Source organism: Anolis sagrei, chromosome Y, assembly GCF_037176765.1.
Source record: "Anolis sagrei isolate rAnoSag1 chromosome Y, rAnoSag1.mat, whole genome shotgun sequence".
NCBI classification, from domain to species: domain Eukaryota; kingdom Metazoa; phylum Chordata; class Lepidosauria; order Squamata; family Dactyloidae; genus Anolis; species Anolis sagrei.
The window spans coordinates 61,121,575-61,660,976 of NC_090035.1; the positions used below are offsets into that span (position 1 = coordinate 61,121,575).

The following is a 539,402-nucleotide window of genomic DNA, read 5'->3' on the forward strand; positions in this document are numbered from 1 at the left end:
TGACCCTGCTGGTTCTCTTGGATATCTCAGCGACTTTTGATACCATCGACCATGGTATCCTTCTGGGAAGATTCGCTGGGATGGGATTCGGGGCATAGTTTTGCTGTAGCTCCGGTCTTTCCTGGAGGGTCATTCCCAGTCGGTGAAGCTGGGGTACTCTGCTTGGACCCCTGGCCATTGACCTGTGGGGTCCTGCAAGGTTCTATTTTGTTTCCCATGCTATTTAACATCTACATGAAACTGCTGGGAGATGTCATCCGGAGTTTTGGAGTGCGGTGCCACCTCTATGCAGATGACACACAACTCCACTCCTCTTTTCCACCAGATTCCAAGGAAGCCCCTCGGATACTGGACGAGTGCCTGGCCGCTGTGATGATCTGGATGAGGACAAACAAGCTGAGGATCAATCCTGACAAGACAGGTCAGTTTCCCATCTGATCGAGGTACTGGGTGGCATCCTGTGCTGGACAGGGTTGCACTCCCCCTGAAGTCACAGGTCTGCAGCTTGGGGGTCCTCCTGGAGTCAGCGCTGACGCTTGATGCGCAGGCGTCGGCAGTGGCCAGGAGGGACTTCGCACAGTTAAAACTTGTGCATCAGCTGCGACCATACCTTGTGAAGTCTGACTTGACCATGGTGGTCCACGCCTTCGTTACCTCTAGACTGGATTACTGTAATGCACTCTATGTGGGGCTACTCTTGAAGACATCCCGCAAATTACAACTTGTCCAATGTTAGGCAGCCAGACTAATAACTGGGGCTAGTTATAGGGAGCAATTGACCCCCATGTTTAAAGAGCTCCACTGGCTGCTGTTTATTTTCCAGCCCCAATTCAAGGTACAGGTTACCACCTACAAAGCCCACCTACCTTCATGACCGTATCTTTCTCCACATTCCAACCCGGGCCCTTCAATCCTCAGGGGAGGCCCTCCTTTCACTCCTACCAATCTCACAAGCTCATCTTGTGGGCACAAGGGAGAGAGCCTTCTCCTCTGTGGCTCCCCCACTCTGGAACTCATTACCTGGAGAGATCAGAAAAGCCTCTTCACTAGAAACATTAAAAAAGAACTTAAAACCTGACTCTTCCACTGCGCCATTGAGGAGTAGGTGCACAACATGATACTATTGCTCCCCTCAACGCTTCTGCCACTGGAGTACACACCCTCCAAATGGGAAATTTAGTTCCACAACCCTGTTTGTTTCTGCATTTCTATAAAAATAGCATTTATTTGTGTACATGTTATGCTTAGCTTGGCGAATGATTGCTGCTCTGCATCCTTTTCAGCTGAATCGCAATAAATCATCTCCGTGGCGCTTCCTTCAACTTTGGTGAGATTACTTTTGGGAACATAGGAAAAACCTTTTAAATTGGGCTTCTCTTTACTCGCCATTGTAGCGAGCCCTCTTTGGTGGGTCCGCAGGGTCTCTCCTTCAGGGCCAGACCCTTTTAAATTCCCCCATGATTTCATTTTTATGAGCTCCCTGCAAATAACCTGCTCCTATTTTTATCTCATTAGAGTTTTTTTAATCATTTTATCATGTACATGTGGCTCGCCCACTGTTATTGTGATTGTGTTTACTGGAATGTTATTTTGTTACTGTGTTTATACTTTTTATTCTATGTAATTTTGATGATATTGCTTGTTGGTCTTTGTTGGGGGCCACAGTGGTCGGTGGGAACCATACCGATTGAAAGTACTACAAATCCCATAATCCATGGTCCATCTTCCCCAAACCGCACCAGGACGTAAAGAGGGTCATGGGGGTTATGTGTGCCATGTTTGGTCCAAGCGCATCACCCGTGTTGATCACAGTGCCCTGTGCAAGTGGCAGCCAATAAGAAAGTTGCCACAAACACCTCCACCCTACGTCCTCTCTTCCTCTGTCCACTGCATACAAACACTGACTTTTATTATATACTAGCTTGGGGACCCATCACTGTCCGGGTTATTTGAGAAAGGAATTATGTATCAAGGTTGCAGTGGTCTCAGGAAGTGAATGAAGGTACTGTGAGTCCCCTTATCTGTGGTCCATCCTGCTCCAAATTGCACCAGAATAGAGAGTGGGTCATGGGGGCTCTGTGTGCAAAGTTTTGTTCTTGATCAATCATTGGATGAGGGTCACAGTGGTCTCAGAAAGTGAGTTTAGGTACTGCAAGTCCCATCATCCATAGTCTGTTCTCCCCCAAACCTCACCAGAATGTTGAGTTGGCCAAGGGGGCTCTCTATGCCAAGTTTGGTCTTTCCTGGTATTTGGATAAGTGTTGTTGTGGTTTCAGGAAGTGAGTGAAGGTACTTGAAGTCCCATCATCCATTGTCTGTCCTCCTCCAAACAGCATCAGGATGTAGAGTGGGTCATGGGGGCCATATGCAAATTTCCTTCTCTCATGTCTCTGTTTCTGTCATGAACCCTTTTCTCCCCCAGGGGCTCCTGTTGCAGCTGGCCAATCAGAGTCCATATGCAAATAGCACCACAGCGGCAGCCAATCAGAAAGATGGCACATACACTTCCGCCTCCTGCACTTCTGTCTGCCGCATACAAATTTTGACTTTTATTATATACTAGCTTGGGGACCCGGTGCTGCCCGGCTTATTTGAGAAAGGAATTGTGTATCAAGGTTGGTCTTTATCAGTTATTTATATGGCTCGCAGTGGTCTCAGGAAGTTAGTGAAGGTACTGTGAATCCCATCATTTGTGGTCCATCCTCCTCCAAATTGCACCAGAATGGAAAGTGGGTCGTGGGGGGCACTGTCTGCCAAGTTTTGTTCTTGATCAATCATTAGATGAGGGTCATAGTGGTCTCAGAAAGTGAGTTTAGGTACTGCAAGTCCCATCATCCATAGTCTGTTCTCCTCCAAACGTCACCAGAATGTTGAGTTGGCCAAGGGGGCTCTCTGTGCCAAGTTTGGTCTTTCTTGGTATTTGGATAAGTGTCGCTGAGGTTTCAGGAAGTGAGTGAAGGTACTGGAAGTCCCATCATCGATCATCGATGCCAAACAGCATTGGGATGTAGAGTGGGCCATGGGGGCTCTGTGTGCCAAGTTTGGTCTTGATCGGACATTAGATGAGGGTTTCAGACATCTTGGGAAGGGGGCGGAGGTACTTGGAGTCCCATCATCCATGGTCTGTCCTCCTTGAAAGTGCACCAGGATGTAGAGTGGGTCATGGGGACTCTGTGTGCCAAGTTTTGTTCTTGATCAATCATTGGATGAGGGTCACAGTGGTCTCAGAAAGTGAGTTTAGGTACTGCAAGTCCCATCATCCATAATCTGTTCTCCCCCAAACCTCACCAGAATGTTGAGTTGGCCAAGGGAGCTCTCTGTGCCAAGTTTGGTCTTTCTTGGTATTTGGATAAGTGTTGCTGAGGTTTCAGGAAGTGAGTGAAGTTCCATCATCCATCATCTGTCATCCTCCAAACAGCATTGGGATGTAGAGTGGGTCATGGGGGCTCTGTGTGCCAAGTTTGGTCTTGATCGGATATTAGATGAGGGTTGCAGCCGTCTTGGGAAGGGAGTGGAGGTACTTGAAGTCCCATCATCCATGGTCTGTCCTCCTCGAAAGTGCACCAGGATCTAGAGTGTGTCGTGGGGATTCTGTGTGCCAAGTTTGGTCTTGATCAGTCATTGGCGAGGGTCTCAGTGTTCTCAGGAAGTGAGTGAAGTGACTGCAAGTCCCATAATCCATTGTCAAATTCTTCCAAACCGCACCAGGATGTAGAGTGGGTCATGCGGGCTCTCTGTGTAAATTGTGGTCCTGATCCATCATTGTTGGCAGTTGTAATGGTCTTAGGAAGGGAGTGCAGGTATTGCAAGTCCCATTGTCCATGGTGCATCCTCCTCCAAACCGCACCAGGATGTAGAGTGCGACATGGAGACTCAGTGTGCCAAGTTTGGTCTTTATCGGTAATTGGATGAGGGTTGCAGTTGTCTCAAGAATTGAGCAAAGGTACTGCAAGTCCCATAATCCATCGCTGCGGTCAGATGCGCTGTTCCGCAAGCACCTGGGTTTGAGTGTGTCCACCTGAAGGTGGGGAACCGTGACTGTGTGGGGTTTCTGCTGGTGTACCACCCACCCCGCGACCCAGCAGTTTCTCTGTCTGAGCTAGCAGAGGTGGTCTCCAATTCGGCCTTGGCTTCCCAGCGTTTGGTGGTGCTGGGAGATTTTAACATCCATGCTGAGACCTCCTTGTCCGGCGCAGCTCAGGACTTTATGGCCACCATGACGACCATAGGACTGTCACAAATTATATCTGGATCCACCCATCAGGCTGGACATTCACTCGACCTAGTCTTTGTGGCGGATAGTGGAATGATCAGAGTGGAAGAACAAAACATCCTTCCGGTGTCATGGTCTGATCACTATCTGATCAGTTTTAGACTCTCTGCGACCCTCAACCTTCGCAGGGGTGGAGGACAGATTAAAATGGTCCGCCCTAGGAGACTGATGGATCCGGATGGATTCCTAAGGAATCTTGGGGTTCTTCCTGTCATGGAGCCTGGCGATTCTATCGATGCCTTGGTGGATCTCTATAATAGGGAGATATCCAGGGCGATAGATACGATTGCTCCCGAACGCCCCATCTCGTTGCGTCGTGACAGGCCATCTCCCTGGTTCACTGGGGAGCTGGCTGTGATGAAGCACACGAGAAGGGGGCTAGAGCGCAAGTGGAGGAGATCTCAGGAAGTGTCTGATCAAGCACAGGCTAAAGCCTCTCTTAAGGCATACTCCGTGGCTATTCAGGTGGCCAGGGAATCTTTCACGACAACCCATATAGCGTCTACAGCAAATAGATCATCGGAGTTGTTTCGGGTTGTCGGGGAACTCCTTCATCCACCTGTGGTGGAGGAGACCTTTGACAACCCAGCAACTTTGCACACCATTTTGCAGGCAAAGTTGCTCAATTGGAGCTCGACTCCAATTTCATTGAAGTGCCAGATGAGGTGATTGAGGCATCTGCTTGTCCAATTTTGTGGGATTCTTTTAGGCTTATTCTTCCTGAGACCGTGGAAGAGGTCCTTGGGGCTGTAAGGGCGACCACTTCGACTCTAGACCCTTGCCCACCTTGGCTCATTAAATTGGCCAAGGAGGGGTTGGTTGATTGGTTTGTGTTGATCATTAACGCATCGCTGGAGCAAGGGATTTTTCCATCTAATTTGAAACAGGCTGTGGTTCGTCCACTCCTCAAAAAGGCTTCCCTTGACTCCACAGTGCTGAACAATTACAGGCTGATCTCCAACCTCCCTTTTTGGGGCAAGGTGCTGGAGCGGGTGGTTGCCTCCCAGCTCCAGGGCTTTTTAGATGACATCAACCACCTAGATCAGTCATAGTCTGGTTTCAGGCCTGCTCACGGCACCGAGACAGCCTTGGTCGCCTGGACAGGGGGAGTGTGACTCTTTTGGTTCTCTTGGACATCTCAGCGGCTTTCGATACCATCGATCATGGTATCCTACTGGGTCGTCCCTCTGGGATGGGCCTCAGGGGCACGGTTCTGTCGTGGCTCCGGTCCTTTCTGGAGGGACGAACCCAGATGGTGAAGCTAGGAGACGCCTGCTCGGACCCCTGGCCGTTGACCTGTGGGACCCTGCAAGGTTCTATTCTGTCTTCCATGCTTTTTAACATCTAATGAAACTGCTGGGAGAGGTCATCCGGAGTTTTGGAGTTGGGTGCCATCTCTACGCAGATGACGCGCAACCCTACTACTCTTTTCCACCGAATTCCAAGGAGGCCTCTCGGGTGCTGGATGAGTGCCTGGCCACTGTGTCTATCTGGATGAGGAGGAACAAGCTGAAGATCAATCCCGACAAGACAGAGGTCCTCCTGGTCGATCGCAAACCGGATTGGGGTATAGGGTGGCAACCTGTGTTGAATGGGGTTACACTCCCCCTGAAGCCACAGGTCCGCAGTTTGGGAGTCCTCTTGGACTCATCGCTCACGCTTGAGGCTCAGGCGTCGGCGGTGTCCGGGAGGGCTTTCGCACAATTGAGACTTGTGCGCCAGCTGCGACCGTACCTCGCGAAGGCTGATTTGGCCGGGGTGGTCCATGCCTTGGTCACCTCTAGATTGGACTACTGCAATGTGCTCTACGTAGGGCTGCCCTTGAAAATGGCTCAGAAATTCCAACTGGTCCAACGGGCAGCTGCCAGGATGTTAACCGGGGCTCATTACAGAGAGAGGTCAACCCTTCTGTTCAAGGAGCTCCACTGGCTGCTGTTTATTTTCTGAGCCCAATTTAAGGTGCAGGTGCTTACCTACAAAGCCCTGAACGGTTTGGGACCACCCTACCTGCGTGACCGCATCTGTGTCTACGAACCCACACATTCACTCTGGTCATCTGGAGAGGCCCTGCTCGTGATCCCGCCCGTGTCGCAAGCGCGCTTGGTGGGGACTCGAGACAGGGCCTTTTCTGTGGTGCCCCCCCCACTCTGGAACGTATTACGGTATATTCCTTTAAGTCCAGTGTGTGTGAGTTAAAGAAAGCCTTGCAGAAAAGCCTTGCAAAGTGTTAATAATTAACTACAGTTGCAAAAGCTAGCTCAGCTCAGCAAGGCTGGGCCACACCTTTTGAATGTAACAGTTTTCTGAGGCTTTTGTAGCCTGTTAGCAGTTGGCTGTTTGATTTGCTAGAGAGCAGATGTAAGAAACTTATGCTATGGTGAAGTAACCATGTTTTATTTTGTTATGCTCTATGATTTATAACACAGAAGATTTATTCTGTATTACTTACAGAAACTATGTAAGTGTGCCAAGCTGTTTTATTTTAAACTGTACAACCAAGAGTAAAGTTCTACTGTTTTTTTCTTCTGACTGGTCTGTGTCTTTGGCATTGGGTTTTTGGACATGTTGGACATTGCTACTGTGCAACAAATTGATTCTGCATAACAGAACGCCCTTCCCAAAGATCTTAGACAGGCCCCTTTGCTGGAAGTCTTCAGAAAGAATTTGAAGACCTGGCTGTTCCGATGTGCCTTTTCAGATTAAAGGTAAAGGTAGTCCCCTGACATTAAGTCCAGTCATGTCTGACTCTGGGGTGTGGTGCTCATCTCCATTTCTAAGCCGAAGAGCCAGCGTTGTCCGTAGACACCTCCAAGGTCATGTGGCCGGCATGACTGCATGGAGCGCCGTTACCTTCCCGCCGGAGCGGTACCTATTGATCTACTCACATTTGCATGTTTTCGAACTGCTAGGTTGGCAGAAACTAGGGCTGACAGCGGAAGCTCACGCCACTCCCCGGAATCGAACCTGCAACCTTTCAATCAACAAGCTCAGCAGCTCAGTGCTTTAACCCACTGCGCCACCGGGGGCCCTACTTTTTAGGAACCTCCAATACCAAGTCCTAGAAGCACTTTAGTGGAACTAAGATCACTGCACTCCTGTTGTTTATTTTGCTTAACTGTTTTAATTTGCTCTAGGTATTGTATTGTTGTATTGTGTTTTTGAGGCCTTGGCCTATGTAAGCCGCATCGAGTCCTCCGGGAGATGCTAGCGAGGTACAAATAAAGTAATAATAATAATAATAATAATAATAATAATAATCCATAGTCCATCCCCAGTCAAACCACACTACGACGAAAAGTGGGTCATGAGAGGTCTATGTGCCAAGTTTGGTCCTGATCAGACATTGGATGAGGTTAACAGCGGTCTCAGAATGTGAGTGATGGTACTGCAAGTCCTATCATCCATGGTTCCTCCTCCAAACTGCAGTAAGATGTCGAGTGGGTCATGGGGCTTTGTGTGCCAAGTTTGGTCTGTATTGGTAATTTTCTGACAGAGCCCCTGGCCTTTTCCTTTTCTCTCTTTGTCATCTCGGAATCTTGGAATTGAGGCTGACCAATCAGAGACCATATACAAATTTCCTTCTCATGTCCCCGTTTCTGTCATGAAATTTCCTTCTCATGTCCCCGTTTCTGTCATGAATAGGAGCCTTCTTCACCAGGGGCTCCTATTGAAGCTGGCCAATCAGAGACCATATGGAAATAGCACCACAGTGGCAGCCAATCAGAACGCTGGCACATACTCCTCCTGAAGTCGAGCATGCCCCCCCCCAACAAGGGATGGTGACTTATAGTTCTGCAAAGGACAAAGGTACCAGACTGCACAATAGGGGTTAAGTCTTTGTCAATTTGCCAAGGCCTTAACAACAATGAGGACCCCATGAAACTTCGGGAATAGCTAGACCTTGGGATCTCTGCCTCTCTCGGGAGCTGTAGTTCTCCAAGGATGGGGAGCAAAGCTTGTCTCCAGAGACATCAGGTCCATCTGGGCCACTCAAGAACTCCTGCCAGGACCTTTGTGCAACACGCTTGCGTTTTAGCCATCCCCTATGGACACTCTTTCCCCCCACATGGACAAACCTTATGAAATCTTTCCTTTTATGAAGTTTAGATATATGAAATGTGTTTTCTGATTTCTTTGTGTGGCAGAAGCCATTCCTGTTTTCTTCTGACCTTGTTTCCCCTATATACATGAAGAAACTCCACCAAAGGGACTACAAAGCTCCAAACATTCCAGGATTTTTTTTATTCACAACTTTCTTTTGCATGAACAATAGCCTGGGCAGCTGGCGGCCCTCGGAGGAATTGCCCAGCCCTCAGCTTGCCCCTTTGCCAAAAATCTTAATCATATTTCCTCCTGAAGGACAAAACGTCCTCGAAAAACCTTTTGCCTTGGCTCTGATTAACTCAGCTATCTCCACCAAGAAACAATCACCCCAGTCTACACATAGATCAGGCTGGCTTGAGATTTCCCCTTTGTCTCGCCGGCCACATGGCATTATTTTTTTTACATTCATTCATAGATTCCTTTGTGTCCTTTCCTCCCACCTCCTTCTTTTCTGATTTGCTATTGCCGCTAGATGGCAGAAGCCTCCTCATTGGACCCTGCGGACTGCTGGAGCTTCCTGATTGGTCCGGAGGCGCCGTGGGCAGGAGGGCTGCCTCCCAGCTGTTCACCCATTGTCCAATAGCAGTGGAGGGCGGCAGGGAGGCTGGGGCGGGAAGTTTGAACTCTGCAACTTTGAAAACTCTATATAAATGGCTGTATCAAATGTATTTCTTTATGCTTAGCTTTGGCGAATGATTGCAGCTTTGCATCCGGTTTCAGCTGAATCGCATTAAACTTCAATGGCTTTTCTTCAACTGGTGAGACTTTTCATTGGGAAATCAGGGAAAAATATGGGATGCGTCTCTATCTCGCCAGGGAAAAAAGAACTCTTTGAGGAGTCTAATTGGTCTCTGCCTCCTGGCAAAGACCCCTAAATTTTACCTCTATATCACTCCCGCCACACTTTTGTCCTCCGCATACAAACTTTGACTTATATATGTACTAGCTGTACCCTGCCACGCGTTGCTGTGGCCTATAGTAAATCTTTTCATATTAGAGGTAGATATCTGGTCTATTATGAGAGGTACCTTTTCTCTTTCCTTCATCCCCCCCTTTTCTTCCTTTGCCTCCTTTCTTCCCTCCATGTTTCCTTCCTTCTTTCACTTTTTATTTGCTGTGGCCAACCTTCCCTCTATCTCTCCTTCTTTCCCTCCTTCCTTCCTTCCCATCTTTCCTTCTCCTCTTCCTTCTCTATCTCTTTCCTTCCTTCCCCCTTTTTCTTTCTCTTCTGCTGTCTCTCTTTTCTTCCTTCTCTCTTTCCTTCCCTCCCCTTTTCTCTACATCTTCCCCCTTCCTCCACTCCCTTTCCTTCCTTCATTCCTTTTTCTTTTCTCTTCTCCTTCCTTCTTTCTCCTTTTTCTTTCCCTCCCTCTTTCATTTTTTCTTCTCTACCTCTTTCCTTCCTTCCCCCTTTTTCTTTCTCTTCTGCTGTCTCTCTTATCTTTCCTTCCATCTTTCCTTTTCTTTCCTTTGCTTCTTCCTTATTTCTCTTACTTTCCTTCCTTCCCCCTTTTCTTTGCAACTGGTCTCGAGAGGTGGGTCTGAGGCCTACCTGGCGGGGATGTTGTGTTGGGGAAGGCCCTGAAGGGAGGCAGGCCTCGCTCTCCTCTTTCTCTCTCTCACTCTCTCTCTCTCCCTTCCTTCCACTGGCGCCGCTGATGTCACTGCCCCGCGCCCCATCTGGGTGACATCACGTGCCCGCTGAGAGATGGTTTTGACAGTGGGGAAGAGGGTGGGTGGGGTTAGAAGGGGGCAGGGATTGGAGGCGGCATGGGCAGGGTTAGTTGAAGGAGGAGGGATGGTTTTGACAGGGGGAAGGGGTGGGCAGGGTAGAAGGGGTGGGGCTTGGCGGCGGTGTCGGCGGCGTTTGATGGAGGAGGGGAGGAGGGATGTTTTTGACAGGGGGAAGGGGGTGGGTGGGGTTAGAAGGGGGCGAGGCTTGGCGGCAGCATGGGCGGGGTTAGAAGGGGGCAGGGAGGAGGGATGTTTTTGACAGGGGGCAGGGGGTGGGTGGGGTTAGAAGGGGACGGGGCTTGGCAGTGGCAGCGGGATTAGAAGGGGGTGGGGAGGAGGGATGTTTTTGACAGTGGGGAAGGGGGTGGGTGGGGTTAGAAGGGGGTGGGGCTTGGAGGCAGCATGGGTGGGGTTAGGAGGAGGAGGAGGGATGGTTTTGACAGGGGGAAGAGGGTGGGCGGGGTTAGAAGGGGCAGGGCTTGGAGGCGGTGTGGGCGGGGTTAGATGAAGGAGGAGGGATGGTTTTGACAGGGGGAAGGGGTGGGCAGGGGTAGAAGGGGTGGGGCTTGGCAGCGGTGTCGGCGGCGTTTGATGGAGGAGGGGAGGAGGGATGTTTTTGACAGGGGGAAGGGGGTGGGTGGGGTTAGAAGGGGGCGAGGCTTGGCGGCAGCAAGGGCGGGGTTAGAAGGGGGCGGGGAGGAGGGATGTTTTTGACAGGGGGAAGGGGGTGGGTGGGGTTAGAAGGGGGCGAGGCTTGGCGGCAGCATGGGCGGGGTTAGAAGGGGGCGGGGAGGAGGGATGTTTTTGACAGGGGGAAAAGGGTGGGTGGGGTTAGAAGGGGGCGGGGCTTGGCAGTGGCGGCGGGATTAGAAGGGGGGGAGGAGGGATGTTTTTGACAGGGGGAAGGGGGTGGGCGGGGTTAGAAGGGGGCAAGGCTTGGAGGCGGAATGGGCGGGGTTAGAAGGGGGTGGGGAGGAGGGATGTTTTTGACAGGGGGAAGGGGGGTAGGCGGGGTTAGAAGGGGCGAAGCTTGGCAGTGGCGTGGGCAGGGTTAGAAGGGGGTGGGGAGGAGGGATGGTTTTGACAGGGGGAAGGGGGTGGGCGGTATTAGAAGGGGGCAGGGAGGAGGGATGTTTTTGACAGAGGGAAGGGGTGGGTGGGGTTAGAAGGGGCGGGGCTTGGCGGCGGCATGGGCGGGGTTAGAAGGGGCGGGGAGGAGGGATGTTTTTGACAGGGGGAAGGGGGTGGGTGGGGTTAGAAGGGGCGGGGCTTGGCGGCAGCAGCAGGGTTAGAAGTGGGCAAGGGGAGGGATGTTTTTGACAGGGGCAAGGGGGTGGGCAGGGTTCGAAGTGGGCGAGGCTTGGTGGCAGCGAGGGTGGGGTTAGAAGGGGGTGGGGAGGAGCGATGGTTTTGACAGGGGGAAGGAGGTGGGCGTGGTTAGAAGGGGCAGGGCTTGGCGTCGGCGTCGGCGGGGTTAGAAGGGGCAGGGGGGAGGGATGTTTTTAACAGGGGGAAGGCGGTGGGCGGTGTTAGAAGGGGACGGGGAGAAGGGATGGTTTTGACAGGGGGAAGGGGGTTGAAGTGAGCGGGGCGGGGCTTGAAGGCGGCATCAGCAGGGTAAGACGAAGGAGGAGATGGTTTTGACAGGGCGGGAAGCGGTGCGGCGGGAGGATGGGGGCGTGGCTTGCGTGGAGGGAGCATTGACCGGCAAGCCATATGAGCGCACCAGGGAACTTGTGGCTGGGTGCCATTGCGCATGCTCAGCTGTTTTGTCATTTTGTGAGTGTGTTATTGTGTTGTTTAACGCCCCTTTCAAATTTATATATAGATATTAATTAACTGCTATGTTTGAGAGGTGGGGATTCCTGGTTATCCTATATAAACCAGGGTCGCGTACACTCAGTAACCTATACTTTCACCCCTGCATACAGACAACAACATCAAACACACACCAAGAGGAAGTCATTAGCAACCTCCAGATGGAACAAACACGAAAACTTCCCGTCTCATGCACAAGCTGTGGCATGTTCAGTTTTTTCACACTACAATTACTCAATTACATCTGCCCCAAGTGTAAACAGATCACTCGCATGGAACACAGGATCCGACAACTCGAGGACCGTATTAAGACCCTTAAGGACATTCAGGAACTTGAGCTGTTCTTAGACACCACACACCACACTGAACTAGACACGCAGCCCATATCACACCAACATTACGGGGAGGCTCAAGAGAACAGCACCTCAGATGTGGACAACCTTCAGGCTTGGAGAAATGTCACCCTTAGAAGGACACATAGGACCCGGAAGCCTCCTCAGAATACTTCTGCTCAGCTGCAGTTACACAATAGATTCCAAATTCTCACACAACTATCACCTGACCAAGAAACACAACATATTGGGGAAGACCAGAATGGCTTAGATACTGATCAGTGGCTCATCCTTGATCAGTGTGCAGGGGATAGCCCTCGCTGGGACAACACTTCACAACATTCACACTTGCACAATCGTGCAGGTGTACCATCCCCAACCATAGACCAGGTGCAACAGGAACACATACAGGAGAACCATAGGCTCTTGGACGAATCTCAATGGATTGTCCTTGATGAATACACCGGGGATGTCGAGGAGGAGGACAACACTTTTCACCTACACAATTCACACCAACAGGATCACTTTTCTGGAGACCTACACACTACATTGCACAAAAGGGGCCCTGTCATTCCCAAAAGTAAACAGGTCTTTGTAGTAGGCGACTCCCTCCTTAGAGGAACGGAAGCTGTCATTTCCAGACCAGATGGGATGGCTCGAGAAATATGCTGCCTACCGGGGGGAAAAATACACCATATCACTCAGAGGCTCACCAGGCTCCTCAAGCCCTATCACCGGCCTCCCCTCATGTTGATTCATGTAGGAACCAATGATACTGCAAGGCATACGTTTCAAAAGATCACAAATTATTTTCGAGCTCTAGGAGCAAAGCTAAAAGAATGTAATGTACAGGTGGTCTTTTCATCCCTCCTCCCTGTTGTAAGACACGGACCCACAAGAGCCAGAAAAATAGTACAGGTCAATGACTGGCTTAGAAAATGGTGTCAGGAGGAATGCTTTGGCTTCCTCGACCATGGCCTGCTTTTCCAGGAGGATGGCCTACTGGCAAGGGATGGGGTGCATCTCACAGAAGTAGGAAAACACCTTTTTGCTCACAGACTCGCAAACCTCATTAGACGCACTTTAAACTAGGTCCACCGGGGGAGGGGACAACAGCCTTGCGAACACTACTTTACCCATAATGTCTGGGAATCGCCAGAAGGTTAAACGGAGAGCTGCACAAACACAACAAGGACCAAGTATCAAAAGCACAATAATCCCAGTTACACAGCTCAAGGGAAGATCTCAGGGGCTCAAATGTCTTTACACTAATGCACAAAGCATGGGAAATAAACAAGACGAACTCTAACTTTTAGCACCACAAATATGATATCATAGGCATCACTGAAACCTGGTGGGATTACTCCTATCGCTGGAATGCAGATATCGAGGGGTATAACCTCTTTCACAGAAACCGAACAAAGGGGAGAGGAGGCGGAGTAGCCTTATATGTCAAAAACTCTTATGTTGCAGAAGAGATTCAAGACAGCAATCTGGGAAACCAGCTTGAAATCATCTGGATAAGAATCAAGGGAACTGGGACTCAAAAAGATGTCGTTGTAGGCGTCGACTACAGACCACCAAGCCTGAACTTGATGAAGTCTTCTGCCAACAGTTGATCAAACAGGCACAGGGAAGAGATGTAGTAGTCATGGGCGATTTCAACTATCCCGATATTTGCTGGAAAACAAACTCGGCCAAGAGTACAAGGTCCAACAAATTCCTCGCTTGCCTTGCAGACAATTTCATGGTCCAGAAGGTAGAAAAGGCAACAAGGGGATTGGCTACTCTTGATCTCATCCTAACAAATGCGGAGGACCTGATCGATGCGGTCGAAGTGGTAGGATCCTTAGGGGCAAGTGACCATGTGCTCCTGCAATTTGAGGTACAAAGGAAGGCCGAAACTAAGACAAGTCAAACCCGCATTTTGGACTTTAGGAGAGCTGATTTCCAAAAAATGAAGGAAACACTGAGCAGCATTCCGTGGACACAGATACATAAAAGACAAGGGAGTTACAGATGGATGGGAATTTCTCAAGAGTGAAATACTCAAGGCGCAGTTGCAAACCGTGCCAACAAAGAGAAAAAATAGGACAAGTGCAAAGAAGCCAGAATGGATGTCCAAAGAACTTCTAACTGTGCTAAGACACAAAAGAGACATGCACAAGAAGTGGAAAAAGGGAGAAATCACCAAAGAAGAATTCAAACAAATAGCCAACACCTGTAGGGAAAAGGTCCCCAAGGCTAAAGCAAAAAACGAGCTCAGACTTGCCAGGGACATTAAAAACAATAAAAAGGGCTTCTATTCTTATGTCAGTAGAAAAAGGAAAAACAAGGAGGCTATAGGACCTCTTCGAGGAGAAGATGGGGCAATGCTGACAGGGGATAGGGAAAAGGCAGAACTACTTAATGCCTTCTTTGCCTCGGTCTTCTCACAAAAAGAGAGTCTTCAACCTCAGCAAGATGGAGTGGATAAGAGATTGGAGGACATCCAACCCCAAATTGGGAAAGAAGTCGTCCAGGAATACCTGGCCGCTCTAAATGAGTTCAAGTCCCCAGGGCCAGATCAACTACACCCCAGAGTATTGAAGGAACTAGCGGAAGTCATTTCGGAACCATTGGCAACCTTCTTTGAGAGTTCTTGGAGAACGGGAGAAGTTCCAGCAGATGGGAGGAGGGCCAATGTGGTCCCAATCTTCAAGAAGGGAAAAAAGAATGACCCAAACAACTACCGTCCGGGCAGCCTCACGTCGATACCGGGCAAGATTCTGGAAAAGATTGTTAAGGAAGCGGTCTGCAAACACTTAGAAACAAATGCAGTCATTGCTAATAGTCAACATGGATTTATCAAAAACAAGTCATGCCAGACTAATCTGATTTCTTTCTTCGATAGAGCTACAAGCTGGGTAGATGCGGGGAATGCCGTGGATGTAGCGTACCTGGATTTCAGTAAGGCCTTCGACAAGGTCCCCCATGACCTTCTGGCAAGGAAACTAGTCCAATGTGTGCTAGGCAAAACTACGGTGAGGTGGATCTGTAATTGGTTAAGTGGACGAACACAGAGAGTGCTCACTAATGCTTCCTCTTCATCTTGGAAAGAAGTCACAAGTGGAGTGCCGCAGGGTTCCGTCCTGGGCCCGGTCCTGTTCAACATCTTTATTAATGACTTAGATGAAGGGCTAGAAGGCATGATTATCAAGTTTGCAGACGACACCAAATTGGGAGGGATAGCCAATAGTCCAGAGGACAGGAGCAGAATTCAAAACGATCTTGACAGATTAGAGAGATGGGCCAAAACTAACAAAATGAAGTTCAACAGTGACAAATGCAAGATACTCCACTTTGGCAGAAAAAATGAAATGCAAAGATACAGAATGCGTGACGCCTGGCTCGAGAGCAGTACGTGTCAAAAAGATCTTGGAGTCCTCGTGGACAACAAGTTAAACATGAGCCAACAATGTGATGTGGCGGCAAAAAAAGCCAATGGGATTTTGGCCTGCATCAATAGGAGCATAGTGTCTAGATCTAAGGAAGTAATGCTACCCCTCTATTCTGCTTTGGTTAGACAACATCTGGAATATTGTGTCCAATTCTGGGCACCACAATTCAAGAGAGATATTGACAAGCTGGAATGTGTCCAGAGGAGAGTGACTAAAATGATCAAGGGTCTGGAGAACAAGCCCTATGAGGAGCGGCTTAGGGAACTGGGCATGTTTAGCCTGAAGAAGAGAAGGCTGAGAGGAGATATGATAGCCATGTATAAATATGTGAGAGGAAGCCACAGGGAGGAGGGAGCAAGCTTGTTTTCTGCTTCCTTGGAGACTAGGACGCGGAGCAATGGCTTCAAACTACAAGAGAGAAGATTCCATCTGAACATGAGGAAGAACTTCCTGACTGTGAGAGCCGTTCAGCAGTGGAACTCTCTGCCCCGGAGTGTGGTGGAGGCTCCTTCTTTGGAAGCTTTTAAGCAGAGGCTGGATGGTCATCTGTCAGTGGTGATTTGAATGCAATATTCCTGCTTCGAGGCAGGGGGTTGGACTGGATGGCCCATGAGGTCTCTTCCAACTCTTTGATTCTATGATTCTATATAGATATAGATATCGATAGATATAGAGATATAGATTATATATCAGAGGGTAAGCGTTTCCGACTGTTCGATGTAAATAGCGGGGAGGCCTTTGTGCTTTCTTTGTATGTGTATGAGTGGAGCCTTTTGCGCATGGGAGGAAGCCTCTTATGCGCATACTGTGTGTATTTAGTGGGAGGAAGCCTCTTGTGCATGCGTTGTTTGTGTATAGCAGAGGAAGCCTTTTCCTCATGCTCTCTGTAGTAATCCAATTGCACTTGCGGTGTGGAACCTTTTGCGCATGGTCTGTGTTCAGATAGTGGAGGAAGCCTTTTGCTCATGCACTGTACCTGTACCACAGAAGAAGCCTTCTGCCCATGTTCTGTGTGTGTGTAGATAGCAGAGGAAGCCTTTCGCGCATGCGGTCTCTTTAGCAGAGTAAGCATTTTGCTCATGTTCTGTATGTATGTATGTATGTATTTAGCGTGTAAGTCATTTGCGTATTCGCTGTGTATGTATGCATACATATACAGTAGCGAGGGAACCCTTTGCGCATGCGCCAATCCGAAAAAGTCGGCCCCTTCTCACAATGTCGGCCCCTTCTCACATTGCGCGTGTGCAGTGCGTGCGTGCGTGCGTGCGTGCGTGCGTGAGGGGAAGAATTCAAACGCGCATGCGCAGTGGTTCCCGGGGGTGGGAGGTAGGGAGAGATGCGGACGGGGCTAAAATGGCGGCCTCGTCGAACAACCCGCGGAAATTCAGCGAGAAAATAGCGCTCCACAACCAGAAGCAGGCCGAGGAGACGGCGGCCTTCGAGGAGGTCATGAAGGACCTCAGCCTGACCAGGGCCCACCGGGTGAGGAGGGCCTCTGGGCCCAGCAGCAGGCAAAGGACGCACTCTCCGTCCTCTCCCCTCAGGAAAATGGGGCCTCGCCGGGGACGCTGCGGCCTACGCCTCGGGAAAACAATGGGGAACGCTCAGGGTTGGGAGGAGAGGCCAGGCGGAAAGAAAGGCAGGCTCAAATCACAACAGGGTTCAATTCCCCCCTTCTTCAGTTAGAGCCCCGATTTAGAAGGATTATTATTATTATTATTATTATTATTATTATTTTCTCCTGAACGTGTTGGGCTCTGTTATATTATTATTATTATTATTATTATTATTTTCACAAAAGCACAGTATGTCACAGCAAACGAGATCTATATGCTGGATTTCGTATCACAAAATCACAAGTTGAACACTTCCCAAGCGTCTAGGACTGTGTGATGTATTTTAGAATGATGTGTACAGATCCAAGTAAGGTGGAGTTTTGCAGTTGACAGATCGTGATTTTGTTGATGTTTATTGTTTCCAAATGCCGGCTGAGATCTTTTGGCACTGCGCCCAGTGGGCCAATGACCACTGGGACCACCTGTACTGGTTTATGCCAGAGCCTTTGCAGTTCGATTTTGAGGTCTTGATAGCGGCTGAGTTCTTCCTGTTGTTTTTTCTCAATGTGACTGTCACCTGGTATGGCGACACCAATAATTAGACTTTTTTCTTTTCCACAATCGTATTGACTGGTGTATTGTGTTCCAAAACTTTGTCAGTCTGGATTTGAAAGTCCCACAGTATTTTTGCATGTTCATTTCCCATGACCTTTGCGGATTTATGGTCCCACCAATTTTTTTACTGCTGGCAGGTGGTACTTGTGACATAAGTTCCAGTGAATCAACTGGGCCACAGAGTTGTGCCTTTGTTTGTAGTCCATCTGTGCAATTTTCTTGCAACAGCTGAGGATATGGTCCATGGTTTCATCAGCTTCCTTGCTGATGCATTTTGGGTCATCCATTGATTTTTCAATCCTGGCCTTAATTGCATTGGTTCTGATGGCTTGCTCCTGGGCTGCAAGAATCAGGCCTTCTTCAGGGATTCATTTGTGAGCCACAACCAGGTGTTCTCCTCATCAATTTTTCCTTCAATCTTCTCAAGGAACTGCCCATACAAGGCTTTGTTGTGCCAGCTGTCAGGTCTGGTTTGTAGTGCAGTTTTCTTGTACTGACTCTTTGTCTGCTGTGCTTTGAGAAGTTTCTGATTATTGACTTCAATTAAAGCAGGTTTTGGGCTTTCCTTGACATATTCTGCCACAGTGTGTTTTTCTTCTTCTACTGCTTGTTTTACTTGTAAAAGTCCTCAGCCCCCAGACTTTCTAGGCAGATAGAGCCGGTCAACATCACTGCGAGGATGTAATGAGTTATGAATGGTCATGAGTTTTCTTGTTTTTCTGTCCGAATTGTCCAGTTCTGCCTGCGTCCAGTTTATGATGCCAGCAGTATATCTTACGACATGCATGGCCCAGGTGTTTATGGCCTTGATGGTGTTGCCTCCATTGAGCTTGCTTTTGAGAATTTTTCTGACCCTTTGAATGTATTCTTTACTTACCACCATTTTCACATGTTCATGTTTGATGTTGTCCAGCTGGAGTATGCCCAGATATTTATAGGCCTCTGGCTGGTGACACTTGATTGCTTGGCCATTGGGCATATTTATGCCCTCACTTTCAATGATTTTTCCCTTCTTCAGTGCCACTGTCAAACATTTGATCAAACCAAACTCCATGTTGATATCCATGCTAATTATTATTATTATAATTTGATATACAACAAGATTAGTACACAGCTAACAAAATCACTCAGCTGGCATTTAGAAACAGTCACAGAGTTGGAAGAGAGCTCGGGAGCCATCCAGTCCAAGCCCATTTGGCCAAGAAGTAGGAAAATCGCAAAGCATCCCCGACAGATGGCCATTCAGCCTGTTTCAAAGCCTCCAAAGAAGGAGCCTCCACCACACTTCGGGACAAAGAGAGTTCCACTGCTGAACAGCTCTCACAGTTAGGAAGTTCTTCCTAATGTTAGGTGGAATCTCCTGAACATTAGTTGTGCTGTCGTGCGCTGGGCTCCTATAAAAAACTATAAACAGGACTTAATTTCTGTGAGCCTAACAGGACACCGGGGTTGTCTCAGAAAGAGTTTTTTTGGGATTTTCCAGAAAAGATGAGCTTCAAAGTCTTTAAAGACGCAACAAAATCTTTATTACTGAACAAATAACAAGGCTTCAACTATTGACTTCAAGGTTTTCTTAACAAACTATTAGCTTTCTCGATCTTGCCCCCAAGAGCAAGCAACTGTTCCTTCACTGATGGGAAAATCCCCGACCTCTCCCTGGGCAATCTGTCTTCTCTTCTGTTGGCATGGGGCCCCTACACCCGGTCCAAAATGCTTTATGGTTGCCGCGAAGAGCCCTTACCAAAACAGAGTCCTTTGCAGAACTTCCAGGAGGAGGAAGATGTTCACTTCCCAGTGATGGCTGGCTGAAGCGCTGTGGGACTGGATCCCTAGCAAGAGAGCTGAGAGGCTGTAAGTTCCTCAGCAAACTGTAAAGTTCTCAGCAAAGGCTGTGGTGAGACTGTATATCCCTGGCCAAGCTATGGGGCTATTTCTCCCCGGCCAAGCTGTAAATGATGAAGCCTTTTACAGGAGGTCCTGGTTTAAGTCCTGTAACAAAGACTTCTCTGTGTGAACTAACTCAAAATGGCTCCTGTTCCCTCCAAAACTCCAAAAGGGGCGGGGCCAGGGAAACTAACTATAATTGGCAGGTGGCTTACCCTATGATTGCAGCCTATAACAGGAAGCCACCCTGCTGCAAAATCCCAAGCCTGGGATTGAAAACAAACATTAACTGTAAAGCAAACAAAATAGGAGATTCTGGTACAGCTGTACCAGCACATTAGTATTGGATCACACGTCGGACACTTCCCAAGTGTCTAGGACTGTGTGATGTATTGGCAAATAATGTGTGCAGATCTGAGTAGGATGAATTTTTGCAGCTGACAGATGGTAATTTTGTCAGCGCCAATTGTTTTCAAGTGTAGGGCAGGATCTTTTGGGTCTGTTATATATTATTGTTTTTGTTGTTGTATCTTTGATATTATTATGATACTATATGGTTGAATTCCCCTTGTAATGTGATACTATATTATGTCTATGATATATTATTATCCTCAGTGTATAGGGATCTCTGATATATTATTGTTATTATTACTATTGGTTTAATTCCCCTTCTGGCTGTATAGGGGTATGTTGTTGTTGTTGTTCATTCGTTCAGTCGTTTCTGACTTTTTGTGACTTCATGGAGCAGTCCACGCCAGAGCTCCCTATTGGTCGTTACCACCCCCAGCTCCTTCAAGGTCAATCCAGTCACTTCAAAGATACCGTCCATCCATCTTGCCCTTTGTCAGCCCCTCTTCCTTTTGCCTTCAATTTCCCCCAGCATCATTGTTTTCTCTAAGCTTTCCATTCTTCATGTAGGAACCAATGATACTGCTAGGCATACTTTTCAAAAGATCACAAATGATTTTCAAGCTCTAGGAACAAAGCTAAAGCAATGTAATGTACAGGTGGTCTTTTCATCCTTCCTCCCAGTCATAAAACATGGTTCTACAAGGGCCAGAAAAATAGTACAGGTCAATAACTGGCTTAGAAAATGGCGTCAGGAGGAACGCTTTGGCTTCCTTGACCATGGCCTGCTTTTCCAGGAGGATGGCCTACTGGCAAGGGATGGGGTGCATCTCACAGAAGTAGGAAAACACCTTATTGCTCACAGACTCGCAAACCTCATTAGGCGCACTTTAAACTAGGCCCACTGGGGGAGGGGGACAACAACCTTGCGAACACTACTTTACCCACAATGTCCGGGAACCGCCAGAAGGCTAAACGGAGGGCTGCACAAACACAAAAAGGACCAAGTACCGAAAGCACAATAATCCCAATTAAACAGCTTAGGGGAAGATCTCAGGGGCTTACATGTCTTTACACTAATGCACAGAGCATGAGAAATAAACATGACAAACTCCAACTTTTAGCACAACACCACAAATATGATATCATAGGCATCACTGAAACCTGGTGGGATGACTCCTATCGCTGGAATGTAGACATCGAGGGCTATAACTTCTTTCACAGAAACCGAACAAAGAGGAGAGGAGGCGGAGTAGCCTTATATGTCAAAAACTCTTATGCTGCAGAAGAAATGCATGACAGCAATCCGGGAAACCAGCTTGAAAGCATTTGGATAAGAATCAAGGGAACTGGGACTCAAAAAGATCTTGTTGTAGGAGTCTACTACAGATCTCAAAGCCAGGAGGAAGAACTTGATGAAGTCTTCTGCCAACAGTTGACCAAACAAGCACAGAGAAGAGATGTAGTAGTCATGGGCGATTTTGCTGGATTTTCCCGATGTTGCTGGAAAACAAACTCTGCCAAGAGTACAAAGTCCAACAAATTCCTCGCTTGCCTTGCAGACAATTTCATGGTCCAGAAGGTAGAAGAGGCAACAAGGGGATTGGCTACTCTTGATCTCATCCTAACAAATGCGGAGGACCTTATTGATGCGGTTGAAGTGGTAGGATCCTTAGGGGCAAGTGACCATGTGCTCCTGCAATTTGAGGTACAAAGGAAGGCCGAAACTAAGACAAGTCAAACCCGCATTTTGGACTTTAGGAGAGCTGATTTCCAAAAAATGAAGGAAACACTGAGCAGCATTCCGTGGACACAGATACTAAAAGACAAGGGAGTTATGGATGGATGGGAGTTTCTCAAGAGTGAAATACTCAAGGCGCAGTTGCAAACCATGCCAACAAAAAGAAAAAATAGGACAAGTGCAAAGAAGCCAGAATGGATGTCCAAAGAACTTCTAACTGTGCTGAGACACAAAAGAGACATGCACAAGAACTGGAAAAAGGGAGAAATCACCAAAGAAGAATTCAAACAAATAGCCAACACCTGTAGGGAAAAGGTTCCCAAGGCTAAAGCACAAAATGAGCTCAGGTTTGCCAGGGACATTAAAAACAATAAAAAGGGCTTCTTTTCTTATGTCAGTAGAAAAAGGAAAAACAAGAAGGCGATAGGGCCTCTTCGAGGAGAAGATGGGGCAATGCTGACAGGGGATAGGGAAAAGGCAGAATTGCTTAGTACATTCTTTGCCTCGGTCTTCTCACAAAAAGAAAGTCATCTTCAACCTCAGCAAGACGGAGTGGATGAGGGATTTGAGGACATCCAACTCCAAATTGGGAAACAAGTCGTACAGTAATACCTGGCCGCTCTAGATGAGTTCAAGTCCCCAGGGCCAGATCAACTACACCCAAGAGTATTGAAGGAACTAGCGGAAGTCATTTCGTAACCATTGGCAACCATCTTTGAGAGTTCTTGGAGAACGGGAGAAGTTCCAGCAGATGGGAGGAGGGCCAATGTGGTCCCAATCTTCAAGAAGGGAAAAAAGGATGACCCAAACAACTACCGTCCAGTCAGCCTCACGTCGTTACCAGGCAAGATTCTGGAAAAGATTGTTAAGGAAGTGGTCTGCAAACACTTAGAAACAAATGCGGTCATTGCTAATAGTCAACATGGAGTTATCAAAAACAAGTCATGCCAGACTAATCTGATCTCTTTTTTTGATAGAGTTACAAGCTGGGTAGATGTGGGGAATGCCGTGGATGTAGCGTCCCTGGATTTCAGTAAAGCCTTCGACAAGGTCCCCCATGACCTTCTGGCAAGGAAACTAGTCCAATGTGGGCTAGGCAAAACTACGGTGAGGTGGATCTGTAATTGGTTAAATGGACAAACCCAGAGGGTGCTCACCAATGCTTCCTCTTCATCCTGGAAAGAAGTGACGAGCGGAGTGCCGCAAGGTTCCGTCTTGGGCCCGGTCATGTTCAACATCTTTATTAGTGACTTAGATGAAGGGTTAGAAGGCAGGATCATCAAGTTTGCAGACGACACCAAATTGGGAAGGATAGCCAATACTCCAGAGGACAGGAGTAGGATTCAAAACGATCTTGACAGATTAGAGTGATGGGCCAAAACTAACAAAATGAAGTTCAACAGTGACAAATGCAAGATACTCCACTTTGGCAGGAAAAACAAAATGCAAAGATACAGAATGGGGGATGCCTGGCTCGAGAGCAGTACGTGTCAAAAAGATCTTGGAGTCCTCGTGGACAACAAGTTAAACATGAGCCAACAATGTGATGTGGCGGCAAAAAAAGCTAATGGGATTTTGGCCTGCATCAATAGGAGCATAGTGTCTAGATCTAAGGAAGTAATGCTGCCCCTCTATTCTGCTTTGGTTAGACCACATCTGGAATATTGTGTCCAATTCTGGGCACCACAATTCAAGAGACATATTGACAAGCTGGTATGTGTCCATAGGAGAGCGACTAAAATGATAAAAGGTCTGGAGAACAAGCCCTATGAGGAGTGGCTTAAGGAGCTGGGCATGTTTAGCCTGAAGAAGAGAAGGCTGAGAGGGGATATGATAGCCATGTATAAATATTTGAGAGGAAGCCACAGAGAGGACGGAGCAAGCTTGTTTTCTGCTTCCCTGGAGACTAGGACGTGGAACAATGGCTTCAAACTACAAGAGAGGAGATTCCATCTGAACATGAGGCAGAACTTCCTGACTGTGAGAGCCGTTCAGCAGTGGAACTCTCTGCCCCGGAGTGTGGTAGAGGCTCCTTCTTTGGAAGCTTTTAAGCAGAGGCTGGATGGCCATCTGTCAGGGGTGATTTGAATGCAATATTCCTGCTTCTTGGCAGGGGGTTGGACTGGGTGGCCCATGAGGTCTCTTCCAACTCTTTGATTCTATGATTCTATGATTCTCATTATTTGGCCAAAGTACTTCATGTTGGCCTCTACTATTCTTCCCTCCAATGAGCAGTCAGGCTTTATTTCTTGAAGTATGGACTGGTTGGATCTTCTTGCTGTCCAAGGCACTCTCAGAACTTTTCTCCAGCACCACATTTCAAAGGCATCTATCTTCCTTCGCTCAGACTTCCCTATGGTCCAGCTGTCACATTTGTAGGTGATTATGGGGAATACCATTGCTTTAACTATGCAGATTTTGTTGCCAGTGTGATGTTCACCCAGGATGTGGGTGAACTGGAATGCCCAAAAATCATTAACCCCAAACCCCATCAGTATTCGAAGTTGGGGCTGTGTGCCAAGTTTGGTTTAGAACCATCATTGCCTGGGTTCATTGCTCTGGATGTAGGTGAACAACAACTCCTCTAAATAATTGTGATTTCTCTCTAAGCCTCTTGTTCAATTGCTGATTAATTCCTCTGTTTGCTGTGTTCCATAGGAAAGCATAGGAAAGGGTTAAGGGAGAGGCAGTGGGAAAAGTCATGCAAAGTCCACAGCAATGGAGAGAATAAGGAACTCTGGGATGTCTATTCTGGAGGAAAAGCATAAAATCTAGAATGAAATTGTCACCATAAAAAAGCCTTCACTTTGGTGGTGGGTAATATAGTGTTGGTGAAGGACATTGGCAGGGTTTGGGCTACATGTTCATTGCTGTGTGCTATAGGAAAGCTTAGGAAGGAGTTAAGGGAGAGGCAGTGAGCAGGGTCATGCAAATTCCATTGTAGTGGAGAGAATAAGGAACCCTGGGATGTCCATTCTGGAAGAAAACCATATTATTTAGTATGAGAATAACCCTGCAAGAAAGCCTTCACTTTGGAGGTGGGCAGTATAGTGTTGGTGAAGGACAATGGCAGGGTTTGGGCTACATGTTCATTGCACTCGCTATAACCTGCATTGGAGGGAGTGCTTTTAGTGTCTCCTCAGCACTCTGGGTTAAAATTGTTTGTGGAGGCGGGAGCCTGTCTACATACACACATACACATTTTCACTTGTATTGTGTGTATAGATAAAGGAGGAAGTTGTTGATCTCCTATAATTCATATGCTAGAATCTAGCCAATGAGGTCCATGACTGTGGATGCTGGGAGGTATAAATAACCCAGCCAACAGTGTTGTGTTTCTGCAGTGCCGTCTAGTTGGCTTTGATTTATGGCATTCCTCTGAGTGAAAGGCCTCTGAGAGGCCTGGCTGTCAACTGCTACTCAGCTCTTTCAAATATAGTGGCTTTCTCCATGGAATCTTTGTATATCAGGTGGTCCATAAAACACCCTGGAAGAGATGTTACAAGCGGAAGCCAATTTGCTACTTTCCCTGATCAGAATTGATAACTTACACATATTAATTGCAGTCAGCATCAGAAAACTCGCAAGGACAGAATTGATTCCAGATTCCTTTGTGTGTTTCACTATAGCGCTGTTTACGAACATAAAACTGATCCAGTGTGAATACCATAAATTGTTGTTTGGAGTTAGGAAATATATGTTACTGGTTTGAGTGCCCAGTGTTGCCCAGCGTTATTTGAAAAACTCATTTTTTTAATTCTACAAAATGCATAAGGTTATGTTTGAACTACCACTCACATCATGCCAGGTTAACCCCCTGAAACTCTTATCAGTACTTAAAGTTTGCTACGTTGGGAAAGTTTGCTCTAGATGCATAATTGGTGGGGTTCAGTGTGCTCTCTGGCTGTTGGGTAAGGTACAACTTCTGCAATGGGGAGTCAGTCCTCTCAAACCCCTCCAGTAGGTTGAGATAATTATGGGGTTTCTATGTGCCAGATTGGGTCCACCATCAGTGAAGGTCACAGTTTCCCCGGTTGTGGTGAACTACAACTCCCAGAAAGAAAGATCAGTTCCCTGCAAATCCCTCCAGTAATTCAGTTTTAGCATATTGGGTATGTGTGCCAAATTTGGTCCAGATTCATCAATATTTGGGTTCACAGTGCTCACTGTATGTAGGTGAACTACAGCTTTCCCGAATCAAGGTGATTTCCCCCCAAAGATGTCCAGTATTTTTTCTGGTCATGGGGGCTCTGTGTGCCAAGTTTGGTTCAGTTCCATCTTTGGTGGAGTCCAGAATGCTCATTGATTGCAGTACCACCTATAACTCCAAATTGTCCAGGCCAATTCCCCTAAAACCTACCAGTATTCAAATTTGGGCATATTGGTTATGCATGCCAAGTTTGGTCCAGACCCATCATTATTTGGATTCATAGTGTGCTCTGGAGGTAGGTTAACGGCAACTCTAAATCTCCAAAGACCTCCAGTATTTTTGTTGGTCATGGGGGTTCTGTGTGCCAAGTTCTGTGTGTCATGTCCATCATTGGCGGGGTTCAGAGGGCTCTTAGATTGCAGGTGAACTATACATCCCAGGACCTACAACTCTTATACATCATGGTGAATTCTCCTCAAACCTCTCTAGTTTGTTCAGTTACTCATTAGTCTCTTTGTTTGCTGTGTGCCATAGAAAATAATAGGAAAGGGTTATGAGAAAGACAGTGGGTGGGGCCATGCAAATTCCACACCAATGGAGAGAGTTGGAAACACTGGGATGTCTGTGGTGGAGGAAAAATGAAATCTAGGATGGAATTGCCCCTGTATGAAAGCCTTCACTTGCGTGGTGGGCAATATGGTGTTTGGGGAGGACATTGGGAGAACTCTTGTACATGTTTATGGTGCTCTCTGAGGGAGGACCATTGGTGTCTCCTGGGTAATGGGAGTGATAAGTATTTGTGGAAGTGGGATCCTGTCTGTGTAAGTGGATATCCCAGTCGCACACAAACGTAGATATTCTCAATTTTATTATGTTTATAGATTTCCATGTTTATGACAATGTGCTTGTTAATATGTGTATAGTTAAGGGGAAATCTTGTGGATTGATAGCTCTCTGCGATGTCTGTGTTGTTGTGATTGATGAATATAACGCACCCAAGTGAATATGATTGGCACCAGGCTGTTGCTCACCTGTATTTTTCTAATGCTGTTTGGCACAGGAGGGAGTGGGAGCTTGTTTGAGAGAATTGCTGCCTTTTAAAGGCCTAGGATGACAAGGAGACTGCATGCTTGATCCTTGGAGAGGTATTTGTCAGGAAAAGGCATTCACTTTACTACCATCTAAAACAGGAATGGGCAAACTTCTGCCCTCCAGGTGTTTTGGACTTCAGCTCCCACAATTCCTTACAGACAGTTTGGGGCAAATCTGAAAAACTTTTGGCGGCAAAGAGGCGGCATGGTTGGTGCTTGCAAAAGGATTTGTCAGGAAAAGGCATTCATTCTCTTACTACTCTTAGTCCGGATTAGCACTGAGATGGTAATCTTGACAGAGGAATAGGAAAGAAGCCAATTTGACCATTTGGGGAGTAATAATTGCTCTTGATATCAGACAGTTCCCTATGTTCTGTGGCTTTTGTGGCTTGTCTTTTTTGAAAGTCTCGCAACTCACTTGCTTATCTCCACACAGATCATGCAGTGGGGCCTTTGTATGCATCTGAGGTGTCACAACATCTGAGGTGCTGCATAAAGCACCAAGTTATCTTGGCATTTGGCTTCAACTCTCTCTCCACATGATGGGTTCTGTGGGCAGGAAGCAATTTTCCAAACTGAATCTCATCAAGGTGTTCTTTTGAAGGCATGCCCAAGCCAACGCATGGCCAAACTACCTACGTTCTCACCATGGTTTCCTTAATTCCTGGGAAGGAGTGGGAAGGAGCTTTTTGCCTGACAGGGCAAATGTTGAGCTTCCAAGCACAACGACACACTGCAGGCCTTGATGCACAGGGTTTATGTTTGTGTTTATGCCAGAAATGGAAACCCAAAGCTGTTGTAGGAGGGAAAACAAAGCAAATGATACCCCTGAGAACCCACATGGTCTGTATGTCATGCTTTCATTTTATTTTTCTGAAAATGATATTTTACCTGATATTGGAGGAGCAAGTAAGTGCAAAGCCTTGGTCATTTGACAGTTTGAAAGAAGTTTCAAGAGTGTGAAACTATATCCACGTATAGATTTGGGTGGAATCATGTGTTAATGCAGTCCCTTTTGAGACAAGGAGGATGGGTTCTTGCTTGGATATATCATATTTCCCATAAAAGAAGTTTTCTTATGTTATTAGGGTTGCCCTAAGTCAATGGTTCTCAACCTGGGATCCCCAGATGTTTTTGGCCTACAACTCCCAGAAATCCCAGCCAGTTTACCAGCTGTTAAGATTTCTGGGAGCTGAAGGCCAAAAACATCTGGGGACCCTAGGTTGAGTACCACTGCCCTAAGTGCTTTAAGTTGTCATTATTAACAAATAATTCTATAATGATTAAAGCAGAGGGAGCTACTAATGTACCCAAGTATTCTTGCAATATACTTGAATGCTTTTGGTAACAGTCAGTTTTGGTAACAGTCAGTTATCAGGCAATAGATGCCAACCCTAAAAGGCTGTAGTAGTAGTAATAACAGGGGTCCCCAAACTACGGCCCGCGGGCCGTATGCGGCCCGCCGTGGGCATTTCTCCCGCCCGCCTGGCCTGGCCTGGCCACGCCCACCCGGCGCCACTCTGAAAATTTGGGACACCCTCTACTCCGGCCGCTCTCCCTTTGTTGGAGAAGCCTCCCAGCTGCAGAGGACCCAGCTAGGAGGCTTCTCCCTTCCACACAGGGAGAGCGGCCGGAGCAGAGGGTGTCCCAAAGTGACGGAGTGGCGCCGCTCCCTCTGCTCCGGCTGCTCTACTCTCCGTGGCCACGAGGCCAAGTTTGCAGGTGAACTATAAATCCCGGCAAATACAACCCCCAAACGCCACCAGTGTTCACATTTGGACATATTGAGTATCAGTGCCAAGTTTGGTCCAGATCTATCATTGAGTCAGTGATTTATGGAGGCAGGTGAACTACAACTCCAAAACCAAAGGACACTGCCCACCAAACCCTTCCTGTATTTTCTGTTGGTCATGGGAGAACTGTGTGCCAAGTTTGGTTCAATTCCATCGTTGATGGGGTTCAGAATGCTCTTTGATTGTAGGTGAACTATAAATCCCAGCAACTACAACTCCCAAATAACAAGATTCTATTTTCCCCAAACTCCACCAGTGTTCAAATTTGGGCATATTGAGTATTTGTGCCAAGTTTGATCCCGATCCATCATTGTTTGAGTCCACAATGATCTCTGAATGTAGGTGAACTACAACTCCAAAACGAAAGTACACTGCCCACCAAACCCTTCCAGTATTTTCAGTTGATCATGAGAGAAATGTATGCCAAGTTTGGTTCAATTCCATCGTTGGTGGGGTTCAAAATGCTCTGTATTGTAGTTGAACTATAAATTCCAGCAACTACAACTCCCAAATGACAAAATCAATGTTTGAGTGAAGGACATACATTGGGGTGTTAGGTGTCTTGTGTCCAAATTTGGTGTCAATTCGTCCAGTGGTTTTTGAGTTCTGTTAATCCCACAAACGAACATTACATTTTTATTTATATAGAAGTGTGGGTTTTTGTTTTTTGATTTTTTTTGGGGGGGGGGGGTTGCACTGCAAATAATATATGTGCAGAGTGCATAGGAATTCATTCATTTTTTTTTTCAAATTATAATCCGGCCCTCCAACAGTTTGCGGGACTGTGACCCGGCCCTCTGTTCAAAACGTTTGGGGACCCCTGAGTAATAATAATAATAATAATAATAATAATAATAATAATAATATATTCAAGTTCCATTGAGTTCAAAAGAATGCTCTTCCAACTATTTCCTGAGATTAATTCTGGCGACTCTGCAGGATTTGTGTTGCCCCGAGTTCCTCGGGGGAGAGAGATCGAGGTATAAATAAAGCTTATTATTATTATTGTTATTATTATTAATGTGGAGACCCCTTTGTCATGGTTGCGTGTGTTTATTTCTTTGGACACTTGGAAAAAGTGTTCATGTGCCATAGTTGTATATGAGCATCCATCGTTCAAAATGCTTGGGACCAAAATCATTTGAGATTTCTGATTTTGGAATACCTGTCTTTGCATCTGTATATATCCTGAGGTATCTTGAGTATGGAACCTGAGTCTAAAATACAACATTAATTTCTGTTTCAAATGCAAGTCATTTTATACCATGTTTTGAATATTTTTTGTGCACATTGAATGGTCAGAAAGCAAAGGCTTCATTCTCTTGGCTGTTGATATGGAAGTTTAGTAGGATTCTGGAATGTGGAGAAGGGATGCTCCATCTGCACACTGTTTGCAGTCTGATCCCAACCAACCACTGATGTCACATAAAATTTGGCAGCCTAATAGTGGTTCCCTCTTCGCAGATTACAGAATCCTAGAGCTGGAAGAGTTCCGCAAGGGCCATCCAGTCCAACCCCCTTCTTCCAGGCAGGAAAAGCACTACCAAAACAGTCCTAAAAGATGGCCACACAGTCTCTGCTTAAAAGCCTCCAAAGAAGGAACCTCCACTGGAGTTTGGGACAGAAAGTTATGATCAGGAAGTTCTTCCTAATATTTAGCGGTAGTCTCCTTTGCTGTAATTTGAACCTGTTGCTCCAAATCCTAGTCTCTAGGGCTGCAGAACACTCTTCCTTATAATATCCTTTCAGATATTTAAACATGGCGACCATGTCTCCTTCTCTCAGCCATGTTTTCTGGAGGCTAAACAGACACAGCTCTTAAAGCCGCTCTTCAGAGTGATCCATAGTCTCTAGATCTTTTATCCTTTTCATCGCCCTTTTGATGATGAAGCCCCTTCTCTCAAATGGGGAGAAGCACATATTGGTTTCCTTCCTCGGATATGCACGTGGCTCCCAGTACTGCCTCTCTGGGACTTGGTTGCCTCCCATCTCAGTATGGCATGGATTTTTGTCGGTTAACTGTCAAGTGTGTAGCTAGCTCAGGCAGAGGAGCATGTGTTTCCATCCATCTTAATGGTCAGCCTCTAGGATGAGTGGGGTGGGGGGGCACACAGCATGGTTACCTTGGCAATATGTGCAGTAGTGTGCAAGGACCTTCACTCTTCCCAATATGAACATAGGCTGCAAGAAGGAAAAAAGTCAACAAGAGAGCAGCAGAGACATACGTTTATGAGTAAAAATAATGCTCACACCCATTCTCTTTCTCTCTGTGCTGTGTATCTGTTTTCAGCTCAGTGCTGATATGTCAGGATTCGAAGAGTATGATTTTCTATATTGGAACCACAAATAGTGTCCATGCTGTAGGGCAGCGGTGTCAAGTTTGTAGCTCCCTAAGTGTTTTGGACCAGAATCCCTGGTCACTGGACAAGCTGGTTAGGGTTTCTGGGAATTAGAGGCCGAAACAGATGGAGGGCCAGAAGTTTAACCCCTCTGCCGTAGAGGTTAAATTTAAGCAGTGCATCCAACAGGCCAGTGGGTTTAGTCTAGGGCAAAAAGTGAAGATGAGAAACCCTTCTGTCCAGCCAAGAAATGTGGATAATAATAAACTAGGTAGACAGACTGTAGTGGGACAAGGTTTTGGTCTTCTGGTGTTTGCCTTAGCACAATGGAGGGGACTGAGGTCAGGAATCTGTGACTGGATTTCAGAGAGAAAAGGCAGGTTATAAATAAACATAAACATCATAATAACAACAATAACAATCTGGGAATAGTTCTGCAAAAGTGTACAATACCAGCTGAGCATGGATCCCTTGTCTTTCAGTAGCCACTACATTATGCCTGCTTTCCATAAGGTAAATGAGCCATGCTGGAGTGTCTTACTTACGAATTTTTTTATTTATCATATCAGAAGTAAATTGAGAATACAATTATAATATATAGAGAACCATAAACAAAGTTAAAATTTGGCATTATCCTAAATTTCCTCTGACCAGATGCTGGCCACTTGGAGTGCCTCTGGTGAGAAGGTCCTCCATTGTGCATGTGGCAGGGCATTTTAATCAGTGGTCTGTGCCTTGCTCTTCTCCTCACTCGCATGCCATGGACTCCACTTTGTAGCCTTATTTTATAAGATTGGCTCTGGATGTCGTGCAAAGTCTTTTCGCCGCCTTCCAAATCACCCAGTCTTCTGTGTGCCCAGGAGGGAGGTTCTCATCTGGTTTCAGCCGCTGATTGAGGTTCCAGGTTTTGGCCTGCCACTTTTGAACTCTCACTTGCTGAGATGTTCCTATAAGTATCTCTGTAGATCTTAAGAAGCTATTTCTTGATTTAAGGCATTGGCATGCTGGCTAATATCTGAACAGAGGATGAGCCAGAGATGTCAACGCCTTGGTCCTTTCATTGCTGGCTACTACTTCCCGATGGTTACCAGGCAGTGCAGTACTGGCTAAGCAGTATAATTTCTTCAGCGGTGTTGGTCATAGACATCCTGTGACAATGTGGCATGCCTCATTAAGAGCCACACCCACTGTTTTAACATGGTGAGATGTATTCCACACTTGGCATGCATATTTGGCAGCAGAGAAGCAAAGTGCAGGTGTGTTCACTGTGTCTGGTTGTGATCCCCAGGTTGTGCCAGTCAGCTTTCGTATGATATTGTTTCTAGCACCCACTTTTTGTTTGATAATTCAGCAGTACTTCTTGTAAGTTCAGAGTAACTCCCAGGTGTGCTTCAGTGAGATTCTTTCCCAGTCATCCTCAAAGCTCGAGATGCTTGTCTGTTCTTAAGATGAAAAGCACATGTTTGCATTTTAGATGGATTAGGAATCAGCTGGTTTATTCTGTAATAGGCAGTAAGAGCACCTAAAGCTTGGGAAAGCTTCTGATCAAGCATTTCAAAGCTCCCTACTTGAGTGGTAATTACATGATTGTCAGCATAGATGAAACTCTGTCCCTTCTGGCAGTGGCTGATGATTTGTGATAATATTAAACATTGATGGAGCAAGCATGCTCCCCTGAGCCGAGTCAGTCTTCTGTCTTCACCATCTCCTTTTCTGACCCTGGAACTCAACAAAGAAGTTCCTGTTTCGTAGCGGATTTCCTATTAAGCAGGTGAGGTGGTAATCTTTTGTTATAGTATACATTTTTCTCAGGAGGAGGCGCTGATTTAACGTATCATATGCTGCTGACAGGAAATAAAATACTATATATTGCTTTACCTAAAACAGTGGGATACATAAAGTGGGACACATGAAGATAGCTTTTTGGAGGAATCAGTATTAAGATCAAGAATGGAGACATGTATGTCAACGTCTTGAAATTTGTGTCACCCCAAAATCTGAGAGCAGGTACCTTCAAACTGTGGCCACCAGTTCCCTGAGACCCTAGCCAACTTTGTTCAATGGTCAGGATTTCTGGGAGTTGGAGGACCTTTGTGTGAGGATGCCTTTTTAATTCATCTTGAAAAAGGAACTGTCTCTTTCAGTTCTTGTGGGTTTTTTCGGGCTATATGGCCATGTTCTAGAGGCATTTCTCCTGACGTTTCGCCTGCATCTATGGCAGGCATCCTCAGAGGGTGAGGTCTGGAGCTGGGAAAAAAGAGGGTTTATATATCTGTGGAAAGACCAGGGTGAGACAAAAGGCTTTTGTAAGATGGGCTAGGTGTGAATCTTTTCAATTGACCACCTTGATTAGCATACAATGGGCTGACTGTGCCTGGAGCAAACTCTTAATGAAAGGTGATTAGATGTCCCTGTCTGTTTTTCTCTCTGTTGTTTTAATTTTAGAATTTTTTAAACTGGTAGCCAAATTTTGTTCATTTTCATGGTTTCTTCCTTTCTGTTGAAATTGTCCACATGTTTGTGGATTTCAATGGCTTCTCTGTGTAGCCTGACATGGTGGTTGTGAGAGTGGTCCAGCATTTTTGTGTTCTCAAATAAAATGCTGTGTCCAGGTTGGTTCATCAGGTGCTCTGCTATGGCTGATGAACCAACCTGGACACAGCATTTTATTTGAGAACACAAAAATGCTGGACCACTCTCACAACCACCATGTCAGGCTACACAGAGAAGCCATTGAAATCCACAAACATGTGGACAATTTCAACAGAAAGGAAGAAACCATGAAAATGAACAAAATTTGGCTACCAGTTTTAAAAAATTCTAAAATTAAAACAACAGAGAGAAAAACAGACAGGGACATCTAATCACCTTTCATTAAGAGTTTGCTCCAGGCACAGTCAGCCCATTGTATGCTAATCAAGGTGGTCAATTGAAAAGATTCACACCTAGCCCATCTTACAAAAGCCTTTTGTCTCACCCTGGTCTTTCCACAGATATATAAACCCTCTTTTTTCCCAGCTCCAGACCTCACCCTCTGAGGATGCCTGCCATAGATGCAGGCGAAACGTCAGGAGAAATGCCTCTAGAACATGGCCATATAGCCCGAAAAAACCCACAAGAACTGAGTGATTCCGGCCATGAAAGCCTTCGACAATAAACTGTCTCTTTGTTGGAATAGAAAGGCATTCCAGGGTTTGGTTAGCTTCATTCTGGGTTGTCACCAAGTGCCAATTTGCAAGCCCTCCCTGTATTGATGACTACAATGATGCAGTCATCAAAGCATTTCTGGCATTGGTGACTGCTGTGGGTGGCTACCCTGTGGATAGGAATCAGCCAGTGTCATAGAAGTACCAATGGCTTTACCTAGGGTTTTTTTGTCGTGTCAGGAGCAACTTGAAAAACTGCAAGTTGCTTCTGGTGTGAGAGGCTGTCTGCAATGACATTGCTCAGGGGACACCCAGATGATTTGATGTTTTTTATCATTCTTCTGGGAGGCTTCTCTCATGTTCCCGCATGAGGAGCTGGAGTTGATAGAGGGAGCTCATCTGCCTCTCCCTGGATTTGAATCTGCGACCTGTCGGTCTTCAGTGCTGCCGGCATAGGGGTTTAACCCACTACGCCACCGGTGGCTCCTTTACCTAGGTGTGAGGTGTGAAAGAGAGGGTTTGGGAGAAAGGAGTTCTTCACCTGGGCATTGCTCAGCTGTTTTGTGTACCTGACACCGTCTGATTTAGTTGTGACTTGGCATTCAATGTGCTCAGCCCCCTCTTTTCATTTGGCAACCAGATGCTTGACTGTCTCTTCACTTTTGCGGAGGTGGTGGAGCATCATTCCCCCCTCCCCAAGCATTTCACAGCATTGCCTGTTGCCTGTTGTTTGTGTGTGTGAGCAAAGAAATGGGATAGATGCGTGTGTCTCTTTTTCTTGTCTTCTCCACTCTTGGCGCAGTGTTTATCTTCATGTTCGCTCCCCTCCTGTTTATTGTGGGTTACAGCAAAGGCGGGACACTGCAGATTGTTCGCAGCCTTTCCCCTCTTTCCCCTCAAACACTTGTTTTGTTTCTCTCTGCTGAACCTCCCACCATGCTCCCAGTCTTTGGCAATCTGTTGCTGGTTCGTAATGCCTTCTGATTCACCCGTTGTTTCTTCTGGGAATGCGGAGCCCCCTTTTTTCAAACCCTGTCCCTAGAAATGATTTCAAAAGTGGATAAGCTTTATGAATAAGGGGGTGAAGGAGAGGCATCTTTAGCTGTGGTTGAATGGGGGTGGGGGAGAGTATTCTGACATTCTGACGCATTCCTGGAATGTGGGAGGCGAATGGCTGACAGAGGGGAGCATGTGGCACACTATCCAGGATCCCAGAAAGGAGGGCTTTGCATTTGCGAGAGATAGTAAACATGAGGGAGTGGCTACACGCTAAGTTATGATGCATTTATCTCTCTTTCTTTCCCCACTATTTGAAGTCATGACTGTATTAATTCAGTAGAGCAGAGCTTTCCAAACATTTCATGTTGACAACACACTTTTGAGACAGTGCATCATTTCGCAACACAGTAATCTCTCCCTTTCCTCAGTATTTGAGGGCAAAACAGATGGAAACATGGGCTGGCAGTCACCACTATTGTAACCTAGGAGTCCGGAATTTTCCAAACATTTCATGTTGGTAACACTCTTTTGGGGCAATGTATCATTTTATGACACAGTAAGTCTCTCTCTTTCCTACTGTTTGAGATTGGAACAAAGAGAAACATGGGCTGGAAGTTACACAGTAGACCACAGCTTTTCAAACATTTCATATTGGCAACACACTTTGAGACAATGCATCATTTTGCAATACAGTAAATCTCTCTCTTATCTCACTATTTGAGGTCGGAACAACGGGAAGCATGGGCTGGCAGTCACCACCATAGTAACTCAATAGACTAGAGTTTTCCAAACATTTCGTTTATCATTTAGACCTGCATCATTTCATGACAGTAATTCAGCATTACCAGCAAAGTGGTGGTTCAGCGAACCCCTAATGAAAGATACAGACACATACAGAAATTGGAATAACAGGGCACAGCATGTCTCATGAAAACCTTTCATTCATTTATCTTCATCCATGTATTTAAAGATATGATTTATTGCTTATTTCACATAGACTTGGTGGTTTTCCATTACATTTGCACAACGTAACTCTAAACTGCAACTGACATACAGTTTGGAAAGCTCTGCAGTCGACCCATCACCCCATATCCTCCGGATGTTTTGGATTTCAACTCCCAGAAGCCTCAGCCAGCTTGGATGATCATGGAAGATTTGAGGGCTGACGTTTGATGAATTGAGGGGACCCGCTTTTACTCAGGTGGATGCAGATCAGGCCCTTGCCCATCTGACAGAATCAAGGAAGTTGTCGTCTTTGTAATTATTGTTAGAGAATTCACTAGGAACCACAAGTATGTTGGAAAATAAAAGAAAGTTCACCCTGTCGGTTTGCAATTTGATTGATTTGGTACGAATAGGTTTGAAGAGGCAGAGGAAAGCAAACACAAAAATATTTTTTTTTCATGGCTCGTGTGGAGTTGGTTAGCTGGTTTTCTTCTTAGATAGAGCTGGAAGAGACCACATAGAGCTGGAAGAGACTGCATGGGACATCTGGTCCAACCCCTTTCTTCCATGCAGGAAAACACAATCAAAACATCCCCGAGAGATAGCCATCTAGTCTCCTCAGTCATAAAGTCGCCAGTAACGTCTGGAAGGCTTAATAAGTGAAAATGCATGCTGAGTGCAGACAGTCCGCAAATTATGAACAAGATCAGTTCTATAGGTTTGTTTTTAAGTTGAATTTACATGTAAGTTGGAACAGGGGCATTTCGAAGTTTAACTCCAGTCCATATGTGCTGTGTGTTAGCTTTGAATAGCATAGGGAAGGGTGAATACCCATGTTGTGTTTGTTTTGCTCTCTGTTCACCTGTTCAGAAGATGTCACCTCACTTTCTGCCCCTTTGATCAATGGAAGTTGACAAATCTGGCTTGTTTGTTTGTTTACAGTGTTTGTATTCTGTCCTTCTCACCCTGAAGGGGACTCAGAGTGGATCACAGAATACATACATGGCAAACATTCAGTACTGTTATACACTGACAAGACAGACAACTGTACATAGATAGAGGTATATATAGGCTCTCCCATCTTTGTCATCTTGGAAATGTGCTTGGTTCTGGCCTGGGGGGTGGGGGATCTTTTTTCGTAAATGTCCTTTTTGATCAAATCGTTGGCATTTTTTCTGGCATTTCCTTATGGGTACTTTAAATACCTTCCCACTTTAAGCGGTGTCTATTTATCTACTCACATTGCTGTTTTCAAAACTGCTAGGTAGGCAGAAGTTGGACTGAAGGCCAGGAGCCCACCCTGAATTGAGTTTCAAACTGCCAACTTTTCAACAGGCAAGATTTACTGCATCTGGCAGTTAACCTGCTGTGCTAAAGCCCTGCCTTATTGTGGAAACAAGAATTGGTGTGAAAACTTCAGTTGAGACCCCCTTTCCCCATTACGATAACTCTTTCAAGGTTAATTTCCATTCCTTTTGAGGGGAAGATTTCTCTCACTGCCTGTTGTCTCAGCTCTGTTCTTAACTGTGAGTCGGTTGTCAGTCAGATGTTTGTAACCATAGTTACAGTATAAAAGTTGAAACAACCCAAGGCCTACGATAGAAATGAGTGACAATAGGAGTTGAGCTGTTTCTCCCTTCACCTATTAAACACTTTGCTTTCTTTCTCAAATGGGAAGTCTAGCTCTTACTTTTCCTTGTTCTGATAACGGCCCAGGAATTCCTTCCAGAGTCTTGTGTAAAATGGCCTCTCCCTCCAGGCCTCTCCCGAGTTGCCATTTGTCAACACCTCGTTGTTGGGCTGCTTTTGTCACTGCCTGGAGGCAATTATTTCCCCTTACTTCTTTATTGCATTGCCTTTTTGCTTGGCTTGAAACAATACGGTCTCCCAGCTCCGGTCCATCGGGTTCAGAATCGGGTTTTGATTCGGATAGCACTTTTAAGAAGCTCCTGAGAGGGTGATGGAACTTCTTAAGCGCAGGTGAATCTCAGCCGGGGAGGTGCTTGTGGAAGCAATTCTCTGCAATGCCAGGGAAGAACAAAAAGTCCCTTTAACCTTTTAAAATGGGAGCAGAGTGTTCTGAAGTTATGAACTATGTATGTGTGTGTGTATGTGTGTGTGTGTGTATACACACACATACACACACACACATATACAGAGGTATTTTTGCTTTTTAGGCCCAACTCCTTCCAAAAATGCATCTTTGAGTATTGGTTTGGTTGCGTTTGTCCAGGGCAAGCATTTACTTCGATACCCCATTTAGTCGAATCTAATGCTCACCTTCTCTTGGTTAAGGTACATCGCTGAAATTAGTGTGTATTAGATTCATGTCGCATGATAATCTTAGTGCTGAGCCAAAGCCAAAGGGGAAGCTGCTTCAAGAGAATCTGGAGGTGCTGTTTGAGGGACCTCAATTCTGATTTAATTGAAAATGGTTTCAAAGCATTTGGTTTCAGAGTATTGGGAAGAACTAGAGGAGGCCCTTACTCAGTGAAAGATCCGCTGTTTACATTTGCCTATGTTATTTTCCTGCTGTGGACACTGTGTCCATATTGACTGGAGTTGAAGGTCTTTTGGGGCTAACATGTCTTTACACTAATGCACAGAGCATGGGAAATAAACAAGACGAACTTCAATTTTTAGCACAACACAAATATGATGTCATAGGCATCACTGAAACCTGGTGGGATTTCTCATATTGCTGGAATGTAGACATTGAGGGCTATAACCTCTTTCACAGAAACTGAACAAAGGGGAGAGGAGGCAGAGTAGCCTTATATGTCAAAAACTGTTATGCTACAGAAGAGATGCAAGGCAGTAATCCGGGAAGCCAGCTTGAAAGTATCTGATAAGAATCAAGAGAACTGGAACTCAAAAAGATCTCATTGTAGGTGTCTACTACAGACTTCCAAGCCAGGATGAAGAACTAGATGAAGTCTTTTACCAACAGTTGACCAAACAGGCACAAAGAAGGGATATAGTAGTCATGGGCAATTTCAACTATCCCAATATTTGCTGGAAAACAAACTCGGCCAAGAGTACAAAGTCTAACAATTTCCTCACTTATCGATGCGGTTGAAGTGGTAGGATCCTTAGGGGCAAGTGAACATGTGCTCCTGCAATGTGAGGTACAAAGGGAGGCCGAAAGTAAGACAAGTCAAACCCACATTTTGGACTTTAAGAGAGCTGACTTCCAAAAAAATGAAGGAAATACTGAACAGCATTCTGTGGACACAGATACTAAAAGACAAGGGAGTTACAGATGGATGAGAGTTTTTCAATGCCAACAAAGAGAAAAAATAGGACAAGGATAGGATAAAGAAGCCAGAATGAATGTCCAAAGAACTTCTAACTGCGCTAAGACTCAAAAGAAACATGCACAAGAAGTGGAAAAAAGGAGAAATCACCAAAGAAGAATTGAAACAAATAGCCCACTCCTGTAGGGAAAAGGTCCACAAGTCTAAAGCACAAAAAAAGCTCAGGCTTGCCAGGGACATTAAAAACAATAAAAGGGGCTTCTTTTCTTATGTCAGTAGAAAACGAAAGAACAAGGAGGCGATAGGGCCTCTTCAAGGAGAAGATGAGACAATGCTGACAGGGAAAAGGCAGAACTATTTAATGCCTTCCTTGCCTCGGTCTTCTCACAAAAAGAAAGTCATCTTTAATTTCAGCAAGATGAAGTGGATGAGGGATCAGAGGACATCCAACCTCAAATTGGGAAACAAGTAATCCAGGAATACCTGGCCACTCTAAACGTGTTCAGGTCCCCGAGGCCAGATCAACTACACCCAAGGGTATTGAAGGAGCTAGCCGAAGTCATCTTGGAACCATTGGCAATAATCCTTGAGAATTTTTGGAGAACAGGAGAAGTTCCAGCAGATTGGAGGAGGGCCAATGTGGTCTCAATGTTCAAGAAGAGAAAAAAGCATGACCCAAGCAATTACTGTCCGGTCAGCCTCACGTCGATACCAGGCGAGATTCTGGAAAAGATTGTTAAGGAAGTGGTCGGTAAACACTTGGAAACAAATGCAGTCATCACTAACAGTCAACACAACTCTATAAGAAACAAGTCATGCCAGACTAATCTGATCCCTTTGTTTGATAGAGTTACAAGCTGGGTACAGGCTGGGAATGCCGTGGATGTGGTGTACCTGGATTTCAGTAAGGCCTTTGACAAGGTCCCCCATGACCTTCTGGCAAACAAACTAGTCCAATGTGGGCTAGGCAAAACTACAGTGAAGTGGATCTGTAATTGGTTAAGTGGACGAACTCAGAGGGTGCTCACCAATGCTTCCTCTTCATCCTGGAAAGAAGTGACGAGCGGAGTGCCGCAGGGTTCTGTCCTGGACCCGATCCTGTTCAACATCTTTATTAATGACTTAGATGAAGGGTTAGAAGGCATTATCATCAAGTTTGCAGACAACACCAAATCGGGAGGGATAGGAGTAGAATTCATAACAATCTTGACAGATTAGAGAAACTAACAAAATAAAGTTCAACAGTGACAAACGGAAGATACTCCATTTAGGCAGAAAAAATGAAATGCAAAGATACAGACTGGGGGATGTGTAGCTCAAGAGCAGTACGTGTGAAAAAGATCTTGGGGTTCTTGTGGGCAACATGAGCCAACAGTGTGATGCGGCGGCAAAAAAAGCCAATGGGATTTTGGCCTGCATCAATAGGAGTATAGTATTCAGGTCCAGGGAAGTCATGCTACCCTTGCATTCTGCCTACGTTAGACCACACCTGGAATATTGTGTCCAGTTCTGCACACCACAATTGAAGATCAATATTGACAAGCTGGAAAGTGTCCAGAGGATGACGACTAAAATGATCAAGGGTCTGGATAACAAGCCCTATGAAGAGCAGCTTAAAGAGCTGAGCATGTTTAGCCTGAAGAAGAGAAGGCTGAGAGGAGACATGATAACCATGCATAAATATGTGAGAGAAAGTCATAGGGAGGAGCAAGCTTGTTTTCTATTGCCCTGGAGACTAGGACACGGAACAATGGCTTCAAACTACAGGAAAAGAGATTGCATCTGAACATTAAGAAGAACTACCTGACTGTGAGAGCTGTTCAGCTGTGGAACTCTCTGCCCCGGAGTGTGGTGGAGGCTCATTCTTTGGAGACTTTTGGCCATCTGTCAGGGGTGCTTTGAATGCAATTTTCCTTCTTCTTGGTAGGGGGTTGGACTGGATGGCCCATGAGGTCTCTTCCAGCTCTATGATTCTACTAGCTGTACCCTGCCACGCATTGCTGTGGCCTATAGGAAATCTTTTCAAAGTAGAAGTAGATATCTGGAGTATTATGAAAGAGAGGTACCTACCTATTCCTTTCCCGTTTTTCTCCCCCTTTCTCTCCTTTCTTCCTTCTCTACCTCTTTCTTTCTTTCTTTCTTTTCTTCTTTCGCTCCTTGGTTTCATCCTTCTCTCTTTCCCTCATTCCCTCCTCCTTTCTTCCTTTGCCTCCTTTCTTCCCTCCATGTTTCCTTCCTTCTTTCATTTTTTATTTCCTTTTCTCCTTCCTTCTTTACCTCTTTCCTGAGTCAGGGAGGGAAGGGGTGGGGGGGGGGGAAGGAAGGGGGCGTGTCTTACCAGCGTGAGTGTGATTGGGCCCACCGCGGCGAAGGGAGGGGGCGTGTCTTACCCGCGGAGGGTGGGAGGAGGGAAGGAGTGAGTCAGGGAGGGAAGGGGTGGGGGGGGGGGAAGGAAGGGGGCGTGTCTTACCGGTGGAGGGTGGGAGGAGGGAAGGAGTGAGTCAGGGAGGGAAGGGGTGGGGGGGGGAAGGAAGGGGGCATGTCTTACCGGCGTGAGTGTGATTGGGCCCGCCGCGGCAAAGGGAGGGGGCGTGTCTTACTGGCGGAGGGTGGGAGGAGGGAAGGAGTGAGACAGGGACGGAAGGGGTGGGGGGAAGGGAGGGAGGGGGCGTGTCTTACTGGCAGGGAGTGGGAGGAGGGAAGGAGTGACACAGGGAGGGAAGGGGTGGGAGGTGAAGCAAGGGGGCGTGCCTTACCGGTGGGGAGTGTGTGTGCGGCGGGGGGGGGAGGAAAGGAGCGTTGGGTTGTGTGTGTGTGTGTGCGGCAGGGGGTGTGTGTGTGCGGGAAGCGGCGCAGCGGGGCTTGGAGTGGGCATGGCTTCAACAGACGGAACGTTGGCCGGAAGGCCGTGTGCGCGCCAGGGAACTTGCAGCTGGTCGCCAATGCGCATGCTCAGTTGTTTTGCCGTTTTGTGATTTTGTTGTTGTTTTGTTTTCCATTTTGAGTTTTCCATTTCCATTTTGTTTATACCTTGTGGGTTGTGTTATGGGCATAGGTTTCAGTCCTTCCTATTCAGAAAGGACTCCCCAACAGCAATAGCAGACTGAATCATCTTGTTTGTTCTGCCAGAGGCCAGACAGTCAGAAATAAATCCATAGTGGGAGTGTCATTCTCCTCATCCCCTCCTTTCGCTACCTGCATATGCTGCTGAACCACTACACTCCACAGAATGTAAACATTGCCCCATTTGCTTTCCGATTTCGCTGAACTCTTCCCTGCTTTTATCAGTGTGTGTTCACACTCATACTAAAAAAAAAAATGGGGACAAAAACCTATTTCAGTCTATCCTTGTCAGCAGTGGGCACCACCACGTTTTGTGTTTTAGGGGAACTAGGTGTTTGGGCAGAAGGGAAAATCAGTTGCCTTTATGATGATGATGGTGATGCTTGTATATACCTCACTTTTTTCTCCACAAGGAGACTCAAAGTGACTTACATTAAAAGCAATAGACACATCATCTTGAACTTCGCTTTTATCCCTGATCGCTTCTACAATTTATTACAGCTGTCACCATAATGGGCTATTCCTGTCAGATCCCTCCAGTACCTTCATGGGGGTTCTCTGTCATGGGGGTTCTGTGTGCCAAGATAGATCCAGGCCCCATCATTGGTGGGGTGCAGCATGCTCTTTAATTGCAAGTGAACTATAATTCCTTGTACCTACAACTAACAAATGTCAAGGCTAATTGCCCCTCCCCCCCAACCCATTTTGGCTTATCGGGTATACGTGCCAAATTTGGTGCAGCTCCATCATGTTTGTGTTTAAAGTGCTCCCTAGATTTTTAAATCAAGGTGACTTTTTCCGAAAGCCCTCTTGTATTTTTTGTTGGTCATGGGGGTTCTGTGTGCCAAGTGACGTCCAGGGTCATCATGTGTGGGGTCCAGAGTGCTCTTTGATTGCAGGTGAACTATAAATTCCAGTACCTACAATGGCTACAAATTATGGTGAATCCCCCATAGACCTCTCTAGTATTTCTCTTTGGTCATGGGGGTTCTGTGTGCCAAATGTGGTCCAGGCCCATTGTCATTGAGGTTCACAGTGCTCTGACCTGATGCAAGGAGAACTACCGATATTGAGAAAAAATTTGGAGGATCTTGCTTTAGAGATGAGGCCTGTCAGACCCACCAACGAGGATCAGCTACCATGGCGAGAAAGAAAGAAACAAAACAGATTTCCCCCTGAATTTTCCCAAATAAATCTCACCAAAGTTGAAGAAAATGCCACTGAGTTGTTTATTTTTTTATTCCAGGTGGAGCAAATGTCAAACTGTAATCATTTGCCAAAGCCCAAATGTTATGCAAGGGGGAATATTATAGTTTTTATAGGGAATACAAAGCTGTCAAATTCAAATTTCCCGCTCCCGTCCCTTTTGCCAGTTTCGCACTGATTGGTTGGAGTCATCAGCTGGCTGGAAGGTGCAGCCGGCTTAGCCACGCCTCAGCTGATCAAAGAGCCAGGACTGCTTTGGCCTCATGGCCAGTGGGAAGGAAGGAGGCGGCCTGGGCAGGAAACAATGAACCGGGAGAAAAGATGAATGGATTAAATGCTTGATACTTGGATAAGCGCGGGCGATAGCTTTCTTTAAGCCTTTGAGCCAGCTCATCTATTGTTCTTGGTTCCTGGAAGCTGATTAGGAAGTCTCTTTGTTGTCCTTGGATCCAGGATATGAATTCTGGTGATGATATCTTGGGTCAGTATCGGCCAGGGGATTTGGAGGTGACAAAACACCTTTTGTGAAAGATAATTAAAATGTCCTTAGGATCCATTCTTCAGATGGTCAAACCCTTGGCTTCTCTGAGGTCTGAGGAAGTAGAGCCATTTGTTTATCAGTCATGCAAAATATCCCTGGTGAGTCCTTTTGTTTAGGGATTAAGCTGGTCCAGGTAATGAGAGTTCCCTGGAGCCCTGAGATGCTGGCTTCACAAACAGGTGGCATTTTATATTTTTATATAGGGATATAGAGAAGGGGAAAGGCATACAAGGGGCCATGGGGGATACATTCATATTGAAGGGGTAAGGAAATCATACCAGCCCTTTCCGCCCTCCAGAGTCCATTGAAAGTTCATAAATTATAGTGAGAATCCATGGGATTTGGGGAGGAAAAGTTTCCAAAAAATTGCTAAAATTTCCCAAGATTGGCAAAAGTTCAATAAAAGTCCAAAGAGTTCATGTAGAAGGGGAAAATGTCCTTAAGAGTTCATGGGGGTGTACACTGGGGCCACTCTGAGCGCTGAGGATCGGAATCCATTTGTTGAAGAAAAGTAACCTATATATCCAAAGTTGTCCAAGGTCTAGGATGGCCGGTCAGGGTTCTGGGGATCCCAAGGGGTGACTGCAACAGCTCCCCCCCCCCCCCCTGGTGCTGGCAGGCTTCTGGACACTTGGTGAGATGGCAGCAAGAACATAATTGCAGCATGGAACCACAGATCGCTATCAGCTGATCTCCACATGGAGTTTTGGGGTAAAAGGGTTATTCCCGGAGCATAGGGGGTCCAGAATGCAAAAAGCGAGATACAAGTTAGTCTTAGAATTAGTGAGAGGGGCAGAGCCACGTCTTGATGAACGGCAGCTAAACTTGCGAGCTCCTGAGAGAGGAAAATATGAGCTAAAACTCCTAAATACGACAGGATCACAGTGAGTAATCAACTTCTTCAGATGAACTGAGAAAAGCAGATTAGGGAGCATTAATGAACTGATAAAAAGTGAGAACTAAAAAGCTAAAAATAGTTACTTTCACTTTTAGACCGCTCTGCTCAGAACACTCCCGGCACGCAATTATAAGAAAATAAGTCATGACTAATATCTGTTAGAAGAGATAAAGATCGTAAATCTAATTTAACTGGTGCAAAAGTTACAGAATATTTCTTAAGGTCTAAAAAACTGTCAGACAGAAGCTTAGATAGATTGTCTATGTGAAGAGCTTCTAAGACAGAGAGACAAGAAGAAAGAGAGGAGGAAGAATTTTTAATGGTGCCAGTGGTGTCAAGGCATGATAAAGGAGCAGGGGAAAAGCAGGGAGCAATTCCCAAACAGCCTCAGGAGTCCCATGAACCAACAAACTTAGATCTTTCAGGACAATTTAAGACACAAATTGAAGAATTAAAAAATATTATTTTGGAAAGCACCTTAAAGATCACATCCAGTATTAAGAGTCTCTACAAGTTGCAGAGCAGGCTGAAAAACAACTTCTTTAGAAAGAAAGACTGATTCCTTGGGGACAAAGATGGAAACCGTGGAACAGCAGTTGGCAACTAGCACTAAAGATCTACATCCCTACAAATTGTCTCTCACAGACATGATTTGAACTTTATCTCAATGGCAGACAGAGATAGAAGAGTGAACATCAGGATCAGGAACTTTACAGAAACCCAAACAGACTTTCAAAAATCTAAGAGTAACAATAATAAAGTGGATCCATGAAATAACGAAAGAGGATTGGCAGCAGTCACAGTTGGATCATATTCATCGTGTTGGAGCCAGGAAAACAATCTCCAAACCCAGGGATATAATAAGATTTTCAAGTTATTACTATAAAGATCAATTCATGCAAGCCATCAAAAATCAATCCACCATACAAGCAATTCAAGAAAGTAAAATACCATTTTTTCAGGACTTATGTCCAGAGACTGAGCTGAAGAAGGAAAATGTGCCTTTGTACCACAATACTCCGCGATAAGGGTATATTGTATAAATGGGGGTAACCTATTTACCTGAAAATCAGATACGCGGGGAAAAGCTACAATATAACATCAGTGGATCAATGAATGAGACTATGGGAAGAACTATTTGAACAACCATCGAAAGATTATGATTAAGCCATGTCCTGGACAAAAAGCTCCAAGGCTCGGTGGGAGAGGGGAAGTTTGGGGAAGAAAGGAGGGGGAGGGATATTTGGGATGGAGGGGGGAGAAAGGGCAGGAGGGGAGGAGGTTAACACATTGGGGTGATTCTCTTAACAGGGACCAACCAAGAAACAGAAAAATGAGAACAAATGCTGGATTGAGTTAGGCTGATATCGTTGACTGTCGCAGGCTTGGATCATGTCAAAAAAGGAGGAGGATTACAAACCAGCTTCTTAAAGCCAAGGGGGACATTTTTTCCCCGCAAGAAACTCATCAATCATGATAAGGTTTAAATGAATTGAACTGAAAGGGAACTATAATATATGAAAAATCTATGGGTACCTCGAAAGCAAAAGGAGTAGCAATTATAATTAAGAATAGTAGTGGATTTAGCACGGTACAAACAAAAAAAGATGAAATGGGAAGATATGTGATGATTCAGGGGTCTATGGGAGGATTATACTTTGGTTATATTTATGCACCAAATACAAAACAGAAGGAATTTTATGAATTGATTTTTAAAGAGTTAGAAGAAATTTTAGGAGGGGACTTCAATGGAGTTATGGATAGAAAACTGGATAAATCCCACCCCACAAAAGAAGAAAAGGGGGAAAGGAATATAACAGAACTTAATAAAGTAATAACTAAAGAGGGATTGATAGATGTTTGGAGAACGATAAAGGGTAATGAAAAAAGATTTACTTTCTACTCGTCAGTACATAAAAATTATTCGAGAATAGATTATTTCTTTGTTTCAAAAGATTTAATTTCTAAAACTCAAGATGCCAAAATAGAGATTATAAAAATTTCAGATCATGCACCCATTAGTATTATATTACAAATTTAAAAAATTATAGGCTAGCTAAAAAACGGAGAACTGACAATAGAGTACTAGAAGATAAAAATATATCAGGAAAAATAGCAAAAGAACTAGAGGAAATTTGGGAGATAAATGACAATCAATGTTCTGTCGCAATAATATGGGATATAATGAAGGCAGTGGCTAGGGGAGTCTTCATTAAAGAATATAATAGTTTAAAAAAAACCAACAGGAGGCAGAAGAAAAAAAATTAGAGGCAGAAATCAAGGAATTACAGAGAAGATATATGACAGAACAAAATAGAATGAGTTATACAATATTAATAGCAAAGAGACAACTTGAAAAAAGAGGGATTGAAAAAGCACAGAGAGATCTGATTTATTTAAACAGAATTTTGAGTATACTAATAGAAACTCTAAATTATTAGCTAATGCAGCACAAATTAGGAAACAAAAGAAATTGATAACTGTGATTAAAGATAAAGATGGAAAACAGTGCATGAGAATGGAGGATAAAATACTGATTTTTCCGGAATTCTATCTGGAGCTATATACAGCAAATGAAGCTCCTAGAAAGAAAGTTGAAGAGTATATAGATAAACACTGTAAAATAAAGATCCAAGAAACAGATAAATTAATTATGGAACAAGCAATATCAGAGAAAGAGATTGAGGAAATTATAGACAATTTAAAACCTGGAAAGACCCCAGGACTGGATGGGTTGGGACCAGAATATTACTAAAAATTTAAAACATTATTGATACCTGAATTAAAAGATCTATATAATAAAACTAAAGATTTAAAAAACTGAGAAATAAATAATCTAACCAAATTAAGAAAGGAAATTGAGAAGAAATTACTGGAATACAATAAGCACAAATTATCATAGTTCGGTAGGATAGCTTTAATTAAAATGAAGATATTACCCAAACTAAAGTTTCTATTTAGAATGCTACCTGTAAACATTTCAGATCAAGAAATAAAAATCTGGCAAAACATGTTAAATCTGTATTGTAATGGAACAAAAAAGCTAGAATAAATAAAAGTTTGTGGTATAAGCCACATAAAGAAGGAGGTCTTGGATTACCAAACCTCAAGTTATATTATCAATCAAATCAAATAAGATATATAGTAGAAACTTTAGCAAAACAAAAGAGCTTGGAATGGCTGGAAGAAGATGATACAAAAACTAGAACTGAAATTAGAATACGTTTTATAGGGGTAATAGAGAAAAGTGTAAAAAGAAATGGTGTAACAATTTAAACATTCCCTTTCTAAAAAAATATTTTAGAGATTTGGAGGAGATATAAAAAAATCCTAATGCCAGGTATTTCTCCTATCATGCCAGTTTTAATGACAGAAAACTTCCCAGAAAATGAAGTAGAACTTAATGGAAGAGGTTTAATGAAAGTAAAAGATTGGGATCTGAACATGGTAAATATGGAAAGAATATAAGAAGAATTAGGAGAGTTATAGTGGTATAAGTATCTAGAATTGGGTAAATGGTCAAGTGATATAAGGAAAAAATATAATGGAGGTAGGGAATATACAAAAATAGAAAAGATAACTCAAAGGGAGACTAAAGAAGAGAATATAACATTAAAGGGCACAGTAAGTGATATCTAAGGACTATTATTAATGAATGAACAAGAACAAGATTATTTGAAAAAAGTATCGGAAACATACTTGGGGGGGAAAAGTGAATAATCACGAATGGGCAAACATATGGAATATGAGAATACTAAAAAATATGTCTATAAGAATTAAAGAAAATTACTACAAAATGATATGGAGATGGTATCTAACTCCTATTAGATTAAATCAGATTGATAAAAAATATTCAAATCAGTGCTGGAGAGGCTGTTAGGAAATAGGGACGTATTTTCATATGTGGTGGTCATGTAACTTTATACAAAAATTTGGGGAAAGCATATTCAAAGAAATAAGAGCAATAATAAAAATAGAGACTGAGATTACATCAAAATTAGCATTATTACTTATACATGATAATATAATTCCCTTACAAGAGGAGAAAGAATTGGTCTGTAATTTGATAACAGCAGCTAAAATTTTAATAGCAAAAAACTGGAAGGAAAAAAATTCAATTAGAAGAATGGTATAGGGAAATTTGGAATATAGCGACTAATGATAAGCTAAATTAAAATTAAAAGGGGAATATGTAAACAAACAGACTTTTGGAAAATATGGGGAAAATTTATCGAGTATGTGTTTAATGAGGGAAAGGGATTTAAGCCAGCAAGAGAAACAATGATATTTTGGAATAGTGAAACAACATGAGTTGGTTGGTCCTGGTGAAGGGGGCACAAATTAAGGGGAAAGGGAAGAGGGGGGGACGGGCGGTATAATAAAAGTAACTATTAAGAAATACAATATGTATATGCGGATAAAAGGTGTGTGATAGAGTTATATGTAGTTTAAGTTGTAATGGAAATTTAAAAATAATAACAAGAAATATGATTATGGATGTTTTTGATGTTTATTTACTGTTAGATTGCATATAATATGACATACTCTTTTGTTTAAGATTCTATAAAAAGAGAGAAGAATGTATGCTTATATATTTTGTTGGATAAATTTATAAATAAAATTAAAAAATTTAAAAAAGTCTTAGAATTAGTCTAGGAGAAAAATGGTACCGGGTTGGAAGCGATCTCTTGACCTGTGGATATGGGGGCTCAATGGGTTTCAGAGGAACGCAGCCTCTCCAGGGCACTAGTTGAGACAGCAGTAATCTGCGGCTCTGGAAAGGAAAGGTTCATGCTAGAGAATGTTATTGGAAGTAAATGGACACAATGTATCACTTAACGAGGGAAAAGTTACAATTGGAAGATACTTTATTGGAGGATTTGTTACAATGTTAGGGTAAGGGGAAGGAAGCAAGAGAAAAGGTTTTAATTGAAGCTGCTGCTGTGGCCACATTTCCATCGATGCTGGCCCAACTGGACATCCGGGAAGTGTGGAACTCCTTGCTGCAGGTCAAATCAGGTTGAAGGCAGGGGCCTACCCATTGCCCGCCATCACTACAACTTCCATCATGCGAAATCAATCCCCCAAATTCCTCCAGTTTGTTTAGTTGCTGATTAGTTCTGCTCTGTGTGTTATACAGACAGTTAAAAAGACCAGGAAAGGGTTAAGAGAGAGGCAGTGGGCAGGATCATGCGAATTCCAGACCAATGGAGAGAGTCAGAAACACGGGGATGCTTTTGGTGGAGGAAACACATAAAATTTAGGATGAAATGGTCCATAAATACAAGCATTCCTTGGATAGTGGACAATATGGTGTTTGGGGAGGACATTGGCAGGGGTTGGGCTATATATTCATGGCACTCGCTGTAATCTGAAATGTCATTGGAGGGCTCTTCAGCACTGTGAATTATAGCTGTTTGTGAAAGGGGGCACCCTACCACACACATACATACACATTTTCATTTTTTTTAATGGACTGGTTTGGGGACCCAGCGGTGCCTGGATTATTTGAGAAAAACATTATTTGTTTTGCAAAGTTAGGTAATATCAGTTTGGTAATGTCGAACACTATTTATTTTTTAAAGCCAGTCTTTCTTTTGTTTTTTATGAATGCTCCCAATAGAAAATGCCTAAGGATTCGAGTGAACTTCCCAGAATCGTGACTCGATCCTTCCCAAACCCTGCCATTATTCAAAGTTGGCCATGCTGGGTCTGTTTGCCAAGTGTGGTTGACATCCAATATCAACAGGCTATTATAAAACCGCTGTTGAAGAAACCATCATTAGACCCCACTAAATTTGACAACTTTCGGCCTGTTTCCAATCTTCCCTTTTTGGGCAAAGTCATGGAAAGCGTGGTGGCCTCACAACTCCAGGTATTCTTGAGAGACACGGATTATCTGGATTCGGCACAGTCTGGTTTCAGACCGGGACATGGTACCGAGACGGTCGTGGTCGCCTTAGTGGATGATCTGCGCCGGGAGCTAGACAGGGGGAGTGTGTCCCTGTTGGTGCTCCTGGACCTCACAGCGGCCTTCGATACCGTCGACCACGGTATTCTTCTGGGGCGCCTTGCAGAGATGGGTCTTGGGGGCACTGCTTTGCAGTGGCTCCAGTCATTTCTGGAGGGCCGTACCCAGAAGGTGTTAGTGGGGGACTCCTGTTCAACACCACAGCCTTTGACCTGTGGGGTTCCTCAGGGCTCTATACTGTCCCCCATGCTGTTTAACATCTACATGAAGCCGCTGGGTGAGATCATCCGGAGTTTCGGGGTGCGGTGTCATCTGTACGCAGATGATGTCCAACTCTGTCACTCCTTTCCACCTGCTACTAAGGAGGCTGAACCGGTGCCTGGCCGCTGTAATGGTCTGGATGAGGGCGAACAAACTGAAATTAAATCCAGACAAGACAGAGGTACTCCTGGTCAGTCGCAAGGCCGAGCAGGGTATAGGGTTACAGCCTGTGCTGGATGGGGTCGCACTCCCCTTGAAGGCGCAGGTTCGCAGCTTGGGTGTGATCCTGGATTCATCGCTGAGCCTGGACCCCCAGGTTTCAGCGGTGACCAGGGGAGCATTTGCACAGCTTAGGCTCGTGCGCCAGCTGCGCCCGTACCTTGGGAAGTCTGACTTGGCCACGGTGGTACACGCTCTGGTCACATCCCGCCTTGACTACTGCAACGCTCTCTACGTGGGGCTGCCCTTGAAGACGGCCCGGAAGCTTCAGCTAGTCCAGCGCGCGGCAGCCATGTTGTTAACAGGAGCAGGACGCAGGGAGCATACAACGCCCTTGTTGTTCCAGCTCCACTGGCTGCCGATTTGCTACCGGGCCCAATTTAAGGTGCTGGTGTTATCCTACAAAGCCCTAAACGGTTCCGGCCCAAAGTACCTTGTGGACCGCATCTCGCCCTATGAGCCCACGAGGACCTTGAGATCATCTGGGGAGGCCCTTCTCTCGATCCCACCTGCCTCACAGGCACGCCTGGCGGGGACGAGAGAGCGGGTCTTCTCGGTGGTGGCCCCCCGGCTGTGGAACTCCCTCCCTGCTGAAATTAGACAGGCGCCCTCCCTTATGGCCTTTCGTAAGGGCCTGAAAACATGGCTTTTCGAGATGGCCTTCAACTGAGTGCTATGTTATTGGAAATGACGACCGGAATGGATTACGACTACGAGATTGATTATGATCCCATGATAAGACGAAGCGGATTTTTAGTATAATTAGATGTTGTGTATTAGTAATATGTTGTTCTGTTGTCTCGGCTTATTGTAAATTGTCCTCTATGTGCTGTACACCGCCGCGAGTCGCCCTAGGGCTGAGAGCGGCGGTTAATAAATGCAAGAAATAAATAAATAAATAAATAAATAGGTTCAGTGATATCTAGATAACCATGAACTACAGCTCCCAGATTCCCAGGGTGATCACCCACAAACCGAGACAGTAATCACAGTTACCCATGTTGTTTTTGTGTACAAAGTTTGGTCTTGATCCGTCATCGGTTGGGTTCACAGTACTCTCTGGATGTAGGTGAAATATAAATCCTATAAATCAAGATTAATTCCCCAAACTTGATCATGTGGTCCAGGTCCATTTGGCAAAAGCGGTCAGAGTGGATTGCCTTGATGTAGGATGAACTACAACTTGAGTCAGCCCCCCAAACCCCTCCAGTGTGTTCAGTTGCTGATCATTTTCTCTGTTTGCTGTATGCCTTAGGAAATGTTGGGAAAGGGTTAGGGGAGAGGCAGTGGGTGGGATCATGTAAATTCCACACAAGGAACCCTGAGATGCCTGCCTGTGGTGGAGGAAAGAATCAAATCGAGGATGAAATTGTCCCTGAATGAAAGGGATGGTTAGTGTTTGGGGAGTGTTTGGGGAGTGTGGTTAGTGTTTGGGGATAACATTGGCAGCATTTGGGCTACATGTTCATGATGCTCGTTATAACTTGCAATGCCAGTTGAAAGAGTGCATTTGGAGGCTTCTCAGCACTTGGAACTGTAGCCTGTTTGTGGAGGCCAGAGGCTGTCTGTGTAAGTAGATACTTTCACCACATACTCACACCTATCAATTTTATTATGTGGATAGATAGAGTGATAGTGTCTTAACATTTCCCTCTCAGTTACTTCAGAATGTTAGAATGTTGAGGCCTGCCTATCAGAAACCATATGCAAATTGTACTACAGTGGCAGCCAATCAAGAAAGCAGCCACATACACCTCCCGCCGCACAAATACATGCAGAGAAATAATCACTTTTATTATATACTAACTTGGGGACCCGTCGTTGCAAGGGTTATTTGATAAAGGCATTGTGTGTCAAGGTTGGTCTTTATCAGTTATTTATGTGGCTCGCAGTGCTCTCAGGGGTTTAGTGAAGGCACTGTGAGTCCCATCGTCCATGGTCCATCCTCCAAACTTCACCAGGATGTAGAATGGGTCATGGGGACTCTGTGTGGCAAGTTTGGTCTTGATCATTCATTGGAGGAGGTTCGCAGTGGTGGGAAGTGAGTGAAGGTACTTCAAGTCCCACCATCTATGCTCTCTCTGCCCTCCTCCAAACTGCACCAGGATGTAGAGTGGGTCATAGGGGGACTCTGTATGCAAAGTTTTGTCTTGATCAGTCATTGAATGAGGGTAACAGCAGTCTCGGGAAGTGAGTAAAGTTACTTCAAGTTCCATCATCTGTGGTCCATCCTCCTCCAAACTGCACAAGGTTGTAGCGTGGGTCATGGGTGCTATGTGTGCCAAAATTGGACTTGATCAGTCATTGGATTAGGGTCGCAGTGGTCTTGGGAAGTGAGTGGAGGTACTTCAAGTCCCATCATCCATGGTCCATCCTCCTTGAAACTGCACCAGGATGTACAATGGGTCATGGAGGCTCTGTGTGCCAAATTTGGTCTTGATCAGTCATTGGATGAGCTTCGCAGTGGTCTCAGGAAGTGAGTGAAGTTACTTCAAGTCCCATCATCTGTGGTCCATCCTCCTCCAAACCTCAGTAGGATGTAGAGTGGGTCATGGGGGTTCAGTATGCCAAGTTTGGTCTTTATTGGTCTTTGTTGGGGGCCACAGTGCTCCCTGGGAACCACACTGTTTGAAAGTACTACAGATCCCATAATCCATTGACCACCCCCAAACCGCACCAGGACGTAAAGGGGTTCATGGGGGATATGTGTGCCAAATGTGGTCCAGGTGCGTCACCCGTGTTGGTCACAGTGGCCTGTGAAAGTGGCAGCCAATCAGAAAGCTGCCAGATACACTTCCGCCCTACTTCCTCCCTCCGCATACAAACAAACACTCTCTTTTATTATATACTAGCTTGGGGACCCGGCGCTGCCCGGGTTATTAGAGAAAGTGGGTAATGGCGGCTCTGTATGCCAAGTTTGGTCTTTATTGGTCATTGGATGACGGTTGCATTGTTTTCAGGAAATGAGTGAAGGTACTTGATGTCCCATCATCCAAAGTCAAACCTCCTTCAAACTGCAGCAGGATGCAGAGTGGGTCATGGGGGCGCTGTGTGCTAAGTTTAGTCTGTATTGGTAATGTTCTGACCCAGTCCCTTTTTGGCCTTTTCCTTTCCTCTCTTTGACATCTCGGAATCTTGGAATGGAGGCTGGCCAATCAGAGACCATATGCAAATTTCCTTCTGTCATGTCCCCGTTTCTGTAATGAACCCTTTTCTCCACCAGTTGCTCCTATTGAAGCTGGCCAATCAGAGACCATATGCAAATAGCACCACAGTGGCAGCCAATCAGAAAGCTGCCACATAAACTTCCGCCCTCCGCATTTCCTCCTCTGTCCGTCGCATACAAACTTTGACTTTTATTATATACTAGCTTGGGGACCCGGCGCTGCCCGGGTTATTTGAGAAATGAATTGTGTATCAAGGTTGGTCTTTATCAGTTATTTATATGGCTCGCAGTGGTTTCAGGAAGTTAGTGAAGGTACTGTGAGTCCCATCATCTGTGGTTCATCCTTCTCCAAACTGTACCAGGACGGAGAGTGGGTCATGGGGTCTCTGTGTGCTAAGTTTGTTCTTGATCAGTCATTGGATGAGGATCACAGCAGTCTCAGAACATGAGTTAAGGTACTGCAAGTCCCATCATCCTTAGTCTCCTTCAAATATCACCAGAAAGTTGAGTTGGCCATGGGGGCTTTCTGTGCCAAGTTTGGTCTTTCTTGGTATTTGGATGAATGTCACTGTGGTTTCAGGGAGTGAGTGAAGGTACTGCAAGTCCCATCATCCATTGTCCGTCTTCCTCCAAACAGCACCAGGATGTAGAGTCGCTCATGGGGGCTCTGTGTGTCAAGTTTGGTCTTGATTGGTCATTAGATGAGGGTTGCAGCAGTCTTGGGAAGTGAGTGGAGGTACTTGAAGTCCCATCATCCATAGTCTGTTCTCCTCCAAACCTCACCAGAATGTTGAGTTGTCCATGGGGGCTCTGTGTGCCAATTTTGGTCTTCATCAGTCATTGGATGAGGGTCTCAGTGGTTTCACTGAGTGAAGGTACTGCAAGTCCCATCGTCCATGGTGCATCATCCTCCAAACCGCACCAGGATGTAGAGTGCATCATGGAGACCCGGTGTGCCAGGTTTGGTCCTTATCGGAAATTGGATGATGGTTGCAGTGGTCTCAGGAATTGAGTGAAGATACTGCAAGTCCCATAATCCATGCTCGATCCACAGTCAAACCACACTATGGCGTAAAGTGGGTCATGAGAGGTCTATGTGCCATGTTTGGTGTTGTTCAGTCATGGTTGAGGGTCGCAGCAGTCTCGGAAAGCGCGTAGAGGTACTTCAAGTCCCATCATCCATGGTATGCCCTACTCCAAACTGCAGTAGGATGTAGAGTTGGTCATGGGGGCTCTGTGTGCCAAGTTTGGTTTTGTTCGGACATTAGATGAGGGTTGCAGCAGTCTTGGGAAGAAGTGGAGGTATTTATTTGTATTTTATTTATTTCACAGTTTTCTATACCGAGCTTCTCAACCTCGTTGAGGGACTCAGCCCGGTTTACAGCCATAAAAACAAATACATTCATTAAAATATCATATATCACAAATTACAAAATAACTTTAAAATACACTAAATATAAAACTACAGTGGTCAGTCGTCCTATTAAGATGGATCTATATCCACTTCCATCCAGAGTCCTATGGTGTGTCTCATTCCTCGAAGGCCTGACTCCACAGCCATGTCTTCACCCGTTTCCTAAATGTTAGGATGGATAGGGCGGTTCTGGCCTCCAGAGGGAGTGAGTTCCAGAGTCGCGGGGCCACCACCGAGAAGGCCCTGTCCCTCGTCCCCACCAGGCGTGCTTGCGAGGCTGGTGGGACCGAGAGCAGGGCCTCTCCAGATGATCTTAGTAATCTTGATGGTTTGTAGGGGAGAATATGTTCGGAGAGGTAAACAGGGCCGGAGTCATTTAGGGCTTTATAGGTCAACACCAGCACTTTGAATTATGCTCGGAAGCTAATTGGCAGCCAGTGAAGCTGGCATAATAGCGGAGTGGTGTGCTCCCCGTACCCAGCACCTGTTAGTAATCTGGCTGCCGCGCATTGGACTTACTGCAGCTTCCGGGCAGTCATCAAAGGCAACCCCACGTAGAGAGCGTTGCAGTAATCTAAGCGGGATGTAACCAAAGCGTGTACTACCGTGGCCAAGTCATGGTTGAAGTCCTATCATCCATGGTCCTCCAAACTGCACCAGGATGGAGAGTGGGTCATGGGGGCTCTGTGTGCTAAATTTGTTCTTGATCAGTCATTGGATGAGGATCACAGCAGTCTCAGAACATGAGTTAAGGTACTGCAGGTCCCATCATCCATAATCTCCTTCAAACATCACCAGAATGTTGAGTTGGCCATGGGGGCTCTCTGTGCCAAGTTTGGTCTTTCTTGGTATTTGAATGAGTGTCACTGTGGTTTCAGGAAGTGAATGAAGGTACTGCAAGTCCCATCATCCATTGTCCGTCCTCCTCTAAACAGCACCAGGATGTCGCTCATGGGGGTTCTGTGTGCCAAGTTTGGTCTTGATTGGTCATTAGATGAGGGTTGCAGCAGTCTTGGGAAGTGAGTGGAGGTACTTGAAGTCCCATCATCCATAGTCTGTTCTCCTCCAAACCTCACCAGAATGTTGAGTTGGCCATGGGGGATCTGTGTGTCAAGTTTAGTCTTCATCAGTCATTGGATGAGGGTCTCAGTGGTTTCACTGAGTGAAGGTACTGCAAGTCCCATCGTCCATGTTTGGTCTTGATCAGTCATGATGTGAGCCCCATCATCTGTGGTCCATCCTTCCCCAAACTGCACCAGGATGGAAAGTGGGTCATGGGGGCTCTGTGTGCCAACTTTGTCTTAATCAGTCATTGGTCGAGGGTTGCAATGGGTTGCAATGGTCTCAGAAAGTGAGTTAAAGAACTGCAAGTCCCATCATCCATAGTCTGTTCTCCCCGAAACCTCAACAGAATGTTGATTTGGCCATTGGGACAAGTTTGGTCTTTATTGGTATTTGGATGACTATCGCTGTGGTTTCAGGAAATTAGTGAAGGTACTGCAAGTTCCATCATCCATTTCCACATTCTTCCTAAGCACACCAGGGTCTGACACAGCCTCACGCCTCTTCCTCTCCTCTTTTTGTCACCTCAGAATTTTGGAATTTTAAGCCAGTCAGAGACCATATACAAATTGTACCACAGTGGCAGCCAATCAGAATGCTGCCACATACACCTCCCGCCCTCCACATACAAACACTCTTTTATTATAGACTAGATCGGGGACCCAACATTGCCCGGGTTATTTGAGAAAGGAATTGTGTGTCAAGGTTGGTCTTTATCAGTTGTTTATATGGCTCGCAGTGGTCTCAGGAAGTTAGTGAATGGTACTGCGAGTCCCATCATCTCTGGTCCATCCTCCTCCAAACTGCACCAGGATGGAGAGTGGGTCATGGGGCTCTATGTGCCAAGTTTGGTCTTCATCAGTCATTGTATGAGGGTTGCAGCAGATTTGGGAAGCGAGTCGAGGTCGAGAGTGCGTCATGGGGGCTCTGTGTGCCAAGTGTGAGCAACGACCTTTCAGAAATTAATACCCATGCCAACATAAAGGCAGATCAGATAGCACACCAACTCTTGAAGAATGGGAAACCCAACTTTGCCACCAAAGTAGGAAAGAAACCAATAGCCAGGCAACCAGAGATTGAGAACAACAACCTCCATGAACCCTTTACACCTACTGATTTGGCTCTCAATAAATGTAAAAATGGCAAAGCAGATGGCCTAGATGATCTGCAGATGGAGGAAATCAAGAACTTTGGTCCCAAAGCAAGGCGCTGGCTACTGGAGGTGATGAACAACTGCACTGCATCCTGTCAGATCCCCAAAATCTGGAGGAAAGCAAGAGTCATCGCCATCTTGAAGCCAGGCAAAGACCGTAATAACCCAAAAAGCTACAGACTAATCTCTCTGTTGTGCCACCTCTACAAAGTTCTGGAGAGACCTATTTTGCATAGAATTACGAAAATGTCTGATTCCACAGCAGCTGGCTTCAGAAAAGGCAAAAGCTTCACATCGCAAGTGTTGAACCTGATTCAGCACATAGAAGATGGCTTTGAAAGGCAGAAGATCACAGGAACTGTCTCTTTAGACCTGTCAGCAGCCTATGATACTGTGAACCACCGCCTCCTCCTGAGAAAAATGTATAATATCACAAAGGACTACCACCTCACCCGCCTCATAGGAAACCTGCTACAAAACAGGAGCTTTTTTGTTGAGTTCCAGGGCCAGAGAAGCAGATGGCGGAAACAGAAGAACGGCCTGCCTCAGGGGAGCGTGCTTGCTCCATCCATGTTCAACATCTACACAAATGACCAGCCACTGCCAGAAGGGACAGAGAATTTCATCTATGCTGATGATCGTGCCATTACTGCTCAAGCAGGGAGATTTGAGATGGTAGAACAGAAGCTCTCCGAAGCTCTAGGTGCTCTTACTGCCTAGTACAGGGAAAACCAGCTGATCCCTAACCCATCTAAAACACAGACATGTGCCTTTCATCTCAAGAACAGAGAAGCATCCCGAGCTCTGAAGATCACCTGGGAAGGAATCCCAGTGGAGCATTGCAGCGCACCCAAATACCTGGGAGTCACTCTGGACCGTGCTCTTACCTACAAGAAGCACTGCCTGAACATCAAAAAGTGGGTGCCAGAAACAATATCATACGAAAGCTGACTGGCACAACCTGGGGATCACAACCAGATACAGTGAAGACATCTGCTCTTGGCTGTGCTACTCTGCTGCTATGCATGCCCAGTGTGGAACACATCTCACCACACTAAAACAGTGGATGTGGCTCTTAATGAGACATGCCGCATTATCACGGGGTGTCTGCGCCCTACACCACTGGAGAAATTACACAGTTTAGCCGGTATTGCACCACCTGACATCGGCCGGGAAGCCAATAGTGAAAGGACCAAGGCAGAGACATCTCCAGCTCATCCCCTGTTTGGGTATCAGCCAGCACGTCAACGACTTAAATCTAGAAATAGTTTTCTAAGATCTACAGAGACACTTGCTGGAACGCCTCAGCAAACGAGAGTCCAAAAGTGACATTCTCAAACCCAGCACTTCAACCAATGGCTGATACCAAATGAGAGACTCCTTCCTGGGCACACAGAAGACTGGGCGACTTGGAAGGCACTGAACAGACTGCGTTCTGGCACCACAAGATGCAGAGCCAACCTTGAGAAATGGGGCTACAAAGTGGAATCCTCGACATGCGAGTGTGGAGAAGAGCAAACCACTGACCACCTGCTGCAATGCAACCTGAGCCCTGCTACATGCACAATGGAGGACCTTCTTGCAGCAACACCGGAAGCACTCCAAGTGGCCAGATACTGGTCAAAGGCCATTTACCATCTACCAAACTCACAAATTTTGTATTTGTCTGTTTGTTTACTTTGTTCTGTTAGAAATGTAATATAATGCTTTGCTTGCTCTGACACGACAAATAAATGTGTGCCAAGTTTGGTCTTGATCAGTCATTGGTGAGGGTCTCAGTGGTTTCAGGAAGTGAGTAAAGTTATTGCAAGTCCCATCATCTATCTCCAAATTCTTCCAAACCATACCAGGATGTAGAGTGGGTCATGCGGGCTCTCTGTGTGAATTGTGGTCCTGATCCATCATGGTTGGCAGTTGTAATGGTCTCAGAAAGGGATTGGAGGTATTGCAAGTCCATCATCCATGATGCATCCTCCTTCAAACTGCACCAGGATGTAGAGTGCGTCATGGAGACTTAGTGTGCCAAGTTTGTTCTTTATCGGTAATTGGATGAGGGTTGCAGTGGTCTCAGGAATCAAGCAAAGGTACTGCAAGTCCCATAATCCATGTTCCATCCCCAGCCAAACCACACCAGGACGTAAAGTGGGTCATGAGAAGTCTATGTGCCAAGTTTGGTCTTTGAGCAGTCATTGGATGAATGTCGCAGTAGACTCAGAGAGTGAGTGATGGTACTGCAAGTCCCATCATCCATGGTCCGTCGTCCTCCAAACAGCACCAGGATGTGGAGCAGGTCATGGGGGCTCTGTGTGCCAAGTGTGATCTTGGTCACAGAGGTCTTAGAAAGTGAGTGATGGTACTGCACGTCCCATCATCTATGGTCCATCCTACTCCCATCTCCAGTCGGATGTACATTGGGTCTTACGGGCTCCGTGTGCCAAGTTTGGTCTGTATTGGTAATTTTCTGATACAGCCTCAGGCCTTTCCCCCTCTTTGTTACCTCAGGGTCTTGGAATTTTCAGCCTGGCCAAGTTGCTACAAACGCCACCCTACGTCCACTGCACTTTCTCCGCATACAAACAATGACTTTTATTATATACATAGATAGATATAGATAGACTTGCTTGGGTACTCGGCACTGTCCAGGATATTTGAGAAAGTGGGTAATGGCGTTTCTGTGTGGCACGTTTGGTCTTTATTGCTCAATGGATGATGGTTGCATTGTTTTCAGGAAGTGAGTGAATGTACTTGGCGTACCATCATCCATGGTCCACCCTTCTCCAAACTGCACCAGGAGGTAGAATAGGTCATAGGGGCTCTGTGTGCCAAGTTTGATCTTGACGAGTCATTGGATGAGGGTCGCAGCAGTCTTGGGAAGTGAGTGGCGGTACTTCAAGTCCCCACATCTGTGGTCTATCCTCCTCGAAACTGCACCAGGATTTAGAGTGAGCCAAGTTTGGTCGTGATCAGTAATTGGATGTGGGTCGCAGTAGGCTCGGGAAGTGAATGGAGGTACTTGAAGTCCCATCATCCATTGTCCATTCATCTCCAAACTGGAGCAGGATGTAGAGTGGGTCATGGGGCTCTGTGTGAGAAGTTTGTTCTTAATTGGTCATTGCATGAGCATCACAGAGCTCTCAAGAAGTGAGTGAAGGTACTTTAAGTCACATCATCCATGGTCTGTCCTTTCCCATTTCGCACCAGGATTTAGAGTGGGTCATGCGGTTCTGTCTGCCAAGTTTGGTCTTTCTCACTCATTGGATGAAGGTTGCAATGGTCTCAGTAAGTGAGTGACAGTACTGCAAATCCCATCATCTATTGTTTGTCCTTCTAAAAACTGCATAAAGATGCAGAGTGGGCCATGAGTGCTCTGTGTGCCAAGTTTACTCCAGGTCTGTGATTTGTGGGGGCTGCAGTGTTTGGTTGAAAGTGAATCGGGTAAAGGTACTGCTAATCCCATCATCCCTCATCCATCCTCCCCCAAACAACACAATGTTGTAAAGTTCACCATGTAGGGGTCTGTGTGGCAAGTTTGGTCCTTTTCTGTCATTGGTGAGGGCCACAGTGGTCTGTGGGAACCAAAGCATTTGAAAGTACTGCAAATCCCATCATCCATAGTCCATCCTCCCCCAAACCGCGCCAGGATGTAAAGGGGATCATAGGTATTATGTGCCAAGTTTGGTCCAGGTCTGTCATTGTTTATTTATTTATTTATTTATTTATTTATTTACTGTATTTGTATACCGCCTTTCTCAGCCAATCAGCAACCCAAGGTGGTTTCCAACAAATCAGTATACATAAAACATACTACAGATAAAAAAACATTAAACAGTAGAAAACATCAGAAAAGCAGTAAAAACAGTGTCATCAGCATCTAATTATTCTCAAGCATTGTCCAGTTCCATTGTCAGGCCATTTTATTTCCTATATTAGCTACTCTGTATTTGTAAACACTTGCTCGAATAGCCATGTTTTAACTTGCCTCTGAAAAATCAAGCAGATTTGATCTCCCTAGGAAGGGTTTTCCATAGCTGTGGGGCCTCCACTGAGAAGGCCCTTTCTCTCGTCCCCGCCAAACATGCTTGTGACAAAGGCGGGACCGAGAGCAGGGCCTCCCCAGATGATCTTAAAATCCTCCGTGGTTCGTAAGGGAAGATACATTCAGACAGCTAAATTGGGCCAGAACTGTTTAGGTCTTTATAGGCCAAAGCCAGCACTTTGAATTGGGCCCGGTAGCAAACTGGCAGCCAGTGGAGCTGGCGCAACAAGAGGGTTGTATGCTTCCTGAGTGCCGCTCCTGTTAACAACCTGGCTGCTGTTCGTTGGACTAGTTGAAGCTTCCGGACTATCTTCAAAGGCAACCCCACATAGAGAGCATTGCAGTAGTCTATATAGGATGTAACCAGAGTGTGGACTACTGTGGCCAAGTCAGACTTCCCAATGTACGGGTGCAGCTGGCACACAAGTTTTAACTGTGGAAATGCTCCCCTGGTCACCGCTGAGACCTGAGGTTCCAGGCTCAGCAATGAGTCCAAGATCACAACCAAACTAAGAAACTGCGTCTTCAGAGGGAGTGTAACCCCATCCAACACAGGCTGTAACCCTATGCCCTGTTCGGCCTTACGACTGACCAGGAGTACCTCTGTCTTGTCTGGATTCAATTTCAATTTGTTTACTCTCATCCAGACTGTCACAGCGCCCAAGCACTGGTTCAGGACTTGGACAGCCTCCTTAGTAGCGGGTGAGAAGGAGTGACAGAGTTGGACATCATCTGTGTACAGATGACACTGCACCTCGAAACTCAGGATGATCTCTCCCAGCGGCTTCATGTATATGTTGAACAACATGGGAGGCAGTATTGAGCCCTGAGGAACCCCACAAGACAAAAGATGTAGGGTTGAACAGGTGTCTCCCAAAATACATTCTGGGTGTGACCCTCCAGAAAGGACCTGAGCCACTGTAAAACAGTGCCCCCCAGGCCCATTCCGGTGAGGTGTCCCAGAAGGATAACGTGGTCGACGGTATCAAAGGCCACTGAGAGATCCAGCAGAACCAACAGGGACACATCCCCCTGTCTAGCTCCTGGCGTAGATCATCAACAAAGGTGACCAAGGCTCTCTCGGTTCCATGTTCTGGTCTAAAGCCAGACTGTGCTGGATCCAGATAATCAGTGTCTTCCAAGAATACCTGGAGTTGTGAAGCCCCCTCACGTTCCAGGACTTTGCCCCAAAAAGGGAGATTGGAAACAGGCCGATAGTTGACAAATTGAGTGGGGTCCAGTGATTGTTTTATCAAGTGGTTTTATCATAGCTTGTTTTAAGCTTGCTGGAATGTTGCCTTCCTGAAGGGAGGCATTAACCACCACCTTTACTCACTCGGCCAATCCCCCTCTGGCCTCCTTTAGAAACCAGGATGGGCAGGGGTCTAGGATGCATGTGGTCACTCTCATTCCTCCAAGTATCTTGTCACATCCTCGGGTTTCACCAGTTGAAATGAATCATCAAAATTGGATAAACAGATGCTCGTGTTACATTCTCAGAGACTGCCGTTAACATGGTGTCCAGACCAGAACAGATCAAAGAGATCTGTTTATTTGCGACGAACCGAGCAAATGCTTCCCAGCGGGCTGCTGAATTGTCAGTGCCCCCATCCTGAGTGGTGGGATTTAATAGGCCTCTGACAACTTGATACAGCTCTGCCAGACGGTTCTTAGCGGATGCAATATTGGCCGCAAAGAAAGATTTCTTTTTGGCTTTTATTGGCGCGGCATATGCCCTTAGAAAGGCCACAAAGCGTGTTTGATTTGGCTCGCTCGGATCCGAACGCCACACGCTCTCTAGTTCCCTCTTCCTTCGCTTCATCGCTGCCAATTCCTCGTTGAATCAAGGAGATGGTTTAGCTCGGCTACTTGAGAGGGGTGTTCTGGAGCCTTCGTATCTATTGCCCTGGCTATCTCCCAATTCCAGAGAGTGACCAGAGCATTGACAGAATCACCTATTGAGGGGGTGGGAAACTCCCCAAGAGCTGTCAGAAAACCCTCCGGATCCATAAGCCTCCTGGTGCGGACCATCTTTTTTTTTTTTTTTAATAATCTTTATTCAAAGTTTTGTTTTTAAGACATACATTATAAACAGCTGGACATTGTACATTCACCAGAGACAGTCGAGGGGTTAGGGGGGTAGGAAAGAGGGGACGGGCAAGGGAGAGGGTTAGTGAAGAGGAGAGTAAGGGAGTTAGTGTTCGGGGGAATAGTGCTATAAAGCACCTACACACATGATTACAAAGACATCAATCCATCGACGAATAACAGTCAACGAGTGAACTTCCTCAAAGATTCGGCAGAGTTATATTGGTAACAAAAGAATATAGTGACTCTATGTCGTCTAAGCAACTTCCCTAGTCTCCTACAATTATACTTTTCCTCTCTCTTAAGTAGCGCCTAAATGGTTGCCAGTCGATCCTGCGTTTCTTGCTGATTTCATATATCATAGTCGCTAAAGTGTCCATTTCCATTAGGTCTCTGATTTTTAATAGCCAGGTGTCAATTTTTGGTATCTCCTTGCTCTTCTACGTGCTAGCGAGCACTATTCTGGCGGCTGCTGAGAGATGAAACAACAACATGTCTTTGTTAGGATCTAACTGGAAATCTAACAAGTGTAACAGAAAATACTCTGCTTTAAACTCCATTTTTATCTGCAAGATCCTCTGCACTTCCCTATGTACCTCCCGCCAGTAGCTCCTGACTCTTTTACACTGCCACCATGCGTGATAATGGGAACCCAGTTCCTCGCCGCACTTCCAGCAGTCACTGTTCCTTCCTTTATGGAATTTTGCCATCTTCTGGGGTGTTAGATACCACCGGTGAAAGACTTTTTGCCAGTTTTCTAATATATTGGCGGATTTTGCATATTTTAATTTTTCCTTCCACAAAGCCTCCCACTCGCTGAGGAGAATGGAGTGCCCCAAGTCGGCTGCCCAGCTGGTCATATTCTCCTTTACAACTTCCAGTTCAGTTTCCCACTCCAAGAGCTTCCCGTACAGAGCTCTGACCACTTTTTTCTCCTTCCCCATTATTATATCCCACAGTGACTCTTGTAGAGAGAAGTCTTTCTTTTTGTCTTCCTTGTAGCAGTCTGTTATTTGCATATAATGGAACCAGGAGAGCTTCTCGTCCGTTTCTCTCAACGAATCCAAGGATTTCAGCTTCCATTGGCCTTCCCTTCTCTCCAGTAGTGTTTTGTAGGTGTGCCACCTTTCGTTTGGTATTTCCCTTTTTTGTGTAGCTTCACTGGGGGACAGCCAGAGAGGAGTTTTGCTGTAGAATTTCCCCTTATGTTTCTCCCACACTTTCAGCAGAGCAGCTCTTATGAAATGGTTTGTAAATTTTTTTCAATTTTAGCCTTGCCGTGCCACAAATACCCATGCCAGCCTCTCCTGATGTCGAAGCCTTCAAGGTTTAGAAGCTTCTTCTTTTTTAAGGTTGACCATTCTTTAACCCAGGAGAGGACGCAGGCCTCATAGTACGATTGCAGACTAGGCAGGCCAAAGCCCCCTCTTTCCCGAGCGTCTATCATTGTTTTATATTTGATTCTTGCCTTGTTTCCACACCAGACGAATTTCATCATATCTTTTTTCCATTGGATGAAGAGATGGTTAGTTCTAATCACAGGTATCGTCTGAAATAGGAACATCATTCTTGGAAGAAGGTTCATCTTTATAAGGGCAATTCTGCCCAGGAAGCTTAGATTTAACTGCCTCCAGCCTTCCATCTTTTTGCACATTTCTCTCCATGTTGGCTCGAAGTTGTTCTTAATCAGTTGTGAGTTGCTAGATGTCAGGTAAATCCCCAAGTATCTTATCTTGTTGGTCACACTGAGCTTTGTGGTGTTCTCTAGTCTGGTCTTCTTAGCTTTGTCCATATTTTTAGTTAGGATTTTTGTCTTTGTCCTGTTGAATCTGAGCCCCGAGACCTTTCCATATGTTTCTATCTTGTCCATCCATTTTTGAGTTGTTTCAATCAGGTTTTCTATTATACACACTATGTCATCGGCATAGGCTTTTATCTTGAATTCGTCCTTCCTGACCTTAGTTCCTCTAAGGTTTTTGTCCCTCCTGATGTCATCTAGGAGAATCTCCAGACTCATAATAAATAACAACGGGGACAGGGGACAACCCTGTCTGGTACCTTTTTCTACTATGATCTTCTCTGTTTGTTGGCCGTTGATCCTTATCCTAGCGCTCTGCTTTGAGTAGATCGTTTTTAGTGTGTTGATGAACTGGAAGCCCATATCCTTCTCTTTTGCGAGTTGTAGCATGAAGTCCCAGTTGACCCGATCAAAAGCTTTTTCTGCGTCTAAGAACAGCAGACCTAGCTCTTTTTGGGGGTTGGCCTCATAGTACTCTAGTATATTGAGTACCGTTCTGATGTTTTCACACATTTGCCTTTTGGGGAGGAACCCTGTTTGGTCTTCGTGAATCGTATCGTTGAGAAATGTTTTTACTCTGTTAGCTATGATCCTCGTGAAGATTTTATAGTCGTTGTTCAGGAGGGAGATAGGCCTGTAGTTTTTGACATTGTCTTCCTCTGTGTCTTCTTTGTGGATTAAAGTAATCGTCGCCTCCTGCCAGGACTCCGGCATCCTTGCATGTGTTAATATGTTGTTGTAAATTTCCTTTAATAATGGTATTAACAATTCTTGGAATCTTTTATAGTAGACGGCCGTTATCCCGTCCGGTCCCGGGGCTTTGTTATTGGGGAGGTCTTTAATGGCCCTACCGATCTCTGACTCCTCAATGGGTTTGTTGAGGTGTAGTCTCTGATCGTCCGATAGCTTCTCTAGTTTATGGGCCCCCAGGTATTCAGTGACCTCTTCTATAGTGATGTCATCTTTTTTATACAACTCTCTGTAGAACTCTCTGAAGTGGGTTCTGATCTTTTCCTCTGTGTGGTAACTAATACCATCCTTTGTGATCTTAGCGACGTTGCTTTCTTCTCTGTAATCTTCTAGCCAATAATTTCCCTGATTTGTTGGCAAAGAGGTAATATCTTGCCTTGATGTTCTTTAAGTTTTTGGCTAGCAGCTCGAGTTGGGACGAATTTAGCTGTTTTTTTAGGAACTCCAGCTCCAGTTTGACTTTCTTATTACTTGGTTTCTTCTTCAGCAGAGTTTCTTTTTCTTCTATTCTCTTTTGTAAGAGTAACGTTTCTTCATTTCTTCTTCTATTCCTGATTGCCCCTTGTTGAATGAACTGCCCACGCATATATGCTTTGCTGGCGTTCCACACCACTTCGAGTTTTGTTTCTCGGTTTGCATTTAGTTCAAAGAATTCTTGAAGTAGTTTCTTGTTATTGTCCAGGTCTTTTCCTGCCTTTAATAGAAATTCGTTTAGCTTCCACGTTCTCTGGTGTCTCTCTCCTAGGAGTTCTATTACCAGAGGGCAGTGGTCCGTGAAAGATCTGGGCAGTATTTTGATCCTTCTGATCTTAGTAGATAACGTTTTTGTTGCCCAGCACATATCGATCCTGGACCAGGTGTCGTGCCTATTAGAATAGAAGGTATAGTCCTTCCTGCTGGGGTTTCTTTCTCTCCAGATGTCCTGAAGAAAAAATTCTTTCTTCATCTGTAAAAAGCTGCCTGGGAGCCTGCCACCGTTTATATCTCTCCTGTTCCTTTTTGATTTATCCAACCCACAATCCAACACCCCATTAAAGTCACCCACAACAACCAAGTTCCTAAAGACTGTTCTGACACTTTGCTCCTCAGGGTCCTAATAAATTTGGTTATAGGTCCTGTGGGGGCGTAGATGTTACATATAAGGGTGTCTTGATCGTTTATTTTAGTCTTAATTCCAACCATTCTGCCCTCCTCATCCTTAAAGGCCAGTGTTGTATCCCTTGGGTCCCTGACATAAATTACCACCCCTCTTTTCTTTTGGGGCGCTAAGGAGTAGAATTCTTTCCCCAATTTTGGTTGTACTAAGTAATTGCTATGTTTTGCAATTATATGAATTTCTTGCAGAGCAATGAAGTCATATTTCTCTTTTTTCAATAAATTAAAGATTAAACTCCTCTTATTGGGAACATTCATACCGTTCACATTATTGGAGTATATCTTCGTCTCCTTCATCTTTTGTGTTCTGTAAGTTCTGCTCTGAAGGTCCCACTCCTTTCTCCGCATCTTCATCCTCCGTCGATTCCGGTCTGGGTCTTTTCTTTTCCTGTCTACTCCATGTTTTCCCTTTCGGTTTCTCTTTGCTTGGGTTTTCAGTAGTTGCGGTTGGCTGGTCATTGCTCCCTGCTAACTGAGGCATCGTCATTTCTAGGTCTTTTATGAGTTTCTTATGGAATTCCTTCGCCTTTTCCTCCGAGGTCAGCCAATATTTAGAATCTTTATAGGTGACTAGAATCCCTTCCAGCCGTTCCCATCTAAATTTAATTTTGTGTTTCTTCAACTCATCCGTTAAAAAGTAATATTTTTTCCTTTTATTCAGCGAGATTGTTGAGAACTCCTTAAGAATTATGACTTTCTGGCCGTAATAGGTGGTCAGTTCTTTATGCTTGGCTTTTATCACCTCATCCCGGACGCTCTTCCTTGTGAGTTTGACCACGATGTCTCTAGGGGCGTTATTCCTCCTTGCAAAGTTCGAGTTGATCTTGTGGATAATGTCTATCTCTTTGCTTATTTTGTTAGATGGTATTTTCAGATCTCGCTTGCGATCAATCTTAAGTTTTCTTCTTTTTCTTCGATATTTCTAAGTCTGAGTTGTGTGTCCGTTTCTTTACTGGCCCATAATTCATGTTGTCTCTCCAGTCTTTCATTTGCTTCTTCCATTTTTTTCATTCTGGCTTCTGTTCTTCCTTGTGTCTTTTTTATGCTCGTGTTTTCCTTCTTTAAAGCTTTTATTTCTTCTTTGGTCTCGTCTACCTCTTTCTTGATGTTCTCGATGTCATCTTTCATTTCTTGTCTTAGCTTCCACATTTCTTTTTGGAAAAGCCTTTCGATGTTTTTCTGCGTTTTCTCTTGATTGTCTTCTATTTTCTTTTCTATTTTTTCCTGTATCTTGAGCATTTCTGCCATTATATCCTTTAAAGAGATCTCTCCTTGCGTAGAGAGTCTTCTGGCTGGGATAGGCGTTGCCACTGTCGTTGTTGGAGCTGTTGTCGTTGTTGTCGTCACAGTAGTGATCTTACCCTGCTTCGAGTTCTGTTTTTCCATTCTGTTGTCCGCCATCCTGGTTCGCCCGCTCCTCTTCTCTTCAGCGCTTTTGCTTCTCCTCTTCTGCTGCTACTTCTCTTGCTTTCCCTGGGATAGGTTGCTCCACTCCCTCAGCTTTGTCTATCTGTCTGTCCTCTCTCTCATTCAACTAGCTGTCTCTGATTGTCTCTGAATTCCTCCTCGTTCTTTTCTTGAGGCACTCTTTTCCTTCTGGATCTCTTTTCCTCCTCCTCACCCTTATTTCCTTCCTTTCTTTTCTTCTTCTTTTCTTTAAAAAGAACTGTGTAAAGTTTAGGAGCGTAGGAGCGGATTCTAGTTAGATTTAGATTGTTGTAATTAAATTGTTTGGTTTTAATAATAGTGTTTATGTTTGTATTTGTTTTTTTGTGCTTGTAATTGTGTTTGAATCAGCGCCGTGCTCTCCACTCACCCCTTTCTCGGAGCTTCGCCATTTGCTTTTTCCTTACCTCCTCGTCCCCGTCCTCGCTGCCCGGCTGCTCTGTGCCTGTTTGCAGCTTTTGGGGGAGGCTTGCAGTTCCCTTCTGGGTTTGCATGCTATCGCGCGGCCTGGAGAGACCTCTGCTCTCGCGAGGACTCTGGAGAGACCTCTGTTCTCGCGTGGCTTCGGAGTCCGCTTCCGTGCATGCCTGCGTACTGTGCGGCACGTTCCGCGCCTCCGCACCGCGCCTCCGCTTGTTGTTCCTACTCTCTGGATATCGCTCCTTATTTCTTAAAGGTATCACTCCTTATTTTTCTCCGTTCTTGGTGTTCTTGGTGTTGGGGCTTGGGGGGGGGGTGGGCTGAGAGTGAGGGAACAGGAAGAAGGAGGAGGGAGGGCAGGGGAGTTTGAGTTTGACTTGTGCAATATGAAATAGATAAAGCGGGATAAGTTACAATAAGAGATAGTGGACTTGGACTTGGTTAGGCCCTCTCGGCCTTCTCTTCAATCCCCCTCCTGGGGGCTTACCGTACTTCCCAGTTTGACCGGCCACAAACATTAGGCATACTCAATATCTCTTTTCAGCATTTCTTTCTTCTTTCTTCTTGTTTTCTTTTTAGTATTCCAGTAAGTTGCACTGTTTCCCCTGCTGCCTCTTTGTTCTCTTTAGTTCCCTTTTATCGTTCTGTATTTCTTCTTGTAGTGAAAAGTGAAGGCAGGCGGCCTCTACGGTTCTCCCGAATCGTGCCTTCCCCCCGGGCGCCGGCCCTCGGAACCGCCAGGTGGGGTTTGGCAGTCGTCCTTGAGGGGCGACTGCTCTTACCCACCCCCGCGGGTCCTCAAACGAGTTTCGCTAGGCAGGCTGACCTCTATTCCATCAGCCTGTGGGGTCTCCTCTGCCCCTTGCCCTTCTGGGGGATGCACAGGTCCTACAGGCTCACAGAGCCTCTTCGACCTCCTGCAGCCGCCATCGTACCTCCACCGGAAGTCCCTGGTGCGGACCATCTTAATGGATCCTCCACCCCTCCAGATTTTAATGGGTGCAGTGAGCCTAAACCTGATCAGGTAGCGTTCAGTCCATGGCAATGGAGCAATAGTCAGCTCCTCTATACCGCCACCATCCCCCCATCCCTGGCAGAAAACTAAATCTAATGTGTGTCCAGCACTGTGAGTAGGGCCAGTTACTAATTGGGAGAGCCTCATGGTCACCATGGAAGACATGAAGTCCTGAGCCGCTCCTGATAAGGCGGCCTCGGTGTGGATGTTGAAGTCCCCTAGCACAATGAGCCGTTGGGACTCCGTCAGGCTTGAGATCAGCCCGGCTAGCTCAGGTAGGGAGACTGAAGTGCTGCGAGGTGGATGGTACACTAACAAAATCCTTATTCTGTCCCGGTCACCTACTTTCAGGTGGATGAAAATCGCAGTGTTGGGGTCATTGATCACTCATTGAATTAGGGTTGCAGAGGTCTCAGAAATGGAGGGAAAGAACTGCAAGTCCCATTGTCTGTGGTCCATTCTCCTCCAAACTGCACGAGTATGTACAGTAGGTCATAGGGACTCTATGTGCCAAGTTTGGTCCTCATCTCTCATTGGTGGGGGCCACAGTAGTCTGTGGGAACCAAAATGTTTGAAAGTACTGCAAATCTCATCATCCATTGTCCATTCTGGCCCAAACCAGGACATAAAGTGGGTCATGGGGGTTATGTGTGCCAAGTTTGGTCCAGGTCCGTGATTCATGAGGGTCACAGTGGCTTGTGAAAGTGGGAGCCAATCAGAAAGCTGCCACATAGACCTTCCTATCTACGTCCGCCCTCCATATACAACCATTCACTTTTCTTATATATTAGCTTGGGGATTCCGTGGTGCCTGGGTTATTTGCAAAGGGTATTGTTTGTTTTTGGATGTTAGGCAATATATATTTATGTCATTTGTTATACTATGTCTTAGAATAAAACTTAGTCTTTGCATTTGTTTTTTATGAATGCGCCCATTAGAAAATGCCCTCTTTGGGCCAGTGTTGAAAAGGGAAGATGGTATCCTCTTTGGGGCCTAGCAGGACGGAGCCAGCCTTCAAGGATTTAGCAGAAGGGTCTGAGTAGGCTGGGATAGGTTTGGGGGCTAGAAGTGTTCATAAGCATGAGTGCCCTGCGTGCAAAGTTGTTCTTGATCTGTCATTGGTGGGGGGCACAATGGTCTGTGGTTGCCCAAGAATTTTAATCTAATCTGTGGTTCACCTCCCCCAAAGCGCACCTGGGCGTAAAGTGGTTCATGGGGGTTATGTGTGCCAAATTTGGTCCAGATCTGTCGCTCATGCACATCACAGTGGCCTATGAAAGTGGCAGCCAATCAGAATGCTGCCACTTACATGCACCGCCCTCCCTCCCCCTGCATACAAACACTGCCTTTTATTATATACATAGACTATCTTGGGTTCCCAGCGGTGCCTGGTTTTTTTTGATAAGGATGTTGTTTGTTTTTGTGTGTTCGGTAATATCTGTCTGGTAATTTGTGACACTATTGGTTATAGTCTTTCTTTTTGTTTGTTATGAATGCTCCCATTAGAAAAAGCATAAAGATGTGGGCGAAGAACAGTTCCCTAAAATCTTGGGTCAACCCTCTCCAAACTCCACTAGTATTCACAGTTGGCCAAGTTCAGTCTGTGTGCCAAGTTTGGTCCAGATCAGTTATTGGTGGGGTTGCAGTGGTGTCTGGAAACGGCTGAAAATACTGCAAATTACATCATCTGCTTTCCAACCTCCCCCAAACTATACCAGGATGTAAAGTGGGTTACACAGTGTATAGATAGGGCCATTTATAAATTGGTATAGCTGATGTGGTGCAACTTCCATCAGTCCAAGAGCAGCCGACTTATCTACTTACTAAGTAATGCATTTTCTAATGTTTTGTATTGGAATCCCCCCCCCCCCCCCCAATATACAGCTGTAGGAATGAGTCAATAAATAAATCAATCTTTATTTATATCCCCCTTTTCTCCCTCATGGGACCCAAAATAGCTTACAACATATCAAAATCATGTAAGCAACAATCCAAATACAACAATAGTAAGTATAAAACATTATAAAATGAACAGTTAAAAAATAACAATAATATCCATTCATACGCTTGTGGCATCTTGTCAGATCATATTGCATTTTATTCCAGTTCATAAGGTCAAACCAGCACCTTGAGTTGGGCTCGGATACAAATAGGCTGCCAGTGCAGGTACTGTAGCAGGAGGGGTGAACCACTCTCTGGTTCCAGCACCTGGATGCAGCTCTTTCGACTAATTGAAGTTTCTGGACATTATTCAGGGGCAGCTCAATTTTTTAAAATGTCAAAATGGGAGAATAGTGAATTCATTGTAAAACCTGTTTATAAACAACATTTTTGGTTTTTCTACCTGGAGCACAAACAAACAAATTATTTTGGGAGCTTATTCTTGAACATGCCACATATAACTGTTCATGGGAAAAACACAGTGACTTTAAGTGAATACTGTGCTATTCTAATAATATGTTATAATATAATATATAATATATTGAATATACATATAATATTTATAATATTGTAATGTAATGCAATATAATACTACTACTACTAATAATATGATATTATAATTATATATTTATATTACATGTAATATTACTAATAATATTATAGTATAATTGATATAGTGCAATATAGCAATATTTAAAACTGATATTGTACTATGTTAATAATATATTGTATGCATATATACCTTGTAAGCCGCTCTGAGTCCCCTTCGGGGTGAGTAGGGCGGCATATAAATGTCGTAAATAAATAAATAAATAAATAAATACTACAGCATTTTATTGATTGTCCCTGTGCCTTGTTGATAGTTATCCTGAATGCTAGCTTTACTGGGAACTGCAATCTCTCAAAACAAAATGGCAAATCTGATAGAATCAGTGGAATTTGAGGAATGAATACATCATTACCCTGCCCCTTCTCAATCAATATTGTAGCTTCTATGATGTTTGGCAGCAGTTTTTTGATGCACAGTCTTGTGCCATTACATAACCTTGGTGGTTCGAGGTTTTGAAGCAGCATGATGGGCGATCATCTTGTGTAAAAGGAAACATTTAAAAGATAATAATAATTTTCCTTTTTTGTCTTTTGAATAAAGTAGGACCTTACTTTGTGTTGGGACAGTGCTAGAACTTTCCATTATCATAAAAAAGCATAATTTAAAAGAGAATAATAATTATTTCTGGTGTATTTTGAGTAAAGTAAGGACTTCTTTGGACAATGTGAATATGGGAAAATGATGCCCACTTTTGTGGCTTAAGATGGCAGTGCCAGCCTGCAAGGCCTTAACAGATTCATCAGAAGGGCCTAATCAGGCCGGGGGTGGGGTGGGGGTGGGGGCTAGAACTTTCCATTATCACAAAAAGGCATCATTAAAAAGAGAATAGTCATTATCTCTGCTGAGAATAATCATTATCCCTGATGTATTTTGAAAATAGTAAAGCCTTGTTGAAGAGCAGTGCTTTCCCCAAAGACCCTGGCAAAAGTTACCTCACCAGGATATACAGTGGGTAATGGGGGCTCTGTGTGCCAAGTTTGGCCTTCATCTTGGTGGGGAGCAATGACAGTTTAGAAAGGCATTGTTTGTCTGTGCTCTAAGTTTAGTCTAGATCCAATGTTGGCTGGGTTCAGTGAGTGCAGGTCAAGTATAGCTCCATGGCCCATCCTCCTCCAAACCATACCAAAATGCAGAATGGGTCATGGCGGCTCAAGGGGACAAGTTAGGTGTTGATCAGTCATTTAGGAAGTGAGTAAAGCTATTGCAAGTCCCATCATTCATGGTTCATTGGCCCACAAATCCCACCCAGTCGTAGAGTGGGCTGTGGGGGCTCTGTGTGCCAACTTTGCTTTGATCAGTTATTGATCTTGGTTGCAGTCCCATTGTCCATGGTCCGTCCTCCTCGAAACTGTACCAGGACGTAAAGGAGGTCATTGGGGCTCTGTGTGTCAAGTTAGGTTTTGATCAGTCATTGAATGAGGGTCATAGCAGTCTCGGGAAGTGAGTGGAAGTCCTCCCTCCTCCAAACTGCAGTAGGATCTAGAGTGGGTAATGGGGGCTCTGTGTGCCAAATTTGGTCTTTAGTGGTCTTTGTTGGAGGCCGCAGTGGTCTGTGGGAACTGATGAGTTGGAAAGTACTACAAATCCCATCATCCATTGTCCGTCTTCCCCCAAATTTCACCATGAAATAAAGGGAGTTATCTATGCCAAGTTTGGTCTTGATCAGTCATTGGATGAGGGTCGCAGCAACGTAGTGAGGTGAGTGGAGGTACTTCAACTGCAATCATCCATGATGCGCCCTCTTCCAAACTGCAGTAGGATGTAGAGTGGTTCATGGGGGCAATGTGTGTTAAGTTTGGTCTTTTTTCTTCGTGGTCTCTGTGAATGCACACATGTGGAGTGCCTGCGCCTGCGCAGGTCCCAACGGAAACTTCTCTAGTTTAAACTTTCTATGTTTTGGCGGTAACCCCGCCCAGTCCCCAGCAGGGCATAAAAGGCGCCCTGCGCACACACCCAGCAGTTCCTGTTTTTCCGCTGCAAGGCTTACTTTGGAACTTCTCCGATGTCCACAACTCGATTCAAGCACTGCACACAGTGTTCTAGGAAGATTCCAGATTCGGATAAGCACTCGTGGCTTCTGTGCCTCGGCGAGGCCCATATCGCCGACTCCTGCCGTCATTGCCAAGACTTGACGGCATAGTCTCGGAAGAACTGAGTTCGCTGCCTGCGGTACCTATTGTACCAGCAGTCTCTGGCACCGGAATCCTCAACGTCGACGGTTCGACCATCGACATCGGCATCGACTGCACAACCATCGACCTCGACAGCGGCATCGACCTCCCAACCGTCCGATCCGCCCTCACAATCCACAACTCTCTGAACAAAGGTGACTAAGGCGGCACAAAAGAGACCTCAAGCGACCATGTCAATGACGTCGAAGACCACGAAGCCAACCAAACAGACCAAGAGTCCTTGTAGGGTGACTACTGAGACCATAAGTGTGCGCCATTCCTCAACCAGCTCTGAGGCTTCGGTGAGGTCAGCCCGGTCCACGAGGTTGACAACTGGAACTCTGCCATCGTCAACGGCTGTACGCATTGCCTTTTGTTGGGCCCAGGAGGAATCTCATTCTGTGACCTCCTCCTCTTCGGTCCCTCCTACGCCAGGCAAGTCACTCTCGAAGTCGACATCAACTCAACCCTTGGTGAAGAAGAAAAAGATGATGCCCCCCCCCCTTAATCGTCTTCTTCCCGAAGGGCAACGACAGCCTCATCGGTCACCTCGTCGGAGCCCCTCCAACAACCAACACAGGAGGAACAGATGCCGACAGAGCTGCCTGTAGAGCACCCAGAATCCCCAGTTATTTCAGTGGATAATGTGATAGAGGCACCCAACCGGCCACCTGGACTTACTGCCAGACAAGAGCTCTTTCCACCTATGGCGATGCCGGAAAGGGGGAGACAAACGGCCAGACTGGCACGTGCTGCTCAGTCTTCAGCCTCCAAGCAACCTCCAAACACATCCTCTCCCTGGCTTCAGCCTCCTCCTCCACCTTCACAAAACCGTTCCTGATCCTCACCCCCTCCATCTGGAGGAAGAAGAGGAAGATGGAGAACTTGTTGCTTCGGTCCATTCGGGCTCGGTACTGACCCTCGGTATCGAAAGGTCCCCTACCTACGATGCCTACAAGGCTGACCCTCTGTCGCTGATGGACAATGTCAGACCCTTCGCTGACCAGATGGCCTGCATGGCAGACACTTTGGGCCTGGAGGTTAAACATACTTCCAAGGCAGTTACTGACCTGGTGTTCAAACGGGTTCAGTCGGACTCATCGCCGGCCCCTCCGCTACCCTTCCTGCCATATCTCCTGGATGTCATCCAAGCTTCTTGGAAGACCCCATCCTCCATCCCTCCTAATTCTAAGAAGATTGAGGCCTGGTACTGAACTGACAACGAGGGCTTAGAATGGCTGAAGCACCACCCTGACTCTAATTCGTGGTAGTAAAGGCCGCCCAAGCGTTCGGGAGAGAGTCCTTGACCCCCTCAGACCGGTAGGGAAAGAGGTTTTTTTTAAAATAGTTTTTATTGAAATATTTGAAAATAACAGCGAAAGAGGGTGAATATTTGAGAAGAGGATAGCAAAGTAGGAAAAAATAGAAAAATCACCACCCCTCCCCCAAGTAAAAAAAAACAGCCAAAAAAAGAAAAAACAATAAAAGTACAATACAAAAAGTGCAAGAAGTGAAAAAACAAAAAACAAAAAAAAACCCAGATATTAAAAGGTTAGAGTAAAAATTTACTTCCATCTCTCCGTCAGGTGTTGTGTCCTCAACAATGTTCCCATTGTGATCGCATCAAAATATTCCTCTTATTTAATTTTTTTTGTACTTTTCATATAGAGTCCAATCTGTCCTCTTTATCGGATTCCCGGTATTCTTTTTCAAGAAAAAAGTTAGTTTGTCCATTTCTCTTATTTCTCTTACTTTCCCTAACCATTCTTCAATGGTAGGGATATCTTGCTGCTTCCAAAGTTTTGCCAAAGATATTCTCGCCGCCGTCATAATATAAGTAAATAATCTATCTTCATTATCATCTAATTGTAATTCCAAATCCGTAAACCCTAGTAAATAGTATTCTGGTTTCTTCTTAAAGACTCTCTTCAGGATTTTTTGTGTCTCTTCATGAACCATCAGCCAATATTTCTCTGTTTCTTTGCATGTCCATCACATATGATAAAAGGTGCTATTTGATGACAACCCTTCCAACATTTATCACAAGAATTTTTGTTCATTAAAGATAATTTCTTTGGAGTGGTATACCATCTGTGGAACATTTTTATCCAATTCTCTTTTAAATCTGTTGCATACTCATATTTCAGTTTTTTTTCCACATCTGCTCCCACTCCCTAAATTGAATAGATCTTATATTTTCTGCCCATTTTATCATACATGGTTTAACTTGTTCACACTCATTTAGCCAAGTTAATAATGTATTATAAATGAGATTGCTTTTTTCTTCATTTTCAGGATCTTGTCCCAAATTGTTTCTTCCCGGGCAAAGCCTATCTTATTATCTTGCTTAATATATTCTTTCATTTGCAGGTAATGAAGCCATGTCATGTTCCCATTTATTTATTTTATTTGCTGAAAGAATTTAATCTCAGTAGTATTCCTCACTAAAATGTCTCTATATGTAGACCACGCTCTCCATGCTAATAATCTAATTTGATGTGCCTCCATCGGTGAGACCCATAGAGGCGTTTTATTATAAAAGTACTTCTTGTATTTGATCCACACTCTTAATAGCGATGCTCTTACAAAATGGCTTCCATTTTTTAAAAAAAAAATTCTCGATCTGCCAACTTACCGGTAAATCATGTCCTGTTTACTATTTTCTAATGTCATCCAGTCCCTTATCCATAAGAGAGCACATGCCTCATGGTATGCTTTCAGGTCCAGGAATCCCAGTCCACCTCTCGTTTTTCTATCAGTTAAATTCAAATACTTAATTCTGGGTCTTTTCCCATTCCACACAAATTTCAATAATTCTTTCTTCCATTTTATAAAAACTGATTTCTAATTATGAGTATATTTTGGAATAAAAACAATAATTTAGGTAAAACGTTCATTTTTATAAGTGCAATCTTCCCTAATAAGGATAATTTCAAAAAGCTCCATTTTTTGAAGTCCTTCTGTATTTTATTCCAAGTCAATTCATAATTGTTCTTCAAAAGTTGTCTATTTCTTGCCCTCAACCAGATCCCCAGATATCTTATTTTGTTTACTATTTCTATTCCTGTAATCTTTGCAATTTGCTCTTGATCTACTTTTCCTACATTTTTAGTTAGTATTTTGGTTTTCCCTTTATTCATTTTGAAGCCTGCCACTTTCCCAAATTCTTGTATTTTTCCAATCCAACTCTGCAAGTTATTTATTGGGTCCTCCACTAGGGGAAAGTTGAATAAAGAAATTACAGGAGAAGAAATAGAGAAAGCAATCGATAAAATGGATGCAGACAAGGGATCCAGGACCTGATGGATTTACAGCAAGATTTTACAAGTCAATGAAAAAAACTGTAGTACCAATGTTAAAGAAAGTTTTAAACGAAGCACTAATTTAACAAAGAATTCCAGAATCCTGGAACCAAGCAGAGATTATAATGATACATAAAGAAGGTTCATCCCTGGAAGACATCAAGAATTACAGACTGATTTCCCTACTAAATGTGGATTATAAAATATTTACGAATATACTGGCGGCGAGATTAAAGGAATTTTTGAATGACTGGATAGGGGAGGACCAAACAGGGTTCCTCCCTGGAAAATACATGAAAGATAATATCCGCACAGTTTTTGACTTGATTGAATACTTTGAGGCAAGTCATCAGAAAGAAGTGGCCATTTTATCAATTGATGCAGAGGTGTTCAACAATCTGAACTGGGACTTCTTCAAGATATTGATTCAGGAACTAGATATGGGAGCTAAATTTATAAATGCAATCAATGCTATTTACGATCTGCAAAAGGCTAAAATTCAGATTAACGGTCAACTATCGGAGGAGTTTGTGATCACAAAAGGAACAAGACAGGGATGCCCGTTATCCCCTTTAATTTTCATAATGGCTTTGGAACCACTGATGATGAAAATAAGAGAAGATGTGAATATTAGAGGGGCGAAAATTGGGAAATATGAATATAAAATTAGAGCCTTCACATATGATTTACTGAGAGGGAAAGAGGTTTGATGCCGTGGGCCGAAAACTCTATTCAGGTGCCCTCTTGCTAGCCAGAATGGCCAACTATGGCACCTGTATCAGAGCGTACCAGCAGATAGTATGGGAAAAAGCCATGCCCTTCTTCTAACGGATATCGGGAGAAAACCGTACTGTCCTGACCACCCTGGCCCAGAAAGCAAACTCTTTGGCGCATCACCAGATGCAGATGGCCAAGCACACAGGAGACACGGCTGGGAAGATGATTGCTCACACGGTCACCATCAGAAGACACGCCTGGCTCTGATCTTCCGGCCTCTCAACATCGTTAAAGCAGGTAATCGAGGACTTGCGCTTTGACGCCCTTGGTCTCGTTAATGCAGTGACTGACGACAAACCGAAGGTGAATCGAGACTTTAAGATACTGGCAGCCAAGTGCGGGACTGAGAACCAATCTCAATCCCAAAGAACAAGGTGGTTCCAGTACTCGAGACGGCGGAATGGAGCTCCATACTGGCAGTTCCAGTATCGTCAGACCTTTCGCCCCATGCACACTACGCAGCAGCAGACCCATCAACCACAGCAACCTCCGCAGCAGCGATCACAACCGCAACAGCAACAATCGAGGTCCCACCAAAAGTCGGAAGGAAACCATCCTAGGCGCCGTGTTTGACGCTCTCCTGGATGATACCGTCTCCTTATCCGGTACCGATGCCGTTCCCATGTCCCTCCTTTCAATCCCCAACCTCAAATTTTGACCTTGACATCCGCCGTTCAGCGACCGCCTTGCAAGTTTCATCAGTGCATGGCGAAGTATCACCTCCGATGCGTGGGTGCTAAGAATTGTGGAGGAAGGCTATGCATTGGAGTTCAAGTGTTTCGGCAGACCCCCTGCTGCCAATTTTCAGGATTCGTAGAGTTCGTGGAGAATGGAAAAGACCGAGACATCTTTCAGATTTCCAGCATTTATTTCTTACCTAGGTAAGGGTGCCCAGCTCTTCAAGATGGCTGGAGAGCACACCCCATTATCCAAATCAACTTAGTATTTATAGAGCGAATATCCAATTTGCACATGCGTATATCCCTCCTGACACGTACACACTACATAATCATTAACAGCATCCTGTTGGCAGAGTATCATGTCCCAAATATTTGTTTTCCCATTTGCTTCTTTGCCCTACACCAAGAATGACGTATTGATTTCTTAATCCTTAAGACGAATCACAACTTCATATATGCTTTAATCATACTTATTCCAAGTAATTCTCTTATTAATTCTTATTCTCTTATTAACTCTTCATTAATTACTTTCACAATCTCATTTCACTAGAGTTGATTTCTTTATAGAATGCATCTGAACTTTTGCCTGCTATTTACATCAGCTAAACAGAAGGTGGCGCTAACCTTTAGATGTTCCAGCCTTAGATCAATAACCATTGTTTTGCTTTGACATTTACTTTGTACTCAGGTGTACTCAGGTGCCAAAAATATTCCCTTCGCAATACTATGACGATAAACACATCAATTCTATTGTTTCCCAAATGTCATGTTCTATTTAATATTTAACTTCCTTGACCCATGAAGCCTGTTCAGTCAACATTTGCTTTCATCTATGGAACAAACCACTTCTATTGAATCTTGCGTAGAAATCTCTCTCGCCAGTATTTCAAGGTAAGCTTTTCTATATTCATTTTTCAAATATATTTTTATAATCATTATTTTTAATATTTCTCCTACTGACCGCCACACAAGGAACTCCCACCAACAGGACAGATTGGCGAGACCGAATCCTCCTCTCCAATCCTGTCGGAGGTCGACACCCTTCTTCTAAAAGGACCTGCTTCTCCCCTGCCAGACTGCTATAATGGGCTGTGAAGGAGTCGTTAAACTGCTGCCACCAATTGTAAAGAAGACCGTATTAATGCTACCGAATGCCACCAAATGTGAAGGTGCGAGTGGTAAAACACCACTGCCACCTAATCTATGAGGGAAGCCGGGCAACGATCAATATCAGCCTAGGAACTATTTTATAAAGGGACTGTTAATTACAGAAGGCTTTATTCACTTGATAGCGTAGCGTTTACTTTCTTGGCTTGACTTTATTATTGTAGGCTGTTCAACTTAGGAGCAACTGTATCAGGCAAGGCTTGAGGAAGACAGTAACAAGTTTATTTTAACAGGAGTATAACAATGTATAACTGTTCTTCAAAAGAGGCATAAATCTTGATGGATACATTGGAAAGGTTTCATGAGTAAACTCAAGCAAATACTTAATAAGGTTTCACAGCTGGCACAACAGGCTTAAACCTAGCCAAACCTTGATTCTTAATTCAGAATCAACAACCCCCTGTACCGGGTCCTTCTCTGCAACCACTTGGTCACCAATTGATTACCTGAATCTCCACCAAGAGATTCAGTCTTTCCCTATAGCACACTGGCTACAGACACATTGCCTGAATCTCCACCAAAAGATTCAGTTCACTCAGTAGCTCGCTGGCGTAGTAACTAATTCCCTGTTTCTCCCACTAGAGAAATCTGTCCCTTCCTGTAGCTCACCGTCCACAGACTGCCACTTTCAAAAAGCTGCGCCGTCAAGTGATAGTTGGCTCCGCCCCCGTTGCTATGGCAACTCAGCTAATACCAAGCCACTCTCTCCAACAAAACATAATCTGACATATTTACCATCCCTAAACCACTGTCCAAACTACACATAACCAAAGGAATAAAATTTACACATCATCACACGGGCAGGCCTTCTCCAAATATTTCACCGTCCCCAAGGTGGATGGTTCCCTATGCCCAATCCTGGATCTAAGATACCTCAACTCCTTCATCAAGCCTCAGAAGTTCAGGATGGTGACGGTGTCGTCCATACTTCCCCTCCTCAAACACGGGAACTTCTTCGCGTCCATCGACCTCCGGGACGCTTATTTCTACCTCTCAATTTGAAGGCACCACAGATGTTTTCTTGCCTTCCGGGGTTGCAGGACAAACATACTCTTTCAACATTCTCCTGTTCGGGCTCATAACGGATCCAAGGACTTTTACAAAATGCATGTCAGTGGTGGCCGCAGCTCTCAGAAAGGAAGAAATCCAAAATTTTCCTTAGTTGGACGATTGGTGGCTTGCAGCACCCTCCCTAGTACTCCTAAGGTCGCAAATCCAAAGAACGGTCTCCCTCTTCGGAGATCTCGGCCTCCAGCTGAACAAAGAAAAGTCGCACTCGACTCCAACGATGTGCATAAAGTTCATCGGAACCATGTTCGATTCACTGACCCAGTCTGTGTACCTTCCCGAAGCAAGGTTCAGAGCACCCTGTCTCGAGGCACTCGGAGGCATTCGGTCTCAAACTGTATCGGCCAAGCAAATCCAAATCCTGCTTGGCCACATGGTTTCCACGGTGATGGTGACCCCGCTGACAAGGCTTCGGTTCCTACCTCTTCAAAGGTGGTTTCTCGACCACTTCAACCCAGTCAGAGACCGCACGTCAAAGCGCCTCACCGTTCCGCCAGCCATAACAAAATCCCTGAAATGGTGGACAGATCGGCACCATGTCTGCAGGAGCATTCCCTTCCATCCCGAATCCCCATCCATCACCCTTACCACGGATGCATTCATGTTTGCATGGGAATGCCATACAGGAGAACTCTCCGTCCAAGACCTGTGGTCTGCAGAGGAGAGGCTGTGCCACATCAACTACCTAGAACTTCTGCCAATCTTCAAATCTCTGAGTGTTTGCCCTTCTGGTCACAGGGAAAAATGTCCAAATCCTTATGGACAATATGGTGACAATGTACTATATAAACAAGCAGGGAGGCACGGGGTCGATAAAGCTGCTGGCCCTTTCCCTACAACTTTGGGAGTGGTGCGTGACCAGGTCAATCTTGCTGGTGGCGATACGTCTCCCAGGCTCCCAGAACATAGAGGCAGACTAACTACGTCGAACACAGTCATCTTCTCATGAGTGGAAGCTGAACCCACTGGAGCTTGCCATGCTCTTCGACGACTGGGGGTAGCCGGACGTCGACCTCTTCGCGCCTCCCCTGAACACCCAGCTTCCACGGTTTGGAGCCCGTCTCCCACCGGGCACGGTACCGGGGTGCCTCAGGGACGCGTTTCTCCTCGACTGGTTGAGGGATCTCCTGTACATCTTCCCACCCTTCCCACTCATCTCCAGCGTGATCGAGAGGATCCAGACGGCACGAGCCAACTGTATCCTGATACTGCCGGCATGGCCTCGTCAGGCATAGTTCCCGGTGCTCCTTCAACTCTACGACGATAGAGTCCGACGCCTTCCGCTCTGTCAAGACCTTCTGTCGAGTGGAAGGCCAGCTTCTCCATCCCGATCTCCCATCCCTGCACCTCTCGGCATGGAGGATCCAATCCTGAGAGCACTGTGTCCGGATGACCTTTCCATCCTGACTGTGGCATTGGAGATGTCATGATCTCTAATGCATTGCTTTGCCCAATTCCAGAGTTTCCTTTTCAAAAGGGGAATCGAAGAATCCCAACCTTCCATACTGTCTGTTCTTCAGTTTTTATTTACCCTTACCGAGCGTGGCCTCTTGCTCCTACCTTGCCGCCACTTCATGGCATGTCCACCAGAGAGGGGGAACCTCACTCTTTCGGAATTCCTTCCTGAAGGGGTTCAACAACCTTCACCCTCCAGTTCAGCCTCCAACCCCTGGCTGGAGCCTTGACCTGGTCCTTGCTCGCCTGGTGCTACCTCTTTTCGAGCCCCTGGCGATAGTCGACCTTTGCCTCCTTTCATGGAAGGCGGCATTCCTCGTAGCGATCACTTCGGACCGTAGGCCATCCGAGCTGGCAGCTTTGCGGGTTGATGAGCCTTATCTGGTTTTCCATGCAGACAGAGCGGTTCTCCACATGGAAATTTGTTTTCTCCCATAGATTGTTTCCCTTTTCCATGTGAACAAGGACATTGTGTTGCCTTCTTTCTTTCAATCGCCATCCACTTCGGTGGAAAAAAGACTGCCTTGTTGTTTTATAGGGACAGGACTTCCCAGTCTCGAAGGTCTCAAAGACTCTGTGTTGTACGCCCAAGACAAGCTGGGCCTACCGATCTCACAACGCTTGTCGCATTGGATTGCATCGACCATTGAACTGTGCTACCAGCTAGCCCATCGCCAGCCTTCTGCTGTCATTCAGGCCTGGTCAACAAGGGCGGTGGCTGCCTCAACTGCCTTTTTGAAAGGGATTCCTTAGGACTCTATTTGCAAGGTGGCCATCTGGGCTAACCCACAGACTTTTTTTCCCATTATAGACTGGACACCAGGTATAGGCTCGACGTGGCCTTTGGGACGACAATCCTGGCTTTTTGTCCTCCCTAGCCTTGTTACCGTGTTCCTCGATACCGTGCTATATGTTGAATGTCAATATCGATACATGCATATTGCTCAGTTCATGAATATACTTTTGATGTCATGATCTCTAATGCATTATTATGTGTCTTTGCAGTTATTTTCATTGCCATGTTACCTCTGCTCTTGCCATGTCACCTTGCCATGTCACCTCTGCTCTTGCATACGTAATTGCTACCCTTTCCCTCTCGGGCTCGGGAGTGTTGTGGTTTTTCGAGGCTCTTGATGGCATCGGTACCGTGGTTATGCCAAAATGTTTAAATGTTTCATACAACTACAATAGATGTGCCCTCATCTCAATGAATGTGTGAGAATGGCCTTTTTTCTTGGCCAAAGGAGGATCACCCTATGTTTTTTTTACACTTGTTCTTCCCCTTTTCCCTATGGATACTGTGATGCTTTTGATACTTCAATAAAATTGTTTGGTTCTTTATTAAAGGGTCAGTTTGTTCCCGCCTCTGGGACCTTCAGCTTGCTAGTCTCCACATGTGTGCATTCACAGAGACCACAAAGATAAATGGTAGGTTACATACCTGTGACCATCTTTCTTGGAGTGGTGCTCTGTGAATTCACACAAACCCACCCAGCCTCCCCTCTAACAAACCTCTGCCTTTCTTGCTGCCTTGCGGCATAGGAACTGCTGTGTGTGTGTGTGTGGAGCGCCTTTTATGCCCTGATGGAGACTGAGCGGAGTTACCACCAAAACTTGGAAAGTTTAAACTAGATAAGTTTCCGTTGGAGCCCGTGCAGGTGAAGACACTTCACATGTTTGAATTCACAGAGCACCACTCGAAGAAAGATGGTCACAGGTATGTAACCTACCATTATTGGTCTTTCTTGGGGTCCACAGTGTTCTGTGGGAACCAAAGGGATTGAAAGTACTGCAAATCCCATCATCATTTGTCCAATCCCCCCCAAACAGCACTAGGACATAAGGGGATCATGGGGGTTATGTGTGCCATATTTGGTCCAGGTTCGTCACCTGTGCTAGTCACAGTGGTCTGTAAAAGTGACAGCCAATCAAGAAGCTGCCACATATGTACATATATACAAACTTTCATTTTTATTATATACTAGTTTGGGGACCTGGCGCTGCCTGGGTTATTAGAGAAAGAGGGTAATGGCAGTTCTGTATGTCTTTATCAGTCATTGGATGATCGTGGCAGTGGCTTCAGTAAGTGAGTGAAGGTACTGCAAGTCCCATCATTCAAAGTCCATCCTCCTTCAAAGTGCAGCAGGATGTAGAGTGGGTCATGGCATTGTGTGCCAAGTTTGATTTTTATCAGTCATTGGATGAGTGTGGCAGTGGTTTCAGTAAGTGAGTGAAGGTACTACAAGTCCCATCATCCAGTCCACCCTCCTTCAAACAGCAACAGGAGGTAGAGTGGGTCATGGGGGCTCTGTGTGCTAAGTTTGGTCTTGATCAGTCATTGGTTCAGGGTCACAGTGGTTTCAGTAAGTGAGTAAAGGTACTGCAAGTCCTATCATCCATGGTCAACCCACCTCCAAACTGCAACAGGATGTAGAGTGGGTCATGGGGGCTCTGTGTGCCAATTTGGTCTTGATTGGTCATTGGTTGAGGGTCGCAGTGATTTCAGTGAGTACAAATACTGCAAGTCCCATCATCCATGGTCCATCCCTCTTAGAACTGCATCAGGATGTAGAATGAGCCATGAATACTCTGTGTGCCAAGTTTGGGCCTGGTCTGTGATTTGTAGGGGCTACAATGTTCTGCGGGAAGTGAATAGGGTGAAGGTACTGCCCTGTTCAGCTTTTCAACTGACCAGAAGGACCTCTGTCTTGTCTGGGTTCAATTTCAATTTGATAGCCCTCATCTAGTCCGACAGAAGCTCTCCGAAGCTCTAGGTGCTCTTACTGCCTATTACAGGGAAAACCAACTGATCCCTAATCCATCTAAAACACAGACGTGCGCCTTTCACCTTAAGAACAAACAAGCATCCCGAGCTCTGAGGATTACCTGGGAAGGAATCCCACTGGAGCATTGCAGCACACCCAAATACCTGGGAGTCACTTTGGACCGTGCTCTGACCTACAAGAAGCACTGCCTGAACATCAAACAAAAAGTGGGCGCTAGAAACAACAACATAAGAAAGCTGACTGGCACAACCTGGGAATCACAACCAGACACAGTGAAGACATCTGCTCTTGCGCTATGCTATTCTGCTGCTGAGTATGCATGCCCAGTGTGGAACACATCTCACCACACTAAAACAGTGGATGTGGCTCTTAATGAGACATGCCGCATTATCACGGGGTATCTGCGCCCCACACCACTGGAGAAATTACACTGCTTAGCCGGTATTGCACCACCTGACATCCGCCGGGAAGTAGTAGCCAATAGTGAAAGGACCAAGGCAGAGACATCTCCAGTTCATCCCGTTTGGGTATCAGCCAGCACGTCAACGACTTAAATCAAGACATAGTTTTCTTAGATCTACAGAGACACTCGCTGGAACACCGCAGCAAGCGAGAGTCCAAAAGTGGCAGGCCCAAACCCAGCACCTCAATTCATGGGTGATACCAGATGAGAGACTCCCCCTGGGCACTCAGAAGACTGGGCGACTTGGAAGGCGCTGAACAGACTGCGCTCTGGCACCACGAGATGCAGAGCCAATCTTAAGAAATGGGGCCACAAAGTGGAATCCTCGGCATGTGAGTGCTGAGAAGAACAAACCACTGACCACCTGCTGCAATGCACCCTGAGCCCTGCCACATGCACGATGGCGGACCTTCTTGTGGCAACCACAGAGGCACTCCAAGTGGCCAGATACTGTTCAAACGACATTTAACCAAATACCAAATTTGCAAAATCTGTGTGGTTTTTTTCCCTTTTTTTCTTTTTTTTTAATCTCTGTGTTTGTTTTGCTCTGTTAGAATTGTAATACAATGGTTGCTGATGACACGATAAATAAATAATAATCTAGTCTGACACAATGGCCAAGCACTGGTTCAAGGTCTGAACAGCCTACTTAGTAACAGGTGGGAAGGAGTGACAGGTTTGGACGCCATCTGCATACAGATAACACCTAACTCCGAAACTCCGGATGATCTCCCCCAGCGGCTTCATGTAGATGTTAAATAATATCGGGGACAGCACTGAACCCTGAAGGACTCCACAAGACAATGGTTGTGGAGTTGAACAGGTGTCACCCAGTAACACCTTCTAAGACTGACCCTCCAGGAAGGACTGAAGCCACTGCAGAGTAGTATCTTCATGTCCCCTTTCTGTAAGGCGTCCCAGAAGGATACCGTGGTCAACGCTGAGATGTACTTCAACAGGGACACACTCCCCCTGTTGAGCTCCTGGCAAAGATCATCTACTAAGGCGACCAAGTCTGTTTCAGTACCATGTCCCTACCTACAGCCAGACTGTGCCAGATCTAGATAAATCAGTGTCTACCAAAAACCCCTGGAGTTGCGAAGCCAACACACATTCCATGACTTTGCCCAAGTAGGGAAGATTGGTGACTGGCCGATAATTGACGAATTGAATCGGGTCTAGTGATGGTTTTTTCTACCGCGGTTTTATAACAGCCTGTTTTAGGGTGACTGGAATCTTTCCCTCCTGTAAGGAGGCATTAACCACCACCTTAACCCACTCAAACCCCCTCTGGCTTCTTTTATCATCCAGGATGGTCAGGGATCTAGGATGCATGTGGTAGGCCTCGCTTCTCCAAGGATCTTGTTCACATCCTCGAACTAAACCAATTGAAAAGAATCCATTAAAACCGGACAAGCAGGTGTTCGTGTTACATCTTCAGAGACTGCTGTTAACGTGGCATCAAAGTCAGAACGGATCAGTGCAACTTTGTCCACAAAGAACCAAGCAAATGCTTCACAGCGAGCTGCCAACTTGTCAGGGATCTAGCTCTGAGGTGAATTTAATAGTCCTCTGACAACTTGGAACAGCTCAGCCGGACGGTTCTTAGTGGACACAATATTTGCTGCAAGGAATGTTTTTTGTGGTGCCTTTATTGCCACGTCATAGCTCCTTAAAAAGGAAACTAGACGTGCTAGTACTGACACGCTACGCTTCCGTCGCCACATGTGCTTTAGCCACCTCTTCTTTCGCTTTATCGCTGCCAGCTCCTCATTGAACCAAGGAGCTGGTTGAGCTCGTTTACTCTAGAGGGGGCATTCTGGAGCGATCATGTCTATAGCTCTGGTCATCTCCCTGTCCCAGAGAGAGACCAGAGCCTCAACAGCGTCATTTACCGAGGAGGCATAAAATTCCCAAGAGCCATCAGAAAACCATTTGGATCCGTAAGTCTCCTGGGGTGGACCATTTTAATGGGTCCACCATGCCTGCGGAGGTAAGTAGGCGAAATAAGTCTAAACCTGATCAGGTGGTGGTCGGTTCATGGCAATGGAGCGATGGTCAGCTCCTCCATCCCGCCACCTTCCCATCCCTGGAAGACCAGATCCAACGTGTGTCCAGCACCAGATACTAATTGGGACAGGGCCACGGTTGCCATGGCTGATATGAAGTCCTGAGCTACTCCTGACAGAGTGGTCTCTGCATGGACGTTGAAGTTCCCCAGCACAATGAGCCGTTGGGACTCCCAAGGACAGGCCTGAGACCACCTAGGCTAGCTGAGGTAGGTAGACTGCAGTGCAGTGGGGTGGTCGGTACACCAACAGAATCCCTATCCTGTCCCGGTCACCAATTCTCAGCCCGACACACTCAAATGTGGTAGACTGCGGGATGGGGCACCTGGTCAGGGGGATGGCATCCTTATAGACAATTGTGACCCCCCTCCCCACCCTCCAGATCTTGACGTGCTGAACGGAGTAGCCTGGGGGACAAATCTGTGAGAGATTAAGCCCCCTCCCAGCCTCATCCAACCAGGTCCCCTTTATACAAGCCAGGTCAGCATGTTCTTCAAGGATTAGATCCTGAATAATAGATTTTTTCCATTCACTGACCTGGCATTGAACAGCACCACTCGCAACCTGGAGAAACTGCCACCCTGGGTACTCAGCGCAACCTTGTCAGGAGCCCTATTTAAATTTAGAATTTCTGGCCGAATTGGTAATTTAGTTTTCAGTTATAAGTCGTATTGTTATATTTGATCAGTTCCCATTTTTAGGCTTAATTAATGATCTGGGTCTCTCTTTCCCGCATCTTCCCCTCCCAGTCACCACCTTAATAGGTGCCTCGCCCTGGACACACGCCTCTTCCAAATGCTCCCTCCCTTCTATGAATAGGCCAGGTTTTAATCAATATACTGTGATCAATAACAGAATTATTCAATGTCGACCTCCCCTCCCCTCTTCCCCCACCCTGCTGTCTTTACATCCCTCCAGCCTGCCCTGATCTTTCAGCAGTGCTCTGAACACTAATACAATTACAAATATAAAGTGCAATGTGCTTGAGGGCAGTATAGATTATGATGTGGAACATATGTCCTATATAAAACTGCAGAGCAGGTCACAACTATAAAGTGCAAGGAGTGTAATTGTAAGGTGCAAGGAGGTCAAATTCAGAGATTAAACCTAGGGACCAGGTTTAGCAGCAATCCAAGTAGCAGCAGCTAAATTAAAAGCAGCAAGATCAATTATCAGTAGATAGTTGATAATTTCTTAGTAGCACAATGGGACCAGGGAGGGAAGAGTCATACCGGCCCAGGACCTGAACACTGCCCACCCAAAAGACCTGTGGAAGGACAAGCCAGCATCAGTTGGCGCAATCTCCCAATCCCGCCCCCTACAGTGTTCTGTTGGAACTGAATAGGGTGAAGGTACAGCAAATCCCATTATTAATAGCCCATCATGCCCTAAACCACACCAGGTTTTAAAGTGGGCCATTGGGCTTCTGTGTGCCCAGTTTGGTTCTTATCCGTTATTGGTGTGGGCCACCGTCTCTAAGGAAGTACTGCAAGTCCTGTCATCCATGGTCCATCCTCCCCCAAACTGCAACAGGATGTAAAGTGGGGCTTGGGAGGGAGGTGGTCTGTGTGCCATGTTTGATCTTGTTCTGTCATTGGTGGCCACAAGGTGTTTTGTACTTCAACTCCAACCATTCCTGACAGCCTAAGGCCCTTGCCTCGCCCCCACCCACGCCTCAGAATATTGGAATGCTGAGGCTGGGCAATCAGAGACCATATCCAAATTATACCAAGTGGCAGCCAATCAGAATGCTGCCACATACACCTCCCTCCACATACAAACACTGACTTTTATTATATACTAGGTTGGGAACCCGGCGTTGCCCGGGTTATTTGAGAAAGGAATTTTGTGTCAAGTTTGGTCTTTTTCAGTTTTTTATATGGCTCGCAGTGGTCTCAGAAAGTTAGTGAAGGTATTGCGAGTCCCATCATCTCTGGTCCATTCTCCACCAAACTGCACCAGGATGGAGAGTTGGTCATGGAGGCTCTGTGTGCCAAGTTTGGTCATGAACAGTCATTGGATGAGGTTTGCAGTGGTCTCAAAAAGTGAGTTAAGATACTGGACGTCCCATCATCCATAGTCCGTTCTCCCCCAAACCTCACCAGAATGTTGGGTTACCATGGGGCTCTCTTTGTCAAGTTTGGTCTTTATTAGTATTTGGATGAGTGTCGCTGTGGTTTCAGGAAGTGAGTGAAGGTACTGCAAGTCCCATCATCCATCCTCCTCCAAACAGCACCAGGATGTAGAGTGGCTCATGGGGTCCCTGTGTGTCGAGTTTGGTCTTGATTGGTTATTGGATGAGTGTTTTAGCATTATTGGGAAGTGATTGGAGGTACTTGAAGTCTCATAATACATTGTCCATCCTCCAAACAGCATCAGGATGTAGAGTGGTCCATGGGGGCTCTGTGTGACAACTTTGGTCTTGATTGGTCATTAGATGAGGGTTGCAGCAGTCTAGGGAAGTGAGTGGAAGTACTTCAAGTCTCATTATCCATGTCCCATCCTGCTTGAAACTGCACCAGGATGTAGAATGGGTCATGGGGGCTCTGTGTGCCAACTTTGGTTTTCATCAGTCATTGGATGAGGGTCGCAGAGGTCTCAGAAAGTGTGTGAAGGTACTGCAAGTCCCATCATCCATGGTCCATCCTCCTCCAAGCAGCACCCGGATGTAGAGTGGCCCATGGAGGCTCTGTGTGCCAACTTTGGTCTTCATCGGTCATTAGTTGAGGGGTGCAAAAGTTTTGGGAAGTGAGTGAAATTAATTCAAGTCCCATTATCCATGGTCCATCCTCGGAAAATATGCACCAGTATGTAGAGAGGGTCATGGGGCCTCTGTGAGCCAACTTTGGTCTTCATCAGTCATTGGATAAAGGTTGTAGTAGTCTCAGGGAGTGAAGGTACTTCAAGTCCCATTATCCATCATCTATCCCCCTCCAAACAGCACCGGGATGTAGAGTGGCACATGGGGTCCCTGTGTGTCAAGTTTGGTCTTGATTGGTTATTGGATGAGGGTTTCAGATTTTTTGGGAAGTGAATGGTGGTACTTGAAGTCCGATAATACATTGTTCATCCTCCAAACAGCACCAGGATGTAGAATGGCCCATGGGGCCTCTGTGTGCCAACTTTAGTCTTGATTGGTCATTAGATGAGGGTTGTAGCAGTCTAGGGAAATGAGTGGAAGTACTTCAGGTCCCATTATCCATGGCCCATCCTGCTTGGAACTGCACCAGGATATAGAATTGGTCATGGGGGCTCTGTGTGCCAACTTTGGTCTTGATCAGTCATTGGATGAGGGTCGCAGAGTTCTCAGAAAATGTGTGAAGGTACGGCAAGTCCCATCATCCATGATCCATCCTCCTCCAAGCAGCACCCAGAGGTAGAGTGGCCTATGGGGGCTCTGTGTGCCAACTTTTGTCTTTATCGGTTATTAGATGATGGTTGCAGCATTCTAGGGAAGTGAGTGGAAATACTTCAAGTCCCATTATCCATGTCCCATCCTGCTTGAAACTGCACCAGGATGTAGAATGGGTCATGGGGGCTCTGTGTGCCAACTTTGGTCTTGATCAGTCATTGGTGAGGGTCGCAGAGCTCTCAGAAAGTGTGTGAAGGTACTGCAAGTCCCGTCATCCATGGTCCATCCTCCTCCAAGCAGCACCAGGATGTAGAGAGGCTCAAGGGGGCTCTGTGTGCCAACTTTGGTCTTGATAGGTCATTATATGAGGGTTGCAACAGTCTTGGGAAGTGAGTGAAGTTACTTCAAGTTCCATCATCCATGGTCCATCCTCGAAACAGCACCAAGATGTAGGATTTGTCATGGGGTTCTCTATACCAAGTTTGATCTTGATCAGTAATTGAATGAGGGTCGCAGTGGTTTCAGTAAGTGAGTGAAGTTACTTCAAGTCTCATTATGTGTGGTCCATCCTCTTTTAAATAGCACCAGGATGTAGAGTGGGTCATGGGGGCTATATGTGCCATTTGGTATTTATCAGTCATTGGATGAGTATCATAGCAGTCTCGGGAAATAAGTGTAGGTACTCCAAGTTCCATCATTCATTGTCCAGCTTCCTTCACCCTGAAGTAGAATGTAGAATGTAGAATGTGTCATGGGTTCTCTCTATGTCCCGTTCGATGTTTTTTTGGACATTCTTGAAGGCCGCAGTGGTCTGTGGGAACCGAAGTGTTGGAAAGTACTACAAATCCCATTGTTCATTGTTCATCATCCCCCAAACCTCAACAGGATGTAAAAAGGGTCACGGGGTTATGTGTGCTAACTTTGGTCTTGATGGGTCAGTAGATGAGGGTTGGAGAAGTCTTGGGAAGTGAGTGGAGGTACTTGAAGTCCCATTGTACAGAAGTGTTTATTATAATGTGTTTAAATCTGTATTTGTGTTTTACATTGGTTGCCTGTGGCTGGAGCGGCCCAGCTGTGAGAGATATGTTGCCATGGAAACAAGGCAGAAGAGGAGGTGGGAGGAGCTTAGAGAGAAAAAGGTTTGAAAGTGACAGTTAAGTTTCAGTCAGGAGGAAGAGACCCTGAGAGAGAGCAGAGTCAAATAGGGACTCTGAGAGGGTACCTCAGTCAGGAGGAAGAGACCCTGAGAGAGAGCAGAGTCAAATAGGGACTCTGAGAGGGTACCTCAGTCAGGAGGAAGAGACCCTGAGAGAGAGCAGAGTCAAATAGGGACTCTGAGAGGGTACCTCAGTCAGGAGGAAGAGACCCTGAGAGAGAGTAGCAGAGTCAGATAAGGACTCTGAGAGAGTAGCAGAGTCAGGGAAGAGACTCTGAGGAGTGAAGAAGTGTAGTGTTAGTTAGTGTTCGTGAATATTTCTTCAGCTAGGGAGCTGAAGGGTAAAACTTTGTTAGATTTCTTTAGTTAAAAAGAACTAACAGAGGCTTTGTACGATTGCCAGTCGGTGGAAGACTGGAATTCTATTATTTGATCCAGTATAGATCAAACAGTGAGAATATTCACAGCAGGGAACACTGAATAATAGACACCTTCACCAGAGCAAGAGTTTAAAAGTTGTAACATCAAAGGCTGAAGTGTATCTCTACCAAGTCATATTGTAACCATCAAGTATATGCCAAGCATAATCTCTCCATATTGTAACCATCAAGTATATGCCAAGCTGAACATCCTTATATTGTAACCACAAGCTTTGTTCAACAATAAACTTGTTCTCTTTGTTATTTTAAAAACTGCCTCATCTCCATTGATTTTACGTTCGGTGCATTCGACTCTACCAAAATTACCTCACAACATAAACAGAGACTAACAGAGACTTTAATACCAGCGTCTCTATACATTATGGTGGCAGTTTAATTAGCATTGACGGAGGTTCCTTACAGTATTTGGTGGCATTAATACTTCTTTACACCATCATCCATGGTCTGTCCTCCTGAAAGGTGCAGCAGTATGTAGAGTGGGTCATGGGGGTTCTGTGTGCCAAGGTTGGTCTTGATCAATCATTGAATGAGAGTCACAGTGGTCTCAGAACGTGAGTGAAGGTACTGCAAGTCCCATCATACATAATCTGTCCTCTGCCTAAGCACACTAGAATGTTGAGTTGGACATGGGGGCTCTCCCTGGCAAGTTTGGCCTTGATCTGTCATTGCATGAGGATTGCAGTAGTCACAGGAAGAGAGTGAAATTACTTCAAGTCCCATCATCCATGGTCCATCCTCCTACAAACAGCACCAGGTTTTCGAATGGGTCTTGTGTGCTCTGTGTGCCAAGTATAGTCTTGATTAGGAATGGATTGAAGGTCGCAGGGGTCTGGGGAAGAGAGTCGAAGTACTTCCAGTCCCATCATCCAAGGTCCATCCTCCAAACTGCACCAGGATGTAGAGTGGGTCATGGGGGCTTTGTACGCCAAGTTTGGTTTTGATCAGTCATTGGTTGAGGGTCTTCGGGGCCCGGCACTGCCTGGGTGATTTGAGAAAGGTATAGTGTATCAAAGTTCATATTTATAAGTTATTTATGTGGTTCGCAGGGCTCTCAGGGAGTCAATGAAAGTACTGCAAGTCCCATCTTCCATGATCCATTGTCCTCAAAACTGCACCAGAATGGAGAGTGGGTCATAAGGCCTCTGTGTGCTAAGTTTGGTCTTGATCAATCATTGTTTCAGTGTCGCAGTGGTTTCAGTAAATGAGTTAAGGTACTGCAAGTCCCATCATCCATGGTCAACCCTCCTCCAAACTGCAGCAGGATGTAGAGTGGGTCATGGGCGTGCCAATTTGGTCTTGATCGGACATTGGAAGAGGGTTGCAGTGGTTTCAGTAAGTGAGTAAAGATACTGCAAGTCCCATCATCCCCCTTAGAAGTGCATCAGGATGTAGAGTGGGCCATGAGTACTCTGTGTGCCAAGTTTGGGCCTGGTCTGTGTTTTGTAGGGGCTACAGTATTTTGTGGGAAGTGAATCGGGTGAAGGAACTGCAAATCCCATCATTAGTGGCCCATCCTGCCCTGAACAGCTCCAGGTTTTAAAGTGGAACTCTGTGTGCCAAGTTTGATTCTGATCCGTCATTGGTGTGGGCCACGGTGCTCTAAGGTAGTGAGTTTAAGTACTGCAAGTCCCTTCATCCATGGTCCATCCTCACTCAAACTGCACCAGGATGGTAAGTGGGTCTTTCATTTTGTGGTTTCGTGTGCCAGGTTTGGTCTTGTCCCATCATTGTTGGGGACCACAAGGTGTTCTGGACCAACTCCCACCATCCCTGACAGCTTCAGGCCCCTTTCCTATTCCTATTCCCTCGGAACGTTCAGGCTGGCCAATCAGAGACCATATGCAAATTGTACCACAGTGGCAGCCATTCGGAATCTTGGAACTTTCAGGCTGGCCAATCAGAAACCATATGCAAATAGAACCACAGTTGCATCCAATCAGAAAGCTGGCACATACACAGCAACACGTCCGTCGCACTTCTGTCGGCCGCATACAAATACTCTCTTTTGTTATATACTAGCTTGGGGACCCCGTGCTGCCTGGGTTATTTGAGAAAGGAATTGTGTATCAAGGTTGGTCTTTATCAGTTATGTATATGCCTCTCAGTGGTCTCAGGAAGTTAGTGAAGGTACTGCGAGTCCCATCATCTGTGGTCCATCCCCCTCCAAATTGCACTAGAATGGAGAGTGGATCGTGGGGGCTGTGCCAAGTTTTGTTCTTGATCAACCATTGGATGAGGGCCACAGTGGTCTCAAAAAGTGATTTTAGGTACTGCAAGTCCCATAATCTATAGTCTGTTCTCCCCCAAACCTCACCAGAATGTTGAGTTGGCCAAGGGGGCTCTCTGTGCCAAATTTGATCTTTCTTGGTACTTGGATAAGCGTTGCTGTGTTTTCAGGAAGTGAGTGAAGGTACTGGAAGTCCCATCATCCATTGTCCATCCTCCTCCAAACAGCATCAGGATGTAGAGTGGGTCATGGGGGATTGTGTGCCAAGTTTGGTCTTGATTGGTCATTAGATGAGGGTTGCAACAGTCTTGGGGAGTGAAGGTACTTGAAGTTCCATCATCCATAGTCTCTCCTCCTCAAAAGTGCACCAGGATGTAGAGTGGGTCATGGGGACTCTGTGTGCCAAGTTTGGTATTGATCAGTCATTGGTGAGGGTCTCAGAGGTCTCAAGAAGTGAGTGAAGGTATTGCAAGTCCCATCATCCATTGTCAAATTCTTCCAAACCGCACCAGGATGTAGAGTGGGTCATGCGGGCTCCCTGTGTAAATTGTGGTCCTGATCCATTGTTGTTGGCGGTTGTAATGGTCTTAGGCAGGGAGTGCAGTTATTGCAAGTCCCATCTTGCATGGTGCATCCTCCTCCTATTGCACCAGGATGTAGAGTGCATCATGAAGAAACAGTGTGCCAAGTTTGGTCTTTCTCGGTAACTGGATGAGGGTTGCAGTGGTCTCAAGAATTGGGTAAAGGTACCGCAAGTCCCATAATCAATGGGCCATCCCCGGCCAAACCACACCAGGATGTAAAGTCGGTCATGAGACATCCATGTGCCAAGTTTGGTCCTGATCAGTCATTGGATGAGGTTCACAGCAGTCTCAGAATGTGAGTGATGGTACTTTAAGTCTCATCATCCAAGATTCATCCTCCTCCAAACTACAGTAGGATGTAGAGTGGGTCATGGGTCTCGGTGTGCCAAGTTTGTTCTGTATTTGTAATTTTCTGAGCCAGCCCCTGGCCTTTTCCTTTCCTCCCTTTGTCATCTCGGAATCTTGGAATTGAGACGGGCCAATCAGGGACCATATGCAAATTTCCTTCTCTCATGTCTCCGTTTCTGTCATGAACCCTTTTCTCCACCAGGGGGTCCTGTTGAAGCTGGCAAATCAGAGACCATATGCAACTAGTACCACAGCGGCAGCCAATCGGAAAGCTGGCACATACTCCTCCCGTCGCACCACCACACTTTTGTCCGCCGCATACAAACTTTGACTTTTATTATATGTATAGATAGACTAGCTTCGGGACCCGTCCCTGCCCGGATTATTAGAGAAAGGAATTGTGTCTCAAGGTTGGTCTTTATCAGTTATTTATATGGCTCTCAGTGGTCTTAGGAAGTTAGTGAAGGTACTGTGAGTCCCATCATCTGTGGTCCAAAAGTCAAAGTTTGTATGCAGAGGACAAAAGTGTGGCTGTGTGGCGGTGTATGTGCCAGCATTCTGATTGGACAGCCCAAAAGTTCCAAGATTCGGATTGGCTGCCGCTGTGGTGCTATTTGCATATGGTCTCCGATTGGCCAGCTGCAACAGGACCCCCTGGTGGAGAAAAGGGTTCATGACAGAAACGGAGAAATGAGAGAAGGAAATTTGCCATCACTCCCATTCTTATGGTTTCTGATTAGCCAGCCTCAATTCCAAGATTCCGAGATGACAAAGAGAAGAAAAGAAAAGGCCAGGAGCTGAGTCAGAAAATTACCAATACAGACAAAACTTGGCACACAGAGCCCCCATGACCCACTCTACATCCTACTGCAGTTTGGAATGGAATGAACCATGGATGTTGGTACTTGCAGTACCATCACTCCCATTCTGAGACCGCTGTTAAGCTCAACCAATGACTGATCAGGACCAAACTTGGGACATAGACCTCTCATGACCCACTTTATATCCTGGTGTGGTTTGGCCAGGGATGAACCATGGATAATGGGACTTGCAGTACCCTTGCTGAATTCTTGAGACCACTGCAACCTGTATTCAATCACCGATAAAGACCAAACTTGGCCCACTGAGTCTCCATGATGCACTCTACATCCTGGTGCAGTTTGGAGGAGGATGCACCATGGATGATGGGACTTGCAATACCTGCACTCCCTTCCTAAGACCATTACAACTGCCAACAATGATGGATCAGGACCACAATTTACACAGAGAGCCCGCATGACCCACTCTACATCCTGGTCCGGTTTGGAAGAATTTGACAATGGATGATGGTACTTGCAGTGACTTCACTCACTTCCTGAGACCACTGAAACCCTCGCCAATGACTGATCAAGAGCAAACTTGGCACACAGAGTCCCCATGACCCACTCTACATCCTGGTGCACTTTTGAGAAGGACAGACCATGGATGATGGGACTTCAAGTACCTCCATTCCCTTCCCAAGTCTGCTGCAACCCCCATCTAATGTCTAATCAAGACCAAACTTGGCACACAGAGACCCTATGACCCACTCTACATTCCGATGCTGTTTGGAGGAGGATGGATGATGGGACTTCTAGTACCTTCACTCACTTTTTGAAACCACAGCGACACTTATCAAAATACCAAGAAAGACCAAACTTGGCACAGAGAGCCTCCTTAACCAACTCAACATTCTGGTGAGGTTTGGGAGAGTACATACTATGGATGATGGGATTTGCAGTACCTAAATTAACTTTCTGAGACCACTGTGACCCTCATCCAATGATTGATCAAGAACAAAACTTGGCGCACAGAGCCCCCACGACCCACTCCCCATTCTCGTGCAATTTGGAGGAGGATGGACCACAAATGATTTTATTTATTTATTTATTTATTTGATACACTTGTATACCGCTAATATCTCAGCCTGTGCGGCGACTCATTGCGGTTTACAACTTGTTAAAATACAATAGTCACTTAAAAATATAAAATAAGATATCAAAATACAAGACATAAAACATACATAGTATGAACATACTTAGTATCGGGCCACCAATACAAGTCGAAAACATCTCATAGTTAAAATCGTAGTTCAGTTCGTTATCCTTGGTTGCAAGTCCATGGTCAAAATAACCTTACATCGGAAATTAGTTAAAAACTTGCTCGAACATCCAAGTTTTTAGATTTTTCCGAAATGCCATTAGCGAGGTGGCTGATCTTAGTTCAATAGGGAGGGCATTCCAAAGCCGGGGGGCCACCACAGAAAAGGCCCTATCTCTCGTTCCCGCGAGCCGCACCTGTGAAGCAGGCGGGATGGAGAGAAGGGCTCCTCCTGAAGATCTTAGGGTCCTGGTGGGCTGATAGGCCGAGATACGTTCGGATAGGTATGTAGGGCCAGAACCGTTTAGGGCTTTAAAGGTCAAAACCAGCACTTTGAATTGGGCTCGGTAGCTGATCGGTAGCCAATGGAGCTGGTACAGCAGAGGAGTTGTGTGCTCCCTGCGCCCTGCTCCTGTTAATACCATGGCTGCCGCCCGTTGGACTAGTTGAAGCTTCCGGGCCGTCTTCAAAGGCAACCCCACGTAGAGAGCGTTGCAGTAATCAAGGCGGGATGTAACCAGAGCGTGGATTACCGTGGCCAAGTCAGACTTCCCAAGGTACGGTCGCAGTTGGCGCACGAGTCTTAACTGTGCAAATGCTCCCCTGGTCACCGCCGAAACCTGGGGATCCAGGCTCAGCGATGAGTCCAGGATCACACCCAAACTGCGAACCTGTGTCTTCAGGGGGAGTGCGACCCCGTCTAACACAGGCTGTAACCCTATACCCTGTTCGGCCCTGCGACTGACCAGGAGCACCTCTGTCTTGTCTGGATTTAATTTCAATTTGTTCGCCCCCATCCAGACCGTCACAGCGGCCAAGCACCGGTTCAGGACCTCGACAGCCTCCTTAGTAGCGGGTGGAAAGGAGTGACAGAGCTGGACATCATCTGCGTACAGATGACACCGCACCCCGAAACTCCGGATGATCTCGCCCAGCGGCTTCATGTAGATGTTAAACAACATGGGGGACAATATTGAACCCTGAGGAACCCCACAAAACAACGGTTGTGGGGTAGAACAGGAGTCCCCCAGTAACACCTTCTGAGACCGACCCTCGAGGAATGACCGGAGCCACCGCAAAGCAGTACCTCCGAGGCCCATTCCTGCGAGGCGTCCCAGAAGAATACCGTGGTCGACGGTATCGAAGGCCGCTGAGAGGTCGAGAAGCACCAACAGGGACACACTCCCCCTGTCGAGCTCCCGACGGAGATCATCCACTAAGGCGACCAAGGCTGTCTCGGTACCATGTCCCGGCCTAAAGCCAGACTGCGCCGGATCTAGATAATCCGTGTCTACCAAGAATGCCTGGAGTTGTGAGGCCACCACACGTTCCATGACTTTGCCCAAAAAGGGAAGATTGGAAACAGGCCGATAGTTTACCAATTGAGTGGGGTCCAGTGATGGTTTCTTCAACAGCGGTTTTATCACAGCTTGCTTTAAGCTGGCTGGAAAAATGCCTTCCCGAAGGGAGGCATTAACCACCACCTTAACCCACTCGGCCAATCCCCCTCTGGCCTCCTTTAGAAGCCAGGATGGGCAGGGGTCTAGGATGCATGTAGTAGCTCTCATTCCTCCAAGCACCTTGTCCACATCCTCGGTTTGAACCAATTGAAATGAATCCATCAAAATCGGACAAGCAGATGCTCGTGTTACATCCTCAGAGACTGCCGTTAATGTGGCATCCAGTCCAGAGCGGATCAAAGCGACTTTGTCTGCGAAGAACCGAGCAAAAGCTTCACAGCGAGCTGCCGAGTCATCAGGGCACCCATCCTGGATGGTGGGTTTTAAAAGGCCTCTGACAACCCGGAACAGTTCAGCCGGACGGTTCTTTGCAGACGCAATAGAGGCCGCGAAGAAGGTCTTCTTAGCGGCTCTTATTGCCGCGGCATATGACCTTAAAAAGGACACAAACCGTGTTCGGTTTGGCTCGCTCGGATCCGAACGCCACACGCTCTCTAGTTCCCTCTTCTTTCGCTTCAACACCGCCAGCTCCTCAGTAAACCAAGGGGCTGGTTTAGCTCGGCTACTTGAGAGGGGACGTTCTGGAGCGATCGTGTCTATTGCTCTAGTCATCTCCCCATTCCAGAGAGCGACCAGGGCATCAACAGGATCACCAACCGAGGTGGCGGGGAATTCCCCAAGAGCCATCAGGAATCCCTCCGGATCCATAAGCCTCCTGGGGCGGACCAATTTAATAGGTCCTCCACCTCTGCGGAGGTTAGGGGGTGCAGTAAGTCTAAAGCTGACCAGGTGGTGGTCGGTCCATGGCAACGGAGAGATGGATAACTCCTCAACACCGCCACCTTCCTCCCATCCCTGACAGAAAACCAAGTCCAATGTATGTCCAGCACTGTGGGTGGGGCCAGATACTTGTTGGGACAGACCCATGGTCGCCATGGTAGACATGAAGTCCTGAGCCGCTCCCGTTAGGGCAGCCTCGGCGTGGACATTGAAGTCCCCCAGCACAAGCAGCCGTTGGGACTCCAATGCCAGGTCCGAGACTACCCCCGCTAGCTCAGGTAGGGAGACTGTAGTGCAGCGAGGTGGACGGTACACTAACAGAATCCCTAAACTGTCCCGGTCACCCACCCTCAGGTGGACGCATTCAAAATTTGTTGACTGCGGGATGGGGGTCCTGGTCAGAGAAATGGAATCTCTATAGACTACTGCAACCCCGCCTCCCCGCCCTCCGGATCTCGGTTGATGCTGCACAGAGAACCCGGGTGGACAAAGCTGGGTCAAGTTTACACCTCCAGCTTCGTCCAGCCAGGTCTCTGTGATGCACGCCAGATCTGCCCGTTCATCCAGGATTAAGTCCTGGATGAAAGTTGTTTTGCCATTGACAGATCTGGCGTTCAACAGCACCACTTTCAATCCCGAGGGACCGCCATCCTGGTTACACCTACTTACCGTATCAGGAGACCGGTTTGGAATTACTAAAGTTGTTCCCCGTTCCCTAGGCCGAATTAAAGGTCTCCTTTTCCCGTATCTCCCCTTCCCCACCACGACTTCTATGGGGGCTCCTCGGTTAACGGAAGCCTCTCCCTCCTCCATGACGCATTTGGTACTTATACTAATAAACCAGGGATCATCGTGGTGTACATGCCATGTTACAGTTTCAGTTTGCCATAGCTTTGCCTTCCACGTGTTCTTCAGTCCCGTTAGGTCATATTCGAGATCCCTCGTGCTATTCCATTCCTTCTTACCTACATATACAATTAGCAACCAAATTAACAGATGCCAAGAAGTAGGTAATAGCATAGGTCGTAGTTATTAAGCACAGTTGGAACAAGGAATTATGCTGTTGAAATACAGATGATGTTTTAGCACAACACAGTAGAGCAGCAATGAAATGCGAAGGCTTAAATGACCCAAGATATTAATTAAAGTGCGTCATGGAGGCCTGATTCAGCACTAGCTGTAACAATCGAATTTAAAGTGCTATAGTGGCTAAGTGCACAAGAAATAGTTTAAAGTGCTAATGGCATAAAGTGCAAGATCACAACAGTTAATAAAGTGCACGAAGTAACCAATTGATCATGGAATCAGGATTAATTAATTAGCAACCATCAGGAACGGTCAGCACATTCAAGATGGTCACACATAGGTTGCAATAATAATCAATCAAAACGGGGGTGAATTAGCACCGTCAGAATAATTAGCACACTCAGAGCTAGATGATACAATTAAAAAGACTAAGGTGCTAAAACTCATGAAATAGTAGTCCAATGATATAGTAAGTTAAAGTGCTGATCGTATAAGTGCTAATATCATACAAGATTTTAAAACAATGAGGTGCTGAAAGATGATAATGGTTAACCAGCAAGGATGGTTATATATAACTATCAATCCAAAGGAGGCCAGCTCAAGAGGTCTGCACAATATTAAGGCCGGCACAAGAAGTCTACACAGTATTAAGCCAGCACAAGGTCTACTTAATATTAAGGCCGGCACAAGAGGTCTACACAATATAGAGATCTACACAATATTAAGGCCAGCACAAGGGTCTACACAATATTTGGCCGGCACAGGAGATCTGCACAATATTAGGCCAGCACAGGATGTTTGCACAGTATTAGGCCAGCTCAAGGGTCTACACACTAATTGAGGTCAGCACAAGAGGTCTATACTAAATCAATACAAAGTTCTACACAACATTAGTCGACACGGCAACACAGTCGCTGTTAGCTGGTAGCACAGGTGAACTCCAGCAGCTGTGACAGGGTGGCGAGCCAAATGGTGGTGGCCACGATGGAAGGCGGCAGCAATGGCGAGGCGGCCCGGCCGCTGCAGCGGTGGCGATGGGACGGCAGTAGCGATGGTGAGGCGAGGCGCCAAGAAGGCGGCTGCAACCGCCGCAGCGCTCTCCGTGCCCTGGCTCGGCCCAAGGGCTCTGCGGTGGTCCGGTTGTGGGAGGCGGCGGCGATGGAAAGGCGAGATGCCAAAAATGGCGGCCGCAACAGCTGCAACGCGCTCCGCGCTCCACCTCAACCCAGCGGCTCAAGAGAGGCCCGGCCTCCTTTCCTGGCTTGCTTTCTCACCAGTGTGGGGGAGATGCAGCCAGGACGCTGAACCTCTCCTGTTCTTGCAGGCAGGCTGATAGCAAGGTGTAGCTGGGAGACAGAAGTTCTTAAAGCCTCCTTTCCTGGCTTGCTTTCTCACCAGTGTGGGGGAGATGCAGCCAGGACGCTGAACCTCTCCTGTTCTTGCAGGCAGGCTGATAGCAAGGTGTAGCTGGGAGACAGAAGTTCTTAAAGCCTCCTTTCCTGGCTTGCTTTCTCACCAGTGTGGGGGAGATGCAGCCAGGACGCTGAACCTCTCCTGTTCTTGCAGGCAGGCTGATAGCAAGGTGTAGCTGGGAGACAGAAGTTCTTAAAGCCTCCTTTCCTGGCTTGCTTTCTCACCAGTGTGGGGGAGATGCAGCCAGGACGCTGAACCTCTCCTGTTCTTGCAGGCAGGCTGATAGCAAGGTGTAGCTGGGAGACAGAAGTTCTTAAAGCCTCCTTTCCTGGCTTGCTTTCTCACCAGTGTGGGGGAGATGCAGCCAGGACGCTGAACCTCTCCTGTTCTTGCAGGCAGGCTGATAGCAAGGTGTAGCTGGGAGACAGAAGTTCTTAAAGCCTCCTTTCCTGGCTTGCTTTCTCACCAGTGTGGGGGAGATGCAGCCAGGACGCTGAACCTCTCCTGTTCTTGCAGGCAGGCTGATAGCAAGGTGTAGCTGGGAGACAGAAGTTCTTAAAGCCTCCTTTCCTGGCTTGCTTTCTCACCAGTGTGGGGGAGATGCAGCCAGGACGCTGAACCTCTCCTGTTCTTGCAGGCAGGCTGATAGCAAGGTGTAGCTGGGAGACAGAAGTTCTTAAAGCCTCCTTTCCTGGCTTGCTTTCTCACCAGTGTGGGGGAGATGCAGCCAGGGCGCTGAACCTCTCCTGTTCTTGCAGGCAGGCTGATAGCAAGGTGTAGCTGGGAGACAGAAGTTCTTAAAGCCTCCTTTCCTGGCTTGCTTTCTCACCAGTGTGGGGGAGATGCAGCCAGGACGCTGAACCTCTCCTGTTCTTGCAGGCAGGCTGATAGCAAGGTGTAGCTGGGAGACAGAAGTTCTTAAAGCCTCCTTTCCTGGCTTGCTTTCTCACCAGTGTGGGGGAGATGCAGCCAGGACGCTGAACCTCTCCTGTTCTTGCAGGCAGGATGATGGGACTCACAGTACCTTCACTAAGTTCCTGAGATCACTGCTAGCCATATAAATAACTGATAAAGACCAACTTTGATACACAATGCCTTTCTCAAATAACCCGGGCAGGGCCGGGTCCCCAAGCTAGTCTATATCTTCTATCTATATAACAAAAGTCAAAGTTTGTATGCGGTGGATGTGTGGCGGTGTATGTGCCGGCTTTCTGATTGGCCAGCCTGAAAGTTCCAAGATTCTGACTGGCTGCTGCATATGATCCCTGATTGGCCTGCTTCAACAGGTGCTCCTGGTGGAGAAAAGGGTTCATGACAGAAACAGTATCATGACATAAGGAAATTTGCATATGGTCTCTAATTGGCCAGCCTCAATTCCAAGATTCCGAGATGACAAAGAGAGGAAAGGAAAGGCCAGGGGCTCTGTCTGAAAATTACCAATACAGACCAGACTTGGCACACAGAGCACACAAGACCCGCTCGACATCCTACTGCAGTTTGGAGAAGGATGAACCATGGATGATGGGACTTGCAGTACCATCACTCACATTCTGAGACCACTGTTAACCTCATCCAATGACTGATCAGGACCAACCTTGGCACATAGACCTCTCATGACCCACTTTACGTCCTGGTGTGGTTGGCTGGGGATGGACCATGGATTATGGGACTTGCAGTAACTTTGTTCAATTCTTGAGACCACAGGAACCCTCATCCTACTAGCGATAAAGATCAAACTTGGCACACTGAGCCTCCATGATGCACTCTACATCCTGGTGCAGTTTGGTGGAGGATGCACCATGGACGATGAGACTTGCAATACCTGCACTCCCTTCCTAAGACCATTACAACTGCCAACAATGATGTGTCAGGACCACAATTTACACAGAGAGCCTGCATGACGCATTCTACATCCTGGTGCGGTTTGGAAGAATTTGGCAATGGATGATGGGACTTGCAGTCACTTCACTCACTTCCTGAGACCACTGAGACCCTCGCCAATGACTGATCAAGAGCAAACTTGGCACACAGAGTCCCCATGACCCACTCTACATCCTAGTGCACTTTTGAGGAGGACAGCCCATGGATGATGGGACTTCAAGTACCTCCACTCCCTTCCCAAGATTGCTCCAATCCTCATCTAATAACCAATGTAGACCAAACTTGGCATACAGAGCCTCTATGACCCACTCTACATTCTGCTACAGTTTTGGAGTAGGGTTGAACATGGATTATGGGAGCTGCAGTACGTTTACTCACTTACTGAAACCACTGCGACCCTAAGCCAATGACTGATCAAGAGCAAACTTAGCACACAGAGCCCCCATGACCCTCTCTACATCTTGGTGCAGTTTGGAGGAGGACTGACCATGGATGATGGGACTTCAAGTACCTCCACTCCCTTCCCAATATTGCTGCAACCCTCATCTAATGACTAATCTAGACCAAGCTTGGCAGACAGAGCTCCCATGACCCACTCTACATCCTGCTGCAGTTTGAAGGAGGATGGACTTTGGGTGATGGCACTTCAAGTACCTTCACTCACTTCCTGAAAACAATGCAGCCATTATCTAATGACCAATAAAGACCAAAGTTGGCATACAGACCCGCCATTACCCACTTTCTCTCATAATCCGGGCAGCGCCGGGTGCACAAGCTAGTATATAATAAAAGTCAAAGTTTGTATGCGGAGAACAAAAGTGTGGCGGTGTATGTGCTAGCTTTCTGATTGGCTGCCACTGTGGTCTCTGATTGGCCAACCTGAAAGTTCGAAGATTCCGATTGGCTGTCGCTGTGGTGCTATTTGCATATGGTCTCTGATTGGTCAGCTTCAATAGGAGCCCCTGGTGGAGAACAGAGTTCATGACAGAAACGGGCACATGAGAAGAAAATTTGCATATGGTCTCTGATTGGTCATAGAAAATTACCAATACAGACCAGACTTGGCACACAGAGACCCCATGACCCACTTGACATCCTACTGCAGTTTGGAGGAGGATGAACCATGAATGATGGGACTTGCAGTACCATCACTCACATTCTGAGACCGCTGTTAACCTCATCCAGTGACTGATCAGGACCAAACTTGGGACATAAACCTCTCATGACCCACTTTACGTACTAGTGTGGTTTGGCCGAGGATGGACCTTGGATTATGGGACTTGCAGTTTGTTGTTGTTCATTCATTCAGTCGTCTCCGACTCTTCGTGACCTCATGGACCAGCCCACACCGGAGCTCCCTGTCTGCTGTCACCCCCCCCCCCCAGCTCCTTCAAGGTCAGTCCAGTCACTTCAAGGATGCCATCCATCCATCTTGCCCTTGGTTGGCCCCTCTTCCTTTTGCCTTCCACTTTCCCCAGCATAATTGTCTTCTCTAGGATTTCCTGTCTCCTCATGATGTGGCCAAAGTACTTCAACTTTGTCTCTAGTATCCTTCCCTCCAGTGAGCAGTCGGGCTTTATTTCCTGGAGGATGGACTAGTTGGATCTTATCGCAGTCCAAGGCACTCTCAGAACTTTCCTCCAACACCACAGTACAAAAGCATCTATCTTTCTTCGCTCAGCCTTCCCTAAGGTCCAGCTCTCACATCCGTAGGTTACTACAGGGAATACCATGGCTTTGACTAGGCAATGGATCTTTGTTGCCAGTGTGATGTCTCTACTTTTTACTATTTTATCGAGATTGGACATTGCTCTCCTCCCAAGGAATAAGCGTCTCCTGATTTCCTGCCCACAGTCTGCATCTGCAGTAATCTTTGCACCTAGAAATACAAAGTCTGTCATGGCCTCCACGATTTCTCCCTCTATTTTCCAGTTGCCAATCATTCTTGTTGCCATAATCTTGGTTTTTTTTATGTTTAGCTGCAACCCGGCTTTTGCGCTTTCTTCTTTCACCTTGATTAGAAGTCTCCTCAGCTCCTCCTCTCTTTTGGCCATCAGAGTGGTGTCATCTGCATATCTGAGGTTGTTAATGTTTCTTCCAGCAATTTTCACCCCAGCTTTGCATTCATCCAGCCCTGCACATTGCACGATGTGTTCTGCATACATGTTAAAAAGGTTGGGTGAGAGTATGCAGCCTTGCCGTACGCCTTTCTCAATCTTGAACAGTCTGTTGTACCGTGGTCAGTTCTTACTGTTGCTACTTGGTCCTTGTACAGATTCCTCAGGAGAGAGGCAAGGTGGCTTGGTATGCCCATCCCACCAAGAACTTGCCACATTTTATTATGATCCACACAGTCAAAGGCTTTAGAATAGTCAATGAAGCTGAAGTAGATGTTTTTCTGAAACTCCCTGCCTTTCTCCATTATCCAGCGGATATCGGCAATCTGGTCTCTTGTTCCTCAATTCTTCAGACCACTGCAACCCTCATCCAATTACCGATAAAGACCAAACTTGGCACACTGAGTCTCCATGAAGCACTCTTCATCCTGGTGCGGTTTGGAGGAGGATGCATCATGGACGATGGGACTTGCAATACCTGCACTCCCTTCTTAAGACAATTACAACTGCCAACAATGATGGATCAGGACCACAATTCATACAGAGAGTCCGCATGACCCACTCTACATCCTGGTGCGGTTTGGATGAATTTGACAATGGATGATGGGACTTGCAGTCACTTCACTCACTTCCTGAGACCACTGAGACCCTCGTCAATGACTGACCAAGACCAAACTTGGCACATAGCGTCCCCATGACCTACTCTACATCCTACGGCAGTTTGGAGCAGGGCATACCATGGGTGATGGGACTTGAAGTACCCCTACTCTCTTTCTGAGACTGCTGCGACCCTTAACAATGACTGAACAACATCAAACTTGGCACATAGACCTCTCATGACCCACTTTACGCCCTGGTGTGGTTTGACTGTGGATCGAGCATGGATTTTGGGACTTGCAGTACCATCACTCAATTCCTGAGACCACTGCAACCATCATCCAATTTCCGATAAGGTCCAAACTTGGCACACGAGGTCTCCATGATACACTCTACATCCTGGTGCGGTTTGGAGGATGATGCACCATGGACGATTGGACTTGCAGTATCTTCACTCAGTGAAACCATTGAGACCCTCCTCCAATGACTGATGAAGACCAAACTTGGCACACAGAACCCCCATGGCCAACTCAACATTCTGGTGAGGTTTGGGGGAGAACAGACTATGGATGATGGGACTTTAAGTACCAAGACTGCTGCAACCCTCATCTAATGACAAATGAAGACCAAACTTGGCACACAGAGCCCCCATGAGCAACTGTACATTGTGGTACTGTTTGGAGGAGGACGGACTATGGATGATGGGACTTGCAGTACCTTCACTCACTTCCTGAAACCACAGTGACACTCATCCAAATACCAATAAAGACCAAAGTTGGCACAGAGAGCCCCCATGGCCTACTCAGCATTCTGGTGATGTTTGAGGTAGTCTATGGATGATGGGACTGGCAGTACCTTAACTCCATTTCTGAGTCCGTTGTGACCCACATCCGATGACTGATCAAGCCCAAACTTAGCACACAGAGCCCCCAAGATCCACTCTCCATCCTGGTGCAGTTTGGAAGATCATGAACCACAGATGATGGGATTCACAGTACCTTCACTAACTTCCTGAGATCATTGCGAGCCATATAAATAACTGATAAAGACCAAACTTGATATAAAATTCCTTTCTCTAATAACCCGGGCAGCGCCGGGTCCCCAAGTTAGTATATAATAAAAGTCAAAGTTTGTATGCGGCAGAAGTGCAGAGCGCGGAAGTGTATGTGCCAGCTTTCTGATTGGCTGCTACTTTGGTACAGTTTGCATAAGGTCTCTGATTGACTAGACTGAAAACTCCAACATCCTCAAGTGGCTGTGGGGAAAGGAAATTTGCATATGGTCTCTGATTGGCCAGTCTCAACAGGACCCCTGGTGGTGAAGCCTCCCAAAAGAATGATAAAACATCAAAACATGTGTGCCAAGTTTGTTTGCCATTTTCATAGGCCACTGTGACTGACACAGGTGATGCACCTGCACCAAACTTGGTCCACATAACCCCCATGACCCCATTTACATCCTGGTAGGGATTGGGGGTGGGTGGGTCATGGATTATGGGATTTGTAGTACTTTCAAACGGTTTGGTTCCATGCATCAATGTGGCCTCCAGCAAACACCGGTAAAGACCAAACTTGGCACACATAGCCCCCATGACCCACTCTACATCCTACTGAGGTTTGGAGTAGGGCAGACCATGTACTATGTGATTTGAAGTACCCCTACTCGCTTCTCAGACCTGCTGCGACCCTCAACAATGACTGAACAACACCAAACTTGGCATGTAGGCTTCCCATGACCCACTTTACCCTCTGGTGTGGTTTGGCTGTGGATTGAACATGGATTATGGGACTTGCAGTACCATCGCTCAATTCTTGAGACCACTGCAACCATAATCCAATTACCGATAAAGACCAAATTTTACACACCGGGTCTCCATGATGCACTCTACATCCTGGTGCAGTTTGGAGGGCGATGCACCATGGATGATGGGACTTGCAGTACATTCACTCATTTAGTGAAACCACTGCGACCCTCAGGCAATCACTGATGAAGACCAAATTTGGCACACAGAGCCCCCATGGCCAACTCAACATTCTGGTAAGGTTTGGGGGAGAACAGACTGGATGATGGGGCTTCAAGTACCTCCACTCAGTTCCCATGACTTCTGCAGCCCTCATCTAATGACCCGTGAAGACCAAACTTGGCACACAGTCCCCATGAGCGACTCTACATCCTGGTGCTGTTTGGAGGGGGACGGACAATGGATGATGGGATTTGCAGTACCCTCACTCACTTCCTGAAACCACAGCAACACATCCAAATACCAATAAAGACCAAACTTGGCACAGAGAGCCCCCATGGCCAACTCAACATTATGGTGATGCTTGAGGAAGATTATGGATGATGGGACTTGCAGTACCTTAACTCACTTTCTGAGACCACTGTGACTCTCACAATGACTGATCAAGACAAAACCTGGCACACAGAGCCCCCATGACCCACTCTCCATCCTGGTGCAGTTTGGAGGAGGATGGACCACAGATGATGGGACTCTCAGTACCTTCACTAACTTCATGAGACCACTGTGAGCCAAATAACTAAATAAATATATAATAAATAAATAAATACCAACCTTGATATACAATTCCTTTCTCAAATAACCCAGGTAGCGCCGGGTCCCCAAGCTAGTATATAATAAAAGAGAATGGAAGGGAATACGGACGTAGGGTGGAGATGTATGTGGCAGCTTTCTGATTAGCTGCCACTTCGTTATCATTTGCATATGATCTTTGATTGGCCAACCTCAAAATTCCAAAATTACTCCAAATTACTGCACGTCTCGTGATCCATGGACCATCTTCCCTCAAACTGCACCAGGATGTAGAGTGGGTTTTGGGAGGCGGGGATCAGGGGTCTGTGTGCCAAGTTTGGTCTTTTTTTGTCATTGTTGGGGGCCACAAGGTATTTTGGACTTCAACTCCCACCATTCCTGACAGCCTCAGACCATTACCTTTCTCCTCTCTTCCACCTCAGAATGTTGGAATATTGAGTCTGGCCAATCAGAAACCATATGCAAATTGTTCCACAGTGGCAACCAATCAGAAAGCTGACACAGCATTAGCCCCCCCCCCCTTTCCCCCTTTCTCTCTGCTACCTCAGAATGTTGGAATGTTGAGGCTGGCCAATGCAAATTGTACCGCAGTGGCAACCAATCAGAATGCTGCCACATTCTGATCTCCCACTATTGCCAATGCAGTGGGAGAAAGAAAGGAATGCAGATGAATACAAGCATTCACTTTATAGATAGATAGATAGATAGATAGATAGATAGATAGATAGATATTGATATGTAGGTAGATATAGATATAGGCTAGCTGTATCTGTCCACACGTTGCAGTGGCCCATTGTGGAAAAATTGGAAAGAAAGAGAAGAGGAAGAGCTGGTTTCTAAGCTATCAATACACAACTGAAGTGACAAAGTGTCAACCTAATATAGGCCCCTCTCAGTCTCCTCGAGGCCAAAGAGCTATATGGATGTGTGGATGAGCCCTGGGTTACCTGAGTCCACACTGCCATATAACCCAGTTGAAAGATATTATATAAATATTATTATTATTATTATTATTATTAATAGTAGTAGTAGTAGTATTATAGATGAATAGATATTATTATAGGCATGTAGAGTTTTTTTTATTATAGATACAGATATTATTTAAGGCATATAGGTATTATGAACATTGAATCTGACCATATGATGGTTGTAATGAAAAAGGCTTTATGATTGTTTAATGTTGTTTCGATTTATTGTATTTTTTAAAAATCTTGTTATTATATAGTAGTTGTAATTATGGCGGCATCGAATTGTTGCCATTGTTAGCTTCTCTGAGTCTCCCTGCGGGGGTGAGACATGCAGGGTAAAAATGTTGTAAATAAATAAATAATAAAATAAATAAATGTTATTGTCATTATAGATGTAGAGGTATTATTGACATACAGGTGTTATTATTAGAGATGTATGGGTATTATTACTATTACAGACCTATAGATATTACAGGCATCTAATTCTTCTTCTTCTTCTTCTTACGATTTTTATTATTATAGATATGATATAGCTGTTGTTATTACCGAGGTGGAGTCCCCGGTGGCGCAATGGGTTAAACCTGGCAAGACCAACAGGTTACAGGTTTGATCTGGGGAGAGCACTGATGAGCTCCCTATGTCAGTTCCAGCTCCCCAAGCGGAGACATAAGAGAAGCCTCCCACAAGGATGGGAAATTATCAAAACATCCAGGCAATGTTATTATGATGATGATGATGATTATAGCTTTATTTGTACCCTGCTAGCATCTCCCAAAGGATTCGATGCGGCTTACACTGGCCGAAGCCTCAAAACACAATACAACAAAACAATATCAAAGCAAATTAAAAACAGTTGAGCAAAATAAACAACAAACAATAACAATACATCAGGACACTTTAAAACTGGGCCGGCCAGAGTAGTGGGTACAGGATTAAAAGTGCTGAAGTGGCGGGAGGAATGTAGGATTATAAAATAAGTGCAGTGTGCGGTGTGCAGTGATCTTAGTTCTACTAAAGTGCTTCTAGGACTTGATGCTGGAGGTTCCTAATCTGAGAAGGCACATCGGAACAGCCAGGTTTTCAAATTCTTTCTGAAGACTGCCAATGTAGGGGCCCGTCTAAGATCTTTTGGGAGGGCGTTCAAGTCGGGGGGCCACCACAGAAAAGGCCCTGTCTCGCGTCCCCACCAAGCACGCTTGCGACGCAGGCGGGATCACGAGCAGGGCCTCTCCAGATGACCGAAGAGAACGTGTGGGTTCGTAGACGGAGATGCGGTCACGCAGGTAAGGTGGTCCCAAACCGTTCAGGGCTTTGTAGGTAAGCACCTGCACCTTAAATTGGGCTCGAAAATAAACGGCAGCCAGTGGAGCTCCTTAAACAGGAGGGTTGACCTCTCTCTGTAATGAGCCCCGGTTAACATCCTGGCAGCTGCCCGTTGGACCAGTTGGAATTTCCGAGCCGTTTTCAAGGGCAGCCCTACGTAGAGCGCATTGCAGTAATCCAATCTAGAGGTGACCAAGGTGTGGACCACCCCGGCCAAATCAGCCTTCGTGAGGTACGGTCGCAGCTGGCGCACAAGTCTCAGTTGTGCAAAAGCCCTCCCGGACACCGCCGACGCCTGAGCCTCAAGCATGAGCGATGAGTCCAAGAGGACTCCCAAACTGCGGACCTGTGGCTTCAGGGGGAGTGTAACCCCGTCCAACACAGGTAGCCACCCTATATCCCGATCCGGTTTGCGATCAACCAGGAGGACCTCTGTCTTGTCGGGATTGATCTTCAGCTTGTTCCTCCTCATCCAGATAGACACAGTGGCCAGGCACTCATCCAACACCCGAGAGGCCTCCTTGGAATTCGGTGGAAAAGAGTAGTAGAGTTGTGTGTCATCTGCGTAGCGATGGCACCCAACTCCAAAACTCCGGATGACCTCTCCCAGCGGTTTCATGTAGATGTTAAAGAGCATGGGAGACAGAATATAGCGTTGCGGGGTCCCACAGGTCAAAGGCCAGGGATCCGAGCAGGTGTCTCCCAGCTTCACCATCTGGGTTCGTCCCTCCAGGAAGGACCGGAGCTACGACAGAAACGTGCCCCCGAGACCCATCCCAGAGAGACGACCCGGAAGGATACCATGATCAATGGTATCGAAAGCCGCTGAGATGTCCAAGAGAACCAACAGAGTCACACTCCCCCTATCCAGCTCTCTACGGAGTTCATCCACCAAGGCGACCAAGGCTGTCTCGGTGCCGTGACCAGGCCTGAAACCAGACTGTGACTGATCTAGGTAGTTGATGTCATCCAAAAAGCCCTGGAGCTGGGAGGCGACCACCTGCTCCAGCACCTTACCCAAAAAAGGGAGGTTGGAGATTGGCCTTTAATTGTTCAGCAATGTTCCCTGGGCAACATTCTTGCAGAGGGCCAATTCTCTCACGCCAGAAGTGACTTGCAGTTTCTGAAGTCACTCCTGACACACATTTTTTTTTACAGAGCTATAGATATTTTCATTAGCATTGACATAGATATTTTTATAGGTGTATAAATATTATTATTATAGATATGCTATTACTATTATTATTAAAGAGGCATAGATATTTTATTATTATGCCACATAGGTATTATCATTATAGATATATAGATATTATTGACATATTATTATAGACCTACAAATATTATTATAGGCATCTAGATATTATTATTAAAGACATGTAGATATTTTATTTATTTATTTCGAACATTTTTAACCCGCCCTTCTCAAGCCCTGGGGAGACTCAGGGTGGCTTACAATTGGCAATAATTCAATGCCGCATCATAAAATACAGAATAACAGATATAACAATTAGACATAACAATTACATTATTTTTATAGACATATAGATATATTATAGACATATAGATATTATAATAGACCTATAGATATTTCTATTACAGATATAGATATTATTATTAAAGACTGATAGATATTATTATGATATATTATTGTAGATATTAATATTGTATTATTATTATTGTAGATATTGTAGCCCAGGATTGCTATAAAGTAAAAGTGGATGGTCATCTGTTGGGAGTTCTTTGATTGTGCCTTCCTGGACAGCGTTTCCTGTTTTCGTCCTTACTTTGAGTACTGGACTTCATTTCCCAGAATTCCTTCCCATATCTCAATATTTGTGAGTTTTCTGGGAGTTGAAGAGATGTGTGTGTGTGTGTGTGTGTGTGTGTGTGCGTAGACACACACAGAATCCCTCTGTGCGAGTTCCCAGGCAGCCATGAGGGTGGATCTGGAGGATAGTGCTCTCTCTCTCTCTCTCAATCCTTCCTTTCCTTTCTCCCCTCTCCTGTTGTGCTTTTTAAAATGCCCAAGCAACAATGCAGTGGGAGAAAGGAAGGAATGCAGGCAGGCAAGCAGACTGGGTGTAGGTGTGATCAGGAGAAGGACACTGCCTCTCTTTCTCTCTCAGCTGGCAAGAAGGAGGTGAAATGCTTTGGACCAGAAGTGTTTGGGAGGGGCGAGGCAGCGGCTTGCGAAAAGGATATATGGGCCACTTTGCCCTCCCTCTCTCAAGCAGGTCTCTCTCTCAGCTGTTATTTATTTCCCCCTTGTGCAGAAGGGGGTTGCGGCCAGGAGGGAGTAGTTTTAACACATTCTCTGTATAGTCATTTAGCTTTGTGGCAGATTAAGTTCTTTCCAGTTTTTTTTTGTTTTTTTTTTAGTGAAGGACATAGATTGCTTTGGTAGGTGCCTTGTGTTCAAATTTGATGTCAATTCCTCCAGTGGTTTTTGAGTTCTGTTAATCCCACATATGAACATTATATTTTTGTTTATATAGATATAGATATAGAAGATATTGATAGATATATATAGATTTCTGAAATTGAGAATACAGATATAATGTATAGAAATAACACGAAGTTGAAAATTTGACATTATACTAAATGTTCTTTGACCAGATGCCGCTTGGAGTGCCTCTTGTGCCACTTTGAGAATGTCCTCCATTGTGCATGTGGCAGGGCTCAGGCTGTATTGTAATAGGTGGTCTGTGGTTTGCTCTTCTCCGCACTTGTATGTTGTGGACTCCACTTTGTAGATGCATTTCTTAAGATTGGCTCTGCATGTTGTGGTGCCAGAGTGAGTCTGCTCTGTGCCTTGCAAGTTGTCCAGCCTTTTGTATGCCCAGGAGGGAATCTCACATCTGGTATCAGCCACTGATTGAGGTTCCAGATTTTAGCCTGCCTCTTTTGAACTCTTATTTGTTGATGTGTTCCTGCAAGTATCTCTGTAGATCTTCGGAAGCTATTTCTTGATTTAAAGTGTTGGCATCTTGGCTGATGTCTGAACACAGGATGGGCAGGAGATGTCAATGCTTTGGTCCTTTCATTATTGGCTACATATCCTGTCGGACGTCAAGTGAGCGATACCGTCTATACAGTATAATTCTTCCAGTGGTGTGGGGCTTAGACATCCTGTGATCATGCAGCATGTCTCACTGGGCTTTCATATTCAGCAGCAGAGTAGCAAAGCACTCCTTGTCTTTGTCTGGTTGTGATCCCCAAGTTGTGCCAGTCACTTTTCGTATGATATTATTTCTAGAACATATTTTGCTTGATAGTCAAGCAGTGCTTCTTGTAGGTCAGAGCATGGTCCAGAGTAATTCCCAGGTATTTGGGTATGTTGCAATGCTCTAGTGGGATTCCTTCCCAGGTAATCCTCAGAGTAGAAATACTTGCCTGTTCTTAAGATGAAAAGCACCTGCTTACATTTTAGATGGATTCAGAACCAGGTGGTTTACTCTGTAATAGACAGTAAGAGCATCTAATACTTTGGAGTGCTTCTGTTCAACCATTTCAAAGCTGCCTGCTTGGGCAGTGATGGCACAATCGTCAGCATAGATGAAACTCTGTCTCTCTTCTGGCAGTAGCTGTTCATTTGTGTCAGTGTTAATCATTGATGGAACAAGCATGCTCCCCTGTGGCAGATTGTTCTTCTGTTTTTGATACCTGCTTCTTTGGCTCTGGGACTCAACAAAAGAACTCTTATTTGGTAGCATATTTCCTATGAAGCGGGTGAGGTGGTAATCCATTGTGATATTAGGTTCTTGTGGGTTGTTTCGGGCTATAGGGCCATGTTCTAGAGGCATTTCTCCTGACATTTCGCCTGCATCTATGGCAAGCATCCTCACTACCTCTGACGATGCTTACCATAGATGCAGGTGAAACGTCAGGAGAAATGCCTCTAGAACATGGCCCTATAGCCCGAAAAAACCCGCAAGAACCTAGTGATTCCAGCCATGAAAGCCTTCGACAATACATTGCGATATTATTCCATTTTTTTCTTTTTATATTTTTGGGATAACAGGAAGTGCAAGAAATCTATCCCTTGGATGGAAAATCCACTCTTGGGAGAATTATTATTATCAAGAAAAGGGGTCTTTGTTTAAGCTTTCACACCAATCCTTGTTTCCACAACAAGCCAAATTTTCCAAACTCCAGGTATCTCAGGGACAGAAAGTGAGGTGGGATCTTCCTAGCAGGGGCACAGACAGCAAAACATACCTCACAGGGGTGTTCACCGTTCCCTATGCTATCCTAAGCCCCACCCCCTCTATAAATAAAAATGTAAATTTCCATTTGTGAGTGACCTCATAACTCCCAAAATAATTAATCCATTGCTTCAAAATTTGGACACAATATAGAAATTGAACAGACGAAGGTTTAAAGTTTGTCAAAATCCAACTACTATAGACTTCCAGTAGCGGCAATGATGGCGGATGCCACAGGTTGTTGAAGCTCCTCACCAACCTGACCTACCAAACACCCTTGCTTGAGTGGGGACTTCCCCCAGTTCCCCCCAACCCAGCAGCTAGAAGCAGGTGGGTGCTACCAACCCGACTGGACCAAAACTGAAGAGACAAGAGCTCATTTGGTCCGTGAGGAGAGTTGGGCAGGGTGCGGTAGGGATACCCGGCAAAAGCTGGGGATAGAATGCTGGCCGCTATTTTAAAATTCCCAGAGTAGAGTAGAGAAAGAACCGGAGGTGGTGGAAGAGTAAAGGAGTAGAGGAGAAAGAGAGAAGGAAAGAAGGAAAACTGAAGGGCAAAGACAAGAGGGGAGAAGCTCTAAAGAAAAGAAAAGGAATAAGAGGAAAAAACCCTCGATGAAAGGCAACAAATGACTACATAAAGGTAAAGTGAGATTGAACTGAGGGAAAACAAAGCTTACTCTATACTATTTTTATAGTATACCAAGGTCATACTAACTAAGGTTATACCTATCTAGAAGAACGGAAAGATTGAAGAGATTATTAGAGTTATTAGCAAATTTATTAGCAAATTTATAAAGGCTACTGTACGACTCCCCCCACCCCCCCAAAAAAACACGTACTGTTATAAACGTAGATAGTATATGCTACTATATATACTTTCTATTCATTATATAGATTACCAAGAAAATTAAATTAGTACAAGCCAAGAGTCTTACATATAATTTACGAGAAGAGTAAATAATTAATACAGGTGTCACAAATGCAAAAAGGAAAAATGGAGAAAGAAATGTAGAAAAAAGGGATCAGAGACAGGAAGGAGGGGTTCATTCCCAGAAGAACTGGGGATTAAAGATATCATGAGAGAAATCATGAGACTACAATCAGAGGTTCAAAAGATAAAAAATAACCAAACTACACAAAACAAAATAATTAAGGAAGAAATGGATGGAATAAAAAGGGAAATGAAGGAAGAGCTACAAACAATAATTAATGAAGAGATGAAAACTATGAGAGATGACATGGAGAAATTAAAACAGGAGAATAAAAAGCTATTAAATGAAAAAATCATAAAAACCCAACAAGAAGTTAAGAAAAAAAAATCAACAACCTGGAAGGAACAATAAACTCAGTACAAACCCAACATAAGGCTCTAGAAATAAAAGAGAAAAAATACCAATTGAGGTTTTGAAATATAAAAGAGGAAGATAATGAAAATATTAGAGGAATTATAACAAACATAGAATCATAGAATCATAGAGTTGGACAAGATCACATGGGCCATCCAGTCCAACCCCCTGCCAAGAAGCAGTAATATTGCACTCCTGACAGATGGCCATCCAGCCTCTGTTTAAAAGCTTCAAAGTGGGAGCCTCCACCACACTCTGAGGCAGAGTGTTCCACTGCTGAATGGCTCTCACAGTCAGGAAGTTCTTCCTCATGTTCAGATGGAATCTCCGTTCTTGTAGTTTGAAGCCATTGTTCCATTGCGTCCTAGTCTCCAGGACAGCAGAAAACAAGCTTGCTCCCTCCTCCCTGTGACTTCTTCTCACATATGTATACATGGCTGTCATATCTCCTCTCAGCCTTCTCTTCTTCAGGCTAAACATGCCCAACTCTTTATGCTGCTCCTCATAGGGCTTGTTTTCCAGACCTTTGATCATTTTAGTTGCCGTCCTCTGGACACATTCCAGCTTGTCAGTATCTCTCTTCATGATAACCCTCATCACCAAGAAAAATAAATTGGACATTGAGGCAAATTTAGAGTCTTCAGGATTCAAACAAATTACTCAAAAAATTTAGAACCCCAAGAGACGTGATCATAAGCTGCATGAAGAAAATGATGAGGGATGAGATACTGAAAGGAAATATGAAGTCATCAATTCATTACAAAGGAGATAAAATAGCGATCCTAAAAGAATTTCCACCCACAATATTGGAAAAAAGACAAAAATACTATTTCCTGACAGATGAATTGAAGAAAAGAAATATTAAATTTAATTGGGATAAAAGAGAGGGCTTGATGATAACATGGAACGAAACCAAATACTGGCTCACATCTGAACCCAAAGCAAAGGCATTTTGGGATAAATTCATCAAAAAAGAAGGAAAACAGAAACAAGAAATGAATAAAGACAAAGGAAATAAACGGAGCACATCACACAAAAAAATACGAAGAAGAAAACATATTAGGAACACCATGAATAAAAGAAAACGAAGAATATGACAATAGAAGGAAAAGATCAAGAGAAAAATCACCAAAAGACTATACCTTCCAAATGGATGAGACAAAGATAAATTCAGAACTGGAGGATGAAACTGAAGACAACCATGGCCTGGAGAATTAATATTTATTGTAATAATGTAAATAGCTTAAATTCCCCAAATAAAAGAAAAATGGTATCACTTTTAAAAAGTCAGCTCTGATTTAATTTCGTTACAGGAAACTCACGTCTCACAAAAACACACCGCTTATTTGGAACAGAAATCACTAGGAAAGATGTATTATGCATCTGGCCCAGAAAAAAAGAGAGTGCTAGTAATGTATATAGATGAAAAAATATCCTCAAACTTTGCTTTCAAAGACCAGGAAGGGAGGATGATGGGGATAAAGTTGGATTTAGAAGATAAAATCATTCTAGTGTGCAATATATATGCTCCAAATGAAACAAAAAGTAAATTTATTGGAAAACTAAGGCAAAACATATAGGGCTGGGAATATGACGACCTGTTAATTATGGGAGATTTTAATGGTGTGTTAGACATCACTTCACTTCACTTCACTTCACTTCACTTTATTTCTTAATTAGTCGTTCTCCACCAAGGTGCTCCGAGCGACTTACAGTCTAAAATAGCATTTACACAATATAAAAACATTCAGCATAAAAACATTCAACAGTGACTATTTGGCAAATTAGATCTGTTTACTTAAATGCATAACATAACAAAGGACAAATCTAGTGAAAATGATAAAATAAAAATAAAATCATCAGGAATACTACCCAAGAAGTTTAAGGACCTAAAGGAGGAACTATGTTTGTACAATACATGGAGACATCAACACAAAAAATAGGACTTCACTCCCCCCCGCCCCCTGTACAGAAGTTGATTATAAATTGTATGATTTTAACTGTATTTGTGTTTAGATTGGCTGCACTAATGCTGGAGCAGCCTAACTGAGAGGAGTGCATTGCCATGGAGACGATGTAGGCTAGAGAGAGAAGTGGGAGGAGCTTAGAGGGGAGAGTTTGAAAAACGACAGTTTATGTTCAGTTAGGGTTTAGCAGTGAGGAGTTAGAGTGAGGAGTTGAGAGAGAAGGAGAGGAAAAGGTGGCTGAGTGACTTGTGAAGCAAAGTTTCGAGGCTTTGGAAAGCCGGGTCTGGCTATTGAAAGTTTCTCTGGCTAGGGTAGCCCAAAGGGGGAAACATAGCCAGAATTCTTTAGTCCAAGGAGAGGCTAAAGAATAGCTTATTTAGAATTTGATCTAGGAAGGATCAAATAAGGGAAATATCCCTGTATTGATACTTTGTCTGAAGCAAGCGCTCTACGTCAGGAAGATACTGTGTTACTTTAAAGAATGAACTGTTAAACGTACAAGCATTGTTCTAAGTTCTATAAGAAAAGTTACAACTTGCAACCACACGCTTTGTGCTCAATAAACTTGTTAACTTTTGTTTGAAGACTGCCTCACCTCCATCAATTCTGTGTCCAGTGTGCCATTTCACACAATATTATAACTTACCTCATGTGGTGGCAGAAACGCAGGGGAAAGTGACCAAATAGATATACATTCTTATCTCCAGTCACGCTACAATACATACTGTTTAATTACTACTAAGTTATTACTATCTTAATAAAGGAAGAGGTGCGATTGAACAGCCTCCCTTCTAACTTGATGGTAAATTTGGTTCCTTTCAAATTGGTAACAACAATAATCATCCCTAGGCTCCCCTGCTCCTGCGCCCCCCCCCCCCCATAGACATAAAACATGGTCCCACATCAATATGGTCTGGGGATCCAAAAGAATAATAGCAAAAGTAACCTAATCAAAATATTGCCGATGTTAAATACTGACCATTCCCCAAGAGAAATAGTATTAAATGAACAACAAGAGAAAGGAAGGATAATCAATTGGAGATTGAAAGATAGTCTACTGGTAGACTCAAAGGAAATGGACAAAAATAAAACACTTTTAAGAGAATATTTTAAGCTCAACATGGAAAAAGGCATACCAATGGATATTATCTGGGATGCTAGTAAAGCCTTTATATGGGGGCTTTTAATATAGCAGGGAGCAAGAACAAACAGAATTAAGAGAGAGGAGTACAATAAATTAGAGAAGTAAATAGCAAACTGGGAAAACCAGGCTAAAAAGAAACCTCAGAGCAAAATAATAACTTTTCAGTTGGATTTATGAAGGAAAGAAATGAATACATTACATTTAGAGGAGATGGAAAAGAAGCTTAAATTTGCAAAACAATACCATTTTGAAAATGCCAACAAGATGGGGAAGTAGTTAGCGATAGTTTTTTTATTGCTATATAAAAAAAAAAACCAGACACATATCAAAAATAGAAGAAAAGGGGAAATGCTATTACCACACCAAAGGTATTATTGACCAGTTTGCAAGATAGTACAAAGAATTATGATAATATACCAATAGAAAAAATAATGCAATATTTAGAGACACAAAACATCCCAAGACTATCAGAAGAACCATGAGAAAGTTTGAATTAAAAAAATCACACAAGAAGAAATAAAGAAAATTGTACAAAACATGCCACAGATAAAGCTCTGAGGCTGAATGGCTTCACTACAAGGTACTACAAAGCCTTCCAAGACATCCTAATACCACAATTACAGAAAATAATGAATAATGCAGTGGAGGAAAGGATTATACCAAACTCATGGAAAGCAGCAACAATCTCTATAATACACAAAGAAAATACAAATAGCAAATTAGTAAAATATTATAGACCCATATCCTTACTTAATGTGGACTACAAGATATTCACCAGTGTACTGGTCTTAAGACTAAAGCAACTACTGAACACAAGATTAGAGGAAGATCAAGTGGAATTCCTCCCAAAAAGACAATTAAGAGACAATATAAGAACAGTTCTCAATGTCATTGATTATTATGAAAAAAAATAATCAGAAAGAAATTGCCTTAATGTTCCTAGATGCCGAAAAGGCATTCGATAATGTAAACTGGAATTTATTACTACCATATTAAAAGAAATGGATATAGGACATTACTACTTGAATGTGATAGAATCAATATATACAGGGAGTGCAGGTATTGCAAGTCCCATCATCCATGGACCATCCTCCTCCAAACTGCAGCTGGATGTAGAGAGGATCATGAGGGCTCTGTATGTCAAATTTGGTCTTTATTGGCAATTGGATGAGTCATTTGATGAGTGTCACAGTGGTCACAGAAAGTGAGTGAAGATACAGCAAATCTCTCAGGCCTTTTACTTTCTCTTCTCATCCATTTGAGAATGTTAGGATTTTTTTTGTTTTACCATCCCTGTGGGAGGCTTCTCTCATGTCCCTGCTTCTCTCATTAACCCTCTTCGCCACCAGGGGCTGCTGTTGAGGCTGGCCAATCAGAAACCATTTGCAAATTTCCTTCTCTCATGTTCCCGCTTCTCCCATTGACCCTTTTCGCCACCAGGGGCTCCTGTTGAAGCTGGCCAATCAGAAACTATATGCAAATAGCACCACAGTGGCAGCCAATCAGAAAGCTGCCACAAACTCCTCCACCCTATGTCCTCCCTCTGTCCTCCCTTGCACACAAACTTTGACTTTTATTATATACTAGCTTGGGGACCCGGCGCTGCCCGGGTTATTAGAGAAAGTGGGTAATGGTGATTCTGTATGTCAAGTTTGGTTTTTATTGGTCATTGGATGATGGCGGCATTGTTTTCAGTAAGTGAGTGAAGGTACTTGAAGTCCCATCATCCATGGTCCACCCTCCTCCACACAGCAGCAGGATATAGTGTGGGTCATGGGGGCTCTGTGTGCTAAGTTTGGTCTTTTTTTTTTTAATATAATCTTTATTCACATTTTCCATATACATATGATTAAAAAGCAAAGTTTACGATTTAGTTAAAAATAGAATAGAATAGTCTAGATAGTCAGAGGGGAGAAGAAAAGAGTAGAAGAGGGGGAAGAGGAAGAGTAACTGGGAAAGATAAGCTTAGGGAGGTAGGAGGTGAAGATATGTGGGGGTAGGAAAAGATCAGAGAAAAAGGGTGTAGAGGTGCCTTAAAAAGAAGGTAGAGACAAAAATTGGGGTTTCCCCCTTCCTTCGGACTGTCTTCCGGGTGTCTTCGGCAAGGAGTGTTCCTTTTCTTTCTTCTTTCCTTACTTCCCCTTATTCATTTAGTTTTATTTTCAATTTCGGGTCATGGAAATTACGTTCCTCCCATCTTTGGCTTCTAAATCATTTCTGTTCACAATATTCATCTATTCTTGTCCAGTCAGTTTCTTTTTCTATCCTTCCTTTATATTTCTGCATTAGGTAACTTAGTTTGTCCATATTTTTTATTTCCATTAATTTCTCCTCCCACTCGTCCATCTTCGGTATCTCTTCTTTTCTCCAGTATCTGGCGTAGCATATTCTCGCCGCTGTTGTCGCAAAAAAAATTAGTTTGTCCATATTTTGATCTGTTTCTTCATCCGTTATTCCCAATAAGAATATTTCTGGGGAGAGTGGAATTTGAATCTTCAATATATGTTGTAGTCTTTTCTGGATCTCTTTCCAATATAATTTGGCTTTTTTGCAACGCCACCACATGTGGTAGTACGAGCCTGTTGTTTCACCGCACTTCCAACATTTTGTATTTAGGTTCTTATAGAATTTCCCCAATTTCTGTGGTGTTAAATGCCACCTATAAAAGAGTTTAAGCCAATTTTCTTTTAGGTCATACGCTTTTGTATATTTTAATTTCTTTTTCCAAATAGTTTCCCATTCCACCAGATTTATTGATCTCCCTATATCTCTAGCCCATTTTACCATGCACTCTTTTATTCTTTCTTCTTCCGTGCTCCATTCTAATAGTTTTTTGTATATAAGTGATATTGTTTTTTTCCTGATTCTTATGATTTTATCCCAGATGTTTTCTTCTTGCATAAAGCCCAGTTTTTTGTCCATCATAAAATGTTCTTTTAATTGTCTGTATTGCAGCCATGTTACGTTTGGGTATAGTTTCTTTATTTCCTCTTGAGTTTTTAGTTGTGTCTCCTGGTCCTTTTTTTCCGTAATTGCTCTGTAGCAGGGCCACTTTATCCAACCCAGTTCTCTTCGTTGACATGCCTCTAATGGTGAGACCCAAAGTGGAGTTTTATTGTACATTCTTTCTTTGTATTTTTCCCAGACTTTTATTATCGCCGTTCTAGTAAAATGATTTCCGAAACCCTTTTCAATTTTCCTTTTCCCATACCAAATATATGCATGCCACCCTTTCCTAAGGTCATGGCCTTCCAGATTAAGTTGTTTTTCATTTTCTAATCTAATCCAATCAAGTGCCCATGTTAGTGCGCACGCTTCTGCATATATCCCCAGATCCGGCATTGCCAAGCCTCCTCTATTTTTCTCATCAGTCATATTTTTAAAGCTAATTCTGTTTTTCTTGTTTTGCCAAATAAATCTTCTTATATCTTTGTTCCACTGATCTAATCCTTTCTTATTCCTTATAATTGGTAAATTTTGAAATAAAAATAACATTTTTGGTAGTACATTCATTTTTATACATGCTATCCTGCCTAGTATTGATAATTTTAGATTTTTCCATTTTTCCAAATCTCGTTTGATTTCATTCCACTTTGCTGTATAATTATTTTGAAGCAATTGTGCATTTTTTGGTGATAGTACGATTCCCAAGTATTTTATTTTTGATGTTATTTTTATATTCCATTTTTTTCCAATTGTTGCCAGATTCTTCTTAGGGATATTCTTTGTTATGGCTTCTGTCTTGTCCATATTTAGTTTGAAGCCCGCTACCTTCCCAAACTTCTCAATTGTTTCGAACCATTTTTCTAATTTTGTGGTTGGGTCCTCAACTACGCATATAACATCGTCGGCGAATGCCCTACATTTGTATGTTTGTCCTCTGATTGTGGCTCCTTTCAATTCATTGTTTCCCCTAATATCATTCAGTAGGATTTCCATTGTTAAAATAAAGATCAGTGGTGAGAGCGGGCAGCCCTGTCTGGTCCCTTTTTTTATTTCAATTTGTTTTGTCTCCTGGCCGTTTACTATGATTTTTGCCTGTTGATTATTATATATTGCTTCAATTGAATTTAAGAAATAGTAGCCAATGTCCATCTCTTTCAATAATAATTTGAAAAAATTCCAATTGATCTGATCGAATGCCTTTTCGGCATCTAAGGCCAAAAACATAACTTCCTTTTGGATATTTTTATCATAATAGTCAATCAGATTTATTATTGTTCTCACATTTTCCCGTTGGTGGCGATTTGGCAGAAATCCCGCTTGTTCTTCCTTTATCCAATTTGTTAAAAATTTCTTAAGTCTCTCTGCCAATATGCTACTAAATATTTTGTAATCCAAATTAAGTAAAGAAATTGGTCTATAATTTTTGAGTTGTTCAGGGTCTTTTTTCTCCTTGGGGATAATGTAGATGTTAGCTTGTTTCCAGGTTTCTGGTATTTCCTTCCTTTCTCTTATTTCATTTAATGTTTTTTTCAAGAATGGTATAATTTCTTCCATCATTGTTTTATAGTAGATCGCACTTAGCCCATCTGGGCCTGGAGCCTTGTTTGTCTTCAGGTTTTTAATTGCGAACCTAATTTCTTCCTCCGAAATTTCCTTGTTTAACGCCTCTCTTTCCTCTTCCGATATTTTATTAATTTTCTTTTCTCCTAGGTATTGGGAGATTTTTTCTTTCTTTATTTGGTCGTCTTGATATAATTTCTTATAGTAGTTTGCAAATTGATCTCTTATTTCTTCCTCAGCTGTGTACGTCTTGCCGTTTTCTTTAATTTTTACTATATATTTTGACTCTCTCTTTTCATTTATTCTTCTCGCCAGCCACCTCCCCGGCTTATTTGCGTTTTGGAAATGATCCGCTTTTATAAATTTTAATTCTTTTGCTCTCTCCTCCAGTTCTATGTATTCTTTCTTTTTCTGTAACAGGGTCAATTTATTTACTATTTCCTTGTTTCTCGGGTTTCTTTTCAGTTCATCTTCTTTTTCCTGTATTTCCTTCATAATTTCTTTTAGTTTCCTTGTCTTTTCTTTGTTCCTTCTCGCCTTCTGTTGAATAAAGTGGCCCCGTATAACGGCTTTGCTCGCCTCCCATATTATAAATGTGTCTGTCCCTTGTGTATCATTATTTTTATATTGGTCTTGATCAGTCATTGGATTAGGGTCGCAGTGGTTTCAGTAAGTGAGTAAAGGTACTGCAAGTCCCATCATCCATGGTCAACCCTCCTCCAAAATTGCAGAGTGGATGTAGAGTGGATCATGGGGGCTCTGTGTGCCAAGTTTGGTCTTGATTACTCATTAGATGAGGGTTGGAGCAATCTTGGGAAGGGAGTAGAGGCACTTGAAGTCCCATCATCCATGGTCTGTCCTCCTCCAAACTGCATCAGGATGTAGAGTGGGTCATTGGGGCTCCATGTGCCAACTTTGGTCTTGATTAGTCATTGGCGAGGGTCTCAGTGGTCTCAGAAAGTGAGTGAAGTTACTCAAGTCCCATCATCCATCTCCAAATCTTTCCAAACAACACCAGGGTGTAAAGTGGGTCATGAGAGATGTTTTGGCCTTCAACTATCAGAAATCCGAACAACTGATAAACAGGCTGGGATTTCTGTGAGTTGTAGGTCAAAACACCTGGGAACCCACACGTTGAAAACCACTGCTGTAGAATGAATTCACTTTAGTGGCCTTTCCTAACAATCTCTCTCTCTATTTCTTTTTTTAGTTACAGCTACAGAAAAACCAGTATTTGCAGTTGGGTCAGAGCCGGGGCCAGTACTATGGCGGATCCCTGCCAAATGTCAATCAGATTGGGAGCAATTCGATGGACTTGCCCTTTCAGGTAGGTTTGCCCTTTATGTGTGTAAAGCAGTGATTCCCCATCTTTTTTTTGACCTGCGGCCACAGCAGGGATCACAAGGTTCAAGAATAATAAACAGTTATTCTAAAAATAAACTTTAATCAGAACTTTTTTTCTTCGTGACCTCTGTGAATGCACACTTATGGAGAATCTGCGCCTGCGCAGGTCCCAACGGAAAAACTTCCCAAGTTGAAACTTTTTAAAGTTTTGGCGGTAACTCCGCCTAGCCGCCCACAGGGCATCAAAGGCACCCCACGCGCACACTCCGCCATTCCTGTTTTTTCCGCCGCTCGTCCCACTCGGAAATCCCTATTATGTCAACGACCAGATTCAAGCATTGCGTACAATGCTCGAAGAAAATACCTGACTCCGACAAGCACGCTAAGTGTCTCCGGTGCCTCGGTGAGGGCCATAATACTTCGACCTGTCTACACTGCCAGGCCCTCACGGCACAATCGAGAAAAAAGAGAGCAGCTCGACTGAGGGTGCTGCTTTATGAGCAATCCTTAGCCCCTCGGCCATCAACATCGACTGCCGCAATGTCCTTACCACCGGCTGTTCCTTCGACGTCCTCCGCTAGACCGGCCTCGGCCTCGGTGGCCTCTACCGCATCGAAGAGACCTCGACAGACTAAACAACCATGTACCCTCACGACGCAGACGGTGCCAGCGAGGCGTCCATCTACCTCGAGTTCTGTGGCCTCCATCCGATCAACAAGATCGAACTCCGCCACTCCACCTTCGACTTCGGCCATGAGAATCGCTTTCAAGCGGTCTCATGAAGAGGCTAGATGGGCTAAATCCACTTTGCCCGCGGTTCCTCCGACTCCGGGAAAATCCCTGGAGTCTTCACAACCTCCAGCCAAAAAGAGGGCCCAGACTCGTTCCCCCTCTTCCTCTTCATCGAGAAGGGTGGCTCAGACCTCTTTGGCAACTTTGTCGTCGAGATCGTCGCCGATTCAACCGGCCCAGCAGCTACCTCCCTCGGTCGAACCTACACCACAGGTTTAACCGGAGACTGAGGCTCACGCTTCACCGGAACAGTCGGTGCGAACCGTGATAGAATTCCCTCAACAACGTTCGACCGTGAGGCAAGAACTTTTCCCGCCTCCGTCGACACCAGAGAGAGGGCGCCAAACTTCATGATTGGCTAGAGCCGCTCAAGCTTCGGCATCCAAACAGCCGCCTCCCCTGTCATCACCGGTGGGAGTTGCCAGGCCGCTTCCAGCTGCTTCCAGACAACCCTCCTCTCCTCATCCATCTGAGGAAGATGACCATGACGATGAAGTCGAGGGCTCGATCCACTCTGAGTCGGTCCTGTCCCTCGGTATCGAGAGATCACCGACTCATGATACCTACGAGGCAGACCCTCCATCTCCCACCGACAATGTTCGGGCTTTTGCTGACCAGATGGCCAGGATGGCCGAGACTCTTGGTCTCGAGGTCAAACAAACTTCGAAGGCTGTGACCGATCCGGTGTTTAAGAGGGTCCAATCCGAAGCACCTCCAGCACCTCTCCTGCCTTTTCTTCCTTATTTACTTGAGGTTATACAGGCATCTTGGAAAACACCTTCCTCGATACCACCTACATCCAAGCGTATCGAAGCCTGGTACCGTACCGACGACGAAGGGCTAGAATGGCTCAAGCACCATCCCGACCCAAACTCCGTCGTCGTCAAAGCAGCTCAGTCCGGGAGGCAGTCTAACACCCCCTCGGACCAAGAAGGAAAGCGCTTCGATGGGCAGGAAGCTTTATTCAGGAGCACTCCTCTTGGCTAGAATGGCCAACTATGGAGCATGTATGGGGGCCTTTCAGCAAATTATATGGGAAAAGGCCCAACCCTTCCTGGCGAAGCTGTCTGAAGAAGATAGAGCAGTCCTTTCTGCTTTATCTCAAGAAGCGACGTCTTTGGCCCATCATCAGATACAGATGGCTAAACATACTGGCGATACTGCGGGCAAAATGATTGCCCATGCCGTGGCTATCCGTAGACACTCTTGGCTCCGTTCTTCGGGCTTGTCTTCATCCTCTCGCCAAGTCATTGAAGATCTTCCCTTCGATGCTCTAGGCTTGTTTAATGCCGGAACGGACGATAAGTTAAAATCAAACCAAAATTACAAGATACTTGCTTTGAAGTGTGGCATCAAGACCCATCCACAAACTCAGCGTACTCGGTGGTACGGATACCGTCAACGCTGTTTTGGGTCTTTCCGCCATCAGTCAACGAGACAGAGCTTTTGCCTGCTTCTGGCAGCCCAGGCTCAACCCCAACAGCAGCAGCAGCAGCAGCAGCAGCAGCAACGCCGGTCGCAGCAGCCCCAAAGGTCCCGATCTTGCCAGACTCAAAACAACGCGAACTCCAGACGACGGGTTTGACGTTTTCCCCGATGATGCCGGATCCACATCCGCTATTTCTGCTGTTCACACCTTGCCCTCGTCGCTGCACCTTCAGAACATGGAGATCGATGCTCCCGTCAAGTTTGGGGATCGTCTAAAAAACTTATTCATGCCTGGCACCGCATCACATCCGATGCATGGGTGCTAAAGGTTGTTTGAGACGGCTACGCGTTACAGTTCAAGGACTTACCTCCAACCGGGACTGTCGTTTGAACCAATTTGTCTCCCCCGATCCTGGCAGAAGTCGTCTCCTTGTTACGAAAGGGAGCGATCCGGAAGTGTCCATCTCGCTTCGATGATCGGGCCTTTTTCTCCAGGTACTTTACGGTACCGAAGCTGGACGGCTCTCTCCAACCAATTCTCGATCTCAAGGCATTGAACAAGTTAATAAAACCGGCAAAGTTCAGGATGGTGACGGTATCGTCAATTACCCCCATGCTTCATCGAGGTGACTTTTTTGATAGACTTCCATTTGTTTATACGGAAAGGCCACAGGAGGTTTCTCCCCTTCAAGATAGAGGAAAGAACCTTCACCGTCCTTCCATTCGGACTCGGAACGGCACCCAGAACTTTTACCAAATGCATGTCCGTGGTTGCCGCGTATCTCAGAAGAAGGAAAATCCGCATTTTTCCTTACCTGGACAATTGGTTGTTGGCCTCAAAATCATCAGACCTTCTCCGCGACCAAATCGCATTCACCCTCAACCTCTTACGAGAGCTTGGCCTGCAGTTGAATGTTGAAAAATCCCACCTGATTCCAACGACGTCGATAAAATTTATCGGCGTTGACTTCGACTCGACAAAAGAAAGGGTGTCCTCCCACCAGTTAGATTCCAGGCCCTTCAGCGGGAGATCGCATGTTGCCTCCTGCCTTCCAAAATCAGAGCGCATCAGATCCAAATTCTTCTCGGACACATCGCCTTGATGGTAATGGTCACACCATTCGCCAGGCTCAAGATGCACCCCATACAACGCTGGTTCCTCAACAACTTTGATCCGTGTCGAGACCGAGAAACAAAACTCTTGTCGATGCCGAGCACGGTTCAACACTCCCTAAACTGGTGGAAGAGTCGTCGGAACGTCTGCATGGGCCTCCCCTTCCATGCAAAGCAACCATCGGCCGTCCTCACAACTGACTCATCGACTTTTGCATGGGGTGCCCACACGGGTCGTTTCTCCATATAAGACATGTGGTCACCAACAGAACAGTCCCACCACATAAATTACCTGGAACTGTTAGCCATCTTCAAGGCTCTCAAGGCTTTCCTACCTCTCCTGTCCGGCCACATGGTCCAGATCCAGACGGACAACATGGTGGCCTTGTATTATATCAACAAGCAGGGGGGCACCGGCTCGAGAAAACTCCTGAAGCTAGCTGTAGCGCTGTGGGAATGGTGCATCCATCACTCCTTTTCCGTCGGCGCTTCACCTTCCAGGTCATCTGAACGACCATGCCGACGCCCTGAGTCACTCGACGGTGACATCACACGAATGGAAGCTCGACACCATAGAACTTCGAGCCCTGTTTGGCGTGTGGGGCATGCCCGCAATCGATCTCTTTGCATCTCCGGACAACTGCCAGCTTCCCCTCTTCGGGGCCCGCCTGCCGCAAGACTCTGTCCCGGGATGCCTAGGAGACGCGTTCCTGCTGGACTGGTCGACTCAGTTCCTTTAAATTTTCCCTCCGATCCCTCTCCTGCTCCGAGTGATCGAGAGGATAGAGATGTCCCGAACGAACTGCATCCTCATCGCGCCAGAATGGCCGAGACAGGTGTGGTTTCCCACTCTCCTGAGACTTTCCAATTCTCAAATGATCAGGCTGCCACCTCGTCCGGATCTATTGTCGAGAGAAACCGGCCTCCTTCTACACCCAGAAGTCTCATCCCTCCACCTGGCAGCAGGGCGGATAACCTCCTAGAGTCGTTCGATCCTGAGCTCCGGGCAATCCTTCAAGCAGCCCACAAGCCCTCGACATCGAGAGCTTATGCTTACCGGATCGGGCGACTTCGATAATTCCTTCAAGAGCGAGCAATACCCGACTTTCCGCCATCGATCCAGACGATCTTGGACTTTCTTCTTTCATTAGCAACCCAGAAACTTAACTTGTCATCCCTAAAGTCTTACGTCGCTGCAATCTCCTGGTACTACCAGAGACTGGGTTCCACTTCGCTCTTCGGGAACCACCTTATCAAGACTTTTCTGAGAGGTTATAATCACCTCAACCCACCGGTACATCCGCCGACGCCGGGATGGCATCTCGACACCGTCCTCTCCCAGCTGACCTGCCCTCCCTTTGAGCCGTTGGCTACGACAGATCTTCGACTACTTTCTTGGAAAGTTGCCTTCCTAGTGGCCATCACATCTGCCTGCAGACCCTCAGAACTGGCAGCCTTGAGGATTGACGAACCTTACCTGCTTTTCCATTCGGACCGGGTGGTCTTGAGAACAGACATAACCTTTCTCCCAAAGGTCGTGTCCTCCTTCCATGTCAATGAAGACATAGTCCTCCCATCTTTCTTTCAGCCGTCGTCTCCGGCAGAAACCAAGCTCCACGCTTTGGACGTTCGAAGAGCCCTTTTGTTTTATAGGCAAAGAACTGCTGCCTTAAGGAAGACCCCCAGACTCTTCGTTGCTTATGCGACGGACAAACAGGAGCTTCCTCTTTCCTCACAGCGGCTGTCACGCTGGATTGCGTTGACAATCGAACTTTGTTATGAACTGGCTCGAAAGCCTCCACCTGTCTCAGCTCGGTCGAGATCAACTAGAGCCATGGCTTCCACAACGGCATTCTTACGGTGGATTCCGTTAGACTCTATCTGCAAGGCAGCCATCTGGTCCAACCCGATGACTTTCATTTCTCATTATCGGTTGGACACACGATCCCGAAAAGAGACCGCCTTCGGTCGAGCAATTTTGTCTTCTTGCCCCCTTTGAATATGGTCACGCGGGTTCCCCGGGGTTGTTACTGCTTTTGCTTATATAGCACTGCCAATTACAGGGCAAAGACAGTCTACTGTTATTCTCTTGCTCCCTCCCTTTTGTAAGGAGGGGAATATGTTTACAGTTTTTTCCCGTTTATGTAACAGTTGCTCTGTAAAAATGCTTCCTTCCTGCAATGTACTTGTACTACTTGCATGCACTAGATATTTGCATTGTTTATTGTTGTTTACTGCCTTTTCGGTCACGGGATCGAGATTGCACAAGAATTCTTGTTACTTATGCACTTGTACTTTGTCTTTATGAAAAGGAACTACCTTTATGAGTGCGTGATACAGTTGAGATACACAGATATGTATATGCTTGTGTTACACCTCACACAGAATGTTGTTTGCACTGTTTGGACATGTTGTTAATAAAACATATTTTGGTCCTTAAACTGGTGTCAGTTTGCTTCCCACCATCCGGGACCTCAGCTTGATAGTTCTCCATAAGTGTGCATTCACAGAGGTCACGAAGAAAAATGGTAGGTTACTCACCTGTAACCATCTTTCTTCGAGTGAACCTCTGTGAATCCACATTAACCCGCCCGGCCGTCCCCTCTTGCAAACCTCCCCCTATTCCTCGCTATGCGGCGTAAGGAATGGCGGAGTGTGAACGCGGGGCGCCTTTTATGCCCTGCGGGCGGCTGGCCGGAGTTACCACCAAAACTTAAAAGTTTCAACTTGGGAAGTTTTTCCGTTGGGACCTGCGCAGGCGCAGATTCTCCATAAGTATAGATTCACAGAGGTTCACTCGAAGAAAGATGGTTACAGGTGAGTAACCTATCATTAACATGCTTGTTAAACTGAATAGTAACATGAATTAAGATTACTATCTATATCCATATCTATATATCTATCTATATCTATATTTATGTATATAATAAAAGTCAAAGTTTGTATGCGACGGACAGAGGAGGGAAGTGCGGAGGACGGAAGTGTATGTGCCAGCTTTCTGATTGGCTGCCAGTGTGGTCCTATTTGCATATGGTCTCTGATTGGCCAGCTTCAATAGGAGCCCCTGGTGGAGAAAAGGGTTCATTAGAGAAACGGGGACATGACAGAAGGAAATTTGCACGTGGTCTCTGATTGGCCAGCCTCAATTCCAAGATTCCGAGATGACAAAGAAATTTAAGAAAAAGGCCAGGGGCTCTGTCAGAAAATTACCAATACAGATGAAATTTGGCACACAGAGCACACAGAGCCCCCATCACCCACTCTACATCCTACTGCAGTTTGGAGGATGGACCATGGATGATGGGATTTGCAGTACCATCACTCACATTCTGAGATCATTGTTAACCTCATCCAATGACTGATCAGGACCAAAGTTGGCACATAAACCTCTCATGACCCACTTTACTTCCTGGTGTGGTTTGGCCGGGACTGGACCATGGATTATTGGACTTGCAGTAACTTTGCTCAATTCTTGACACCACTACAACCCTCATCCAATTACCGACAAAGACCAAACTTGGCACACTGAGTTACCATGATGCACTCTATATCCTGGTGCAGTTTGGAGGAGGATGCACCATGGATGATGGGATTTTCAATACATGCACCCTCACCAATGTCTGATCAAGACTAAACAGCTGTCATCAAACCGCTGTTGAAAATACCATCACTAGACCCCACTCAATTCGTCAACTTTCGGCCAGTTTCCAATCTCCCCTACTTGGGCAAAGTTCTGGAACGTGTGGTGGCCTCGCAACTCCAGGAATTCCTGATGGACACGGAATATCTAGATCAGTCACAGTCTGGCTTTAGGCCAGGACATGGTACTGAGACAGCCTTGGTCGCCTTAGTGGATGATCTTCGCCGGGAATTGGACAGGGGGAGTGTGTCCCTGCTGGTTCTGCTGGACCTCTCTTCGGCCTTTGATACCGTCGACCACGGTATCCTTCTGAGACGCCTCGTGGGAATGGGCCTTGGGGATACTGCATTGCAGTGGCTCTAGTCGTTCCTCGAGGATCGTTCTCAGAAGGTCTCTTTAGGGGGCACCTGTTCGACTCCGCGGACATTGTACTGTGGAGTCCCGCAGGGTTCAGTTTTGTCCCCTATGTTGTTTAACATATACATGAAGCCGTTGGGAGAAATCATCCGGAGTTTTGGGATGAGATGTCATCTGTACGCAGATGATGTCCAACTCTATCACTCTTTTTCACCTGCTACAAAGGAGGCTGTTCAGGTCATGAACCGGTGCTTGGCTGCTGTCACGGACTGGATGAGGGACAACAGATTGAAACTAAATCCAGACAAGACAGAGGTACTCCTGGTCAGTCGTAAGACCGAACAGGGTACGGGGTTACAGCCTGTGCTGGACGGGGTCACACACCCCCTAAAAGCACAGGTACGCAGTCTGGGAGTTCTCCTGGATTCATCACTGAGCCTGGAACCCCAGGTTTCAGCGGTGGTCAAGGGAGCATTCGCACAATTAAAACTTGTGCACCAGCTGCGTCTGTACCTTGCGAAGGCTGACTTGGCCACGGTAGTACACGCTTTGGTTACATCCCGCTTAGATTACTGCAACGCTCTCTACGTGGGGTTGCCTCTGAAGACTGCCCGGAAGCTGCAGCAAGTACAACGCGCGGCAGCCAGATTACTAACGGGTGCTGGGTACAGGGAGCACACCACTCCTCTGTTACACCAGCTGCACTGGCTACCGATTAGCTTCCGAGCACAATTCAAAGTGCTGGTGTTAACCTATAAAGCCCTAAACGACTCCGGCCCTGTTTACCTCTCCGAACGTATTCTCCCCTACGAACCATCAAGACCACTAAGATCGTCTGGAGGGGCCCTGCTCTCGGTCCCACCACCTGCACAAGCACGCATGGTGGGGATGAGGGACAGGGGCTTCTCGATGGTGGCCCCTCGACTTTGGAACTCCCTGCCATTAGAGATCAGAACTGCCCCCTCCCTCATGACGTTCAGGAAACTAACAAAGACCTGGTTGTGGAACACGGCATTTAACAACTGATTTAATTCTTTGCTCACATGAAAGGAGGATTATGAATGGTATTGTGATGGTGTTGGACGATTTCGCTCTTTTAACTGTGATGATAATGTTTTAATGTGTACGGTGCTGATATTTTAATCGTGTAATGAAGTGGCATTGTGTTGTTATTGTATATTCTTTGTATGTTAACACATGTTGTGTACCGGTCCGAATCCCTCTTTGAAGGTGAGAGGGTCGGTATACAAAACCTCAAAATAAATAAATAATAAATAATAAATAAACTTGGCACACAGAGCCCCCATGACCCTCACTACATCCTGCTGCAGTTTCCAGGAGGACAGACCATGGATGATGGGACTTCATTTATCTCCACTCCCTTCCCAGATGAACCTTGATACACAATTCCTTTCTGAAATAATCCAGGCAGCGCCGGGTCCCCAAGCTAGTAAATAACTGATAAAGACGAATCTTGATAAACAATTCCTTTCTCAAATAACCCAGGCAGTGCCAGGTCCCCAAGCTAGTATATAATAAAAGTGAATGTTTGTATGCATGTATGCATGTACGTATGTATGCGGCGGGAGGTTTATGTGGCAGCTTTCTGATTGGCTGCCACTTTCACAGGCCACTGTGAGCAACACAGGTGATGCGCCTGGACCAAATTATACATTATTATACACGCTACTACACTTTGGAGAGGATGGACCATGGATGATGGGATTTGAGGTATCCACTCATTTTCTGAGACCATTACGACTCTCATCCAATGACTGATCAAGACCAAACTTGGCACAAGTATACCCCATGACCCACTCTACATCCTGGTGCAGTTTGGAGGAGGATGGACCATGGATGATGGGGCTTTTAGTACCTTCACACACTTCCCAAGACCCCTGCGTCCCTCATCCAATGACTAATGAAGACCAAAGTTGGCACACAGAGTCCTCATTACCCATTCTACATTCTGGTGTCGTTTTGGGCATGCTGGACCATGGATGATGGGACTTGGAAATACCCTTCCCGAGACTGCTGTGACCTTCATCCAATGACTGCTCAAGACCAAATTTGGCAGAGAGCCCCATGACACACTTTACATCCTGGTATTAGTTCAAGGATGGACCATGGATGATGGGACTTGAAGTACCTCCACTCACTTCCTGAGACTGCTGCGACCCTCATCCAATGAGTGATCAAGACCAAAGTTGGCACACAGCCCCCAAGACCCACTCTACATCCTGGTGCAGTTTGGAGGAGGATAGACCATGGACAATGGGACTTCACTGACTCCCTGAGAGCACAGCAAGCCATATAAATAACTGAAAGATCAACATTGATAAACAATTCCTTTCTCAAATAACCAGGCAGCGCTGGGTCCCCAGTCTAGTTGTAATATAAAAAGAACATTTTAATAAAAAAATTAAATTTGGTTTGCGTCAATATGACTTTTGAGTGGAATCTTTTTTTATGAATTGGGTAATCCTGGGTCTAATATTGCTCAAAGAAGGAGGGAGAAAGGAAGTGGGAGAGAGGGCAGGAGGTAGGGAAGGAAGGACCAAGTAAGGAAAGTGTGGAAGGGCTGGAGGGAGAGAAGGAAGAAAGGATGGCAGGGAGAGAGAGAGGAAGGGAAGAAACAAGGGAGGAAGGAGGGAGAGGAGGAAGAAAAGGAAGAAAGGAGGCAAGCAAGAAAAGATGGGACAGGGAGGAAGGAAAAAGCAAGGAAGGAAGGAGGGAGAGAAGGAAGAAAAGGAAGAAGGGAAGCAAGGAAGGAATAGAGAGGACTGAGGGAAGGAGGGAGAGAGGAAGGAAGGAAGGAGGGAGAGAAGGAAGAAAATGAAGGGAGGGAAGCAAGGAGGGAGGCAAGAAGGGGATAGGACTAAGGGAGGGAGGGAGAAAAGAAGGGAACAAAATAAAAAAGGAAAGAAGCAAAGCAACAAGGGAGTAAGGAGGGAGAGAAAGAAAAAAGAAAAGTGGTAAGCATAAAAGTAGGGAAGGAAGGGGGATGGAGGAAAGAATGGGAATGAGGGAGGGAGAACGGGGGTAGGGAGGAAGGAAACTAGGAAAGGAGCAAAGAAGGAAGGAGGGAGGGGAGTGGGAGGGAGGATGGGGCCAAGGAAGGAAGGAGGGAAAGAAGAAAGCAAGTAAGAAGGGCTGGAAGGAGGGAAAGAAGGGAGGAAGGAAGGAAGGAAGGAAGGGAGGGCGGGAAGAAAAGATGGAGGGAGGGTAGGAAGGAAAGGAAGTAAGGAGGGAGGGAAGCGGGCTGTGCCTCACCCAGGTTCCTGGGGTTTCCTTGGGCCAGCCTTTTATGCCATTTTGTGGAGGAGGCGCACTTTTAAGTTCAGGCAGGGAGAGGCAGGCTCTGCGCAAAGAGCTTCTCTCCCTTTTCTTCCTTTTTTCTCTACTCCTCCTTGCTGTTTCCCCTTCCTGCCTTTACTGGCATGGAACTGCTGTCAGCTTTGCTCTAAAATTTAGCCATAGTAAACCAGAATACCCTTTGCTTTGAGAACACAGGTTACATTGACACTGTGAAATTGAACTACCCTGGCTCAGTGTGGTGGCCTTCTAGGAGTTGTATTTTACAAGGTCTTTGCTTCGTAGACCATATTTTAGTTCTTGCGGGCCACTGGTGGTCCATGGACCACAGGTTGGGAACCACTGGGGTAAAGGAACAGAAATACGCTTAGGAGCAACATAAGAGTTCTCCCAATATTACCGTAACTCTGCCTGCCCCTCGAGTTGGGTTCCTCTGTGTATTTCTGGCCTCTTTCTTCTTCTATCACCTTGCATTTGAGCCCTTTGTCTCTCTGTCTCTCTTTGTTTTGCCTTTAGACTCTGTTCCAGTCCTCGGGGTTGGACACCAGTCGGACCACACGGCATCATGGGCTGGTGGACCGGGTCTACCGTGACCGGAACCGCCTAGGCTCCCCGCACCGGCGCCCACTCTCCGTGGACAAGCATGGCAGGCAGATATCCTTTGGGCAGGATAGTGCCACACAAACCAGGCTAATGATGAGGCTGGAGGGCCATCTGTTGGGAGGAATCAGATGCTGTCTTCCAGGCAGAAGGGGGTTGGATTTTGGGTTTCTTCCAACTCTAATATTCTATGTTTCCAAGATAAGTATTTTTAACAGACTCTGTATGTCCACCTGTTGGGAGGGATTGGATTGTGCCTTCCTGGCAGAATGGGGCTGGACTGGATGCCCCCCCCCCCCCCGGAGTCTTTGATTCTGTTGTTTCTGTTGCTTTTATTATGCAGTTGGTATGACTATCTGTTGGGAGGGATTGAATTGTGTGTTTCTGGCAGAGGGGGATTCGACTTGCGGTCCCAATTCTAGGATTCTATTAATCTTTGACAGGTATTTTTAACAGATTTTGATAGCCATTTGTTGAGAGGGATCGGATTGTGCCTTCCTTCCTGACAGAAGGGGGTTGAATTGGTTGGCTGTTGGGGTCTCTTCCAATTCTAGGAATCTCTCTGTTTGCTGATCATTCTCCAAGAGATTTACAAGAATGCTGATTTTTCAGTCCTTCCAAACAGAGCAGGGGTCCTCAAACTTTTAAGTCGAGGGCCAGTTCAAGGTGCCTCAGATCTGAGGAAGGGCACTTCAGGCCAGCTTTTGCTGTGATTTCTTTGTCAAAAGATTCCTTGACTTGCCCGACTCACATGGACAGCTGTCCCTACAGCACGGTCTACTTGTCCCCTCCTTCAGATACCAGCTGGAGAAGGTCGGTATCATCCATTTCTTATTTAAACCCTTCTGCCTGTGACATTTCATTTTGCTCTGTCTTTTCTTGTGGTCTCTTTTTTGGCTTGCTTTGCTTTGTGTGTTGGTGCCCGATGGCTGTGGTTGTTTGTAATAATCATATATATTTCTCAATCATATCTATGGATAGATGGCCATCTGTTGGGAGGGCTTTGATTTTGTTTTCTTGTCTAGCAGAAGAGGGTTGAACTAGTTGGCCCTTGGAGTCTCTTCCAACTCTATGATTCTCCAGAGTTAACATCTATCAATGGCTCTTTAGATCATGGCTCTAACAAAAGGATTGTATGGGAGAGGAAAAAACAGGAACAGATTGGGATTGTGACCCTTAAGTGGGAAATGCTTGGTTGGAGTCAACAGATACTCTTCCCCTTTTGCTTCTGCTTCATTGTCTGCGCTTTTCTCCATGTATCTTCAATTCAGTGCCAGTCTCATCCCTTTATTTGGTTTATTTCTTGGGATCAGGACCAATTCAGATTCCGCCCTGCACCAGAGTACAATGACTCCTGCTCAAGAGGAGCCCTTCTTGGTCTGTTCACAAGACATGCAGCAAAAAAGAGGTGAGTGACATGCAAAACAATTCAAATGTAAAAATAATAGAACTCTCTTTTAGGGCTTTCCAAATTGCTGTCCCTCATTGGAATTAGCCGCTCGCTCCGTAGAAAGCCAAGAGCCTTTCCTTTGCATTATTATTATTAATTATTATTATTTCTATTATTACTACTATTATTATGTGTATTTTTATTATTACAGTAGCTTTGTTACTTGGCATTACCCAGGTTATTAATTTAAGTTAATTTTATAATTGTACAAAATGCAGAAGGTTGAGGGTGAACTACAGATCACATCACACCAGGTTAACCCTGAGAAACTCCATCAGTACTTAAAGTTGGTTAAGTTGGGCAAATTTGCTCTAGATTCATCATTGGTGGAGTTCAGTGTGCTCTCTGGCTGTAGAGTGAACTATAACTCCCACCATGGTGATCAGTCCCTTCAAACCACTCCAGTAGGTTGAGTTAGTCATGAGGAGTATGTGTTCCAAGTCTGGTGTAGGTCCATCATCGGTGGAGGCGTCTGTTTCTCTCGTTGTGGGTGAACTACAACTCCCAGAAAGGACAGTCATCCCCCCCCCCCCAACTCCTCCAGTAATCACATTTTGGCATATCAGCTATGTGTGCCAAGTTTGGTCCAGATCTATCAGTGTTTGGGTTCACAGTGCTCTCTAGATGTAGGTGAACTACAACTCCCCCAAATCAAGATGAATTTCCCTCAGAAACCTCCAGTATTTTCTTGTTGTTCATGAGGGCTCTGTGTGCCAAGTTTGGTCCAGTTCCATTTTGGAACTGGACCAAAGTGCTCTTTAATTGCAGGTGAACTATAAATCCCAATATTGCAACTCCAAAACGTCCAAGCCAATTCCCTCCAAAACTTACCAGTACTCAAATTTGGGCATATTGAGTATGCATGTCAAGTTCAGAGCAGATCCATCATTGTTTGGTTCATAGTGCTTTCATTTATTGTATGCATTTTTGGGCTTGGCCTCATGTAAGCTGCCCCGAGTCCCCATTGGGGAGATGGTGGGGTACAAATAAGAATTATTATTATTGTCATTATTATTATTATTGTATACTCTGGATGTAGGTGAACTGCAACTCCTAACTCCCTCCAAAGATCTCCAATATGTTTTGTTGGTCGTGGAGGTTCTGTGTACCAATTGAGTTCCAGGTTCATCCTTGGTGAAGTTCAGAGTTCAATTCTTAGATTGCAGGTGAACTATACATCCCAGTACCTACAACTCCTATAAATCATGGTGAATTCTCCTCAAACTTCTCTAGTACGTTATGTTGCTCCTCAATTCCTCTATTTGGTTTGTTCCATAGAAAGAATAGGAAAGTGTTAAGGGAGAGGCAGTGGGCGGAGTCATGCAATTCCATACTAATGGAGAGAGAAAGGAACACTGGGATGACTGTCTGTAATGGAGGAAACACATAAAATCTAGACTGAAATGGTCCTCATATGAAAACCTTCAGTTGGGTGGTGGGCAATGTGGTGTTTGTGGAGGACATTGGCAGGGCTCTTGTACATGTTTATGGCACTCTATAACCTGCAATGTCATTGGAGGGAGAGCCATTGATGTCTCCTGAGTAGTGGGAGCTATTGCTGTTTGTGGAGGCTAGAGCTTGTGGACACCCTAGCCACACACACATACATATTTTCACTTGTATTATGTGTTTTTTCTTCATGGTCTCTGTGAATGTACACATATGGAGTGACTGCGCCTATACATGCACCAACAGAAACTTCTCTAGTTTAAACTTTCCAAGTTTTGGCGGTAACCCATCCCAGTACCAGGAGGGCATAAAAGGCACCCCACATGCACGCTCCGCAGTTCCTGTTTTTCTGTTGCAAGGCTCACTTTGGAACTCTAGTAATGTCAATGAGTGCATGCAGTGTTTGAGAAAGATACCAGATTCGGACAAGCACTCTAAGTGCCTTCTCTACTTTGGCGAGGCACATATTGCCGTTTCTTGCTGTCATTGTCAGGCTTTGACGGCACAGTCTCGTAAAAATCGAGCACATCGACTATGGTACCTTTTGTACCAACAGTCTTTGGCACCGGTGGCATCGACGTTGACTGCTGTGCCTTCGACATTGACAGCGGCACCACTATCGACATCGACGTTGATGGGCCCATCGACCTCGGCAGCCCAGACCTCGGATCAACTGACAAAAGGCAGCCAAAAAATCACCAAAGAAGCCTGGTTTGACAATGTCCACGACGTTGAAGGCTTCGAGGCCAACCAGACAGTTGAAGCAACCATGTACGGTGACCACAGAGACCGTATGAACTCGCCATTTGTCTGCAAGCTCCGTAGCTTCAGCATGTTCAAGCTGCTCCACAAGGTCGACAACTGCAACACTGCCATCTTCGACAGCAGTGTGCATTGCATTTAAGAGGGTGCATGAGGAGTCGCGTCGAACTGCAACTTTCTCTTCATCTGTCCCTCCTACTCCTGGGAAGGCGATGTTGAAGTTCTCCGGCAAAAAAGAAGAAGCCGATGCCTCAACCCTCCCCTTCCTCATCTTCGAGGAGAACGACTATTGCCTCATTGCCCACCTCGTCTGCGAGGTCTTCACCTATTCAACCGGCCCAGCCTAACCCCCCATCTTAACCTCCTCAGGAGGAAGAGTTGCCGCCTGAGACTCAACGGGATCGTCCGGAGTAACTGGTGATATCAGTGGACACGGTGATCGAGGTGCCCAATCCACCTCCACCAGTTGTACTTACTGCCAGACAAGAGCTCTTTTCGGCTACAGCCACCCCAGAAAGAGGAAGGCAGACGGCCAGATTGGTTCGTGCAGCACAATCCTGGGCCTCAAAGCAACTGCCCCCACCGTCGTCATCTAGACTCCCGCTGCCTCCTCTGCCTCCAGAGCCCCTTTCTTCCTCCTCACCTCCCCTGTCTGAGGCTGTAGAAGATGAGTATGGTGAACTTGCTGCATTGGTGCACTCCGGCTCGGTGTTGTCCTTGGGCATCGATAGGTCCCCAACACATGATGTGTACGAGGCAGAACATCGCTGACAGACAACATCAGGGACTTTGCAGACCAAATGGCCCGCATGGTGGATACTCTAGACCTGGAGATAAAACATACCTCCAAGGCGGTGACAGATCCAGTCTTCAAACGGGTCCAGGCTGAGGCACCACTCTTTAATGCAGGCACCGATGACAAGTTAAAGGGAACCAGGACTTTAAGCTCCTAGCAGCCAAGTGCAAGATTGAGAACCAGGCTCAGGCACAGAGGACACGGTGATTCCAGTACACAAGACATCGGCATGGGGCTGCATACCAACAGTATCTGTACCGTGAAACTCTTCGTCCTTTGGTGAACCCGTAACAGCAACCCCAACAACAGCAACCCCAGCAGCTGCCAATCTTATCAGAGGTTGACACTCTTCTTTGAAAAGGGACAATCTCTCCCTTTCCAGAACACTTGAACAGGCAGGTCTTTTTTCTCAAGATACTTCACCATTCCCAAGCCGGATGGCTCCCTCTGCCCGATCCTTGACTTGAGAGATCTCAACTCCTTCATCAAGGCCCAAAAATTCAGAATGTTGGTGGTGTCATCCATACATACACTCCTCCGACTGAGGGTCTTCTTTGTATCCATCAACCTCCGGGACACTTACTTCCATGTGTCTGTAAGACAATGACACAGACGTTTCTTGGCCTTTCAAGTTGCAGGCCAAACATACACATTCAACGTGCTTCCATTCGGCCTCATAACGGCTCCAAGAACCTTCACAAAATGTATGTCGGTGGTTGCCGCATACCTCAGAAGACAAAAGATCTGGGTTTTTCCGTACCTGGACGATTGGTTGCTGGCGGCGTACTCTCCAGTAATCCTGAAGGCGCAGATCCTAAAGATTCTTTCCCTTCTGGAAAGCCTTGGCCTGCAATTAAATACCAAAAAGTCGCACTTGATGCCAACAATAAGCATAAAGTTTATCGGCGCCATGTTTGATTCGCTAACTCAGTTGGTGTACCTCCCCTAAGCAAGATTCTGGGCACTCGGTCTTGAAGCTCTCAATTGCAGACAGGCATGTATGGTAACAGCCAAGTGTGTCCAGGTCCTGCTGGGCCACATGGTCTCGACGGTGATTGTGACTCTGCTGGCAAGGCTGTGGTCTCTCGACAACTTCAACCCTATCAAGGATCACAGTGCAAAATGTCTCTCCATGTCGGTGGCCGTGAGAAACTTTCTGCAGTGGTGGATGATTCGGCACCATGTCTGCAACAGTATTCCGTTCCATCCCGAATCCCCATTGATCACCCTGACGACGGATGCATCGATGTTCGCCTGGGGATGCCACACAGGAGAACTCTCCGTACAAAACCTTTGGTCAGCCGAGGAGAGGCTACACCACATCAACTACCTGGAGCTCCTAGTGATCTTCAAGTCGCTGAATGCCCCCTTGGTCGTGGGCACGAAGGTCCAGATCCTCATGGACAACATGGTAGCCATGTAATATGTGAACAAGCAGGGTGGAACGGGATCCAGAAAGCTGTTGGCTCTCTCAATGACTCTCTGGGATTTGTGCCTAGCCCGGTCGATATCGCTGTTGGCGCTGCACCTCCCGGGCTCTCTAAATGTTGAGGCGGACTCCTTCAGCCGCACACGGTCGTCGTCTCACAAATGGAGACTAGACCAAGAATTGGCTCTCCTCTTCAAGGAATGGGGATGGCCCAAGGTCAACCTCTTCGCGTCTCCCGTGAACGCCCAACTTCCTCAATTTGGTGCCCGTCTTACACCTGGAGTGGTTCCGGGATGTCTTGGCAACACATTCCTTCTCGACTGGTCGGAAAGTCTTCTTTACCTCTTTCCTCCCTTCCCAATCATCTTCAGGGTGATCGGGAAGGTCCAGACGTCGCAGGCCAACTGCATCATGGTGGCCCCTGCATGGCCCGACAGGCATGGTACCCGGTCCTCCCGCAGCTCTCTGGCAGCCAGTACCGACAATTCCTTCCTTGCCAAGACCTTCTGTCAAGGGAGGAAGGCCAACTTCTCCATCTCTTGGTGTGGAGAATCCAGCCGTCTCTCCACCTCTTGGTGTGGAGAATCCAGCTCTGAGGTCGCTGTGTCCAGTGGTGCAGTCCATCCTCACAACTGCCCACAAGCCGTCGACAACTAGGTTGTATGCTGCCTGCTTCGCCAGATTCTAGAGAGTCCTCCGGGAGCAGGGAGATCGAGAGTTTCCACCCTTGATACCGTCAGTCCTCGACTTCCTTCTTTCCTTGGCCGAGCGTGGTTTGTCTCTGTCATCGCTGAAGTCGCACCTAGCTGCCATTTCGTGGCACCTCCAGCAGAGGGGAGGGATGTCCCTGTTCCATTATGCCTTGGTGAGAACGTTCCTGAAGGGATACAACAATCTGCATCCCCGGTTCACCCCTGACTCCTGGCTGGAATCTCGACCTCATGCTTTCCAGGCTGGTGTTGCCGCCATTGGCAACAGTCAACCTTTGTCTGCTTTCCTGGAAGGTGGCGTTTCTGGTGGCGATTACCTGTGCTCAGGCTGTCTTGAGTTAGCGGTATTGAGGGTTGATGAACTGTACCAGCTTTTCCACATGGATAGAGCAGTTCTCCGCATGGACATGTCATTTTTGCCAAAAATTGTCTCCCCTTTCCATGTTAACAAGGACATTTTTCTGCCTTCCTTTTTTCAGTTCCTGTCTACTTCGACGAAGAAAACACTATACCTTCTCGATTTGCGAAGGGCTCTATTGTTTTACAGGGATAGAACTTTCTGGTCCCGAAAGACTCAAAACCTCTTCGTAGCTTATGCGTCGGACAAGCTGGGCCTGCCTGTGTCCTCCCAGCGCTTGTCCAGGTGGATTGCTTCGACCATCGAACTGTGCTACCAATTGGCCCGTTGTCAGCCCACCCGACCACCTTCTTGAAGGGGATTCCCTTGGACTCGATCTGTAAGGTGGCCATTTGGTCGAACCCTTTAACATTTGTGTCACATTACAGACTAAACACTAGATGTAGGCTGGATATGGCCTTTGGTAAGGCAATCTGTACTTGCCCTCCTCAGCCCCTGTACCAGGGGTCTTGGTACTGAGAACAGTCTCGGATGTTCAGAACCATATATGTCTTTCTCTCTTATTGCTTGTATTACTTGTATGGTTTTGGATGTTTTGAGTTTCTTTATGAGAAGATGTCGCCCTTTGGGTCAAGGGGCGATAGACAGTTGAGGTGACCTGCTGCCTACTCTGACGTGGGCTGGGCGCCAGAGTAATGTTTTTGTGTTTAATGCATGCCCAGTGTCCTTTTTTCCTGCTTAAGCACTGTGACTATTGAGTACCTCAAATGCTCTTGAGGCTCTATTGGGCCTCGATATCATGAAACTTGTTATAACGTTCTTGCTCATGCAAGTGTTTTGTGCACCCTCATATCGGTGAGTGTGTTTATACTGTGATATCGGCTACTCAGGCCAAGGAGGATCATGTACTCCTGGGTTGTGGACAACCTGTCCTTTATTCATGTGCAACTGTTTCATACTTCAATAAAATTGTTTGGTCCTTCATTAAAGGGTCAGTTTGTTCTTCCCGTCTCCGGGACCTTAGCTTGCTAATCTCCACATGTGTGCATTCACAGAGAACACGAAGAAAAATGGTAGGTTACATACCTGTGACCACCTTTCTTTGAGTGGTGCTCTGTGAATTCACAGAGCACCACTCAGCCCAGCCTCCCCTCTAACAAACCTCTGCCTTTCTCGCTGCCTTGTGGCGTAGTAACTGTGGAGCGTGCGCATGGGGTGCCTTTTATGCCCTGCTGGGGACTGGGCGGGCTTACCGCCAAAACCTGAAAAGTTTAAACTAGAGAAGTTTCTGTTGGTGCCCGCGCAGGCGCAGTCACTCCACATGTGTGAATTCACAGAGCACCACTTGAAGAAAGATGGTCACAGGTATGTAACCTACCAATAAATTATTACTATTATTATACTGACAAAAAAACACGGTATGTTTCCTTGTCCTTGTTGATCTTCTGTTTCTCTCTTCTTGTTGCTCCTCCTCTTCTTCTCCCTCTTCTATATTACCTGGGGCTTCTTCTATCATGGGTTCCAGCATCTGGTTTGTTCCTGTCAGGTTCAGTCTGTAGTTTCTGGGGTCCAGGTCTTCCTTCTTTGGCAATATTGTACGTTGTCTTTTTGTCTGTTTTCCTTCGTATTCTCCTTCATCTTTTCCTCTCTTTCTTTGACTATTCCTGTATAGAATTGTCTGGCCTTCTCCACTGTCTTAATCCAATACCTCTGTCCTTTGTAAGTTGTCATCAACCCTTCTTCCTTTTCCCATCGGTATCTCATATTTTGTTTTTTCAGCTCCTCTGTCAGGAAGGTGTATTTTCTTCTATTACTTATTACTGGTCCTGGGAACTCTTTCAAAATCACCACTCTTCTATCTTTGTAGCAAATTACTCTCTTGTTACTTGCCTTCAAAATTTCATCCCTCGTGATCTTTCTGGTGAACTGCACTATTGTATCTCAATCAGTTTTATTTCTTCTTGCAAAACTTATATTGACTCTGAAGACCCTGTCCATCTGTTCCTCTATATACTGGGCTGTGCATTGTAGCAGCTCTGCTAGAATCTCCGTGACTTTTCCCCTTATATCTTCCTTCTCTTCTCTTATGCTTCTTAGTCTGAGCTGGTATTCTGTCTCTTTCCTTTCAATAGTTTCTTGTCTGGTCATCAATTTTTGGTTTAGTAATTCCAGTGATTTCACTCCTGAATATGTTGAGTTTTGCTTCTCCTCCCTTTCCATGTTCTTTGTTTGCAATTGTTTTATCTCCTCTTTCATTACTTCTGTATCTCTTCTTATCGTTCCCAGTTCCTCTTTAATTTCTTTTTTCAATTCCGCCATCTGTTCTTGGGCTATTTGTTGGTATGCGTCCTGTTTCTCATTCATCTCTGTCAGTTCTTTCCCAATCGCTTTTATCTCTTTCAACAGCTCTTTTAGTCTCAAGTCTTCTCCTAAGGATAGTCTTCTTCCAATGTTACTGATATTGTTCATACTAGATGTGATTGTAGTCTCTTTGCTTTCTTTAATGTCTTTTTCCTTGTCCTTATTTGCCTCTTTGCTTTCCTTTACTTCCTTTCCATTCGTTGGTGTTTGCATTATGCTTTCTTTCCCATTCTTGGTCTTTGTTGTTGCTGCCATCTGGATGTTTGTTTTTTTCTGTAAGTGATTTATTTTATAATTTACACACAACTTATTTCCACTGTCTTTCTTTCAGTCTTTCAGTCTAATTCCGCTTCCCCTTCTGAGTTCTTTGCTATCTTGGTCTGTTCTATTTTCTTGAGGGGGGAGGGGGGAGGAGAATTCCCTTTCTTGTCCTGTTGGTACTATGTGGTTGGTGTCTATGAATTTTCTCCTACAGGTTTTTAATCTGTGGGCCCGATACAAATTCAGAGAAAGCAAAGCAATATTGCAAAGCTGCAACACCCCACCTGCCCACCAGATGGTGCCATGAGTCCAGTAATCTTTATCAATAGTATCTCCCTTCGCTTCACGCTAAACACTTTCCTTCGCTTTCTGCACTTTCCTTTTATCTTTCTCGGTCCTTTTGGAGCTTTCTATCCTTCTGTCTATCTAGTCTCTGAGTCCTTCCCTCTCTGTTTCCTCCACCTCAGTTCACTTATTTTTTATTTATGTTGCTTATTTATTAAGTATTGGTTTGTTTAATTACCGTTATCTCCGTTTCTTCTGTATTCGTTCTTTCCTTTAGACTCCCTTCTGTCTGTAACCTTTCCCGTCCTCTCCGCTTCTTCTCTCTTTTGTTGCACACCGCCTCCTCCACGTTACGTCCCTCTGCTCCTTTCTGCTCTTCCGCCCTTCCTTGTTTTCCTTATTGCCCACACTTGTGTTACCTTTTACGTCTTCCCCTCCTCCTGTTTCCTGTTTCCTGTTTCTCTTCTCTCACGTCTTCCCGTTGCCTCTCGCGATCTCTCCTCTTGTAATTCTTGTGCGCAATCTTTCCCAACTTCTCGCGGGGCCTCTGTTCTGCTCCGCTCTTTCGTTATCAGGCTTCGTAGACTAAACAATCCTCCCAAGGTCAGTCCCCTCAGTCTTTTTTTAACCTCTTTCTTGTTTGTATTTTAATGCTTTAAATGATGTTAAAGTTAGTTTGTTTGGATTTGCTTACCTCCTCCGTCCTCTTTCTTTCTTTGTATTTTTATTCTTATTATTGTTGTTTTTATTGTTATATTATTATTATATTCTTTATCTTTTCTTTTATTTCAGCAATTAAACTTTATTTAGCTTTTTCTTCACTTTTCCAGTCAGGATTCTCCTTTCTTTTCCTCTTATTTCTCACCTCTTCCCTCTCTTTCTCTTTCCCTCTCCCCTCGCCTTGCCTCTCCTTCTTTCAGGAGTGTTTCCACAGGGGGATCTGCTTTCTCCGGTTCTTTCTCTGTCACTCTAATTGTTCAGCTTCTTCTTTCCTTCCTTCCCTTTGGGAAGGGAGGGGTCCCCCACCTCCCTCTCTGAATCCTTTTCTTTCTCAGTACTCACTTTTTCTTTTCTGTTCTTGCTTCTTTCCATTAAAATGTGCGTGGTCAAGGATGGATCGGGCTTGTTGCCCTTGCGCCCTGCCGCGACCCGCCGTACCACAGGAGTCTTGCCGGGTCATTTAGGTGACCCCCTCTTGAGGAAGGGGCCCCCTTTTAGACCGTCGGCGGCTTCCCCGGTTCCGCTGTTCCCCCGTATCTATCCGTGCCGGGGAAGGGTGCTATCGCTCTTCCCAGTCGCTCGGTCAGGGCTGGCACATGCCGGAGCTCTATTGTGCCTGACTCCTTGCCATGTTCACGCACCGGAAACAACCGCCGATTTGAATGCTAATTTAAAAATCTACTGTAATAATATTAATGGATTGAATTCTGCAAATAAAAGAAATAAAGTGTTTAACAATTTAAGAAAAAGAAAATGTCAAATAATTGCCTTACAGGAAACACATATTGCTCACAAACACATAGCACACCTGGCAAATAAGAACTTAGGAAAAGCATACTATGCATCCTCAGAAAAAAAGAGGGGAGTGGTACATATATAAAGGATAATATAGACTCAAAGATGGCCTTTAAGGATCAGGAGGGAAGAATGGTGGGAGTAATAATCACATGGCAAAACTCTAAAATATTGATTTGTAATGTATACGCTCCTGAGGCAAAATCTAAATTCATAAAAACATTAGAAGCCAATATAATAAAACAAGATTTTGACAAATTAATAATCTTAGGGGACTTCAATTGTGTGGTTGATGGAAAAAAAAACAGAACTGCCAGAGAAAAACAAAATGAAAAAGAGAAGCAAATACTAGGATGCATGCCAAATACACCACTAAATCTATTGGAGGAGATGAAAATGAAGGATGTCTGGAGACACAATAATGAAACAAGTCAGGACTATACTTTTTTCTCGGCCAGGCATAAATCCTGCTCGAGGATTGACATGATTTGGGCCCCCTCTTCCCTTCTACCCAAGGTGAAAAGTATCAAAATACTAGCGAGAGCAGAATCAGATCATTGCCCATTAGAGATGGAAATCAAAGAGGGGGAAAGAAAATGGAGATGGAAATTAGATGAAAATTTATTATTAAAAGAAGACATTGAAAGGAGCAAAGAAAGACTAAAAGAATACTTTGAGAAAAATGATACTGAAGAGATAAAAATCTTTACCCTATGGGAAGCCAGCAAAGCGGTAATGCACTGATATTTTATACAACAAAAAGTTAGGAAAAAAGGGAAAGAAAACAAAAACACAAAGATATTGGATAAAATAGAATTGGAAGAGAAGAAACTAAAAAAGGACCCAAAGAACAAGAAGACAAGAGACAAATTAGTAAAATTACAGAAAGTGAAAGAATATTTGGAAATAGAAGGAAGAGCAAAACAGTTGAAATATATAAAAGCCGACCATTTTCAAAATGCAAACAAACCCAGGATCTGGTTGGCAAGAAAGCTAAGGAGAAAGAATCAAGAATTATAACAAAAATAAAAGCTAAAGAAAAGACTCTTACAGAAGTGGGGAAGTGAGAAAACAATTTGAGAAATCCTATAAGGTATTATATCAAGATGAGCAAATAAAAAATGAAAAGATTATGACCTATCTTGGAAAGAGAAAAATTCAAAAAATTTCAGAAAATGAGAAGTTCTAAAGAAGGAGATATTTGAGAAAGAAATTTTTACAGCAATAAAAAACCTGAAAACAAGTAAGGCGCCAGGCCCGGATGGGTACATAGCTTTATACTACAAAAAGTTACAGGAAGAGATAACACCATATTTGAAAAAAGTAATGAATGAAGTAAGAGAGACCAAAGAAATACCGACCACCTGGAAACAAGTCAATATATGTGTGATACCGAAAGAAAACAAAGACCCAGAGAAGATAGAAAACTACAGACTGATCTCACTGTTAAACCTAGATTACAAATTATTTAGCAACATCCTGGCAGAAAGATTAAAAAAATTTCTTGTAAACTGGATTAAGGAGGAGTAAACGGGTTTTCTCCCAGGCAGAAATCAAAGCGAAAATGTAAGAACAATAATATATCTTATTGAGTATTATGAAAAGAATATACATAAGGAGGTGATGTTTTTAGCGATTGATGCGGAAAAAGCGTTCGACAAAATAAATCGGAATTTTTTTCAAATTATTATTCAAAGAAATGGATTTGGGATTCCACCTGCTAAACTCAATTGAAGCAATATATAACACACAATATGCAAAAATAATAATAAGCGGGCAGGAAAGTAACGGAATTGAAATAAGAAAAGGAACGAGACAAGGCCGTCCGTTATCACCATTAATATTTATATTAACACTAGAAGTCCTACCAAACGATATAAGAGACAATGAAGAACTGAGGAGAGCAAAGATAAATGGATACTCGTACAAATGTAGGGCATTTGCGGACGTCATAATTTTTGTATTTTTGTAGATCCAAATAAATATCTAAATAAATGGCTGGAGACTATTGAAGAATTTGGAAAAGTAGCAGGTTTTAAATTAAACCTAGAGAAAACCGAAGCAATAACAAAAAACATATCTAAGAAAAAGATAGATCAAATTAAAGAATACAGTAAGATAAAAATTATCTCAAAACTTAAATATTTAGAAATTACAATTACAGCAAAAAACTCACAACTTTTGCAAAATAATTACATGAAGACCTGGAGAGAAATTAAAAAAGATTTGGAAAAATGGAAATATTTGAAAATATCACTATTAGGAAGAATATCATGTATTAAGATGAATGTTCTACCAAGGATGCTGTTTCTCTTCCAAAACCTACCAATAATTAGGAATCAAAAATTATAAAGGAATGGAATAAAGACATTAGAAAATTCATTTGGCTTAATAAAAAACCTAGGATAAATCACAAAAATCTAACGGATGAGAAAGGAAGAGGAGGACTGGCACTGCCAGATCTAGGGCTATATGCGGAAGCATGCGCCTTGGCATGGGCTACAGACTGGGTAAGATTAAGGAAGGAAAAAATCTTGAATCTGTAGAGCTTTGACCTCTGTAGAGGCTGGCACGCATATATTGGATATGAGAAAACAAATCTAGAAAAGAACTTTGGGAACCATTTTGTAAGGGCGGCAATCATCAAAACATGGAACAAATACAAAAAAAGGATGTATAGCAAAACACCGAATTGGATTTCCCCGCTAGAATCATGTCAGAGAAAGGAATTGGGATGGATCAAATGGCCAAATTATAAAGAACTAATAAAAGAAGAAGAAAAAGAAATAACCCTGAGACCTTTAACAGAGATAAAAATAAGCTACCCTAACATGACCTGGCTGCAATATAGGCAGATACAAGAATTCTATGGAAAAGACAAAAAAAATAGGATTTGAAAAAAAAGGAAACACGTGGGACAGAATCTGGGAAATGGAGAGAAAAAAATTACAAAATATACAAAGAATTATTACGCTGGAGTACTGAAGAGGAAGGAGTAAAAGACTGTATGGTGAAATGGGCTAAAAATGTGGGTAGAACGATTGGATTAGAAGAGTGGGAAATGATTTGGGGAAAAAATTAAAATACTTAAAAGCGTACGACATGAGAGAAAATTGGTTTAAGATTTTCTTCAGATGGTACATGACACCCTACAAATTAAATAAATACTACAAGAATTTAAATTCAAAAGGTTGGAAATGTGGAGCAGTGGAAGGGACACTGTTCCACATGTGGTGGCAATGTAAGAAAACGAAAAATTTCTGGAAAATAATCCAGGCCACGCTATAGAAAATTTTGAAAATTAGAATCCCCCTGAAACCGGAAATATTCTTATTGGGCATCACAGACATAAAGATGGACAAAAATACAGGTACATTATTATTTCTTACTATAACAGCTGCCAGGATTTGCTTTGCAAAGGTGTGGAGGAAAAAAGAAATACCTAAGATTGAGGACTGAAAAAGTAAAATAATGTATGTCAGGAATATGGACAGTTTAAGTTATATAATCCAAAGGAGTAAAGGAATAGCGGAGGAAAGAACAGATTGGATAAAATTTAAGGAATATTTAAAACTAAACAACTAAAAGCAAAAATATAAAGAAAGAAACTAATAATCTATACATCGTAAAGATTTAAGGAAACAACAGAAAGGATAGAAAAATAAAAAATACTTAAAATAAATAAGAAGAACGAGAAGTAAGACAGATAGAAAGACCTGGACTTAGAAGGGGATAAATACAATATCCATAATAGTCAAAACAAGACGAAGAGAGAGGAAGTAACGAAAGAAAAGGATGAGACCACCCCTGAAGAATCCTGGAAGTCGATTGGAACGAAGAAAGAACTCTCTTCTTGAATCTTTTCTTTTAATTTTCACTCCTTTTCGCTCCTTTTCGCTCTTACACGCCCCCTTACCCCTCCTACCCTATTCCTACCCCAGGCTCCTGGGTTTCACTATTCCTCTCCCTTACTCTTCTATACACTTTTCAACTTTTTTACTTCTCATTTTTTTCTCTCTTTCTTATATCTCTCTTAAATATCTTATGCTACTCTATCTTATTTTAATGTTTGTATATTAAGAAAATTGCAATAAAGATCATTTATTTAAAAAAACACGGTATGTCACAGCAAACGAGATCTGGTTTTCGTATCACAAAAACACTTCACAAGCATCTAGGACTGTGTGATGTATTTTCAAATGATGCGCGCAGATCCAAGTAAGGTGGCCTTTTGTAGTTGTCAGATTGTGATTTTGTCAATGTTTATGGTTTCCAAATACTGGCTGAGGTCTTTTAGCATGGCACCTAGTGTGCCGACGACCACTGGGACCACCTGTACTGGTTTATGCCAGAGCCTTTGCAGTTCTATTTTGAGGTCCTAATAACAGCTGAATTTTTCCTTAATGCGACTGTCACCTGGTATGGTGACATCAATAACCCAAACTTTTGCCAGCTTATCGTGGTAGGGGGCTTAACTGCTCCAAGGTTGCTAAGAACTGTGCTGTGTGGAAGTAAGAGCACCTAAACCATTAGCACTATGGAGGAGCAAACCAAAACGAAGTGTATTCCGGTCTAGGTTGATGCCCAGGATAAAAGGACCGCAGTGGATGCGGCTGATTCTGGACACCCATCAACAATTTTGCTACAGAATCAAAATACAAAGAACAATCACAGAAGCGGCAGAAATATACAATGCCAGAAAACCGCAAAGTTATGAAATGCTATTACTATATTCCTATTATTATTATTATGTTTCTTCTTCTTCCTCTTATCATTATTACTAGCTTCGGGACTCAACAGTGCCCGGGTTATTTGAGAAAGGCATTGTTTGTGTACCAGTTTTAGTCTAGACCCAATGTCAGTTAGGTTCAGTGAGCACAGGTAAACTAAAACTCCCATATGCAAGTTCAATTATCCATGGTCCATCCTTCTCCAAACTGCATCAGGATTTAGGGTGTGTCAGGGGGGCTCTGTGTGCTAAGTTTGTATTTGATCAGTCATTGGTCTAGGTCACAGCAGTCTCAGGAAGTGAGTGAAGTTACTGAAAGTCCCAACATCCATGGTACATTGTCCCACAAATCACAACAGGATGTAGAGTGGATTAGGGGGCTCTGTGTGCCAAGTTTGAGCTTGATGTGTAATTGCTGGGTGTCACAGAGGTGTGTGAAAATATTGCAAGTCCCATAATCTATGATGAATCCTCCTTCAAACTTCTATAAAATGTCATGGTGGCTCTGTGTGCCAGTCAGAAGTTGAGTGAAGGTCCTGGACGACCCATCATCCATTGTCAATCTTCTGTGAAACTAGCAGGATGTAGAGTGGGTCATGAGGACTCTGTGACCGTGGTCCTGCCTTTCCCAAACTTCACCAGGGCATGAGGTGGTTAATGGGGGTTATGTGTCTCAAGTTTGGTCCACCTCCCTCATTTATGCTGGCCCCAGTGGTCTCACGAAGTAAGTAAAGGTACTGCAAATCCCATTATCCGTTTCCCATCCTCCCCCAAACCACACCAGGATGTCAAGTCATGGGGGTTTGGTTAAATTCCATCTTTGGTGGGCATTTCAGTGGTCTGTGGGAACTGAATTGTTTGAAAGACTGGAAATCCCATTGACTGTGGTCCCAGCTCCCCCAAACTTCACCAGGGCATGAGCTGGTTAATGGGGATGTGTGTCAAGTTTGGTCCAGGTCCGTCATTCATGCTGGTCCCAGTGCTCTCATGAAGTGAAAGTACTATAAGTCCCATCATCTGTGGCCCATACTCCAGTAAACCACACTAGAATGTCAAGTGGGTAATGGGGGTTCTGTGTGCCAAGGTTGGTTAAGTTCCATCTTTGGTGGGCTTTACAGTGGTCTGTGGAAACAAGCGTTTTGAAGTACTGCAAATCCCATCATCCGTTGTCCATCCTCCCTCAAACAACATCAGCGCACACATGTGTACCAAGTTTGGTCCAGGTCCGTCACCCATGCAGGTCACAGTGGCCTGTGGATTCAGGAGCCAATCAGAAAGCTGCCACATACATACCCGCATATATACAAACATTGAGTTTTATTATATAATAACCTGGCAGTGACCAGATTTTTGCAGTGGTATCTAGAAGTGAGCAGAAGTACTGCAAATCCCATCATCCATGGCCTGTAATCTCCCAGAATGCACCAGGAGGGAGAGTGGGTCATGGTGACTCTGAGCTAAGTTTGGTCCTGTGCTGTCATTGGTTTGGTTCAGAGTGGTCCTCGGAAGTGAGGATCATCGTCCATGGTGGATCCTCCCCCAAACCACACTAGGATGTAGAGTGAATCATGGGAGGTCTGTGTGCCAAGTTTGGTCAGTCATTACACTGATCTCAGGAAGGGAGTGAAGGTACTATAAGTCCCATTATCCATGATCCATCCAACTCCAAACCAGGAGGTTGAGTTGGCAATGGGGGCTCTCTGTGTCAAGTTTGGTCTTTATTGGCAATTGATGAGTGTCGCTGTGGTCTCCAGAAGTGAGTGAAGGTACTGCAAGTCCTATCATCCATAGTTCATCCTCTTTGAAACTGCATCAGGATGTAGTGCGGGTCATGGGGGCTCTCTGTGCCAAGTTTGGTTGTTATTAGCAATTGAATGAGTGTTGCTGTAGTCTCCAGAAGTGAGTGAAGGTACTGCAAGACACATCATCCATGGGTCCACCCTCCTCTAAACTGCATCAGGATGTAGAGTGGGTCATGTGGGTTCTGCATACCAGGTTTGGTCTTTATCGGTCATTTGATGAGGGTTGCTGCAGTCTCAGGAAATTAATGAAGGTACTTCAAGTCCCATCATACATGGTTCATCTACCTCAAAAATGCACCAGGATTTAGAGTGTTTCATGGGGGCTCTGTGTGCCAAGTTTGGTCTTGTTCAGTCCTTGCATGAGGGTCACAGTGGTCTCGGGAAGTGAGTACTTCAAGTCCCATCATCCATGGTCTGCCCTCCTCCAAACTGCAGTAGGCTGTATAGTGTGTCATGAGGGATCTGTGTGCCAAGTTTAGACTTTATCGGTCTTTGTTGGGGTACACAGTGGTCTATGGGAACTGAAGGGTTTGGAAGTACTATTAATCTCATCATCCTTTGTCCGTTCTCTCCCAATCGTCACCAAGACAAAAAGGGGATCATGGGGGTTATGTGTACCAAGTGTGTTCAAGGTATGTCACTCGTGCTGGTCACAGTGGCCTGTGAAAGTGGGAGCCAATCAGAAAGCTGCCACATAAACCTCTGCATACAAACATACATACAAACATTCACTTTTATTATATGCTACCTTGTGGACCTAGTGCTGCCCGGGTTATTTGAGAAAGGAATTATTTGTACTCCAAGTTTAGTCTAGATCCAATGTAAGCTGGATCTAGTGGGTATGGGTGAACTATAACTCTGATATGTAAGTCCCATTACCCCTGATCAATCTTCCTGCAAACCACAATAGGATGGGGAGTGGGGTCTGTGCGAAAAGTTTAGCCTTGATCAGTAATTGGATGAGGGTTGCAGTGGTTTTGCAGTGGTTTTGGAAAATGGATAATGGTACTTCAAGTGTGATCATCCATAGTCCATCCTCCTCTTAACTGCACCAGAATGTAAAGTGGAACATGGGGGCTCTATGTGCCAAGTTTGGATTTTATTGGTCATTTGATGGTTCACAGTGGTCTCAGGCAGTGAGTGTAGGTACTGGAAGTCTCATCATCTGTCAACCATCCTCCTTCAAACTGAACCAGGTCATGGTAGTTCTGTGTGCCAAATTTAGGCTTTATGGGTCATTGGTTGAGGGTCGCAGTGGTCCCAGAGAGTGAAGGTACTGCAAGTCCCATCTTCCATGGTCTGTCAATTTTCAAACTGCATCAGGATGTAAAGTAGGTCATCCTCCTCCTAAACCACGCCAGGTTGTAAAGTTTGCGAAGTGGGCTCTGTGTGCCAACTTTGGTATTGATCCATCATTGGTTTGGGTCACAGTGGTCTCAGGAAGTGAGTAAAGGTACTGTAAGTCCCATAAACTATGGTCCGCCCTCCTCAAAACTGCAGCAGAAAGTAGAGAGGCTCATAGGGGCTCTCTGTGCCATGTTTGGTCTTTATTGGTCATTGGATGAGGGTTGCAGTGGTTTCAGTGAGTGCTACTGCAAGCCCCATCATCCTTGGTCCACCTTCCTCCAAACTGGAGTAGGATGTAGAGTGGGTCATGAGAACTCTGTGTGCCAAGTTTGGTCTTGATCAGTTATTGGATGAAAGTTGCAATAGTTTCAGTGAGTGAAGGTAGTTCAAGTCCCATCATACATGGCCCACCCTATTCCAAACTGCAGTAGGATGTAGAGTGGGTCATGGGGGCTCTGTGTGCCAAGTTTGGTCTTGATCAGTCATTGGACGTGGGTTGCAGTGTTTTCAGTAAGTAAAGGTACTGCTAATCCCATCATCCATAGTCCATCCCCTTTAGAACTGAATCAGGATGTAGAGTGGGTCATGAGTACTCCGTTTTGCAAGTTTGGGCCTGGTCTGTAATTTGTAGGGGCTGCAGTGTTCTGTGGGAAGTGAATTGGGTAAAGGTACTGCTAATCCCATCATTCGTGGCTCATCCTGGCCTAAGCCACTCGATTGTAAAGTGGGCCATTGGGCCTCTGTGTGCCAAGTTTGGTCCTGATCTGCCATTGGTGTGGGCCCAGTGCTCTAAAATAGTGAGTTAAAGCGGAAGTCCCATCATTCATGGTCCATCTTCCCTCAAACTACATCAGGATGTAGAGTGGGTCTTTGTGGGTCTTATGCAAATTTTACCACAGTGGCAACCAATCAGAAGGTTAGAATGTTGAGGCTGGCCGAGGGACTTCCGGTGTGCGAACATGGTGTGGAGACGGGCACCCTAGAGCTCTGGCATGTGCCAGCCCTGACTGAGCGACTATGTAGAGCGATAGCTCCCTTCCCCAGCGCGGATTGAAACGAGGGGAACAGCGGAACCGGGGAAGCCGCCAACGGTCTAAAAAGAGGCCCCCTCCCCAAGAGGCAGTCGCCAAATAGACCTGGCAAGGCTCCCGAGGTACGGCGGGTGGCGGCAGGGCGCAGGGGTTTAAACCCGATCCATCCTCGACCACGCGCAGAAAGCGGAAAGAAGCAAGAACTGGAAAGAAAAAGTGAGTAATAAGAAAAGGATTCAGAGAGGGAGGTAGGGATCCCTTCCCCAAGGGAAGGAAGGAAGATCAGAAGCTGACAAACAGAGAAATGGTGAAATCCCCAAGGGGAGAGAAAAGTAAGAAAGAGAGAGAGAATAAGTTGTGAGAGAAAAACCCAAGACAAAAGAGAATAGAATGGAATTCCACAAGTAAATAGATTGGAAAAGGAAAAGTTAAGCAAAGCAAACTGCCAGAATAAAGAAAGAGGAGAAGAAGAAGGAGGGCGGGTGAAGTAAGCAATTTCAAAATAATCTAATTAAAACCAAACTTCTAGAAGCTCAACTATTTACAACTATTTACAGGAAAACTGGGGATTTAAAGTATTAAAGTATTAAAGAATTAATAAGAATGGTTATAAAATATAAAATATAAAAATTAAACATAGAAGCAAGTAAAAGAAGGAGGAGGGGACTGACCTTGAGGTGGTTGTTTAGTCTACGAAGCCCGATAACAAACAGAGTAGAAGCCTCGCGACAAGTAAGAGAGAACAGGAACAGGAGCCAGAAGGAAAGAAAGTTCGCGAGAAGCAACGGGAAGAAACGAGAGGAGGGAAACAGGAACCAGGAAACGGGGACCAGAAGGGAGGGGAGGACTTAAACTGCAACACAAGTGAGGGCGGAAGAAATATAAGGAAGGGCGGAAGAACAGAAGAAGGAGCCCCGGAAGTGGCAGTGTGCAGCGGCAAAGCTTACAGCAGTCAATACAGACTGACGGATTGGCGGACAGAAGGGAAGCCAAAGGAAAAGTAACGAAAAGAGAAGAAACGGGAGGAACGGTAATTAAATAAATAAAAATATAGAAATAAAAGAGACGAAAATAGAGAGAGGAAGAAGCAGAGGCTATTTAATAATATAAGAGGAAAGTACAAAGTAGAGAATAGACCATTCCACTGTTTTAAGGGAAGCCCACAGATAACCCGCAAAGCTCAACCCCACTTATATGAATACGGTACCCCCCCCTCCCCTAGGATAGTAGAATAGAAAAATAAAGAAGGGCCTGATAAAAGAAGAAATTGTTAAGACTAGAAGTTGAATTTGACTAAGTTATATGTAAAGATATATGCATAAACAGAGCATAAATTATAAATAACTTGTTCACAGATAGAAACAATAATCCAAAGAGGACAAATGGCAGCAGCAATAAAGATTAAGAATGGGAAAGAAAACTATGCAAACACCCAAGAATGGTAAGGAAGCAAAGGAAATTAAAGAGATGAATAAAGACAAGGACAAAGAAACTAAAGACACTAAAGAAAATAAAGAGGCTACTACTACAACCAGCATGAGCAACATTAGCAATATCGGAAGGAGACTATCTCTGGACAAGATTTGAGAATGAAGGAGCTGTTGAAAGAAATAAAGGCCATCGGGAAGGAACTGACAGAAATGAATGAGAAACAAGACGCATACCAACAAATAGCTCAAGAACAGATGGCGGAACTGAAAAAAGAAATTAAGGAAGAATTGGGAACGATGAGAAGAGATGCAGAGATAATGAAAGAAGAAATAAAGCAATTGCAAATGAAGAACATGGAAAGAGAAGAGAAGCAAAACTTAACACATACAAGAGTGAAATCACTGGAAATATTAAATTAAAAACTAATGGCCAGACAGGAAAACCTTGAGATGAGAGAAACAGAATACCAGCTCAGGCTAAGAAACATAAGAGAAGAGAAAGAAGAGGACATAAGGGAAAAAGCTTCAGAGATCTTAGCAGAACTGTTACAATGTACATCACAATACATGGAGGAACAGATGGATAGGGTTTTCAGAGTCAATACGAACTTTGCCAGAAGGAATAAAACTGACCGCGACACGATAGTACCACTCACCAGGAAGATAACAAGAAATGAAATATTAAGAACAAGTAACAAAAGAGTAATCTGCTATAAAGACAGAAGAGTAGTGATTCTGAAAGAATTTCCAGGACCATTAATCAGCAATAGAAGGAAATACACCTTTCTCACTGAGGAATTAAAGAAACAAAACAAAAGATATCGATGGGAAAAAGAAGAAGGGTTGATGACAACATATAAGGGACAGAGCTACGGGATAAAGACGGTGGAGAAGGCCAGACAATTCTATGCAGGAATAATCAGAGAAGGCGAGGGAAGAAAGGAAGATGAAGTAGAACATAAAGGGAAACAGACTAAAAGACAACGCACAACATCACCCAAGAAGGAAGACCTAGACCCCAGAAACTACAGATTGAATTTGATAGGACCAAATCAGATAACCGAACCCATGATAGAAGAAGACTTGGGGAACAAAGAAGAGAGAGAAGAAGAGGAAGAACAAGAAGAGAACCGGAAGAACAACAAAGACAAGGAAGCAATCTCTGATATGAATACCAACTTAAGAATTTACTGTAATAATATTAATGGATTAAATTCTGCAAATAAACGAAATAAAGTTTTAAAAAATTTAAAAAAGGAAATGTCAAGTAATTGCCATACAAGAAACACATATAGCCCACAAACATATTGCTCATCTTGAAAACAAAGAATTAGGAAAAGCGTACTATGCATCATCCTCTGAAAAAAAAGGGGAGTAGTATCATATATAAAAGAGAACATTGAATTAGAACTGGCCTTTAAAGACCAGGAGGGAAGAATGGTAGGGGTAAAAATCTTATGGCAAAACACCAAAATATTAATTTGTAATGTGTACGCTCCCAATGATGCGAAGTCCAAGTTTGTAAAAACATTAGAGGCCAACATAGTAAAACAAGAGTTTGATAAACTAATAATTTTGGGAGACTTTAATAGTGTTGTAGATGGAAAAAAAGACAGGCCATCCAGAGAAAAACAAAATGAAAAAGAGAAGAAAATACTAGGACGCATGCCAAACACACTACTGAGATTATTTAATGAGATGAAAATGGAGGATGTCTGGAGATATAAGAACGAGGCAGTCCAGGACTATACATTCTTCTCGGCCAGGCACAAATCCTGGTCGAGGATCGATATGATCTCGGCCTCCATATCGCTTATTCCCAAGGTAAAAAAAATAAAAAATAAAAAGATCAGACTCAGACCACTGCCCATTGGAGATGGAAATTAAGGAGGAAGAAAAAAAATTGGAGATGGAAACTAGACAAAAATTTGCTATTAAAAGAAGAGAACATTGAAAGAAGCAAAGAAAGACTGAAAGAATATTTCAAGAACAATGACACAGATGACATAAAAGTATTTACTCTATGGGAAGCCAGCAAAGCGGTGATGCGGGGGCATTTCATACAACAAAAAGCTGGGGGGGGGGAGGAAAAAACACAAAAGCAAAGAGAAATAATGGACAAAATTGATATTGAAGAGAAGAAGTTAAAAGAAGATCCAAAGAATAAGAAGGCACTAAATAACTTAGTAAAATTACAGAAAGAGAGGGAATATCTGGAACTCAAAGAAAGACCATGTAACGAATTAGGAGAGAGGAGGGACGATTTATTATTTATTACTCTTAATGGTGCCACCAATGTGTGATGTGAGGTATTATTGGGAGATATGGCACCCTGGACGCAGAATTAATGGAGATGAGGCAGTCTTCAAACTAAAGAGAACAAGTTTATTTTGAACAAAGCGTGTGGTTGCAAGTTGTAACTTTTCTTATAGAACTCAGAATAATGCTTGGTTAGTTGAATGTTACACTTTTTCAGGTTATACAGTATCTTCCTGAGGTGAAGCACTTATTACAGAACAAAGTTCCAATACAGGGATGTCTCCCTTATCTGATCCTCCCTTGATCAGATACTTAATAAGCTTATTCTTTAGCCTTTCTTTAGACTAACGGAATACTGGTTATCTTTCCCTTATCAGACTCTCTGGCTAAGAAACTTCCAGTAGCTTAATCTGGCTTTCCAAAGCCTCGAAACTTTGCTTCACAATTCACTCTTTTACAGCTATAACCTCCTAATCTTTCCTCTACCAATTCCTCACCCTCCAATCTTAACTCCTGACTGCTCACTCCTCTAACCCTAAACCCTAACTCTGACTGGACATAAACTCTAACTCTGACTGAACTTAAACTGTCGTTTTTCAAACTCTCCCCTCTAAGCTCCTCCCACTTCTCTACAGCATCGTCTCCATGGTAACGCACTCCTCCCAGCTAGGCCGCTCCAGCATTAGTGCAACCAATCTAAACACCAATACAGTTAAAGTCATACAATTTATAATCAACTTCTTTACAGACCAAAACAGCTGAAATATATAAGAGTAGACTATTTCCAAAATGCAAATAAACCCGGGGCCTGACTGCCAAGAAAACTAAGGAGAAAGAGAGAATCCGTGGTCCATCCTCCTCTAACCTCTACCAGTATGGAGAGTGGGTCATAGGGGCACTGCGTGCCAAATCAGTCATTAGATGAGGGTTGCAGCAGTCTTGGGAAGTGAGAGCGGGTGCTTGAAGTCCCATGGTTTGTCTGGGAAAGGACAATTATTTATTTACATCACTTATATCCCGCCCATATCAGCCCGCAGGCGACTCAGGGCGGTCTACATATTGGCACAATTCGATGCCATCAATACAATACAAAAGCAAAAACAGTTAAGTGCAATTAGACAAAAAGGACAGTGCAGTACAGTGCAATAACAATTTAAAAAGAGCTATATCCTCTCATTCCAATTTTCGTCCATTTCTTGGCTGTTCCTGGGTCATTCTCCATCTCAAGCTTGACTATCTATTCCGGGGTTCCGAATGCCTGCTCGAAGAGCCAGGTTTTCACTCTCTTACGAAAGGTCAGGAGGGAGGGGGCTGATCTAATATCCCTAGGCAGGGAGTTCCACAGCCGAGGGGCCACCACAGAGAAGGCCTTGTCTCTCGTCCCCACCAAGCGTGCTTGCGAAGCAGACGGGATCGAGAGCAGGGCCTCCTCAGATGATCTTAACTTCCTGGAGGGTTCGTAGGAAGAGATGCGTTCGGATAGGTAGGCTGGGCCAGAACCGTTGAATGAATTATGGGACTTGCAGTACCTTTCCTCAATTCCTGAGACCACTGCAAACCTCATCCAATTACTGATAAAGACCAAACTTGGCACACTGAGTCTCCATTGCGCACTCTACATCCTGGTGCAGTTTGGATGGGGATGCACCATGGACGATGGGACCTGCAATACCTGCACTCCCTTCCTTAGACCATTAAAACTGCCAACAATGTTGGATCATGACCACAACTCACACAGAGAGCCCACATGACCTACTCTACATTCTGATGCGGTTTGGAAGAATTTGCAGATATATGATGGGACTTGCAGTCACTTCACTCACTTCCTGAGACCCGCAATGACTGATCGAGACTAAACTTGGCTCACAGAGCCCCCATGACACAATCTACATCCTGGTGCACTTTCGAGGACAGACCATGGATGATGGGACTTCAAGTACCTCCACTAGCCTCCCAAGACTGCTGTAACCCTCATTTAATGACCAATCATGACAAAACTTGGCACAAAGGGCCCCCATTACGCACTCTACATCCTACTGCAGTTTGGAGGAGGGTGGACCATGGATGATGGGACTAGCAGTACCATCACTCACTTTCTGAGACCTCTGTTTTTCCCCAAACCTCACCAGAATGTTGAGTTGGCCATGGGGCCACTCTGTGCCAAGTTTGGTCTTTATTGGCATTTGGATGAGTGTCGCTGTAGTTTCAGGAAGTGAGTGAAGAAACTGCAGGTCCCATAATCCATTATCCATCCTCCAAATAGCACTAGGATATAGAGTGAGTCATGGGGGCTCTGTGTGCCAAGTTTGGTCTTGTTTGGTCATTAGATGAGGGTTGCAGCAGTCTTGGGAAGGTAGTGAAGGTAATTGGATGAGGATTGCAGTGCTCTCAGGAATTGAGGAAAGGTACTGCAAGTCCCATAATTCATGGTCCTTTCCTGGCCAAACCACACCAGAGCATAAAGTGGGTCATGAGATGTCTATGTGCCAAGTTAGGTCTTAATCAGTCGTTGCATGAAGGTCACAGGGGTCTCAGAAAGTGAGTGATGGTACTGCAAATCCCATCATCCATTCACCATCGTCCCTCAAACTGCACCAGTATGTTGAGTGGGTCTTGCAGGGGGGGGGGGGTCTGTGAGCCAGGTTAGGTCTTTTTCTGTCATTGTTGGGGGCCACAAAGTGTTTTGGACTTCAGCTCAACCATTCCTGAAAGCTTCAGGCCCCTTTCCTATTCCCTCTATTGCCTCGGGATGTTGTGGTTGGCCAATCAGAGACCATATGCAAATTGTTCCTCGGAATGTTGTGGTTGGCCAATCAGAGACCATATGCAGATTGTACCACAGTGGCAGCCAATCAGAGTCTTAGAACGTTGAAGCTGGCAAGTCAGAGACCTTATGCAAATTGTTCCACTGTGGCAGCCAATTACAAAGCTGCCACATACACCTCCCTACTTCCTCGCACACATACAAACATTTACTGTTATTATATACTAGCTTGGGGACCCAATGCTGCCCGGGTAATTTGATAAAGGAATTGTGTTTCAAGGTTGGTCTTTTATCAGTTATTTATATGGCTCGCAGTGGTCTCAGGAAGTTAATGAAGGTACTGTGAATCCCATAATCTGTGGTCCATCCTCCTCCAAACTACTCCAGAATGGGTCATGGGGGCTCTGCGTGCCAAGTTTGGTCTTGATTGGTCATTAGATGAGTGTTGCAGAAGCCTTGGGAAGTGAGTGGAGGTAATTGCAGTCCCATCATGCATAGTCTTTTCCCCCAAACCTTACCAGAATATTGAGTTGGCCGTGGGGACTCTCTGTGCCAAGTTTGGTCTTTATTAGTATTAGGATGAATGAAACTGGTTACAGGAAGTGTGTGAAGGTACTGTTATGTCCCATCATCCATCGTCCATCCACCTTCAAACAGCACTGGGATGTAGGGTGTGTCAAGGGGCTTTGTGTGCCAAGTTTGGTCTTGATAGGTCATTAATGAGGGTTGCAGCAGTCTTGGGAAGGGAACGGAGATACTTGAAGTCCCATGATCCATGGTCTGTCCTCCTCGAAAGTGCACCAGCATGTAGAGAGGGTCATGGGAACCCTGTGTGCCAAGTTTGGTCTTGATCAGTCATTGGCGAGAGCCTCGGTCATTTCAGGAAGTGAGTGACATTATTGCAAGTGCCACCATCCATCGTAAAATCCTTCCAAACCGCACCGGGATGTAGAGTGGGTCATGCTGGCTCTCTGTGTGAATTGCGGCCCTTATCCATCATTGTTGGCAGTTGTGTTGGTCTTAGAAAGGGAGAGCAGAAATTGCTAGTCACATCGCCCATGGTGCATCCTCCTCCAAACCGCAGCAGGATGTAGAGTGCATCATGGAGACTCAGTATGCCAAGTTTGGCCTTTATCAGGCATTGGATGAGGGTGGCAGTGGTTCAGTAAATGAGTGAAGATACTGCAAGTCCCATCATCCTAAATCCTTCTGCCTGCAAACTGCTCATTAGGGCTCTGTGTGCCAAGTTTGGTCTTGATCAGTCATTGAATTAGGGTCGCAGTTGTTTCAGTAAGGAAGTGAAGGTACTTCAAGTCCCATCATCCATGATCCACCCTCCTCCAAACTGAAACAGGATGTAGATCAGGTCATGGGGGCTCTGTGTGCCAAGTTTGGTCTTGATTGGTCATTGAGGGTAGCAGTGGTTTCAGTAAGTGAGTAAAAATACTGCAAGTCCCATCATCCATGGTCCATCCCTTTAGAACTGCATAAGGATGTAGAGTGGGCCATGAGTTCTCTGTTTGCCACGTTTGGCCTTGTCTGTTGATTTGTAGGGTCTAAGGTAAGTTAAGTTACTCCAAGTCCCGTCATCCATAGTCCGTTCTCCTCCAAACCTGACCAGAATGTTGATTTGGCATGGGGGCTCTCTGTGTCAAGTTTGGTCTTAATTGTTATTTGGATGAGTATTGCTGTGATCTCAGGAATTGACTGAAGGTATGGCAAGTCCTATCGTCCATCGTCTGTCCTCCTCCAAACAGCGCCGGGATGTAGAGTGGGTCATGGGGGCTCTGTGTGCCAAGTTTGGTCTTGATCAGTCATTTGCGAGGGTCTCAGTGGTTACAGGAAGTGAGTGAAGTTACAGCAAGTTCCATCATCCATCTCCAAATTCTTCCAAATCACATGAGGATGTAGAGTGGGTCATGCTGGCTTTCTGTGTGAATTGTGGTCCTGATCCATCATTGTTGGCAGTTGTCATGGCCTCAGGAAGGGAGTATAGGTATTGCCACAGCAGGATGTAGAGTGCATCATGGAGACTCAGTGTGCCAAGTTTGGTCTTTATCAGTAATGAGGGATGGATGATGGGACTTCCAGTACCTTCACTCACATTCTGATACCTCTGCGAACCCCATCCAATGACTGATGAAGACCAAACTTGGCACATAGACCTCTCATGACCCACTTTACGTCCTGGTGTCGTTTGGAAAAATTTGGAGATGGATGGTGGGACTTGAAGTAACTTCACACATTTTCTGAGACCACTGACTAATCAAGACCAAACTTATCACACAGAGCCCCCATGACTGACTCTACATACTGCTGCAGTTTGAGGGAGGATGGACCTTGGATGATGGGACTTGCAGTACCTTCACTCACTTCCTGAAACCACTGCCACCCTCATCCAACGACTGATAAAGACCAAACTTGTCACCCAGAGCCCCCATGACCCACACTATATCCTGCTGCTGTTTGGAGGAGGGTGGCCCATGGATGATGGGACTTCAAGTACCTTCACTCACTTCCTGAAAACAATGCAGCCGTTATCCAATTACCAAAAAAAAAGCAAACTTGGCATACAGAACCGCCATTACCCACTTTCTCTAATAACCCGGGCAGCGCCGTGTCCCCAAGCTAGTCTATAATAAAAACAGAGTATTTGTATGTTGAGAATGGTAAGTGTATGTGGCAATTTTCTGATTGGCTGCCACTGTGTTACAATTTGCATATGGTCTCTGATTGGCCAGGCCCAAAATTCAAAATTTTGAGGTGAGAAAGAGAGGAGAGGAAAAGGCCTGAGGTTGTGTCAGAAAATTTCCATTACAGACATAACTTGGTACACAGAGAGCGCAAGACCCACTCTAAATCCTTCTGCAGTTTGGAGGAGGAAGAACCATGGATGACGGGACTTACAGAACCATCACTCACTTTTTGAGACTGAGCAGCCCTCATCTAATGACCAATCAAGACAAAATTTGGCACACAGACCTCTCATGACCCAGTTTATGCCCTGGTGTGGTTTGACCAGGGATGAACCATGAATTATGGGACTTGCAGTACCTTGCAGTACACTGATTCTCTGTTGTGCTCTATACATCCTGGTGCAGTTTGGATGAAAATGCACCATGGACGATGGGACTTGCAATACCTGCACTCCATTCCTAAGACCATTACAACTGCCAACAATGATGGATCTAGACCACAGCTCACACACAGAGCCCACATGACCCACTCTACATCCTGGTGCAGTTTGGAAGAATTTCGCAATGGATGATGGCACTTGCAGTCACTTCACTCACTTCCTGAGACCACTGAGACCCTCACCAATAACTGACCAAGACCAAACTTGGCACACAGAGTCCCCATGACTCACTCTACATCCTGGTGCACTATCGAGGAGGACAGAACATGGATGATGAGACTTCAAGTACCTCCACTCCCCAAGACTGCTGTAAAACTCATCTAATGACCAATCACAGGTGCGCTTGGCGGGGACGAGAGACAGGGCCTTCTCAGTGGTGGCCCCTCGGCTATGGAATGCCTTGCCAGCAGACATCAGACAGGCACCTTCGTTGCTGGCGTTTCGGAGAATGGTCAAGACCTGGCTTTACGAACAAGCGTTTGGCTAAGCAATGCAACTAACTAAGGAAGACGGTAACTGAACATAGGAATGGCACAATGGCTATGAGAATGGATCTGACTTTAACGGAGGCGTCATATATGTTGTTTGTTGATTTGTCTGTCTGATGTTAATTGTTGTGGAGCGACGTTGTCGTCCCGGTTGTTGTATTGCTGTATTTTAATTACACTGTAAACCGCATTGAGTCGCCTGTCAAGGGCTGAAATATGCGGTATAAAAGTGAAGCAAATAAATAAATAAATAAATAAATCAAGACCAAACTTGTCACCCAGAGCCCCCATGTCCCACTCTACCTTCTGCTGCAGTTTTGGAGGAGGGTTGAACATGGATGATGGGACTTCCAGTACCTTCACTCACATTCTGAAATCTCTGCAAACCTCATCCAATGACTGATCAAACTTGGCATATAGACCTCTCATGACCCACTTTACGTCCTGGTGTCGTTTGGAAAAATTTGGAGATGGATGATGATTCTTGCAGTAACTTCACTCAGTTTCTGAGACCACTGCGATCCTTGCCAATGACTAATCAAGACCAAACTTGGCACATGGAGTTCCAATGCCCCACGCTACATCCTGGTGCAGTTTGGCGGAGGACAGACCATGGATGATGGGACTTGAAGTACCTCCACTTCCTTCCCAAGATTGCTGCAACCCTCATCTAATGACCAATCAAGACCAAACTTGGCACACAGAGCCCCCATGATCCACCCTATGTCCTGCTGCAGTTTTGGAGGGTTGACCATGCATGATGGGACTTGCAGTACCTTTGCTCACTTACTGAAACCACTGAGACCCTAATCCAATGTCTGATCAAGACAAGAGCCCCCGTGACCCACTATATATCCTGCTGCTGTTTGGAGGAGGGTGGACCATGGATGATGGGACTTCAAGTACCTTCACTGACTTCCTGAAAACAATGCCACCGTCATCCAATGACCAATAAAGACAAAACTTGGCATACAGAACCGCCATTACCCACTTTCTTTAATAACACTGTTCAACGGAGAAAAAGTTGCGGGCCTAAAAATAGCTGTTCTTTTATTATTTTGGGGTGCTGAAAATGAAAATGACATTTAAAATGTATATTGGCTCTACTTTTTATGATATAAGCAATCACGTGATCATGTATGGTTGATAAAATGCATGTTGCGACTTACACTATGGAAGATTCTATAATATTCTAGAAAGTTTGATGATGCAGTATTAGTGCCGTGTGCAAAAGCCAGAAAGCCCTATATAAGGCCAGACCTTTGAATGGTGAGGGTCAATCAGTTGAAGACTGAGACAGTATCGTTAAACATCGTTTTACATTGTTCTTTTTACTGTAGTTATGCCTTGCATGTGTGTAAATAAAGCAGATAATTTCTGCTATATTTGCGGCGAAGTTACTTTTGAATCACAAAAGAGACGAATAACAGCAGTGATTAGGAAAGCCTACAAGTTGTATTTTGAGTGCGAAATAGGAGACCAAGACAAAAGTTGGGCACCCCACATCTGCTGTAATTCATGTGGATCGAGACTTGTCCAGTGGCTGAAGGGGAAAAAGTCTTCCATGCCTTTCGCAGTGCCAATGATTTGGCAGGAATCAACCTATCATGTCAGTAATTGTTACTTTTGTATGGTGCCTCCAATTCAGAAAGGTGTTACAAAGAGAAAGAAATCGTTTATTCAGTATCCAAACATTCCTTCAGCAATGCGTTCAGTACCTCATGGAGAAGGACTACCGATTCCAGAAGCACCTGAATCTTTCGTAATTGACTCCAGTGAGGAAGAACCAGACGAAGTTTGTAGTGATGATCCAATAGCCTTATTTGATCCTGATTTTCTGCCATCCACATCCAATGAACCGCATCTCATAACACAGATGGAACTCAACGACCTAATAAGAGATCTGGATCTTCCTAAGAACAAGGCCGAGGTTTTAGGTTCAAGACTGAAGCAATGGAATCTTTTGGCAGATGATGATCGTACATCTCTATACCGTGACCGTCAGAAAGACCTTTTTCCACTCTTTGACCAGGGATATTGCTGTTTGTAAGAATATCTGTGATTTAATGTCAGCCCTCAACATAAATTATAATCCTGAAGAGTGGAGGTTATTTGTTGACGCTTCCAAAACAAGTCTTAACGCTGTATTACTGCATAATGGGAATCAGTTACCATCTATTCCAGTTGCTTATGCAGTTGCAATGAAAGAAACATATGAAAACCTGAAAGAGCTTCTAAGATGCATCAGCTACGATCAACATCAATGGTCAGTATGTTATGACCTAAAAGTTGTTACTATCTTACTGGTCTTCAGGGTGGATATACTAAGTATTGTTGTTTTTTATGTGACTGGGACAGTCGTGCCAGAGAATTGCATTACATCAAAAGAGACTGGCCGCTAAGGCAGACATTGCAGCTGGGGAATAAAAATGTAAAACATCCGGCACTTATAAACAGCGACAAGATCATATTACCTCCATTACACATAAAGCTGGGATTAATGAAAAACTTTGTCAAGGCAATGGATAAGAATAAACCAGCTTTTATGTACCTGAAAGGTAAATTTCCATCAATTAGTGCTGCAAAAATAAATGAAGGAATTTTGTTGACCCACAGATCTGTCAACTTATGGGCGACGACGAGTTTCTTTCTCTATTGAAAGGAAAAGAAAAGGCTGCGTGGGTATCATTCATGTCAGTAACATCAAAGTTTCTTGGAAACAACAAATCATCAAACTACAAGGAAGTGGTTGAAGAACTACTCCAAGCCTACAATCGTCTTGGATGTAACATGTCATTAGAAATTCATTTCCTTGACTCGCATCCGGATTTCTTTCCATCAAATTGTGGGGCAGTGAGTGACGAGCATAGTGAGCATTTCCATCAACAACTTGCCACTATGGAAAAAAGATATCAAGGCAAATGGACTCCGTCAATGCTGTCAGACTACTGCTGGAGCATTGTAAGAGACAATCCTTTCCTTGAATACAAAAGAAAAATCAAGAGAAGAAACAGGATATAAACTAAAGTCACGATTAAAGCGACATTTAAACTTTCAGACTTTTCAACTGCATTAGGCCTACTAATATAGTTTCTTCCTGCACAAACAATAGACTAATTAAATAAATATTTCTCATGTATAAACTATTGGCAATATAATTTGACTAAAATTTAATAAATATTCACAGTTTACATACATGCAGTAAGGTTAGCCGCATTATCATAATATTAACGAATTACCTATTGTGGAGAAAATTGAAATAGCTGTTGCATAAAACCCAGAGCCAATTAACACATTTAATTATTATATTTGAATTCAGCATGTAAAATTTATTAAGAAACGGCAAATTTCGTTTCCGCAACTGAGAAAAACTGAAAATTTGTAGAACAGTGTAACCCGGGCAGTGCCGGGTCCCCAAGCTAGTATATAATAAAAGTCAAAGTTTATATGCGGGGGACAGAGGTGTGGCGGTGTGGAGGAGTATGTGCCAGCATTCTGATTGACTGCCACTATGGTGCTATTTGCATATGGTCTCTGATTGTCCACCCTGAACATTCCGAGGCAGCAGGAAAGGGGCCTGAAGCTGTCAGAAATGATTAGAGTTGAAGTCCAAAACACCTTGTGGCCCCCAAAAATCAAAGAACAAGACTAAACCTGGCACAAAGACCCCAAGACCCACATTCTGGTGCAGTTTGAGCGTGAATGGACGATGGATGGCAGGACTTGCAGTACTTGAACTCACTACCTTAGAGCACTGTGGCCCACACCAATGACGGATCAGGACCAAACTTGGCACACAGAAGCCCAATGGTCCACTTTAAAAGCTGGTGCAGTTCAGGACAGGATTGGCCACTAATATGGGATTTGCAGTACCATCACCTGATTCACTTCCCACAGTACATTTTAGCCCCTACAAATCACAGACCAGGCCCAAACTTGGCACGCAGAGTACACATGGCCCACTGTACGTCCTGATGCAGTTCTAAGGGAGATGGACCATGGATGATGGGACTTGCAGTATCTTTACTCAATTACTGAAACCACTGCGTCCCTCATCCTATGTCCAATCAAGACCAAATTGGCACACAGAGCCCCCATGACCCACACTACATCCTGGTGCACATTTGAGGAGGACAGACAATGGATGATGGGACTTCAAGAACATCCCCAAGACTGCTGCAAAACTCGTGTAATGATCAATCAAGACTAAACTTGGCACACAGAGTCCTCATGACCCACTCTACATCCTGTTGCTGTTTGCAGAAGGGTGGACGATGGATGATGGGACTTCAAGTACCTTCACTCACTTCGTGAAAACAATGCAGTCATTATCCTATGACCAATAAAGAAGAAACTTGGCATACAGAACCGCCATTACCCATTTCCTTTAATAACCCGGGCAGCGCAAGGTCCTCAAGCTAGTCTATAATAAAAGTCAAACTTCGTATGCGGAGGATGGGAGGAGTATGTGGCAGCGTTCTGATTGGCTGCCACTGTGATGATATTTGCATTTTGTTTCTGATTGGCCAGCTTCAACAGGAGCCCCTGGTGGAGAAAAGGGTTCTCGAAAGAAACGGGGCCATGAGAGTAGGAAATTTGCATATGGTTTCTGATTGGCCAGCCACAATTCCAAGATTCCTAGATGACAAAGAGAGGAAAGGAAAAGGCCAGAAAATTACGAATACAGACCAAACCTGGCACACAGAGCCCCCATGACCCACTCTACATCCTACTGCAGTTTGAAAGAGGAAGACCCATGGGTGATGGGACTTGCAGTACCATCACTCACTTTCTGAGACCTCTGATAACCTCATTCAATGACTGATCAGGACCAAACTTGGCACATAGACCTCTCATAACCCACTTTATATCCTGGTGTGGTTTGGCCAGGGATGGACCATGGATTATGGTACTTCCAGTACCTTTGCTCAATTCTTGAGACCACTGCAATCCTCATCAAATTAGCAATAAAGACCAAACTTGGCACACTGAGTTTCCAAGACGCACTCTACATCCTGGTGCATTTTGGAGGAGGATGCACCATGGATGATGGGACTTGCAATACCTGCACTCCCTCTTCCTAAGACTATTACAAGTGCCAACAATGATGGATCAGGACCACAATTTACACAGAGAGCCCGCATGACCCACTCTACATCCAGGTGCTGTTTGGAAGATTTGGCAATGGATGATGGGACTTGCAGTCACTTCACTCACTTCCGGAGACTACTGAGACCCTCGCCAATGACTGATCAAGAGCAAACTTGGCACACAGAGTCCCCATGACCCACTCTAAATCCTGGTTCATCCTCCTCCAAACTGCAGTAGGATGTAGAGTGGGTCTTGTGTGCTCTGTGTGCCAAGTTTGGTCTGTATTGGTAATTTTCTGACAGAGCCCCTGGCCTTTTCCTTTCTTCTCTTTGTCATCTCGGAATCTTGGAATTGAGGCTGGCCAGTCAGAGACTATATGCAAATTTCCTTCTGTCATGTCCCCGTTTCTGTCATGAATTGTTTTCTCCACCAGGGGCTCCTGTTGAAGCAGGCCAATCAGGGACCATATGCAAATAGCACCACTACAGCAGCCACTCAGAATCTTGGAACTTTCAGAAAGCCGGCACATACACATCCGCCGCATACAAACTTTGACTTTTATTATATATATAGATGAGATATAGATATAGATAGACTAGCTTGGGGAACCAGCGCTCCCCGGGTTATTAGAGAAAGTGGGTAATGGTGGTTCTGTATCCTCCTCCAAGCCGCAGAAGGATGTTGAGTGCGTCATTGAGACTCACAGTCGTTGGATGAGGGTTGCAGTGGTTTCAGGAATTGAGAGAAGGTACTGCAACCCCTATAATCCATGGTCCATCCCCGGTCAAACCGCATCAGGGCGTAAAGTGGTTCATGAGAGGTCTATGTGCCATGTTTCGTCTAGTTCAGTCACTGGATGAAGGTCACAACGGTCTCAGAAAGTGAGTGATGCTACTGCAAGTCTCATCATCCATGGTCCATCCACCTCCAAACTGCAGTAGGATGTAGAGTGAGTGAAAGTACTGCAAATCCCTCAGGCCTTTTCCTTTCTCTTCTCGTCCACTTGAGAATGTTAGAATTTTTGTTTTTGTGTTTGTTTTGTTTTCTTGTGTCAGGAGCAATTTGAGAAACTGGAAATTGTTTCTGGTGTGAGAGAATTGTCCTTCTTCAAGGATGTTGCCCAGGGGACGCCAGGATCTTTTGATCTTTTACCATCCTCGTGGGATGCTTCTCTCCGCACTCCCTCGGATTCAAACCTGAGACCTGTGGGTCTTCAGTCCTGCAGACACAGGAGTTTAAACCTCTGTGCCACCAGAGTCTCCTGTTGAGGCTGGCCAATCAGAAACCATATGCAAATTTCCTTTCCCCTCTCAACCACTTGGGGATCTTGGAATGTTTTGGTTGGCCACTCAGAGACCATATGCAAATAGTACCACAGTGGCATTCAGTCAGAAAGCTGCCACATACACCTACGTCCTCCACATACATGCACTCTGTTTTATCTATATCTATGTATCAATTTATCTATATATATCTATATAAATAAAAATGTAATGTTCGTTTGTGGGATCACAGAACTCAAAAACCAATGGACAAATTGATACCAAATTTGGACACGATACACCTAACAACCCAATGTATGTTCTTCACTTTAAAAAAATGGATTTTGTCATTTGGGAGTTGTAGTTGCTGGGATTTACAATTCACCTACAATAAAAGAGCATTCTGAACCCATCAATGATAGAATTGAGCCAAACTTGGCACACTGTTCTCCCATGACCAACAGAAAATACTGGAAGCGTTTGGTGGGCAGTGTCCTTTGGTTTTGAAGTTGTAGTTCACCTGCATCCAGAGATCACTGTGGACTCAAACAATGATGGATCTGGACCAAACTCTACACACATACTCAATACGCCCAAATGTGAACACTGGTGCAGTTTGGGGAAAATAGAACCTTGACATTTGGGAGTTGTAGTTGCTGGGATTTATAGTACACCTACAATCACAAAGCATTCTGAACCCCACCAATTATAGAATTGGGCCATACCTCCCTCAAAGAACCCCCATGAGGGCCACAGCAACGCGTGGCAGGAGACGGCTAGTATATAATAAAAGTCAAAGTTTGGATGTGATATAGGACAGAGGTAGGACGTAGGACGTAGAGCGGAAGGTTTTGTGGCAGCTTTCTGATTGGCTGCCACTGTGGTGCTATTTGCATATGGTCTCTGATTGGCCAACCTCAACAGGACCCCCTGGTGGAGAAGAGGGTTAATGAGAAAAGCAGGGACATGAGAGAAGGAAATTTGCATATGGTCTCTGATTGACCAGCCTGAAAGTTCCAAGATTCTGAGGTGACAAAAGAGGAGAGAAAAAGGCTTTAGGCTGCATCAGAAAATTACCAATAAAGACCAGACTTGGCACACAGAGCCCCCATGACCTGCTCTACATCCTACTGAGGTTTGGAGGAGGATGGACCATGGATGATGGGACTAGCAGTACCATCACTCAATTTCTGAGACCTCTGTGAACCTCATCCTATGACTGATCAAGACCAAACTTGGCACACAGAGCCTGCAAGACCCACTCTACATCCTGGTGCAGTTTGGAGGAGGATGGACCATGGATGATGGGACTTGCAATACCTTCACTCACTTCCTGAGACCACAGCAACATTCATCCAATTACCAATAAAGACCAAATTTGGCACACAGAGCCCCCATAACCCACTCTGCATCCTACTGCAGTTTGGAAGAGGATGGACCATGGATGTGGGACTTGCAGTACCATCACTCACTTTCTGAGACCACTGTGACCTTCATCCAATGACTGATCTACCCCAAACTTGGCACATAGACCTCTCATAATCCACATTATGCCCTGGTGTGGTTTGGCCAAGGATGGACCATGGATTATGGGATTTGCAGTACTTTCGCTCAGTTCCTGAGACCAGTGCAATCCTCATCCAGTTACTGAAAAAGATCAAACTTCGCACACTGAGTCTCAATGACGCATTCTACATCCTACTGCAGTTTGGAGGAGGATGCACCATGGACAATTGGACTTGCAATACATGCACTCCCTTTCTGAGACCATTACAACTGCCAAGAATGATTAATCAGGATCACAATTCACACAGAGAGCCTGGATGACCCACTCTACATCCTGGTGCGGTTTGGAAAAATTTAGAGATGGATGATGGAACTTGCAGTAACTTCACTCACTTCCTGAGACCACTGAGACCCTCATCAATGACTGATCATGAAAAAAATTGGCACAGAGCCCCCATGACCCACTCTACATCCTGGTGCACTTTTGAGGAGGACAGGCCATGGATGATGGGACATCAAGTACCTCCACTCCTTTCCCAAGACTGCTGCAACCCTCATCTAATGACCAATCAAGACCAAACTTGGCATACTGAGCCCCCTTGACACACCCTACATCCCGGTGCTGTTTGAAGGGGGGTGGACGATGGATGATGGGCCTTGCAGTACCTTGACTCACTTCCTGAAGCCATAGTGACACTCATCCAAATACCATAAAGATCAAACTTGGCACACAGAGCCCTCATGACCAACTCAACATTCTGGTGAGGTTTGGGGGAGAACAGACTATGGATGATGGGACTTCAAATACCTCCACTCACTTCCCAAGACTTCTGCAACACTCATCTCATTGTGTGGTTTCTGATTGGCTACTACTTTCACAGGCCACTGTGACCAACATGGGTGACTCACCTGCACCAAACTTGGCACACATAACCCCCATGACCCCCTTTCCATCCTGCTGCAGTTTGAGGGAGCTGGACCACAGATTATGGGATTTATAGTATTTTCAAACAGTTTGGTTCCCACGGACCACTGTGACCCACAACAAAGACCAATAAAGACCAAACTTGGAACACAGCCCCCTTGACCCACTCTACATCCCGGTGCTTTTTGGAGGAAGATGGACCACAGATGATGGGACTTACAGTACCTTCACTAACTTCCTGAGACCACTGCGAGTCATATAAATGACTGATAAAGATTAACCTTGATACAAAATTCCTTTCCCAAATAACCCGGGCAGCGCTGGGTCCCCAAGCTAGTATATAATAAAAGTCAAAGTTTGTGTGCGAGGGAGGACAGAGGGAGGACGTAGGGTGGAGGAGTTTGTGGCAGCTTTCTAATTGGCTGCCAGTGTGGTGCTATTTGCATATGGTCTCCGATTGGCCAGCTTCAACCGGAGCCCCTGGTGGTGAAGAGGGTTAATGAGAGAAGCGGGGACATGAGAGAAGGAAATTTGCATATGGTTTCTGATTGGCCAGCCTCAACAGCAGCCCCTGGTGGCGAAGAGGGTCAATGAGAGAAGTGGGGACATGAGAGAAGCCTCCCACAGGGATGGTAAAACATCAAAACATACTGGGGTCCCCTGGGCAACATCCTTGAAGACGGCCAATTCTCCTACACCAGAAACAACTTGCAGTTTCTCAAGTCGCTCCTGACAGGACAAAAAAACCCCCAAAAAACAAAAGAAACCATTCTAACATTCTCAAATGGATGAGAAGAGAAAGTAAAGGGCCTGAAGAATTTGCAGTACCTTCACTCACTTTCTGTGACCACTGTGACACTTATCAAATGACTCATCCAATTGCCAATAAAGACCAAATTTGACACACAGAACCCTCATGATCCTCTCTACATGCAGCTGCAGTTGGAGGAGGATGGTCCTTGGATGATGGGACTTGCAGCACCTGCACTCCCTTCCTGAGTCCATGACAACTGCCAACCATTATGCATCAAGACCACAATTCACACAGAGCCTGCAAGACCCACTCTACATCCTGGTGCAGCTTGGGAGAATTTGGAGATGGGCGATGGGACTTGCAGTAACTTTACTCACTTCCTGAGACCAATGAGACCCTCGCCAATGACTGATCAAGACAAACTTGGCACACAGAACCCCCATGACCCACTGTACATCCTGGTACTGTTTGGGGGAGGACGGGCCATGGATGATGGGATTTGCTGTACCTTCACTCACTTCCTGAGACCACAGCAAGGTTCATCCAATTACCAATAAAGACCAAACTTGGCAGAGCCCGCATGGCCCACTCGACATCCTGCTGCAGTATGGAGGAGGATGGACAAGGCATGATTGGATTTTCAGTATCATCACTCAGTTTATAGGACTGCGTTGACCTCATCCAATGACTGATGAAGACCAAATTTGGCACACCGAGCCCCCATGACCCACTCTAGATCCTGGATCTGTTTGGAGGAGGACAGAGCAGGGATTATTGGAATTACAATACCTTTACACACTTCCTGAGACCACAGAAGCACTCATCCAACTACCAATAAAGACCAAACTTGGCACACAGAGCCATCATGGCCAACCCAACACTGTGGTCCAGTTTAGGGAGGACGGACTACGAATGATGGGACTTGCAGTACCATAACTCACTTTCTGAGACCTCTGCAACCCTCATGCTATGACTGATCAAGACCAAATTTGGCATACAGAGTCCCCATAACCTACTCTACATCCTGGTGCAGTATAGAGGAGGATGGACCACAGATGATGGGACTTGCAGTACCTAAACATACTTGGTGAGACCACTGCAACCCTCACCAATAACTGATCTAGACCACAGTTGGCACAGAGAGACACCATGATCCACTCTATATCCTGTTCTGTTTTGAAGGAGAATTCACCATGGATGATGCGACTTGAAGTACCTCCTCTCACTTCCTGAGACCGCTGCAACCCTCAACCAATGACTGATCAAGATCAAACATGGCACACAGAGCCACCATAACCCACTCTACATCCAGGGCTGTTTGAAGGAGGATGGACCATGCACGACAGGAATTTGCAGTTCCCTCACTAACTGATAACTCATAAGGAACACATTTGCCACACAATGCCTTTCTCAAATAACCTGGGTAGCGCCGGATCCCCAACCTATATAATGATGTGAATTTTTGTTTTTATCTATGCGGAGGGCGGAAGGGCAGGAGGGATGAAGGATGGAAGTGTATGTGGCAGCTTTCTGATTAGTTGCCACTTTCACAATCCACTGTGACCAACACGAGTGACGCACCTGGACCAAACTTGGCACATATAACCCACATGAACCCCTTTATTTCCTGGTGCGGTTTGGTGGAGGTGGACCAAGGATTATGGGATTTGTAGTACTCAAGGACCACTGGCCCCTAAGAAAGAGTGATAAAGACAAAATTTGACACACCGAGCCCCCAAGACACACTACATCCTACGGTGGTTTGGAGTAGGACAGACCACAGATGATGGGACCTGAGGTACCCCACTCACTTTCCGGGATCACTGCAACCCTCATCCAATGACTGAGCAAGACCAAACTTGGCATACATAATCCCCATGACCCCTTTTACATCCTGGTAAGGTTTGGGGCAGGGTGGAAATGGATGATGGGATTTGTAGTTCTTTCCATCACATCGGTTCCCACAGACCACTGCGGACCTCAACAATGAGCAATAAACACCAACTTCTCACACAGCACCCATGACCCCTTCTACATCCTACTGCAGTTTAGAGAAGGCTGGACCATGAAAGATGGTACTGCAAGTCCCATCATCGTTTTGGCAGTTGTTATGGTCTCAGGAAGGAAGTGCAGGTATTGAAAATCCCATCGTCCATGGTTCATCCTCCTCCAAACCGCACCAGGATGTAGAGAACATCATGGAGACTCAGTGTGTCATGTTTGGACTTTATTGGTAATTGGATGAGGGTTGGAGTGTTCCCAGGAATTGAACGAAGGTACTGCAATTCCCATCATCCATGGTCTGTCCCCGGCCAAACCACACCAGGGTGTAAAGTGGGTCATGAGAGGTCTTTTTGCCAAGTTTGGTCTTGATCAGTCATTGTATGAAGGTCACAGCGGTCTCAGAATGTGAGTGATGGTACTGCATGTCTTTCAGGCCATTTCCTTTCCCCTCTCTAACTTGAGTGTATTAGAATGTTGAGGCTGGCTGTCATGGTTCGTACCTTTGTAGGCCGAAGCCTAGAAGTCAGTAAGCCGGCCTCCATGTTAGGAAGGTATGAGGCAGACATCTTAGGAGAGGCAGATCAGCAGAGGGGAGGAGCTCAGCTATCCCAGAATTGGTTAAGAAATATGGGACGAGCTTAAGCTGTGAGTGTAAAAAGGCAGGCAGCTTCTGACAGAGAGGACAGCTTGGGTTTTGATCCAAGAGATTGGATTTTTGAGCTGAAGAGTAGTGGGTAGATTTCGAGTGAGCTGAAGTTTTCCTGAGGGAGAGTGTTTGAAGGCAGGTGTGTCTATAGAGATTGACCTGGAGGGTCAAGATAATCACCTGTGAACACCTGTGAGTGTTAGAACACAAGTTGTTTTTACTCTCTAAGGGACAGGGTATTCTAGGGAGACTAGATACTCTGGGGGACAGCCAGGATTGATTTGTCAGAGGGAACTTACTCACTTTAAAGAAAAGAAACCCAGTTAAGGAAACCATCAAGCTTGTTAAGACTCAGAAACCATGTAAGATGATTGTGCTTTGATAAATATGCTTGTGTACCTCAAAGAAGAATTTAGTTGTTTGTTCCAGTATATAAATAAACTTGGTTCTAGTTCAACTTTACATAGAACCTCAGCATTGCTTCATTCCATAAGACCTGTTCTAGTAAATTTTAACATCTTTTTACCTCAGACATTTTAAAAGGGAGTTAAAAGGAGGGCTGGTATACAAGATTTGCCTCAGGTATAACATCAAGATATTTTCTCAAATCCATTTTGAGTGGTGGCAGCAACTCTACCAATATACGTTCATGTTTTCTCAACACACATCGAAGTGCTTTGTGACAGGATTGTGTTGGTGTCCAGTTGGAGCCTTAATAAATAAGATCCTTTTCACTGATTCTTCAAAGTGGTGGCCAGCTGTGGGCAATATAACAGCTGAAGGAACGTGTGTGAGTGTTTTAGGGGATGTATTAATGAAGTATTATTCCCCTCGGTCTTGGCTACGTTATATTGGTGGCAGCGGCAGGATCTGTGAATGATTGTCTCGTTCTACTGGTGACCAGCGGTGGGATTGTAACTTTAAGGCTTGATCCAGTGTGTGTGATCAAAGTCCTGAGGTAAAAGTTTGTTACCAAGTGATCCTGAGGAAATTTTACCTCACAAACAGCCCAAATACACCATTTTAAAGCTCTGTGGTAATGGCTCCACCAAAGAACAAAAAGACATTGGTAACTCCAATAGAGGGAGAGCGACAAGAGGCAGCAGTATTAGAAACTGAGATTGAGGAAAGGCAGGAGAGTCCAGAAATGGTGACTACCACCTTGGAGTTAGAAAAGATGAGAATTGAGATGGAACTTAGAAAGATGCAGCTTGAGGCTGAGAGAGAAAGGGAAAGAATGGAATATGAGGCTAGAGAGAAAGAAAGACAACGTGAGGCTGAGAGAGAAAGAGAAAAGATGGAGTTTGAGGCTAGAGAGAGAGAGAAAGAACGACAACTAGAAGTGGAAAGGGAGAGAATGAAGCATGAAGAACTGATGATGGAGTTGAGAGTACAAGAAAGGCAACCTACATCCAGCCCTAGTGAAATCTAATATGAGCCCTTAGCTTCCCAAATAAAGCATTTCCCAAAGTATGCGAGGGGAAACTGTGTTGAAAGCTTTCTCTCAAGTTTTTGAGAGTGTGTGCATGGACTTTAATGTGCCTGAGGGAAAAAAGATGATACATATATGTGGGGAGCTGTGGGGAGCTGCGTGAGATTTATGCGCAGTTGAGAGACGTAGAATATTCTAACTACGCAATCTTCAAGGAAAGGGTGAAGGTACGCTTTGGCTTGACCGCAGAGCAAAGCAGGAAAACCTTCAGAGAAATTAAAAGAAAGCAGGGAGAAACTTATTCTCAGGTGGGGGCTAGGATTGAAAAGGCCCTACAAAGATGGCTGGAGGGCAGTAAGGTATCTACCTTGGATGAACTGAGGCACTTAGTCTGCTTAGAAGAGTTTTATAAACTGATTCCAGCACAGATGAGGTGGTTTATCAAAGATAAAAAGATTCAAACGGTGGCAGAATTCGCTTAAATCTTAGACGAAATGGAGGGAGACCTTGAGGCAGGTTCCCCATTGTTTAAGAAGCCAAAAGGGTGGGTCCTGAAAGGCAGAGCTGACAGGGGTTGTCAGAGTACTAGGAAGGGGGACTCCAGCTCTAAAACTGCACCGTATAGAATCGTGTGTTACCACTGTCATCAGGAGGGACATGTAAGAGCCTCATGCCCAAAGCTGTCAAATGTGAGACCTATATCCCCACCAAAATACATTAAGGTGGTTTAAAAGGCCCAACCACTAACAGAGGATCCTACTCCTAAGGAAGAGCCCATTAAGATCACGTGGGTATGTAGTATGGATAAGGGTGTGAGCAGGGATTACTTCGAAGAAGTCCAAGTGAATGAAGAAAAGCTTATGGGACTTAGGGATACCGGCGCAGAGGTGTCTTTGGTGCGCCCCCAGTTAGTCAAAGAAGAACAACTAGTGCCTGGAATGAAGTGGCGGCTAAAGGGGGTAGCTGGCCTAAGTTTTGAAGTTCAGATAGCTGAAATCCCAGTCCAATATAAGTCTTTTAATGGCAAGTGGAAGGTTGGCGTTTTACCTAACCTGGAAATCCCTGTATTAATTGGAAATGATCTCTCAGAACACAGTATGAGAGTAAATGTTGTTACTAGGAGCCAGAGCAAAAAGGTGGGAAACTCTGAGGGGAGAGAGATTACCTCAGAGATGGCTCCTAGCTCTGATAGTAACAATATGGAGGAATTCCCGGTAATGTTTGCAATCTAGTCAGCCAGCTGACTTGAGGGAACAGCAACAAGCTGAAGATTTAAAGAGCCTGTGGGAAATGGCTGAATCCCAAGACGCCAGACCCACGGAAGAAAAGCCTGTTATCTATAAAACAATAGATCATAAATTATTTAGAGTGGCCAGGCACGAGAGGCCCAGACCTGTATGAGGAAACTATCCAGTTAGTAGTGCCTCAGAAAAACAGGAAAAGATCATGAAAATGGCCCATGACATTCCTTTCAGTGAACATCTGGGTGTCAAAAAGACTAAAGATAGAGTGCAGACCCACCGGAATAGATCTCTCTCACTGGAATAGATCTCCGTGGTTCACGGATGCATTACGTCAGATGAAACTTGAAGAGATTAGAACGTAATTGGCGCAAGAAACCTGATGAAACATCAAAGTCGGCTTTTGAAATGTATCGAAAAATCTACGAAGCAGCCACCAGAGAGGCCAGAAAAGAATATAATTCCTCATTGAAAGCATCTGGCAGATCTCGACCTGCTCAAATATTTAAAATTGTTCGTAACATCACAAATCTAACCCATCCAGCCAAAGATGTGGCTAGTCAAGATATTACAGCAGAGACTTTCCAGAGCCACTTTATAAATAAGGTCAATCTGCTCCGCGAAGGACTACCTCTCACAGAGGACACATCAAGGGAACTAGAGGCCTTCTGGCCATCTAGTGGCCACCTTCTAGAACATTTTGTGCCATTAGAAATGGAAGACCTGGAAAAGACTCTAGCTGCAGCATAACCAACCACCTGCTCCCTCGATCCTTGCCCCTCCCGGTTGGTTAAGGACTGATGGGAGGGACTACGAGATCCCTTAAGGAGCATCATCAACAGTTCCTTAGAGCAAGGAATTTTTCCAGATTGCCTTAAAGTAGCAGTGGTCCACCCTCTCTTGAAAAAATCAAGCCTACACGCCGCCATACCTAGTAACTATCGCCCAGTTTCAAACCTTCCATTTTTGGGCAAGGTGATTGAACGGACAGTGGTGGGGCAGCTACAGCAATTCTTAGATGAGACTGCGGGTTTGGACCCCTTTCAATCAGGCTTTCATTCAGGTCATGGGACAGAGACTGTCTTGGTAGCTATTGCTGACGAAATTTGTTGTCAGTTAGACCAAGGCGGATCAGTGCTAATGGTACTCTTGGACCTCACAGCTGCATTCGACACCATGGACCATGACTTGCTGATTCATCGATTGGCTATGTCTGGTGTACGAGGTTTAGCCCTGAAATGGTTCAATTCGTTCCTCTGGGACCGGAGACAGAGGGTGGAGTGGTTAGGCCAAAGCTCTGAGAGCTCCTGCCTTTGCTGTGGAGTTCCCCAGGGTGCTATCCTCTCGCCCCTGTTATTTAACATCTACGTCCGGCCACTTGCTGGACTGGTGCGGAGCTTTGGCATAGAGTGCTACCAGTATGCAGATTATGCCCACTACTCTTGCGTCTTGAACCTGGGACAACTGCGATTCCTGAGAACTTTAGGCCGTGTTTGGAAGCAGTGATGAGTTGGCTGCGAGCAAGCAGACTAAAAGTGAATCCTGCTAAAACTGATATACTCTGGCCAGGCCAACTGCCAGAATTAATCGAGTCTCTGCCTGATTTCGATGGGGAAGCTCTGGTTCCGTCTGCCACTGTTAAAAGCCTTGGGGTTGTGTTGGAGTCATAGCTGATGATGGAGGCCCAGATAACTGCCATAAGTAAGCAGGCCTTTTTTCATCTTCGACAGGCATGGAAATTGGCATCCTACCTTTCGGTAGAAACATTAGCAACAGTAATCCACGCAACAATCACCACAAGGTTGGACTATTGCAATGCCTTATATGCCGGCCTTCTGAAGACAACAACCCAGAAGATTCGATGGTCCAAAATGCAGCAGCCAGGCTGCTAGCGGGATCATCTATCTCATATTACACTGATTCTGCAACAACTGCATTGGCTACCAATAGAACATTGGATCTCTTACAAGATACTGATCCTGACATTTAGAGCTCAAAATAGCCAAGGACCTTTATATCTTAGGGACCACCTCATTCCTTTTCTCCATCAGTGGTCACCTCGATCCACCCAGGAAAATCTCCTATATATACCAGGCCCTAGGGAGGTACATCTGGAAGCTAGAAGGCATAGAGCTTTTTCAACCTATGCTCCAATTCTGTGGAACTCATTGCCTCCATGCATTAGAGCAATGTCGAAGTTGCAACCTTTTGTAAAGGCATTCAAGACTTGGCTGTTTGGTTGTGCATTTAAGTAATCAGATATAATTTGCCAAATAGTCACTGTTGAATGTTTTTATGTTGAATGTTTTTATATTGTGTAAATGCTATTTTAGACTGTAAGTCGCTCGGAGCAACTTGGTGGAGAACGACTAATTAAGAAATAAAGTGAAGTGAAGTGAAGTTTCTTTTGGCCCTGTATGGGACAGGACATTGCCACATACTGTAGGTTGTGTCAGTCGTGTCAGTTTGTTGGCAAGGCCAACGATAAGATCAAGGGATTACTGCAGCCTATCCCAGTTGTGCCCATTCCTTTCGAGAAAGTGGGGATCAATATTCTTGGTCCGATGTTGCCTGTGACCAAGGATGGGCACCGCTTTATCCTCACAGTGGTAGACTTCGCGACAAGATATCCTGAAGCAATTCCCCTGAAGGAAGTCGACACCAAGACTGTGACACACGCACTCCTGACTTTGTTCGCGCGTGTAGGGTTTCCAAAGTCTATCGTTACAGACTTAGGAACCACATTTACGTCGCAGTTAATAAGAAAAATGCTGTGTTCCTGTGGAATTCAACATATCACAATGACACCGTACCATCCACAGTCGAATGGCCTGACGGAGAGGTTCAATGCTATGCTGAATCACATGCTGCGAACATATGTACATCGGGACCCCAATGATTGGGACAGAAAGATCCAGCATTTCCTGTTCGCGTATTGTGAGGTGCTGCAGGAGAATACCACATGTAGCCCATTTCAACTGTTGTATGGCTGAACCTCGCGAGTCCTTTGGACATCATGAGAGAGGCGTGGACCGGAAGGGAGGAGATTCCGGAGAAGGATGTCGTTGCATATATTGAAGATCTACAGAGCCATTTAGCTGTCATTAGAGACTGTGCAGCTGGGAGCCTGACAGCGGCTCAAAGTAGACAGAAGGACTATGTCGATCTGCAAGCTAGGCACAGAACTTTTGTTGAAGGAGACAAGGTATTGGTGCTGATACCCAGAGCCAAGTAAAAGCTTGAGGTAGCTTGGGAAGGCCCATATACCATTGTCAGGAAAGTCTCTGAAGTGACAATGTAGTTGCCGAGGAAGGTGAAGAAAGAAGATGAAAGGAACTTCATGTAAATAGACTGAAACCTTATTTTCCTAGAGCCAATGTAGTGGTACAACTTTCTCCAAAGACTGAGGGAAATGTTACTTTATCGGGTTGGGGGAAAGTAGATTTTGATTGTACATTGCCTACATTGGGGGAAAATGAAAATCTTTCGGTTACCCAAAAGGAACAGCCTGGGGGAGCTGTTGCATAGATTTAAGGGAGTGTTTTCCAATGTACCGGACAAATTTGACATGCCATAGGATTAATACTGGTACAGCTAACCCTGTTTCAGCATCCCCTTATTGAGTAACAGGAGAGCAGGCACAGTTGATAAACCAGGAGATCCAGGAGGTCCCGGAGATGCTCAGATTAGGCTTGATAGAACCATCCAACAGTCCATGGTCTTCCTCAGTAGTGTTAGTACCCAAACCTGACAATATTGTGAGGTTTTTGTGTTGATTATAGAAAATTAAATCAATTGACAACTTCTGATGTATATCCCATGCCTAGGATCGATGAACTAATCGAAACAATAGGTGCAGCTAAGTATATCACAACATTAGACCTAACGAAAGGTTACTGGCAGGTAGAAATGCACCTGGAGGACATAGAAAAAACAGTCTTTATAACCCGAGATGGTTTGTACCATTTCAGACGCCTTCCGTTTGGACTCAAAAACTCAGCCACCACGTTGATAGATAGAATGTTGGTAGGCATGAGGGGATTTGTGCAAGCTTATATTCAGTACAACCTGGGAGGAACACCTGCAACATCTAAAAGTAGTATTGAAGAAAATTCAGGAGGCTGGGCTAACAGTTAAGGCATCTAAATGCCAGATGGCCAGACCTCAATTTAAATATTTAGGTCAAATGGTCGGGGGTGGGACCATCATACCTGACATAGACAAGGTGCAAGCTATCAAGGATTGGCCGAGACCGCATACCAAGAAGCAGCTTAGATCGTTCTAGGGTGTGGTAGGATTTTACCGGAGGTTCATCCCGGACTTTAACACACTGGCCGCAGTGTTAATGGATGAAACCAAAAAGAACAAACCTGATAAGTTGGTGTGGACAAAAGAGTGTGAGGTAGCTTACAATCGGTTAAAGGGAACATTGACAATGGCCCCTGTATTAAAAGCCCCAGATTTTAAAAGGCCATTTATTCTTACTACTGATGCATCTAAGGTAGGGCTAGGAGTGGTCCTTAGCCAGGAAGATGACCAAGGTAATTCCCAACCTGTGCTTTACCTGAGCCGAAAGCTCATAGAGAGGGAACGGCATCTTTCTGTAATTGAGAAAGAGTGCTTGGCAATCATATGGGCAACCACCAAACTCAAACTGTGGGGGAAGTTCACTTTGTGTACAGATCATTCTCCCCTGAAATGGTTGCACCAGGTGAAAAGCACCAACAGAAAATTGATACGTTGGAGGTTGACTTTGCAGGATTTCGATTTCAATGTCTAACACATTAAGGGAACCCAAAACGTTGTCGCAGATGCCTTATCTAGGATGATTTCTTAAATGTACAGGTAATATAAAGTGTTAATTGTATTATAGAGTGCATTGTGTATGGTAATGTATTGTGTTAAACTGTTTTAACATGTTTTCCCTTGCAGCTATATGTGTAAATGTACTGATTAAGATGATTACATTGCCTGATTGCATATATTGTTTGCATAGATGTATATGGTACTTGCAAATATTGTTTTGATATATAGGCAATTTATAGGATTGTATAAGGAATAGATATTTTAGACAACATGCAGTGTAGCTTTGCTTAGTTAGTATATCAGAATACGAAAATTTAGAGGGAGTGTAGGGAGGTAAGTTAATAGAAATCCCATTTTCCTGCAAATAGGGATAAAACCCATATTTAATCTGGAAAATTATTCTTAAGGCAGGGAGGTAATGTCATGATTCGTACCTTTGTAGGCCGGGAGCCGAGAAGTCAGTAAGCCGGCCTCCGTGTTAGGCAGGTAAGACCGTGAGGCAGATATCTTAGAAAGGCAGATCAGCAGAGGGGAGGAGCTCAGCTATCCCAGGATTGGTTAAGAAAGATGGGAGGAGCTGAAGCTGTGAGTGTAAAAAGGCAGGCAGCTTCTGACAGAGAGAGGAGAGTTTGGATTTTGATCCAAGAGAAGAGATTGGATTTTTGAGCTGAAGGGTAGTGGGTCGATTTTGAGTGAGCTGAAGTTTTCCTGAAGGAGAGTGTTTGAAGGCAGGTGTGTCTATAGAGATTGGCCTGGAGGGTCAAGATAATCACCTGTGAACACCTGTGAGTGTTAGAACACAAGTTGTTTTTACTCTCTAAGGGACAGGGTATTCTAGGGAGACTAGATACTCTGGGGGACAGCCAGGATTGATTTGTCAGAGGGAACTTACTCACGTTAAAGAAAAGAAACCCAGTTAAGGAAACCATCAAGCTTGTTAAGACTCAGAAACCATGTTAAGAAGATTGTGCTTTGATAAATACGCTTGTGTACCTCAAAGAAGAATTTAGTTGTTTGTTCCAGTATATAAATAAACTTGGTTCTAGTTCAACTTTACATAGAGCTTCAGCATTGCTTCATTCCATAAGACCTGTTCTAGTAAATTTTAACATCTTTTTACCTCAGACATTTTAAAAGGGAGTTAAAAGGAGGGCTGGTATACAAGATTTGCCTCAGGTATAACATCAAGATAATTTCTCAAATCTATTTTGAGTGGTGGCAGCAACTCTACCAATACACATTCACGTTTCCTCAACACACATCAAAGTGCTTTGTGACAGGATTGTGTTGGTGTCCAGTTGGAGCCTTAATAAATAAGATCCTTTTCACTGATTCTTCAAAGTGGTGGCCAGCTGTGGGCAATATGACAGCTGAAGGAACGTGTGTGAGTGTTTTAGGGGATGTATTAATGAAGTATTATTCCCCTGGGTCCTGGCTATGTTATACTGGTGGTAGCGCCAGGATCTGTGAATGATCATTTCGTTATACTGGCCAATCAGAAACCATATGCAAATTTCCTTTCCTCTCTCAGCCACTTGAGGATGTTTGGAATGTTGAGGCTGTCCAATGAGATACCATATGCAAATTTTACTAGAGTGGCAGCCAATCAGAAAGCTGCCACATACACTTCCCCCCTCCGCATGCACACAAACATTCATTTTTATTATATACTCGCTTGGGAATCCGGCGCTGCCCAGGTTATTTAAGAAAAGAGTTGTGTATCAAGATTGGCCTTTATCAATTATTTATATGCCTTGCAGTGGTTTCAGGAAGTTAGTGAAGGTACTGTGAGTCCCATCATCTGTGGTCTATCCTCCTCCAAACTGCATCAGGATGTAGAGTGGGTCATGGGGAATCAGTGTGTCAAGTTTGGTCTTTATCGGTAAGTGGATGAGGCTTGCAGTGGTCTCAGGAATTAAGGGGCAGTACTGCAAGTCCCATAATCCATGGTCCATCCCCAGCCAAACCATTTCAGGGCATAAAGTGGGTCATGAGAGGTTGTTGTGCCAAGTTTGGTATTAATCAGTCATTGGATGAAGGTCACAGCACTCAAAAAGTGAGTGAAGGTTCTGCAAGTCCCGTCATCCATGGTCCGTCCTCCAAACAGCACCAGGATCATAGAGTGGGTCATGAGGGCTCTGTGTACCAAGTTTGGTCTTGATCAGTCATTGGATGAGGGTCACAGCAGTCTCAGAAAGTGAGTGATGTTAGTCCCCATCATCCATGCTCAATCCTCCTCCAAACTGCAGTAGGTTGTAGAGTGGGTCTTGCGGGCTCTGTGTGCCAAGTTTGGTCTGTATTGGTAATTTTCTGATACATATATGGTAGACTCCTGCAGAAGTGAGTGGATCCCTCTTGTCCTTTGCTGAACATAGCATTTGTTGGATTTTCTTGTTGGGTCTGTAGATGGTTTGTATATTGTGTTTCCTCATCAGCTTCCCTATGTGGTCAGTGGTTCCCTTAATGTATGGCAAGAACACTCTCCTCTGTGTGGATCTTTGTCTTTACTCTCGTGGCTTGTTCTCGGTCTTGCAGCTCTTCTGATGTCTGAGGTGGAGTATCCATTGGCCTGTAGAGCCCAGTTTTGATGGTTCAGTTCATCTTGGAGGAGGTGGGGTTCGCAGATTCTTTGTGCACAGTCTGCCAAGGCTTTAATGGTGCTTCTTTTTTGACTTGGGTGATGGTTGGAGTTTTTATGTAGATATCTATTTTTGTGTGCGAGTTTCCTGTAAACAGTGTGACCCAATTGTTGATCTGGTTTACGGATGACTAGGACATCTAAAAAAGGCAGTCTTCCTTCATTTTCTTTTTCCATGGTGAATTGGATGTTTGGGTGGATGCTGTTAAGATGGTCCCCGAACCTGTTTAGTTCTTCTTCTCCATGGCTCCAAATAGTGAAAGTGTCATTAACATATCTGAACCATATAGTGGGCTTTTTTGTTGCTGTTTGCAAGGCTTGTTTTTCAAAGTGCTCCACGTAGAAATTAGCTTTGACCAGGCTGAGAGGGCTCCGCATAGCTACGTTCAGCAAAGGACAAGAGGGATTCTCTCACCTTTGCAGTAGTCTACCGTATACCATGCAGCTGTGGACAGGTCTACATAGGGACTACCAAATGCAGCGCCCAAACACGCATCAAGGAACATGAAAGGCACTGCAGACTACTTCAACCAGAGAAGTCAGCCATAGCAGACCACCTGATGAACCAACCTGGACACAGCATATTATTTGAGAACACAGAAATGCTGATCCTCTCTCACAACCACCATGTCAGATTACACAGAGAAGCGATTGAAATCCACAAGGATGTGGACAATTTCAACAGTAAGGAAGAAACCATAAAATTGAACAAAATCAGGCTACCAGTATTAAAAAACTCAAAAATTACAACAGAAAAACAACAGAGAGTAAACAATCAGGCACATCTAATCAACTCTCAACAAAAGATTCCCCCAGACACAGCCAGGCCATCAAATGCTAATCAAGGTGGTCAGTTGAAACATTCACACCTAACTCCAACAGACAAGAGTCCTTTGTCCCACCCCGGTCATTCCACAGTTATATAAACCCATTTTCCTACTTCCAACAGACCTCACTATCTCTGAGGATACTTGCCATAGATGCAGGCGAAAAGTCAGGAGAAAATGCCTCTAGAACATGGCCATATAGCCCGAAAAAACCTACAACAACCCAGTGATTCCGGCCATGAAAGCCTTCAACAATGCATTATATTTTAAACGTTCTGTTTCAAGTTTTGCATACATATCTACAATGTATTGGTAAAACAGTTGACATTTTAAAATGTGATTGTTTTCATTCTCTCTTATCATTATTCAGTATGAGTAGTAGTTAATTGCACTGCATTTCATCTGTGTGTCTTCTCCGGTGATGGGATTTATCATTTTAACGTTGAAGTGTTATCCATCGGCTCCATCCCAGAAAATAATAGCATTCTGCAGTGCATCGTAGGATCGATGAGTTTCTGCTGCTTTTGTCATGTGATCATTTTTTCGATGGAGAACAATATCTCTTTGTTGAAATTGATCACTGACTATCACAATTGCCACTTCATCTATAATGGGAGCATTGTATTTCCTGTGGTTGTCACTGTGAATCGTACATTTGATATCTCTGCGCCTGCGCAGTACAACTTATGGAACCTTCTAGAAAGTAAAAGAATACTTAAGCCCTCAGCTAGGCCTGCCCATTCCCCTCCCGAGTATAAATAGCCCATGGGCAGGACTAGCCAACAGTTCTCTTATTCTGCTCGCGCGTGAAACAACTAGAGAACCTTCTGTGCTTTCCGTTTATCTCATTCATCTGATTGCTCTGGTTTTTCGATTTTGGACTGTGTATTTGACGATTCTTTGCTAAGCCCTCTTGCTTCGATTCGATCTGGACTGGTTTTGAGGTACTTCGACTTTGGACTGAATTTGACTACCCTTTTTTCTTACATCCCTTGACAATGGCCACCACTTCATTTAAGAAGTGCTCCAAGTGCCCCAATATCCTCCTGGACACCGATGGGCACTCCCTTTGCCTCACTTGCCTGGGGGAGGCCCACCTGACCCAATCCTGCGCCATATGCCTTTCGTTTACACCGTTTACGCCACAGACAAGAAAAAATTGGGTCTCCAGGCTTCGGGCGGCGCTCTATGAGAGGGCCTTCCTCCCACCCCCCACCCCAGGGCAACCCACGGAGTGCCCAAGCTTACCTCTCTCGGCCTCCTCCATCGGCCCAGCCAAAAAGAAGGCCAAAAAGTCTAAAAATTGCGAGACGCAAGATGGCCTCTACTCAGAAGAAAACTCCTGAGGAAAGAGCGGGAAGAGCTCTTGACGGCCATCGTGCTGAGGTATCCCTTGCAGCTCCAAACACCCAGGCCACAGCGATGCTGCCCCTGCAGACGGAAAATAGATCGTTAGCAGTTCCCTCGACTTCCACCCATCTGCTCGCAACCTCGCTCGCCATGGGGCCGGCCTGCCTGATGTCGCCCACCACGGTGCTGCCTCTTTTCTCACCCCCACCCCTGCAGCGGGTTCAGGATTCACCGAGGCCGACGATCACGGCGAGTGCGGCGTCCCTGCCGATGCATCCCTCGCAGATGCCGATCCTCCCAACTGAGGGAGCATCCGCTGCCCCGCCCCATTGGGGGACGGGAATGCGGAAGTTGGCGCTGCCGGTGGTGTGCCGCAAGAGGGAGATGGCCGCGAAGGGGGAGTGCTCGCTACCGGGGGAGCCCCTCCCGCCTCGGTACCAGCCTCTCCGGCCCAACCCTGGCCGCAGTGCTCCCTGAATCGGCGCAGCAGGAGGCCGAGCCGCTCGAGGTCGCCTCCCGAAGAAATGGAAGATCCCATCGCCGCCAACGCCAGTCGGCATTGAGACGCGCCCAATCTTCCTCCTCCTCCTCCTCCTCTTCAACCTCCAGATGGAGCAGGCGTTCCAGGACAACTAGATCCTCCTGGTGGCGCCATGTGCCTATGGCTCCCCCTCCCTGCCTAGGCTTTTGGCAGATGGGCCCTTCGGGCCAGATGTTGTTTGTGCAGGCCCCGCTACCGACTGTGCTCTTGCCTGCTTTCCCAGGGACATCAACAACAGGAACCCTGGCTGTTCCTCCTGCCTGTCCCCCAACCTTGAGTGGCAGGCCCTCCACATCTTCTCAGAATGCCCCAGGAGGGGTGTCCTTGTGTAGCCCTCCATGTGTTAAACTCTACTGCTATGAACATGGGTAACTCTGCCTCTGTGTTGACCTCAGTTCACCCCTCAATGACTCAGACTGCCTGCATTCGAAGTAACCTGGGGGACAATCCCACCATTCTGACTACTTCTAACACCCAATTGCAAGGTGACTCTACCCCTATGGGACCATCAGGGGGTCTTTTGCCTGAGGGTTCTGTGCAGGGCGCTGCTTGGGGGGAGAGCTCTGATTCTGATCAGGAACCCCCTGATGCTGCTCAACAGGGAGAGGGCGAGAACACCACATTCATCCATCCCGCTGATATTAATAAATTTGTGGCATTGATCGGCAGGATGATTAAGGCTCTAGATATTCCCGCCCCCAAACCCCCTGAGCACGTGGAGGACCCCATGTTCCCTTCAGAGGAGCAGGTCATAACCCCTGCCTCCCCATTACCTGTGCTGCCATACCTTTTAAAGTTAGCCAAGGTGTCTGATATGTCCCCTTCCTTGGTCCCTGCAATCCCACGTCGTCTAGATTTGCTATATAAAATTGATGTATCATCTGTAAAGTGGGTTGTGGCACCACCCAAACCAAACACCGTGGTGGCAGAGGTGGCAAAGACCAAACGGCCCAAAAATTCACTGATGCCCCCCCCCCCCCCGATAGAGAGGGCAAGAAAATGACACCTTTGGGAAAAAGACCCATTTTGCTGCTGGGTTATTCACGAGGATGGCTCACTATGCCACCTATGCCAGTGGATACCAGACCTTCCTTTGAGGAAAGATCCTGCCATGCATCGATGTGCTATCGCCTGACCAACAGCTGTTCCCCAGGGCACTGCAGGCGGAGGCGCTGGTTCTATCTAAGATGCAGTTCTATCTAAGGTGCCAAGCACCTGGCCGAGGCCACTGGCAATTTATTCTCCACCGCGACCTCTATTAGGATGCATGTGTGGCTACGTGGTTCCAACTTATCTGAGGAAGGGAAGGCCCTTGCAGAGGACCTACCTTTTCATGAGGAGGGCCTCTTTAGCCCGCAGACAGATGAAAGGCTGAAACAAAAGCAAGACGTAAGACAGGCAATGGGTAAATTTGGTTATGCATGGCAGCCATACCCCCAACAGCGCCAAAGATGGAACCTCCCCTCTTGGGGCTTCCGCAGAAACTACCGGAATTCTTATGGAGGCCCCTTCAGGAATAGAAATAACTCCTTGAGGTTCCAGGACGACAGAGTCCCTATTTCCCGAAGCCCCGTAATCAGACCTTTGGGAATAAGTCCAAGACCCGGGGGGGGGGGTCAAGAAGCGTCTTTGACGCACTTACCATAGGTTTTACTCACAAGACGTTTGAGGGATCGCTGCCTGTTGCAGCTAGTTCAATTCCTGTTGTTCAAAGTTCCACTCCTGTGGTTTTTCCTCTGACGTACGTTGCCGTCAGGAGCCTTGCTGGATGAAGTTGAAATGTTACTGAATAAAGGGGCAATATCCCCGTTGGATCCTTCCATGTTTCCTTATTGTTTCTTTTCTTGTTACTTCCTGGTTACTAAACGCGGGGGCGGGCTACGCCCCATCCTTGATCTCCGACACCTGAATAAATATATCCGACCGAAGAAGTTTAGGATGGTCACCCTTTCCTCCATCCTGCCATTGTTGTCTGAGGGCGTGTGGTTCGCCACTATCGACCTAAAAGACGCATACTTCCATTTGTCAATTGCCCATCGTCACCGCAGGTTCCTCGCCTTTATGGTGGGCAACCAGGCATATTGTTTCAACATCCTTCCCTTCGGGCTGCCCACAGCCCCCCGGGTATTTACAAAGTGTATGTCCGTGTGGCAGCCCACTTACGCACAAGGGGGGTGACGGTGTACCCTTACATTGACGATCGGTTGATCGTTTCGAGGTCATGGGACCAGCTTCAACGTCCTTCCATTCGGGCTGTCCACAGTCCCCCGGGTGTTTACAAAGTGTATGTCCGTGGTGGCAGCCCACTTACGCACAAGGGGGCGGGTGACAGTGTACCCTTACATTGACAATTGGTTGATCATTTTGAGGTCACGGGACCAGCTTCAAACCCAAATTTCTTCTGTTCTGTCCCTCCTAGAGTCTCTCTGACTCGTGGTGAACCTCGACAAGTCGTCCCTGTCCCCTTTTCAAAGGATCTGCTTCTTCGGTGAAATGCTAGATTCTGTCGCTCAGAGAGCCTTCCTCTCAGCAAACCGTTCCACCAATCTGAGAGAGCTGGTGCTGCAGACCATGGCCTCCCCCTTTGTGACGGCCAAGCAGATGCAGGTCCTGCTGGGGCACATGGCGTCCACAACGGCTGTAACACCATATGCCAGACTACGCATGCGGCCACTCCAATCGTGGTTTGTCTCAACATTCAACCCTATTATGGACAACCCTTCTGTCCGGCTCGTACTACCTCCAGATGTTCACCGGTCCCTCCGGTGTTGGCAGGATACACTATGGGTGGAGGCGGGACTTCCCTTTCATCCGCCCCTCCCTACTCGAGTGATTACTACAGATTCCTCTCTTATGGGCTGGGGGGTCTTGTCCCCCAAGGCATTTGGGTAGGAGAAGAAAACGCTTTTCACATAAATCTGCTGGAGTTACTCAGTGCAAAAGGCTCTCATGTCATTCGAGAGGGTCGTAAGAGGACAAATAGTACAAATACTCACCAACAACACCACGTGATGTACTATCTCAACAAGCAGGGAGGCACACACTCCCTCCCTCTACTGAACCTGACCATCCAGACTTGGGACTGGTATTTAGACCAGGGCATACATCTGGTAACGCACCTCCCGGGGGAACAGAACATACTGGCAGATTCCCTCTGCAGGAGCCCGTTGACGCACCACGAATGTTCGCTCAACCGGTGGGAGACCTTACGGCTCTTCCGGGCGTGGGGTACTCCGGAGGTGGATCTGTTTGTGACCCAGGCCAATGCGAAGTGCGCCCCGTTTTGCACTCGAGCCCGAGCCTCAACCGTGACAGGCTGTCTGGGGGATGCCTTCTTACAGGACTGGTCGATTCGCCCCTCGTACGCCTTCCCACCCTTCCCCCTCCTCCTGAGGGTGGTGGCCTAGATTCAAAGAGAGCGTGCATGGTGCATTTTGATAACACCATGGTGGCCTCGACAGCCGTGGTTTTCTCCGCTGCAGCTGATGGTGAAGGGAGTGTTCGTTCGACTCTCAGACAGAGTGGATCTTCTAACGTCACAGGAGGACCGGGTTCTATACCTGGAGGTGTACAAGCTGAGGCTGACGGCGTGGAGAATCAACCCACTTCGCTAGTTCCGTTTAACACTCTGTCCTCTCCTGTGTTAGCGATTATTGAAGCTGCACATAGACCTTCGACAAAACGCTCCTACCTATACAAATGGTCAAAGTTCAACTCATTTGCCTGTCTTAGAGGACTTGACCCAGTTAATGCTCCAACTTCTGTCATTTTGGACTTCTTGGTGTCGCTGCCAGACTTGGGATTATCGTGTTCTTCGTCGAAGTGCTACTTAGCCACCATTTCATGGTTTAGGCAGAAGTCCGGATTGCCGTCATGTTTTACCGACCCATTAGTTAATACTAGACCTTCAGTGTCCCCTATTGCCCCGGCGTCGAGTTTAGAGTTGGTGTTATCATGTCTTTCTAAACCTCCCTTCGAGCCTTTAGCTAGGATTGATCTTTCCTTCTTATCATGGAAAACTGCCTTTCTGGTGGCGATAACATCAGCCAGACGCTCTAGTGAGCTATGCGCTCTACAAGTGGATCCCCCCTATCTTAAGTTTCATAGGGATAGGGCAGTTTTACGAACCAACCTAGCCTTCCTTCCTAAGGTCTCCTCTCGATTCCATATGTCTCAGGAACTAGTACTACCTGGGTTCTTTCAGAACCCATCTACATCTGCTGAGCATTCTCTGTACTTATTGGATGTTCGCAGGGTGCTAGCATTCTATGTAGATAGGACGGCACCGGTTAGAAAGACTCCTAGATTGTTCATCAAATATCGAAAGGATACGTTTCCTCCCAGAGGTTTTCCTCCTGGATAGTTTCTGTTATTCGTTTATGTTACCGCCTGGTAGGCAGGGAATTACCTTCACAGATCAGAGGCCATTCTACCAGATCAATGGCTACATCAATGGCTTTTTTGAAAGGAGTGTCGCTCGAGGCTATCTGCTGGGCGGCTATTTGGACATCCCCGTTGACATTTGTCTCACATTACAAGGTGGATTCAGTTTCTGATAGAGATATGGAGTTTGGTAGAGCGGTGCTTTCCTTGGCGGTGGAATGATCCCGCCAGCCGATGTGTATAGCTTGCTAATCTATCAACTGTATGATTCAAATCAAAATATTTATTTCGGTCATTGACCAGCACAGGAAATAGTGTCACATTTCCAGACAAACCTGGCATGTATGATTCACAGTGACTACGACAGGAAATTATAAGTTGCTTACCTGTAACTAGTTTCCTGAGTAGTCACCTGTGAATTTGTACATGCCTGCCTGTCCTCCCCTCGAGTATCATGCCACGCCTTCCAGTTGCTTTGCGGCGGAAGAGAACTGTTGGCTAGTTCCGCCATGGGCTATTTATACTCGGGAGGGGAATGTGCGGGCCTAGCTGAGGGCTTAAGTATTCTTTTACTTTCTAGAAGGTTCCGTAAGTTGTACTGCGCAGGCGCAGAGATATCAAATGTACAAATTCACAGGTGACTACTGAGGAAACTACAGTTAGAGTTAAGCAACTTATAATTTTCACACATGTTCTCCAGCATGTGTTTTGTCAGCATGGGTAATAGTCTGGTGTGTGTCTGATGGCATCACGTCAAGTGCTGTCTTGAACAAATGCACTAAATGGTTTTGTTCATGAAAAAGGTGTTGCAGTTTGGAAACGATGGACCTTTTATGCCATTAGTAATACGACAGTGTGCATTGAGTTCCTCATCATCATTACCTATTGTGATGAAACATTGATTTTTCACTGTACGTTAAGCGTAGTTATGTATATGTGTCTCTACAGTTATGGTAAAAGACAGTTATGGATGTACATAAAGGGTTAACCATAGAAATGGCAGAACTAGGGGGACGAACAAGCTCAGCACTCTGAGTTAGGTTGCAATGGAGAAAGGGGTGGAGCCAACTGCACTTACCAGAAGCAGACATTTTGAGGCTTCAGTCCTTTGTTCATCGAGCTAAAGGGAAGGTGGTTCAAACGTGTGGTGAACCAAACTAAGGGAAGGCTTTTAGCCTTAGTGATTTAAATAAGTCAAGGGGACTTACTTAGGTATGTGGTTTAGCTGTGTGCTTATTTTATTTTTTATTTATCGTGTGAGCAGCAACTAAACATTTGTATTACATTTTTAGCAAAACAAACAAACAGACAGACAGACAAAACACAAAGTTTGCAAGCTTGGTAGTTGATTAAATGTCCTTTGACCAGTATCTGGCCACTTGGAGTGCTTCTGGTGTTGCTGCAAGGAGGTCCTCCACTGTGCATGTAGCAGGGCTCAGGTTACATTGCAGCAGGTGGTCAGTGGTTTGCCCTTCTCCACACTAACATGTCGTGGATTCCACCTTGTAGCCCCATTTCTTAAGATTGGCTCTGCATCTTGTGGTGCCAGAGTGCAGTCTGTTTAGTACCTTCCAAGTCGTCCAGTTTTCTGGGTGCCCAGTGGGGAGTCTCTCATTTGGTATCAGTCATTGATTGAGGTTCTGGGTTTGAGCCTGCCACTTGTGTTCCCAGCAAGTGTCTCTGTAGATCTTAGGAAACTATTTCTTGATTTAAATCGTTGATGTGATGGCTGATACCCAAACAAGGGATGAGCTGTAGATGTCACTGCCTTGGTCCTTTCACTATTGACTGCTACTTCCCGGCTGATGTCAGGTGGTGCAATACTAGCTACACAGTGTAGTTTCTCCAGTGGTATGGGCGCAGACACCCCGTGATAATGCGGCATGTCTCATTAAGAGCCACATCCACTGTTTTACCATGGTGAGATGTGTTCCACACTTGGCATGCATACTCAACAGCAGAGTAGCATAGCGTAAGAGAAGATGTCTTCACTGTGTCTGGTTGTGATCCCCAGGTTGTGCCAGTCAGCTTTCGTATGATATTGTTTCTAGCACCCACCTTTTGCTTGATATTCAGGCAATGCTTCTTGTAGGTCAGAGCACGGTCCAGAGTGACTCTCAGGTATTTGGGTGCGCTGCAATGTTCTAGTGGGATTCCTTCCCAGGTCACCCTCAGAGCTCGGGATATTTGTCTGTTCTTAAGGTGAAAAGGACATGTCTGTGTTTTAGATGGATTAGGGATCAGCTGGTTTTCCCTGTAATAGGCAGTAAGAGCACCTTTCGGATAGCTTCTGTTCAACCCTGCTCCCTGCTTGAGTAGTAATGGCACGATCATCAGCATAGATGAAACTCTCTGTCCCTTCTGGCAGTGGCTAGTCATTTATGTAAATTTGTGTAAAGCACGCTCCCCTGAGGCAGGCCATTCTTCTGTTTCCGCCATCTGCTTCTCTGGCCCTGGAACTCAACAAAGAAGCTCCTGTTTTGTAGCAGGTTTCCTATGAGGCGGGTGAGATGGTAGTCCTTTGTAATATTATACATTTTTCTCAGGAGGAGGCGGTGGTTCACAGTATCATAGGCTGCTAACAGGTCTATGAAGACAGCTCCTGTCATCTGCTGCCTTTCAAAGTCATCTTCTATGTGCTGAGTCAGGTTCAGCACTTGCAATGTGCAGCTTTTGCCTTTCCTGAAGCCAGCTTGCTGTAGAATCAGACATGGGTCTATTTTTCCATAATTCTATGCAAAATAAGTCTCTCCAGAACTTTGTAGAGGTGGCTCAACAGGGAGATTGGTCTATAGCTTTTTGGATCATTACGGTCTTTGCCTGGCTTTAAGATGGTGATGACTCTTGCTTTCCCCCAGATTTTGGGGATCTGACAGGATGCAGTGCAGTTGTTCATCAGTTGCAGCAGCCAGTGCCTTGCTTTTGGGCCAAAGTTCTTGATTTGTTCCATCCGTAGATCATCCAGGCCAGCTACTTTGCCATTTTACATTTATTGAGAGCCATGTCCAAATCAGTAGATGTAAAGGGTTCATGAAGGTTGTTGTTCTCAATCTGGTTATCTCGTTATTGGTTTCTTTCCTACTTTGGTGGCAAGGTTGGGTTGAATAGAGTATCAGACAACGAAGAGGAAGCCTTTACACCGATGAAATACATTTGCAGGAATTTATGTTGTCCATCTGGAAATGGAAGAAGGGAGCTTGCGTTATAATAGATTTGTCCTTTCACTTTGAATGTTGGCATGAATTGTGAACGGTTTCTGCTCCGAATGATGTCATTTGGAAGCATGAGTTGTATCTTCTGATGTTAGAGAGGAAATGTTTGGATTCAGCAGTGTCTTTGGCAAGTAGACTTTTTATTTGGTCTGGTGGTTCTTTCAGTTGAGGTAGCTTTACTTTTCCTGCGGCGCAACACATTTTGTTCGTTTCTCCCAGAAATTTCATTGTCTTGCAATGTGGACAGTGTTTCCATATTGGCAATGACAACATCCCAGTTTAAACTGTAATACTCAACTGGGTTGTAACAGACTGCTAGGTGATGGTTTTCACGTGTTTCCTGTGCTCGGAGTTGTGGGCGTTTTGTATTTACTCTTTGGTTGTTGCGAGTGCACTGCTGATCTGTTGCTGTACATTGCCTGTGCTGTGGTTTGAAGTGTTCTTCCTGAAGCCTGGTTGCACGTTGCTCTGCATCTTCCTTGGCACGTCTTTTAGCCGTTTGTTGCCTGTGTAGCTGTTTTGTCGAAGTTCTTTTTTTGTCAGTTTTGCAATGGCTTGTTGCTTTTATTATTATTATTATTATTATTATTATTATTAAACTTTATTTGTACCCCGCTAGCATCTCCCGAAGGATTCGATGCGGCTTACACAGGCCGAGGCCTCAACACACAACACAACAATACAATCTAAGCAAGTCAAACAATTAAAAACAGAATAAAGCAAAATAAACAACAGGCACAATACACTAAACACAATAAAACCGGGCCGGGCCAGAGCAATGGGTACAAGATTAAAAGTGCTGATGTGACAGGAGGTGTATATAGGGCTTCCAGGGCAAGTGCGATGTGCAATGTGCAGCAATCATTGGTTCTGATAAAGTGCTTATGGGACTTGTTATTGGAGATTTCCTAATCTGGGAAGGCGTATCGGAAAAGCCAGGTCTTCAAGTTCTTTCTGAAGACAGCCAATGTAGGGGCCTGTCTAAGGTCTTTGGGGAGGGTGTTCCAGAGTCGGGGGGCCACCACGGAAAACGCCCTGTCCCGCGTCCCCACCAAGCGCGCTTGCGACGCCGGTGGGATCACGAGAAGGGCCCCTCCAGATAACCGAAGAGAACGCGTGGGTTCGTAGATGGAAATGCGGTCACGCAGGTAGGCTGGTCCCAAACCGTTCAGGGCTTTGTAGGTAAGCACCTGCACCTTGAATTGGGCTCGGAAAATAAATGGCAGCCAGTGGAGCTCCTTGAACAGGAGGGTTGACCTCTCTCTGTAAAGGGCCCCAGTTAGCATCCTGGCTGCTGATTGTTGGACCAGTTGGAGCTTCTGAGCCGTCTTCAAGGGCAGCCCCATGTAGAGCGCATTGCAGTAATCCAATTTGGAGTTGACCAAGGCATGGACCAATCTGCCAGATCCGCCTTCACGAGGTATGGTCGCAGTTGGTGCACGAGTCTCAGTTGTGCGAAAGCCCTCCCAGACACCGCGTAAGCGTTGAATCCAAGAGGACTCCCAATCTGCGGACCTGTGACTTCAGGGGGAGTGTAACGCCGTCCAGCACAGGTTGCCACCCTATACCCCGGTCAGGTTTACGATCGACCAGAAGGACCTCTGTCTTGTCGGGATTGATCTTCAGCTTGTTCCTCCTCATCCAGATAGACACAGCGGCCAGGCACTCGTCCAGCACCCGAGAGGCCTCCTTGGAATTAGGTGGAAAGGAGTAGTAGAGCTGTGTGTCATCTGCATAGAGGTGGCACCTAGCTCCAAAACTCCGGATGACCTCTCCCAGTGGTTTCATGTAGATGTTAAAGAGCATGGGAGACAGAATAGAGCCTTGCGGGACCCCACAGGTCAAAGGCCAGGGGTCCGAGCAGGCATCTCCCAGCTTCACCATCTGGGATCGACCCTCCAGGAAGGATTGGAGCCACGACAAAACCGTGCCCCCGAGACCCAGAAGGATACCATGCTCGATGGTATCGAAAGCCGCTGAGATATCCAAGAGAACCAACAGTCACACTCCCCCTGTCCAGCTCTCTACGGAGGTCATCCACCAAGGCGACCAAGGCTGTCTCGGTGCCGTGACCAGGCCTGAAACCAGACTGTGACTGATCTAGGTAGTTGATGTCATCTAAAAAGCCCTGGAGCTGGGTGGCAACCACCCGCTCCAACACCTTACCCAAGAAAGGGAGGTTGGAGATCGGTCTGAAATTGTTTAGCACCGTGGAGTCAAGGGAAACCTTTTTAAGGAGTGGACGAACCACAGCTTGTTTCAGGAGAGATGGAAAAAACCCCTGCTCCAATGATGCATTGATGATCAACCCAAACCAATCAACCAAACCCTCCCTGGCTGATTTAATTAGCCAGGACGGGCAAGGGTCTGCATTGTCTGCATTTGCCGAGAATGATGACCTAAGTGGGTTTGCCGAGAATGATGCATTTGCCGAGAATGATGACCTAAGTGCATTTTCCGAGAATGATGACCTAAGTGGGTTCTCCTTCGTGACATTTTTGGGTTTTGTCCAGCAGGTTGATTTCTCTGAAAAAGAAAACATAAAGGTTTAGTAATGTTGGTAACATTTGTTAAATGATGAAAGTAATTTTTTTATACATGTATTATCATAGATGTAATGGGTGTACAATATTTTCTTTTCTTGTAATGCCTGTGTTGATGTAGATGTATCCATATGCATTGCTTGAGCACACTCACTCAAAAAGGAAGATTCTGGATTGCCTCCCCCCCCCCCCCCCCGGACCTCTACTGGTACCTCATGTTCTTTTAGGGTATGCATTTACAAGCAATATGTAGCAATCCAATGAGTTATAGTGATAGGTATTGCTACAGTGTTAGATGGCTCTAGGGTCGAGAAAAATGCACATATGTGGTTGTGAAGTGGTTCGTTTCTCAAATATTTTAACTGTAATGGGCTTCATCTGTAAGTGCAAATTCCTCCTATCTGTAGAGATAGCCATTTGTCTTGTGTGCATGTATGCATAGTATGTGATAGGCTCAGGATTTCATTGTTTCTTATGTTTTCCCAGCCATTTGGAATTGTTACCTCTAGTTCCATTAGGGTGTACTTAATATAGTAGTATGGAGCAATCCAGTGGCATTGACCCTTTCAGCATAAGGGCAAATAACACTTTTTTGTTTAATTCCATAGTAACAGTTTTACCTGTGAAAGTTTAAGATTCTTCAAGAGCTGGGATGACTGGCAGCAGGCTTTTTCCTTTACACAGAAGTGGAGGGCCACTGGACTGTTGGTCCACACCTTAGTGTTGTGCCACTCCAGGGGCGGTGTGTTTTCCCTTGCTCCTTGCTTACCCACACATTTGTCATCAAATAAGATTAAGCAGAGGCAGCAACCTGTAGTATTGAGAATAATACCAATTAGATGTCATTGATGATATTTTTACTACTATGAGGCAGAGGCAGCGACTATTACATTATGGTAAAGAATCAGAGATACCAATCTTTTGGATGATGTTGTTTATTATTATAAAGCAGAGGCAGAATCTTGTGTTGATGTTGTTGTTACTATTGTAAGGCAGAAAACTTACTTGTGTGTGTGTGTGTGTGTGGTCACGTGCATGTGCTTGCATTCTGGTGCAAGCATGGCCACCAAGTCTTACAGGAATGGTTGCATTGTATCCTCTTCCAGCAGCTTTATGATTATAAAGCAGAGAGTCCTCCCTATGTGATGGTGAGGACTGTTATTTTGAAGTAGAGGCAGTAGTAATAGTAATATTTTGAAGTAGGCAATTATCTGGACAATTATGAAGCAGAAGTACGTACTTATTAGATGTGGATGATGATATTATTAATACAACTATGAAGCAGAGGCATTGCTATAACATTATGATCATGAAGAGAGATATCAAGTGTGGATATGTTATGAAGCAGAGGCTGAAATCTGTGTTGATGTTACTGCTTTTTTGAGGCAGAGAACGTGTGTGTGTGTTTGTGTGTGGCCATTGTGTGCACTTGCAAGCATGTGTATTAGGGAAGATTTGTTTTCCCCCTCGTGTAGGAGGGGTTGAGCCAGTGGAGTTATTGTATTGCCTACTGATATACTTTTCTAGCAGCTACTGGGACATTTATGATTATAAAGGTGAGGACTGTTATTTTGAAGCAGAGGTTGCAACCAGTGCTGTTGTGGTTTGATTGAAACAGAACATCTTCCCTGCCCCCCCCCCCACACACACACACCAATTTGTTCAAAAACAAAGGCAAAGCATTGCTTTTAATCTATCTGGACCCCCTTTGTTTCTACTGCTTCTGTTGATTGATTGCTGAAGGGAAGAAGCCCTGCAAACTTTGCAAAGGCAACCAGAGTAGCAGCTGAGAGAGAAGAGCAGAGGCTGCTTCGCTCTGTCTTGCTCTTTCTCTAGGCTGTCGAAGGCAGGCACCCACTCTCTTCTCTCCCATGCTTTATTTTCTCTTTCCTCCTTTGCAAGGAGGAAGAAGAGGAAAAGGAAGAGGAAGAGGTCATGGTGAAATCGCCCTTTAAGTGGTGAGTCCAAGGGGCAGGAAGCTGCTGTGAGGAAGGAGGAGGAAGAGGATAGGCCCGTTGGAGGGAAGAACTGATGCATTTTCACTGACATTAATGAACTAATTCTTTAGAAAGAAGAAAGCGAAGACGAGTTAGAGGTCTTTGCGTGAGGGAAGCTGGTGTCCTCTCCGTTATGTGTGTGTGTGTTTGGGGGGGGGGGGGCTGTGAACACAGGCTAGACTCCGGGGTGGAAAGAAGCTGAGCTTGGTACCTCAGCCTCTCGCTGTGTGATGTGGCTGTGCCCAAGCGCTTAGCTCCCAAGACTAACGTCTGGCTGGCTTGTGTGTGTGTGTGTCCCCATGTGCGTGTCTGGTTCCCCATGTTTTTTTAAAATAATTTTTATTGAATACATTTTCTCTTTAATTGTACATAAAAACAATCTATAAAAGTATAGAAATCTGGGAAAAGAGGTTAGGAGAGTGGGGATCGGGGGAAGAGAGGTGAGGGAGGAAAGGAAAGAAAAGGAGATAGTGATAAGGAAAAAGATGTGAGGGGGTTGGTAGTGTGGGGGAAGGATAGAGAGCAAAATAAGGGGAAAGGGGTAGTAAAAAGTAGAACTCTTCGACTTCCAAACCTCTTCTTTCGGAAACCAGTATGAGTTTCTTGTCTGTGTAGCGTCTTCCCCTAACACTTGTGTTTTATCTTGGACTCATGATATCTTTCTTTTACATTTATTTCTCTTCCTTGTTGCTCTTAGCCTTGGTCCCTTGATTTTTGTTTAATTTGTTTCTTTTTTCCTTGGTATCATTTCTTTTCTTTGTTTGTTTGTCGTTTTTATTCTCATTCTTATTTGTTAATTCATCCTCATATTTGTTGGTGTTCTAGGCCAAGTTCTTCCGTGATGTATTGATCTACTATTTTCCGGTTTGTCTTTAGGATCAGTTTGTCTTTAGCGCCCCTCCCCCAACACCAACGGCCACTCTGGGGCCAGAATAAAGAAAGGGAGCTAGGAGGACATTGCCATCTTGTCCCCTGTGACATCAGCGCCCCTCCCCCAGCACCAACGGCCACTCTGGGGCCAGAATAATGAAAGGGAAGCAGGAGGACATTGCCATCTTGTCCCCTGTGACATCAGTGCCCCTCCCCCAACACCAACGGCCACTCTGGGGCAGAATAAAGAAGGGGAGCCAGGAGGACATTGCCATCTTGTCCCTGTGACATCAGCGCCCCTCCCCCAACACCAACGGCCACTCTGGGGCCAGAATAAAGAAAGGGAGCCAGGAGGACATTGCCATCTTGTCCCCTGTGACATCAGCGCCCCTTCCCCAGCACCAACGGCCACTCTGGGGCAGAATAAAGAAGGGGCGCCAGGAGGACATTGCCATCTTGTCCCTGTGACATCAGCGCCCCTCCCCCAGCACCAACGGCCACTCTGGGGCCAAAATAAAGAAAGGGAGCCAGGAGGACATTGCCATCTTGTCCCCTGTGACATCAGCATCCCTCCCGCAGCACCAACGGCCACTCTGGGGCAGAATAAAGAAGGGGAGCCAGGAGGACATCTTGTCCCTGTGACATCTTGTCCCTGTGACATCAGCGCCCCTCCCCCAACACCAACGGCCACTCTGGGGCTAGAATAAAGAAAGGGAGCCAGGAGGACATTGCCATCTTGTCCCCTGTGACATCAGCGCCCCTCCCCCAGCACCAACGGCCACTCTGGGGCAGAATAAAGAAGGGAAGCCAGGAGGACATTGCCATCTTGTCCCTGTGACATCAGCGCCCCTCCCCCAACACCAACGGCCACTCTGGGGCCAGAATAAAGAAAGGGAGCCAGGAGGACATTGCCATCTTGTCCCCTGTGACATCAACACCCCTCCCCCAAAACCAACGGCCACTCTGGGGCAGAATAAAGAAGGGGAGCCAGGAGGACATTGCCATCTTGTCCCCTGTGACATCAGTGCCCCTCCCGCAGCACCAACGACCACTCTGGGGCCAGAATAAAGAAAGGGAGCCAGGAGGACATTGCCATCTTGTCCCCTGTGACATCAGCGCCCCTCCCCCAGCACCAACAGCCACTCTGGGGCCAGAATTATTTTTATACTATGTCTTGTATTTTGTTCTTCCTATGTTGTACACCGCTGTGAGTCGCCCCTGGGCTGAGAACAGCAGTATATAAGCAAAATAAATAAATAAATAAATAAATAGGATCAGTTTCCCATGAGAATCCTTTAGGGCGAAGGTCAATTTGTCCGCTTCTTTTATTTCTTGAATTTTAATTAACCATTCATCTTTTGTTGCTGTTTTTTTTTTTGTTTCCATTTCTTTGCTGCAACCATTCTGGCAGCAGTCGATAGGTATGTAAAAAGGATGTTCTTGTTTCGGTCTTTTTTAAATTCTTCATCTGTTAGGCCCAGCAGAAAGTATTCCGGCTTCAGTTGGATTTTTTTTTTTTGGAGATTTTTTCACAAGCTTCTTGTGTCATTTTCCAGAAGGCTTTCATTTTGGGACACGACCACCAAGCGTGGAAGAAAGTTCCCACATGTGTTTCACATTTCCAGCATTTATTTTGGGTGTTTTTGTACATTATGCTCAGTTTTTGGGGGGGTCATGTACCACCTGAAGAACATCTTCGTCCAGTTCTCTCTCATGTCTGTTGAGTAGGTATATCTACTTTTTCTTGTCCACAGTTTTTCCCTTTCTCTCAGTTTTATCTCTCTCCCAATGTTTAGCACCCATTTAGTCATACATTCTCTAACCAGCTCTGTCTCCGTGGCCCAGTCCAAGAGTTTATTATATATCTTAGTAATGGTCTTCCTTACTTTCGTTAGTATCTTATCTTGGAGTTCGTCTTTCTCCATAAAGCCTATTTCTTTATCTTATTTATGGTATTCCTTTAATTGTATATACTGGTACCAGGAGACATTGCTGAATTTTTGGGCGATTTCCTCCCTTGTTTTCAATTGTGTGGAGCCATCTTTTTTAGTGAGGATGTCCTTGTAGGTGGGCCATGTTGACCAACCCAACAATCTTCTCTGCCCCACCTCCAGGGGAGATACCCATGTGGGTCGCCTTGTATCTGGTCCATATTTTCATCAGCGCAGATCTAATAAAGTTATTATTGAAGTTTTTTTGCTTTTTCATTTGATCGTACCACAGGTACGCATGCCATCCAATTCTAAGATCGAAGCCCTCTAGTTCCAAAATTCTCTCCTTCTTCAGTAGTATCCACTCTCTTATCCAATTTAGGCAGCTCGCTTCATAATACAGCTTGAGGTCTGGAAGTCCCAGACCACCTCTGTTTTTGATGTCCATCAGGTGCCTGTGTTTTATTCTGGGCCTTTTGCCCTTCTATATAAATTTGGATATTTCTCTCTTCCAATCGTTGAATAACCTGTTGTTTCTGATGATGAGAATACTTTGAAAGAGGTAGAGTAACTTTGGCAGGACGTTCATCTTGATAGTGGCAACTCTCCCCAGTAATGATAAATTTAAATTGCTCAAATTTTTCAGATCTTTCTTTATTTCTGTCCATTTGATTTCATAATTGTTCTTCGGTAGATGGGCATTTCTTGCCGTTAGTTGGATTCCTAGATATTTTATTTTTTTGGAAGTTAGTATCCCGCTTTTTTCCTGTAATATTTCTTGGTTTCTTTTTTATATGTTCTTTGTTAAAATCGCCATTTTTTCTTGTTAATTTTAAAGCCTGCAAGATTTCTGAACTCTTCTATTTTTTTTCTAACCATTTGGTGATGTTTTCTCTTGGGTTCTCGATGATGCAGATCAGGTCATCTGCGAAAGCGTGGTATTTGTATATTTGTTTGCCTACTCTTAGCCCTGTCAGATCTTTGTCATTTTTTATGCTTCTTAGAAGGATCTCCATTGCCATGATAAAAATCAGCGGCGACAAAGGGCATCCTTGTCTGGTGCCTTTTTCTATTGGAATTTCTTCTGAGGGTTGTCCATTGATCCATATCACCGCTTTTTGTTTTTTATAGATTGCCTCGATAGCATTTTGAAACTTGAAGCCTGTGTCTATTACTCTGAATATTTCTTTGAAAAACTCCCAGCTCAGGTTGTTGAAAGCCTTTTTGGCATCTACAGCCATTAAGGCTAGTTCTTTCTTGTGATTTGTTTCGTAGTATTCGATGACATCCAGTATGTTTCTCAGATTATCTCCTATGTGTCTCCCCAGGAGGAAGCCCGTTTGATCTGCATCAACCCAATTCTTTATAAAGTCCTTCATTCTTTCTCTTAGAATATCTGTGAGGTTAAGTAGGGAGATCGGTCTGAAATTTTTTACATCAGTCTCCTCTGTTCCTTCTTTATGGATTAAGGTTATGTTTGCAAGTTTCCAAATCTCTGGGAGGGTCCTATCTTCCATGATCTTATTCAATAGTTTTTTTTAGGTACGGTGTTATTTCTTCCGCCATAGTTTTATAGAAAATGGCTGTGAATCCGTCAGGTCCTGGGGCTTTCGAAGGTTTCAGTTTTCTTATTGCTCTTTGGATCTCTTCATTTGTTATTTCTTTATTTAAGGATTCCCTTTGTTGCTCTGTGATCTTATCAAGTTGTTGTTTGCTGATGTATGCTGTTATCGCCTCCAAGTTTGAAATTTTTTTGAGTAAAGGTTTGCATAAAAATTTTGAAATTCCTGTAAGATGTCTCTATCTGTGACTTGTTTGTTGTTAATTTTCAATTTTGTGGTCTACATTGATTGCATTTTCTTTCTTAGTTTTTGTGAAAGCCATTTACCTGGCTTGTTTGCATTTTAAAATTCTTTCTGTTTTATGAATTTTAATTTTTTTGCTAGATGGTCTAGTTCCAGTTCGGGTTTTTGTTTTTTTAACCATTGTAGGGTTTTATTAGTATCTAGATCTTCCCCTTTTAGTTTCAGTTCTCTTTCTGCTCTTTCGATATCTGTTTCTATTTTTAGAAATCTCTGTCTTATGGCTGTTTTTGCCTGCTTTTTGTTGTATGAGATTTCCTCTCATAACAGCCTTGCTGCTGTCCCATAAAATTTCAATCTTTATGTCTGGGGTGTCATTAATTTTAAAGAATTCTTCTATTAATTTGATGTTTTTTGTTATATTTTCTTCTGTTTTAAGTAGGTTATCGTCCAGTCTCCATCTTTTCTGTGTTGATTTCTGATTTATTATCATTTCAATGGCTCCATGGTCTGAAACCTCTCTCGGGGCAATTCTGATTTTTGAAATTTTGGGGGGGTTAATGTTTTCGAAGTCCAGACCATATCTATCCTGGACCACGCCCTATGTATGTCTGAGAAGTAGGTGAAGTCTCTTTCATCTTCATTATGTGTACGCCAGGTGTCCTCTAGGTCAAATTCTTGTTTTAATTTTAAGAATTTATCTGGAAGTGTGCTCGTGTCCTTTTTTTAACTCTTTTTGTTAGGTTTTGATTTATCCAATTTACCATTGATGATTCCATTAAAGTCGCCCAGAATAATCAAGCTGTCAAAGTCAACTTCCAAAATTTGTTTTCTCAGTGTTTCTACAAATTTAGTTTTAGTGCCATTAGGGGCGTAAATGTTACAGATTAATATTCTCTGGTTTTCTCGTTCTACTGTTCTTCCCTCTGAATCTCTAAATGCTAGTTTTGTTTCTAACGACTCCCTTGCATAAATCACCACTCCACGCTTCTTTTCCGCTGCCGAGGAGTAGTAAGTTTTCCCTAGCTTTTTGTATGCTAGGTGGGCAACATGTTTTTGAGAAATATGAGTTTCCTGCAGTGCAATTATATCATGATTTCCCTTACCAATATAGTTAAACACTTTCCTTTTTTTGGAAGGAGAGTTCAGGCCATTCATATTTAATGAAAAGTACTTTATTTTTCTTAAAAAATTACTCATCATTCAAAACTGTTGATCTGTCATCTTTTCCTTCATCATCACTGGGGATCGGTTTGGAGGGCATGTTCATGGTCAGCCCTATGGTGTTCGTCTTGTCATCTGGGGAGTCAAGGCGTCTTTTTTTAAATTTCTTCCTGCATTATGTCTTTCAGATGGTGATAGTTTATAGTCTTTTTGTAGGTTTTTGAAGAAGGCTAGTGCTTTTTTTTCATTAGTTAACCAATGTTTTTGGTCCTTGTAGGTTACCATTATGCCTTCTGGTTTTTCCCATCGAAAATGAATTTTTAATTTTTTAAGTTCCTCTGTTAAGAAGTGGTATTTATTCCTCTTATTCAGCATGGTTTGGGAAAATTCTTTCATTATGATGACTCTGTTTTCCTTGTAGAAGAGTGGGGCTAGGCTGTTTTGTTTTAGGACCTCATCTCTCGTTCTCTTCCTGATGAAATGGACTATTGTATCTCTGGGTACGTTGTTTCTTTTCGAATAGTTAGTTGTCACTCTGTAGATTCTGTCCAAGTCTTGATCCAGTTCAGCATTTTCTTTTTTAAGCAGTGGCATTAGTAAATGTACAATTTGTCGAATATCTTCTTTGGGTTCTTCTAAGATGTTTCTAAACCTCAGTTGAAATTCTAAGTTTTTTAATTCCATGTTCCCTTGTGTCACCTCTAGCTTTCAGTTTTCCCCCTCAATTTTTGTATTTTCTTGTCCATCTTCTTTTGGACTTCTTTTAGTTTTGTCCTGTCCATTTTAATCTCTTCCATTTCGTTGTGGATTTATTTCAGTTCTTCCTTAATATACTTCTGCTGCTCGTCTTGATTTTTTACTATCTTATTGAAATCCTTTTGGAGCTCGTCCTGTTTTTCTGAGAGTTCTTGTATTTCTTTTAGAACTTCTTTTAAGATTGTCTCTTCTGTGCTTGAGGGTTTCCTGTTCATCCCCTTTTGGTCTTTGAGTTCTTTGAATTCTTTGGGTTCTTTCATCTCTTTATCACCTTTGTCACCTTTCTCGCCTTTGTCGCATTTATCATTTTTGATCATCGGAGTTTTTGGGGTTGTCGTGGTGTCCTTTCTTCCACTAGTTGACCTCCTGCTTTTTCTTAGTTTTTTCGGTAATTTTATATGTGTGTTTATGCGTACGTTGTTTTTAAGTATTTTTATTGTTTTATCATAGTTACTACATTTGTTATACATTTGTTATAGCAGTTACATATTATTCAACACACTCTTTAACATATAGTCTTATTATTCTGCTTAAGCATTTTCCCCCTTTTTCCCACCACTGTGCTCCCCTCCCCCCATTTCAAGCCACAATTTTACATATCATCTGTCCAAAATCTCATACAACATCAAAATCGCTTTGTTTCCATATACCTTTTTTAACTTTTAATATACATGTCAGCTTATCATTTATTGCCAGTTTCCATGCTTCCTTGTACCAATCCTCTATTTGTATATTTATTTCTTTTTTCTAGTTCCTTTCTATGAGCTATTGTTAATAAGTTTGTTATTGCTTCTTTATCCTCCTTTTTCAATTGTTTGTTGTTATATAGTGATAATAAGGCTATACTAGGACTTTTCTGAATTTTCATATTCATTATATCTTCTATTTCTCTAAATACTTTCTCCCAAAAATTATTTACATATTTACATTGCCACCACATATGTATATATGTTCCTGGTTCTTGACACCCTCTCCAACAATTTTTTGAATTATTTTTATTCATATATGCTATTCTTACTGGTGTCAGATACCACTTCCATATTAGCTTATAATAATTTTCTTTAACCCATATTGATAAGTTTTTAAAATGTCTTTGTCCCCGTAATTGTTGCCACTCTGTTTCACTTATTTTTATCCCTAAATCTTCTTCCCAAACCTCTTTAAGGATGTTATTTTTTGTTTTTCCTTCATTTCAATTAATATCTTATATATTTTACTAGTTATTCCTCTCAAGTTTTCATGCTTTTCTACAACCCTTCCCTTCTGTATTATTTGTTCAAATTGGTTAAGTTTGCTTCCATTTCTATTATTTTCCCCCAATTTTTGAGCCATTGTTCTAATTGTATACAATGGAACCATGTCAATTTTATTTCTTTAAACTCTTCCATCATCATTTCCTTCTTCATTCCCACCTTTATCCATTCCCCTATCTTATCTAAAAAAAATTCCCTTAACTTTTTATCCATTACCTTTTTTTTAAAAAAAATGGAAACTTCTTTTCCATCACAATTGGGGTTATAATTGACCCCTCCATTATTAGCTTTCTCCTATATTTGTTCCATACTTCTAATATATTGCTCAGCATTGGGTTTCTAATTTCCCTAATTTCTTTTCTCGTGAACTGTTTAAAAAAATATATTCCAAATTTCTTCCACTTTTTCTGAGTCATTACTAAGCCAATCTGTTCCCTCTTTTTTAACCATTCCTTCTATAGCCAAGCTTAATCTACTTGCTTCATAATATTTTTTTTAATATTAGGTAGCGCTAGTCCACCCTCTTTTTTGCAATCTATACCATAACTGTTTATTTAATCTATTACTTTTACTACCATTGCAGTACTTGTTGATCATATGTTGCCATCTATTTAGTTCTTCTGTGATTTGAAGTGGCAGCATCCTAAATATAAAATTTATCTTTGGAAGTATTTTCATTTTTACTAACACTATTCTTCCAAACCAAGATAAGCGTATATCTTCATACTCTATTAACTTTTTCTGAACCACTTTCCTTAATGTTACTACATTTACCTCTTCAATTTCTTTTAAATCCTTTGTTATTATTACTCCCAGGTATTTTAATTTATTCTTAATTCTTTTCCCCATTTTACTCTGTTCTATAAAATCATTTTCTTCTTCCTTTGTATAGTTGAGTAGCATCATTTCTGACTTATTCCAATTAACTTGTAGGTTTGTTGTTTTCCCAAATATCTCCAAATGTTCTTTTATTTTATCATGGTGTCCTTTCTTCCACTAGTTGATCTCCTGCTTTTTCTTAGTTTTTTCGGTAATTCTATATATGTGTTTATGCATACGTTGTTTTTTTAAAAAAATTATATATATATGTTGTTGTTCATTCGTTCAGTCGTCTCCGACTCTTCGTGACCTCATGGACCAGCCCACGCCAGAGCTCCCTGTCGGCCGTTACCACCCCCAGCTCCCTCAAGGTCAGTCCAGTCACTTCAAGGATGCCATCCATCCATCTTGCCCTTGGTCGGCCCCTCTTCCTTTTGCCTTCCACTTTCCCCAGCATAATTGTCTTCTCTAGGCTTTCCTGTCTCCTCATGATGTGGCCAAAGTACAAAGTATAAATAAATATATATATATTATTTATTTAGTTTATTTAATTGATGTAGTATGTTTGTCGATTATTTGGTTATCGTGATTCTTCCTAATTTATTTCTGTTATTTATTTTTATTTTGTTTTATTGGGTGTTTTTTAATTAATTATTTTTAATTATTTATTATCTTATTTATATATATGTGTGTGTATATATATATATATTTAGGTTAATTTGTTTTGTTTTATTTATATATATATATATATATATATATATTAATTCACTTTATCCTATTTTATGTTATTTTTGATGTAATTTTTGTCTCTCTCTCTATATATAATTTATTTGTTTTTTATTTCATTTTAATTGTTGTTATTAGTGATTATTCATTTGTTTGTTTATTATTATTGTTGTTGTTTATTATATTATTTATTTATTTTATATTGTATTTTATTTTTATTATTGTTATTATTCTATTATTATTTTTTAATTTTTTCCAATTTATTTATTTATTTATTTATTAACTACCCTAAATTATTGTATAATTTATGTAAATGTGTGTTTAATTTATTTATGTTTATTATCTTGTGTAGCAATTTCGTTTTATTTTTAATTTGCTATTAATAATCTTTCTTTCACTAGCGGTTTTCCCTTTCTGCTTGGTTCCTCCGTATTTTGGCTGTGTGTTTGTCTTATTTTGCCTGCTCCTTCTTGCTTAATTTGACATCCAAGTCCTACGCCTTTATTTGTCCTGTGCTTGTTTTGTGTCTTTCAGGTTTTCTGTGTGTGTGGCTATGCTTTCCTGATGTCTGCTTTCTGGCGATATTTCATAGAATCATAGAATCAAAGAGTTGGAAGAGACCTCATGGGCCATCCAGTCCAACCCCCTGCCAAGAAGCAGGAATATTGCATTCAAATCACCCCTGACAGATGGACATCCAGCCTCTGCTTAAAAGCTTCCAAAGAAGGAGCCTCCACCACACTCCGGGGCAGAGAGTTCCACTGCTGAACGGCTCTCACAGTCAGGAAGTTCTTCCTAATGTTCAGATGGAATCTCCTCTCTTGTAGTTTGAAGCCATTGTTCCGCGTCCTAGTCTCCAAGGAAGCAGAAAACAAGCTTGCTCCCTCCTCCCTGTGGCTTCCTCTCACATATTTATACATGGCTATCATATCTCCTCTCAGCCTTCTCTTCTTCAGGCTAAACATGCCCAGTTCCCTAAGCCGTTCCTCATAGGGCTTGTTCTCCAGACCCTTGATCATTTTAGTCGCCCTCCTCTGGACACATTCCAGCTTGTCAATATCTCTCTTGAATTGTGGTGCCCAGAATTGGACACAATATTCCAGATGTGGTCTAACCAAAGCAGAATAGAGGGGTAGCATTACTTCCTTAGATCTAGACACTATGCTCCTATTGATGCAGGCCAAAATCCCATTGGCTTTTTTTGCCGCCACACCACATTGTTGGCTCATGTTTAACTTGTTGTCCACGAGGACTCCAAGATCTTTTTCACACGTACTGCTCTCGAGCCAGGTGTCACCCATTCTGTATCTTTGCATTTCATTTTTTCTGCCAAAGTGGAGTATCTTGCATTTGTCACTGTTGAACTTCATTTTGTTAGTTTTGGCCCATCTCTCTAATCTGTCAAGATCGTTTTGAATTCTGCTCCTGTCCTCTGGACTATTGGCTATCCCTCCCAATTTGGTGTCGTCTGCAAACTTGATGATCATGCCTTCTAGCCCTTCATCTCAGTCATTAATAAAGATGTTGAACAGGACCGGGCCCAGGACGGAACCCTGCGGCACTCCACTTGTGACTTCTTTCCAAGATGAAGAGGAAGCATTAGTGAGCACTCTCTGTGTTCGTCCACTTAACCAATTACAGATCCACCTCACCGTAGTTTTGCCTAGCCCACATTGGACTAGTTTCCTTGCCAGAAGGTCATGGGGGACCTTGTCGAAGGCCTTACTGAAATCCAGGTACGCTACATCCACGGCATTCCCCGCATCTACCCAGCTTGTAGCTCTATCGAAGAAAGAGATCAGATTAGTCTGGCATGACTTGTTTTTGATAAATCCATGTTGACTATTAGCGATGACTGCATTTGTTTCTAAGTGTTTGCAGACCGCTTCCTTAACAATCTTTTCCAGAATCTTGCCCGGTATCGACGTGAGGCTGACCGGACGGTAGTTGTTTGGATCATCCTTTTTTCCCTTCTTGAAGAATGGGACCACATTGGCCCTCCTCCAATCTGCTGGAACTTCTCCCGTTCTCCAAGAACTCTCAAAGATGGTTGCCAATGGTTCCGAAATGACTTCCGCTAGTTCCTTCAATACTCTGGGGTGTAGTTGATCTGGCCCTGGGGAGTTGAACTCATTAAGAGCGGCCAGGTATTCCTGGACGACTTCTTTCCCAATTTGGGGTTGGATGTCCTCCAATCCCTCATCCACTCCATCTTGCTGAGGTTGAAGACTCTCTTTTTGTGAGAAGACCGAGGCAAAGAAGGCATTAAGTAGTTCTGCCTTTTCCCTATCCCCTGTCAGCATTGCCCCATCTTCTCCACGAAGAGGTCCTATCGCCTCCTTGTTTTTCCTTTTTCTACTGACATAAGAATAGAAGCCCTTTTTATTGTTTTTAATGTCCCTGGCAAGTCTGAGCTCGTTTTTTGCTTTAGCTTTGCGGACCTTTTCCCTACAGGTGTTGGCTATTTGTTTGAATTCTTCTTTGGTGATTTCTCCCTTTTTCCACTTCTTGTGCATGTCTCTTTTGTGTCTTAGCACAGTTAGAAGTTCTTTGGACATCCATTCTGGCTTCTTTGCACTTGTCGTATTTTTTCTCTTTGTTGGCACGGTTTGCAATTGCACCTTGAGTATTTCACTCTTGAGAAATTCCCATCCATCCGTAGCTCCCTTGTCTTTTAGTATCTGTGTCCACGGAATGCTGCTCAGCGTTTCCTTCATTTTTTGGAAATCAGCTCTCCTAAAGTCCAAAATGCGGGTTTGACTTGTCTTAGTTTTGGCCTTCCTTTGTACCTCAAATTGCAGGAGCACATGGTCACTTGCCCCTAAGGATCCTACCACTTCGACCGCATCGATCAGGTCCTCCGCATTTGTTAGGATGAGATCAAGAGTAGCCAATCCCCTTGTTGCCTCTTCTACCTTCTGGACCATGAAATTGTCTGCAAGGCAAGCGAGGAATTTGTTGGACCTTGTACTCTTGGCCGAGTTTGTTTTCCAGCAAATATCGGGATAGTTGAAATCGCCCATGACTACTACATCTCTTTTCTGTGCCTGTTTGGTCAACTGTTGGCAGAAGACTTCATCAAGATCTTCCTCCTGGCTTGGGGGTCTGTAGTAGACGCCTACAACGACATCTTTTTGAGTCCCAGTTCCCTTGATTCTTATCCAGATGATTTCAAGCTGGTTTCCCAGATTGCTGTCTTGAATCTCTTCTGCAGCATAAGAGTTTTTGACATATAAGGCTACTCCGCTTTGACATATAAGGCTACTCTTTTATTTTGTCCTTCTATCTCTTTAATCACCAGCTGACACTGTCTTCCGCTCTTGTTTTTCAAGCCTCTTTATTCTCTTCTTTTTTATCTTCTGATCGCCTTCTGGTTTGGTGCTTTATCTCGGCTTCGTCTGCTTGGTTTCCTGGTTTCCTGCTTCTCTTCGGCCCTTGCTTCTCCTTTTGCTTCTGCCCTTAGTTCATCTCTATGTTCCTGCATCTTCCTATTTTCTCGCGATGTTACTGTCTCCTTGTTCACGTTTGTTTTGCCGGGATCCTCATCCTTACCCCGTCCGCTCCTCCAGACGCTCACCATTCAGTGGTGGCGGCGCAGCCCAGTCCCATGAGTGCCGCGCTTCAATCACGAACAGGTTAATTCTTGCCTTCTGTTTTTAATTAATATGCTAATTGGCTAATTGGTTAATTAATTGCCTAGTGGCTTGTTTAGCTTGATTGGTGGGGGGGAGGGGTTGGGGAATTCTCTTTTGTTCTTTAGTTCTGGATGCTTCTGTTAATTCTGTCTTTCTGGGGTTACCCTGGGTGTAACCCCTCAGTTGATTCTCCCCAGCTGGCGTCCGGCTGGTAACAAACTACTTCACAAACTACTTCACAGACTACGTCAGAAGACCACAGACCCAAACCCGATAAACCATATAGACGAAAAGAATCACTTGTTTAGTCAGAAATCACGTATTTAGTCAGATTGACTTAATAATGGGTTGATTAATTGTAACGGTTAATGAATTGTGTAGTTCCTCGTATTGTTGTAGCATGTTACTCTTAAGTGTCTCAATTGGGACTCCATTAGGTTTCCCAGAGTAGTGCCAAATACTCCAACATTTATTCAGTTAGTATTTGATGGTGAGCGTTATGAATATTATAAATATCAATAAATAACACACTTCTTCTCTGTTCAATCTTTCTCTAAAAAAGTTCGCTTAATAGTCCTATTTGATGTCCTCTAAGACATCTTGTGTAGAGCTCTTGTGTAGAGAAGCTCTTGTGTAGAAATGTTCTCTCGGTCTATAAATACAAGTGGGGGGTTGTCTTTCTTTCCAGAAGAAGGGTTATTTCATAAGAAATTGTTCGCGGAACTTACAGATCCTTCTGTGACGGTCTGTTTTGCCGCTTTTTCTTTCTTCTCTTCTTGCTGTGTTAAAAGATGAGCAGGGCTGGCAGTTGCTGCTGGTCTCAATGACCAGCTTCCCGTCTCTTGATCCACATAGCCACAGCGTCTTTTCCCAGACCCACTCGCCCCCTCTCCTTGAGGGAGAGGAGACTTATGGGGTCATTGGTGACAGCTTTATGGCTTAGTGGCTCCCTGAGTCTCAATCCACTCCGGGAGAGAGGGGGAAATTCACCTCTCTAGATCCAAAAGACTTAGTTGGTGCTCAGAGCACTCAGATCACCCAGCCTGCCACCATCTTGGCTCACCCAGAAGTGGTTGGTTCCCCATGTTTTAACGGCCACCTGTTTCCCTGCAGGGAGGGGCGAGGCCAAGGATGACTTTTTTTTTTAGACATGCACAGTTTCTCCCTATAAGAATTTTTGGCATACAAGTCCTTCACTCAAGAAATCCCTGTTTTCTTCAGGGATTTCTTGAGTGAAGGACATAGATTGCTTGGGTTGGTGTCTTCTGTCCAACTTTGTTATCAATTTGCCCAGTGGTTTTTAAGTTCTGTTAATCCAACAAATAAACATTTTTATTTATATAGAAGAGCTCGGGGAATTGGCACTGCCCAGGTGATTTAAAATAGGCATTGTGTGCCAAAGTTGGTTTTTATCAGTTATTTATGTGGCTTGCATTTCTCTTAGGAAGTTAATGAATATATTGTGAGTCCCATCGTCCATGGTCCATCCTCCACCAAACAGTACCAGGATGTAGTGTGGGCCATGGGGGCTCTATGCCTTGATCTGTCATTGAATCAGGGCCACAGCGGTCTCAGGAAGTGAGTGGAGGTACTTCTCCCATCAGGCCCGTAGCCAGGATTTTGATTCGGGGGGGGGGCTGAGTTTGATTCGGGGGGGGGGCTGAGTCTGAGTGAAAGAGGGTTATCCTAGCAAACTTTTTGTATCGTTACCCCAATACCTCCATGCATATGATATATATTGAGCATGGTGATCAGATCATGATATGAATAAACATAACAGTTTAAATAATGTACCAGTAAGGCCTTTTCGTAGACAACCATGAGAATTGGGGGGGGGGGGGTTAAGCCCCCAAAGCAGTAGAATATAGAGTGGGTCATGGGGCTCCGTCTGCCAAGTTTGGTCTTTATCAATCTTTGTTGTGGGCTGTGGTGGTCTGTGGGATTTGAAGGTTTAGAAAGTACTACAAATCTCATCATCCATGATATTATTACTACAACTATGAAGCAGAGGCATTGGCTATAACATTATGATAATGAAGCAGGAATATCAAGTGTTTGGATATGTTATGAAGCAGAGTCTGAAGTGTTTGGATATGAAGCAGAGGTCCTCCCCCAAACCTCACCAGAATGTAAAGGAGGTCATGGGGGTTATGTGTGCTAAGTTTGGTCTTGATCAGTCATTGGGTCAGGGTCACAGCCATCTTGGGAAGTGAGTGGAGGTACTTCAAGTCCCATCACCAATGGTCCGCCCTCCTCCAAACTGCACCAGGATGTAGAGGGGGTCATGAAGGGTGCCAAGTTTGGTCTTGGATCAGTCATTGGAAGAGGGTCGCAGCAGCCTCAGGAAGTGAATGAAGGTACTTCAGGTCCCATCATCCATGGCTTGCCCTCTTCCAAACTACAGTAGGATGTAGAGTTATTCATGGGGGCAATGTGTGTTAAGTTTGGTCTTTATCAGTCTTTGTTGGGGCCCACAGTGATCTGTGGGAAGCAAAGCGTTTGAAAGTACTGCAAATTCCATCATCCATTTTCCATCCTCTGCCATATTGCACCAGGATGTAAAGGAGGTCATGGGGCTTATGTGTGTCAAGTTTGGTTCAGTTCCGTCGCTTGCACAGGTCACAGTGGCCTGTGAAATTGGCAGCCGATCAGAAAGCTGCCACATACACCTCTGCATATAAACATGCATACATACATAAAAACATTGACATTTGTTATATAGATATAGAAGATATAGATATTGAATAGATCTATATAAATAAAAATGTAATGTTCGCTTGTGGGATTAACAAAACTCAAAAACCAATGGACAAATTGCTGCCAAATTTGGCCACAAGACACCTAACAACCCAATGTATGTCCACTAAAAAAAAAAAAATGATTTTGTCATTTGGGAGTTGTAGTTTCTGGGATTTATAGTTAACCTACAATCAAAGAGCATTTTGAACTCCACCAATGATGGAATTGGGCCAAACTTCCCACACAGAACCCCCATGACCAACAGAAAATACCAGAAGAGTTTGGTGGGCATGACCTTGAGTTCAGGAGTTGTAGTTCACCTACCTCCAGAGAGCACTATAGACTCAAATAATGATGGATCTGGACCAAACTTGGCACAAATGTTGCATGTTGCAAAATAGGCCTTGATATTTGGGAGTTGTAGTTACTGGGATTTATAGTTCTCCAATCAAAGAGCATTCTAAACCCCACTAACGACAGAATTGGGACAAACTTCCCACACAGAACCCCCATGACCAACAGAAAATACTTAAGGCCATCCAGTCGTACTTCCTTCATGAGGGCAGGAAAACGTAATCAAAGCCCTCCTGACATAGAGCCATCCAACCATAGATACATATATGATTCACACACAGATATAGTATCATGGATTTGAAAGGGACCCCTAAAGAAGGACAATGATATGTTGCATGTTCCAGGGTAGGCAAACCAGACAATCTCCACATCAACACTGACAAAGAATCAACAAGAAATATTCTTTACCCACAAGCATGAAGAAATCTATATATATAAATTTCCTACTGGCGTCCAACAGGGAAGCAAAACTCTAAAACCCCTCCACAAAACTCTACCAAAATTGCCATGCCCCAAGGACAACCCACTAGGTACAAACTAATCCACTCAGAAATCAAAACCACACAACAACAACCACAAAAAACAGGAAAGCAACTGAGCATGCGCACTGGCGCAAACTCCCCCACGCGCGCGCACATATGACCCCTCAAGGCAGAGCACACACACACATGCGCATGCGCGCGCCCCCTCACCCCCCCGGCGCGGCACACACACACAGACGCGAGCGCGCGCACGCGCCCCCTCACCCCCCCGGCACGCACGCGGGCGCACCCCTCACCCCTCCGCGTGGCACGCACACATGCGTGTGCGCGCGCGCCCCCCTCATCCCCCCCGCGCGGCACACACACACGTGCGCGCGCGCCCTCCTCATCCCCCCCGCACGGTACACACACACACACGCCCCCCTCACCCCCCGGCGCAGCACACACACACACGCGCGCGCACGCGCCCTCACCCCCCCACGCGGCACCCCTTCTAAACCCATCCACCTTCCCCTCCTCCCTCTTACCCACACGTTACCTCCAAGCCCCGCCCCCTTCTAAACCCATCCCCCCTCCCCTCCTCCCTCTTACTCCTCATGTTACCTCCAAGCCCCGCCCCCTTCTAAACCCATCCCCCCTCCCCTCCTCCCTCTTACTCCTCACGTTACCTCCAAGCCCCGCCCCCTTCTAAACCCATCCCCCCTCCCCTCCTCCCTCTTACCCCTCACGTTACCTCCAAGCCCCGCCCCCTTCTAAACCCATCCCCCCTCCCCTCCTCCCTCTTACCCCTCACGTTACCTCCAAGCCCCACCCTCTTCTAAACCCATCCCCCCTCCCCTCCTCCCTCTTACCCCTCACGTTACCTCCAAGCCCCGCCCCTTCTAATCTGTCAAGGAAGAAGTGAGAGAAAGAGGGAGGGAAAGAAAGAAGGAAGGAAGGAATGAGGTAGAAAGGGAAGAAAGGAGAGAAAGAGGAAGGGAAAGAAAAAGGGGGGAGGAAGGAAAGTTAGAGAAGGAAGAAGAGAAGGGAAGAAAAAAGGGAAAGAAGGAAGGAAAGAAGGAGCGAAGGAAGGGGGAAGATGTAGAGACAGAGGGAGGGAAGGAAAAATGGAAAGAGAGAAGGAAGAAAAGAGAGACTGCAGAAGAGAAAAAGGAAGAAGGAAAGAAAGAGGGAGTGAAGGAAGGGGATAAGATGTAGAGAAAGAGGAAGGGAAAGAAAGGAAGGAAGAAAAGAGAGACAGCAGAAGAGAAAGAAAAAGGGGGAAGGAAGGAAAGCGATAGAGAAGGAAGGAAAGAGAGAAGGAAAGACGGGAAGGAAGGAAGGAAGGAAGGAAGGAAGGAAGGAAGGAAGGAAGGAAACAGGGATTGAAGGAAGGAGGGAAAGAAGGGGAGATAGGGGGAAGGTTGGCCACAGCAACACGTGGCGGGTACAGCTAGTTACATATATTAGAAACCAACACTTTCTCATTACTTTATTTTCCAGATCACCAGACTGGGCCTCAGCAACATGTGGCAGGAGACGGCTAGTATAGATATAGATGTATACACTTCTTTCCTGTCTTTTCTTCTATCTCCCTCTTTTGATTCTTCCCCTTCTCCTGTATTTCTCCTTTTAACCATTTAAAAGTACAAGAGGGTCCAGAGGTACATTTTTTTTAAAAAAAAAAAAACCCTTTATTTTGTGACCTATCCCAGGTTCATCTTTACTTTCGCACAATGGCTTTATTAGGGGCAATTATTCCCTTCCTTTTACCTAAAAGAATGTTATTTTTCCACTCTTCCCACTGACTCCTCCTTTCCATCTAGTCCTATTACTGAGCGTCCCAGGCATGGAGGAGAAGGCCTCGGAGACAGACAAGAGCCTTTTGAAGCAAGGATGGGAAGCAAAAAAGGTAGAGGCAAAAAACATTGAAATTGGCTTTTCTTCGATGTGCAGAGTCTGGTGCCTGCCACCTTGTCTTATGAAGCACCTTCAACTAAATACATAGTATGGAAACAACAAAATTCTTATGTATATGGAAAAAAGGAAATTTACAAATTTGATGATATATTTCAATTTTTAAAAAGTTTTAAAATCCCTATTTGGAGGCCTGATCTGGTTTTGAATTAATCCCATTAATTATTATTATTATTATTATTATTATTATTATTATTATTTTACTGACACAAAACCCAGTATGTCACAGAAACAAAATTTAAATGCTGGATTTCATATCACAAAATCACAAGTGGAACACTTCTCAAGCTTCTAGGACTGTGATGTATTTTTGAATTATGCGTTCAGGTTCAAGTAAGGTGGCCTTTTACAGTTGACTGATCGCTATTTTGTCAATGTTTATTGTTTCCAAATGCCAGCTGAGATCTTTTGGCACGGCACCCAGTGTGCCCATGACCACAGACCCCACCTGTACTGGTTTATGCCAGAGCCTTTGCAGTTTGATTTTGAGGTCCTGATAATGGCTAAGTTTTTCCTGTTGTTTTTCCTCAATGCAACTGTCACACAATATGACGACATCAATAACTCAAACTTTTTTCTTTTCCACAATCATGATGTCTGGTGTATTGTGTTTCAAAACTTCTTCAGTTTGGATTCAAAAGTCCCACAGTATTTTTTGCGTATTCATTTTCCACTACCTTTGCAGGTTTATGATCCCACCATTTTTTTACTGCTAGCAGTTGGTACTTGTGACATAAGTTCCAGTGAATCATTTGGGCCACAGAGTTGTGCCTCTGTTTTGTAGTCCATCTGCAATTTTCTTGCAGCAGCTGAGGATATGATCCATGGTTTCATCCGCTTCCTTGCATAGTCTGCATTTTGGGTCAGCTGATTTTTCAATCCTGACCTTAATTGCATTTTTTCTGATGGCTTGCTCCTGGGCTGCAAGAACCAGGCATTCTGTCTCCTTCTTCAGGGTTCCATTTGTGAGTCATAACCAGGTATTATTATTATTATTATTATTATTATTATTATTATTATTATGTGTAGGTGGTGTCAATTTAGCTCGCTCTTTTAGGTGGACATTGTGATTATGATGATGATGATAACATCAGGTCACACATAATAATTATAATATGTTGCTGAAGGCTTTCATGGCCAGAATCACTGGGTTGCTGTGAGTTTTCCAGGCTATATGGCCATGTTCTAGAAGCATTCTTTCCTGAAGACTCGCCCATGTCTATGGCAGGCATCCTCAGAGATTGTGAGGTCTCTTGGAAACTAGGCAAGTAGGGTTTATATATCTGTGGAATGATGTCCAGGATGAGAGAAATAACTCTTGTCTGCTTGAGGCCAGTGTGAATGTTGCAAATGGCCACCTTGATTAGAATTGCATGGCCTTGCAGCTTCAAAGCCTGGCTGCTTTCTGCCTGGGAGAATCCTTTGTTGGGAGGTCTTAGCTGGCCCTGATTGTTTCTTGTCTGGATTTCCCTGGTTTTCTGAGTGTTACTCTTTATTTAGTGTTTTGATTTTAAAGTTTTTTAAATACTGGTAGCCAGATTGTGTTCATTTTCATGGTTTCCTCCTTTCTGTTGAAATTGTCCACATGTTTGTGGATTTCAGTGGCTTTTCTGTGTAACCTGACATGGTAGCTGTTAGCGTGGTCCAGCATTTCTATGTTTTTCAATAATATGCTGTGTCTGGGTTGGTCCATCAAGCATTCTGCTATGGCTGACTTTTCTCATTGAATTAGTCTGCATTGCCTTTTGTGTTGCTTGATTAATGTCTGGGCAGTGCTTCATTTTGGGGTCCCTATGGAGACTTGTCCACAGCTGCATGGTATATGAGAAACTCCTGCAGAGGTGTCCTTTGCTGAACGTAGCATTTGTTGAATCATGGGTCTGTAGCTAGTTTGTAGGTTGTGTTTCTTCATCAGCTTCCCTATGCTAAAAATTCTAAAATCAGAACAGTAAATAAAGAACCACATTCAGAAAACTGGGGAAATTCAGACAGGAAACAATCAGGGCCAGCTAAATCTTCCTAACAAAAGATTCCTGTAGGCAAGAAGCAGTAACACCTTATTCTTAGTGGGCAATTAAACTCCATAGCTTGTCCCTCCTCGACCTCCCACCAAATAAATCTTTCCAATTTTCCCATTTCACCTAATGTTCCCTTGTTTTGATCCTTTCATTTGGCCCAGTCCACTTTGTTTATTCCTAATCCTTAATTTGTATGTATTTTTTTCTTCATGGTCTCTGTGAATGCACACATGTGGAATGTCTGCGCCTGTGCGGGCACAACGGAAACTTCTCTAGTTTAAACTTTTCAAGTTTTGGCGGTTATCCCGCCCAGTCCCTGGCAGGGCATAAAAAGCGCCCTGTGTGCACGCTCCACGGTTGCTGTTTTTCCGCCGCAAGGCTAACTTCGGAACTTCTAGCAATGTCCACAACCCGATTTAAACACTGTACGCAGTGTTTGAAGAAGATACCAGATTCCGACAAGCACTCTCTGTGCCTCCTCTGCCTCGGAGTGGCCCACATTGCTGCTTCTTGCCGGCATTGCCAGGCCTTGACAACCCAGTCTCGGAAGAACCGAGCACACTGACTGCGATATTTGTTGTATCAACAGTCGTTGGCACCGGCACCGTTGACATCGACTCCTCGACCATAGACTTTGGCAACAGCATCGGCACCAGAGGTGCCTTCCACTTCGGTGGTGCAGCCCTCGACCCGCCCGGCAAAGGCAACCAAGGCCCCACAGAAGAAGCCTCGCTCGACGATGTCCACCACTTTAAAAGCTTCAAGGCTGGCCAGATAGTCCAAAAAGACATGTATGGTAAATACTGAGACTGTACGAATTCGCCGTTTGTCGATGAGTTCCGTGGCTTCGGTCCGGTCAGGCTGCTCCATGAGGTCGACAACTGCAACACCGCATCTTTGACTGCGGTGTGCATTGCCTTCAAGAGGGCACATGAGGGGTCGCGTCATGCTGCTACCTCTTGTTCGTCTGTCCCTCCTACGCCTGGGAAGACGATGTTGAAAGGACCTGCGTCACAACCGCAGGCAAAACAGAGAAACACAGTGCTCCAACCTCCTTCCTATTCTTCATCGAAGAGAACAATGACTGCCTCATCACCCATCTCGTCAGCGAGGTTTTCGCCAATTCAGTTGGCTCAATCGCCTTCTCAACCTGCATCAGAGGAGCAGTTGCCACAGGAAGCCGTGGAAGAGTGTCCGGAGTCACTGGTGAATTTGGTAGACACCGTGATCATGGTGTCACAACCACCTCCACCGACTGTACTTACTTCCAGACAAGAGTTCTTTCCACCCATGGCTACACCGGAGAGGGGGAGACAGACTGCCAGGCTAGCCCGTGCGGCTCAGGCTTCGGCCTCCAAGTAACCCCCATCCTCTCCTCAACTCCTACCACCTCCACTGCCCATGCAACGCCCTTCCTCCTCTTTATCCCCACCATCTGAAGCCGAAGAGGAAGAAGATGGAGAACTTTCCGGCTCAGTACATTCCGGCTTGGTACTGTCGTTGGGTATTGACAGGTCCCCAATGCATGATGCCTACGAGGCATACCCTCCGTCGTCGACTGATAACGTCAGGGCCTTCGCCGACCAGATGGCACGCATGGCCGACACTCTAGGCCTGGAGATTAAACACACCTCCAAGGCAGTGACTGACCCGGTCTTCAAGCAGGTTCAAGCCGAGATGCCACCGGCCCTGTTGCTACCTTTTCTGCCTCGATGTTATCCAAGCTTCGTGGAAGACACCATAGTCTATCCCCCCCCCCCCCCCATTTCCCAGAAAATCGAGGGCTGGTACTGTACGGACAAAGAGGGCTTGGAATAGCTCAAACATTACCCTGACCCAAACTCAGTGGTTGTGAAGGCAGCGCAAGTGTTCAGAAGGCAATCTTCAACCCCATCTGACTGAGAGGGGGAAAAATTTGATGCTGTCAGCCGAAAATTGTACTCAGGTGCCCTCCTGGCCAGGATGGCAAACTATGGCATTTGTATGGGGGCATACTAACAAATCCTCTGGGAGAAAGCCCTTCCTTTCTTCCAGCATATGTTGGAAGACCGTACAGTGCTATCCACCCTCGATCAAGAGGTGAACTCATTAGCGCATTACCAGATGCAGATGGCCAAGCTATTGGTGATGTTGCAGAACATATACATTACCAGGTATTCATTAGGGTATCTCTGGAGAAGGAAGAAAATTGAGAAACAGCTTGGCAGGGTTCCAGGCGTTTATTTCATATTCCGGAACATGGGTGTTCAGCTTCCAAGGGCTGACACAACGTGACGTCGCATTTGTCCAGTTTTAATAGCATGGAATTGCTAGTTTTGCACATGCATAGAATGACTCTGACATTTACACAATATAATCATTTACAGGAATTTTCATATATAGTTGCCAAGGACATCCTTCTGGCAAGCACAACATGACCCCAAACATCTGCTCAATTATATAACTTTTCCTTTTACCTATTATCCCCAGATGACATGTTCAATTGTCCTTAATTCTCTTAGATCTCTTAAATGAACTATAACTTTATTTATGTTTTTAACATAAAAGTTGATCAAGGCAATCTCCTCATCAATTTTGCCGTAATTGTTAATAAGTTAGTTCCACAGGAATTTGCTTTTACATGAAACGTTTCTGAAATTGCCTGCTATTTACATTAAATAGTCAGGAGATGGCGCTGTCTCACCATATGACCTTAGATGTTCCAAGTCTTGGATCAATATATATTGATTTCTGAATGCTGCCAGTTCTTTGGTGGTTTCTTCATGTGTCCTCATTTAGCTAAAATAAACATTCGGCCTGTGTAACTTTGGCTAGTCATGTTGACCTCTCTATCGATCCATACCATCTGCCAGTTTTTCTCTTAATTTGCAAAATATCCCTTGATCCTTACCTGAATTCAGGTAAGGATCTTTAAATTATGATTATTATTTTATTTTTCCCCTAACGACTGCCACATTCCCCTCTGTTTTTTGTGACGAAGAAATAACCTTTCGTAGTCACACCTTAAATGTGATTATATCACCTTCCCTCCTCTGGGAGATTGTTTCATCTCCTCCATCTCCATATACATAATACATTGTAACTGTTTTCCTTGTCGGACATTGGCAGTAATGACAATTCCTTCAATCATGTTTCTTAAGCAAGCTAATAAGCAAGGTAGTAGGAATATGGCTAAGATAACAAGTATCAAAATAACAAATCCTATGACGACAAGATATTTTAACCACTGTAGATTTGGCATCCAGGAAGTTAACCAATTATATCAGCTCTCTCCCTTTGGGGCGTATCCAGCTCTGATACTATCTCCTGTATCTTATTTATATCAGATTTGACTTCTCCTGACTTGTTGATATAGTGGCAACATGAGGTACTGAGCCAAGAACATAATCCTCCTTCCACAGACAATAGGTAGTCCAAAGCAAGTTTGTGCTGCATTAGGACCCCTGCCAAGGAATCAACTTCTGTCTGCAGGGCTCTCATTCCAGCAAGTTTTATTTGCCAACCTTTCAACTTGTGCTGAGAGTTTTCGAATCTGTTTTATATTTAGAGCTACGCCCACAGCGGGGAATAAGTTTGCTCCCAACTTTTCTTCCTCATTTAAGTAAGTTCGGTCTGAGTCATATCCATATTCTACATCATAGGCTCTTATTAAACGTTGTCCTCCCCGCTCCCTTTTCCAAGTTATTTGGGATTGCTGTTCTAAGTATATTGTCACATCTGCTGGAATCAGGGTACCTATTGTGCAAGTACCTGTCCAAAAAGGGGGCAAAATCTTTCCTGCCCACATATCCAGTACAACCCAGGAGACAACCCTCCTTTGGCTACCAGAGACTTCCTAGGCCCAGCCTGATGAGCTTCCACCTTCTTTACCACTTTGACAGGATCAGGCTCTCCTCGACTCTGTTGTGGTCTTTCATTGGGTGGTCCCCCCTGACCCTGAGGCAACTCCCTGTTGGGGGTCCTTGGTGGGTCACAACTACAGCTGGCCACTTTTGTCTCTTTTACTGCCTTTGCTACCTGGGCCTGTTTAATGTGTGCATCCAATCCCGATGAAACAAGACCATGAAATCTTTTCACCTTTTGAGAGTGTTCCAAATGGGCTAGGAGACTAATGTCCTCAGAAGCCTCCGTTTTGAACACATGGAGAACAAGATTACAAGTGGGGTAGTGACCAAGATCTATTTGTTGTGTTTGGAGATGGTTTCTCTGATCTTGTGTCCACCTCTCATTTTTTTCCCAAGTAATGCATGCTGGGACCTCCGGTGAGGTCCCTTTATGTGTCACTAAAGCTTGTCCTGGATCAAGTAATTTTTTAGTCATCTCATGATTTCAGGGGTGTAAAGTGCTCCATCCTTTTTGACTTAACAATGTTCCTATCATTAGTGGCCATCCCTCATGCTGGGAAGTAGGCCCATGACTGCAAATCCATCATTCAGTGACTTCTGTCTCATTCGCCATATCCCAAATCATCTGGTGGAATATATTTTGTTCCAATTCTCCCTGTATGACCTTCAGGATGAGCATACTCAACATAATCAGGTAATAGACATATCACATGCCGAAGTGTATATGCTTGCCCCAAAAAGACATGTCTATAAATGTAACACAACCAGACTATCCCCAATGTAATAAGAAGTCCCACAATAGCACACTCCCAACCCCAAAAGTCCATCCAATCTTCCTTCTTCTCTCTTCTTTCTTCTTTCTTCAAGGCAGCTTTCAAAAGCCGGAACTCTCTCCTCTTCAGGGCAGCTTTACCCTCTTAAACTCCAAGTCTTTGAAATATGTCTTTTATTTTTATTTGTATATATATATATGTTTTAATAAGTTCTTTATTTGATCATCCAAATCTTAAGTTTATTTGCTGTAAGTCTGGGTCCTTTGCTGTGTAGTCTCCTTTTTTTAAGCAGGCTTAGTCCACCCACGGTTTGGCACTCTCTTACAGCAGTGGGGATTCGTCAACAGCACTTGCGGCAGACCCTTCCACTCCTGTTCCAGGGGATCACACCTCCAGATCTTTCAGCCACACGAGGTCCTCTGGTGAAACAGGGGGATACTGTAACAGGCCAATGTAGTCATACAATTTATTAATATCATTTCCAAAATCTGTACTTCTTTCATTAATGCTTAATTTCCCCACACTTCCACATCATACTATAATAGTCTAATCTTTCACATATCAATTCAGTTAGTGACATTTTTAAGCCTTAAGAGGGGGTGCGTATCTCAATTAAAAAAAACCCATTGGCAATTAAACCTATGACACTCAATTTACCACAGCTTTTCCCACAAAGTTCTTTTCATGCTTTAAACGTATCTCAAATTGTCCCTATTTCTCCTCCATGTGGGACAATTTTAAAAAGCTAGTAACTAGACTTTTCTAAAAGTTTCAATTTTTAAATCCACATTTTTAATTTTCTTTTTTGGTGTTACAGTGAACATTCAAGTAGCCACATTTGAATGCCCCCAAAACATACAATGGCAATTCTCCTTAATTTTTCTTTTTCCTTCTAACTTCATGTCCATCAAGCTCAGAGATGCGTATTTTCATTTGTCGATAAGATAGACACAGACGCTTTCAGGCCTTTCGTGTTGCAGGTCAAACCTATGCCTTCAATGTACTTCCATTCGGCCTGGTTACAGCTCCAAGAACCTTCACAAAATGTATGTCGTTAGTGGCCGCACACCTCAGGAGTGCACACCTCAGGATTTTTCCATACCTAGATGATTGGTTGTTGGCAGCGCACTCACTAGCACTTCTAAAGACACAAATCCAAAAAATGCTCTACCTTCTCGAGGGCCTCGGTCTTCAACTGAACAAACAAAAGTCGCACTTGACCCCAACGACACAAATAAAGTTCATTGGTACCATGTTTGATTCGCTTACTGAGTAGGTGTATTTCCCCAAAACAAGATTTCGGGCGCTCCGCCTCGAAGCACTCCAATGCATTCAAGCCCGCACGGTAACGGCCAAGCAGGTTCAGGTCCTCCTGGGCAACATGGCATCGACGGTTATGGTAACTCCGCTGGCAAGGTTGCAGTTTTGGCCTCTACAGAGATGGTTTCTCGACTACTTCAACCCAATCACAGATCATAGTGAAGGGCCTCACCGTCCCATTAGCCATACGAAAGTCCCTGAGATGGTGGACAACTCGATATGTCTGCAAAGGTATCCCCTTCCATCCCGACCCTCCATCGATCACCTTCACAATGGAAGCATTGATGTTCGCCGGGGATGCAATACAGGAAAACTGTCCGTCCAAGACCTTTGGTCGGCCGAGGAGAGGTTATGCCACATCAATTATCTGGAGCTCCTGGTGATTTTCAAATCTCTGAAAGCCTTTGCCCCTGATTACGGGCAAGAATGTCCATATCCTCACAGGCAACTTGGTGTCCATGTACTATGTGAACAAACAGGGCAGAACGGGGTCCAGGAAACTGCTGGCCCTTTCACTGACTCTTTGGGAATGGTGTGTAGCCCGGTCGATATCACTCATGGTGCTACATCTCCCAGGCTCTCAAAATGCTGAGGCGGATTTGTTGAGTTGCATACGATCATCGTCCCATGAATGGAGCTGGCCCTGCTCTTCGAGGACTGGAGATGGCCAGACGTCGATCTCTTCGCATCTCCTGTGAATGCCCAGCTCCCTCATTTCTGTGCCCGTCTCCCACCAGGCGTGGTACTGGGGTGCCTCAGAGAAACATTCCTTCTCAACTGGTCAAAGAGTTTCCTCTGTATCTTCCCACCCTTTCCACTCATCTCCAGGGTGATCGAGAGGATCCAGGTGGTGCAGGCAAACTGCATAGTGATAACTCATGCATGGCCGCGACAGGCATGATACCTGGTCCTCCTACAGCTCTCCGGCGGTCGGTATCGGCAGCTCCCTCACCGCCAAGACCTGTCGAGGGAAGAAGGCCTACTTCTCCATCCCGACCTGCCATCCCTTCATCTCTTGGCCTGGAGGATCCAGTTCTGAGATCGCTGTGTCCACAGGTGCGGTCCATCCTTACTGCTGCCCACAAACCATCAACAAAGAGGATGTATGCTGCTTGTTTTACCGTTTCCAGGGGTTCCTTCAGGAGAAGGGAAGTCAGGAGTTCCCTCCTTCGATACTGGCAGTTCTTAAGTTTTTGTTTTCCCTAACCAAGCGAGGCCTATTGCTCTCGTCTTTGAAATCACACCTTGCCGCCATTTCGTGGCATGTCCAGTAAAGAGGAGGAACCTCTCTCTTCCGTGACGCCTTCGTTAGGTCCTTCCTGAAGGGGTACAACAACCTGCATCCCCCAGTTCGCCCTCTGACTTCTGGCTGGAACCTCGATCTCGTGCTCTCCAGACTGGTGTTACCACTGTTCGAGCCCTTAGCGACTACTCTCGTGGAAAGTGGCGTTTTTGGTGGCGATCACGTCCGAGTTGGCGGCGTTGAGGGTCAGCAAACCATATTTACTATTCCATGTGGACAGGGCGGTTCTCCGCATGGACATTTTGTTTCTGACAAAAATTATTTCTCACTTCCATGTTAACGAGGTCATTTTCTGCCTTCCTTTTTTCAGTCTCCTTCCACTTTGACGGAAAAAAGACTGCATCTCCTCGATGTTCGAAGGGCTTTGTTATTTTACAGAGACAGGACTTCTCAGTCCCAAAAGACTCTAAGACTTTTTGTTTTCTATGCCCAGGATAAACTGGGTCTTCCAGTGTCCTCACAGCGTTTGTCCCGCTGGATTGCATCGACCATTGAACTGTGTTACCAACTAGCCCATTGTCAGCCCCCTCCGGTCGTTCGGGCTCGATTGACCAGGGCAATGGCCGCATCGATGGCCTTCTTAAAGGGAATTCCCTTGGACTCAACTTGCAAAGCGGCCATTTGGGCAAACCTTTTGACTTTTGTTTCGCATTACAGATTGGACACTAGGCATAGGTCTGATACGGCCTTTGGTAGGGCAATCTTAACTTCTTGCCCTCCCTAACTTCGATACCGAGCACCTCGATACCGATGTCGGCTCCAAATGCCTACAACAATATTGTAACTGTTTTCGGTTCTTAGGTGTTGTTTTCAATGTTATGCTTTATTATTTTATTACTTTATGTATATGATGGCAAATTGCTCTGCAGAGCAGGGGATAACATGTGGTTTTGATATCAGGATGGTGTCTCTTTGTGTTCACTATGCATACCCAATGCTTTCTCTGTTTACGCTCTGGGTTGTTGCTGCTCTTGAGGCTCTTTGTGGCCTTGTTTCCGTGAATTGACTGTAACATTTTATTCTCATGCAACCATTATGTCTGTGCCCTCATATGAATGAGTGTGTTTATACTGTGTTAATGGCCTTTTTAGCCAAGGAGGATCATGCACTCCTCTGTTATGGACGTTTTGTCCTTTTTCTATGTGCTACTGCTTTTGATACTTCACAAATCCGCCCAGCCTCCCCTCTAACAAACCTCCCCCTTTCTCACTGCCTTGCGGCATAGGAACTGCAGAGTGTGCACATGGGGCGCCTTTTGTGCCCTGCTGGGGACTGGGTGGAGTTACAGCCAAAACTTGAAAAGTTTATACTAGAGAAGTTTCCCTTGGTGCCCGCACAGGTGCAGACACTCCACATATGTGAATTCACAGAGCACCACTCGAAGAAAGATGGTCACAGGTATGTAACCTACCATTATTTGTTCACTGTACTTGTTTGGGCTTGGCCTCATATTGCCGCCCTGAGTTCCTGTGGGGAGATGGTGGCGGGGTATAAATAAAGTTTAAGGAGGAGGAGGAGGCCGCTGCTGCTGCTGCTGCTGCAAGGCTAATCAGTGCTGATCAAGGTGGCCAATGGCAACATTCACACTTACCTCCAACAGACAAGAGTTCTATCTCCCACCCAGGACATTATTCCACAGATATATTAATTTCACTTGCCTAGTTTCCAACAGGCCTCACAACCTCTGAGAATGCCTGCCATATATGTGAGCAAAACATCAGGAGAAAATGCTTCAGGAACATACCTAGAGAACTCATACCAACCTAATAATAATAATAATAATAATAATAATAATAATAATTGTTATTGTTATCATTATATAAGCAGACAGGTAATAAAAACTAACATTTTGAACATGTGTATCTTTTATTATCAGATTATCTTTCTCTTCTCAATGTAGATTTTGCCCTTCTCAAATGGAAATGATGCAGGGATTCTATCCCAGATCCTTAACAGCATAATGATGCTTTGGGTTTTGCAATGTAAACCATCTATGCTTTCAATAATTGCAATGCTCATCATAGTTAATACCTTCTCGTCTTCTTTTTCTTCTTAAGTGGGTAGTCAAGACAAATATATATTGTGCCAGGTTTTCACCAGGTTTAATTTGCCTGTTAACTATGCTTTCTTTTGTTTGTTTTGATCATCTTGTTTGTCTTTCTTGTAATTTGTGTTTGTGTTATAAACCAACTTAGGGCACTTATGGAGGAGGATAGGCTCCAAGGCAGAGTATAAATGTCTTTATAAATTAACATTTTTTTTTCTCCTCCTTTTCAGACGGGATCCTCCAGGCCAAAGTCCTGCGAAGTCCCAGGAATCAAGTACGTATGAGTGGTGAGGCGCTAGTTCGCTTTCAGGATAATACTGGGTTGTATAAAAAGAGTGCCGTGTCCCTTTGTCCAATGTCTTTATGTCTGGGGGCCCATAGCAATATCACAAAAGATTACCATAAGGTTTATAATTGAAACGAAAGAGAGAAAATGTGTACTTTGTGCTCAGAAAGATGGGTCATTTCTTTTTTCACATTTTTATTGGTCTTACAAGATGTGTTTTAATTCATAAAAACCTTTCCAAAGCTTTGGCAACATCTGCCTTGATATTCTGGGTTATATGGCTGTGTGGAAGGGCTCTTTATTTGTTTAGGAGTTCTGGTTTTGAAAGAGAAGTAAGCACAAGATCATGGTTGGATGATGGGATTTCATACTTCAGTGAGAAATAGTCAGCTTGATCCCTTCTTGTATGCTTCAGCATCTTTCCGTCCGCTGACCAGGAGAACACTACTACACTGATCCCTGCCTCTCACAACACGGGCGGTTCCCTGCCGGACCTGACAAACATCCACTTCCCTTCGCCCCTCCCAACACCGCTGGACCCCGAAGAAGCCACCTTCCCCTCCCTGAGCAGTTCCAACAGCACTGGCAACCTGGCTGCCAACCTGACGCATATGGGCCTCAACACGGCCAACCAGGGTAAGCCTGTGACCCCCAAGACAGGAACACAATGCCAATTCTTTTCCTTTCCTGTGACCTCACTTCCTTTCCTATGATCTCCCTTCCTTCCCAGTGACCTCACTTTGTTTCCCATAATGACACTTCTTTTCTTGTGACCACGCTTCCATTCCCATGACTTCACTTCCTTTCCTGCGACCTCACTTTCCTGTGACCTCACTTCTTTTCTCATCACGTCACTTCCTGTAACCACAATTCCATTCCTGTGACCACATTTCAATTTCTGTAACTTCACTTCCTTTCACTCACATCACTTCCTTTTCCATGATCTCATTCCCTTTCCTATGACTTCCTTTCCCATGACCACAGTTTCATTCCCATGACCTCACTTCCCTGTGAACTCACTTTCTTTTCCTTTGACCTCACTTCCTTTCCCGTTACGTCCTTTCTAATGACCACAGTTTCATTCCTGTGACCTCACTTCCTTCCTTATGACCTCACATCCTTTCCCATCACATCATTCCCTTTCCTGTGACCATAATTTCGTTCCTGTGACCTCATTTCCTTCTAGCTTCCCCTTCTTTCTTGTCATGCCACTTCCTCTCCTGTGACCATAGTTTCATTCCCGTGACCTCACTTCCTTTCCTGTGAGGCTACTACCTCTCTCATGGCCTCACTTCCTCTCCTGTGATCTCATTTCTCTTCCCTGTGATCTCACTTAGAATCATAGAATCAAAGAGTTTTATAGAGACCTCATGGGCCATCCAGTCCATCCCCCTGCCAAGAAGCAGGAATGTTGCATTCAAATCACCCCTGACAGATGGCCATCCAGCCTCTGTTTAAAAGCTTCCAAAGAAGGAGCCTCCACCACACTCCAGGGCAGAGAGTTCCATTGCTGAACGGCTCTCACAGTCAAGAAGTTCTTCCTTGTGTTCAGATGTAATCTCCTCTCTTGTAGTTTGAAGCCATTGTTCCGCGTCCTAATCTCCAAGGAAGCAGAAAACAAGCTTGCTCCCTCCTCCCTGTGGCTTCCTCTCACATATTTATACATGGCTATCATATCTCCTCTCAGCCTTCTCTTCTTCAGGCTAAACATGCCCAGCTCCTTAAGCCACTCCTCATAGGGCTTGTTCTCCAGACCCTTGATCATTTTAGTCGCCCTCCTCTGGACACATTCCAGCTTGTCAATATCTCTCTTGAATTGTGGTGCCCAGAATTGGACACAATATTCCAGGTGTGGTTTAACCAAAGCGGAATAGAGGGGTAGCATTACTTCCCTAGATCTAGAGACTATGCTCCTATTGATGCAGGCCAAAATCCCATTGGCTTTTTTTGCCGCCACATCACATTGTTGGCTCATGTTTAACTTGTTGTCCATGAGGACTCCAAGATGTTTTTCACAGGTACTGCTCTCGAGCCAGGCATCCCCCATTTTGTACCTTTGCATTTCGTTTTTCCTGCCAAAGTGGAGTATCTTGCATTTGTCACTGTTGAACTTCATTTTGTTAGTTTCGGCCCATCTCTCTAATCTGTCAAGATCGTTTTGAATCCTGCTCCTGTCCCCTGGAGTATTGGCTATCCCTCCCAATTTGGTGTCGTCTGCAAACTTGATGATCATGCCTTCTAGCCCTTCATCTAAGTCATTAATAAAGATGTTGAACAGGACCGGGCCCAGGACAGAACCCTGCGGCACTCCACTTGTCACTTCTTTCCAAGATGAAGAGGAAGCATTGGTGAGCACCCTCTGGGTTCGTCCATTTAACCAATTACAGATCCACCTCACTGTAGTTTTGCCTAGCCCACATTGGACTAGTTTGTTTGCCAGAAGGTCATGGGGGACCTTGTCGAAGGCCTTACTGAAATCCAGGTACGCCAAATCCACGGCATTCCCTGCATCTACCCAGCTTGTAACTCTATCGAAAAAAGAGATCAGATTAGTCTGGCATGCCTTGTTTTTGATAAATCCATTTTGACTATTAGCGATGACCGCATTTGTTTCTAAGTGTTTGCAGACCACTTCCTTAACAATCTTTTCCAGAATCTTGCCTGGTATCGACGTGAGGCTGACCGGACATTGGTCATTGTTTGGGTCATCCTTTTTTCCCTTCTTGAAGATTGGGACCACATTGGCTCTCCTCCAATCTGCTGGAACTTTTCCCGCTCTCCAAGAACTCTCAAAGATGGTTGCCAATGGTTTCGAAATGACTTCTGCTAGTTCCTTCAATACTCTTGGGTGTAGTTGATCTGGCCCTGGGAACTTGAACTCATCTAGAGCAGCCAGGTATTCCTGGACGACTTGTTTCCCAATTTGGGGTTGGATGTCCTCTAATCCCTCATCCACTCCATCTTGCTGAGGTTGAAGATGACCTTTTTGTGAGAAGACCGAGGCAAAGAAGGCATTAAGTAGTTCTGCCTTTTCCCTATCCCCTGTCAGCATTGCTCCATCTTCTCCTCGAAGAGACCCTATCACCTCCTTGTTTTTCCTTTTTCTACTGACATAAGAAAAGAAGCCTCGTGGTCATGGCGACGGGAAGCCTCGTTGAGAGCGAGCTCCTGACGAGGACCTGTGTAGTGGTGGTTTGGTTGAGCCTAAGGGCTCCCCCCTTTGCCGGATCGAGTTGCAAAGGTGTCGCGAATCCCAAGGTGGGCTTGAAAACCCCAAAGACCTCTCCCCCCCCCCAAGGAGGAGAGATCGAGAGGGTCCGAGCAACACAGGGGAAAGCGAGCCACCCCATTAGGATTGAGCCGAAAGGCACGTCTAACCGCCGCCAACCCATTCAGATTGAAAGAAGAAAGAAGAAAGAAACCCAACGAGGGAAAGAAATAAGAAAGACCCCAACTTCAGGTAACGGGAATTCCCCTTCCCATTTATTGCAAGAAGAGAAGAAGCCAAGCTAGATATAGCTTGGGGGACCACAGAGAGATAACGAGAAAAAGAAAAGGAAGCCGCAGAAAACAAAGAGGAGATGCCCTCATTATTTGGATTTGCGGTAGATTATAAATATAAAAAATATATAAATAAATTTGTAATTAAGGGGAAAAAAACTACCAGAATCTGGCGATTAAATTACATAGATTATAAATTGGCAATTTAATATAAATAATTTAATTATACGCTAAAGGGCCGCTATCACTTAACTTAAGAAGATTGAGTAGACTCCCCCCCTCCCCCCCCTCCGATTGGAAGTAAAAGCAAAAGGGGTAATCTCTCTGACCTTGACGCCATAGTTGTTTTGACTATCTCCGGCCTTCTTTATAAACAAGTAGACCGTGCTGGCGAGAAAGGAAGTGACGACAACGGCAACAGAAGGCAAATACAGGAAGTGACGGACTGGATAGGGTGGAAGAGGTAAAAAAAAAAGGGCGGAAGGGCGGAAGTGACGTGGAGGAAGGACGCCATTTTGGAAAACCATAGAGAAAGATCGATACAGAGCGGCCAGAGCGAATTTCAGTGAATTAAATTAATTTAAATTAATAAACTGAAACAAAATATTAATTGAAGAGACTGAATACCAGGAGGAGAAGTAGAGGACAGGAGGGAACAGATCGAGGACGAGAACTAGATGATCGGAGAGCAGAAACCAGGAAGAGAAGCAGACGAATCATAGACGAGGACGAGAAGTAGACGATTCAAGGAAGAGAAGCAGACGAATTTAAATAGATAAAGCGGGGACGAGAAGCAGACGAATTGAAAGGACCCAAAAATAAGGAGAGAGGTGGAAAAGATCTAATTTGAATACCTATATCTAATCTATAACACTATAATTAATTCATTCTAATAATTAATTTATAATCAATTTATAAATAATTAAATATTAAATACAAAATATTTAGCCATTAAGTTAGATCAATTAAATGAAATTAGATTAATGAATTTGATATTAGAGCAGTGATTTGGATATCAATTGACAATTTATCAATTTGAAATTGGTAGAAGGCATAAAGTGAATATCCACCTTATTTGAAGGATACAGGAATTGATAGGTAGTTGTTAGAATAAGAAATAGTTGTGGGAGTGCTTTCAAATGACAACCCAAGGTAAATCAGAACCCCGGAGAGGCTCCTTAGACATAAACCCGAAGATGGATAATTTGTTGAAAGAAATAAAAAAACTATCGGAAAAGCAAGATGCATTAAAGGTGGAATTAAAGAATGATGTCGCAGCAAAACAAGAGGAATATATTAAGAAACAAGAAGGAATCATTACAAAGATGACGGAAGAATTTAAGGCAATGAAAACTGAGATAAAGGAGGAATTTGGTCAAATGCAAAAGGATATATCGCAGCTACATGGGGAAGTGAAAGAACTGAAAGTGTCGAATGAGAAAATGGAGGGAACCCAAACAGAATTGGCACAGAAGATAAAAGGATTTGACAAACAGAGGGAGAAAATGGAATTAGAACAAGAAAGATTGCTACAAATACAAATGGATTTCCAATTAAGTTTCAGAAATAAACCGGAAGAAGATAAAGAAGATATCAGACAAATTGTAATCAAAATGCTGGCAAGTTGCATGGAATGTGAGGAGGACGAATTTGAACCAGAGGTGGACCAAATCTATAGAATCTCATCATTTTATGCAAGAAAAAATAAAACTGCAAAAGATGTGATTGTGAAATTCACAAGGAAGAAGGTAAGGGATGATGTTCTGTACAAAAGCAACAGAAATCCAATCTTTTATAAAGAAAAGAAAATTGTGGTGCTGAAGGAATTTCCCCAGATGATTTTGACTAGAAGAAGAAAGTACTATTTCTTAACAGAAGAATTAAAAAAAGAGAGAGATACGATTTAGGTGGGAAAGAAAAGAAGGAATAATGGTGACTTATAATGAAGAAAGACACTGGCTGACATCTGAACATAAGGCAAAAGTATTCTATGATAAACTGATGAAAGAAACGGAAGGAGAAGAAGAAATGGGAGAAGCAGAGGAAGGAGAAGTAGCAGAGGTAGAAGGAGAAGAAGAAAGAAGATTGTCCACTCCAAGAAAGGGAATAAAAAATAAAATAGCAAGATATAAATCACCAAAAGAGTATAGTTATCTCCTGAAAGACCCATAATCAATGAAACCGACTCCACAAAAAGAAGAAAAAGAAGAGCAGAGTATGGAACAAACGGCAACTGGTCTGGCGAAAATGGCACTTGGCGACATGGGACTGGGTCTGGACGGGAATGAATAAACATGATGGAGCGTCAAATAAAATGTTTTTCAAACAATATCAATGGTCTGAATTCTCCTCAAAAACCTAAGAGAGTATGGAATAGTTTAAAGAAATTGAACTATGATGTAATAGCTTTACAGGAAACGCATATTTGTGATAAACATGTTGCACACCTCTCCAACAAAAAATTAGGAAAAGAATACTACTCGTCATATGAGAAAAAGAAAAGAGGAGTGGTTATTTATGTAAAAGAAAAGATAGAGTCAGAATTGGTATTTAGAGATTCGGAGGGAAGATGCATAGCAGTAAAGATAATAATTGGAGATTCAAACATTTTGATTTGTAATATCTACGCTCCAAATGGCTCAAAGATAAAATTTATTGATTTTTTAAATTCCAAACTGAAAGAAGTAGTGTTTGATGAAATGATCTTGGTTGGAGATTTCAATGGGGTGATTGATTATCAGATGGACAAAAGTGTGAAGAAAAGAAAAGCAAAGGAAGGTACATTACCACAAAAATTTATGGAGTTCCAAAAAGAATTTGATTTAGAAGATGTATGGAGGAATAGAAATATAAATAAAAAAGATTATATGTTCTTCTCAAATAGACATCAATCCTGGTCTAGGATTGATATGGCTTGGACAACCAAGAAGCTTTCTGCCAAAGTGACGGATATCAACATTTTACCACGAGATCTGTTGGATCATTGTCCTCTAGAAATTTTCATTAATCATAGAAATTACTGTAGAAAATGGAGACTGAATGAGAATTTAATAAAAACGGAGGTGGACAAAGAATATTACAACAAGGTAATCCAGGATTATTTACAAATAAATAAATTGGAAGGTATGGAACCACAGGTGGTTTGGGATGCCCTTAAAGCAGTTCTGAGAGGACATTTCATACAACAAGGATCAAGGAAAAATAGAGAAAGGAACAAAAGAATTAATGAGTTAGTGAATGAAATAGCAGCCAAGGAATTGGACTTAAAAAAGAAACCTGAAAAGAAAAAAATAGACAATTAGTGGTATTAAATAAAAACAGAGGTGGACAAAGAATATTACAACAAGGTAATCCAGGATTATTTACAAATAAATAAATTGGAACGTATGGAACCACAGGTGGTTTGGGATGCCCTTAAAGCAGTTCTGAGAGGACATTTCATATAATAAGGATCAAGGAAAAATAGAGAAAGGAACAAAAGAATTAATGAGTTAGTGAATGAAATAGCAGCCAAGGAATTGGACTTAAAAAAGAAACCTGAAAAGAAAAAATAGAGAGACAATTAGTGGTATTAAAACAAGAGAAAACCCATGTAGAGTTAGAGCTCCAGGCAAGACAAATGAAATTTTTAAAACAACAGACTTTTGAAAATGCAAATAAACCAGGGAAATGGTTAGCAAATCAAATACAGAAAAAAAGACAGACAAATCATATATCCAAAATAACTACTAAAGATAAGGACTTAAGGACGGATAAAGAAATAATAGAGGAATTCAGAAAATTTTATAGTCAATTGTATACTAAGGACAAAATAACGAAAGAAGACATTATGAATTATATTGGTCAAATGAAGTTAAATAAAATAACAGATGAGGATAGAGAACTGTTGAATAGGGAGATATCTGAAGAGGAGATAGAAAAAGCAATCAATAAAATGGATGCGGATAAAGCCCCAGGACCGGATGGGTTTACAGCCGGCTTTTACAAATCTTTCAAACAGTATTTAATACCATTACTCAAAGTTATTGTAAACGAAGCTATGAAACATCAGAAAATACCAGCTTCATGGAATGAAGCTGAAATTACAGTAATACATAAGGAAGGATCCTTAGAAACTGACATTAAAAACTACAGACCGATCTCCCTCTTAAATACGGATTATAAGATATTTGCGAATATTATGGCCACAAGGTTAAAAACATTTTTAAATGGATGGATCGGAGAAGAGCAAACAGGTTTTTTACCAAATAGACATATGAAAGAAAATATTCGCAATGTCCTAGATCTCTTGGAATACTATGAGATCAATCATCAAAAAGAATTTGCCATTCTATCAATAGATGCAGAGAAAGTGTTTGATAATTTAAACTGGGATTTCTTCAAGATATTAATACAAGAATTGGACATCGGGGAAAAATTTAACAATGCAGTTAATGCAATTTATAATCATCAAAAAGCTAAAGTGAAAATAAATGGACAAATGACACAAGTATTTGAGATATCAAAGGGTACTAGACAAGGATGCCCATTGTCCCCATTGATCTTTATAATGGCAGTTGAGATCCTAATGAAGAAAATTAGAGAAGATGAAAATGTTAAAGGAGCGAAAATTGGTAAATTTGAATATAAAATACGGGCATTTGCAGATGATTTGTTAGGAACGATTGAGGACCCAGGTAAAAACTTACAAAATTGGCTAATAAAAATAGAGGAATTTGGGAAAGTGGCAGGATTTAAAATGAATATGAAGAAAACGAAACTTCTATTTAAAAATGTAGAAAAGGAGAAACAAGGAAAGATCCAAGAACAATTTGGGGTAGAGAGTGTTAAAAAATTTAAATATTTAGGAGTCTGGATTTCAGCGAGAAATGGTCAACTTTTGAAGAATAACTATGAAACAGTTTGGAAGAAAATTCAAAAAGACTTACAAAAATGGAGCTACCTAAACTTATCACTCCTGGGTCGAATATCCCTAATAAAGATGAATGTTTTACCGAAACTCATATTTTTGTTTCAAAACATACCGGTAATAAGAAATCAGACCCTATTTAAAAAATGGAAGAAAGATTTATTAAAATTCATTTGGGAAGGGAAAAGACCAAGGATAAACTATACAAATCTAATTGACAAAAAAACAAGAGGAGGTCTGGGCTTTCCGGATCTGAAATCTTATCATGAGGCATGTGCTTTGTTATGGATAAGAGACTGGATGACTTTAAATAAGGAGAAATGCCCAAATTTAGAAGGCCATGATTTGAGAGTAGGTTGGCATGCGTATATCTGGTATAATAGAGAAACTAAGGAAAAAAACTTTCGAAATCATTTTGTACGAGCCTTCCTACTAAGGACATGGTTGAGATATAAAACTTTCTTTTACAAAACTACACCATTATGGATCTTGGCGATGGAGGCCCATCAAAGGAGACTTTTAGGATGGAGAGTATGGCCAAGATATAAGGATATTTTGCTCAAAGGAAAAATGGAAATTAAATCTTTTGAACAACTTAAAAGTACTTTTGGAAATATAACATGGCTACACTATATACAAATTAAAGAATACTTTAAACAAGATAAGAAAATTGGTTTTGACTGGGAGGAAAACACATGGGATAAAGTTTTAAAAACGGAGAAGAAAATAGTAACAATACTTTATAACAAATTGTTACAATGGCTAACGGAAACAGAACAGGTGAAAACATGTATGATTAAGTGGGCAGAAAATTTAAGAAGGCCCATTCAATTCAGGGAATGGGAACAAATACGGAATAAAAAGTTGAGGTATACATATGCCATGGACTTAAAGGAAAATTGGTATAAAATGTTCTATAGATGGTATCTGACCCCTAATAAATTAAGTCATATGTACAAAAATGTCTCAGACAAATTTTGGAAGTGCAGTGAACAAATCGGTACATTCTACCATATGCAAAGAAACATCTAAGTATTGGTCATTAATACACGAGGAGATACAAAAAATATTGAAAAGGAAGTTTAAAAAGAAGCCGGAGTATTATTTATTAGGTTTTACAGACTCAGACTTAAAATTGGAAGAGAACGAAGATATACTATTGACATATTTTATTACTGCAGCGAGGATTATTTTTGCCAAACATTGGAAAAATGAACAGATTCCTATCATTGACGAATGGATGGATAAGGTTAAAGAAATAAGGGATATGGATGAATTAACTTTTTTGATGAGAAAAAAATACCGGAAAATCGTTAAAGAGAACAGATTGGACCCTTTTTTATGACTATGAAAAGAAAAGCATTAAAGAATAAGAATATACAAGCTAGTTCGAGAAGTATCGAGAGAAGATCCTGAGGTTGGAGTGGAAGTCATTTTAGAATGGTGTGTGTTTTTGCTTTTTTGGACTTTTTTTTCTTTTTCTTTTTTTTTTCATTCATTTTTTTTCCTTCATTTTTGCTCTCTTTTTTCGATTTTTTTTTTGGTCTTTTTTTCTGGCCTCTCTTTGGGGGGCAAGTGGGTTTCCTACTTTTCTATTTTCTTTATCATTGTTCTCCCTCTTTCCTTGTGTTGTTGTGTAAAATGTTTAATAAAAATTATTTTAAAAAGAAAAGAAAAGAAAAGAAGCCCTTTTTATTGTTTTTAATGTCCCTGGCAAGCCTGAGCTTGTTTTGTGTTTTAGCCTTGCGGACCTTTTCCCTACAGGTGTTGGCTATTTGAATTCTTCTTTGGTGATTTCTCCCTTTTTCTACTTCTTGTCCATGTCTCTTTTGTGTCTTAGCACAGTTAGAAATTCTTTGGACATCCATTCTGGCTTCTTTGCACTTGTCCTATTTTTTCTCTTTGTTGGCACAGTTTGCAATTGTGCCTTGAGTATTTCACTCTTGAGAAATTCGCATCCATCCGTAACTCTCTTATCTTTTAGTATCTGTGTCCACGGAATGCTGCTCAGCGTTTCCTTCATTTTTTGGAAATCGGCTCTCCTAAAGTCCAAAATGCGGGTTTGACTTGTCTTAGTTTTGGCCTTCCTTTGTACCTCAAAATTGCAGGAGCACATGGTCACTTGCCCCTAAGGATCCGACCACTTCAACCGCATCGATTAGGTACTCTACTTTGGCAGGTAAAACGAAATGCAAAGATATAGAATGGGGGATGCCTGGCTCAAGAGCAGTACGTGTGAAAAAGATCTTGGAATCCTCATGGACAACAAGTTAAACATGAGCCAACAATGTGATGTGGCGGCAAAAAAAAGCCAATGGGATTTTGGCCTGCATTAATAGGAGCATAGTGTCTAGATCTAGGGAAGTCATGCTACCCCTCTATTCTGCTCTGGTTAGACCACACCTGGAATATTGTGTCCAATTCTGGGCACCATAGTTTAAGAGAGATATTGACAAGCTGGAATGTGTCCAGAGGAGGGCGACTAAAATGATCAAGGGTCTGGAGAACAAGCCCTATGAGGAGCAGCTTAAGGAGCCTGGCATGTTTAGCCTAAAGAAGAGAAGGCTGAGAGGAGATATGATAGCCATGTATAAATATGTGAGAGAAAGCCACAGGGGGGGGGGGGAGAGAGCAAACTTGTTTTCTGCTTCCTTGGAGACTAGGACGCGGAACAATGGCTTCAAACTACAAGAGAGGAGACTCCATCTGAACATGAGGAAGAACTTCCTGACTATGAGAGCCGTTCAGCAGTGGAACACTCTGCCCCGGAGTGTGGTGGAGGCTCCTTCTTTGGAAGCTTTTAAACAGGGGCTGGATGGCTATCTGTCAGGGGCGATTTGAAAGCAATATTCCTGCTTCTTGGCAGGGGGTTGGACTGGATGGCCCATGAGGTCTCTTCCAACTCTTTGATTCTATGATTCTATGACTAGAGAGTGCTGCTTTATGACCAGAAATATGATATATTTATCTATTTAGATACATGCCATAGTTCTTTGATTGTAAGGTTCCACCAAATGTAAGCTGCACCCTAATTTCAGCACTACTGAAATTGGGAGCCTGAAACCAAATGTATGTGCACCAAAGGCTTTCAGGATTTCCAGAACATAAAGGCCCAATCTGTATATGTTCTCTTTCAGCAGCAGGAATGACGATAAAGGCCTCTTCCCAGCAGTCTGCCGTCAGCCCACTTTCGCTGAACACGGACAGCAGGAGGACCCAGACCCAGCAGGTCTCTCAGTCACTGTCACCGCTGTCACCCATCAGCCAGGTAGGGAAGGAGGGAGGGAGGGGTCTCTTTTTATTCCCATGTTGCTGTCTGTGAATCCCAATTCTCCTCTCTACCACTCAGCAGTCCTTGGTGATCTATTATTATTATTATTATTTCCATGTTGCTCTCCAGAATCCCAGTTCCCTTCACTACCACCCAGCAGCCCTTGGTGGCCTGGTATAATAATAATAATAATAATAATAATAATAATAATAATAATAATTATTATTTCCAAAATAGAAGCCTGTGTTGCTTTGCCTAGCTCCCAACTCACCTCTCGAAAACCCAGCAGGCCTTGGTGGCCTGGTATTATTAGTATTAGTATTGCCGTGTTGCTTTCCATGAATACCAATTCTCCTCTCTCCAATACAGTAGCTTTTGGTGGGCTAGTGTAATAATAATAATGTTACCCTAAATTGGAGCCTGTGTTGCTTTGCGTGGCTCCCAACCTAGCAGCCCTTGGTGGGCTGGAATTATTATTATTATTATATTATTATTATTGACTACAAAAAAGCCTTTGTAGTGGATTGACTACAAAAAGGACTTTGACTCACTCCCACACAGCTGGATTATCAAGTGCCTAGATACCATCAGCAAAAACGTTAGCATTTTTATTGAAAATATGGAAAATTGAACTATTTGTTGGAAATGAAAACTATGGACTTTGTCAACATCAGGAGAGGAATCTTCCAGGGACACTCATTGTCCCCACTGCTCTTCATCATTGCCATGATCCCTCTGTCAACAACCTTACAAAAAACAAACCTGGTCTATCAAACATCTAAGAAATCTCACAAAAATTCACATCTACTGTACATGGATGACCTGAAGCTGTATGAGAAACTGAAATCCAGTCTCTGACTAATTGTCCAAATCTTTAGCACCAATATCAACATGGAATTTGGTTTGGAGAAATGTTTGACAGTAGAAATGAAGAAGGGAAAATCATTGAATGTTAGGGCATAAATATGCCCAATGGCCAAGCAATCAAGTGTCACCAGCCAGAGGCCTATAAATACCTGACAACATCAAACAAATACATTCAAAGGGTCAGAAAATTTTTCAAAAGCAAGCTCAATGGAGGCAATACCATCAAGGCCATAAACACCTGTGCCATACACTGCTGGTATCATAAACTGGACGCAGGCAGAACTGGACAATTTGGACAGAAAAACAAGAAAACTCATGACCATTCATAATTCACTACATCCTCGCAGTGATATTGACCGGCTCTATGTGCCTAGAAAGTCTGGTAGCAGAGGATTTTTACAAGTATGTTATTGTTCATTCGTTCAGTCGTCTCCGACTCTTCATGACCTCATGGACCAGCCCACGCCAGAGCTCCCTGTCGGCCGTCACCACCCCCAGCTCCTTCAAGGTCAGTCCAGTCACTTCAAGGATGCCATCCATCCATCTTGCCCTTGGTTGGCCCCTCTTCCTTTTACTTTCCACTTTCCCCAGCATAATTGTCTTCTCTAGGCTTTGCTGTCTCCTCATGATGTGGCCAAAGTACTTCAACTTTGTCTCTAGTATCCTTCCCTCCAATGAGCAGTCGGACTTTATTTCCTGGAAGATGGACTGGTTGGATCTTCTCGCAGTCCAAGGCACTCTCAGAACTTTCCTCCAACACCACAGTTCAAAAGCATCTCTATCTTCCTTCGCTCAGCCTTCCCTAAGGTCCAGCTCTCACATCTGTAGGTTACTACAGGGAATACCATGGCTTTGACTTTGTTGCCAGTGTGATGTCTCTACTCTTTACTATTTTATCGGGATTGGACATTGCTCTCCTCCCAAGAAGTAAGCATCTTCTGATTTCCTGGCGACAGTCTGCATCTGCAGTAATCTTTGCACCTAGAAATACAAAGTCTGTCATGGCCTCCACATTTTCTCCCTCTATTTTCCAGTTGTCAATCATTCTTGTTGCCATAATCTTGGTTTTGTTTTTTTGTTTTTTTGACGTTTAGCTGCAACCCAGCTTTTGCGCTTTCTTTTATCACCTAGATTAGAAGGCTCCTCAGCTTCTCCTCGCTTTCGGCCATCAGAGTGGTGTCATCTGCATATCTGAGGTTGTTAATGTTTCTTCCAGCAATTTTCACCTCAGCCTTCCATTCATCAAGCCCCGCACATCGCATGATGTATTCTGCATACAAGTTAAAAAGGTTGGGTGAGAGTATGCAGCCTTGCCATACGCCTTTCCCAATCTTGAACCAGTCTGTTGTTCCGTGGTCAGTTCTGACTGTTGCTACTTGGTCCTTGTACAGATTCCTCAGGAGAGAGACAAAGTGGCTGGGTGCCCATCCCACCAAGAACTTGCCACAATTTATTATGATCCACACACTCAAAGGCTTTAGAATAGTCAATGAAGCAGAAATAGATGTTTTTCTGGAACTCCCTGCCTTTCTCCATTATCCAGCGGATATTGGCAATCTGGTCTCAGGTTCCTCTGCCTTTTCTAAACCCAGCTTGAACATCTGGCAACTCTCGCTCCATGTATTGCTGGAGTCTTCATTGCAGGATCTTTAGCATTACCTTACTGGCATGAGAAATAAGGGCCAATGTACGGACGTTTGAGCAGTCTTTCGCATTTCCCTTTTTTGGTATGGGGTTATAAGTTGATTTTTTCCAGTCTGATGGCCTTTCTTGTGCTTTCCATATTTACTGGCATATGGCATGCATCACTTTGACAGCATCATCTTTTAAGATTTTAAACAGTTCAGTTGGGATCCCGTCGTCTCCTGCTGCCTTGTTGTTAGCAATGCTTCTTAAGGCCCATTCAACCTCATTCCTCAGGATGTCTGGTTCTAATTCATTCACCACACCGTCAAAACTATCCTCGATGTTATTATCCTTCCTATATAAATCTTCTGTATAGTCTCGCCACCTTCTCTTGATCTCTTCAGCTTCTGTTAGGTCCCTGCCATCTTTGTTTCTTATCATACCTATTTTTGCCTGACATTTACCTCCAATAATTCTAATTTTCTGGAAGAGGTCTCTTATCCTTCCTATTCTGTTGTCTTCTTCCACTTCCATGCATTTTTTATTTAAAAATAGTTCCCTATCTCTTCTGGCTAACCTCTGGAATTGCGCATTTAACTGGGCATATCTCCCCTTATCATTGTTTCCTTTTGCTTTCCTCCTTTTTTGGGGTACTTCCAGTGTCTCAGCAGACAACCATTTTGCCTTCTTGGTTTTCTTTTTCTTTGGGACGTACTTTGTTGCCGCCTCCTGAACAATGCCGTGGACTTCTGTCCATAGTTCTTCTGGGACTTTGTTTACTAAATCTAGTCCTTCAAATCTGTTCTTCACTTCCACTGTATATTCACTAGGAATATTAGTGAGATCATATCTAACTGGTCTGTGTATTTTCCCTGATCTCTTTAGTTTTATTCTAAATTATGCAATAAGAAGTTCATGATCTGAGCTAGTCAGCCCCAGGTCTTGTTTTCACCGACTGGATGGATGTCCGCCACCTTTGGCTGCAAAGGATGTAGTCAATCTGATTTCGGTGCTGACCATCTGGTGAAGTCCATGTGTAAAGCCGTCTTTTAGGTTGTTGGAAGAGTTTGTTATACACAGCAAGTTTTCCTGGCAAAATTCTATCAGCCTGCGTCCCGCTTCATTTTGTTTTCCCAGACCATGCTTGCCTGTGATCCCAGTTGTCTTCCCACCTTGGCATTCCAGTCTCCTGTAATGAAAATAATGTCTCTTTTTGGTGTATTATCCAGTAGGTCCTGCAGATCCTCATAGAACTGATCTACTTCTGCTTCTTCAGCAGCTGTGGTTGGGGCGTATATTTGGATCACTGTAATGTTGAAAGGCTTTTCTTGCACTCGAATTGAGATCATTCGGTCATTTTTTGGGTTGTATCCAAGCACTGCTTTAGTGAATTTCTTATTAATTATGAAGGCTACTCCATTTCTTCGATGTTCCTCTTGTCCGCAGTAGTAGATCTGGTGGCCCTCTGATGTGAAGTGGCCCATTCCAGTCCATTTCAGTTCACTGACCCCCAGAATGTCTATCTTTAGTTTTGACATCTCACCAATAACGACATCCAATTTGCCCTGGCTCATAGATCTTACATTCCAGGTTCCTATGGTGTGTTGACCTTTAGAGCATCGGATTCGTCGTTCACCTCCAGTACCGTCGGCCACTAGCCTTCCTTTTGGCTTTGAGCTAGTTGCGTCATCACATCTGGGGCTAGTTGAACTTATCCTCTGGTCCTCCCCAGTAGCATTTTGGCCATCTTCCGACCTGGGAGTCCCATCTTCCAATGGCATACCGACATATCTCTGGTTGTAATGGTCCATTTAGTTTTCTTGGCAAGGATACTGGGGTGGTTTGCCATTGTCTTCCCCAGGGATCACACTTGGTCTGACCTCTCTGCCACGACTGTCCCGTCTTGGGTGGCCCTTCACGGTTTCCCTCATGACATCATTGAGGTGCTCCAGCGCCACGACAAGGCGGTAATCCTTTGCTGGAGTTTTACAAGTATACAAGAATGAAAATAATTCACTATGTGACGACTGGGTTTGGGTAAAAATGGAGGAATAGGACAAAAGAAATTACACAGTGTCATTTCATACCAGGAGATTGATGATGTGATAATGAAGTTAAAAACAGCAAAATCACCCGAAGCTGATGGATATACTGCAGTTTTACAAACAAATGAAGGAAGTGCTAATCCCAGAATTGGCAATAGTTTTTAATAATATAAATAGAGGGGGTGAAGTACCTGAGTTTTGAAGGGAAGTAGAAATAATAACTATTATCAAACCAGGGAAGAATCCTAGATAAGTAAATTCCTACAGACCAATCAGCTTAATGAACCAGGATTATAAAATATTTGCGAAGATACTAGCAAATAGGCTAAAGGATTCATTACCAAAAGTGATAGGGGAAGATCAGTATGGATTTATAAAGGGGAGATATATCAGTCACCTAATTAGGAATCTGCTTCACATCATGGCACAGAATAGTAAGAAAAAAAAGCATTTATTAAATTGGATGTATACAATCTTTCGACACAGTGAATCATAACTTTCTATTTAAAAGGATGGAGAATTTGGGAATGGGAAAAGAATTCATAGAGGTTACAAGAGAAATGTATTAAAAAAGATTAGCAAAAGTGAAAGTTAATGAGGGATACTCCAGAGTAATAGACATTGAAAGAGGGGTAAAACAGGGATGCCTATTATCACTGATGTTATTTACAATAGCTATAGAATATCTGGCAGACAGAATTAGAAATAATGGTAGAATAACAGGATTTCGGATGGGGAAGGAGGAAGTGAAAGTGAACCTGTTTGCGGATAATTTCTTAATAATAACAGAAAATCCACTGGATACATTGAAGGAATTAGAAGTAATATTGGAAGATTTTTATATTAAAAATTAAGGGCCCGCTTATCCCCCTACCAACCCAGAGATTCCATCTGAACATTAGGAAGAACTTCCTGACTGTGAGAGCCGTTCAGCAGTGGAACTCTCTTCCCCGGAGTGTGGTGGAGGCTCCTTCTTTGGAAGCTTTTAAGCAGAGGCTGGATGGCCATCTGTCAGGGGTGATTTGAATGCAATATTCCTGCTTCTTGGCAGGGGGTTGGACTGGATGGCCCATGAGGTCTCTTCCAACTCTTTGATTCTATGATTCTATGATTCTATGATTACTTTGGTCTGAAGACCAATATTTGCTTGAAATCCCCGACATCTGGACTTATCATCTGTCCTCTACTAGGCAGAGAGCCTTCTTGATTGTGGCCCCTTATTTATGGAATGCCTTGCCAGTTGAAACCCGAACCATCCGAGAGCTACTTGCTTTTCGGAAAGCCTGTAAAACCTTTCTTTTCCGACAAGCTTTCAATGGGTGAATAACTCGGGACTATGTCTGTTCTCCTTTTTATTGTATTTTAAAATTGGTTGTATTGTTTTAATCTACTGCTGTAAACCGCTCCGGGCCAAATTGGGAGTGGCGGTATACAAGTCAAATAAATAAATAAATAAATAAATATGTCAAAATCAAAGCTGTTGGGGTTTAATCTGGGGATAGGAATCCAAGAAGATATTTGGAACAGGAAAGATATACAGATTGTAAAAAATTAAATTAAATATTTGGGAATTTACTTAACTAATAAGCCAATGAGGATCTGGGATTATAATTGTAAGAAAACATGGGAAAAGGTACAGGCACAAATGAATAATTGGAAGGATAAAAATTTAAGTATTTCAATGAGAATTAGAGCAATTAAAATGTGCATCCTTCCTAAATTATTGCATTTGTTCCAAAAAACCTTCCACTGGAGATTCCACAACAAAAAATTTAAAAAATGGGATGGAGAAATAAGAAAGTGGATATTTGGAGGGGAAAAGTCAAGAATAAGTAATAAGGAACTATATATGTCAAATAAAGAATTAGGATGGGGAATACCAAAGTTACAAGAATACTACGAAGCATTTCAACTGAAAGCAATTTTGGAATTGATAGAGGACAAGCAAGAGAAGTGGATAAGAATAGAGAATGAAGCAAATAAAGGTCAAGGAAACTATGGAATCTTTACAAATAATGTAAAAGAAGGAATAAAAAAACAATAGGCCCAAGGAAAATAGCATTAAAAATATGGGGGAAATGGAAAGAGAAAGGGATGCCATATTTATCAAAGGAAGCTCCAATAGGTAGTTTAAGAAATGAGGAGGACAAGAGCAGCAAAAACTGAAACAGATGGGATATAGTAAAATTAAAGATTTATATAATGAAAATAAGGAATTATTGGAATGGAAACAATTGGAAACACTAGGGGGCTGGATAAATTGGTTAACCCTAAGAGGAATTAGGGAACAAATTAAAAAGAAAGTAGAAAGGGAGAAAATATAATAGACAAGATATTAGAAGAGAGATTTGGAGACAAAAAAAGGGCTAAATAAAATATATGGAAGAATGATAGAAGATAAGGAAGCTATGTATAGAATAATGGAAAATAAGTGGGAAAAGGAAGGGGGCCTAGGAAGAGAAAAAATAGAAAAGATAATCAATGGATTAAATAAAATAAAAATAGAAAAATACAAGGAATTAGAACTGAAAATAATAATGAAATGGTATAGAACACCAATTCAGCTGGCACATATGATTCAGGGATTAAATCCTAAATGTTGGCATTGCGGAAGTCTGGAGGCATGGTATTCTCATCTATGGTGGAAGTATGAAGAGATACAAAAATTCTGGAGCCAAATTCTTAAGCAGGTAGAATTACATACTAAAATAAAATTTGATATAAATAAGCAAGTTTTGTTAATAGAAATATATGGTGACAGAAGAGTTAATGACCAAGACCAAGAATTAATGATGCAGTAATAACTTGGGGCTGGAAAGAAAAAATGAAATGAACACTTGAAAAATGGTATGAATATGTGTGGGACCAAATACAACGGGATATTGCGGACATCATAAGAAGCAAAAAGGAATGTTGCCTTCCTGAAGGGAGGCATTAACCACCACCTTCACCCATTCGGCCAATCCCCCCTGGCCTCCTTTCGAAGCCAGAATGGGCAGGGGTCTAGGATGCATGTGGTTGCCCCCATTCCTCCAAGTATCTTGTCCACATCCTCGGGTTTCACCAATTGAAATGAAACCATCAAAATCGGACAAATAGGTGCTCGTGTTACATCCTCAGAGACTGCCATTAACATAGTGCCCAAGCCAGAACGGATCAAAGCAAGTTGGTCTGCGAAGAACTGAGCAAATGCTTCACAGCAAGCCGTCGAGTTGTCAGGGTTCCCATCCGAAACAGTGGGATTTAATAGACCTCTGACAACTCGAAACAGTTCTGCCGGACGGTTCTTTGCAGACGCAATATTGGCTGCAAAGAAGGATTTCTTTGCAGCCTTTATTGCTGCGGCATATGCCCTTAGAAGGGCAACAAGCCGTGTTCGGTTTGGCTCGAACGCCACACGCGTTCTAGTCTCCTCTTCCTTTGCTTCATCACTGCCAACTCCTCATTGAACCAAGGAGCTGGTTTAGCTCGGCTACTCGGGAGGGGACATTCTGGAGCAATCGTGTCTATTGCCTTAGTCACCTTCCCATTTCAAAGAGAGACCAGGGCATCAACTGGATCACCAATTGAGGTGGTGGGAAAATCCCCAAGAGCGTCAGGAATCCATCCAGATCCATAAGTCTCCTAGGGTGGACCTTCTTAATGGGTCCTCCACCCCTGCAGAGCCTGAACCTGATCAGATGGTGGTTGGTCCATGGCAACGGAGTAATGGACAACTCCTCAACACTGCCGTTATCCTCCCATCCCTGGCAGAAAACCAAGTCTAAAGTGTGTCCCACACTGTGAGTAGGGCCAGATACCATTTGGGACAGCTCCATGGTTGCCATGGATGACATGAAGTCCTGATAAGGTGACCTTGGCATGGATGTTGAAGTCCCCCAGCACAATGAGCTGTTGAGACTCCAAAGCCAGGCTCGAAACCAACCCAGCTAGCTCAGTTAGGGAGACTGTAGTGCAGCGGGGTGGACGGTACACCAACAGAATCCCTATTCTGTCCCGGTCACCTACCCTCAGGTGGACACATTCGAAAGTGGTTGACTGTGGGATGGGGCACCTGGTCAGGGAGATGGGATCCTTATAGACCACTGCAACCCCACCTCCACGTCCTCTGGATCTTGGCTGGTGCTGTACGGAGAACCCTGGTGGACACAGTTGGGTAGATTTACATTTCCAGCTTCATCCAACCAAGTCTCCGTAATGTACGCCAGGTCTGCGCGCTCCTCCAAGATTAAGTCTTGGATGAAGGTTGTTTTACCATTGACAGACCTGGCGTTCAGCAGCACCACCCTTAATCCGGAGGAAACGCCATCCTGGGTACCCTAACTGGTCGAAGCAAAGATGGCGTCGGCAGGATAGGACGTGATTTAATGGGCTCCGGTATTTTTGTTTTTCTTACTCCCTCTCCTTGACATGGGAAACAGAAACGCAATAGGACTAGCCCTGAGTCAACAACACACCATAAGTCTTCTAAACAACTGAAAATTGATGAACTCTTTGGAGAGGGAACTGTGAGTATACCTGACTTAAACACCCTGTTTGAAATTACTACTGACAACAACGCTACTCCTTTAACTCTCCATGATAAAGTTAATGAACTTTAATAATCTGTAGCCTTTGACAATAACTTGGCTTTATATCATGAAGGAGTGTCCTTAGAGTCAAATGATAAAGATGTGTCAGAAGATAATTCCCTCATTACTGAGATAAAACAACATACAGGACAAACAATTACCCAGGACTTTGTGACGAACCAGTGTCTGCTTACAGCCCACACTGTGATGTCAATCTTCGAACGACTAGAAAAAATTGTGGAACAGTTGGAACTTCTTAAACTTGCTGTTGACCATTCCACTCAGAGAAACATACTCTTAAAAGAAAGTTCAGCCAAAGATAACAGCATGTGGGCCAGAGAGGAGGAGAATATGGTGCATAAAATGCCTCTATGAGCTTCTTGATAACACGCAAGGAACTAATAAAACATAACAGCAATAGGATTTTACAAGCCAATCAAATAATGCTGCAAATTGCCCACATTGAAATAAATAAGGGCAAATGGAACACACTCAGAGCTATCAGAACTTCTTTGAGCCAGCTATTACACATACACCCACAAAGCATTGATATGCTTGCGGTAGAGTGGCTTCCCAGAGTGTCAGCTCATGACAGGATTCTCATATCATTTGAGCAGATGACAATTCCCAGCATGCTGATGAAGATGAATCTCTTTCTGTCCAGTTTCCAAATAACACCAATGAGTGTGTTCCGAGATTTAAGCATCATCCCTTTGATAATTCCTTCACACTGCAGTAATCGCTTGATAAATCCCAAACAAACTCTTTGCAAGAACACGCTGCAGACCAGCCCAGCCAAAACCCCTAGCACCCCAACAGAGAAGCAGCCTTTGGAACTAAGTAAGCCAACCTGCAACGAAGAACAAGTAATTGCTTGTAGATTGGACCACCTCAAGAACATGATGTCTACTACTACGGACCAGGCTGATCCATTAATGGACTTAGTTCCCTCTATTGAGCCACCACATGCTACGTGGGATTTGGCTGGGGGCTCTGTCGATACACTACTTGCGATGAATGAGGACGACATCACAACTAAAAGTCCAATACACCCTCTAAAGCCTAGGAGGGAAAATCAAATACCTCCAATGCAGAAATTGCTACCCAGCCCAAAAGCCTCTGCTTAGACTAAACTTCTGCATATCGGTAATGATTCGGATCTATCGATACCAGTGTGACAATTACACTTGCTATCTTGGAATATAATGGGATGGACAAATAAGTTTCATGATGCAGATTTTGCAATTTATCTGCAACAATTCAAAATTATTTGTTTGCAGGAGACATGGGCCACGGAAACGAATCTTCCTTCCCTTCATGGTTTTAGAGCACATTCAGTTCCAACAGTGAAAACAAGCTCAAAAGTGAGGGCCTTACTATATGTATTTCAGTAGATCTGCACGTGGACATTCAACCTTTGGATAGCTCTATCCCACAATATATACAGGCCTCCTCATTAAGAGCACGTATTTTGGTTATTAATCTATATAAATGTCTATTTTCCACCTAGATTATCAAAAAATGGAGTCTGGTTTAGACTATCTGAAACCCGCACCTGTTTGGAATGCCAATACCCCTCCACAAAGCTCCTCTTGTGTGGAGATTTTAATGCTAGAATTGGGATGGGTGTTAAACATGTGGAAGGCACTAACTTCAGACAAGACGACCAGGTTACATCTACTGACAGGGTCTCTCAAGACACAAGCAGAAACAAGGCCGGTCTGAGTTTCTTAGAGATGCTCTCCTTGCATCAATTGCACTGCCTTAATGGGACACAGTATGACACAACACAAGGTGCCTATACTTATGTTACCAATAGGGGAGCTAGTACTATTGATTATATGGCAGTTTCTGCCAACCTGCTACTTGATATCCAAAGATTTGCAATTAATAATAGGGTCGAGAGTGATCATTTTCCTCTGTCACTCCTATTTAATTTTGAAACATCACGTCCAACACAATCCTCTCAAAATTCACAAAATCTAAATGGAATCCATGTTGGAGAACGGAGAATCAGGTGGTCAGTCAACCTAGGCAACTCCATTCTGCATATATTCGAGAGAAACCCCTATAGATTTTGCTGACAATACATCCTAGACTCTAATACAGACATTTTAAATGCCTATCAATCCATCATTCAAAATCTCAGACCCAAAATGGTCCGTAGCAAACAACTAAACCCCAACAAGGTGGGAACTAACAGATGGTTTGATTCTGAATGCAGAAGCGCCAGGTTAGCCTTAATGGAGTGTTCCAAACATACACTTAGAAACAAAGATAGTACTGTCACTGCAAGTCTATCTCAGATGAGGGCTTCATATAAAACACTCTTAAGGCAGAAAAAAGACACACAGAGCTCAATAGAACCAATTAGCATTAGCTGTGTCAGAAAAAAATCTCAACCGGAATGCATACAGTCAGGCCAGTAGTCCGTGGGCATATTTCAACACAGCAATGGTTTGACCATTTTAGCAAGCTCTACGGAGCTACTTCTTCAGAAAACCATCCTACCAGTGCTCCCAATACCAAATGTTTGCCTTACTGGTCCCCTGTGTCATCTTCTGAGGTGAAGAAATTGATTGCAGCCCTGGCTCTGAGTAAGGCCCCAGGGGAAAATATGATGCCCCCAGAAATATTTAAACATTTTTCAGAGTGGTGGGCTCCAATATTAGCCAAAGTGTTCTCACAAATGAATAACACAGGCATAATCCCAGAGGGCTGGAAACAGAACATAGTTGTCCCCATTTACAAGAAAGGTGATAAACAAGATCCCAACAATTATCGCCCTATTAGTCTCTTAGATATTGACTCTAAGTTATATAGTAAACACCTGTTAAACAAATTAGAGGGTACCCAAACTTACCTTATCAGGAGACCATTGTAAATTTACTAGTACATTCTCTTCCCTAGGCTTCAACCTAGGTCTCCTTTTCCCGCATATCCTCCTCCCTCCCCCCCCCCCCTCCCCAATTATCTCAATGGGGGCCTCCCGGCCAATAGCACTCCCCCCTCCCTCCAATGGAGCAATTATTCCTCTTCCTCTTTGTGACATGGTGACAGTTAATTGATTCACTCGATCTTCATTAAAAATTGGCAATTTTCCACATTTGTCACCCTCCCCCCCTCCTGCATTCTGTAACCCCTTCCAACCCTCCTCAACCCCCACAAAGTGCAAACAAAAGTGCAAAGTGCACATGGCTAGGGAGCAGCATAGGTACAGATTATGAGTTTTTAAAAGTCAATAAAGTGCAGAATGCAGTATAGTGTAGGAGTATGTGCAAATTTGCAAGTGGGTTAAATTGCCAATAGATGTCAATTGATCAAGATTAAAGTGTCTTAGTGCAGAATTCCTGAGTTACCTATGAGATATTATTATGCTAGGTTTTGTTCGGTTTTTCCTTTTTTCTCCTGCTCCACAAACAAATCCAGTTCCACAAACAGTCTGCATTCAGTCAGTCTAAAAAAGAAGACCAATAGTAGATGTTAAAAAGATCAGGATGGAACATATACAGGACTGTTGATTAATCCAAAAAAGTTTATGGGATGGAGGCTCCTAGCTTGATGATACTTAAAACTCCCAGCAGGGGGCTACAGCCTCAGGAAGCTGGCTGAATCACCTTCTGTTGCCTCAGCAAAATCAACAGCAATGGAGGTGCTAGTAAGCTTCCAAAATGGCGACCATCTTTACTAGGTGGAAAAACAACCTAGGTCTCAGGATCATCTGGCTGCACAACAGAAGAGGGGATGGTTGCATCGGCGGCAGCAGCAATCACACAGGAACTACTCCAGTACTCTCAGGAATACCTTCTATCCAGCAACAGCAAAAAACGGCAACACTGCTCCACTCCCAGCAGTGCTCCTCGGCAGCGATGCTCCCTTTGTGCCGTCCGCTGCGATAGTAATAGCCGACAACGGCAAAAGCAGCTCTCTAATGGCAGCGTCCTCCTCCAGGCCTCCAACGGCGGCACAGGGCAGCAGTAGTGGCAAAGCAACAGCTGCGGCACTCCCCAGCAGCCCCGAAGGCAGCAGCAGCAACCACTACTGTGGACTCAACTTGTTATGTTTCAAATAACAACAACAACAACAACACCTGCGTAGTGATGTCGACAGACTTTACCTACCCAGAAAATCATGAGGCAGAGGGCTTCTGTTAGTGAAACTAACTGTAGAAAAGAGAAACATGCACTGCAGGTTATGTGAAAGGCAGTCAAGATCCAACATTGAGGTAAGTCAATAGTAGTAAATTGCTTAAAGTGCAAAAGACAAAGAGTAAAAACACAATCCAGAGCAGAAGAGGAAACTGGCAAAGGAAGGCTCCCCATGGACAGTTCCGGGGAAAAATTGAGAGCCACATTGACAAAATAAAAAACATGGCTGTGGCTCACAAATGGAACTCTGAAAAAGGAGACAGAGGGCCTGATTCTGGCAGCCCAAGAACAAGCCATTCGAGCCAATGCCATCAAAGCCAGAATTAAAAAGTTGGCAACAGATCCCAAATATAGACTGCAGGGAAGCAGATGAAACAATAGATCACATCCTCAACTGCTGCAAGAAAATCATGCAGACAGACTACAAGCAGAGACATAACACTGTTGATCAGATGATTCATTGGAACTTATGCCACAAATACCATCTGCCTGCGACAAAGAACTGGTGGGATCTGGCAATGTAAATATGTCAATATTTTTTGGGAGAAAGTATTTAGAGAAATAGAAGATATAATGAATATGAAAATTGAGAAAAGTCCTAGTATAGCCTTATTATCACTATATAACAACAAACAATTGAAAAAGGAGGATAAAGAAGCAATAACAAACGTATTAACAATAGCAAGACTGATCATAGCAAGGAACTGGAAAAAAGAAATAAATATACAAATAGAGGAGTGGTACAAGGAAGCATGGAAACTGGCAATAAATGGTAAGCTTACACGTATATTAAAAGTTTAAAAAGGTATATGGAAACAAAGCGATTTTGATGTTGTATGGGGTAAATTTGTTGTAAATGGTTTAAAAAATAAAGAAGGAAGGTTACCGCCACAAGAAGAAATGAGATTTTGGACAGATGATATGTAAAAGTTGTGGCTTGTAATGGGGGGAAGGGGAGCACAGTGGTGGGGGGAAAGGGGAGGAATAAAATGCTTAAGCAGAAGAATAAGATTATATGTTAAAGAGGGTGTTGAATAATATGTAACTGCTATAAACAAATGTATAATAAATGTAATAATTATGATAAAGCAATAAAAATATTTTTTTAAAAGAACTGGTGGGATCACAAGCCGGAAAAAGTTACAGAGAATGAACATGTCAAACTCCTCTGGGACTTCTGGATTCAGACAGACAGAGTTTTGGAGTATAGTACTCCTGACCTCACAATCGTGTTAAAAAACAAAGTATGGATCGTCGATGTCACAATCCCAGGTGACAGCAGGATTGCAGAGAAACAACTGGAAAAGCTGACACAATATGAGGATTTAAAACTCGAACTGCAAAGACTCTGGCACAAGCAAGTCAAGGTGGTCCCAGTGGTGATCGGCACACTGGGTGCAGTGCCTAAAGACCTTGGGCTGCACTTAAACACAATCGGTGCTGACAAAATTACCATCTGCCAGCTGCAGAAGGCCACCTTACTGGGATCTGCGTACATTATTCACCGATACATCACACAGTCCTAAACACTTGGGAAGTGTCCGATGTGTGATCCAATTCAACAGCCAGCAGATGATCTGCTGTGGACTCATCTTGTTGTGTTTCAAATAATAATTAAGAAGAAGAAGAAGAAGAAAAAGAAGAAGAAGAAGAAGAATACTCTGGGACTTCTGATTTCAGACTGATAAGAGTTTTGGAGCACAATACTCCTGGCCTCACGATAGAGTTAAAAGTATGGATTGTCAATGTTGCAATCCCAGGTGACAGCAGGATTGAACAGAAACAACTGGAAAACTGACACAATGTGCAGATTTAAAGATTGAATTGAAAAGACTATAAAGGTGGTCCCAGTGGTGATCGGTATAAAGATCGGATAAATCAGATCTCACTCGCTGCCACCAATTATAAAGAATCTAGCAAATCGATCTCAATCGCTGGAGACCAAATTATAAAGATCTATTCAGATCACTAATCAATGCTGCCATCAATATATAGAGCGACCACCAATTGTCAAGGGTTAACCAAATTTTAAAAGGCTTATTTACTTTGGAAGTATGCTGTCACCATTAGTTTCTTCAAAAGTTGCATTTGTAATCTTCAAACTTTGAGGCACACTTGAGTCAGGTTTTGATGAACAATAATCAACAAAGTTTATTATTTAGAATGGGTACAAATGCATCGACATCTTGGCTATTACAGAAAGTTGTGTCTTAAAAGCGTGATGGTTACAAGAATGGTTCTATCTTTGTTACAAAAGAGTTTCTTCGCTCCCTCCAAAACAAAACAAGAATCCCAACAGGTCTGTGTCTCTGCCAGAGATTCTTCAGTAGCCCAGATAAATCTAGCCTGATTCTATCCTGCTACTACCCAGCTAATCTCCTATTAGCTGTAAGTTTGCTTTAGCTACTTTCCTGGCAAACTCAGGCCTTTTTTCCTAACTCTAACACCACTACACTCCTAAGCTCCCTTTCTCTTCAAACCCCAAACTCCAACAACTCTCTATAACTTAAAATGCTTTTCCCCATCTCAGCTTCTCCTAAACTCCGCCTCCTTTTTCTCCCCCAATCCCGGCCATTCCCTGCTGTCTAATGCCTAGGACACGCCCCCCTGCTCTGAAACTCTATAAGATGGCGTCTCTCTTCACCAAAATGGCCGCTGATGTTTCGCCTTGCCCATAACTAATCCCACTAAGCTTACAGGCTTTTTCTAGACCCTCCATCCTGGCTGCTAAAAGGAAAGGGTTCTTTACATTCCTCCCCATCTCAAGATGTTTTGCGGAGTGAAGAGGTTTGCTGACCTCTTCCAAAGCAAAACCTAACAATATCCTAATCTACCTAGACCCTCTAACTAATCTGTCTACCTTCCCCATAGTACACAACACATCTAAATATATTCTACAATAAACACATTTGCAAATGTTAACATTACATATCAAGCAATCAATACAATATACACAATAAATACACTCCTGTGAAGAAAAAAACATGTTAAATACATTACAGTAATGCATATAAACAACCTATCCAAACATTTCTATATTCATACAGTAACTCTGTAAATATTCATTGCCCAATGTAAAACTTACATACCTAACACACTTCCATATAATGTATTTATACATCATACCTATTGTATGAAACATATACAGTTCACCATTGTAATGACGCCATACATTTTAAAAGTCTGCAATAAAACAGATTAATCATTTTTTAAAACATCTCACTACATTATACCTACATTACCTTTCTACATTAACACTTTCATTACTCAATGTGTTATTTGGTCTGGCCCTTGTAGAGAATAAAGTTGCTTTTTTTCTTTTACCCAATTCCAGTTCTCCTTTCCCTGATACCCAGTCTCAAATTACAGCCGGCAAATACACTCCCCACAGTACCACATTCTTCTCTTTTCTGTTCTTTGCTGCTGGAGTTATCTTCTTTCAACCTAGTCTTCCAATTATCAGGAACAGTTCTGCTTTTATCGAGTTCTAAGGCTTGAAATGAGACTTGCTTCAACGTAGCATCATGTTGTTGTGAAGAATCTGGAATTCGTCAAACATCTTTTCTTGGCATTGAAGAGAACTCGCCACCGTTGGAAGAACGAACAAGAACACCTTCTCTCTCCATTGCAATCTCATCACTGTAGTCTGGACAAACCTCCAAAGCTGGAAATTGAAGATTTTTCTTTTTATCACCATTAACATAGTCAGTGTATATTATTTTTCTAGACCGTCAATCAGCTTGGATTATATCCTCTTTCTCTGGTGTATGATTAGATCTTCTTTCTCTGCTTATTTTCTTTTCAGCTATAGACATATAGAAATGTTCAGGTTTAGTAAGGAGGAGCTGATCTAATGTTTTACTCTCAACAAAATGTCTCTCTTCTTTTTGACGGAGTGAAGAGTGTTTGAGAGTCTTCTTATCTTCACCATTAACTGTTATAGTATACAAGCTTGCTTCAGTCAAATTGTTGATGACAGCTTTTTGATAGGGTCCACTTAGATTCTTAACTTCAACTACAGTTCCGATCTTTAAAAGTTCTTTTGTGCGATCTTCTGGAACCTTTATAGTGAAGGAATCATGTTTGGAAGTTATCATAACTTCAACTAGTCTTTCAGGTGTATGGATCTTCGTTTCACAGAAGGCCCTTGGATATTCTGAACTCTCATCAGTTTCTACTGGCAAATCAAGAGTCTGCTTTTCTTCAGCTTTCTCTTTTGATTGTATATCATTGTCTTTGTCAAAAAGTTCGGCTGAGGTAATTTCTTTACGTGGAGCTGAAGATAATACATCTTTTAAGGTCAAGGATTCTTTTTTCTCCTCAGAGTTTATCACTTGCCTTTCCAGACCTATTGTTTCTATATTCTCTTCACTGGCTTTCGCTTCCCTGACAACCATGACGGGCCCCTTGGTAACTTTCTGTACCACTCCCTTAGCTACGCCATCCAGCCTTGATTCAGCTCCGCCATTTTTGTCTTTCTCATCCTCCTGAGCCGCCTTTCTAGCAACCTCAGCTAGCACCTTGGCTCTCTTGATGAGGGACAAATGGCCTGGAGTCCCTGGCTGAAACTCCTGGTGCCACTCAACAGCCTGTGCCACGACTTCTATGGCACTGTATAAATCTCCTCCTTCCCTCAAACATGTCGCCATGGACAAAACTAGATTTGTGGAACTCTTCAGCAACTCTGTATCTTTCAAAATCATGTATACTTCATGTACATGGCCTTGATTCAACTTTTGTATTGCCACAGTCAACTTCTCATGTTCACTTTTTAATTCAGCCATGCTTTCTTTCTCAGCCTCCTTTTGTTCTTCTGAAGTAACTGTCTGCTGCTGACTCTCTTGTTCCTGTGCTACCTCCTCTGTCATCTCTCTCTCAGTTCAATCTTTCTTGTTTTTAGGAGGAGCCATTTATCTCACTTTCTTTCTGATTCCTCAAAAGTACCATGGCTTTGGGCGATGCCATAGTGTCTATTGTATTTCAAAATGGCGCTAGTGATGTTCTTTCTCTGAGGTAATTTGCAAATGTCACTTTTTGGTAAAAATGTACCTCAGGATTATCTAAAAATGTACTGGATTTAGGTGTTACACGATCCACACCGCTGCAAACCAGTTATAACTATCAGATAAATCAGATCTCATTCGCTGCCACCAATTATAAAGAATCTAGCAAATCGATTCCAATCGCTGGAGACCAAATTATAAAGATCTATTCAGATCACTAATCAATGCTGCCACCAATATATAGAGCGACCACCAATTGTCAAGGGTTAACCAAATATTAAAAGGCCTATTTACTTTGAAAGTATGCTGTCACCATTAGTTTCTTCAAAAGTTGCTTTTGTAATCTTCAGACTTTGAGGCACACTTGAGTCAGGTTTTGATGAACAATAATCAACAAAGTTTATTATTTAGAATGGGTACAAATGCATCGACATCTTGGCTGTTACAGAAAGTTGTGTCTTAAAAGCGTGATGGTTACAAGAATGGTTCTATCTTTGTTACAAAAGAGTTTCTTCTCTCCCTCCAAAACAAAACAAGAATCCCAACAGGACTGTGTCTCTGCCAGAGATTCTTCAGTAGCCCAGATAAATCTAGCCTGATTCTATCCTGCTACTACCCAGCTAATCTCCTATTAGCTGTAAGTTTGCTTTAGCTACTTTCCTAGCAAACTCCTGGCAAACTCAGGCCTTTTTTCCTAACTCTAACACCACTACACTCCTAAGCTCCCTTTCTCTTCAAACCCCAAACTCCAACAACTCTCTATAACTTAAAATGCTTTTCCCCATCTCAGCTTCTCCTAAACTCCGCCTCCTTTTTCTCCCCCAATCCCGGCCATTCCCTGCTGTCTAATGCTTAGGACACGCCCCCCCCCCCTGCTCTGAAACTCTCTAAGATGGCGTCTCCCTTCACCAAAATGGCCGCTGATGTTTCACCTTGCCCATAACTAATCCCACTAAGCTTACAGGCTTTTTCTAGGCCCTCCATCCTGGCTGCTAAAAGGTAAGGGTTCTTTACAATCGGCACACTGGGTGCAGTGCCTAAAGACTTTGGATTGCACTTAAACACAAGTGAGACAGACAAAATCACTATCTGCCAGCTGCAAAAGGCCACCTTACTGGGATCTGCACACATTATTCGCCGATACATCACACATGTCAGACACATGTCAGACATGTGTCTGACATGTGATCAAATACAACAACCAGCAGAGTGATCTTGTTTGCTGTGGACTCATCTTGTTGTATTTCAAATAATAATAATGCTCTAAAGAGGATACCCTGTTTCTTTGTGTCAATCCTATTTCTCCTCTACCAGCCAGCTGGCCTTGGTGGTCTGGTATTATTATTATTATTATTATTATTATTATTATTATTATTTTCACAAAAGCACAGTATGTCACAGCGAACGAGATGCTGGATTTCATATCACAAAATCACAAGTCGAACACTTTCCAAGTGCCTAGGACTGTGTGATGTATTTTCGAATGATGTGCGCTAATCCAAGTAAGGTGGTCTTTTTCAGTTGACAGATCTTGATTTTGTCGATATTTATTGTTGCCGGCTGAGATCTTTTGGCACGGCACCCAGTGTGCCGATGACTACTGAAACCACTTGTACTGGTTTATGCCAGAGCCTTTGCATTTCAATTTTGAGGTCTTGATAGCGACTGAGTTTTTCTTGTTGTTTTTCCTCAATGCGACTGTCACCTGGAATGGCAACATCAATAATCCAGACTTTCCCTTCGTGGTCAACTGTGAATCGCACATATGGTATTTTCTGCGCCTGCGCAGACAGTTCGGAATCTTTTAGAAAACTTATTAGACACTTTTAGGTGGTAGCCACGCCCACTCTCCCCTTGAGAATATATATAGCCAGTGGGAGGGGCTACTACCTCAGATCATATCATCCGCCGCCATTGCAGCAGCTAGGAATCTTTCTTTCATTTTTCTTCATCTTTGACTAGCGTTTCTGCACGGCGTGAATTTTTATCATTTTATTTTTATTTTATTTGACTTTAATTTAATTTTTTTATTTTGTCATGGTTATGGTATGTTGACCACCACTTTCTTTAAGACGTGTCCCTCATGTGGAGGGAAAAGCTGCCCATGGATGGGTTTTTTGTGTCAGCGATGCCTGAGGAGAGGCCTTGGGGTATGATCCGGCATCTTCTGCTGTCTTTTTTCACCCCTCGGGCATGTAAGAGTCATGCTATGGCTCATCTCTTGAGCAGGCCTTTCCTTTCACCCACCCCGCGCCAATTTTCAGGGGAGTGGTGTTTGGGCCTACTGCCCTGGTGGGGAATACTACCGCTGAGGGGGCCATTTACCGTGATACAGCTGAAGGGCCTCAGTACTTTCAAGTGTTTTTTGTATCTTTGGATAGCCGTCTGGCCTCAGTCAGGCCCAAGGCTAAGTAGCCCAAGGTGGCTCCACCACCTACCGGGCAGAGAAAGGCCCATGAGTGGGCCAAACAGCCGAAGAAATCTAAAAAGGAAAGGCAAGTGAGGCTGTGGCCTTAAAACCTCACTGCTGCCCCTGGTGGCTGTTTCTGTTGCAGCAAAAAGCGCGTTTTTTTCCCCCGCCCTTGCTGACTCCGGAGGAAATGTGAGTGCGCACAGGCACTGATTCTTCCTGGGCTGCCCCTCGATGCAGGGAGCGTGCGCTGTGGAGCACAGATTGTGCCCGGGCTGCCCCTTGACGCATGGTGCACTCCGGTGCCAGCCCATGGGTGCACGCTCTCAAGTGCAGATCCCGCTCAGGCTGCCCCTGAGGCAGGGAACGCCCCGATGCCGGCCCCATGCGCACAGAAGCGTATTCAGTTGGCCTGAGCCTGCCCCTGGAGCAGGGAGTGCCCTAGTGCCGGCCCCTGGCGAACTCTAAGCCCCTCACCAGAGTGGTGCTTCTATTGGGGCCATCTACGGCTCGATGCCGCCCTGGGCGCCTCTCATTGTCCCGACAATGGCCCTGGCACTCCCATGGGGACCTCCCTTGGGCTCGATGGTGACCAGGGCGCCCCTCCTGGGCTCGATGCCTGGCATCCCTATCGGTGTCGCCAAGGGAAGCTCCCTTCGGTACCAAGCACTCCTGGGGACGCTCTCATGGCCACTCACCTCGCATCTGCTCTTCCTATCCCCAGAGGCCTTCCCCCTCGCATTGCAGGCCGTGGCCTCGAGGCTCTATTTTCTCCTCTTTAGGCTTGAGGAGCTGATACTGGGCTACTTGCAATGGAAGGAGATCCCTTTGATCCCTTTGCCATTCAGGCACAAGTTGGGAGAGGGGGGTCTCCCACTAGAGAAGGGGACCTATGGAGGGCCTTACTCCTCCCCCCCCCCAGTAGGGCGGGCCTTGGCAGTGTTCCCTGCAGGGACACTATTGCTACTTTGGACCTCGGGCTCCATTGCGGGGACGTTCCGCCTTCCCTGCCACTCAAATGGCAGCCTCCACGTCCATGGTTCTCATTTCCACCTTTATGGCTCCTCAGCAGACCTCAACTTCAACAGCGGTCTCTAGAGTTCATTTGTGGAACTGCACCAAGGCCCAATTTCTTCTCATTTCAGTCAGACCTCCTTACTCCCCCTGGTGGCGAGTCTTAATGCTATTGGTTTATCATATCAGAAGTGAATTGAGGATACAGTTATAATGTAGTATGAAAAACAAACAAGTTAAAAACTTGGCATGATGCTAATGTCCTTTGACCACAAGCTGGCTACTTGGAGTGCCTCTGTTGTGCATGTGTCAGGGCTCAAGCTTCATTGTGGTGAGTTGTCTATGGTATGCTCTTCTCCACACCGACATGCTGTTGGCTCCTCTTGCAGCCCCAATTTCTCTTAGGTCTTAATGCTGACTCTGACTCTTTGGAAAGCACCCCAGAAGCTATGGACACTTCACATGAGTCAGAGAACCCTCTTCTGATGCAGTTAATGTCTTTTCGGCTGTTATGGTGCGTATGGCAAGGCTTTGAGCTTACCAACGTTGGAAGCACCTATCCCAGTGGGTGATCCCATCTTCCCCTTAGAGCAGCAACATTCACCGGCTCCTGTAGTATTACCTTTGCTATCCATTCTTCTCGCATTTCTCTCACCTCTGCCAAGTGGGTGGCACATCCATTCGAACCTAATTCAACAGTGGTAGACATGGCCCAGGCCTATGGCCATACCACCTTGAACACGGCCAGTCTTGTCTGTTCTTGGAAGCTAAGCAGGGTTGGACCTGATTAGTACTTGGATGGGAGACCACCTAGGAATACCGGGTGCTGTAGGCTTACTAAGAACCCTTGATAACTCCATCAGACAAGGAGAGGTGACTTTATGGGGAGAAAGGTGCATGTTTTGGCAGGCTTATTCATTGGCCTGGCCCACTATGGGCATATATGGGGTGTATCAAATGTTGATTTCGTCTAAAATTGCCCCCTATCTAGACCACCTCTCTTGAAACAGACAAGAGGCTGAAACATACCCAGGGATGCATCAGACATCCCACAGATTCAGTTTTTGGTTCACCCTGAAAAGGCCACGATGATGCCTTCAACTCTTGTCCTCCTTCACTTGGAGCTAGTGCATTCTTTCTCACATTGAACTTTAAACACCCCCTTAACGACCTGTGTGGAGCATGTGTTGGCTCTTCTGTGTTGGGTTTGGGACTACCGCCCTTGGCCTCAATCTGGCATGGCATGCCTGGTGCAAAAGGCTATTAAGGGTGGTTACCCTATCAAGTTTGTAATCTGGTGTGCTATTAGTGCTTGACACCTGCTTCCCCTCCTTGTGGGGAGGCCCAGGCCTTGTTGCGGAAGGAGGTGATCGGTCACCTTCAGTGTTATTCTGTTCCCTTTTCCCCCATTGCTCCTGAGTGTCTAAGAGGGACGACGACTAGCATCCTATTCTGGGCCTAAGGGACATCAACCGATGTATCAGTTCTCCCAAGCTTTGGATGAGATTGTTTTCTACGATCCTTTCCCTGTTAATTAAGGATGTTTGGTTTGCCAGTACAAATTTCAGGGATATTTATTCCTTAGTAGGTCCCTTTCCTTCTTGATAAGGGATCAGGCCTTTTTGTTTGATATTCTGTCATTTGGGCTTCCAGTTGCTTCTTTTGCTTTCATCAAGTATATGGCCACTGTGCTGACCCATCTTGCCTCAGTTGCATCGTAATTTATCCACATATCAAGGACTGTCTATTGCTAGCTAAATTAAAACCCTTACTTTCTTCTCATATCAGTTTATGCTGTATCTCCTCCAGTTCCTAGGTCGGGTTGTCAACAAAGACAACACGTGACTTCAACTACAACCACAGGACCGCACTCATGCCTTCGACACTGTCCATATAAGCATGGTTCTAAATTCGATTGCCTTAAGGATGATCCTCATACCTTCTTTGAGACCATGAGAGGTGTATTAAACTCTAGTTGTTTACCCATCAAAACAATATCTGTGCCATTTGCCCTTCGGACCATCAAATTCCTCCAAGAATTCTAACCATGATTTCCTCCCTTTGGAGTTGGAGGGCACATTCGATGGGCTTCACTGCCCGAATAACTTGGCACGGGACGGAGTCCTCCAGACACATAAAGCACTTCAAACTGTTGGCGGTCAAAGAGCCCTTTTAGATATTTGAATCATTACTGTTGGGGCCTGTAGTCCAGGCCCTCACAGACAATATTACCACCAAATTCTTATAAACAAGCAGGGTGATACACACTCTTTCCACTTCTCTCATTAACCCATTTACCTATGGGACTGGGTGTTGACAGACAGGTCCACCTTGTAAAGGTAAACCCTGTAGACAAGAATACATTAACTGATCACTTGGTAGGACACTGGTCACCCATCACGAATGGTCCCTCTGTCCTGATGTGGTATGGTGTATACTCAGACTGTGAGGCAACTTATTACCATGTGGTATACCCCGCCTTGCTCAACCCCGAAGGGGACTTAAGGCAGCTTTACATATAGGCAGTTATTTGATGGCTTACAATTAGGATAAACTTTTAAAAATAGAATTTAAAACACAACAGGCATTAAAAAACAAACAAACAAACATTACTTTCACTATTAACCATGCTATCTGCAATCGTGTCCAGCCAGTCCTGTAGTCAGTGCAAGTAATTCCATATTCATCTATTGCACTACAACTTGGAGATAGATCTAGTCATGACAGATGACATGGCCAAGCGCTCTTTTTGTTGTATCAAGTCAGCCCCTAAATCTACCACGGGGCTATTTAAGAGGGGCGCTTTCCTCTGATAGGACCCATTGCTTCCTCTATGAGTTTCTCTACTGGTTCTCTTCGCAATCTGGTGGTTTCCAGTCTACAAGTGGACTATGTAGTCTGTATTCTCATTGCCCCTTGGTGGTTGCACAAGCCGTGCTTTTCTTCCCTCCTTGAGATGTCCTAAGATGAGCTGGTGAACATATGGAATCGCTCAAACCTCCTCACGTCTCAAGGGGACTGAGTCCTCCATCCCAACTCGGATTGGTGGATATGTCAGATGAGTTGGTCAGACCTGTTCCTCTCTTGTCACAACCAGTGAGGATTATCATAGAGACAGCCCAAAGAGCCTCCACTAAGTGCTCTCACATCTACAATGAACCCAGCTTCAGCCTTTGCTGCCTTAGGGAGGTTGGCCCATTTTCAACACAGATTTTCTGACTCTGAATTTTTGCTGTCTCTTTTGGATTCAGGCCTCTCCCTATCTTGCGGCCATATCTTGGTTTAAGAGTAAAGTGAATTTCCGTCATGTTTCTCAGACCTTTTGTTTGGTCTATTTCTTTGGGAGTTCAGAAAATTTAACCATCTGTTGTTCCCTTTGCCTTGTCTTGGAGCTTGGAGATTGTGCTTTCTCCTTGATTAAGGTTCAGTTTGGGCCTTTGGCTCATGCGGACGTTGGAAATAACTTCCTTGCTCTGTTACCTTGACATGTCGGGTGAGTGATCTTCACTCATTTTGGGCAGATGCGCCCTATTATGATTCACTTGGACAAGGTTGTGGCACACAGTGACAATACCCTTTCTAGCCAAGATAACCCCATGCTCCCATTTGTCTCAGGAGATAGTTTTGCAAACCTTCTCCAAACCCTCCCTCTTCCTTGCATCAGATGTCAGGAGGACTTTGGTTTTTGATATTCACAGAACAGCAAGACTCGGGAAATCTCCTAGGCTATTTCTAAAGTACTGGGAGGATGCCAGTGGCCTCCCAGTGTTTCCGCAACTATTGTCTTCTTCAATCATCTCGATGGCTCGTCTGACTTACCAGGTGACTGGTCGCACTTTACCTGGGCAGGTTAAGGATCATCCCACTAGACCTGTGGTAACCTCCACTGCCTTTTTGCGGGGCTTTCTTCTGGAAGACCTCTGTTGGACAGATGCTTGGTGTACTCTGTTCACCTTCATTATGCATAACAGGGTTGATACCTGCTGTCATAAAGGTGTATTCTTTGACAGAGCAATCCTCTTCTCTGCGGTGGCATGATGCCCACCAGCCGCATTAGTGGCTCGCTAGTCTACCATATGTGCGATTCACAGTTGACCACGAAGGGAAAATATAGGTTGCTTACCTGTAACTGTCATTTCCCGAGTGGTCACCTGTGAATTTGCACATCCCCGCCCATCCTCCCCACTAGTGTCATGCCTCAGTCCTTGATGCTGCTTCTCGCGGCGGAGGGAAGAATCTGAGGTAGTAGCCCCTCCCACTGGCTATATATACTCTCAAGGGGAGATTGGGTGTGGCTACCACCTAAAAGTGTCTAATAAATTTTCTAGAAGATTCCGAACTGTTTGCGCAGGCACAGGAAATACCATATGTGCGAATTCACAGGTGACCACTCGGGAAACTACGGTTACAGGTAAGCAACCTATATTTTAGGTTCTTGTGGGTTTTTTCGGGCTATAGGGCCATGTTCTAGAGGCATTTCTCCTGACGTTTCGCCTGCATCTATGGCAAGCATCCTCAGAGGTAGTGAGGATACTATATTTTTTTCCCCACAATCATGATGTCTGGTGTATTGTGTTCCAAAACTTTGTCAGTCTGGATTCGAAAGTCCCACAGTATTTTTGCATGTTCATTTTCCACGGCCTTTGTGTGTGTATGATCCTACCAATTCTTTACTGCTGACAGTTGGTACTTGTGACTTATTACTATTATTACTATTACTATTATTATTATTATTATTATTATTATTATGTATAACATCAACAAGTTGTTACATGAGTATTGGACAGTAACTCTTAGCATCTTTTTGCATAGCACATGCTGACTATAAAAGTCTCACCTCATCCCCCTCCCCCGGTTGGGAGAGTCACCAAGTCCTTTCCTGCTAGCTCAGCTGTCTGGCTTGGTTACAGGATGTTGTTGCACCCGGTTATTGTGGTTCTCCTGATGTTGTTGGCCTGAAACCTCTCCAGGCACAGCTTGAACCAGGCAGCCTCTCTTGCCCTTATTTTGGACTTAGTAGACCTTTTCATTCGTCTATAGGGCCTGCTAACTAGGTCCGGCCTTTTGTAGGAGATGCTCACTCTGTTCTCCATCTCAGCCTGCGATCCTCCCACCCTCTCCCTGCTGCAGGCCGTGGCAATGGATGCACTGTCCCTCGATCAGCAACTCCCGCCCTATCCCTTCTTCACCCAGACCAGCTCCCAGTCGCCCCATCAGCAGACCCAGGTGGCCAATGCCCTGCTGGCCAATGCAGTGTTGATGCAGACCTCCAGCTTGCAGGGGGGCGTCCAACTGCCCCCACTCTCGGTCAGTGTCCCATCCACCATCCCTCAGTCACCACCTGGCAGCCAGATCCAGACCTCCATGGACATAGACACCAGTTCGGTATGTTGGATGGGGATCTGGAGAGCCCAGGAGAGGCGGGAGAGGGGTTTGGTGGAACAGCTGTCCCAAAACTCCTGGGACGGGAAGATACTGCTCAGCCCTTAATAGATATGTATGTGTATGTATATGTGTGTGTGGAGAGGGGCTTGGCACAAGTATGCTCACGCAAAGCAGAAATTCTATTTGTCGTGTCAGAAGCAAATTGAGAATACAGTTATAATGTTTTTGTTTTTTATTTTAAAAAACCGCAAACAAAGTTAAAAACTTGGCATTATGCTAAATGTCCTTTGACCAGAAGCTGGCCACTCAGCAAGCAAGACTTCAAAAAGAGGTCCTCCATTGTGCATATGGCAGGGCTCAGACTGCATTGTAGTAGGTGGTCTGTGGTTTGTTCTTCTCCAAACTCACATGTCATGGACTCCACTTTGTGGCCCCATTTCTTAAGGTTGGCTCTATATCTCATGGCGCCAGAGCGCAGTCTGTTCAGCGCCTTCCAAGTCACATAAGCTTTTTCTTCTTGGTCTCTGTGAATGCACATACATGGAGTATCTGCTCCTGCGCAGGCTCCAAAGGAAAACTTCCCAAGTTCAAAACCCCAGGTTTTGACAGTATCCCCTCCCAGCACCCTGAGCAGGGCATAAAAGGTGCCCTACGCACACTCTCCGCAGTTCCTTTTTTTCTGCTGCAAAGCTTTCTTCGGAAACCTGATTTTAAGCATTGTTTTCAGTGTTCAAAGAAACTCCCTGACTCCGATAAGCATTCAAAGTGCTTGCTTTGCCTCGGAGAAGCTCACAGTACTTCATCTTGTCATCACTGCCAGACTCTGACTGCCCAAGCCAGAAAAAAGGCCCTGCCTGCCTTAAGGTTCTCCTTTATGAGCATACCTTAGTTCCTCCAGCACAGCCCTCGACTTCAGCTCCTTTGACATAGGTGTCTTCTTCGGCCCCCTCAACATCGTCTGTGATGAGGCCACCTTCGAAACCCAGGTCAGTCACCACATCAAAGTCGTCGAGACGAGCCCAGCACCCCAAGCTGCCATGCACTTTGACTACCCAGATGGTACCGGTGGGGCCTTTGTTGGCTTCGAGCTCGGTCGCCTTAGTCCGTTCCACGAGGTCTAATGTGGCAATGCCGCCATCTTCGTCAGCCATGAAGATAGCCTTTAAGAGGGCACATGAAGAATCCTGTCAGGCCCAGTTAACCCCAGCATCGATCCCTCCAACCCTGGGAAGATCCTTGGCTGCATTGACTGCTGCCCAACCGCCGGCAAAGAAAAAGCCTCCGCCGCTGTCTTCCCCCTTGTCCTCTTCTAAAAAGGCGACTCAGACATCCTCGACTACCTAGTCAAGCTCCTCCTCCCCACTTCAACCGGCTCAGTCGACCAGGTCGATTCAGGACCCACCATCTCAATCTCAGTCAGATGGCGAGATCCAAGATCCACCAATTTGGTCGGAACAGACAGTAGTTTAAGTTCCTCCCAGCAGCCACCTCAACCATTGGCACACAAGGTATCGACGCTGGAGAGAGGCCACCAGATTATTCGTCTGGCAAGAGCTGTACAAGCTTCAACACTGAAGCAAACTCCTCCATCTCCAGCTGTGGCCTCTAGGCCTTTGACGCCTCCACCACTGATCCCGTCCTTCTACTCTCCGCACCAGTCAGATGAGGAGGAGCAAGATAACGATGTTCACTGATTAGTCCACTCTGAATCGGTCATCTCGTTGGGACTTGACTGATTTCCCACCCATGACACCTACAAGGTCGACCCTCCATCCCCAAAGGACAATGTCAGAACTTGGGCCAGAAGTTAAACAAACCTCGAAAGCAGTCACCAACCCAGTTTTTAAAAGGATCCAAGCAGAAGCCTCACCAGTCTCACTTCTTCACTTCCCTCCATATCTTCTGGAAGTGATACAAGCATCTTGGAAGAATCCATCATCCATAACGCCAACTTTGAAACGCATTGAGGCCTGTTACCGTACCTATGATGAGGGGCTCGAGCAGCTGAAGCACCATCCCAATCCAAACTCTGTGGTGGTTAAGTCAGCTCAATCCTCTGGCAGACAGTCCAATGCACCTTCAGATCATGGGGGTAAACTTTTGATGTGGTTATATTTAGGGGCCCTCCTCTTGGCCAGAATGGTGAATTATGGCGCCTGTATGGGGGCCTACCAAGAGATCCTTTGGGAGAAGGCGCAGCCTTTCCTTGCCTAGCTGTCAGATGAAGACCTTGTCCTCTTCTAAAAAGGCAACACAGAAACATGGTTACAGGTGAGTAACCCACCATTCTGTGTGCCCAGGGGAAAGTTTCTCATCCAGTCTCAGCCACCCATTGAAGTTCCATGTTTTAACCTGCCACTTTTGGACTCTTCCTTGCTGTGGTGTTCCTGCAAGTATTTCTGTAGCTCTTAGTAAGCTGTTTCTTGATTTAAGCCATTGGCATGTTGAGGATGGGCCTTTGTCCTTTCATACATGGCTGCTACTTCCCTGTGGATATCAGGTGGTCCAATACCAGCAAAACAGTATAATTTCTCCAGTGGTGTAGGGCATAGAAATCCTGTGATAATGTGACATGTCTCATTAAGAGCCACATCCACTGTTTAATGTGGTGATATGTGTTCCACACTGATCATTTGTGTTAATGTTAAGCATTGATGTACCAAGGCAGGTGAATATAGCACAACGAAGCATACAGAATAATCACAGGGTATCTCAAACCTGTACTCATTTATTGACTCTATAAGCTATCTGGCACTGAAGCTGTAAGGCCATTCAATACCAATCAAATTGGCCAAAAGCAACATTCACACTGGCCTCCAACAGAAAAGAGTTCTTTCTTCCACCCTGAATATCATTCCACAGATATATAAACCCCACTAGCCTAGTTTCCAATAGACCTCCCAACCTTTGAGGTTGCCTGCCATAGATGTGGGTGAAACGTTAGGAAAGAATTCTTCTGGAACACAGCCAGAAAGTCCGGAAAACTCACCACAACTCAGTGGTTCCAGCCATAAAAGCCTTTGACTACACACTGCTAAAACACTTTACCCATACAGCCCAGAAACCAGACAACACTCTGCTTCTGTCCCATTTGAGTGCCATTTAGATCGCAGATCCTCCAAAAGCCCTCCAGACTTTTGTGGGCATTATTTGGGAATAAAGAAGTGATTCTGGGATGAAAAAAGCCAAAAAAAACGGTCTCAATACACCTCCTTCCGTTTTCCTCCTTATTTCTGGCATTTGTTAGGGCATTGTTCTTTCAGTACTGCTGGCAAACAGGCTGGGTTTCTCTCTTCGTTTTTCCCTGTCTCTCTTTCTCTGTGCCTCCCCTCTGTCCTCCTTTTTTGTGGCTCACCTGCACCAGGTGTACGTACATACATACATAACATGACTTACCACCTGTGTGATCTCTCTGTCTTTTTCTCTAACCTTCTCTCCTTTGGGCCTCCTAACACTGTGTCCTTCTGTAGGGCTCACTCCAGCAGTACCGCAGCAATGCTGGCTCCCCAGCCAACCAGTCTCCTACTTCTCCTGTCTCCAGTCAAGCTTTCTCTCCCGGAAGCTCCCCTCAAGTAAGGAAACTGCACTCACCAGAAGCTTCTGTTGCTTCTCATTTTGTGTTTTATTTTCTTTTTGTTTGTTTACTTAGTTCACCCCCCCCCCCCCCAAAATCTGCTTTTTTAACATCTCCGACTTTTCTCCTGTCTGTTGGGAATGGTTTCAAAAATGTATCCAAACGGGGAACATGGAGAAAGCTGCTTTGGGGATTGCACTGCCTGGAATCCCACTCACACATAGTGAAAGGGGATACTGGCAATTGACGTCCAAAAAGCCAAATTCCAAGCTCCGGTTAGGGACCTTATCAGTGAACATACCTAGTGAGGGATGCTGGAAATTGCAGTCCAAAAGGGTCACTTCCAGGATCTTGTTAGGTATTAGTGATCATGTCTAGTGAGGGATGCTGAGAATTGTAGTCTAAAAGGGCACCTTTCAAGAAAGGGATAAATGCATACCTGAGTATATGATAGCTGTCAGAGCTCATCTCAAATCCATACCTTAGGTTTCAAAACCTTTCACTGACTTAAACACAAGTATATACGGTAAGTCCTTTGACCCCCAGCTGAGAATGCCAGGCTTCCTTTAGGGCCAAGGACGACCTCCAGCCAATTCTTCAGAGTAGGGAATCTGGTTACCTGCTGCCTCTTTGCCTAGATGAGCATTGTATTTGGTACATTAAGCCATACCTTTCTTTCCTTCCCACAAGGTTGCCTAGGGAAAGAGGACAGCGTTAGCAATGATTTATAGAATCAAAGAGTTGGAAGAGACCTCATGGGCCATTCAGTCCAACCCCCTGCTAAGAATCAGGAATATTGCATTCAAATCACCCCTGACAGATGGCCATCCAGACTCTGTTTAAAAGCTTCCAAAGAATAAGAAAGAATATGCTGATCTACAATCAAAGCATAGAACTGTTGTAGAAGGGGATAAGGTGTTGGTGCTAAAACCCAGGGTTAAAAGAAAATTGGAGGTAGCCTGGGAGGGCCCATACACTGTAGTAGGCAAAGACTCTGAAGTGGCATTTGATTGCAAAGGAGAATGAGGAGGGGAGATGCAGAAAGCTGCATGTAAATAGACTCAAGCCTTATTTCTGCAGGGCCAGTGTGGTTTTGCAACTTTCCCCAGAGACTGAGGGAGAAATATCCTTGTCTGGTTGGGGGAGGGTTGATACAGAATGTAACTTGCCTTCAGTAGAGGGAAGTGAAAACCTCTCTGCTACAGAGAAGGAGCAGCTGAGAGAATTATTACAACAATATGGGGGAGTGTTTTCGAATGTGCCAGGGAGAACCAACTTAAACACGGGGACAGCTGACCCCATTGCAGCTTCACCCTATAGAGTAACTGGGGAGCAGGCACGGGTAATCTCTAGAGAAATCCAAGAGATATTGAACTTGGGACTTATTAAACTATCTAGTAGTCCTTGGTCATCGGCCGTAGTACTAGTACCTAAGCCAGATAATACTGTGAGGTTTTGTGTAGACTATTGTAGCTTAGATCAGATAACAACCTCAGATGTCTATCCAATGCCCAGGATAGACGATCTGATAGAAACCATTACTACCCAGAGGTGGCCCTAGGTAATTTTCAATGGTAAGCAAACAGTATTTTGTGTCCCCCCCCCCCCCCCGCCAAACCAATCACTGATATATGGGTATGGGTATGGGCATGGACAAATTTTGTCCAAAACACATGGAGGGCCGAAGTTGGCCCATGCCACACACACACACACACACACACACAGGGCCGGCCCTAGGTAATTTTCAGCAGTAAGCAGGGGCGCCACAAGAGCGCCTCTCAATTTAATGCAGTTCATCCTTGCTGCTTGGGATTGGGTTCTTCTGGGAGTTGTAAATACTACAAATAACTGTTTTCCACCATATTCAGAATTATAGAACTGCCATCCGATTGGGAGCAAGGAATGCGCACGCATGCACGCTCACACAAATTGGGATCTAAACCAGCAGATATTTGTGTCTCTGAAGGCTTTCACTTTAGGGCATTAGTCTGGAGCCAGGGAGGAAAATGGCCACACAGATCATTTCATGCAGTTTCAAATTGGTTTCGCTGTGTGTGCGGATGGAAAACCTGCTTGATGCTGGAATGGGGTTTACACAAACAGCAGAGCATTGATGCTCACATAGGACTTGACTTTGTGGAAATTTTGTTGCCTGCCTTTGAAGTCCATATAACGCTCAGTGTGGATTGAGGGCCCTTCTACCACACTGCCATATCAAATACTGATGGTCTGCTTTGAACTGGATTATATGGCAGTCTAGACTAACATAATCAGGTTCAAGTGAGATAATGTGGCTTATCTGATTTAATAATCTGGATAATGTGGCAGTGTAGAAGGGACGTGGGGACCTCAGCGACATTACCATATAAAATCCAGATTTATCTGCTTTGAACTGGATTATATGTATCTACACTCACAAATTCCAGCTCAAAGCAATTTTTTGGATTTTATATGGCAGTATATAGAATCATAGAATCATAGAATCAAATAGTTGGAAGAGATCTCATGGGCCATCCAGTCTAATCCCCTGCCAAGAAGCAGAAATATTGCATTCAAATCACCCCTGACAGATGGCCATCCAGCCTCTGTTTAAAAGCTTCCAAAGAAGGAGCCTCCACCACACTCCGGGGCAGAAAATTATACTGCTGAACGGCTCTCACAGTCAGGAAGTTGTTCCTCATGTTCAGATGTAATCTCCTTTCTTGTAGTTTGAAGCCATTGTTCCGTGTCCTAGGCTTGGAACCCAAAGTGCTGAAGCAGTGAAAAACTGCCCCGGTTAATATCTTCCAAATGGCCTTTGTGAACAGCAGAGTTATTAAAAAGTGCAAATTTAGGAATCCCTAGAGCAAGGTTTATGCAGACTCAGGCAAAGTGATGACATGTCCTGGTTTTGTAATGTAATGATAACTGGCCAGTAGGAAATGAAATGGTCCAATTATACTTGGTGGTTTCCATAATGCGTTTGTCACCACAGTAAGTCGGTTCAAAAGAGCAAAGGGAATTTTCTGATCATTTCTTGGCTCCCACCAATTCAAGATGTTTGGATTTACCGTATTTCATCACATAATAGTCACTTCCCTGCCTTTTTATAAAAAAGGGGCATGCGACTATTACATGAGGAAAAACCTGCCTTCGATTCTCCATTTTCTGTTGTTTTTAAATAAAATGCCTTACCTGAAAAGGGAAGGTGGAGAAGGGGGGATGATCTAGCTTCAAACAAACATCTCAGTTTCTGTTGGTTTATTTTTAAACTGCAAAGCCATTTGGGACTGATATTTCCTTCCTTTTTTTTTCTGAAGGCCTTGTGGCATTCCTTCCTAATGCCATGACCATTTAATACAGTTCCTCATGTTGTGGTGACCCACAACTATAAAATTATTTTCATTGCTACTTCATAACTATTATTATTGCTAATATTACTGTTATTGTTAGCTATTGTATTATTTTTATACTATGAATATGGAATTATTAATATTGCTAGTATTACTATTTTATTTATTTATTTATTTACACATTTTGTTTGCTTAGAATTGATGTGTAAAACAACTTCAGAGCTATATAGAGCAGGGGTCCTCAAACTACAGCCCAGGGGCCAGATCCAGCCCACTGAGGGCATTTATCTGGACCCCTGCCTCCCACTCAGTGGAATCAGTCTTGGCTCTGTTAATGCAGAGCTCCTTTCATTATTTCTGTCTCCCCCTCACACTCTCTCTCGCTTTCTCCCCATTTCAGTCTTTCCCCTTTCCCCTCCCTTTCTCTTTCTCTTTTGCCTTTCTTTCTTTCTTCCTCTTTTCTCTCTCCATTTCTCCTCTTTTTTATATCCCTTTCTTCTCCTCCTTCTCCTTCTCCTTCTTCTTCCTTGAAGGAGGTGGAGGAGGTGGTGGGTCTGGAGCGCTGAAGTTGCTGCCTGGAAGAGCGGAGGCAAGAGAATTTCTTGCCTCTGCTCTTCCAGAAAAGACACAGAGCTGTGCAGCTAATAGGCCTCCCCTCACCATCCAACCCTCCCTCTTTCCTTCCACCTCTACCTGGGCACAAGGCTAAAGGTAGGTAGGAGTCCCTGCAACCCCCCCCCCCCAAGTTAAAGAGGAAGGGGAGAGTGGGGATGGCAAAAACAGCAGCATCCCGGAGGAAAGACCAAAACCTTGGCTTCTTTTTCTTCCCCTCTTTGTCCTCTGTTTCTCTCCAGCAAATCTGTGCTCCTCCTGTGAAAACAGTCGGTAGATGGGCTGTTAGAAATTGTGGAAATTGAAGTCCAACATACAAGGAGGGCCCCAGTTGGCCCATGCTTGCTTTAAAGAATACCAGTGATATTTATTTCTGTTGTAATGTTTCATATATTTTTTGATTTGAAATTGTATTGAAATGTAAGCTGCTTTGGCTCTTTCCACACACAGCTTTATAAAATCCACACTGAACTGGTTTTATGGCAGTTGGACTCAGATGATGCAGTACAAAGCAGATATTGTGGATTATCTGCCTTGATATTCTGGGTTATATGGCTGTTTGGAAGGGCCCTTTCAGGGCCCTTCCAGACAGGCTCTATATCCCAGGATCTGATCCTAGGTTTTCTGTTTATCCCAGGTTATTTGGCAGTGCAGACACATATAATCCACTTTAAAGCAGAAAACCTGGGATAAGATTCTGGGAAATAGGGCCTGTCTGGAAGGTCCCACAGTTTCCCTGTGAAAACAAAAAGTGATGGTGTATAAACAAACATAATAATAATAATAAAGTCCTCCTCTTCTGATCTCCTGCTTGGAGAACAAAAATCTGTTCCTGATTTGAAAGTGCTATTTCCTGTTTAATTGTGTGGCCCTTACTTTGAAAGTAGTTGTCCTCCTCCAGAAAGTTTGTTTGTGTTGCTGCCACAAACTATGATGAATCTATTGGTCGTGGGAGTTCTTTATGCCAAGGTTGGTTGAAATCTATTATTGGGGAATTCAGAATGCTCTTTGATTTCAGGAGCTACTGCAACTCCCTCATGTCTAAGTGTATTTTAACCAAAGCTCTCCAGTATTTTCTGTTGGGCATGGAAGTTCTGCATGTCATGTTTGGTTCAGTTCCATTGTTGGTGGAGCTCAGAATGCCCTTAGATGGCTGGTGAACTATAAATCCCCATATGAATAAAACACCTTAAATCTCCAACCAGATCTAGATTAACTGATCCACACTTGCAGCATTTGTTATGACTAGCAGTGACAAATATGGAACCGGACATTGACCATCTCATTACATTAACCAAAAGTAGGCCCATAGTTCCCACTGAAATACTGATACTTGTTCTTCACATTAAATATTGCATTTGTCCCCGTTTTGTTTTGTTTTTTTGTTTTTTTGTTTTTTTTTACTTCAAAATAAGATATGTGCAGTGTGCATAGGAATTTGATCATAGTTCTTTTTCTTAACAATAGTCTGGCCTCTAACAGTCAGAGAGACAGTGAACTGGCCTCCTGTTAAAAAAGTTTGAGGACACCTGGTATAGAAGAAGCAAGCTGAAAAGAGGAGGAAGAAGCCCTTAAGCGACTGTTTCATGAAAGCTTTGAAGCTGCTATTTCATTCTCTTCCAAACTGCCAGTTTGGTTCACAATCCTCTTTAACATTCAGCCTTTTTAAAGATGTCTTCATTCAAGAGGTTCTCAAATAGAGATCCACTCTCCACAGAAGGTTAACCCTTGTTTTGTTCTTCTGCAGCAAACGTCCATCTTGGGGAGTGTCTTTGGAGACTCCTGTTACGATCAGCAGATGACGGTCAGGCAGGCAAATGCCTTGTCCAACCAGGTGAACAAACCTTATGTTTCCCTACACAAATCTGCTTTATTTTATATATGTACTAGATTGGGTCCCTGGCATTGACTGAGTTATTTTTAAAAGTCGGGGTTTTTTAATTTTACAAAATGCATAAGGTTGTGGGTTAACTACAACTCACATAATGCGAAGTTTATTTATTTATTTTATTTGTTTGTTTATATACTGCTTTTCTCAGCCCTTGGGCGACTCAAAGCGGTTAACAATAGCATAATTCAATGCTCAACATCATAAAAAGAGTTAAAAAACAATTAAAACAATGATATAAAAAACAATCAGTTAAACATAACTATAACATCTCATTAGCGTCTCATAGGCAGAATCAAGATCCAATCTCATAATCCGTTAACCCCCTGAAAATCCATCAGTACTTAAACGTTTGTCATGTTGGGCAAGTTTGCTCTCGATGTATCATTAGTGGGGTTTAGTGTGTTATCTGACAGTAGGACAAACTACAACTCCCAGAAAGAAAGGTCAGTTGCCCCCCACCACCACCACCACCCCCAAGCCCCTCCAGTAATCAATTTTTGGCATATCAGGTATGTGTGCTTGGTTTGATCCAGATCCATTGGTGTTTGGTTTTACAATGCTCTCTTTGTCTAGGTGAACTACAGCTCCCCCAAATCAAAGCACATTTCCTCCAGTATTTTTTGCTGGTCTTGGGGGCTGTGTTCCAAGTTTGGTACAATTCCATCTTTCATAGAGTTCAGAGAGCTCATTGGTTGCATGTGAACTATAAATCCCAGTTCCTACAACTCCAAAATAGCCAGGTCAGTTCCCTTCAAAACCCATTAGTATTCAATTTTGAGCATATTGGGTATGCATGTCAAGTTTGGTCCAGATCCAACATTGTTTGGGTTCATAGTGCACTCTGGATATAGGTGAACTATAGGTGATGGTTAGGAATCCCTCCAAAGATCTCCAGTATGTTTTGTTGATCATCAGGATTCGGTGTGCCAAGGTAGTTTCATGTCTGTCATTGGTGGAATTCTGAGTGCTCTTAGATTGCAGGTGAACTAGGTATCCCAGTCCCTAAAACTCCTATAAATCATGGTGAATTCTCCCCAAATCTCTCTAGTATGTTCCGTTGCTGATCAATTTCTCTGTTTGCTGTGTGCTATAGAAAAGAATAGGAAAGTGTTATGCGAGAGGCAGTGGACGGGGTCTCATCAATGGAGAGAGTCAGAAACACTGGGATGTCTGTACTGGAGGAAAAACAGAAAATTTAGGCTGGAATTGTCCCCATATGAAAGCCTTCACTTGGATAGTGGGCAGAATGGTGTTGGTGGAGAACACTGGCAGTGCTTTTGGACATGTTAACAATACTCTCTATAACCTTCGATGTCACTGGAGGGAGGGTCTACAGTGCCCCCTGAGTAGTGAGAGCTATAGCTATTTGTGGAGGCAGGAGCTTGTCTGTGGGAGTGGACAACCCAACCACACACACACACTTATTTATTTATTTCATATACTTGTACCCTGCCCTTCTCACCCCTGAGGGGGACTCGGGGCGGCCTCACAGCAAACACCATTCAGTGCTATCATAATGATAAAAACAATCAACAAATTCATTAAAACAAAACATTAAATAAACAGTTGTTAAAACACGCCAAATACAATCTGGATCCAGGTCAGTTCATTGTCACTTGGAAATTGCTTAGGTCTTCTTCATACAAGCCGCTATTCAATGGTCAAACGCAAGGTCCCACAGCCAAGTCTTGAGTTTCCTTCTAAAGAAAAGGAGTGAGGTGACCAATCTGACGTCTTTGGGGAGGGAATTCCACAGAAAAGGGGGCCACTGTTGAGAAGGCCCTGTCTCTTGTCTCCACCAATCGCGTCTGCGACGGCAGTGAGATCAAGAATAGGGCCTCTCCAGATGATCTTAAACTTTCCCCACGTGGTCACTGCAATTTACACATATGGTAATATCCGGCGCTCGCGCCAGCAGCAACGGAAGATTCACGAGACTCAAATTCAGTTGGAGCAGCCCCTCCCGCCCCTCTCCCCTCTATAAATAGCCCTCAAGAGGGGCTGCGGCCAGTTCTTTCAATCCGCGCTAAAAAGCAGCAACGAGAGAGAGAGAGACTCTTAAAAACTTTAAACAATGACTACTACATCTTTTAAAAAGTGTGTATCATGTCCCAATAAATACCCGGACAACGATGCGCACCCTAATTGCCTTGTCTGCCTGGGAGAAGAACATCTCTCCCAGGCATGTGATATTTGCAGAGCTTTCACGCCGCAAACAAGGAAAAATAGAGAGTTACGTTTGAAAACAGCTTTGTATGAGCAAGCTCTGCTTCCTTCTATGGCAATAGAAGACTCAGAAAAGACTGATCTTTCAGCTCAAAAGAAGAAAGTAATAAAAATTAAAAAGATTAAGCCTAGTAAGCCCTCAGAAAGAGGTGAAGTGGCGCAAACTACTCAGACAAAGAAAGTCAAGCCGCAAAACCCGTCTAAGGAGGGAGAAGTGAGTTTGCAAGACCAAACGCCTAACAAAATGGCTACTGCAACTCATTCTGAAGAAATATTATTTAAAAATGAAGGGGCAACCCTTCAGTTACATACCGAAGCATGTCCAAAGGTCCTTGCAGTGACCAAGGACGCCATTTCAGGAGTCTCGGTATCGATGCCGTCTCCAGTACATGGCCCCAACGATGCCATAGCCTCGGTATTGGGAGCTCTTTCCTCGCCAGCAAGAACTCTGGAAGTGAGCCCAAGACGCGCTCGGGATCGAGCGCCATCGCGCAACGCGGCAGGAAATGGAGGGCAAGCTCCTCCTCTTCTGACTCCTCCTCCAGCTCCTCCCCTTCAAGAAAGAAGAACAGGAATGGGAGGACCCAGGGAAGCCAAGGGAAGGCTTCTAAATCATCCAAGGGGATGATTCAACAGCCCCTGCCTCCCCCCATTGATAAGAATCAGGGAGGCCAGAATTGGGGGAATATAAATCAAAACGGACAGTTTCAGCCTCTACCTCCATTTCGGGGAGGCATGAGCCAAGGAGGTCAATGCCAGCCTCCTTCTCAGTTTATGAATCAGGGAGGCATGAATCAAAGGGGTCAGTGCCAGCCCCCTCAGCTGTTCATGAACCCTGGCAGCATTATCCAGGGAAGTCTTTGTCAACCCAATCCTCCATTTATGAACCAGGGAGGTTTTTGGCAGATGGCTCCAAATGGACAGATGTTTTTCTGTGGAGCTCCTATGCTCACTCAATGGCCTTCAAATAATGCTAATATGAATACAGCAAATATTGAACCTCCACATAAAAGAAAAACAAATAGGGAAAAACCTAATAAGACACAGGCTCACGTACTTGAGATAATGGAGCCACAGGACCAAATGTCACCAAACCAACATTCTGAAATACCACAAATTGATGAATATCCATCTTCTGATGAGGATATAATTAGTCAAGATATCTATAGGGAAACAGAACAGGACACCCTGAATGAAGATTATACAAAGTTTGCAACATTGATAACTAGAATGGTTCGTGCACTTGATCTTCCAACCCCTAAGCAACCTGAGTCAGTGGATGATCCCATGTTTCCCGCAGAACAGCAGGAATCTGTTACTTCCACTGCTCTTCCAGCATTGCCCTACCTTCTTAAACTTACTAAAACAACTGAAGGTTCCCCTTCTTTGGCTTCTGCAATTCCTAGAAGGGTGGATAATCTTTATAGGATTTATTTATTTATTTATTTATTTTTTGCATTTATTGACCGCCCCTCTCAGCCCAGGGGCGACTCGGGGCGGATTGATGTTTCTTCTGCCAGCTGGATAGCGAGACCACCTATACCTGATACGGTCATAGCTGAGGTGGCTCATGGACAAAAGGGTAAAAAGTTAAACCCCACCCCTTCTGATAAAGAAGGAAGGAAATTAGATGCGATGGGAAAGAAGGCCCACATGGCTGGTGGACTCTTTACTAGGATGGCTCATTACGCTACCTATATGAGCGCATACCAGACTTTCCTATGGAATAAAATACTGCCATATATGGTGTAACGAAGCCTCTCAGCTGCTGGCACCAAATTATGTAAAGAAGTACTATTTCCACTGAATGTGAGGAAGTACTAATTTTCCTTGATGCCAACAATATTTGTAAGGAACCTTCTTTTAGATATCAATTAAGCTGCCACCAATATGTTTAGAGACGCTGGTTTATGTCTCTGTTTATCCTTAGTTGTGTTGTGAGGTGACGTTGGTAGTGTGGAATGCACCAAAGCATAAAAGCAATGGAGGAGGCAGGTTTGAAATACAAAGAGAACAAGTTTTATTGTTAACAGAACGTAATTGTTGCAGTTTTGAGAATTTGAACTTGGCACAAGGCTTGATGTTACAAAATGGCTAGTTTGAGATACATTCAAGCTTCTGATGTTACAATTCTATAAACTCCTTCTTTGGTGAAGTGCTTTTATTACTTCAGAGTTCCCTATTGTGAATATCCACATTGTTTGTCCTATACTCGGATCAAACCACTGATCACCAGTCTTTCCTTACTGGCGATCCTTAAAACCCCTTCTGTTAGATTCTTTTAACCTAAGCAATCTAACAAGGTAACACCTTCAGCTCTCTTGCTGAAGAAATATTCACAAATCCTAAGAACTAACTGAATTCTCACAGCTTCACAACCCAGAGCCCTAACTGACTCTGATCCTCTTCCCCGGGTCTCATCCACCGGACTGAACATTAACTGTCGCTTTCAAACCTTTTATTCCTTAAACTCTGCCCACCTCCTCTGAGGCCTTGTTACCATGACAACCTATCTCTTACAGTTAGGCCATAGCAACTAATGTAAACCCTAAATACAGTTTAAACACAGTACATTAAACACTCTATAATAAACATTTCTCTACATATGGATTTCATCCCAGAAAGTGAACAACGCTTACCACGGGCATTTTATGGAGAGGCTATATTGTTAGCGAAGTATCAAAAGGACTTTGCAAAACATATGGCAGAGACAGCTGGGAAGATTTTTAGTACCGCAACTTCAATAAGGCGCCATGCTTGGCTGCGTGCGTCTGCTTTATCAGAAGAAGGTCGCTCCCTCGCAGAACACCTACCTCTTCATGTAGAAGGTCTTTTTCACCCCACGACAGATGAAAAACTGAAACATAATCAGGAGATGAAAAAGAACATGCAGATCTACGGTTTCCCGTGGCAAGGATATTTTCAACAGAAACCTCGATGGCAGTCATCTCCATCGTATTTTAGAAGAGGCACTGGTAATTTCTATGGAGGTCAACAACGACAACGTGCGTCTCAGAATAGTAAACCATACATCCCAAGAAAGCAATCTTATGGGGCAAGGAGTAAATTTCAGCAGTATCAAAATAAGCCCAGCCGTCCTGGGGGACCTAAACAGCGTTGCCTTATTTTGGAGCACGTTTGGCTCCTTTTTATGGTGCCTGGTCAGATATTACTACTGACGCCTGGGTACTTCAAATTGTTAAACATGGTTATTTGATTGAGTTTGATTGCTTGCCGCCAGTGGGCCATGTTAGAGCTACTTCTCCTTCTCCCGCACTTTTGGAAGAAATTGAGACGTTACTCTCTAAGGGAGCAGTAAGTCCAATACCTTCATCGGCATATGGACAAAGTTTTTTCTCAAGATATTTTTTAGTGTCTAAAAAAGGAGGTGGCTTACGCCCTATACTAGATCTACGGGGGGTGAATGAGTTTATTCACACTAAGAAGTTTTGCATGGTTTCTCTTAAAACAATTCTGCCTTTATTAAATAAAAATGTTTGGTTTGCAACAGTAGACTTGAAGGACGCTTATTTCCACGTCTCTATTCATGTGCAACACCGTAGATTTTTAGCCTTCATGGTCGGTAATCGGGCTTTCCACTTCAACGTTTTACCTTTTGGTTTAGCAACAGCTCCTAGAGTTTTTACAAAATGTATGTCCACGGTGGCGGCCTACCTCCGCACAACTGGGATAACGGTTTATCGTATATTGATGATTGGTTAATTGTATCAAATTCAAAAGACAAATTACTCTCACATATCGACAAAACGTTGTTTCTTCTCCAGTCCTTAGGTCTCATAGTGAACTGGGAGAAGTCCAATCTCATTCCATCGAGAAGGATGCAGTTCATTGGAGCACTTTTGGATTCGGAAGCTCAGAAGGCTTACCTGCCCGACGACCGCTTCAGCAAGTTGCAAGACCTCATACTACAAACGACAAGACAAGATGTCGTAAGGGCCAGACAGATACAAGTACTTCTAGGTCATATGGCGTCAACTACTGCAGTGACTCCCCATGCGAGACTGCATTCCAGACCCTTACAATCCTGGTTCCTGTCGGTCTTCGATCCTTTGTTACACAGACCCACTATGCGCCTGTCTTTGCCTGTGCAACTACGCAACCAGCTCTTATGGTGGGCGTCCCAACACAATGTTTGTGTTGGACTTCCTTTTCATCAGCCCAGGCCTTCCAAAATTCTGACCACGGACTCTTCGCTCACGGGGTGGGGAGCACATGTGGATGGATTGACTACCCAAGGGACATGGACCTCTGTAGAAGCTGCACTTCACATAAACCTTATGGAGTTGTTAGCGGTAGAGAAGGCACTAAAGTCGTTCGAACCAATTCTGAGATGTCAGGTGGTCCAGTTAATGACAGACAATACAACAGTGATGTTTTATATAAACAAACAGGGAGGAACTCACTCAAAAGAGTTGCTGAAGATAACACTGAGGGTGTGGAATTGGTGCATAGAAAGAAGAATTCACCTTCTAGCGATTCATCTGCCAGGAGAGCAGAATGTCCTAGCAGACTTTTTGAGCAGAAATCCTCTCACTCATCACGAGTGGACTCTAAACAGACAAGTTGTAGCCCTACTTTTTCGGGCCTGGGGCGAACCGGAGATAGATCTTTTTGCCTCAGCCCAGAACACGCAATGTCAAATATTTTGTGCCAGGAGCTACAGGGATTCGATGGCCAATTGTCTAGGCGATGCGTTTCTGCTGCACTGGGGGAAACGGAAGTTTTATGCGTTCCGCCCGTTCCCTCTGATACATCGGGTGGTGTCGAAGCTAGTCCAGGACCAAGCGCAAGGAATTCTGGTCACTTCTTGGTGGCCAAGACAACCGTGGTTTTCCTTGGTTCTAGAGGTCTCCAGGAGGACATTCAAGCCGTTGCCTCGGAGGGAGGACCTGCTGACGGAACAGGGCGGTCGGGTCCTATATCCGGATGTCCAACAGCTGAAGTTGACAGCGTGGCGCATATTTCCAGCCCAGTCAGACTTATTATAGAAGCAGCCCAGAGACAATCCACAAAAAAAAATCCTATATCTACAAATGGTCAAGATTCTCTAAATTTGCCAAGATTAAAGGGGTGGACCCTGTTAAAGCTCCGACTCCTTTAGTATTAGATTTCTTAGCTCATTTAGTTGATTTGGGTCTATCCTGGTCTTTGTTAAAATGCTACTTAGCAGCCTTGTCTTGGTTTAGGAGGAAGTCAGGTTTGCCATCGTGTTTTAGTGACCCGATGGTATCCTTGTTCATGAAGGGGTTAAAGAATCTAAGACCTCCTGTGGCTCCGGTTGCCCCTTCCTGGGACTTAGAATTAGTACTTACGGTTCTGACTAAGCCTCCATTTGAACCGTTAGCAACGGTGGATTTAGTATATTTGTCCTGGAAGACAGCATTTTTGGTAGCTGTCACTTCGGCCCGCAGAGCAGGGGAATTATGTGCCTTGAGGTATGATGACCCCTACATGAGAATTCATAAGGATAAGGTAGTTCTTAGAACTGACATATCTTTCCTTCCAAAGGCGTCGAGCAGATTTCATATGTCACAGGAAATTATATTGCCAGCTTTTTTTCAAAACCCGACCACTTCTTTAGAGAAGAGGTTGCATTTATTGGACATGCGTAGAGCACTTATGTTTTACGTTGGTAGGACAAAGGCACACAGGAAATCAACCCGGTTGTTCCTGAAGTACAGGAAGGACTCTTTAGGCCTTCCCGTATCTTCACAGAGGTTTTCCTCTTGGATTGTTTCAACCATACGATTGGCTTATCGGATGTGTAGGAAAGACTTACCTTTGCAGGTCAGGGCACACTCTACAAGGGCTATGGCCACTTCGACGGCGTTTATGAGAGGTGTTCCACTTGATACCATTTGCAGAGCAGCTACTTGGTCAAGACCAACGACCTTTGTGAAGCATTGCAAGTTGGATGTACAGTCGAAGGCAGATGCAGCTTTCGGCAGGGCAGTGCTTTTTACAGCCGTGGCATGACGCCCTCCATCCAAGGTTAGCAGCTCGCTAGTCTACCATATGTGTAAATCGTAGTGACCACGTGGGGAAAATATAGGTTGCTTACCTGTAAACATAGTTTCCCTAGTGGTCACCTGCGAATTTACACAACCCGCCCTTCCTCCCCTCTACATTTAGTCGTCATGCCCCAACTCTTCTATATGCGTTTTTAGCAACCGAAGAACTGGCCGCAGCCCCTCTTGAGGTCTATTTATAGAGGGGAGAGGGGCGGGAGGGGCTGCTCCAACTGAATTTGAGTCTCGTGAATTTTCCGTTGCTGCCGGCGCGAGCGCCGGATATTACCATATGTGTAAATTCGCAGGTGATCACTAGGGAAACTATGTTTACAGGTAAGCAACCTATATTTCATGATGATTCATAACAGGAGATACATTCAGACATGTAGTCTGGGCCAGAACTGTTTAGAGCTTTAAAGGTTAAAACCAGCACTTTGAATTATGCTTGGTAGCAGATCGGCCGCCAGTGAAGATGGTGTAACAGAAGTTGTATGCTCCCTGTTCGCTGCTCCGGTGAGCAACCTGCTGACCGTTGGACTAATTGAAGCTTCTGGGCAGTCTTCAAAGGCAGCCCCATGTAGAGCGCATTGCAGTAGTCTAATCGGGATGTAACAAGAGCATGTTTTCACTTTTATTATGTGTATAGATTTTTAACTCAGTCACTCCCAGAATCCTCTGCTGATGCTGCTAACAAACAATAACTTCTCTGAGCTTCAATCATTTTGCTGGCTCTTCTCTGAATGTTCTAGCATGTCCATATCCTTCTGGAGACAGGTTTGCCCCAGGTGAGGTCCAACCAAAGCAGAATAAAGTTAGACCATAGCGACTTCCGCACTGCCATATAAAATCCAGATTATTTGCTTTGAACTGGATCATCTGGAAGTGTAGACTCATATAATTCAGTTCAAAGCAGATACAATGGATTATCTACTTTGATAACTTGGATTATATTTTAGTGTAGAAGGGGCCTATGGCTTCCCTCGATCTCAACACTATATTCCTATCAATGCCACCTGGAATCGCATTGGCTCTTTTAGTTGCTGCATCACACTCTTGGCTTAGGTTTGACTTATAGTCTGCTCCGACTCCTCGATCCCTTTCTCATGCACAGTCTCCAAGCCAGGTGCCATCCATCCTTTATCTGCGCATTTCATTTTTATTGCCTACTAGCTTAGGTACCTGCCGACACTTGGATTAGTTAATTTGGTAAGGATAAACATTAGAAAAAGTCATAAGTATATGAGTGGGCTATAAACCCTACCACCCTCTGTCATTTCCCTCCAAACCCTATGAGCATTTAAAGTAGCCATAGGGTGAACCTGTGTGCCAAGTTTGGTCATATCCTTAGATGATGGGTTTGCAGTACTCTCTGGATGTGGATGGAGGTACTGGAAATCCCATCATCCATAGTCCATCCTCCCGCAAACCTCACCAGGATGTAAAGTGGTTCATGGGAGATCTGCATCCCAAGTGGTCCATATCCATGACTGACAGAGTTAGCAGTAGTCTTTAAATGTGGATGAGGGGTCACAGCAGTCTCTGGAAGGGAGTGTAGGTACTTCAAGTCCTATCACCAGGACATAAAAGGGGTCGTGGGGGTTATGTGTATCAAGTTTGGTCTTGTTCAGTCATTGGATGAGGGTTGGTCTCGGAAAGTGAGTGGAGGTACTTCAAATCCCATCTCCATGGTCCGCCCTCCTCTAAACCTCAGTAGAATGTAGAGTGGGTCATGGGGGCTCGGTGTGCCAAGTTTGGTCTTTATCGGTCTTTGTTCGGGGCTACAGTAGTCCCTGGAAACCAATCTGTTTGAAAGTACTACAAATCCCATAATCCGTGGTCCACCTCCCCCAAACCACACCAGGATGTAAAGAGGGTCATCGGGGTAATGTGGGCCAAGTTTGGTCCAAATATGTCCCTGGAAACCAATCTGTTTGAAAGTACTACGAATCCCATAATCCGTGGTCCACCTCCCCCAAACCACACCAGGATGTAAAGAGGGTCATCGGGGTTATGTGGGCCAAGTTTGGTCCAAATATGTCACCTGTGTTGGTCACAGTGGCCTGTGAAAGTGGCAACCAATCAGAAAACTGCCACATACACCTCCTGCCGTATACATACATACATACAAACACTTTTATTATATACTAGCTTGGGGACCCGGCGCTGACCAGGTTATTTGAGAAAGGAATTGTGTATCAAGGTTGGTTTTTATCAGTTATTTATATGGCTCGCAGTGGTCTCAGGAAGTTAGCGAAGGTACTGTGAGTCCCATTATCTGTGACTTCCTCCAAACTGCTCAAGGATGGAGAGTGGATCATAGGGGCTCTGTGTGCCAAGTTTGGTCTTGATTGGTCATTAGATGAGTGTTGCAGAAGTCTTGGGAAGGGAGTGGAGGCACTTGAAGTCCCATCATCCTTAGTCTGTTCTTCCCCAAACCTCACCAGAATATTGAGTTGGCCATGGGAGCTCTCTGTGCCAAGTTTGGTCTTTATTGGTATTTGGATTAGTGTTGCTGTTTCAGGAAGTGAGTGAAGGTACTGCACTCACCCACCATCCATCATCCGTCCTCCTTCAAACAGCACTGGGATGTAGACTAAGTCATCTCTGTGTGAATTGTGATCCTGATCCATCATTGTTGGCAGTTGTAATGGTCTCAGGAAGGTAGTGCATGTATTGCAGGCCCCATCGTCTATGGTGCATCCTCCTCCAAACCGGATGTAGAGTGCATCATGTGTGCCAAGTTTGATCTTTGTCGGTAATTGGATGAGGGCTGCAGTGGTCTCAGGAATTGAGCGAAAGTACTGCAAGTCCAATAATCCATTCTTCCGGTGTGGGAAAGATGGCGGCAGGACGGCGGTGGTGAGAGCTCCCTCTCACAATCCGTAGCCCCCAAAGGTTTTGGTGAGCTTAGCTCCCACCACTCTGGTGGATTGAGGCCAGAGAGAGTGCAAACCCGTTGGGGTAAGAGCCGACGGTTCAAAAGCGGTCTCCCCCTCAAGGGGGAGAAAGCTAGAGACCCAGCCAAACCCCTCAGGGAAGCAAGCCTTCGGAGAGTGCGCCTCTGCGACCTTCAGTCAGCAGAAAGACTGCCGACCACCCACATTTTAAACTAAGAAGAAGATTCAAGAAGAGAAGTGAGTAAAGAAAACTCTTATCATAGTGGGAAATAGAGGAATGAAATAATTCATGTCACAAATATATAGTTGAAGGTGGTGGGAAGAAGGGAGAAGGATAGAAGGAGAATAATCTAACAGTAGAATCTAACAGGAAAGCAGCAAAATCAGTAAATTAATAACCAAAAGAAAACAGAAACCTATTGAAGGAATATGTAAAGTCATTGGGAAACCTCAGCTTCATACACTCTAAACACCAAAATGCCCCGAAACGCCCCAAAACAGCCACACAAAAAAAGAGAACCCTCAGAAATCAAACCTGCTGCCTTTAAGATCAGTCACGCAGCTGGTCAGCCTCTGCTAATTAGCAGGAGTGAGAGAGAAAGGAGGGGAGGAGGGGAGGAGATGTGGTGAAGAGGAGGAGCAGAGACAGCAGCAGGAAGAACAAATTGCGGCTGTCAGAAAACAAAAGATAGAAAAACGCGAGAAGACGCGAGAGGGCGCGAGAAGACATGACGCCACATGGTGAGTGCAAAGAACGTGATGTGACGTGATGTGAGGAGGCCAATAAGGGAAAGGCGGAAGAAGGGCAAAAAGAAAAATAACAATAAAAAAATCCCCCCAAAAAACCCCACATATATATACATAGGTAAATGCAAAGGGGCAAAGGGGCACCGCAAGCTAATTAACATAGAAGAAAACAAAAGGATGAAATAACAGTCACAAGAAGAAGCCAAGGACCTACTAGCAGAAGCAGAAGAAGGGAGGAAGGAAGGGAGGAAAGAAGGATAGAGGAACGGAGGTGACAAAGTGAGAAAAGAAAGAGCGGATCGCGAGAGGAAAGCAAGGACAAGGCGAAGACCGTGGCAACAAGGAAGACAAGGTAGAGGAACAGAAAGTAGTTGAATTACCCTAATTAACCTAAATAAAAGGAAATACACTAACTACACTAACTGAATGCTAAATATGTTATGCTAATCAAGTGCTAAACCTACAAAAATTCAATTAAAAGAAGCTGGAAGGGGAAAACTGGTAAAAGGGAGAGGCAAGTAAAGGAAGAGAGAGGGACATATAAGTGCAATAATAGCCATATATAATATACACAATAAACAGTTTTTCTACTGGATACTCTATTTAGTACTTACAATAACACAAAAACAATTCACAGTAACTGCAGGGAATAATAAATTAAACTGAGAGATAGTGGGAGAGAAGATAAATATATCCATATATTTTTATATATACGTAAATAAGAACAATAGCAACAGCAATAATAACAATAACAACAATAACAATAATAATAAGAAAAAATAGAACCATAAAAAACAAGAATATAATAAGAATAACAAATAATAAAATAAAATAAAAGCAATAAAAATAAAAATAATAACAAAAATAACTAAATAACTAAATAATAATAAAATAAAATAAATAAACAACTAAAAAAGAAATTTATTATTCCTTAATAAATAAACAAATAAACAAATAAAAATAATACACCAAAAATAATTACGTAAATATTACATAAACAAATAAGTAATAAAAATAATAAATAATAAAATCAATTTAAAAAATAATTAAAAAAAACAATTTATATATATATATATAACAAATAAAAACAAAAATATATAATATAAAAGGAAATAAAATAAAATAAGAATAATAATAAAATTTAAAATAAATATAACAAAACAAATAAATTTAAATAAAACAAACAAATAAACAAACAAAGGATGGCGAGTTTAAAAATCAAAGGTGACAGAGAAAGACAGAGAAAAGGAAGAGAAACAACTAAACGCAGCAGCCCCCAGGAGAGGATCCACACAAGAAGACCCCTCATTGAAGGAACCCTCGCTGAAATAGATGATGAAGGTACTACAGAGCTTAGCAGAAAAAAATGACACCCTAAAAGAACAGCAAGAAAAGCTAATGGAAAAACAGGATAAACTCCAAGAATAACAGCAGACAATGAAAAAAGAAATCTCAGAGGAACTGGGCGAACTGAAAAGGGAAATGAAAAAAGATATTGCTGATCTTCAGAAAGAAATGAAAGAACTTAAACAGGGAAATCAACAGATAGCAGCAGCCCAGGAACAGCAAAAACTTAGGATAGATAAGATGGCAGAAAAAAGTGATAGATTGGAGAGACAACAAGAAAAATTCGAACAGAACTATATGGAATTCCAACTGAGATATAGAAATGTGATGGAGGAAACAAATGAGAATATAAGACAAACTATAATACAAATTACTGCAAAATTGATGGAATGTGAAGAAAACCAAATTGAAGACTTGACGGACCGGGTTTACAGGATCTCGACCAAATACGCAAGACGTAACAAAACAGAAAGAGAAGTAATAGCCCATTTTACAAAGAAAACGACACGAGATGAAATTCTGAAACAGAATAATAAAACACCAATATACCATAAAGGGAAAAAGGTGGCCATACTGAAAGAAATACCATCCTCAGCCCTAACAAAAAGAAGAAAATATCTCTTTCTAACAGAAGAACTGAAAAAAAGAGACATAAGATTTAGGTGGGAGAAAAACGAAGGCATTATGGTAACTTTCAGAGGAGAACGATATTGGCTAACATCGGAGGAGAAAGCTAAAGATTTTTACAACATGCTGATGAAAAGTAAAGAAGAGAATCCAACTTCAGACTTGGGAAACCCAAATAAACGGGCGAGGACAAACTCACCAACAACACAAATTAAATGGGAAACGTCTAAAGATCAAACCAAACAAAATCTAGATGAACTGGAAGAGGAAAAGGAGGATAAGGTAGATAAAGAAATAGAAGATGGAGTGAAGGCTTAGGTGTTTCTCTAATAATGTATACGGATTAAATTCACCCAATAAATGGAGGAAGATTTCTAAATTTCTGATTTCTAATCAGATCAGAGAAGGAAATTACGATATAGTTGACTTCAGGAGACACACATTTCACAAAAGCACAGCGCACATCTAACACAAAAATATCTAGGAAAGGAATTCTATTCATCTGCGACGGAAAAAAAGAAAGGAGTAGTGATCTACGTAGAAGAAAATCTACCAGCAAAAATGGCATTTAAGGACTCAGAAGGCAGGATACTAGGGATAACAATAGAGAGGTGAGATCAAAAACTGCTAATTTGTACCATCTATGCTCCAAACGGACCAAAAGGAAAATTTATTTAAAAAAATTAAAAGAACCATTATCAGAACAAGAATTCCAGGCTCTAATATTATTGGAAGATTTTATTGGCGTCTTGGACAGTAAACTAGATCAAACCACCAAAACGAACAAAAAAAGACAAAACGATCAAGGAAAATTGCCGGATAGCTTTATCAAAATACAGGAGGAACTTGGCATACAGGATGCATGGAGAACTCATCATAATATAGAGTGAGATTATACGTTTTACTCAAGTAGACATAACACGTGGTCTAGGATCAACATGATCTGGACAACAAAAGCATTAACACCCAAGATAGAAAAAATAAAAATACTACCGAGAAGAGACACTGACCATTGTCCTTTAGAACTGATTATAAACCAAAAACTCAAACTAGAGAAATGGAGACTAAAGGAAAATCTACTAAGATCCAAAGAAGAGATAGACAGGAACAAGAAAATCTTAGAATAATACTTCACATTGAACAACACCCATGAAACAGAGAAGACCATAGTCTGGGACGCAAGCAAAGCCGTGATGCGTGGGCACTTTATACAGCAAAATACTAGAAAGAAATTGAAGATGCAGCAACTGAACAGTATCCAACAGAAAATTGAAAAAACCGATAAAGAGCTCAAAAGATATCCGAAAAATAATAAACTAAAACATGGCCTAGAAATACTAAATAAACAAAGAAGATACATAGAGACAGAACAAACAGCCAAGAAATTAAAATTCATGAAACAATACAACTTCCAAAATGCCAACAAACCAGGCAAGTGCCTATCAAGGAGGATCAGAAAAAAGAAACAAGAAAATATATCACACAAATTAAAGAAGATGACAAGATATACACAAAAGATTCTGACATTCAAAAGCAATTTTACAAGTATTATAGAGGCTTTACAAAGGAGATATGATAAGAAAGGAGGAGATTTCCATATATCTAGGAAAATCAAAAATTCAGAGACTAACAGAAGATCAACGAGAGAACCTCAACAGACATATCAGATGAGGAGATAGAGAAAGCAATAAAGAAGCTGGATGGAAATAAAGCTCCAGGCCCCGACGGACTATCAACAATATATTATAAGACCCTAAAGGAAGAAGTAAAACGCATTTAAAGGAAATAATGAATCAGATTCTGCATGGAAAAAAATGCCGGACTCCTGGAAAATGGCCAACATCACATTGATACACAAGGATAATACAGACTCTACCAACACTAAAAATTACAGACCCATATCCTTATTAAATACAGACTACAAGATCTTTTCTGACGTCATAGTGGAGAGATTAAAAAGCTTTTTGACAACATGGATCAAAGAAGACCAATCTAGGTTTCTTCCCAACAGAAACATAAAAGAAAACGTCAGGAACATCATAGACGTCCTGGACTATTATGAGGCACATAATGAAAAAGAGTTAGCGTTACTTTCAATCGACTCAGAAAAGGCTTTCAATAGACTGAATTGGGATTTTTTTAAGCTGCTGCTTAAGGAAATGGACATAGGCCACGCATTCACAAATGCTATTGAGAAAATCTACAAAGATCAAGAGGCGGACATTTGGGTCAATAGACAAGCCTCAAAAAGGTTCAAAGTAGAGAAAGGCACGAGACAGGGCTGTCCGCTCTCACCATTAATTTTCATCATGGCCTTGGAGATCCTACTCAACAACATCAGAGAGGATGAGAATCTAAAGAGCCTTAAAATAGCAAAAGAGTCGTATAAATTAAGAGCATTTGCTGACGACATTATTTTCATTATAGAAGACCCGTTTATTTATTTATTTGCTTTATTTCTATACCGCATTTTTCAGCCCAAACAGGCGACTCAATGCGGTTTACAAGGTACAAATTATCATAACAGTGTCAGTGCAATTTAAAACACAACAAATGTAACAACAGGATCAACAACACCGATCCACAACAATTAACAAACAACATGAAACAAACATAGCGCCTCAGTGAAATCAGATCCGAACTCATAATCCTTGTGCCATTCCTATGTTCCATTTACCGTCTTCCTATGTTCGGTTGCACTGTTTAACCAAACGCTTGTTCATAAAGCCAGGTCTTGACCTTTCTCCGAAACGCCAGCAACGATGGTGCCTGTCTGATGTCTACCGGTAAAGCATTCCATAGCCGAGGGGCCACCACTGAGAAGGCCCTGTCTCTCGTCCCCGCCAAGCGCGCCTGAGACGCAGGCGGGACCGAGAGCAGGGCCTCCCCAGACGATCTTAATGTTCTAGTCGGTTCATAAGTGGAGATGCGTTCGGAGAGGTAAGTGGGGCCAGAACCGTTTAGGGCTTTATAGGCTAAAGCCAGCACCTTGAATTGTGCCCGGTAGCAGATTGGCAGCCAGTGGAGCTGGCTCAACAGAGGAGTGGTACGCTCCCTGAGTGCCGCTCCCGTTAGCAACCTGGCTGCCGAGCGCTGGACCATCTGAAGCTTCCGGGCAGTCTTCAAGGGCAACCCCACGTAGAGCGCGTTGCAGTAATCAATATGGGATGTAACCAGAGCATGGACTACCGTGGCCAAGTCAGGCTTCCCAAGGTACGGGCGCAACTGGCGCACAAGTTTTAATTGTGCAAATGCTCCCCTGGACACCGCCGAAACTTGGGGTTCCAAGCTTAGCGAAGAGTCCAGGATCACACCCAAGCTGCGAACCTGTGTCTTCAGGGGGAGTGTAACCCCATCCAACACAGGCTGTAACCCTATGCCCTGTTCGGCCCTTCGACTGACCAGGAGTGCCTCTGTCTTATCTGGATTCAATTTCAATTTGTTCGCCCTCATCCAGTCCGATACAGCGGCCAGACACCGGTTCAGGACCTGAACAGCCTCCTTAGTAGTGGGTGGGAAGGAGTGACAGAGTTGGACGTCATCTGCGTACAGATAACACTGCACCCCAGTGTCTACCAAGAATACCTGGAGTTGTGAGGCCACCACACGTTCCAGGACTTTGCCCAAAAAGGGAAGATTGGAAACAGACCGATAGTTGACGAATTGAGTGGGGTCCAGTGATGGTTTTTTCAACAGCGGTTTTATCACAGCTTGTTTTAAGCTGGCTGGAATTTTGCCCTCCCGAAGGGAGGCATTAACCACCACCTTCACCCACTCGGCCAATCCCCCTCTGGCCTCCTTTAGAAGCCAGGATGGGCAGGGGTCTAGGATGCATGTGGTTGCCCTCATTCCTCCAAGTATCTTGTCCACATCCTCAGGTTTCACCAATTGAAATGAATCCAACAAAATCGGATAAGCAGATGCTCGTGTTACATCCTCTGAGACTGCCGTTAACATGGTGTCCAGGTCAGAACGGATCAAAGCGACTTTGTCCGCAAAGAACTGAGCAAACGCTTCACAGCGGGCCGTCGAGTTGTCAGGGTTCCCATCCGGAGTGGTGGGATTTAATAGACCTCTGACAACTCGAAACAGCTCAGCCGGATGGTTCTTTGCGGACGCAATATTGGCAGCAAAGAAAGATTTCTTTGCTGCCTTTATTGCCGCGGCATATGCCCTGAGAAAGGCAATATACCGTGTTCGATTTAACTCGCTCGGGTCCGAATGCCACACGCGCTCTAGTCTCCTCTTACTTCGCTTCATCGCTGCCAGTTACTCGTTGAACCAAGGCGCTGGTTTAGCTTGGCTACTTGAGAGGGGACGTTCTGGAGCAATCGTGTTTATTGCCCTAATCATTCCCCCATTCCAGAGGGATAACAGGGCATCAACAGAATCACCAACCGAGGTGGCAGGGAAATCCCCAAGAGCCGTCAGGAATCCATCCGGATCCATTAGCCTCCTGGGGCGGACCAACTTAATGGGTCCCCCACCTCTGCAGAGGTTGGGAAGTGCAGTAAGTCTAAAGCTGACCAGAATGTGGTCGGTACATGGCAACGGAGAGATGGACAACTCCTCAACACCGCCACCTTGCTCCCATCCCTGGCAGAAAACCAAATCTAATGTGTGTCCAGCACTGTGTGTGGGGCCAGATACTCGTTGGGACAGCCCCATGGTTGCCATGGAAGACATGAAGTCCTGAGCCGCTCCTCCTAGGGTAGTCTCAGTGTGTACATTGAAGTCCCCCAGCACAAGGAGCCGCTGGGATTCCAATGCCAGGCTCGAGACCACCCCTGCTAGCTCAGGTAGGGAGACCGTAGTGCAGCGAGGTGGGCGGTACACTAGCAGAATCCCTATTCTGTCCCGGTCACCCACCCTCAGGTGGACACATTCGAAATTAGTTGACTGCGGGATGGGGCCTCTGGTCAGGGGGATGGAATTTTTATAGACTACCGCAACTCCACCTCCCCGACCTCCAGGTCTCGATTGGTGCTGTACGGAGAAACCTGGAGGACAAAGCTGGGTCAAATTTACTCCTCCAGCTTTGTCCAACCTGGTCTCCGTAATGCACGCCAGATCTGCCCGTTCTTCAAGAATTAGGTCTTGGATGAAGGATGTTTTACCGTTGACAGATCTGGCATTCAACAGCACCATCTTCAACCCAGAGGGACCGCCATCCTGGGTACCCCGGTTTACCATGTCAGGAGACCGATTGCAGATGGTTAAATTTCTTCCTCTTTCCCTAGGCCAAATTTGGGTTGTTAAGTTTTCACTATCTCTAGGCCAAATTGGCGGTCTCCCTTTCCTGTATCTCCCCCTCCTCGTTATGGTTTCTATGGGGACCCCTCGGCTAACCAACATAGAAAAGTGGATCCAGAAAGTAGAAGAATTTGGTGCAGTATTGGGTTTTAAGGTGAATAGAGAAAAGTCAATGATATTGACCAAGAACATAACAAAAATAAGACAGGATAAACTAGCAAAGATAACAGATGTAAAAATCGTCCATAAAATTAAATATCCAGGAATCTACATAACAGCAAAAAACATACAACTAATGCGAAATAACTATGACATGAAATGGAGAGAAATCAAAAATGACCTGATGAATTGGAGAACCCTAAACCTCTCACTATTGGGCAGGATCTCAGTAATAAAAACCAAATGTATTACCTAAAATGCTATAATTATTTCAAAACCTCCCAGTAGTTAGAAAAGTACAAATATACAAAGAATGGAACAGAGCCATAACAAAATTCGTGTGGAATGGGAAAAAATCAAGAATTAGTTTTGTCAACCTGACAGACGAGAGGAGAAGAGGAGGCCTGGGTCTATCTGATCTGGGACCGTACTTCGAATCTTGTGGTCTAGAGTGGCTGAAGGAATGGGTAATCTTGAAAAGCAAAAGAACATTGACATTAGAGGGACACGATCTACGGACAGGATGGCACGGATACCTATGGTACGGGGAAAAAGCCATAGAAAAAAAACTTCGGAAACCATTTTGTACGATCAGCATTATTACGACTCTGGGACAAATATAAACAAAGGATACACACACAAAAAACTCCATGGTGGATATCTCCTTTAGAAGCATGCCAGAGACGTGAATTAGGATGGAATGAGTGGCCAACCTACAATGATGTCCTGAAGATGGATAAAAGAGAAATCAAAATGAAAACAAAGGAAGAGCTAAACATGAAATTTTCCAACATATCCTGGTTCCATTATTGCCAGATCAATAAACACTTTAAAAAGGATGTAAAAATAGGCTTTGAAGAAAAAACATCAACATGACAGAAAATCTTTGAAAGTAAGAGAAAAATAATAACAAGAATATACCAACAGTTATTGACATGGAGCACAGAGAGAGAACAAATAAAAAAAACTGCATGATCAAATGGGTCAGAGACTTAAAAAGAACTATCTACTTGGAATAATGGGAGACGCTAAAAACTCAGTTATATGTATGCATTCGACTTCAAAGAAAATATAATAAAGATGTTCCATCAATGGCATATGACCCCAGAGAAAACAGCGAAATTTAATAAAAATCTTAGCGACAAGTGCTGGAAGTGTGGAAAGTGCAGAGGGACCTTCATCCACATGTGGTGGAACTGTGAAACAACCAAGACATATTGGAAAAAAATCCATAACAGTTGCCAGAAAGAAATGAAGAAGATCCCTTTTAAACCTGACTACTTCCTTTTAGGATTCACAAATACTCAATGGAATATAAATGAGGACAAACTGTTTGTATATATGACCACAGCGTCGAGACTGATTTATGCAAAATTATGGAAACTATAAACAAGACCTCAAAAAGAGGATTGTATAAAGAAAATCTTTGATATAATGAATATGGACAAACTAAAGTACTTTCTGTCAGAAATACAAAATAAACCAACGAAGATGACGGACTGGACACCACTGAAGACATGGCTAAAAGAAAACAGAGTGAAGTTACTAATGGATGTAGAATGGGTCATGGAGGCTCTGTGGGCCAAGTTTGGTCTTGATCAGTCATTGGATGAGGTTCACAGCAGTCTCGGGAAGCGAGTGAAATTACTTCAAGTCCCATTATCCATGGTCCATTGTCCTCAAATATGCACCAGGATGTAGAGAGGGCTAAGGGGAGTCTGTGTGCCAACTTTGGTCTTCATCTGTCATTGGATGAGGGTCATAGTGGTCTCGAGGTGTGAGTGGAGGTACTTCAAGTCCCATAATCCATGGGCCATCCTCCAAACTGCAGTAGAATGAAGAATGGGTCACGGGTGCTCTGTGTGCCAAGATTGGTCTTTATTGGTTTTTGTTGAGGGCTGCAGTGGTCTGTAGGATGCTTTTTCAGATCACCCAGTCAAAAGCTGCCTTCTTTGACACATTGTAGAAGAGGGAAGATGGCTGCCTCTTTTGGGGCCTAGTTGGGAGAAGGCAACCTAGAAGGCCTGTAAGGATTTAGCAGATGGGTCAAAGAAGGCCGGGGTGAGGGGGCGTTGAGGGCCAGAAGTTTTCATAAGCATTAAAAGGCATCATTAAAATATAATAATTGTTTTTCTCTCCTGTCTTTGGAATAATGTAGTGCCTTACCTAGTAGAAGGACAATGCTTTTCAGATCACCCAGTCAAAAGCTGCCTTCTTTGACACAATGTAGAAGAGGGAAGATGGAGCCTAGCTGTGAGAAGGCAACCTAGAAGGCCCACAAGGATTTAGCAGAAGGGTCAAAGAAGGCCGGGGCGAGGGGGCGTTAAGGGCCAAAAGTATTCATAAGCATAAAAAGGCATCATTAAAAAATTAACAATTGTTTTTCTCTGGTGTCTTTGGAATAATGTAGTGCCTTACCTTGTAGAAGAACAATGCATTTATTTATTTATTTATTTATTTATTTATTTATTTGGGTTACTTCTACCCCGCCCTTCTCAGCCCTGAGGGGGGACTCAGGGCGGCTTACAAAAGAAGGCACAATTCGATGCCTATGTCAAATATACATACATACATAAAAGCAATTAAACAGTTAACAGGTTAAAATCACCAGTACATAACACAATAGTAAACAGTCTCATGCTCAGTGTTCAGAGTTCCATAAATCCATTCCGTTCCGTCAATTCCTGCCCATCATCAAGGTCTTTTCTTTAACTACCAGAATGTCCAAAAGCCTGGTCCCACATCCAGGTCTTCAATTTTTTTCTAAATGAAAAAAAGGGAAGTCGCTGATCTAATCTCCCCGGGGAGTGAGTTCCACAGATGAGAGGCCACCACCGAGAAGGCCCTGCTCCTCATCCCCGCCAGCCTCACTTGTGATAGAGGTGGGGTCGAGAGCAGGGCCTCCCCAGATCTTAAACTCTGAGGTGGGACGTAGAGGGAGATCCGTTCGGACAGATACACTGGGCCAGAACTGTATAGGGTTTTGTAGGTCAAAACCAGCACTTTGAATTGTGCTCGGAACTCAATCGGCAGCCAGTGGAGCTGACATAACAGAGGGGTGGTATGCTCCCTGTATGACGCTCCGGTGAGCAATCTGGCTGGCTCCCGCTGGACTAGTTGGAGTTTCTGAGCAGTCTTCAAAGGCATCCCCATGTAGAGTATGTTGCAGTAGTCCAATTGGGATGTAACAAGAGCGTGGACCACCGTGGCCAGATCCGACTTCCCAAGGTACGGGCGCAGCTGGCGCACAAGTTTTAATTGTGCAAAAGCTCTCCCGGCCACCGCCGAGACCTGGGGTTCCAGGCTCAGCGATGAGTCCAGGATCACTCCCACGCTGCGAACCTGCGTCTTCAGGGGGAGTGTAACCCCATCTAACACAGGCAGTAACCCTATGCCCTGTTCGGCCTTATGACTGACCAGTAGGACCTCTGTCTTGTCTGGATTCAATTTCAATTTGTTACCTCTCTTCCAGTCCGACACAGCAGCCAAACACCGGTTCAAGGTCTGGACAGCCTCCTTGGTGACAGGTGGAAAGGAGTGACAGATTTGGATATCATCTGCGTAGAGATAACATCTCATTCCGAAACTCCGGATGATCTCCCCCAGCGGCTTCATGTAGATGTTAAATAACATTAGGGACAGAATTGAACCCTGTGGGACTCCACACAACAACAGTTGTGGGGCCGAACAGGTGTCACCCAGTAACACCTTCTGGGACCATCCCTCAAGGAAGGATCGGAGCCACCGCAAAGCAGTGCCCCTGAGCCCCATGTCCATGAGGTGCCCCAGAAGGATACCGTGATAGACGGTATCGGAGGCCGCTGAGATGTCCAGCAGAACTAACAGGGACACACTCCCCCTGTCAATCTCCCGGCGAAGATCATCTACCAAGGCGACCAAGGCTGTCTCAGTTCCATGTCCCGGCCTAAAGCCAGACTGCGCTGCATCTAGATAATCAGTGTCTACCAGAAACCCCTGGAGTTGTGTTGCCACCACACGTTCCATGACTTTGCCCAAATAGGGGAGATCGGAGACTGGCCGATAGTTGTCGAATTGAGTTGGATCCAGTGATGGTTTCTTCAACAGCGGTTTTATAATAGCTTGTTTTAAGCTTGCTGGAAACTTTCCTTCCTGTAAGGAGGCATTAACCATCACTTTCACCCACTCTGCCAAACCCCCTCTGGCTTCTTTTATTAGCCAGGATGGGCAGGGGTCTAGGATGCATGTGGTAGGTCGCACCTCTCCAAGGATCCAATCCACATCCTCAAGCTGAACCAACTGAAAAGAATCCAACAAAACTGGACAAGCAGATGCTCTCGTTACATCCCCAGAGACTGCTGTTAACATGACGTCAAAACCCGACCGAATCCGCTCAATTTTATCCGCGAAGAATCGAGCAAATGCGTCACAGCGAGCCACCAAGTTATCCGAGGCCTCGCTTTTTGGCGGATTTAACAGACCCCTGACAACTCGGAAAAGCTCAGCTGGGCGATTCTTCACAGATGCAATATTGGCTGTAATGTGGCCGCTATTGCCACACCATAGGACCTTAAGAAGGCATTCAGATGTGTTTGGGCTGGATTGGTGGGATTCTGGCACCACACGCACTTTAACCTCCTCTTCTTTCGCTTCATCGCTGCCAGCTCCTCAGTGAACCAAGAGGCTGGTTTAGCTCGGTTACTCAAGAGGGGGTGTTCCGGAGCAATTGTGTCAATTGCCCTGGTCAACTCACTGTCCCAGTGAGAGACCAGAGCATCGACAGTGTTGCTAGCCAAGGAGGTGGAAAAATCCCCAAGAGCCATCAGAAAACCATTTGGATCCATAAGTCTTCTGGGGTGGACCATTCTAATGGGTCCACCACCCCTGTGGAGGTTAGAAAGCACAGTTAGTCTAAATCTGATCAGGTGGTGATCGGTCCATGGCAATGGAACAATGGTCAGCTCCTCCACCCCGTCACCCTCATCCCATCCCTGAGAAAAAACCAAATCCAAGGTGTGCCCGGCACTATAGGTGGGACCAGATATTAGTTGGGACAGGCCCATGGTTGCCATGGCAGCCATGAAGTCCTGAGCCGCACCAGAAAGAGAGGCCTCGGCATGGATGTTGAAATCTCCCAAGACCAAAAGCCATTGGGAGCTCAAGGCCATGTCCGAGACCAAGATTAACCCCTCCCCCCTGTCCAGCTAGGTCTCCATTATACAAGCCAGGTCAGCTCATTCTTCTTGAATTAGATCTTGGATAATGGAAGTTTTTCCATTTACCGACCTGGCATTGAGCAGCACCACTTTTAGCTTGGAGGGGCCACCATCCTGGCACCTCAGTTGTATCTTGTCAGGAGAAAGTTTTGAAGTTGCCAATCTATTTTTATTAATTTCGGGCCGGATTGTAACATTAATTTTTGGAATTGCCAATGTCCTATTGTAAATTTTGGGCCGAATTTGATTTTGTCTTTAATTCTTAGCATCTTTAGAGGTTGCCAATTTGTTACTGTAAATTTTGGGCCAAAATGGATGTTTTGTTCTCCCTTTCCCGTATCTCCCTCTACCTGTCATCAGCTCTATGGTGCCCCCCCCCATCCGCACCCCCCCCCCCCCCGGGAAGCTCCCTCCACTTCCAACAATTGTTATCTCAGTACTAGAAGCTTGATGATAGTTATGGTTACCTGTTTCTGGATCCCAATATTCCTGCCCCTTGATACTACCTACTCCTTCCAGTATAGTAAAAGCTGTAAAGTGCACTTGTGCTGAAGTTGTTGTAAAGTGCACTTGTGCTGATGACTGATAGAATATCAATGACAGCAAGGATAATATAAACATTGACATAGGAGTAAAGTGCTGATGGTTGATAGTATAAATAAGTAACTCCAAAGTGACTGTGCAGGGACCAGAGCATTTGTTTAAAGTGCAACAGTTGTAACCATTTGATCTAATAATTTGGGATCAGTTAGTTAATGGCAAAGGTTCTGGCAGGAAGATCTAAAGTGCTTGAGTTAAAGTGATTTAGAGCTGGACTAGTTCTATAGTGCAAAATAGTGCAAATAGTGCGAGATTACTGCCTTATATGAATAAGTTGACTTTCAAAACACTCAATCAGGACAAACAATTCAAGCCATAGACCCGACTCCTTGGGTCCGTGGAAAAACAAACCGGCACCCAGAAGCCGGGGCCCCGGCTTTTCTTGACCGTCTCGAAAGGGAGTGACACAAAGCAGGAACAGCTGGTAGTCCGCACAATGAAGGCAACAATTGCAGTTATTACTAATTAGCAGCACATATTCACAAATTGCACACTGTGTAGAGAAACGTTATATGCATAGTTTAGCTTGACCACAGAGGGCAGTATAAAATGAATGAATGACCAGTTCCTTTGGCATAGAGCTCTGGAGATTGTACTAAAACGCTGAGTCATGAGTTGACAGAGCTTCTGGATTTTCGTTTAGGCTCAAAGTGTCCGTAGTGTGATGTTAAGTCTGTTAATTGAGCCCAGCGTCCACACTATGTTGTTAACTGTTGTTAGCTGATGTTATTACAATGATGGCGTGGCCACAAAAATAATCCTGCACAATGTCAAAGAATCCTGCACAATGTCAAATACCAGTTCACAATTATTATCATATACCGTTCGGGGGCAGACTCGTGGTTTCCTAGTTCTCTCTTCTGCTCTCCGCCGTCACCAGCCTCCCCAACCGCAGGAATCAGCAATTTCTTGGGGAGAGGTGGGCCCTGGATCTGTAAGAGCCAAGGCCTACAAGGCTGCGGGTTGCCTGGCAGCGGTGGAAATGGTGGCGCGGTTGTTGTTAACGTTGGGCCCTGGTCTAAGATGGGCTGTGGCCTGCACAGTAGGCCCGTAGCAGCAGCTGTTGACACAACCTCAGGCCTGAGGCCCAGGCCCGAGACGCAGGAAGCGGCAATCTGTGCAGCGCCAGATGTAACGGCGGCCACAGGCACCCCAGCGACGAGGGCGGATGATGGTAAGGACGGGGAGAATGGGGTTGGGGAAGGAGGGGGGAAAGCAGCACTGGCCCGTTAAAAACGGCCTAGAAGGATGGCGCCCGTGGATCAATCACAAGATCTCCTCCTCACATCCTTTCCACCAATCTAATTGATCGGTGCACGCAGTCCATCGCTCTTAGTTGCCTTAGTCACCAGAGTTCCAATGGCGCCCGGCAGCCTCCAGGGAGAAGGGGGAGAGGGACACCAGCAGCACCACAGCGCCTCACGGCTCGCAGCTCTTCAATGTGCAGCACCCCAGATCCCTCCGGGCAAGTCGGGCCGCGGCACCAGCTCCCGGTCTGTGGATCTCCATGGTGAACTCCGCAGTTGTTGGCAGAAGCGGCTGGGAGGGAGCATCTACAGGCCTTGGAAAGCGGTGCCTCAGTGCTCTACCTCCCCACTCCCAACCTCTTTCTATCCTCTTTTTTGATTGATTTCCACCGCCAAACTTATTTTCCGAGGTCTCCTCCGAGCTCCCAGGTTAGGGTGACGATTCGAAAGAGGGATGGTATCTGGTTGGGAGGATGCGAACAGGATTGTAGATTGCTTTCAAGCGGCTGTGTAGTTTGATGTCCTCTCGCCACCATCAAACCGGAAGTCCCTCAGTCACCCAGTCAAAAGCTGCCTTCTTTGACACAATGTAGAACAAGGAAGATGGCTGCCTCTGGGTCTTCAGTCCTGCCGGCACAGGGGTTTTACCCTCTGTGCCAACAGGGGCTCCTGTTGATATTGACCAGTCAGAAACCATATGCAAATTTCCTTTCCCCTCTCAGTCAATTGAGGCCAATCGGACACCTTATGCAAATAGTACCACAGTGGCAGCCAATCGGAAAGCTGGCACATACACCGCCCTGCCTACATCTGTTGCACACATACAAACTTTGACTTTTATTATATATATATAGACTAGCTTGGGGACCCGGCGCAACCCAGGTTATTTGAGAAAGGAATTGTGTATCAGGGTTTGTTTTTATCAGTTATTTATATGGCTTGCAGTGGTCTCAGGAGGTTAATGAAGGTACTGTGAGTCCCATCATCTGTGGTCCATCCTACTCCAAAGTACACCAGGATGGAGAGTGGGTCATGGGGGCTCTGTGTGCCAAGTTTGGTCTTGATCGGTCATTAGATGAGGGTTACAGCAGTCTTGGGGTGTTAGTGGATATACTTGAAATCGCATCATCCATAGTCTGTTCTTCCCCAAAACTCACCAAAATATTGAGTTGTCAATGGGGATTCTCTGTGCCAAATTTGGTCTTTATTGGTATTTGGATGAGTGTCGCTGTGGTTACATGTGAATGAAGGTACCGCAAGTCCGATCATCTATCGTCCGTCCACCTTCAAACAGCATCGGGATGTAGAGTGGCTCATGGAGTCTCTGTGTGTCAAGTTTGGTCTTGATCGGTTATTAGATGACGGTTGCAGCAGTCTTGGGAAGTGAGTGGAGGTACTTGAAGTCCCATCATCCATCCTCCAAACAGCACCAGGATTTAGCTTATGGGGGCTTTGTGTGCCAAGTTTGGTCTTGATCGCTCAATAGATGAGGGTTGCCTTAGTCTTGGGAAGTGAGTGGATGTTCTTCAAGTCCCATCATCCATGGTCCATCCTGCTTGAAACAGCACCAGGATGTAGAACGGATCGTGGGGGCTCTGTGTGCCAACTTTGGTCTGCAGCAGTCTTGGGAAGGAAGTGGAGGTACTTGAAATTACATCATCTATGGTCTGTCCTCCGCGAAAGTGCACAAAGATATAGAGTGGATCATGGGGCCTCTGTGTGCCAAGTTTGGCCTTGATCAGTCATTGGCGAGGGTCTCAGTGGTCTCAGGAAGTGAGTGAAGTGACTGCAAGTTCCATCATCCATCTCCAAATTTTTCAAAACCGCAACAGGAGGTAGAGTGGGTCATGCGTGGTCTCTGTGTGAATGGTGATCCTGATCCGTCATTGTTGGCAGTTGTAATGGTTTCAAGAAGGGAGTGCATGTATTGCAAGTCCCATCATTCATGGCGTATCCTCCTCCAATCCACAGCAGGATGTAGAGTGTGTCATGGAGACTCAGTGTGCCAAGTTTGGTCTTTGATGAGAGTTGCAGTGGTCACAGGAATTGAGCAAAGGTACTGCAAGTCCCATAATCCATGGTCCATCCCCGGCCAACCCACATAAGGATGTAAAGTGGGTCATAAGAAGTCTATGTACCAAGTTTGGTCCTAATCAGTCATTGGATGAGGTTAACAGCGGTCTCAGAAAGTGAGTGATGGTACTGCCAGTCCCATCATCCATGGTCCATCCTCTTCCAAATTGCAGTAGGATGTAGAGTGAGTGATGGAGGCTCTGTGTGCCAAGTTTGGTTTGTATAGGTAATTTTCTGACACAGCCCCTGCCTTTTCCTTTCCTCTCTTTATTATCTCGGAATCTTGGAAATAAGGCTGGCCAATCAGAGACCATATGCAAATTTCCTTCTCTCATGTCCCTGCTTTTCTCATTAACCCTCTTCTCCAACAGGGGGGCCTCTTGAGGCTGGCCAATCAGAGACTATATGCAAATAGCACCACAGTGGCAGCCAGTCAGAAAGCTAGAACATACACTTCTGCCACATACATACAAACACTCTTTTTTATTATATACTAGCTTGGGAACCCGGCGCTGCCCGGGCTATTTGAGAAAGGAATTGTATCAAGGTAGGTCTTTATCAGCTATTTATATGACTCGCAGTGGTCTCAGGAAGTTAGTGAAGGTACTGTGAGTCCCACTATCTGTGGTCCACCCTCCTCCAAACTGCTCCAGGATGGAGAGTGGGTCATGGGGGTTTTGTGTGCCAAGATTGGTCTTGATCGGTCATTAGATGAGTGTTGCAGAGGTCTTGGGAAGTGAGTGGAGGTTCTTGAAGTCCCATCATCCTAAGTCTGTACTCCCCCAAACCTCACCAGAATGTTGAGTTGTCCATGGGGGCTCTCTAGTCCAAGTTTGGTCTTTATTGGTTTTTGAATGAGTGTCGCTATGGTTTCAGGAAGTGAGTGAACGTACTGCAAGTCCCATCATCCATCGTCCATCCTTCAAACAGCACCGGAATGTAGGGTGGGTCAAGGGGGCTGTGTGTACCAAGTTTGGTCTTGATCAGTCATTAGATGAGGGTTGCAGTAATCTTGGGAAGGAAGTGGAGGTACTTGAAGTCCCATCATCCATGGTCTGTCCTCCTCCAAACTGCACCAGGGTGTAGAGTGGGTCATTGGGGCTCCGTGTGTCAAGTTTTGTCTTGATTAGTCATTGGCGAGGGTCTCAGTGGTCTCAGAAAGTGAGTGAGGTTACTGCAAGTCCCATCATCCATCTCCAATTTTTTCCAAATGACACCAGGACGTAAAGTGGGTCATGAGAGGTTTATGTGCCAAGATTGGTCTTGATCAGTCATTGAATGAGGTTTGCAGAGGCCTCAGAATGTGAGTGAATGTACAGGAAGTCACATCATCCATCGTCCGTCCACCTCCAAAACTGCAGCAGGATGTAGAGTGGGTCATGGGGGCTCTGTGTGCCAAGTTTGGTCTTGATCGGACATTAGATGAGGGTTGCAGCAGTTTTGGGAAGTGAAAGAAGTTACTTCAAGTCCCATTATCCATGGTCCATCCTCAGAACATCTGCACCAGTATGTAGAGAGGCTCATGGAGGCCCATTGGATAAGGGTCATAGTGGTCTTGGGAAATGAGTGAAAGTACTTCAAGTCCCATCATCCATGGGCCATCCTCCTCCAAACTGTAATAGGATGTATCATGGGCCACAGGTGCTCTGTGTGCCAAGTTTGGTCTATATTGGTTTTTGTTGGGGGCCGCAGTCATCTGTGGGATCGAAAGTGTTGGAAAGTACTACAAGTCCTAGCATCCATTGTCCACCCTCCCCCAAGCCTCATGGGTGTGAATAGGGTTATGTGTGCCAAGTTTTGTCTTGTTCAGTAATTGTGGGTCGCAGCGGTTTCAGAAAGCGAGTTGAGGTACTTCAAGTCCCCTAATCCATGATCTGCCCTCCTCCAAACTGCAGTAGGATGTAGAATGGATCACTGGTGCTCTGTGTGCCAAGTTTGATCTTTATCGGTCTTTGTTGGGGGCCACAGTGTTTCGTGGAAACCAAACTGTGTGAAAGTACTACAAATCCCATAATCTGGTCCCCCAAACCGCACCAGGGCGAGGTTGTGGAGGTTATGTGTGCTAAGTTTGCATCACCCGTGTTGGTCACAGTGGCTTGTGAAAGTGGCAGCCAATAAGAAAGTTGCCATGTACACTTCTGCCACATACATGACTTTTATTGTATACTAGCTTGGGGACCCGGCGTTGCCCGGGTTATTAGAGAAAGTGGGTAATGGCGGTTCTGTATGCCAAGTTTGGTCTTTATTGGTCTTTGGATAACGGCTGCATTATTTTCAGGAAGTGAGTGAAGGTACTTGAAGTCCCACCATCCATGGCCCATCCTCCTACAAACAGCAGCAGGATATAGAGTGGGTCATGGGGGCTCTGTGTGCCAAGTTTGGTCTTTATCAGTCATTAGATGAGGGTGGAAGTGGTGTCAGTAAGTGAGTGAAGGTACCGCAAGTCCCATCATCCAAAGTCCATCCTCTTTCAAACTGCAGCAGGATGTAGAGTGGATCATGGGGGCTCTGTGTGCCAAGTTTGGTCTTGATTGGTCATTAGAAGAGGGTTGTAGCAATCTTCGGAAGGGAGTGGAGGTACTGAAGTCCCATCATCCATGGTCTGTCCTCCTCCAAACTGTACCAGGATGTAGAGTGGGTCATTGGTGCTCCATGTGCCAAGTTTAGTCTTGATTAGTCATTGGCGAGGGTCTCAGTGGTCTCAGGAAGTGAGCAAAGGTACTGCAAGTCCCATCATCCATCTCCAAAGTTTTCCAAATAACAGCAGGACGTAAAGTGGGTCATGAGAGGTCTATGTGTCAAGTTTGGTCTTGATCCGTCATTGGATGAGGTTTGCAGAGGTCTCAGAAGGTGAGTGAAGGTACTGGAAGTTCCATCATCCATGGTCCACCCTTCTCCAAAACTGCAGCAGGATGTAGAGTAGGTCATGGGGGCTCTGTGTGCCAACTTTGGTCTTGATTGGTCATTAGAAGAGTTTTGCAGCAGCCTTGGGTAGTGGAGGTACTTGAAGTGCCATCATCCATGGTCTGTCATCCTCCAAACTGCTCCAGGATGTAGAGTGGGTCATTGTAGCTCCATGTGCCAAGTTTAGTCTTGATGAGTCATTGGCGAGGATCTCAGTGGTCTCAGGAAGTGAGTGAAGTGACTGCAATTCCCATCATCCATTGTCAAATTCTTCCAAACCGCACCAGGATGTAGAGTGGGTCATGCTGGGTCTCTGTGTAAATTGTGGTCCTGATCCATCATCGTTGGTAGTTGTAATGGTCTTAGGAAGGGAGTGCAGGTATTGCAAGTCCCATCGTCCATGGTGCATCCTCCTTCAAACTGCACCTGGATGTAGAATGCGTCATGGAGACTCAGTGTGCCAAGTTTGGTATTTATTGGTAATTGGATGATGGTTGCAGTGGTCTGAAGAATTGAGCAATGGTACTGCAAGTCCCATAATCCACGGTCCTTCCCCGGCCAAACCGCACCAGGACGTAAAGTGGATCATGAGAGGTCTATGTGCGAAGTTTGGTCCTGATCAGTCATTGGATAAGGTTAACAGCGGTCTCAGAATGTGAGTGGTGGTACTGCAAGCCCCATCATCCATCGTTCACACTCCTCCAAACTGCAGTAGGATGTAGAGTGGGTGATGGGGGCTCTGTGTGCCTATTTTGGTCTGTATTGGGAATGTTCTGACCCAGCCCCCTTTGGCCTTTCCTTTCCTCTCTTTGTCATCTCGGAATGTTGGATTTGAGGCTGGCCAATCAGAGACCATATGCAAATTTCCTTCTCATGTCCCCGTTTCTGCCATGAACTCTTTTCTCCACCAGGGGCTCCTCTTGAAGCTGGCCAATCAGAGACCATATGCAAATAGCACCACAGCGGCAGCCAATCAGAACGCTGCCACATACACTTCCGCCCTCCACACTTCCTCTGTCCTATACAAACAAACACTCTTCTTTATTATATACTAGCTTGGGGACCCGGCGTTGCCCGGGTTATTAGAGAAAGTGGGTAATGGCGGTTCTGTATGCCAAGTTTGGTCTTTATTGGTCTTTGGATAATGGCAGCATTATTTTTAGGAAGCGAGTGAAGGTACTTGAAGTCCCATCATCCATGGGCCATCCTCCTACAAACAGCAGCAGGATATAGAGTGGGTCATGGGGGCTCTGTGTGCCAAGTTTGGTCTTTATCAGTCATTAGATGAGGGTGGCAGTGGTGTCAGTAAGTGAGTGAAGGTATTGCAAGTCCCATCATCCAAAGTCCATCCCCTTTCAAATTGCAGCAGGATGTAGAGTGGATCATGGGGGCTCTGTGTGCCAAGTGTGGTCTTGATTGGTCATTAGAAGAGGGTTGCAGCAATCTTTGGAAGGGAGTGGAGGTACTTGAAGTCCCATCATCCATGGTCTGTCCTCCTCCAAACTGCACCAGGATGTAGAGTGGGTCATTGGTGCTCCATGTGCCAAGTTTAGTCTTGATTAGTCATTGGCGAGGGTCTCAGTGGTCTCAGGAAGTGAGCAAAGGTACTGCAAGTCCCATCATCCATCTCCAAAGTTTTCCAAATAACAGCAGGACGTAAAGTGGGTCATGAGAGGTCTATGTGTCAAGTTTGGTCTTGATCCGTCATTGGATGAGGTTTGCAGAGGTCTCAGAAGGTGAGTGAAGGTACTGGAAGTTCCATCATCCATGGTCCACCCTTCTCCAAAACTGCAGCAGGATGTAGAGTAGGTCATGGGGGCTCTGTGTGCCAACTTTGGTCTTGATTGGTCATTAGAAGAGTTTTGCAGCAGCCTTGGGTAGTGGAGGTACTTGAAGTGCCATCATCCATGGTCTGTCATCCTCCAAACTGCTCCAGGATGTAGAGTGGGTCATTGTAGCTCCATGTGCCAAGTTTAGTCTTGATGAGTCATTGGCGAGGATCTCAGTGGTCTCAGGAAGTGAGTGAAGTGACTGCAATTCCCATCATCCATTGTCAAATTCTTCCAAACCGCACCAGGATGTAAAGTGGGTCATGCTGGGTCTCTGTGTAAATTGTGGTCCTGATCCATCATCGTTGGTAGTTGTAATGGTCTTAGGAAGGGAGTGCAGGTATTGCAAGTCCCATCGTCCATGGTGCATCCTCCTTCAAACTGCACCTGGATGTAGAATGCGTCATGGAGACTCAGTGTGCCAAGTTTGGTATTTATTGGTAATTGGATGATGGTTGCAGTGGTCTGAAGAATTGAGCAATGGTACTGCAAGTCCCATAATCCACGGTCCTTCCCCGGCCAAACCGCACCAGGACGTAAAGTGGATCATGAGAGGTCTATGTGCGAAGTTTGGTCCTGATCAGTCATTGGATAAGGTTAACAGCGGTCTCAGAATGTGAGTGGTGGTACTGCAAGCCCCATCATCCATCGTTCATACTCCTCCAAACTGCAGTAGGATGTAGAGTGGGTGATGGGGGCTCTGTGTGCCTATTTTGGTCTGTATTGGGAATGTTCTGACCCAGCCCCCTTTGGCCTTTCCTTTCCTCTCTTTTTCATCTCGGAATGTTGGATTTGAGGCTGGCCAATCACAGACCATATGCAAATTTCCTTCTGTCATGTACCCTCTTCTCCACCAGGGGCTCCTATTGAAGCTGCCCAATCAGAGACCATATGCAAATAGCACCACAGCGGCAGCCAATCAGAACGCTGGCACATACACCGCCCTCCACAATTCCTCTGTCCTATACAAACAAACACTCTTCTTTATTATATATATAGACTAGCTTGACTTTTATTATATACTTATACTTATATACTCCTAGTGCCACCATCCATCACCGAATTCTTCCAAACCACACTAGGATGTACAGTGGGTCATGCGGGCTCTCAGTGTGATTTGTGGTCCAGATCCATCATTGTTGGCAGTTGTATTGGTCTTAGGAAGGGAGTGCAGGTATTGCAAGTCCCACCGTCCATGGTGCATCCTCCTCCAAACTGCACCAGGATGTAGAGTGCATCATGGAGACTCAGTGTGCCAAGTTTGGTCTTTATTGGTAATTGGATGAGAGTAGCAGTGGCCTCAGTAATTGAGCAAATGTACTGCATGTCCCATAATCCATGGTCCATCCCCAGCCAAACCACAGCAGGGCATAAAGTGGGCCATGAGAGGTTTATGTGCCAAGTCATTGGATGAAGGTTAAAGCCGTCTCAGAAAGTGAGTGATGGTACTGCAAGTCCCATCATCCATGGTCCATCCTCCTCCAAAATGCAGTAGGATTTAGAGTGGGTCTTGTGAGCTCTGTGTGCCAAGTTTGGTCTGTATTGGTAATTTTCTGACCCAGCCCCTGGCCTTTTCCTTTCCTCTCTTTGTCATCTTGGAATCTTGGAATTGAGGCTGGCCAATCAGAAACCATATGCAAATAGCACCACAGTGGCTGCCAATCTGAAAGCTCCTGTTGAAGCTGGTCAATCAGAAACCATATGCAAATTTCCTTCTCTTATGTCCCCGCTTCTTTCATTGACCCTCTTCACCGCCAGGGACTCCTGTTGAGGCTAGCCAATCAGAAACCATATGCAAATTTATTTTCCCCTGTCAGCCACTTGAGGACGTTTGAGTTTTCAGGCTGTCCTATCAGAGACCATATGCAAATAGCACCACAGTGGCAGCCAATTAGAAAGCTGCCACAAACCCCTTCACCCTACATCCTCCTTCCTCTGTCTGTCCGCCGCATACAAACTTTTATTATATACTACCTTGGGGACCCGGCGCTGCCCGGGTTATTAGAGAAAGTGGTAATGGCAGTTATGTATGCCAAGTTTGGTCACTATTGGTCATTGGATGATGGTTGCATTGTTTTCAGGAAGTGAGTGAAGGTACTTGAAGTCCCATCATCCATGGTCTTTTCTCCTCAAAAGTGCACCAGGATGTAGAGTGGGTCATGGGGACTGTGTGCCAAGATTGGTCTTGATCAGTCATTGGCGAGGGTCTCAGTGGTCTCAGGAAGTGAGTGAAGTGACTGCAAGTCCTATCATCCATTGACAAATTCTTCCAAACTGCACCAGGATGTAAAGTTGGTCATACGGACTCTTTGTGTAAATTGTGGTCCTGATCCATCATTGTTGGAAGTTGTAATGGTCTTAGGAAGGGAGTGCAGGTATTGCAAGTCCCATCGTCCATGGTGCATCCTCCTCCAAACTGCACCAGGATGTAGAGTGCGTCATGGAGAATCAGTGTGCCAAGTTTGGTCTTGATCAGTAATTGGATGAGGGTTGCAGTGGTCTCAGGAATTGAGCAAAGGTACTGCAGGTACCATAATCCATGGTCCATCCTTGACCAAACCACACAAGGACATAAGGTGGGTCATGAGAGGTCTATGTGCCAAGTTTGGTCCTCATCAGTCATTGGATGAGGTTAACAGCAGTATCAGAATGTGAGTGATGGTACTGCAAGTCCCAACATCCATGGTTCATCCTCCTCCAAACTGCAGTAGGATGTAGAGTGGGTCATGGGGGCTCTGTTTGCCCAGTTTGGTCCGTATTGGTAGTTTTCTGACCCAGCCCCCTCAGGCCTTTTCCTTTCCTATCTTTGTCATCTCGGAATCTTGGAATTGAAGCTGGCCAATCAGAGACCATATGCAAATTTCCTTCTCTCATGTCTCCGTTTCTGTCATGAACCCTTTTCTCCACCAGGGGCTCCTGTAAAGCTGGCCAATCAGAGACCATATGCAAATAGCACCACAGCGGCAGCCAATCAGAATCTTGGAACTTTCAGGCTGGCCAATCAGAATGCTGGCACATACACCGCCACACCGCCACACTTTTGTCCTCCGCATACAAACTTTGACTTTTATTATATACACTATAGATAGATATAGATATAGATATAGATATAGATATAGATATAGATATAGATACCCAGCACTTTGTATATAGCTTGGAAGCGGACCAGCAGCCATAATATGGGGGTGGTCCGCTCCATGTATGGCGCTGTAGTCAGTAACCTGACTACCAATCTCTGGACTATTGGAAGTTCCCGAACTATCTTCAAAGGCAGCCCCACATAGAGCGCTTTGCAGTAGTCCAAACAGTATGTAATTAGGGCAGGACTACCATGACAAGTTCTGCGTCTTAAGGTATGGGCGCAGCTGACGTACAAGTTTTAATTGTGCAAAGGTGCTCCTGGTCACTGCCAACATCTTGCATGCCAGGTCGGTGGCAAGTCTAGGATCCCCGACTTTGAAACTGTATCTTCAGGGGGAGTGTGACCTTGTCTAACACAGCCTGTAACCCTAAACCCTGTTCTTCCTTACATCTGACCAGGAGTACCTCTGTCTTGTCTGGATTTAATTTCAACTTGCTAGCCTTCATCCAGTCCTTCACTGATGACAGGCACCTGTTAAGGATCAGGATGGCAACCTTAACATTAGGTGGAAAGAAGTAATAGAGTTGGGTGTCATCTGCATACACATCTTATGGCATTCCAAAACTCTGGATGAACTCTCCCAACCATTTCATGTAAATGCTAAGCAGGATGGGGGAACAGAATTGAGCCCTGAGGGACCCCACAGGCCACTGGCCAGGGAGTTGAACATAAATCCCCCATCACCACCATTTGAATACAGTCCTCCAAGAAGGACTGGAGCCACTGCAATAAGTCCCTTCTAATCCCATCCTGGAGAGTTGGCGCAGAAGTATATTATGATTGATGGTATCAAAATCCACTGAGATGTCCAGGAGAACCAACAGGGCCGCACTCCCCCTGTATAGCTCTCTTGGTAGATCATCAATCAAGGTGACCAGTGTTATTGTACTTCTTTAGGCAAGCCTGAAACCAGATTGAAATGGATCTAGATAATCGGTTTTATCCAAGAAACTTTAAAGTTGTAAGGCCAACACCTTTTTTAGAACCTTTCCAGAAAGGGCAATTTGATACTGGCCTACAGTTGTTGAGTTAGATCCAGTGCCAGTTTCTTCAAAAGGGGTCTTACTACTGCCTCCTTGAAAATATTTGACATTATGCCTTGAAATCTGCAAATCACATTGTCCATAGTCTACCCTCCCCTAAACCTCACCAGAATGTAGTCCACGCACAGGGCCAGTTTTCTTTCATGTTACTAACTGCTGGGAGGGAAAGGTGGGGATGGCCGGGTGCGGTGGTGGGCCTTTGGTTCCTTTATGTTCTTATCTCCAGGATTCCTTCCTCCAGCTCGCGCAATTCAACATGATTGAGAATGCCATCAGCTCCAACAGTCTCTATAGCCCCTGCTCCACCCTCAACTACTCCCAGGCCACCATGATGGGGTTCCCCAGCAGCCATGGCAGCCTCCAGAATGTCCCGCAGCTGAGCTATGCGAGCCACAGCAACATTCCCAATATCATTCTCACAGGTATGGCCAGGAAAGGGATGGGTAGGAAGCTCTCTGCTCATCTATCGTCTTCCTCCGAGATTGGCAAGTCGCAGGTTGAAATTGATCTTTCTGGAAGGAAGGAGAAATGGAGGCTGAGTGTAGCCCCATTGATTTCATTGGGAAGAAAGTATAGCTGTCTTCATCTGGAAGAGGAGCATCACAAGAAATGTTCTTAATGGCAAACAGAAACAAAAACCCACCACGTAACGGAATGGTAATCGGGAAGAGGTTGTCACAGGCTGCAGGGTGAAACCTATGTCAGCTCCATTGCATGAAAAAAGCTCAAATCATTCTGTATAGTAGACAGATCACTCTGTATGTAAGGTTTAATATCTCCCGGGCATTAACTATCGGGTTGTATTGAAAGACCTAGAATTCGAGGGAACACTTCTTGGGACATTTGTAGATCTTCCTTCAGGGCAGTTCTTTTCACTCAGGTGGGGGGGGGGGGGGTGAAAAGTCAGAAAAGCGCAGGTTGAATAGGAAATTGAAAGAGGTGTAGTATGCTCAATCGGGGCCGTTCACTGACCCTGAAAAGTGTCCACGGTTGAAGAAGTAGTCTTATTCTAACCAAGTCTGTCCTCTTCTGCCTTCCTTTCTCCCTACCTTCCTTCTGGTTTTTTTTTTTTAATTGATTCCTCCATTTACCCTCCGCCCTCTTCTTTTTTTTGAACCAATTCATCCACTCTTCTTGTTTTTCTCCAACCAATTCCCTTGTTTCTCCTCCCTCACTTCCCTCTGTTTTTTTTCCAACCAATATTCTATTTCTCCTTCCTTCCTTCCTTTTCTCCAACCAATTCCTTCCTTCCTCCCTCCCTCCCCACCCCTCCCCTTCCCTTCCCTTCTATTCTTATTTTTCTACAACCAATTCTCCTGTTTCTACTTCTTTCTTTCCGCCCTCCCTTCTTCCCTTCTGGTTTTCTCCATTTCCCCTTCCTTCCTTCCTTCCTTCCTTCCTTCCTTCCTTCCTTCCTTCCCTTTCTCCAACCAATTCCCCCATTTCTCCTTCCTTCTTTCCTCCCTCCCTCCCTCCATCCTTTCTGTTTGTCTCCAACCAATTTCCCTGTTTCCCTTTCCTCCCTCCCTCCCTTTTTTCCTTCCTTTTCTTAACCCAATTCTCATGTTTCACCTCCCTTCTTCCTCCTGCTTTTCTCCAACTTATTTCCCTATTCCCCCCCCCCCTCCTTTCATCCATCCTTCTTTCCTTCCTTCCTTTCTCTCTCTCTCAATCTCTCTCTATCTCCAGTGACGGGGGAGTCGCCCCCCAGCGTCTCAAAGGACCTGACCAGCTCCCTAGCTGGGGTTGGTGATGCCAGCTTCGATTCAGATTCCCAATTCCCTCTGGATGAACTCAAAATCGACCCTTTGACCCTGGATGGACTGCACATGCTCAATGATCCAAACATGGTCCTGGCCGACCCAGCCACAGAGGATACGTTCCGGATGGACCGGCTGTAGTGGACAGAGGACTGGTGGGCAGGAAGACAGGGGGTAGGGGGGAAAGGAAGAAGGATGTGGCAGTGTGGGATGAGGAATGAGAGCAAAAGAGAGGTCTCCAAGCCCCCTCTGAATGCATCCGAGAGGCTGCCTGGCCCCAGGAAACTGCCCGGAGCCTCCCCATTGTGTCTCTTTTCTACAGTGCTTGCCTGACACCGGCCAAATGCCCCTTTCCCCATGCCCCATTTGAGCCCTTGCACAGGCTTTGGCTGTCGAAAGAAGCTACTCCCCAAACTCCTCTCCTGCCCTTCCTGCTTTGTCACTAAAGCTTCTAGCGTTTGGTTTTGTTTTGCGGGGTTTTGGTTGTGTTGTTGTTTTGTTTGTTTGTTTTTAGCCATTGCACTAAAATGTTTGTGGTAGCCAGAAAAGTTGAGCTGCCTCCCCCCACTTTCATCCCATTGGAGATAAATGTTTGTTGGCTCGTTTTAAGAGATATCTTTGTGAAGCTACCGAACTGTTGGGTTCTGTTACAGAAAGGGGATGCCTTTTTGTTTGGGGGCCACTGTGTTATCTAAAGAAAAGTACAGTAGAACCGAAGGAGCCAGGAGCCAGTTAAACCCTTTTCCTTATTTCCCCTCCCCAATCTCTTTCCTTAATGAATGGCTGCCATTCTACCTCCCCATTCTACTTTGTTTTGCTCAGTACAACATAGGATTGGTAAAGATAAAGACGCTTCTTCTTTTCCCCCAAAAGAAAGCGAAGTAAGCCCTTCTTGCGAAACTAGCTATATTTGTTGCCTCAAAGGAACCCCCAGCATCACTTGTCTCCTCTTGCGGAAAGGACCCTTTCGAAATGCGCCGCTGCCTTGCTTTGCTTGGAGAAGATAGTGTACAAAAATGGTATTTCTTTCTTTAATTATTTAAGCTCTTTCTTGCATATGGCGTATTGGGTTGCTGTCCGGACAGGTAGCGAAATCAGTCGGGGATGTGTTCCAAGTTAATACGAGACAATTTATGGACAATCATTCTTCCTCCAAAAAGACACTATGCCCTTTGGATTTGATATCTCTCTGCTGTTGTTGTTCCTTTGATTCAACTAAGCGCGGTCCTCTCATATAGGAAACCTTATGTTTGCGCCTTGCTTTGACAGAATTAATCTCTGCACAAATGCCTCATACGATAAAGCGCCCATTTTCCCTTGTTTACTTGGAGATACTGTTCTTTGACTTGTGTGTTTGTGACCCTTGCCGATGGAAAGATAATAAGGAAAAGTACTGTTTTCTTTTAAATTCTATCCCACAGGCGCCAAGGAAAGGCTGTTTTCCCACCGGATGTAAATTGGGGCAGAAATCAGGTTATAGAGAAGATCCGTGACAACTTTGAAACCCCAAACAGGCAATGAGGAGTCGTATTTGATTTAGGGGGCATTCAGGTGTGTTATGAATCCCTTTTCGAGCGCATGTTGTTGGCAGTAACCGACTGGGCCTTAAAAATACCATTTGCTGGGAGATAAAAGTGTAGTTATAAGAAATACATACAAAAGTGACAAATAGGTACCATTAGAATTGTTATTGAAATAGTAATACTGTCACATTTGTTAATAGCATTCGAAATTGTTATATTTTCCTAGACATTTTGAGCATTGACACTTTTAACACAGATACCACAGATTTTAGCACAGATACCCATCAGAGGAACTGCTGCTTCCATGGTTTCATCCTTTCTTTCTCATCCGTCATACCTTTCCCCCCTTTCTGTCCTTCATTTTTCTTTCTCCACCTCTCTTTCTTCACCCTTTTTCCCTTCTTCCTTTCATTCCTTTCATTTCCTCTTCTTATAGCTTTCCCCCTTTCTTTTCTCTTTCTCCATTGTAGTCAACTGTGAGTTGCACATATGGTATTAATCCTGTGCTTGTGCAGTCAGCTTTGGAATCTTCTAGAATTTGATCAGATATTTTGAAGGCGGTAGCCCTGCCCACACTCCCCATCGAGGATATATATAGCCAGTGGGAGGAGCTACAGCTCAGTTCTTTCTATCCGCCGCCTTGAAGCAGCTTGAGAATATTTGCATACTTGACTAGCTTAGGATTGCTTTACTGTTTTGACTCGGATTGTCTAAGAGTGCTGCTACCATCGGGACACCTATACCAGTCTTGTTCGATCTGTCAGGCTTTTATGCCTCAAACGAGAAAAAAACTTCCTCCCCCTGCGGCTCTGGCTAAACCCCAATCTGGAACTTCTCTTTCTTTTGGGGAAAAGAAATTAGCATTAGTATTGCAGGAGCCCCAGGCATCAGTGTCGAAAAAGAATTAAAAAATCTAAGGCCCAGGATTGCCCAATTAGGCAGAAGGAGGCTACTGATCAACCTAGACCACTCCAAAAGTTGGGAACAGGCTCAGCCATGGCTACACAGCCTTCAGCGGCAGCGTCCCCTGTAGCATAAGAAAATAGTGGCTTCCCTCCATCTGGGGCAGAGACACAGCCACACTTCAGCCCCGAGGAGCAGCCTGCCTAGCCCACAGAAGCGCAGATCACAGCAAAGGCACAGAAGGGCTTAGTGATGTCATCAATGCCGAGGCTCTCAGCTCCAGACCTGCTTCTCCTCTTTGTATTGAAGATGCAGGAGGAGCTGATGAAGGCTTCCCCTCTCACTCCACCCCCACCATCGGGCCCCTTCCTTGTCCTGGTGTTGGAGTTACTGAGCTCTGCACGCCGCAGACGCATGTGCCCACCATCACACTGCTTGCAGCGCGGCCCAAGGAGGCGTCAATACTGCTCTATTTTGAGAAGCAACTCCTCCTCATCTTCATCATCATGCTCCACCTCTGCAGGTAGAGCATGGAGGCGTGCTTGGGCACTCTCCCTTGCACTTTCAGCATCTTGATACGATGGATTTCAAGTGGGGCCTGGAGGCTTCCTGCCACACCCTGGTTTTTGGCAAATGATCCCTCAGGGTCAACTCATTTATTTTGGACATCCAGGCCACCTTTCTGAAGCTTCCCAAGGAGGGGTTTTGCCGAACTTTGCCCCTGTCCCTCCTATGGAGGCTTCCTGCCACACCCTGGTTTTTGGCAAATGATCCCTCAGGGTCAACGCATTTATTTTGGACATCCGGGCCGCCTTTCTGCAGCTTCCCAAGGAGGGGTTTTGCTGAACTTTGCCCCTGTCCCTCCTATGGCTCATGGAGCTTCTTCCCTCTTCCAACTGCCATCACAACACAGGCGAATGCCATGTAGCCTCCTGGTCACACTCCTGCAGGGTTACAGCCATATGGGGCACAATTATGGTCCCCATCCACATAGATTGCCCCCCCCCCACACTAACCCGTGTAGTTTCCACAACCAGTTTCTTCTAACCATAAAGTGGTTGAAATTGAGGATTCTGATTCCTCAGACTCTGATTCCTCAGAGTCTTCACATGGGGCTAGAGATCTAGAGCCTGGGGTCCCTCAAACTGAAGACTTTAATACTTTTGTGGCTTTGATGGGTTGCATGGTAACAGCCCCTTGACCTTCTTGCTCCTAAGCCTCCTGCGTCTGTTGACGATCCCAAGAAGCTTCATTTTCTACTTTTTTAAAATTAATTTTTAATTTTACAAAGGTAATACACCGACCATATACAATGCAGACATATACATATACACATACATCGACAACCCACCACCCACTACAATTACTGCTCAATCACCCCCAGTGCTACCCACCTTGGCTTCTGTCATTGATTCCTGCAGAATTTATACATGTTTTGTTTAACCCTCTATACTTCTAGCTCAATAAATTCCTCTTGTTTTTATTTCTTGAAATCTGCCATCAAGTATGCTAAGGTCAGATTCCAGTTTCTTTCAAATATTTAATGATTTTCATATTTCAGATTGCTAGAAATCTTAGCCATCTGTGCATAATCTCACAGTTTATCCTTCCAATTTTTAATGCTCAATGTTTTCTCCCCTTTCCCATATTTGGCAATTGTAATGTGTGCAGACGCAAAACTGTACAGACAAATTTCTCACAATTTCTCTCATCGTGGATTGTGTCTGCGATATCGGAAAACAGGTCAGGAACTCCAATTCGACTGAGATGTCACTCCACTCATTTGGTGGCCACTTCGACAGCCTTTTTGGGAGGTGTCCCTCTAGATGCTGTTTGCCATGCTGCTACCTGATCTATGCTGCTGACCTTCGTTTCCTACTACAAGCTGGATGCCTCCTCCAAGAGGGATCCTATGTTTGGAAAAGCAATTCTGTTCTCTACGGTGGCATGACGCCCATCAGCCAAAGTTATTAGCTTGCTAGTCTAACATATGTGCAATTCACAGTTGACCATGATGGAGAAGTATGGATTGCTTTCTCTGAATGGTCACCTGTGAAGTCACACATCCCCACCCATCCTCCCCGCTGTTGTCATGCCTTGGTCCTTCTGGCTGCTTTGTGCAGCAGAAGAACTGTTTAAGATCTACTGGGGAGGCCCACTGGCCTCGCAAGCACGTCTGGTTGGGATGAGGGACAGGGCCTTCTCCACCCCTGCCAACTTTCGCAGGGGTGGAGGACCAACTAAGATGATCCGCCCCAGGAAACTGATAGATCCAGAAGGATTCCTGAGGAATCTTGGGACTCTTCCTGCCATGGAGCCTGGCGATCATGTTGACACTCTGGTCGATTGCTACAATAGTGAGATGGCCAGGGTGATAGACTTGATCGCTCCCAAACGCCCCCTCTCGTTGCGCAGAGATGCACCGTCTCCTTGGTTCACTGGGGAGCTGGCTGTGATGAAGCGCACGAGAAGGAAGCTAGAGTGCAAATGGAGGAAATCTCAGGATGTGTCTGACCAAGCTGAGGGTACGACCTCATTTAGGGCCTATTCCGCAGCTATACAGGTAGCCAAGGAGACCTTTACGACTGCCCGTATAGCGTCTGCTTCAAATAGATCTTTGGAGTTGTTCCGGGTCGTTGGGAACTTCTTCACCCCCCTGAGGTGGAGGAGTCCTTTGACGACCCAGAAACTCGGTGCTGCGAATTTGTGCAGCACTTTGCAGACAAAGTTGCTCAGATATGTCTTGAGCTGGACTCCAGTTTGATCGCAGTTCCAGGAGAGGTGACCGAGGCATCTGCTTGTCCAGTTTTATGGGATTCCTTCCGGCTTGTTCGTTCTGAGGATGTGGAGGTGGCCCTTGGGGCAGTGAGAGCTACTACATCGGCTCTCGGCCCTTGTCCGTCTTGGCTAATTAAATTGGCCAAGGATGGTCCAATTGATTGGTTTATGTTAATCATCAATACATCATTGGAGCAAGGAATTTTCCCATCAGGCTTAAAACAGGCAGTGGTCAAACCACTCCTGAAAAAGACTTACCTTGACTCCACGGTACTGAACAATTTCAGACCGATCTCCAACCTCCCTTTCTTGGGTAAGGTGCTGGAGCGGGTGGTTGCCTCCCAGCTCCAGGGCTTTTTAGATGACATCAATTACCTAGATCAGTCACAGTCTGGTTTCAGGCCTGGTCATGGTACCGAGACAGTCTTGGTCACCTAGGTGGATGACCTCCGTAGAGAGCTGGACAGGGGAAGTGTGACTCTGTTGGTTCTCTTGGACATCTCAGTGGCTTTCGATACCATCGAGCATGGTATCCTTCTGGGACGACTCTCTGGGATGCGTCTCGGGGGCACGGTTATGTCGTGGCTCCAGTCCTTCCTGGAGGGTCGATCCCAGATGGTGAAGCTGGGAGACACCTGCTCAGACCCCTGGCCGTTGACCTGTGGGGTCCCGCAAGGCTCTATTCTGTCACCTATGCTTTTTAACATCTACATGAAACCGCTGGGAGAGGTCATCCGGAGTTTTGGAGCTAGGTGCCACCTCTATGCAGATGACACACAGCTCTACTACTCCTTTCCACCTAATTCCAAGGAGGCCACTCGGGTGCTGGACGAGTGCCTGGCTCCTGTGTCTATCTGGATGAGGAGGAACAAGCTGAAGATCAATCCCGACAAGACAGAGGTCCTCCTGGTCGATCGTAAACCTGACCGGGGTATAGGGTGGCAACTTGTGCTGGACGGTGTTACACTCCCCCTGAAGTCACAGGTCCACAGTTTGGGAGTCCTTTTGGATTCATTGCTTACACTTGAGGCTCAGGCGCCGGCGGTGTCTGGAGGGCTTTCGCACAACTGAGACTTGTGCGCCAACTGCGACCGTACCTCGCGAAGGCGGATCTGGCCGGAGTGGTCCATGCCTTGGTCACCTCCAGATTAGACTACTGCAATGCGCTCTACGTGGGGCTGCCCTTGAAGACGGCTTGGAAGTTCCAACTGGTCCAACGAGCAGCACCCAGGATGCTAACTGGGGCCCCTTACAGAGAGAGGTCAATCCTCCTGTTCAAGGAGCTCCACTGGCTGCCGTTTATTTTCCGAGCCCAATTTAAGGTGCAGGTGCTTACCTACAAAGCCCTGAACGGTTTGGGACCAGCCTACCTACGAACCCACACGTTCACTTCGGTCATCTGGAGAGGCTCTGCTCGCTATCCCACCGGCGTCACAAGCGCGCTTGGTGGGGACGCAGGACAGGGCGTTTTCCGTGGTGGCCCCCCACTCTGGAACACCCTCCCCAAAGACCTTAGACAGGCCCCTACATTGGCTGTCTTCAGAAAGAACCTGAAAACCTGGCTTTTCCGATGCGCCTTCCCAGATTAGGAAATCTCCGCTAACAAGTCCCATAAGCACTTTACCAGAACCAATGATTACTGCACATCGCACATTGCACTTGCCCTAGAAGCCTTATATACACCTCCTGTCACATCAGCACTTTTTAATTCTTGTACCCATTACTCTGGCCTGGCCCAGTTTTATTGTGTTTTAGTGTATTGTGCCTGTTGTTCACTTTGCTTTATTCTGTTTTAATTGTTTGATTTGCTTAGATTGTATTGTTATGTTGTGTGTTGAGGCCTCGGCCTGTGTAAGCCGCATCGAATCCTTCGGGAGATGCTAGCGGGGTACAAATAAAGTTTAATAATAATAATAATAATAATAATAATAATAATAATAAATTACCTAGATCAGTCACAGTCTGGCTTCAGACCTGGCCATGGCACTGAGATGGCTTTGGTTGCCTTGGTGGATGATCTCCGTAGGGAGCTGGACAGGGGGAGTATGACCCTGTTGGTTCTCTTGGACATCTCAGTGGCTTTCGATACCATCAATCATGGTACCCTTCTGGGACGACTCTCCGGGATGGGCTTTGGAGTTACGGCTTTGTCGTGGCTCCGGTCCTTCCTGGAGGGTCGATTCCAGATGGTGAAACTGGGAGACGACTGCTCAAACCCCTGACCTTTCACCTGTGGAGTCCCGCAAGGCTCCATTCTGTCTCCCATGCTTTTTAACATCTACATGAAACTGCTGGGAGAGGTCATCCGGAGTTTTGGAGTTAGGTGCCATCTCTATGCAGATGACACACAACTCTACTACTCTTTTCCAACGAATTCCAAGGAAGCCCCTCGAGTGCTAGACGAGTGCCTGACCGCTGTGGCTGTCTGTATGAGGATGAACAAGCTAAAGATTAATCCCGACAAGACAGAGGTCCTCTTGGTCGATCGTAATCCTGGACCGGGGTATAGGATGGCAACCTGTGCTGGACGGGGTTGCATTCCCCCTGAAATCACAGGTCCACAGTTTGGGGGTCCTCCTGGATTCTTCACTTATGTTTGAGGCGCAAGCGTTAGTGGTGGCTGGGAGGGCCTTTGCACAATTGAGACTTGTGCGCCAACTGCGACCATACCTCGGGAAGGCGGATCTGGCCAAGGTGGTCCACTCCTGGCCAAGGTGCTCCACTCCTGGCCAAGGTGGTCCACGCCTAGACTGGATTATTGCAATGCACTTTACGTGGGGCTCACCTTGAAAACGGCCTGGAAATTTCAGATGATCCAATGGGCGGTAGCCAGGTTGTTAACTGGGGCTCCTTACAGGGAGTAGTCAACCCTCCTGTTCAAGGAGCTCCACTTGCTGCCATTCATTTACCGGACCCAATTCAAGGTGCAGGTTCTTACCTACAAAGCCCTGAATGGTTTGGGACCCGTCTACCTGCGTAGACGAACCACATGATCTCTTCATTCATCTGGAGAGGCCCTGTTCTTGATCCCGCCAGCATCGCAGGCGCGATTGGTGGGGACGAGAGAGAGGGCCTTTTCGGTGGTGGCCCCTCGACTCTGGAACTCACTCCCTAAGGACATCAGGCAGGCCCCAACCCTGACAGTCTTCAGGAGGAGCTTGAAGATGTGGTTGTTCCAGTGTGCCTTCCCGGAATAATGATCCCATAGCACTTTGTCCCTCTAATGCACTTTATATTTTTTAGGCCTGCTCATATGTCTTTCCACAAACGCCACTATCACCTTTTCGTCCATGTTTCAGCACTATTTCCAATTTTAATTTTACATTTGGCCTTCCCACAGTTTTAATTGTATGTTGTCTTATTGATAATGTTATATGTCTATTTCCTATGTTTTTATCTTAATTGCTTGTATTGTTGTGATTATTGCTTGTATTGTTGTGTTCGGGCTCAGCCTCATGTAAGCCGCACAAAGTCCCTTGGGGAGATGGTAGCAGGGTACAAATAAAGTGTTGTTATTATTATTATTATTCTCGGTAGTAACCCCCCCCCCCCCTTGTGGAATTCCCTCCCTAGCAAGATTAGATTGGTGTCCTCCCTCCTTTCCTTTAGGAAAAAATCTAAAATTGCAGTTTTAGAACCAGGCTTTGGGCGAGTGAGCACAGCAGCACCAGAAACTTTGAACTGGACCATACGACTGTTATGATCATTGGAAACAGCTTTGTGATGTAATTGGAAACGGCTATGTGATGTGGTGTGACTATTTAATTAATATTATTTTTAATTTTTTTATATTCATAGTTTTATATTGTTGTTTATTGATATTGTGGCACTGAATTGTTGCCTATGTTAGTTGCCCTAAGTCTCCCCCCTACCGGGGGGGGGGGGGGGGGGTTGAAAAGGGCAGGGTAAAAATGCTTTAAATAAAATAAATAAACTGAGCTGTAGCCCCTCCCACTGGCTATATATATCCTTGATGGGGAGTGTGGGCAGGGCTACTGCCTTCAAAATGTCTGATCAAATTCTAGACGATTCCAAAGCTGACTATGCAAGCACAGGATTAATACCATAGGATTAGTGGTCATAGGTGACAACTCAGAGAAATATGATATGGTAAGCAACCAATACTTCTCTGTCCTCTTCCATTTCTTTCTTCCACCTCCCTCCCTTCTTTCCTTTCTTTCCCGTCTTTTTCTCTTTGCTGTTTTCCTTCCACTTCCCTTTCTCCCTTCTCATACTGTCTCTGTAGCTGTTGTATATTCTTCCTCCCTTTCTTTCCCCAGTGACATCACAGAGGGCTACTTCACTTAGCAACTGCTTTTGTGGTACCAACAGGCAAGCATACTTTTATAATTATATAGCTCATCTAATGTTTCAGTTGCACAAGCTGACACCTTTGGGCCCAGTCTGCTGCTGCAGGTTTGCTTCTGTCACATCAGTGCCATCCTTGGTTTATCTCATATATATATATATATATATATATATATATATATATTGCACTAAAGAAAAGAAATGGGTGAGGATTGTTTTTGGTTTTGTTTTTAGAGTCTTGTACGGTTCAATGTGCATTTTTTGTGTGACACTTTGGCCGCCCTCTTCCTGTTGTGTTCATACACTCCTGTTTCCCTTTTCACGTAGGTAGAAAGTAGCAAATAATAATAATAGTAATAATAATAAAACTTTATTTTTAACAGCATAATTGCAACCCATCCATGCCACCAAGTCTAGGAAGAAAATGGCCCCATTTATAATAGGTGGCCATTGGAAGAGGCCAAGCTTTCATCAAGAGTTCAATCCAGAAACAGGAACCAAGGCGTCTTGGGTATTTCCAGGCCCAATTCTAGAAAACGTACCTCAGAAGTAGGGTGCCAATATATGAGATATTCTTCGTGGCTTTCTAGGCCCCAAAATGGCATAATCAACTTCAAACAATGGGAGAAGGAAGCTGACGCAAGCCTTTTTGTAATCCACGAATCTGCCAAGTCAGTTGTATGTCTCCATGCAAACTCCTTTGGAGGTTTATTCTTCAGTCATTTTTTAAATTTCCTATATTGATACCCCGCCCTTCTCCCCACAAAGGGGGACTCGTTGCTACATATAACTATATAAAGGACTGCATAAGTATATAGAGATACTCATAACCATAGCAAGACATGCATATGACAAGGATGGCAATGGATTAAAGATACAGAGAGTCAAATCTATCTATATAGAGAGATATTATATATCTATATCTATTCTCTCTCTCTCTCTCTCTCTCTCTCTCTATATATATATATATATATATATATATATATATATATATATAAAAGTTAATGTTTGTATATATTATGTATGTGGTGGGAGGTGTATGTGGTAGCTTTCTGATTGGTTGCCACTTTCACAGGCTACTGTGACCAACACAGGTGACATACCTGGACCAAACTTGGCACACATAACTCCCATGACCCTCTTTACGTCTTGGTGCGGTTTGGGGGAGGTGGACCACAGATTATGGAATTTGTAGTACTTTCAAACGGATTAGTCTCCAGGGACTACTGTGGCCCCCAACAAAGACTGATAAAAAACAAACTTGCCACACCGAGCCCCCATGACCCACTCTACATCCTACTGCAGTTTGGAGGAGGGCAGACCATGTATGATGGGATTTGAAGTACCTCCACTCACTTTCCAAGACCACTTCGACCTTCATCCAATGACTGAAAAAGACCAAACTTGACACACATAACCCCCATGAGTACATTCACACATTTCCCAAAACTGCTGCAACCTTCATCCAATGACTAATCAAGACCAAACCTAGCACACAGAGTCCTCATTACCCATTCTACATGCTGGTGCCGTTTCAAGGATGCTGGACCATGGATGATGGGACTTGAAGTACTGCCACTCTCCAAGACTGCTGTGACCCTCATCCGATGAATGATCAAAACCAAAGTTGGCACACAGAGTCCCCATGACCCACTCCACATACTGGTGCAGTTTCAAGGATGGACCATTGATTATGGGACTTAAAGTACCCCCATTCACTTTCTGAGACCGCTGCAACCCTCATCCAATGACGGATCAAGACCAAACTTGACATACATAACCCCCATGACCACTTTTACATCCTGGTGAGGTTTGGGGGAGGGCGGACAATTGATGATGTGATTTGTAGTACTTTCCAACACTTCAGTTCCCACAAACCACTACGGGCCCCAACAATGAGTGATAAAGACCAAACTTGGCACACAGAGCACACATGACCCATTCTACATGCTACTACACTTTGAGGATGGACCATGGATGATGGGACTTGAAGTATCTCCACTCATTTTCTGAGTCCGCTACAACTCTCATCCAATGACCAAATTTGGCACACATATACGCCATGACCCTCTCTACATCCTGGTGCAGTTTGGAGGAGGATGGATCATGGATGATTGGACTTGAAGTACCTTCACACACTTCCCAACACTGCTGTGACCCTCATCCAATGACTAATCAAGACCAAACCTGGCACACAGAGACCTCATTACCCATTCTACATGCTGGTGCCGTTTCGAACATGCTGGACCATGGCTGTTTGGAGGAGGATGGACCATGCATGATGGGCTTCACAGGACCTTCACTAACTGATAACTGCTAAAGAACACATTTGCCACACAATGCCTTTCTCAAATAACCTGGGTCCCCAAGCAAGTATATAATAAAAGAAAATGTTTGTTTGTATGCAGAGGACAGAAGTGTGGAAGATGGAAGGACGGAAGTGTATGTGGCAGTTTTCTGATTGGCCAGCCTGAAAACAACATCCTCAAGTGGCTGAGAGGGGAAAGGAAATTTGCATATGGTTTCTGATTGACCAGCCTCAACAGGAACCCTGGTGGCGAAGAGGGTTAATGAAGCAAGGACATGAGAGAAGCCTCCCACAAGGATGGTAAAACATCAAAAAATCCTGGCGCCCCCTGGGCAATGTCCTTGCAGACGGCCAATTCTCTCACACTAGAAATGACTTGCAATTTCTCAAATGGCTGCTGACACGACAAACAATAAAACCAAAAAGACATTCTAACATTCTCAAATAGATGAGAAGAGAAGGGAAAGGGCCTGAGGAATTTGCAGTACCTTCACTTACTCTACATCCTCCTGCGGTTTGGAGGAGGTTGGACCATGGATGACGGAACTTGCAGTACCATCACACACTTTCTAAGACCGCTGTGACCTTCATCCAATGACTGATCTACACCAAACTTGGTACACATACCTCTCATGACCCACTTTACACCCTGGTGTGGATTGGCCAGGGATGGACTATGGAGTATGGGACTTGCAGCACCTTCGCTCAATTCCTGAGACCACTGCAACCCTCATTCAATTACCGACAAAGACCAAACTTGGCACACTGAGTCTCCATGATGCACTCTACATCCTCTGCGGTTTGGAGAAGGATGCACCATCCTGGTGCTGTTTGGAGGAGAACAGGCCATGGATGATGGGACTTGAGTACCATCTCTCACTTTCTGAGACTGCTGCGACGTTCAACTGCAGAATGCCGTGACTGATCAAGACCAAATTCGTCCAATGACTGATCAAGACCTCTCATCTTTACATCCTGGTGTGGTTTGTCTGGGGATTGACCATGGATTATGGGACTTGCAGTACCTTCACTCAGTTCCTGAGACCACTGCAACCTTCATTCAATTACCGATAAAGACCAAACTTGGCACACTGAGTCTCCATGATGCACTCTACCTCCTGGTACGGTTTGGAGAAGGATGCACTATGGACGGTGGGACTTGCAATACCTGCACTCCCTTCCTGAGACCATTACAACTGCCAACAATGATGCACCAGGTCTACAATTCACACAGAGACCCACTCTACATCCTGCTGCAGTTTGGAAGAATTTGGAGATGGATTACGGGACTTGCAGTAACTTCACTCACTTCCTGAGATCACCGAGACCCTCGCCAATGATCTTGGAACACAGAGCCCCTGTGACCCAGTCTACATCCTGGTTCACTTTCAAGGAGGACAGACCAAGGATGATGGGACTTCAAGTACCTCCTCTCCCTTCCCAAGACTGCTGCAACCCTCAACTAATGACTGATCAAGATCCATCTTGACACAGAGAGCCCCCATGACCCACTTTCCATCCTGGTGCAGTTTGAGGGAGGATGCACCACAGATAATGGGACTTGCAGTACCCTCACTAACTTCCTGAGACCACTGTGAGCCATATAATAACTGATAAAGACCAACCTTGATACACATTTCCTTTCTCAAATAACCCGGGCAGCGCTGGGTCCCCAAGCACTATATAATAAAGGAGAATGTTTGTATGTGGAGGGAAGATGGGGCGAACTTAGGGCAGAGGTGTATCTGGCAGCTTTTTGATTGGTTTCTGATTGGCCAGTCTCAACATTTTAACATTCTCAAGTGGATGAGAGGGAAAAGAAAATTGCCTGAAAAATTTTCTGAGCCTTCACTCACTTTGTGTGACCACTGTGACACTCATCTAATGACTGCTCAAGACCAAACTTGGCACACAGAGCCCGCATGCCCCCAAGTTACATCCTACTGCAGTTTTGAGGAGGATGCATCATGGATGATGGGTATTACCATCACGCAGTTTCTGAGACCGCTGTGACTTTCATCCAATAACTGATCAAGACCAAACTTGGCATATAGAGACTCCATGACCCCTTCTACATCCTGGTACTGTTTGGAGGAGGACGGATCATGGATTATGGGATTTGCAGTGGCTTCACTCACTTCCTGAGACCACAGCAACACTCATTCAATGATGACAAAAGACCAAACTTGGCACACAGAGCCCTCATGACCCACTCTACATTATGGTGCTGTTTGGAGGAGGACATACTATGGATGATGGGACTTGGATTACCTTCACACACTTCCTGAGACCACACCAACAGTCATCCAACTACCAATAAAGACCAAACTTGGCACACAGAGCCCCCATAGCCAACTCAACATTCTTGTGAGGTTTGGTGGCGAACAGACAATGGGACTTGCAGTATCTTAACTGACTTCCTCAGACCACTATGACCCTCATCCAATGACTGATCAAGATCAATCTTTGCACACAGAGCCCCCATGACCCACTCTCCATCCTGGTGCAGTTTGGAGGAGGATGAACCAGAGTTGATTGGATTCGCAGTACCTTCACTAACTTCCTGAGAGAACTGCAAGCCATATAAATAAATAATAAATACCAACCTTGATATACAATTCCTTTCTCTAATAACCCGAGCAGCGCTGTGTCCCCAAGCTAGTTTATATCTATATCTATAATAAAAGAGAGTGTTTGTATGTAGAGGAAGAGTGTAAGTGCGGCGGATGTAGGGTGGAGGTGTATGTGGCAGCTTTCTGATTGGTTGCCACTGTGGTACCATTTGCATATGGTCTCGAAATTCCAAGATTCTGAGGTGACAAGAGTGGAGAGGAAAAGGCCTGAGGCTGCGTCAGAGACTTTCACGAGCGATGGACCTGGATCAAACTTGGCATGATAACCCCTTTAGTTCCGGGTGAGGTTTGGGGGAGGACGGATAAAGGATAATGGATTTGTAGTACTTTCAACCCCTTCAGCTCCCACAGACCACTGTGGCCCCCAACAAAGACAGATAAAGACCAAACTTGGCACACAGAGCCTCCATGCCCCAATCTACTTCCTGCTGTGGTTTGTTGGAGGGCAGACAATGGATAATGGGACTTCAAGTACCTCCACTCACTTCCCGAGACCGCTGCGACCCTCATCCGATGACTGATCAAGACCAAACATAGCACACATAACCCCCATGACCCCCTTTAGTTCCTTGTGAGATTTGGGGGAGGACAGACAATGGATGATGGAATGTGTAGTACTTTCAAATGCTTCTGTTTCCACAGAATACTGTGGCCTCCAACAAAGACTGATAAAAATCAAATTTGGCACATAGAGCCCCCATGATCCACTCTACATCGTGGTGCGGTTTGGGGAGGATGCACAATGGATGATGGGACTTGTAGTACATTCACTCACTTCCTGAGACCACTGTGACCCCCACCAATGATGGATCAGGATCAAACTTGGTACACAGAGCCCCCATGGTTCACTAGACATTCTGGTGCAGTTTGGAGGAGGATGGACCATGGATGATGGGACTTGAAGTACCTTCACTCACTTCCCGAGACCACTTCAAACCTCATCCAATGACTGATAAAAACCAAATTTGACACACAGAGCCACAATGACCCACTCCACATCCTGTTTGGTTTGAATAAGGATTCACCATGGATGATGGGATGAAGTACTATCACTCACTTCCTACCAGCACCGTGACCCACACCAATGATGGATCAGGACCAAACTTGACAAACAGAGGCCCAATGGCCCACTTTACAACCTGGTGCTGTTTAGGGCAGTATGGGCCACGAATCATGGGATTTGCAGTACCTTCACCCAATTCACTTCCCAAAGAACACAGTGGTCCCTACAAATTACAGACCAGGAATAAACTTGGCACACAGAGCACTCATGACCCACTCTACATCCTGGTGCAGTTCTAAGGGAGGGGAGGCCATGGATGATGGGATTTGCAGTACCTTCACTCACTTGCTGAGATCACTGTGAACTTCATGCAATGACCGATAAAGACCAGGTTTGGTGGCGAACAGACGATGGGATTTGCAGTATCTTAACTGACTTCCTCAGACCACTATGACCCTCATCCAATGACTGATCAAGACCAATCTTTGCACAAAGAGCCCCCATGACCCACTCTACATCCTGTTTGAAGGAGGATGCAGTTTGAAGGAGGATGGACCATGGATGATGGGACTTGAAGTTCTTTCACTCACTTCCTTTAAGCACACAACACTCATCCAATTACCTAGACAGACCAGACTTGGCACAGAGAGCCCTCATGGCCAACGCAACACTGTGGTCCAGTTTAGGAAGGATGGACTACAGATGATGGGACTTGCAGTACCTTAACTCTGAGACCACTGAGACCCTCATCCAATGACTGATCAAGACCAAACTTGGCACTCAGAGCCCCCATGACCCACTCTACATCCTGCTGCAGTTTCAAGGCAGTTGGACCATGGCTGATGGGACTTGCAGTACCTAAGCACTTGCTGAGACCACTGCAACTCTCACCAATGGCTGATCTAGACCAAACTTGGACAGAGAGCCACCATGATCCACTCTACATCCTGTTGTGGTTTGGAGGAGAATTCACCATGGATGATGGCACCTGCAATACATTAATACACTTCATGAGATCACTGTGACCCTCACTAATGACCGAGCAAGATTGAACTTGGCACTGAGACCCACCATAACCCACTCCACATCCAGGGGCTGTTTGGAGGAGGATAGACCATACACGGGATTCGCAGTACCTTCACTAACTGATAACTGATAAAGAACACCTTTGCCACATAATACCTTTCTCAAATAACTCGGGCAGCGCCAGGTTACCAAGTTACTATATAATAAATGTCAAAGTTTGTATGTGATGTAGGACGTAGGGTGGAGGAGTTTGTGGCAGCTTTCTGATTGGCTGCCACTGTGGTGCGTTTTGCATATGGTCTCTGATTGGCCAATCTCAACAGGACCCCTGGTGATGAAGAGGGTTAATGAGAGAAGCGGGGACATGAGAGAAGGAAATTTGCATATGGTCTCTGATTGGCCAGCCTGAAAGTTCCAAGATTCTGAGGTGACAAGAGAGGAGAGAAAAAGGCCTTAGGCTGTGTCAGAAAATTACCAATACAGACCAAACTTGGCACACAGAGCCCCCATGACCCAGTCTACATCCTACTGCAGTTTGGAAGAGGATGAACCATGGATGATGGGACTAACAGTACCATCACTCTGTGAACCTCATCCAATGACTGATAAAGACTAAACTTGGCACACAGAGCTTGCAAGACCCACTCTACATCCTGGAGCTGTTTGGCTGGGGATGGACCATGGATTATGGGACTTTCAGTACCTTTGCTCAATTCCTGAGACAACTGCAACCCTCATCCAATTACTGAAAAAGACCAAACTTGGCACAATGAGTCTCCATGATGCACTCTACATCCTGGTGCAGTTTGGAGGAGGATGCACCATGGATGATGGGATTTGCAATACCTGCACTCCCTTCCTAAGACCAATACAACTGCCAACAATTCACACTGAGAGCCCACATGACCCACTCTTCATCCTGGTGCAGTTAGGAAGAAGAATGACAATGGATTATGGGACTTGCAGGCACTTCACTCACTTCCTGAGACCACTGAGACCCTTGCCAATGACTGATCAAGACCAAACTTGGCACACTGAGCCCCCATGACCCACTCTACATCCTGGTGCACTTTCGAGGAGGACAGACCATGGATGATTGGACTTCAAGTACCTCCACTCCCTTCCCAAGACTGCTGCAATCTTCATTTAATGACCAATTAATACCAAACTTGGCAAAAAGAGCACCCTTGACCCACCCTACACCCCGGTGCTGTTTGAAGGAGGACGGAGGATGGATGATGGGACTTGCAGTACCTTGACACGCTTCCTGAAACCACAGCGACACTTATCCAAATACCAATAAAGACCAAACTTGGCACAAAGTCCCCATGGCCAACTTAATATTCTGGTGAGGTTTGGGGGAGAACAGGCTATGGATGAGTCCCAAGTCTCAGACTTGAGTACCATCACTCACTTTCGGAGACCACTGTCACCTTCATCCAATGACTGATGAAGACCAAACTTAACACATAGACCTCTCATGACCCACTTTATGCCCTGGTGTGGTTTGTCCGAGGGTGGACCATGGATATTGGGACTTGCAGTACCTTCACTCAATTCCTGAGAACACTGCAACCCTCATTCAATTACCAATAAAGACCAAACTTAACACACAGAACTCCATGACCAACTCTACATCCTTGGGCACTTTTGAGGAGGACAGACCATGGAGGACAGACCACTTTTGAGGAGGACAGACCTCCTCGCACTTCCCAAGACTGCTGCAACCCTCAACTAATGACTGACCAAGACTTGGTCAGTCATTAGTTGGCACACAGAGCCCCCCATGACCCACTTTCCATCTTGGTGCAGATGATCTCTTTCTTCGATAGAGCTACAAGCTGGGTAGATGCGGGGAATGCCGTGGATGTAGCGTACCTGGATTTCAGTAAGGCCTTCGACAAGGTCCCTTCTGGCAAAGAAACTAGTCCAATGTGGGCTAGGCAAAACTACGGTGAGGTGGATCTGTAATTGGTTAAGTGGACGAACACAGAGAGTGCTCATTAATGCTTCCTCTTCATCTTGGAAAGAAGTGACGAGCGGAGTGCCGCAGGGTTCCGTCCTGGGCCCGGTCCTGTTCAACATCTTTATTAATGACTTAGATGAAGGGCTAGAAGGCATGATCATCAAGTTTGCAGATGACACCAAATTGGGAGGGATAGCCAATAGTCCAGAGGACAGGAGCAGAATTCAAAACGATCTTGACAGATTAGAGAGATGGGCCAAAACTAACAAAATGAAGTTCAACAGTGACAAATGCAAGATACTCCACTTTGGCAGAAAAAATGAAATGCAAAGATACAGAATGGGTGACGCCTGGCTCGAGAGCAGTACGTGTGAAAAAGATCTTGGAGTCCTCGTGGACAACAAGTTAAACATGAGCCAACAATGTGATGTGGCGGCAAAAAAAGCCAATGGGATTTTGGCCTGCATCAATAGGAGCATAGTGTCTAGATCTAAGGAAGTAATGCTACCCCTCTATTCTGCTTTGGTTAGACCACATCTGGAATATTGTGTCCAATTCTGGGCACCACAATTCAAGAGAGATATTGACAAGCTGGAATGTGTCCAGAGGAGGGCGACTAAAATGATCAAGGGTCTGGAGAACAAGCCCTATGAGGAGCGGCTTAGGGAACTGGGCATGTTTAGCCTGAAGAAGAGAAGGCTGAGAGGAGATATGATAGCCATGTATAAATATGTGAGAGGAAGCCACAGGGAGGAGGGAGCAAGCTTGTTTTCTGCTTCCTTGGAGACTAGGACGCGGAACAATGGCTTCAAACTACAAGAGAGGAGATTCCATCTGAACATTAGGAAGAACTTCATGACTGTGAGAGCCGTTCAGCAGTGGAACTCTCTGCCCCGGAGTGTGGTGGAGGCTCCTTCTTTGGAGGCTTTTAAGCAGAGGCTGGATGGCCATCTGTCAGGGGTGATTTGAATGCAATATTCCTGCTTCTTGGCAGGGGGTTGGACTGGATGGCCCATGAGGTCTCTTCCAACTCTTTGATTCTATGATTCTATGATTCTATGATGGGAATCGCAGTACCTTCACTAACTTCCTGAGACCACTGCAAGCCATATAAATGACTGATAAAGACCAACCTTGATACACAGAGCCCCCATGACCCTATCTACATCCTTTTTCAGTTTGGAGTAGGGTGGATCATGGATGATGGGACTTGCAGTACCTTCATTCACTTACTGAAACCAATGCAACCCTCATCCAATGACTGATCAAGACCAAACTTGTCACACAGAGCCCTCATAACCCACCCTACATCCTGGTGCTGTTTGGGGGATGGGCCATAGATGATGGGATTTGCTATACCTTCACTCACTTCCTGAGACCACAGCAACCCTCAACCAATTACCAATAAAGACCAAACTTGGCACACAGAGCCCCCATGACCCACTCTACAACCTGCTGTAGTTTGGAGGAGCATGGACCATGCATGATGTGATTTGCAGTATCATCATTCAGTTTATGGGACTGCTGTGACCCTCATCCAATGACTTATCAAGGCCAAACTTGGCACACAGAGCCCCCATGAACCACTCTACATCCTGGTTGATGTGAGTTGAGTACCATCACACACTTTCTGAGACCACTATGACCTTCATCCAATGACTGATCAAATTTGGTATATAGACCTCTCATGACCCATTTTACGCCCTGGTGTGGATTTTGGGACTTGCAGTACCTTCACTCAATTCCTGAGAACACTGCAACTGGGCGGGAAAATGGGAGTGGGGACGGACATAGGGCAAACACAGGGCAGAGGTGTATCTGGCAGCTTTTGGATTGGTTGCCACTGTGGTACAATTTAAATAAGGTCTCTCATTGGCCAGCCTCAATGTTTCAACATTCTTAGGTGACAGAGGAGAGATAAAGGCCTGAGGCTGTGGCAGCTTGCTGATTGGTTGCTACTGTGGAACAGTTTGCATATGGTTTCTGATTGGCCAGTCCCAACATTCTAACATTCTCAAGTGGATGAGAGGGGAAAGGAAAGGGCCTGGGGAATTTGCAGTGCCTTCACTCACTTTCTGTGACCACTGTGACACTCATCCAATGACTGCTCAAGACTAAACTTGGCACACAGAGCCTGGATGCCCCACGCTACATCCTACTGCAGTTTTGAGGAATGGATCATGGATGATTGGACTTGTAGTACCATCACCTAGTTTCTGAGACCGCTTTGACCATCCAATAACTGATGAAGACCAAACTTAGCAAATAGAGCCTCCATGACCCACTCTATATCCTGGTGCTGTTTGGAGGAGGACAGGCCATGCATACTTTCACTCTCTTTCTGAGACAACAGCAAGTCTCATCCAATTACCAATAGAGACCAAATTTGGTACACAGAGCCCCCATGACCCACTCTATTCTGGTGCAGTTTGTAGGAACATGGGCCACTGTTGTGGGACACGCAGTACATTCACTAACTTCCTGAGACCACTGCGAGCCATATAAATAATAGATAAAGACCAACCTTGATACACAATTCCTTTAATATCCTGGGAATCGCAGGGTCCCCAAGCTAGTTTATATCTATATCTATCTATATCTATATATCTATATATATAATAAAAGTCAACGTTTGTATGCAGTGGACGTGTGGCGGTGTGACCGGCAGTGTATGTGCCAGCATTCTGATTGGCCAGCCTGAAAGTTCCAAGATTCTGATTGGCTGCCGCTGTGGTACTATTTGCATATGGTCTCGGATTGACCAGCTTTACAGGAGCCCCTGGTGGAGAAAAGGATTCATGACAGAAACAGAGACACGAGAAAAGGAAATTTGCATATGGTCTCTGATTGGCCAGCCTCAATTCCAAGATTCCGAGATGACAAAGGGAGGAAAGGAAAAGGCCAGGAGCTGCGTCAGAAAATTACCAATACAGACCAAACTTGGCACACAGAGCCCCCATGACTCACTCTACATCCTACTGCAGTTTGAAGGAGGATGAACCATGGATGTTGGGGCTTGCAGTACCATCACTCACATTCTGAGACCGCTGTTAACCTCAACCAATGACTGATCAGGACCAAACTTGGCACATAGACCTCTCATGACCCAACTTATGTCCTGGTGTGGTTTGGCCAGGGATGGACAATGGATTATGGGACTTGCAGTAACTTTGCGCAATTCTTGAGACTCATGACACACTCTACATCCTGGTGCAGTTTGAAGGAGGATGCACCATGGATGATTGGATTTGCAATACCTGCACTCCCTTCCTAAGACCATTACAACTGTCAACAATGATGGATCAGGACCAAAATTTACACAGAGAACCCGCACGACCCATTCTACATCCTGGTGCGGTTTGGAAGAATTTGACAATGGATGATGGGACTTGCAGTCACTTCACTCACTTCCTGAAACCACTGAGAACCTCACCAATGACTGATCAAGACCAAATTTGGCACACAGAGTCCCCATGACCCACTCTACATCCTGGTGCACTTTTGAGGACAGACCATGGATGATGGGACTTCAAGTACCTCCACTCCCTTCTCAAGACTGCTGCAACCCTCATCTCATGACCAATCAAGACCAAACTTGGCACACAGAGCCCCCTTGACCCACTCTACATCCCGATGCTGTTTGACGATGGAGGGACGATGGATGATGGGACTTCTAGTGCGGTTCAGGGCAGGATGGGCCACTAATGATGGGATTTGCAGTACCTTAACCCGATTCACTTCCCACAGAACAGTGTAGCCCCTACAAATAACAGACCAGGTCAAAACTTGGCACATAGAGTACTCATGGCCCACTCTACATCCTGATGCAGTTCTAAGGGGGATGGACCATGGATGATGGCACTTGCAGTATATTTACTCACTTACTGAAACCACTGTGACCCTCATCCAATGACCAATCAAGGCCAAATTGGCACACAGAGCCCCCATAACCCACTCAACATTCTGGTGCACTTTCAAGGAGGACAGACCATGGATGATGGGACTTCAAGTACCCCCACTCCCCAAGACTGCTGCAATCCACATCCAATGACCAATCAAGACCAAACTTGGCACACAGAGCCCCCATGACCCGCTCTACATATTGCTGCAGTTTTGGAGAAAGGTTGACCATGGATGATGGGACTTTCAGTACCATCACTCACATTTGAGACAGCTGTTAACCTCATCAAATGACTGATCAAGACCAAACTTGTCACATAGACCTCTCATGACCCAACTTATGTCCTGGTGTGGTTTGGCCAGGGATGGACAATGGATTATGGGACTTGCAGTACCTTCACTAACTTACTGAAACCACTGCCACCCTCATCCAATGATGCTTTTTGGAGGAGGGTGGACCATGGATGATGGGACTTCAATTACCTTCACCCACTTCCTGAAAACAATGAAGCCGTTATCCAATGACCAATGAAGACCAAACTTGGCATACAGAACCGCCATTACCTACTTTCTCAACCCGGGCAGCGCCGGGTCCCCAAGCTAATATATAATAAAAGAGAGTGTTTGTATGTGGGTATGTGGAGGAAGTGTATGTGACAGCTTTTTGATTGGCTGCCACTGTGGTAATATTTGCATATGGTCTCTGATTGGCCAGCCAAAATATTCCAAGATCCTCAATTGGCTGAGAGGGGAAAGGAAATTTGCATATACTTTCTGATTGGCCAGCATTAAAACCCCTGTTCCGGCAGGACTGAAAACCCAGAGGCAGCCATCTTCCCTGTTCTACATTGTGTCAAAGAAGGCAGCTTTTGACTGGGAGATCTGAAAAGCATTGTCATTCTATAAGGTAAGGCACTACATTATTCCAAAGACAGCAGAGAAAAACAATTATTAAATTTTAATGATGCCTTTTTATGCTTATGAAAACTTCTGGCTCCCTCACCCTTGCCTTCTTTGACTCTTCTGCTAAATCTTTGCAGGCCTTCTAGGTTGCCTTCTCCCAACTAGGCCCCAAAAGAGGCAGCCATCTTCCCTATTCTGCACTGTGTCAAAGAAGGCAGCTTTTGACTGGGTAATCTGAAAAAGCGTCCTACAGACCACTGCAGTACCTCCACTCACTCCCTGAGACCACTACGACCATCATCTAATGAGTGATCAAGACCAAAGTTGGCACACAGACCTCCCTTAGCCATCTCTACATCCTGGTGCAGATTTGAGGACGATGGACCACGATAATGGGACTTGAAGTAACTTCACTCAATTCCCGAGACTGCTGCAACCCACAACCAATGACTGATCAAGACGAAAGTTGGCACACAGAGCCCCCATGATGCACTCGATGCCCTGGTGCAGTTTCAAGCAGGATGGACCATGGATGATGGGATTTGAAGTACCTCCACTCACTTCCCAAGACTGCTGCAACCCACATCTAATGACCAATCAAGACCAAAGTTGGCACACAGACCCCTCCATGAGCCAATCTACATCCTGGTGCTGCTTGGAGGAGGATGGACCATGGATGATGGGACTTGAAGCCCCGTCAATCACTTTCTGAGATCTCTATGACCCTCATCCAATGACTGATCAAGACCAAAGTTGACACACAGAGCCCCCATGACCCATTGTACATGCTGGTGCAATTTCAAGCAGGATGGCCCATGGATGATGGGACTTGAAGAACGTTCACTCACTTTCCAAGACTGCTGCAACCCTCAACTAATGAGCGATCAAGATCAAACTTGGCACACAGAGCCCCCATGAGCTAAATCCTGGTGCTGTTTGGAGGATGGACAATGTACCTCCACTCACTTCCCAAGACTGCTGCAACCCTCATCTAATAACTGATTAAGACCAAACTTGACACACAGAGACTCCATGAGCCACTCTACATCCTGATGCTGTTTGAAGGAGGATGGATGATGGGACTTGCAGTACCTTCATTCACTTCCTGAAACCACAGCAACCCTCATCCAAATACCAATAAAGACCAAACTTGACCACAGAGCCCCTATGACCAACTCTCCATTCTGGTGAGTTTTGAGGGAGAACAGACTATGGATGATGGGACTTGCAGTACTTTAACTCACTTTCTGAGACCACTGTGACCCTCATCCAATGACTGATCAAAACCACACTTGGCACACACAGCCCCCATGATTCACTCCTTCGTGGTGCAGTTTGGAGTAGGATGGACCACAGATAATGGACTTGCAGTACCTTCACTAACTTCCTGAGACCACTGTGAGCCATATAACTGATAAATACAAACATTGATACACAATTCCTTTCTCAACCCGGGCAGCGCCAGGTCCCCAAGCTAGTATATAATAAAATAGAGTGTTTGTGGAGGTGTATGTGGAGGACGTGTATGTGGCAGTTTTCTGATTGGCTGCCAGTGTGGTGCTATTTGCATTTGCATATGGTCTCTGATTGGGCAGCCTCAACAGGAGCCCCTGGTGGAGAAGAGGGTTAATGAGAGAAGCTGGCACATGAGAAGGAAATTTGCATATGGTCTCTGATTGGGCAGCCTCAACAGGAGCCCCTGGTGAAGAAGAGGGTTAATGAGAGAAGCTGGCACATGAGAAGGAAATTTGCATATGGTCTCTGATTGGCCAGCTTCAACAGGAGCTTTCTGATTGGCAGCCACTGTGGTGATATTTGCATATGGTTTCCGACTGGCCAGCCTCAATTCCGAAATGACAGAGGAAAGGAAAAGGCCAGGGGCTGTATCAAATTACCAATACAGACCAAACTTGGCACACAGAGCCCCCATGACCCATTCAACATCCTACTGCAGTTTGGAGGAGGATGAACCATGGATGATGGGACTTGCAGTATCATCACTCACTTGGCACACTGAGTCTCCATGACACACTCTACATCCTGATGCAGTTTGGAGGAGGATGCACCATGGATGATTGGATTTGCAATACCTGCACTCCCTTCCTAAGACCATTACAACTGCCAACAATGATGGATCAGGACCACAATTCACACAGAGGGCCTGCACGACCCACTCTGCATCCTGATGCAGTTTGGAAGAATTTTACAATGGATGATGGGTCTTGCAATCACTTCACTCACTTCCTGAGACCACTGAGACCCTCGCCAATGACTGATCAAGACCAAACTTGGCACAAAGAGACCCCATGACCCACTCTACATCCTGGTGCACTTCTGAGGAGGACAGACCATGGATGATGGGACTTCAAGTACCTCCACTCCCTTCCCAAGACTACTGCAACCCTCATTTAATGTCCGATCAAGACCAGATTTGGCACACACAGCCCTAATGACCCAGTGTATATCCCGATGTTGTTTGGAGGAGGACTGACAATGGATGATGGGACTTGCAATACCTTCACTCCCTGAAACCACAGCGACACTTAACCAAATACCAATAAAGACCAAACTTGGCACAGAGAGCCCCCATGGCCAACTCAATATTCTTGTGAGGTTTGGGGGAGAAGACTATGGATGATGGGACTTCAAGCAACTCCACTCACTTTCCAAGACTTCTGCAACACTCATCTAATGACCAATCAAAACCAAACTTGGTGCACAGAGCCCTCATGATCCACTCTCCATCCTGGAGCAGTTTGGAGGAAAATGGACCACAGGTGATGAGACTTGCAATACCTTCACTAACTTTCTGAGACCACTGCGAGCCCTATACATAACTGATAAAGACCTACCTTGATACACAATTCCTTTCTCAAATAACCCGGGCAGTGCCAGGTCCCTGAGCTAGTATATAATAAAACTCAGTGTATGTATGTATCTATATATATAAATGTGTTAGGGGCATCCAACGAGGAAACAAAACTCAAAACCCCCCCAACGAAACTTAACCAAAGTTCCCATGCCCATAACACAACCCACAAGGTACAAACATATCTACTCAAAATTAAAAACAACACAACAACACACTCACAAAACGGCAAAACAACAAAACTCAAAAATCCCCCAACGAAACTTAACCAAAATTCCCATGCCCATAACACAACCCACAAGGTACAAACATATCTACTCAAAATGAAAAACAACACAACAACACACTCACAAAACGGCAAAACAACAAAACTCAAAAAAACCCCAACGAAACTTAACCAAAATTCCCATGCCCATAACACAACCCACAAGGTACAAACATATCTACACAAAATGAAAAACAACACAACAACACACTCACAAAATGGCAAAAGGATAAAACTCTTAAAAAAACCCAACGAAACTTAACCAAAATTCCCATGCTCATAACACAACCCACAAGGTACAAACATATTACTCAAAATGAAAAACAACACAACACACTCAAAACGGCAAAAAAACAAAACTCAAAAAAACCCCAACGAAACTTAACCAAAATTCCCATGCCCATAACACAACCCACAAGGTACAAACGTATCTACTCAAAATGAAAAACAACAAAACAACACACTCACAAAACAGCAAAACAACTGAGCATGCGCATTGGCGCCCAGCCGCAAGTTCCCTGGCGCGCGCACATGCCCTTCCGGCCAACGTTCCCTCTGTGGAAACCATGCCCAATCCAAGCCCCGCCGCGCCACTTCCCGCACACACACACACCCCTGCCGCACATACACACACTACCCCACACTCCATCACTCCCCCCGCCGCCGCACACACACACGCAACCCCACTCCCCCGCCACTGCACACACACATGCAACACCACACTCCATCACTTCCCCCGCTGCCGCACGCACACACGCAACCCCACTCCCCCCGCCGCCGCACGCACACACGCAACCCCACTCCCCCCGCCACTGTATACACACACACAACCCCACGCTCCATCACTCCCCCCCGCCGCCGCACACACACACGCAACACCACGCTCCATCACCCCCCCGCCGCCGCTGCACACACACACACAACCCCATGCTCCATCACTCCCCCACGCCAATCTTACCTCCTTTTACTTCACGCCACCTCCAAACCCCACCCCGCCCCTTCCCGCCCTGTCAAAATCTAGGAAAGACAGGAAGGAAGGAAAGAAGGAAGAAAGAGAAAGGGAGGTAAAGAAAAAGGGGGAAGGAAGGAAAGTTAGAGAAAGAAGGAAGAAGAAAAGGAAAGAAAAGGAAAGATGGAAGGAAAGAAAAGAGAGACAGCAGAAAAGAAAGAAAAAGGGGGAAGGAAGGAAAGAGATAGAGAAAGAAGAGGAGAAGGAAAGATGGGAGGGAAGGAAGGAAGGAGGGAAAGAAGGAGAGAAAGAGGGAAGATTGGCAAAGGAAGAAAGGGGGAGGGAATGAAGGAAAGAGAGGGATGAAACCAAGTAGTGAAAGAAAGAAAGAGGTAGAGAAGGAAGAAAGGAGAGAAAGGGGGAGGAAAAGGGGGAAGGAATAGGTAGGTACCTCTCTTTCATAATAGTCCAGATATCTACCTCAACTTTGATAAGTTTTACTATAGGCCACAGCAACGCGTGGCAGGGCACAGCTAGTTATGTATGTATGCGGTGGAAGGTGTATGTGGCAGCTTTCCAATTGGCTGCCACTTTCACAGGCCACTGTGATCACCACGGATGACGCACCTGCACCCAACTTGGCACACATAACACCCATGACCCCGTTTACGTCCTGGTGTGGTATGGGGGAGGTGGACCATGGATTATGGGATTTGTAGTACTTTCAAACGGTTTGATTCCCACGCACAACTGTGGCGCCAACAAAGACCGATAAAGACCACAACTTTGGTCTTTATCGGCACACAGAGCCCCCATTACGCACACTACATCCTACTGCATTTTGGAGGAGAGCAGGCCATGAATGATGGGACTTTAACAACCTCCACTCGATTTCTGGGATCGTTGCGACCCTCAAAATTGACTGAACACGACCAGTCTTGGAACACATAACGGCTATGACACTCTTTATGTCCTGGTGAGGTCTGGGGAACAGTGGACAATTGATGATGGGATTTGTAGTACTTTCCAACACTTCGGATCACACAGAACACTGCAGCCCTCAACAAAGGCCAATAAAGACCAAACTTTGCACACATTACCAATTCTACATCTTACTGCCATTTGGAGGAGGATAGCCCATGGATGATGGGACTTGAAGTACCTCCGAGACCGCTACTACCCTTATCCAATGACTGATCAAGACCAAATTTGGCACACAGAGCCCCCATGACCCTCTCTACATACTCTCTACATACTGGTGCAGATTCGAGGAAGATGGGCCATTGATATTGGGACTTGAAGTAACTTCACTCACTTCCCGAAACTGCTGCAACCCTCAACAATAACTGAGCAAGACCAAACTTGGCACACATAACCCCCATGACACCCTTTATATCCTGGTGAGGTAGGGGGAGGGTGAACAAGGTATGAAGGAACTTCAAGTAACTCCACCCATGTCCCAAGACTGTAGCAACCCTCATCTAATGACCAATCCTGGCACACAGAGCCCCTATGAGCCACTCTAAATCCCAGTGCTGTTTGTAGGGCCTTGCAGTACCTTCACTCACTTCCTGAAACCACAGTTACACTCATCCAAATACCAATAAAGACCAAACTTGGCACAGAGAGCCCCCAAGGCCAACTCAACATTCTGATGCGGTTTGGGGGAGAACAGACTAAGGATGATGGGACTTGCAGTACCTTTACTCACTTTGTGAGACCACTGTGACCCTCACAATGACTGATCAAGACCAAACTTGGCACACTGAGCCCATATGACCCACTCTTCATCCTAGTGCAGTTTAGAGGAGGATGAGACTTGCAGTACCCTTCCTAACTTCCTGAGACCACTGCGAGCCATATAAATAGCTGATAAACACCAACCTCAATATTCAATTTCTTTCTCAAATAACCCAGGCAGCGCCGGGTCCAAATGCTAGTATATAATAAGAGTTTTTGTATGTAGAGGAAGGGTGTTTGTGCGGTGGATGTAAGGTGGAGGTATATGTGGCAGCTTTCCAATTGGTTGCCATTGTGGTACAATTTGCATATGCACTCTGATTGGCTAGCCACAAATTTCCAAAATTCTGAGATGACAAGACAGGAGAGGAAAAGTCCTGAGGCTGTGTCAGAAAATTACCAATACAGACCAAACTTGGCACACAGAGCCAGCAAGGGCCACTCTACATCCTACTGCAGTTTTGAGGAGGATGGACCATGGACGATGGGATTTGCAGTGCAATCACTCACTTTCTGAGACTGCTTCAACCCTCATCAAATGACTAATCAAGACTAAACTTGACACACATAGCCCCCATGACTTACTCTACATCCTGGTCTGGTTTGGAGGAGGGCAGAGCATAGATGATGGGATTTGCAATACCTGCACTCCCTTCCTGAGATCATTAAAACTGCCAACAATGATGGATCAGGACTACAATTCACACAGAGAGCCCCCATGACTCACTCTAGATCCTACTGCAATTTGGAGGAGGGCAGACCATGGATGTATCTTCACTCACTTACTGAAACCACCACGACCCTCATTCAATGACTGATCAAGACCAAATTGGGCATGCAGAGCCCCCATGACTCACTCTATATCCTACTGCAGTTTGAAGGGTGGTGGACCATGGATGATGGGACTTGCAGTAATTTCACTTACTGAAACCACTGCGACCCTTGCCCAATGACCAATAAATACCAAACTTGGCACACAGAGCCCCCATGACCCACTAATCGTCCTCCTGTGGTTGTAGGAGGGTGCACCATGGATGATGGGACTTACTGTACCTTCACTCACTTCCTGAAAACAGTGCAACCCTCATCAAATGACCGATCAAGTCCTAACTTGGCATACAGAACCCCCATTATCCACTTTCTCTAATAACCCAGGCAGCACCTGGTCCCCAAGCTAGTATATAACTAAAAATGAAGTGTTCATTTGTGAGATTACCATAACTCAAAAACCACTGGATAAATTGACATGAAATTTGGACACTACACCTCTAGTAGACCAAAGAGTGACCTTCACTCATAAACCCTGGTAGGCCGGAAAGGGACCCCGGATAACAGTAAGGCAGGCCTCCGTTTTTGGTGGGGATGCCAGGGAGGCAGCCATCTTGAGTGAGGATGGTTGGAAAAGGAGAAGAGTTTGGAGACTCCTAGGATTGGCCAGAGGAGTTGGGAGGAGCCAAGTGTGAGGAGGGAATGTAGGTAGCTTGAGGGAGAGCTAGGAGAGTCAGTCTGAGGGAGACAGTGTTGTGAGCTGACAGGAACAGGTCAGACAGGAGTCTGATCTCTTGTGAGAGTCAGCACAAGAGATTGGCTCTCCAGGCTGGGTTAGTTAACAAGAACTCTAGGGTAGAGTTAGTTAAAAACACAGGGGCTACCTAGATAGCTTAGTGTGCAGACGTCATTGTTATTATGTTTGTGTTTAACTGTTAGAGTATATATTTGTGTTTGTAACAGTAGCTAAAACTGGAGTCATCTGGTTTGAATCCACAGTGAGCGTTGCCAAGGAGTCGAGGCTGGCCAAGGAGTCGAGAGAGGGAGAAGTGGGCGGAGCCAAACAGAAAAAGTTGTGCGTTTTAAAAAAACAGCAGTGTGAGGCTTGAAAAGGCCTGAGAAAGAGACTTGTATGTGAGCGGCTGGTGTTTTTCAGTCTAGGAGGGCTAAAGAAAGATACCTGGCCAGATTCTTTACTCAAAGAAGACTAAAGGAAGCCTAGTTAAGATCCCTAGTTAAGGAAGGACTAGAGATCAGAGATTTGATCGAGAGAAGATCAAATTGAAAGGCTATTTATAGTAGTGAAAAATTGTTCACTAGAGAGCTTCACCTCAGTGAAAGTTAGCCATAAGCTGTGTTATCTGGAAGAGTGGAGTGTATTATAAACCACATGATGTTCAAAGTTCCATAAGTCATTTAACAGCCTGCAACCATAAGCTTTGTACACAATAAACTTGTTATCTTTCGTTGAAAACCATCTAATCTCAACTAATCTGCGTCTGTAGAGCCAGATCTCATTGGTGGTACCTCAAATGCCTCACGTTGGTGGCAGTTACCTTAATTTACAAATAATAATTGGCTTCCTCCATAATATACTTTTCTACACAATTGAGGCCTGGGATAAATTCCCTCCATAACATTCACACCTGTACAATTGGTGGTAGCGGTGGGGATCTTCAAAGATAAAATCCCTATACCCTGTCCATCATTGTGTTCACAACATCTTCCCAATTGGCGGCAAGCATGGGATACGTGTAACATCGAAGTTTAGTGCCTTAAGATTGTTTGGAGAAGAAAATTGTGAGGTAAAATTTGACAGAAAATGGCTACCAGACATCAGGAAAAGATTGCTGAAGAAGCAGGTGAATACCAGGAAGAGAGTTCAGATTCTGAACAAACACCTGTGTCGGAGATGACTCTCAAATATAGACTGGAGATGAAAAAGTTAGAAATGGAGGAAAGACAACGGGAAAGAGAATTGAGAATGATGGAATTAGAAAAAGCCAGTCAGACTTAGACTGAGGAAAAAGAAAGAGAATTGAAGAGGTTGGAATTAGGAAAAGCCAGTCAGGCTGAGGAAAAAGAAAGAGAATTGAAGAGGTTGGAATTAGAAAAAGCCAGTCAGGCTGAGGAAAAAGAAAGGGAATTGAAGAGGTTGAAGTTAGAAAAAGCCAGTCAGGCTGAGGAAAAAGAAAGGGAATTGAAGAAGTTGGAGTTAGAAAAAGAACAAGAATTAAGGAAAATGGAGATAGAATTAGAACAACAGAGATTAACATTATCTCAGCCACACATCAATAACCAGGAAGGGAACTCTAGAGCTGAGGCAACAGACATGTTTTTAAAGAGATTCCCAAGGTTTAATAAGGACGATGATGTGGAAAAGTTTTTAATTTCATTTGAAAGGTGCTGTAGAGACTTTGAGATTAGTGAGGAGAAGTGGATGATTTATTTGAGACCTCAAATTAGCGGGAAGCTTTTGGAAATCTATGGTGGCATGCCTGAAGAGTCTCATAGAGATTACAGTTTATTCAAAAAAAAACCAAGTAAAACAAAAGCTTCAACTGACGCCTGAGTTCTATAGATTGAAATTTAGAACTCTGAAGAGAGAAAAAAATCAGAGTTTTGCTCAGGTAGCCTCAAAGCAAGCTCAGCTTTTTGACAGTGACTTGACAGTGACTTTGTATTGATTAAGAACCTCTGAGGTAGAGAACTATCAACAATTGAGAGAGTTAATGAAATTAGAACAACTATTTCAGTTAGTACCCTCAGAGTACTGATGGCTAGTGCAAAATTGCAAACCAGCAACTGCTGGGGAAGCCGCTGTCATGGTGGATCAATTGATCACCCTGAGAGAAGGATTTTAAAAAGATGATTGGCCAAGTGATAAAAAGCAGAATAAGCTGCCATTTTATCATTACCAAGCGCGCACACAGCAGGGAAGAGGGCCTGTAGAAGAAAACACCACTTGGAGGAGACAGGGTGTAACAAACCAAACCATGCCTAAAGGAAAGATGAGATGTTTTCAATGTGGCAAATTGGACCATTTAAGATATCAATGTCCCCTTTTGAAAAAGGGCAAGACATCTTTCTTTGTGAATAAAGTAGCTGTAGAGGCCAAGTCAGAACAAGTTACTAAGTCTAAAGCCAGCCTTAAAGCAGTGCCCAAATAGAAAAAGCAGTGCCCCAAAAAAATGTTTATTTTGTCAGATAAACCATCTGACTATTTAGAGCCTATTTCTATTGACAATAAGGATATGCAGGGATGGAAAGATACTGGATCTGATGTTTGCATCATCCATCCAGAAGCAATACCTCAAAAGTTTCGACATCCCACTTCAGAAATTAATCTAAAAGTCTTGGGACCTGCTGTACCAACTGAAGTAGTTTCATTGCCAATCAAATACGAGGGTTGGAAAGGAATTTGGGACTTTGCCATCAGCCCAGATATACCTTACAAGTGCTTAATCGGTAATGACCTAGCTAAGGAAATTAAAAACTGGAGAATGTTATGTGAGGAAAATAAAAATAACATCAGAGGCCCTACACAGGAAGCAATGTGCTTAACCATTCAGCATGAGGTAGAAGAGGGTCCAGGGTCCAGTTCTATAATTACTGAGATTGTTGATAAAACAGAGGGAGTTAAAGAGATTCTGCAAGAACAGAGGGCAGATGAAACCTTAAAACCCTTGTTCACACAGGCTCAGAATACACCAGAGTCAGCAGAAGAACAACCCTCTAGATTCATTACTAAGGATGGTGTCCTATATAGAGAGACTAAAAGTCTGAAGTCGGCAGGAAAGTCAGAAGTGTCTAACCAGATTGTAGTGCCCGAAAAATTCAGAGAACAACTCATGAGGGTGGCACATGAGCGCACTCAGGGAGGACATTTGGGCATCAGAAAAACTACAAAGAGAATTACCAAGAACTTTTATTGGCCTGGCATGTTCCAGAAAATAAAAGAATTTTGCCAGTCATGTGACACACACCAAAGACTAAGTACCGGGAGGGATAAGATCAAAGCTCCTCTAATTCCTATGCCTGTAATTGGAGAGCCATTCTATAGAGTGGGAATCGACATAGTTGGTCCTCTCTGTAAACTGAGCAAATGAGGTTATAGGTACATCTTAACTATGATCGACTATGCTACAAGGTACCCAGAAGCAATAGCTCTCACCAACATCGAGACCACAACCATAGCTAATGCTTTGTTATCCATCTGGGGAAGGACTGGATATCCCAAAGAACTGATATCTGACTCAGGGACCCAGTTTACCTCAAAGCTCATGACAAAACTGCTTGAGCTATGCTGGATTAGACACCTTACGTCGACGGCTTACGACCCACAAACAAACGGGTTGGTTGAGAATCTAAATAAGACTCTAATTAAGATGGTAAAGTCTAATAGCCAGAAGAGACCATATGACTGGGACATTAAACTCCAACAACTATTATTTGCATATAGAACAGTCCCCCATGATAGTACAGGCTACAGTCCTTTTGAACTGTTGTATGGCAGAAAGGCTCGAGGACCGTTGGATTTGATTAAAGAGTACTGGGAGGCAAGCCCAGCAGCAGAGCCGGTTCCAGTGGCTGATTATTTGAGAGATCAACAATGCAGTTAGCCAAGGACATCGCATAGGAGCATCTGACTGCAGCACAACAATGGCAGAAAGACTATTACGATGCGACAGCTAAGCTGAGAAACTTCAACGTTGGAGATGAGGTCCTGTTTTTGTCACCTAACAGAACCAACAAACTTCAACTGGACTGGTCGGGATCCTGGAGAGTCACCAAGAAGCACAACCAAGTGAACTATGACATCTATGATGAACATTTGAATGTTGAAAGGAGGGTCCATGTAAATATGTTAAAACCTTATGTTGGGAGATCAGCTAATGTATATTTAGTAGTTTCAGAGGAAGAGTCCGGTCCCTTTTCTTTTTGGGAGGGTGATCGAGAACTATATAAAAATTTGGATAGTGTAGAGATAAGTACTGAATTAACTCAATCACAGTGGAAGGAGATTGTGGGAGTTTTAAATAAATATAGAAATATGTTTTCGGATTTGCCAGGAAGGGTCCAAGGAGTACAGCATCAGATTAATACCAACAATGCAGCTCCTATAGCATCCCCTCCTTATAGAGTCACGGGGAAGCTCAACGAGTATATCGAAAAGGAAGTCAAAGAGATGTTAGACCTAGGCATTATATTACCATCAAATAGTCCCTGGACTTCACCCATCGTGCTGGTACAGAAGCCAGATAAGACTATTAGATTTTGTATTGATTATCGACTTTTGAACAAGGTGACCCAGACTGATACGTATTCAATAGGCCTGGGGAACAACGGAAAAATTTGTTTCTAAAATTGATTCGATTTTTGGGGGTTTTTGCGTTTCGTTATTTAAAATAATTACAAAATTTTCCTTTTAAAAAGTTCGATATTTACGAAATTTCGTAAATGTGAAAAAAATTACAAAACATTAACAAATCGATTTCCGAAACAATAACGAATCGATTCGTTAATGGCGGACGCGACCGCGAAATACGCTAAAAAACCTCCAAAAACTTCTGAAGCTTCCCTCTCCCTCTGTTGTTGACTGTTGATGTGATATTATAATTTTTTTTCACTAATTAAACAAAAAAATAGCCCCAGACATGCGGAAATAATAACGAAACGACCTCAGAACAATAACAAAACGAATACAATAACGAAATACGAAGCATTTACAAAACGTGTTTAAAAATTAGTTTTTTTAAAAAATTGCTCCAGAATGGTTCATTATCATTTTGTAATTAAAAAAATAACGAATTATTAACGAATTACGAATTAACGAAACGAAACCGCCCAGCCCTAGTATCCAATGCCACGATTGGATGACCTTTTAGAAAGAGTGACTTAAGAGTTGAAGGTTTGTATTTATGATTTATACTATGCATTTAACCATACTATGTTTGTGTTTCAGTGATATTGTTGTGTATATGTATATATTGTTATGCAACTTTTAAAAATTATTTTTGCCCATTCTGGGATTCTAAATGGCCAAAAATAATCCTTTTTGGGTGGAAGGTGTGCAGAAGTCATTGTTATTATGTTTGTGTTTAACTGTTAGAGTATATATTTGTGTTTGTAACAGTAGCTAAAACTGGAGTCATCTGGTTTGAAATCACAGTGAGCGTTGCCAAGGAGTTGAGGCTGGCTAGCTCATGAGAGGGAGAAGTGGGCGGAGCCAAGCAGGAAAAGTTGTGCGTTTTAAAAAAAGCAGCAGTGTGAGGCTTGAAAAGGCCTGAGAAAGAGACTTGTATGTGAGACTTGGTGTTTTTCAGTCTAGGAGGGCTGAAGAAAGAAACCTGGCCAGATTCTTTACTCAAAGAAGACTAAAGGAAGCCTAGTTAAGATCCCTAGTTAAGGAAGGACTAGAGATCAGAGATTTGATCGAGAGAAGATCAAATTGAAAGGCTATTTATAGTGGTGAAACATTGTTCACTAGAGAGCTTCACCTCAGTGAAAGTTAGCCACAAGCTGTGTTATCTGGAAGAGTGGACTGTATTATAAACCACGTGATGTTCAAAGTTCCATAAGTCATTTAACAGCCTGCAACCATAACTTTGTACAGAATAAACTTGTTATCTTTTGTTGAAAACCGTCTCATCTCAACTAATCTGCGTCTGTAGAGCCAGATCTCATTGGTGTTACCTCAAATACCTCACGTTGGTGGCAGTTACCTTAATTTACAAATAATAATTGGCCTCCTCCATAATATACTCTTCTACACAATTGAGGCCTGAGATAAATTCCCTCCATAACATTCACATTTGTACAATTGGTGATAGTGGTGGGGATCTTCAAAGATAAAATCCCTATACCCTGTCCATCGTTGTGTTCACAAGATCTTCCCAATTAGTTAGACTCATCACTATTCTCTGAAATTGTTACCAACAGTTAGTTCTATTTGGTTACCTCTGTCTGGAACAAAGTGAAGAGAACTATTCAAGTAACCAATCAAGCTGAAGTACTTTTGTAACAAGTCACGCTTTTTGTACTTCTCAGGGGTGGTTAGTTGTCTGTTTAAAAATAAATCTTATTCTATTTAACTTTCAAAATAGTTTCCATTGTACATGATTCCATTGTCAACCCTTTGTGATAGTTCCAGCATTTTTAACACCCTGTTACTACAGGAAAGCCTCTCAACAAACAGTTTTGGAGCCAAGGGTAAAAGCAGTGTTGGCAGGAGTGGGAAAAGTTCACCTCAATTTTTATTTTATTTTATTTTAAGAATGCTAAAACACCTTAGGTTGGTGGCAGCTCTAATTCATAGGAAAAATTAAAGACAAACAGTGTTCACTTCACCATAACACATATCCATCATTGTCTCGCTATCAAATTGGAGGCACAGGCTGGGATTTTAACTTTTTTTTTAAGGAAAGGAAAACCTTTGGGAAGATCCATCCTGCCCGGACATAATATTAAGTCTCCAGCCTTGCGTCTTTTGTTATATTGGTTTTTGAGCGGTGGGATTTCAACTATAAGGCTTAATCCAGTGTAGTAAAACAAAAAGCTGAGGTAGAAGTTTGTCTCAAAGCTATCTAGTGGTAATTTTACCTCAGAAACTGCCAAGAAACACCATTTTGAAACCCCTTAATAATGGCTCCACTGAAAACTAAAAAGACTGGGACAGTAGAGGAAGGCGAATTGGTAGCAATGCCAGAGACTGTAGTGGAATTAAGGGAAGAGAATCCTGAGACAGTGACTACCTCCCTAGAATTAGAAAGGTTAAAACTGCAAATAGTGAAGAGAATGGAGTTTGCAGACAGAGAGAATGATGGAAGCCAGAGAGAAAGAAAGACAACTTGAAACTGAGAGGGAGAGAATGGAACAGGAACGGATGATGGAATTGAAATTGAAAGAAAAACAACCCACATGCAGTCAGAATGAAAAGCATTTGGAGCCACTAACCTCTCAGATGAAACATTTCCCTAAGTATTCTAAAAGGGACTGTGTAGAAAGTTTCCTAGCGAGCTTTGAGAAAGCTTGTGTTTATTTTAGGGTGCCAGAAGAAAGGAAAATGGCAAACATAAGGCCATTAATATGCATGGAGCTCAGTGAGACTTGAGAGACTCAGAGTGTACCAACTATTCAAATTTTAACGAAAATGTAAAAGTGTGATTTGGCCTGACAGCAGAACAGAGTCAGAAAACATTTAGGGAAATTAAAAGGAAGACTGGGGAAATGTATTCACAGGTGGTCTGTAGATTTGAGAAAGCTTTACAAAGGTGGCTTGAAGGGAGTCAAGCCACAACGTTTGATGAGCTAAAACATCTAGTGTGTTTAGAACAGTTCTATAATCTCATTGCAGCTCAGATGAAGTTGTTTATAAAAGACAAGAGGATTAAGACGGTGGCAGAAGTCACTTCTGTTCTAGATAAGATGAAAGGAGACCTGGAAGGGGACTCAGCACTATTTAGAAAGCCAAAAGAGTGGGTCCCAAGTGGGAGAGCTGACAGGGGTAGTCAGAATCCTGGAAAGGGGGACACCAGCTCAGGAACTGCCCCACGTAAAATTCTTCGTTACCACTGTCATCAAGAAGGGCAAATTAAATCGTCCTGCCCAAAATTGGCAAACGTCAGACCTGTGACCCTACCTAAATATGTTAAAGTGGTCAAAAAGACACAACCACTGAGTGAAAGTCCCACTCCCAAAAAAGAGCTTGTCGAAAATATGAGGGTGTGGAGTGTGGATCAAGGAGTTAATAAAGATTACTTAAAAGAAGTAAAAGTAAATGAGGAGAAACTCCTTGGGTTGAGAGACCCTGGCGCAGAGGTATCACTAGTGCACTCTCAGCTAATAAGTGATGAGCAAATAATTCCTGGACAAAAGTGGCGCCTGAAAGGAATTCATGGGCCAGCTTTTGAAGTGCCAATAGCTGAGATTCCAGTCCATTATAAAAGTTTTAATGGAAATTGGAGAGTTGGTGTGTTATCTAGTTTAGAAATTCCTGTGTTGATAGGGAACGATCTCTCTGAGCACTGTAGAAGAGTCAACGTTGCAACTAGAAGCCAGAATAAAAAGGCAGGGAACTCGGAGCAAGATGAAATTACCTCAGAAATGGCTTCTGACTCTCATAGAAACAGTGTGGAAGAAATCCCAGTTCAGTTACAACACAGTCACACAGAGGATTTCTTAAGAGAACAACAACTAGATGAAAGTTTAAAGGGTCTGTGAGAAGTAGGACCACAAGATGCCAAATCCACAGAGGAGAATCCCTACATTTTTAAGACCCTAGATAACAAGTTATTTAGAGTGGCCAGACACAAACGAGGCCCAACTCTGTTTGAGGAGACTACACAGCTGGTAATACTTCAGAAGTACAGAGGGAAAACAATGAAATTGGTCCATGATGTGCCATTTAGAGGACATCTAGGAGTTAAAATCTCCAGCAAAGGATCACCGCCTTGTCGGGGCGCTGGAGCTTGAGCACCTCAATGATGTCATGAGCGAAACCGTGAAGGGCCACCCAAGACGGGACGGTTGTGGCAGAGAGGTCAGACCAAGCGTGATCCCTGGGGAAGGCAATGGCAAACCACTCCAGTATCCTTGCCAAGAAAACTAAATGGACCAGTACAACCAGAGATATGTCGGTATGCCATTGGAAGATGGGACTCCCAGGTCGGAAGATGGCCAAAATGCTACTGGGGAGGAGCAGAGGATAAGTTCAACTAGCCCCAGATGTGATGACGCAGCTAGCTCAAAGCCGAAAGGAAGGCTAGCGGCCGACGGTACTGGAGGCGAACGACGAATCCGATGTTCTAAAGATCAACACACCATAGGAACCTGGAATGTAAGATCTATGAGCCAGGGCAAATTGGATGTTGTCATTGGTGAGATGTCAAGACTAAAGATAGACATTCTGGGGGTCAGCGAACTGAAATGGACTGGAATGGGCCATTTCACATCAGATGGCCACCAGATCTACTACTGCGGACAAGAGGAACATCGAAGAAATGGAGTAGCCTTCATAATTAATAAGAAATTCGCTAAAGCGGTGCTTGGATACAACCCAAAAAATGACAGAATGATCTCAATTCGAGTGCAAGGAAAGCCTTTCAACATTACAGTGATCCAAATATACGCCCCAACCACAGCTGCTGAAGAAGCAGAAGTAGATCAGTTCTATGAGGATCTGCAGGACCTACTGGATAATACACCAAAAAGAGACATTATTTTCATTACAGGAGACTGGAATGCCAAGGTGGGAAGTCAAATGACAACTGGGATCACAGGCAAGCATGGTCTGGGAGAACAAAATGAAGCGGGACGCAGGCTGATAGAATTCTGCCAGGAAAACTCGCTGTGTATAACGAATACTTTCTTCCAACAACCTAAAAGACGGCTTTATACATGGACCTCACCAGATGGTCAACACCGAAATCAGATTGACTACATCCTTTGCAGCCAAAGGTGGCGGACATCCATCCAGTCGGTGAAAACAAGACCTGGGGCTGACTGTAGCTCAGATCACGAACTTCTTATTGCCCAATTTAGAATAAAACTAAAGAGATCAGGGAAAATACACAGACCAGTTAGATATGATCTCACTAACATTCCTAGCGAATATATAGTGGAAGTGAAGAACAGATTTGAAGGACTAGATTTAGTAAACAGAGTCCCAGAAGAACTATGGACAGAAGTCCGCGACATTGTTCAGGAGGCGGCAACAAAGTACGTTCCAAAGAAAAAGAAAGCCAAGAAGGCAAAATGGTTGTCTGCTGAGACACTGGAAGTAGCCCAAGAAAGGAGGAAAGCAAAAGGAAACAGTGAAAAGGGGAGATATGCCCAGTTAAATGCGCAATTCCAGAGGTTAGCCAGAAGAGATAAGGAACTATTTTTAAATAAGCAATGCATGGAAGTGGAAGAAGACAACAGAATAGGAAGGACAAGAGACCTCTTCCAGAAAATTAGAAACATTGGAGGTAAATTTCAGGCAAAAATTGGTATGATAAGAAACAAAGATGGCAGGGACCTAACAGAAGCTGAAGAGATCAAGAGAAGGTGGCGAGACTATACAGAAGATCTGTATAGGAAGGATAATAATATCGAGGATAGCTTTGACGGTGTGGTGAATGAATTAGAACCAGACATCCTGAGGAGTGAGGTTGAATGGGCCTTAAGAAGCATTGCTAACAACAAGGCAGCAGGAGATGATGGGATCCCAGCTGAACTGTTTAAAATCTTAAAAGATGATGCTGTCAAGGTGATGCATGCCATTTGCCAGCAAATATGGAAAACACAAGAATGGCCATCAGACTGGAAAAAATCAACTTATATCCCCATACCAAAAAAGGGAAATGCGAAAGACTGCTCAAACTTCCGTACAGTGGCCCTTATTTCTCATGCCAGTAAGGTAATGCTCAAGATCCTGCAAGGAAGACTCCAGCAATACATGGAGCGAGAGTTGCCAGATGTTCAAGCTGGGTTTAGAAAAGGCAGAGGAACGAGAGACCAGATTGCCAATATCCGCTGGATAATGGAGAAAGGCAGGGAGTTTCAGAAAAACATCTACTTCTGCTTCATTGACTACTCTAAAGCCTTTGACTGTGTGGATCATAATAAATTGTGGCAAGTTCTTGGTGGGATGGGCATGCCAAGCCACCTTGTCTCTCTCCTGAGGAATCTGTACAAGGAACAAGTAGCAACAGTCAGGACTGACCACGGAACAACAGACTGGTTCAAGATTGGGAAAGGCGTACGGCAAGGCTGCATCCTCTCACCCAACCTTTTTAACTTGTATGCAGAACACATCATGCGATGTGCGGGGCTGGATGAATGCAAAGCTGGGGTGAAAATTGCTGGAAGAAACATTAACAACCTCAGATATGCAGATGACACCACTCTGATGGCCGAAAGCGAGGAGGAGCTGAGGAGCCTCCTAATCAAGGTGAAAGAAGAAAGCGCAAAAGCCGGGTTGCAGCTAAACGTCAAAAAAACCAAGATTATGGCAACAAGAATGATTGACAACTGGAAAATAGAGGGAGAAACCGTGGAGGCCGTGACAGACTTTGTATTTCTAGGTGCAAAGATTACTGCAGATGCAGACTGTAGCCAGGAAATCAGAAGACGCTTACTTCTTGGGAGGAGAGCAATGTCCAGTCTCGATAAAATAGTGAAGAGTAGAGACATCAGACTGGCAACAAAGATCCGCCTAGTCAAAGCCATGGTATTCCCTGTAGTAACCTACGGATGTGAGAGCTGGACCTTAGGGAAGGCTGAGCGAAGGAAGATCGATGCTTTTGAGCTGTGGTGTTGGAGGAAAGTGCTGAGAGTGCCTTGGACTGCGAGAAGATCCAACCAGTCCATCCTCCAGGAAATAAAGCCCGACTGCTCACTCGAGGGAAAGATACTAGAGACAAAGCTGAAGTACTTTGGCCACATCATGAGGAGACAGGAAAGCCTAGAGAAGACAATTATGCTGGGGAAAGTGGAAGGCAAAAGGAAGAGGGGCCGACCAAGGGCAAGATGGATGGATGGCATCCTTGAAGTGACTGGACTGACCTTGAGGGAGCTGGGGGTGGTAACGGCCGACAGGGAGCTCTGGCGTAGGCTGGTCCATGAGGTCACGAGTCGGAGACGACTGAACGAATGAACAACAAAGGAGTTAAAAAGACCAGAAATCGAATTCAGGCCCGGTTCCTTTGGCCGAACATGGGACAAGATGTCACCACTTACTGTAAATTGTGTGAAATGTGTCAGTTTGTGGGCAAGGCCAAAGACAAGACAAAAGGGATGTTACAACCGATCCCAGTAGTGTCCACTCCAATTGATTTCCTGGGTCAGATGTCGCCTGTGACCAGAGCTGGATATCGGTTCATCTTAACTGCAGTGGACTTCGTGACTAGGTATCCGGAGGCTATTCCCCTGAAAGAAACAGATTCTAGGACGGTGGCACAAACTTTGCTGAACCTGTTTGCGCATGTGGGGTTTCCCAAATCAATCATAACTGATTTAGGGACCACCTTCATGTCACAGCTGATGAAGGAGATGCTGCGTTCATATGGGATCAAACATCTGACGACAATCCCGTATCATCCCCAATCCAACGGACTGACCAAGGGGTTCAATGCTACTCTGAACCATATGCTGAGGACTTATGTCCACAAGAACCCGAATGATTGAGATAGGAAGACCCAAGATTTCTTATTTGCCTATCAGGAGGTGCCTCGGGAGAGCACAAAGTGCAGTCCTTTCCAGCTACTGTACGGGAGAGCCCCTCAAGGTCCCATGGACATTGTAAGAGAAGCGTAGATGGGACAGGAAGAGATACCTGTGTCGAAGATCTCCAGAGACATTTGTCCCTCATCAGAGACTGTGCAGCAGAGAGCCTGACAGCAGCCCATAATCGACAGAAAGAATATGATGATTTACAATCAAGGAATAGAACTTTTGTAGAAGGGGATAAGGTGTTGGTGCTAAAACCCAGGGCTAAAAGAAAATTGGAGGTAGCCTGGGAGGGCCCATACACTGTAGTAGGCAAAGACTCTGAAGTGACATTTGATTGCAAAGGAGAATGAGGAGGGGAGATGCAGAAAGCTGCATGTAAATAGACTCAAACCTTATTTCTGCAGGGCCAGTGTGGTTTTGCAACTTTCCCCAGAGACTGAGGGAGAAATATCCTTGTCTGGTTGCGGGAGGGTTGATACAGAATGTAACTTGCCTTCAGTAGAGGGAAGTGAAAACCTCTCTGCTACAGAGAAGGAGCAGCTGAGAGAATTATTACAACAATATGGGGAAGTGTTTTCGAATGTGCCAGCGAGAACCAACTTAACCTGTCACAGAATAAACACGGGGACAGCTGACCCCATTGCAGCTTCACCCTATAGAGTAACTGGGGAGCAGGCACGGGTAATCTCTAGAGAAATCCAAGAGATATTGAACTTGGGACTTATTAAACTATCTAGTAGTCCTTGGTCATCGACCGTAGTACTAGTACCTAAGCCAGATAATACTGTGAGGTTTTGTGTAGACTATTGTAGCTTAGATCAGATAACAACCTCAGATGTCTATCCAGTGCCCAAGATAGACGATCTGATAGAAACCATAGGGTTGGCTAGGTACATTACTACCCAGAGGTGGCCTAAGGTAATTTTCAATGGTAAGCAAACAGTATCCCCCCCCCCCCCCGCCAAAGCAATCACTGATAGATAGGTATGGGTATGGGCATGGACAAATTTTGTCCAAAACACATGGAGGGCCGAAGTTGGCCCATGCCATACACACACACACACACGGCCAGCCCTAGGTAATTTTCAGCAGTAAGCAGGGGCGCCACAAGAGCACCTCTCAATTTAATGCAGTTCATCCTTGCTGCTTGGGATTGGGTTCTTCTGGGAGTTGTAAGTACTACAAATAACTGTTTTCCACCATATTCAGAATTGTAGAACTGCCATCCGATTTGGAGCAAGGAATGCGCACGCATGCACACTCACACAAATTGGGATCTAAACCAGCAGATATTTGTGTCTCTGAAGGCTTTCACTTTAGGGCATTGGTCTGGAGCCAGGGAGGAAAATGCCCACACAGATCATTTCATGCAGTTTCAAATTGGTTTCGCTGTGTGTGCGGATGGAAAACCTGCTTGACGCTGGAATGGGGTTTACACAAACAGCAGAGCATTGATGCTCACATAGGACTTGACTTTGTGGAAATTTTGTTGCCTGGCTTTGAAGTCCATATAACGCTCAGTGTGGATTGAGGGCCCTTCTACCACACTACCATATCAAATACTGATGGTCTGCTTTGAACTGGATTATATGGCAGTCTAGACTAACATAATCAGGTTCAAGTGAAATAATGTGGCTTATCTGATTTAATAATCTGGATAATGTGGCAGTGTAGAAGCGACATTACCATATAAAATCCAGATTTATCTGCTTTGAACTGGATTATATGTATCTACACTGTCACAAATTCCAGCTCAAAGCAGTTTTTTGGATTTTATATGGCAGTATATAGAATCATAGAATCAAAGAGTTGGAAGAGACCTCATGGGCCATCCAGTCTAACCCCCTGCCAAGAAGCAGAAATACTGCATTCAAATCACCCCTGACAGATGGCCATCCATCCTCTGTTTAAAAGCTTCCAAAGAAGGAGCCTCCACCACACTCCGGGGCAGAGAATTCTACTGCTGAACGGCTCTCACAGTCAGGAAGTTCTTCCTCATGTTCAGATGGAATCTCGTTTCTTGTAGTTTGAAGCCATTGTTTCGTGTCCTAGTCTCCAGGGAAGCAGAAAACAAGCTTGCTCCCTCCTATCTGTGGCTCCCTCTCACATATTTATACATGGCTATCATATCTCCTCTCAGCCTTCTCTTCTTCAGGCTAAACATGCCCAGTTCCCTAAGCCGCTCCTCGTAGGGCTTGTTCTCCAGACCCTTGATTATTTTAGTCACCCTCCTCTGGACACATTCCAGCTTGTCAATATCTCTCTTGAATTGTGGTGCCCAGAATTGGACACAATATTCCAGGTGTGGTCTAACCAAAGCGGAATAGAGGGGTAGCATTACTTCCCTAGATCTAGACACTATGCTCCTATTGATGCAGGCCAAAATCCCATTGGCTTTTTTTGCCATCACATCACATTGTTGGCTCATGTTTAACTTGTTGTCCACGAGGACTCCAAGATCTTTTTCACACGTACTGCTCTCGAGCGAGGTGTCCCCCATTTTGTATCTTTGCATTTCGTTTTTCCTGCCAAAGTGGGGTATCTTGCATTTGTCACTGTTGAACTTCATTTTATTAGTTTTGGCCCATCTCTCTAATCTGTCAAGATCATTTTGAATTCTGCTCTTGTCCTCTGGACTATTGGCTATCCCTCCTGTACAGAAGTTTTATTATAATGTGTTTAAATCTGTATTTGTGTTTTACATTGGTTGCCTGTGGCTGGAGCGGCCCAGCTGTGAGAGATATGTTGCCATGGAAACAAGGCAGAAGAGGAGGTGGGAGGAGCTTAGAGAGAAAAAGGTTTGAAAGTGACAGTTAAGTTTCAGTCAGGAGGAAGAGACCCTGAGAGGGGGCAGAGTCAAATAGGGACTCAGAGAGAGTAACTCAGTCAGGAGGAAGAGACCCTGAGAGAGAGTAGCAGAGTCAGATAAGGACTCTGAGAGAGTAGCAGAGTCAGGGAAGAGACTCTGAGGAGTGAAGAAGTGTAGTGTTAGTTAGTGTTCGTGAATATTTCTTCAACTAGGGAGCTGAAGGGTAAAACTTTGTTAGATTTCTTTAGTTAAAAAGAACTAACAGAGGCTTTGTACGATTGCCAGTCGGTGGAAGACTGGAGTTCTATTATTTGATCCAGTATAGATCAAACAGTGAGAATATTCACAGCAGGGAACACTGAATAATAGACACCTTCACCAGAGCAAGAGTTTAAAAGTTGTAACATCAAAGGCTGAATTGTATCTCTACCAAGTCATATTGTAACCATCAAGTATATGCCAAGCATAACCTCTCCATATTGTAACCATCAAGTATATGCCAAGCTGAACATCTTTATATTGCAACCACAAGCTTTGTTCAACAATAAACTTGTTCTCTTTGTTATTTTAAAAACTGCCTCATCTCCATTGATTTTACGTTCGGTGCATTCCACTCTACCAAAATTACCTCACAACGCAAACAGAGACTAACAGAGACTTTAATACCAGCGTCTCTATACATTATGGTGGCAGTTTAATTAGCATTGTCGGAGGTTCCTTACAGTTTTGGTGGCATTCGGTGGCGTTAATACTTCTTTGCCCCTCCCAATTTGGTGTCATCTGCAAACTTGATGATCATGCCTTCTATCTCTTCATCTAAGTCATTAATAAAGATGTTGAACAGGGAACCCTGCGCCACTCCACTTGTCACTTCTTTCCAGGATGAAGAAGAAGCCTTGGTGAGCACCCTCTGGGTTCGTTCATTTAACCAATTACTGATCCACCTCACTGTAGTTTTGCCTCGTCCACATTTGACTAGTTTGTTTGCCAGAAGGTCATGCGGGACCTTGTCGAAGACCTTACTGAAATCCAGGTATGCTACATCCACGGCATTCCCCACATCTATCCAGCTTGTAACTATCGACAAAAGAGATCAGATTAGTCTGGCATGACTTGTTTTTGTTTTTTTAAAATAATCTTTATTGAAGTTTTCATATAAGATAAAAGTAGATATATGGATATAAATAAAAAAAGGAAAAAAATGAAAAAAGGAGAAAGAAAAAAAGAAAAAAAGGGCAAAAAGTGGAAAGAGGGATACAGAGAAAAAAGAAGAAAGAAAGGAAAGAGAGAAGAAAAAGAAAAAAGAAGAAGATGGAAGAAGAAAGAATAAAGAATAAAAGAGAGGGGGAAAATAAATAAAAGTATCTCGACCTCCTGGTGTCTTCCGAAAATCTTCTGTTCATTCTTCTCTTAAAAGAAAAAGACAAAAATTAAAAAGTAACCTTCTTTATCTTTCTTCTCTTCTATCTTTCTTTCTTTCCCTTCCTCTTTTGGTTTTCATCTTCATTTCTCCTCTTCCCTCTAAACCAATGTCTCTTTCTTCTTTTCCTTTAAATATTTGGTGACGTCTCTCCAGTCTGTTTCTTTTCTTCCAGTTTCTTTGTTTTTCAATAATAGAAAAGTAAGTCTGTCTAAGTTACTGATGTCCAACATTTTTATCATCCATTCATCTTCTTCTGGTATTTCTGTTTGTCTCCATTTTTTTGCATAGCACATCCTTGCAGCCGTTAATGCTAGAAATAAAATTTTATCTTTGTCTTTTTCCATATTGTTATCATACATTCCCAACAGGAATAGTTCTGGTTTCATTGGTAGTTTAATTTTAAGCATATTTTGAATTTCTTTTTGTATCATCTTCCAATAGCCTTTCGCTTTCTCACAGGTCCACCACATGTGGAAGTAGGAGCCTTCTTTCTTCTTACACTTCCAACAGGTCAAACTCGTGTTGTTATATATTTTCCCTAATTTTTGGGGGGTTAAATACCATCTTAATGACATTTTAATCCAATTTTCCCTAAGATCGGTAGCATATGTATATTTTAATCTTTTTCTCCAGATTCCTTCCCACTCTGATTGTCTGATATTTCTTCTTAAATTTTCGTTCCACCTTTTCATGTAATTTTTGTCTTTTCTAGATTCTAATTGCCATTCTAATAATTGTTTGTATAGTTTTGTTATTAATTTTCTTTCTGTTTCCAGTATTTTATCCCAAAATTCTTTACCCTTCAAGAATCCTACTTCTTTATCTAATTTGTACTTCTCTTTAATTTGCCAATATTGTAACCATGATATTTTCCTATCTATGGTAATTAGTTCCTGTTGTTCTTTTAATATTAATTCTCCTTGATAATTTTTCAAAATTTCCTTATATTTTGGCCAATCGTTCCATCCCATACATCTCCTTTGATTTGCCTCTAATGGTGACACCCATAATGGTGTCTTTGTGTAAAATTTCTTTTTATACTTTTCCCATACTTTTAGGATCGCGGATCTCACAAAGTGATTTCCAAAGTTTTTTTCTTTGTCCTTCCCTTTGTACCAAATATAAAGATGCCACCCTCCTCTAAGATCTGTTCCTTCTAGTGTCAATATTTTTTTCTTTTTTAGCAGTGCCCAATTTCTTGCCCAAACTAATGCGCTTGATTCGTAGTATAATTTTAGATCTGGAGTTGCTAGCCCTCTTTTATCCTTTTGTTCTATTAAATTATTAGTGGATTCTTGGTTTTTTGTTATTCCAAATAAATTTTGTTATATCCCTGTTCCAATCTTTAAATAATTTCATATTTCTTATTATTGGTAAATTTTGAAAGATAAATATCATTTTCGGTAGTATCTTCATTTTGATTGTTGCTATCCTTCCTAACAATGATAGATTTTTATTTTTCCAATTTTCCATCTCCTTTTTAATTTCCTTCCACTTATTTAAGTAATTATTTTGTAGCAGATGTAGGTTCTTCGCTATCAAGTATATTCCTAAGTATTTTAGTTTTGTTACTATTTGTACATTCCATTTTTTCCCTATTTCCTCTTGTTCTTTCTTATCTATATTTTTTGTTATTGCTTTCATTTTTTCTAGATTGATTTTGAATCCTGCCACTTCTCCGAAGCTTTTTATTTCTCCTAGCCATTGGTCTAATTTGTTTTTTGGGTTTTCTATAATACATATTATGTCGTCCGCAAAGGCTTTGTATTTAAAGTCTTGTCCCTGAATTTTCGCCCCTGACAAATTTTTTTCTTCTCTTATTTTCCTCAGTAACACTTCCAGTGTTAAAACAAATATTAAGGGGGATAACGGGCATCCCTGCCTTGTTCCTTTCTCTATCTTTGTTTTCCCAGTTTCCTCTCCATTTACTATGACTTTCGCCTCTTGATTCTCATATATTGCTTCTACCGCATTTTGAAAATAGCATGACTTGTTTTTGATAAATCCATGTTGACTATTAGCGATGACCGCATTTGTTTCTAAGTGTTTGCAGACCACTTCCTTAACAATCTTTTCCAGAATCTTGCCTGGTATCGACGTGAGGCTGACCAGACAGTAATTGTTTGGGTCATCCTTTTTTCCCTTCTTGAAGATTGGGACCACATTGGCCCTCCTCCAGTCTGCTGGAACTTCTCCCGTTCTCCAAGAACTCTCAAAGATGGTTGCCAATGGTTCCGAAATGACTTCCGCTAGTTCCTTCAATACTCTGGGGTGTAGTTGATCTGGCCCTGGGGACTTGAACTCATTAAGAGCGACCAGGTATTCCTGGACGACTTCTTTCCCAATTTGGGGTTGGATGTCCTCCAATCCCTCATCCTCTCCATCTTGCTGAGGTTGAAGACTCTCTTTTTGTGAGAAGACCGAGGCAAAGAAGGCATTAAGTAGTTCTGCCTTTTCCCTATCCCCTGTCAGCATTGCCTCATCTTCTCCTCGAAGAGACCCTATCGCCTCCTTGTTTTTCCTTTTTCTACTGACATAAGAATAGAAGCCCTTTTTATTGTTTTTAATGTCCCTGGCAAGTCTGAGCTCATTTTTTGCTTTAGCCTTGCGGACCTTTTCCCTACAGGTGTTGGCTATTTGTTTGAATTCTTCTTTGGTGATTTCTCCCTTTTCCACTTCTTGTGCATGTCTCTTTTGTGTCTTAGCACAGTTAGAAGTTCTTTGGACATCCATTCTGGCTTCTTTGCACTTGTCCTATTTTTTTCTCTTTGTTGGCACGGTTTGCAATTGCGCCTTGAGTATTTTTGTGCTTTTGGTTTCGTGGTCCTCGTTGTGTTTGTGCATCCCTCTGTTTAGCCTTCTGGCTGTTCCCTGACATTGTGGGTAAAGTAGTGTTCGCAAGGCTGTTTTCCCCCTCCCCTGGGAGACCTAGATTAAAGTGCACCTAATGAGTTTGGAGAGTCTGTGAGCAAAAAAGGTGTTTTCCTACTTGTGTGAGATGTGCCCCATCCCTTGCCAGTAGGCCATCCTCCTGGAAAAGCAGGCCATGGTCAAGGAAGCCAAAGCGTTCCTCCTGACACCATTTTCTAAGCTAGTCATTGACCTGTACTATTTTTCTGGCCCTTGTAGGATCGTGTCTTACACCTGGGAGGAGGGATGAAAAGACCATCTGTACATTACATTGTTTTAGCTTTGTTCCGAGAGCTTGAAAATCATTTATGATCTTTTGAAAAGTATGCCTAGCAGTATCATTGGTTCTTACATGAATCAACATGTGGGGAGGATGGTGATGGGGCTTGAGGGGCCTGGTGACCCTCTGAGTGATATGGTGTATTTTTGCCCGTGGTAGGCATCATATTTCTCGAGCCATCCCATCTGGTCTGGAAATGATGGCTTCCGTTCCTCTAAGGAGGGAGTCTCCTACTACCAAGACCTGTTTACTTTCAGGATTGACAGAGTCCCTTTTGTGCAATGTAGTGTGTAGGTCCCCAGAAAAGTGATCCTGTTGATGTGGGGACTAAAGCCCCTTCCACACAGCCATATAACTCAGAATATCAAGGCAGATCATACACAATACCTGCTTTGAACTGGATTATATGTGTCTACACTGTCACAAATTTCAGCTCAAAGTAAATTCTTTGGATTTTATATGGCAGTATATAGATGGGGACTAAGGCCCCTTCCACACAGCCATATAACCCAGAATATCAAAGCAGATCATACACAATACCTGCTTTGAACTGGATTTTTTTTGTCGAGTCAGGAGTGAAATTGCAAGTCGCTTCTGGTGTGAGAGAATTGGCCGTCTGCAAGGACGCTGACCAGGGAACGCCCGGATGATTTGATATTTTTATCATCCTTGTGGGAGGCTTCTCTCATGTCCCCCCATGAGGAGCTGGAGCTGATAGAGGGACCTCATCCACCTCTCCCCGGATTTGAACCTGCTACCTGTCAGTCTTCAGTCCTGCCAGCTCAGGGGTTTAACCCACTGCACCACCGAGAGCTCCTTTGAACTAGATTATATGTGTCTACACTGTCAAAAATTCCAGCTCAAAGCAAATCACTTGGATTTTATATGGAAAAATATAGATGGGGATTAAGGCCACTTCCACATAGCCATATAACCCAGAATATCGAGGTGGATCATGCAAAATGCCTGCTTTGAACTGGATTATATGTGTCTACACTGTCACAAATTCCAGCTCAAAGCATGTTTGTTTGTTTTTTTGGATTTTATATGGCAGTATATAGATGGGGACTGAGGCCCCTTTCACACAGCAATATAACCCAGAATATCAAGGCAAATAATACAAAATACCTGCTTTGAACTGGATTATATGTGTCTACACTGTCACAAATTCCAGCTCAAAGCAAAAGCTTTGGATTTTATATGGCAGTATATAGATGGGAACTGAGGCCCCTTCCACACAGCCATGTAACCCAGAATATCAATGCAGATCATGCAAAATACCTGTTTTGAACTGGATTATATATGTCTACACTGTCACAGATTCCAGCTCAAAGCAAATTCTTTGGATTTTATATGGCAGTGTATAGATGGGGACTGAGGCCCCTTTCACACAGCTATATAACCCAGGATATCAAGGCAAATAATACGAAATACCTGTTCTGAACTGGATTATATGTGTCTACACTGTCACAAATTCCAGCTAAAAGCAAATTCTTTGGATTTTATATGGCAGTATATAGATGGGGACTGAGGCCCCTTCCACACAGCCATATAACCCAGAATATCAAGGCAGATCATACACAATACCTGCTTTGAACTGGATTATATGTGTCTACACTGTCACAAATTTCAGCTCAAAGCAAATTCTTTGGATTTTATATAGCAGTATACAGATGGGGACTAAGGCCCCTTTCACACAGCCATATGACCCAGAATAGACATTAAATTTGCCAACCTGCTCTTCTTCCTCCTAACAAACTTCATCTCTCAGCATGTGCAGCTTTGTGCTCTCTCACTGAGTGCCGCATGTGCATGCGCAGGTGCATTATTTCCCAGGCAACTTCAGTTGCTGTGCCGGCTCCCCAGGGTCCCTGCGCCCTATGCATTTGCATAATCCGCTTACCGGGTTGGGCCACCTTTGTTACTACCTTATATTTGCCACCTCTGTTACTACCTTAGATTTAACCAAAGCTTACTGGCAGGTAGCCATGCTCCCTGAGGACCGAGAGAAGACCATTTTTGTAACCCGGAATGGGCTATTCCATTTCAGTGTGCTTGTGTTTGGACTTAAAAATGCAGCTGCCACATTCCAACACTCGATTGACAGAATGCTGACAGGTATGAGAGGGTTTGTCCAAGCTTACATAGATAACCTCGCGATATTCAGTAAGACATGGGCAGAGCACCTCGAGCATCTTGCGAAGGTCCTAGGAAAGATCCAGAAGGCTGGCCTGACAGTAAAGGCTTCAAAATGTCAGATGGCCAAATAGCTAGGGCACATTGTCAGAGGTGTAACAATCTTGCCTGATTTAGACAAGGTGCAGGCCATAAAGGACTGGCCTAAGCCACACACTAAGAAACAAAATCTTTCTTAGGTGTAGTGGGATTCTATAGACGATTTATCCCAGACTTCAGTACCTTAGCTGCAGCACTGACAGATGGTACTAAAAAGTCAACATGTGACAAGATAGTTTGGACACCATAGTGTGAAGTGTCCTATGAGATTCTGAGAAAGGCTTTAATAACCGCATCGGTATTGAGAGCACCTGACTTTAGTAAGCAGTTTGTGTTAACTACTGACGCCTCTAAGGTGGGACTCGGAGCAGTTCTCAGTCAGGAAAATGCCGAAGGTGATTTGCAGCCTGTTCTTTACTTAAGTAAGAAACTCCTAGAGAGAGAACAGCACCTTTCGGTCATTGAAAGAGAATGTCTAGCGATTGTGTGGGCAACCACAAAGTTAAAACCTTACCTGTGGGGAAGAAAATTCACCCTATGCACTGACCATTCACCATTAAGGTGGTTACATCAGGTAAAGAGTACAAACAGTAAATTAATTTGATGGAGTATAACACTCCAGGATTTTGATTTCAATGTTAAACACATCAAAGGTACTCAAAATGTAGTTGCTGGTGCATTATCATGAATAATTGCATAAGGTATTCAGGGAAACCTATGGTAATTGAAAGAATAAAGTAAAAGGTAATGTATATAATGTATAAGATAATGTTTTGAATGTTCAACCTGTTTTATTGCAAATATATAAAAGGTATTTTGACATTGCCCTGATGAAAATACAGAGTTGGCTGGAAATCGTCAGAATGTTTAAGGTATAAATGCATTGCTAAAATTTGCCTAAGGTTTAAAAACAATGTTTGACTTAAATGCATTGTATTGAAAGGTGATAAGTTCCTGTGATTTGCAATAGGCATTGTGTAATTTGCAAAGTCACTGTGTAGATATAGAAATGTATACATTGATGGTTTACAGTGGGATCAAAACTATAATAGGTAAGTTAGGAAAGGGGGACATTTAGGGTAAATAGCTTAACGCTAGCCCTTTGCCTCCAAAGAGGAGTAAAACCCTTCTTTATCCAGAAAGGTTTCTTAGGCCAGGTAGGTAATGTAGTGAGTCTTACCTTGTAGGCTGGAAAGGGAGCCTGGATAACAGTAAGACAGGCCTCCATTTTGGGAGGGGATGCCAGGGAGGCAGCCATCTTGAGTGAGGATGGTTGGAAAAAGGGAGGAGTTTGGAGACTCCTAGGATTGGCTAGAGCAGTTGGGAGGAGCCAAGTCTGAGGAGGGAAAGAAGGTAGCTTGAGGGAGAGCTAGGAGAGTGGGTCTGTGGGAGACAGTGCTGTGAGCTGACAGGAACAGGTCAGACAGCAGTCTGATCTCTTGTGAGAGCTAGCACAAGAGATTGGCTCTCCAGGCTGGGTTAGTTAGCAGGAAGAACTCTAGGGTAGAGTTAGTTAATAACATAGGGGCTAAATAGATAGCTTAGTTAGACTCATCACTATTCTCTGAAATTGTTACCAACAGTTATTTCTGTTTGGGTAGCTCTGTCTGGAACAAAGTGAAGAGAACTGTTCAAGTAACCAATCAAGCTAAAGTACTTTTGTAAAAAGTCACACATTTTGTACCTCTCAGAAGTGTTTAGTTGTATGTTTTAAAAATAAATCTTATTGGGGAGGAGCATGGAAAGCCGACAGGGCTAGACGGATTGCACTTCTTCTCCACTGAAATAGCTATATTTATAGCTATATTTATCCCAGAAAAGTAATTAAGAGTCGGCTGGAAATCGTCTGTTATCTTTAAAAAAGCTCAGTGCAAGGACTGAGAAAATATTTACTCTGCACTTGGAGCGAAGATAACCAACCGATTAGCTCTGACTCCCGGACTCTGGAGATCAAAGAACGAAGCCTCCATTAATCAAAGACTATGGAGCAAACTACTTCTGACGCCCAACGAAACCTTGGTAACCAAAGTAAGGTAATGACTACTGATGATAAATTGGACTATCTAATGTCACTTATGGGTGAAATGAACTCTTCGATCAAAAGTTTGGCATCAGAATTTGTCGAGATTAAAACAACCATCTCAGACATTAAAAAGCATGCTGATAGTAACGATGCAAGGATTGAAAAATTGGAACAGGAGACAGCATCTTTACGAGCTCAATTAGTTGACTCTCAGAACCATCTTCGGAGGAGGAATATTATCTTTATGGGCGTTCCAGAACAGATTAAGGATTTATGCCAATTTGTGATTGAACTATGCTCTAACTATGGCATAAGTATTACAGGAAATTATATTGAGAGAGCACACAGAATTCCTTCCTTTATGAACCATTGTACTAAATCTCCTCGTGCTGTCATTGTCGCTTTTGGCAGAGAGAAACAGAAGGATGAGATTTTTACAAAGTTAAGAGCCATCTGGAACTTGGAGTTTAAGGAGTATAAAGTGTTTGTTCTCCCGGACTTGGCTAAGGAGACGAGGAAGGAACGTGGGACACTGGGGCCGGTTACTAAGAACCTCACCAAAGCTGGTATTCGATTCAAGTGGATTTATCCTGTCTCAATCCTATTTAACAAAGATGGGAAAAACTACAGAATTAAAACTTTGACAGAGGGCATCGTTCTCCTCCAAAAGTTGGGTCTTTATCAAGACAGTAGTGGCGAAACAACAGAAACAACAGTTGGCAGAGATCCAGAAGATGGGCGAAAGTATGCGAAGGACATGGAAGATAAGGGAGGAGGAGGTGAACTACTTACGAACAAAAAAAAAAACCAAACCTGGGAAAAAGGATTACATACAACAACGTACTGGAACTAGGAGCACAGCCAACTTGTCTTAATTTATCTTTAAGATTAAAGGGTCAAACGAGTTATGTTATACAAAAATGGTTGTTTAAAATGTAAAGATGTGATTATATGAGTGACTATAAGACCAAGGTGACCAAACAATCTCAAAGTTTTACTACTGGTGGGTGGTAGTTGGGTTAAATGCTACAGCTTTTTGGTCTTTGTTATTACTTCTACTATCCTAATTTTCAAACCACCTGTTAGAATTTATTGTATTATTGTATTAAGTTGGGTTATACTGTATTAGGAATAATAGTGACTGATCATTGGGGAATTATGGTGATTCTTAACCCTCTCTCTAAGCTAGGAGAAAGGGAAAAGGAAAGTCCTAAGGGACAGAGGTAGGTTTAACATTGTGAAGACTGTGCCCTTGAGTTTAAGATAAGAACTTAGCAATGTTGTTTTTCAGAAGAAAGCGGGGAGGGAGGGCTAAGTCGGCCCCAGCCCTGATTATGCCGTCTGGAAATGGCAAGAAAAAACTTTTTCTTTGCCTTTCCTCTCCTGGATAGTGGGGAGGGATTGATATCCAGACGGTGGAGGGGGGAAGGGAAGGGAGGGAGGCAGGGTTGGGGATGCGAGGGAACAGTGGTCCAAAAATATGATATAAGGGGAATGGAAAGCACAAAGACCTATAAAGTGAATTAATTAAATGTAATGGCTCCATCAGATTCTATCCACTTGAGGTCAGTCAACATTAATGGTCTGAAATCGGAAGTTAAAAAAGACTACGTAAATTACTATCAGAGAATCAGGTAGCAATCGTGTGTCTACAGGAGACTCATCATGTTGGGAGATTAAAACTGTTAAATTTAGCGAATTGGGATGTTCAATATGAGTCTAAGGGTACAAACAATTCTCGGGGAGTCGCTATTATAATTAAAAATGATCTTGCTTTCGTAAAAGAGAAATGTATTACAGATGAGGAGGGGAGGTTCATAATGGTATGTGGAAAATTAAATGATTGTAAACTTTCTATTATTAGTGTCTACGGGCCCAATAAGGGGCAAAAAAGATTTTTTAATAAAATCTTTAAAAAAATAGAACGAGAGGCAGAGGGAGATATAATTATAGGTGGTGATCTGAATTTAGATCTCTATAAGGGTAGGATTAATAAGAAGACTGGGAAAATGAGGGGAGAAAATAAAATTAACCTTAAAAATGGAATCTTCGTGATGTTAATGAAAGATTAGGACAAAAAGTCGACACCCCCACATATTACTCTGCTAGGCATAATTCCTTTTTCACTCTAGATTATTTCCTTATTGGTAATAATAATGTGTTACCCATTGTGGAGACATCAATTGGGAATAGGTGGCCAGGAGATCATGCCCCTCTTTTTCTTAGAGTGGGTAACATAAGTAGGAGAAAGGAATATAAATGGAGATTTAATCCACTAGTAACAGCCAAGGAACATGATAAACAAGAGCTAAAAGCGGAAATCAAGCAATTTTTTTGAAATTAATAGATCCCCTGATTTAAAAGAAAATATAATTTGGGATGCATTCAAAGCCGTTATTAGAGGGAAATGTATCACAATGGAAATAGGTATTAAAAAAAATTAAAACAAAAAAAAAGAGGAGGTGAAACAGAAAGGGGATAAACTATTTCAAAATTTTCAAAAAAACCCAACAGATCAAAATAAGGAAAGATGTAAGGAGAATAGGAAGATAATAGAAGAGTTAGAGAAAATTGAATTAACAAAAAAATACCTGTTTGTAAAAAATGATTTCCAAATTAACTCCATAAATAATACTAAAAGATTAGCTAGCTACCTTAAATCAAGGAAAGGAAGGAATAAGATAGTAAAATTAAAAGATGTAAAAGGACAAATGAAAACCAAAGAGGAGGATTTGAGAGAAATAATGGCTAGTTATTATGAAAATTTATATTCGGATAAAGAAATTGAGAAAGCTGAGGGAATTATCACGAGAAAATTAGACCTCCAAGCACAATCAAAACTAAATAGACCTATCACTAGTAAGGAAATCGAAGAGGTCATTAACAATCTTAAACCAAACTCCTCTCCTGGACCGGATGGCTTTACATCTAATTTTTATAAAATATTCAATTTAGAAATTACCCCTCATTTAGAAATTTTATTCAATGAGATATTAAAAAATAAAATTATCCCAGGAACATGGAAGAAATCTGAAATAATTACAATTCTGAAACCTAGCAAAGATGAAACCAACCCAAACTCATATAGACCAATTACTCTGTGCAATGTAGATTATAAAATTTTTACAAAACTTCTTGCAAATAGATATAATTCCAAATTTAATAGGTGAAGATCAATATGGGTTTATCAAAAATAGAAGAATAGCCGATCCTATAAGAAATATCCTAAATATAATTAATCATGCTACCAGGGAAAAAGAGAAACTTTTGTTACTAAAACTAGACGTGTATAAAGCATTCGATACGGTCAACCATCAATATTTGCATAAAGTTTGTGAAGACTTTAATTTGGGAAAACAATTCTGCGAAATAATAAAGGAACTCTATAAAGATAACCAAACACAAATATTGATTAATGGGACCAAAACAAGAATTATTAAGATTAATAGTGGAACAAAGCAAGGATGCCCTCTCTCCCCCATCCTATTTGCGCTGGCAATAGAACCCCTAGCTAATCTAATTAGAAACAACGTTAATATTGAAGGTATAAAAATAGGGACAGAAGTAATGAAAATCAACCTTTTTGCAGACGACGCCATGGTGTTATTAGGGTCACCAGAGGACTCTATAAAGGTAGTTACAAATACGATAAACAAATTCGAGAAATTATCAGGATTGGCCATTAATATACAAAAACCGGAAATATTACACAAAAATTTGACTCCTAAAGAGTTAAAAGAAATCCAGAGTATTACAGGGATAACGCTAGGAGAGAAGAAGATAAAATATTTGGGTGTATATATTCCTAAAAACCTTAACAATATAATCCAATTTAATTATAATAGCTTATGGGGAAAAATAAACAAACAGATGGGTAGTTGGAAAAAACAAAATTGGGATATATCAAGCAAAATTAAAATGGTTAAAATGGTGATTCTCCCCAAATTTTTATTCCTGTTCCAAGCACTCCCATGTAGTATCCCCATCAAAATTATTCAAAAATGGGATTCTTCGATTAAAAATTGGATAGAAGGAACAAATAAAATGGAGGATGGGGTGCCCCTAATTTACAGAATTATTTCGACGCCTGCCAATTAATAAGACTGATAGAACTAGATTTTGATGATTCAAGAAGATGGGCTAGAATTGAAAAAGCAATAAATGGATGGAACTACTGTTTATGTTTAAAAGGACGGGTTGATAAAAAAATCTTAACAGAAACTAAAGGGGGACCATTGATCTCATCTTTGGAATGTTGGAAAAAATGGCAAAACAAACTACAAATTAATAGGGTAGATATACTCCCAATAGGGTTTCTAGACAATAGAAAAGAACAGACATTTGGTAAGGTTATAACAAAGTTGAAACAGAATGGAATGAATCTGATAAAAGACCTCTTGAACTCAGATGGGACAATTAAGGATTGGGAGACAATAAAGGATAAATGCGGTCAAGGTAATTGGCTTCTTTGGAATGGATTAAAACAAAGGATCATTAAAGAGAAGAAAAAAGAAGGCCCTGAAACAGCCCTAGACCAAATCCTAAAATGGAAAATAGAAAAGGAGAAAGGGCTGATGGGGTTTATTTATAAGAAATTAATTGGAATACAATATAACTTGAAACAAGCCTTGATAGAAATATGGAAAGAAGATTTAAATAATAAAGTTTTAGAAATAGAAAATTGGATTGACTCAATTAAAAGTCTTAAGCATATAAAGATCAGAGAAACACAAAGGAAATTATTGACTAGATGGTACAGAACCCCAATTAAAATAGCCCAGATGACAAAAAACACCACAAATCTTTGTTGGCATGGATGTGGGAAAATTGGCTCATATTCCCACATGTGGTGGGAATGTGATAGAGTACAAGAGTTCTATAGAAAGGTAATGAATGAAATGGAAGAAATAATAGGTTATAAACTGGCCTTGAATAAAATAGAACTTTTTACAAAGAAATTAGACAAAAAAGATAATTGTAAAGACTGGGAGGAAATTATAAAATACATGATATTAGCTGCCCAAGCAACTGTAGCGTTGGGGTGGAAAGATTATAGAAAATGTGAGGTTAAAAAATGGTACGAGTATTTAGCAGAATATATGCTCCACGAATACATCTACGAAAAAAGAAGCAAATACTCAACAAGCCGACTTAAGAAAACTTGGATGCAGAAATGGGAAAGACTGATAGAAAAAGTGGAAGGAAATGAAAGATACAAGGTGCTAAACCATTCTCTCTATACAATTGTTCACTTAAATTAAGTTCTGAATAAAGGTATTTACTGTTCCCTGAAGGGTGGGGGAGGGGGGAGGAGGGGTGTAAAATCGAAAGACACAAGGTGAAGGGGAGACAGATAAGAGCACTAGGTAATTATAATGTGATATGTGTTATATGGTATGTGATATGTTTCCAGAATGTAATTTAGTAACTGAATTTCTAACAATGAGCGGATGTGATGGTATTATACTTGTGTCAGAAAATTCTAAGAAATAAATTTATTAAAAAAATTTTAAAAAAAATCTTATTCTATTTAACTTTCAGAAAAGATTCCACTGTACATGATTCCATCGTCAAGCCTTTGTAATAGTTCCAGCATTTTTAACACCCCTTTACTACAGAAAAGCCTCTCAACAAACAGTTTTGGAGCCAGGGGCAGTGTTGGCAGGAGTGGGAAAAGTTCACCTCAAATATTTTATTTTAAAAAAATATTTTTTATTAATGGATTATATAGTTACATGGAAAGTGGGAGAATATTGTGAAGGAGATAAAAAAGTCGGAAATGATAGTTAAGTCAAGAAGAGAGAAAGAGAGAGAAAAATTAAAAGAAAAATTTGACATAGACAAAGTGTATCCAAAAGGTGTGAAATCTCTCCAGTTTAAATTAATGTAGGGAGAGAGAGAGAAAAAGAAATATATATATAAAAATTGGGTTTGACTTCCATTTGTTCTTTGAAGATCCTTTATGCGCTTTTCCCCTTCAAGTTGATCAAAATTGCTTTCCTGTTTTGTTATTTCTTTAACCCATAATTCTGTCTTTTAGGAAATGACCTCTATTTTTTGTTGTTTAAAATTTTGTATGTTTCTTTAGAATTCCTTCATTTGGCGATAACCAATAGGTTAGTTCGTCCATATTCATTATTTCCAATATTTTACTTTGCCATTCTTCTCTTTGTGGTATTTCTTTTTGTCTCCAATTCTTCGTATATACAATTCGAGTTGCGGTGGTTAAATAGGGAAAAAATGTCTTTATTTTTATCTTCTTTAATATCGAACATTCCGAGCAAGAAGAACTCTGGTTCCTTTTTTTATTTGTATTTCTAGAATCTTTTGAATATCCTTATGTATCATGCTCCAAAATATGGAGCCCCCGGTAGCGCAGTGGGTTAAACCCCTGTTCCGGCAGGACTGAAGACCGACAGGTCACAGGTTCGAATCCGGGGAGAGGCGGATGAGCTCCCTCTATCAGCTCCAGCTCCTCATGCGGGGACATGAGAGAAGCCTCCCACAATGATGATAAAACATCAAATCATCCGGGCATCCCCTGGGCAACGTCCTTTCAGACGGCCAATTCTCTCACACCAGAAGCGACTTGCAGTTTCTCAAGTCTCTCCTGACACAACAAAAAAAAGCTCCAAAATTCTTCAGTTTTTGGGCAGGATCACCAAATATGGAAGATGGATCCTGTTTGTTGTTCACATTTCCAACATTTGTTGGATGTATTTTTATAGAATTTTGAAATCTTTTGTGGTGTAATATACCATCTATGTATCATTTTTAGTAGGTTCTCTTTTAGATTGTATGAATATATTTCATTTTTTGGTTCCAGATTTTTTCCCATTGATTTAATTTAATTTGGTGACCTATATTTTGTGCCCATTTGATCATTGTTTTGCCCATTTGATCATTGTTTTGTTTCTGTGGCCCATTCTAGTATTTTTTTAAATAATTTTTTGTAATTATTTTGTTATTGGTTTTCATAATATTGTCCCAGAATTTGCCTTGTTTTTCTGCAAAGTTTAGTTCTCTATCTGTTTTGTAACAGTCTCGTAGTTGCCTGTAATTCAACCATGATAGCTTTACAAAGTTGTCTCTTACCTCTTTCTCTTCTATCAGTTCAAATTTTCCTCTCACTTTCTTTAAGACATCTCTATACGTAGGCCAGGTCTCCCAGCCTAATTCTCTTCTTTGGAATGCTTCGAGGGGTGACAGCCAAAGTGGTGTATTCTTATATAGTCTTTTATATATATATATCTTTTCCATATTTTCATTAAACCTGCTCTTATAGTGATTGTTAAAGGTTTTTTCTATCTTAATTTTCTCGTACCACAAATAGACATGCCCACCCTGTCTCATATTAGCGCCCTCTAGCATCAATAAATTCCTTTTTTAAAGAGTGGTCCAGTCTTTTATCCAACTGAATGCCCAAGCTTCGTAGCATGCTCTCAGATCTGGGAAGCCGAATCCACCCCTTTTTTTAATCGATTAATATGAGTCGCTTCATTCTTGGTTTTTTGCCATGCCATATAAATTTGGAAATGTCTTTGTTCTGTGTGTTAAATATATACAATCCTTGATTATTGGCAAGGATTGGAATAAAAATAACATTTTTGGCAATATATTTATTTTATTATTATTTATTTATTTATTTATTTACGGCGCTTATATGCCGCCCTTCTCACCCCGAAGGGGACTCAGAGCGGCTTACAATATATATTTTCATACAATATATTATATTATTAGCAAAGTACAATATCAGTATATATTACTATATTGCACTGTACCATTATATTGTAATATTATTAGTAATATTACATGTAACTAATAGGGCTGTGCCGTTTCGTTCGTTAATTATTCGTTATTTTTAACAATTACAAAATGATTTCAAAACTTATTTTCAAACCCGGAAGTGTTTTTAAATATCAAAACGGCATCCTCCATCTTTTTTACGAGCTTCCGCCCGTTTCGGAAATGACGTTTTGGGATGGAGGATGCTGGGTGCGCCGGGAGCCAATCCAGCGCTCCCAAGCACCGTGGCTCATTGTGATTGGGCGGGCTGCCCTTTAAAAGCGGCTCCACATGGCCGCAATGCTCATTGCTGGGGAAGGCGAGGAGACGGGAGGTTCGGGAGGGAGGCTTGGTTGGCTGCTTGCTTGCATTCATTCAGTGTCTGTTGGGAGAGCGAGGGCGGCTTAAGGAGCTGGGAGCAGCGGGGAGGCTTTGCCTGCTGCTCTGCCTGTGTGTTTGTCCCTGTTTCACCCAGTTGTTGTGGCTGTTTTCGCCCCACAACAGGGCAGGGCAATCATTTTGTTAATTTTCTATTTTTAAATATTTTTGCTAAATATTTCTTTTATTCTTAAAAAAATACAAAAAATATTCTAAAAAAAAAGAAAAAAAACTTGTGTGCCTGTGTGTGTGTTTGTCCCTGTTTCACCCAGTTGTTGTGGCTGTCCTGTGGATGTTTTCGCTCCACAACAGGGCAATCATTTTGTTAATTTTCTATTTCTGTTACTTTTTGTTACTTTTTCTTTATTTATTTCTTATATTTACTTTCTAAGTTTTTATAATAACATTATTTTTATATATTAATAATTTATAATTTTATTTTATATATTATTTTTATTATTATTTATAATTATATTTTATAAATATTTTATAAATTTAATTATATTTTATTTAAATATTCATATTTTATATTATTATTTATTTCATTTATATATATAATAATATATTATTATTTTATTTTATTTTATATTACTATATATTATATAATTTTATATTATTTATTATTAATATTTATTATTATTATTTATAAATTATTATTATTTATTATTATTTATATTTATTTAAATTTAATTATTATATTATTGTTTATTTCATTATATTATTTGACTCAGTTTTGGCTACTTTATCTTATTACTTTTTTATTTAATATCTTAATTTCTTGTTCTATTTGATTATTTTATTTGATTTATTTGATTTGATTTATTTGATTTGATTTATTTTATGAAATGATTTTGTTTATAGAGCATTTAGCATTGCGTAATTGCGTCCGCCATTTTAACGAATCGATTCGTTATTATCCTAATAACGAATCGATTCGTTTTTAATAACGAAGTTTCAGAGGTCGTTTTCTCGCATGAGCAATCGCTTCGCCATTTTTACGAATCAATTCGTTATTACCTTAACGAATCGACTCCATTTCAATAACGAAGTTTCGGAAGTGATTTGCGCATGCGCGTGAGGCCCGCCATCTTAACGAATCGATTCATTAATAATAATAAAATTTCGTAAATACCGAACTTTTAAAAAGGAAAATTTTGTAATTATTTTAAATAACAAAATGCAAAACCCCCCCAAAAATGAATCGATTTTAGAAACAAATTTTTCCGTTGTTACCCAGGCCTAGTAACTAAATATATAATTATAATTATAATATTGAATTATTATTACTAGTATTATATTGTATTACATTATAATATTATAAATATTATACGTATATACAATATACTATATTATATTATTAGTAAAGACAAGATGGCAGTGTCTTCTGCTCCCCTCTGTCTTCTCTCTGGCCAGAGCAGTCGTTGGTGCCAGAAGGGGGAGGGGCCTCTGAAGTGATGATACAGGCAGAAGACAAGAAGGCAGTGTCTTCTGCTCCCTCCTGTCTTCCCTCTGGCCAGAGCAGCCATTGGTGCCAGAAGGGGAGGGGCCTCTGAAGTGATGATATAGGCAGAAGACAAGATGGTAGTGTCTTCTGCTCCCTTCTGTCTTCTCTCTGGCCAGAGCAGCCGTTGGTGCTAGAAGGGGAGGGGCCTCTGAAGTGATGATATAGGCAGAAGACAAGAAGGCAGTGTCTTCTGCTCCCTTCTGTCTTCTCTCTGGCCAGAGCAGCCATTGGTGCCAGAAGGGGAGGGGCCTCTGAAGTGATGATGTAGGCAGAAGACAAGATGGCAGTGTCTTCTGCTCCCTTCTGTCTTCTCTCTGGCCAGAGCAGCCGTTGGTGCCAGAAGGGGAGGGGCCTCTGAAGTGATGATGTAGGCAGAAGACAAGATGGCAGTGCCTTCTGCTCCCTTCTGTCTTCTCTCTGGCCAGAGCAGCCGTTGGTGCCAGAAGGGGAGGGGCCTCTGAAGTGATGATATAGGCAGAAGACAAGATGACTACTGAGATTTGGCCTAATAAGGATAATTTAAGGTTTTTCCAATAAAGAAGGGAACAAGACAGGGATGCCCCCTCTCTCCGCTAATTTTTATATTAACACTGGAAGTACTATTAGAAACGATCCGAGAAATGGAAGAACTAAAAGGGGCAACAATCAAAAATCACACATACAAATGTCAAGCATTTGCAGACGACATTATTTGCATCATTGAAGAGCCGAACAAGAATTTAGGAAAGTGGCTGGAGAAAATTAACCAATTTGGCAGATTGGCAGGCTTTAAACTAAATTTGGAAAAAACGGAGGCAATAACAAAAAACATATCAAAGAAAAGATAAATAAATGGAATATAAAAATTGTACCAAAATTAAAATACTTGGGAATTATCATAACACTGAAAAACGCACAACTTTTACAAAACAACTATATTGTGAAATGGAAGGAAATAAAGAAAGATTTAGAGAAATTGAAATATTTGAAGTTATCATTATTGGGTAGAATAGCAAGTGTCAAGATAAACATTCTTCCGAAAATGCTGTTTTTATTTCAGAATCTTCCAATAATAAGAAATCAGAAAGGAATTAGAGAATGGAACAAAGATATTAGAAAATTCATTTGGCAGAGTAAAAAACCCAGAATAAATTTTAAAAATATGACAGACGGGAAAAAAAAGAGGGGGACTAGTAGGCTTGGTTGATCAAGAAAAAAATTGGTTCTAAACTCGCTTCGTTTCTAGGGGGCGCTAGTGTTTCGAATTTCAGAGGACTTCCGAAATTTATGATTTCAAAATTTTGAAATTTCAAAATTTCGTTAATTACGAATTGATTCGTTAATGGCGGACGCGATTGTGCAATGCGCAAAAAACACCTCCAAATGGGGCAAGGGGAACTTCTGAAGCTTTCCTCTCCCTCTGTAGTTGACTGTTGGTGATAGAACTTACAACTAACTAACAGAAACCAAACTAAAATTAATTTCTGGATGAAATTAAAATACATTAAGTTAGTAAAAAATGCAAATTAAAATCAATTAAAAATAATAAAATAATAAAATAAATAATAAAATAAGTAGTAAGATAATAAAATAAAATGTAATAAAACACATGTTAATAATAAAATACTATAAAACATAAAAATTAAATAAAATAAAGTTATAAATAAATAAAAATTAATAAAATGCACTTTGAAATTAACTATTCAGTTATTAAATTATTTCCAAATTATCTGGGAAGTGTACATATTAATTATAATTCCTCTAGCACTAGTGCAAGTTACGTAAGGACCGATTACCCCTGGGAGGGGTTGGAGGGAGGGGTGGGTGGGTGGGTGGGTGAAATCAAATACATTAAGTAAGTAACTATATCATTTCAAACCAATAAAAATTAGGTAATTAATTTATAAATTTAAAAACATTACATTAAATAAAATAAAAGTAATAACATAAAATGTAATAAAATACATACATTACATAAATTAAAAATAAAATAAATAAATAATACAGAAATTAAATAAAATATAATAAACAACATAAATAAAAATAAATAATAACTGCACCTATAATCAAATTATTAAATTATTGCCAATTTTTTAGGAAAGTGAAGACTCATAGAATCCAGTTCAATGCAGATAATCTGACTGCTTGCCTGCTCAGTCATGGCCAGTACCCATTCCGCCCACCTCCAAGCCCTCCCGGGGGGCATCGGGCCTTAACCCCCCAGGACTGACTGACTGCTTGCCTGCAGTGAAGGCCAGCGACCCATTCCAGCCACCTCCAAGCCCTCCTGGGGGCCATCATGCCTTAACCCCAGACTGACTGACTGACTGACTGCTGAGTGAAGGCCACTGCCCCATTCTGGCCGTCTCCAAGCCCTCCTGGGGTGCATTGGGCATTGACCCCCTGGGGTTGCCTGCTTGCCTACTTTGTGAAGGCCTGTGCCCTATTCCGGCCGTCTCCAAGTCCTTCCAGGGGGCATCGGGCATTAACCTCCCGGGAGTGTCTGAATGCATTCTACTTTCACTGCATATCAGCCATCCTCCAGTGTAACTACCTCCAAGCCCTCCTGAGGGGCATCCATCCTGGCCCCCCCGGGACTGACTGACTGACTGACTTACTTACTCACTGCCTGCAGTGAAGACAAACACACCCCATTCTGGCCACTTCCATTCCCTCCCGGGGGGCATCACATCTTAACCCCCCGGGACTGCCTGCTTGCCTGCTCTGTGAAGGCCAATACCCTTTCCGGCCACCTCCCTGCCCTACCGGGGGGTATCGAGCATTAACCCCCCCCCCCGGGGCTGCCTCCTTGCCTGCTTTGTGAAAGCCCGCGCCCCATTCCAGCTGTCTCCAAGTCCTCCCAGGGGGCATCGGGCCTTAACCCCCCGGGATTGTCCGAATGCATTCTACTTTCACTGCATATCAGCCGTCCTCCAGTGAGACTACCTCCAAGCCCTCCCAGGGGGCATCCATCCTGGTCCCCCGGGACTGACTTAGTGACTACCTGCAGTGAAGGCAAACACGCCCCATTCCAGCCACCTCCATGCCCTCCCGGGGGCATCACGCCTTAACCCCCCCCCCCCCCCCGGGACTGCCTGCTTGCCTGCTTTGTGAAGGCCCGTGCCCCATTCCGGCCGTTACTTAAAAACTCAAAGTAAAAATCCCCGGTATGGAAAAATTCAATTAACCAACGTTGCAAATTTTTATTTCAGATGATAACATAAAATAAAACGAAGGACTAAATTGGGAGAATAAAATTATTTCAAAGAGATATGATGAAGTAATGCCACAAATGAGGAACACAAGCAAGCCTTTGAGTGAATTTATGCAGCAGACCTTATATCGGGTTCCACAAAACAGCAGACAAACAGACACCCCTCAAAGAAAGGAAAGTGACGGTAAGCTTTGTACAGAACACAGAATCATAGAATGCAATAAGTTGGCAGACTCAGAACAAGTAAGAAGCACTAGCACCCATTGAGCTGAGGGTGATGGTTATTCAGGAGGAAAATCTGTGAAAAAAGAACTTGCCTACACAAAGCAGCCAGGCACACATTTCCCAAAGGATATATCATTGACCTGTTACATGAGGAGCACATATCTCATATGTAGAATATTTATAAGGGATAAAGTTCTGATGTCACACACGACATGCAGGAATGAGCTGAAGGGAAGTCAGCAGACAAACGCCAGAACACTGCACGCATACCACAAGGAAGCCGTAGAGGAAGGGGACACATGGAGAAATGAATGCAACAAATAGCATGTGGAATGCATGAGAAAGGAGAGGAAGCTATACCACCCATTGAGCAGAGAGTGGTGGTTCTCCCCGAGGATAGTCTGGGATGAAGAACTGGACTACACTCAGCAGCCAGGCAGACAGTTCCCCCAAGACATTTCATTTACCTGTGGAACACATTTCATTGAAAATGTCTTCTTTCGATGCCACCCCGGAGCAGATGGAAAAAGATGACACAGTCACCACACAAGCGCTGAGAAACGACAGCAAGCCACTGAACAGCTAAACAGTTGTATTGATATGGGCACCACAAAGAACAGAGAGATGGATGAAAAGTTCCCTTGCCCAGAAGAGAAGGGTAGGCACCCAAAAAGAAGAACAGCTCTTGCGTGGAGGGGTGTTTGAGGAACGTTACGCCACCAAGCGCGGGAAAGGGTACACCTCTCCCTCCAAAACAGAAAGCAAAGTCTCAAAAAGTGTCTGGTAAAAAATCTAGGATAAGCAAAACCTACTACTCTGAATGCCAGTATTACAGCAATCCAAAATCTCTCTAAGTCTCTTCCTCAAGAAAAGATAGCTGTCCGCCTCAGAGCAAACAAAATGAACCTCCACCGGAAGGCCTTACATTCGACGGAACCCACATACGGTAAGAGAAAAATCCCACCTTACTCAATTTCAGATACAGTAAAACTTCTTAATAAATAACAAAAGGGGACTTCCACTTTGTATCTATCCAAAAATAATCAAAGTGAATACATGATTTAAAAGAGAAGGGTGCGGCAATGACGTTTCATTAGGATTGCCCCACAAAAGTAAGATCAAAACCTCCAAAATAGACAAAGATGCAATAGCATTTTCCATTAGTTGTACAGGATGTACCTGTCATAAGTGGGAAAAACAAATGGAGGTTGAGAGAATACAGGAATGCACCAATAGGGCATCATGGCAACATACAGGCAGCCACTGCAGAGCCGTAACGTCGCATTTGATAGGGACCACTACTTGTGGTCAATGAAGTAGAGACTGGAAGAAGGGAAGCTACTAGCAAACTCCGAACACGCCATTAATTGACCGTTCCAAGTCACTTCACACATAGGAAGGCTAAATGTCTAAGGAAAAGAGACACGGTCCAAATGCACAGGGCAGGTAAACAGGCACTTATTTCTCATATAATGGGTTCGTAGGCCATCTGACAATGAGTCGCTTCATGGGAAGAAATCAGAGTTTCTTCCCATAAGGACTTAAGACTCTTTTCCTCACAGATTCATTCGAGAAAAGCGATGGAACGTCTTCCGCGGGTTGCTCCCAAAGATTCAAAGTCACCCAGCAATCAAGCAGTAGCTCCCCGGAGACAAAGGAGGTAAAGAGGAAAGGCTGCCCTGGACGGAAACAATCTAACCGAGACAGTATAGGTCAGGGATGGGGATGTAAAGCTGGCATGAGAAAATATGTCTAGGGTCAATGGCACTTCATCAAACTGCAAAGGAACAGTCAGTCCCAGAAAGGGATGGCAACCCCCAGGCACTTACAGCAGGAATGGGGAAGTCAAGCTCACGTTTGAGAGGGAATCCCTGCCCTCAATGGCACAGCACACTGCAGAGCACCGACAGAGGGATGCTCAGGGCCTCTCTGCGGGCATGTACATCTGGCATGGCCAACTTGCACCCTCCTGGTGCTTTGGTCTACAACTCCCACCAACCCTAACAGCCTCAGAACCTTTCCTTTGGATTTCTTTAAAATAATCTCTGATCTCACAATGGTAGCCTCGTGTCGAGAGGTTGGAGATGGTAGAGGACCACGGAGGGAACACACTCATTACCTCCAGACAACCATGCAGTCCTGAAGGACACCCTTCAGTATAAGGCTACTCGATGGTTGGGGCAGAGCACGCAGCCAGTGGCTAATGAACTCGGAGATTTAATGTAACCGTACTGAAAGCTAAATCCAGACGTCCCCCCACCCCCCACGTTCCCCCCAGACTGGCAGATTAATAGTACTTGTTGAGCACTGGAGCTACTGAGAACCTCCTTGAACCGTTGTTCTCAGGGAGGTTCTAAAGCAATACTGTACTTTCGTGCACGGATCTGGATAATCATTCCAGCCAGGGAAGTAGAAACCAACTGAAGTTGTAGTTGCTCTTTAGCCTACTCTGCTAGTGCCAAATGCCATACTAAACATCCAATTTGTGGAAAGCGCATTCTAACCAAATGCAGATTTGTCAAACATGGCCGCGAGGAGCCAGTCTCAAAATGCCCACCTTTTTTACATTGAGATCTGTAATTCCAGGGATGTTCCAGAAAGCCTGATCCCATTATCCTAATTGAAGATAATGCAGAGTCCTTTGCGCTGGATGCGCCTGCGGTACTGCTTTCGCAGGTAGCCGTAGACCTTTTTGATATCATCCCAGACTTTCAGTTACTTGAGGAGCAGGACAGCTTCCTTTGTCTTTTTGTAACCATCTAGTTTGCCTTCAACGACCGGAGGAAATTCCGTGAACTCCTCGATGCGATGGCCTGTAGACCTTGGCAGCAGCTGAAGAGCATAAGCTGCCAATGCAGAGCATATGACATAGCGCTTCAGGGTGATGATCACCCGATGATGCCAGCATTGCCAAGTCTGTGTCAGGGCAAACATGCGTCCTCCAAGAGACATATTACCAAAGGCACCCTGACCTGACTGATGGGTTCCACCTCCGCGAACCCTTAGAATATGAGGCACAGCTCTGCCAGTGCCGCAATGCTTCTGCGCAGGTCTAATGTCCTGCAAGTTCACTCACAGGAATGGGCAGCCTCCTGTTCTTCTGAAAATTGGTGCGAGAGAAGATCAAAATGTCTGGGCAGATGGAGGCCTTGAGCACAGATTGCATGGTGACATTTCTACCAGACACTTCCCCCTTTCCAGAGAACAGCAATATCGAAGGAGAAGTAGAAGCCATGATGACGCCGTTCCCTAGTCGCGGAGGAGCTCCCCACACCACTGACTCTGTCACAGACCCAGCAGAAAAGGTATTGATCAGTAGAAAAAGATTATCCTGACACTGATCTATCTTCAAGAAATATAATTCTAATTGGAAAGAGAACCACTTGTAGCAGCTGTTCACAGAGAGAAACGCATGGCTCCAGCAGAATGTAATGATTTCTTTTGGTTGGGGGGTACCAGAGGGAACCTTCTGGAGATGGGGCACCACACAATACTTTTGTGACCCCCCGCTAGCGCTCTTTGCCTTCATACAAAGGAATGGTCAATCTAAGACACTAAAATACCTTAAAAAGAACTTACATAAACTACCTCATTAAAAAACAAAACAAAATTCCTTTAAAAAATCCAGGAAAAAATCAATAAAGAAAAACCGTTAAAAAAGGGAGGGCCTTGCATTTTTCTGAGAACAGCTGCTACATTAATTCTGTTCTCTATATTGGGTTCTCACCGAAACAACTATTGTTCTAATCTTGAATCAATCCACTTTAACTATGTAACCCCCCCCCCCCCGACGCTTTACCCCATGGTACAATCCAAATCTCTATCCCAACGACAAACATTGCAATGACTCAGGCATTCTTCCCCACCCCCCAAAAAACTATTATTAGCTGGAGCCATGCATTTCTCTCTGTGAACCACTTCTATTGTTTTTGGAAAACAATAGTTCTGTTTTCCAAAAAGAATTACTGTTATTGAAGATATAACAGTTACAGGGAAAGTTTTTCCTACTGATCCAAAGCTTCTCCTGCTGGGAACTTGAGAGAGGTGGTGATGTGGGGAGGTCCTCCGTTACTCAGGAGCGGAGCCATCATGGCTTGTACTCATCCTTTGATATTGGTGCACTATGTAAAAGGGGAAGTTGTTTAGGAGTTCACAGAACTTCCATGGGTCGTTGAAGATAAACTTTAATTTGTATTGTTTTTTAAATTCCCTTGGAAGATTCCTCATCTCCCAAAGGAGAATATAATGCTACCAGTTGAGCAAGTGCACCCCCCACCCCCGTGAACCAGTAGGTGTTCGTTAATCCAGTAGTTTTAAAGCATCTTCTCCTTTTTTGGGAAAATTCAGAAGTTCAATATACAGCTTAGCAAGCATCGTTTCTTTAACTCCATAAGTCTGACATAGGTAAGCGTGGCCGCGGGGCAGGGAAGTGGTCATTCAAGGGCAGGAGTGGCCGGAGTGATGTTTGCATACAGCTTTCACTGCATCTTTTCACTGCAGTGTGTTGTGCCATTGAGGCCAGGGATTCCCTATCAAACGCGAGCTTTACTTCCCCTTTCCTGCTGAAAGTGCCTGGCCGCACTTCCTTGGATTCTCCCAGCCACTTTCATTTATGTGCGATCCCTGGGATCTGGTCTGACGTTACCTTTCTCTTTGAATGACATTTTCTCTGCATCGCTGGCATCAGGTTTCTTCCTCTCCCTTTTGACATCCAAAGCAGTGTTGGCCTTCTCCTCAGATGGATCCCTGCATCTTCCGGAGAACAAGACCATTGTATCCTTGCTGTCCATCTCACAGTGCACCTGTTATTCCTCATCTCCCAAAGGAGAATGTAATGCAACCAGTTGAGCTAGTGCACCCCCCGTGAACCAGTAGGTGTTTGGTAATCCAGTATTTTTAAAGCTTCTTCTCCTTCTTTAGGAAAATTCAGAAGTTCAATATACAGCTTAGCAAGCATCGTTTCTTTAATTCCATGAGTCTGACATAGGTAAGGGTGGCCGCGGGGCAAGGAAGCGGTCATTCCATGGTGGGAGTGGCCGGATTGACGTTTGCATTTAGCTTTCACTGCATCTCAGGAAGGATCATAATACTGCCCTGTTTCCAAAAGGAACTGACTTGGTCTTGAGGAACAATACAGCAGAAGAAATATAGTGCGGCACAGGGCTGATAACAAGGCATTTCTGGTTCTCAAAAACACAAGATAACAGTGATCTACTGAACAGTGCTGTCAAAATCAATCTCTTTTTTTGGGTGGCTGCAGGTTCCTAGAAACAGTGCGGAAATAGTAAGGGTTCATTCCCCTTGTGTGACTAACTCCAAGCCCTCCCGGGTGGCATCAAGCCTTAACCCCCTGTGAGTTTCTGACTGAATGCTTGCCTACAGTGAAGGCCAGCGCACCATTCCGGGCACCTCAAAGCCCTCCCAGGGGCCATCATGCCTTAAACCAACAGGGCAGAATGACAGACTGACTGATTGACTGTTTGCCTGCATCCATTCTTTATGGAGAAAGAAGGGGGCTTGGGAGGAATATAATGGAGGGATATAATGGAGGAAGGAGAAGAAGGTAAACATGAATAATAAAAGCAGGTGCACTGGGAGATGGACAGCGAGGGGACTGGTCTTGTTCAATGGAAGCTGGGGGGATCCATCTGAAGGGAAAGCCAACACTGCTTTGGATGTCAAAGGGAAGAGGAAAAAACCTGATGCCAGCGATGCAGAGAAAATGTCATTCAAAGAGAAAGGTAACATCAGACCAGATCCCAGGGATCGCACGTAAATGAAATGTGGCTGGGAGAATCCAAGGAAGTTGAATCCTAGTAAAAGGGTGCTGAAGAGGTGGTGAAGGAAGTCAAAGCTATATCCTCCCATCACTCCTCCCATTCCCCTATTCTGCACGGTAGCTAACCACGCCAACAGAAGCACAACCCCTTATGTAATCTAGGGAACATTAAAAATACCCCAAGGACAGAACTCCTTCCAGCACCCACAAAGTCAAGTCCACTCACCATCGAGGATAACATAAAAACAAGCAATAAGGCAGACAAGGGGGCATTGGCACAATAAGCTCAAGACCTGAATGGCCCACCAACACACAGCAGACAACCATGCAGTCCTGTAAGTCAACAGCAAGGTAAAAGATAGCTGGGAAAGGGCAGCTCAATGTGGAAGAACAAAAGGGGACAAAGTCACCTTCATAGGAAGCAGTAGCACCCATAGAGTAGAGAGTGGTGGTTCTCCCCAAGGATAGTCTGGGATGAAGTACTGGCCTACACTCAGTAGCCAGGCAGACAGTTCCCACAAGACAATTTGTACACCTGTAGAAGACGTCTCATTGAAGATGTCTTCTTTCGAAGCCACTCAGGAGCAGACAAGTCACCTGACAAGCACTGTGAAATGACAGCAAGGCACAGAACACAGCCAAACAGCAGTTTGGATATTGACACCACAAAGTACAGAAAGATGGAGGAAAAGTTCCCTTGCCTAGAAGAGAAGGAATAGGCACCCAACAAGGACAGCTCTTGCTTAGGGGTATTTGAGTAATGCGACACAACCATGTGCGGGAAAAGGTACACCGCTCCCCCCGAAACGGAAAGAGAAGACTCACGAAGTGTCCTGTAAGAAATATTGAATGTGCAGAAGCTACTACTCTGTATGCCAGTACTACAGCAAACCAAAATCTCTCTAATTCTCTTCCTCTATAAACGATAGCTGTCCTCCTCAGAGCAGACAAACTGACACTCCCACCCTACTCAATTACTGAATTAATACATTGGAAAAAGGAAAAGGAGGTTGAGAGAAAATAGGAATGCACCCAAAGGCAATCCTGGGCAGCCACTGCATACCTGTAAAGTCGCATTGGATAAGGACAATTATCATTAAGAAGTGTAGCTACTATCAAACACGGCATTCATTTACCGTTCCAAGTCATTTGGAACGGCGGAAGGCTACAGGGTTAAGGAAAAAGGAACACGGTCAAAATGCAGAGGGCAAGTAGGCAGGCATTGATTTCCCATCCAAAGGATTCGTAGGCTATCTGTCTACGAGGCACATTGTCATGATGCAGGACAACAGAGGACAAGCAATGGAGGGGGTGGGTCAAACAGCACTGGATCCATAAATGCTTTATGTCCCGATCATTCTGGATAACATTGAGGATATCCCAAACACCTTCAAGGCGGTTCTTTTGGCACCAGAGAAAGATCCTGAGTCTTCAAAACATAGTCCATCTGAACTGGGGTTGTGGTTTGCTCCGGCATTCACAGCCATTGTGGAAAGATGAATCTTGGTTAGGCTTCTCTGCTTCAATACCCTTGCACCCAGTACTGATTGAGACTGTAACGTATGTTTCCCACCTCATTGGTTTGAAGAAATGATGTTGTGATAAATAAAAGTTTTCCTGAGCAATTTACAGTGATTTGGGTTTTTGGGAGTTCCAATTTCCTATAGGAGGGCAGGAAGCAATCCCTTGGGGGAAAGGTGCCACATCCATCCCTTCTTCATTAAGAGTAATAGCCCTGAAGCGCAACGGCGGCTGGTTATCATACTACGTATGAAGATTAATTGCTTTCAAAGAATTGCGAGCCGCTCAGCAGTCAAGCAATACCTCCCCGGAGACAGAAGAGACCAAGATGTCTGGAGTATGAATCTGCCTGGGATTACTGCGATGTGAAATGCTGCCCTGACTATGCAAACACTGGATGATTCCTACCTACCCGCACCAACACCAGCGCAACCCGTGACATCGAAAAAGCGACCCAACTACCCCTAGAATGAAACTCCTGCCGTCAATGGCGAAGTAAAGTTGATTCACCATGGAGGAGTGCAGGAATACACAAAGCAGTAAAGCAGACACCCCTCTGACTCCCCCTTGGGTCTAGAGAAGGACAGGGTATGAAAATCAAAGTAAAAATCAATTTCTGGAAAAATTTAATGAACCAAGGCTGCAATTATGTATTTCAGATAATAACATTAAATAAATCAAAGAACTAAAGAAAGGAGTAGATGAGGCGGTTAAAATCGTTCAAGAGAAAAGATGAAGTAACAGCAGGAACGAGGAAGAGAAGCTAGCCTTTCGGCAAATGTATGCAGCAGGCCTTTATTCGGGTACCACAACACAGCAGACAAGCAGACACCCCTCAAAGAGAGGAAAGCAATGGTAAGCTCGAGAGGGGACGGACTACGGAACACTAAAGCAGAGACTAGAAAAAGTTGGCAGACTCGGAACGAATAAGAAGCCCTAGCACCCATCGAGCAGAGGGTGGTGGTTCTTCCAGAAGAAACTCAGTAAAAAAAGAACTGCTCTACACAAGCCAGGCAGATATTTCCCTCAGGATATATCATAGACCTGTTACGTTAGGAAGACAGATCTCATATGAAGATTTTTTTTTGTAAGAAATTCCGACGCCACCCAGGAGTTGCAGGAATGAGTCGATGGGAAGGAAGCAGACAAACGCCAGAACACTGCACGCGTACCACACGGAAAATGTAGAGGGAGGGATCACATGTAGAAATGAATGCAACAAAATGCTTGATGGATATGTGAGGAAGGGGAGTACGCACGTACATGTGAAATGGCCGCTGTTATGGAACAAGTACTCCAGGAGCACAATAATTGTGCACTAAGTGTTTCTTTGCAGTCCTAAGATTATGACACAGGATGTGTAAAGACTCAAAGGCCAAACTCCAAGTTGGGAACATTGATTTGCTGATGTACAATTCCTGAGGATACGGATGCGCACGCTCATGTTCTCAGAGGAACAAGAGGCCCTGGCTGATTTGGGTTTTTTTTCTATTAAGGGGTGGGGGTGTTCCTTACCCCCTGACAGGGGGAGATATGTACTACAATGAGGGCACAGAAAGACTTACACGACATGGAACACACAGCAATCAACCAGGCAGTCCTGAAATCCACCATTGAATGCCCTGAGAAACAACGAGGAGTGAGGCTCATATAATCCACACCCATTGCAAAGGAACATAAAAATAAAATTACAATGCAAATTGATGAGGATATTCATTTGAGGCAAGTAAGTTGAAACCTACTGGAGGACGACAAAGATGCAGTGAAAGCTAAATGCAAACATGACTATTGGAATGCCTACCGGGAATGACTGCTTGCCTGCAGTGAAAGCCAAATGCAAACGTCACTCCTTGCATTCCCCCGGGAGTTTCCGCTTGCCTCTGCTGCGGCCAGGAGTCATGCCACAAAACCAAAAGTCAGGCAGATAATAGTATTGATCCGTTGTCCACCAATCTTACGGAAGAAAGACTTGGTGAGCTGAGGAATTCAGTTGATCAACTTGAAGCATGAAATTTCCCTTCGAAATATGATGAATTACCCAAAGGAACCTAAAAATGCAACAACTATGCAAATTGATGAGGATATTCATTCGAGGCAAGTAAGTTGAAACCTACTGAAGGACGACAAAGATGCAGTGAAAGCTAAATGCAAACATGACAACTAGAATGCCCCCGGGGTATGACTGCTTGCCTGCAGTGAAAGTCAAATGCAAACATCACTCCACCCAGGAATTAAAGAGACGTTGCCTGCTAAGCTTTATATTGAACTTCTGAATTTTCCAAAAGATGGGAAAGAAGCTTAAGAAATCCTGAAGTAATGAAAACCTACTGGTTCACGGGGGTTACTGGAGGACAACAAAGATGCAGTGAAAGCTAAATGCTGTCATGACTACTGGAATGCCTACCGGGAATGACTGCTTGCCTGCAGTGAAAGCCAAATGCAAACGTGTCTCCTGGCATTCCCCCTGGACGTTTCCGCCCACAATTCCTAAAAGCCTCAGGACCTTTCCTTTCCCCCATCACTTGCTTAAGTTTCAACTCCCACCATTCCTAACAGCCTCAGGCCCTTTCCTTTCCCCTTCAGCCGTTTTAGCTTCAACACCTACGATTCCTAACTGCCTCATGCCCCTTTCCCTCCTCAGGCACTTAAGCTTCAGCTCCCACCATTCCTAACAGCCTCAGGCCCTTTCCTTTCCCCCCTTAGTTGCTTAAGATTCAACTCCCACCATTCCTAACAGACCCAGGCCCTTTCCTTTTCCCCTCAGCCGCTTACCTTCAACTCCTACGATTCCTAACAGCTGCACGCCCTTTCCCTCCCCCCTCAGCCACATAAGCTTCAACTCCCACCATTCCTAACAGCCTCGGGCCCTTTCCGTTCCCCCCTCAGCAACTTAAGCTTCAACTGCCATCATTCCTAACAGCCTCACCCCCTTTCCTTTCCCTGCTCTGTCGCTTCAGCTTCAACTCCCACCATTCCTAAGAGCCGTGGCCCTTTCATTTCTCTCCTCAGTTGCTTCAGCTCCAACTTCCACCATTCCGAACAGCCTCAGGCCCTTTCCTTTCCCCCCTTAGGTGCTTCAGCTTCAACTCCCACCATTCCTAACAGCCTCAGGCCCTTCCTTTCCCCCATAAGTCGCTTAAGCTTCAACTCCCACCATTCCTAACAGCCCCAGGACCTTTCCTTTCCACCTCAGCCGCTTACCTTGAACTCCTATGATTCCTAACAGCATCAGGCCCTTTCCTTTCCCCTTCAGCTGCTTAAACTTCAACCCCCACCATTCATAACAACCTCAGGCCCTTTCCTCCCCCCCCCCCCCCCCAGTGGCTTCAGCTTCAACTCCCACCATTCCTAAAAGACTCAGGCCCTTTCCTTTTACCCCTCAGTCACTTAAGCTTCAACTCCCACCATTCATAACAGCCTCAGGCCCTTTTTTTCCCCCGCTCAGCTGCTTAAGCTTCAACTCCCACCCTCCTAACAGCCACAGGACCATTCCTTTCCACCTCAGCCGCTTACCTTGAACTCCTACGATTCCTAACAGCATCAGGCCCTTTCCTTTCCCCTTCAGCTGCTTAAACTTCAACCACCACCATTCCTAACAGCCTCAGGCCCTTTCCTTTCCCCCCTCAGTGGCTTTAGCTTCAACTCCCACCATACCTAACAGACTCAGGCCCTTTCTTTTTCCCCCTCAGTCGCTTAAGCTTCAACTCCCACCATTCATAACACCCTCAGGCCCTTACTTTTTCCCCCTCAGCTGCTTAAGCTTCAACTCCCACCATTCCTAACAGCCCCACGCCCCTTCCTTTCGCCCCTCAGCTGCTCAGCTTCAACTCCCACTATTCCTAATAGCCTCAAGCCCTTTCCTTTCCCCCTCAGCCACTTAAGCTTCAACTCCTACGATTCCTAACTGCTTCACGCCCTTTCCTTTTCCTCCTCAGCCACTTAAGCTTCAACTCCCACCATTCCTAACAACCTCGGGCCCTTTCTTTCCACCTCAGCCGCTTAAGCTTCAACTCCCACAATTCCTAACAGCCTCAGGCGCTTTCCTTTCCCCCCTCAGAAGCTTCATCTTCAACTCCCACCATTCCAAACACCCTCAGGCCCTTTGCTTTCCCCCCTTCGTCATTTAAGTTTCAACTCCCACCATTCCTATCAGCCTCGGGCCATTTCCTTTACCCCTCTAGCTGCTTTAGCTTCAATTCCCACCATTCCTAACAGCCTCAGGCTCTTTCCTTTCCCACTCAATCACTCAAGCTTCAACTCCCACCATTCCTAACAGCCTCAGGCCCATTCCTTTCCCCCCTCAGCCGCTTACTTTCAACTCCTACGATTCCTAACAGCCGCACGCCCTTTCCTTTCCCCCCTCAGCCACTTAATCTTCAACTCCCACCATTCCTAACAGCCCCACGCCCCTTCCTTTCGCCCCTCAGCTGCTCAGCTTCAACTCCCACTAGTCCTAATAGCCTCAAGCCCTTTCCTTTCCCCCTCAGCCACTTAAGCTTCAACTCCTACGATTCCTAACTGCTTCACGCCCTTTCCTTTTCCTCCTCAGCCACTTAAGCTTCAACTCCCACCATTCCTAACAACCTCGGGCCCTTTCTTTCCACCTCAGCCGCTTAAGCTTCAACTCCCACAATTCCTAACAGCCTCAGGCGCTTTCCTTTCCCCCCTCAGAAGCTTCATCTTCAACTCCCACCATTCCAAACACCCTCAGGCCCTTTGCTTTCCCCCCTTCGTCATTTAAGTTTCAACTCCCACCATTCCTAACAGCCTCGGGCCATTTCCTTTACCTCTCTAGCTGCTTTAGCTTCAATTCCCACCATTCCTAACAGCCTCAGGCTCTTTCCTTTCCCACTCAATCACTCAAGCTTCAACTCCCACCATTCCTAACAGCCTCAGGCCCTTTCCTTTCCCCCCTCAGCCACTTAATCTTCAACTCCCACCATTCCTAACAGCCTCAGGCCCTTTCCGTTCACCCGTCAGTCACTTCAGCTTCAACTCCCACCATTGCGAACAGCCTCAGGCCCTCCCCCCCCCCTTAGGTCCTTCAGCTTCAACTCCCACCATTCCTAACAGCCTCAGGCCCTTCCTTTCCCCCATCAGTCTCTTATGCTTCAACCCCTATCATTCTTAACAGCCCCAGGACATTTCCTTTCCACCTCAGCCTCTTACATTGAACTCCTACGATTCCTAACAGCCTCAGGCCCTTTCCTTTTCCCCTCAACTGCTTACCTTCAACTCCTACGATTCCTAACAGCCGCACGCCCTTTCCTTTCCCCCCTCAGCTGCTTCAACTTCAACTCCCACCATTCCTAACAGACTCAGGCCCTTTCCTTTTTATTATTATTATTATTATTATTATTATTATTATTATTAAACTTTATTTGTACCCCACTAGCATCTGCCGAAGGACTCGATGCGGCTTACAAAGGCCAAGGCCTCAACACACAATACAACAATACAAAACCTATGGCAAATAAAAAACAATTAAAGCAGTATAAACAGCAAGCAATAAACAATACACTATAACACAATAAAAGTGGGCCAGGCCAGAGTAATGGGTAAAGGATTAAAAGTGCTGATGTGACAGGAGGTATGTTGGATTATAGGGCAAGTGCAGTGTGCAATGTGCAGCAATTTTAGTTTTAATAAAGTGTTTATGGGACTTGGTATTGGAGATTTCCTATTCTGGGAAGGCACATCGGAACAGCCAGGTCTTCAAGTTCTTTCTGAAGACTGCCAGTGTAGGGGCCTGTCTAAGATCTTTGAGGAGGGTGTTCCAGAGTCGGGGGGCCACCACAGAAAAGGCCATGTCTCGTGTCCCCACCAAACATGCTTGCGACGCAGGCGGGATCACGAGCAGGGCCTCTCCAGATGACCGAAGTGAGTTCGTAGAGTTCTGTGAACTTTTATTCTCATGTTTATGTGAGTATTTCGGAAAAAACTCAAGACATGGATGTTTGAGCAAGCATTCGGCTAATCCGATGCGATGAAATCTCTGATCAAGGACTGGCAATCACAGACAACGAAATTGGATTATGATTTTAATTTAAGAGATGCATTGGTCTGTATTGGTGGCCCAATACTGTGTATTGTACATGTATGTGTTTTATATTTTTAATTGGAATATTGTTGTTTTTAAATGTTGTAAACCGCAATGAGTCGCCGTTTTAGGCTGAGATATTAGCGGTATACAAGTGTACTAAATAAATAAATAAATGTGTTGTTTAGACAGTGGTTGATAAATGGTAAGTATGAAGGAATATATTTTGTTGGAGATGGTGGCTTGGCGTTAGCTGGGTTGCCATAGCAACAGGGGTGGAGCCAACTGCCTCTTCACGGGGCAGCTGTTTTGAAAGTCAGTCAGTAAGCTGGTGAGCTACTGGGAAGACTGAGTCTCTGGGTGGAGATTCAGTGAATGTGTCTGTAGCCGGTGTGCTATAGGGAAGACTGAATCTCTGGGTGGAGATTCAGGGAATTAATTGGTGACCAAAGGGGTTACAGAAAAGGACCCGGTAGTGATAAAACTACTGGGGGTTATTGACTCTGAGTTAAGAATCAAGGTTTGCCTGGGAGCCAATTTTGTTAATAAGCCTTTTAGCTTATTTGTTTTATTTAGGACAGTTGTCCAGAAGAGTTACATCTGCTTATAGAAACCTCTTGAAGTCTGTGCCTTAGATTACTCATGAAACCTCACTAATGTAACCAATCAAGATTTGTGCCTCTTGTGAAGAAACAGTTAAACATGTTATACTCCTGTTAAAATAAACTTATTACTGTTTTCCTCAAGCCTTGCCTGATACAGTTTCTCTTAAGACAAACAGCCTGCATAAGAAGTAAAGTCAGCCAGGGACAGTAAACGCTATGCTATTAAATGTATAAAGCCTTCTGTAATTAATAGTCCCTTTATAAAATAGCTCCTAAGCTGAAATTGATCGTTGCCCGGCTTCCCTCACAGATTAGGTGGCAGTAAGCTTTTAACCACACTCCTTCACAATTGGTGGGAAGCGACGGGATACATTTAACATCTGATTTAGTGCCTAAGATCGCCTAAAGGAAAAATCTTGAGGTAAAAGTTGGAGCCAAAGATGGCGCCTAAGAAGCAAAGCAAATTAACCAAGGAGGTTGAGGCTTATCAAGAAGAGGGAAGCTCAGACTCAGACCAAACTCCTACGTCTGAGTTACAGTACAAATATCAGCTAGAGTTAAGGAAATTGGAAATTGAGGCACAGGACAGGGTGAGACAGGCAGAAATGGAAGCCCAAAAGAGACAGGCAGAAATGGAAGCCCAAAGGGCACAAATGGAGTTTGAGGAGAGGGAAAAAATCAGACAAGCGGAGGAGAGAGTTAGGCAGGCTGAATTACGGAAAATGGAATTAGAAATTGAAAAACAACGTTTAACTCTCCCTCAGACACAAGTGAATATACAGGAGAGACCAGAGGAGATCCCTATGGATCATATTTTGAGAAAATTCCCAAGATATAATAAAGAAGACAGAGTAGAAAAGTTCCTAATTTCCTTCGAAAGATGTTGTAAGGACTTCAATGTGGTTGAGGAAAAATGGATGGCATATTTAAGGCCCTTTATAAAATAAATAATAGTCCCTTTATAAAATAGCTCCTAAGCTGAAATTGATCGTTGCCCGGCTTCCCTCACATATTAGGTGGCAGTAAGCTTTAACCATGCTCTTTCACAGGTTCGTAGACGGAGATGCAGTCACGCAGGTAGGATGGTCCCACACCATTCAGGGCTTTGTAGGTAAGCACCTGCACCTTAAATTGGGCTCGGAAAATAAACGGCAGCCAGTGGAGCCCCTTGAACAGGAGGGTTGATCTCTCTATGTAAGGGGCCCCACTTAACATCCTGGCCGCTGCTCGTTGGACCAGTTGGAACTTCCAAGCTGTTTTCAAGGGCAGCCCCACGTAGAGTGCATTGCAGTAGTCCAATCTGGAGGTGACCAAGGCATGGACCACCCCGGCCAGATCAGCCTTCGTGAGGTACGGTCACAGTTGGTGCACGAGTCTTAATTGTATGAAAGCCCTCCCAGACACCACCGACACCTGAGCCTCAAGCGTAAGCGATGAATCCAAGAGGACTCCCAAACTGCGGACCTTCGGCTTCAGGGGGAGTGTAACCCCGTCCAGCACAGGTTGCCACCCGATACCCGGGTCAGGTTTACGATCGACCAGGAGGACCTCTGTCTTGTCGGAATTGATCTTCAGCTTGTTCTTCCTCATCCAGATATACACAGCGGCCAGGCACTCGTCCAGCACCCAAGAGGCCTCCTTGGAATTGGGTGGAAAAGAGTAGTAGAGTTGTGTGTCATCTGCATAGAGGTGGCACCTAACTCCAAAACTCCAGTTGACCTCTCCCAGCGGTTTCATGTAGATGTTAAAAAGCATGGGAGACAGAATAGAGCCTTGCGGGACCCCACAGGTCAAAGGCCAGGGGTCCGAGCAGGCATTTCCCAGATTCACCATCTGGAATCGACCCTCAAGGAAGGATTGGAGCCACAACAAAACCGTGCCCCCGAGACCCATCCCAGAGAGTCGCCCCAGAAGGATACCATGATTGATGGTATCGAAAGCCGCTGAGATGTCCAAGAGAACCAACAAGGTCACACTCCCCCTGTCCAGCTCTCTACGGAGGTCATCCACCAAGGCGACCAAGGCTGTCTCGGTACCGTGACCAGGCCTGAAACCAGACTGTGACTGATCTAGGTAATTGATGTCATCTAAAAAGCCCTGGAGCTGGAAGGCAGCTCCAGCACCTTACCCAAAAAAGGGAGATTGGAGATTGTTCTGAAATTGTTCAGCACCGTGGAGTCAAGGGAAACCTTTTTAAGGAGTGGACAAACCACAGCTTATTTCAGGTGTGATGGAAAAAACCCCTGCTCCAACGATGCATCAATGATCAACACAAACCAATCAACCAACCCCTTGTGAGGAAGTTAATAATAATTTGCATGATTTAAACTGTATTTATGGGTTTGTGTTGGCTGCAGTAACAGTGGAACGGCCTGTTTCGAAGAAATCCTCTATCTGCGTTGCCATGGAGACCAAGGCAAGCCGGCAGAGAGAGAAGTGGGAGGAGCCTAGAGGGGAGAGTTTTGAAAACAGACAGTTAGTGAGGGAGTTAAGATTGGAGGGTGAGGAGTTGGTAGAGAAAAAGTATTAGTAGCTGAAAGAGAGTGAATTGTGAAACAAAGTTTCGAGGCTTTGGAAAGCCAGATTAAGCTACTGGAAGTTTCTTAGGCTAGAGAGGCTGATAAGGGAAACATAGCCAGTATTCTTTTAGTCTAAGGAAAGGCTAAAGAATAAGCTTATTAAGTATCTGATCAAGGGAGGATCAGATAAGGGAGATATCCCTGTATTGAAACTTTGTTTAGTAATAAGTGCTTCACCTCAGAAAGATACTTGTCTTCCGGTGTAATTAAAAGACAAGTGGAGCGGTCAAGTGACTGGTAGGCCATCCGCAGCCAAGTTATGGCTTTCAGCCTTATTTCCCATGGTCATTTCAATAGAATTTGGGCCAAAAAATCACAAACCACCCTCCTAGAAGTCCATCTGCCCCTATTGATCATTGAGTCAGAAATGTCCACCACAAAATTGTCGGTCCCCCTCAATCGCTTAAGCTTCAACTCCTACCATTCCTAACAACATCAGGCCCTTTCTTTCCCCCCACAGCTGCTTAAGCTTCAACTCCAACCATTCCTAACAGCCTCAGGCTCCTCCCTCCCCCCCCCCCCCCCTCAGCTGCTTCAGCTTCAACTCCCAACAATTCTAAAAGCCTCAGGCCCTTTCCTTTCCCCCCTCAGTCGCTTAAGCTTCAACTCCCAGCATTCCTAAAAGCCCCAGACAGGTTCCTTTTCCCCTCAACCGCTTACCATCAACTCCTACGATTCCTAACAGCCGCACGCCCTTTCCTTTTCCCCCACAGCTGCTTCAGCTTCAACTCCCACCATTCCTAACAGCCTCAGACCCTTTCCTTTCCCACCTCAGTCGCTTAAGCTTCAACTCCCAACATTCCTAACAGCCTCACGCCCTTTCCTTTCCCCCCTCAACCACTTAAGCTTCAGCTCCCACCATTCCTAACAGCCTCACCCCCTTTCCTTTCCCCCCTCTGTCGCTTCAGCTTCAACTCTCACCATTCCTAACAGCATCAGGCCCTTTACTTTCCCTCCTCAGCCGCTTAAGCTTCAACACCCACCATTCCTAACAGTCTGTGGCCCTTTCATTTTCCTCCTCAGTCACCTACTCTTCAACTCCTACCATTCCTAACAGCCTCACGCTCTTTCCTTTCCCCCCTCAGCTGCTCAGCTTCAAGTCCCACCATTCCTAACAGCCTCAGGCCCTTTCATTTCCCCCTCAGCCTCATAAGGTTCAACACCTACAATTCTTAACTGCCTCACGTCCTTTCCTTCCTCAGCCACTTAAGCTTCAGCTCCCACCAATCCTAACAGCCCAAGGCCCTTTCCTTTATACCTCAGCCACTTAAGCTTCAACTCCTACCATTCCTAACAGCCCCTCGCAATTTTCATTCCCCTCAGATGCTCAAGGTTCTACTCCCACTATTCCTAACAGCCTCAGGCACTTTCCTTTCCCCCTTCAGAAGCTTCAGATTCAACTCCCAGTTTTCCTAACACCCTCAGGCCCTTCCTTTCCCCCTTCAGTCGCTTAAGCTTCAACCCCTATCATTCCTAACAGCCCCAGGACCTTTCCTTTCCACCTCAGCCACGTACTTTGAACTCCTACGATTCGTAACAGCATCAGGCCCCTCTCCTTTCCCCTTTAGCTGCTTAAGCATCAACCCCCATTATTCCTAACAGCCTCAAGTACTTTCCTTCACCCCTCAGTCGCTTAAGCTTCAACTCCCACCATTCCTAACAGCCTCAGGCCCTTTCCTTTCCCCCCTTAGGTGCTTCAGCTTCAACTCCCACCATTCCTAACAGCCTCAGGCCCTTCCTTTCCCCCATATGTCGCTTAAGCTTCAACCCCTATCATTCCTAACAGCCCCAGGACCTTTCCTTTCCACCTCAGCCGCTTACCATGAACTCCTACGATTCCTAACAGCATCAGGCCCTTTCCTTTCCCCTTCATCTGCTTAAGCTTCAACCCCCACCATTCCTAACAGCATCAGGCCCTTTCCTTTCCCCCCTTTAGAAGCTTCAGATTCCACTCCCAGTATTCCGCACACCGTCAGGCACTTTCCTTTCCCCCTCAGTCACTTAAGCTTAAACTCCCACCATTCCTAACAGCCCCACGCCATTTCCTTTCCCCACTCAGTCGCTTAAGCTTCAACTCCCACCATTCCTAACAGCATCAGGCCCTTTCCTTTCCCCCCTCAGTGGCTTCAGCTTCAACTCCCACCATTCCTAACAAACTCAGGCCCTTTCCTTTTCCCCTCAGTCGTTAACCTTCAACTCCCACCATTCGTAACAGTCTCGCGCCTTTTCCTTTCCCCCCTCAGCTGAAGAAATGGGGCATCACCATCAGAAGGGTAGTTGTGGACACCTTCATTCACCCCTTCTTGACAGCGGGGTGACTTCTCGCTCTGTTCCATCAGGCCCCCGCGAGAATTCCACAGACAGCTCTCCGGTTAGGGCCCCCCCTCCTGGTTTGTACCAATTCGAGACCCCATCTGTCCCAGTTGTCCCTCTACAACTCGTGACCCCATCTGCCCCAGTTGTCCCTTCACAATCAGCCACTCTTTCTCGCCTGGGACACTTCCCCTATTCAGTCCACTTAGCTCATTTGCTGACTCTCCGTCCACTCCATCATCGGAAGCATCCCTATCTAACATCTAAGGGAGATTGCACTCCAGCCTTACCTCTTCCGAGAGTTGACTAGCCACAGGTTCTAACCAGGTAGGGGGAGGGGCTGAGGAGGTGGGCACCATCCAAGTCGTGTGGGGGAGGAGACTTCTGGGTCACCATTATCCCAGGGAGAAACGCAACAGAGTTCTTGCGACCCTGGAGAAGGTAGGAAGTGGTAGGTACCATGGCAGTCCCCTCGGTCTTAAGGTCCTGCTGATCAATGCCAGATCCATTAATGGTAAGACCTCTGCCATTCAGGACTTGATTCTGGATGAGAGAGCGGATCTGGCATGCATCACGGAAACCTGGCTGGATGAGCGGGGGGGAGTAAATCTCACTCAGCTGTGCCACCGGGTTTCGGGGTGCATCAGCAGGCCAGACAAGGGGGGCGGGGAGGAGGGGTCGCAGTGGTCTTTCGGCAATCCATCGCCGTGGCCAGATGCACTGTACCGCAAGCACCTGGGTTTGAGTGTGTCCACCTGAGGGTGGGGAACCGTGACAGTGTGGGGTTTCTGCTGGTGTACCGCCCACCCCGCGACCCAGTAGCTTCCCTGTCTGAGCTAGCGGAGGTGGTCTCTAATTCGGCCCTGATCTCCCAGCGCTTGGTGGTGTTGGCAGATTTTAACATACATGCTGAGACCTCTTTGTATGGCGCAGCTCAGGATTTTATGGCCGCCATGACGACCATAGGACTGTCACAAATTGTATCAGGACCCACCCATCAGGCTGGACATAGTCTTGACCTAGTTTTTGTGGCGGACAGTAGAATGATCAGAGTGGAAGAACAAAACATCCTTCCAGTTTTATGGTCTGATCACTATCTGGTCAGCTTTAGGCTCGCTGCGACCCCCAACCTTCGCAGGGGTGGAGGACAAATTAAAATGGTCCGCCCCAGGAGACTGATGGATCCAGATGGATTCCTGAGGAATATTGGGGTTCTTCCTGCCATGGAACCTGGCGACCCTGTTGACGCCTTGGTCGACCTTTACAATAGGGAGATGTCCAGGGCGATAGACACAATCGCTCCCGAACGCCCCATCTCGTTGCGTCATGACAGGCCGTCTCCTTAGTTTACCGAGGAGTTGGCTGTGATGAAGCATACGAGAAGGGGGCTAGAGCGCAAGTGGAGGAAATCTCGGGACGTGTCTGATCAAGCACGGGCTAAGGCCTCTCTTAAGGCATACTCCGTGGCTATACGGGCAGCCAGGGAATCTTTCACGACCGCCCGGATAGTGTCTGCAGCAAATAGGTCATCAGCTGTTTCGGGTTGTCGGGGAGCTCCTTCACCCACCTGCGGTGGACGGGATCTCTGACGACCCAGCAGCTCGGTGTTGCGATTTCTCACACCACTTTGCAGGCAAGGTTGCCCAGATATGTCCTGAGCTCGACTCCAATTTCATCGCAGTGCCAGAGGAGGTGACTGAGGCATCTGCTTGTCCAATTTTGTGGGATTCTTTTCGGCTTGTTCTTCCTGAGACCGTGAAGGAGGTTCTTGGGGCTGTGAGGGCGACCACTTCGGCTCTAGACCCTTGTCCATCCTGGCTTATCAAATCTGCCAAGGAGGGGTTGGTTGATTGGTTTGTGTTGATCATTAATGCATCGTTGGAGCAAGGGATTTTTCCATCTAACTTGAAACAGGCTGTGGTTCGCCCACTCCTAAAAAAGTCGTCCCTTGACTCTACGGTGCTGAACAATTACAGACCGATTTCCAACCTTCCTTTTTTGGGTAAGGTGCTGGAGCGGGTGGTCACCCTCCAGCTCCAGGGCTTCCTGGATGACATCAATTACCTGGATCAGGCACAGTCTGGTTTCAGGCCTGGTCATGGCACCGAGACAGCCTTGGTCGCCTTGATGGATGACCTCCGTAGAAGACTGGACAGGGGGAGTGTAACCCTGCTGGTCCTCTTGGACATCTCAGCGGCTTTCGATACCATCAATCATGGGATTCTTCTGGGTTGGCTCTCTGGGATGGGCCTTGGGGACACGTTTCTGTCGTGGCTCCGGTCTTTCCTGGAGGGACGAACCCAGATGGTGAAGCTGGGAGATGCCTGCTCGGACCCCTGGCCTTTGACCTGTGGGGTCCCACAAGGCTCTATTTTATCTCCCATGCTTTTTAACATCTACATGAAACCGCTGGGAGAGGTCATCCAGAGTTTTGGAGTTGGGTGCCATCTCTATGCAGATGACACACAACTCTACTACTCTTTTCCACCTAATTCCAAGGGGGCCTCTCAGGTGCTAGACGAGTGCCTGGCCGCTGTGTCCATCTGGATGAGGACGAACAAGCTGAAGATCAATCCCGACAAGACAGAGGTCCTCCTGGTCGATCGCAAACCAGACCGGGGTATAGGGTGGCAACCTGTGTTGGACGGGGTTACACTCCCCCTGAAGCCACAGGTCCCTAGCTTGGGAGTCCTCCTGGACTCATCGCTCACGCTTGAGGCTCAGGCGTCGGCGGTGGCCGGGAGGGCCTTTGCACAACTGAGACTTGTGCAAAGGCCAGCTGCACCCGTACCTCGCTAAGGCTGATCTGACTGGGGTGGTCCATGCCTTAGTCACCTTTAGACTGGATTACTGCAATGCGCTCTATGTGGGGCTGCCCTTGAAAACGGCTCGGAAATTTCAATTGGTCCAACGGGCAGCAGCCAGATTGTTAACGGGGGCCCATTACAGAGAGAGGTCAAGCCTTCTGTTTAAGGAGCTCCACTGGCTGCCGTTTATTTTCCGAGCCCAATTTAAGGTGCAGGTGCTTACCCACAAAGCCCTCAACGGTTTGGGACCACCCTACCTGCGTGACCACATCACAGTCTACGAACCCGCACGCTCACTCCGGTCATCAGGAGAGGCCCTGCTCGTGATCCCGCCCGCGTCGCAGGCGCGTTTGGTGGGGATGCGGGACAGGGCCTTCTCTGTGGTGGCCCCCCCCGCCTCTGGAATGCCCTCCCGAAAGATCTCAGACAGGCCCCTACTTTGGCGGTTTTCAGAAAGAACCTGAAAACCTGGCTGTTCCAACGTGCCTTGTCAGATTAGGAACCCCACTACCAAAGCCCAGAAGCACTTTAGTAGAGTCAAGATCACCCTCACCGCACACTGCACTTATATTTTAATCCCATATCCCTCCGACACTTCAGCACTTTTAATCCTGTACCCTACTCCGGCCAGCTCAGTTTTTAATAATGTCCTGTTGTACTGCTTTGTTATTGTTTTCTGCTTTAACTGTTTTATTTGCTATGCATTGTATTGTTGTATTGTGTTGGGCTCTGGCCTGTTGTAAGCCGCATCAAATCCCTTGGGAGATGCTAGCGGGGTACAAATAAAGTAATAATAATAATAATAATAATAATAATAATGATAGCTGCTCAGCTTAAACATCCACCATTCCTAAAACCCTCAGGCCCTTTCCTTTCCCCCTCAGCCACTTAAGTTCCAACTCCTACGATTCCTAACTGCTTCATGCCCTTTCCTTTTCCTCCTCAGCCACTTAAGCTTCAACTCCCACCATTCCTAACAGCCTCAGGCGCTTTCCTTTCCCCCTTTAAAAGCTTCAGATTCAACTCCCAGTATTCCGCACACGGTCAGGCACTTTCATTTTCCCCCTCAGTCGCTTAAGCTTGAACTCCCACCATTCCTAACAGCCCCACGCCATTTCCTTTCCCCACTCAGTCGCTAAAGCTTCAACTCCCACCATTCCTAACAGCATTAGGCCCTTTCCTTTCCCCCCTCAGTGGCTTCAGCTTCAACTCCCACCATTCCTAACAGACTCAGGCCCTTTCCTTTTCCCCCTCAGTCTTTAAGCTTCAACTCCCACCATTCCTAACAGCCTCGCGCCTTTTCCTTTCCTTTCCCCCCTCAGCTGCTCAACTTAAACACCCAACGTTCCTAAAAGTCTCCGGCCCTTTCCTTTCCCCCTCAGCCACTTAAGCTTCAACTCCTACGATTCCTAACTGCTCCACAGCCTTTCCTTTTCCTCCTCAGCCACTTAAGCTTCAACTTCCACCATTCCTAACAGCCTCAGACGCTTTCCTTTCCCCTTTAGAAGCTTCAGATTCAACTCCCAGTATTCCGCACACCGTCAGGCACTTTGCGTTGCCCCCTCAGTCGCTTAAGCTTGAACTCCCACCATTCCTAACAGCCTCGGGCCCTTTCTTTCCCCCCTCAGTTGCTTAAGTTTGAACTCCCACCATTCCTAACAGCCTCGGGCCCTTCCTTTCCTCCCTCAGTAGCTTAAGTTTGAGCTCCCACCATTCCTAACAGCATCAGGCCCTTTCCTCCCCTCCCCCCCAGTGGCTTCAGCTTCAACTCCCACCATTCCTAATAGACTCAGGCCCTTTCCTAATCGCCCTCAGCCACTTAAGCTTCAATTCCCACCGTTCCTAACTGCTTCACGCCCTTTCCTTTTCCTCCTCAGCCACATAAGCTTCAACTCCCAACAATCTTAACAGCCTCAGGCCCTTTCCATTCACCCACAGCTGCTTCAGCTTGAACTCCCACCATTCCTAAAAGCCTCAGACCCTTTCCTTTCCCCCCTCAGTCACTTAAGCTTCAACTCCCAGCATTCCTAACAGCCCCAGGCCCTTTCCTTTTCCCCTCAACTGCTTACCTTCAACTCCTACGATTCCTAACAGCCGCACGCCCTTTCCTTTCCCCCCTCAGCTGCTTCAACTTCAACTCCAACCATTCCTAACAGCCTCAGGACTTTTCTTTTCCCTGATCAGCCGTTTAAGCTTCAACTCCCACCATTCCTAACACCCTCAGGCACATTCCTTTCCCCCCTCAGAAGCTTCAGCTTCAACTCCCACCATTCCAAACACCCTCAGGCCGTTTCGTTTCCCCCCTTTGTCACGTCAGTTTCAACTCCCACCATTCCTAGCAGCCCCACGCCCTTTCCTTTTTTGCTCAGCGGCTTACCTTCAACTCCTACAATTCCTAACAGCCGCACGCCCTTTCCTTTCCCCCCTCACCCACTTAAGCTTCAACTCCTACCATTCCTAACAACCTCAGGCCCATTCTTTTCCCCCCTCAGTCGCTTAAGCTTGAACTCCTACCGTTCTTAACAGCATCAGGCCCTTTCCATTCACCCGTCAGTCGCTTCAGCTTCAACTCTCTCCATTCCGAACAGCCTCAGGCCCTTTCCTTTCCCCCCTAAGGTGCTTCAGCTTCAACTCCCACCATTCCGAACAGCCTCAGGCCCTTCCTTTCCCCCATCAGTCGCTTAAGCTTCAACCCGTATCATTCCTAACAGCCCCAGGACATTTCCTTTCCACGTCAGCCTCTTACCTTGAACTCCTACGATTCCTAACAGCATCAGGCCCCTCTCCTTTTCCCTTCAGCTGCTTAAGCTTCAATCCCCACCATTCCTAACAGCCTCAGGTAATTTCCTTTCCCCCCTGAGTGGCTTCAGCTTCAACTCCCACCATTCCTAACAGACTCAGGCCCTTTCCATTCCCCCTCAGTGCATAAGCTTCAACTCCCACCATTCATAAAAGGCTCGGGCGCATTCCATTCCCCCCTCAGAAGCTCCTGATCAACTCCCACCATTCCAAACACCCTCAGGCCCTTTCCTTTCCCCCCTTTGTCGATTCAGTTTCAACACCCACCATTCTTAACAGCCTCAGGTCATTTCCTTTTCCGCTCAGCCATTTACCTTCAACTCCTACAATTCCTAACAGCCGCACACCCTTTCATTTCCCCTCTCAGCCACTTAAGCTTCAACTTCCACCATTCCTAACAGCCTCGAGCCCTTTCCTTTCTCCCCTCAGCCGCTTAAGCTTGAACTCCCACCATTCCTAACAGCCCCACGCCATTTCCTTTCCCCACTCAGACGCTAAAGCTTCAACTCCCACCATTCCTAACAGCATTAGGCCCTTTCCTTTCCCCCCTCAGTGGCTTCAGCTTCAACTCCCACCATTCCTAACAGACTCAGGCCCTTTCCTTTTCCCCCTCAGTCGTTAAACTTCAACGCCCACCATTCCTAACAGACTTGCACCTTTTCCTTTCCTTTCCCCCTTCAGCTGCTCAACTTAAACACCCACCATTCCTAAAAGCCTCAGGCCCTTTCCATTCCCCCTCAGCCACTTAAGCTTCAACTCCTACGATTACTAACTGCTTCACGCCCTTTCCTTTTCCTCCTCAGCTTCAACTTCCACCATTCCTAACAGCCTCAGGCGCTATCTTTTCCCCTTTAGAAGCTTCAGATACAACTCCCAGTATTCCGCACACCATCAGGCACTTTGCTTTCCCCCCTCAGTCGCTAAAGCTTGAACTCCCACCATTCCTAACAGCCTCGGGCCCTTCCTTTCCCCCCTCAGTCACTTAAGTTTGAACTCCCTCCATTCCTAACAGCCTCGGGCCCTTTCCTCTGCCCCCCCCCCCCAGTGGCTTCAGCTTCAACTCCCACCATTCCTTACAGACTCAGACCCTTTCCTAATCCCCCTCAGCCACTTAAGCTTCAATTCCCACCATTCCTAACTGCTTCACGCCCTTTCCTTTTCCTCCTCAGCCACATAAGCTTGATCAGGGAAAGGAAAGGGCCTGAGGCTGTTAGGAATGGTGGGAGTTGAAGTTGGAGAAGCTGAGGGGGGAAAGGAAAGGGCGTGCGGTTGTTAGGAATCGTAGGAGTTGAAGGTAAGCAGTTGAGGGGAAATGGAAAGGGCCTGGGGCTGTTAGGAATGCTGGGAGTTGAAGCTAACAGCCTCGGGCCCTTTCCTTTCCCCCCTCAGCCGCTTAAGCTTGAACTCCCACCAATCTTAACAGCCTCAGGCTCTTTCCATTCACCCCACACCTGCTTAGGCTTCAACTCCAACCATTCCTAACAGCTTCAGGCCCCTTCCTTTCCCCCCTCAGCTGCTTCAGCTTGAACTCCCACCATTCCTAAAAGTCTCAGGCCCTTTCCTTTCCCCCCTCAGTCGCTTAAGCTTCAACTCCTACGATTCCTAACAGCCGCACGCCCTTTCCTTTCCCCCCTCAGCTGCTTCAACTTCAACTTCCCCCATTCCTAACAGCATCAGGCCCTTTCCTTTCCCTGATCAGCCGTTTAAGCTTCAACTCCCACCATTCCTAACAGCCTCAGGCATATACCTTTCCCCGCTCAGAAGCTCGAGCTTCAACTCCCACCATTCCAAACACCCTCAGGCCCTTTCCTTTCCCCCCTTTGTCGCTTCAGTTTTAACTCCCACCATTCCTAGCAGCCCCAGGCCCTTTCCCTTTTTGTTCAGCTGCTTACCTTCAACTCTACAATTCCTAACAGCCGCACGCCCTTTCCTTTCCCCCCTCAGCTTCTCCAACTTCAACTCCCACCATTCCTAACAGCCTCAGGCCCTTTCCTTTCCCTGATCAAGCTTATGTGGCTGAGGAGGAAAAGGAAAGGGCGTGAAGCAGTTAGGAATGGTGGGAATTGAAGCTTAAGTGGCTGAGGGGGATTAGGAAAGGGCCTGAGTCTGTAAGGAATGGTGGGAGTTGAAGCTGAAGCCACTGGGGGGGGGGGCAGAGGAAAGGGCCCGAGGCTGTTAGGAATGGAGGGAGTTCAAACTTAAGTGACTGAGGGGGGAAAGGAAGGGCCCGAGGCTGTTAGGAATGGTGGGAGTTCAAGCTTTAGCGACTGAGGGGGGAAAGCAAAGTGCCTGATGGTGTGCGGGGGGAAAGCAAAGTGCCTGATGGTTCCCCCCTCAGCCACTTAAGCTTCAACTCCTACCATTCCTAACCGCCTCGGGCCCATTCCTTTCCCCACTCAGCCGCTTAAGCTTTAACTCCCACCATTCTGAACAGCATCATGCCCTTTCCATTTACCCGTCCATCGCTTCAGCTTCAACTCTCTCCATTTTGAACAGCCTCAGGCCCTTTCCTTTCCCCCCTAAGGTGCTTCAGCTTCAACTCCCACCATTCCTAACAGCCCCAGGCCCTTTCCTTTCTCCCCTCAGCCGCTTAAGCTTAACTGCCACTATTCTTAACAGTGTCAGGCCCTTTCCATTCACCCATCAGTGGCTTCAGCTTCAACTCCCACCATTCCGAACAGCCTCAGGCCCTTTCCTTTGCCCCCTCAGCCACTTAAGCTTGAACTCCCACGATTCTTAACAGCCCCTGGCCCTTTCCTTTCCCCCCTAAGGTGCTTCAGCTTCAACTCACACCATTCCTAACAGCCTCAGGCCCTTCCATTCCCCCATCAGTCGCTTAAGCTTCAACCCCTATCATTCCTAACAGCCCCAGGACATTTCCTTTCCACGTCAGCTGCTTACCTTGAACTCCTACGATTCCAGCATCAGGCCCCTCTCCTTTTCCCTTCTTCATCAGGCCCCTCTCCTTTTCCCTTCAGCTGCTTAAGCTTCAACCCCCACCATTCCTAACAGCCTCAGGTACTTTCCTTTCAACCCATTATTGGCTTCACCTTCAACTCCCACCATTCCTAACAGACTCAGGCCTTTTCCTTTCCCCCTCAGTCGCTTAAGCTTCAACTCCCATCATTCCTAACAGCCTCAGGCCCTTTCCTTTCCCCACACAGCTACTTAGGGTTCCACTCCCACCATTCATAACAGGCTCGGGCGCATTCCATTCCCCCCTCAGAAGCTCCAGCTCCAACTCCCACCATTCCAAACAGCCCCCGGCCCCTTCCTTTCACCCCTCAGTTGCTTCAGCTTGAACTCCCACCACTACTAAAAGCCTCCGGCCCTTTCCTTTCCCCCCTCAGTCACTTAAGTATAAACTCCCAGCATGCCTAACAGCCCCAGGCCCTTTCCTTTTCCCCTCAACTGCTTACCTCCTACGATTCCTAACAGCCACATGATCTTTCCTTTCCCCCCTCAACTGCTTCAACTTCAACTCCCACCATTCCTAACAGCCTCAGGCCCTTTCCTTTCCCACCTCAGTAGCTTGAGCTTCAACTCCCACCATTCCTAACAGCCTCAGGCGCATTCCTTTCCCACCTCAGTCGCTTAAGCTTCAACTCCCACCATTCCTAACAGCATCAGGCCCTTTACTTTCCCTACTCAGCCACTTAAGCTTCAACTCCCACCATTCCTAACAGCCTCACGCTCTTTCCTTTCCCCCCTCAGCTGCTCAGCTTCAACTCCCGCCATTCCTAACAGCCTCAGGGCCTTTCCTTACCCAAATCAGTCATTTAAGTATCAACTCCCACCATTCCTAACAGCCTCACGCCCTTTCCTTTCCCACCTTAGCCGCTTCAGCTTCAACTCCCGCCATTCCTAACAGCCTCAGGCCCTTTCCTTACCCCAATCAGTCGGTTAAGTATCAACTCCCACCATTCCTAACTGCCTCACGCCCTTTCCTATCCCTCTCCAGGCACTTAAGCTTCCGCTTAAGCTTCATTCCTAATAGCCACTGGCACACTCCTTTCCACTTCAGCTGCTCAAGCTTCTACTCCCACATTCCTAACAGACTCACGCTCTTTCCTTTCCCCCTCAGCTGCTTCAGCTTCAACTCCCACCATTCCTAACAGCCTCACGCTCTTTCCTTTCCCCCTCACCTGCTCAGCTTCAACTCCCGCCACTCCTAACAGCCTCAGGCCCTTTCCTTATCCCATTCAGTTGCTTAAGTATCAAATCCCACCATTCCTAACAGCGTCACGCTCTTTCCTCTCCCACATCAGCAGCTCAGCTTCAACTCCAGCCATTCCTAACAGTCTCACATTCTTTCCTTTCCCCCTCAGCTGCTTCAGCTTCAACTCCCACAATTCCTAACAGCCCCAGGCAATTCCCTTTCCCCCCTCAGCTGCTCAGCTTCAACTCCCGCCATTCCTAACAGCCTCAGGCCCTTTCCTTACCCCATTCATTCACTTAAGTATCAAATCCCACTATTCCTAACAGCCTCAGGCCCTTTCCTTTCCCAACTCAGTCGCTTAAGCTTCAACTCCCACCATTCCTAACAGCATCAGGCCCTTTACTTTTTCTCTTCAGCCACTTAAGGTTCAACTCCCACCATTCCTAATAGCCTCAAGCTCTTTCCTTTCCCCCCTCAGCTGCTCAGCTTCAACTCCCACCATTCCTAACAGCCTCGGGACCTTTACTTTCCGCGCTCAGCCGCTTAAGGTTCAATTCCCACCATTCCTAACAGCCCCAGGTACTTTCCTTTCCCACCTCAGCTGCTCAGCTTCAACTCCCACCATTCCTAACAGCCTCAGGCCCTTTCCTTACCCCATTCAGTCGTTTAAGTGTCAAATCCCACTATTCCGAACAGATTCACGCCCTTTCCTTTCCCACCTCAGTTGCTTAAGCTTCAACTCCCACCATTCCTAACAGCATCAGGCCATTTACTTTCTCTCTTCAGCCACTTAAATTTCAACTCCCACCATTCCTAACAACCTTACGCTCTTTGTTTCCCCCTCAGCTGCTTGAGCTTCAAATCCCACCATTCCTAACAGCCTCAGGCCCTTTCCTTACCCCATTCAGTCGTTTAAGTGTCAAATCCCACTATTCCGAACAGATTCACGCCCTTTCCTTTCCCACCTCAGTTGCTTAAGCTTCAACTCCCACCATTCCTAACAGCATCAGGCCATTTACTTTCTCTCTTCAGCCACTTAAATTTCAACTCCCACCATTCCTAACAGCCTCATGCCCTTTCCTTTCCCCCCTCAGCTGCTCAGTTTCAACTCCCGCCATTCCTAACAGCCTCAGGCCTTTTCCTTACCTCAATCAATCATTTAGGTACCAACTTCCACCATTTTTAACAGCCTCACACCCTTTCCTTTCCCACCTCAGCCACTTCAGCTTCAACTCCCACCATGCCTAACAGCCTCACCCCCTTTCCTTTGCCCCTCTGTCACTTCAGCTTCAACTCCAATCATTCCTAACAGCATCAGGCCCTTTACTTTCTCTCCTCAGCCGCTTAAGCTTCAACTCCTACCATTCCTAACAGCCTCACACTCTTTCCTTTCCCCCCTCAGCTGCTCAGCTTCAATTCCCGCCATTCCTAACAGCCTCACACTCTTTCCTTACCCCCTGAGCTGCTTCAGCTTCAACTCCCACCATTCCTAACAGCCTCAGGCCCTTTCCTTTTCCACTCAGCCGCTGACATTCAACTCCTACAATTCCTAACAGCCGTACGCGCTTTCCTTTCCCACCCCAGCTGCTCAGCTTCAATTCCCGCCATTCCTAACAGCCTCACACTCTTTCCTTTCCCTCCTCAGTCACTTAAGCTTCAACTCCCAGCATTCCTAACAGCCTCAGGCCCTTTCCTTTTCCCCTCAACTGCTTACCTTCAACTCCTACGATTCCTAACAGCCGCACGCCCTTTCCTTTCCCCCCATCTGCTGCTTCAACTTCAACTCCCACCATTCCTAACAGCTTCAGGCCCTTTCCTTTCCCACCTCAGTTGCTTAAGCCTGAACTCCCACCATTCTTAACAGCCTCAGGCCCTTTCCATTCACCACACAGCTGCTTAGGCTTCAACTCCAACCATTCCTAACAGCCTCATGCCCTTCCTTTCCCCCCTCAGCTGCTTCAGCTTGAACTCCCACCATTCCTAAAAGCCTCAGGCCCTTTCCTTTCCCCCCTCAGTCGTTTAAGCTTCAATTCCCACCATTCCTCACGCCCGTTCCTTTCCCACCTCAGCAGCTTCAGCTTCAACTCCCACCATGCCTAACAGCCTCCCCCCCCTTTCCTTTCCCCCCTCTGTCGCTTCAGCTTCAACTCCAACCGTTCCTAACAGCATCAGGCCCTTTACTTTCCCTCCTCTGTCCCTTAAGCTTGAACTCCCACCATTCCTAAAAGCCTCAGGCCCTTTCCTTTCCTCCCCTCAGTCGCTTAAGCTTCAACTCCCAGCATTCCTAAAAGCCTCAGACCTTTTCCTTTTCCCCTCAACTGCTTACCTTCAACTCCTACGATTCCTAACAGCAGCACGCCTTTTCCTTTCCCCCATCAGCTGCTTCAACTTCAACTCCCACCATTCCTAACAGCCACAGGCCCTTTCCTTTCTCTGATCAGCCATTTAAGCTTCAACTCCCACCATTCCTAACAGCTTCACGCTCTTTCCTTTCCCCCCTCAGCTGCTCAGCTTCAACTCTCGCCATTCCTAACAGCCTCAGGCCCTTTCCTTACCCCATCCAATCGCTTAAGTATCAAATCCCACCATTCCTAACAGCCTCACCCCCTTTCCTTTCCCCCCTCTGTCGCTTCAGCTTCAACTCCCACCATTTCTAACAGCATCAGGCCATTTACTTTCCCTCTTCAGCCACTTAAGGTTCAACTCCCACCATTCCTAACAGCCTCATGCTCTTTCCTTTCCCCCCTCAGCTGCTCAGCTTCAACTCCCGCCATTCCTAACAGCCTCATGCCCTTTCCTTACTCCATTCAGTCGCTTAAGTATCAAATCCAACAATTCCTAACAGCCTCAGGCCCTTTCCTTTCCCACCTCAGTCGCTTAAGCTTCAACTCCCACCATTCCTAACAGCATCAGGCCCTTTACTTTCCTTCTTCAGCCACTTAAGGTTCAACTCCCACCATTCCTCACAGCCTCACACTCTTTCCTTTCTCCCTTCAGCTGCTCAGCTTCAACTCCCACTATTCTTAACAGCCTCAGGCCCTTTCCTTACCTCAATCAGTCATTTAAGTACCAACTCCCACCATTCCTCACGCCCTTTCCTTTCCCACCTCAGCCGCTTCAGCTTCAACTCCCACCATGCCTAAGAGCATCAGGCCTTTTACTTTCCCTCCTCAGCCGCTTAAGCTTCAACTCCCACCATTCTTAACAGCCTCACGCTCTTTCCTTTCCCCCCTCAGCTGCTCAGCTTCAACTCCCGCCATTCCTAACAGCCTCACACTCTTTCCTTTCCCCCTCAGCTGCTTCAGCTTCAACTCCCACCATTCCTAACAGCCCCAGGCCCTTACCTTCAACACCCAAAATTCCTAACAGCCTCGGGCCCTTTCCTTTCCCCCCTCAGCCACTTAAGCTTGAACTCCCACCATTCTTAACAGCCTCAGGCCCTTTCCATTCACCCCTCCTATCATTCCTAACTGCCCCAGGACCTTTCCTTTCCACCTCAGCCGCTTGTCTTGAACTCCTACGATTCGTAACAGCATCAGGCCCCTCTCCTTTCCCCTTCAGCTGCTTAAGCATCAACCCCCATTATTCCTAACACCCTCAGGTACTTTCCTTTTCCCCCTCAGCTGCTTAAGCTTCAACTCCCAGCATTCCTAACAGCCGCACGCCCTTTCCTTTCCCACCTCAGCCACTTAAGCTTCAACTCCCACCATTCCTAACTTCCTTTCCCCCCTCAGCCGCTTAAGCTTGAACTCCCACCATTCTTTTTTTTATTCATTTATTTTTATTAAAGGGTTTTCATATTTACATACATACGTACACATCACATATAAGGTTACAATAGACTTTGGGTATTCCTTCACCTGCATACAACTATACATTCAATAACATTAATGTCTTCTTGTTACCGTCTGTATCCCTGCAATAGATTCTCTAATATAATGTAATATAATAATTGCTTATTCCTGTATCACTTGAACAATCACTCTGCACAACCCTAGCAGCGAGGTAGGGGAAGGGTAGGTCAGGGGCAGGCAAGGGTGGGGGTGATTGGAGTAATGATGGGGGAGGGGATTGTTTGGTGTGTATCATACATCGGTTGAACTTCCCAACAATCCATTAGGTAAACTAAATCTTGATAGTTTTATTTAATTACTTTCGAATATGTTGCAGTCGCCCACATTTAGAATCTCATAAAGTAATATTTTTCTTTTCCTTAAGATAGCATCTAAGTGGTTGCCAGTCTACTCTTCTCTTTTTACTCACATCATATACCATATTCGATAGTGAATCTAGTTTCATAAAATCCCTTATCTTAAGTAACTATGCCTCTAATGGAGACAGTTCCTTAGATTTCCACTTGCTCGTGAACACAGTTCTTGCCGCAGCCGAAAGGTGATAAAGTAACCTCTCCTTATTTTGTTCCAATTCAAAGTCTAGTAAGTGCAGGAGGTAATAATCTGCCTTTAACTTGAACTTAGTTTGTAATATTCCCTATACATGTAAGTGGATCTCCTTCCAGAAGATCCTTGCTCGTTTGCACTGCCACCAGCAATGTATGTATGAGCCCACTTTGGTACCACATTTCCAGAATAATTTATTTGCTCCTTTATAAAAATTTTGCCAGTCTTTGAGGTGTTAGGTTCCAATGTACAAACATCTTGTACCAGCTCTCTGTGATGGTTGCAGATTTGGCAAATTTTATTTTTCCTTTCCAAATATCTTCCCAGTCTTTTAGCATAATGGTATGTCCTAAATCCGTCGCCCAGGAGATCATATTTTCTTTTATTAACTCCTTTTCCGTCCCCCATTCCAACAGTTTTTTGTAAAGTATTTTTATTACCTTCCTCTCCTTCCTCATTATCATATCCCAAAAAGACTCTGTTGACGCAAAACCTTTTTTATTGTCCTCTTTGAAACTATCCGTTACCTGGAGATAGTGGAACCATGAGAAGTTTTCGTCTAAAGACTTCAATTTTTCTATTGGTTTTAATTTATACTGGGTTTCTTTCTTTTCTAGTAACGCACTGTATGGATGCCAGTTACTACTGGGGAGCTCCCTTTTATGAAAGGCCTCCACGGGAGAGACCCAGAGAGGCGTTTTGCTGTAGAACCTAGTTTTATATTTTTCCCAGACCTTCAACAAAGCCGCTCTGATAAAGTGGTTAGAGAATTTTTTTCTATTTGGGCTTTCCCATGCCATAAATAGGCATGCCAGCCCCTTCTTAACTCCGCCCCCTCCAGGTTTAATGGTTTTTTCTTCTTTAGAGTGGCCCAGTCTCTTACCCATACCAGTGCGGAAGCTTCGAAGTATAACTGTAGGTCCGGCAGTGCGAGGCCTCCCCTCTCCCTTGAATCCACCATCGTTGTGTACTTAATCCTTGCGTTTTGTCCCTGCCATATAAATTTTAGTATATCTCTTTTCCATACTAGAAAACAATGATTTGTTCTGAGTACCGGTATCATTTGGAACAGAAAATTCATTTTCGGCAGGATGTTCATCTTTATCATGGCCACTCTTCCCATTATGCTTAGCTTTAGATGTTTCCAATTTTCTAATTTCTTGGTAATCTCCTTCCATGTCTGTTCATAATTATTCTTCACCAGTTGAGCATTGTTTGCGGTGAGATTTATCCCAAGGTATTTTATTTTATTAGCTATGGTGAAGTGTGAAATCCTCTCTAGTTCTCGTTTCTTAGTTTTACTGATGTTCTTTGTTAGAAATTTAGTCTTTAGTTGGTTTATTCTTAGCCCTGCCACCTTTCCGTATTCTTCAATCTTTTCTGTCCAATTTAATATGTTCTCTACTGGGTTCTCAATTATGCAGACGATGTCATCTGCGTAGGCTTTTACTTTAAACTCGTCCTTTCTTATTTTAACCCCTTTCAGTTTTTCCTCTCTCCTTATATCTTCTAGAAGGGTTTCCAAGGTCATAATATAAAGGAGGGGGGAGAGGGGACATCCCTGTCTAGTGCCTCTCTCCATTTTAATACTTTCCGTGAGACGGCCGTTTACTCTTATCCTGGCACTTTGCTTCGTATATATGGCCTTTAACATATTATTAAATTGAAATCCCATATCTCTTTCCCTGGCCAGGTGAAACATAAAATCCCAGTTCACCCAGTCAAAGGACTTCTCGGCATCTAGGAACAAGAGGCCCAATTCTCTTTGATGGTTAATTTCGTGGAACTCTATTATATTTAATATCATTCTTATGTTCTCATTCATTTGTCTTTTAGGTAAGAATCCAGTTTGATCTTCCTTGATAACCTCATTGAGATAGATTTTCAATCTGTTAGCCATTATATGTGCAAATATTTTATAATCTGTGTTTAGTAAAGCAATAGGTCTGTAATTCTTTACATTGTCTTCATCCGAGCCAGCTTTGTGTAGTAGAGTAATAGTCGTCTCTCTCCAGGATTCTGGGATTCTTACTTCGGAAAGTATGTTGTTGAATATTACCTTCAGGTGGGGTGTCAGCTCCTCGTGGAATGTCTTATAGAATAAGGCTGTTATTCCATCGGGCCCGGGTGCCTTTTCCATGGGAAGGTTTTTTATTGCTCTTTTTATCTCAATCTCCTCTATCTGCTTATTTAGTAGTTCCCTTTGCGTCTCTGTTATTTTACTCAAATTTTGTTTCGACAGATATTTTACTATCTCTTCTTCCGCTATATTTTCCTTTTTATATAATTCTTTGTAAAATTCATTAGATTGTCTTCTTATCCCCTCCTCTTCCATGTGACAGATCCCTTCATTAGTTATCTTTGTAATGTATTGACTTTGTCTTTTTTCTCTAAGGATCTTTGCCAATAGCTTGCCTGGCTTGTTGGCCTGGGCGTAATATTTTGCCTTCAAGTATTTTAAATTTTTGGCTATATATTCTAATTGGGTGGAATTCCATTGTTTCCTCAGCATCTCTAGTTCTATTTTGACCTTTTTATTCCATTGTTTCTTTTTAAGTATGTTTTCTTTTTCCTCTATTTCCTTTATCAAAGCTGCCTGTTCTGCTATTCTTTTTCTGTTACGAATTATTCCTTGTTTGATAAAATGACCTCTTATAACCGCCTTACAGGTATCCCACACTACCTCTTCATTGCTGTCCCTATTGGCGTTAAGCTTAAAATATTCTTTGATTTGGTTTCTACCTAAGGCCACATCTTCTTCTTTTTTTAATAGGAATTCGTTTAATTTCGAGGATCTCTGTTGTTTATCCCCATGCAGTTTTACTAGTATTGGGCAATGGTATGAATTAATTCTTGGCAATATTTTCATCTTGTCTATTTTGGTTACTATCGTGTTCGATGCCCACACCATATCAATTCTCCCACCATTCTTAACAGCCTCAAGCCCTTTCCATTCACCCCACAGCTGCTTAGGCTTCAACTCCAACCATTCCTAACAGCCTCAGGCCCCTTCCTTTCCCCCCTAAGCTGCTTCAGCTTGAACTCCCACCATTCCTAAAAGCCTTAGGCCCTTTCCTTTCGCCCCTCAGTCACTTAAGCTTCAACTCCCAGCATTCCTAACAGCCTCAGGCCCTTTCCTTTTCCCCTCAACTGCTTACATTCAACTACTACGATTCCTAACAGCCGCACACCGTTTCTTTCCCCCACCCCCCAGCCGCTTCAACATCAACTCCCAGCATTCCTAACAGCCTCAGGCCCTTTCCTTTCCAACCTAAGTTGCTTGAGCTTCAACTCCCACCATTCCTAACAGCCTCACGCCCATTCCTTTCCCTGATCAGACGTTTAAGCTTCAACTCCCACCATTCCTAACAGCCTCACACTCTTTCCTTTCCCCCCTCAGCTGCTCAGCTTCAACTCCCGCCATTCCTAAAAGCCTCAGGACCTTTCCTTACCCCATTCAGTCGCTTAAGTATCAAATCCCACTATTCCTAACAGCCTCAGGCCCTTTCCTTTCCCACCTCAGTCGCTTAAGCTTCAACTCCCACCATTCCTAACAACATCAAGCCCTTTACTTTCTCTCTTCAGCCACTTAAGGTTCAACTCCCACCATTCCTAACAGCCTCACGCTCTTTCCTTTCCCCCCTCAGCTGCTTCAGCTTCGACTCCCACCATTCCTAACAGCCCCAGGAACTTTCCTTTCCCCCCTCAGCTGCTCAGCTTCAACTCCCGCCATTCCTAACAGCCTCAGGCCCTTTCCTTACCCCATTCAGTCGCTTAAGTATCAAATCCCACTATTCCTAATAGCCTCAGGCCCTTTCCTTTCCCACCTCAGTCGCTTCAGCTTCAACTCCCACCATTCCTAACAGCCTCACGGTCTTTCCTCCCCCCCCCCCCCCCCATAGCTGCTCAGCTTCAACTCCCGCCATTCTTAACAGCCTCAGGCCCTTTCCTTACCTCAATCAGTAATTTAAGAACCAACTCCCACCATTCCTAACAGCCTCAGGCCCTTTCCTTACCCCAATCAATCGCTTAAATATCAACCCCAACCTTTCCTAACAGCATCAGGCCCTTTACTTTCCCTCCTCAGCCGCTTAAGCTTCAACTCCCACCATTCCTAACAGCCCCGGGCCCGTTTCCTTTTCCACTCAGCCGGTTACATTCAACTCCTACAATTCCTAACAGCCACACGCTCTTTCCTTTCTCCTCTCAGCTGCTCGGCATCAACTCCCGCCATTCCAAATAGTCTCAGGCCCTTTCTGTACCCCAATCTATCGCTTAAATATCAACTCCCACCATTCCTAACAGCCTCAGGACCTTTCTTTCACCCCTCAGCCGCCTAAGCATCAACACCTACAATTCCTAATTGCCTCATGCCCTTTCCTATCCCTCTTCAGCCACTTAAACTTCAACTCCGAACATTCCTAACAGCCTCAGGCCATTTCCTTTCCCCCCTCAGCTGCTTAAACTTCAACACCCAGCATTCCTAACAGCCCCACGCCCTTTCCTTTCCCCCCTCAGCTGGTTAAGCTTCAACTCCCACCATTCCTAACAGACTCACGCTCTTTCCTTTCCCCACTCAGTTTCTCAGCTTCAACTCCCGCCATTCCTAACAGCCTCAGGCCCTTTCCTTCCCCCATTCAGTGACTTAAGTATCAAATCCCACCATTCCTAACAGCCTCAGGCCCTTTCCTTTCCCAGCTCAATCGCTTAAGCTTCAACTCCCACCATTCCTAACAGCATCAGGCCCTTTACTTTCCCTCTTCAGCCACTTAAGGTTCAACTCCCACCATTCCTTACAGCTTCACACTCTTTCCTTTCCCCCTTCAGCTGCTCAGCTTCAACTCCTGCCATTCCTAACAGCCTCAGGCCCATTCCTTACCTCAATCAGTCATTTAAGTACCAACTCCCACTATTCCTTATGCCCTTTCCTTTCCCACCTCAGCCACTTCAGCTTCAACTCCCACCATGCCTAACATCCTCACATCCTTTCCTTTACCCCTCTGTCGCTTCAGCTTCAACTTCAACCATTCCTAACAGCATCAGGCCCTTTACTTTCCCTCCTATCACCCTCACGCTCATTCCTTTCCCCCCTCAGCTGCTCAGCTTCAACTCCCGCCATTCCTAACAGCCTCATGCTCTTTCCTTTCCCCCTCAGCTGCTTTTGCTTCAACTCCCACCATTCCTAACAGCCCCAGGCCCTTTCATTTTCCGCTCAGCCACTTACATTCAACTCCTACAATTCCTAACAGCCGTACGCCTTTACCTTTTCCACCTCAGCCACTTAAGCTTCAACTCCCACCATTCCTAACACCCTCGGGCTCTTTCCTCTCCCCCCTCAGTCGCTTAAGCTTCAACTCCCAGCATTCCTAACAGCCTCAGGCCCTTTGCTTTTCTCCTCAACTGCTTACCTTCAAATCCTACGATTCCTAACAGTCGCACGCTCTTTCCTTTCTCCCCCTCAGCTGCTTCAACTAAAACTCCCACCATTCCTAACAGCCTTATGCCCTTTCCTTACCCACCTCAGTTGCTTGAGCTACAACTCCTACCATTCCTAACAGCCTCACGCCCATTCCTTTCCCTGATCAGCCGTTTAAGCTTCAACTCCCACCATTTCTAACAGCCTCACACTCTTTCCTTTCCCCCCTCAGCTGCTCAGCTTCAACTTCCGCCATTCCTAACAGCCTCAGGCCCTTTCCTTACCCCATTCAGTCCTTTAAGTATCAACTCCCACCATTCCTAACAGCCTCACGCCCTTTCCTTTCCCACCTCAGTCGCTTAAGCAACTCCCACCATACCTAACAGCATCAGGCCCTTTACTTTCCCTCTTCAGCCGCTTAAGCTTCAATTCCCACCATTCCTAACAGCCTCAAGCTCTATCCTTTCCCCCCTCAGCTGCTTAGCTTCAACTCCCGCCATTCCTAACAGCCTCGGGGACTTTCCTTACCCCAATCAGTCGTTTAAGTATCAACTCCCACCATTCCTAACAGCCTCCCGCCCTTTCCTTTCCCACCTCAGCCGCTTCAGCTTCAACTCCCACCATTCCTAACAGCTTCAGGCCCTTTACTTTCCCTCCTCAGCCGCATAAGCTTGAACTCTCACCATTCCTAACAGCCTCACGCTCTTTCCTTTCCCCCCTCCGCTGCTCAGCTCCAACTCCCGCCATTCCTAACAGCCTCAGGCCCTTTCCTTACCCCAATCAGTCGGTTAAGTATCAACTCTCATCATTCCTAACTGTCTCAAGCCTTTTCCTATCCCTCCCCAGCCACTTAAGCTTCAGCTCCCATCATTCCTAACAGCCCCTGGCACATTCCTTTCCACCTCAGCTGCTAAGCTTCTACTCCCACCATTCCTAACAGGCACTTTCCTTTCCCCTTCAGAAGCTTCAGATTCAACTCCCAGGTTTTCTAACACCCTCAGGCCCATCCTTTCCCTCTTCAGTCGCTTAAGCTTCAACCCCTATCATTCCTAACAGCCCCAGGAACTTTCCTTTCCACCTCAGCCGCTTGCCTTGAACTCCTACGATTCGTAATAGCATCAGACCCCCTCCTTTCCCCTTCAGCTGATTAAGCATCAACCCCCATTATTCCGAACACCCTCAGGTACTTTCCTTTTCACCCTCAGCTGCTTAAGCTTCAACTCCCAGCATTCCTAACAGCCCCAGACCCTTTCCTTTTCAACTCAACCATTTACCTTCAACTCCTACGATTCCTAACAGATGCATGCCCTTTCCTTTCCCCCTCATCTGCTTCAGCTTCAACTCCCACCATTCCTAAGAGCCTCAGGCCCTTTCCATTCAAGACACAGTTGCTTAGGCTTCAACTCCAACCATTACTAACTGCCTCAGGCCCCTTCCTTTCCCCCCTCAGCTGCTTTAGCTTGAACTCCCACCATTCCTAAAAGCCTCAGGCCCTTTCCTTTCCCCCCGCAGCTGCTCAGCTTCAACTCCCGCCATTCCTAACAGCCTCAGGCCCTTTCCTTTCCCACCTCAGTCGCTTAAGTATCATATCCCACCATTCCTAAAGGCCTCAGGCCCTTTCCTTTCCCACCTCAGTCGCTTAAGCTTCAACTCCCGCAATTCCTAACAGCCCCAGGCCCTTTCCTTACCCCATTCAATTGCTTAAGTATCAAATCTCACCATTCCTAAAAGCCTCAGGCCCTTTCCTTTCCCACCTCAGTCGCTTAAGCTTCAACTCCCACCATTCCTAACAGCCTCAGGCCCTCTCCTTACCTCAATCAGTCATTTAAGTACCAACTCCCACCATTCCTCACGCCCTTTCCTTTACCACTTCAGCCGCTTCAGCTTCAATTCACACCATGCCTAACAGCCTCACCTCCTTTCCTTTCCCCCTCTGTCGCTTCAGCTTCAATTCCAACCATTCCTAACAGCATGAGGCCCTTTACTATCCCTCCTCAGCCGCTTAAGGTTCAACTCTCACCAATTCTAACAGCCTCACGCTCTTTTCTTTCCCCCCTCAGCTGCTCAGCTTCAACTCCCGCCATTCCTAACAGCATCACACTCTTTCCTTACCCCCTCAGCTGCTTCAGCTTCAACTTCCACCATTCCTACCAGCCTCAGGCCCTTTCCTTTTCCGCTCAGCCGCTTACATTCAACTCCTACAATTCGTATCAGCCGTACGTGCATTCCTTTCCCACCTCAGCCACTTAAGCTTCAACTCCCACCATTCCTAACAGCCTGGGGCCCTTTCCTCCCCCCCCCCCCCCTCAGCCACTTAAGCTTGAACTCCCACCATTCTTAACAGCCTCAGGCCCTTTCCATTCACCACACAGCTGCTTAGGCTTCAACTCCAACCATTCCTAACAGCCTCAGGCCCTTCCTTTCCCCCCTCAGCTGCTTCTGCTTGAACTCCCACAATTCCTAAAAGCCTCAGGCCCTTTCCTTTACCCCCTCAGTCGCTTAAGCTTCAACTCCCACCATTCCTAACAGCCTCACGATCTTTCCTCCCCCCCCCCCTCAGCTGCGCAGCTTTAACTCCCGCCATTCCTAACAGCCTCAGGTCCTTTCCTTTCCCATCTCAGTTACTTAAGCTTCAATTCCCAGCATCCCTAACAGCCTCAGGCCCTTTCCTTTTCCACTCAACTGCTTACCTTCAACTCCCACCATTCCTAAAAGACTCAGGCCCTTTCCTATCCCACCTCAGTTGCTTGAGCTTCAACTCCCACCATTCCTAACAGCCTCATGCCCATTCCTTTCCCTGATCAGCCGTTTAAGCTTCAACTCCCACCATTCCTAACAGCCTCACGATCTTTCCTCCCCCCCCCCCCTCAGCTGCGCAGCTTTAACTCCCACCATTCCTAACAGCCGCATGCCCTTTCCTTTACTCCTCAGCTGCTTCAACTACAACTCACACCATTCCTAACAGCCACAGGCACTTTCCTTTCCCTGATCAGCCATTTAAGCTTAAACTCCCACCATTCCTAACAGCCTCACGCTCCTTCCTTTTCCCCCCACAGCTGCTCAGCTTCAACGCCCGCCATTCCTAACAGCCTCAGGCCCTTTACTTACCCCATTCAGTCACTTAAGTATCAAATCCCACAATTCCTAACAGCCTCAGGCCCTTTCCTGTCCCACCTCAGTCGCTTCAGCTTGAACTCCCACCATTCCTAAAAGCCTCAGGCCCATTCCATTCCCGCCTCAGTCGCTTAAGCTTCAATTCCCAGCATTCCTAACTGCTTACCTTCTGCTTTTCCCCTCAACTGCTTACCTTCAACTCCTACGATTCCTAACAGCCGCATGCCCTTTCCTTTACTCCTCAGCTGCTTCAACTACAACTCACACCATTCCTAACAGCCACAGGCACTTTCCTTTCCCTGATCAGCCATTTAAGCTTAAACTCCCACCATTCCTAACAGCCTCACGCTCCTTCCTTACCTCAATCAGTCATTTAAGTACCAATGCCCACCATTCCTCACGCCCTTTCCTTTCCCACCTCAGCCGCTTCAGCTTCAACTCCCACCATGCCTAACTGCCTCACCCCCTTTCCTTTCCCTGCTCAGCTGCTTAAGCTTCAACTCCCACCATTCCTAACAGCCTCACACTCTTTCCTTACCCCCTCAGCTGCTTCAGCTTCAACTCCCACTATTCCTAACAGCCCCAAGCCCTTTCCTTTTCCGCTCAACCGCTTACCTTCAACTCCCACCATTCCTAACAGCCTCGGGCCCTTTCCTTTCCCCCCTCAGCCGGTTAAGCTGGAACTCCCACCATTCTTAACAGCCTCAGGCAGTTTCAATTCACCACACAGCTGCTTAGGCTTCAACTCCAACCATTCTTAACAGCCTCAGGCCCCTTCCTTTCCCCCCTCAGCTGCTTCAGCTTGAACTCCAAGCATTCCTAACAGCCTCAGGCCCTTTCCTTTTCCCCTCAACTGCTTACCTTCAACACCTACGATTCCTAACAGCTGCACACCCTTTCCTTTCCCCCCTCAGCTGTTTCAACTTCAACTCCCACCGTTCCTAACAGACTAAGGCCCTTTCCTTTCCCCCCTCAGTTGCTTGACCTTCAACTCCCACCATTCCTAACAGCCTCATGCCCATTCTTTTCCCTGATCAGCCATTTAAGCTTCAACTCCCACCATTCCTAACAGCCTCACGCTCTTTCCTTTCCCCACTCAGTTTCTCAGCTTCAACTCCCGCCATTCCTAACAGCCTCAGGCCCTTTCCTTCCCCCATTCAGTGACTTAAGTATCAAATCCCACCATTCCTAACAGCCTCAGGCCCTTTCCTTTCCCAGCTCAATCGCTTAAGCTTCAACTCCCACCATTCCTAACAGCATCAGGCCCTTTACTTTCCCTCTTCAGCCACTTAAGGTTCAACTCCCACCATTCCTTACAGCTTCACACTCTTTCCTTTCCCCCTTCAGCTGCTCAGCTTCAACTCCCGCCATTCCTAACAGCCTCAGGCCCTTTCCTTACCTTAATCAGTCATTTAAGTACCAACTCCCACCATTTCTCACGCCCTTTCGTTTCCCATCTCAGCCGCTTCAGCTTCAATTCCCACCATGCCTAACTGCCTCACCCCCTTTCCTTTCCCTGCTCAGCCGCTTAAGCTTCAACTCCCACCATTCCTAACAACCTCACACTCTTTCCTTACCCCCTCAGCTGCTTCAGCTTCAACTCCCACCATTCCTAACAGCCCCAGGCCCTTTCCTTTTCCACTCAATCGCTTTCCTTCAACTCCCACCATTCCTAACAGCCTCGGACCCTTTCCTTTCCCCCCTCAGCCGGTTAAGCTGGAACTCCCACCATTCTTAACAGCCTCAGGCAGTTTCAATTCACCACACAGCTGCTTAGGCTTCAACTCCAACCATTCCTAACAGCCTCAGGCCCCTTCCTTTCCCCTCTCAGCTGCTTCAGCTTGAACTCCCAGCATTCCTAACAGCCTCAGGCCCTTTCCTTTTCCTCTCAACTGCTTACCTTCAACACCTACGATTCCTAACAGCTGCACACCCTTTGCTTTCCCCCTCAGCTGTTTCAACTTCAACTCCCACCATTCCTAACGACTCAGGCCCTTTCCTTTCCCACCTCAGTTGCTTGAGCTTCAACTCCCACCATTCCTAACAGCCTCAGGCCCTTTCCTTCCCCCATTCAGTGACTTAAGTATCAAATCCCACCATTCCTAACAGCCTCAAGCCCTTTCCTTTCCCAGCTCAATCGCTTAAGCTTCAACTCCCACCATTCCTAACAGCATCAGGCCCTTTACTTTCCCTCTTCAGCCACTTAAGGTTCAACTCCCACCATTCCTTACAGCTTCACACTCTTTCCTTTCCCCCTTCAGCTGCTCAGCTTCAACTCCCGCCATTCCTAACAGCCTCAGGCCCTTTCCTTACCTTAATCAGTCATTTAAGTACCAACTCCCACCTTTCCTCACGCCCTTTCCTTTCCCACCTCAGCCGCTTCAGCTTCAATTCCCACCATGCCTAACTGCCTCACCCCCTTTCCTTTCCCTGCTCAGCCGCTTAAGCTTCAACTCCCACCATTCCTAACAGCCTCACACTCTTTCCTTACCCCCTCAGCTGCTTCAGCTTCAATTCCCACCATTCCTAACAGCCCCAGGCCCTTTCCTTTTCCGCTCAACCGCTTACCTTCAACTCCCACCATTCCTAACAGCCTCGGGCCCTTTCCTTTCCCCCCTCAGCCGGTTAAGCTTGAACTCCCACCATTCTTAACAGCCTCAGGCAGTTTCAATTCACCACACAGCTGCTTAGGCTTCAACTCCAACCATTCCTAACAGCCTCAGGCCCCTTCCTTTCCCCTCTCAGCTGCTCCCAGCATTCCTAACAGCCTCAGGCCCTTTCCTTTTCCTCTCAACTGCTTACCTTCAACACCTACGATTCCTAACAGCCGCACACCCTTTCCTTTCCCCCTCAGCTGTTTCAACTTCAACTCCCACCATTCCTGACTCAGGCCCTTTCCTTTCCCACCTCAGTTGCTTGAGCTTCAACTCCCACCATTCCTAACAGCCTCATGCCCATTCTTTTCCCTGATCAGCCATTTAAGCTTCAACTCCCACCATTCCTAACAGACTCACGCTCTTTCCTTTCCCCCCTCAGTTTCTCAGCTTCAACTCCCGCCATTCCTAACAGCCTCAGGCTCTTTTCTTACCCCATTCAGTGACTTAAGTATCAAATCCCACCATTCCTAACAGCCTCAGGCCCTTTCCTTTCCCAGCTCAATCGCTTAAGCTTCAACTCCCACCATTCCTAACAGCATCAGGCCCTTTACTTTCTCTCTTCAGCCACTTAAGGTTCAACTCCCACCATTCCTAACAGCCTCAGCCCCTTTCTTTTCCCACCTCAGTCGCTTTTGCTTCAACTCCCACCATTCCTAACAGCCTCAGGCTCTTTCCTTTCCCCCCTCAGCTGCTCAAGCTTCTTCTCCCACCATTCCTAACAGCCTCCGGCACTTTCCTTTTCCCTTCAGAAACTTCCGATTCAACTCCCACTTTTTCTAACACCCTCAGGCCATTCCTTTCCCCCTTCATAGAATCATAGAATCAAAGAGTTGGAAGAGACCTCATGGGCCATCCAGTCCATCCCCCTGCCAAGAAGCAGGAATATTGTATTCAAATCACCCCTGACAAATGGCCATCCAGCCTCTGCTTAAAAGCTTCCAAAGAAGGAGCCTCCACCACTCTCCGGGTCAGAGAGTTCCACTGCTGAACGGCTCTCACAGGAAGTTCTTCCTAATATTCAGATGGAATCTCCTCTCTTGTAGTTTGAAGCAATTGTTTCGCGTCCTAGTCTCCAAGGAAGCAGAAAACAAGCTTGCTCCCTCCTCCCTGTGGCTTCCTCTCACATATTTATACATGGCTATCATATATCCTCTCCGCCTTCTCTTCTTCAGGCTAAACATGCCCAGTTCCCTAAGCCGCTCCTCATAGGGCTTGTTCTCCAGACCCTTGATCATTTTAGTCGCCCTCCTCTGGACACATTCCAGCTTGTCAATATCTCTCTTGAATTGTGGTGCCCAGAATTGGACACAATATTCCAGATGTGGTCTAACCAAAGCAGAATAGAGGGGTAGCATTACTTGCTTAGATCTAGACACTATGCTCCTATTGATGCAGGCCAAAATCCCATTGGCTTTTTTTGCCGCCACATCACATTGTTGGCTCATGTTTAACTTGTTGTCCACGAGGACTCCAAGATCTTTTTCACACGTACTGCTCTCAAGCCAGGCATTCCCCATTCTGTATCTTTGCATTTCATTTTTTCTGCCAAAGTGGAGTATCTTGCATTTGTCACTGTTGAACTTCATTTTGTTAGTTTTGACCCACCTCTCTAATCTGTCAAGATCGTTTTGAATTCTGCTCCTGTCCTCTGGACTATTGGCTATCCCTCCCAATTTGGTGTCATCTGCAAACTTGATGATCATGCCTTCTAGCCCTTCATCTAAGTCATTAATAAAGATGTTGAACAGGACCGGGCCCAGGACGGAACCCTGCGGCACTCCACTTGTCCCTTCTTTCCAAGATGAAGAGGAAGCATTAGTGAGCACTCTCTGTGTTCGTCCACTTAACCAATTACAGATCCACCTCACCATAGTTTTGCCTAGCCCACATTAGACTAGTTTCCTTGCCAGAAGGTCATGGGGGACCTTGTCGAAGGCCTTACTGAAATCCAGGTACGCTACATCCACGGCATTCCCCGCATCTACCCAGCTTGTAGCTCTATCGAAGAAAGAGATCAGATTAGTCTGGCATGACTTGTTTTTGATAAATCCATGTTGACTATTAGCGATGACTGCATTTGTTTCTAAGTGTTTGCAGACCACTTCCTTAACAATCTTTTCCAGAATCTTGCCCGGTATCGACGTGAGGCTCACCGGACGGTAGTTGTTTGGGTCATCCTTTTTTCCCTTCTTGAAGATTGGGACCACATTGGCCCTCCTCCAATCTGCTGGAACTTCTCCCGTTCTCCAAGAACTCTCAAAGATGGTTGCCAATGGTTCCGAAATGACTTCCGCTAGTTCCTTCAATACTCTGGGGTGTAGTTGATCTGGCCCTGGGGACTTGAACTCGTTAAGAGCGGCCAGGTATTCCTGGACGACTTCTTTCCCAATTTGGGGTTGGATGTCCTCCAATCCCTCATCCACTCCACCTTGCTGAGGTTGAAGACTCTCTTTTTGTGAGAAGACCGAGGCAAAGAAGGCATTAAGTAGTTCTGCCTTTTCCCTATCCCCTGTCAGCATTGCCCCATCTTCTCCTCGAAGAGGTCCTATCGCCTCCTTGTTTTTCCTTTTTCTACTGACATAAGAATAGAAGCCCCTTTTATTGTTTTTAATGTCCCTGGCAAGTCTGAGCTCGTTTTTTGCTTTAGCCTTGCGGACCTTTTCCCTACAGGTGTTGGCTATTTGTTTGAATTCTTCTTTGGTGATTTCTCCACTTTTCCACTTCTTGTGCATGTCTCTTTTGTGTCTTAGCACAGTTAGAAGTTCTTTGGACATCCATTCTGGCTTCTTTGCACTTGTCCTATTTTTTCTCTTTGTTGGCACGGTTTGCAATTGCGCCTTGAGTATTTCACTCTTGAGAAATTCCCATCCATCCGTAACACCCTTGTCTTTTAGTATCTGTGTCCACGGAATGCTTCTCAGCGTTTCCTTCATTTTTTGGAAATCAGCTCTCCTAAAGTCCAAAATGCAGGTTTGACTTGTCTTAGTTTCGGTCTTCCTTTGTACCTCAAATTGCAGGAGCACATGGTCACTTGCCCCTAAGGATCCTACCACTTCGACCGCATCGATCAGGTCCTCCGCATTTGTTAGGATGAGATCAAGAGTAGCCAATCCCCTTGTTGCCTCTTCTACCTTCTGGACCATGAAATTGTCTGCAAGGCAAGCGAGGAATTTGTTGGACCTTGTACTCTTGGCCGAGTTTGTTTTCCAGCAAATATCGGGATAGTTGAAATCGCCCAAGACTACTACATCTCTTCTCTGTGCCTGTTTGGTCAACTGTTGGCAGAAGACTTCATCAAGATCTTCCTCCTGGCTTGGGGGTCTGTAGTAGACGCCTACAACGACATCTTTTTGAGTCCCAGTTCCCTTGATTCTTATCCAGATGATTTCAAGCTGGTTTCCCAGATTGCTGTCTTGAATCTCTTCTGCAGCATAAGAGTTTTTGACATATAAGGCTACTCCACCTCCTCTCCTCTTTGTTCGGTTTCTGTGAATGAGGTTATACCCCTCGATATCTACATTCCAGCGATAGGAGTCATCCCACCAGGTTTCAGTGATCCCTATGATATCATATTTGTGGTGTTGTGCTAAAAGTTGGAGTTCGTCTTGTTTATTTCCCATGCTCTGTGCGTTACTGTAAAGACATGTGAGCCCCTGAGATCTTCCCTTGAGCTGTTTAATTGGGATTATTGTGCTTTTGGTACTTGGTCCTTGTGTTTGTGCAGCCCTCCGTTTAGCCTTCTGGCAATTCCCAGACATTATGGGTAAATTAGTGTTCGCAAGGCTGTTGTCCGCCTCCCCCGGTGGACCTAGTTTAAAGTGCGTCTAATGAGGTTTGCGAGTCTGTGAGCAAAAAGGTGTTTTCCTACTTCTGTGAGATGCACCCCATCCCTTGCCAGTAGGCCATCCTCCTGGAAAAGCAGGCCATGGTCGAGGAAGCCTAAGCGTTCCTCCTGACACCATTTTCTAAGCCAGTTATTGACCTGTACTATTTTTCTGGCTCTTGTGGGTCCGTGTCTTACAACAGGGAGGAGGGATGAAAAGACCACCTGTACATTACATTGTTTTAGCTTTGCTCCTAGAGCTCGAAAATCATTTGTGATCTTTTGAAACGTATGCCTTGCAGTATCATTGGTTCCTACATGAATCAACATGAGGGGAGGACGGTGATAGGGCTTGAGGAGCCTGGTGAGCCTCTGAGTGATATGGTGTATGTTTGCCCCCGGTAGGCAGCATATTTCTCGAGCCATCCCATCTGGTCTGGAAATGACAGCTTCCGTTCCTCTAAGGAGGGAGTCGCCTACTACCAAGACCTGTTAAGCTTCAAATGCTGGGAGTTGAAGCTTAAGCAGCTGAGGGGGGAAAGGAAAGGACCTGTTTACTTTCGGGAATGACAGGGCCCCTTTTGTGCAATGTAGTGTGTAGGTCTCCAGAAAAGTGATCCTGTTGGTGTGAGCATTCCTAACAGCCCCATGCCCTTTCCTTTCCCCCCCAACTGCTTCAGCTTCAACTTCCACCATTCCTAACAGCCTCAGGCCTGTTCCTTTCCCATCTCAGTGGCTTCGGCTTCAACTCCCACCATTCCTAACAGCCTCAGGCCATTTCCTTTCCCCCCTCAGTTGCTTAAGCTTCAACTCCCACCATTCCTAACATCCTCAGGCCTTTCCTAACATCCTCAGGCCTTTTCACCTCAACTGCTTACCTTCAACTCCTAAAAGCCTCAGGCCCTTTCCTTTCCCCCATCAGTCGCTTAAGCTTCAATTCCCAGCATTCCTAACAGCCTCAGGCCCTTTCCTTTTCACCTCAACTACTTACCTTCAACTCCTACGATTCCTAACAGCCGCACGCCCTTTCCTTTCCCCCCTCAGCTGCTTCAACTTCAACTCCCACCATTCCTAACAGTCACAGGCCCTTTCCTTTCCCTGATCAGCCGTTTAAGCTTCAACTCCCACGAAACCTCACAGCCTCACGCTCTTTCCTTTCCCCCCTCAGCTGCTCAGCTTCAACTCCCGCCATTCCTAACAGCCTCAAGCCCTTTGCTTACCCCATTCAGTCGCTTAAGTATCAAATCGCACCATTCCTAACAGCCTCAAGTCCTTTCCTTTCCCACCTCAGTCACTTAAGCTTCAACTCCCAACATTCCTAAAAGCATCAGGCCCTTTCCTTTCCCTGATCAGCCGTTTAAGCTTCAACTCCCACCATTCCTAACAGCCTCACGCTCTTTCCTTTTCCCCCCTCAGCTGCTCAGCTTCAACTCCCGCCATTCCTAACAGCCTCAAGCCCTTTCCTTACCCCATTCAGTCGCTTAAGTATCAAATCCCACCATTCCTAACAGCCTCAGGCCCTTTCCTTTCCCACCTCAGTCGCTTAAGCTTCAACTCCCACCATTCCAAAGAGCATCAGGCCCTTTACTTTCCCTCTTCAGCCACTTAAGATTCAACTCCCACCATTCCTCACAGCCTCAGGCCCTTTCCTTTCCCCCCTCAGCTGCTCAGCTTCAACTCCCGCCATTCCTAACAGCCTCAGGCCCTTTCCTTACCTCAATCAGTCATTTAAGTGCCAACTCCCTCCACTCCTCATGCCCTTTCCTTTCCCACCTCAGCCGCTTCAGCTTGAACTCCCACCATGCCTAACAGCCTCACCCCCTTTCCTTTGCTCCTCTGTTGCTTCAGCTTCAACTCCCACCACTCCTAACAGCCCCAGGCATTTTCCTTTTCCGCTCAGCTGATTACATTCAACTCCTACAATTCCTAACAGCCGTACGCCCATTCCTTTCCCACCTCAGCCACTTAAGCTTCAACTCCCACCATTCTTAACAGCATCAGGCCCTTTCCATTCACCACACAGTTGCTTAGGCTTCAACTCCAACCATTCCTAACAGCCTCAGGCCCCTTCATTTCCCCCCTCAGCTGCTTAAGCTTCAATTCCCAGCATCCCTAACAGCCTCAGGCCCTTTCCATTTCCACTCAACTGCTTACCTTCAACTCCCACCATTCCTAACAGACTCAACCCCTTTCCTTTCCCACCTCAGTTGCTTAAGCTTCAACTCCCACCATTCCTAACAGCCTCATGCCCATTCCTTTCCCTGATCAGCCGTTTAAGCGTCAACTCCCACCATTCCTAACAGCTTCACGCTCTTTCCTTCCCCCTCTTTCCTTCCCCCCCTCAGCTGCACAGCTTCAACTCCCGCCATTCCTAACAGCCTCAGGCCCCTTTCCTTTCTCACATCAGTCGCTTAAGCTTCAACTCCCACCATTCCTTACAGCCTCACGCTCTTTCCTTTCCCCCTTCAGCTGCTCAGCTTCAACTCCCGCCATTCCTAACAGCCTCAGGCCCTTTCCTTTCCCACCTCAGTCGCTTGTGCTTCAACTCCCGCCATTCCTAACAGCCTCAGGCCCTTTTCTTACCCCATTCAGTGACTTAAGTATCAAATCCCACCATTCCTAACAGCCTCAGACCCTTTCCTTTCCCAGCTCAATCACTTAAGCTTCAACTCCCACCATTCCTAACAGCATCAGGCCCTTTACTTTCCCTCTTCAGCCACTTAAGGTTCAACTCCCACCATTCCTTACAGCCTCACGCTCTTTCCTTTCCCCCTTCAGCTGCTCAGCTTCAACTCCCGCCATTCCTAACAGCCTCAGGCCCTTTCCTTTCCCACCTCAGTCGCTTGTGCTTCAACTCCCGCCATTCCTAACAGCCTCAGGCCCTTTGCTTACCCCAATCAGTCGCTTAAATATCAACTCCCACCATTGAAGAAGACTCAGGCCCTTTCCTTTCCCTCTCAGCCGCCTAAGCATCAACACCTACGATTCCTAACTGCCTCACGCCCTTTCCTATCCCTCCTCAGCCACTTAAGGTTCAACTCCCACCATTCCTAAAAGTCTCAGGCCCTTTCCTTTTCCCCCTCAGCTGCGTAAGCTTCAACTCCCAGCATTCCTAACAGCCCCAGACCCTTTCCTTTTCCCCTCAACCGTTGATCTTCAACTCCCACCATTCCTAACAGCCTCAGGCACTTTCGTTTCCCACCTCAGACACTTATGCTTCAACTCCCACCATTCATAACAGCCTCACGCTCCTTCCTTTCTCCCCTCAGCCGCTTCTGCTACAACTCCCACTACTCCTAACAGCCTCACCCCCTTTCCTTTCCCCCCTCAGCTGCTCAGCTTCAACTCCCAGCTTTCCTAACAGCCCCAGGCCCTTTCCTTTTCCCCCTCAACCGTTTACCTTCAACTCCTACGATTCCTAACAGCTGCACGCCCTTTCCTTTCCCTCTCAGCTGCTTCAGCTTCAACTCCCACCATTCCTAACAGCCTCAGGCCCTTTCCTTTCCCACCTCAGTCGCTTATGCTTCAACTCCCACCATTCATAACAACCTCACACCCCTTCCTTTCCCCCCTTAGCCTCTTCTGCTTCAACTCCCACTATACCTAACAGCCTCACCCCCTTTCCTATCCCCCCTCTGTCGCTTCAGCTTCAACTCCCACCATTCCTAACAGCCTCAGGCCCTTTACTTTCCCTCCTCAGCCACTTAAGCTTCACCACCCACCATTCATAACAGCCTCAGGACCTTTCCTTTCCCCCTCAGCTGGTTAAGCTTCAACTCCCACCATTCCTAACAGACTCATGCTATTTCCTTTCCCTCCTCAGCTGCTCAGCTTAAACTCCCACCAGTCCTCACAGCCTCAGGCCCTTTTCTTTCCCCAATAAGTCGCTTAAGTTTCAGCTCCCAGCATTCTTAACAGCCTCACGCCCTTTCTTTCCCTCTCAGCCACTTAAGTTTCAGCTCCCACCATTCCTAACAGCATCACTCCCTTTCCTTACACCCTCTGTCGCTTCAGCTTCAACTCCCACCATTCCTAACAGCATCAGGCCCTTTCCTTTCCCCCTCAGCTGCTTCAGCTTCAACTCCCACCATTCCTAACAGCCTCATGCCCGTTCCTTTCGCATCTCAGTGGCTTCGGCTTCAACTCCCACCATTCCTAACAGACTCAGGCCCTTTCCTTTCCCCCCTCAGTCGCTTAAGCTTCAACTCCCACCATTCCTAACCGCCTCAGGCCCTTTCGTTTCCCACCTCAGACGCTTATGCTGACGATTCGACTTCTCGCTGTGAAGCTTTTGCTCAGTTCTTTGCAGACAAAGTCGCTTTGATCCGTTCTGGTCTGGATACCATGTTAATGGCAGTCTCTGAGGATGTAACACGAGCACCTGCTTGTCCAGTTTTGATGGATTAATTTCAATTGGTGAAACCCGAGGATGTGGACAAGATACTTGGAAGAATGAGGCCAACCACATGCATCCTGGACCCCTGCCCATCCTGGCTTCTAAAGGAGGCCAGAGGGGGATTGGCTGAGTGGGTTAAGGTGATGGTTAATGCTTCCCTTCGGGAAGGCAAGATTCCAGCGAGCTTAAAACAAGCTATAATAAAACCGCTGTTGAAGAAACCATCACTGGACCCCACTAAATTCGACAACTATCGGCCAGTTTCCAATCTCCCCTTCTTGGGCAAAGTCTTGGAACGTGTGGTGGCCTCACAACTCCAGGTATTCTTGGTAGACACGGATTATCTAGACCCGGCACAGTCTGGCTTTAGGCCAGGACATGGTACCGAGACAGCCTTGGTCGCCTTAGTGGATGATCTGCGCCGGGAGCTTGACAGGGGGAGTGTGTCCCTGTTGGTGCTGCTGGACCTCTCAGCGGCCTTCGATACCATCGACCACGGTATCCTTCTGAGACGCCTCGCGGCGATGGGTCTTGGAGGTACTGTTTTGCAGTGGCTCCGGTCATTCCTGGAGGGTCGATCTCAGAAGGTGTTGTTGGGGGACACCTGTTCAACCCCACAACCATTGTCTTGTGGGGTTCCTCAGGGCTTAATATTGTCTCCCATGTTGTTTAACATCTACATGAAGCCGCTGGGGGAGATCATCCGGAGTTTCGGGGTACAGTGTCATCTGTACGCGGATGATGTCCAACTCTGTCACTCCTTTCCACCTGCTACTAAGGAGGCTGTCCAGATTCTGAACCGGTGCTTGGCCGCTGTGATGGTCTGGATGAGGGCGAACAAATTGAAATTGAATCCAGACAAGACAGAGGTCCTCCTGGTCAGTCGCAAGGCCGAACAGGGCATAGGGTTACAGCCTGTGTTGGATGGGGTAGCACTCCCCCTGAAGACGCAGGTTCGCAGCTTGGGTGTGACCCTGGACTCATCGCTGAGCCTGGAACCCCAGGTTTTGGCGGTGACCAGGGGAGCATTTGCACAGCTAAAGCTTGTGCGCCAGCTGCGCCCGTACCTTGGGAAGTCTGACTTGGCCACGGTAGTCCACGCTCTGGTTACATCCCGTTTAGACTACTGCAACGCTCTCTACGTGGGGTTGCCTTTGAAGACAGCTCGGAAGCTCCAACTAGTCCAACGCTCGGCAGCCATGATTTTAACAGGAGCGGAGAGCAGGGAGCATACAACCCCCCTGTTGCGCCAACTCCACTGGCTACCGATCTGCTACCGGGCTGAATTCAAAGTGCTGGCGTTGGCCTTTAAAGCCCTAAACGGTTCTGGCCCAAGCTACCTATCTGACCACATCTCTGCCTATGAACCCACCAGGATTTTGAGATCTTCCAGGGAGACCCTGCTTTCGATCCCGCCTGCTTCTCAAGCTCGTTCCTAACAGCATCAGGCCCTTTCCTTTCCCACCTCAGCTGCTTCAGCTTCAACTCCCACCATTCCTAACAGCCTCAGCCCCTTTCCTTTCCCCCCTCTGTCGCTTCAACTCCAACTCCAACCATTCCTAACAGCATCAGGCTCTTTACTTTCCCTCCTCAGCCGTTTAAGCTTCAACTCCCACCATTCCTAACAGCCTCAGGCCCTTTCCTTTAACCCCTGAGCCGCGTAGGCTTTGATTCCCACCATTCCTACCAACCCCAGGCCCTTTCCTTTCCCCTCATCAGCCGCTTCCACTTGAACTCCTACCATTCCTAACAGCCTCGGGCCCTTTCCGTTCTCCCCTCAGTTGCTTAAGCTTGAACTCCCACCATTCCTAACAGCCTCACGCCCTTTCCTTTTCCCCCTCAGCCACTTAAGCTTCAACTGTCACCATTCCTAACAGCCTTACCCCCCTTTCCTTTCCGCACTCTGTCACTTCAGCTTCAACGCCCACCATTCCTAACAGCATCAGGCCCTTTACTTTACCTCCTCAGCCGCTTAAGCTTGAACTCCCACCATTCCTAACAGCCTGTGGCCCTTTCATTTCTATCCTCAGTCAGTTCAGCTGCAACTCCCACCATTCCGAACAGGCTCAGGCCCTTTCCTTTCCCCCCTTAGGTGCTTCAGCTTCAAATCTCACCATTCCTAACAGCCTCAGGCCCTTTCCTTTCCCACCGCAGTCGCTTAAGCTTTAATTCCCACCATTCCTAACAGCCTCACACCCTTTCCTTTCCCTGATCAGCAGTTTAAGCTTCAACTCCCACCATTCCTAACAGCCTCACACACTTTCCTTTCCCCCCTCAGCTGCTGAGCTTCAACTCCATTCCTAACAGCCTCAGGACCTTTCCTTATCCCATTCAGTCAGTTAAGTATCAACACCCACCATTCCTAACAGCCTAAGGCCTTTTCCTTTCCCATCCCAGTCGCTTCAGCTTAAACTCCCACCATTCCTAACAGCCCCAGACTCTTTCCTTTTCCCCTCAACCGTTTATCTTTAACTCCTACGATTCCTAACAGACGTATACCCTTTCCTTTCCCCTTCAGCTGCTTCATCTTCAACTCCCACCATTCCTAACAGCCTCAGGACCTTTCCTTTCCCATCTCAGTGACGTTGGCTTCAACTCCACCATTCCTAACTGACTCAGGCCCTTTCTTTCCCCCCCTCAGTCGCTTAAGCTTCAACTCCCACCATTCCTAACAGCCTCTGGCCCTTTCCTTTCCCACCTCAGACGCTTAAGCTTCAACTCCCACCATTCATAACAGCCTCACGCCCCTTCCTTTCCCCCCACATCTGCTTCTGCTTCAACTCCCACTATTCCTAACAGCCTCACCACCTTTCATATCCCCCCTCTGTCGCTTCAGATTCAACTCCGACCATTCCTAACAGCCTCTGGCCCTTTCCTTTCCCCCCTCAGTCGCTTAAGCTTCAACTTCCAACATTCCTAACAGCCTCACGCTCCTTCCTTTCCCCCCTAAGCTGCTCAGCTTCAACTCCCACCATTCCTAACAGCAGAAGGCCCTTTACTTTCCCTCCTCAGCCGCTTAAGCTTCAACTCCCACCATTCCTAACAGCCTCACACTCTCCCCGTTCCCCCCTCAGCTGCTCAGCTTCAACTCCCGCCATCCCTAACAGCCCCTGGCCCTTTCCTTACCCCAATCAGTCGTTTAAGTATCAACTCCCACCATTTCTAACAGCCTCAGGCCCTTTCCTTTTCCCATTCAGCTGCTTAAGCTTCAACTCCCAGCATTCCTAACAGCCCCAGGCCCTTTCCTTTTCCCCTCAACCATTTACCTTCAACTCCCACCATTCCTAACAGCCTCAGGCCCTTTCCTTTCCCACCTCAGTCGCTTATGCTTCACCTCCCACCATTCATAACAACCTACCGCCCCTTCCTTTCCCCCCTTAGCTGCTTCTGCTTCAACTCCCTCTATTCCTAACAGCCTCACCCCCTTTCCTATCCCCCCTCTGTCGCTTCAGCTTCAAATCCCACCACACCTAACAGTCTGTGGCCCTTTCATTTCACTCCTCAGTCACCTACTCTTCAACTCTTACCATTCCGAACAGCCTCAGGCTCTTTCCTTTCCCCCCCTCAGCTGCTTCAGCTTGAACTCCCACCATTCCTAACAGCCTCAGGCCCTTTCCTTTCCCACCTCAGTCGCTTATGCTTCAACTCCCACCATTCATATCAACCTCACGCCCCTTCCTTTCCCCCCTTAGCCCTTCTGCTTCAATTCCCACCATTCCTAAAAGCCTCAAACTCTCTCCGTTCCGCCCTCAGCTGCTCAGCTTCAACTCCCGCCATTCCTAACAGTCCCTGGCCCTTTCCTTACCCCAATCAGTCGTTTAAGTATCAACTCCCACCATTTCTAACAGCCCACCATTTTTAACAGCCTCAGGCCCTTTCCTTTTCCCATTCAGCTGCTTAAGCTTCAACTCCCAGCATTCCTAACAGCCTCAGGCCCTTTCCTTTCCCACCTCAGTCGCTTATGCTTCACCTCCCACCATTCATAACAACCTACCGCCCCTTCCTTTCCCCCCTTAGCTGCTTCTGCTTCAACTCCCACTATTCCTAACAGCCTCACCCCCTTTCCTATCCCCCCTCTGTCGCTTCAGCTTCAAATCCCACCATTCCTAACAGTCTGTGGCCCTTTCATTTCACTCCTCAGTCACCTACTCTTCAACTCCTACCATTCCGAACAGCCTCAGGCTCTTTCCTTTCCCCCCCCTCAGCTGCTTCAGCTTGAACTCCCACCATTCCTAACAGCCTCAGGCCCTTTCCTTTCCCACCTCAGTCGCTTATGCTTCAACTCCCACCATTCATAACAACCTCACGCCCCTTCCTTTCCCCCCTTAGCCCTTCTGCTTCAACTCCCTTAGCCCTTCTGCTTCAACTCCCTAAAAGCCTCACACTCTCTCCGTTCCGCCCTCAGCTGCTCAGCTTCAACTCCCGCCATTCCTAACAGTCCCTGGCCCTTTCCTTACCCCAATCAGTCGTTTAAGTATCAACTCCCACCATTTCTAACAGCCCACCATTTTTAACAGCCTCAAGCCCTTTCCTTTTCCCATTCAGCTGCTTAAGCTTCAACTCCCAGCATTCCTAACAGCCCCAGGCCCTTTCCTTTTCCCCTCAACCGTTTACCTTCAACTCCCACCATTCCTAACGGCCTCAGGCCCTTTCTTTCCCACCTCAGTCGCTTATGCATCACCTCCCACCATTCATAACAACCTCACGCCCCTTCCTTTCCCCCCTTAGCCGCTTCTGCTTCAACTCCCACTATTCCTAACAGCCTCACCCCCTTTCCCATCCCCCCTCTGTCGCTTCAGCTTCAACACCCACCATTCCTAACAGTCTGTGGCCCTTTCATTTCACTCCTCAGTCACCTACTCTTCAACTCCTACCATTCCGAACAGCCTCACGCTCTTTCCTTTCCCCCCTCAACTGTTCAGCTTCAAGTCCCACCATTCCTAACAGCCTCAGGCCCTTTCCTTCCCCCTCAGCCGCATAAGGTTTAACACCTACGATTCCTAACTGCCTCACGCCCTTTCCTTCCTCAGCCTCTTAAGCTTCAGCTGCCACCATTCCTAACAGCCCCAGGCAGTTTCCTTACCCCAATCAGTCTTTTAAGTATCAACTCCCACCATTCCTAACAGCCCCAGGCCCTTTCCTTTTCCCCTCAACCGTTTACCTTCAACTCCCACCATTCCTAACAGCCTCAGGCCCTTTCCTTTCCCACCTCAGTCGCTTATGCTTCACCTCCCACCATTCCTAACAGCCTCACGCCTCTTCTTTTCCCCCCTCAGCCACTTCTGCTTCAACTCCCACTATTCCTTTTTTTTAAATTCGTTTTTTATTGAACATTTTGAAAGGGGGACCTCGAGAGAGTGTCCATCATCGACGTATCATAAAATAAAAGTATTTGAGTGGGGGTGGGGGTGACGGGGCAGGGGTGTGAAGGCGAGGGCAGGTAGGAGGGGGGTAGCTGGATAGTGGGGATGGATAGGGAGAGGTATGCGGGGAGTGGAGGTTAGGGGTAGGCTGAGTTTGTGATATTAGTCTATTGATTAGAGCCCGATGTGCAGGTTAGTATAGGTGCTTGCAAGGTTTCCTTCGCGAGCTTCTTCTTTTTTCTTCTTAACTGATATTAAAATAAATTTTGACTGGGGACCAGTCAACTTTACTTTTCACCCTTGTTTGCGTACTTTTCAGATGTTCTGTTAAACAGTCCATATTCATTATATCTAGTAATTTGCATGTCCATTCATCCGTCGTTGGGATTTCACTTTTCTTCCATTTTTTGGCCACCACTATCCTTGCCGTTGTCATCATGTGAAAGAGGAGTCTGTCCTTATTTTCCTCTATTTCAAAGTCGAAGATTCCCAGGAGGAAATATTCCGCCTTCATCTCTTTTTTTATGTTCAGTATATTGTTTGATATTTCGTGTATCTCCTTCCAAAATCTTTTAATTTTATCACAGGCCCACCAGGAGTGGAAGAAAGTCCCCTTCTTTTTCTGCCACTTCCAGCATAGTCCAGGAACATTTTTATACCATTTTGTTAATTTGCTGGGTGTTATGTACCAGCGGTACATCATCTTGAGCCAATTTTCTCGCAGATCGTATGAATTTATCCATTTTAACTTTTTGTTCCAGATCTCTTCCCAATCTCTTGTTCTTAATGTATGTCCTATATTTCTTGTCCATTTCGCAAGACAGTTTTTGCTTTGATGTTTCTCTGTCTTCCAATCCAATAGTATCCTGTAAATTTTGGTGATCCCTTTTCTCTCTGTGGACATAATCTTATCCCATTGTTTTTCTCCTTGCTCAAAGCCCACTTTCTTGTCCTTGTTGTAGGCTTCTATTAATTGTCTATGTTGGAACCATGTAATCTCACCGTATGTTAGTCTTATTTCTTCTAGGGTTTTGATTTTATATTCTTCTCTGCTTTTCATTAGAATATCCTTGTAGCGAGGCCATTTCTCCCAGCCTAGTTCCCTCCTTTGTGTTGCTTCGAGCGGTGACACCCAGAGGGGAGTTTTTGAATAAAATTTCATTTTATACTATTCCCACTATTCCTAACAGCCTCACCCCCTTTCCTATCCCCCTGCTGTCCCTTCAGCTTCAACTCCCACCATTCCTAGAAGCATCAGGCCCTTTACTTTCCCTCCTCAGCTGCTTAAGCTTCACCTCCCACCATTCATAACAGCCTCAAGCCCTTTCCTTTCCCCCCTCAGCTGGTTAAGCTTCAACTCCCACCATTCCTAACAGACTCACGCTCTTTCCTTTCCCCCCTCAGCTGCTCAGCTTCAACTCCCACCAGTTCTAACAGCCCTTTCCTTTCCCCAATAAGTCGCTTAAGTTTCAACTCCCAGCATTCTTAAAAGCCTCACGTCCTTTCCTTTCCCCCCTCAGCCACTTCCTAACAGCCTCAGGCCCCTTACTTTCCCCCCTCAGCTGCTTCAGCTTGAACTCCCACCATTCCTCACACCTTCACGCTCTTTTTTTTCCCCCTCAGCTGCTCAGATTCAAGTCCCACCATTCCTAACAGCCTCAGGCCCTTTCCTTACATCAATCAGTCATTTAAGCACCAACTCCCACCATTCCTCACGCTCTTTCCTTTCCCAACTCAGTCGCTTAAGCTACAACTCCCAGCATTCCTAACAGCCTCAGGCTCTTTCCTTTCCCCCCTCAGCGGCTCAGCTTCAACTCCCGACATTCCTAACAGCCTCACGCCCTTTCCTTACCTCAATCAGTCATTTAAGTACCAACTCCCACCATTCCTAACAGCCTCACGCCCTTTCCTTTCCCACCTCAGCTGCTTCAGCTTCAACTCCCACCATTCCTACAGCCTCAGCCCCTTTCCTTTCCCCCCTCAACTGTTCAGCTTCAATTCCAAGCATTTCTAACAGCCCCAGACCCTTTCCTTTTCCCCTCAACCGTTTACCTTCGACTCCTACGATTCCTAACAGCTGCACGCTCTTTCCTTTCCCCCTCAGCTGCTTCAGCTTCAACTCCCACCATTCCTAACATCCTCAGGCCCTTTCCTTTCCCACCTCAGTCGCTAATGCTTCAACTCCCACCATTCATAACAACCTCACGCCCCTTCCTTTCCCCCCTTGGCTGCTTCTGCTTCAACTCCCACCATTCCTAAGAGCCTCACGCCCATTCCTTTCCACCTCAGCTGCTCAAGCTTCTACTCCCACCATTTGTAACAGCCTCAGGCACTTTCAATTTCCCTTCAGAAGCTTCAGATTCAAGTCCCAGTTTTTCTAACACCCTCAGGCCATTCCTTTCCCCCTTCAGTCGCTTAAGCTCCAACCCCTATCATTCCTAAGAGCCCCAGCTCCTTTCCTTTCCGCCTCAGCCGCTAGTCTTGAACTCCTACGATTCGTAACAGCATCAGGCCCCTCTCCTTTCCCTTCAGCTGCTTAAGCATCCACCCCCATTATTCCTAACACCCTCAGGTACTTTCCTTTTCCCCCTCCGCTGCATAAGCTTCAACTCCCAGCATTCCTAACAGCCGCACGCCCTTTCGTTTCCCACCTCAGCCACTTAAGCTTCAACTCCCACCATTCCTAACAGCCTCATGCTCTTTCCTTTCCCCCCTCAGCTGCTCAGCTTCAACTCCCGCCATTCCTAACAGCCTCACAATCTTTCCTTACCCCCTCAGCTGCTTCAGCTTCAAACTCCCAACCATTCCTAACAGCCCCAGGCCCTTTCCTTTTCCGCTCAGCAGCTTACCTTCAACTCCCACCATTCCGAACAGCCTCGGGCCCTTTCCTTTCCCCCCTCAGCCGCTTAAGCTTGAACTCCCACCATTCTTAACAGCCTCAGGCCCTTTCCATTCACCACACAGCTGCTTAGGCTTCAACTCCAATCATGCCTAACAGCCTCAGGCCCCTTACTTTCCCCCCTTGACTGCTTCTGCTTCAACTCCCACTATTCCTAACAGCCTCACCCCCTTTCCTATCCCCCCTCTGTCGCTTCATCTTCAACTCCCACCATTCCTAACAGCCTCAGACCCTTTACTTTCCCTCCTCTGCCACTTAAGCTTCAACTCCCACCATTCATAACAGCCTCACTCCCTTTCCTTTCCCAACTCAGTCGCTTAAGCTACAACTCTCAGCATTCCTAACAGCCTCAGGCTCTTTCTTTTCCCCCTTCAGCGGCTCAGCTTCAACTCCCAACATTCCTAACAGCCTCAGCCCCTTTCCTTTCCCCCCTCAGCTGTTCAGCTTCAACTCCAAGCATTTCTAACAGCCCCAGACCCCTTCCTTTTCCCCTCAACTGTTTACCTTCGACTCCTATGATTCCTAACAGCTGCACGCTCTTTCCTTCCCCCCCCCCCAGCTGCTTCAGCTTCAACTCCCACCATTCCTAACAGCATAAGGCCCTTTACTTTTCCTCCTCAGCCGCTTCAGCTTCAACACCCACCATTCCTAACAGTCTGTGGCCCTTTCATTTCATTCCTCAGACACCTACTCTTCAACTCCTACCATTCCTAACAGCCTCACTCTCCTTCCTTTCCCCCCTCAGCTGGTTAAGCTTCAACTCCCACCATTCCTAAGAGCCTCACGCCCATTCCTTTCCCACCTCAGTCACTAATGCTTCAACTCCCACCATTCATTACAACCTCACGCCCCTCCTTTCCCCCCTTGGCTGCTTCTGCTTCAACTCCCACCATTCCTAAGAGCCTCGCGCCCTATAATTTCCTTCTCAGCCACTTAAGCTTCAACTCCCACCATTCATAACAGCCTCAGGCCCTTTCCTTTCCCAACTCAGTCGCTTAAGCTACAACTCCCAGCATTCCTAACAGCCTCAGGCTCTTTCCTTTCCCCCCTCAGCTGCTCAGCTTAAACTCCCATCAGTCCTAACAGCCTCACGCCCTATCCTTTCCCCCCTCAGCGGCTCAGCTTCAACTCCCGACATTCCTAACAGCCTCACGCCCTTTCCTTACCTCAATCAGTCATTTAAGTACCAACTCCCACCATTCCTAACAGCCTCACGCCCTTTCCTTTCCCACCTCAGCTGCTTCAGCTTAAACTCCCACCATTCACAACAACCTCGGGCCCCTTCCTTTGCCCCCTTAGCTGCTTCTGCTTCAACTCCCACTATTCCTAACAACCTCACCCCCTTTCCTATCCCCCCTCTGTCGCTTCAGCTTCAACTCCCACCATTCCTAACAGCCTCAGGCCCCTTCCTTTCCCCCCTCAGCTGCTTCAGCTTGAACTCCCACCATTCCTAAAATCCTCAGACCCTTTCCTTTCCCCCCTCAGTCGCTTAAGCTACAACTCCCACCATTCAAAACAACCTCACGCCCCTCCTTTCCCCCCTTGGCTGCTTCTGCTTCAACTCCCACCATTCCTAACAGCCTCACACCCTTTACTTTCCCTCCTCAGCCACTTAAGCTTCAACTCCTACCATTCATAACAGCCTCAGGCCCTTTCCTTTCCCAACTCAGTCGCTTAAGCTACAACTCCCAGCATTCCTAACAGCCTCAGGCTCTTTCCTTTTCCCCCTCAGCTGCTCAGCTTAAACTCCCATCAGTCCTAACAGCCTCACACCCTATCCTTTCCCCAATAAGTCGCTTAAGTTTCAACTCACAGCATTCTTAACAGCCTCACGACCTTTCTTTCCCTCTCAGCCACTTAAGTTTCAGCTCCCACCATTTCTAACAGCCTCACCCCCTTTCCTTACCCCCTCTGTCGCTTCAGCTTCAACTCCCACCATTCCTAACAGCATCAGGCCCTTTACTTTTCGTCCTCAGCCGCTTCAGCTTCAACACCCACCATTCCAAAAAGTCTGTGGCCCTTTCATTTCACTCCTCAGACACCTACTCTTCAACTCCTACCATTCCTAACAGTATCACTCTCCTTCCTTTCCCCCCTCAGCTGGTTAAGCTTCAACTCCCACTATTCCTAACAGACTCACGCTCTTTCATTTCCCCCCCTCAGCTGCTCAGCTTATACTCCCACCATTCACAACAACCTCACGCCCCTTCCTTTGCCCCCTTAGCTGCTTCTGCTTCAACTCCCACTATTCCTAAAAGCCTCACCCCCTTTCCTATCCCCCCTCTGTCGCTTCAGCTTCAACTCCCACCATTCCTAACAGCCTCAGGCCCCTTCCTTTCCCCCCTCAGCTGCTTCAGCTTGAACTCCCACCATTTCTAACACCCTCAGGCCCTCTCCTTTCCCCCCTCAGTCACTTAAGTTTCAACTCCCACCATTCCTAACAGCCTCAGGCTCTTTTCTCCACACCCTTCAGCTGCTTCAGCGTCAATTCCCGCCATTTCTAACAGCCTCACGCCCTTTCCTTACCTCAATCAGTCATTTAAGTACCAACTCCCACCATTCCTAACAGCATCATGCCCTTTCCTATCCCCCCTCTGTCGCTTCAGCTGGAACTCCCACCATTCCTAACAGCCTCAGTCCCCTTCCTTTCCCCTCTCAGCTGCTTCAGCTTGAACTCCCACCATTCCTAAAACCCTCAGGCCCTTTACTTTCTCCCCTCATCTGCTTAAGCTTCAACTCTCACCATTCCTAACAGCATCAGGCCCTTTACTTTCCCTCCTCAGCCGCTTAATCTTCATCTCCCACCATTCATAACACCCTCACGCCCTTTCCTTTACCTCCTCAGCCACTTAAGCTTCAACTCCTACCATTCCTAACAGGCCCAGGCCCTTTCCTTTCCATCGCAGCCGCTTAAGCTTCAACTCCTACTATTCCTAACAGCCTTAGGCAATTTCCTTCCCCCCCCCCCCCCCAAAGCTTCAGCTTCAATCCCCACCATTCCTAACACCCTCAGGCGCCTTCCTTTCCCCCCTCAGTCACTTAAGTTTCAACGACCGTCATTCCTAACAGCCTCATGCAATTTCCCATTTCAGCTGCTTCAGCTTCAACTCCCGCCATTCCTAACAGCCCCACGCGCTTTCTTTTCCACACTCAGTCACTTAAGCTTCAACTCCCACTACTCCTAACAGCCTTGCGCCCTTTCCTTTCCCCCCTCAGTCACTTAAGCTTCAACTCCTATGATTCCTAAGTACTTTCCGCCCTTTCTGTTTCCTCCTCAGCCACTTAAGCTGCAACTCCCACTATTCCTAACAGTCTCACCCCCTTTCCTTCCCGCCTCTGTCGCTTCATCTTCAACTCCCACCATTCCTAACACACTCAGGCCCTTTCCTTTCCCGCATCTGTCAGTCATTTAAGTTTCAACTCCCACCATTCCTAACAGCCCCATTCCTTTCCACCTGAGCCACTTAAGCTTCAACTCCCACCATTCCTAACAGTCCCATCCCCTTTCCTTTTCCCCCTCTGTCACTTAAGCTTCAATTCTCACCTTTCCTAACCGCTTCAGGCCCTTTACTTTCTCCCCTCAGCTACTTAAGCTTCAACTCTCACCATTCCTACCAGCCTCAGGCACTTTCCTTTCCCCCCACAGAAGCTTCAGTTTCAATTCCCACCATTTCTAACACCCTCAGGCCCTCTCCTTTCCCCCCTCAGTCACTTAAGTTTCAACTCCCACCATTCCTAACAGCCTTGCGCCCTTTCCTTTCCCCCCTCGGTTGCTTAAGCTTCAACTCCCACCATTCCTAACAGTCCCACCCCCTTTCCTTTTCCCCCTCTGTCGCTTAAGCTTCAATTCTCACCATTCCTAACCGCTTCAGGCCCTTTACTTTCTCCCCTCAGCTACTTAAGCTTCAACTCTCACCATTCCTACCAGCCTCAGGCACTTTCCTTTCCCCCCACAGAAGCTTCAGTTTCAATTCCCACCATTTCTAACACCCTCAGGCCCTCTCCTTTCCCCCCTCAGTCACTTAAGTTTCAACTCCCACCATTCCTAACAGCCTTGCGCCCTTTCCTTTCCCCCCTCAGTTGCTTAAGCTTCAACTCCCACCATTCCTAACAGTCCCATCCCCTTTCCTTTTCCCCCTCTGTCGCTTAAGCTTCAATTCTCACCATTCCTAACCGCTTCAGGCCCTTTACTTTCTCCCCTCAGCTACTTAAGCTTCAACTCTCACCATTCCTACCAGCCTCATGCACTTTCCTTTCCCCCCACAGAAGCTTCAGTTTCAATTCCCACCATTTCTAACACCCTCAGGCCCTCTCCTTTCTCCCCTCAGTCACTTAAGTCTCAACTCCCACCATTCCTAACAGCCTCAGGCTCTTTTCTCCACACCCTTCAGCTGCTTCAGCGTCAACTCCCGCCATTTCTAACAGCCCCAAGCGCTTTCTTTTCCACACTCAGTCACTTAAGCTTCAACTCCCACTACTCCTAACAGCCTTGAGCCCTTTCCTTTCCCCCTTCAGTCGCTTAAGCTACAACTCCCACCATTCCTAACAGCCCCACGCGCTTTCTTTTCCACACTCAGTCACTTAAGCTTCAACTCCCACTACTCCTAACAGCCTTGCGCCCTTTCCTTTCCCCCCTCAGTCACTTAAGCTTCAACTCCTATGATTCCTAACTACTTTCCGCCCTTTCTGTTTCCTCCTCAGCCACTTAAGCTGCAACTCCCACTATTCCTAACAGTCTCACCCCCTTTCCTTCCCGCCTCTGTCGCTTCATCTTCAACTCCCACCATTCCTAACACACTCAGGCCCTTTCCTTTCCCGCATCTGTCAGTCATTTAAGTTTCAACTCCCACCATTCCTAACAGCCCCATTACTTTCCACCTGAGCCACTTAAGCTTCAACTCCCACCATTCCTAACAATCCCATCCCCTTTCCTTTACCCCTCTGTCGCTTAAGCTTCAATTCTCACCTTTCCTAACCGCTTCAGGCCCTTTACTTTATCCCCTCAGCTACTTAAGCTTCAACTCTCACAATTCCTACCAGCCTCAGGCACTTTCCTTTCCCCCCACAGAAGCTTCAGTTTCAATTCCCAACATTTCTAACACCCTCAGGCCCTCTCCTTTCCCCCTGTCACTTAAGTTTCAACTCCCACCATTCCTAACAGCCTTGCGCCCTTTCCTTTCCCCCCTCAGTTGCTTAAGCTTCAACTCCCACCATTCCTAACAGTCCCACCCCCTTTCCTTTTCCCCCTCTGTCGCTTAAGCTTCAATTCTCACCATTCCTAACCGCTTCAGGCCCTTTACTTTCTCCCCTCAGTCACCTAAGTTTCAACTCCCACCATTCCTAACAGCCTCAGGCTCTTTTCTCCACACCCTTCAGCTGCTTCAGCATCAACTCCCGCCATTTCTAACAGCCTCACGCCCTTTCCTTACCTCAATCAGTCATTTAAGTACCAACTCCCACCATTCCTAACAGCATCATGCCCTTTCCTATCCCCCCTCTGTCGCTTCAGCTTGAACTCCCACCATTCCTAACAGCCTCAGTCCCCTTCCTTTCCCCTCTCAGCTGCTTCAGCTTGAACTCCCACCATTCCTAAAATCCTCAGGCCCTTTACTTTCTCCCCTCAGCTGCTTAAGCTTCAACTCTCACCATTCCTAACAGCATCAGGCCCTTTACTTTCCCTCCTCAGCCGCTTAATCTTCATCTCCAACCATTCATAACACCCTCACGCCCTTTCCTTTACCTCCTCAGCCACTTAAGCTTCAACTCCTACCATTCCTAACAGGCCCAGGCCCTTTCCTTTTCATCGCAGCCGCTTAAGCTTCAACTCCTACTATTCCTAACAGCCTCAGGCAATTTCCTTCCCCCGCCCCCCAAAGCTTCAGCTTCAACCCCCACCATTCCTAACACCCTCAGGCGCTTTCCTTTCCCCCCTCAGTCACTTAAGTTTCAACGACCGTAATTCCTAACAGCCTCATGCAATTTCCCATTTCAGCTGCTTCAGCTTCAACTCCCACCATTCCTAACAGCCCCACGCACTTTCTTTTCCACACTCAGTCACTTAAGCTTCAACTCCCACTACTCCTAACAACCTTGCGCCCTTTCCTTTCCCCCCTCAGTCGCTTAAGCTACAACTCCCACCATTCCTAACAGCCCCACGCGCTTTCTTTTCCACACTCAGTCACTTAAGCTTCAACTCCCACTACTCCTAACAGCCTTGCGCCCTTTCCTTTCCCCCCTCAGTCACTTAAGCTTCAACTCCTATGATTCCTAACTACTTTCCGCCCTTTCTGTTTCCTCCTCAGCCACTTAAGCTGCAACTCCCACTATTCCTAACAGTCTCACCCCCTTTCCTTCCCGCCTCTGTCGCTTCATCTTCAACTCCCACCATTCCTAACACACTCAGGCCCGTTTCTTTCCCCCCTCAATCACATAAGCTTCAACTCCCACCATTCCTAACAGCCCCATTCCTTTCCACCTGAGCCACTTAAGCTTCAACTCCCACCATTCCTAACAGTCCCATCCCCTTTCCTTTTCCCCCTCTGTCGCTTAAGCTTCAATTCTCACCTTTCCTAACCGCTTCAGGCCCTTTACTTTCTCCCCTCAGCTACTTAAGCTTCAACTCTCACCATTCCTACCAGCCTCAGGCACTTTCCTTTCCCCCCACAGAAGCTTCAGTTTCAATTCCCACCATTTCTAACACCCTCAGGCCCTCTCCTTTCCCCCCTCAGTCACTTAAGTTTCAACTCCCACCATTCCTAACAGCCTTGCGCCCTTTCCTTTCCCCCCTCAGTTGCTTAAGCTTCAACTCCCACCATTCCTAACAGTCCCACCCCCTTTCCTTTTCCCCCTCTGTCGCTTAAGCTTCAATTCTCACCATTCCTAACCGCTTCAGGCCCTTTACTTTCTCCCCTCAGCTACTTAAGCTTCAACTCTCACCATTCCTACCAGCCTCAGGCACTTTCCTTTCCCCCCACAGAAGCTTCAGTTTCAATTCCCACCATTTCTAACACCCTCAGGCCCTCTCCTTTCCCCCCTCAGTCACTTAAGTTTCAACTCCCACCATTCCTAACAGCCTTGCGCCCTTTCCTTTCCCCCCTCAGTTGCTTAAGCTTCAACTCCCACCATTCCTAACAGTCCCACACCCTTTCCTTTTCCCCCTCTGTCGCTTAAGCTTCAATTCTCACCATTCCTAACCGCTTCAGGCCCTTTACTTTCTCCCCTCAGCTACTTAAGCTTCAACTCTCACCATTCCTACCAGCCTCAGGCACTTTCCTTTCCCCCACAGAAGCTTCAGTTTCAATTCCCACCATTTCTAACACCCTCAGGCCCTCTCCTTTCCCCCCTCAGTCACTTAAGTTTCAACTCCCACCATTCCTAACAGCCTTGCGCCCTTTCCTTTCCCCCCTCTGTTGCTTAAGCTTCAACTCCCACCATTCCTAACAGTCCCACACCCTTTCCTTTTCCCCCTCTGTCGCTTAAGCTTCAATTCTCACCATTCCTAACCGCTTCAGGCCCTTTACTTTATCCCCTCAGCTACTTAAGCTTCAACTCTCACCATTCCTACCAGCCTCAGGCACTTTCCTTTCCCCCCACAGAAGCTTCAGTTTCAATTCCCACCATTTCTAACACCCTCAGGCCCTCTCCTTTCCCCCCTCAGTCACTTAAGTCTCAACTCCCACCATTCCTAACAGCCTCAGGCTCTTTTCTCCACACCCTTCAGCTGCTTCAGCGTCAACTCCCGCCATTTCTAACAGCCTCACGCCCTTTCCTTTCCACACTCAGTCGTTTAAGCTTCAACTCCCACCTTTCCTAACAGCCGCGGGACCTTTACTTTCCGCCCTCAGCCGCTTAAGCTTCAATTCCCACCATTCCTAACAGCGTCAGGCGCTTTCCTTTCCCCCTTCAGTCGCTTAAGTTTCAACGACCGTCATTCCTAACAGCCTCATGCCCTTCCCCATTCAGCTGCTTCAGCTTCAACTCCCACCATTCCTAACAGCCTCACACGCTTTCTTTTCCACACTCAGTCACTTAAGCTTCAACTCCCACTATTCCTAACAGCCTCAAAACCTTTCCTTTCCCCCCTCAGCCGCTTAAGCTTGCACTCCCACCATTCCTAACAGTCCAACCCCCTTTCCTTTCCTCCCTCTGTCGCTTCAGCTTCAACTCCCACCATTCCTAACCACTTCAGGCCCTTTACTTTCTCCCCTCAGCTGCTTAAGCTTCAACTCTCACCATTCCTAACAGCATCAGGCCCTTTACTTTCCCTCCTCAGCCGCTTAATCTTCATCTCCCACCATTCATAACACCCTCACGCCCTTTCCTTTACCTCCTCAGCCACTTAAGCTTCAACTCCTACCATTCCTAACAGGCTCAGGCCCTTTCCTTTCCATCGCAGCCGCTTAAGCTTCAACTCCTACTATTCCTAACAGCCTCAGGCAATTTCCTCCCCCCCCCCCCCAAAGCTTCAGCTTCAACCCCCACCATTCCTAACACCCTCAGGCGCTTTCCTTTCCCCCCTCAGTCACTTAAGTTTCAACGACCGTCATTCCTAACAGCCTCATGCAATTTCCCATTTCAGCTGCTTCAGCTTCAACTCCCACCATTCCTAACAGCCCCACGCGCTTTCTTTTCCACACTCAGTCACTTAAGCTTCAACTCCCACTACTCCTAACAGCCTTGCGCCCTTTCCTTTCCCCCCCTCAGTCGCTTAAGCTACAACTCCCACCATTCCTAACAGCCCCACGCGCTTTCTTTTCCACACTCAGTCACTTAAGCTTCAACTCCCACTACTCCTAACAGCCTTGCGCCCTTTCCTTTCCCCCCTCAGTCACTTAAGCTTCAACTCCTATGATTCCTAAGTACTTTCCGCCCTTTCTGTTTCCTCCTCAGCCACTTAAGCTGCAACTCCCACTATTCCTAACAGTCTTACCCCCTTTCCTTCCCGCCTCTGTCGCTTCATCTTCAACTCCCACCATTCCTAACACATTCAGGCCCTTTCCTTTCCCGCATCTGTCAGTCATTTAAGTTTCTACTCCCACCATTCCTAACAGCCCCATTCCTTTCCACCTGAGCCACTTAAGCTTCAACTCCCACCATTCCTAACAGTCCCACCCCCTTTCCTTTTCCCCCTCTGTCGCTTAAGCTTCAATTCTCACCTTTCCTAACTGCTTCAGGCCCTTTACTTTCTCCCCTCAGCTACTTAAGCTTCAACTCTCACCATTCCTACCAGCCTCAGGCACTTTCCTTTCCCCCCACAGAAGCTTAAGTTTCAATGACCGTCATTCCTAACAGCCTCATGCCCTTCCCCATTCAGCTGCTTCAGCTTCAACTCCCACCATTCCTAACAGCCTCACGCGCTTTCTTTTCCACACTCAGTCACTTAAGCTTCAACTCCCACTATTCCTAACAGCCTCAAAACCTTTACTTTGCCCCCTCAGCCGCTTAAGCTTGCACTCCCACCATTCCTAACAGTCCAACCCCCTTTCCTTTCCTCCCTCTGTCGCTTCAGCTTCAACTCCCACCATTCCTAACCACTTCAGGCCCTTTACTTTCTCCCCTCAGCTGCTTAAGCTTCAACTCTCACCATTCCTAACAGCATCAGGCCCTTTACTTTCCCTCCTCAGCCGCTTAATCTTCATTTCCCACCATTCATAACACCCTCACGCCCTTTCCTTTACCTACTCAGCCACTTAAGCTTCAACTCCTACCATTCCTAACAGGCCCAGGCCCTTTCCTTTCCATCGCAGCCGCTTAAGCTTCAACTTCTACTATTCCTAACAGCCTCAGGCAATTTCCTTCCCCCCCCCCCCAAAGCTTCAGCTTCAACCCCCACCATTCCTAACACCCTCAGGCGCTTTCCTTTCCCCCCTCAGTCACTTAAGTTTCAACGACCGTCATTCCTAACAGCCTCATGCAATTTCTCATTTCAGCTGCTTCAGCTTCAACTCCCACCATTCCTAACAGCCCCACGCGCTTTCTTTTCCACACTCAGTCACTTAAGCTTCAACTCCCACTACTCCTAACAGCCTTGCGCCCTTTCCTTTCCCCCCTCAGTCACTTAAGTTTCAACTCCTATGACTCCTAACTACTTTCCGCCCTTTCTGTTTCCTCCTCAGCCACTTAAGCTGCAACTCCCACTATTCCTAACAGTCTCACCCCCTTTCCTTCCCGCCTCTGTCGCTTCATCTTCAACTCCCACCATTCCTAACACACTCAGGCCCGTTTCTTTCCCCCCTCAATCACATAAGCTTCAACTCCCACCATTCCTAACAGCCCCATTCCTTTCCACCTGAGCCACTTAAGCTTCAACTCCCACCATTCCTAACAGTCCCATCCCCTTTCCTTTTCCCCCTCTGTCGCTTAAGCTTCAATTCTCACCTTTCCTAACCGCTTCAGGCCCTTTACTTTCTCCCCTCAGCTACTTAAGCTTCAACTCTCACCATTCCTACCAGCCTCATGCACTTTCCTTTCCCCCCACAGAAGCTTCAGTTTCAATTCCCACCATTTCTAACACCCTCAGGCCCTCTCCTTTCCCCCCTCAGTCACTTAAGTTTCAACTCCCACCATTCCTAACAGCCTTGCGCCCTTTCCTTTCCCCCCTCAGTTGCTTAAGCTTCAACTCCCACCATTCCTAACAGTCCCACCCCCTTTCCTTTTCCCCCTCTGTCGCTTAAGCTTCAATTCTCACCTTTCCTAACTGCTTCAGGCCCTTTACTTTCTCCCCTCAGCTACTTAAGCTTCAACTCTCACCATTCCTACCAGCCTCAGGCACTTTCCTTTCCCCCCACAGAAGCTTAAGTTGCAATGACCGTCATTCCTAACAGCCTCATGCCCTTCCCCATTCAGCTGCTTCAGCTTCAACTCCCACCATTCCTAACAGCCTCACGCGCTTTCTTTTCCACACTCAGTCACTTAAGCTTCAACTCCCACTATTCCTAACAGCCTCAAAACCTTTACTTTGCCCCCTCAGCCGCTTAAGCTTGCACTCCCACCATTCCTAACAGTCCAACCCCCTTTCCTTTCCTCCCTCTGTCGCTTCAGCTTCAACTCCCACCATTCCTAACCACTTCAGGCCCTTTACTTTCTCCCCTCAGCTCCCCTCAGCTGCTTAAGCTTCAACTCTCACCATTCCTAACAGCATCAGGCCCTTTACTTTCCCTCCTCAGCCGCTTAATCTTCATTTCCCACCATTCATAACACCCTCACGCCCTTTCCTTTACCTACTCAGCCACTTAAGCTTCAACTCCTACCATTCCTAACAGGCCCAGGCCCTTTCCTTTCCATCGCAGCCGCTTAAGCTTCAACTTCTACTATTCCTAACAGCCTCAGGCAATTTCCTTCCCCCCCCCCCCCCAAAGCTTCAGCTTCAACCCCCACCATTCCTAACACCCTCAGGCGCTTTCCTTTCCCCCCTCAGTCACTTAAGTTTCAACGACCGTCATTCCTAACAGCCTCATGCAATTTCTCATTTCAGCTGCTTCAGCTTCAACTCCCACCATTCCTAACAGCCCCACGCGCTTTCTTTTCCACACTCAGTCACTTAAGCTTCAACTCCCACTACTCCTAACAGCCTTGCGCCCTTTCCTTTCCCCCCTCAGTCACTTAAGTTTCAACTCCTATGACTCCTAACTACTTTCCGCCCTTTCTGTTTCCTCCTCAGCCACTTAAGCTGCAACTCCCACTATTCCTAACAGTCTCACCCCCTTTCCTTCCCGCCTCTGTCGCTTCATCTTCAACTCCCACCATTCCTAACACACTCAGGCCCGTTTCTTTCCCCCCTCAATCACATAAGCTTCAACTCCCACCATTCCTAACAGCCCCATTCCTTTCCACCTGAGCCACTTAAGCTTCAACTCCCACCATTCCTAACAGTCCCATCCCCTTTCCTTTTCCCCCTCTGTCGCTTAAGCTTCAATTCTCACCTTTCCTAACCGCTTCAGGCCCTTTACTTTCTCCCCTCAGCTACTTAAGCTTCAACTCTCACCATTCCTACCAGCCTCATGCACTTTCCTTTTCCCCCACAGAAGCTTCAGTTTCAATTCCCACCATTTCTAACACCCTCAGGCCCTCTCCTTTCCCCCCTCAGTCACTTAAGTTTCAACTCCCACCATTCCTAACAGCCTTGCGCCCTTTCCTTTCCCCCCTCAGTTGCTTAAGCTTCAACTCCCACCATTCCTAACAGTCCCACCCCCTTTCCTTTTCCCCCTCTGTCGCTTAAGCTTCAATTCTCACCATTCCTAACCGCTTCAGGCCCTTTACTTTCTCCCCTCAGCTACTTAAGCTTCAACTCTCACCATTCCTACCAGCCTCATGCACTTTCCTTTCCCCCCACAGAAGCTTCAGTTTCAATTCCCACCATTTCTAACACCCTCAGGCCCTCTCCTTTCCCCCCTCAGTCACTTAAGTTTCAACTCCCACCATTCCTAACAGCCTTGCGCCCTTTCTTTCCCCCCTCAGTTGCTTAAGCTTCAACTCCCACCATTCCTAACAGTCCCACCCCCTTTCCTTTTCCCCCTCTGTCGCTTAAGCTTCAATTCTCACCATTCCTAACTGCTTCAGGCCCTTTACTTTCTCCCCTCAGCTGCTTAAGCTTCAACTCTCACCATTCCTAACAGCATCAGGCCCTTTACTTTCCCTCCTCAGCCGCTTAATCTTCATTTCCCACCATTCATAACACCCTCACGCCCTTTCCTTTACCTACTCAGCCACTTAAGCTTCAACTCCTACCATTCCTAACAGGCCCAGGCCCTTTCCTTTCCATCGCAGCCGCTTAAGCTTCAACTTCTACTATTCCTAACAGCCTCAGGCAATTTCCTTCCCCCCCCCCCCCCAAAGCTTCGGCTTCAACCCCCACCATTCCTAACACCCTCAGGCGCTTTCCTTTCCCCCCTCAGTCACTTAAGTTTCAACGACCGTCATTCCTAACAGCCTCATGCAATTTCTCATTTCAGCTGCTTCAGCTTCAACTCCCACCATTCCTAACAGCCCCACGCGCTTTCTTTTCCACACTCAGTCACTTAAGCTTCAACTCCCACTACTCCTAACAGCCTTGCGCCCTTTCCTTTCCCCCCTCAGTCACTTAAGTTTCAACTCCTATGACTCCTAACTACTTTCCGCCCTTTCTGTTTCCTCCTCAGCCACTTAAGCTGCAACTCCCACTATTCCTAACAGTCTCACCCCCTTTCCTTCCCGCCTCTGTCGCTTCATCTTCAACTCCCACCATTCCTAACACACTCAGGCCCGTTTCTTTCCCCCCTCAATCACATAAGCTTCAACTCCCACCATTCCTAACAGCCCCATTCCTTTCCACCTGAGCCACTTAAGCTTCAACTCCCACCATTCCTAACAGTCCCATCCCCTTTCCTTTTCCCCCTCTGTCGCTTAAGCTTCAATTCTCACCTTTCCTAACCGCTTCAGGCCCTTTACTTTCTCCCCTCAGCTACTTAAGCTTCAACTCTCACCATTCCTACCAGCCTCATGCACTTTCCTTTTCCCCCACAGAAGCTTCAGTTTCAATTCCCACCATTTCTAACACCCTCAGGCCCTCTCCTTTCCCCCTTCAGTCACTTAAGTTTCAACTCCCACCATTCCTAACAGCCTTGCGCCCTTTCCTTTACCCCCTCAGTTGCTTAAGCTTCAACTCCCACCATTCCTAACAGTCCCACCCCCTTTCCTTTTCCCCCTCTGTCGCTTAAGCTTCAATTCTCACCATTCCTAACCGCTTCAGGCCCTTTACTTTCTCCCCTCAGCTACTTAAGCTTCAACTCTCACCATTCCTACCAGCCTCAGGCTCTTTCCTCCCCCCCCCCCCCCCACAGAAGCTTCAGTTTCAATTCCCACCATTTCTAACACCCTCAGGCCCTCTCCTTTCCCCCCTCAGTCACTTAAGTTTCAACTCCCTCCATTCCTAACAGCCTCAGGCTTTTTTCTCCACACCCTTCAGCTGCTTCAGCGTCAACTCCCGCCATTCCTAACAGCCTCACGCCCTTTCCTTTCCACACTCAGTCGTTTAAGCTTCAACTCCCACCATTCCTAACAGCCGCGGGACCTTTACTTTCGCCCTCAGCCGCTTAAGCTTCAATTCCCACCATTCCTAACAGCGTCAGGCGCTTTCCTTTCCCCCCTCAGTCGCTTAAGTTTCAATGACCGTCATTCCTAACAGCCTCATGCCCTTCCCCATTCAGCTGCTTCAGCTTCAACTCCCACCATTACTAACAGTCTCACGCGCTTTCTTTTCCACACTCAGTCACTTAAGCTTCAACTCCCACTATTCCTAACAGCCTCAAAACCTTTACTTTCCCCCCATCAGCCGCTTAAGCTTGCACTCCCACCATTCCTAACAGTCCAACCCCCTTTCCTTTCCTCCCTCTGTCGCTTCAGCTTCAACTCCCACCATTCCTAACCACTTCAGGCCCTTTACTTTCTCCCCTCAGCTGCTTAAGCTTCAACTCTCACCATTCCTAACAGCATCAGGCCCTTTACTTTCCCTCCTCAGCCGCTTAATCTTCATCTCCCACCATTCATAACACCCTCACGCCCTTTCCTTTACCTCCTCAGCCACTTAAGCTTCAACTCCTACCATTCCTAACAGGCCCAGGCCCTTTCCTTTCCATCGCAGCCGCTTAAGCTTCAACTCCTACTATTCCTAACAGCCTCAGGCAATTTCCTTCCCCCCCCCCCCCTAAAGCTTCAGCTTCAACCCCCACCATTCCTAACACCCTCAGGCGCTTTCCTTTCCCCCCTCAGTCACTTAAGTTTCAACGACCGTAATTCCTAACAGCCTCATGCAATTTCCCATTTCAGCTGCTTCAGCTTCAACTCCCACCATTCCTAACAGCCCCACGCGCATTCTTTTCCACACTCAGTCACTTAAGCTTCAACTCCCACTACTCCTAACAGCCTTGCGCCCTTTCCTTTCCCCCCTCAGTCGCTTAAGCTACAACTCCCACCATTCCTAACAGCCCCACGCGCTTTCTTTTCCACACTCAGTCACTTAAGCTTCAACTCCCACTACCCCTAACAGCCTTGCGCCCTTTCCTTTCTCCCCTCAGTCACTTAAGCTTCAACTCCTATGATTCCTAACTACTTTCCGCCCTTTCTGTTTCCTCCTCAGCCACTTAAGCTGCAACTCCCACTATTCCTAACAGTCTCACCCCCTTTCCTTCCCGCCTCTGTCGCTTCATCTTCAACTCCCACCATTCCTAACACACTCAGGCCCGTTTCTTTCCCCCCTCAATCACATAAGCTTCAACTCCCACCATTCCTAACAGCCTCGGGCACTTTCCTTTCCCCCTACAGAACCTTCAGCTTCAACTCCCACCATTCCTAACACCCTCAGGCTCTCTCTTTCCTCCCCCCTCAGTCACGTAAGTTTCAACTCCCACCATTCCTAACAGCCTCACGCTCTTTTCTGCCCACATTCAGCTGCTACAGCTTCAACTCCCACCATTCCTAACAGCCACAGGCGCTTTCCTTACCCCAATCAGTCGCTTACATATCAACTCCCACCATTCCAAGAAGCCTCAGGCCCTTTCCCTTCCCCTCAGCCACCCAAGCATCAACTTCTACAATTCCTAATTGCCTCACGCCCTTTCCTCTCCCTCCTCAGCCACTTAAGGTTCAACTCCCACCATTCCTAATAGCCTCAGGTCCTTTCCTTTCCCGCCTCAGCTGGTTAAGCTTCAACTCCCACCATTCCTAACAGACTCACGCTCTTTCCTTCCCCCCCCCCCCCCCTCAGCTGCTCAGCTTAAACTCTCACCAGTCCTAACAGCCTCATGCCCTTTCCTTTCCACACTCAAGTTGCTTAAGCTTCAACTCCCACCATTCCTAACAGCCTCGGGCCCTTTCCTTTCCCCCCTCAGTCACTTAAGCTTCAACTCCTATGATTCCTAACTACTTTCCGCCCTTTCTGTTTCCTCCTCAGCCACTTAAGCTGCAACTCCCACTATTCCTAACAGTCTCACCCCCTTTCCTTCCCGCCTCTGTCGCTTCATCTTCAACTCCCACCATTCCTAACAGTCCCACCTCCTGAGCCACCTGAGCCACTTAAGCTTCAACTCCCACCATTCCTAACAGTCCCATCCCCTTTTTCTTTCCCCCCCTCTGTCGCTTAAGCTTCAACTCCAACCATTCCTAACAGCCTCAGGGGCTTTCCGTTCCCCCGCAGAAGCTTCTGCTTCAACTCCCCCCATTCCTAACAGCCTCAGGCTCTCCCCCCCCCCCCCTTCAGATGCTTCAGCTTCAACTCACACCATACCTAGCAGCCTCACGCCCTTTCCTTTCCACACTCAGTTGCGTAAGCTTCAACTCCCACCATTCCTAACAGCCTCGGGCCGTTTACTTTCCCCTCTCAGCCGCTTAAGCTTCAATTCCCACCATTCCTAACAGCCTCAGGCGCTTTCCTATCCCCCCTCAGAAGCTTCGGCTTCAATTCCCACCATTCCTAACACCCTCAGGCCCTTTTCTTTCCCCCCTCAGTCACTTAAGTTTCATCTCCCACCATTCCTAACAGCCTCAGGCTCTTTCCTTTCCCCCCTTCAGCTGCTTCAGCTTCAACTCCCACCATTCCTAACTGCCTCACGCCCTTTCCTTTCCACACTCAGTCGCATAAGCTTCAACTCCCACCATTCCTAACAGCCTCGGGCCCCATACTTTCCCCCCTCAACCGCTTAAGTTTCAACTCCCACCATTCCTAACAGCCTCAGTCCTTTCCTCCCCCCCTTCAGCTGCTTCAGCTTCAACTCACACCATTCCTAATATCCTCATGCCCTTTCCTTTCCACACTCAAGTCGCTTAAGCTTCAACTCCCACCATTCCTAACAGCCTCGGGCCCTTTCCTTTCCCCCCTCAGTCACTTAAGCTTCAACTCCTATGATTCCTAACGACTTTCCGCACTTTCTGTTTCCTCCTCAGCCACTTAAGCTGCAACTCCCACCATTCCTAACACTCTCTCCCCCTTTTCTTCCCGCCTCTGTTACTTCATCTTCAACTCCCACTATTCCTAAAACCCTCAGGCCCTTTACTTTCCCGCATCAGTCAGTCGCTTAAGTTTCAACTCCCACCATTCCTAACAGCTCCATTCCGTTCCACCTGAGCCAGTTAAGCTTCAACTCCCACCATTCCTAACACCCTCAGGCCCTTTCCTTTCCCCACTCAGTCACATAAGCTTCAACTCCCACCATTCCTAACAGCCTCGGGCCCTTTCCTTTCCCCCCTCTGTCGCTTAAGCTTCAACTCCCACCTTTCCTAACCGCTTCAGGCCCTTTACTTTCTCCCCTCAGCTGCTTAAGCTTCAACTCTCACCATTCCTAACACCTCAGGCACTTTCCTTTCCCACCACAGAAGCTTCAGTTTCAATTCCCACCATTCCTAACACCTTCAGGCCCTCTCCTTTCCCCCCTCAGTCACTTAAGTTTCAACTCCCACCATTCCTAACAGCCTCAGTCTGTTTTCTCCCCCCCCCCCCCACTTCAGCTGCTTCAGTTCAACTCCCGCCATTCCTAACAGCCTCACACCCTTTTCTTTCCACACTCAGTCATTTAAGCTTCAACTCCCACCATTCCTAACAGCCTCGGGACCTTTACTTTCCGCGCTCAGCCGCTTAAGGTTCAATTCCCACCATTCCTAACAGCGTCAGGCGCTTTCCTTTCCCCCCTCAGTCGCTTAAGCTTCAACGCCCACTATTCCTAACAGCCTTGCCCCCTTTCCTTTCCCCCCTCTGTCCCTTAAGCTTCAACTCCCACCATTCCTAACCGCTTCAGGCCCTTTACTTTCCCCCCTGAGCCGCATAAGCTTCAACTCTCACCATTCCTAACAGCCTCAGGGGCTTACCTTTCCCCCCGCAGAAGCTTCAGATTCAACTCCCACCATTCCTAACAGACTCATGCCCTTTCCTTTCCACACTCAGTTGCTTAAGCTTCAACTCCCACCATTCCTAACAGCCTCGGGCCCTTTACTTATCCCCCTCAGCCGCTTAAGCTTCAATTCCCACCATTCCTAACAGCCTCAGGTGCTTTCCTTTCCCCCCTCAGAAGCTTCGGCTTCAATTCCCACCATTCCTAAAACCTTCAGGACCTTTTCTTTCCCCCCTCAGTCACATAAGCTTCAACTCCCACCATTCCTAACAGTCTCGGGCACTTTCCTTTCCCCCCACAGAAGCTTCAGCTTCAACTCCCACCATTCCTAACACCCTCAGGCTCTCTCTTTTCCCCCCTCAGTCACGTAAGGTTCAACTCCCACCATTCCTAACAGGCTCAGGCTCTTTCCTTCCCCCCTTCAGCTGATACAGCTTCAACTCCCACCATTCCTAACAGCCTCAGGCGCTTTCCTTTCTCCCCTCAGAATCTTCGGCTTCAATTCCCACCATTCCTAACTCCCTCAGGCCCTTTCCTTTCCCCCCTCAGTCGCTTAAGCTTCAACTCCCACCATTCCTAACAGTCCCATCCCCTTTCTCTTTTCCCCCCTCTGTCACTTAAGCTTCAACTCCAACCATTCCTAACAGCCTCAGGGGCTTTCCTTTCCCCCGCAGAAGCTTCTGCTTCAACTCCCCCCATTCCTAATAGCCTCAGGCTCTCCCCCCCCCCCCCCACTTTCAGATCCTTCAGCTTCAACTCACACCATTCCTAGCAGCCTCACACCCTTTCTTTTCCACACTCAGTTGCTTAAGCTTCAACTCCCACCATTCCTAACAGCCTCGGGCCGTTTATTTCCCCCCTCAGCCGCTTAAGCTTCAATTCCCACCATTCCTAAAAGCCTCAGGCGCTTTCCTATCCCCCCTCAGAAGCTTCGGCTTCAATTCCCACCATTCCTAACTCCCTCAGGCCCTTTCCTTTCCCCCCTCAGTCGCTTAAGCTTCAACTCCCACCATTCCTAACAGTCCCATCCCCTTTTTCTTTCCCCCCTCTGTCGCTTAAGCTTCAACTCCAACCATTCCTAACCGCTTCAGGCCCTTTACTTTCCCCCCTCAGCTGCTTAAGCTTCAACTCTCACCATTCCTAACAGCCTCAGGGGCTTTCCTTTCCCCCGCAGAAGCGTCAGCTTCAACTCCCACCATTCCTAACAGCCTCAGGCTCTCCCCCCACCCCCTTCAGATGCTTCAGCTTCAACTCACACCATTCCTAGCAGCCTCACACCCTTTCCTTTCCACACTCAGTTGCTTAAGCTTCAACTCCCACCATTCCTAACAGCCTCGGGCCCTTTACTTTCTCCCCTCAGCCGTTAAGCTTCAATTCCAACCATTCCTAATAGCCTCAGGCGGTTTCCTATCCCCCCTCAGAAGCTTCGGCTTCAATTCCCACCATTCCTAACACCCTCAGGCCCTTTTCTTTCCCCCCTCAGTCACTTAAGTTTCAACTCCCACCATTCCTAACAGCCTCAGGCTCTTTCCTTTCCCCCCCTTCAGCTGCTTCAGCTTCAACTCCCACCATTCCTAACAGCCTCACGCCCTTTTCTTTCCACACTCAGTTGCGTAAGCTTCAACTCCCACCATTCCTAACCGCTTCAGGCCCTTTACTTTCTCCCCTCAGCTGCTTAAGCTTCAACTCTCACCATTCCTAACAGCCTCAGGGGCTTTCCTTTCCCCCCGCAGAAGCTTCAGATTCAACTCCCACCATTCCTAACAGACTCATGCCCTTTACTTTTCACACTCAGTTGCTTAAGCTTCAACTCCCACCATTCCTAACAGCCTCGGGCCCTTTACTTATCCCCCTCAGCCGCTTAAGCTTCAATTCCCACCATTCCTAATAGCCTCAGGCGGTTTCCTATCCCCCCTCAGAAGCTTCGGCTTCAATTCCCACCATTCCTAACACCCTCAGGCCCTTTTCTTTCCCCCCTCAGTCACTTAAGTTTCAACTCCCACCATTCCTAACAGCCTCAGGCTCTTTCCTTTCCCCCCCCTTCAGCTGCTTCAGCTTCAACTCCCACCATTCTTAACAGCCTCATGCCCTTTCCTTTCCACACTCAGTTGCGTAAGCTTCAACTCCCACCATTCCTAACAGCCTGGGGCCCTTTACTTTCCCCCCTCAACCGCTTAAGTTAAACTCCCACCATTCCTAACAGCCTCAGCCCTTTCCTCCCCCCCTTCAGCTGCTTCAGCTTCAACTCCCACCATTCCTAACATCCTCATGCCCTTTCCTTTCCACACTCAAGTCGCTTAAGCTTCAACTCCCACCATTCCTAACAGCCTCGGGCCCTTTCCTTTTCCCCCTCAGTCACTTAAGCTTCAACTCCTACGATTCCTAACTGCTTTCCACCCTTTCTGTTTCCTCCTCAGCCACTTAACCTTCAACTCCCACCATTCCTAACTGTCCCATCCCCTTTTTCTTTCCCCCCCTCTGTCGCTTAAGCTTCAACTCCAACCATTCCTAACCGCTTCAGGCCCTTTACTTTCTCCCCTCAGCTGCTTAAGCTTCAACTCTCACCATTCCTAACAGCCTCAGGGGCTTTCCTTTCCCCCCGCAGAAGCTTCAGATTCAACTCCCACCATTCCTAACAGACTCATGCCCTTTCCTTTCCACACTCAGTTGCTTAAGCTTCAACTCCCACCATTCCTAACAGCCTCGGGCCCTTTACTTATCCCCCTCAGCCGCTTAAGCTTCAATTTCCACCATTCCTAACAGCCTCAGGCGCTTTCCTTTCCCCCCTTAGAAGCTTCGGCTTCAATTCCCACCATTCCTAACACCCTCAGGACCTTTTCTTTCCCCCCTCAGTCACATAAGCTTCAACTCCCACCATTCCTAACACCCTCAGGCTCTCTCTTTTCCCCCCTCAGTCACGTAAGGTTCAACTCCCACCATTCCTAACAGGCTCAGGCTCTTTCCTTCCCCCCTTCAGCTGATACAGCTTCAACTCCCACCATTCCTAACAGCCTCAGGCGCTTTCCTTTCTCCCCTCAGAATCTTCGGCTTCAATTCCCACCATTCCTAACTCCCTCAGGCCCTTTCCTTTCCCCCCTCAGTCGCTTAAGCTTCAACTCCCACCATTCCTAACTGTCCCATCCCCTTTTTCTTTCCCCCCCTCTGTCACTTAAGCTTCAACTCCAACCATTCCTAACAGCCTCAGGGGCTTTCCTTTCCCCCGCAGAAGCTTCTGCTTCAACTCCCCCCATTCCTAATAGCCTCAGGCTCTCCCCCCCCCCCCCACTTTCAGATCCTTCAGCTTCAACTCACACCATTCCTAGCAGCCTCACACCCTTTCTTTTCCACACTCAGTTGCTTAAGCTTCAACTCCCACCATTCCTAACAGCCTCGGGCCGTTTATTTCCCCCCTCAGCCGCTTAAGCTTCAATTCCCACCATTCCTAAAAGCCTCAGGCGCTTTCCTATCCCCCCTCAGAAGCTTCGGCTTCAATTCCCACCATTCCTAACTCCCTCAGGCCCTTTCCTTTCCCCCCTCAGTCGCTTAAGCTTCAACTCCCACCATTCCTAACAGTCCCATCCCCTTTTTCTTTCCCCCCTCTGTCGCTTAAGCTTCAACTCCAACCATTCCTAACCGCTTCAGGCCCTTAACTTTCCCCCCTCAGCTGCTTAAGCTTCAACTCTCACCATTCCTAACAGCCTCAGGACCTTTTCTTTCCCCCCTCAGTCACATAAGCTTCAACTCCCACCATTCCTAACAGTCTCGGGCACTTTCCTTTCCCCCCACAGAAGCTTCAGCTTCAACTCCCACCATTCCTAACACCCTCAGGCTCTCTCTTTTCCCCCCTCAGTCACGTAAGGTTCAACTCCCACCATTCCTAACAGGCTCAGGCTCTTTCCTTCCCCCCTTCAGCTGATACAGCTTCAACTCCCACCATTCCTAACAGCCTCAGGCGCTTTCCTTTCTCCCCTCAGAATCTTCGGCTTCAATTCCCACCATTCCTAACTCCCTCAGGCCCTTTCCTTTCCCCCCTCAGTCGCTTAAGCTTCAACTCCCACCATTCCTAACAGTCCCATCCCCTTTTTCTTTCCCCCCCTCTGTCACTTAAGCTTCAACTCCAACCATTCCTAACAGCCTCAGGGGCTTTCCTTTCCCCCGCAGAAGCTTCTGCTTCAACTCCCCCCATTCCTAATAGCCTCAGGCTCTCCCCCCCCCCCCCACTTTCAGATCCTTCAGCTTCAACTCACACCATTCCTAGCAGCCTCACACCCTTTCTTTTCCACACTCAGTTGCTTAAGCTTCAACTCCCACCATTCCTAACAGCCTCGGGCCGTTTATTTCCCCCCTCAGCCACTTAAGCTTCAATTCCCACCATTCCTAAAAGCCTCAGGCGCTTTCCTATCCCCCCTCAGAAGCTTCGGCTTCAATTCCCACCATTCCTAACTCCCTCAGGCCCTTTCCTTTCCCCCCTCAGTCGCTTAAGCTTCAACTCCCACCATTCCTAACAGTCCCATCCCCTTTTTCTTTCCCCCCTCTGTCGCTTAAGCTTCAACTCCAACCATTCCTAACCGCTTCAGGCCCTTAACTTTCCCCCCTCAGCTGCTTAAGCTTCAACTCTCACCATTCCTAACAGCCTCAGGGGCTTTCCTTTCCCCCGCAGAAGCGTCAGCTTCAACTCCCACCATTCCTAACAGCCTCAGGCTCTCCCCCCGCCCCCTTCAGATGCTTCAGCTTCAACTCACACCATTCCTAGCAGCCTCACGCCCTTTCCTTTCCACACTCAGTTGCTTAAGCTTCAACTCCCACCTTTCCTAACAGCCTCGGGCCCTTTACTTTCTCCCCTCAGCCGTTAAGCTTCAATTCCAACCATTCCTAATAGCCTCAGGCGGTTTCCTATCCCCCCTCAGAAGCTTCGGCTTCAATTCCCACCATTCCTAACACCCTCGGGCCCTTTTCTTTCCCCCCTCAGTCACTTAAGTTTCAACTCCCACCATTCCTAACAGCCTCAGGCTCTTTCCTTTCCCCCCCTTCAGCTGCTTCAGCTTCAACTCCCACCATTCCTAACAGCCTCACGCCCTTTCCTTTCCACACTCAGTTGCGTAAGCTTCAACTCCCACCATTCCTAACAGCCTGGGGCCCTTTACTTTCCCCCCTCAACCGCTTAAGTTAAACTCCCACCATTCCTAACAGCCTCAGCCCTTTCCTCCCCCCCTTCAGCTGCTTCAGCTTCAACTCCCACCATTCCTAACATCTTCATGCCCTTTCCTTTCCACACTCAAGTCGCTTAAGCTTCAACTCCCACCATTCCTAACAGCCTCGGGCCCTTTCCTTTTCCCCCTCAGTCACTTAACCTTCAACTCCCACCATTCCTAACTGTCCCATCCCCTTTTTCTTTCCCCCCCTCTGTCGCTTAAGCTTCAACTCCAACCATTCCTAACCGCTTCAGGCCCTTTACTTTCTCCCCTCAGCTGCTTAAGCTTCAACTCTCACCATTCCTAACAGCCTCAGGGGCTTTCCTTTCCCCCGCAGAAGCGTCAGATTCAACTCCCACCATTCCTAACAGCCTCAGGCTCTCCCCCCCCCCCCTCGGATGCTTCAGCTTCAACTCCCACCATTCCTAACAGCCTCGGGCCGTTTACTTTCCCCCCTCAGCCGCTTAAGCTTCAATTCCCACCATTCCTAACAGCCTCAGGCGCTTTCCTATCCCCCCTCAGAAGCTTCGGCTTCAATTCCCACCATTCCTAACACCCTCAGGCCCTTTTCTTTCCCCCCTCAGTCACTTAAGTTTCATCTCCCACCATTCCTAACAGCCTCAGGCTGTTTCCTTTCCCCCCTTCAGGTGCTTCAGCTTCAACTCCCTCCATTCCTAACAGACTCACGCCCTTTCCTTTCCACACTCAGTCGCATAAGCTTCAACTCCCACCATTCCTAACAGCCTCAGCCCTTTCCTCCCCCCCTTCAGCTGCTTCAGCATCAACTCCCTCCATTCCTAATATCCTCATGCCCTTTCCTTTCCACACTCAAGTCGCTTAAGCTTCAACTCCCACCATTCCTAACAGCCTCGGGCCCTTTCCTTTCCCCACTCAGTCACTTAAGCTTCAACTCCTACGATTCCTAACTGCTTTCCGCCCTTTCTGTTTCCTCCTCAGCCACTTAAGCTTCAACTCCCACCATTCCTAACAGTCTCACCCCCTTTCCTTCCCGCCTCTGTCCCTTCATCTTAAACTCCCACCATTCCTAAAACCCTCAGGCCCTTTCCTTTCCCGCATCAGTAAGTCGCTTTAGTTTCAACTCCCACCATTCCTAACAGCTCCATTCCTTTTCCACCTGAGCCACTTAAGCGTCAACTCCCACCATTCCAAACACCCTCAGGCCCTTACCTTTCCCCACTCAGTCACTTAAGGTTCAACTCCCACCATTTCTAACAGCCTCGGCCCTTTCCTTTCCCCTCTCAGTCACTTATGCTTCAACTCCCACCATTCCTAACAGCCTCGGCGCTTTACTTTCCCCCATCCACCACTTAATCTTCAACTCCCACCATTCCTAACAGCCTCAGCCCTTTCATTTCTCTCCTCAGTCACCAAAGCGTAACTCCTACCATTCCGAACAGCCTCACGCCCTTTCCTTTCCTCCCTCAACTGATCAGCTTCAACTCCCACCATTCCTAACATCCTCAGACCCTTTCCTTTTCCCCATCAGTCACTTAAGTTTGAACTCCCAACGTTCCTAACAGCCTCAGGCCCTTTCCTTTCCCCCCTCTGTCGCTTCAGCTTGAACCCCCACCATTCCTAACAGCATCAGGCCCTTTACTTTCCCTCCTCAGCCGCTTAAGCTTCAACTCCCACCATTCCTCACGCTCTATCCTTTCCCCCCTCAGCTGCTCAGATTCAACTCCCGCCATTCCTAACAGCCTCAGGCCCTTTCCTTACCCCAATCAGTCATTTAAGTATCAATTCCCACCATTCCTAAAAGCCTCAGGCGCTTTTCTTTCACCCCTCAGAAGCTTCGGCTCCAATTCCCACCATTCCTAACACCCTCAGGCCTTTTTTCTTCCCCACTCAGTCACTTAAGTTTCAACTCCCACCATTCCTAACAGCCTCAACCTCTTACCTTTCCCCACTTCAACTGCTTCAGCTTAAAATCCCACCATTCCTAACAGCCTCAGGCCCTTTCCTTTCCCACCTTAGTAGCTTATGCTTCAACTCCCACCATTCCTAACAGCCTCACGCCCCTTCCTTTCCCCCCTCAGCCACTTCTGCTTCAACTCCCACTATTCCTAACAGCCTCACCCCCTTTCCTATCTCTCCACTGTCGCTTCAGCTTCAACTCCCACCATTCCTAGCAGCATCAGGCCCTTTACTTTCCCTTCTCAGCGGCTTAAGCTTCACCTCGGACCATTCATGACAGCCTCAGGCCCTTTCCTTTCCCCCCTCAGCTGATTAAGCTTCAACTCCCACCATTCCTAACAGACTCACGCTCTTTCCTTTCCTCCCTCAGCTGCTCAGCTTCAACTCCCAAAAGTCCTCAGGCCCTTTCCTTTCCCCAATAAGTCGCTTAAGTTTCAACTCCCAGCATTCTTAACAGCTTCACCCCCTTTCCTATCCCCCCTCTTTCGCTTCAGCTTCAACTCCCACCATTCCTAACAGCCTCAGACCCTTTCCGTTTCCACCTCAGTCACTTAAGCTTCAACTCCCAACATTCCTAACAGCCTCACGCTCAGCCACTTAAGCTCAAGCTCCCACTATTCCTAACAGCCTCACCCCCTTTCCTTTCCCCCCTCTGTTGCTTCAGCTTCAACTCCCATCATTCCTAACAGCATCAGGCCTTTTACTTTCCCTCCTCAGCTGCTTAAGCTTCAACACCCACCATTCCTAACAGTCTGTGGCCCTTTCATTTCCCTCCTCAGTCATCTACTCTTCAACTCGTACCATTCCTAACAGACTCACGCTACTTCCTTTCCCCCCTCAACTGCTCAGCTTCAACTCCCACCATTCCTAACAGCCTCATCCCCTTTCCTTTCCCCCTCTGTCGCTTCAGCTTCAACCCCCACCATTCCTAACAGCATCAGGCCCTTTACTTTCCCTCCTCAGCCGCTTAAGCTTCAACTCCCACCATTCCTAACAGCCTCACGCTCTCTCCTTTCCCCCATCAGCTGCTCAGCTTCAACTCCCGCCATTCCTAAAAGCCTCAGGCCCTTTCCTTACACCAATCAGTCGTTTAAGTATCAACTCCCACCATTTCTAACAGCCTCCGGACCTTTCATTTTCCCCCTCAGCTTCTTAAGCTTCAACTCCCAGCATTCCTAACAGCCCCAGGCCCTTTCCTTTTCCCCTCAACCGTTTACCTTCAACTCCTACGATTCCTAACAGCTGCACGCCCTTTCCTTTCCCCTTCAGCTGCTTCAGCTTCAACTCCCACCATTCCTAACAGCCTCAGGCCCTTTCCTTTCCCACCTCAGTCACTTATGCTTCAACTCCCACTATTCCTAACAGCTTCACCTCCTTTCCTATCCCCCCTCTGTCGCTTCAGCTTCAACTCCGACCATTCCTAACAGCATCAGGCCCTTTACTTTCCCTCCTCAGCTGGTTAAGCTTCAACTCCCACCATTCCTAACAGACTCACGCTCTTTAGTTTCTCCCCTCAGCTGTTCAACTTCAACTCCCACCCGTCCTAACAGCCTCAGGCCCTTTCCTTTCCCCAATAAGTCGCTTAATTTTCAACTCCCAGCATTCTTAAAAGCCTCAGGCCCTTTCCTTTCCCCCTCAGCCACTTAAGTTCAACTCCTACGATTACTAACTCGTTTACGCCCCTTGTGTTTCCACCTCAGCCGCCTAAGCTTCAACTCGCACCATTCCTAACCGCCTCGCCTCCTTTCCTTCCCCCGGTCTGTCTCTAAAGCTTCAATTCCCACCATTCCTAACAGCCCTTCCTTTCCCCCCTCAGTCATATCAGCTTCAACTCCCACAATTCCTAACAACCTCAGGACCTTTCCTTTCCCCCCCTCAGTCGCTTCAGCTTCAACTCCCACCGTTCCTAACAGCTTCAGGCCTTTCTTTCCCCCCCCCCTTCGGTCGTTTAAGATTCAACTAGCACCATTCCGAACAGCCTCAGGCCCATTGCTTTTCCCCTTCAGCAACTTAAGGTTCAACACCCACCATTCCTAACAGCCTCAGGCCCCTTCCTTTCCCCCCTCAGCCACTTAAGCTTCAACACCTACCATTCTTAACAGCCACATGCCCTTTTCTTTCCCCCCTCAGCTGCTTCAGCTTCAACTTCCACCATTCCTAACAGCCTCACGCCCTTTCCTTTCCACACTCAGTTGCTTAAGCTTCAACTCCCAGCATTCCTAACAGCCTCGGGCCCTTTACTTTCCCCCCTCAGCCACTTAAGCTTCAATTCCCACCATTCCTAAAAGCCTCAGGCGCTTTTCTTTCACCCCTCAGAAGCTTCGGCTCCAATTCCCACCATTCCTAACACCCTCAGGCCTTTTTTCTTCCCCACTCAGTCACTTAAGTTTTAACTCCCACCATTCCTAACAGCCTCAACCTCTTACCTTTCCCCACTTCAACTGCTTCAGCTTCAACCCCCACCATTCCTAACAGCCTCATGCCCTTTCTTTTCCACACTCAGTTGCATAAGCTTAAACTCCCACAATTCCTAACAGCCTCAGGCACTTTCCTTTCCCCCCACAGAACCTTCAGCTTCAACTCCCACCATTCCTAACACCCTCAGGCTCTCTCCTTTCCCCCCTCAGCCACTTAAGCTTCAATTCCCACCATTCCTAACAGCCTCATGCCCTTTCCTTTCCACAATCAGTCGCATAAGCTTAAACTCCCACCATTCCTAACAGCCTCGGGCACTTTCCTTTCCCGCCACAGAAGCTTCAGCTTCAACTCCCACCATTCCTAACACCCTCAGGCTCTCTCCTTTCCCCCCTCAGCCGCTTAAGCTTCAATTCCCACCATTCCTAACAGCCTCATGCCCTTTCCTTTCCACTCTCAGTCGCATAAGCTTAAACTCCCACCATTCCTAACAGCCTCGGGCACTTTTCTTTTCCCCCCACAGAAGCTTCAGCTTCAACTCCCACCATTCCTAACACCCTCAGGCTACCTCTTTCCCCCCTCAGCTGCTTAAGCTTCAACTCCCACCATTCCTAACAGCCTCGGGCCCTTTACTTTTCCCCCTCAGCCGCTTAAGCTTCAATTCCCACCATTCCTAACAGCCTCAGGCGCTTTCCTTTCCCCCCTCAGAAGATTCGGCTTCAATTCCCACCATTCCTAACTCCCTCAGGCCCTTTTCTTTCCCCCCTCAGTCGCTTAAGTTTCAACTCCCACCATTCCTAACACTCCCATCCCCTTTTTTCTTTCCCCTCTCTGTCACTTAAGCTTCAACTCCCACCATTCCTAACCACTTCAGGCCCTTTACTTTCCCCCCTCAGCTGCTTAAGTTTCAACTCCCACCATTCCTAACAGCCTCAGTGGCTTTCCCTTCCACCGCAGAAGCTTCAGCTTCAACTCCCACCATTCCTAATAGCCTCAGGCTCTTCCCCCCCCCCCTCCCCTTCAGCTGCTTCAGATTCAACTCCCACCATTCCTAACAGCGTCACGTCCTTTCCTTTCCACACTTAGTTGTTTAAGCTTCAACTCCCATCATTCCTAACAGCCTCGGGCCCTTTACGTTCCCCCCTCAGACGCTTAAGCTTCAATTCCCACCATTCCTAACAACCTCAGGCGGTTTCCTATCCCCCCCTCAGAAGCTTCGGCTTCAATTACCACTATTCCTAACACCCTCAGGCCCTTTTCTTTCCCCGTCAGTCACTTAAGTTTCAACTCCCACTATTCCTAACAGCCTCTGGCCCTTTCTTTCCTATCTCAGTGGCTTCGGCTTCATCTCCACCATGCCTAACAGCCTCAGGCCCTTTCCTTCCCCCCCTCAGTCGCTTAAGCTTCAACTCCCAACATTCCTAACAGCCTCATGCTCCTTGCTTTCCCCCCTCAGCTGCTCAGCTTAAACTCCCACCATTCCTAACAGCCTCACCCCTTTCCTTTCCCCCTCTGTCGCTTCAGCTTCAACTCCCACCATTCCTAACAGCATCAGGCCCTTTACTTTCCCTCCACAGCCGCTTAAGCTTCAACTCCCACCATTCCTAACAGCCTCACACTCTCTCCTTTCCCCCCTCAGCTGCTCAGCTTCAATTCCCACCATTCCTAACAGCCTCAGGCCCTTTCCTTACCCCAATCAGTCGATTAAGTATCAACTCCCACCATTTCTAACAGCCTCAGGCCCTTTCCTTTGCCCCTCAGCTGCTTCAGCTTCAACTCCCACCATTCCTAACAGCCTCAGGCCCTTTCCTTTCCCACCTCAGTCGCTTATGCTTCAACTCCCACCATTCCTAACAGCCTCATGCCCCTTCCTTTCCCCCCTCAGCCGCTTCTGCTTGAACTCCCACTATTCCTAACAGCCTCACCCCCTTTCCTATCCCCCCACTGTCGCTTTAGCTTCAACTCCCACCATTCCTAGCAGCATCAGGCCCTATACTTTCCCTCCTCAGCCACTTAAACTTCACCTCCCACAATTCATAACAGCCTCATGTGCTTTCCTTTCCCCCCTCAGCTGATTAAGCTTCAACTCCCACCATTCCTAACAGACTCACGCTCTTTCCTTTCCCCTCTCAGCTGCTCAGCTTCAACTCCCACCAGTCCTAACAGCCTCAGGCCCTTTCCTTTCCCCAGTAAGTCACTTTAGTTTCAACTCCCAGCATTCTTAAAAGCCTCACGCCCTTTCCTTTCCCCCCTCAGCGACTTAAGCTTCAGCTCCCCCCATTCCTAAGAGCCTCACCCCCTTTCATCTCCCCACTCTGTCGCTTCTGCTTTATCTCCCACTATTCCTAACAGCTTCACCCCCTTTCCTATCCCTCCTCTGTTGCTTCAGAGATTATGGGGAAATGTTTTTTAGGTCAAAAATAGGCAAAGAAATTAAGGGGTGTAAAAATAACCTGGCTAAAGAAGTCATGGAGACATGGGTTAAATTAAAAAATAAGATATTTCCAGGAGTTTCCCCCCTAACTCCAATAGTTTTACTGGAAAATTTTCCAGAAGACCTGAGAATTAAACTTAAACATAAAAAAATAGTGGAGGGGGAAACTGCTCTCTCCTGGAAGGAGTGGACACAAAACTCGAAGGGCAAGTTTAATAAGTTAGAAGAACAAGGTGCCCTGAATTGGTTTGAGAGACAACAGCTGTATAATTGGAGAAAGGACTGGTTAAGCAAAAATCCCAGATGTAGAGCACTGAATAAATATGAGGAATGGTTAAGTAAGCTTAAAAATCAAGAAATAATGGGGAAAGGATTAATCGGGAAAATATATAATGGATTAATTGGCGAAGAAATAGGGCTGAAGATGTTAGAAAACGTATGGGAGAGAGACCTAGGGCCTCTGATAGATTTTGATTGGAAAAGGGTCCTGAAGTTGAGAGTGGCTAAGAACCTATCAATAAGATTAAAAGAAAATGTATACAAAATGATATGGAGATGGTATACCACGCCAGTCAAACAACATCAGATGGATAATAAGCAAAGTAACCTCTGCTGGAGATGTGGCAAACACAAAGGGACATATTTTCATCTATGGTGGGAATGTCCCCAAGTGAAGAATTTTTGGAAGGATATATTTACCGAAATAAACAACATTATAGGATCAAATATTACGCCGGATGCTAGGGTTGCACTATTAATGGATACCACGAAGCTGAATGTAGAAACAAGAAAGAAAGAATTGGTGACTATTTTGCTCACAGTGGGAAGAATTATAATAGCAAAGAACTGGAAAATAATAACGAATCTAACACTGGACGCATGGTACAGGGAAGTTTGGAATGTAGCTTTAAATGACAAACTAACAATGGAAATGAGGGTATTCAGGGGGGAAATTAACAGGTCAGATTTTGAGGCATACTGGTCAGTCTTTATTAAATATGTCTTAGAGAGCGAAAATGGAAAACAACAGAATTTGGTTGGTCAGGAATTTTGGAGATGACATTTGATTAAGGGTTGCTTTATGAATACATGGTGAAGGAAATTATACATGTTCAGGCCTTGGTGGTGGGGTTATGTGTTTGTAAAATGTTCACTGTTTTGTGTTCTGTCTATTCGGTAAGTTGTTATTGTATGTAAATAAAAAAATTAAAAAAAAACACAAAAAAAACCTCCCACTATTCCTAACAGCCTCACCCCCTTTCCTATCCCGCCTCTGTCACTTCAGCTTCAACTCCCACCATTCCTAACAGCCTCAGGCCCTTTCCTTTCCCACCTCAGTCACTTAAGCTTCAACTCCCAACATTCCTAACAGCCTCACGCTCCTTCTTTCCCCCCTCAGCTGCTCAGCTTCAACTCCCACTATTCCTAACAGCCTTACCCCTTTCCTTTCCCCCCTCTGTCGCTTCAGCTTCAACTCCCACCATTCCTAACAGCATCAGGCCCTTTACTTTCCCTCCTCAGCGGCTTAAGCTTCAATTCCCACCATTCCTAACAGCCTCACACTCACTCCATTCCCCCCTCTGCTCCTCAGCTTCAATTCCCGCCATTGCTAACAGCCTCAGGCCCTTTCCTTTTCCCCCTGAGCTGCTTAAGCTTCAACTCCCAGCATTCCTAACAGCCCCAGGCCCTTTCCTTTTCCCCTCAACCATTTACCTTCAACTCCTACGATTCCTAACAGCCTCACGCCCCTTCCTTTCCCCCCTCAGCCGCTTCTGCTACAATTCCCTCTATTCCTAACATCCTCACCCCCTTTCCTTTCCCCCCTCTGTCGCTTCAGCTTCAACTCCCACCATTCCTAACAGCATCAGGCTCTTTACTTTCCCTCTTCAGCTGCTTAAGCTTCAACACCCAAAATTCCTAACAGTCTGTGGCCCTTTCATTTACCTCCTCAGTCACCTACTCTTCAACTCCTACCATTCCTAACAGCCTCACGCTCCTTCCTTTCCCCCCTCAGCTGCTCAGCTTCAACTCCCACCATTCCTAACAGCCTCACCCCCTTTCCTTTCCCCCCTCTGTCGCTTCAGCTTCAACCCCCACCATTCCTAACAGCATCAGGCCCTATACTTTCCCTCCTCAGCCGCTTACGCTTCAACTCCCACCATTCCTAACAGCCTCACGCTCTCTCCTTTCCCCCCTCAGCTGCTTCACCTTCAACTCCCACCATTCCTAACAGCCTCTGGCCCTTTTTTTCCCACCTCAGTCACTTATGGTTCAACTCCCACTATTCCTAACAGCCTCACCCCCTTTCCTATCCCCCCTCTGTCGCTTCAGCTTCAACTCCCACCATTCCTAAAAGCATCAGGCCCTTTACTTTCCCTCCTCAGCCGCGTAAGCTTCAAGTCCCACCATTCATAACAGCCACAGGCCCTTTCCTTTCCCCCCTCAGCTGGTTAAGCTTCAACTCCCACTATTCCTAGCAGACTCACGCTCTTTCCTTTCCCCCCTCAGCTGCTCAGCTTCAACTCCCACCAGTCCTAACAGCCTCAGGCCCTTTCCTTTCCCCAATAAGTCGCTTAATTTTGAACTCCCAGCATTCTTAACAGCTTCACGCTCTTTCCTTTCCCTCTCAGCTGCTCAGCTTCAACTCCCACCAATCCTAACAGCCTCAGGCCCTTTCCTTTCCCCCCTCTGTCGCTTAAGCTTCAACTCCTACCATTCCTAACAGCATCAGGCCTTTTACTTTCCCTCCTCAACTGCTTAAGCTTCAACACCCACCATTCCTAACAGTCTGTGGCCCTTTCATTTCCCTCCTCAGTCACCTACTCTTCAACTCCTACCATTCCTAACAGCCTCACGCTCCTTCCTTTCCCCCCTCACCTGCTCAGCTTCAACTCCCACCATTCCTAACAGCCTCATCCCCTTTCCTTTCCCCCCTCTGGCGCTTCAGCTTCAACCTCCACCATTCCTAACAGCATCAGGCCCTTTACTTTCCCTCCTGAGCCGATTAAGCTTCAACTCCCACCATTCCTAACAGCCTCACGGTCTCTGCTTTCCTCCCTCAGCTGTTCAGCTTCAACTCCCGCCATTCCTAACCCCAATCAGTCATTTAAGTATCAACTCCCACCATTTCTTTCAGCCTCAGGCCCTTTCATTTCCCCCCTCAGCTTCTTAAGCTTCAACTCCCAGCATTCCTAACAGCCCGAGGCCGTTTCCTTTTCCCCTCAACTGTTTACCTTCAACTCCTACGATTCCTAACAGCTGCACGTCCTTTCCTTCCCCCCCCCCTCTGTCGCTTCAGCTTCAACTCCCACCATTCCTAACAGCATCAGGCCCTTTACTTTCCCTCCTCAGCCGCGTAAAATTCAACTCCCACCATTCATAACAGCCTCAGGCCCTTTCCTTTCCCCCCTCAGCTGATTAAGCTTAAACTCCCACCATTCCTAACAGACTCACGCTCTTTAGTTTCCCCCCTTCAGCTGCTCAGCTTCAACTCCCACCATTCCTAACAGCCTCACGCCCTTTCCTTTCCCCAATAAGTCGCTTAAGTTTCAACTCCCAGCATTCTTAACAGCCTCACGCTCTTTCCTTTCCCTCTCAGCTGCTCAGCTTCAACTCCCACCAATCCTAACAGCCTCAGGCCCTTTCCTTTCCCCCCTCTGTCGCTTAAGCTTCAACTCCCAACATTCCTAACAGCCTCACGCTCAGCCACTTAAGCTTAAGCTCCCACTATTCCTAACAGCCTCACCCCCTTTCCTTCCCCCCCTCTGTCGCTTCAGCTTCAACTCCCACCATTCCTAACAGCATCAGGCCTTTTACTTTCCCTCCTCAGCTGCTTAAGCTTCAACACCCACCATTCCTAACAGTCTGTGGCCCTTTCATTTCCCTCCTCAGTCACCTACTCTTCAACTCCTACCATTCCTAACAGCCTCACGCTCCTTCCTTTCCCCCCTCAGCTGCTCAGCTTCAACTCCCACCATTCCTAACAGCCTCATCCCCTTTCCTTTCCCCCCTCTGTCGCTTCAGCTTCAACCTCCACCATTCCTAACAGCATCAGGCCCTTTACTTTCCCTCCTGAGCCGATTAAGCTTCAACTCCCACCATTCCTAACAGCCTCACGGTCTCTGCTTTCCTCCCTCAGCTGCTCAGCTTCAACTCCCGCCATTCCTAACCCCAATCAGTCATTTAAGTATCAACTCCCACCATTTCTTTCAGCCTCAGGCCCTTTCATTTTCCCCCTCAGCTTCTTAAGCTTCAACTCCCAGCATTCCTAACAGCCCCAGGCCCTTTCCTTTTCCCCGCAACCGTTTACCTTCAACTCCTACGATTCCTAACAGCTGCACGTCCTTTCCTTTCCCCCCCTCTGTCGCTTCAGCTTCAACTCCCACCATTCCTAACAGACTCACGCTCTTTAGTTTCCCCCCTTCAGCTGCTCAGCTTCAACTCCCACCAGTCCTAACAGACTCACGCCCTTTCCTTTCCCCAATAAGTCGCTTAAGTTTCAACTCCCAGCATTCTTAACAGCCTCACGCTCTTTCCTTTCCCTCTCAGCTGCTCAGCTTCAACTCCCAACAGTCCTAACAGCCTCAGGCCCTTTCCTTTCCCCAATAAGTGGCCTAAGTTTCAATTCCCACCATTCCTAACGGCCTCAGGCTCTTTCCTCCCCCCCCTTCAGGTGCTTCAGCTTCAACTCCCACCATTCCTAACAGCCTCACGCCCTTTCCTTTCCACACTCAGTTGCTTAAGCTTCAACTCCCACCATTCCTAACAGCGTCGGGCCCTTTACTTTCCCCCCTCAGCTGCTTAAGCTTCAATTCCCACCATTCCTAACAGCCTCAGGCGCTTTCCTATCCACCCTCAGAAGCTTCGGCTTCAATTCCCACCATTCCTAACACCCTCAGGCCCTTTTCTTTCCCCCGTCAGTCACTTAAGTTTCAACTCCCACTATTCCTGACAGCCTCTGGCCTTCCCTTTCCCATCTCAGTGGCTTCGGCTTTAACTCCACCATTCCTAACAGACTCAGGCCCTTTCCTTCCACCCTTCAGTCGATAAAGCATCAACTCCCACCATTCCTAACAGCCTCACACCCTTTCCTTTCCCTCCTCAGACGCTTATGATTCAACTCCCACCATTCATAACAGCCTCACGCCCCTTCCTTTCCCCCCTAAGCCGCTTCTGCTTCAACTCCCACTATTCCTAACAGCCTCAACCCCTTTCCTATCCCGCCTCTGTCACTTCAGCTTCAACTCCCACCATTCCTAACAGCCTCAGGCCCTTTCCTTTCCCACCTCAGTCACTTAAGCTTCAACTCCCAACATTCCTAACAGCCTCACGCTCCTTCCTTTCCCCCCTCAGCTGCTCAGCTTCAACTCCCACTATTCCTAACAGCCTTACCCCTTTCCTTTCTCCCCTCTGTCGCTTCAGCTTCAACTCCCACCATTCCTAACAGCATCAGGCCCTTTACTTTCCCTCCTCAGCGGCTTAAGCTTCAATTCCCACCATTCCTAACAGCCTCACACTCACTCCATTCCCCCCTCTGCTCCTCAGCTTCAATTCCCGCCATTCCTAACAGCCTCAGGCCCTTTCCTTTTCCCCCTCAGCTGCTTAAGCTTCAACTCCCAGCATTCCTAACAGCCCCAGGCCCTTTCCTTTTCCCCTCAACCATTTACCTTCAACTCCTACGATTCCTAACAGCCTCACGCCCCTTCCTTTCCCCCCTCAGCCGCTTCTGCTACAATTCCCACTATTCCTAACATCCTCACCCCCTTTCCTTTCCCCCCTCTGTCGCTTCAACTTCAACTCCCACCATTCCTAACAGCATCAGGCCCTTTACTTTCCCTCTTCAGCTGCTTAAGCTTCAACACCCAAAATTCCTAACAGTCTGTGGCCCTTTCATTTACCTCCTCAGTCACCTACTCTTCAACTCCTACCATTCCTAACAGCCTCACGCTCCTTCCTTTCCCCCCTCAGCTGCTCAGCTTCAACTCCCACCATTCCTAACAGCCTCACCCCCTTTCCTTTCCCCCCTCTGTCGCTTCAGCTTCAACCCCCACCATTCCTAACAGCATCAGGCCCTTTACTTTCCCTCCTCAGCCGCTTACGCTTCAACTCCCACCATTCCTAACAGCCTCACGCTCTCTCCTTTCCCCCCTCAGCTGCTTCACCTTCAACTCCCACCATTCCTAACAGCCTCTGGCCCTTTTTCCCCCACCTCAGTCACTTATGGTTCAACTCCCACTATTCCTAACAGCCTCACCCCCTTTCCTATCCCCCCTCTGTCGCTTCAGCTTCAACTCCCACCATTCCTAAAAGCATCAGGCCCTTTACTTTCCCTCCTCAGCCGCGTAAGCTTCAAGTCCCACCATTCATAACAGCCTCAGGTCCTTTCCTTTCCCCCCTCAGCTGGTTAAGCTTCAACTCCCACTATTCCTAACAGACTCACCCTCTCTCCTTTCCCCCCTCATCTGCTCAGCTTCAACTCCCACCAGTCCTAACAGCCTCAGGCCGTTTCCCCAATAAGTCGCTTAAGTTTCAACTCCCAGCATTCCTAACAGCCTCACGCCCTTTCCTTTCCCCCCTCTGTCTCTTCTGCTTCAACTCCCACTATTCCTAACAGCCTCACCCCCTTTCCTATCCCCCCTCTGTCGCTTCAGCTTCAACTCCCACCATTCCTAACAGCCTCACGCTCTTTCCTTTCCCCCCTCAGCTGCTCAGCTTCAACTCCCGCCTTTCCTAACAGCCTCAGGCCCTTTCCTTTTCCCTCTCAGCTGCTTAAGCTTTTACTCCCAGCAGGCCGCAGGCCCTTTCCTTTTCCCCTCAACCGTTTATTATTTATTATTATTTATTTATTTATTATTTGCATTTGTTAACCGCCACTCTCAGCCCGAAGGCGACTCGTGGCGGTGTACAAAACATAGAACATAAAGACAACAATTACAATAGATTAGGACTATAACATACATCTTACTAACACACAGCTAATTAAGCTAAAAATCCGCTTCGTCTTGTTTGAATCATAATCAATCTCGTAGTCATAGTCCATTCCGGTGGTCATTCCAAGAAAACAAAGCACTTAATTGAAGGCCTTTTCGAAGAGCCAGGTCTTCAGGCCCCTGCGGAAGGCCATGAGGGAAGGCGCCTGTCTGATTGCAGCAGGGAGGGAGTTCCACAGCCGGGGGGCCACCACCGAGAAGGCCCGCTCTCTAGTCCCCGCCAGGCGTGCCTGTGAGGCAGGCGGGACCGAGAGAAGGGCCTCCCCGGATGATCTCAAGGTCCTCGTGGGCTCGTAGGCCGAGATGCGGTACTCAAGGTATTTTGGGCCGGAACCGTTTAGGGCTTTGTAGGTTAGCACCAGCACCTTAAATTGGGCCCGGTAGCTGTTCGGCAGCCAGTGGAGCTGGGACAGCAAGGGCGTTGTATGCTCCCTGCGTCCCGCTCCGGTTAACAACATGGCTGCCGCGCGCTGGACTAGCTGGAGCTTCCGGGCTGTCTTCAAGGGCAGCCCCACGTAGAGAGCGTTGCAGTAGTCGAGGCGGGATGTGACCAAAGCGTGTACCACCGTGGCCAAGTCAGACTTCCCAAGATACGGGCGCAGCTGGCGCACGAGCCGAAGCTGTGCAAATGCTCCCCTGGTCACCGCTGAAACCTGGGGATCCAGGCTCAGCGATGAGTCCAGGGTCACACCCAAGCTGCGAACCTGCGCCTTCAAGGGGAGTGCGACCCCGTCCAGCACAGGCTGTAACCCTATACCCTGTTCGGCCTTGCGACTGACCAGGAGTACCTCTGTCTTGTCTGGATTTAATTTCAGTTTGTTCGCCCTCATCCAGACCGTCACAGCGGCCAGGCACCGGTTCAGGACTTCGGCAGCCTCCTTAGTAGCAGGTGGGAAGGAGTGACAGAGTTGGACGTCATCTGCGTACAGGTGACACCGCACCTCGAAACTCCGGATGATCTCACCCAGCGGCTTCATGTAGATGTTAAACAGCATGGGGGACAGTATGGAGCCCTGAGGAACACCACAGGTCAAAGGCCGTGGTGTTGAACAGGAGTCCCCCAATAACACCTTCTGGGTACGACCCTCCAGAAATGACTGGAGCCACCGCAAAGCAGTGCCCCCAAGGCCCATCTCTGCAAGGCGTCCCAGAAGAATACCGTGGTCGACGGTATCGAAGGCCGCTGAGAGGTCCAGGAGCACCAACAGGGACACACTCCCCCTGTCTAGCTCCCGGCGGAGATCATCCACTAAGGCGACCAAGACCGTCTCGGTACCATGTCCCGGTCTGAAGCCAGACTGTGCCGGATCCAGATAATCCGTGTCTCTCAAGAATACCTGGAGTTGTGAGGCCACCACGCTTTCCATGACTTTGCCCAAGAAGGGAAGATTGGAAACAGGCCGAAAGTTGTCAAATTTAGTGGGGTCCAGTGATGGTTTCTTCAACAGCGGCTTTATAATAGCCTGTTTTAGGCTCGCTGGAATCGTGCCTTCCCGAAGGGAGGCATTAACCACCACCGTTACCCACTCAGCCAATCCCCCTCTGGCCTCTTTCAGAAGCCAGGATGGGCAGGGGTCTAGGATGGACGTGGTAGGCCTCATTCCTCCAAGTATCTTGTCCACATCCTTGGGTTTCACAAACTGAAAAGAATCCATCAAAATAGGACAAGCAGGTGCTTGTGTCACATCCACAGAGACTGCATTTAATGTGGTGTCCAGCCCAGAACGGATCAAAGCGACTTTGTCTGCAAAGAACCGAGCAAATGCTTCACAGCGCGTGGCCGAGTTGTCAGGGCTCCCACCTGAAGTAGGGGGAGTTAAAAGACCTCTGACAATCCGAAACAACTCCGCCGGACGGTTTTTTGCAGACGCAATAGTAGCCGCGAAGAAAGTTTTCTTTGCGGCTTTTATTGCCGCAGCATATGCCCTTAGAAAGGACACAAACCGTGCTCGATTTGGCTCGCTTGGGTCCGAGCGCCACACGCTCTCTAGTTCCCTCTTCCTTCGCTTCATCGCTGCCAGCTCCTCAGTGAACCAAGGAGCTGGTTTAGCTCGGTTACTTGAGAGGGGACGTTCCGGAGCGATCCTGTCAATTGCCCTGGTCATCTCCCCATTCCAGAGAGCGACCAAGGCTTCGACATGGTCACCTACCGAGGTGGCGGGAAAATCCCCAAGAGCCGTCAGGAATCCGTTCGGATCCATAAGCCTCCTGGGGCGGACCATCTTAATGGGTCCTCCACCTTTGCGGAGGTTAGGGGGCGCAGTGAGCCTAAATCTGATCAGGAAGTGGTCGGTCCATGGCAACGGAGAGATAGACAACTCCTCCACACCGCCACCCTGCTCCCATCCCTGGCAGAAAACCAAGTCCAATGTGTGTCCAGCACAGTGGGTGGGGCCAGTTATTTGTTGGGACAGCCCCATGGTTGCCATGGCAGACATGAAGTCCTGAGCCGCTCCTGTGAGGGTCGCCTCGGCATGGATGTTGAAGTCCCCCAGCACAAGAAGCCGTTGGGACTCCACCACCAGGCTCGAGACCACCCCCGCTAGCTCAGGCAGGGAGACTGTAGTGCAGCGAGGTGGACGGTACACTACAAGAATCCCTATTCTGTCCCGGTCACCCACCCTCAGGTGGACGCATTCGAAATTTGTGGTCTGCGGGATGGGACTCCTGGTCAGATGGATGGAATCTCTATAGACCACTGCGACCCCGCCTCCCCGTCCTCCGGCTCTTGGTTGGTGTTGCACGGAGAAGCCTGGAGGACAAAGCTGGGAGAGGTTTACGCCCCCCGCTTCATCCAGCCAGGTCTCCGTGATGCACGCCAGATCTGCCCGCTCCTCCAGGATTAAATCCTGAATCCAGGTCGTTTTTCCGTTGACAGATCTGGCGTTCAACAACACCACATTCAAGCCAGAGGGCCCGCTCACCTGGTTACACCAATTTACCTTAGGAGACCGGTTGGGAATTGTTAATATGGATAAGCGGTCCGAATTAGGCCGAATTCGAGGTCTCCTTTTCCCGCATCTCCTCCTTCCCACCACGACCTCTATGGGGGCCCCTCGGCTAATGGAACACCTCCCCCCCTCCATGCCGCAGTCTAAAGACAAGATCTTACTTTCTGCTTTTGTCGTTGTTTGATTTTTCGATCCTTGCCAAAATCCTTTCTCCTCCTCTTCCCCTCTCCCCCCCTCATTCTTATTTACAGGCTCCAGCCCACCTCCTCCCCTGTCCCTTACACTATACAGTAGTAACAGGGATAGTACACAAAGGGGGATGGGGGACCACATGGATAGCAGCAATACAAGGTGGTGTAAGATCTTCCGGCCACACCAATAGGACAGTTCAGAAAGTGCACAAATCTTAGGTGCAACACCGTCAGTAATGATAATTCAGTCAGCAACTACGTGCCGTTGGGCGCATTTGTAAAGTGCTAGGTCTAAAGTGCAATGAGTGCCATACATTGGTTCGACGGTGGCTAAAGTAGCTAAAGTGCGGCACAGAGGGACAGGAAAGGGGCGAAGGTGCTAGTGCAGTTGGCGGCAGAGGCAGGCGCCTTAAAGTGCTCTCTTACATAAAGTGCTATAGTTCGTATTTGTATCGTATTATCAATAGATAATAGCCCAGGAATGTACAAGCTGATGGTATATAATCACCCTCTTATTGGGCTGAGATGATAACAAGTTAGCTCAATACTGTTATGACCCAGATGGAATCTCTAGACGGTTGGAATGAAGCGGATGGGGCTTCCGGAGATGACAACTCGGTCAGGTGGTAACAACACAGCTCGGACCGCACAGTCAGTTAGTTAGATGATAATGACACAACTTGGTCGACACAGTCAGATGATAACAACACGACTCGGTCAACCCAGTCAGTCAGTCAGATGATAACAACACAGCTCGGTCAGCACAATCAGTTAGTTAGATGATAACAACACAACTTGGTTGACACAGTCAGTCAGTTAGATCGTATAGCACAACACAACTCGGTCAACACAGTGTGACGCACTTGGTCAGTGCCAGGGTTCCGGTGGGGGGCGTCCAGAAGTGGCAAAGGACGCCACAGGGTGTCCTAGCGCCCACCAGCGAGCAGGCTCGAGCTGGACGCCAGTGAGGGCCGAACTGGACAGCAGGAGGCCGGTAGGATGGAGGGCCAGCCCCTCTTCCAGGTTACGCAGCGTTGCGGGCCCCTAGGAGACGCCGAGGGACCCCGGTAGATGTCAAGCCTTGGGCGGCGGATGCTCACCGGAGACGGCCACGGGCAGGCTGAGCAGTGCACCAGGCTCAGGTCGCGCCGGCGCCCGATGGACGGATGGTGGTTCACTTCCTCTTGTAAGCCCAGGAGCGGCAGCGCGGCAGCATGCAGAAGACGGCCGCGGGGCAGACTGAGAAGCGCACCAGGCCAGGCCGCGCCGGCGCCAGAAGGAAAATCGCTGCTCTCCTCCCTTTGCAGGCCCAGGCGCGGCAGCGCGGCAGCGCGGCAGCAGGAATGCGGCCTGGCAATGCGGCAGCAGGCACGCCGGGACCACAGGCTTGTGAAAGGCCCCAACTCGCGCGGCAGTCAGCCCAGGCCCGCCTCTCCCCAGCACTCCGCCAACTCACTTCCCCAGGTGGAGCAAGGGGACGGGCAGCAGTCCGGAGCCGTCCCAAGGCACAGCAAACAGCTCCCCGGCAGGGAGCAGCAGCACAAGGCCGCGAGGCCGCAAGGCAGCGAGGTCCAGTCAGCTGGCGATGGAGCAGCAGGAGGCGGGCAGCTCCGGCGAGAGGCTCGGTTGTAAAGAGGGAGCGCTCCTGCAGACTGCAGATGGAGGCGGCCCCAGCGCTCCACCTCTTTCCCGGCGTTTCGCCGCCAAGCTTCGGCAGAAGCCCCAGTATCAAGGCCACAATGGCGGCGGAGCCTCTTCGGCGGCCCCAGCGGCAGCTCAGCCGGGCCACACTCCCCACAATCCCCGAATGGAGTCTCCGCACTCACCAGGTGAGGATTTGGGGGCTTGAGGTCTTAATAGGGGAGGGAAGGGAACCGGCCGCGTTAGGATGGCCGCGTTGGAATGGCGGCACTCCTTGTCTTCCTCCGCCTTCCCGGCTCCTTTTCCTTGGCTCCTCGGCTCCCCCAGGTTAATCGGGCCTCTGCAGGGCCCGTGTTGTTCGGTCTCTCTCTCTCCTCAGTTTGAGGGTGGCCGTGGGGGTGAGGGTCGTCTAGAACACTATCTGCTCCTATCTTGTCAGCTAAATATCAACTTGTTAGGTGTAAGATATTAATAAGCTGCTTAATATGATTCCTTGCTCCCTGTGGCTGATCACACTGGCTCGGGCTCGGGCTTGCCGCGGGGTCCATAGCGCCGTCACCTGGGCCCGGGAGAGTGCCTTTTAAGGGGCCCCCCGAGCGCCTCCACTCGCATCGCCGCCTCGCGTGGAAAGGCCAGCTTAAGTGACTGAGGCTTAAGTGACTGAGGGGGGAAAGGAAAGGGCCTGAAGCTGTTAAGAATGGTGGGAGTTGAAGCTACAGCAGCTGAGGGAGGAAAGGAAAGGTCCTTAGGCTGTTAGGAATGCTGGGAGTTGAAGCTTAAGCGACAGAGGGGGGAAAGGAAAGGGGGTGAGGTTATTAGGAATGGTTGAAGCTGAAGCTGAAGCAGCTAAGCGGGGAAAGAAAGGCCTGAGGCTGTTAGGAATGGTGGGAGTTGAAGCTGAAGCGGCTAAGTGGGGAAAGAAAAAGTCCCGAGGCTGTTAGGAATGGTGCTAGTTGAAGCTTAAGCAGCTGAAGAGGGAAAGTAAAGGGCCTGAAGCGGTTAGGAATGGTGGGAGTTGAAGCTTAAGTGACAGACGGGGCGAAGAAAAAGGCGATGGGACTGTTAGGAATGGTGTGTGTTGAAGCTTAAGCGACTGAGGGGGGAAAGGAAAGGGCCTGGTGGAGTTAGGAATGGTGGGAATTGAAGCCGAAGCTTCTGAGGGGGGAAAGGAAAGTGCCTGAGGCTGTTAGGAATGGTGGGAGTTGAAGCTTAAGCGACTGAGTGTGGAAAGGAAAGGGCGTGAGGCTGTTATGAATGGTGGGAGTTGAAGCTGAAGCAGCTGAGGGGGGGGGGGGGGGGAGAAAAGAGCCTGAGGCTGTTAGGAATGGTGGGAGTTGAAACTTACGTGACTGAGGGGGAAAGGAAAGTGCCCGAGGCTGTTAGGAATGGTGGGAGTGTAAGCTTATGCGACTGAGTGTGGAAAGGAAAGGGTGTGAGGCTGTTAGGAATGGTGGGAGTTGAAGCTGAAGCAGTTGAAGGGGGGAAAGGAAACAGCCTGAGGCTGTTAGGAATGGGGGGAGTTGAAACTTAAGTGACTGAGGAGGGAAAGAAAAGGGCCCGAGGGTGTTAGGAATGGTGGGAATTGAAGCTTAAGCGGCTGAGGGGGGAAAGCGCTTGAGGCTGTTAGGAATGGTGGGAATTGAAGCTTAAGGGGCTGAGGGGGGAAAGTAGAGGGCCCGAGGCTGTTAGGAATGGTGGGAGTTGAAGCTGAAGCAACTGAGTGTGGAAAGGAAAGGGCGTGAGGCTGTCAGGAATGGTGGGAATTGAAGCTGAAGCTTCTGAGGGGGGAGGGGAAGGAAAGCCCCTGAGGCTGTTAGGAATGGTGAGAGTTGAAGCTTAAGCAGCTGAGGGGGGAAAGTTAAGGCGCGATGGCACAGTAGTAAAAATGCCTACTTAAAGTAGTAGTAAAAATATGACTTCCCTTGACCAAGTAGTAAAAAAGCCTACTTAAAGAAGTATTAAAAGAAAAAATAAAGCCAAAAAGAAGGGCCTCCAAGCCTCAAATCAAGCTGGGGACTCAAGCAAGCCACAAGCCTGTCTTTTTCCTCAGCAGCAGCCAGGCCCTAGAAGCAAGTTAGGCCCTGTGGCCTAGAAACTTAGTAAAGCCTGTCTTCCCTTCACAAAGCAAGTCAGGCCCTGCGGCCTAGAAGTGAGCCAAGGTCTCAAATCAAGCCGGGGACTTGAGTAAAGCCTGTCTTCCCCTCACAAGCAAGTCAGGCCCTGCGGCCTAGAAGTGAGCCAAAGCCTCAAATCAAGCCGGGGACTTGAGTAAAGCCTGTTTTTCCCTCTCAAGCAGGCTAGGCCCATCTTTCCCTAGAAGCAAGACTGCAGCTGCTAGAGCTCAAAATCTGCTTAGCAACCATTGCTAAGTGGCTTCAACTGGCAAAACAAAGCAAGTTTTACCTTTTAAAGAGATGGCAGCTGTTGTAATTGTTCTTTTCAAAGGATTGCAATGCATTTTTGTGTGCTTTTCAATTGTATGCTTAAATTGTATTGCACTTATACTATTTAAAGTGTGGTATAAGTTTCTTTTGTATTTTGCATTATGGCAAGCCATAACTTGGAGGTCCCACAAGTGAGGGCAAAATCCCCCCACCCTGTCAGAGAAAGCCATCCCACACAGAAGGCGATGTCCTGTCTTGTGTGTCAGGAAAACCAACTTTCACAGAAATTCAAGAAAATTTGTCAGAGCCTACCTATTTTAGCAAATTCAATGAAGTCATCCACTTGCCCAAAAGAAAGGGAGATTCTTAGACAAGAATTTCTAAAAGCCTTCAATGATGGTGGTGTTATTGCAGAACAAATAATTGATGTTCTGAACAAGATGAATACCCCAGAGGCTTTAGAGAGGGCTAAAGAAATTTCTTTTAGTATGCAAGAAGAGAGGAGGCACTACAGAGCGGTTTTATTTGAACTAGAGCCTAGTTCCTCCTTCAAAGGTGCAGAGGAAAAGGTTCAAGGCTCCCCATGTGTAAGCCTTAGTTCCAGTCTGCTCAAGCTTCTACCTAGGGCCGCTAGCCTTAGATCCAAACATTCATCTAGGCATAGCAGTGCCTCCCAATCTGCACATTCATTTCTCAGTACATCTTCCAAAGCAGCCTATTATAGCAGAGAGGCTATTCGTTTAGAAATTAGGAAGGAGGTTTTAGAAGCAGAGGCGTCTGCGGAGATGGCTAAGCAAGGCCTCGCCTTCGAAGCGGAGGAGCTCCTCCTTCAACAGGCTAAGGCCCAGCAGGAACTGCTTTTGGCACAGACAAGAGCCCAACAGGAAGCTGACTTAGTCCATCCCTGTAATTAAGCCTCAGAGATACCACCTGTCTATGTGGGAACAAAAGGATGACGTCTTTCAGCAGGATCCAAATGTCCACTCAGATTGGCAAGGCATGGCCGGGAGTGAGCCACCACATCCATCCCTGCATACCAAGCCTGCCAGCAATCTGCTGAACTCAACATCTCCTACCATCATAACGAGACGTGTTCAACCGAAGAACATTGACTTTGTCACACCACAGCAGACTCCTCAGATGTATCCCTACACACCGGATTCACAATTGGGCTTCCTCCTGCGAAATCCCAGAAGAGATATCAGAGACAAAGGCGTCCAGAAATTCACCGACCGGCCAGACGACTACCTTCTGTGGAAAATTACCTGGTCCTTGGGAGTTCCAGTTTCCCTAAAGGAGGGCAAGAAAGCAATCCCCTGGGGAAAGCAGTCACGTCCATGCCTCTTTCTCTATAGCCCCAGGCGCGATGGCACAGTAGTAAAAATGCCTACTTAAAGTAGTAGTAAAAATATGACTTCCCTTGACCAAGTAGTAAAAAAGCCTACTTAAAGAAGTATTAAAAGAAAAAATAAAGCCAAAAAGAAGGGCCTCCAAGCCTCAAATCAAGCTGGGGACTCAAGCAAGCCACAAGCCTGTCTTTTTCCTCAGCAGCAGCCAGGCCCTAGAAGCAAGTTAGGCCCTGTGGCCTAGAAACTTAGTAAAGCCTGTCTTCCCTTCACAAAGCAAGTCAGGCCCTGCGGCCTAGAAGTGAGCCAAGGTCTCAAATCAAGCCGGGGACTTGAGTAAAGCCTGTCTTCCCCTCACAAGCAAGTCAGGCCCTGCGGCCTAGAAGTGAGCCAAAGCCTCAAATCAAGCCGGGGACTTGAGTAAAGCCTGTTTTTCCCTCTCAAGCAGGCTAGGCCCATCTTTCCCTAGAAGCAAGACTGCAGCTGCTAGAGCTCAAAATCTGCTTAGCAACCATTGCTAAGTGGCTTCAACTGGCAAAACAAAGCAAGTTTTACCTTTTAAAGAGATGGCAGCTGTTGTAATTGTTCTTTTCAAAGGATTGCAATGCATTTTTGTGTGCTTTTCAATTGTATGCTTAAATTGTATTCCCTAAAGGAGGGCAAGAAAGCAATCCCCTGGAGAAAGCAGTCACGTCCATGCCTCTTTCTCTATAGCCCCAGGCACGACGGCACAGGGGGGAAGGAAAGCCCCTGAGGCTGTTAGGAATGGTGAGAGTTGAAGCTTAAGCGACAGAGGGGGGAAAGAAAAAGGCGATGGGACTGTTAGGAATGGTGGGTGTTGAAGCTTAAGAGACTGAGGGGGGAAAGGAAAGGGCCTGGGGGATTTAGGAATGGTGGGAATTGAAGCCGAAGCTTCTGAGGGGGGAAAGGAAAGTGCCTGAGGATGTGAGGAATGGTGGGAATTGAAGCTTAAGCGACTGAGTGTGAAAAGGACAGGGCGTGAGGCTGTTAGGAATGGTGGGAATTGAAGCTGAAGCAGCTGAAGGGGGCGGGGGTGGGGGAGAAAAGAGCCTGAGGCTGTTAGGAATGGTGGGAGTTGAAACTTACGTGACTGAGGGGGGAAAGTAGAGAGCCTGAGGGTGTTAGGAATGGTGGGAGTTGAAGCTGAAGCTTCTGTGGGGAGAAATGAAAGTGCCCGAGGCTGTTAGGAATGGTGGGAGTGTAAGCTTATGCGACTGAGTGTTGGAAAGGAAAGGGCGAGAGGCTGTTAGGAATGGTGGGAGTTGATGCTGAAGCAGTTGAAGGGGGGAAAGGAAAGAGCCTGAGGCTGTTAGGAATGGGGGGAGTTGAAACTTAAGTTGCTGAGGGGGGAAAGAAAAGGGCCTGAGGGTGTTAGGAATGGTGGGAATTGAAGCTTAAGCGGCTGAGGGGGGAAAGGAAAGCGCCTGAGGCTGTTAGGAATGGTGGGAATTGAAGCTTAAGCGGCTGAGTGTGGAAAGGAAAGGGCGTGAGGCTGTTAGCTGAAGCAGCTGAAGGGGGGGGGGGGAGAAAAGAGCCTGAGGCTGTTAGGAATGGTGGGAGTTGAAACTTACGTGACTGAGGGGGGAAAGAAGAGAGCCTGAGGGTGTTAGCCCTTTCCTTTCCCCCCTCAGTCGCTTAAGCTTCAACACCTACCATTCCTAACAGTCCCATCGCCTTTTTCTTCCCCCCCTCTGTTGCTTAAGCTTCAACTCTCACCATTCCTAATAGCCTCAGGGGCTGCCTTCCCCCCCCCCCCCCAGAAGCTTCAGCTTCAACTCCCATCATTCCTAACCGCTCCAGGCCCTTTACTTTCCCCCTCAGCTGCTTAAGCTTCAACTCTCACCATTCCTAACAGCCTCAGGGGCTTTCCTTCCCCCCCCCCCCCGAAGCTTCAGCTTCAACTCCCACCATTCCTGACAGCCTCACGCCCTTTCCTTTCCACACTCAGTTGCTTCAGCTTCAACTCCCACCATTCCTAACAGCCTCAGGCCCTCTACTTTCCCCCCTCAGCCGCTTAAGCTTCAATTCCCACCATTCCTAACAGCCTCAAGCGCTTTCCTTTCCCCCCTCAGCCGCTTAAGCTTCAATTCCTTTCCACACTCAGTCGCTTAAGCTTCAACTCCCACCATTCCTAACCGCTTCAGGCCCTTTACTTTCCCCGCTTAGCTGCTTCAGCTTCAGCTTCAACCATTCCTAATAACCTCAACCCCTTTCCTTTCCCCCCTCTGTCGCTTCAGCTTCAACTCACACCTTTCTTACCAGCCTCAGGCCCTTTGCTTTCCCCCCTCAGCAGTGTTAGCTCCAACTCCCACCATTCCTAACAGCTTCATGCCCTTTCCTTTAACCCCTCAGCCTCTTAAGCTTCAACTGCCACCATTCCTAAGAGTCTCAACCCCTTTCCTTTCCTCCCTCTGTCGCTTCAGCTTCAACTCACACCTTTCTTACCAGCCTCAGGCCCTTTGCCTTCCCCTCTCAGCAGCGTCAGCTCCAACTCCCACCATTCCTAACAGCCTCAGGCCCTTTCCTTTAAACCCTCAGCCGCTTACGCTTCCACTCCCACCATTCCTAACAGCCTCAGGACCTTTTCCTTTCCCTCCTCAGCTGCTTCAGGTTCAACTCCCACCATTCCTAACTGTCTCAGGCCCTTTCCTTTTCCCTCTGAGCTGCTTCAGCTTAAGAGGCTGAGGGAGGAAAGGGAAGGGCCTGAGGCTGTTAGGAATGCTGGGAGTTGAAGTCCAAAACAGCTGGAAGGCCCAAGTTTGCTCATGCCTGCAGTAGACATGCAGAGCAGAACGTGTGGTCCATTTCTCCCCGCATCAGTGCCTCTGTTGTCACCTCTCATTATCTGCTGAGACAACTGTATCTGCACAATGTCTCACTTCACAACATGGCCCTTTCATCATTGGATTGGCCTTCACATTGTTCGGTACTCACCCCATTTCCTGTTTACTGTTTACAGAGGGAAAGAGAGACTACTTCGAGCCTATAGAATAGCAAATGTCTGCATTCTCTCACCTTAGGCATTCTGCCTAGTGTTGGACTCCTTTTATCCAAACCTCTTGTAACCCAGGAAGGGATATTCCTGTTTCGACATCCCCAGGCTGCTTACTTAAACACCAGCAGTTCCCAGTTTCTGAAACCAATGTGATACAACATCTGGTTTTCCCCAGCCCCACTTCCTCTTTATAGTTTTCCCTCTTTCTTCTGTGCATAGACAGAAAGAAATTGTAAGTGTGAAGAGGAGACCGTTTTAATGCCACCGAATGCCACCAAATGTGAAGGTGCGAGTGGTAAAACACCCACTGCCACCTCATATATGAGGGAAGCCAGGCAACGATCAATATCAACCTAGGAGCTATTTTATAAAGGGACTGTTAATTACAGAAGGCTTTATTTATTTGATAGCATAGCATTTACTTTCCTGGTTTGACTTTACTATTGCAGGCTGTTCAATTTAGGAGAAACTGTATCAGGCAAGGCTTGAGGAAAACAGTAACTAGTTTATTTTAACAGGAGTATAACATGTTTAACTGTTTCTTCAAAAGAGGCACAAATCTTGATGGTTACATTGGAAAGGTTACATGAGTAATCTCAGGCACAGACTTCAAAACGTTTCACAGCAGGCACAGCAGGCTTAAACCTAGCCAAACCTTGATTCTTAATTCAGAATCAACAACCCCCTGTAGCTCTCTCACTACCGGGTCCTTCTCTGCAATCACTTTGGTCACCAATTGATTCCCTGAATCTCCACCCTGAGATCCAGTGTTCCCCGAAGCTCGCTGGCTTACTGATTATAAAGGTTACCTCGGGATCAATCACTATCAGATCCCACACCGCTGTGCCACCAATATAAAAGAATGACAGACAAAGAAGACAGTTTCAATGTCACCGAATGTCAATCAATTATAAAGGAAGTTCGATGGGTACTTAGGGATCTAATCAATCCCTACTTTGTTGTAAACCAAATATAATGATCGAGGGGGTATATTTCAGGTTTCTTCCGCTGCCACCAAAATGTAAGGGAACTCACTAGCTGCCAAATACTAAAGATCTATTGAGACCACCAGACACTGTTGCCATCTTTTTGTTCTTTTAAAGCAGTTAAGGTTGTTTAGGAAACTTCAGGCACAAAGGCACACTTGAGTCAAGCTTTGAATAACAAATAATCAATAAAAGTTTATTAATTGGAAACACGAAAATAAGTGCAGTTCAATTCTTGGCTGTTACAGAAAGTTTTTTTGTCTTGAATGCGTGACGGTTACAATAATGTTGCTATCTTTGTTACTTTAGAGAAATCTTCTCTCTCTTCACCAACAAGAAATCTTAACAGGACTGTGTCTCTGTCAGAAATCCTTCAGTAGCTCAGATGCACTAACCTAGTCTTCTCTAGCTACCACCCAGCTATATCCCCAATAGCTGTCAGTTTGCTTCAGCTAACTTGCTGGCAAACCACTGGCAAACTCTTAACTCTTAAACCACAAACTCCAAAACACCCTTTCTCTTCAAACACTAAACTTCAACTCCCCCTCTCTGACTTAAAATGTTCCTTTTCCCCTCTCAGCTTCTCTTAAACTCCGCCCCCTTTTCTCTACCAATCCTGGCCATTCCCTGCTGACTCGGGCCTAAGACACGCCCCCTCTCTAAACTCTCTCTAAGATGGCGTCTTCCCTACTCTAAAATGGCCGCAGATGTTTCGCCAGGCCCACACCTAATCTGTCTACTAGCTGGCAGGCTTACTCTAGGCCCTGCATCCTGGCTGCTAAAAGGTAAGGGACCTTTACACTGACCTTTTAAAACAACTGCCTTGTGAAGAGGCAGTTGGCTCTGCCCCTGTTGCTATGGCAACTCAGCTAACGCCAAGCCACCATCTCCAACAAACATAGTTTCCCATACTTACCATCCCTAAACTACTGTTTAAATTACACATAACCAAAGGAATAAAATTTCCACATTGTCACACCTCCCAACCCATAGGGATTATTTTTGACTTTTCTACCAACTAGAATGGTCAAAAATAATTTGGATGATATCAACAACATATATACAAACCATATATTGATCAGCTATTCAGTATCATCCATGTATGCAATATCAAAGTCTCGCATCTCTAACATTTTTCTTATAAACAATCTATCTAAACATTTCTATATTCATACAGTGACTTTGTAAATATTCATTGCCTACTGCAAAACTTATATACCTAACACACTTCAATATAATATATTTATACCTTATATCTGTTGTATGAAACATATACAGTTTGTAATGACACCATACATTTTACAAGTCTGCAATAAAACAGATTAACCATTTTTAAAATATTACACTACATTACACATACATTACCTTTCTACTAGGGCTGGGCGGTTTCGTTCGTTAATTTTGTAAATCGTTAATTATTCGTTTTTTTTTATTTACAAAATGATATTGAAATTTATTTTCAAACCCGGAAGTGTTTTTTAAAACCGAAACAGCATCCCCCATCTTTTTAACGAGTTCCGCCCGTTTCGGAAATGACGTTTAATGATGGAAGGATGCTGGGTGCGCCGGGAGCCAATCCGGCGCTCCCAAGCACCGTGTCTCCTTCTGATTGGGCAGGCTGCCCTTTAAAAGTGGCTCCGCATGGCCGCATTGCTCAGTCTGGGCTGGGAAGGCGAGGAGCCAGGAGGTGCGGGAGGCTTGTTGCTTGCATTCGCGTTGCTGCCGCCTGTGTTGAGAGCGAGGAGGGTGGGAGCAGGAGGCATTGCTTGCTGCTCTGTGTGTGTGTTTGTCTTTGGTGAAACAAAAGCTGTTTCACCCAGTTGTTGTGTGCCCTGTGGCTGTTTTTGCCCCACTACAGGGCAAGCATTTTGTTAATTTTCTTTTTAAAAACTTTTTCTGCTAAATATTTCTTTTATTGTTAAAAAAATTAAAAAAATATTTTAAAAAAAGCGAAAAAAAAGCACATTTGTCTTTGGTGAAACAAAAGCTGTTTCACCCAATTGTTGTGTGCCCTGAGGCTGTTTTTGCCCCACTACAGGGCAAGCATTTTGTTAATTTTCTTTTTAAAAACTTTTTCTGCTCAATATTTCTTTTATTATTAAAAATTTTTTTTAAAATATTTTAAAAAAAGAGGAAAAAAAGCACATTTGTCTTTGGTGAAACAAAAGCTGTTTCACCCAGTTGTTGTGTGCCCTGAGGCAGCTTTTGCCCCATTACAGGGCAAGCATTTCATTTGTGTAGTTCCAACCAGTGCGGCCCATAAGCCAACACAAAGTGCTTACAGTGCTCATTATTTGTGTAGTTCTAACCAGTGCGGCCCTTTTGCCAACACAAAGTGCTTACAGTGCTCATTATTTGTGTAGTTCCAACCAGTGCGGCCCTTTTGCCAACACAAAGTGCTTACAGTGCTCATTATTTGTGTAGTTCCAACCAGTGCGGCCCTTTTGCCAACACAAAGTGCTTACAGTGCTCATTATTTGTGTAGTTCTAACCAGTGCGGCCCTTTTGCCAACACAAAGTGCTTACAGTGCTCATTATTTGTGTAGTTCTAACCAGTGTGGCCCTTTTGCCAACACAAAGTGCTTACAGCGCTCATTATTTGTGTAGTTCCAACCAGTGCGGCCTATAAGCCAACACAAAGTGCTATAATACAGTGCTCATTATTTCTGTAGTGTGCTATAATACAGTGCTCATTATTTGTGTAGTTCCAACCAGTGCGGCCCATAAGCCAACACAAAGTGCTATAATACAGTGCTCATTATTTGTGTAGTTTCAACCAGTGCGGTCCATAAGCCAACAAAAAGTGCTATAATACAGTGCTCATTATTTGTGTAGTTCCAACCAGTGCGGCCCTTAAGCCAACACAAAGTGCTTACAGTGCTCATTATTTGTGTAGTTCCAACCAGTGCGGCCCATAAGCCAACACAAAGTGCTATAATACAGTGCTCATTATTTGTGGTTCCAACCAGTGCGGCCCATAAGCCAACACAAAGTGCTTACAGTGCTCCTTATTTGTGTAGTTCCAACCAGTGCGGCCGTTTTGCCAACACAAAGTGCTTACAGTGCTCATTATTTGTGTAGTTCCAACCAGTGTGATGAAACGCTTCCTTCCCGGCTTTTCGAGTCGCAATTGAAACACCCACAGATGCTACAACCAGCTGTGAGATGGCAGAACCTTCTTCATCATTTCGAAAGACTCAACGTTCAGATCCTGATGTCCTTCCAAGTACCTCTGATACTACTTGTTATGAAGAGGAGGGTGAGGAGGCGGACGTGTCTGAGGAATGGGAGGAAGACAATATGGAATCTGCTTCCACCACAGGAATTAGTGATCAAGAGGACTGCATGCTGCTGGAGGGTGAGCTACAGAAACAACCAACAATTACACTCCCTTCCACAAACACCGACAGTCCAAACACAAGCATGAGTACATCTGAAGTGCGTAGTAGGGGTAGGCCGAGATTGCTTCTATGGGATCATTACGACGTCCATAATCAGAGGGCCACTTTGGCAGTTTGCAGGCATTGCGGTGTGAGCATCAGCAGAGGAAAAGATATGAGGCATCTTGCCACAACAGGGCTAAGGATGCACATTAAGAGACACCACCCAAATGTGAAGTTGGACGCAGTTGAAGTCAGCAGCACATGCAGCAGTACACAGAGCACTCCAACCACACCAACAGGCCCCATGCAGAAAACCATCTATGCTTGGGGCGTGCAAGTTACAAGGGTGAGATCTGGATTTAAGCCGCCATCAGTGAAGGAAATAACACGTCGCCTGGAACAGGAAGGTTTCCGCCGATTTGTTCACCTCCTGGCACCATGGTACAATATCCCAAGTCGCAGAACTTTCTCTCGAACAGTCATTCCTGCTTTGTTCGAGGGATGCAAGCAACGTCTCAGAACCCTGTTGAACAAATCACAACCCATCCATGTACATTTCACATCAGACATTTGGACGAGCATGGGAGGAGGGCATTCCTATCTGTCCCTGACCGCTCACTGGTGGGAGATGGAGGGTTGCCTAAAATCGGGTCATCGTTGGGCACTCCTGTCACTGGAGGTGATAGATACAGATCACAGGGCCGACACTATTTCTGAGTACTTGCGAGAGATGATGAGAGACTGGATGCGGCATACTCATTCCGGTGGTACTAACTCGGGATTCATGGTCACAGACGCAGGAAGGAACATGATACGGGCGGTCGAAAATGCCGGCTTCTCAAAACAACTTTGCTTTGCTTTGCGTTGCCTAAAATTAATACTGCCTGCTGAATGCGGGAACATTGCCCTTATTGATCACCATGTGCACTTTTGCTTTGTGTTGCCTAATATTAGTACTGCCTGCTGAATGCGGGAACATTGCCCTTATTGATCACCATGTGAAGTTTGCTTTGTGTTGCCTTAAATTAGTACTGCCTGCTGAATGCGGGAACATTGGAACTTTGAAAAACAACTTTGCTTTGCGTTGCCTAAAATTATTACTGCCTGCTGAATGCGGGAACATTGGAACTTTGAAAAACAACTTTACTTTGCTTTGTGTTGCCGAAAATTATTACTGCCTGCTGTATGCGGGAACATTGCCCCACTGTTTTTCTGCCCTTTCCTCACCCCAGCCATTCCACTGATATAAATCCATTGTCCAAATTCCAACAGACCTCACTACACTACCTCTGAGGATGCTTGCCATAGCCGCCATCATTGAAGGAAATAACACGTCATCTGGGAGAGATGATGGCTCTAGACCACCAGCCCTTCCGTATGGTGGAACAGGAAGGTGTGTACAGTACACCCTTTCCCCAGTCGAATCCGACTGTCCCCTTTCAACCTGTTGTGCATTGCCTCTGTGGTGCTCGGAAAAGAGGGCGCAGGCGTAGGGCTTCTGGAACAGGGGAGCTGTCATTCCCCCAACACCTTGCGGTTGACATTTCTCCCTGTCCGCTTCCACCAATGCCCTTTTTATGCACCCTTTCCTCTGTCATCATTCCCAGGGCCCCTTTCCGTTTGTCATGTGTGCATTTACCTTTCACAGCATCTCTGCCGTCCCCCTCCATTGAGGGCGGGCCTTCCTTGTCAAAGTCGTCATTCCCTGCCTGTCCCCTTTCAGCCTGTTGGGCATCACCTCTGGGGTGCCTGGAAAAGAGGCACTCCTCTACTCCTGTGTGTACGCTTCCCCCCCAACTCCCTTTCATACATACACCCTTTCCCCAGTCGTTCCCGGCCAGTCCCCTTTCAGCCTGTTGGGCTTCGCCTCTCGGGTGACTGGAAAAGAGGCACTCCTATACTCCTGTGTGCACGCTTCCCCCAACTCCCAAGTCCCTTTCATACACCCTTTCCCCAGTCATTCCCTGCCGGTCCCCTTTCAGCTTGTTGGGCATCACCTCTGGGGTGCCTGGAAAAGAGGGCGCAGGCATAGGGCTTTAGTAGCAGGGGAGCCGTAATTCCCCCGGCCCCTTGCGGTTGACATTTCTCCCTGGTCATCACTGCATTTTGAAAATACAGTTTGGTGAACTCAAAGTAGTTTCAAGCAGTGTTTGTGTGCCCTGTGGCCCTTTTGCCACCACTAAGTTCGAAAATACAGTGCTCATTTGTGTTTGGTGAACTGAAAAGTTCCCCTTGCAGCCTGTGTGTACATTTCCCCCCCAACTCCCAAGTCCCTTTCATACACTCCTTCCCCACTAGTTCCCTGCCGGTCCCCTTTCAGCCTGTTGGGCATCGCCTCTGAAGTGCCCGGAAAAGAGGCACTCCTGTGTACGCTTCCCCCCAACTCCCTATCATACACCCTTTCCCCAGTCGTTCCCAGCCGGTCCCCTTTCAGCCTATTGGGCATTGCCTCTGGAGTGCCCGGAAAAGAGGCACTCCTCTACTCCTGTGTACGCTAAAATAACTATTGTCTGCTGTATGCGGGAACATTGCCCTTATTGATCACCATGTGTACTTTTGCTTTTTTAAAAAAAAAAATTGAAAAAAAAAGGAATACACTGCACATTTGTCTTTGGTGAAACAAAAGCTGTTTTACCCAGTTGTTGTGTGTCCTGTGGCTGTTTTTGCCCCACAACAGGGCAAGCATTTTGATAATTTTATTTTTTAATTTTTTTTCTGCTAAATATTTTTTATATTCTTAATTTTTTAAAAAAATATTGAAAAAAAAGGAATACACTGCACATTTGTCTTTGGTGAAACAAAAGCTGTTTTACCCAGTTGTTGTGTGTCCTGTGGCTGTTTTTGCCCCACTACACGGCAAGCATTTTGACAATTTTTTTTAAAAACTTTTTCTGCTAAATATTTCTTTTATTAATAAAAAAAATTAAAAAAATATTTTTTTAAAAAAGAAGCACATTTGTCTTTGGTGAAACAAAAGCTGTTTCACCCAGTTGTTGTGTGTCCTGTGGCTGTTTTTGCCCCACTACAGGGCAAACATTTTGATAATTTTCTTTTAAAAAACTTTTTCTGCTAAATATTTCTTTTATTATTAAAAAAAATTTAAAAAATTTAAAAAAAGCAAAAAAGCACATTTGTCTTTGGTGAAACAAAAGCCGTTTCACCCAATTGTTGTGTGTCCTGTGGCTGTTTTTGCTCCACAACAGGGCAAGCATTTCATTTGTGTAGTTCCAACCAGTGCGGCCCATAAGCCAACACAAAGTGCTTACAGTGCTCCTTATTTGTGTAGTTCCAACCAGTGCGGCCCATAAGCCAACACAAAATGCTTACAGTGCTCATTATTTGTGTAGGTCCAACCAGTGCGGCCCTTTTGCCAATACAAAGTGCTTACAGTGCTCATTATTTGTGTAGTTCTAACATTGGAACTTTGAAAAACAACTTTACTTTGCTTTGTGTTGCCTAATATTACTACCTCCTGCTGAATGCGGGAACACTGCCCTTATTGATCACCATGTGTACCTTGCTTTGTGTTGCCTTAAATTACTACTGCCTGCTGAATGCGGGAACATTGGAACTTTGAAAAACAACTTTACTTTGCTTTGTGTTGCCTAATATTACTACTGCCTGCTTAATGCGGGAACATTGCCCTTATTGATCACCATGTGCACTTTGCTTTGTGTTGCCTTGAATTACTACTGCCTGCTGAATGCGGGAACATTGCTCTTATTGATCACCATGTGTACTTTTGCTTTGTGATGCCTAATATTACTGTTGCCTGCTGAATGCGGGAGCACTGTGGTCTTGCCCTTATTGACAATCATGTTTTACTATTGCCTGCTGAATGCGGGAACATTGACCCACTGTGGTCCTGCCCTTATTGAAAATTAATTTTACTTTGCTTTACTTTAACCTCAAATGAGTTACACAGACACACACCTGCTGTCTGCGTGGACATTGGCCCTTTGGGGTACAGCACTTATTGAAAATCAATTTTACATTGCTTTACTTTAACCTCAAATGAGTTACACAGACACACACCTGTTGTCTGCGGGGACATTGGCCCTTTGGGGTACAGCACTTATTGAAAATCAATTTTACTTTGCTTTACTTTAACCTCAAATGAGTTACACAGACACACACCTGCTGTCTGTGGGGACATTGGCCGCACTTATAAGTCCCAGCACTTATTGAAAATCAATTTTACTTTGGTTTCTGTTTCCTCGAAAGACTTACTAGGCTTGGCCATTTTCGTTTGATATTTTTGTATTTCGTTAATGATTTGTATTTAAATTATTTTACGATCGAATATAGAGCCATTTTGTAATAGTGTGAGGAACAATGAAGAATCAAATTAATGACTCCAATTTTTGTAATTGTTTTGTAACTTTTTTGTATGTCTGGTGCAAGTGTTACAATCTCCGTTTCTCTTCCCTCCTGGACCACTATGTGATCGTTAGTTCGGAAATCTGTAATCGTCTTTCCCATCTTCTGATGCATTACAAAGTTCTGTGTTACGTGCGCTGTCATCCGGAATTACTCTGATTGCCTCATATCACCTTATGTGTGCAATTCCTGGGTGGCCTCCTAATTTCTTTTTGTTTATAAAAAAGGAGTATTCCTGAGAAACTAGTTTTCCTAACGCTTTAGTAGTATGGTACCCAGAGGGTTGTGTCTGCCTGGCTGCTTTGTGTAGGCAAGTCCTTTTTTACAGAGTTTCAACTGAAATACAGTATCCTCTGCTCAATGCTTCTTGCTTGTTTTGAGCCTTCCAAGGTTTTCAAGAGTCTGCTTCAGTTGCCTACTCTCTAACCTCTGGAGTTTACAGTAGGTTTCCTCTCCTTGAGGGTTCTCTGTATGTCTGCTGTGTTGTGGTGGTCGTGTGTCTGCTTTACTGCTTTATTAATGCACTCCTCCGTGGTGGAACCAATGTGCTTTCCCTTAGCCTGCAAGAGTTTCGTTCTAGGTGGATTTGGGAAGCTTTCTGCAATTAGTCGTCGATTCTTCTTCTCAAGCACGATTTCTTGCAGGGCAGTTCTGTGAGACTTCTCTTGCCGTTTCGGAAAATGTACAAATTCTCTGGTTTGAACTGTCTTCTTGGCTGTTGTGTGTAGGCCAGTACTTCATCCCGTGTTACAATGCAATGCAATGCGATGCGATGCAAATTGCCATCCCAAATTCAAGCACTGCAATTACTCTGGAACCCTCCCCCAACTCCCTTTCCTACAACCTTTCCCCAGTTGTTCCCTCCCTGCTCCTGAAACTCCAATCTGTCTGCTATCCACCCATAACAAACTTCCCTCTTTACCTCCTTTGTCTCTGGGCAACTACTGCTTGATTACTGGGTGAGTGTGGATCGGTTGTGGATCGGTTGGATCTATCGGCGGAGGATGTACCTTGATGGTACTACCATCACGTTTCTCTAAAGAATAAGAGTCATAAGACCCTTGGTGAAGAAAATCATGTTTCATCCCAGATTTGCCTCCTGAATAACCATCATCCTCAGCTTGAAGGGTGTTAGTGGTTCTTACTTGCTCACAGTTTGCAAACTGATTGCACTCTATGAATCTGTGCTCTGTTCAACATTCCTTGATGAGTTACCTTTTTGTCAGTTTTTTTGTTACCCGATATAAGGAGTGCTGCATAAATTCACTTAAAGGCTTCCTTGTCTTGCTCGTTCGTGGTGTTACAAATTGACATTTATTACAAACTACATTGGGGACATGGCGCAAGCAGGATTACTTGAAAAAGGCATTATGTTACAAAGGTGTTCTTTATCGGTTATCAGTTCGTGAAGGTACTGCAAATCAAATCCCATTGTGCATGGTTAATCCTTCTTCACTCGTCCCCTGAATGTAGAGTGGGTTATGTTGGCTCTGTGCGCCAAGTTCGATCTTGCTCTGCCACTGCAAAGAACAGTGGATTTTCAAAAAGGGCTGGACCAAAATGGGCCACAGAGGTCGCAGTCACTGGTTGTAACTACTTTGAGTTAACAGAAAAGCAAAGAACACTGGATTTCCAAAACACACTTATTGAAAGGGAGAAATCCCCTTGGCACCAAAAAAGAGGAACAGCATCCACCATATTTGAAACGACTTCCACCAGTTTTGGAAAAAAAAAAGAAAAGAAATTATTTCGTTGTAATGATTTAAAAGTAATTTGTAATTTTTATAAATATTAAAAATAAAAACAATAATAATAAAAGATCAATTTAACCCAATGTTTCCCCTCCCCAAAAAAAGGTGGCACAAGCCGCATCCACAGCCAGGGACTGGGAGGCAGACAGCTACAAGCTCCCTGTCCCCAGCCCCATGCACGCCAAAGCCAGACTCCCCAGCACTCACGCAAGAGGAAGCCCTCCGTCCACCCTCGCTTCCCCAGCTACAATGTTCCCACGCGGAGCGCGCAGCCGCTTTTAAAGGGCAATGGCCGCTCTTACTAACCCCGTATTGGCTCCCAGCGCTCCCAGCATCCTACCATCTATAACGTCACTTCCAAAACTGGCGGAAGTCATTTCAAAGATGGCGGATGATGCTTCGATTTAGAAAATACACTTCCGGGTTTGAAAAAAACATCAATATTGTTCTGTTATGATTATAAAAAAAAATAACTAAATACGAAAATAATGAACGAAACCGCCCAGCCTGATTACGTCATGGGCATATTCATACCCTGACCTCCTGTACAGCCAGAGATTCTTTGGGGTGTCAACACAGCATTGGTTGACAAAGAGAAGAGGAAGAAACCAGGCACCATCACTGCAGAGGAGCGGTCATTCAGACACAACATAAGCATGTGCTTACAGTCTGTCTCACTGCCTCACTGCCTCACTGGGGGATGGCTGATATGCTGTGAAAGATAAGTGCACACCATGACACTCCCGGGGGGGCACTGACCAATATCCCCCCGGGAGGGCATGGGAGAAGGCCGGGAAGGGTATTGGACTTCTCACAGCAGACAAAAAGGCAGTCAATCCCGGGGGGGGGAGGGTCAAGGCCCCCCCCTGAAAGGATTTGGAGAATGCCGGGAAGGGAATTGGCCTTCACAAAGCAGGCAGCCAGCCATTCCCGGGGGGGCAGGGTCAAGCCCCCCCGGGAGGTCGTACAGTCGGTCTCAATGGGGGACAGCTGGGATTAGATGCTGTGAAAGATAAGTGCACAGCATGATACTCCCGGGGGGGGGGGGGTTGAATGTCCAATGCCCCCCCGGGAGGGCATGGAGAAGGCCGGGAAGGTTTTGGCCTGCTCACTGCAGGCAAAAAGGCAACCAATCCCGGGGGGTCAGGGTCAAGAGCCCTCTCCCCGGGAGGACTTACAGCCTGTCTCACTGGGGGACAGCTGATATGCTGTGAAAGATAAGTGCACACCATGACACTCCCGGGGGGCACTGACCAATGTCCCCCCGGGAGGGCATGGGAGAAGGCCAGGAAGGGTATTGGCCTACACCCAGTAATCAAGCAGCAGGCGGCCAATCCCGGGGGGGCCAGGGTCAAGAGCCCCCCCGGAGGACTTACAGCCTGTCTCACTGGGGGACGGCTGATATCTTTCACAGCATATCAGCCGTCCCCCAGTGAGACAGGCTGTAAGTCCTCCCAGGGGGGGGGCTCTTGACCCTGGCCCCCCCCGGGATTGGCCGCCTGCTGCTTGATTACTGGGTGTAGGCCAATACCCTTCCTGGCCTTCTCCCATGTGCACACCATGATACTCCCGGGTGTGTGTGAATGTCCAATGCTGTGAAAGATGCAGTGAAAGATGCTGTGAATGTCCAATGCCCTCCCCCCCCGGAGGGCATGGAGAAGGCCAGGAAGGTTTTGGCCTTCTCACAGCAGTCAAAAAGGCAGCTGTTGGGCATCACCTCTGGGGTGCCCGGAGAAGAGGCACTCCTGTACTCCAGTGTACGCTTCTCCCGCAACTCCCTTTCATACACCCTTCCCCCAGTCATTCCCTGCCGGTCCCCTTTCAGCCTGTTGGGCATCGCCTCTGGAGTGCCCGGAAAAGAGGCACTCCTGTACTCCAGTGTACGCTTCCCCCCCAACTCCCTTTCATACACCCTTTCCCCAGTAGTTACCGGCCGCCCCTTGCAGGCAGTCTCACTGGAGCATGACTGATATGCTGTGAAAGATGACTGCAGAGAGACACTACCGGGGGGTCAATGACCCCCCCCGGGAGGACTTGGTTAAGGCTGGGAAGGGTATTATTGGCCTTTGACTCCTTAATTTTGACTCCTTAACTGTTGGGCATCGCCTCTGGAGTGCCCGGAAAAGAGGCACTCCTCTACTCCGGTGTACGCTCCCCCCCCCAACTCCCTTTCATACACCCTTTCCCCAGTCGTTCCCTGCCGGTCCCCTTTCTGCCTGTTGGGCATCGCCTCTGGAGTGCCCGGAGAAGAGGCACTCCGGTACTCCAGTGTACGCTTCCCCCCAGCTCCCTGTCATACACCCTTTCCCCAGTCGTTCCCTGCCGGTCCCCTTTCTGCCTGTTGGGCATCGCCTCTGGAGTGCCCGGAAAAGAGGCACTCCTGTACTCCAGTGTACGCTTCCCCCCCAGCTCCCTGTCATACACCCTTTCCCCAGTCATTCCCTGCCAGTCCCTTTTCAGCCTGTTGGGCATCGCCTCTGGAGTGCCTGGAAAAGAGGCACTCCTCTACTCCTGTGTACGCTCTCCCCCCAACTCCCTTTCATACACCCTTTCCCCAGTTGTTCCCTGCCGGTCCCCTTTCAGCCTGTTGGGCATCGCCTCTGAAGTGCCCGGAAAAGAGGCACTCCTCTACTCCACAACTCTCTGCTCTACGCGTGCAACTGCTATGGCATGCCCATCCCTCCCAGGATTGACCGCAATAAAGGAACGTACTCCTGAAGTTTGACGGAGTGCCTTTGACCCCTCCCTTTTTTTCTCATGCCAGCTGTAAGTCCCCATCCCTGACCTATACGGTCACCCTCTTTTTTTCCCCATCCTGGACAAAAATTCCTCTTTACCTCCTTTGTCTCCGGGCAACTACTGCTTGATTACTAGGTGAGTCTGGATCGGTTGGATCTATCCAAATACAAGCACTGCAATTACTCTGGAACCCTCCCCCTCAACTCCCTTTCATACACCCTTTCCCCAGTTGTTCCCTTCCTGCTCCTGTTGAAACAAACTATGAAGATATTAAATTATGGCCAAATTATCTTGCGAATTATCTGGCTATTATATTTCAAAAAGGGCTGGACCAAAATGGGTCACAAAGGCCGCAGACAGTCACTGGTTGTAAGTAACTACTTTTGAGTTAACAGAAAAGCAAAGAACACTGGATTTCCAAAACACACTTATTACCAGGGAGAAATCCCCTTGGCACCAAAAAAGAGGAATGGCATCCGCCATCTTTGAAACGACTTCCACCAGTTTCAGAAAAAAAGAAAAGAAATTATTTCATTATAATGATTTAAAAGTAATTAATAGTTGTTTATAAATATTACAAATAAAAACAATAATAAAAGATCAATTTAACCCAATGCTTCCCCTCCCAAAAAAAAGCCAGCACAAGCCACAGCCAGGGACTGGGAGGCAGACAGCTACAAGCTCCCTGTCCCCAGCCCCATGCACGCCAAAGCCAGACTCCCCACCACTTGCGCAAGAAAAAGCCCTCCGTCCACCCTCGCTTCCGCAACTACAATGCTGCCATGCGGAGCGCGGAGCCGCTTTTAAAGGGCAATGGCCGCCCTTACTAAGCCCGTATTGGCTCCCAGCGCTCCCAGCATCCTACCATCTGTAACGTCACTTCCGAAACTGGCGGAAGTCGTTTCAAAGATGGCGGATGCTGCTTTGAAATTTAAGACACACTTCCTGGTTAAAAGAAAAACCAAAATCAATTCTTTATAAAAAAAACCCGAAAAAATAACAAAATACAATTTTAATGAACAAAACCGCCCAGCCCTAGTAAACTTCCCTTAAGCCATTGTCTGTCCTCCCCCAAATCTTGCAAGAAAATAAACCGGGTCATTGTGGTTAATATGTGTGTCAACTTGGCCTTAAGTCTTCAACTGGGGGTCGCAGCAGAAGGGCCGCACTGGTTGGAACTACACAAATAATGAGCACTGTAAGCACTTTGTGCTGGCTTATGGGCCGCACTGGTTGGAACTACCCAAATGAAATGCTTGCCCTGTTGTGGAGCGAAAACAGCCACAGGGCACACAACAACTGGGTGAAACAGCTTTTGTTTCACCAAAGACAAATGTGCAGTGTATTCCTTTTTTTTAAATTTTTTAAAATTTTTTTTTAAGAATAAAAGAAATATTTAGCAGTAAAAGTTTAAAAAAATTATCAAAATGCTTGCCCTGTAGTGGGGCAAAAACAGCCACAGGACACACAACAACTGGGTGAAACAGCTTTTGTTTCACCAAAGACAAATGTGAAGACGTTTACGGATGGCGAAAGTCAACTTTCTGACCACCTCCTGAGCCTGTGGAGTCAACAGGGGCCCAGCCATAGATTGCAATGTACTTTGTCCACCCAGCGACTTACAAAAAAAAAGGCTGTAGTGATCTACGGGTCCGTGCTATCAAAATCAATCTGAGGATAGCCCAAAACTGGCAAGTTGGCCTTCAAGAAGACCAGCTTTTTCACAGCAAGGGGGTCGAGCGAGTTACGTTGGAGGGTGACGATTGCAATGTACTGTGTCCACCCAGCAACTCCAAATGCCTCTTCAAACGCAGGACGACAGGGACCACATGGCTGAGTAGTGCTTTCTGTGCTGCAAGATTTTCAGTGGCTAATTTGAATGGTTCTAGGATCTCGACCAGCTGACTGATGGTAATCCACTCCTGGTTGTTGGGGACCAGCTTGTTTATCGGAGCCGCAATTGATAGTGAGACAGCGTGGACTGCCCTCTGTTGCTCCACCATGCGCTCCAACATCATGTAGGTGGAGTTCCAGCGGGTTGAGACATCCTGCAGTAACCGGTGTTGTGGGAGGCACTCCAGGGTCTGCCTGTCACGCAGCAGTTTTGCGGACTTAGAGCTACGGTGGAAGAAGCCCGTGATTCTGCGGCAGCGGTCAATGAGTTGAGTGATGGCGGTGGCGCTGTTCTCATCGGGCCCCTTGAAGCCATCTCTTACGCAGTTATGCAGCAAGTGCGCCATGCATGTTACGTTTGAGAAGCCGGCATTTTCGACCTCCCGGATCATGTTCCTTCCTGCGTCTGTGACCATGAATCCCGAGTTAGTACCACCGGAATGAGTATGCCGCATCCAGTCTCTCATCATCTCTCGCAAGTACTCAGAAATGGTGTCGGCCCTGTGATCCGTATCAATCACCTCCAGTGACAGGAGTGCCCAACGATGATCCGAGTCGAGGCAACCCTCTGTCTCCCACCAGTGAGCAGTCAGGGACAGATAGGAATGCCCTCCTCCTGTGCTCGTCCAGATGTCTGATGTGAAATGTACATGGACGGGTTGTGATTTGTTCAACAGGGTTCTGAGACGTTGCTTGCATCCCTCGAACAAAGCTGGAATGACTGTTCGAGAGAAAGTTTTGCGATTCGGGATATTGTATTGTACCATGGTGCCAGGAGGTGAACTGAACAAATCAGCGAAAACCTTCCCGTTCCACCATACTGCATGATTGCATGTTGCCTGGGAGATGATGGCTGGTGGAGAGCCATCATCTCCCAGGCAACATGCAATCAAGCAGCAGGCAGCCAATCCTGGGGGGGGGGGGGGGCAGGCCGGGAAAGGGTTTTGGCCTTCTCACAGCAGGCAAAAAGGCAGCCCCCCCCCCGGGAGCTCCTAGAGGCTGTCTCACTAGGGTACGGATGACAATTGTGTATTTTGAATGTAATGTTTTTTTCATTTATAAATTAAATTATATACTTAATGATTTCTATTTTGAAGCCAAACCAACCAACCACACACCCAGTGGGAATTGGTCCTTCTTACTTAACTTGCAATACTGCTACAGAAATTGTAAGTATGTACTATGTAATACTTCCCAGATAATTTTCAGAGTTTTTTCAAAGTGCAATTTTTGTTACTTTTTGTTACTTTTTCTTTATTTATTTCTTATATTTACTTTCTAAGTTTTTATAATATTATTTTTATATATTATTAATAATTTATAATTTAATTTTATATATTATTTTTAAATATTAAATAATTATTATTAAATGTTATAATATATGATATAATAATTATTTATATTATTATTTATTTCATTTATATAATAATATATTATTATATTATATTATATTATATATATTATATAATTTTATATTATTTATTATTATTTATTATTATTATTTATAAATTATTATTATTTATTATTATTTATGTTTATTTAAATTTTATTATTATATTATTGTTTATTTCATTATATTATTTGACTGTTTTGGCTATTTTATCTTATTACTTTTTAATTTAATATCTTATTCTATTTGATTATTTTATTTGATTTATCTTATGAAATGATTTTGTTTGTAGAGCATTCAGCATTGCGCAATCACGTCCGCCATTTTAACGAATCGATTCGTTATCATTTTAATAACGAATCAATTCGTATTTATTAACGAAGTTTCGGAAGTCCTTTTTGCGCATGCACAATCGCGTCTGCCATTTTTACGAATCGATTCGTTATTACTTTAACGAATCGACCTCTGCTTTAATAACGAAGTTTCGGAAATGATTTGCGCATGCACGGGGGTCCGCCATCTTAACGAATCGATTCGTTAATAATAACAAATTTTCGTAAATATCGAACTTTTTAAAAGGAAAATTTCGGAATTCTTTTAAATATCGAAACGCAAAAACCCCCAAAAAACGAATCGATTTTAGAAACAAATTTTTCCGTTGTTACCCAGGCCTACTTTCTACATTAACACTTTCATTACGCAATGTGTTATTTGGTCTGGCCCTTGTAGAGAATAAGGTTTTTGCTTTTCTTTTACCCAATTCCAATTCTCCTTTCCCTGATACCCAGTCTCAAATTACAACAGGCCACTTGACATAAGTGTTCTTTTGGGCAATGTCCAATCGTTTAAACACAATGTCTCACAGTTTAAACTCAGTCTGGCTTCTATTGGACCAAATGTCCAGACCACTGTCCATTTTTGATGGTGCAAGGAATTCTTCTCCTTTTCCGCTCTCTGCTTCTTCTCCGCTGTCCTCCAATCTTGATGGATGACCTGCTGGCATCTTCGAGAGACGACCTCCCTCCTCACGAAATGGCCACGAGTCTTCTCCACCTTCCTCTCTCCCTCCTGCAGTTTTTCTTTTTTTGAACACTGATGTGATTTCAGTCCTCTTCAGGCTGCTGACCGCTGCCTTTCTCTTTCCCGCTCTCTCCTGCACTTTCTTCGATGCTTTTAGACCTCTTTGCATTTCTGGCCGCTGCATTCCTGGCTCCTCTGGAACACACAACCGGCTTTCTGGAGACTTTCTTGACGATCTTTTTGGTCACTGGTTCTTTGGCTTCTCTGGCAACCATGACGGGCCCCTTGGTAACTTTCTGTACCACTCCTCTGGCCACGCCCTCCAGCTTAGGGTCAGCTCTGCCATCTTTGTCTTCCTCATCCACCTGAGCCACCTTCCTGGCTATTTCCGTGAGCACTGCGGCTCTCCTGATGAGAGACAAATGGCCTGGAGTCCCTGGCTGAAACTCCTGGTGCCACTCAACAGCCTGTGCCACAACCTCCATGGCACTGTCAATGTCTCCTCTGCACCTCAAATATGTCGCCATTATCAAAACTAAATCTGAGTCACACCTCAGCCATTCTGCACTCCTTAAAATCATACATGATTCAAGGACATGGCCTTGGTCGAACTTTTGTATTGCCATATTCAACTTCTCCCATTTACTCTGTAATTCAGCTATGCTTTCTTTCTTAGCCTCCTTTTGTTCTACCTCAGCTGTTTCCATAACTTCTTCCTTTTCTACTTTTGGCTGTGACTCTCTAACTGTCACTACAGCTGTCCCTTCAGCTTTGGTATCCGCCATATTGGCTGCTTCTGAGGTAATCTTCTGTTGTCTGGTAGCCGTTTTTGTAAAATTTTACCTCACGATTTCTCCTTTAGGCGATCTTAGGCACTAAATCAGATGTTAAACGTATCCCGCCTCTTGCCACCAATTGTGAAGAAGACCATTTTAATGCCACCGAATGCCACCAAATGTGAAGGTGCGAGTGGTAAAACACCCACTGCACCTCATCTATGAGGGAAGCCAGGCAACAATCAATATCAACCTAGGAGCTATTTTATAAAGGGACTGTTAATTACAGAAGGCTTTATTTATTTGATAGCGTAGCGTTTACTTTCCTGGCTTGACTACTATTGCAGGCTGTTCAACTTAGGAGAAACTGTATCAGGCAAGGCTTGAGGAAAACAGTAACTAGTTTATTTTAACAGGAGTATAACATGTTTAACTGTTTCTTCAAAAGAGGCACAAATCTTGATGGTTACATTGGAAAGGTTACATGAGTAATCTCAGGCACAGACTTCAAAACGTTTCACAGCAGGCACAGCAGGCTTAAACCTAGCCAAACCTTGATTCTTAACTCAGAATCAACAACTCCCTGTAGCTCTCTTACTACCGGGTCCTTCTCTGCAACCACTTTGGTCACCAATTGATTCCCTGAATCTCCACCCTGAGATCCAGTGTTCCCCGAAGCTCCCCGGCTTGCTGACTGACCTTTTAAAACAACTGCCTCGTGAAGAGGCAGTTGGCCCTGCCCCTGTTGCTATGGCAACTCAGCTAACGCCAAGCCACAATCTCCAACAAACATAGTCTCCCATACTTACTATCCCTAAACTACTGTTTAAATTACACATAACCAAAGGAATAAAATTTCCACATCGTCACACTAAGGTATAGCTAAAGTAAAACAGAGCAAGTGAAAAACGTGTTCAACCTGAGAGAAAAATTATTAAAGGGCAGTTATGAGAGCTATCTCATAATTTGACAATGTATCACAGAGATAAAGTCTATTTGTCTTCTGTTGCTCTAACTCAGTGGTTCTCAACCTGGGGGTCGGGACCCCAGTGGGGGTTGTGAGGGAGTGTTAGGGGGTCACCAAAGACCATCAGAAAACATAGTATTTTCTCCTTGTCATGGGTGTTTGGTCCAATTCTATCATTGGTGGGGTTCAGAATGCTATTTCGTTGTGGGTGAACTATGAATCCCAGCAACTACAACTCCTAAATGGCAAGGTCTGTTTTCTCCAAACTCTACCAGTGTTCACATTTGGGCATATTGATTATCTGTGCCAAGTTTGATTCAGGTCCATCACTGTTTTGAGTCCATAGTGTTCTATGGATGTAGGTGAACTACAACTCCAAAAATGCAAGGTCAGTGTCCACCGGACTCTCCCAGTATTTCTCTTGGCCATGGGAATTCTGTGTGCCAAGTTTGATTAAATTCCATCATTGGTGGAGTTCAAAAGGCTCTTTGATTTTAGGTGAACTATAAATCCCAGCAACTACAACATTCCCAAATGACAAAATCAATCCCCTCCAACCCCACCAGTATTCAAATTTGGGCGTATTGGGTATTTGTGCCAAATTTGGTCCCATGAATGAAAATAAATCCTGCATATCAGATATTTATAATACGATTCATAACAGTAGCAAAATTAAAGAAGTAGCAATGAAAATAACGTTATGGCTGGGGGTCACCACAACGTGAGAACCTGTACTAAGGGGTCGTGGCATTAGGAAGGTTGAGAACCACTGCTCTAACTAAAGGTAAGGCCCAGAACCAGTGAGTTCAAATGACAAAAAGGGAATTGGAAAAGAATATTAAGATGATATTCCCAGATGGTACACAGGTGGCACAGTGGGTTAAACCGCTAAGCTGCAGAACTTGCCAGCTGGAAGGTCGGCGATTCGAATCTGAGGGACGGGGTGAGCTCCTACTGTTAGTCCCAGCTTCTGCCAACCTAGCAGTTCAGAAACATACAAATGTGAGTAAATCAATAGGTATCGCTTTGGCAGAAAAGTAACATTGCTCCATGCAGTCATGCTGATCATATGACTTAGGAGGCATCTATGGACAATGCCGGTTCTTTTTCATTAGAAATTGAGGTGAGCACCATCCACCAGAGTCAGAATTGTCTAGACTTAATTTTAAGGGGAAACCTTTACCTTTACAAAGGTGGACAAAGACTCCAGATGTTAGATCCGTCATTTTTAAGGGTTTTTAGCAGAGGCTGGACAGCTGCTTATTGGGGAGGATATAATAGTAGATTTTCTGCTTTGGCATGACATTAATCCAGTTAAGTATTGAGAACCTGCTTCAGTCCAAGGGAGAAATTCAGTTGCAGATCATTTCTTAGGGGTTCAAAGGCAAAAGGATAGATCTAAAAGTAATGGTATATTTAATACTTCTACTCTCACTTTTACTACATCTTTGGTGGAGAAATTACAACTTTTAGAAGCTTAGAAAATACAAAACATGTGTGGAGATTCCAGTAAGATCCCATTCAGCCTGATGTTTTGCACTCCAGAGCTAAAAGAACTTTTAGATTCCAGGAAGAAGGAGGAAGAGGAGGAGGAAGAAGAAGAGGAGGAAGAAGAAGAGGAGGAAAAATAAAAAAGGGGGAAAATATTGCTTTTTGAGAAAAGTATGGTAAGGAGCTAGAACTTTGATGGACTTCTGAAGATACTTTAGACTCAATATGTAACTGTAAGGTCAAAGCAGCCTCAACATCTCTCCATTCGTTTTGTTAATCTATAACAAATCTTGTATAAAGGAGTCTGCTATGAGTTCTTATGCCTTAGAAAAGGCAGAGGAACAAGAGACCAAATTGCCAATATCTGGATGCTGGATAATGGAGAAAGGTAGGGAATTTCAGAAAAAGATCTATTTCTGTTTTATTGACTATTCTAAAGCCTTTGACTGTATGGATCATAATAAATTGTGGTAAATTCTTGATGGGATGGGGATACCAAGTCACTTTGCCTATCTCCTGAGGAATCTGTATAACGACCAAGCAGCAACAGTCAGAACAGACCATGGAACAACTGACCAGTTCAGGATTCGGAAAGGCGTACGGCAGGGTTGTATACTCTCTCCCAACCTATTCAACTTGTATGCAGAACACATCATGCGATGTGCGCGACTTGACGAATACAAGGCTGTGGTTAAAATTGCTGAAAGAAACATTAACAACCTTAGATATGCAGATTACACCACTTTGATGGCTGAAAGTGAGGAAGAGTTGAGGACCCTTCCAATCAATGTAAAAGAAGAAAGTGCAAAAACTGGTTTGCAGTTAAACATAAAAAAACCAAGATTATGGCAACCAGACTGATTGATTACTGGCAAATAGAGAGAAAACGTGGAGGCAGTGACAGGCTTTGTATTTCTAGGCAGAAAGATGACTGCAGATGCAGACTGTAGCCAGGAAATCAGAAGACATTTATTTCTAAGGAGGAGAGCAATGCTTAATCTCGATAAAATAGTGAAGAGTAGACACATCACACTGGCAATGAAGATCCGCATAGTTAAAGCAATGGTATTCCCCGCAGTAACTTATGGATGCGAGAGCTGAACCATAAGGAAGGCTGAGCGAAGGAAGATAAATGCTTTTGAATTGTAGTGCTGGAGGAACATTCTGAGAGTGCCATGGACCATGAGAAGATCCAACCAGTTCACACTCCAGTAAATAATGCCTGACTGCTCACTGGAGGAAAGGCTATTAGAGGAAAAGATGAAGTGCTTTGGCCACATAATGAGAAGATAGGAAAGCTTGGAGAAGATAAAAATAGAAGGAAAAATGAAGAGGGGCTGACCAAGGACATTTGGGAGTTGTAATTGCTGGGATTTATAGTCCACCTACAATCAAAGAGCATTCTGAACCTCATCAATGATAGAATTGGGCCAAACTTCCCACACAGAACCTCCATGACCAATAGAAAATACTGCGTTTTCTGATGGGTGACCCCTCATGACCCCCCCAGGGGTCCCGGCCCCCAGGTTGAGAAACGCTGCCTTAGATCATTCCCTATCATCCGAGGCTGAAGAAAGTGAAACTAGCCCTTCCCTAGAGAAGAGATCTTGGGAAGATGGGGAGGCAGAGGAGATCTCGCCTCCAAGATAAGATAAGGCTTTGAGGCCCAGATGTTTTCGGAATGATTTAATGGGAATCTGAACTGGTTTAAATTAGGCGTTCAGTTCCAAGCATTTCAGAGGAGACAACTTTGCTATTGGCTAAACAGTCTCCTGTTAATGTTACCAAGTTTTCAAGTCCATGGGACTTGTATTGTACAGATTCTTGTTTCATATTCCTGCCTTTGCCTATGTACCTTTGAAGAGTTTCCTGTGTTTGTGTTTCTGGAATTTACCTTGGATTATTTCTATGGTTTTGGATTTCTAGCTTCTATGATGGTTCCTTGGCATTCTTGAATTACTTTTATAGTACTCTGGCTACTTTTGTATATTGCTGGTTATATCCTGTCTGCTACTTTTGGATGTAACCTTTCTTCCCCCTTTTACAGTCATTATTCAATAAACACTTTATTATTGGACTATTGGCATGAACAGGTGTCTCAGGGCGAGTGTGCCACGCTAGACAGGAAAAAACCCAGTCTAGCTGCAAAAAACAACAACAACTTCTAAAAGGTCCCTGTGGTTGCTGCCTGTTATTACACAATATTAAGGTTAAAGTTAGAGGGAGCTCTTTTTATTGGCAATGCCGTCTGACCCATTATTTGATGCAGTATATCCAGAACTTGATAACTGGTTCCAATGCTGAATTGTCCTGTACATCAAAAAGTTTCTCTTAATATTTAGTCAAAATGTACCATTTTGTGATTTAAGCTTATTAAATATAGGCCTAGAACAAGAACTAGAAATTTCTACAGCATGAAGAACTCTGCCCACGATGTCCTGAAGCAACATGCTCAAGTGTACCTTATCATAATGGAATAAAGTTTCTGTAAAATAGATAAATTTTTCTAGCCTTGTTTACATAGAGAGTATCCTAGTGATAGTCTTATTTCTGTATTCTTCTATTGTTGATGATTAGCCTGTATCAAATAAAAGATGAAAACCAGAGATCCAGACATCAAAATAACCTGGTAGAGTTGACCTAGATGACTAGGGATCTCATCACACTAGAGAATGAATCCACTTTAAACCCAGTTGCTGTCTCCTGCAGAATTCTGGAGTTTGTAGTTTAGGGAGGAGACTTTAACAGCCTCACTAAACTACAAACCCTTGAATTCTGCAGGAGGCAGAAACTGGATTTAAAGTGGATTCATTCTCTAGTGTGATGAAGAGATAGGTTAATGATCTCTCCATCAATTAACAACTAACTTAGCTCTGCTGCCTTTCCAGTCATATACATCTATCACAGCTAAGCATACTATAGCATCATTCAGCTGAACCCCTGGTGCCGGCAGCATTGAAGATCAACAGGTTGGAGGTTTGAATCAAGGGTGAGTGTGGATGAGCTCCCTCTGTCAGCTCCAGCTCCCCATGTTGAGACATGAGAGAAGCCTCCCACAAGGATGGTAAAACATCAAAAACATCCAGGCATCCCCTGGGCAATGTTCTTGCAGATGGCCAAGTCTCTCACACCAGAAGTGACTTGCAGTTTCTCAAGTTGCTCCTGACTTGAAACCTCCCCCCCCCCCCACATAATTCATAGTCACTTAAAATATCCTATGATTAGGGTTTTTAAATGCTACTCTTTCTCTATGAGAAATATTAACAGTGAATTCCCACCCCACCACCCACCATTGTCTTATAAATAGTTTTCTGTTAAGGTTGTGATTGTGTAAACTTGGTGCAAATGACCCAAGTCTTACATATCTTAGAGCTCCATTGCGCATCTTCATCACCAGTTGTTAAGACAGCTCTGATATTGGTGAAAAATCAATCGCTTGTGCTTACCTTGGAAATAGACTCCTGAGTAGATCTTCACCACTCTAGGCAGGGAACTGATGTCTAGATGACAGATATAGTGGTGGAAGGAAACAACAGAAGCAGTGACTCTTCTTCACAGGCAGCATTTTGTTACGGGAAGTGGAAGCTTGAACTACAGAATGGGACCGTTGAGCTAATTACATGGAAATTCAGCTAAGACTTTCAGTTCTCCTTTCATTTCCCTTTTGTCTGAGTGGGTTAGAAAACAGAATAAGTTTAGGGCTCATTATGGTGATTTTGCATCAGTGACCACAGTTATAGGACACTGCATGTGTGGTTGAATTGTTCTTGTCACACAATGGCTATTTGAGAGCAGAGGTATAGTTCAACAGCAGATGTTTTACTTGACTCAGAATAAAGCATCCCAGCTGCAAAGAGCACCATTTGGAGGCAGCAGATGAGCATCCAACCTTAAGAGGGAGAGCAGAGACTTGGTGTGACCCATCAACATCTGGCCAAGGAATAGTGTGATGATGTGTAAGTTTTATTCTTTGGTTATGTGTAGTTTGGACAGTGGTTTAGGGATGGTAAGTATGGGAGATTATATTTTGTTAGAGATGGTGGCTAGTGGCTTGAGCTGAGTTGCTATAGCAACGGGGGCAGAGCCAAATATCACTTCACAGCGCAGCTTTTTGAAAGTGGCAGTCTGTAGCCGGGTGAGCTACAGGAAGAGACTGATTTCTCTAGTGGGAGAAACAGGGAATTAGTCAGTACGCCAGCGAGCTACTGAGTGAACTGAATCTTTTGGTGGAGATTCAGGGAATGTGTCTATAGCCAGTATGCTATAGGGAGAGAACACTGAGTCTCAGAGTGGAGATTCAGGGAATCAATTGGTGACCAAGTGGTTGCAGAGAAGGACCCGGTACAGGGGGTTGTTGATTCTGAATTAAGAATCAAGGTTTGGCTGGGTTTAAGCCTGTTGTGCCAGCTGTGAAACCTTATGAAGTGTTTGCCTGAGTTTACTCATGAAACCTTTCCAACGTATCCATCAAGATTTGTGCCTCTTTTGAAGAACAGTTATACATTGTTATACTCCTGTTAAAATAAACTTGTTACTGTTTTCCTCAAGCCTTGCCTGATACAGTTGCTTCTAAGTTGAACAGCCTACAATAGTAAACTCAAGCCAAGAAAGTAAACGCTACGCTATCAAGTGAATAAAGCCTTCTGTAATTAACAGTTCCTTTATAAAATAGCTCCTAGGTTGATATTGATAGTTGCCCGGCTTCCCTCATAGATAAGGTGGCAGTGGGTGCTTTACCACGCGCACCTTCACAATTGGTGGCATTCAGTGGCATTCAAACGGTCATCGTTACAATTGGTGGCAGCAGTTTAACGACTCCTTCACATTTGGTGGCAAGCGACGGGATTCGTGTAACATCTGATTTAGTGCCTAAGGTTGCCTAAGGGGAAAAATCCTGAGGTAAAAGTTGGAGCCAAAGATGGCGGCTAAAAAGCAAGGCAAAGTAACAAAGGAAGTTCAGGCTTATCAAGAGGGAAGCCCAGACTCAGACCAAACTCCTATGTCTGAGTTACAGTATAAATATCAGATAGAGTTAAGGAAATTGGAAATTGAGGCACAGGACAGGGCAAGACAGGCAGAAATGGAAGCCCAAAAGAGGCAGGCAGAAATGGAAGCCCAAAAGAGACAGGCAGAAATGGATTTTGAGGAGAGGGAAAGAATCAGGCAGGCTGAATTACGAAAAATGGAATTAGAAATTGAAAAACAACGTTTAACTCTCCCTCAGACACAAGTGAATATACAGGAGAGACCAGAGGAGATCCCTATGGATCATATTTTGAGAAAATTCCCAAGATACAATAAAGAAGACAATATCGAAAAGTTCTTAATTTCCTTCGAACAATGTTGTAAAGACTTTAATGTAGCTGAGGAAAAATGGATGGCATATGTACAGAAGTGTTTATAATAATATGCTTATAACTGTATTTATGTTTGCATTGGTTGCCCTAAGGCTGGAGCGGCCTAGCTGTGAGAAATGTGTTACCATGGAAACGAGGCAGAAGAGGAGGTGGGAGGAGCTTAGAGAGTGAAGGTTTTAAAAAGTGACAGTTAGAGTCAGTCAGGGGGGAGACTCTGAGAGAGCAGCAGAGTCAGGTTTTAGACTCTGAGGAGTGAAGAAGTGAAGAGTCAGTTTTTAGTGTTCGTGAATAGTAGAGATTTCTTCAGCTAGGAAGCTGAAGGGGAAAACCTTGTTAGTTGCTTTAGTTAGAAAGAACTAACAGAGGCTTGTTAAGATCGCTAGTCGGGAGAAGACTAGAGATCTGTAGTTTGATCAAGGATAGATCAAACAGAGAGACTATTCACTGCAGGGAACACTGGTTAATAAAGCGCTTCACCACAGCAAGAGTTCATAAAATGTAACATCGAAAGTCTGAATTGTATCGCAACCAAGTTACATGTAACCATCAAGTATTTGCTCAGCTTAACATCTTCATACTGCAACCATACGCTTTGTTTAAAAATAAACTTGTTCTCTTTGGGTTTTTAAAACTGCCTCATCTCCATTAATTCTACGTTTGGTGCACCCACTCTACCAAAATTACCTCACAACACAAACAGAGCCTTTAATACCAGAGCCTTTTACAAATCAGTGGCTCCTTTCTCCTAAACCTAGGCGCTTCCTCACTAATTGGTAGTGTCCCTTCACAATTTGGTGGCAGACGATGGGATACGTTTAACAACTGATCAAGTGCCTTAAGATTATTTTAAGAATAAGTTGTGAGGTAAAAGTGATTGGAATATGGCTACCAGGCGACAGAGAAAGCTTGTTGAGGAAACAGAGGGAGACCAAGAAGGAAGTTCGGGCTCTGAGGCGGAAACGGAGCCAGGGCCTGTGTCAGAAATGGCTTATAAGTACAAACTAGAGATGAAACGATTGGAGATGGAGAGAGAGGCGAAACAAAGAGAATTTGAAGAAAGACAGAAAGAGAGAGAACAGGAGATAGAATTGAAGAGAATGGAATTTGAGCTGCAGAAGCAAAGATTGGCTTTGTCTCAAACATCCAGTGACATCCAGGAAGGGAGATCTGGAGTGGATACCCCAGATTTGATAAAGAGATTCCCTAAATTTACCAAGGATGACGATGTAGAGAAATTTTTGATCTCTTTCGAGAGATGTTGTAAAGATTTTGGGGTTGCTAAGGAAAAATGGATGATATATCTAAGGCCACAGATAACTGGAAGACTTTTACAGATTTATGGAGATTTGCCTGAGGGGTCTTATGGAGATTATGATTTATTTAAGAAACAAATTCTACAAGAGTTTCGATTAACTCCTGAATTCTACAGATTTAAGTTCAGGACCCTAAAGAGAGATAAAACCCAAAGTTTTGCTCAGGTGGCCTCTAAATTGTCGCAACTGTTCGATAGTTGGCTAAGGACGTCTGAGGTGGAAGATTACCAACAGCTGAGAGAACTTTTAAAGTTGGAACAATTTTTTCAATTAGTGCCTTATGATATTCGCTGGGTGATTCAGGATCGCAAACCATCCACTATAGTAGAGGCAGCGGTTATGGTAGATCAAATAATAACCCTAAAAGAAGGATTCAAAAGGGAAGATCTGCCAAGTGATAAAAGAACAAACAGGCAGCCATTTTACCAACAACAAACGCGCCCACAGCAAGAAAAAGGTTCTGACATAGAAAACACCACCTGGAGGAGGCAGGGTGTAACAAGTCAAACTGCTCCTGAGGGAAAAAGAAGGTGCTTTCAGTGTGGAAAGTGGGACCATATAAAGTATCAATGTCCCCTTTTAAGAAAAGAGAAAACAACCCTCTTTGTGAATAAAGTAAAAGAAACACAAAAAGCAGAACCAGATACTTTGTCAAAGGAGAGTTCAGAATCAGAGCCTCAAGAGAAACAGTGTTTGTTCATCTTGTCAAACACCCCATCTAAGGATTACTTAGAATCCATTTCCATTGACAACAAAGACGTGAAAGGACTTCGAGATACAGGCTCTGAAGTATGTATAGTACATCCAGAAATAATACCTCAGAAATTTCAGCGGCCTACCTCTGAAATAAGATTAAAAGGTTTGGGACCTGCGATACCAACAGCAGTGGTGACTTTGCCAATAGAATATGGAGGATGGAAGGGTATGTGGGATTTTGCAGTCAGTCCTGACATACCATACAGATGTTTAATTGGAAATGATCTGGCTAAGAAGATTGAAAACTGGAGGATGACGTGTGAGGAGGAAGAATATAACAACAAAAGCCCTGATCAAAAAGCCATGTGTTTTGCCATACAGCAGGATGGGGATGAGAGTCCGGAATCCAGCGCTACGGTTGCTGAGCTTGTTAAGAAGACGGGAGGAGTTGGAGAAATTCGGCAGGAACAAGGAGCCGATGAATCTCTAAAACCTCTGTTCGCTTTGGCTCAAAACCCCACAGTATCGGCAAAAGGACAGCCCTCCGAGTTTGTGTTAAAGAATGGTGTTTTATATAGAGAAACCAGAAATGTGAAGTCAGCAGAAGGATCAGTGACATGTAATCAAATTGTAGTGCCTCAAAATTTTAGAGAACAGCTGATGAGGGTGGCACACGAGAACCCTCAAGGTGGACATTTGGGTGTGAGGAAAACCACAAAGAGAATCACTAAGAACTTTTATTGGCCTGGCATGTTCCAGAAGATCAAAGAGTTTTGCCAGTCTTGTGATATCTGCCAAAGATTGAGTACTGGAAGGGATAAAATTAAAGCTCCTATGATCCCTATGCCGATAATTGGAGAACCATTTTACAGAGTGGGCATTGACATAGTGGGTCCTCTTTGTAAGCCAAGCAGACGTGGTTACAGATACATTTTAACCATGATTGACTACGCCACAAGATATCCAGAGGCTGTAGCTCTAACTAACATCGAGACAACAACAATTGCAAATGCACTGTTATCCATTTGGGGAAGAACTGGTTATCCTAGAGAATTGGTTTCGGATTTGGGAACTCAATTTACTTCCAGACTTATGTCGAAATTGCTTGAGTTATGTGGAATCGGACACCTGACTTCAACAGCTTATCACCCACAGACAAATGGACTAGTTGAAAATCTGAACAAGACTTTAGTCAAAATGATAAAGTCTTACAGTCAAAAGAAGCCATACGACTGGGACGTCAAATTGCAACAACTGTTATTCGCCTACAGGACCGTCCCTCATGACAGTACTGGCTACAGTCCATTTGAATTGCTATATGGAAGGAAAGCTCGTGGTCCATTAGACCTGATAAAGGAATATTGGGAGGAAAATCCGGCAACAGATCCAGTTCCAGTGTCGGAGTATTTAAAGGATCTTCAATCAACAATGCAACTGGCTAGGGACATTGCACAAGGACATTTGCTTGCGGCTCAGCAGAGACAAAAAGACTATTATGATTCTACTGCTAAGCCAAAGATCTTCAACATCAGAGATGAAGTTTTATTTTTATCTCCCAACAAAACCAACAAACTTCAATTGGATTGGTCGGGACCCTGGAAGATCACCAGGAAGCACAACCAAATAAACTATGATATTTATGATGAACATTCAAATGTAGAAAGAAGAGTTCATGTAAACATGTTAAAGCCTTATGTTGGAAGGTCTGCTAATGTATATTTTGTTGTTTCGGAAGAAGAATCCGGTCCCTTCTCTTTTTGGGAGGGTGATCGTAAACAGTACAAAAATTTGGATCTGGTGTTAAGCAGGTTGAGAGAAGCAGGGTTAACTATTAAAGCTTCTAAGTGTAAGATAGGATACAATATTACCAAGTATTTAGGACATTTAGTGGGAGGAGGTCATATTCGACCTGACCCTACTAAAGTGGCAGTTATTCACCAGTGGCCAGTGCCCAAAACAAAAAAACAGGTTAGGGCATTCCTTGGATTGGCTGGATACTATCGCAAATTTATTCCATCTTTTAGTAATTTGGCAGCCCCTCTTTCGGATCTTACCAAAAAGAAGAACCCGAACCAGGTAATTTGGACTCCAAATTGTCAAACTGCCATGGATCAATTGAAGAAATCCATTACATCGGATTCTGTCCTAATGGCGCCAGATTTTGATAAATCTTTTATTCTAACATGTGATGCATCAGATACTGGGCTAGGAGCTGTCCTAAGCCAGTTAGATGTAGAGGGTGAGGACAGACCTATTTTGTTTTTGAGTAAAAAATGGCATTCTAATGAATATAGTATGTCAACAATTGAAAAAGAATGCTATGCCATCATCTGGTCAGTTAAAAAACTAAAACCATATTTGTGGGGGAGAAAGTTTACCTTACAAACGGACCATGCTCCATTAAGATGGCTAGATAATGTGAAAGGTACGAATAACAAATTGTTGAGATGGAGTTTATGTTTACAGGATTTTACATTTGAAATTAAACATGTTTCAGGTAAACAGAACATAGTTGCAGACGCCTTATCTAGAATTTCGTAAGGTTAAAGGTTTGTATGCATGTATAAATTGTAATGTATTTAACCATAATATGTTTGCCTTTCAGAAATGTTGTGTATGTATATACTGTTGGATAATATGTAGAATTATTTTTGCCATTCCGGGATTGAGAATGGTCCAAAAATAATTTTTCTGGGGGGGAAGGTGTACAGAAGTGTTTATAATAATATGCTTATAACTGTATTTATGTTTGCATTGGTTGCCCTAAGGCTGGAGCGGCCTAGCTGTGAGAAATGTGTTACCATGGAAACGAGGCAGAAGAGGAGGTGGGAGGTGCTTAGAGAGTGAAGGTTTTAAAAAGTGACAGTTAGAGTCAGTCAGGGGGGAGACTCTGAGAGAGCAGCAGAGTCAGGTTTTAGACTCTGAGGAGTGAAGAAGTGAAGAGTCAGTTTTTAGTGTTCGTGAATAGTAGAGATTTCTTCAGCTAGGAAGCTGAAGGGGAAAACCTTGTTAGTTGCTTTAGTTAGAAAGAACTAACAGAGGCTTGTTAAGATCGCTAGTCGGGAGAAGACTAGAGATCTGTAGTTTGATCAAGGATAGATCAAACAGAGAGACTATTCACTCTAGGGAACACTGGTTAATAAAGCGCTTCACCACAGCAAGAGTTCATAAAATGTAACATCGAAAGTCTGAATTGTATCGCAACCAAGTTACATGTAACCATCAAGTATTTGCCAAGCTTAACATCTTCATACTGCAACCATACGCTTTGTTTAAAAATAAACTTGTTCTCTTTGGGTTTTTAAAACTGCCTCATCTCCATTAATTCTACGTTCGGTGCACCCACTCTACCAAAATTACCTCACAACACAAACAGAGCCTTTAATACCAGAGCCTTTTACAAATCAGTGGCTCCTTTCTCCTAAACCTAGGCGCTTCCTCACTAATTGGTAGTGTCCCTTTACAGCATATTTAAGGCCACAGATTTGTGGTAAACTCCTGGAGATTTACAGTGACATGGCAGAGACAGAACATAGAGATTATTCTAAGTTCAAATGAGAAGTCCAACAGAAATTGCAGCTGACACCTGAATTTTATAGGATGAAGTTCAGGACGATCAAAAAACAAAAATATGATATTCTCAATTAGCTTCCAAGCAGGCACAATACTTTGAGAGCTGGATCAAAGGCGCTGAGGTAAATGACTTCCAGCAGCTCAAAAACTTAATTCAAAAGGAGCAGTTTTATCAACAGGTCCCCCTTGATTATAAATGGATTATACAGGATAGAAACCCCGAAACTTCAACACAAGCAGCTATCATGGTGGACCAGTTGATTACTTTAAAGGAAGGATTTAAAGAAGGAGTCAAAAAGGAAACAAGACAATCCCAACCGCCATTTAAAAAATCCCCTCACAGAGAGGTTTTTCAGTAGAAAACACCGCCTGGAGGATGGCAGGCGCCATGCAGCCTAACAGTACTGAGGGAAATAAGGGCTGTTTCCATTGCGGAAAATTGGGACATTTTAAGTCCCAATGTAATCTCCTGAGAAAAAAGAAGTCCACCTTTTTCATTTGGAAAAGAAATACCCCTGAAGAAGAAATGGAATCCAGTGCTAAGAAAGATTGCACTGAGGTGGTTCAAAAAGGGGAACAGATTGAAAGACATTGTTTGTTTGTGATGCTAAACACAGTCCCAAATGACTATTTGGAACCCACCAAAATAGATGGAAACCTGTTACAAGGGTGGAGAGACATGGGTTCCGAAGTTTGTGTAATTCATCCAAAGATGGTACCTGAGAGGCATCAAAATCCTATTTCTCAGATTAATTTAAAAGGCTTAGGACCAGCGATTACTTCAAACGTGGTCTCTTTGCCTATAAAATATGGCAATTGGACAGGCATGTGGGATTTTGCCGTAAGTTCAGAGATCCCTTACTCATGCCTGATTGGAAATGACCTGGCTAGAAGAATTAAAAAAATATCAGAGATACCTAAAGAGGGAAAAGACCTGACTGTGGAACAGACTGGAGTACAAAACACTTCATGTTTGCCCATCTGTCAACCTCTGGGACAGAAACCCGAAGCAAGCTCTATTATAACTGAGTTGGTTCAAGGGATGAAAGGAGAAAATGAAATTTCTAAAAAACAAAAGGCTGAGAACACACTCCAGACCTTGTTTGATACAACTCAAACTGAAAAGACAGAGTTAACCCCAGAAAAACCAAACCAATTTGTAATCAGAAATGAAGTTCTATACAGGGAAGTTTTGGACCACAAGTCTCCAGCTGTTTCTTATACCCAAAGTGTGGTACCTCAGAAACATGATGAGCACCCAGATGGAGCCAGTGATGAGAATGTAGAGATAGTGGTTCCTGCAGAACAAGTGATAAATTCTGAGGAGAAAAAAGAGCTGAAAGAATCGTTGACTTATATATATTATCTTCAGCTGCAAGTAAGGAAATTAACTCTGCCGAGCTCATTGACAAAAACACTGAAATACCATCAGAAGGGAAAGCTGAACAAAAGCTAACCCTTAAGGAACCTATTTATTTGGCAGTAGACATGGTTGAGAGTACAAAACATCAAAAAAACCCTTCTGTAAAGCAGAGATCAACACACCTAAAAGACTAGTTGAAGTGAAGATAACTTCCAGGCATGATTCATTCACTATGGAGGTTCCAGATGATCGCACAAAAGAAGTTTTGAAGATCGGAACTGTGATTGAAGTTAAGAATCTAAGTGAAACTTATCGAAAAGAAGAGAGACAGTTTGCTGAGAATAAAACATTAGATCAACTCCTCCTTACTAATCCTGAGCATTTCGATATGTCTACAACTGAAGTGAAAATAAGCAGAGAAAGAAGATCTAATCATATATCGGAGGAAGAAGAGGATAAAAACCAAGCTGATAGACTGTTAAGAAAATAATATACACTGACTGTGTTAGTCTTGATAAAAAGACAAATCTCTAGTTCCAAGGTTGAAGGTTCATCCAGACAGCAGTGATGAGACTACAATAGAGAAAGACAATATTCTGGTTCGTACTACCAACGATGGCGGATTCTCTTCAATACAAAGAAAAGATGTTCAAGGAACTACAAATTCTTCATTAAGACCTGATGCTATGTTAAAGCAAGCCTTTATTCGAGCCTTAAAACTCAATGAAAGCAGAACTGTTCCTGATAATTGGAAGATCAGATTGAAAGAAGAAACTCCAGCAACAAAGAAAAGAGAAAACTTCCTACAACAGCGTGGTAACTTCGTGGAGAATCAAGAGACTCTTGATTGTGAACAACCTGTGATTGACTATAGAGACTTGAATCTCTTCAAATTGTTCAGACTTGCTCATAAGTTTAAATGACTTAATGATATTAAAAGACTGATATATGTAAAAATACTGAGAATGTATGTCAGTAGAATCACAGGGAAATTAGCCAAGTATGTTGCAAAAGAGATAGGAAAAATGTTGGAAGTGTGAGCATATATGAATGATATTGGATAACTGAAGAAAATATGGTTTGTATATAGTTATATGATGTTGATACTATCCAAATTATTTTTGACCATTCTAGTTGGTAGAAAAGTCAAAAATAATCCCTATGGGTTGGGAGGTGTGACGATGTGTAAGTTTTATTCTTTGGTTATGTGTAGTTTGGACAGGGATGGTAAGTATGGGAGATTATATTTTGTTAGAGATGGTGGCTAGTGGCTTGAGCTGAGTTGCTATAGCAACGGGGGCAGAGCCAAATATCACTTCACAGCGCAGCTTTTTGAAAGTGGCAGTCTGTAGCCAGTGAGCTACAGGAAGAGACTGATTTCTCTAGTGGGAGAAACAGGGAATTAGTCTGTACGCCAGCGAGCTACTAAGTGAACTGAATCTTTTGGTGGAGATTCAGGGAATGTGACCATAGCCAGTGTGCTATAGGGAGAGAACACTGAGTCTCAGAATGGAGATTCAGGGAATCAATTGGTGTCCAAGTGGTTGCAGAGAAGGACCCGGTACAGGGGGTTGTTGATTCTGAATTAAGAATCAAGGTTTGGCTGGGTTTAAGCCTGTTGTGCCTGCTGTGAAACCTTATGAAGTGTTTGCCTGAGTTTACTCATGAAACCTTTCCAATGTATCCATCAAGATTTGTGCCTCTTTTGAAGAACAGTTATACATTGTTATACTCCTGTTAAAATAAACTTGTTACTGTTTTCCTCAAGACTTGCCTGATACAGTTGCTTCTAAGTTGAACAGCCTACAATAGTAAACTCAAGCCAAGAAAGTAAACGCTACGCTATCAAGTGAATAAAGCCTTCTGTAATTAACAGTTCCTTTATAAAATAGCTCCTAGGTTGATATTGATCGTTGCCCGGCTTCCCTCATAGATAAGGTGGCAGTGGGTGCTTTACCACGCGCACCTTCACAATTGGTGGCATTCGGTGGCATTCAAACGGTCATTGTTACAATTGGTGGCAGCAGTTTAACGACTTCTTTACAAATAGATACAGGGTTCACATAGTCACAGTCTCCCCCCACCATGCATTTTATTACTATTATTCTCTGCTAGACAAATGAAGAATTCTAGGCAAAGTCTGACATACAACTCATATCAGATGGTCATCTCAGTGGCCACTTCTAATCAAAGGATGCTATTCTGACTCTGTTGAATTTCCATCAGCAGACAACTATTTTTAATTCAGGATGGCTTTTGGCAGTTGGTTAGTTGCCTAGAATGCTTTGATGCTTTTTATTCAATTTTATTTTGCTTGAGTTGTGTTTTATTATGTTTAATTAATGTTGATATAATATTACAAATGTTTGTCCTTTTATAACAACATTTTTTTAAAAATTAGTATTGAGTCCCAATCAAGAGCCAGACAGGATGTTAATCAAATGAAAAAAATACTTAATATGTAGTCAAAGGCTTTTATGGCTGGAATCACTGGGTGAATTTTCCAGGCTGTATGGCCATGTTCCAGAAGCATTCTCTCCTGTCATTTCACCCATCAATGCAAGCATTGTCAGAGGTTGTGAGGTCTGCTGGAAACTAGACAAGTGAGGTTTGTATGTCTGTGGAACATCCAGGGTGGGAAAAAGAACTCTTGCCTGCTTGAGGAAAGTATGAATGTTGCAATTGGCTGGCTTGATTAGCATTGAATGGCCTTGCAGCTTCAAAGACTAGTTTATTCCTGCCTGAGGGAATGTTACCTGTTAGCTGGCCCTGATTGTTTCATGTCAGGGATTCACCTGTTGCTTGGGAGCCCCCAGTGGCGCAGTGGGTTATAATCCCTGTGCTGGCAGGACTGAAGACCGACAGGTCGCAGGTTCGAATCCAGGGAGAGGCGGATGAGCTCCCTCTGTCAGCTCCAGCTCCTCATGCGGAGACATGAGAGAAGCCTCCCACAAGGATGATAAAAACATCAAATCATCCAGGCGTCCCCTGGGCAATGTCCTTGCATTCTCTCACACCAGAAACGATCTGCAATTTCTCAAGTCGCTCCTGACATGACAAAAAAAAACAACCTATTGCTCGAGTATTCCTCTTTATTTATTGTCCCAATTTTAGGGTTTGTTTTTTTTAAAAAAAAAAAAATACTGGTAGTCAGATTCTGGTAGTGATTTTCATGGTTTTCACCTTTCTGTTAAAATTGTCCACAAATTGTCCGCACTGAAATCCACGAGTAGGAGGAGCTCCGGCAAGACTGTAATGGAAGCTGGGTAAGTTTTCCTTACTTTTAAAAGGGGCTTGGGGGCTTTGGGGAAGGGGGATAGGGTCTCCAGATGTTCTCACGGGCCAGTCCAGAAAGTGTGTGGATGCTCCTGGCATAAATGGCTGTCTGGAAGCACAGTGCCTCAAGTATCTCACTTTTAAGTAACTCCCATAGTTAACTCCCTTCTCTTTTAGTGTTCCTGTCCATGGAATCATGTTCAGTATTTCCATACATTTCCTGAAGTCAGCTCTCCTAAAGTTTAGAATGCGTGTTTGACTTCTCTTAGTTTCACCCTTCCTTTCTATCACAAACTCCAGAAGCACATGGTCACTCCCACCTACGGATTCCACCACTTCCACTCCATTGACCAGATCCTCAGTGTTGGTTAGAATCAGATCCAGAAAACCTGATCCTTTTGTCTCTTCTACTTTCTGGACAAAAACATTGTCTGCAAGGCAAGTGAGGAATTTACTGGACTTTGTACTCTTGGCAAAGTTTGTTTTCCAACAAATATCAGAGTAGGTGAAATCTTCCCATTACTACTGCATCTCTTCTTTCTGCATGTTTAGTCATCTGGTCAAGGAAGGCTTCATCCACTTCTTCCGTCAGGCTTGGAGGTCTGTAGTAGACCCCCAGAACTACATCTTTTTCAGTCCTTGTTCCCTTACAATATCTCTGTAATATTATTCTATAAGACCATCACTGGATACCAATAATGCTCTTATTGAGGAGTCAGTGCATTTTGCTGGCATTTAAAAATTTAATTCTGTTTATTACAGTTGGCTTTTAAATTGTTATTTGGGTTTTAACTTGTTATAGATTGACTGATCTTGTGTTTACGATTTTATAAACATCAGTTGTGGCACAGCTGGTTGGGAGTCAACTGTATTAAAATCCCCACTGACTGAAAGGTCATGAGTTCGAAGCCAGCCCAGGTTGGTGTAAGCTCCTGACCATTTGTCTAGCTTGCTGTAGAGCTTAGCAGCCTGAAAGACAGTTGCATCTGTCAAGTAGGAAATTTAGGTACTGCTTATGCAGGGAAGCTAATTTAACTAATTAATTAACGACACCACAAAAATCTCCAGCAGTGTGCAAAAGAATGAGGAAGTACTCCATCAGTGTCACAAGTGGGCGGTGAATCAACAGCTCTCCTGGTGGCCGGAATTCAAGCATACCCTCATGAAGCTGGAAAGTTAAATAGCCTCTGTGTGTCCGTCTATATATATTGTCTGTCTATGGCAGGGGTCCTCAAACTAAGGCCCGGGGGCCGGATATGGCCTTTCAAGGTCATTTACCTGGCCCTCCCTCAGGGTCAACCTAAATCTGAAACGACTTGAAAGCACACAACAACAACAATCCTCTCTCATCAGCCAAAATCAGGCCCACACTTCCCACTGACATACTAATAAGTTTATATTTGTTAAAATTGTTCTTTATTTTAATTATTGTTTGCATGTGTTTTTTGCACTATAAATAAGATGTGCAGTGTGCATAGGAATTCATTCATATATTTTTTTTCAAATTATAATTCAGCCCTCCAACAGTTTGAGGGACTGTGACCTGGCCCTC

At 45.4% G+C, this 539,402-nt stretch overlaps 1 protein-coding gene and 3 pseudogenes across 5 annotated transcripts; 2 read left to right on the top strand and 2 right to left on the bottom strand.

The window, feature by feature from the left end:
* The first annotated feature begins 16,994 nt into the window (after positions 1-16,994).
* LOC137095189 (CREB-regulated transcription coactivator 1-like) lies at positions 16,995-325,985 on the top strand. 5 transcript variants are annotated; one of them, XM_067461564.1, is made up of 14 exons: positions 16,995-17,183; positions 128,438-128,554; positions 139,733-139,870; positions 140,568-140,629; positions 141,130-141,224; positions 225,673-225,758; positions 237,360-237,403; positions 237,831-238,051; positions 248,963-249,093; positions 275,911-276,165; positions 279,636-279,737; positions 285,431-285,517; positions 323,137-323,317; positions 324,585-325,985. In XM_067461564.1, exons 1-14 carry the CDS (start codon positions 17,001-17,003, stop codon positions 324,794-324,796), a joined length of 1,914 nt encoding a protein of 637 aa, XP_067317665.1. In that variant the 5' UTR covers positions 16,995-17,000; the 3' UTR covers positions 324,797-325,985. The 5 variants fall into 5 exon arrangements, with proteins under 5 accessions (XP_067317665.1, XP_067317661.1, XP_067317663.1 ...); XM_067461560.1 differs by lacking the exons at positions 275,911-276,165; positions 323,137-323,317; positions 324,585-325,985 and adding an exon at positions 291,586-292,854; XM_067461562.1 differs by lacking the exons at positions 237,831-238,051; positions 275,911-276,165; positions 323,137-323,317; positions 324,585-325,985 and adding an exon at positions 291,586-294,072.
* Positions 265,674-267,221, bottom strand: LOC137095270 (AT-rich interactive domain-containing protein 4B-like; annotated as a pseudogene).
* LOC137095758 (5S ribosomal RNA) lies at positions 271,497-271,615 on the top strand (annotated as a pseudogene).
* A 68,779-nt stretch (positions 325,986-394,764) lies between the features above and the next one.
* Positions 394,765-395,712, bottom strand: LOC137095504 (large ribosomal subunit protein uL4 pseudogene; annotated as a pseudogene).
* Between the last annotated feature and the right edge of the window lie 143,690 nt (positions 395,713-539,402).

Coding starts and splice junctions, on each gene's coding strand:
- LOC137095189 (XM_067461560.1), top strand. CDS start 17,001: ATGCGCAGTGGTTCCCGGGGGTGGGAGGTAGGGAGAGATGCGGACGGG. Junction 225,759..237,359: donor AAGGATGGGAAGCAAAAAAG/GTAGAGGCAAAA, acceptor CCTCCTTTTCAG/ACGGGATCCTCCAGGCCAAA. Junction 279,738..285,430: donor CTCCCGGAAGCTCCCCTCAA/GTAAGGAAACTG, acceptor GTTCTTCTGCAG/CAAACGTCCATCTTGGGGAG.